General features: G+C 41.8%; 8 protein-coding genes and 4 long non-coding RNA genes across 44 annotated transcripts; 6 read left to right on the plus strand and 6 right to left on the minus strand.

Annotated features, from left to right (window-relative positions):
* Window positions 1–5,251: 5,251 nt before the first annotated feature.
* On the minus strand, window positions 5,252–75,480 carry ITPKB (inositol-trisphosphate 3-kinase B). Of its 3 annotated transcripts, XM_086870402.1 has the most exons (9): window positions 75,343–75,433; window positions 73,506–73,731; window positions 72,346–73,417; window positions 20,715–20,814; window positions 19,904–20,117; window positions 16,799–17,003; window positions 11,731–11,832; window positions 10,262–10,333; window positions 5,252–7,639 (listed from the first exon to the last, which is right to left on the minus strand). In XM_086870402.1, exons 3-9 carry the CDS (start codon window positions 73,252–73,254, stop codon window positions 7,424–7,426), a joined length of 1,818 nt encoding a protein of 605 aa, XP_086726528.1. In that variant the 5' UTR covers window positions 73,255–73,417; window positions 73,506–73,731; window positions 75,343–75,433; the 3' UTR covers window positions 5,252–7,423. The 3 variants fall into 3 exon arrangements, with proteins under 3 accessions (XP_086726528.1, XP_086726518.1, XP_086726515.1); XM_086870392.1 differs by lacking the exon at window positions 73,506–73,731 and having other exon boundaries at window positions 75,343–75,480; XM_086870389.1 differs by lacking the exons at window positions 73,506–73,731; window positions 75,343–75,433 and adding an exon at window positions 74,808–74,982.
* LOC111926279 (uncharacterized) lies at window positions 28,676–35,523 on the plus strand. Its single transcript, XR_015281314.1, has 2 exons — window positions 28,676–28,839; window positions 29,786–35,523. It is a non-coding gene; the product is annotated as an uncharacterized LOC111926279 (long non-coding RNA).
* A 24,649-nt stretch (window positions 75,481–100,129) lies between the features above and the next one.
* Window positions 100,130–118,224, plus strand: PSEN2 (presenilin 2). The gene is made up of 11 exons (XM_086870585.1): window positions 100,130–100,215; window positions 105,355–105,550; window positions 106,273–106,502; window positions 107,481–107,622; window positions 108,452–108,519; window positions 109,307–109,527; window positions 110,343–110,441; window positions 112,201–112,278; window positions 113,839–113,958; window positions 114,471–114,589; window positions 115,767–118,224. Exons 2-11 carry the CDS (start codon window positions 105,407–105,409, stop codon window positions 115,920–115,922), a joined length of 1,377 nt encoding a protein of 458 aa, XP_086726711.1. The 5' UTR covers window positions 100,130–100,215; window positions 105,355–105,406; the 3' UTR covers window positions 115,923–118,224.
* Window positions 101,764–130,081, minus strand: LOC111926284 (uncharacterized). 3 transcript variants are annotated; one of them, XR_015281329.1, is made up of 7 exons: window positions 129,980–130,081; window positions 129,374–129,446; window positions 127,865–128,037; window positions 127,137–127,388; window positions 119,632–119,687; window positions 106,186–106,359; window positions 101,764–105,447 (listed from the first exon to the last, which is right to left on the minus strand). It is a non-coding gene; the product is annotated as an uncharacterized LOC111926284 (long non-coding RNA). The 3 variants fall into 3 exon arrangements; XR_015281331.1 differs by lacking the exon at window positions 127,137–127,388; XR_015281330.1 differs by lacking the exons at window positions 101,764–105,447; window positions 106,186–106,359; window positions 119,632–119,687 and adding an exon at window positions 123,638–126,063.
* Window positions 130,082–130,116: 35 nt separating this feature from the next.
* COQ8A (coenzyme Q8A) lies at window positions 130,117–173,556 on the plus strand. Of its 3 annotated transcripts, none has more exons than XM_086870804.1 (15): window positions 130,117–130,246; window positions 141,807–142,001; window positions 144,188–144,598; window positions 145,569–145,635; window positions 153,401–153,475; window positions 159,881–160,003; window positions 163,663–163,748; window positions 164,764–164,904; window positions 166,003–166,084; window positions 167,442–167,535; window positions 168,352–168,493; window positions 169,956–170,063; window positions 170,815–170,880; window positions 171,612–171,698; window positions 172,181–173,556. In XM_086870804.1, exons 2-15 carry the CDS (start codon window positions 141,825–141,827, stop codon window positions 172,472–172,474), a joined length of 1,953 nt encoding a protein of 650 aa, XP_086726930.1. In that variant the 5' UTR covers window positions 130,117–130,246; window positions 141,807–141,824; the 3' UTR covers window positions 172,475–173,556. The 3 variants fall into 3 exon arrangements, with proteins under 3 accessions (XP_086726930.1, XP_086726940.1, XP_086726948.1); XM_086870814.1 differs by having other exon boundaries at window positions 141,812–142,001; XM_086870822.1 differs by lacking the exon at window positions 130,117–130,246 and adding an exon at window positions 130,901–131,798.
* A 2,939-nt stretch (window positions 173,557–176,495) lies between these two features.
* Window positions 176,496–357,618, minus strand: CDC42BPA (CDC42 binding protein kinase alpha). 18 transcript variants are annotated; one of them, XM_086870611.1, is made up of 41 exons: window positions 357,230–357,603; window positions 356,274–356,498; window positions 299,497–299,588; window positions 293,319–293,402; window positions 288,890–288,985; window positions 284,296–284,444; window positions 255,015–255,108; window positions 254,079–254,279; window positions 253,250–253,498; window positions 249,416–249,495; window positions 248,224–248,390; window positions 247,278–247,400; window positions 242,957–243,090; window positions 241,084–241,326; window positions 240,725–240,835; window positions 236,629–236,876; window positions 231,716–231,821; window positions 229,913–230,037; window positions 223,036–223,141; window positions 222,327–222,475; window positions 221,118–221,209; window positions 218,474–218,550; window positions 217,271–217,318; window positions 213,369–213,407; window positions 210,112–210,231; window positions 209,405–209,485; window positions 207,242–207,347; window positions 206,410–206,546; window positions 205,634–205,773; window positions 204,680–204,761; window positions 203,316–203,532; window positions 202,475–202,537; window positions 201,014–201,607; window positions 198,996–199,093; window positions 197,495–197,579; window positions 195,834–195,957; window positions 194,398–194,515; window positions 188,166–188,351; window positions 183,384–183,501; window positions 182,521–182,678; window positions 176,496–181,346 (listed from the first exon to the last, which is right to left on the minus strand). In XM_086870611.1, the coding sequence occupies exons 2-41, from the start codon at window positions 356,467–356,469 to the stop codon at window positions 181,215–181,217; spliced, it is 5,568 nt and encodes a 1,855-aa protein (XP_086726737.1). In that variant the 5' UTR covers window positions 356,470–356,498; window positions 357,230–357,603; the 3' UTR covers window positions 176,496–181,214. The 18 variants fall into 18 exon arrangements, with proteins under 18 accessions (XP_086726737.1, XP_086726793.1, XP_086726758.1 ...); XM_086870667.1 differs by lacking the exon at window positions 241,084–241,326 and having other exon boundaries at window positions 357,230–357,579; XM_086870632.1 differs by lacking the exon at window positions 217,271–217,318 and having other exon boundaries at window positions 357,230–357,579.
* On the plus strand, window positions 212,128–217,566 carry LOC147655068 (uncharacterized). The gene is made up of 2 exons (XR_015281367.1): window positions 212,128–212,503; window positions 215,406–217,566. It is a non-coding gene; the product is annotated as an uncharacterized LOC147655068 (long non-coding RNA).
* On the plus strand, window positions 357,198–412,924 carry LOC147655069 (uncharacterized). 3 transcript variants are annotated; one of them, XR_015281364.1, is made up of 6 exons: window positions 358,476–358,746; window positions 367,195–367,249; window positions 367,682–367,791; window positions 379,381–379,499; window positions 412,243–412,373; window positions 412,749–412,924. XR_015281364.1 is itself a non-coding variant. In XM_086870868.1 (3 exons), the coding sequence occupies exons 1-3, from the start codon at window positions 357,379–357,381 to the stop codon at window positions 412,890–412,892; spliced, it is 495 nt and encodes a 164-aa protein (XP_086726994.1). In that variant the 5' UTR covers window positions 357,198–357,378; the 3' UTR covers window positions 412,893–412,924. The 3 variants fall into 3 exon arrangements, 1 of the variants encoding a protein (XP_086726994.1); XM_086870868.1 differs by lacking the exons at window positions 358,476–358,746; window positions 367,195–367,249; window positions 367,682–367,791; window positions 412,243–412,373 and adding an exon at window positions 357,198–357,610; XR_015281365.1 differs by lacking the exons at window positions 358,476–358,746; window positions 367,195–367,249; window positions 367,682–367,791; window positions 412,243–412,373; window positions 412,749–412,924 and adding an exon at window positions 381,997–382,077 and having other exon boundaries at window positions 379,417–379,499.
* LOC111926288 (uncharacterized) lies at window positions 368,586–382,490 on the minus strand. Its single transcript, XR_015281366.1, has 6 exons — window positions 382,381–382,490; window positions 381,699–382,043; window positions 381,281–381,448; window positions 379,499–379,583; window positions 369,403–369,475; window positions 368,586–368,692 (listed from the first exon to the last, which is right to left on the minus strand). It is a non-coding gene; the product is annotated as an uncharacterized LOC111926288 (long non-coding RNA).
* Window positions 390,731–422,084, minus strand: LOC147655070 (uncharacterized). Of its 2 annotated transcripts, none has more exons than XR_015281363.1 (4): window positions 421,903–422,057; window positions 412,517–412,553; window positions 404,272–404,414; window positions 390,731–393,366 (listed from the first exon to the last, which is right to left on the minus strand). XR_015281363.1 is itself a non-coding variant. In XM_086870849.1 (4 exons), exons 1-4 carry the CDS (start codon window positions 422,043–422,045, stop codon window positions 401,886–401,888), a joined length of 396 nt encoding a protein of 131 aa, XP_086726975.1. In that variant the 5' UTR covers window positions 422,046–422,084; the 3' UTR covers window positions 400,820–401,885. The 2 variants fall into 2 exon arrangements, 1 of the variants encoding a protein (XP_086726975.1); XM_086870849.1 differs by lacking the exon at window positions 390,731–393,366 and adding an exon at window positions 400,820–401,958 and having other exon boundaries at window positions 421,903–422,084.
* On the plus strand, window positions 394,285–467,153 carry XDH (xanthine dehydrogenase). 6 transcript variants are annotated; one of them, XM_086870785.1, is made up of 38 exons: window positions 394,285–394,498; window positions 416,399–416,595; window positions 424,339–424,396; window positions 426,739–426,835; window positions 427,979–428,087; window positions 429,130–429,256; window positions 430,046–430,107; window positions 431,863–431,931; window positions 432,757–432,855; window positions 433,337–433,423; window positions 434,662–434,803; window positions 435,378–435,470; window positions 436,407–436,558; window positions 437,386–437,479; window positions 438,314–438,423; window positions 441,208–441,392; window positions 442,171–442,339; window positions 442,793–442,882; window positions 443,524–443,693; window positions 446,106–446,229; window positions 446,611–446,730; window positions 448,271–448,367; window positions 449,364–449,488; window positions 450,183–450,316; window positions 451,735–451,822; window positions 452,455–452,541; window positions 453,959–454,150; window positions 454,617–454,762; window positions 455,359–455,440; window positions 456,003–456,098; window positions 456,811–456,939; window positions 457,931–458,005; window positions 458,842–458,894; window positions 460,002–460,116; window positions 460,761–460,826; window positions 462,402–462,590; window positions 463,020–463,187; window positions 463,832–467,153. In XM_086870785.1, exons 4-38 carry the CDS (start codon window positions 426,798–426,800, stop codon window positions 463,880–463,882), a joined length of 3,933 nt encoding a protein of 1,310 aa, XP_086726911.1. In that variant the 5' UTR covers window positions 394,285–394,498; window positions 416,399–416,595; window positions 424,339–424,396; window positions 426,739–426,797; the 3' UTR covers window positions 463,883–467,153. The 6 variants fall into 6 exon arrangements, with proteins under 6 accessions (XP_086726911.1, XP_086726917.1, XP_086726904.1 ...); XM_086870791.1 differs by lacking the exon at window positions 394,285–394,498 and adding an exon at window positions 415,832–416,017; XM_086870778.1 differs by lacking the exon at window positions 394,285–394,498 and adding an exon at window positions 415,922–416,280.
* On the minus strand, window positions 467,043–471,392 carry LOC111926290 (carbohydrate sulfotransferase 8-like). 2 transcript variants are annotated; one of them, XM_023922934.2, is made up of 2 exons: window positions 470,561–471,392; window positions 467,043–469,102 (listed from the first exon to the last, which is right to left on the minus strand). In XM_023922934.2, exons 1-2 carry the CDS (start codon window positions 470,658–470,660, stop codon window positions 468,288–468,290), a joined length of 915 nt encoding a protein of 304 aa, XP_023778702.2. In that variant the 5' UTR covers window positions 470,661–471,392; the 3' UTR covers window positions 467,043–468,287. The 2 variants fall into 2 exon arrangements, with proteins under 2 accessions (XP_023778702.2, XP_086726962.1); XM_086870836.1 differs by having other exon boundaries at window positions 470,325–470,583.
* Between the last annotated feature and the right edge of the window lie 242 nt (window positions 471,393–471,634).

Below are 471,634 nucleotides of genomic sequence, written 5' to 3' on the forward strand. Positions count from 1 at the left end.
GCTCACCCCAAAAGGGAGCCAGGGTGTGCCCACCAGCAGTTCTAACTCCTGGCCATGAAGAGACATTGAAATACACCCCCTGGATATTGGATCATTTAGAAATACACACTTAGAAAACCATAATTTCAAGTATTCTGTTCAAACTAGCCTGAACAACCATTTAAAAAAATAATCCATGCCGAGGAGGGTTATTTCAAGGTGTGCATGTACTATCTCTAAATCTCAAAGTTATGCATTCCAAACCCACATTCAGATCCACATGCAACTATGAGAAGGTAGCACCTGATCCTAGGAGATAATATTACAATTCCAGGCTATTTCAGAGCTTGTTTCCATGGGAAAACTGCAGCCCTGTGGAAGAGGATGTGAGCTGCAAGACTGGCAGGAGTGTATGCTTATGTCTAGGGCACATAAAGCATTGTGCTGCCAGAGATGTGAAGGGAGGTTGCAAGTTTTTAAGGGACAGGTCTTGCTTCCAAGCCAGCCAGATGAATGCCAAATTCCAGGCTTGAATTCTGCTAGCAGACATAAGGCCCACATGCTGCTGAGCAGCCTGGGCAGCAGAGGGATTAGGAGCCACTGTCCCTGTAGAGACAATGTGTGAGTGCCCTGGCATGCTCAGAGTGTTTCAACCTGCCCTGCTGGAACCTCTGCCCACCAAAGCAGCCACTGTCACTGCCTGTCCCACCAAAACAACCACTGTCACTGCCTGTCCCACCCATGGCCAAAGGATACAATGGGTTCAAAGAACAGGATGGCACCAACCTGCCCTGGGGATGCTCCCTGGGCAGCAGCACTGTGGGCTGTACCATGCTGGCACACAAGTGCTCAGGAGACATCCTCTGTGATCCTTAATGATCCCCCTGTAAACCACAGGGCCTGTGAGCCTTCCTGCAAAGCCATTTCCCATGGGAAAAGCAGCTGGGCACGTGCAGAACGTGGCAGTCACATCAGGGCACGTTTGAAATGCCTGCTTGGGGCTGATGAATGGTGGGAGGAAGCATGTGGCACCTCGTAGAGCCCACCCACGGGTCCTGCCATCTCCCCTCACTGTTCTGGAGGCATAAAAACAGATGAAGCATGAATTAGCACCAGAAAAAGATACCACGCTGCCAGTGGGAAATGTTTTTTAGCCGCAGATCCTTTTCAAAGGGGGAAACATATCTGTAGCATCTCTATCTTGCTACTACAGACTCCTGCTGCTTTTTCTTCTCCCATTCCCTAGTCTCAGCCAAACCCCACTGCTGCAAGAAAAGCAGATCTGTGTGTGTGTGTATGTCCCTGCAGAACTCCTGGGGTTCCTGCCACGGAAAGCAGCATGAAAACCATCTTGGAGCAAAAGCCCCTTCTGACACAGAGGTCAGTCACTAGAAATTAAAGTATTTGATTTTGTTTCCTGGCTCTGGCCAGGTGTTTGAGTAAATACTTTTGCGCTTCTACTTCTCTTTGTGCTCATTTGTCCTGGTGGTTTCAAGTCTTAGATTTCTACATTAGGAAAAGTGTGTTTGAGCACCCTGGCACCAGGCAATGTGGAGAGGGGGGAGCTAGCCCCAGGTCTTCCAGGTCTGGCATTGCTAATACACACCAAATAAATGGTAGGAGGCACAAAGCCCCAGCAAACAGAAAGCACCAGCCCCAAGAAAGCAGTGCAGCAGTGCCAGAAGTGGGATGAGCTGCTGAGGCCCCAGCATTTTCCAGTTTCCTCCAGAGCTGTCCCATATGGGATTCACTCAGCAGCCTCCCCCATGGGCTTTCTCTTCGATGTGACAGCAGCAGCAGCTCTCCTGTGCTCTCTGGCTGTTCCAGGGTGGAAACACAGTTCCTTAGTTCCTTAGCAGGAACTACTAAGACAGGTCCCCTAAGGGTGGGAAGAGAACGCCTGACTGTATAAAAGCAACAGCAGCCCCCGGGGCACCCCCAGAGCAGTAAATCCCCATATAAAACTTTCTTTGCTGGAGGCATCACCCGTGGTGGGTCAGGCACTGGAGGCGCAGGAATGGCAGAGCTGTGTCCAGTCCCCCACTCTGGCGGGATGAAGTGTGCATGGCAGGTCATCCCTGGGACCCCTGGGACTGCAGGAGCAGCCTGTGACCACTTCCATGGACTTCAAACTAGTGGCAAAAGATGAACCAAACCAGCTGACACTACAGCAGGACCCTGCCCACTTCTCCCATTTCCCAAGGGTTTCTAAATTTTCATTTTTTACACTTCACAATAACAAAGAACAAATTTGTGGTTTTTTTAAGGGCAGGGAGTAAGCGAAACAAAGGCTCAAATGAAAGTGTGAGTGGGAAAGCTGTACCCCAGGAGACAGGGGATGGGGCTGCCGGGGGGGCTCCAACCCTGGAATGGCACAGGGAGGAGAGACGTGTTGCCCCCAGCCTCTCACCCCCAGAACCACCCAGAAAGGAGATGTGGGCAGCATGAATCCTTCACCCCCTGCCCTGCTCAGGCTGGCTCCGGGATGGAGCTAGAGAGGGCGTTTATTAATTTTAGGGCTTCTCCCGGGGGCACATCGCCATCTCCCGGCCCTCGGGGGAAGCGCCGGGAGCCCGCATCCACCCCACGCGGGACACGGCGTGGTCGGCCGGCAGTCGGGTCTGGTTCTTAAGGTACGAGGAAAGGGGAGCAGAAAGGAGAGCACAGAAAGAGGAGCACAGAAAGAGGAGCACAGCCCTTGTGGGGCTGAGCCCAAACGCGAGCTCGTGCCACTGAAGCCTGGAGGGTGCCCCTGCAGCATCTCCCCTAAAACATCTCCAAGCCAGCAGGACTCTGGAGGTGTCCGGCACACCCACGACCAAGTGGCTGAGGGGAAAGGCATCCCCAGGCTGATAAGCACCCTCCACACTCAAATGCTGCTTGGCCACACTGTCACCACTGCCATGGTGTCCCCGTGCTCCCCCAGCCATGCATCCCCTGCAGCAGCACACGGGCAGCAGCTTTTCCACCGTGGCAACCTCCTCACTCGTGCTTCCCCCAGCCACACTGGGCAGGAGGACATGGGGACCCTGGGGCTGTTGCCAGGTTTCAGGCTGGGGGCAGCTCTGCATCATCCGTGGCAGGGGTAAAATCCCTCCCAAGGCGCTTCCCAGAGATCCCCAAAACCCCACCAGCTTGTGTTGGGAAACAAAGCAGAGCACACTGACCCCTGTCAACCACCACACCCTGCATTTTCACAGGCTGGAATGCCCAGCTGGCCCCCAGCACCCCCTGATTTATGGGGGCCTCATTCTGTCAAATAGTGCCTAATCAGACAATGCTGAAAGAAGGGAGCTGCCCTCCCTACCTACAGCCTGGGCAGACTACCTTACACCCCCTTACACCTTACATCTCCTGGCACTGCTGGAGGTGCTGGGAGGCTCTGCCCTGTGACAGTAGAGACTTCAGCAAGGTGTAAAGTTTTCTTGGCTGCATTAATACAAGTCCTGGCCTCTCTTCTCTATATTGAGTTTATGAATAATTTAGTTTATTAGTGCATAAGATGGCAGGGAGCTCTGGGCTTTGCTCTGGGGTAAAGCCAGGTTGGGGGGGCCAAGCCAGGCTCTTGCTGTGGTGTGTGCCAATGGGGACCTGCCCCTTCCAACCCTCTGCATAAACCTTAGGGTCAGCAGATGCCAGCACTCAGTCAGAAGGGTTTTCTTCTCCTGACTTACTCCCTTTTCCTCTTGAAAAGAATAGAATGAATGTGTCTTTACAGACCATGTAAATCTGCTTGTAGATAGGGCCAGGGACTTACAGATAGGGAAGTAATGGGAGAAACTATCAGTTCTAGAAAATGTTAGGAATTGACACAGACTGCTGTTCAGCCAAGGCTGCGTTAAATTCCTGAACTAAGAGAAGAACAAAGCCTGAATAGAATTATGAATATTGTTTTGTTATATATAAAATTATATATAAAAAAGCGGGGGTGATGTGCATATTAGAGACTTACAGTAGGCCTATTGGGAAGTCTGTACCTTCCAACTACTTCAGCCAATGGGAAAGGAAGAGGGAGTTGTGGCCAGGAAATAAGTATAAAAAGGAGGCTGCATCCTCCAATAATTTGAAAGACCCCAGGGGAAATGCCCCATGACCTTTCCCTTTAGTCAAATAAAGTTAAGGACTCCTCTCTCTCCTTTCTGGACAAAAACCTCTGGCACTGTGAATTTTTCTGCACACTGTCCACCACAATGTCATGGTGTTTCCTCAGCTCTCAAGAGAGGTTTTCACAGAACATAGTTCTTCACCCTCTGTTTTTGCATTTAAGGGTGCAGCTGGATAAGTTTTGGAGGCTTTTGTTTTCCTCTGAAGGTAGGAAGAAGAGTCACATACCAGAGAGACCCCAAAAACTGAACCTTTAAGTAAAACAGGAGCTGTCAGTTATGCTGGAGTGAGCTCAGAAGTCAGTCAGGAAATGTGTTTGCTTTCCCACAGCCCAGGTGAGACTGCTGGTGCACAAGGCAGCAGCCCCACATCCAGTGTCCTGACAGCTCTGCCTCTGACCAAGAGGCTTCTGGTCTTCAAATTCCACGCTGCATTTTTTCCTGCAGTTTGTTTTAGAGGAGCCATGGTGAGCCAGGTCTGGTCCCCAGGCTGGGCTGCTCCTTGAGGGTCTGGGCACTAAATGTGGCTTTCCTATGGGGCAGCCCACCACCTCTGTGCCAAAACAGCTCCTGCTGTCCTGTGCTTGCACAACCAACCAGGAGGGAATGGAGCTGCCTCCAGGCCGCTTCACAACCTGATTTGCAGAATCCTTCATTGCAGAAACAGTCTGGGGGTTTTTGTGGCCTTTTCTCCAAAGCACTCCCTCTGGCCCTGCCCATAGTGCAGCTGAGAGGGAGAGGAGCAGGGGGAGTGTTTGGCTGTGCCAAACAGCTCTGATTCTCCTGGGTGCTTTGGTATTCTCCAGTGCAGAAATCACAGGGTGGCACTCAGAAACCGCTCAGTGGGAGCCAAAAACATTCCAAAAAAATTGGAGCTGCCTTCAGTGGCCTTCCCTGCAGAAGGGGGATGGAGGAATTCAGACCTCTCTGAAGGGTAGCTCCCACTGAGCCTGGGCCTCTCACAGCCCCAGTCCTGCTCTCCCCCTGCCCTGCTCCCTGCAGAGCCACTTCCTGTTTGTTGGGATCTGCTCCCAGCGCAGGGCCCTTCCCTACTCTTGCTTTTATGCAGCACTGCTGGAGCCTGATTCCCCCCCAGTCATGGAAGTGAGAAGCTGTTCCAAGGCTGCCACAAGCTGCACAGGGCAGACACTGACAGCACACCAGGGGAATGCTTCCCATATGCCTTTATTTGCAATGTTACAGGACTTTTTTACAGGCACTGTGCGTTGGTGTTCCAGACCGGTTTGGATGTTTTTTCTGTATTACCCAATGACCGAGAGGTGTGGTGGGAGCAGGGAAAATCCCTCACAGCAACCGTTCCAGCTTCCAGGAAAGCAAAAGACATCTGAGAGCAACAATCTGCTTCTTCTGAAGCCACAAAGCAAGGAATCTGGTTTATAAACAGGCTTAAAAAATAACGTACATATATAAGAGCAGCTCAAAGCTAAAGTACAGCGGTAAGTGGTACATAGCTACGCATATCTGTTCACACCCTTTCTCCAAAGATGGAAAAGGCATGGCTTAAAAACTAAAAACACAGTTTAAAAAAAAAAAAGAAAAAAAAAAGATTCCATGCATTAAATTTTAGTGTTTTGTGCAATTAAAATGGGATGAAAATAAATATAACTTAAAAAAAACCCCAACCTTTTCCATGACACTAATGGAACAGAGGCAAAGTCTATAAGGCACTTCTACATGGGCTATTCTAGAAAGCCTGGCAAGGAGCTAAAACAGTGCAACCGTTTACAATGGCATCTGATGAGCAAAAGACACCTGTCTGGTGAGATATGAACTGAGTGAAACCTTAGGAAACTTCAGTCCTTGGGAAAGAGACTTGGCTGCAGATGGCTTGGTGGCCACCTCCTCCTCCTCATTGCTGCAAGGGAGGTCTCCCCCATCAAGGGTGCCAGACCCATCAAACTATGGCAGAGAGGCTCTGGAGCCCTGCTCCTGGGGAGTGAGACAGGACAGTGGGTTTGGGGATGGATGGAGCAGGTGAGGGATGCATGGCTGCCAAGCTCCTGCAGCATCTCCTGCGCTGCACGTTCCTCGACGTGAGGGCTCCCGGCCTGCCGCAGCCTCCCCTCCCCGGCAGCCTCTCCACGGATGACCTTTAGCGCACCAGCCTCGCCGCCGCTCCGTTCAAATGTTCCAGGAAGTTAAAAAACAGCCTCCGCCCTAAACAGGGAACTGGGTGTTTTGGCAGGAGCGGGAGCACAGGGGCCGTCACACGGCCCCCGCAGGCTGGGCAGCAGCACAGCCACAGGCAGCTCTGTGGAAAAAGGGGAAGGCACGGGGATGCCTGACCCCAGCTCTGTTTGCCAAAGGTGTCTAAGCTGGGAGCTGCCTTGCTACTGTAACCCTTCACCTCATGCAGATGGAAGTTACGGAGATGCTCAGGCGGGAGGGTCACCCTGGGCTAGGTGTGAGCATTGGTGGCACTATACGTGTGCTCAGCCGCTGACAAAAAAGACCGATCAACCTGGATGGCTACTTCAGGCTTCACAGTAGTCCTTTATAAGCTATTTTTTCCCAGCTAGGGAGGACTGGAGACCCCAGCTAAGGTAGACTGGAAGCAGTTCATAGCAGAGGAGCTGGGGCTCTAGAGAGGAGCCCAAAGTTTTGCTCACCAGGGCACCCAAGCATGGGGGACATGGGTGGGAAGCACTTGGCCATGGCAAATACCTGTGCCTGACTACATGGCTCTGCAGCAGGAGGGAAACTCTTGCCCCCCAGTGCCACTCAAAAATTACTGAGCAACCTCTACAAGATGTCTTGAACACAAATTAAACCCCAAATCTGCCTTTCTAGCAGCTCTGAAGGACTTGGCACAGCCAGCTGTCTGGGCTGAAAGGCGCTGGCAGAGACAGTAAGGGGCTCCCACTGCAGTGTCCTTCACCATCTCCACACCTCGCTCACACTCTCTGACTGCCAGAGGGTCCAGGGCACAGTCACTGAGTGTTTTCATCACAACCCTGATGCAGGAAGAGGCTCCTTCCTCCACCAGCCCTCTTAACATCAGGCTGAGCGAGAGACAAAAGCACGACAGGCGAAGCATGCACATGCCTAAGCAACCCCTCCGGGCTGCCAGCTCCCACTGACTCTGCAAAGCCAAGGTTTCAAGTTCAGCTTTGTTCTGGCAGGTTAGCTCTCTATTTACAAGGGGAGGTGGGGGGGAACAACCAAGACAACCTAAAAAACCCTCACAACAAAAACACATTAAATAGGGAGAGTATAGCTTTCAAATGGGGAGGGCGAGGGCTGGAAAGTGTCTTGTAGTGCAGTTCAGAAGAGTCAGTCGGGGACAGGTTGGGGGTAGTGGCAGAATCGGATGCACGGCTTTAATGCAAGTCTTCGCTCTGAGACAACTCTGTCAGGATCTGAATGAGGTTGTCCAGCCCCCAGAGGTAGCCATCCTCTCTGTTCCCTTCCACCCAGGGCACGTTGTGCTGGAGAACTTGTCCCTCTGGCAGTGGGGTGGTTTTCCCAAAGTCAATCATCCAGACTTTGGCTTGCTCCTGCTTGTCGTGAATGAAGAGGAGAGAGCTCCCAATTACCTGTGGAGAGGTGAGACCTATTAGTGGTGCTCCTGTTGCTCATTTTCAGCCCTCTTTGGGGCTTTTAGACACCTTATCTCAGGCTGCATTTCCAGGAGATGCTGCAGCAATTTTGCATGAGGAAAAGCAAGCTCTGGGTACCGCTGGTTGTGTTTGCACATGCAAATGGGGCATTTGGACAAGCTGATTTACTCATACAAATCCCAGGTCTTGACACAAGGAGAGAATCAGAAAAACACAGGCATGAAAGATAAAGATGTCATATTGGAAAATGAGCCAAGGTCCCTTAGCAACGAATGAGATGAACCGTTTCAGCCTTCAGATGGGGATTTTTTTCAAGGCTGGTTCTTTGTGATCTTCCTGTGCTCTTCACACTCCCCAATCCTGCAGACACCACCACAGGGATGGGGACACTCCAAGTACAAGTAACCTGCTGTCTCCTACTTCAAACACTATCCCATTACACACAGATTGCCTCTAGAATATCCTCCTGGCATGCAAGCACTCTGGGGGTGCAAGGTACAGAGCTGCATGCTCATGAAATTCCTTTTCCCTGAGTTCACTTGACTGCATCTGCTTTGAAGGGCTCTTTCACATCCTTTGGGGTATGATCGGCATTTGGGAAAATCCTGCAGAAAGTAGTAGCCTGGGCAAGCCTGGGGAAGCCAACAGGTGCATTTGGGCTCTGACAGAAGTCTCAAGGCCTGCTGCAGTGGGATGAGACCCCCACAAGCCCAATGGTCACCACACACAAAGCAGAGAGATGCTCAGCAGCTCAGCATCCTGACCCATCCTGGCTCACAGTCTCAGTCAGCCTGACAACCAACAGCAGCTCTGCTGTGGCTTCTCAGTGCTTAGGAAATGTGTAGCAGTATCAAGCCAGTCATCATTGTGCTCTTTTGCTTAATCTCCTCCTCCAGTCAGATTTTAGCAGGAGCTTCTACAGAAAAGCACCAATGGGTGTGTTTCAGAGCTGTCCCAAAAGAAAACTGCTTTCCAAATTCTCACTGATGTGCATGAATTGGTGAATTATGAACTCTCTTGCCCCTGTGTCACAAATAGGCACCTTGGTGACCAGAGTGCAAGGGCTGTAGCAGAGGTAATGCAGAGCACTGAGAGCCAGGAGTGCCCTTTAGCATGTGTAGGTACATGGAAGAGAATCCAGCTGGTGTCAGCCCTCCAAAACAGCAGCACTAAATGTTAGTGGAGACGCCCACATCTGTGCTATCAGCAGGGCTTAGCCTGAGATTTGCCTTTAGACAGGGGTTTTGAACAGGATGCATGTTTGCAAAAGCTGTGAAGAATTTACATTTTTCAGGAGATTTTTTCCTTCAGTGTGTTGGGAAAACGTCCAAGGTCCAGAGATGTGTATTATTTCTGAGAAATACTTATCTTCAGCTCTCCTCCTGCTAACCTTTTATGGTCCTCTCTTGACCAGGACAGAGCATTCTAATTTTAAGGAAAAACCTTTTGCTGACATTCTTCATTTGTGTGTCCTGGACTGCCCAATTCCCCTGCAGCTCCTTGGAGGAGCCCTGCTCAGCAAGGGCCCCATGGAGGGACACAGAGCTTGGCAGACCTTCTGCTGCGCTTCATTTCAATGCAGGATAGAAAGTTAAAGCTGCTGCTTTTTAATTTTTAAGAAGTGGAAACTCCTTTCAAACCGTCTTTGAAAGGCTGCTTTGTTTCTGTGTTTTCAAATGAAACCCTGGCACTTGGTTTCAGGGAGAATTTTGTTTCCTGTGTTGAACTGCCCTGAAACCCTGAGTTTTGACATTTCCCTTCCAACTGCCTTCCAGGCGCTGCCACCAGGAGGCATGGCCCCATCTGCCTTTGGCTCCTGGCAGGACCTTCCGTGTGTGGCTGGGGCTGAGGTGGCTCATGTGGCTCTGGATGAGGGACAGTGGACTCTTGGAGCTGTGGCTCCTGAACCCTGGGAGTCAAAGGTTCCTATCAGGCTCTTTTTTTTCCTACACCACACATGACAAGGATATGCACTCTCATGTTTTGTTAAGTAGATGCAATAGAAAAATTATTGCATTAAATTGTGGAGCATTTCAGTTCTTGAAATGGCCAAAAAAGATAGCGTTCCCTCCTTGTTTTCCTATCAGTGCTAAATCTTCACTATAGAAAATGTTGGTATTGTGGACACATGTTTCTGTATGAAATTCCTTCAAAAGGAAGAGTTTGTACTGGGGTACCCCAACCAGCTCAGGAAAGGCATGTTTGGGGTATCTGCAGTTTATGGCTATGTTGAAGCCTTGGTTTGATCATGTGGAGCAACTGTCAGCCAAATGATACCTGACATACATTCAAACAGACATTTCTCCTGAGAAAACCCCTGTGCTTTTACACTAGGGAATTTTCCATGTCATGAACAGCCTGAGTTCCTTCTAGGTCACTTTTAATCTGTTTGAACATTGGCTTCCAGTAGATTTGAGCACATGTCAGATGCATAAACATTGTATGTTATCATCTATATTTGCACATTAAGTATTGGATACACATATGAAAACACAGATATAAGAATAAAACAGCCCCTGGCTTTGACTTCTCTCCCTGGACAAGCTGAGATTAAACAGTTTGTCTCTCCAGGCAGATCTATCTAAACAGCAGTATTACCTCATGGCACTTGAAGAACGGGGATGTCTCCAGGGTAGCGCGGATACCCTTCAACCGGTTAAGGTAACTGTTCTGGAATTACAAAATAAAACACATATCCAAGCTGCAGGAAACCTACATAAAAACCATTGCATTGGGGCAGACAGGAAAATCACCCCTGTACCCAGTGTCCTCCCACAGACCTTTCCCTTTGGAGAGTGTCCCCTGGATCCTTTTTATGATCCACTTAACCTTTTGGCTTCTATAGCACGCTGTGAGCTCCTGTGGCTTTCAAAACTCAGTGGAAACATTTGCTTTTGCTGAACTGGTGCTTTCTGCAGAGTCTCCCTGCTGCATCCATTCTGGGAACACCTAATTCAGCAGCTGCTACTTTTTCCTCTCCCCTGCAGTCTCTTAATAGATCAACTCTTCACTTCATCTGTCTTCTTAGCACTCAGTCACAAATCACAAGACACTTCTGCAACTCTGTTACCAGCACTTTTGCAAAGCTGGTCCTGTAGAGGGAAGAGCTTTCACAATGGCCAGCACACAGGTCAAGACCCACAAGCCTGTTCAAGGAGCCCTGCTAATTGCTGGAAGGCACTGAAGATTCCCAGGGGGCTCCACTGATTTTGGGGTTTATATAGAAGAATTAAGCACAGGAACACACACAGAGCAAGTATCTGGGCACTGTACACACTTGCAAGGGGAGAGGTGGGGATTGCTGTATAAAAATGCACTGACCAAGGAGCCCCATCCAGAGCTGTGGCATCATGTGTGCTCCAAGTTCTTAGGGGGTAAAATGCACCCAGGCAAGTTCATCTTCAGATCCAGGAATAATCCCTGGGTAACTCTCGTGAAAGCAAGCATGCCAGTTTGAAGGAGACAGTGCCAAGGGCAACTCCAGCTGGAATCTTGCATTTGGAGACTTTATACAGTGCAGCTTATAATGGGAGTGCTTTGTCAAATAGGTTATTTGACACAGTTGGTGTAAATTGTTTACAGCCAGATCTCTTATTCTCCTGGCAACTTAGGGAAGCTTGGGAAATGCTGGGTGTGGCTTGCCCATGTGAAGTGTGCCTGGCACACTTCACCCTTCTGTGAGACTGGGCACAGGCAGTCTGCCCTGCCAGGATGGGAGCCCCCATCACTCATACTGGGGTACAGAGAGGGCTCAGGGTGACCACCAGCCCAGGGAGGAGAGACAGAGAGCATGGCTGCGACTCCTCAGTGGGTTTTGGGACCTAATCCTGGAGATCCTCAGCAGACTCAGAGTCATGTCAAGCAGTGCTGCTGCAGCCAAGTCCCCTCCCAGCTCTCCACTGCTTTCCCCTCACCCTGCACCAGGACGGTGTTTCTCTTCATCATTTCTCATGCTTTTTAAGAGATTGCTCAGGCTTCAGCCCTGCAGGCCAGGGACCTGATGAGGTGAGGCCAGGCTCCCCAGGAAATGCCCTCTCCAGGCAGTGTCCCAAACATCCCCCACTCACCAAAACGTTCCTGTTTCCTCTGGTGAACTCGCTGAAGGCCTCCATGACCTGTTCCTTTGTCCGTGTCTTCTTGAAGTCCCGGTTCACAGTGCCGTCCTCTTTCTTAAAAAGAAGGGACAGGAGTGAGTTGGATGGGGAGGAAGGGAGTTGGGGCAGGAGTAGTGTTTCTGCAGCCATGTGTGTTGCCAAGTAGGATGTGACTAGCATTTTTGGCAGCTGAAGGATCTGTTTGTGGAGCAGGGGTGAGCAGAGGCAGCAGGTCTCTGCTTGCACATCCCAAGTTATCCTACAGCCCCGATCCATTGTTCTCTACTGCAAATGGAACTCCCCATCATCAAATACTTGCCAAGGTCACTGGCAATGTGGACAAACTCTCCTCACAGACCTGGTGCTTGCTGCTACCAGGGGCTGGAGACTACCAGTTTCTGGTGTTTCTGTGCCCAAATGGCTTCCTATGGCTGCTGTGGCTGAGAATGGTACTGATACCAGCCCTGGACTGTCTCCTTGGCTTGGGGACAGCAGAGCATGATCATGATGGGAAAAAACTGAGTATGGATGGAAACAACATCTCAGGAGCAGGAACAAAACCGCTCCATGAGAAATCCTCTATGGACCATTGCAGCAAGGAGCAAGCCCCATGGCTGTCTGGCCTCACTGGTCCTTTGATAGACCATGGATCACAAGCCCTTCAAGGTAGCAGCCTGGCACTGAGATGCAGCCTTGTGCTCTCCTCCTCATTTCCCCCATCCTTGGCCTGCCATGGGAATGGCATGTCTTGTCCACTGCAGCGATGACACTCAGCCCTGGCCCAGAGGCTCCTGTCTGAATTTCTGGAAAGCTTTGTAGATCTCTCCCCATTTCCCTGGACCTTCTGGGGCTCTGATTTTTACATCAACTCGTTTCACTGTCCAGAGGGACTGTAAGACAGGCAGGTAGATCTCACTTCCTGGATACAGGGACTATTTTAAACCACGCTTGCTTTGTGCCCACAGCTCCATTGCAGGGCTCCATCCCACTGCTCCAGACAACTCGTTTGCACACAATAGAGCAAAAGGACAGGGGCCAAAAGACATCCTGTGGGCTGGGGAAGATGAAGGATGAAGGGGCAGAGCAGATGCTGCAGGGGAAAGAAGGAACAATGACATCACCTGCCCTGGAGGTTAGAGACCCATCAGGGAAGTGCCCCAGCACAGGGCAATGTGCATCCTCCTGGAGAGGGAGCCTGCTGTGGGCATGGTGGCCAGTGCAGTTTGGGGGAAGACTGAGTGCCCAAGGTGAGCCTGTCACCAAACCAACATCTGAAGTGCAGTTTGGGATGAATCACACAGCACATTTCAGCTTCCAGCTTGTGTTTTGTGTAAGCATTAACAAAGGTGGTAACAAAAGCAATGTACAAAAGAAAGACTCCAGGAAAAACTGTGTGTCAATTGCAATGACTGCACCCAGCTTCAAATCACCCTGGACTCAGCCTGACCATTGTGCCACAGGGTGCAAAAGCAATGCTCAGGGCTGGCAGAGTGTGTATTGGCAGAGGACAGGGACAACCTTTTCACTGGAGACTCTACGCTGCTGATAGACCGTGCAGAGCTGGGATCTCTGCTTTCAGCTGTGACCTTGCTGAGGATGCTCTGGGGGCACATGTGTGATGTATAGAGGAAGAGCACTTTGCTGCCATATGCCCCTCATCTGAGCCCTGACGTGGCAGCTCAGAAATGAACCCACCCTCTCCCAGGGGGACGATCGATATCAATCTGGAGAAGGGCCACAGCACTAATTTCACATGTAAAGAGCACAACCTTCCACAAAGCATCCAAGAAAGGACATGGACTTCTAAGCACTCCTAAAAATAAACGAAATTCACAGATGGCCTTTCAGATATGGCAGTCTCAGCTTCAGGAAAGCCAAGCAGCCTATCCATAGTGCTGCTCCCAGCATTACCCGCCTCCTGCAGTTTCCTTGCCCAGACAGAGGTTGCTGCCATGAGGCTGACAACTGCCATGACATTCACAGGTGTCCGAGCCCCGAGGGGGCTGCCTTCCACAAAGCAGAAATGTGAGGGGGGCTGATAAGGTCTATCACAGCCTCCGCCCCGCCAGCGATTCCAGCTTGCGCTGGGGCAGGGCTCGGGTCAGCCAGATCTCCCTCCAGCACTGCCTCTGGCCTTGGATGGGGCTTGTGAGCTGCCTGGCTTGGCAAAGTTAGGTGGAGGCTTTCCGGCCTGATTTTGGGACCCTGCAAACATTCCAACCCTGGGGAATGCCATCCCACGGCCTTGCTGCAGGCAATGGTGAGTAACACTTGGACCAGAGCAGCAGCTCAGGGGTGTCACTTCTTACAATGAGCCCCAGAAAGTTTCAACTGGGCCACCAGGGATCACTTGTGTTACTTTCAGCATGGAAATTTTATTAATAGCTACTGTTTCCAACAGGTTCAAGCTATTCCAGAAAGTCAGATGAATGTCATTATCTCCTTTTGTGCAGGAAAATTTCCATTTTAAAAAGGAAGAACTGGATCCTCAAGGCCACCTGGGAAATGGAGAGCTCAGTCAGGAAAGGGCTGTTATCCTCATGGCCAACCCTGAGCTCCCAGGCTGTGCTATCCAAAAGTCTTCCACTGCTCCTCTCCTTCCTATGACTCCTTTCCATACACCCAGGGTCAAATCCTGTCCTTCCCTCGCACTTCTCAGTACTCTCCTCTAGCAGCCCCCATCCATGGGCGAGGGGCAGGGCAGATTCACTGCTGCTCTTCACAGGGAGCATCCACAGCAAGAAATAAAACATGGGAAGACAGCCAGGGCACCGAAGGCACTTTCCCTAACACAGGAACTCAATCCCAGAAACAGGGAGAACAACAGGGATACAGCACAGCATGACCAGCCCTGTTGGAAAAAATGCCAGCTGTGAAACAGCATGAGCTGCTAATGCTTTAGCTTAGGGGAAAATAACACAGAAGCTGAGGGATTTAAGGAGAATAACAGTAATTAGAGCCTTGATCAAATTAGTCAGCCCCCTAGCAGCAGCAACAGCAGGAATACTGCTGGAGGCCAGCACTTCTCAACATTTTTCAATTAAAGGGCTGCTTCACCTCTTTGAAAAAAAATCCACTGCTCAGATCAGGCAGCTACTTGTTTATGGTTGGCTACACAGAGGTGCAAATCTCATAACTCCTTTATGGCTTTTATTTCCCTCCATGGTGTTTTTTGCCTCCCTAGGGATATGATTTCTTTAGGTTTTTTTTTTTTTTTTTTTTAACATTTTTAATTTCAAGCGCTTCACATATGACCTGCCCCTTAAACATGCCCAGACTGAGAAGCACCACTGGAGGCCAAGGATATATCATGATGGACTATAAATAGACAGATATTTCTGATCACATCAAGAAAGCAGGAAGAAGAAGCAGTGCATGGGAGCTTTAGTCCCAACTGTTCCCTCTTTTTACACAGATTCGTTTTATACAAAGCAGAACATCAGCAGTGGGATCTAGGCATGGGCTTGTCCAGAGCTGGAGCAGCTCACAGTGTGCTTATGGGCATCTACAGCAGGAAAGGAAGATCTTTGGGAGACCTGGAGATCTCAGGGAAGTGCCCTGACCCAATGTAGGCACTGCAGATAGCTGTTGTTGGGAGCACGACCATCAGCATCCTAGGCAAAGACACGGGATGGGCAGGGGCACCTTGCATTGCTTGCTAGGAAACTTTTGAAAGGGCTCAGCCCAAGAGCTGCTCCTGAGGCTTCTGAGAGCATTTAAGTTAGAGGTAAATGCACTGTGTCCTGCTGAATGAAGAAGGTGCAACATGCACAGAGCAAGAGACAACTCCCTTCTGTGGGTGGTTAGAAGGGTGTTAGAAGTAGCAGCTCTGAGTGACCCACTCCTGGTGACCTTTTAAACCCATCATCCAACTCCTGCATTTGTTTGCTGGTGAGGTGAAGGGAAACACTGCCAGGGAAATCTACAAAATCTGTGTGAGGCCTTTATCAGGGAACAGCTTAATTTTTTTTTAATTCAATCATTTTGACACCTCTATCTTTAGGCAGGACATTAGGCTACAGAGACCCAGATAGCCACTCTGGGAGAATTCTGCCCAACTCAGAGAAGAGAAAAATAATCTGTAATCAAGAAAAGAAACTCCTCCAATCAAGACACATGCAGATACTGAGCCATTGTTTCCACTAAGAGCAGGTGACTGCTCTGAGCTACTGTCTGAGCCCTCAGCAGGAACCCAAGCCTGAATTACTAAAAACACAACAGAGCTCCCCATGGCTGCCAAGCCAACACCATGCCCAGGCATGCAATGAAACCCTTGGCTCAAGTGTGATATTACCTTTAATTCACACTGGCTGCTATCAAAAGGCATAGGCCATTGCTAATGTTCATGCAAGCCAGACCTAGCTCTGTTCAAGGGCCATCCCAGACACCTTTCTTGCTGCAAAGCCTCCTTGGAGAAAACCTTCTGGGCTGGCTCATCTACTGGGGACACAGAAGCATCCCAGCTGGTGTCTCCAGAAATATGAGCACTGCTCTGAGCAAGAGCAGTCAGCAGGTTACATGTGCATGCTGGTGCTGACAGAAAGTGCACCTGTGTGTCCCATTGTCCCATTTCATAGGGCTCAGTTGCTGAATCTTCCTGGACAGGCTTGTAAACACAACCTCCTTACTGGCTAAGCTCACAGCTCCGACCGCAGATCGGCACACGTTCAAGCTGGGATTTGGATTAGTGGCTCAGCCCAGTGGCAGAGCAGAACTGAAAGCAAACAACTAATTTGAGTATTCAGGTTGGAGGATGGCACTTTGTATTTTGCAGGGAGGGAGAAATCAACCAAGCAGCTGATGTAATGAGATTATGTCTAGAACTGTCCTTTTGCATGGATGCCCTGAGCTCAGCTGCATTCTCAGAAGAGCAGCAGTGCCCTGGGTGAAGTGCCTGTGTGGTGGTTTGGCCGCAGGGGCTGGGGATGTGCAGATGTGACCCACTCTCACCACCAGCCTGCTGCTTGTGTACCTCTGTGAGTTTGGCTAGTGAGCACTCCCAGCAGCTGATCCCCTGCTCAGCACAGCTGGCCAGACTCACCTTTATCCCCTCGATCCTGAAGCCCAGCGTGGCGGTGGAGCTGATGGTCTCCCTCCACTGCATGTAGCGGGGCTTGGTCACTGCCCGCAGCACGTTCTCCTCCTCAGTGGGGGCATCGGGGTCCACCTCAATCATCTTCTGGTACATGTCCTTCCTCAGGCTCGGCTTCTTCCGGGCCTTTATCAGCTCCTCCTCCAAGTACGTTCTGCAGAGAGTGAGGGTGTATGAGCAGGGCTACCACATGAGGTGCCTTATACACACTGACAGCCCTTACCCCAGAAATCAGGCTGATCCAGGATGGCTGATCCCTAAGGAGTAGTGCAGCATAGGAAATAATGGAGCAAGCCTCTTTGTAGCTGAATTGATCCTGATTTAATTATCACTCCATCATCAACACCCAGTATTTTTTCAGTTCATCAAGGAACCACAACCAGTCTGGCAATAACATGGGAAGTAATTTCTCACAGGTGCTCACAGGCCTTGCTGCTGCCACCCTGGCAGCCTCCTCGTGCCATCCCTTGTCCTGAGGGGCCCATACCCCACTGTTCAGGAAACCTAAGCTCCCACCTGAGCTAAGCATGGCTTTCAAGATATGCCCATGAAACTGCGCACATGTTCTGGGAGCCAGAATTCAAGGCAAGAGGGACATTACTGTGTCCCATCCTTCAGCATTAGCTGCTGCTCCCTTTGTGGGTCAGCCAAAGCTGCTCCCATGCATCTCCTGTGCTTTTCCATCCCCTCTAGGCACCATGAGGGCTCCGCCTCACCAGATGCTAAACGGGGTGTTTTCACACAGGGCTGTGAATTTTGCCCAGCAGAAGTCTGCTTCAAGTAGACTTCCTAGCAAAAGCCTCCCCTACAAGATGAGCACAGGAAGGGATACAACCTTGGCCAGGTGCTGACCACCACCCCAGGTCCACAGGGTGCAGCCAGGATAGGGAAATGGGAGAAGATGCAAGGTGCAGAGAGTGCGCAAAGACCTTCGTATTATCCATACTTCAGAGAAGCATCCCTCTGTGCCAGAGCACAGTGGTGGAAAAGTTCTGCACTCTGGCATGCATAAAACCATCATCCACAAAGTAATACTTCCTGCAGCAATAATAAACCACCACGGAATTCCTCTTGCAGCTCCCAAATCAACCCTGGCTCAGCCTGAAAAGTGTCCAGGCCCTCCTCAAACAACCCACCAAGTTGGGTGAGATGTCCCAGCAAAACAACACAGGAATGACCTTATCTGTCCCTGTTCTACACTTCCCACTAGCCATGCCCACGTCTGAAGAGGGACAGTGCCCTCTGCCCTTGTCCTTTGTGCCAAAATCCCAGCAGCAAACGTGTGGTTCACCTCCAGAACCAAGCAAAACTAACTGGGAGAATGCTGAGTGGTCTATGTGGAACAGTGTTCCTGTGTCCCACAAGGCAAACCTTTGCTTAGGGCAGACATCCCCAGGCCATCAGCCCCTTTGAAAAATACTGTGGGTAAAATGAAAGTCTTTGGCTGAGATCACCAAGCCCATGATTTTGGTGCAGATGGAATAAAACAGCAGAATAAAGCAGCAGCATTCTCAAAATGCTGCTCACAGTGCTCTGAAAGCTAGAATTTCTTCTTATGAATGACAGCTCACCAATGTCTGTGGCTTGGTCCTCCTCATTGCCTCAGGCTTGTGCCAAGGCTTAAGAAAGACAAACTTTTGTTTAGGAGTGATTGGAGTAGGCTGCCACATCCCAAAGCCAGGTTGGCATGAAAAAAACCAAACCTGTATCTGCCTGACATCAAGCTGTTGGCTCAGGTTTAACAGCCCTGAGGTTTAGATTATTTGCTCAGCCATGGGGATGCCCCATTCCACAGCATTAATTCCATTCATCCTCTCACCAGCTCCTCCCACAGCACCATCTTATTTCAGGATGACAATGCTCAGCACATTTTCCCCCTTGCCTGAGCTCCAAAACCCCAGGTACATAAATCACTTGACATGTGATCTGTGCATGGGAGGCTTTCTTCCTCCCAGAGGCAGCCACAGGAGCACCTGGGCAGCGTGTCCAGCAGCTTTTCTTCTGGTGGCTGCTGTCTGGGTCCAGAGGGAGTCCTGTATCCTTCCCACAGCAACATGTGTGTGCCAGCCAGGGCCACACGGCTGTGCCGGGCCCTCTGCCCTTCTCTCCACCCCTCCGGTGGAAAGTATTCCCCGCCTTTTCCCTGCCGACAGCCCGGCACGCCAGTTCGAGTTTCACATCGGGATTCAGGAGGGGAAAAAAAGATTCCTCCCTCCCACAGAAACCATCAGCTTTTCCAGCAGCGCAAGCGTCTCCACCATGTCTGGGCTGCGCCTTTGCCAGCGAGGGGGATCTCAACCCTTCGTGCCACCAGCCTGCTGCACCCCCAGGGCCGAGGGGTGGCCTGAGGCTGCTCCAAAAGTGGCAGCCGCCTGAGGTCACCAGCCCTGCTCACATCTGCTCTGGGACACCTTTGTCAGCTGTGGCACAGCTCACTCAAAAACTGCTGCTGGCCAAGTGGCTGTAGCCTGGGATCCTGATGGATCTGGAGAGATGGTTCTCAAGGAGGACACGGGTAATATTGCTCATCTGTTAGGAAATATTTCAAGAGCTTTGCATGAAAGGCACTGAACTACTTAGCATACGCATTTTATCCCTCCAGTGCACATCGGAGGAAAGGCTGAGCAGAGGGAAAATTTCTTGCTCACTGAAATTGTGCCTTTCAAGTGTCTTTATTTCACCCCTCTGGCACCCTGGGCAGGATCTCCTACCCCCCATCCTTTGGCTGTGTCGTCACATGGCAGAGAGACCCTTTGAGTAGCTACTGTGCCGTTCCCATGTACCCAAACCCAAGCAGAGTGCTCTCACCTCTGCCACAATAAACCTTTCCCAGCATGCAGGACAGACAACAAGCAGAGAAGGAAGGAGCCTGGTGTATCCTTTCCACATTCAGGTTTCCCCATGGCTCTCTCATGGTATTTGCTGAGCTTTACCTGAAGACAGGTGAGCCTGGTATTCTTAATTGTGTGTTTCAGGCAGTTTTACCTAGGAGATGTATTTACTTTTGAGTATCCCTTCTTAAACTCAGAAAACACTCACCCCAGTGCCACTCACCTGACCCCCATTTTGCAGTCCATAACACAGGGGGAGTCAAACTCAGCCAGCAGATCTTCCATCTGGTTGTATCGCTCCCCATCCTTGACTACATCTCCGTGGTAGGCAGGGACATAGGGCTTCAGGACATCGTTCATGAGGCGGTCGAGGCACCGCTGCTCCGATTCACAGTGCTTCTTCAGTATCCTGCCATTGGCTGCTGCCTTGAAACTACCTGAGGGTGACAAGGGACAATGTGGCTTTGCACGGAGGGGGGATGATGCTGTGCCTTCTAAAACAGGAAAGGTAGCCCAACACCTTGGAAGCACCTCCATTTACACCTGCACCCAAAGGAGTCCCTACAGTCAGGGACTGAAAAGCTCAGGTTGCCAGAGGTTTGTGACCAGCACCCCAAAGAAGGCAGAGACCTGTCCTGCAGCACACATTTGCTTCACACCCTCTGTGCACTTCTCAGTAAGTTCACATCTTTGTGTCTGTGTCATGTGTGGGGCAACTTTGTGCTGGGCAGCATCACCCACTTTGCAGTGGCTCAGGAGGTGGGCCTGGCTCTCACCCAGAGCACCCAGCTCTCTTCTGCCTGAGGAAAAAGCAGCAAGAATACCTGCTGGCCCAGGGAGATTGAAAGCCCAGAGCCCAGACCTTCACATTACCCTCACTAACATTTAGGTAAGACACTCTGCTGGGCTAGAGACTGAGAGCTGCAAGCTGTGACACTCATGCAGCAGCCTAAAGAAATTCAGGCCAACCAAGCTCATTAACCTGGGATAACCAAGGGCCCTGCCACCACTCTGTCCCTCCCCATGCTCCGTACCTGCGTGTCCCGCTAGCTGGATCCAAGGGTACTTCTTCTTGAAAGACATCACAAACGGGGACCAGTGCACCATATTCTTGATCTTCCTCCATGACTTGCTCTAAGGGAAAAAAAAATCATGAAGGTAAATGCGATGTTTTAAGCCTTTACTGTCTGTAAAGTCACTTCAGGCAGCATGCAGCTGTTTTGGACAGGGAAAGAGGCACCACAGCCAGCGCAGGATGGAAGCAAACAGAAAATCTGCTCTTTTCCCATTGTGCTGTGCCAAGCTGGAGCCGCTGGGCTTCAACTCTACATTCAAAAATCACGAGTAACTTCACTAAAGTGGATGGCGTTACAGCATTGTTCCAGTTGGCTGCTCCTGCTGCAGAGCGCCCAGCCATCCGCACTGCCTCATCCCCGCTCCCTGCATCCCTCTGCGGGAGCAGCAGGGACATTAACCCATCCCTGAGCACCGCATTAGATCACAGCAGATGGAGTGGGAAGGCAACCTGGGACTGACATCCAGCCACAAAACCGAGCTGCAGGTCCTGAGGGGAACAAGAGCACAGGCACACAGAGGATCCCTGCCTGGCTTTTGTTCCCCCTGAAAGGCAGCTGCTGTGTCCATTAAGCTGGCAACCCTCATGCACTGATCCGCCTGCTCTGGCCCATCTGTAACTACAGTTCAGAGAACAATTCCCTTCTGACACGTTGTGTTTCTCACCAGATAGATTGCTCAAAATTATTTACATGACTCTAACGAAGGCTGCACTGGATGTACGAAAGCCTCCCTCAATGGCTCCTTCCTGCAAGTTTTTCCCTGGATTGTTCTAGGGAACACACCACCAGTAAAAGGCAGGGGATGACCTCTTATCTTGGCCCCAGAAGGTGACGGCACAAACAAATTATGTGAATGATATACAACGGCAACAATGGAAAAATGCCTTCTTGTGGGAGCTGGGACAAACAGTGTAGTCCTTGGCTGCTCCAAGCTTCTGGGTTCAGCTGGAAGCCAGCAGATAAATTATCCTCATTTGCTCCACTCTGAAGGCATGGGAGGGAGCCTTCCAGAAAGCCCAAGTAATCTCTTCCTCATGTTTGGAGAACTGGCCCCTGTTCCAGTAATGCTTCACAGACAGGCAGGGAAGAGCCAGCAGCCCCAACTTGCAGTTTGGATGCTTGCTGGGGGTGAACTCAGAGCACAAGAATCCATGCTGGGAACTGCTGACATGTTTAAATGGCGAACAAGAAGGCAGACAAAGATGTTAGTGTGTAAAGCGTGGAAATCACACTGGGTTATCCCTGTGCCATGCACCAGCCCACTGGGGAGCAGGGAGATGCAGGGGCCGCTCAAGCGGTGGGCAGGACACGGGTGGAAGAGGGGAAGAATAAAGGTCCTTCCCCACCTTTCAGCCTGGGAGGAGCAGGGCAGCCCTTCTCTGGAAGGCTGCCCGTGGCCGTGGCCAGGAGCATCCTGGTGCAGCCTGGCACTGGTACAGTCTTGCAGGAGTTTGGCAGGAGTTGCCCAAGCGTGGGGTGACACCGGGCATCCCCTTCTCCCAGGCTCCTCCGCTCTGTGGGCTCGCTCTGCTGCCTGCCTTGCTTGCTTTGGCAGGGGGTTGGGCAGTTCCCTACCTGACATGAGGATGAATGTTTTTATTTCCACACATGGTGCCAGAACTTGTGTGTTTTAGCTGTTCTTTGTTCTCCTTTTGGCAGAGAGTGAAGGGGAAGCGGGGGGGTGTCCCCTCCTTTTGTTTTTAAAATAGTAACATCAAATCCTGGCTGATGTCATGAAAAAAGGGGGAAAAAATGTCTCTGGGGGAGTTTGGACTCTAAATGAGTGTGACCCACCTCCTCTAAAAGAAGGAGTCCTCCCCTCACTTGCAGCACAGCATTGTAAGTCACTCGGTCCCAGGAAACATGCCAAGGCAATGTGCCTTCCCAAGCCAAGATTTTGTTTTTGTGAGAGCTTTATAGTTAAAACCCTGAGGTACTTCAAGGTACAGGCAGAATGAAGGCAAACACTCCCTAAAGCAGGGCAGGCCACTCTGGCTTCCCCCTGCCAGGGCTTTCCCAGGAGTGATGCTCCCCATTCCAGCACTGCTCCCAGTGTAGGGTAATGACCCTGAGTCCCCTGGAGACACAAAACACAACAACAACAACAACCCTTCTGCTGATCTGAACGGAACACAGAGCCAGTCACTCAGCACAGCCACCCACTCAGCACAGCCACCCGAGGAACAGGTAGCACATCCTCACCCTCCTTACGCCAGAGGGAAACATTTTCATCCAGGCCTCACCTGGTTTCAGGCACACCTTTGGCCAGGTATTTCCAACCCAAGTTTTAAGGACATGTGTAATGACTTTTTTTTTTATGGTGAAGCTTGAGGCAGCTTCATCCATTTCGAGCCACTCCCAACCTGCTGGAAATTGACTGCAAGGTCAGCTGTCACTGCTGCAGGGGTGACCCACAATTCTGATTCACAGAGCCCCCTTCCCCCAGCTTCACAGAGCCAACCACTGGACACTAACAGGGGAGAAGAGGGACTGTTTTCTCTCTGATTCCTTCAGGAGTCTGGATTTTTGTTTTACACCTGAACCCCCTCCCAGTGTAATAAGGAAAAGTTTGCTTCATCAAAATGATGTTGCTCTGTCGTGGGAGTGCTCAAAAGGTTGAGTTTTGCAAGGCACAGCTCCCCTGCTAAACCAGCAGCTGCATGACTCCACCTGATCTCTGGGACAGGCTGCAGAAGGGGACCATAGAGGAACACCACTGGTCAATGCCCCCAGGGATCCTACCTCTCCCTTTGACTGAAGATAGAAAAATTCTCCCTAGGTAGAGTGTTGCTACAAAAAGTCAGTCTTTGTACTTTCCATTGAAAGGCTTCTAACCATCAGCAGGGTCCTTCACCCTGACAAGAGGTCTCTGTTTATTCAGACACTGATGGGCATTCAGAGATCTCAAAGGCCATGGCTTGGGATCCTGGTCATGCCAACCCTCATGCCAGGCTCTTCAGCCAGCCACAGAAACCATGAGGTTCACACCACTCCAGTCACACTCCACAACCACATTCAGGAAACAGCCCCTCTGCTGCCTCCTGCCCTGCCTGGTGCTATTAATAGACAAATGGAGTATTAAGGCTATTTACAGTAAAGAAATCTTCTTAAACACTGCCTGTTGGGAACCATAAGGTCATCGCCTCCAGGCTTGTCTGTAACTTTTGGTTTACATGTCAAGGAGTTATTTGCTCACACATCCAGGAGCACAGCCACAGCTGTAGGTGCATGGAGGTGTTACCTGTGGTAACTCCTCCGACTCAGACCGAAGGATTTTTCACTATACTGGAAAAAATCGTTCTGCAGTTGGCATTACCAAGTGATGCAGGTGAAGGGCAGATATCTGCTCTTCTCATTTGCCTGCAAGGAGGTGAGCTCACAGGTGGTAATTTCAAAAGGTGAGCACATTTCCAAGCGTTTTGCATGATCAAAGCCTGCACCTGATGTGGCACCCTGACACCCAACTCTCCCCCAGATCCAGCCCTGTGGTTGCTCTGCCTCCTAGAAAACTCAGGAAGCTGTGTGGACTGACTGCACTCTTGCACAGGCAGCAAGAGCACGGAGCCTGCATAAGTAGGGAATATGCACGAGGTGTCTGATGCAATTCGACACTTTTTATTTAAAACCTGGTTCAGCATCAGCAAATGCCAACTGATTAGCTGTTAAGTAAATTATTTAGTGACTCTGGAAATATATTTAGCAAGGAATGGCACTGTTTTCCCTAATAGTCTGCCACATGGAAAAGAGGCTCAGAAACTGCAGAACCAACTCTAAAAAAGAACTTTTCAGGGTTTCTGCAGCACTCTGCTTCTGCCCTCTTACAGCTTTTGCTTACCGCACAGAGCAGTACCCCAAGACAGGGGTGGGATACAGGCCAGAGGAATTAATCCCTCCCAGTGAGCACCCACAATTAGTCAGGGGGAGAGAGTGCTGGGAAAACAATTTTATCTGCTGTATGTTTAACTTTACTTATCTGAAGCTTAAAGCAAACTCTAGGCTTTCCCCATCTGTCAATAGATCTTCGTATGGAAAGAACAACACAGGAGGATTTAGTGCCAGTGCAGAAGGTCAGAGGATATATTTTGTTTAATTAGATTAAACAAAAAGTGACTGATGAGCTCAGTGCTCACTGTACATTTTCTCTATTGCATATTTATTCCTTTAATGTCTGCTCAAAGGAGACGTGCCTTTCTCAGTCTGCCTGTTGCCTCCCTTTCCCAGCACAGACACTGGTGGAATTTGCCTGGTGTTATTCCCCATGCATGGAGCCAGCAGGGTGCTCTTCCCTTTCCATGCATTCTGCCAGAGATAGGCAGTAACTGATTTAATTTGCTGAAATTATGCTTTCCTATGATTTTATGGAACCAAACATTCCTGAGGCTTTGGGTCAACAGGAGAACCCCAGGTGTGTTGGACCCAGGTCGTGTGTGATCACAGACCTAATATGGTTTGTACCATCACGATGCCTCGGGCGAGCCTCTCGCAGATAAAGGTCAGTGGAGACTGACACAGGGGAAGATGTCACCATCATCTTTGACAACATTTGGCCTCCATCAGGGCCCACTACGGCTGTGGAATATGCCATTGCTGGCCCCAGGGGGAACACACAGAACTGTTTGAGTAGCAGACCTGTGTTAGTCAAAAATCCTGAGGGTCAGACAGCCACGATTCGGCCATACATCACTGCTGTGTGGGAGGGGTGTTCTGTCTGCACAGGGACTCTGTGGGGATGGATTTTTAATGGGAACCACTGTGTTAAAGGGTGTAAAATATCCCACACTCGCCCTAAAATTCTTACTACTTGACCTGTGTGGGTACCACAGCGGTCCCTAGAGAAAGAGAAACTTCACGCCCTTAAATCCCTAGTAAAAGAACAACTAGCTCAAGGGCACAGAGAACCATCCATGAGCCCTTGGGATACCCCTCTATTTGTTATAAAAGAGAAGTCTGGTAAATGGAGGTTGTTCCATGACCTGAGAAAAATCAATTCACTCATGGAAAGCATGGGTGCTTTGCAACCTTGTATGACATCTCCTACAATGATTCCTGCCACCTGGGATATTCTGGTTGTGGACCTAAAAGATTGGGGTTTTACTATTCCTTTACACCCAGATGATACCCCGAAGCTAGCTTTCACAGTGCCATCCATTAATAATTCTGCACCAGTTCAGCATTATCAATGGAAAGCTTTACCACAAGGAACGAAAACCAGCCTCACAATTTGCCAATGATACGTTGCTCAGGCCTTATCATCAGTAAGAGAACAATTTCCAGGGGCGCACTGTTACCACTACATGTATGATTTCTTAATTGCAACCCCAACTAAAAAAGACCTTTCACAGATCTGGCCAAGACTGATGCAAGCATTAAAAACATTTGGGCTGCAAGTAGCACTGGAAAAAGTGCAGCAGTAAGCACCCTGAAAGTACCTTGGGCTCAAAATGATAGATCAGACCATACAACCACAAACAATTTGACTTTCAAAAATTCAAACTTTAAGCGACGCACAAAAACTTTTGGTTACCATAAACTGGCTCAGACCCTATCTAGGACTGGCCACCTCACAATTGGTACCCTTATTTAACATCCTAAGAGGTGATCTAAATTCTCACAGAAAATTAACCCCAAAGACAAAAGCTGCTCTTGAAATAGTAGAGCAGGCTATCACAAACAGACAAGTCCACCAGATATGCCAAGAGGTGTGCATTACTGTATTTATTTTCATCATTGCTTTTCATCCTACCAGAATTAGTGGACAGGGGGATACTCAGTGGCCTGACCCATTGCATATTTTAGAATGGGTATTCCTACCTCACCAACCTAAAAAGACAGCCCCTACCATCTTTGAATAACTGCAGAATTAATCATCAAACGCCATCAGAGATGCTTACAATTAAGTGCAAGAGATCCTTATAAAGTTGTTATACCTGTGCCACAGGAACAATTAGTTACCATCTATCAAGCCACGGATTACTGCAATTGGGTGGGACCACTGCACTATTCCTAAAACCACTGAATAGTTGCACACCCCTAAAAGGTGTTACAGTGTTTAGTGATGGTTCTGGGAAAACAGGAAAAGCCACTGTAACGTGGAGAGAGGAAAATGAATGGCAAACATTGGAAAGTTTTTAGAGTGGATCACCACAGCTGGTGGAGCTACATGCCGTAGCTATGGCTTTTCAACGTTTTCCCCATATTCCTTTAAATATTGTAACTTACTCTGCCTGCATTGCTGACATGACACAGAGATTAGACCTAGCCCTGTTAAAAGAAATTGACAATGCACCATTATTTGACCTACTAAGAATGTTGTGGCATACCATCCAGGCCAGAACTTGTCCTTATTTCATCTTACATCTTAGAAGTCACACAAATTTACCAGGTTTCATTGCAGAGGGTAATGCTCGTGCAGATCGCCTAGCTAGCCCTGCTTGGACCGCACCACAGCCAGATATGCTCGCATGAGCAAAAGCATCACATGTTTTCTTCCATCAAGGTGCTCAAGCCCTACAGAGTCAATTTCTGCTGTCAAACACAGAGGCTTGTCATATAGTTAACAGCTGTGCTGACTGCCAAGGCCACACTGCAAATGGGAGTTAATCCCCGTGGTCTGGAAGCTTTACAAATTTGGCAAACTGATGTCACACACATCCCTGAATTTGGATATCTAAAATATGTGTATGTCTCAATTGACACCTTCCCCTCAGCCATGTGGGCTACAGTACACACAGGGGAAAGCAGCGGGGATACCGTCACACTGGCAATCAACCTTTGCTGCTTTAGGTATCCCCCACACCATCAGAACAGACAATGGCCCTGCATACATTTCACACAGACCAAGAAAATTCCTACAGCTCTGGGGCTTGTCACACCACACTGGTGTTCCCCACTCAGCAACACGACAGGCCATTGTGGAACATGCACATGGCACTTTAAAATGGATACGATAAACAGAGAGTGGGAATGTCTGGTGAGACCCCACAGAGCAGAGTGGCTAAAGCTATATATATCCTGAACAATTTAACAATACTAGAAAATTCCCAGAATCCAGTAGTTTTAAAGCATTTTTTATCACTGCAATCATCCAGTGATGTCCAATCTCCTAAATCCAAGGTAATGGTACAAGATATTATCACCAATAAATGGGAATGTCTGTGGGATCTCATTACTCGGGGATGTGGGTACACTTGCATGTACATGGACACCGGAATGTGATGGGTACCTGTCAGGTGTGTTCACCCTGCTCCACGTCCTGCTCAGGACCAGAAGCAACACGTTCCTGATGGCCCCCAGCAGATGTCATGGAGCAGTGGTTTAAATGACTTGTACACCTGCTACATGGGGATCTGGGACAATTTATTTAAGGATTTTTTTCTATTTAAGGACATGAATCACAAACCTGAACTAAGACAAATTGTTTATCCTGTTAGTTGGTTTTCTCACTGCTCTAAAGTTGAAGTGTTTCTGGTTCACAGAGTTAAGTTGTAAAATGGTAACTTTTAAGTAATGACCTCGTGTCATGCCATTTTGAGGATTTGTATTGCTGGTAATCCTGTTTGACAGCTCCTGGGTATGACTGTTATATCTCCAATGATACAACAGATACATCATTGACTGGGAGGGGCTGTGCTTGCCAAGTTGGGTGGAAAGCCTCATTTGAGCTTTTTAAAGCCTAGGTCGAGATTTTTTATTTGTGTCATCATGACTGTTCCATACATTGTGCCATATTTGTCATCCTCTCTGCAACAGCCCTGAATGACAGACACTGCATTTGTATTTAAAAACAAAAAGGGGGAACCGTGGTGGCTAACAGCTGGCCTGGAGACCTCACAGTTCTAAATAATCCTAATTATAATTTTATAACTGAAATGTAACTAACTTTGTAACTGCCTCAGTTACATAACTCGGCCAGTCGGGCTGTTGGGGAGCAGGTAAAGCCGTTGGGGACACGGGCAGCCATGGCCAGGGGGACAACTAATTCAGCCAGCCAGGACTGACCACACAGAATTCCAAATGTGTGCAAGGAGAGCAGCACTCAACAAAAGCTGGCTGTTGTCACATGAACCTCGGTGTGTTCAGTCATGTGAGTGTCTCCAATGTGAGTGTCCAGCAATAGAGCTGGACCTGTATTTCAGTGCTTTTTATTAACTAGAGCATGCATGGTTAGAGGGAAGATTACACACCTGGGCCAGGGGATGGAAAAGAGATGGAGCAGCATTAAAGTAATGATATTCCCAATTGTGAAAAGAACTTCAGCTCCTTTCTCCCAGGAAAATTATGAAATATCCTAGGATCAGAAGAGGTGTAGGAAAACTATGAGGAGACAGCAGTGTCACCAATGCCTGCTGCTTCCCCAGGCTTCATTGGAGTTGCTGCAGCCCAGGGACTCGCATAAGTGACACCCTAGCTTTCCCCTCCCTCTGGAGAAAGCCCTGCTCCTTGGGGCTTCACTTCCAGCTCTTCCAAGAAGTGACACGAAGGTGTGATATTGCAGGCCACAAGATGTTTCACTCACAAGTAGAAGGGTCACGTGGCCAGAGCCTTTCTGGTTTAAAAAACCTAGGCAGCTAGAGCTGAGAAAGGCAGACTTTGCACCACAGAGCCCTCCTCTTCAATAACTAAATGAGTGGGGGGAGCTTTTGCCTGCAGAGTTGACTCCATGCCAGCCTGCTCCACAGCCATGCACTTACAGCCAAGGAAAAAGAGGCCATTTAGTTTTCCATGTTTAAAAGAATGAATGTGTTTTCTTTTGCTCTTTAAAAAGTTGTTAAGGTTTCCCTAGTGATGATTGTTTCCCTTGACTGGGAAAAACCTTGTCACTCCAGCCACGGCAGGGAGGCCAGCTTTGTTCATTGTGCTGGATGCTGGGTGCGGAGGGCGGTGGGGCAGAGCTGACAGGTACCACAGAATGCCTCCTGCTGGTGTGTCCTGGCATGGGGGGGACCAAAATGCAGGATACTGGGTGAAAAACCTGTGATGTGATGATGCAGAGCTGGGCTTATGATCTGCTTGGCTTTGCCATCTCTCAGCTCCTGGCTGCCTCTGTCCTGGCATCAAAAGAAAGAGCCCAGTGACTGCTTCTGCATGCACCCGGCTGTGACCACTGACCCTGATGCTGGCAGCAAGGGACAGTCCATATTTTGAATCATCTTCCTCCTACACAAACTCCTCTCATCCTTGCCGATGCTGTACTGCACAGCAGCTGAATAGTCTTGTTTTGGCCAGAGGAGCGGCTGGAAATGGGATAGGGGAGCTTTGGATCAGTGGGCATTTTTTGATTTAGTCACAAAAGGTATAATACAAACCCAAAACCTGGCAGAAGCAATGCCAGTTCCACGTCCCGCAGATGTCACTGAGCAAAGATAAAGTGAGGCCCAACATCAGACTTCACTGAAGTTAATACAAGGAAATACAGTGTGATGACTGACAGGCATTTCTGGGTGCCTAGAAATTCTAGTGCAAAACCCCAAGCCTCATTAGATAAATTATTTTGATGGCTGCAGTATAGATGCTCCGGTTGGGGTGTAGTTTCTTCTGTTGGGATGTAGCAGCTTCTGCTACTTTCCAAGGATTCCATCTCATTTAGAGTGAGAAAAAAAAATCCTAATATGTGCACTCTTTTACTTCAAACACTTTGTTTTTCAGAATAGCCTCATTTTAGCCAGGAAGGATTTTGTCTTTGACAAGAGAGAAACCACTCCCCTCTGGTTTTGTAAGGAATACCCTTTTCACCAGAGGGATCAGGGAGTTGTCCCACCAAGACCAAGGATCTGGGGTAGAGGATCATAGAGATAAAGCTACTTCTTCTCTGCTGTCTGCAGAGACCAGCATGCATGATAGATGAGCCTCAGTAAAAATGCATGAAAGCCAGGAACATCTGCTTGGATCATGGAAAAAATATTCCAGTGTATTGGAAAAAGCCAGGAGCTTGTTGCAGGCTCCCTCTTCCTGCTTGTGATGAAGGCAAGGAGAATTAGAAATAGCAAAGGCAGATGAGTGAGCAGCAGTCCTTCAGCTTGACCTCCCCTATGACAATGGAAGGAAACAGAGCGGCTGTGGGAGCCAGGAGCACAGGAGTCACCCATCGCCTGGAAGGACACTTGGAACCTCCTCACCCACAAAGCGTGAGCAGAGTAGGAGTCACGTCAACACCACGCTCAGGGGAAATGGCTACAGAGAGGACAGGGGGTGTTAGACCTCTCTGTCCAGTTTGGCAAAGAAGGAAAGAAGACAAAAAAGCCTAAGTGAGAGCAAAGGTGAAGCCTGCATTGGAGCTCAGAGTAGCTGAGCCTCAGAGCTACTGTTGTCTCCACAAGGCATTTCTTCTGGTGGAGAGCCTTTACTGAAGCAAAGCTGAACACCTCCTAATGCAGATCAGCCAGAACTGACCCTCCCATAAAGCCAGTGGAATTATTAATTGCCAGCATCAGATATGTTCAGCCTACTTTCCTGAGTGGGAACTGATCCAGATCTCTGCAAATGTATTTGTTACTCATTACGTACACATCAGTAAGATTTGTTAAGCAACTTTCAGCTTGGAAAAGGTAAGTGAGTAATTCAGAAACAGCTAATCACTTTTGGTGGAGTGCTACTTAACCTGTACCATGCTTCTTCCTCAGAAAGCAGCTAGCCTTTAAAAGTTATCAGACTATAAAAATCCTTGCTGGTAGCCAAAGTGAACCTTGGTAAACTGATTTGTGAGAAGACACCCAGAGCACTGCAGCTCATTGGTGCAACATGCTGGAGCACAGAGCTGCAGGCAGCCAGATCAGGCGTCCAGCTGAGAAATGGGATGTGCTGCCCAAAGATCTGACCCTGTATCCCTCTATCAGGGAACTTGTCATCGGCTTTGATGGAAACTGCTCCCTTTCCATCTGGAGATTGTGTTTGATCCCCTTCCCAGTTCCAGGGTATTCACCATCATCTTTCTGGTTCCAAACATTATTTCAGCTCATCAGCTGCTGCAGCAGCGCAGCACACGCTGGGGACATGGGCTCCTGTGCCTGTGCTGGCTCTAGCACTTCTCACTTTCATGCTGCCTGCAGGGAAGGATCCCTGCAGCCTTCCCAACCCTGCCACTGTGAATCCCGAACTGCTTCTAGTTCCCACATGCTGAGACCAGGAGGTGTGCCCTTCTTGACAGCCAACAACTGCATCAGTCTCTGGTTCCTTGATTTGAAGACCAGCTCAGCTCCCTATAGGCTACAGCTTAGGATACGGAGGAGACTCAGCTCCTGAAAGTCACAACAGAGTGTCCCAGAGGGCAGTGGTTTGGTTAGGCACAGCCTTCCTGCAAGAAACAACCTGAATACAAAACCTGTGCTTGTACATGTCAGTAATCTGGGATGGGAGCTATAGGCTTTGCTATATCCTCCCAAGGGATGAGCCAAACCCCAGAGTCCTTTGAGAAAGAGGGGTGTCAGCACAGGGCATGTTGTGAATACAGACCAGCAGGAGATAGTAAAAGTCACAGTCATTTCCAATCTGGCTGATTTAAACTGGTAGATAGAGTTAATCATAGGACAGGGGCTGTCAAACACTCTCTTCTACAATTCAAAGGTAAGTTTTTAGAGATTTAAACCAGGATGACATATTTACAGTCTGCCTGGAAGCACTTGGGTCAGAGACACCAAATGCAGGTGTAACTTCAATGACTGGAACAAAGCATTACTTTGTTCTTAATATTTGATTTTTTGAGTTTGATTTCTTTCTGTCACATTCAGGAGGTGACCCAGAAATCTTGGTACTGGACTAGTCTGCTTTCTGACAAGGGCCATGACATGAGCTGAAATGCCCAGAGCTCATGTACCCAAAGAAGAGGGGTGGACAGGGATCTCCTCCCGCCACAAGGCTCAGGGCAGGCACACGCTGTGGTGTGATGATACCGCATCACTCATCCTTTCAGTCTGGCATTACCAGGCAGGGTGGACACGGGTCAGACAGGGCTGCCACTGACTCCCAGTGCTGCTGTAACTATGTGAAGCATTTCCTCTGGCATAGCACAGAGGGCATTGATATGGATTCTGTACATGTAACACTCCAGGAGCATAATGCCCATATGCACTCACGATACACAAGCAAGGTTAACAATGCCAAGTCACGCGATGTCAGTGAAGCCATCTGCACAAGAAGCTGAATGAGAAAGGCCTGGCCTTCTCAACCCAACCCTACGTCCTTTGATGCTGCTGAAACCTCCAGAACTTCACACCGGTTTTGGACACAAAAACTTTCCATTGCTGTTCCCTTGCTGTGCCCACTCATGGAGTTAGATCCCTGTTCTTCTGCTGTTTGACCATAACTACACTTCACTTCACAATTGTGGGGTGTGTGCATGAGAAATGCATCTCTTTCCCATAAGCATTTCCAAGTGATATGTTCAGATGCTTTTAAAGAGCCTTCCATGAAGTGGGAAGGCAGAGCTGGAAGGGGGGAAAAGAAAGGGCCAAGCTCTGGCTGCAGAAATTTGTTTAGAACAGAAATTTTTTAAAATTAGTCATTAGCTCTGAACATCCTCACATTTACTGGATATAGGAAGTGTAAAAAGATGATTTAGAAGAGCAGTTATAAGTTTCATAAACATGACTAAACTCTAAAGCTAAATGTTCAACAGGCGTGACCTTTTAATTCCCCTTTAAATCAGTTTAGCACTTTCATTTGTGTTTGGAGTCTTTCATGTTTGGATAGCACTTTGGTGATTTAAAGTACTATTTAGGAGTTTTATTGTCTCTCCTGCTTTGGAGCTGGGACTGCAAATCCTCTGCTAAGTGGCTGGAGGAGTTTCTGCTTGCACAGGAGCTGCTGGGAGTACCAGCCTGCCTCAGCTGTGGCTCCCCAGCACTCCCAACACATCACCATGGGATGGTCACCTTGTCCTAGACAGCTCCTAAATATAATCAGAAACCAGCAGAAGCTCCTCCAGAAATAGAAGTGCAGTTTGAGCCTCCTTGGTCTCGGATCCTTACAGAGGAAGCACAGTAGAAAGACACTGGCTTTGGGAAACCTCTTTACCCAGAGAGAGGTGTTGCAAGCAGCCAGAAAGCCACAGGCATACACAACACAGCACCTTCCTTGCAGCTGCAGACCTGATGTATATGCACCACACAGTGCCCAAAGCACCTTCCCAGGAGACTTAGCACAGCATCTCTGAGGGTTTGGCCTTTAAATAGCACTAAGAGCTATTAAAAAAGTGGCCTAAACCTGGAGGCAAAGAGAGATTTGTTACAGGCACTGTGCACCCACGCGCAGTCTCTCTGTGTGCTGCAGGTAAGGGCAGGGCAGCTCAGCTTTTGAGCTCTGCACTAGTCCTGGCACCAGAGCTGGTGGGCGTACACAAGACTTCTCCCCATCAGGATGAGAGAGACACAAGCTCATTCATCATTGCCTGCTTCCAAGCCCACCTTGTGGGTGCCCTGAGACTTCCTCCTCCACCAGCTTTTCAGTCACACTGATCTGAATGGATATGGGAAGCACAAACCATGCACTTTAGAAGCAGCTGCTTGTGGGGACTCCTTCCTCACTGGACACATCAGCCACAGGCTGTGGTGGAGCCAGGGGCTTCCAGGAGCATGGCAAGACCAGCTAATTCCAGGGCTTCAAACATGAACCATCTCACATGCTCAGCTTCTCATTCCCAGTTCTCTGTACAGCAGCCATAGGCTGAGAACAGGGGCTATATCTGTTTTTAAGTCAACTAGATTACCCCACTCCCTATCCATACACATCCAGACCCAGCTGCACTCATGCTCTGCCAGGCAGGGTGCTCCTCACTGCCTTACCCAGGAGTGGGCCCACCCAGCCTGGCGAGGACTGAGGGTGGCACCAGCTCAGCAGAGACAGAGCACCGGCTGTGAGCAGCCAGCACACAGTGTAGGACCTTGGAGACCAGGATGGAGGGAGGAATTCATATTAACAGCAGATCTCAGCTGCCCACTGGCCCACTGCAAGAAGGGCTGGCAGCAAGCAGACCTCACACAGAACCAGCAGTAATTTTGTCCTCGGCTTCATTTTTGGAGTTAGAGCCCTACGAGCACCCCTTCACCATTTTAGTTATGAGTCATTGAAAAGTGTCAGCTGCAGCTACACAGCTCGACTCCTGCAGGGCCAGGTACATACCTCTGCTCCCAAAGCCAACGTCCTGCCACGCCTGCCTGCTGGGAGAGCATCTGAGGAGCCGGCTGGGCAGCCCTGTGCTGGGGGAAGGCCAGCGCGGCGCTGGGGGAAGAAGCTGTCACGGCAGCAGGCAAGGAGGTTTCTTCCTACACCGCTTCTTCCACGCTGCCTCTGAAGCTTCTGTGCAGAGCTGGCAAACCCTGCTGCACCCCGGCACTCCCCTGAGCCCTTAGGGAAAGGAACGGGATCCTCAGAGACACGGAGAGAGTTACCCAACCCTACATCCTGGTGCGGCACGCGGGGTTGGATTTTCCAACCCAACCATGCGCTGACACGCAGAGGTGGGGCGGGGGAAGAAAAAGAGGATTTCAGCTGTTAACTCCTAAGAAATTGAGGAAAAAGCTTATCACTCCTGTATCACTGGCCACAATCTCCTGGGAGCTGGTACGTGCCATGCAGCCGAGGGAACCACCAGGATTTTGGTGGAAAGAGGAATGCAGGGACCAGCAAAGAAATTTGCTGCTTTGGTGCATGTTCACAGCCTTACACAGGGTGCTGGGGAGGAAAAGGTTTCTCTAATTCAAAAGGGAAATGCTCATGTGAAACAGGAAAATGGAACTTTCTTTTGAGCATTAATAGCAAAAAATCACCTCTGCAATGGCTGTGTGTTGAATCCCTGGGTGTGCAGCAGGGAGAAGATGCTTGGGGAAAAACACCCTGCCCCTGCCAGGCAGGCTCACTCAGGACACCAGGAAAGCCCTGGGGGCTGATGCTGGCACAGGCACAAATGGGGACATGCTGAGGTTTTGGGGGGAAACCTTGCTCAGTCAGGGCAATAGTAGAGTTGTTGAGAGCCCTATGTGGGAGTCCCGGATGTGGGAAGAAAGGGTCTAGGTTCTACAGCAATGCTGACAACATGCTGACCATAAACAGCATCACCCAAGGATCACCCAGGCAATTCAGGTTCATAAAGACAGATCCAAAGATCTGATGGCTTTTTTGCAGAAAAAAAAAGTGAAATTGTTTCTAAACTAAATATTTCTCTTGAAAGATGCTGTTTTAAGGTGAGTGGAATGACACAGTGTGACATCCTTTAAAGAAGCAGAGATCATAGTTTCATATTAAAACTCAGATAGTCTTTCTTGGAACAGCACTGTTATGGTTGAAGAGAATTCTCATGAATTTTCTGGTCCAAAAAAGGAGACAAAGATGAAAGGTAGTTATCTCTAGCCCTATAATAGCGAGGGCACTTGCAGAGGCAATACAATGAATGCATTATAAACATGGGTGTAGCACAGGCAGAGTTTAGCTCATTGTGTCCTAGCGCTTCTAAATATATTTTGTCTTAAGGGAAGAGCAAGGGAGAAGAGAAATGAATATAGGGAAGACGCCCAGTCTTCTGAACTACTGGGTTTTCCATCAAGGCACAAGCCCACGATCTCTGAGGCTGCATCTGTGGGTAGCAGCGGGTTGCTGAAGTCCTCCTGCTGCAGGCAACTATGTTTAGCTTCTCTTAGAAGGTGAAGGAAGCAGAAGAGAAGGAAAAAAAAACTTAGTCATCTTCTCCCCTCAGACATTTTGCTGTTCATTTACTTCAACAGCATATGAAGCACTTAGTCACTCTGTCTCTGACAGGCTTTTTCTATTTTTATTCCTCCAAATCAAAATAAAAAGGGAAAAAGGAGGTTCCTTCCCAAATAAGCAGCTAGTGGAGGAGGCTGGGGGTGTGAGCAGAGAGTGACCAGGACTTCACCCCACAGCTCAGTGGCTTCTGCAGACACCTAGATGAGTGTTTGCAGAGTGCAGGAGGAGAGAGGGCAGGCACTGCTGCTTCCTCTCACTCGGTGACAGCTCGATGAGCTGCTTCAGCGAGCCAAGGTGCCAAGCATCCTCTGGAGCTATCTGCTTTATGCCCCTACAAGCAGTTCACACCAGCCCTCACAGTAAAATCAGTCTTCTAACCCACCACTCATGCTCCAGGTGTCTTCCTGCAGCAAGGATACCTTGCAACCTAAACCACACATCCAGCTTGGATGTCCTCCATTGTCCAATTCAGAAATACAGTGTCAGAGCAGCACATCCTTTGGGGTTGATTTTAGTAAGCCAGCCGCCACAGCTCCTGCACTGAAGTCCTTAAGGACAGAAACTTTTGTCAAAACTGGCTTTGTCCAACAGTGTTGTAGAACACAGGAAAACTGGTGCCCTTCCTGACTCCTCTCATCCTCAGGAGCACAGAGGGTCCTTGACACTGTCCCTTCCTCCAGTGAGCCTTTTGACTGTGAAATGAAGGCACCAACACCAAGGTGCACACTGGTGCTGAGACACAGCCTCAAAAGGGAAAGCTTGAACAGAAGCAAGAAGCAAAATATCTCTGAATGCAAGTGCAGTCTAGAGCTGGGCATTTGGTTTCTCTCCTGTGCACGGTATCCTGAAGGGTCAGAGGACAGGCAGCCAATCCCCAAAACTCCCATCATTTCTTCCCCCATCAGAAGCAAACCCGCTGGCATGGCAGTGACCCAGTGCACTTTACAACTGACTCAGGATGGGGTTTTTGGAGGGCTCAGAAGGCACACAGATGGCTCACAGCTTCCTGTTGCTTCAGCTTTACAATAAAGCAACATAAATAGATCTTCATTCTTTGTTGACATTTGATGCTGTACAGCAAAACAGGCATTGTTAGCCTAAAAATAGGAAACGCTGTGGCAGCTTTGAAGAAATTCAGCGTTTTTCCTGTACTGATGCAAACACAGTGGCCGAGTGCCAGATGCCTCTGTCCTGCTTTGAAGAACGATGAAATTCTTCACAGCGCTCATAAATCACCGCTTTGTTAGTACCCGGCAAGCTCCAGTGACACCAGCAAACCCTGGTATTTCCTTCTCCCTCGCAAGGGAGGGGGGGATGCTTAATGCTACATTTCATCCCCGCTGGAGATGGACAGCCTCGTGCGCCTATTGCTGAGTGGAGCGCAGGCGGAGGTTGCCAAGGCAGCTGCTGACGCACAGCCGGGCCCCACTTCTACATTTTTCCATTACATGGTGTTGAAGCTTGCAGAGCAGGAGGTAGCTTTCCTGAGTGAGCAACTGAGAGATCAGTGAGATGGCAGGGCTCTGCACACAACCGTGTGCTACTTACACCACAGTTAAAAGAAGGAGTGCGCGATGCAGCCAGAAACTGCCTCGTTCGGAACAAATGAGTGCACGTTTTCAGATCTGGCTTGAAAAAAGGGCACACCCACTACTACACCTCTCAGTGTGAGTATAGAAAAGTCAAGGCTCCAAGCAGAGTGAGGTGTGGCTGGAGAACCAAAAATTGCTGGTGGCTTTCCCTGTGGAGCACAGGGGTGACTCCTAGGGGAGGGTGGGCTGACACAGTCCTCACTCCAGCATGTTACACAGGTACCTGGGCATGCTGGGACCAGGACAATGTGGCTGTACCAGCACAGGCACTGCTGCCAGTCTCTTCACTGGGTCCCATTCACAGGGATGCCCATTTCACTGTGCCATGATCCCCAGGGTGATTTAAGGGGGCTGAGCCAGCCCTACTAATGCTTGGGATGGGCCTCTGCCTTCCAGCATGGACGGGGAGCAGCAGCACAGCCTAACCAGCCACAAGAGCAGCTGCTTGCCACACACACGGTCTCTCTCAGCTTCAGAGTTTGGTGGCTCTCAGGGTCAGGTCTCTCCAGATGCTCATCTTAGTTCACAGGCTGATTTTAACCCTCTTCTCCCACTGCTGGGTGTCAACAACCACAGGGATGGTCCTTCAATCAACAGCTCGGGGCAGCAGCCTGTCCAGCTTCTGCACAAAGCCAGAGCTATGTAACACCTCTGGTCACAGTGTATCTACCTCCCACACAGCTGGAAGCTGAAGGCCAGGCTTGTGAAATACTAAATGCCACAAAACACAACAACTTTTACATTTTTTAACCACCTCAGAGCCTCAGAGGTGGGGAAAATCAAGGCATTTTTGGGCATACCTATTTCAAGTAGAACTCAAAGATTTTGGGGGATGGAGTATGCTTGCTAGAAGTTCAGCTGTTAGTTTTACACATGGTGTAATTTCATCATGACAGTTCAGGATCAATATTTTAGGGTCATTGTTGCCTCATTGGTTCAGTTATTCTCCTGTGTTCACAAATCTGTTTGTCCTTCCCTGGTGTGGGTAGAAGTAGCAATCTCTGCATTCCTTGCAGGGATCTCCTGCCCTGTGCAAGTACTGGGAGGCTGCAGCTGCCTCACAAAGCCACCCTTCTTAGCAGTGTGCTGGCTCACAGTGTGACAATCCCATCCGTGAAGTCAGGGACCAGCAGCAAGGTGTAAAACTAAAGTATCCATTCAGTGGTACTGAATCATGGCTTGGGAAACATCCCTTGTCTGAAATAAAAAAAAAAGGAAAAAAGCCCTATGTGTTTCCAAGCTCTTAAATTGTTCCTGCTGTTGATTAGGGATAGAAGGAAGCTACAGAAAGGCAGTCTCAACCACAAGGGTGATCACTAGAAGTTCCCCATATCTCCCCTGTAGATTTTCCATATGAAAAACAAGTCCAGCTCTCTACAGAGAAGCACTGAGACCTTCACAGTCTGAGAACAAATGGCACCATGATCAAATTGAAATCAAAAGTTACTTTTTGGAGCTTGTTGTTTTTTGGTGACCTTGCTGAGCTCCACTGCTTGGCTCCACTGTTTGGAGACACTGTTTGGCCTGTGGAGAACAAAACCTTATTTTTTACTGCTAAGTCACATCTGTGCAACAGTGTATAGCTGCCAGGGACTCTTGGGGAGGTAACTGGCCTTACAGGATCCCTGGCCTTACATGGAATGACAAGGAGAGATTTGCAGAAAATGAGCTGTACTGCTTTGCAAATGTACTATCCCTGGCACACGGTAATCTACTAATAAAAGCAGCATTTGCATTTTTTGCGTAAAACCAATTTGGATTCCCTACTCCTTCACCTGTGCAAACACCAAGACTCTCTGTGTGAAAAACATGTTGGGAAGCTACTGATGAAAAAGTGGCATTCGTGATGCTACTGCTTCAGGAACTACTGAAAATGTTCCATGTGCTCCGTCTTAGAGCAGACAAAGTGTTTCAAACCATGGTCACCACAAGCCATTTGAGTCCCAGTCACAGCCTTGCCACTGGGGGAGGCTCACACCTCCAGTGCACACTGGTACTACATGCCTAGGATGGCACAGCTACCTAGGGACACATCCCAGGACACCACCAGGGAGAAGGATCCATTTCTCCTGAGCTGGCATCTCCGAAATATCCAAGAAAACTGCTGTCAGCACTCTTCCTGCACATGGGCCCTGGACAAGGGGCGTGATTGCCACCCCGGGGCTCAGTATCGACTCTATGTCAGCACTTGTGCAGCTCTGCACAGGAGCTATGCAAATGTTGTGGCTAAATCTTCTCCATTCCTAATCACAAATGTAATTGTCTATGCAAAGCTGGTGTGCCCAGGTAGTGACTGCCTGGGCCCTTTGCCTCAGCCTGCTCACCCCTGCACGAGGGGAAGGCAGGGACCCCCAATACTCATGATCCAGCTCATGAGGGTAGATGTAAAAATCTCACAAGACCTAAATCTGTTAGTGGTGTTGTCCAGACAGTGGTACTGTGGATGCAGAGGAAGAATAAAAAATCCATAAATAAAAGTATTTAATCTTGGCTAACACATGCCTATTGGAACAGCAGCACAGGTCTATCCCTCTTACATAGTCACCAGCGCAAGTAGGCATGGCACAAGTAGAGGGAAGGTGTCCTATTTTACTTAGATTATAAACAACTGTAAGCTGTTAGGGCATTACAGTTAGTGGTTCTGTAATGGAAAAGTTGATATGCTGGAAACAGTGTCTTGTTAATGAGCTAAGGTATTTTCAGTATTTTTAATAGCCACAGGGTATTTGAGATATTAACAAAAAACGTGTTGATGAGGTGACTATTTGTGTCACCTGCTGATGTGCCAGACAAGAACAAAGTGTTCTTAAGTCAATGACTGGCACATCCCAGAGAGTGGCTAGATGAGGGGAAGGTAGAAGAAGAGATTTTTGTCTTCTGTATAGAGAGGTAGTTTAAAAAAGGATCATTGAAAGCATTTGGAAAGTTTTAGCTGTGGCAAGCAACTAACAGAGACTCTTTTGGAAGATGCAGGTCCCATTAAGAGGTTATTAGTTTGAGTTTTGAGCAGCTCCAAAGGAAAGGAGCAAAAACACTCACAGAAGTGAGGATCTGGACAAAATCAGTCATGTTTCAGCTGCACAGCAATCAGTGCTGGGACTGGCAGCAGAGCTCACTGTAAGGGCTCTTGGTTTCAAGAGGAAAGTTTCAGATGCAGGGGGATGGGTAATGCTCATGTGGGGCACCATCCTTTGCTCCACAGCACTGTTGCTTCCTTGGATGAGGAAGAGGACAATATAAAATAATTATCCACTCCAAGAGTCTGGTCTCAAGAGCTGGATTTTGTGAGTCAGTCCCGGTCTTGTTGAGTCTCCCAGTCCCATTGGAAACTATGAAAAAAACCCACCCTCTCTTCAGACAAGCCTGCCCTTTGTGCACTGGAGATCCTGTTCCGGTGGCGTGGGGCCCTTCACCACTCCTGTGCTGCTTTGGGCCATGACGGGAAGGCTGTGATTTGGGAGAGCCACCCTGACCCAGCTGGGCACAGGAGAGCAGCTCATGAATTGAAGGCATATGGTAAATTCACCCTGGATGAGTTTCCCATTACAAAGCCCTGTTTGAGCAACTTTCTGGAGCCAGCTTTTAAAGCCTGCAACTTTTAAAACACCCAGGAGCATTGCCTGACTGTAATTTAACCTTGTGATAAGTTCAACTCATGTAAATGAAAGCCATAGGGGCAGCTTGTGCCTTTCAGCCTTGTGAGAGAGCAGCCACACCAGCCAAGCGTCCCATGTCAGCTGAGCATCCCATGTCAGCCAAGCATCCCATGCTCAGGAGCCATCATTAACATCTGAGTCAGCGGAAGGAGGACAGAAAGAAATGGAATATAAAGCCCAAACTCAGGGTTGGAGCTTTGCCCCTTGGGTAGCTGTGTGCTTTGAGAAAGCCGAGAGCTGCACAAATTGATTGAGAGTTGATACCAGAGCTGTGATTAATCAAATTAAGATGGCACTTCAAACCCCAGGATTGGTCCCACCATGCACTATGCTATATCATCTAGACATATGTGACCAAAGGCATTTTCCTTCCTGACCCATTCCCATTCCACATACACAGTGCTTGCTGTCCCCCCCATTTTCTGCTGGACAGACAAAAGAAACTTGGCCAGTACCTCACTGTGGCCATCTCTTGCAATGGAGAGAGCCAAGGAAGAGCCAGATGCTCACTATATCCTGGAGCCCCATGCCCCAGGGCAGCCCTTCACAGCCAGGGTGTGATGCTGATGGTGTGCCTGGAAGCCAGCTCTGTCCCTGCTCCAGTGTTGTACTATCACTTTGCCACACTCCTTCCTTCCTTGGCAAGACAGTCCAGAACTAAACTTTTCCATTGAGACGGGTAAACAAAGACTTTGCTTTTTCCCCTATAACAAAGTTTAGCCCAGGAAGTCACATGAGCACAGCTGCATCCAGCATGTATATCCAAAATGGCTCAAGCTGCTGGCAGAGTATGGATGTACAAAACCTGACACAGGACAAAGCCCTGCCCTGGAAATGCACTTCCACCAATGTGTGGAATTGCACCAGAAACATCCTGTCCTTCCACACAAAGGTCAAATCTGACCCTTGGCCAGAGTGGATTCCCCTGCCACATGCCATGTATCAGGGAGGACACATTGTCGCTAAGACTCTGGGAACCAGCTCTATGTCCTGGCTTTCCTACTGCTTCCCCACAGCCCTCAAAGCCTCCCCCTGAATTGCTGTCATGTGTTGTCCCAGTGCACAAAAGGCACCCTTGACAGGACACTGAAATTCGGGTACAGGAATTTTGCTGCTGGAGGAGCCCGGCTGCCCCAGCCAGCCTGGGGTCAGAGGCTGGAAAACTACCCCACAAAATATCTGTGCTCTGGAGTATGGAGAAACTATGAGCAATTTGCCTTAGGGGCAGCAAAAACAGGGATTTGCTGATGGTCATTTACTGCTATTAGAGCAATAAATCCATTCAACTGTCAGCCAAAATGCCAGAGAAAAAGAATGTGAGTTTAGGGAAAGCAGGGGGAAAAAAAGTGTGATCAGTTGAAAATATTTTCCAGCAACTTTAAGAGGCAGTTCTGAGCCCAGCAACAAACAGTCAGAAAACCTACTACCTCTGAACCCATGCCAGGCTACCCCTGTGGCTATTGTGCTTCCCCTGGATTTCCTCACCCTGCACAGAGGTTTATAAACTCCAAAACATTGGGAATTTCATCTGAAGCCCTTGAAAAAGATAGCAAATGCAGACTGTGCCCTTTCCCCTTCCCAGGGAGGAAGGCAGGCTAGGAGGTTCAAGGGCAGCACGAGGTGTTTACAGCCTGCCAAACTGGAGTTGTCCCAAGCCTGCATTTTGCTCACTGAAAAATCATTTCCATTGATGCCATTTTACTGCACCCCCACTTGTGCCCCTTCTCTTACCTCTCTTCCTTCTTTGGTGAGCTTTTCTGGATGTTTTCCGATGGAGGACATTGTCCTAGTAACCTCAAACTGAGTTGTGGGGAAAATGCAAGGGAAATCAGCCAGGTGAGTAGATATGTGGTGGCTCAGCTCCTCTTAAAGCTGAATCCCTGCTGCTGCCTCCAAAGGTGCCTTCAGCATGGGCTGCTGACAGCAGACAGGATCCAACACCTTATGATCCTTTTGCTGCTCAGCAGGACACTTCCAGTCCCTATACTGGGGCTGCCCATCTGCAGGCAAGGAACTCTACTTGTTCACAGTAAAAGCACAGAGGTGTTTGGCTGGAAAACTCCTAGTAATCCCATTTCCTAGGAATCTGGGGGCCGTTGCCTCAGCTAGAGTCCCCCACCTCATATTTCAATATGCCATGGCAGCCTGGTGGGAGCCACTGACAGCCAATTCCAGCATTCCCACTCAACGGCTCTCTCCCTACGGAAATGAGCTGTCGGGCCTGCACAACTGGGAGGACAGCTTCTAGTTGTACTGTGCTCTCAGCTTGCAGCCCATTCCCAGTGGATGGGCAGGATCCTCAGCCCAGCTATCTTCCCCAGGTCCAGCAGGAAAGCTGTTCTGATCCCTCCAGCTGATTTTGGCAGCTGTGAATGAAGCAGGTCGCTCAGTGGGTCAGTGCTTGCTGTCTTGACTGGGAAAGATGGATCACCACAGTGCAGCGCTATCAAACTGCTCCTTCATGCCAAGTACTCCCAGCTCATGCTCAGAGACACAGAGATCCCATGTTGACATCTGCCAGACCAGCAGAGTAATCATATCACTAGAAGGGCAGTGGCCCCTCTCCCTGTGGAAGAGAGCGGCTTTCCAGGACCAGCAGGATGTCCTTGATTGGGGCTGAGCAGAAACTCAGTTGCAGCAGTGAGGCTGCGAGACTGGAGGAGGGCAGGAGCCCGAGGCCCTGGCACTGGCGCCCAGGGTTGCTGTGGGACAGACAGTCTCGCTGGAGCACAGGGCTCACCCTGGGACTCATCTTCAAGATGATGTAGAGCCAAATGTTTTGTGGGACAGACTCATGACGAGTTTCTTGGTATGGGACTGAATTGGACTACCATGATCTATCACCGCTTTCAAGGCCAGGCTGTGCTATCTGACCACAGTCATACTGGGGCAGGGTGGAAACTGAAAGCCATGATGATGACCCAGCTGAGGGGAAAGGAGGAATCAGCTCGATGTGTTGTGATTTCCGCTCAGCCCTGTTGATTCCTGCAGTTACTGAAGTGGCACTGTTTGTTGATGTAACAGGGACTGACTCAGTGGGAACAAACCCCGAGGGAAAGGTCCTTCTGAAATATTTGTCCCTATTATTTACTCTATGGCTTAATCAGACATCTCTACAGAAAAATCAGCAATAACCTCACCTTGTAATTTACTGAAAATGAGGTCACTGGCACTGATTCACTTACAAGGGGCTTTGTAAGAAACAAAATGCTACAACAGAAGAAAATGAGCCCACATCTTCCACATCCCGGGACTGCCACCACCTAAAGCACACATTTTGAACGCCTGAGTCTGAAAACATGTTTGTTTTCTTGTCCTGGGACACACCTTCCCCAGTTGTGTATGGCAAACAGGGAGATATGAGAACACGCATTTTTGATACAGCCGCATGAAAAGCCAGGTGGTGATGAATTGCATATCCATGCCACACATCATCAAGATGTTCTATCAAACACAAAGCCCTTACAAGGAAATGACAAAATTTGGCTTAATTCTTCCACTCTGGTGCAAAGCTTCATTTGAACTTTAAGCTTATCTTTGCAATGTTGAGCATGAACATCTGCAATTTCTATGGGATCTAGAGGAAACCTCACAAGAGCAATTTAGCAGACAGCCATTTAGCATAACCACATTTCTAAACTACAAAGCGACCATATTAAATCAGGTTCCTTTCAACACACACACAGAGAAGAAGAACAGGAAAGGCAGAGGCCCAACAGCTCTAGTTTGAGACTCGTGTTTCATGCAAGTGACGTTTTTCCAAAACATAAGCAGTAGGTAAAAAGCCTACCCCTAGATTGATTCAACTCTACCATTACTTTAAAATAGCAGTGCAAAACAACCCACCCTTAAATCAGTCATGAGCAAGTAGAAGGTCACTGGCTTGCTTGGAAAGTCCTTGTCTCCCCAGTCCCAGTCCCTCAATGCCACTCAGCCAGTTACCAAATGCAGGCTTGTAGAGCCCTGGGTCTGGCAATAAAGAATGTTCTCAAGGAAAGTGGTTGGGCTGGCAGCTGAGATATCAGCAGATAAATGCACAGAAAAGAAAGCTACAGCTTCCCAGAGGAGCAGCTCTTTAATGCCTTTTCCACCTGCCAAGTTTCCCCTATTGTGCAGTTTCCTTGTGGTTTGTCTTAGATTTTTTGAAAAGATACTGGGAATTTACATTCTGAGGAATTGTCATCCCCGAGAAGACTAACACACGAGCATGAAAGCCTTTGAATCAGGTTTTTCAGATTCACTCAAGTACTTCTCTCCACAGTTCATTACACACAGTGAGTAGCTTCACAAGTTTAGGCACCTACACAGTGCCCTCATGCTGCTACAATGGCACTGTGTAGATTCCTAAACTCATCGAGTATCCACTGATCCTCTCTGGGCTGTAGGACACAAACCATGCTGCGAGGACCTATAGGAACCCAAACCTCCACCCCTGCCCCTAAGTGAAGAGGAGGGCACATGGACAGGACAGTGAGCCAGCCACAGCTGCTGCAGCCCATGTGGAATGAGGCAATCCTGATTTGCCAGGTGCTTGCTGATCCCTGCCATCTCCCTCTGCCCCATTTTGCTCTGGCAGAGCAGCCCACGTGCAGGATTCCTTCGCAGCTGAGACAGCTGCTACAGCTGGCACAGAGACCCTGGACCTAAGGGGTGGGGATGTGCAGGGCCACTCATTCAACAAAACCCAGAGGCGGATTTTTGATCTGTGTTTCTGGGTGGTGCCCCACAAGAAACAGGGAAGGTGTTGCAAAGTTATTTTAATCTGGTAAACCTTGTCCCTAACCTGATCTCATTAATCAATTCCTCTCAGAGAGAGGCAGTAATTTCAATGGTATGCTGCCCAACTCCCTCCTCCTCCACTCCTCGAGTGATCCAAAGGTGCTTTACATACCACAGCACCTGTGCCCAGATCAACAAGCAGAGCATCTGCCTTCTGGTCTCCACTCTCCTCCTCCACCACTAAATCTGGTATTTCACACCCTATACCCTCACACTTGTAGGTCCAAGAAGCAAACTCTTCAGTTTTAGCCTGATTCATCTTTCTGCATCATTTCTCCCCAGACTTGCCCATTAAAGCTGAGGCCCCTTGTGCAACAGGACAGAGCTACATCACCAGCAACAGCCCCTCCATTTCAGAGGCTATGGCAGCCGTTCCTCCCAGCAAGTTACTCGTGTTTTCCTAGGAAATGTGGCAAGCACTAATCCCTTTGTTTTCCTATTACTTCTGAAGAAAAGATTGCACTCAGCATGTCACCCCCAGATCTCCCTGATGACGTGGGACTTTCATTTCTTCACCCCCATGGGACGCAGATCCATGGACTCTGTCATGCCGGAGCGGAGCGGAGCGGAGGGGTGGGCAGGGAGAACACAGCCCTTCCCAGCGAGCAGTGGCATCAGCTTGTGAAACATGCCAGGGTGTTTCTGATGGGCTGCCCTGCACAGCACACACCGAGTGCTCGGGAATTGAGTGGTGACTGAGATGAGGCAAATTCTCCTTGTCACTGCCAGCACTTGTGGGGGTGGCCATGGCATGCCAAACAAGCAGTGCCAGGTACCAGGACAGCACAAGCAACAAAGGGCCTGTGTGCTCCAGCACATGTGGTGAGGATGAGGGAAAAGGGTGGGATGTGAGGAAGAGGAAGAGGGAAGGCAGAATAGCCCTTGCCTGCTGGGCTGCAGAGCTGAGCACTGCTCTGCTTCTTCCCTACCACTTAACCCCAAAAATCCCTGTACTGCCAAAACAGCTTCTTACATCAGTTCATTAGCTCTCAGCTGTCCTTGAGAGCAAAAAATCTCTCTGCAGCTCAAGCCAGTAAAATCTAAGTTGTGGGGTGATGGGGCTGTGGGACACTGTTCTGAGGATGCAAGTGGGTTAGGCAAAAAGAACCTCAAATCTAAAGTCTAATAGTATTTCATAAAGACACCACAGCTTGCATTCAGAGACTGCTCAAATATTCCGTTGTGATGGAAGGCCTTTCAGCATATGTCAAATCAAGTAAATTACTTTCCTATTTAATCATTAAAACATTCTCTGCACTTGCCTATAGCCAGTGGCCCATGATTTGCCTGATACAAAACACTGCCCTGCCACAGGAATAAGCACCCTCAAGTTCCTCATTTCCAGCGACTGAAGGCACTTGACACCCCTGAAACCAGACCTCTGTCCTCCCCCATCACTCTGCTATGCACCCACTTCATCCATGACTGTTCCCGTCTCTCTGCCACAGAAAATCAGCCGTGCCTCAAACTTTCCAAGCACCTGTCACTCCTCCCTGTCTGTCCCCACAATCCTACCTGTGACAGGAATTCCCACAACAGTCCATCATCGTTGGCTTGCCGCGGGCACCCCTGCATCGCAATCCTGCGGGAAAGGCTCTTCTGTGCACACGCTGGCAGCCCGAGACTCAGAGAGCTCCGGAGAGGCAGTGCCCAAAACACTAAGTGCTCTCCTGCCTCATGTTTCACTCCTCAGGCTCTGACGACAGGTCTCTGCTGTGCCCAGGAGCCTTTATAATTCGCACGTGGTGATTCCTTAAGCTAGAGGCAGTTTTCCCAGAGGTTTCCCGGATCTCCTGTGCAAGGCTATTGCCATAAATCAATTAGATTGCTTAGTCACCTCTGTTTGTCCAGTCAGTGCCAAGGCAGACCTGCTATTTCACAGCATGTACTGTACTGTAAGGAGCCAGTTCCTGTAAATTAGATGCACCACTGCAAACTGAATCGCATATTGTTTTCTACATTGACTTGTTTTCTGTTGGCCTGGAAGAAACATACTTTACAGCCATAAATAAGACAGAGAACAAAAAAGAGTTAGAGAGCCATGTTAAAGGCTGCCTGACAGAGGGCCATGTGTGCCTGGGAGACTGTGGTGTTACTGCAAGGGCTGAGGAGTGAGGAAACAGGAGGTCTGAAAAGTGCTCAGTGCTCCAGCAGGCACTGGATATGCTCACTGAAGCCAGAGTTTTTCCCTGAGGGCCACTGAAGTGTGGAGGGCCAAGACCCTTCATGCTGTGTTTATAAGCATGAAGCACTGTCTGAACCAAAAGCTGCACTTCAGCCTTGCCAGCCTCAAAATGGGATACAAACTAGAGGTATCCAAGTAAGTGGGTGCTTAAGGTAAGGCTGACCTCTCTGCCAAGCCTTTCTCATTTCTAAAATGGAGCACTCAAGGATGCCTGTGACATGATTACTCCCACATAGATGTGAACCCTGGAAGCAAGACAGCATTTGCTGTCCCCAGCCAGGGGGCTGCACCCCATAGCTCCCAACAAAGAGGTCCCATGCCTGCCCCTGGCACAGCCACAAATGTGCTCACAAAACCCTGTGAGGAGACCCTGGTGGATGTCATTTCAACAAAAGTACACAGAGGACCAAATCAACTGGCAGAAGTTGCTGGAAAGCTCTATTTTCATTGTCACTCGCTCTGCTCCTCCACAGGGGCTCCCAGAAAGGAGGGGAGCTTCTCCATTGCTTGCAGTCACCCTGGGGCCATACCCACCTCTTCACTTATCTGGACAAAAAAATTGTGTCCAGCTCCCCCAGCAGGGCCCAAAGGTCACAGCCAGGCTGTCACAACAACTACTGAAGCTGCCACAGGAACAGGGACCACAGCACAGGGAGAAGGCTACAGAAGCTCAGTCATATCCTCCAAAGGATGAAGCTGTTCCCACCCCAGGCTGCCTTCAATGCACAGCACATTTATAGGCACCTGGCTTCTCCTACCCAGATGTTTGATGAAAACTTGATGAAAACGTCATCAGGCTGTAATGCCAGCTTTGGGAACAAAGTGTCCAGAAAACCTTGGCAGAGACTTCTTGCTGATAACAGAGAAACCAGAGGGCAGATGCTCACAGTGCAGGATGTCCCTTGCTAAGGGAGGTAGTGCAGGTCCAGCCTAGCAGCCTGAACTTCCCCAGACAGATGCCTGCAACAGAGCATCCCTGTGGCCCCAGCATGCCATCCTTCCCCAGGCTGTGGTGAGACATGAAGCAGAAGTGGGCGCTGGTCTGAAATGAAGTGACGGTGCAGGACACACTGCCTCGCTCCGGGGTCTGTAACAAATGCCACTCACGCCTCTGCTCATCACCACCCCTCTTAATGAGCAGGCTCTTTGTGACAGGTTTTATTGTGAGAGTCACAGAGCTGCCTTGGGTTTAAAGATTCACCAGTTCTTTCTCATTCCCCATGCCACATAAACAGCATGTTTCTATTCTGACTTGAACTATTACAGCAACTAGAGATGTTTGTGATTTCTCTGAAACTAAAATAAAAGCAACCTTTATATTGGACAAAATTATGAAGGACTTCTTTTTAACAGTCCTTTTTATTGAAAAAACTCCACTTAAATTTCAATGAGAGCATTGCTTGCCAGTAAGAATGGAGGCAGAATTGAAAAAAGTTTTGGAGTTGAGTCCAACTCCTGTATTTACAGGGTATAAGTACAACCGAGGCACTTGTCATAGCATGGGTGGAAGCACTCATATCCCAGAGCAAGAGCCGAGAGGGGAGGATGTCACTTCTGGTTGCTCAGATCCAAGACCTCCTGTCCCCATCCACACCCTGCACCACAGCACTAAGGACATGTAAACCCCTCCTCAAATCCTGTTCTTCATCCCACACAAAAAACTCACATCTTTAGCTCTGAAGGTCCAAGCCCTGGCAGTGGCAGTGGCCACTGCATGTGCAGATGTGCTGCCTGTGTGTGCATGTGTGCTGTGGCATATGTGTCAGCAAGTTATTCCTGCCATCCCTGTGGCTGAAGCACACTAAGCAGGCATGTGGCAAAAGCAACACCATGCTAAGAAACCCCGTAACAGAACGTGAGGTCTCTGGGTTCTGGGTGTGTATCCCTGGGTGTGCACACGTGTTCCTGCTCCTGCTCAAGCCACTTGCAGTTAACCTCCCAAGGTCTCTTCCACCTGCATGTTACTGCACCTCAGGACAGCTGAAAGGGGTTGCAAGAGAAGTTCCTGAAGAGGAAACGCGTAGGCCCTTGTTTGAGGGTAGAAAAAAGAGATGTTTTTATAAGTGCTAACCTGCTCACCTTGGCAACCCGCCACTAGAAGAAGGAAACATACTGCTTCTCTCTTCTTTTATGATAGGTTAAGGACTCCCCTCAGCATGAGGCCGTGTACATCTCTGCGGTCATGCACCCCTGTAGCATCTGCTTTTATGTCTGACCTCACCTGTCTGCCCCTTCAGCAGGTACTCTGGGAGGTGGGCCTCAAAAGAAGACCAAGCACTAACCAAATTATGGATTATTAACATTCACAGAGCTAATCATTGAAAGGAGTTGTACAGACCCCTGACTGTAAGGGATGAAACTCCCACAGGATTAGCTATGCTGCTTCTTTGCAGAGCAGAGCCTGGGGGTGCCTAACCCAGCAGCAAACAGTCAGGCATCGGAGACAATCTCTATTGTCCTGTGCTGGCTGTGTGCAGGCAGTGGAGCCTAGCTGGGAGCTGGCAGAGCTCCCAGCCTGATGGGATGGTAAAAAGAGCCATTCCTACCACTTGGAGGAAAAAAACCCAGCACAGGAGGAGCGGGGAATTTCTCTGGAAATTCTGCCACAGACCAAAACTCCAGGACTCTCAGTTGGCAGAGTCAGGGGTCCCACCTGTAAGAACATGTTTTGCTGGACCAAGGAGGAAAAAAAACAACCACTTGCCTGAACAGAGGAGAGGCAGAGGAGAGCCCAAGAACAGGAAGAGCATCCCTTCCCATGGGGCCATGTAGCCTAATGGCACACAACACACAGCAGCATCCAACAGGGAGTGCCTGGACTACCCAAATCCACAAAACACGCTAAGGAACAACAGTGAACACACAGGTGGTGCAGTCCCAGTAAAGCCTTCCCCTGGTAAATAATGATGCATGTTGGTCCCCAAGATTCCTTGGGACTGCAAGCTGGCTGTTCTCTCCAGCCCATCAGCTCCCTGTTGTGGTGCTGGTGCATCAGTTTCTCCCTTCAAAGTGTCTCATGCACCAACACGTGCCAACCACCCAGCTGTACCTGTAAATCCTGCTTTTTCCAAGCCCACCACATGAACCACACAGGCTGTGGATGGGACGCCGGGGAACAGGTACAACACTTCAGCTGCACAGCTCCTGTGTGAAGGAATATGATGGACCAGCTACTGCCTGAAAGCCCTGATGATGTTCCTCAGACCTATCCCAAACAACATCCTTCTCTCAGTCCTGAGACCTTCCTGGCAGCCAGGTCCAGCTGAATTTCATAAAGACTCCACAGCAGTCCCTGGGTCTGCTGGTGATGCTCCAGCACAGTTTCCCCCCTGACACAGAGCAGGATTGAAGTCCCTGTGCTGAAAGGGCAACATGCAGCCATACACAAACCACCTGTGCACCAGAGCTGCTCACTCTCTAAGCAATGCTCATGTAGTCTGCAGAAACCTGGGCAAGCCCTATGATCCTGAACACTTCACTCCTTGCTTAAACAAATAGAATCTAAAACCACGTACTGAAGAAAGGGTACCTTCTTCCCCTCCCTAGACAAAAAATTCAGCTGCGTACCTTAAACCAAGTATCCTATTGCCTTGTTTTTCCACATTTCTCTTCATTTTCTGTTACAATAAAGCATCTCAAGCAGCACTACCCCTCAGACTAAAACTGCAGGAAAAGGGTGGGGCTTAGTAACAGAGCTCAAACTGAGTAACCTTTCTACTTGTGTAACCTTTTGAGGTGGCGGCCAGATCCTCAGCTGGTGTAAATGTGAGAGCTGGGCTGAAGCTAAAACAGCTTGGAGACTTTGCAGCAGGAGATGCTGCCTACCAAGTCCATCAGCGCAAGATGCTCAGGGACACCTTCCAAGGAACAGCCACTTGGGATCACTGCAAGCTTTGCATGGTGTATGCTGGCAGTTTGCACCAACTCTGGGGGGAAAAACGCACCCTTTTGGGTCCTGCTCCTGCGGTGCCCAAGACTGACACTGGGCTAGTGCAATTCCGTGTGATGGACCTGGGGCTCATAATTTGTGATGTGAGGTCTAAGGAGCTACAAAACCTAAGGCTTTCACTCAGGTGCTGCATTTAATAGGAAACTGGGAAAATGCTGTTACTTGGAGTTCCAGCTATGAGGGCAGCAGAGCCTGCACAGCCCAGATCACAGCAAGTATATTCCGGGTGTTTGCTCTCAGCTGTGCCGCTGTTTCACAGGAAGAGGAACCCACATGAGGAGCTGCCCTCTCATTTGGAGCACACCTCAGAAAGCTGTGGGCCTTTGCCATGGGCCAGGGAGTACCTCTGCAGCCCCCTCTCCATTGCAGACAGCCCCAGCCCATTGGCCATGGAGGCTGCACTGCAAAAATCCATCCTGTTCCTTCCAATGCCCAGCTTATGGTCACTGCTGGAATCCCACATGTGGCTGCCTATCCCAGCCTACAAAGCTGCAAACAGGGGCAGGCGTGGCAGGGCTGCAGGTGGCCCTGTCTCCCCTTGGCACAGGCGGGCTCAGAGTTCCACAGCAGGGAGTTGACTAGAGTGGCTCTGCATGGAGCCGACTAATTTCTTCTCCAAGTCTGTGTGAATATCCTCACAATTTCATCTCACAAAGTGCATGGCAATTTACCAGACAGGGTAGAGTAGAAAGGAATGAATGAAAGAGGTTTCGCAATGATCTTAAAAATTTCACTTGAAACCCATTTGTTTTCAGGCTACATAATTCCATATATAAACTTTGTCAATCTCCTTACTCAGTTTTCTTCAACAAGGCTTTTTTACTTTCAGCCTGAGGGGCGACAGAAGAAGGCAAGAAGTAATGTTTCACACTGGCTTCTAAACAAAATAATCTGGAAACTATTGCAGTAATGTGAAACTGGCTTATTTGGTTTCTAATGATCCCCTCTGAACAGGTTTAAAGAATTATTGGAGTGATTATTGGGGTGAGAGAACATGTTTCAATAGCTAACATGAATGTGGAAATAGAAATGTGCTGCTCCTCTGGGCATTGCAAGCAAGTTATCTCAAGGCACACACCTACCCTTAGAAACCTTTTTGTTCTGAGACCCCAGGCCACAGAAGAAAATGAAAGCAGAGAAAAGGGGGAGGGAGATTTTACAAAATTAATAGCACAAAAATAAGACTTTGTAACCCACCTGCTGCCTAAGAATGAACTCTGCACCTTGCTAGTATTGTTTCTAACAAATACGTGTCTTTTCTTGACTTGTAAGATTAAGAGCCTCCCTGGAAAACCACTCAGGGGGCATAAATGTTGAGAATATGTGACTTGGGGATCCAAGCTGCTCTAAGTGCTTTTGCAGGCAGAGGAAATGCGCAGCACAAGAATGAGCAGCCTCCAGTAAAGGACTAAGTGAAAGAAGAGTTCAATTACAACTAATCAGACCCAAGAGCTAAAAGCATTTGCCCAACATCACCGTCATTAGATTAAAACTCTGTTCTCTCCTACAGTGAAGACTGTTAAATTAGCTCAGGTCATACCAGAGACTCACGGCTTCCATGACCATGCTGCTACTTCTTGGTGCAGAGAGAGACATTCCCAGCTTTTCCTACAAATAACCTTGAGCTACTCAGTCAAATTGTGCCATCCTCTTGTTGCCCATCCTTTGGGGACATTTTCTGCCAAGGATGTGCCTGTGCATGTTAATTGCACAGAGAGTTTTAAAGATGAGGCAGGGGACCTGCAGACCTAATTTTGGAGATAAGGACATTGCAGGGACTGGAACAAGGAAGAAGAACAGGGCTGCAGGGAACTGGCTGGGGCAGCCAGAGGACGTCTCCAATACAGACAGGCTCCAGATCAATCCCTGAGGGATCCCATTAAATAACTGCATCTGCCTGGGCTTCTCTTGGCACATCTCATGAGTGTCCCCACAGAGATGTGGATATTCTTTTCCAACCGGTCCTCTCACCAGGGGAAAGAAATTGTCTGTTCTTCAGAACAGTTGGCAAGGTGTCATGGGGCAAATTGGCACCACTGGGGACTGGGGCATCTCTTCCCTGTCACACTGGTGCCTCCCGGTGTGAGTTAAAGCAAAGTAACCCCCATACCTATGGCAGAGGCAGCCAGGAAAGCTGAGATAAAACCAGGCAGCCCCTTCCAAAGCAAAGTGGAGAGTGATGGGGTCAGCAGCAGCACTCCCTGAAAATGCAACACATCCCCCTGCTCTCCCTTGAGGCTCTTAGGAATGATTTATAACAAAAACTGCAGACACCTGAGGAACTACAGCCTGCTCCAGCATCACAGCTCAATTTTTCAGTGTTTGAGGTGCAAAAGACTTTTGCAAAGAAGATGTGAGACATGAACATCGCAGCCAGGTTTGTACTGGTGTCCACAAGTGCAGTTCATGTGCACAAGCCCTGAAACTGGGCACACACCTCCTGCGTGCACATATGCATGGAGGAGACATGAACAAACCCAGCTAGATACCACGAGATTATTTGTATTCATTTACTGTAACATTTTGTCCTCTGGACTGAAATTCATCTCACCTATTTTTAGACATGTTCAATGTAGAGGACTACATCTATCCTAGTTAACTCCTTTTACAGTCACAGGGCTGCTCAGCCTCAGTTCCTCTCATGCTGTGCAGGCAAGTCACATACAGTGTGTTCTGCAGGGGCCTGTTTCTCCCCACAAACGGAGACTGGCTCAGATCTAGCTATTTGCCACAAATTCCACCCCAGCCATCCATCATTAAGTACTTTTAAAGTCTTGTTATCCAAGATCTCCTCTCTCTCCCACTGCCTTTCCATGTCAGCCTTGCATGAATCTTTCTTCCACTACTTTTTCACAATGCAACTTTTCACATTATTTTTCCCCCGACTTTGCTCCTTTTCCATCTCCTGATCAGATTTTGCACTCAGTTTCTCCCAAACTTCCCATTCTGCCTCCACCCCATAGCACCCACCTCTCCTACGACTCTTCAGCCACCACCCAGAACCCAACACAGTTGGACACAACTCCAAGTAAAAGCGGCTCCATCAACCTCTGCCCTCATCCTCATGGGACACCGCTCCACCACAGCTCTGCCACCCCTGCACCCCTCCTTGGAGCACCCATGCACTTCCCCTCGCCCCCACGCCCACCACCAGTGTGCCCCTGGAGCTGTCCCCACCTGCGCCTACTCACCCCACGGGCTCACCCCACACAGCTCCACGCTGCCATCCCCGCTCTGCCCGGCCTCCCCCAGGCGCCGCTTCGCTCTGTGCACAGTGGGACGCCGCAAGGACTCGTATGATTCACACGTGGCTAGAGCAGATTCCCAGATGGCTTCATCGCTTCCCTTGTATTCTCTTTAGTCTTCCTGGCCTCCGTGGTCATTTCCCTTTTCCACCTGCCTTTCCCCTTCCTGTGTGCCTTATCTCTCTCTCCTGGCCCTGCTCTCCCACGCCGCGCCGCTCCCGCCCCACAGCCGCCCCATCCCACTGGCCGTGGGCACCCCCATGCGCCCCTTGCTCCCTGCACTCACGGCATGGTCTCCACTCTGCAGCTCGCACCAGCCTTTGCCTGGCTGCAACCTGAGTGTCGCAAGAGGAAGACAATCAGCTGAAAAGACAATCAGCGAAAAACTAGGGAGAGTCCGCAGCTCAACTTGACAGAATCCTGGAGGAAAATAGTGTCAGAAAGGAATCGTGCTCTAGTTCCAACTGGAGCACGTGACAGGACCGAAAACCCTTTGTATGCCTCTGTGAGATCAACTAAAGGCAAAAAAAAAAAGGTGATGCGATGGGAGAGGAGAGAGGTGAAATGAAGGACCAATAGGAGGAAAGATAAAAAGGAGAAAAGTAAACAGGAAAAAACAGGTAGATTCTTAGAGCCATTTCACATGTTTTTTTGAAAGTTGCACTTCCTTTGAAATATCTGCGCTGGAGATATTTTCAACCCAGCTCCACTTCCCTTGAAAGATTCATTTGGCATGCATTCAGTTTCAGATGAACTTGCAAAACATGAAAGAAGCTGCAAGTGTCACTAAAATGTAGGATCAGCCTCAATTTTGAGATTGACAGCTGTACATCTTCCTGCTTGATAGCAAAATGTTGTCTCTTACCCTTCTCCCTTGCTCCTCACCTACTCTGACCTCTCCATGCCCAGTTCCCAAAAAAAGCAAGTTTACTTTTCCTCCAAATAGCATGGTAGGCATCTCAAAATTACGTAGGATCCTGATCAAATTATCTCTTAACTCATCTGGAATCTGATCCAAGGACACCAAGGGAAAGCTTTCCGCTTCACCCTGGGTGCACATCATGTACATCATCAAAAAGAAATGTTCTGTTTGCTTACAGAAAGAGCAGTAGTAGACTTAAGTCCCCTTGGCATGAGCAACAGCCCTGACCTAGGAAGAGAAACTGCAGTAATTTCAAAATTGTTGACTGCAGTTTCACAGAGTGTACTCAAACCGCTTTTTCCATTGATCTGATGACCCTGGTTACTCAAACAGCTCCTCAGCCTACTTCCTGTTCTGCTGGAGAGCTCAGCAGCCTTGCTAAGAATCAGAGGGAAAAAAAATACCAAAATCTAACTTTATTCTAAGGTCATCAGAAATAGCTGTGGTGGATGGTTCCTATTTTTGCTCCAAAAATGTATTTATAACTTTACTGCCATCAGAGGGCATAGCAATGTGACCTGTCCTGCTCCCTGAGATGCCAGTTCAGCATAGTTGGTGAGCTGAGCCCAACAGGTCCACATCTCTGAGCACAGGGGAAACTCGGTCTTTGTGCCACATTTTGTGGCTGGTCTCCCCTTGCTGTGATTTCAGATCCCTTGAAGGAGGCAGATGGGAGGGGGATTTTGTAATGCGGGCAGCTCTCCACGATCAAGACATTAATACAAACGATACACTTAACCCAGCCATCTGTAGTTCGTGTTATTCTTACTCTGGATCAAATTTATCCATTGTGCAAGCCCATCAGACTCAACAGAAATACAACAGAGTAGATTTGGCCCAATCTGATTCCAGTCTTGCAGCTAAAATGAAGTGACATTTTAGAGTCCTGAATCTTCTCCATAAAGGTGACAGGGAAATGTAGTTCAAGTTTGATGACCCTGGTTCCTGCAGTAGCAAAAGAAGACAGCAAGGGACCAGCAGACAGCAGCAAATAAACTCTTTCCAGTGAGATTAGCTCTGTAAAATCAGTTGCCACTGTAAAATCTGCCACTGAACCTGCACCTGGAGTTTCCCATGCTTTTCCACAAGCCACAGGGTATTTTTTAGATTAGTGGTGAAATCTGTGGCTTATCACCACCCAATATGAAAATTAAAGTGTTTTAGGGGTTTAAAGGGATTAGCAGGTATTTTCCGAAGTATTCTGTCTTTGGAGAATTTATTCCCCAAAGTTCTTACACTCGCTGAGACATTAAGTGCCATCATATTGTTAGTGTTTCCTGTGCCAGAGCTTGTTTCTCAAATTCCCACTAGCTTCAATAAACACTGACACCAAGAAATAACATTCAGTATGTGTGTTGCAATGTGTGCTGTGTTACAGCTAGCTGTCTAAAACTGACTTGCAATTTAATTGCCAAGCAAGTCACTTCATTGTACAGTGTATGGAAAATGTTGCTGCTACGCAAGCCTCTGTTTTCTGACAATAGCCAGTAAAGACGCTTTCCTCCCTCAATTTTATATCCTGGAAATATTCTGTTTGCCATGCCATCAGCAGTTCTAGCTAGCTCTCCAAAAGCAACTGCTCTCCAGAAGACCATCTGCATGTTGTATGCAACCTTCAGCACTGCCCTCCCGGTGTGATTTCACTGAAGTCAGCCTTGCAGATGGAGCAGCTGGGAGCAGCCCACCAGTTGGAATGTGATACACACAACGTCCAGGGCTTTGCTCTGAGAATTAATTCCCTTTAAACATGGGAAGCTCTAAGAGCACGCTAAAAAGAAGAATATACTTGCTTTCTTCCCTGTGGGGGAGTAAAGACATATACCCATCAGCTGGAAAGGGGAAAAATGAACACTGCAACATCTTAATCCAAGAGGCAAACTGGGGAACATGTCAGCGTATCTGATGAAAGTAAATTGAAATCCAAATACCATTAGAGCTGCTCGAGAATGCTTGGCATCACTTCACACAGCGCCTCTGCACCATTCAATGACAAGGTGGTTTGGGATGGTTCAACAAACCTGCCTGGTATTTTCTGAGACCTGTCACAGCCTAAGATTCCTTGTTTAAAGGTGTGTACAACCTTCCACAGATCGTCCAAATGCAGCTGCTCAGTTTGAAAGTTGCTTCCTCACTTTACCATAATCAAAGCTGTACTCCCATCTCCTGGCAGCTGCTTATGTCAAAGACTTGTGAATCACTTCTACGAGTAGAAAAAGTTTTCAAATTGTATTTTATATAAACTATTGACAGGGAAGGAGCGTGGGCCCTCTTGTGCAGTGTGTACGGTCCTTGCTTTTCAGTGACCGTCTGTATCTCTTCCTGAACCCGTGCCTCTGGATTCAGCTGGGAGAGAGAGGACTTTGAGTTTTGGTGGGGATGCAAGAGTCAAACACCACCTGCTCTCCCAGGCCCCATGACATGCATACAAACAGGAAGGCAGATTTTGCTTTAGTTGTGTATAGGCTTTTTGTTTCAGCTGGGGCGGGGAGGGAGTACTGGCGTTCCCCGATTGTTCCAGGAAAGCCGAATCGGCTTACACACTCTGCCCTCCTGGCCTTTCTTTCCATTCAGCCCCATTCTCGACCCAGAGAAACAGCTCTTTCAACAGTCCCTTTGCCCACTCCTGTCGTTTTAATGTGAGCTCTGCCTTGTTCTCACAGCCCCAAGCTCTTGCAGTCATCAGGTGGCTGAGACTTTTAGTTTTCATTTTTTTTAGAAAATGTACATTTCTAGGCTTCTGCCTTGCAGAGAACAGATTGAAAAATTGTCCTGAGTGTGACTTATAGGCATAGAAACCAGCAAAACAATCAAATAAGGCAAGGACTTCCAAAACACCTGAAACTTCTGGTAGTTTTTAAGGCAATCCTCATGGTTTTCTGTAAGAGCTTGAGCTGGCAATGTTTGAACAGTAAATGCATGATTGAGAGAACTGCATCACTGATGCATGTATTGGCCTTGATTCCTCATCCTGCTACAGGCATTGATACCTGCCCTCCCCACTGCTGGGGCACTCTGAGCCACCACAGAAAGTATCAAAGCCATCCCAGCAAGGAGCACAACCTGCTCTGATGCTCAGCCATTGCCAACCCCTCTCCCCTATCATAAAGACATTTGTATCCTGTTCACACTGAGATCCATTTTCCAGTAACATTCAAATTTATAGTAGGCCAGAAAAATGCTTACAAACCTGCCTGCTCCAAGTGAAACCCAGGATTTCCCCATGAATGGAAAAGGTCTTTCCTATGGTCCCTGCCCTAAAGGAGCTGATGTTAAGAAGTTCGCCATCCCACACTGTAGCATCTATTCTCTCCCTCTTTTGTGCCTGAACCCTCCCAATGCACGGAGAGGCTCAGGAGACAATGAAGGGACATCTCAGCAAAGGAGGCTCCACTCAGTCACCAAGGGATGAGGAAATGGTACAGTGTGTCTCAACCAGGCAGAAAACACAGCAGGGAACAGTAAACTCAACTATGGCTCATCATACAGCAAACACATGTGCTCCTTCCCCTCTGCTCAGGGAAACTCTGCGGCACGTTTTGGCGACAGCAAAGTGATTACCAGCTATTTGCTCATTTTCCTTTAATGAATCAGTTGAATGAGACCAGTGTGAGTGTCGGGGGAGTGAAAGTCTGTCATTCAGCTGTCTGTGAACTCCAGCTTCTCTGAAGATTTTTAGATCAGATTTCAGGGCCTCAGGAGTTCAGGTTATTTTTCTAAATGACACTGCATCTTCCGGGGAAGATGCCAGTTATCTACAAAACCTACAGCTCTTATTAATTTGATACCACAGGTTTCGGTCTGAATCACAGCAATGTGTGGTTGACCTCAGAATAAACTAAAGTACTTGCTCCATGGCATTAGTATTAAGGGTTGGCCAGCATGGGAGCTGGATTTATTTTTTAACACCAGAGTTCAATCAAAAAACTAGGTGAGAGGAGATGTTCACATCGTGCTGGACACAGCTAAGATCATGGGGCTGTGAAAGGAAAACTCCATAACGTCTCATCTGGAGCCAAAGCAAAAGGAGGTGTTTCATTTTGGGTTACAAAAGTCCTAAAAAACCTTTTCTCTTCTCTTCTTTCAATGTGTTTTAGTGATGAGGTCTTTTAAGTGAAAAACACCATTTTGCATCAAATCTACATTTCAAATACTTGCAAAACATAAACAAACCATCCCCAAAATGAAACAGTTCATTCTGAAAGTGTCAGAATGACATGCACTGCTATTTTTAACATCCTTCTTTCTTCCCCCACCTCTGTATTTTTTTCTAGGCCAGAACTATTCAGAAAATGTGTTTGAATTTGTGAATCATTTTGACTCCCCCTCTCCCCTGACATTTGCTGGAAAATCTATTCTCTGCCAAAAAACTGTTCTTCCAGACCCAGCCAGTTCCTACAATCTCCTGTCCTGCCAGAGCTTGTCTGGATGGGTCTGAGGCTCTGACTGCCCTGGGAACACAGCACAGATGGTCCAGAGGAAGAGTGGGCCGGGGGGGAAACCTCAGCCTCTGTCCAGGCAGTGATGGGCTCTGAAAAAGCTCTGAGCCACCCTCTCTTGAGACTGAACAGGGAGTTGGGCTCCAACAGAGGCCACCACACAGAAGGAATTCCTCATCATGCTGTGGCTTCCAGATATGAGGGGAGTGCTTAGTTTTGGTTCTCTTGGAAAAATCTTGCATTCAAAGCCAGGCCACTGAAGGTTAAGTGTATGTACCATAGTGGCTTGGAGCTGTCTCCTATCAAGGTTACAGAAGATTTCGCTTTAGATTCAGTCAAGACATGAAAGCTCTGAGGCTTGCAAGACAATGTAGAGGTTTGATTCTTTGTAGCCTGGCGATTCATAGAACAATTTATGCCTTTGAAGTGCAAGTGTAAATTTTACCTTTCCCATTTCTGAGTGTTTTGCTCCTACCCTGGAACTTTTAGCAAGTGGAAAACTTGGATCTCTGACAGTCCTCACATCCAACTTATCTGTAAGTCTTGCAGAGTTTTTCAGGATAGCATCTCTAACAAAGTCTCTCCAGCCTACCCACCCAACTGAAGTTCACCTTCTGGGCTCCCCATTTCTCATCTCAATAGCCTTTGCTCTGCAAAGATCCATCAAACTCATTGTGGAAAGATTGCTTTTTGAATCTGTCATTTGGCCCTTCTGTGGCTCTCAGCCTCCCTACCTTGATTCCTTCTCCTGAGGTGCATCTCTAAGCTCCTTGGCTTTTCTTTCAAGACTATGATTTATTCTATTCCCATCACTTCTTATTTCAGCGCTGAAAGGTCAACTCCTGCGTATGCTCAAGCATGAGATCAGCCTATATTAAACAGGCTCCTCTGAGCTTTCTGCCTTCTGGGAAGGTTTCCCATCCACAAGAACAAACCTGGAATCTGGAACTGCTTCCTGAGCCACCCAAATGCTCCAAAACCAAATACCAGTATTGGTTGGGATTGTACAATACAAGGAACACAATAACAGACTAGGTGGCATCGTGCTACCTCTGCATTTCCCTCTCATTACCAGCCCAGCATCTGGTCAATGTTTTGGTCACTTGTGACCACCTGGACTCCTCTGCTGCTTTCCTTGGCTCAGAAAAGCCATTCCAGCAACACAGGGTAACATGAGAAAACAGAGACCTGAGGAGAGAGGCCAAGTCTTTTCTCCTCAAGATGAGACATAGATGAGGGGCTGCTAATGGCGGAGTTGAGCTACAGTCCTGGCTTCACACCATTTGTTTTAACCTGCTGAGCAAGGTGGCTTCCATGAGAGCCAGACAACATCAGTTGTTCCCTCCCCCGAGACAGTATGGTTCAGTTTGGAGCTGCTTTTCTAGAAGCTCATCTTGAATGTATGAACTTTACACAATTTTTTTGTCAGCAATTGTACATCTTGCTCAAAAGCTGTGACACGCACTGTTTGTGTGTGAAGGTGGGAATGTGACATCCAGCACTGTAATTCTGTTTGCTTTGCAAAAAGATCAAGGTTAGTTCCCACTCCACTAAAAGCACGGAAGGGAAACACGGGATTTGTCAAGCAGAGATAAACTGAATTGAGAACATTTTATACACAAATTCCTAGGAGAAGGTTAAAACAATGGAGCTGGGAGAGTACACTTGTCAAGGTTTTTTCAAACAATCCTTTTTCACATATTCTTTTAAAATACAACAGTAATTCAGGTGGAGAGAGATAAGCCACCGTTCTAAAATCCTTTTCCTTTGTTTCCTTTCTGGCAGCCCTGGTCTCCACCCCAGCAAGACATTCCTCCCACAAACCCCAGGGTGGAGGGCTGTCAGCTCTAGGTAAATATGGCTCCAAGGAGAGAGATAATAATTAACGCCCTCTTTCTGAAGCTGCTTTGGCAATTACAATTCCAAGGGCCTCCTACTCCTGTGACCACATGCCTCGCTTCCAAGGTGTATCTATTAATGGCAGCCCAACAGTACTTAGAGCTGCTGCCCATGAGTGCAGCTGTGTGCCAGCCCCTGGCAAGGGCACCATGACATGCTGGGACTCAAAGGCCAAAGCAGCAACGCCCATCTCTTCTCCTCCCATTTGGAGGCACTGCCCATCCCTTCTTCTGCCATAGCAGGCACCTACCTGGGCTGTGCACACTTGCTGTTATCCCACACTCCATCTACAACAGCCCCCAGAGGTGGGAATACCACCCCAGGGCCATTCATGGTCATTTTGTGCGGGTACCCAGAGCAGTACAAGGTACGAGGTGATGCTGGACTGGCCTCAGTGCAGCTAAGATGATTCTGTACAGACATGGATAAAAGAAGAAGAATTTGGCTCCTTTTCAGAATTCAAAGAAATATTTGAGCCTATGGGCACTGATTCAGGCTCATCTCTAATTATATCCCAAGTTCAGCCTTTTAAACCAGTTCTTTAGTCCTCAGTAAGGGTCACTTTGCAGTTGTTATTACAGTTTCTTGCCAATCTGTTGTTGGATTTTCCACTTGACATTATTAAGGGATTAAGTTGTTTGTCTCATCATCTTTTATCTGTCCTGTTCATTTTCCTAAAAACAGACTTTAGCCAGACCAGAAAAGATAGGAGGAAAAAAAAGAAGCCCAGCATTTTCAAGATATAATCATGGTTTTGGATTTGCCATTGTTACTGTTTAAATTTATTACTTTGGATATGTAAACTTTGCTGACTCCTTTAATCTGGAATGTATTAAAGAAAGCATTAGGCATTACAACAAATCATTGGATTACACTGCCCCGATTCAGCTACAGCTGTGGAAGAAATATATAACAGGAGATCCCGTGGAGTTATACATTTCAAACTGAGTTCATCAATTGCCATAGAGAAGACAAAAACAAATGTAGCTGAGCCTGGAAAGAATGTTGCTAAAATTGGAGAAACATTTAATGTGAGTAGCCTAGGGGTGCAATAACTTTGCCTGTAATTTAACAAAACCCACCCACATAAAACATACCAAGAGAGATTACAGATTGGATTCTCTGATCTGTAGTCTGCCAAGAAAGCAAACCTGACTTTTTTCCCTTTCCTGCAGATGCAGGTTTAAACAGTCCCTGCAGAGTGTTAAATATATATTACCAACAATAGCAACAATATTACATTTGGACACATTGCTAATTCTCCGACTGGCTGCTCTGTACCTTGCTCGCGGTGGGAGGAGACCCCTGGATAACTAATGGAGCTTGCAGCTGCCAGCAGAGCAATTCCTATGGTCCACATGGTGAGAAGGAGCCTGCTCACCTCCCCCTCACTCCCACCCCTTTTTGGAGCCCTGGTCGTCTCTCTTTTGAAGGGTACGCCTGGGCTTGTACTTAAGTACCCCTTTAATGAAAATGCTTTGAATGCCTTTAGCTCAATGGGATAAAAGCTATTCCTACACCATCCTAAAATGCAGGACTGCACCTAACAAGGCTCAGTGGTGAGCCGAAGGCCAGCCTCGGCTCCTGCCCTTCTCCTGAGTGAGAGGGATCAGAGATTGTTTAGCAAGAAACGAGAGAAAAACACCCAACCCTAAAACGCAGTTTGCAAAAAGCCTCCCTGCAGAACTTTCCATTTAAAAACCTCCTATCTCCAAAGGCTCTGAGGCACTGTACCTGTGAACGGGCAAACCCCCCAGAGGGACTGCATCCCTGGTTCATTAATTCAATTTAAGGTTGGATTTACCACAGGATGTAACTGGATACATGCAGGAGTGAGCACGGCGAAAAACGATCAAGGACCAAACCTGCAGCATGCTCCTGCTGGCTTCAGCGGAGCTACAACTGCTTTTATCAGCATTTTATCTGACCCTATCAAAAGGAGAGAATTGTTTAGCAAAGGAAGAGGGCTCTTTGATTCTATCTTGCTGCAGATAAATTGCCCAAGCAAGGGCAAAGGGACAGGAAGCGAAGGGGGAGGAGAAGGAGCTGATGCTGAAGGTAGGTGCTTAGCCTTTGCTAAACAGCCCCTTCTGCAAAAGCTGATGGGGTGGGAGGAAAGAGTTGTGTCATCTCCTTGCCATAGCCATTCGACCAAAACGTTATGCGGCTTACCCTGGTGTTGATATACTAGTCCTCATTCCGGCTGAAGGGAGTTTTGTGACAGTGAAGACTGCAAGACCCATGAAACCTCCTTCTGCTTTGCATAGTACAGGAACTCTATTGTCCAAAATCCCAAGTACAAGACTTAGAGTCAAGGATGAAACCCTGGGAAAAACATCAATTCAGAGAGGTCCACGCGCAGCAACCCCAGGTGCCTACATCTCTGCAAATCAAGTGTGTGAAGCAAACAGTGAAGAGACAACCTGATTCTGTCCTTTGAATCTAACTTTTTTAAATGTCTGTTGGCATGTCCCTACAGAGCACATCTATGTCTTTCACAGAGACAAGGGATGCTTTACTATTACTTAAAACCACAGCACTGCAGAATGCTAATGAAGTTCCCGTTGTGTAGGGCTGATCAGATAATACACTGTATTGCTTACAAGAAGTAGTTGTGAGTGCTAAGCACTTGTTGTTTTACCCCCTAGTTCTCCTTCCAAAAGCAATCCTTGTGTTTTGGAGCAGCAATAAATCTTATATCTGAAACAGAAAGAATTAAATTCCTTTTACTGGCTGTCCCTTTTCCCATGTCATTAATGAAAAGAACTTTCTTTACTATAAAAAAAAAAGAAAAATCACTTCATTCTTTTCATGGCTGAAATGCATGAAAAGACTGAAATAAATACTGAGAGGGAAGAGTCTAACGTGGGTCCTAGCAGCTTGCAGCAGCTCCTGACTCCAATATTACCTGTCTCTGAGAGATTAAGGTCAGAAACCACTCTGTAAATGCAGCCCGTGGCTGACAGCAGCGATGGGGATCTCTACAGGCACACAGCTGTGACAGCAGCTCTGGGCTGAACTCCCACTGTGCCTGGGAAAGAAGGAGCTGCAGCCTACATTTTCCAAAGGCTTTTCTGAGTGCATTCACAGTGCACATACCCAGACTGAAACTTGCAGCTGGAGACCCCAAACTTCTGAATGTACCTGCACCAATTCATGCTGAAAGACACTGCTGGATGATAATCCCGTTACAGAGAATGCTGAATTTTGCTGCCTAAACACTGATTTTAAAGACAATCACAGGCACTTGCTTTTGAGGCTGGTAGACCTCAGACTGAATCAGTTTTCTGAACTACTTGGAGCAGGTTATGGATGATCTGGGTTTTTATGTGTAGGAATAAAAATGAAATTCCAATAAATTTTATAGAAGACATTCAGAAACAGATTCCTCTGTCTTAAAGCAAACTCTTGGGCTAGTTGTGAAGATCCCACTAGAGTAAGAGAGAAGAAAGCTATGTTAGGAAAACCTTAGGATGACTGAGGAGACACTCACTAAGGCTAAGCAAGTTGAATGCCATAAAAGGGCCACATCAAGTGACACAGCAAGTGTGGAAGCCAGCATTCCTCAAAAAGTCACATTTAAGAAAAGGGATTAGGCTGCAAAGTTACTCAGTGATTTGAAAATGTTAACATTTAGTTTTCACTGTCTGTTAAATATTAACATATCTTTCTTAGAAAGCTTGGCTGGGCCTCACTGGAAGAAAGCAGGTCAAATTTACTGCAGAAATTTACCTACTGGTATAAACAAAATAATCTCTAACCATTACAGAAGACTAATCTTAGCTGAAGCGATATTTAATGTCACACATAGATGTCATTATTTCTGTAGTGAGCTGGAACAGAATTACATGTAAAGAAAACATTAGCTCAGCAGTGGCTTTTAGCCATCGTATGGCATGTGAGAGCTCAGTGCTGCACTAATATTTTCTTCACATGCAAATCTGTCCTAACACATTATAGAAATAATATGGAAAACATGAGACAGGTGCTGACTACACTTTGGGTTTGGTCATTGAAACTCTCTAAAAAGGGGAAGACAAAACTCTGAAGTTTCCACTTCCATGAAATTCACCCAGTTTTCCATCCGAAGGATCCAAACAGGCAAGCCCCTGATATCCTGCAATTCCCATCAGAAGAGGTGGAAATCTGGCTCTTTCCAGTGCTGGGGATCCTAAAGATAATGTTTGTTCTTCCTGCACCTCAGAAATATAGGGGCGGGGTTATTTTGCTACTTTCATGGATGCTTTCAGCATGAATTTTTTTTGAGAAACAAAATATGCAAGAGACAGCAGCTGTGCTAGCAAATAAGTCCCTTTATGAAAAGGATCTGCTATGTGCCATGTAATTCCTGCCCTGTCAATCATGGAGAATGTGTGGAGAGAAGAAACCCTTCCCAATGAGCTTAAAAGTGCTGATGAAAACAGACTTGAAGAAGCACCATATGTCTCTCATTGGGTTATGGCAGCATCTTCACTTAGCCTCTGTGGGTGGAAGCCCATAGAAAAGCTGCTTATTCCCTGAGAGGGTCACATGAGTAGGTAGAGGATAAGCTATGGAATAGGGAGTGATGCTTTGTGAAGTCCCTGAAGTGCAAAGCCTCCATCCACAAAGAGCCTGAAGCTCTGCCCAGTCCACCGAGCACTGGGGTGTCCTTATCTCATCCCAGCAGGTAGAACACACCATGCTGTCAGGTCTGCTTAGCATGGTGTTCTGAAAGGGGAAACACAGAGCTGTCGACCTCATTCCCCTCTCCCCACTAATCTTCCCACAGCAGGGAGACTCCATCCTTTGGCAATTTACCAGGTGTGCTAAGCATCTTCCCTTTCAGAAAATGAAAGAACAGTCTCTCTTCTGAGTAAGCAGGCAGGGCCCTAATACACCAGACTATATTGATACTAAATCAGAGATACCACTCACAAGCTCATAAGATTAGGAGCTTTTAAGACAAACACAGTGGGAGTAAGTAGTAAAACACATAAACACAGTTGGCATAAAGATATATATTCACAGGGCTTGCATGTATCACCATAGCCATGTGGTCATGGTTTCTGTTACACAAAGACTTCCTGATAACAGTGACAGCTTGGAAAGGGAACGAAAGCATATTTAATTTGATTGATTTTTATAGGAACAAATCAGGACTCCTGTTGTCAGCTTATGCCTTGGAACATCTCAAAGAGAAATAAGCAAAGGTCCCAGAGGCCCTTGGCTGACACTAGCTGTATCTAAACTTGGCTCCTTTCAGGACTGTATTAACAGCCATTGTGAGTCAAACAAATAAATCAATTAAAAGAATGCCTGTCATCAGCACTGCCATTAGCTTTTTCCAAAAGTTCTTGCCATTTTGCACAGGTTAATGGAACTCTCTTATTCTGAGAAATCTACTCGGCCTGCTGAAAGGAGCAGAAGTTTCACAGTGTACCAAGTCCCTTGATTTACTGTTCTACTGTACATCCTTGCATTTCCACAGCGGCTGTGGGAAAGCCAGGAAGAGGAACACTGCAATGTCTTGCACTGTTTTTCCAGGAAGGGGTTCTTTTCCCCCCTGACATGTCATTTTTCTATAGTACGTGCTTGCTTGCACAATTTCTGCCTTTCCCCACACTTGTCTGTTGCTTTGTCTCCAGTTGTGGAGAAGTTGACACACCAGGGAATTTAAGTCAATGACAAGGACTCACTAATGACCAGCTTTGGAATATCTTTTGCTTAAGGGGTACAGCCAGTTTCCAAGAGTTGGACAAGTCTGCTGGTTAATCCTGGTTATCAGCAATCCCTTGGGAAGACCCAATAGAGCCCCCAAAATAGCAAAACTAATACACTGCTATTTTTCCAGTCAATAAGTCAGTGGGAGTCACAGCTAGAACGTATCTTATTTTAGGTGTCTCCTCAGGAGACTGGGTGGCCATTTCAGGCTGCCTGTGCCACTCAGAACCTGGGGCAAAGATTCTGGGGCAAACCTTCTCACTTCCCTACACACCCAACCTGTGTGATCAGCCATGAGGGGAGAAATGCCCCCCCTCAGCATGAGACAATGATGGAGGCAGGTGCCTTCCAACATCCTCCTGACTCAGGTGGTTGGTGAGCAGAGGCATCAGTTCCTTCCCCAAACTGCCTGTGTTGGTCACAGGGGGTGTGCAGAGAGGGCTCCCCTGTGGCATTTCCAAACCACAGTGTCCCCATCCCAACACGCTTTCTGGACAGCCCGTCCCTCCCACACAGCCCGAGAAGTGCAGTCGCTCAAGTGTCTCTGAAACCTTGCAAGCATCAATAAACAAGCATGGGGTTTCTCCAGCAGCAGCCCACAGCCCGGGGAAAGCCACAGCTGCAGAAGCCCTTACGTAGAAGTTTACTCAGACCTTAAGTGGATTTGCAATTAAACAGCAAAACGTCACATTGCTTACTGTCACTGCACTTCACAAGTCTGCAACCACCATGTCAGGGCCACTGTTCCCCGGTGCTGTGAGTCCACTGAGCACCAGGGCACTCCAGGGATAGGGAAAACTCTGAGCAAACTGTTTCATAAACAGAGGCAAAGCCTGTTTCAGTCACAGATGTCCAAAAAATGTGGCCACAATACCTTCCTCCCTTTCACTTGGCAACATCATTTTCTTACTGGCCAATTTTCAGGTCTGAACACAAAGTTTCCTACCTGGAGTACAAATGGAGGATGAGTCCATGCCAGCCGGAGGGATCTGCCTGTTTCCCTGGGATGTCAGGAGGAACGACAACAGACAGCCGGACATCCCTAACAGATTTGCTAAGCCACACAGCCTCCAAAAAGGAAGGGCAGGAGCAGGCCTGCTGTTTATCAAATCTGTAAACATGGTATGTGAGATGTGCAGCACAGACTGTATCTGCGGTAAGAACTGCTTTCCTGCCGCTCGTCATTACCTCTCCTCCAGGTACAACAGCCTCTCCTGTGCCAGCAGCACCCACTGCAGACAGGCAGGGCTCTCTGCCTGCCCTGCGTTTACCTAAACCCAGAGGCACCCAGAGGCACCTTGTTGGTTTCTCTTGGCCAAGGTCTCCCAGGATTTGACTAAAAGCAGGAGTTGTGGAGAGAGCTTCTCACACATTCTCCCTCATTACACAACTCATTTTCAGACCATGTGCACTGTTGAAAGGAAATAGTAAGTTCATGAAAACAAATGAGTGTGCAACCTGACACTGCTTCAGTAGCTGCCTTCTGCTGTCGTTACGAATTTACAAGATATTGCCAACCAGTACACAAAGCTGGGTATTCTTTATACAAAATCAATTTTGAATTACTAGGCATCTGCACATAATCCTGCTGAGAAATTGACCATAACCTGCCAAAGTCAGTGATCAGCCCTGCATGGGACCTGTGGAGCCCTGTGGAAATTAATATCATTGTAAATGAACCTCACTGCTCCTGCTGAGACTCCAGTGCTGAAACACAAAATCAAGTGCACCTCCTTAGGCTGCCTGACATGTTTTGGATCAGATCTTCATCTCTTTTAGCCTGAGTAGTCCCATGAAGCCCAGCAGTCATTCAGATCTTAGACCTGATCTGAGTTTGCTCTCATCCAGACCTTTTAGCAATACAAATGAGCCTTGCCTGTTCACTGCTGAGCCACCAGCCTGGCTGAGCTCACTGGAGACCACGGGAGGTTGTGCAGAGTCAGCTTGAGGCTCCAGGAAGCTTTCTAAAGTAGCATCAGGCATGCTTTTGCCCATCAATGAACTGTTTTCTGCAGCAAATCAGTGGGATCTGGCACTAGGAATGGTCATTAGCGCAGAGAATGGAGCAGAGATTACTACAGCTCATGCACATAAAACCAGCAGAATTTAATCAGCAGAGGGATTGTAGCAGCTCCCAAAGGGAACAAGCTGATTCATCAGTTGAGAGCCCCAAAATACAAAACTGTCTGCAAACACGATGAACTACAGATTCATAACTGCATGAACTGATTTTACTCAGCTGCTGCTCCATCCTGGGCACAACGGAGCCTGGATTCTTGGAATAAGACAAAAGGAGTACAAAAGAAAAGATACTTATTTCAGCCTGCTGAGTGTTTTACAAACCACAGTCTCAGTTCTTCCAAGTTTGATGCCTTCACTTAGATGTTTCCCTGCAGTAGTTTTCCTCATGTCATTGAGTTTAGCAGAAGTTTCACTACCATGTGTCTATTGGAAGTAGAACGTAGTGAAACACATCATTGAAAGTTGATGGGCCTTTATTAAACTCTTTAAATTAATGAGCCACTGGGTTGTCCTGCATGTTTCAAGGTTTGTCAGTGTGAGGCTGCGGAGTTGGGCTCAAATCAGTCTAATGTCTCAGAGATGGATGATAGCAAAGACCATGTGCTGGTTGGAGAACCTCGTGACGGGTGCCCTGCACTGGGTTAAAGTGGTTCAAAGCCCTCTGGATAACTGGTGTGACAGCTCAGAGAAAAGCACATTCTGTGTGATGCAGACATGCAATGAACTCCCCTAGTGACACAACAAATCCCATGACTGTCTCATGCCTTTGGAGAATGCCTCAGAGCTCTCCTCTCTGAGATCTTTCTTCTCTAAGGGTAACAAAACACTTGTTCTTGCCTAAAGCCTCACAACCAGCTCCACAGCACAGATCCTGAAACAAATGAACTTAATATAAATACCTAATAAAAATACGCTTACCTAAAATATAAGATACCCCACAAGCATGTTTTATTCAAAAGGGGAAATACCAGAAATTCTGGAGCATTTTGCTTCTGTATGAAAGACACAGAGACATTGTGGTGATGGGCATCACTGTAAACCTGAACAGACAGTTAGCCCACACAGTTTCAACTCCAGGGAGGAAATAAATTCTCCCTTAGGCTCATGTAAACCATGGGAAACCTCCAGCACCCAGGGAAGCTGTGCTGAGGAAAAACTGAAGCTCGTAATCACATGTCAGCAGAAGACTGCAGTCCATGGATGTATTTTAAGCATGCTGGCAGGCAGCTTTGCAGCACCAAGGAAGCTCTGCAAGGACTGTGCACTTGAATCAGGTGTGTGAATCAGGTACCACTACTCTCTCATGTGAGGATTTTCCAACTTAGAATCCCTCTTCTAAGTCTGAAAGCTTTTCATGTGAGGGAAAGCAAACACCACTGAGCAAGTGTAAAGTTTCTCTGCAGAACTCTGCTGCACCAGACCTCTGCTCTCCTGCTGCAGCTGTGCCTTGGAGCAGGGATGCTGCTGCCCTTCACCCCACCTCCCCAGGGCTGGCACACAAGACTCACCACTCGGGGCTTCTGCTGGTCCAGGGTCTGCAGGAAGGCCGGGGTCTGGTCCAGGGTGCGCTCGGGGTCACTGGAGATGTCCTCCTCAGACTCCTCCCAGGACGAGGAGAAGCCAGTGGAAGACGCTGAGGATGATGAGAGCTTCCGGACAGGCAGGCTGCCAGGGGGCAGGGTGCCCACCTCCTCCTCCGGGCCCCCCAGGTCTGTGACAATGACGGCAGGGATGCTCCCACTGATGGCTGGGTGCTGGCCCTTAAGTCCTGTGGGGGCCACCACCACCTCCTCTTGCCGTGGTGCAAGCCCTGACTGCTCCAGAGGACTGCTGCTCTCTGCCAGCTCCACCATCATCACTGGCCTCCTGGAGGGCTCTGCAGTGCTCACACAAACCTGCACCCCACCAGCATCGGGGGCCTCGCTCTCCCCGTAGGCTCGTGGCCGGGGTCCAGTTCCAAGCCCCGCCACAGGCGCCGTGGGGCTGGCCGGACGGGGCCGGGCTAGCCGGGGGCTCCGGGGTGGCTGGGCAGCAGAGCTGTGTGCCTGGATGTGTGCCTCGAAGAGCCCCACTTTCTGGTTCACCTGCACGTTGTGCAGCTCCCTTTGAAGCTGCCGTGCCATGGGGGGTCCTGGCTGTCCCTCTTCGCCTCGGCTGCCCCGCCGCCCCCCGGGGCTGGCTGGCTGCCGCAGGGGCTCCTCAGGTGGTGGGAAGAGGAAAGCGGGGCCACAGCGCGGGGAGCGGGGCGGCACCGGGGCCGCGCTGAAAACAGGGAGCGAGCGGCAGCTGCCGGGCGTCTCCGGACCCCTGGGCAGCACTTGTCCGGGAGGAGGCGGCGTCTTGCTCCTGCCGCTTGTCACCTCGCTGTTGCTATTCATCATCACCAAGCTATTGAGCGCATAGCAGTACACGGCCATAGTAGTCAGCCGGGGAGCACAGGGAGGCCGTCGCCACTGCCGCCTCGGCACTCAGGTTCTGCGGGGCTGCCCAGGGTCTCTCCACGAAGGGACCAGCAGCATCGCCAGCAGGAAAAAGGGGAGCTGGGCTGGCCCTGGCCCGCACCTCCATAAAATGGGACAGCTGGGGAGAGAGAAGCAGTGAGAGTAGTTCTGTGCCCTTCCTTAGGTCGCCATCCAGCTGGGCACACAGCGTGCCAGACTCTTCCCACCTGCATGCATCCCCAGTGCGCCGCCCCTGGGGACACCGTCCAGCCTGGTCATCAGAAGGATCTGAGTGAAGGGGAAGTCAGGTTTGGGGCTGTTTCCCCTCTCCCCTGCCTTCCCTGCCCCCTCTCCAGGTTGCCTGTCGACACAGCTGCAGCAGCAGTGTTTGAGAAGACACACAGCCAGCAGCCATTCCAACAGAATAAGAGAATTGCAGTCAACTGGTGTGAACTGAAAGTTGGCAATTTTCAAATGTTTGCCCCAAAACCTGACATTTTCTAACGGAAAATAAAAACTCCAAACAACTTACAGTTGTTACACTCAAGTCTGTCACCTAGAGCAAGACCAAGTCTCAGGAATGGATTTCTGTTGTATGATACACAGGGAGACTCTGCTTGCACAGCTGTGTATGGCATAGGGCCACATCTCAAGTTAGCCCCCTAACTTACCACGTGCAACAACCCGGATTTGCACATCTTCATGAATGCCCTGGCTAAATGTGCCACTCCTGTGCACATCTGCTGTCTGGGATGTCGAACACTGCAACTGCCTCCAAGTCACAGCCCGGACCCCACACGCAGAGAAGTGCAGTGATGTTTGTTTTGGCGAGTGTGTAGCTGTGTACGTGTGTGAGAGAGGCTCTGCAGCTTGTAGGTGGCTCTCTGTGACACTGTGCACTTCAGCTTGCCTTCCATCATCTTCTGTTTGCTCCATGTGCACTGGAGTTGCAGTCCCCATCCCATGCCAGGGCACGGGAGCTCCTGAGAACTGTGTCTGCACAAACACACTGCCCACATGAGAGTACAAACTTGTTTACACACAGCGCGCTAACTCTGGCTATGGGTGTACATGCCTCTGGAAGCACTCGCGTGTGATGCTATCAGCGGTATCCCTGTGCGTCCCCCTGTGAGGCTCCTGGCAGGTAAATGCCCACAAGTCTAAGCGCAGTCCCAACTCACGGTGCGACCAAAGGGCTTCCCATCCCTCCCGGCATTGCTTGGAGGCAGTGCGAGGCTCAACGGAGCCCAGGCAGCGCGGGCAGCCACTCTTTGCAGGGATCCTAGCCACAGCAATGCTCCCAGCACCGCGGCTCGAGTGCGAAAGCGAGCATCGGCACAAGGTGCTCGGCCAGTCTTCGGGCGTGGGACAGCCCGCTCGGCCCCGGGGCAGCACCCTGCCCCTCTGCCCGCCCTCGGCTCGCCCCTTCCTCCGCGCGGGGCCCGGCTGGCCCCGCACCGCCCCCCGGAGCGGCTGCCGGGGATCCCCCGGCGGAGGGGCGGCCGCGACCCCCCCGCGCCGCCGCTTACCTGGGGCTGGGATCCGCGCCCGTCCTCAGTGCGCGCCGCCCGGCAGCGCCCGCCGGCGGCCGCGGGGCGCTGCCGAAACCATCGCCGCGGGGCTGCCGGGACACCCGCTCCCTCCGCGGCTCCGAACGCCTCTCCTGCCCCGGGGCGGACCGGCCGAGCCGGGCTCTGCCCCTCCTCTGCCCGGGCGGCCAAGGCTGCGCGGGCGGCTCCGGGCTCCGGGCGGCTCCGCGCTCCGGGCAGCTCCGAGCCGCGGCCCCAGCGCCCGCTCCCGGTGCGGCTGGAAAGGCGGAGAGAGCAGGAGGAGGAGGAGAGGGAGAGGAGCGGCGAGGAGGAGGAGGAGAGCGGAGGGAGGGGGTAGGAGAGCAGGAAGGAAGTTGTGAGCCTGTCTGGGGTTGAACTCAGCGGAACAAGTTTTTTTTTTTTTTTCTCTTCTCGCTCGGCTCGGGCTGGAGGGAAACACTGAAAAAAAAAAAAAAAGTTTCCATTGTTAACTAAGAAAAAAAAAACCAACTAACAAAACAACAAAAAAACCCACCGTCGCCGTGCTTTGGTTGCTGAGCTGTGGGTTCAAGACACACGAGGCATTTTCCACCCGCGGTAGCGGCGTGCGGTGCGGGGCCCGGCAGAGCCCCCGGTCAGCCCCGGCACCGCCCGCCCGGGGGGGGCATCCCCCGCCTCGCCTCCGCATCCCGGCCTCCCAGCGCCGCCGGCCGCTCGAGCCCTCCCCGCGGCACAGCGCTCAAGGCAAAGGGTGGTGCCGGCAGCGCCAGCAACGCGGAGTAAAAGGCCACCCAGCTCCCCACGCACCCGGCTCGAAGGCACCGACTAACCCAGCGATTTCCCCCGGCATCCCCCTTCCCCAGGCACCACGGCTCAGTCCTGCTGCTTCTCAGCGTGTTGGTCGTTCACACGAGCCCAAGGCTGGCGCAAAGCCCTCCCTGCCAGGTTGGGTGGCTTTGGGTCAGCACATCCCAAGGGAGGTAGGATGACCCCCACACTTCTCTAGAGAGTCGATGGCATTTTGACTTGCTGTGATGATGCCCCAGGTTTAGGCAGGGCTGCAGGTAACTCGTTCAGGACACTATCTACCCTTTTTGATTCATGGAGGGACACAGCACTTTCTCAGCACCTGCAGCCCCCAGGCTTGGATCCTGCTTGGCAGGAGAAGCAGGCTCTTGGCTGTGATACAGCCTGGCTTGTGTATCAAGGTAACTCATTGGAAATAGTTGTCTGTACGTCAGCACTTTAGGAGAGCAGGCTCTCCAATGCACTCTCAAAGCAGTAGTCAAGGTCAAACCCAGATGACAGTTTTGGGGTTGGTCTGGACTGGCCAAAGACAAATAAAAAAACAAAAAAAAAAACCAAAAAAAAAAAGGAGAAAAAGTAAAAGAAAAAAGAACAGCAATTTGCCTCTACTAGGATTTCACAGCTAGGAATTTCCCCTAGAGAGGGAAATTGATGTCACAGCAGATCAGCTTTTCTGTAATTAAGACATAACCTCTAGAGCATAAACGGGGGCAGAGAGGTCTCCGAACTGGCAGAAGGTGTGGACTACCAATCCCGCAGGCAGGCAGACAGAAACACCCAAACTGAGCTTATGTTTGTTTTTCCAGTAAGAGAAACGCTATTTTGAATTCAGTGCAGGAAAAGAAATTTATAGACTCTTTCCACTCCAATTTGTTTCCTCACAGTCTGTGCTTAGTTGGGAACTAGTCTTCATGAAATAAAGTATGAGATCAATCTCCCTGAGAAAAGTGACCCTGCTTAGTATAATGGCACTATTCATGGCATGAGCTTACCTCTGTGTGCAAATATCTGCAGATTCTGTTGCTCACATTCTCTCATGTCTGCATACATGTTGAAAAGTAGGAACATTTGAAAGAAAGAATAAATCCAGGAATACCGGCAGATAAACAGGTATGTTCTTTTTTAGAACAGCTGTACTATGCTATGCTGGTAGCATCTGCAAATACTTGGAAGCATTACTGCACATCTGTGTGTGGATGTTTTGACCATTCTTTGGGCTTGTTGAAGAATATTTACACTACTGTAACCACAATGTGTGCTTAAAGTCCCACCCTTTCTTAAAGTCCCACAAATTCAAACACCATCAAAATTCATCCTATCAGAACAGGATAAAAGAGGGGTGAATTCACTATGGCATATTTACAGATACAAAACTCCCTCAAGGGAGACCTGGCTTTAAAATGTGGCAGTAATTTTGTCAAATAACAGAACTGGAGCTATTCTGTGGGCATTATATACAATGACAAGTTCTATTTATAAAGGAAGGGGCTAATAAGAGTGCAAAGAGGAAAAGAAAGTCTAGGGATAAGTCTTTGACTGTTCGGAACCGGTAGGTACATGAGGGACATAATTGTTTCCAGACCAGAGCCAGGCAGCAGTCCACATTGTGTAGTGAGGAAAGAGCAGACAGCTTTCAGCACACTTGTTTCCAATCAAGTGGAAACCAAGTGTTTGAGGTTAGCCTAAATGGAAAACACAAACCATACAGGTTGCTAGTCCAATCCAGGAACAAGGATGGAAGCAAGAAAAGAGAAAAGTTGCTTTCATAGATACAGACCCTGGGCACGACTACTGCTGTAGTTACTTGATGTTGCTGAGGAGTCTTCTCCATGGCTTTGGCAGTGTTGCCTTAGGTGCTGCACAAAGAGAACAAAAAGATCGTTCCACTCTGACTCTCTCAGTGTATTTTCTTCAATTAAAACTGCAGTGTTGGGTGTTAAAAGATCTTGCTTCTCCTTAAGCTACCTTCTTCATTTAAATTTATGTTTCCTGCTTCCAAAGAAAATCATTACAGTGCTTAAGGATAGTGAAACAGGCTGGGTTAGGGCAAACAGTTGATCCAGCCAACTTTTGTCTTGTCCTTATCCAAGGGAGTGGAGCCATTAAAATGAACAGGATCTTCCACTTAGGAAGGGCACATATCTACTGTAAAATAAACTGAAATAAAGTGAGGACAGACACTTAGAGAAGGGCATGGAGCTGTCCTGTGTGACATCTCCCATTGACACACTGGCTAGAGGTGTTTAGGGAATGAAATATCACAGCTGTCAAAGTTAATGGCCTCCCAGCACCTCTGTGAACTTGAAGGGAGACACGTTAATTATCATGTTTTATGGAGAATTAGCTGTCCCAAATGTGCTCACTGTGCCCCATGAGCAGCATGGGTAGCTCATCTGGGCTATGGCTGCTGATCACTGCAGGGAGGTGGCTTTTTATGAGGGTGATGGGACAGCCCTGCCATGTGGGATCCTGTGGAAGGAAGAGGAGGTTTGGCTACCAGTGGGAGAAGGAGCCCCTCTGCCCCACTGGAGCCAGATGAGAGGGCTTTTGGGCAGGAGCAGGGATGAGCTGCACAGGAAGCAATTGCTGGATAGCAAACACGGACAATACAGCCAAGGCTGTTTTACTCCTTTCAGCCTTTAGCTAATGTTTTACTTTGAGTGTTGTCCAAAGCTCCTTCCAGGCACAGCCCTCCAAGGCTGGAGGAGCCCTGGCAGATCAGTACTGTGCTGGTGACCCTCTCAAGCAAAGGTGGAACTGTCCTTTGCTGTTTTATACACCCTCTCCCCATGGAGTTGAGGTCCTGGTCCACATGTACTGAAATGAAGAACTTCTTTTCCAATCCAAACCACAGAAACAGGCAAAAAAGCCAAATCCAAAACACCTACTGAAACAGAATCATGTACTGCAGAAATACCTTCTTCCGTGGAGAGGGGAGAATACTTGTATGGTAGAAAATGGTCACTGTAATCATTTGAATCCTTGAAGACACAAAATGAATATGGTGTAGGCTGCATTATAAAGCTAGAACAGGACAGAATGGACCACAACTACTCAGCATCAATCCAGTTGTAAAAACAAAACAGAAAAAAATCATAACAATTTAATCAAAAACCAACTACAATCCTCAAGTACCCTCCTCCTTCCATTCTTCCTTTATTATAAGATAAATTTTTTCAAATATTACTTCCTTTCATGTTTTGGACCGGTTGGGCAAGGCAGCCTTCCCTGTGTTTCAAAGATGAGTTGTCTAAACTGTCACTGTTCATCCCATCCAACATCAGAAGAACCATCAGCACCCTTGCAGTGGAAGTCAGTATCTGACAGCATTTCCTCACCAGTGAGTTGAATCTTAGACTTATGTAAAATACAGAAATAAATAGATAAATGCAGACTAATTCTACAGTCAACAGACTGGCTTTGTGTTCATGCCAGCACGACAGAGAATAAATCTGGCTAATATTTTATAAGAAAAAGAGCCACAGAAGACACAAGTGAAAACACACCACTGAATTATGTTATGTCCTGAGAATTTTCTCTGTTCAGGCAGGTGTCTGACACAGGCACAGCACACATCTGCCCTGTCTGGGCTGGCAGAGGAAATAGAGGCCTGAGAAAAGGCCTCTGGATGCTTATCTTGCACCAGCCCTTTTGCCTTCCTTCAGTGGTAAAACAGGTCAGAAAGAAGCTGGTTTTCCCAGCTCAGTGACCTCTGAGCCGGGTTATCCAGTCATTATCTCCCTTCCCGCTATCCCACAAGAATACACATAATGGCAGAATTAAGCAGTCACTGGTTAATAGTCTTTGTGCTAGCTCCTGTTCAGGGAACAAGAACACAGGGCTCTGCAAAGACACCTGTAGCAAGTCACTGTGATTTAGGGCAGTCTGTGTACTGCACCAACATCTGCCTGAGCATGTAAGTCCTCCCAGAGCACAAAGGAACCAGTTTTGTTCCCTGGGAGCCTCCTCCACGCATTCCTGGCTGCACCTCGCCCTGTGCTGCACCAAGACCTACAGCTTGGCACAGCCAGGAAATGCAGCCAAAGATCTCTGTGATCCGTTCTGGGCTCTGCCCCTGCTGTGCTGTGGGGCCTGAGCAACGAGCTGCAGAACAGGCAGGATAGACTGAGACATCCTGTGTCTTCTGGGGACCTTGTGTCTGTGACCTGCCTGAAGACTAATACACACCTGGCAGCCTCGAAGGAAGGGATACGTAAGTTGCAGGCAGCCATGCCCAGCACACATATGCAGAGCTTCAGTGCTGAACATCAGTTTGCCTCACAGGCTTCAGGATTTGCAGCTGGATTTTGGAGAACTGTTACAGAGCTCAAGAGATTGAGAGGTATGCATGGAAAATACTATGCATAGTGCATTACTCTAAGAAGGAGTTATGTACGCAAAGTATAGGCACGAATGTTTAGGAACTCTTGAACAAGCACAGGATATGACATTTCCTCTTGATGCAGTGCATATATGGCTGTGGTACCTTTCCTTCAGCTGGTTAACTCCCCAGGGTGAAGATGTGAAGGTCTGATGTGAAAACCTGGTTTTATGTCTGGGTATGGCCAGCAGTTTCCGTGCCACCCTTCCTGTTTTTCTGGATTCCAGAGAAGAGCCCAGCTTTGCAGTTGGTGTGTGCCATAGCTGTGGTCCTCTGTGCTGCAGCAGGGCTTTACATAGACACTTTGGCTCACAGTTGCTATTTGCAGGTAATAGGAATATAAACATGTGCATGTTTGGGAACTAAACCATGATTCAGCATAAATGTTTCCTTTTTTTTGCACAGACCAACTACAGGCAGTAGAAGCATGTCCAGTAAGTATTGTCAAGTTCTACTGATATTCAGTAAAACTAAAATCATAAAGCGAAATTATTCCTCACTGGGGCTTGAGGCTACTGAAAGCTGTACCCAGGTGTGTTGCTGAGGGAATAAAACAATTGGAGCTCAAATGGTACTTCGTTATCTGAAGAAGTTTTTCCTATTCATGGGCCACAGTTATTCCACTAGACTGTGACCACACAGCCATAATTGAGCAGCTTTGCATTTATCTGAGATAGCTATGATCACGGCAGGAAAAAGACAAGCTGTTTTCCAAGTGAGCCGTGTGTGTCACATAGACTTTTTTGGAATCAGCAGTATATGAAGGGATTGTGAGATTCCACTTTTAGGGATGAGATGAGCATGGAATCACAAGAAATGCTGTCCAAGTTTCCACTCTGCAATGAGTGATATCTGTATTTTGAAGAACTGCAAGAGAGAGGGCATGAAGACATGATCAATAATTTTAAAGTTCGTGCTGAGCTGTAGCCATTTAATTTAAAATAAAGCATTTTGGTTTTCTCCAGGAATCTATTTTTGCTTGCAGTACAATTATTTTAAGGATTTACCATAATATTGTTATGATGGACAGATGTTTATCTTTGTTCCTATGCCTTTGAAAGGAAAAAAAGCTGAACTTTGAATGAGTGCAGCACCGTTAAATAAACCAGCAGGTCTAGGTTGATTCTTTAATATCTTAATATCTATTTGATTCTTTAAATATCTAAAACAATAGAGTTAGGAAAATATTCCTAAATGATGTTGCCAGACAGAAGAGTATTATCTGCGCTGTTTTCTGTATGCAGCACTGTTCATTGCTATGCAACAAATCACAAAGGTCAGCAGACTCTGACCCTGAAAAGCAGCTGTGTTATAGCAGTCACTGGAAAACACCAGTCCTTGCACATAAAATTGCTTCAAGCAAGAACATCTTTCCCAGAAAGACTGAGATCTGCATGCTGGATCATGTTTTTCTTCGGAACAGCAGGAGGTAAGTAAAGCCCTTTATACGGAAAGAATAGCATACATGTCCATCTAGGATATTATCAGAACTGTCACAAGTTTCTATACATACATCCATACACACAAATATGCCCAGGCATAATATGGGGGCATTTTAATAGCACCAAGAGCATCTCCAGGTGCAACAAACGTTAGTCAGAGCCTTATCTCTCTGCTGCCCCTTGCCCCAGCTCTGGAGATAACCGCTCTTGGAGCACTCTGGAGACAACCACTCCTGGAGCTGTGAACTGCTCCCTGAGCTGCCTCCCCAGCTCTGGATTTGAGCAGCAAATTGAGCAATGCAGCATAGTCTCCCATGCTGTGCTCCTACCTCCTCTGGCTGGTGTGCCCAGGACAAGCCTCTCTCTTGTGCTGTCCTTCCTCCTTCCTCAGGTATTTCCAGGCTGCTACTGGATCAGAATTATTTATCGCTGAGAGGGCCCTTGTCTAAGGTTAAGTCACTACTGCAGAGTTCCAGGTCATTGGCATTTCCCACTCCACTGCCATGGGCTCTCTAATACCAGGCAACACTACAGCTTGATTTTTCACCTCTGTGTAACTAAATTGAGACATTTAAACCCATGTTTAGATGCCTGAGTAAGAAGACAGGTGTCTAGAGCTGGAATGCTCCCTCACACCACCATGAAGTTTGCCACTCTTCACAACTCTCTGTGCTCCAAGGGAGGGGTTCCCAATCCTTCTTTTCCTTTGCAAAAGCTGAAAGATAGTTCATGGTCTGGCTGCTTGAAATTAGGACACTAAAGACACACTACAGCTGGGGAAGATGAAGAACTGGCCCAGAGTTGGGATATTGACCATCCACTTCCTATCTTGCTGAATGGGGGCCAATGAGTTAGACCACAGCGTTAATGGTTCCTAAATGTTACCAAAATGTATTTTCTCCTCACTTCCTGCTGGATGGGGACTGATACCACAGAGTTCCAGCTGGCTGCTCTTTTCTTCCCAGGAGAATTCACATATTTGCTTAAGTAACTTAATGAGATGCAAAAGCAAGTAGAGAAGGGGAGAGATGTGGGGCCTGCAGGTCCTCAGCAGAAATGCTGTGTTTACTTCCCACTTGTCCTTCACTCCTTTTCCATCCTTTGCTTTCCTCCTTTCTGGGCACACCTACAGGGCCTGTAGCCCTTGATGTCTGAACCAGATTCTCCCATAATCCTTGACAGCAGCATTCCAGACATTAGGTAGGACTTCAGGCTGTCCTGAGCCAGGCAGAGCCAGCAGAAGATGGAGCTTCCAAGGGGCATGGCAGAGATGTTCAACTCCTCTCTGGTGGGGAGCTCCCATGGCTCCCTACAGTTGGGCCTGCACCCACACTTTGGCCACTCTGCCCACGGGCTTCTGCTGTTGAAGAAGAGCAGCAACTTGTCTGGCAAGTGGGACAGAAAGACACCCACGTGGACAGAAAGAGCATGGAAACAGGAGAACCAGGAAAGCTGGTGAGGCTCTGCTGGCTCCAGTGGCAACTTTGCCCTCAGAGACAGTGGCTTCTTTGATGTCTCTTCACCCTTTATGGACACAGCCTGCACCCCCAGCTGGAGGCATTGAAAAAGCTGGAAGCTGTCATGGTCTTCTCTCCACTGGGAACAGACTGAAACTGTTTTTCTTCACGGCTGTTTTATGAGGAGCGGGAAGAGAGCACCCAGACAGAGCACTAGGATTAACTTTACAAACGTGTCTCCCTTTGACAAAATGTTTGAGCTTTGCCAGTTCCTTTACATTCTCTCCCACTGGCTGAGGACAGCCTTGTCCTGAATAGGAAAACAGGAACAGTGCAAGAGCACAGATGTCTGACATCTTCCTGTCTTCTGGCTCAGAGAGAGGGAGATTAATAAAAGCTGCCAGAGAAATGCCTTGGAATAACCCTTTCTGCTAGGAGACACAGTATCCTGGAAACACCCATCATTTGGCAGAGATACTCAATTCCTTGGCTACACAAGCAAATTTCTCTAACTCTTCTCAAGATAATTTTTGGACTGGATTGTAAGTGTTTTATGTTAAAACAAAAACAAACAAACAAACAAAACTGTGACAAAAAAACCCCAACCACTTTGTTTCTTTCTGTTTTACATATGTGGCATTTCTTAAAAGGAACAAAATGTTGAAACAATGAAATATTTTCCTTTTTTACAGCCCTATCTTTCATTAAGAGACAGTTTGCTTAACATCTCTTCTTCCCTGCTAAGATGATGGATGGGGCTGAACAAGACTCACAGGATCCAGTGAGGTGCCATTTACGTCACCAGCAGTAGTGGTCATCAGGGAATGATCTACCATTTCAATTGTTTCAAAGAGAGACGAAGAGGAAAATGGAGCAGGCTGAGATTTATTACAGTGGATGGAACAGACTTTGAAGTTAGACAAATGGAAATCTGGATTATTTGCAGGAACAGATCCTGTGTGAAGCTGTTAGGCAGGGCCCCGGTTTTGGAGGAAACATCACTTGAGTGTACTCAGGCTTAAACCTCCAAGAATGAAAGCTGGAGGCTGAAGGCTGCCTTAGCAATCTAGAAAGTGGTGCATCAGTGATGAAGCAGAGAATGGAGTTCATCACCACTGCCCTGTTCAACAAGCTGGGCCCAGTTCTCCCCTGTATGTCATTCCATTATAGTTGCTGGAGGGACACTGGAAGGGACTTCAGAATAACAGATGAAACTCCAGTCTTCTACAAATCAGCTTCCATTTTGCTGCAGAAGGCTTTCCTTTGCACACTTGAGACCACCAGAGAGGAGGACATGAACTCTAACAACTAACAAAAGGCCAGCCATCAGATTTACTGCTTAAACAGTGATCTCACCCGCAGAGATTTTTACATGGACTCTTACACTTCCCAATTCCTAACCTGAAAGCCCTGAAGTACCTGCACTGTCACATTCCCATCTTCTCCCAGGGTAATCAACCTGGATATAAAGTGACAAGTACACACAAGTTCTGTGAACTCTTAGGAACACTTCTGAAAGCTGAGCTAAGGAGAATGAGAGACAAGATGTCCATGTTATTGGAAGTGGTAAGTGCCCTAGGAAGCCTCCCTGAAATTCTTGAGACACACACCAGCAACTCCTTCTCTGCTCATCCTCACTGAAACTTCTAAATGGTCAGTGTTTTAATGTTCCCCTCCATACAATTTTCTCAACTTCAGTCCATCAAGCTCATGGACAGTTCTGCTCATGGAGAAGCCTGTAGTAATTCCCTGGAAGCAAAAAGACTGAATCTGATAGGAGTGCAATCAGACCATGAGGATTTAGTAGCAAATTTTACAGGGAAAGAGAGAATTGTGGGTTGAAGCTGTTCTAAAAGAAGTTGTTTGGCCAAACACGTGGTAAATTCTCTCCTTCTGTTCATTTGTGAACACTGTTTTTTGTCTCAGTAGTTAGATTCACGCTCTTTCATCAGTCCATCTTTCACTCCAAGCTAATTTCTTCACAAGATTAACCAGCAGCTGGAGGCAGGTGATATCATGGACATTGACATTAGATTGTCAACAAATATTACATTTCTCTCTCTCTCTCTTTTTTTTTTTTTTTTTTTTTTTTAACTAAACAGCTGCAGTGATGGCTTTGCTGGTTGGTGGCCAGCTGAGTCTCTCCACAGAAATGTAACACTCCTTGCTTCAGTTTTCCCATATTCCCATATTTTCCCATATTCCCAACTTGTTTGCTCTCTGATGGAAAACTTGACTTCCATGGCAAGACACTTAGTAGCACCTACAGTGGCAATGCAAGAAAAATATATTGCAAGGACCAGGAGACTCCTTATAACCCCGACAAAACAAGGGTTCACCCCTTTTCCTTTAGAGGGAAAGTAGTGCTGGGGCAGCTTCCCTGTCCTAAGGCAATTGTAAAAATAGATTTTAATTTCAAATGGAAGATGGATGGAAGGAGGTTGGAGTCCTTCAGATGTAAACTGTCAATATGAACACACATTTCAATTGCATTTACAAGGAAATAAAATGTATCTTAGCTTTTGGACATCCAGAAAAAGGATGATGATCCTTGCAGGAAGAGTGCAGGGCAATTTTCTGTTGATGAAATTTGCCTGGCAGTTGTTAAGAAATGTCATCCACCAGGTTTACCAGAGATAGATAATGCCTGAAGTCAGTACTGCACTTCATTCCCTGTTAAAAATCTGATTAATGACACTCATCTTTTTCTCCCTCAAAACTATACTCTCCCACTCTTAATGCTGAAATTATTCTCAGAGGGGTCTTTTTTTTCCTCAAGCTTGGGGTGAATGGTACCATTTTCCTGGTACAGTAAGTTGTAAAAAGGGAAGGTTGGGCCTTAAATTACCTAAAAACTTCAGGGGTTTTGTTAAGTTCTGTCTCAAAGTACTGGTTTAAAAAGCCCACACCTGGTCTAGCCTCTCAATGATACATTCTGTCTTTGGGAAGGTAGTCTTGATGTGTCAGTTTTGGAGTAGTTTTCATTTTTATTTTCAAGGTGTGCATAACACAGTTGTGAGCATAAATCTTGATGAGTTTTGGTTAATTTAGTTTAATTGAGACACTAACTATATTGCAGGCAAATTGATCTGGAATAGCTGCTAGAGCACTCAGTTTTGCAAATCATTACAGAAGGGTGAGATTACAGTCAAATATTTTATGTTAATATGCTTAAGCACTTAAAATTATGGAAGCTTTTTCATCAATAAGTGCAAAATTATTGCAGCAATTCTGAATATCAGCAGGGTTTGAAAGCTTTTAATTAATTTCATATACATTTGAAATAATCAGAATAATTTCAGAATAATAAACCAGATCAATCCCTGGGAAGACTCACATAAAGTGGATTACATCCCACCTGAAATAAGTTTTGGTTCTTTCTCTGTCACTTAGATAATCTATTAAAAATCCCCAAAAGGCTAACAATTATAGCTGGAAACAAATTATACTCTGCATATGTTACCCTGTTATGTTCAAAGAAAAATACCTACTGATTTGAATAGGCTACAGATCAGGTCTTATACTGTACACCTAAATTAGAAATTCGTCTGTCTCTGAGACAGAAACTTATTGAGTTCTCTCTTACAGAATTCAGTTCAAAATCCCTTCTGTTTCTGAGGAAGTATTTTTTTTCCACATTTCCTATTTTCACTTGTACTATTCAAAGATCAAAAGCAAGGATTTACATACAAGGTGCCAAATAATCGGCTGAATTCAAATCAGTTTCCACTGGGTAGATATAATTTTTTCCATTCACATTTAAGGGAAGCACATTGGACCAGAATTTCTTTCAACAAGCTCATGCATTGTAAACAGGATGAAAAAATATGTAACTCTGCAGATGGAAGAGATCTGAGCATTTGGCAGTGAGGAGGCCAGTCCTGCCCATGGCACAAGTCAGAAAATGGAGGGCAAGAGCAGAGGCAGTGATGTCCAACACAGTGCAGGGAAGCAGCAGCAGAGAAAGCAATACGGGTTTTCTTGCCCACAAGCCCAAGCCAGAACCACCCTGGGGTCTTGGGACTGTATTGATGGCCTTGGCTCTTGTATTTAGAGAGAAGGAATAAATATAAATATATATAATACATAAATATATAATACATAAATATATAATACATATATATATATGATACATAAATAGCTAAAAATAGGTAAAGCCTTCTTCCTCATTCCTGTTTTCTCATGGTTTCATTTGCATGATGAACTTCAGTGAAGTCAACACACTGGATAGCTTACTTGTACTTGTTCTATGAGTGGCTGTTCTTTGGCACAGTTACTGTATGAGCTCTCGTTGTAGTAATTTATCTGCAGCTGTCTTGGCTCAGCTTGGCCCTGCCACAGTGGCTCAGCCTGCATGGAGAGCCCTTGTTTTTCATATCCTCTCTCTGCAGGTGAACAGCAAAGTTCAGAGAATTTGCTCTGTGTGTCTATCTAGGCCAGGCCTTCCATAGTGCTCAGGCAGCTCAAGGAGACCCTTCTTGCTCTGCCCATAATATTCCAGTACTTCCTGGGCTCACATTCATTGTCCTCACACTGCTGTTAGTGTTTCATAAAACTCATGGAGTCAGACCCAAATGCTGAAGGGAAGAAAATTACTGACTCCTACAGGCATTGAATCAAATTTTTCCTTTACTGAAAGACATGCAGTCTTGCAGAGAAGGATGAATCGAAAAACTCAGTGGAGCATAACTGGTTTTGCTGTTTGGGTTCTTGAAGAGTAAATATCAAATAAAAGCATATTAAACCAACCCAAGGAAGGGCTGGAATGAGTAGCTCCTGTCTATTTAATTTTGAAAATGTACTTAGGCAACCCTTTCTTTACAGTTAATCCCGTGGGGCAGCCACTGAGACACTGCTGAAAGTTAAGAGCATCACCTCAGTACCTGAAGCAGTGCTAACAAAACCACAGAGCTGGGTTACTCTATAGAAGAAATGGAGAGATGTAGAAAACAGATTTCAGTTTTCCTTTAGCATTATTTCTTTTAGCTGGAGAACCCACAGGTAAATAGAGAAGGCCAGGAGGTGCTAGTCAGGGTGCCATATGGAGAAGGGGAAGCCATGCCTAGAGGAGAAGCAGCCCCACAAACACAGCAACACTGCTCAAAGCTCTGTGCCCAGGCAGTGAAGCAGGAGCTTCCCCTCAAGGACAACAAGTCTACAAACATTTCTGCATGGGTGAAAGGTGCCCAGCTGAAAAAGTTCAAGTTTGGGGCACTGCTGCTCTTAACACTTTCCCTCTTCCCCCTGGGGGACCAACTCCCAGAGGCAATTGGATGCAGCACTGACCTTTAAGGACTTATGAAATGCAAACACAGCTTTATTTACTTCCTGACCCTTGGCTCAAAACATCTGCAGCTTTATAAATTAAAAGCAACCACTGTGATTTAGCAACTTCTTCTGCCTCTGCTTCATCTTTCCAAAAGACAGAAGCCATGCTGTGATATGACCATGGGTGTTGTGGTGACATTTAAGAACTATCAGTTTGGCTCCCCAGGCAGTTGGCACCACTGCTTTTTATCTTGCATCTTGTCTAGCAGGACAAAGCCTGGCTGGTCAGGTAAAGCGCCACAGCTGGAGATTCTAGTCAAACTGAGAAAATAGATTGAAAATGGAGCCTTCTTCCTCAGAAACATCTTGAGTTTCTGCTTCAGACAAAAGAGTTGAGTTGGCAGTCTCAGCTTCTCTTGTCCCTCCAGTACGTGATAGAAAAGCTGCTGCTACTGCTCCCTTTGAACCTCTACTAGAAGAAAAAGCTGATCAACTTTTGCCAGATCAACTGCGGGCCGTGAGCATAGGTGCTAATTTTTTTGAGGAGAGCTCTTGGAAAAGTTTTTTTTCAAATCCCTCTTCTTCTTGAAGAAACTCTGGAAATTGTTGGAAGCAATTGGTTCCAGTCAATTTGGTGGGGTGATGCTGGAAAGTGCATAGTGGTTGCTGAAGGATTCTTCAAAAATAAAGTGCTGGGAAGGGGAGGACTTCTGAAAATATTTGAAACTGAGTCCATGCAAATGTTCATTTGTCAACCTAATCATGAATTTAGCAAATGGAAAGAGATTCTCCAGTATCTGCCTCATCTGACAAACTTCAAGCACTAGCAGCAGCAGCAGGTTGTGCTTTTGGCAAGGTAAATCAGTTCCTTTGCACATCAGAGAACTCTCAGGATATCTGGTAGGACAGATGTAGGTACATATACAGTAAGCCTTTACAAGGTAGGAGATGAGGATGGTAGGGAATGTCCTGATTTTGTTTCTCAGGTTATTTTCAGCAAATCTTGGCGCAGTATTTCTTAGCAGCAGAAATACTGAAAAAATAGGTTTTGGTTATTTCTGATTACTTTAAGCCCAGGAAGTGGAAAGATTGTGTCATCATATTGTACATATCATATTGTGCTTTTTTTGTATTTGATCCATATCTTGCTGTACCAAAAATTTACATTTTCTTGTGGCATCTGCTGAATGCTGATAGATAGATACTACCATCATGTTAGTACCTACAAATTCATTCCTCATTGAAGTGGCTGAAAACAACTAATATTTGTGTTTCTAACATAATTTTTCATGCTTTGGAAAATTCAACACTTCTGTGCTCCCAGATTACAAAAGCACAAGGAGGGTTATGACTTAACAGAACTGTGTTGTAACATTCTATTCAGCCTCAACTTTAGATTTAAAATGCCCCTATGAGGCCTTTTTAATCTCTGCCTTTGTCTTCTTTTGAATCAAATTTTTAGTTATCATAGCTTTGTCTTTCTTGGTTTGGAAATGATGACAACTAACTTGTCTCCTCTTCAATTTTTTGGTACTTTTCTATTATGACCCCTATTTCAAGAGAGATGACACCACCTGCCATGAACCTGTAAGTTGTGTAAAAAACAGCACCTGATGCGCTCTCACCAGACCCAGGTTTGAAGGAAGGCTGCCTGAAGAGAAGTCCAGACATGCAGCCTGTGGTAGGAGTAGGTTCTGTGGAGGAGAATTATCCCTTATCACCATGACTCCACAGACAGACTCTGGTTGGTGTCCAACTCCATCTGATACTTCACCACACAATAACTCCTTAGTAGTTTGCTTGTCCTGTCTCTCCAGTCTCTACTCCCTGAGGGGCTACTTTCAGGGACATGAGCTGGTTTGTCCCAGCCCAGGGAATCCAAAGGCCCCAGGCACTAGCAGTGTGCTCAGCAAAACCCAGAAAAAGGGCAGCAAGTGGATGGAGCTGCACCAGCAGCAAAGGCCATTCCCATAGAATACATCACTCATATTTCCTGGTGAGTCAACCCTCCTTCCTCCCATCAGGTCAGACTAAGGGAGACTGCAAGGAACAGGTTTGGGGTTTTCCTGCCTATCCTACGTTACATGGGGATGTAATGACATCATTGCAGCTGGCAAAGCTGCACAGCCGTCCAACAGGAGTCACACACCGTCCTTCCTGTCTCATGGTGAGTTTATATGCTTTTATGGCACACTGGATATGATGCAGTCCAGAGCTCAGTGACTGCTGAATGCTCAACAATGGCACCAATCAGGGACTCTGGGATTTGCCAGAAAAAGTGCTGTTCAGGAAGGAATTCCCTTTCCACTCCTTCCCTCCCTTTGTGCCCCATAACCCTTCTTCTTGCTTTTCTCCCCATCTTTCCTTTTTCCCTTCTCTCCCTCCTCTTTCTCTCCCTCCTTCTGGAGAACAGCTCATACCATTGTTAAGTACCATGTAATATTGCTGGCCATCAGGAAACTTTGGAAACCAAGAGAAACAGAGACCTTGTGACAAAACTCAAGTGAAAAATTGATTCAAGGGTACTCAGCTCTTGGCAGCATGACCACCGTGGTGAGTTCAGCATCCAGCAGGACAGACCATGAATTAAGATAACAAGAGGACAAGGAAGCACAGAAGGACATTAGGAAAAGATGAAGAAAGATGCATTGCTTTCTGGAATGAGATGGGCAAGGCAACCCTGCAGGTATTTGTTTAGAATTCTATGTTGCACCATGATCCATATTCAAAAGTTTGATGTGTTTTCTCAGAACACCTGACATGAATTGCACTGCAGACTTCTGAAAACATCTCAGTTTTTCAGGCAGCAGAGTTAAAAGTTTCTGTATTATCAATTCTTTGTCCCATCTGTCATACTTTCTTTCTCTTTTTAGCTCTTCCTTCTCCAGTGGTGAGGATTGGTCAGCTCACACAGTGATTAGAGTCAATTTGACAATTTGCAGACACTAATGAAGGTGTTTGGGTTCATTGCTGTTTATGTTTGAGTATCTATTCTTTATGATTCAGTTTCCCTTCCATGAGTCAACTCTGCTTGTTTCAGCCTTCACAAGAACTGTTTTACAGCAAAAGGCCTCCCATCACTGTAAGTCCTTCAATAAAAGTACACAGGAGGCTGGTATAATTTATGTGCTGTTTCTACACTTTATAGATTTCAATGGGAGACAATATCCTGTTTATAGAAATCAATTGAATAGTTCAAATAAACCACAAACAGTAATAAGAGATGCTGACAATGACCTCTTTTTGGCACATGTTTAAAATTATTTGCTGTCTATCAACTTTGCAGTATAGCTTGGCTGAACCAAAAATTATGTTAACATAGAAAGGAACTGTTTCAGCAAAGTTCCTTCAGAAAGGAACTAAGTCAGAAATGTATTGACTTTACAACAAGATAAAAACAGATCACAACATTAGACAGAGTTCCTCCCTTTGACTAAATCTGGTGGATGTAAAACATCTTTGAGAAAATGGTTCTGTGAGAAATGAGAGATGTGGGTCACATCCTTTCAGATGTGGGTTTTACACTGCCTACATGACTGCTTTGTTTGCAGAAGAGGTGGCCACTACCATCAGCTATTTTATAATGTTAATCTACTATGTAATTTTTTTTTTTATTCACTATAAGAAGGAAGGATTTAATTTTGGGTTGAGTAAAGTATGTTCCACAAACCAGAGCAACATTTTACAGTTTTCCTTGTGAATGCAAATACAACCCATATATCTCTACTATGGATCAGTTCAAACCAATTTCAGTCCAACTCTGATTTATTTGGCTCAGCTACCCAACTCAAAATTTATTCAAATTAGCCTATGAGTCAGAACCTCATAAACATAAGTGAAAAGCATGTGTATATAAAATGCAGGAGTCTCTCTCCCCAAGAGTTTATTCTCCAAGTCAGGTGTCAGAAAAGTTCTTATCTCTATGAATATTTAGTAAATCTGTGCAGCAATTGGGAAGCCAGCCTGGACTATGAGTGTTCTAAATCAGTGCCCAAGCCAGAAGCTCTTCTTTCCTTGCTGCTCAAATTTCCAAATTCCACTACCTTTCTGCAGTGCAGCTACTCTGGTTCTGGTGGTTCAAGGCTCTCAGAAAGCCCTGGAGTGCACAAGGTAGCTCTTCAGAAGCCATTAGATATATTAACTCTGCACTGGGATTAGAGTCAAACAGAGGTCCTGTGTTCAGACGGAACCTCTACAGTAGGAACAAGTTCATCTTTTCAAGGTCTAGGAGCACCCCTCTGCCATCACCTACTGAGTACATCTGCTGTGGCACTGGTTGTTTTAACTCCAGCTTGGGATCTGAGGGCTAGACTTGATTCAGCACTCAGAAGGAATCTTCCCTGAATAAGCAGAGTAGGCGTTGAATTTATAGGAATTGTCACAGTGGCTGTCTGAGACAAGAAATTACTTTAAGAGGTGAAATGTTTTAACGGGTTTCTAATATAGCTGTGCTGGGAGGAAGAAGTAAATGAATCTCAAGTTGTTATGGAACCTCCTGTATACGTGTTGCAATAAACAGGGGTGTGAAAAGCTCTGAGAAAGACACAGGAGACACAGATTAGGGAGAAAAGCAGAGGTGGGTGAGAAATGATCTAAGTGTTGGCATTGTGTGCAGTACAGTGGGCATTGCTCATCTCCATGAACAGCATAGCACTTTGCTACTCCCCTCCCTCCCTGGAGGGGCTGCCTCGAGACACTTCTCACTCGGGTGGATTATTATCTTTCCCATGCAGATGAGAAAACCAAGGCAGAGAAAGGTCAAGACCAACATTTTATAAACTGATTTTTGATGGCTTGACCTCTTCATGTCTAAAAGGAAAACTGTCTTGTTTCCTTAGTCAAAGCCATGACTTTCATGAACCTCATGACCTTCATGAACCTCATGACTTGCACAAGTGTAGAATATTGCCTGCTCAGCACATATAAAAACAAGGTCCAAGATGTCTCAGAATTTGAGATGACTACATGGGACATGTTGGTCTCTTAAATGCTAATTATAGCTCATACAGAAAGATACCACATTAATGTTTCCTTTTCTAATACAGCAAAGGAATCCTTTTTTTTTTTTTTTTAAAAAAATAATATATCTGATTTGGATGTTATTCATCACAGCTTTTGTAACCACATTGGAATACAAGCTGTCCACAAATAACATGTAGGTATCTATGGAGTTGCACTTGCTTTTTTTCTGACATTTGTCTGAGTAAACTCATCTGACTTCATGGGGTAGATGAGGAAACTGCATATTCCCTACATGCCATGAAGAACTGTAATTTTTTCTTCTGGACAGGGGTATTGCGGCTCCCCTGACAGCACAACACCCACCCTCTGTCTTGCTGAATTTTACGTTGCCTTCAGTGACAGCACAGATGCTGGAGTTGAGCTGCTTGGTGACTGTCAGGCAACGTGTCCAGAGAGTGGTAGCATTTTTTTAGCAAGGATTTCAAGCACAGAAAAGCTCCTGACTGAACCAAGAGGAAACCAAGCTGATTGTCTGACACAGGTCTAGATTTTCTCAGGGCCACTTTGCAGTTGGAAATGTCAGGGAATTCAGACTGCATCAGTGAGCACCAATCCAAATTCTGGTGCCACACCTCCCTTTGCTCAGGTGATCACTTTGGCTCTATCACAGTGCATTCTCTTTTCTGCTGTGTTCCCAGCTTCCATATATTAGGCCCACACTGTTTCTATTTGTGCAAATATCCAGTTCCTCATATGGCTTTAGCAAAAAAACAATACACCTCCACACATACCACAGACATTTTGGAAAACCTGTAGCTTGCATTCAAATGAATGAATTTGTTATTTTTCAATAATAACAATTATTATAATAACAATTATATTGTTATTTGTTCTTTTTGTTCTTTTTATTTATTTTAAATGTCCTCTCCTCTGTAACTATTTATTGAATAATGCCTTTTGGACAGGCTAACTTCACCTTGACAACATCAGATCTCTGACGTTCTTTCATTTCTCTATCCTTGACTATTCTATGTCATTTTGTGAGCTGTTAAATAGCAGCTATACATATATACATAAATATAATGATCTCCAGGATCTTCACAGGCTTTAGGAGACAAACACAGACAGAAGTAGATAATAGAGTTTATCCTGCCCCAATAACCAACTCTGGATGTTTGTGAAAGCTGCAGCATGACTGTGTTTCATAAAGACAGTTTTTGACCAAGGATGAGTGTTTCCCATACTGCCTGCAAAGTTTTGTTGCCCTGGAAACATGTATTATTGTTATGTGGAAACATCTGTGAGATGTATGGGAACACCAAGGTGATTTGGATGAAATATGGCAATGGAATGGCAATAAAGGTGTGCTTAACTGTGCTTACAAAAAGTTACAGATGAGAAATATTATTCATCAGCAAAGTACAATAGTGTGCAGAATTTTAAAAGAATTCACTTCTGAAGTTTTTCTTTAAGCAATTGATTTCTTTAGGCTTGTCAGTTGTGGAAAAAAGGAGGGAAGTTATAAAGAAGAAGATAAGGAGGTACTAGTTACTGTTATTTCCTTAATTTGAGTTCTATGCTTGAATGCCTTTGATATATAAAATAAATACTTTGTTTTGTCCTTCAACTTACAGTTCCATTGTACAAGAGGAAAAAAAAGCCTGAAGGTTTTGAAAAGCCACAGTTTAACTGTGGTTTAACTGTAGGTTTGCCTTTAACATGCTTTATTTGATCAGTAGAAAATCCCTGTATAAAGTCTCTTATTTAATTTATCTTAGCATGTAACAAACTCTTCAGTTACTGCATAATTGAGAATCAAACTAGCTTGATCCAGTTTAACTAGGTCCATTCAAAACCTAATTTAGGGCTTGATTAAATGGTGCTAATGTAAAGTTAAATAAACTAAATGCCAGTAAAAGCTATTTTAGGAATTGCCGCTCTTGCTGAAGGGTAAGGAGTTTAAAACAAACTCATTTAATTTACTTTAAAAGTTACTAAGATAAACTATTCTAAGTGCTTCTGTGCAGAAAAACTTGCAGAGCTATAACAATGGACTCTAGAAAACTGCTGCTTAACATGAGCACAATTGAAGCACAGAAACAAAGTTCAACTAAACCTTGCACCTTTTATAAACAAAAATCAAAATACAACACTTTTTCCCTTGCCCCTTAGGGGACTGAAAAATCATTTTTGCCTACATTTTCTCAGTTTTCTTGCCATTGCTGCTACAGTTGTAGCTCTAGCAGTGGGAACACTGGTCGTGATACAACTGTGGCAGCAGAAGCAAGCTGGCTCAGTGTCCTGATGAGAGAGGTGGAATCCAGCAAATAATGTGGCTTCAAATTAATCGTTCTTGTGAGTGTTAGGAGTTTCGCAGCACGAGTCATCTCACAGGTACATTCTCCATAGAGGACTATATGAGCAGAGAATGTATTTTGCAGGGATCTGATTACACTAAAATTTCCCATATTCCGTCTCTGGCTTATCCCAGAGAGTCCCGGGGCTGGAGCAGCAGATGTCGAAGCTCACCCCACTCCCGAGGAGAGGCATGTACGCGGCATAGCTCTGTCCCCTAGTGGGCACAGCGAGAAGCTCCTTCACAGCTTGTGCATGGGGAATCTCCTTCCCCATGAAACTGGGAAGGATTTACTTGAGTATGAATGTATAATTCACATTCCTTACTCGTGTCCCCCTCACCACGGCCACCAACAGGCCCAAATCAATTATACAGTTCTGAATATCTGAGTAGTTACGGGGAACTTAATTAGGAACTTTTATTCTCTTTTCAGTTTTTTTTCTTTTCCATGTGCATTTTTAAAAGATGTTAGACATTTGCTTTCCTTTTTCCCAGGACAGACCTCATTTCAGTTAAAGTCATTGTCTTCAAAGAGAGCAGAGCAATGTGAACTCACAGTTTGCCAAACCACATGAAGAGGTCTGCTGATTGCTCGGAGCCTGGGATTGCCTGAAGGAATTGTCCCAAGATCTGAAAAGCCAAAGAGATACCAACAACTTTAAAGGCATAATTCTGCTTGTCTCCTGCATTTGTCTCCTAAAGGGAAATTTCATCCTTTAGTAAAACTGTACACGACTTGTACAGTACTCTACTCGTAGGAGGCAGGAGAAGCTGTCTGAGAAAAACAGTGGCCCAAAGGACCGTGGCAGCAGGAGCTCTGCCCCCAAGCAGGCACTGGACACTCCCACTGGGGCTTCTGCTTGATGGACCTGTGCCTGTGCCTTGGTGGACCAAGGACCTGTGCCTGAAAGCAAGACTTGGTGGCATTCCATTGACTTGGATGGATCACTGACTGCTTTGTGACTGCACACTTTACCAGATTTAAATCCTGTTCCCTTCCCACCACTTTGGCCTTGCCTGTTTTGAGAGAATCTCGTATTTAGCTCAATTCTATATCTTTTAGAAAGAAGCCATCTACACAGCTCCTGTGCTGCTGCAGACCTGGAAAGAATGGACCACAAGGTGATCTCAGGTCTGTGCAACACCATGGGGGATTTGTATGGAGTGAACATTCAGAATACATCTTATGAGTGTCCCCTTAGCATGAAGTTGAGTTTCCAAGGGTTAGACCAATAGCCCTACAGTCTAGGGGACTTTGGATCTGTACTTAGCTCTGTTTTAGACAGAAGGACATACCATACTCTTCAGTACTGGGGCTTAAATCTGAACTGTCAGGTTACATCTGAGGCATTAGGGATACACCAATGTGGGAGCACTCTTAAAGAATCCACACAGGAGTGCGACACCAGTACACAATTCCTGCCCACAGGTGGCACTCCATCATGAGCCCTGGCTGCTTGCTAAACCCTCTCATGAATGAGATCTCCTACAGCTATGGGGAAAATATTTGCTTTGGTATTCAGTAATGACCTTTCCTTGAGGGACTACAGATCTACAGAGTGGAATAAACTGAGCAAGACTCCTGGAAAGTACTGTCTATTCCAGAACAAAACTCCAGTGTTCTGGGCCTGACCCTATTCATATCTTCTGTGCAAGCACAAGAGGTTTTAATGTTATTTTGACAGATGGTGTCATGTCTGTTTCCATTCAAAAGCCAAGGGAGCATCTCTGTTTGGATTTGTGTCAGTAGTCCTATTTCCGGGTATTATTTACATGTCCTGAAATAAAACAGTCACAATTCCTTGGATATATTTGGAGGACTGCAAGAGTTTATGACCAAAACCTTTGTGAGATTTCCTGCTGTAAACATCTCAGTACCAAAATGGGATATATTGGGGCAATCCCAGAGAATGTGCCCGTGTACTTCAGAACAACCACCACCCCTGGCGAGAGACACTGACCTCCTAAGTCATGAAGCTGTGAAGCAGCTGAGCATGCAATTTCCCTGGCAATGAGCACACTCTGCATTATCTGTGAGAGATCCTTTAAGGAAATGACCTGTTTAAAAAAAAAAAAAAAAGAAAGAAAAAAGTAGAAATACTTTTGATGTCCATATGATACAGAGCAAGGCTTTGCTCAAAGAGCCTTTTAACTTGCTCTCGGGTCAGATGCTTCTCATGTGATGCAGCTAGGAAAAAACATGTGAAAAGGCATTCTGATTGAAAGCTGCATGGAAGTAACACTCATGGATGGAATGTTAAAAAACAACTATTTGTCTTTCTATTACCCACTTTAGGTTACAGAAGAGGAGCACTGAGCTAAGATAGATTTTTGCCTCATGCTATAAAGGAGGCAGGCAGATTCCAAGAAAGACAGCTGAGTTTCACATACCCATGCTCTGTGCTTCCATGAAGGTTGAAGTACATGAATTCTTTTCCTAAAACCCTTTGCTAGGTTGCACAAGACCTACACCTCTTTGCATTTGTCCATCAGGGGGAGAGCAAAAAGGGAGGATCTAGTGAGAATGGGGAAAGAAGCAAGGAATTTGTTTATCTCTAAATTTTAGTCCTGAGTAGGTACCTGTGAGCCCTTCATGCAGCTGAGCAGCACTTTTGAGAGACACAAAAAGCTGCAAGTTTAGCTTCTAAAGCTGCTAATAAAGGGCAACTGGGCTTGTAAAACCAGTTCCCATCCCTCCAGCCCCTAGAAGAAGGAGCCTAAGAACAATTTCCCTATCTCCTGCTGCCAGTGAGGCGAAGAGCAGCACAGTTCAGACTGTCAATGCTTTGACTTTGAAATCATAAAAATGTTTTAAAACAGATAAATATATTTACTATTATCCCAAATTTTTGTCAGATACTTATGCTCCATGTAAAAATAAAGGGGAGTAAAATGATTATCAGCAAAACTGTTGCCTGAGTGCAGCCAAAATAATTCCTTCCCCTAATGCTAAAATGAACAAAGCAGCAGATCATAAAATGCATGAAGGATTCAATTAATCAGAAAAATTCCCATTAAAAAAAAATAAATCTCCAGCTGGATAAAGTATGTCGTGAAAAGGAACTCAAGAGTTCAGCACAAAGACCAAAGGTAGACACAGCCTTTGAGGGAAACCTGTTAGAAAGAACTCTGATAGTGAAGAGCTCTTGGCTAGTGAAGAACACAGCCAAGCACAGAGTTTATCAGTTTTTTCAGACTGACTTTACCTTGGCAAAGCCCAGCTGGCCATACTGGGATAGGCAGCTCTCAGGGGCTCTGAAGAATTTTCCATTTAACTTAGTTCTGTGTGCAGTGCTCAAAATAAGAATTACGGTGCAAGGAAGGTGTATCACTTGTCATTGATGTTGTGCAGGAAATTTGAGGAAAAGAATGTGATGGCAAATTTAAGATTTGGAATCTGCAAAAGACTCCATTTTGTCCAATGATTTATAGTGGTGCAGTTCACATATTTGTACCTTGGGTCTCCTTCATTACCATCTTACTCTTTATTCCTTGTGTATAGCAAATCGTCATGGGTGGCATGGAGCAAAGAGGAATGTGAATCTCTGCTGTAAATACTCCCTGTGTCTGTGCCTGAGGTGCTTCCTGAAATGACAACAGCAGCAGAGGGAAATTGCTGTGACTCCAGTTCATGTCTCTGCCCCCACAGATGATGAGCAAGTGTTACAGAGCTGCCAGAATCTTAATTTCACTTGGCTGCTGCTTGAAAAAGCAATGGGAACAGAGGCAGGAGTGGTTTGTGTGCAGATTGAAGAATGATTCAATGTCTCTACTGAATTATCTTACACTTTAAAAAAAATATTATTTGTTAGGGTTTTTTTCTGTGGGGTTTTTTTTGTATTTTTTAAATTTGTTTTTTAAACAAAAACGCTTACAGTCTGAAAATACAAACTCCCCATATCCATTGCAAATAGGGTGAAATTGTAATTTTCCTTATTCACCCCTCTGATCTATAAACTGAGCAGGGGTCAGACAATTCCAGCAGAACTATTACTTGGCCATTTCCTCCGGTTTCTCTGTTTACTCCTTTACATTTCTCTCCTTTTATTTATTATCCTTTTATTTCCATCAGGATCTGCATGCTTACATATAATTTTATTTACTGAAGGCGTAAGTTGATAAGCATTTAAGCCTTCCAATACTTGAAAGGAGTCTACAAGAAAGACAGAAATGGATTTCTACAAGAGCACTCAGTGACAAGGGGGAATGGATTCAGACTGTAATAGAGTACGTTTCGATTATCTATTAGCTATTAGGAGGAAGTTCCGAACCGTGAGGGTGGCGAGGCGCTAGCACAGGTTGCCCAGAGAAGCTGTGGATGCCCCCTCCCTGGAAGTGTTTAAGGACACGTTGGGCGGGGTTTTGAGCATCCTGGTTTAGTGAAAGGCTCCAAGCCATGCAAGGGGTAGGTACTGGATGACCTTCACAGTCCCTTCCAACTCCAGCCATTCCGGGACTCCGCGTGACTCGAAGCTCGGGCACCGCCCGCCCCCGCCCCACCATGGCGGCCCCGCCGCCCCACAGGCCGCCACCAGGCACCGGGCGACAGCCGCCTTCCTATTGGCCGAGCCTCTTCCCGTTCTTCTCTTCTATTGGAGGAGAGTGGTCCGTAGGCGGGGACACTCGCTGAACGACGGCTGCGGTGGCGAATGGGCGGGCGCGGCCGTCCCTCCCGGCCGGCGCTGGGGCGGGAGCCAATGGGAGCGGCGGGGGGCGCGTGCGGTGCCGGGAGCAGGTAAACAGCGGGGCCGGCCGGGGCGCGGCAGCGGGATGCGGGACGGGGATGCGGGACGGGGATCGGGACTGGCACCCGGGACTGGCACCCGGGACTGGCACCTTCTGCCGCCAGTCTCTGGATGGGACGGGACGGGCCTGGCCAGCCGCCGGCGTTCGCGTGGGGTCTCGGGGTCGCTGCGCTCCCAGAACTGTGTCTCTGTGTGTGTATATACGTACATATGTATATTCTTACATAGGTGCATATTATATGTAAAAAACCCCACTTATTTCCATGTGTGTTCGTGTATGTACGTGTGTTAAAATATCTGTATACCTGTTTCTCCTGGGCGGTGGCGGAGTATCCCGGCTTTCGTTTGGAAGCGCCTCCGGCACACCTTCAGAGGCAGACGGATTTTTTAAGCGTTCAGTAGGGCAAATGGAGAGCAAGAACATCTGCATGGGAGCAAGGTCTCCTCTGGCCTCCTGCAAAACCTCTGTCTGGCGGGGTGGGGCTTGTCTTGGTGGTTTTTCCCTTTTTGTTGAATGTTTGTGTCTCCGGGCGGGCTGGCCGTGCAGCTGGATGCTCAGGGGAGCAGTCCCAGCCCTGCTGTGTACCTGTGTCCCCCGGGGGGCCCAGGGAAAAGCAGCCACTCGGCCAGGACACAGGAAATCAGCCCCAGCACAGGTGTCCTTGGGTGTCCCCGAAGTGTCACCTCCAGCGCCTGCTGGCTCGGATGTCCTCAGCAGTATTGGGACCGATGCGTGCTGCTGCTCCCGCATGTGAAGTGTGAGCCGAGCTTTGAGGTTTTAGTTGGGAGTAGTTCTTCAGGGCTGTGGTGCCTTTGTGCTGTGACAAGGAGTTGGCTGATAGAGTATTTGGGCTCGGTACTGGCAAAATAATCCTTCTGACCCTTTCAGAGAGGGTCTGATTTCAGCTCTGCCAGCAGAACCACCCTTTGGGACTACATCTTATGCCTTTCTTGTGGGACAAGAGAAAGCACTGGTAGTTCAGCCAGAATGCAGAAAGAAAGCTACAAATCTGTACAACTTCCCATAGCATCTTGTGTTTTGTTATTTTTGTGTTCTGGGGCTGAAAGTGAGTGGTATTTGCACACTGAGATGGTGTGTTCCAAGTCCCCTGTCATTTTAGCAACATGCCCATTCTGACTTTATTTATTGACAAGAACCTGGGAATCTTTCCTCCTAATTTTGGCCTCACCGCTTCTGATTCCTTAAAAGTTTATTTCCTTCTCTTCATATTTACCAACAGCAGTGGTTGCTGCAGCCAAAACTTAGGAGAACATCAGGATCTCAGTATCATCCCAAAGCTTTCTCTTCATCTAAATATAGCAAAGAAAATTCATTTCTCTTCATCTGATTGCCATCAAAGAAAACAATATGGATAAGAATGAATTTTAACTCTCAAGTAGGTAATTAAGTATTCTGCCAGGCTACAGCAGCTATTCTGTGCTGTATATTGTAGTGGTATGATTTGTGATGGATGAAATACAAAGCAAAGGATTTAGATTGTTCGCAGCATGAAAATAAAAGGCAAACTAAGGCTGGATTTTAATGTTAGTGAACTGGCCCGGTTTAATCAAAATCCATAAAGTTGGTTTTTCACAGTTGAGGAAAGAGGTCTCTTGCATGAAGGACGTCTAGAAAGAGAATTGGTGACCCCTGCTTCCCTTCAGCATTCACAAGACTGCTGTAAAGCAGGAGTAATTGTATTCCCACCTCAGCTCCTCTAAGAAGCACTTGCTACTGGCCTAGTTTTTGTCCCCTTTCATTTTTTTGCTGTACAGTTTTGAGAGTGGGGTCATTTTGCTCTTAAGCATTATATGATTTTTTTGAACGGGATCTGATGGTTTGAGAGATAGAGAGGAGAACCTTGTCTGAGGTAACTTAGTGCTTCAGTTTGATAATGGACTAGCATGTTGTTTCATGTACTTGATCACACTCTAAAGCTTTATGTGAATATGGATACAACTTACATTTATCTCAGTGCTCCATGTTTCCCATTCCTGAGCTGTTCTTGCCCCTTTTTCAGCTTAGCCTAGTCAATATGCATAGATGTATTTGCTGTCATGAGCATGAGTAGGAAAGAAAGCTCCCTTGCTTTCCATTATGGTGTATGCAGCATCCTTTTGGCAGGCCCTTCTCCTTAGTTCAGGTAGTGAAATGAGACCAGAAAACAGAGTGGCTTTGTACCTGTTGTAGGTGCCTGGTGCTCTGTGGCTCCCTTTTTGTTTGTCAAGCAAGTCCCTGGCTTTCTGTTCTTTCCCTCTGCTCAGCCCAAAGGGTGCTGAGCAGAGCTGTCATGGTGGGCACGTGTGTGAGAGTGACCAGGCTGGTCCTTCCTCCCCTGGAGGACAGATTGCTCAAACCACAGCTCTCTCTGGCAGCCAGCAGAGCCTTGGTGCCAGTTCAAAGTGCACCTCTGATGAATAAATAGGGGCATTAGACAAAATTCCTGCTGGATGGGGGTAGAGTTGGTAGGGCAGAGGGAGAGAGCCAGTGTTCCTGCCCCTGTAAACCATATGTTCAAGGCTCCTGCTTAGGTAAGAGCCATAAAGCCACACAGCCAAGGGTTTTGCAGACCTGAGGTGGGGGTGGGCTGCTTGTCTGGCAGCGAGCAGAGGGCTTGTCACCTTAGGGCTCAATCCTACTGGAAGGGAGATGCACAGTGCTCTGTATTCCTGGTGTGGGCACTGCCACTGGGGCTGCTCCCATACCCACTCTCTGGGCCAGCCCTGCTTGGACATGGGTCTGTGACAGCAAAGGGAAATGCCTCATTGTCTTGTCAAAAGCAGGACACAGCTGATGAGCACCTGGTGTTGGCACCAGAGAGTTGGAGGGTGTTGAGACAACCCCTTGGGCAGGACAGTTTAGATGAATCTAAGGCAGCTGTGACTGTCTGCCATAGGAGCTCCTGTAAAGTCTTGGATTCATTGGGACATGTTTGTGTCAGCCCTCACTGAAACACGGCTGTGTAAACAAGGGACAGTGAAGCTGTGTTCAGGTCTGAATCTGCTTACTGGCCAGAAGTATCATGGCACCTTTACATGTCCATATACTTGCTGGGGGAGCATAGGAGAAAATGTCCTTAAAATTGGCTGTATTTCAACATGAGTCTATTTCTTCCCATGTAACTGTGAAGGTTAGTAATTGGCACAGTGGTTTTGCTATTGGTTTAACTCCTCCCATGGGCATAACTAGGGTATTGAAAGTAGGCTAACTGGCTGTCCCTTCAAAGTCCTCTGTAGAATTGCTCTCTTTATGTAGCAAAAATGATTTCTTGAATAATGTGAGAAAAAGTTCTTCAGTATTTTCACTGGGTTGTTGAAATCTAAATATTGGTCCCAAATTATCAGTGAGTAAAGCTTTATTTATTTCCTCCCTGGTCTCTCACATGAGCAGAAATTTTTGAGAGTTATTTAGTCACAGATCCTGTGGAATGCATAACTTACCCTGTTCCTTATCCAGAAGTATGTCATGATAGAATGACTTTATGTATCTGACTTCCTTAAAGACCTAAATCCTATAACTGGAGCAGAGTCTAGTGTCCCAGCTGTAAATTGGGAGCCCTCATGTGCTCAATCAAAAGCGTGTGTTAAGCACCCAGAGAGGAGACCTTGGTCTCTGTAAGAAATAAGCACACAACTGTTAAGCAGCTCACCCAGTAAGAACACGGGATTACTATGAAGCTGACAGGCCTGAAGTGAGGGTTAGCCCTGCTTCTGTTTCCTGTAACTCTACCATTTTTATCACCAAAGGAGGAACAAAATTATATGAAAAAGCAAGAGAAGCCAGGGGAGGAGCAAATGTCTGAAAGATGTTTCACTTGGGTGGATTGAGTTGATGTTCTAAAATTTCTTGAAGGTGCAGATGTGTTGAGGAGGCTGTGAAAGAAAGGAGGGGGTCTCCTACTCCTCCTTTTTTCCTTCCTTCAAAGTGAATTTCACTTTCTTTAGTGAGAAGCAAGAATATCTCACAGATCTTCAAAGTATCCACTCTGACGTCAGGGTGTGCTGGTTGGGCTGTGAATGTATGATTCAGATTTAAGTGACTGTGTCCAAATCACGTGGCTTCTTCAGCTTCCTCTTCTATTTCCTGAGACATAGGAGCTTGGGTAAGGTTGTAGAGGAGAGTTATTCTGGTAGATATAACTGCTTACAATGCATTAGAGGTATTGTTTTGCTTGTGGACAAGTGGCTGAGTATCAGAAAGTGGTTATTTACTTGCCTTGTTAAGCTGACTTAATAATGCTAGAAAGAATTTTCCTATTAGTTGCATTTATAACTTCCTGAAATACTGATTTTAAAGCTGTTCTGCAGTACTCAGGGCAGTGCACCTTCTCCCTCTGGTGTCCAGAAAGAAGAGCTGTTCCTTTCCTTTCTGTACTCTGCCACTGTTTTGCCTGCTTTTCTGCATAGCAGTAGGTGAAAAGAGGCCAAGCATTTCTAACCCCCACATTTTTTCTCCAGGTATTTTCCCATCCAAGTAGCTTTGCTTTTAATCACAAGACAACATAAGGAAGAACCCACGAGAGGCTCTCCTAAGGAGACAGGTCTTTCTCTTGCTATGCAAACCTCTTCATCGGCAAAGAGAAGCACTGCTAATAAAATTCATCTGGTTAATAAACAGTTATAAGACAGCATGTAGCTCCTGATTAGTGGCTTATGTAAAGCTGAGGCTCCAGGTTACTAAGAAACTTCTGCTCCTTGCTGATGCTCACGGGCGTGTTGTGTAAGAGCTGAGCTCTCTGAGCTTTCTGACAGGCAGCCAGTGTGTGAGGTGAAGCTGTGTCTGTCCCTTGCCAAACAAACACTGAGCGCTGAGAAACCTCCTTTGTGGAAGGTAAGGTGTACTGATGGGAGAGGGGAAATAGAGGCAGCAAGTGAATGCTGTGGTAAAGAAAAGTTTCTTTAGTGCTGCATTTTGTTGATATCTGTGCCTGCAGCAGTCCCAGTGACTTCAACTGAACAGATTGTCATGCCTGGGTGAGGGCAGGATAAATCTGCCGTTGAGAGAAGATGGAGCTACATGGTGTGCTTGAGCCTCCCTGCTAAAATCTGCTGAATCCTCTACAGACTTTCAGTTATTTGCAGTGTGGTGTTCACTCTTTTCTTCCCCTGTGCTCTGCTTGTCCCCACAGCCTTGAGTAGTGCTTGGCTGTGTCCTCCTGAGTGCCCTCTTGGAAAGCAGCGATGATCACGTTCATGAACAATTCGGACAGCGAGGAGGAGCCCTGCAATGAGAGAACATCCCTGATGTCTGCAGAGAGCCCTCCAGTACCCTCCTACCAGGATGGCCTGCAAGCCTCAGAAGCAGGGGAAGCACAGGCACATAGGGTAGGTGTGTGTCCCTCATGGGGAGCAAGGATATGGGGTGTGGTGGCAGAAGTAGTCCTGCTACCCCTCAGTCCCACCTACCAGACTGGATTCTAGGATTGGCTTTGGTTACTGTTGTTTTCCTGGTGTCACTCTCAGTCAGCAGCAGCACTGCCTGTTGCCACTTCCTCCACTCTGACTTTTTCCCCATTTTTATCTCCATGTATACTCCTCCCTTTTCCTTCCTTTTGTTAAAGATACAGGCTTTTAGTCAGGGCCTTATGCTTTTAGTCAGGACTGTTACAGGATATCCTTTTTAGCCTTCTTGTTTTGCCAGATACCCTTTGTCTGCTGTGGTCAGATGCAGCTAATGTTAGAACAGAATCTAGTCCAGCTGCCAGCAAAGCAGCAGGATAAAGCAAGCAGTGTTTTTGGGAGAGGAGGAACATGTCAAGCGTATGTCAACTCAGATGAAATTTTTTCTATCTAGTTCTGGGCATCTTGCCCTTCATGTGTCTATCTATATATTTGCATTTGAAGAGGTCCTTAGATACGCATGGAATTGGCTTAAAAACTCTATTGCAGCATGTTTGCAATGGAATTTAATGGAATTTCTAATTGTATTGTTCAGTTGGTACCTTTCTATTAGAACTCACCTGCTATGCTGTGGTGACTTACAGCAGCCTCGTGAGGTATGATGAAGAAAAGAAGCATCTTACACATTTGCTAATATTTATTTTCAGAAGAGGCGAGCAGGCAACAGCCGCGGCCCAAACAATATCGCTGGTGGAGAAGTGTCCGGCTCGAGTATTCCAGTGAGGGAAAGCGCCCTGGAAAATGAAGAGGAGGAACTGACTCTGAAATATGGAGCAAAGCATGTAATCATGCTCTTTGTGCCTGTCACCCTTTGTATGATTGTTGTCGTCGCCACCATAAAGTCAGTGCGCTTCTATACGGAGAAAAACGGGCAGCTGTAAGTGGGGTCTGCAAACAGCCTGAGTATGTGGGACCCCCTGCTCCACACACACGCTCTGTGCATGCAGAGTGCTTCCTTAGCAGGCTGGGAGAACCTTTACACTGGTAAAGGTGGCTGTAGAGACATACAGAGAGCTTACTAAAGCAGGCTATGTTCACCTGTGAAAGTTTTTCCCATACCTGCATTGCACTGGTCTGTTAGCACTGTCATTTAGGGTTCCCCGAGTGAGGCCTGTGAGCAGCATAATAATGAAGCTGCTTCATTCTGCAGCATAAAAGGCCCAGGCTGAACTCCTAGGCTGTTCACTCACTAGCTGGCAGCAATCAGGGAATAGCATGTTCATTTGGATGAGTGTCTCATTTCCTGGTGATAATTCTGGTTCCTAAAGACTCATGGTGTGGATTCCTAATTCCATCCAGCTCCTGCTGACAGTGCCTGGCTCCTGGGGCCTGGCTCCTGGGGCTCTAACTGTGCTTCACATACAGGGTGGAGAAAGGGGGACTGTGGTCCCTTGAACTGAATCAAAGGAAACAAAATTGGGGGAAGGGCTGTAGGGTGGCAAGAAGGGATAAGAGTCCAAGACTCTCCTACCAAGTGTGGAAAGAAAGGGTGTCCCCCATTTCAGAACAGCACCTGGGAAGTATCCTTGTAATTATCATGGAAAGGTTCCAGAACATGCAATAAAAATTCATGGCCTGCAGAGCACTTACTAAAATAAAGTGATTTATACTCTAGGTCTTTTTGCTTAGAGCTCTGCCAGCCACAGCTGCTCTGTAAGAATGTGCTTGATAGAGACCACTAATCTTTAGCTGATAATTAACTTGAGCCTAGCCCCTTCAGAGGCTACATCTCATGTTTGCTGTCCTTGGCAGTCCTACCTCCTTTTCTTTCCCACACACAGAGAGGTCTGGTTTTATCTGGGACACATGGTTAGATAATATCTATGCTTTATATGGCTTTTGCTTTATCCTGTAGGATCTACACCCCTTTCAGTGAGGACACCCCTTCTGTGGGCCAGCGTCTCTTGAACTCGGTGTTGAACACCATCGTTATGATCAGTGTCATCATTGTAATGACCGTGTTCCTAGTGCTGCTCTATAAATATCGCTGCTACAAGGTAAAGCATTCATGCCATTTTCTACCTCTGTGCTGTGAGCCTGGGATCAAATGGGCCTTGCATGGCAGTGAGAAACATAGGCACTGCATTGGCTTATCCTCATCTTGGAAACAGCAGGAATCATACTGTGCAGAAGTCTTTGTAGTGATGGAGCTGTGGCTCTGAATAGGCTTTGCCATTATTTTGTCACTAATGGCAGGCCCTTAAAAACAAGGACTGCTACTTTGTGTTAGTCAGGTCTGAGTTTTCGGCTTCTGATCCAAATGTTTTGCCATTTGTACTTATGGACTAAGTTGTACCATTAATTGTGAATGCCTTCTATTAAGACATTTCAGATGAGCTTTGTGGCAACTGGTATTATTCCTGCCTGTGGAAACTCTGGTAGAAGAGCACAAGGCTTGAAGAGAAAGGCACATTCAGGTTCTAAGATGCTCAGGGAGTTCTTATATGTGCATTTGAGCTCTGTCCATTCCTGCTTTTTACTCTTGTCCCAAATACAGAGTTTATTTTACAGCCTTGGGCAAACCCCTTCTCCTTCCTAGCAAACAAAGAATGTGCTCACCCGTACGAGCTAGCAGCCAGTATGGATACCCATGAAAATGCTCAGGCCAAAAAAACCCAAACTAACTAAAACCCTAAGAGACGGAATACAAAATGAAAGTGGGAGAACTGAGGGGAAGTGGCTGTCCTTCCTCCTTCACTGACCTGATAGGGAAGGCAGGGTCTTTGGACCCTGGAAGAAGAGTGCAGGAGACTGTTGGGCTGCAGTTCTGTAACCTGTGCAGGGGTTACAGCCCCTACCATCACTTTTTCTTCTTATCCTTTATAGTTCATCCATGGCTGGCTGATCCTATCCTCCTTGATGCTGCTCTTCCTCTTTACCTACATATACCTCGGGTAAGTGGGAATGGTGCAAGTAACCTGACAGCTCAGGGCTCCTTCACCTCTTTGCTGAGAATTCCCACTTTGAACAAGAAAAGGAACGTCTTCCCTTCTCCAAATGGACATTTAAGTGTTGTTAGAAGAAGATAGTTTTCTTTTTTAAAAAGTGAAAAAGAAGATCTTTAATAGTCAAAGCTCAATTTTATAAAAATTGTAGGGAAGTGATAATGGTGAGCATGAAATGAACAGGCTGAATCTTAAGGTACAGAGGCCCTGGATTGAGAAGCACGTGGAAAGGCACTTTATGTGCTGAGTTACTTCTCTGATTTTTTTTTCCCTTAGACAACATTGTTTCAAGCTCATTCCTTTAGCTCCCAGCTCAGGTGAAAGGAAACTTCTAACTTGTGGATGACATTTGTTAAGACATTTTCAACTGTGAGCATATTGCACCTGATGGGATGACACTGACAGGATTTCTTTGCTGTAGACAGTCATGTAGCCACAGGCCTCTGCTCGTTTAAGACCTGAAATCCTGCCTGCTCAAATCCTTGGAACTGCTGTTGAACTGAGGACTAAGGCAGTGTGGTGTGGATCTGTAAAAGAGCACATCCATCTCATGCAGGAGGAACAGAGCACAGAGCAGCAAGTAGCCAAAGGGCAGGTTCCCCTTTCATGATGAGAATTGCTCTTTTCTGTTTCCTTCTGGTGTAGTTGGGGGCTTTCTTGTTTAACTAGAGCCAGTGGGATGCTTTGCATGTCACTTGCTTTCACTGCTTTGATAAATTTTCTTGTGGTATTCCAGTGAAGTATTGAAGACATACAACGTGGCCATGGATTATCCCACTCTGTTCATAGTCATCTGGAATTTTGGAGCTGTTGGAATGATTTGCATCCACTGGAAAGGTCCCTTACAACTCCAGCAAGCTTATCTCATTATGATCAGTGCTCTAATGGCTTTGGTGTTCATTAAATATCTACCTGAGTGGTCAGCATGGGTGATTCTAGGTGCAATCTCCATCTATGGTAAGTCTGGGTTGTGGCTCTACAAGGTGTGGTTCTTGGAGAGGTTACTCAGAGGCAATCTCAGGACTCTGTATGTCCTTCAAAAAAACAACCTTATGGTGCTAAAAGCTTTAGAAAGTGCCAGATGAGCAATTAATTTGACTCCCTGCCTTGTCTCTTGCTAATTGTGTAGGTAGTGTACCTCAACCAGGTCTTTCAAAGTGGATCACCAAGTCAGGGAAGGACTGAATCTCACCTAACTACATGGTAGGGGTGGTTGGATTTTTATCAGTAGCAAACCTGACAGTCTTGCAGGTTTTGTTTATTGTTATCAAGAGATCATGGATTTTGGTATAAATTTCAAGTGAACCTGCAGAACAAGAGGGAAGAGATCTGATGGAGGAGGGAGGGTAGGCAAAGAGGTACTGGACTAAAGGCCTTCATTCATGTGAAACACAGAGCCAGCCTATGTAGTGATGGATTGTGGAATGTGAACAAAGCACCCCCACTCCTCCTCTAATTAAATTTAACATCTCAGTGAAATGCTGCTGTCTACTTTCTAAGAACTCATGTGGTATTCTCAAGGGGCTTTTTATAGGATTAGCACAGTGAAAACTCTTATTATTACATTAAGGCTTGGAGATGATATTTTTAGTGAGCAACACTTTAAGGGACTAGAACAGCTAGAGTTATGCAAAGTGGTGAAAAGTGTCATTCAGGAAATCATCTGGTTTATATGGATAATGTAAATTTGAGGGGAGAATATTTTCTTAAAGAAAAAGAATGTAAAATATGTATGGCAATTCAAGATGAGATTGGTCCTTTTCTTTCTGCAGATCTGATGGCTGTTCTCTGTCCCAAGGGGCCACTGAGAATGCTGGTAGAAACTGCACAGGAGAGAAATGAGCCCATTTTTCCTGCATTAATATATTCCTGTGAGTAAGATTACAATGTTAACGTTTTTAGCCAGATGAAACTCTGTTAACGTATTTCTGTGTCAAAGCAAAGAACACTGTCTTAGCTACTTTCTTGCCTTAAGAATGGTGCACAGTTATGTCCTGGATCAGACCATTTGTAGAAGGCCTTGGGTATCAGTTACAATGTTGCTAACTCTGATTAGCCAAAGGGAGCCCACATTTGTCTTGTGAAGCTGAATTGCTGAGAAACAGATTTATCCTTTCAGGAATATAGTGCATAATATGCCTCTTTTTTCTGCACACAAAATGCTCTGTGAGTTGAGCAGCAGAGTTTGCCAAGTTTTGTGATGAGGTGGTGCTCACTCAATACATTTATTTATTATGTGTATGCTTTACAGACACACTTTAAACATATGGTGAGGTTCCATGCCTCCTGCAGCCCCCTCTTACCCTCTGTACTGTACAGATGGCAGTGCTTAGAATATATTTGCTTTATTGTTCATTGTTTGGCTCCTCACTTTGTAAAGGGCTCCATTCAAGTACTGCTCTGCAAACAGAAACAGTCACCTCCTCCCTGGCTTTCTTGGGCTGTTTAACTACCACAGTGTCTGGTGCCCTTGTCCAGAGGTATTGACATGCTTAAGATAAGATTATTGGAAGGCAGGAGACTCAACACTCATGGGACCTGAACTCAAGTGCTTCACGGACCTCACTGACTCTTTCATTACATCACTTGGAAGATGAAGGGTTATTCCCAAATGTTTGGTGCTAAGCTGAGGATGCCTACAACCTGACTGATTTTTTTTTTTCTTCAAGCATTTAATGTTACATAAATGCTTTTATGTGTTAAGCAGAGTCTCAGTTCTCCTCAGGTGCCTTCCCTTTTACAGGAGATTCTGTTACACTGTCCTGACACAATCTAGATGAAGTCTCTCATGTGCTTTAGTTAACAAACAAGAGTTTCCCTAAAGGAGAATGCAATTCAGCAAATAATACTGGACAAAAAGTTCTTGTGCAGAATGTCAGTGTCTCCATTGCAAGACCACATTCTGTGGCTCCCTCTAGATGCAAAAGCATCACCTTGGCTGAGCTCATAGTGGAAAAGCAGGCACTGTGTTTGCCTTGGCTTATTTTGTTTAGCTTAGCTTCTGTAAAATCAGGAGACTGATGCAGACTTAAATAAAAAGCCGATTTGAGTTCCTGTCTGCTGATTTTGGAATGGTTTGTATTACTTTTTAATTTGGGGATCCCAAGAATAAACCCCCAAACATCAGTTGCTGTTGGAATCAAAACAGAAATATGCAATATTTTGACAGGATGAAACCACAACAGGCAGAGAGAAAAGCTTGCATTCTGCCAGCTCCTGTGATCCCTTGCTTGTGTGCTGTACCTTTAGCAGAACATGAGTAAGCAGTGTTAGTTAGCTTGTGTTACCATCATTCCCTGGGAAATTGTTTTCTTTGAGGAGAAGAGCCAGAAATCAGGAAGAAAACAAAGGAGTTGAGGACCCTATTCCTGAAATTTTGCTTTCTTTAATCCACAGAGAAGATTATATTGACTCTTAGCTGCTTGTGCTCTGGGACTTTCTTAAAAATGGAATGGATGCATTGGTTGGCTTTCTCCCACCTTGCTGTCTCAGTGCTTAGGGAAGCCAGCTGAGTGTTTCAGAAGCATTCACAGGGGCAAGGGTTTGTATTTCTAGGGACAGCTGAATACTTATTTCCTCTAAGCTATAGTGGCCAATGTTTTATGCAGCCAATTACTTTTTTTCTTCCAGCTGCTATGATGTGGACAGTTGGAATGGCAAAGCCAGACACAGCAGCAAGAGGACCAAGCCAGCAGACATGGGATGCAGGTTTGTTTGCATGTCCCTCTCCCATACAGAGCACTGTCCCACAGAAATAATGAATGTGTTTGAGACTGAACATAAACATAAACCCCCAAATCCTGATGGATGACTTTTATTTTTTCAGTGTTGTTACTTGCAGAACTCGGTGATGTTCATAAACCTCCTGTTAGGAATGGCAGCAAAAATGAACAGACACTGTAGGAGGCTCCAGTATTCAGCCACTTTTATTTTAAAAAAACCCTAACAAACAACACATCAAACAGAAGTGTTGTTCAACTCACATCTTCGATGTACTGAAGTCAAAGCTGAAAGGGGGCTAGTGGGGGATTATATTTTTCCATACTGGGGATGGTAAATTACAACATAGGCTCCTAAATATATTTGTGTTCAGACCAGTGCCATGGAGTACCCCTCTGTAAGTGCAATATGGCTCACCCTGCTAAAGAAAATAAATTTACCCTTGGGTAAATCCTTGTGTTAAGATAGTTACCTACCAGTAGCTTTTGTGATTCAAGTTTACACTGTAGCTGGTTCTGCAGTAATTTGTGTGTCTTTGCTTTTATCTTCTTGAGATGCAAATTAAACTGCAGTTTTAAGGTGATTGAATAAAATCTTACTTATTTTGGGAGGATTTCCTGTCTAGTCCTGCTGCACTTCAAGACGACAGTACCTTTGAATGTTAAAGCAGTAAATGTGTGCAAAGGTTTGATAACTGAACATGCTGCCTATTCCAGGATGAAGCAGCTGACATACCAAGAAATGGCAGGGACACAATCCTGCTGGGTAATGGGGCACAGAGCAGGCACGGACTACAGGCTGAGGGGTACAGAATGCTCTGTGGAAGCTCTGTGTCCCAGAACACAGTCTGCTTGCACCTGCAGCAGCAGCAACCTGTCAAACTGACATGCACTGGAGAGTTTGTAGGAGCTTCTGAAAAATAGGAACTGTCAGATGGAAGCATATATCACAGACTGGCTGCTTCTGAAAGTACTGCCAAAGGTTCTGTCAGACGTGCTTTAACAGAGGGTGGAAAAGAGTTAAATTTGTGGACAATGAAATGTGTCTGCTTTCTACATGTGAACAGTCAGCTCCAATGTCAGTTTGACTCAGGACTTCTCTCATAAATGGCAGTCCTCTTAGTCATCCATTTTTGTTATATGGCTGGTTAGGGAATACCTGAGCAGCTCCACCCCTAATGTATAAGACTGTGGGAATGCATATTAACTTCAGTGGCTTTTCCTTGTCATTCTGGCCCGTGTAGAGCAACATTAGGTCTGTGTACGTGCTCACTTGTTAAAGCCATTGAGCTCCTGGGTGGCTGCCAGAGAAGCTGTGAGCATTTACCCTTCTGACTCTTCCAAACAATAACACACGTTTCCTTCAAACTAAATGTCTGCTTCAACTGGTCCTGATGGTTGCACCTCCATGAGACAAAGGGCTTACCCACAGCAGGGCAGCTTTACAGGACTGTGGATTTCATGGGCTAAAACATGTTATAAACATAGCTGTCTCTTGTGTTTCTTGTGTTTTTGTAATCCATTCTTGGCCTGTTTTTGTGGAACCAAGCTGAGGATGGGAGAGAACACCTCAGGAGCCCTTTATATGCAGAGTCTCAGATGTCAGAGACAAGAAGTCCTGTTCCAACACGCCCTGTCACTTCTTCAGAGGAGCTTGAGGAGGAGGAAAGTAAGGGAAGCTTTATACCTTTTTTTCAATGTAGTCAGAGCCTGACATTTTTACTCTTTTTGGTTAACACTCCGTTACCCAGTTTGATGTAATCACAGTTAATTTGAATAGTTGTGCTCACTGAGCAATGAAGATTGTGAGTCTGACTGTGTATTACCTCTTTCTGCTGCAGAATCTGTTCTGGGATTGTTGTTCCAGTGATACCTGTTGGCTACATGTACAATTTAAACAGTCCCTTCTTCCCCTTGGCTCCTGTCCCTTTCTGTCCTTGTGCTTCCTCAGCTGGTTCATTTGTAAAGCAGCCCAGGGAAGCACTTCAGAGAATGAGGGAGAACAAAAGCAATTAGTGGGAAGAGGGGCTGGAAATCTCAGCCTCCTCAGAAATGTGTGGGTCCAGTTTAGTAGCCAGAACTAGGAACCTTTACCTGCTCCCCAGGGGACAAGAATTTGTTTAAGAGGAAGCAAAACAGGAGGCTGAGAATTAACATGTCTTCTTTTTCCACTTCTTTCAGGGGGTGTGAAGCTGGGCCTTGGAGACTTCATATTTTACAGCGTGCTTGTTGGGAAAGCAGCTGCCACAGCTAGTGGAGACTGGAATACCACACTGGCCTGCTTTGTAGCCATTCTCATAGTAAGTGAGCAGCTTTTAGAAGTCCTGTCACACCCTGTTCAGCCCAGAAGTGTTGCCAGAAGTACCAGCAGCTGAGCACTACTAAATTAGTCCAAGTAACCTGCTAGGTATTTAGGAATATTCTGTCTCTAGGCTTTAAACAGCCACTGCAGCAGAATGATCCAGACTAATCAGAGCAGAGCCAAGCATGGATCTGGTGGGGGTGAAACAGCCCCAGGGAACTGCTGGTATGTTTGCTTCAGACACAAGAGTCAATATTAGGAACTCCACACTGATTAGCAAGCGTAGTTGAAACGGCTAACTCTGTTATTCTAGAGAGCTGATAGATAAGAAGGTGAAGACCTATCTTATTCTACTATTTGAGCTGGAAAAAATGAGAAGGAAGGAGACTTAAATCCATGGAAATTATCAATAAATTTGCAGTCTAGAAACACTGATTAAAAAAAGAGAATTTAAAAAATCCTATCTGCTGATCTTTAGATACTGCATATTTTTGGAGCCCAGTGTCTTTGAAGTAAGAATGGCTCTGATGAGAGAAGGAATTAATATTTAAAGGCACTTAACCATACTATCTACCCAGAATATACAACAGCTTCTTCCCATGCTACAAAAAGCAGATCTTGGCCTGCTATCCAGATAAAACCAGAACTCATCCATTGTTATAAAGGAATCCAGCCAAAAGAACAGCAGTGGATATTTGGTTTCAGTGTGGGGTTTTTTTTCCCTCCTTTTTATTTTCTCCTTTCTTTTTTTACCCTAACGGACCTTGTAAACTAGGAATATAAGTATTAGAGACCTTCTGTGGAACTCCTATCTGTGCAGTTCACCAGGATTTAAGTGCTTTTGCCTGTTGGATCAGTACTTCATTCATAATGGCACAGAACAAGGAGTAAAATATTGTGCAAAGAAGTTTACCTCTCAGCGTCAGCTGTACCTCTGGATTTGCTGTTTATACCAGTTTCTCAGCAGACAGCTGTGCTCAAGACTGCTGAGGAAAAACCTAGCCAACTTGAGTGGAAGACGAAGCTGGGGGCAAATACATATTCTGCTGCTGGTAACTCAGGCAGTCTGCAGCGCTCTACAGTGCATTTAGACAATTATCTGTATGTATGACAGATGTATTTCTGGTTCTCTTATTATTATGTCCTTGTGTTTTTTATTCTCTTCTCTCTGACAGGGTTTATGCCTAACACTTTTACTACTGGCTGTTTTTAAGAAAGCACTGCCTGCTCTTCCCATTTCCATCACCTTTGGCTTGATCTTCTACTTCTCGACAGACAACCTTGTGCGACCATTCATGGACACCCTGGCCTCCCACCAGCTGTATATTTAGAAGAAGTGGGAGTTAGAGGATTCTTTTTCAAGCTTTTCTGTGAATTATGGTACAATGTTTGGAATAGGTCATAAAGTTTTTACACTTAGTGCCATATATTTGTAAGGAAAACACTAATTCTGTGACGTGCTGTGTACTAAAAACCTAATAGTTACATGTTGAACTGAGATTTTTCACAGGACTCTTGGTGAAAAGCCTGGCTCCTTGCTGATGTCAGAGTGTTACTTTTATTTTATTTGATGTGCACAGTGGCTGTTGTGAGCACAGAAACCTGTATGTGGCATGGAACACTGGAGAGGTGAGGGGTCTGATCTTCTGGGAGCTACATAAGGTTGTTTAGTCCTGGAACTGCAGTCAACTTTAACCATACTCTAGAATTTTTAAGTCTTCACACGTTTGAAGTGTTGTACAAACATGAGGTGCAAGTGATTGGAAAAGCACAGCTGGCAGCAGGCACAGAGCAGTGTGTGAGCATTAGAGAAGTGAGGCTGAACTTCCTGTGTTGGCTGCTGTGCACACAGCACCTGTTGAAATTGCCCCATAGGCCTTTTTATTCTGACCTGAGCTGGAGATAGTGAGCCATGAGGGATCGAGACAGGATGTCAGTGGTGGGATGTCTGAACATCAGGCTCCTGGCTCTGAGCACATCCCCCACTGCAGCCAGCAGCTGATGAAGGCAGGCCTGCCCCTTCAGTGCATCAGATCCTCAGCGTGTGGAAACAGATACTGCTCTCTCCTCCCAGCGTTTTACTTTTTAGGAAATATTTTTCTGGGTCCATACTGCAATCCTGAAATGACCCTAAGGTGGAAATGTCTGAACAACTCCAGTAAATCAGACCTGTAACTTACTGTGTGTGTTTCTGGTCTCATTTCTGTGCATTATTGTAACTACTCCAAAGGAGGATTTACCTTCCCTTTATTAAGAGGTCCTCTCTTACACTGACTGAGACTTGGTTTACTTAGGTTTTTGTACTGTTTAAAGATTATTTTTTTAATTACAAAGTTTGAAATAGCTATTTAGTGTCAAAAGGACTCTTTTGGAAATATCCAGTCATAGTTTGTATCAAAATATTGGGGTGCAAACTTTAATCTGTTGTTACATTACTTTTAGGAATAGCTATACACCCTCAAGTGAGTTCATTAAGAAATCACAGTGCTTGACATCAGTAAAAAATACATAGGACAGACTGAACCTTTATGTTTTGTCCACCATTGAAAATAATTTTATTTCTACTCTTTGAGTCAGTTTTTCAATAGTTGCCAAAGTTATGTGATTTTTTTTTCTTTCCTTTTTACTTGTGTCTGTTACTCAAACAAGTTCAATTTTCTTTGACAGCTGATCAGTGTCAGTAAATGTAACATTATGTGAGATTTCATGACTAATGCAATGTCATTGAGAGACACAGAATTTAATTTCTGGAAATAGTTTCTAGCTAAGGCTTTGAATTACACATTTTTTATGTAGTGCTTTTTCCAGTAGACCTGTTCAAGTTTATCTGCTTTGATATTTAACAAGGACATCACACAGGTGATTCAGACTAATTTTTAAAAAGTGCATGAGGGTTTTTACAAGGGGTGTGTGTGTGGGTGTGTTTGTGTGTCTCAGTCTGGACAAGTCAATAACTCTTGCTCTTTGTTAGTTTTCTGTCCTCATTTCTCACATTTGCAATGTTTGGACTTAACAACTGCAGACAGAGTTAACTATTACTAAAAGTATTTCCTTTGGAAATGTAAATCAGTAGAGCTTTGTTTGCTGATTTTTAAGGTTTATGTGAGAGTTGCTTTTTCTATTTGTTTGTTTGTGTTTGTTCTTTTTAATGAAAACAGTTAGAGGGCCAAATTGGACGAGAATCCCTGGGAAACATGCTTTTACTTTTTGCATTGCATGGTGTAGAGAGGATGTGAATTATTTGTATATACTGAAAGAAAAATCCTGCTTGGCTTATCAGGGTTGTAGCATATTGTTAGAAACTATTTCTATGAAAGCAGAGTTGATACTTGAAGGAAACTGGGAGGGGTACCTTCACATATTGAAGGATCACCACTGGTTTTCTGCAGATACCTGCTTGCCAAAGACTGGCCTTCCACTGACCAATTCTGCAGAACTTACAAGAATTGTAATTTAAAAGGTAACTGAACAACAGATTCTGGCAGTGCAACAGAATGTATGATCCTGGTGAGTGATAGGAGTATATCATGGATATACTGGAGTGGTTATAATTGTGTAAAAGTTCGTATGTATTTACTACAAATATATATTTGTGTTTGTGTGTGCATATACACAGACACGGAAATTTTAAAATTATGTTGAGTGATTTCTCATCTCTTTGAATGTTTTCACTTGTGCATAAAGTGAACTTTTGTTTGTGATGTTAACATTGTGCAGCATGGCTTAAGATGTGAAATGCAGAGGGCAGGATTTATCCTACTCATAGCTGGCTGCTACATGAGATACTGTCTCAGTGACCTGGCAACTTAAATCAGCAAAGCATTTGTCTGCCTAATGTGCTCATTCACCGGTGTCAACTTGCTGCATGCTCCGAAGAAATCCTGCTGTTCCCCCAGATGTGCATCTCTGAAACAGCACAGCTGCCAGGTACACTGAGGTGACACCTTTCTTGATGCTGGTGTCACTCGATATCTGAAGTCCTAGGAGGTGCAATGTGTTGGTATTTTCCTGTGTGATCCCAGTCACACTCACCCTCCTCTCCAGTCTGAAATGACAGTTTCACTGCATCTAGTCTCAGATGTAGCTCGGGCATACATCAGCCTTTAAGATCTAAGACTGAAGCCAAGTCCATGAACAAAAATGTAGTGGTGAGCCTGCCTAATGCAACCCCCCAGTGAAACTTTTGGTGGGAGATCTGGGGTTGTTTCAAGTGTCTGCTTAAAGGTTGTTTTAAGTGTTGTTTGTGTGTTAAAGACTGGAGATGAGCCTTGTCCTTAGAGGATGCACAAGAAGCATCACAGTCATAATGAAAAAAACAGAAACAGGATAGTCCTTGCAGAAGCACATAGCTTTCATTTGATACTCATGGTCTCATTCATAAAACCTGACATCAGGCTCTTTGTTCTTGCCTTCATAGGTACTTCAGTTAATCCCACTGTGTTTTCTTTCCTCTTCCTCGTAACTCAAACTGGGTTTTGGTTTAAATTTAATATATAGTTATTTTTCTTTATTGTTTCCCTCAGTCCCTGAGCTCTGTTTCTGCTTTAGAGACGCTCCTTGGCAGCCACGGGAGGGCAGTAGGTCTATGTGGAGAAGTACCAGCCATTTTCAAGTACTCTGCCGTGTGCCCCTTGTTTTTCAGAGGCTGAAGGCCCTGGAATCTCCTTCGTGGCAGGAAAAAAAATAAAGGCAGGCACCCCACACTGCAGCACAGCTGTGGTTTTGGCCCAGCATGGGAAAGACTTCCAGTGAGAACAAGCTCATGCTGAACAAAAATCCATTTAAAACTAGCTGTTTTCAGTGTGATGCCATGTTCAGCACTGCAGTCCTGGGTGAGATGCTGCTGTTACATTGCACACTCAATTTTGTTTGGGTTCTCTCTCCCTTTTCTTTTTTTAATGAATCATCCAGACCTAGTATGATTCTTCAAAGCCCCAAGCATAAGTAAGGAGCTCCTCCAGCATTGCTAAATTAAATTTATTACAGAAATAAAGATTTCTTCTGAACATCTTCAAGAAGGAAAGGAATAATTATACTTACTGATTTGTCATTCCTCCTCTCACTTCCAGTCTCCTATCCCAGTAGGTCTTGCTAATCTGGGGGGAAAAAAGAGCACACAGCTCTCATTCCAGCTCTTGGCACTGAAAGATAAACTAGATAATATTGGATGGGGCTTTGAGCAACATGGTCTAATGGAAGGTGTCCCTGCCCATCGCAGCAGGGTTGGTACTAGATGGTTTTTAAGGTCCCCTCCAACCCAAACCATTCCATGATTCTCTGTTGTTTGTGTCCTCAGGAGGACCAGAAGGTATCTTACTTTCTTGAACTCAGTTGTTTTGTAAGAAAGCAGTCTGGAGAGATGTGGTATCTTTGCCAGAAATTCTTCTACAACACTGTATGCCCCAACACACATTGTATTTCTCAATCAATTTATCCTTTCTTCCTTTGTCCTCAGGTAAAGTGATGTGAGCTGTTCCCATTCTACAAGTGGGAAACAAAGCAAGAGAGAAAATCATGGAATCATAGAACAGTTTGGGTGAGAAGGGACCTTAAAATCATCTAGTTCCAACCCCCTCATACAGGTAGGGACACCTTCTACTAGACCACGTTGCTTTATCCAGCCTGGCTTTGAACACTTCCAGTTATGGGGCCTCTGCAACTTCTCTGGGCAACCTGTGCCAGTGCCTCACCAACCTCACAATAAAGAATTTCTTCCTAGTACCTAATCTAAACTTCTTACCCTCTTTCAGTTGGAAGCCATTCCCCCTTGTCCTATCACTACATGCCCTGTTAAAAAAAGTGCCTCTCCCTGTTTCTTTTGTGCTCCTCTTGGGTACTGGAAGGCCACGTGACCATGCTGAGTTTGAGCTTGGATACATAAGGAAGATCTGTCCCCATCAGCTCATGGCATCAAACACCATCACACGAGTTACTGTTACTTCTTGCTTACATATTGCTTTGCTGCAGGTTAGCTGTTACCCACCTTTTGCCACTCTAAATGCAAGATGCCTGCCCGAGCACTGAAGGAGTTAGGCAAGTATGAACTGTTATCTTCATTGTGCAACACATTTGACAGGTGTCCGAGAGCACAATTTGGGAGGTGTCAGTGCTCAGCACTATTTGTGGCTCAGTATTGAAAAGATATAAATAAACAAAGACTATGAAGTGGAACTAGCTAAATTTCTTGATATAGAAACCTGAGACAGGTACAGGGCCAAGTAGAAGTTTTCCAAAACTGGGAACTGTTTGAGCCCTATCAATGCAGCCTGAGGTAAGCTCCCACAGCCAACTCGGGATTAGATCTGTGCAGAAATAAAATGCCAGGAAGCCTGGCACTCCTGAACTTGCCTTGCAGAAGGGGGTGGAGTAGGAAAAGCATTAGGCTATTTTCTCCTGGATCATTGGTTTCTATGGTTTCAAGGAGATCTTGCTCATACAGGTATAAAATATGAGTTAACTCCACAGCTAACTTGCATTTAAGCAGATCAGGAACAATGTATAAAGTGAAAATGTGGAAAACTAATCCAGCCTATTTAACTTACGCCATGCCACCTTCAACCTTAATAGAAGCTTAATACAAGCATTTAAAATTCTCCCTAACTTCACGGAGCTTCATGTGTGTATGAAAGAATATGAGCCTCCCTTGACAACCAGTGTAAGACAAGCAAGATCCCTGGAACTAAAGGTAGGATTCAGGATTATTTTAAAAGCTACCTATCCTGTGTACCAACAGTTAGTAGCAATACTATGCCAGTAGCATTAACAAAACTGTTCGAAACAGGAAGGTCATCCCTTCATCAAGCCAGAAAAAACATGCTCTCTCTTTAAGCCCCTACCAAATGCAGTCTTCGTGATATTCTGGAAAGTTCAGATTTGAGCTATTTTTGTTCTCCAGCTATTATACTAATACTCTTCCTGAGTAGTGTTCTGTTAAAATTTCAAGATGCATGAAAACTTTAACTTTCTTCTTTAATATGGAAAAGAATCCCCCTGATTTCTGCCCCTGTGATTTGGGTGGGCAAGCAAGAATGAAATGGCAAATGCACTAAACGAGGACTTAAATAGGATGGGAAAATGAGGGCATTCAGCATGAAAAGGGTTAAGGTGCCTTCTGTGCTTCTCTTGTGTGCACATGCTACCTAACACTGTCATGAAATAGGAGCACTGCTGCAGAACAGTAGGAACATCTGTATTTCAGGGAAGGAGTAACATTTCCTATGCTGGGAAAGCAGACCACCAGCTAAACTGAAGCCACAGTTGCTACAGAGCTTTGAGTGGATGGTGCAGAGTGTAGTCACTGTCCAGGCTGCATCCTTAGATACTGTATGTGGTGGGACTGCTGAAGGAAAGGGTCATCTTTGTGCTCACACCTTGGGCTCCTCCAGGCTAGAAATCTCACAACTGTCTGGGAGTTGATGGGGGAATGAACCTGCAGTGCTGGTTCTCAGCACTGCTGTGCCTGAAGGCAAACTCTTCTCACTGTACAAACTCACACTAGCACAGAGCAGGTTGAAATGATTCTGCTGTGCTTCCACTGAGGCTTTCCAAACACTTCTTTAGGCATCAGGAGCACAACAGAGCAGAATAATGCCATTAACCTTTCAGTACAGATAGGAGTTGAATAATTTGCTCAGGGTCAAATGAAGGGCTTAACCTGGATGTCTGGAGCGTCTCTCAATCAGTCACTCCTACCAGAGGCTTGTTAATTGCTGGTGTCTCCCTCTTAGTTGCACTCTGGTACGTGTCAGTCAGGATGTTCTGCCACCAGTCAGTCGGTCGCTCTCTGTCCAGGTATGCAGACACAGATGTAGATAGCAGAGGTTAGATTATGCAGTCCTGCTCAAATGGCCTCTGGAATTGGACTGATAGCCACAGCAAAGCAGGAAAAGGGTCAGTCAGCACCCAAAGGTAGCAATGATCCTGCCTTCTCATACTGGTTTTGGTTTTTGAAGCCACATCCCTGCAGACTGACTGCTAGAAGTAAATTGTCATGACAATCTGTGAATCATCATCTGGCAAGTGGATGGAGTTTATGAGTTTGTCCATTTGCCACACAGGCACTCAGAAACACCCTGCAGCTTTCCACGTCTCTGTCCCACACCTTGCTGTGTTTGGAACAGTGAGGCAGGAAGCCAGGAAGCCAGAACAAGTACTGGCTTTCAGGGCAGTGAAAAAAACCAGTGTCTTGGGGATGATTCCAGGCTAGGGCAAGGTGGCTCACTGCTCTCCAGCTCTGTCAGACATGGCAATACCGTGCCAAAAGCCAGGGCAATGGCTGAGTTTGGCAGCACACTTTGCCATTAACCAGCAGAACTGTGATGACTAGTGTTGATTCTTAGTTCCAGTAAAGTGTTCAGAAATAACCCTGTTTCTCCCATGTTCTCTGGCTCCAGCCCGCCTTCCCATTTAGAACAACTCTAACCAGACTGTTCAGATAACTCTTCTGTCCTTGGCAAAAGGCTTTTCAGAGCGGCTAAATGCAGGCAAAGGGCTTGTTTCTGTTTGCCTAGCTTCAAAATTAATTTGCCATGTTTGCCCAGGGGGTGAATGGCTTTGCCAGTTATCATCTGTAAAGTGAATCCTGGCTGGAAGCTACAAAGAACTGAGCCTTTCCACTTTGTCCACGAAGGATCAACTGAGGTACATGTAAATAATCAGGTGCCAAGGGAAGAAAGCAGAACACCAAACTATGCAAGCAAATGCAATTTACAATAAGCAGAAACAACTGATCTGTCTAGTCCAGACAAAGAAGAATTACAGACTAAATTATGTTTAACTGAGTCCAACAGAGAAACAGAAATGCCATGTTCTTGAGGCACACAGACGCTAATCAGGCTACTGCAGTCTTCATCTCATTCAAAATGGCTTTGCTCAACACCCATAAAAAGCACTGTTGTGCAACACAATTTGAACTGGCAAGTATAATATTGTGAATGTTTTACTATATAAATTGCTAATGTGGCAGGGGCAATGGTGCCTGTCCCTGCCCTGCACTGTTCCACACACTACCCAAAGACAAGGACTGGTATCCCTCTTTTCCATTTAGTGCTTGTATCTGTACCTCTTCACCTGGAACTGTCCTTGTCTTAATGTACTCCACCCCCACAGGCTCGTCTCCAATTTCCAAAGCACCCAGGATCCACTTCACACCCACATGGTGAAGTCTGGAGGGGTAGGTGGTGTGAGGCACAGCCATGCCTGGTGTGGTGGTGTTTCAATGGTGTGCTGCACAGCCCTTTCTGACAGCCTCCTGTCACTGAGGAAAATGGAGTAGCTTAGGCTTGCTGTGGCTTGTTACCACCTCACCCTGACAGTAACACCTAGTTTTGTTTTCTTTCATCATCCTTCCCCAAAGCAGTCCCTTTCTGGGTGATATGGAAAGGAGGGAGGTGTGAGCAGGGACACACAGAGGCAAGGCAAAACATAGGGGGCAAAGGGAAGTTTTTTGTGTAGTCTTCTTTTTTTTTCAATTAGGGGCCAAGACAGCCCTTCAGCAGTCCCCTCTCCTCCACAGAACCTGACAGCCATCTCCACCCAGCCATGGGTCTCCACCCATCTCTGCTCATCTCCACCCAGCCATGGGTCTCAGAGCCTTCCAGCAGCCCTGCTGGCATTCCCTGCCCTCTCCAGCTGTGCAGAGCAAGGGTGGTCACTGAAAGCTCCAGAAGGAAAACAGGTGTGGGAATCATGAAATTTCTCTGTGGTGACCAGTAACATGACCTGAGGGAAAGGCATAAAGTTGTGTCAGGGGGGGTTTAGGTCAGATACTAGGAAAAGGTTCTTCAGCCAGAGGGTGGTTGGGCACTGAAACAGGCTCCCCAGCAAAGTGATCACAGCACCAAGCCTGACAGAATCCAAGAGGTGTTTGCCAATGCTCTCAGGCACATGGTGTAATTCCTGTGGTGTCCTGTGCAGGCCCAGAAGTTGGACTCAGTAATTCTTGTGGGTCCCTTCCAACTCAGCATATTCTGTGATTCTAGGAAATATCTGTCCTGCTCCCTGCAATGTATCTTCCTCTTGGACATAAAATACTCACTTGAGATCTGCCATACCCCCTTCTGACAGCACTAAATCATCTTAAAATTAAAGTGATAACTGAAATGGCATCTTGTCTCTGTCCCTTTTCAGTAAGTGGAGAGAGAAAAAGGAAGGACAAGTGCAATGAATGGCAGAATGCTTTGGGATGAAAAGACACAGTTCAGAAACCACAGTTCAGAGCAGTACTAAGCTTAACAAAAATAGCTCATCATTTGTATTCTATGATACTGGATGTGCATCTACCATTGACTGAGTCAGCGAGATCACATTTCTCTGAAAGCTCTTGCTCTCATTCTTGGCCATAAAGCCACATAAATAACATATGGTACATACAGCATCATTGACACCTGCCAAAGCTTTGAAATACTTACAAGCTAACTACTAAAGCCAAGCCACCTGTCCAGTGACTTCCACTTAAGTTGTTCCATTTCATAATCCCTATATTATTATGTTGATGGAACGCCATAAATCTACATAGTCAGAGAAGACATTCCATCTGCCCTGAAGAAATTACCCTCTGGAGAAGATGAGTGAACTCACAGCAAAACCCCTCAAGAGGTAGCTCATCTGAGCCTCAGAAGTTGCTTGGAGAAGGAGGACTGAGGGAAACACTACCAGTGCAGCTTTTCCTTTGCGGTTAGCTGTATGAACATGAGAGAAGGATGGTGACATATATTCGGGATTCCTAGAATCATTAAGGTTGGAAAAGACCTCCAAGTTCATTGAGTTTAACCATAGGTGTTGCAGTTAGAGAAACAGCTTGGGCCTGTCATATGCAAGAGAATTTCTGAGTGTTCTCTGAGCAGCCTAGATACTTGTAAACCTAATTACATGACCAATCGCGGCTTAATTGATGCTCCATTAACTTTTTTTTCTGCAGGTCAGTAGTCTGCCTACTAATTTTCTGTTGCAATGGAGCCCTTCTTACTGCAGGGCCCAAAGATCCTTCCAGGCACTGGTTCTTTAAGGTTTTCTGTTTGTAAAAGTTTAGCCCTTCTGGCTCATTCCTCTCTGGGGACATTGTGTTGGGTCCTACTTTATACAAGGCTTTGAGGAAGTCAGCTTTCACCAGGTGCTTCAGTCAGCATCAGCACTGGCAGAGGTTTATTTGGGTGTTCCCTGGCTCACAGTAAGTGGTGAGCTGATTTCTGGTGAGAAAACAGACTCCTCTCAGAACTAACAATTAACAGGGAAAGGAAGAAAATCCCACCCAAGGGATTTTCCTGCTGGAAGTCACAGCCAGGGAGCCTTGGGCTCGCCCTTCCCAGCACCCTTCTTGCTGCTCCTACCCCAGGCCTGCAGCAGAGCTGCACCATTAAAACCTTTATTACATAAGTATCAACAAGCAGTATCAGGTGGGGATAGGATGGCACAGCTAAAGCATTTGCTGTGGAGTCAGGACTTCCAGCTGCTACATGAGGCTCTCCCACTGACCTGCAAAATTAGGATATTTTGAGAGTTAAATAATCTTGAACAAACCATTTTAACATTACTAGGAAGAAGCTTCTGGGGGACTCCCACACTAGTTAAATTGTAACTATTTGCTATAATTTAAATTTATTATAATTTTTGTTATATATGAGGATAGATAGATAACTGTAGTATTTATAGCTTTATAATAATATTACTATAATCAAGCTTATAATGATTTTATTCTAATAAAAGATTGATTTATATAGTCCTCATAGTTTTAAGTTTCTTGCTCTAAATGCTCACAGAAATGTTTCTAGGTAAGGCAGTGTGTATGTTGAGATTTGACTGATTAGAACACTACCAAACAAGCTACAAGAAGTAAATGACAGCTGTATTGCCAAAAATGGGTTTTAGCTGATTTATTAATAATGTTCACTTCTTGTTCTTATAGCTTATCAAGAGACTCCTCAAAGTCTATGAACTTGGTTTTTCACAGGACTGATTTGGCTTGCTCTGAAAATTCAGCCCTGTGCTGCACATACCTCCAAAAGAGTGCAGGTATATAGCTCAAAAATTATGTGAGATTTAGACAGTTGATGCAAAACCTTTTAACATCTAACAACCTCATTCTGCTGTCACATCCCACTGGAGGCACAAAAGCATGAATGGATATCAGTGTTTAGGTATTTACAAAGAAGTTTCATAGAATCATAGAATGGTTTGGGTTGGAAGGGACATTAAAATTTGACTAGTTCCAACCCCTTGCCATGGGCAGGGACACCTTCCACTAGACCAGGTTGCTCAGAGGCCCATCCAACCTGGCCTTAAACACTGCCAGGGATGGGGCAGCCACAGCTTCTCTGGGCAACCTGTGCCAGTGTCTCCCCACCCTCACAGTTAAGAATTTCTTTTGTATATCTATCCTAAGTCTGCTCTCTTTTAGTTTGAATCCATCCCCCATTCTCCTGTCCCTACTGGCCCTTGTAAAAAGGGCCTCTCTATAGGGACTGGATTTCTTCCCTCTACCCTGCTTGGAAGGGCTTTATATGATAATGTTTGCACAGCACACTCAGCAGATCAGTTTCTACACAAACCTTGCACAGATTCAGTGCCTGGATGAAGTTGCTGTTTCACCTTCACTGCTTTGATGAAGGGCACAAAACCAGAATGGGGCAGCCCGGGCTGCCAATCCCCAAAAGATTCCTGTCCACGTCTCCTGCCACTGGACAAGGCAGAGTTAGCACAAAGCCTGATTGCATATTTGCCTGGGATTTGGATGGGATTGGAGGAGGGCTCCATTCTCATTTCCTCTTGCTGAACATCCCCATTAAATAATATGAGTAAGGCTGAAGAGAGAAGACAAGAGTATGCATAATGATTAGGGTTTCAGTGTGCAGGTTGGGTGCTGTTAAGTCTTCACAAGCAGAGAAGGGAACCTGAATTTGAACACCCCAAAGCCCAGAGGAACAGTCAACAAGGCTGTTAACTAAACACTGATACCCTTCCTGAAGAAAAGGGTGATGCCTTTTCTATTTTCCAAATGCAACACCCTGCCCCCTCCTTTTTTCACTATTACCATTTTTCTTCAGTTTACAGGGAGATCTGCTGTGGAACAGCTCTCCCAGCACTTCACATACATCATGTTTAACTTTTTATTCAGGATTGTGGACAAAGTAGGCAACCATCCCCACAAAAAATTAGCCTCTGGATTCTGAATTGAGTCCTGGGTGTCCTGTCCCTATTCCCCCTAAGAACTAAAAAGTAACAAAGAGGGACATACAGTATTTTTTCCCAGCAGCTTCAGTCCACCTTTTAGTCCTACCTCTTTGCACTCCAAATTAGGTGGGAATACAGACACTTCTCTCTTCTTTAAGTACAGAAAGAGCTAGCCATGAGCTCAAGTTCAATGGGTCTTTTAAGGCTGCAGAAAGTCTGGCAGGAGAAGGTGTGATGCAAATTGAACAGCAGTGGCAGAAATATCCAATGGTTTACCACCTGTGAATAAAGGGAACGAGTCAGGCCTGTCTTTGAGAGATGGGGAGAGCTTCCCCCTGTGCTTGTTCTGCCTCCATCTCAAACTATGGCAGCCTGCTCATGCAGAAACCTCCAGTTCTCCGTGCTCAGCACAGTGAGTAAGATGTTTCACAATTAATGCCAAGCTGATGCAAGCAAAGTGATGTTACACAGAAACTGAGCACTGACATCCAAATTCAATACAGAAACAGATAAAAGGGTGTCATTAGAAAAGACATCCAAAACTTACCTTTTTCTAGATGAGGGCATATATGATCTTTCCTTTATTAGAAATAGTATGAACCTAACCACAAATAGAACAATTAATTTGTGTGCATTTCCACAGGTATGGGTATTGAAATGAAGAAAACTAGGCATTTTTTTTGACTTAACTTTTCAAGCCTAGTGTCTTACTGCAGTCATGTTTTTGCTTCATCTACATGTTGAGTCTCTGTCCCCTTATCAAACATCAAAGGATCGTGTTTGCCCTTTCCATTTCAGATATATTTTGGCTACACACAGACTGTGTGTTAAGCATTTTATTCAATAATGTGCCTTTCCCAGGGAACTGTTTCTTTTTTCACCTTTCAAATTCAGCCTTTCTAGTCCTGATTGGGGCTGGCTTCTTATTCAATAATGTCTGGGTGAGTTTTCCTAAATTGATTTGTAGCTGTCTGTTCAGTGCCTTATAGAGACCTCCTCATGGCTTACATGGGAAGCTGAGAGGAGTTTGGGGGAGATGCAAATATTTTAATTTTTTTGAAAAAATATGTGTAATACTTGAACAATATTTGGTATGATCATAAACACCGGCCAAACAATCTTTGGTCTGAGCAGCTGGAGATAATAATTGTCTCTCTCTGCAAGGGAGGGCAACTTTGGCAATAGCAGATTGGCAGTAATATTCACAGGTTTTGTACAGTTAAACCCCTCTACACACTTACAGCAGACCATTTATCCATTTTCCTTCTTCACAAATCAACAGCATCTGCATCTCCTACTTACTTAGATATAGGTCCTCTGGTGTGGATTTAAGTGCTCAATTCAAATTACTAGTTAGCTGAAAAAGTTGGCCAAAGCAAGCAATTGACAATAGTGAAATTAAAGCTCAGGGCTGTTTGTTGGTCACTCCTGCAAGTTATATTACAACTAGAGAACGATTAAGAATCCTGTTTGGTTTAGGAAGGAATGAATGATTTAATCTCCAAACCTCATCTGAATGTACTCCTGCACTGATGCAGCCATGTGGCAAATGCACCATAACGACTGTATTGTTATTTTTCAGACGGGAAAGTTGCTGACAGAGGCGGGCTCTTACCAGAGCATCCAGACAAGCACGGAGCTGGCTGTTGCTGTGAGCCCCTTGCAGACGCCGCATCCCTGAGATCGTCCTGTAGGGAGCAAGGCACTGCATTTATTTCCAACGTGCATACGAGCATTTCCCAACAAAGTGAATAATTCCCAATGCCTGCGTGAGACGATGCTTTGAAAAACCACACAGGCAGCCACAAACAAAGGATTCCCGGAGAGGGAGCTCCTCGAATTGGGAGTCGGTCCCTTCGCCTGGCTTTTCCCTGGAGTCTGCCGGGCGCGGGGCTCCTGCCCACCTCCTCACGCACATTAATGGGGACTGTGGGACCGCCTGAGCAGCGACACCCCAGCCTCCCCGAGCCCACCTCAGCTGTGGGATGCGAGCGTTTCCCACCGCAGGACCACTCTCCCCCGCCCCACCAGCCGGGACGGCGGTGAGACGCCGCCACCTCCGACTGACACCGCGACCGGGCCAGTCCCGGTTGGCTGCAGAAGCCCAGCCCGGGGGGAGCCAGCCCAGCGCCGACAGACGGTCGCCGCCCCGCTCGCAGCACACGCTCCTCACGCCTCGCCCCGCTCCCCGCGGCCCCCCCCCGCCCGCCGCCGCACGGACCTCACGGGCCTCACGTCCCCCTGCAGCCGCCGCGCGCGCTGCGCCGGGCCCGCCCCGCATTGGCCTGAGCCCCGCCCGAGCCCGCCGCCCATTGGCGGAGGCGCGGGGCGCACGGGCTCCGCCAATGGGAGCGCGGCGGGGGCGGGGCGCGCGGCCGAGCCGCGGCCGGGGGCGGCGGCGGTAAACAGGCGTGCGGGCCGGGGCCGCGGCCGCTAAGCGGAGCGAAACGGAGCCGAGCCGGTGCCCGCTGGGCTGTGCCGGGCCAGGGTATGGGGAGCGACCGCGGCGGCGGGGAGGGCGGGCCGGCGGCGGGGTGTAGGCAGCGGAGCACCCGGCAGTGGTGGTGCCCCGGTAGTGGTGGTGCCCCGGTAGTGGTGGTAGCCCCTGGCTGTGGTAGTACCCCTGGCTGTGGTAGTACCCCTGGCTGTGGGAGTGCCCCGGCAGTGGGAGTTCGTCCGTTGCGATGCGGGGGAGCGGTGCGGGAAGGGATGCGGGTAGTGGCGGCGGAGGCGCTGCCGCAGGGAGGACGCCCATGCCCGGCTCGGCGCCTCGGGCCGGGGGTCGCTCCCCCGGGGCGCATTCTCCTTGGGGGGGGGACGTGTGCGGGGTCCGGCGGTCGATGGCGGCTGCGGGGCAGCGGGGCTGCACTCGGGCAGGAGGCGCCCGGGACTGCGGCCTTCCCGTGCCCTTGGCCGCGTCCCGTCGGGGTGAGAGCGGGGCCAGCCGGGTCCCGCCTCCTGCCCGAGCTCAGCCCCGCGCTCGGCAGCGCCGGGCTGGGAGCGGGACTGGCGCCTCAGCGCTCCCGGGCAGGTGCGCGGGCTGAGCGAGGAGTGCAGCCGAAGGGTGACCAGGGAAAAGGGTGGAATCCGCCGTTCCGCCTTGCCCAAGGACACCACGGCAACCTGGTGCTGTGCTGCTTTTCAGGCTGCTCCGGCTTGGAACCTCGCTCCTCTCTGTGGCTGGCTCCGTGCGTCTGGCTTGGAGATGGATGTAAAATAAAGCTGTTGGGTGGTTTTTAAGCTTTTCTTGTGGCTTAAATGGGGGTAAAAAAACCCCACCCTTTGAGTCCCCTGCCTCTGGTAAAATGCCTGAGGAAATGATCTTTCTTTTTATAGGCAAAGAGCCTTGTACAGTCTTTGTAACAATGTGAACAGGAACTGATGGGGAGATACTTAGTTTTAAACAGACAAGGAACAAGCTACCTATAAACAACTATAAATATGAAAGTTTGGTTTGTAAAATGTTGTTTTCATGGTTACTGACGATTTTGATTTCTGCAGGACTGTGTCATAAGAAATAACACTATTTCCAGTAGCCCAATAAGGTTGTGTTCCGTGCAGCAGGAATGTAGGTGGGGAGTTTCTGTGTATTCCCCTCCATGCAATGAAAATCCAAACTTTGTGGTCAGTGTTACAAAAGGAAATTAAAGCTTTTCTTACAGTAACTGAAAGTATCATTTTCCTAAAAATAATTAATTTAACAATTTGTGATTTTTTTTTCAGAGTTGCTTGTCTTTAAATTAGATTATTTTACTAGACTTGGGTGTATTAATTGAGAACATACAAAATAAGTCTTAGCTCTGGGCGCTGAAGGATAGTGGCCAAAGTCAATAGTAGCTCAACAAAATATTTCAGAAGGGATCAAGAAATTGTTCTTTATACAGAGTGAATGCTAATTGGTGTCTAAGGGTGTATCAGTAGTTTAGCATTTCTCTGTCATGGGATGAGAACATTCATATGTTATCAGAAGGAGTTTAGCTGCAGCTCACAGGAACTGCAGCTAGCAAGAGCAAGCAAGAACCTTCTTGCTCTTAGACCAGGTGAGTTCTTTTTGTATTTTGTAGATTTTTTGTTTCATTGCTGTTAATTAGCAGTGACCTTGGTATCCTTGAATAAGATGCACTTAGAAGAAGCAGTTTTATGTTGTGCAGGCTTATTGGAGATGGGGAAGAAAATGGGTGGCCTGCTGTGCTTTGACAGTGTCTCCCTTTTAGTGATGAATTAGTGAGATCAGTAGAAGAAAAGGCCAGATGTGGAGAATTGCCTCACACCTTTACTGTCCGAATGCTGATCACCTTGTTTTGTTCCTGCCAAGGGGAATTCTGTGCTGTGCAGTGCAGGTCTGGTTAATTTATTTGTGATAGTTAACATAAGTTAATAATAGCTCAGTGCATCCATGCAGCAAGAACAGAGCTTCTTTTGGCTTCTAGTCTTCCAGTAGGCCTTTTAAAGGCAAGTGGTGGTCTGTTCTTTTACACCGTTTGTCAGGCTGTATTATTGTTCTGGAAACCGAGAGGGAGCAAGGGACAGGAGCAGAATCAGAATTCCTGCTTCTTGATTTTTAATGTTAAGGCTAGTTGATTGCTTATGGAGTTGAGATTTTTTTTTTTAGGTAGAGCTTGGTGGTTTTTTCCTGCCTGCATGTGTTTTTTCTTCACTGTTTTAACCAGGGTGCAAGGCATGGAGTGTGTCTTACGATCTGTCATCTTGTGTGTCAGTGTGCGTGGTATAAATTGTTTGATCCAGGTGGCTTGCCAAATGCATCTCAGGACTTAGCTTGGTGCATGAATAAGCATTTTTCTTTTTCCTTAAATCTGTCCTGCTGGGTGAACAGTCCAGCCTCTAGGATGGAGGTAGTGAGTCTGAAGCAGTATTTAGGAATCACATCTCCAGTGTGATGTAGGTCTTCTTGCCTTCTTCCTCTACAAATGCTAAAGAAAGAAATCTGGAAGAGGAGGTTTTTTGCCTTAAGGAGCTGTATGTCCTGAAACAGAGCAGCTTTAGGAGAGGAGTAGCTTCTCTTTCAGCTTGTTTTATGAAAGTACTAGAAGTGCTGCCTTGTGCTATGAGTACCTGCTTTCCTTCAGGACCTGAAGAAGAAAATTAGTTATTTGCAGGTGGAGCTAAAATGCAAGCTGGCAGTGAAGCACAGTAGTTGCAGGGGGTGGGTTCAATCACTGTCTGCTTTCTCATCCAGCAGTGAAAGCTCATTTTATAGGCATGTTCCTATCTTCACATTCAATTTTTTGTCTTTAGCTACTCAGTTTTTTAGATGCCACTTGTTTTGTTCCTCTCACCTCTCCTTCCCCCTTAAAATAGATGGCAAAATTAAATCAATCTGAGCTGGTGACAGAGACCCAAGAAATAACAAGATAAATGAGTTTTGCTTTTTCTTTGCACAGTTGTGTTTCTGCACTGCATTTTAATGGCATTTTAATGGCTTTTGTATTTTGTAAGGTAATAGAGGTGTAGAGCTAAATAAAGCATGTTAAATCCCCAGCTATCCAGTCTCTGAAATATTCTGTGTGCTTCTCACAGCATAGAAAATGACATTACTTGCTCTGAAAAACCTAGCTGTCAGTCTGTGGAGCTGGCTTTTAGAAATTTTAAGTTTTAATGTCTGCTTAAGCAGGTCTGCATGCTTGTCCACAGTTTAAAAACAGGTGTTTTTTTCTGGAAGCTGCATGAGATTTTGTCTTTTTTCTTAAATAAAGACTCTGTAGATTCTGTATGTGGAGACACTGGGAAGGATGATCTGCTCATGGTCTGTATGGTCCTAGAGCTGTTTTGTGATGTCCAGGTGATAAGTTCCACTTACAAAGTTCTCCTACTGTGTTTGTTTTGCCTCAGTAGATTGTCCCGGTTTTTGGTGTAGATTAGATCTTTATGTGGCCCCTTTCATTGCTATTCATGCCTCCTTTTTAACTAGTTGTGTGCCTTGTTTTTTTTCTGGGTCTGCTGAACAAGTGAACTACAAAAGGGCTTGGAGTACTGTTCTGAAATGTCACAGCTCTCCTGCTGTCTGGATTGTGCCATTTGGAAGGATAAAATCCTCATCATAATTTGATATGGTCGAAGTACTCATCAACAGAGTAGTTTGGATTAGGGAAGAGATGGGAGAAAGACTGGGCAGGAAACTGCAGGTGGATTGAGTGTTTTCTTTAGAGAACTGTTCTGAAATCAGTAAGCCTGATAAAATTTTACATTGCACAGCAAAGCTTTGTGGAGCATGGCCTTTCAGAATTTACTCTGGGAGTTTTTTTTAAAAAAAAACTTTTTTTTTTTAAAGGCAGCTGTATAAGCTGCAAAAAACTTTGTTTTTTCTGGTTTGGAAAGGCAATGTATTTATATTATGCAGAATGTGATTTCATAAAGTCTATACATAGAGAGCATAAAGAGTTGAAGATTACAGACTCTGTATCAGGTGTGAGAGTTTGCAGGTTAGGCTTAGCTGTATATAGAAATATAGAGTTCCTTACTCTCTTACCCTAGTGTCAAAAGTACCTTTGTGTGGGGAGCAAGAGCTGACAGAAATAACTTGTCTGTGGCAGGGCTGCCATGCAGGAGCTGTAGGTTCTGATAGACCATGTTCCTCTGCAGCACAGAAATCAGTTTGTCTTTTTGTCTTCTAGAAGTAGTCTTTTTTTTTTTTTTTTTTTTTTTTTTTTTTGCCCCTGGTCCTCTTTTTTCAGGGAGGATTTGGCACAGCCAGAAAAATGAAAGCTCCCACAGCCAGGGCACTGGTATGTCAGGGGCTGTGAATAGACTAGGATGTGTTGTAAGTTGCTAAATTGGGACCTAACCCCAGCTTCCAGGGCAAGGTTGGAAGCCATGAGGTCTATACAGACATGAACGCCTGCAGGATCAATAGTGGGATCAGTGGCTGTGCTGTTTGCCTGCTGCTCACAGTGGTGACAGAGGGATTGTTCTCGGCACAGGGGGGTGTGTTTGCCATCCAGGCAGACCCGTGGGGGTACCACTTACGGACTTGGTAACAGCGACTTGGGGTGTGGTGTGCAAGGGTCTGTCCTGGTGTACACAAAGGGTGATAAGCAAAATACCCTCTTACACCTGAGGAAGAACAGGTGTACAGCACGATTAGAGGTTGTGTCTAGTTCTTAGAAAGGTTCTGGCTAGAAGCCACTGCCGGTGTGGCATTTAATGGTGACTGTTGGCAAGATAATGTTTAGGTGGTCAGAAAACCAGCTCTAAATCCTTGTTTGTCTTTGATTTATAGAGGTAAGTGTATAGAGGACTCTTAGTGTGTGCTGTAAGGATCAGTGTACTAGGGAGAACATTGGGATTCTGGTCCCAACTCCATGCCAGACAAGCAGTGTAAATTTGGGTAGATCACCTATTCTCTTCCCTCTAAAGTAGACAACTGTGCTATCAGTCCCCTTTCCTGAGTTTTTTGAGAGTTATGAGTGAAGAGGGGTGTGTGTTTAAATGCAAGAGGAAGAGCTACTACTTTTCTCAAGACTTTTGCTTTAAGTAGTGGTGTATCTGAGTACACAGGAATCTGCACTTGTTTATGAGGCATAGTACTTTATTGGTTTCCATTTCCTAAACTGGACTTGGCGTGCTTTTGGAAAGTCAAAACTTCTAATAAAAACAATTGTAGCATAACAGTGTATGCAAAAAGAAAATTGAGCTGCAAGTTGATAACCTCCTTCATTTATACTTTATATTCTAATTCAGAGTACAAGACCAGTGGGGAATTCTGTTGATTCCTGAGCAGAACTGTGCATCAGAGGGAGCTGAGCTTTGGTGGTCTCTTCTGCTCTAACTGCTGAAGTGACTGAGAGAATAGAGCTGCTCTGCAGACTTGGGGAAGGTGTTTGTAGTGTTCAGAGTTTATTTGAAGCTCAGTGTTTGGGCTTGATCAGTGAAGGGCTTTAGTGTAACCTTTTTATAAATACTGCTAGGTAGAGTTATGCCATATGGATGTGGGGGATTTGTCTTCTCAAGTAATGCCATTGATAGGGTGACTTGGCACTAGTGAACTGTGCTTTTGTGTAAACTTTTCATAAACCTAAATAAAGGTTTCATTTTGTAGTAGCTATTTTTCTTAAGTACATGCTTCAAATATTGTGTCTGCCAGAATCTCATATTAATCTGTGTGCTTGGAGGTCATGCTTCATTTTGGTTTTAGTATACTGTTGTCCTTGTTGCTGAGTGAATGATCTACATGCATGGGAAGTAACATTAATCCAGAGTTTATCAGAATTATTCATATGATTAAAGTTACACTTAAGGCTTTTGAGCAATGCAGAGGATGCAGTGCAATGCACTTATAAGCACAGCCCACTGTGTAAACAGAAGAGAAAACCTTTTTCTTTTTTTTTCTTGTCCTCTTATTCCTTCTCCCATTCCTCTTGGTAACAGAGGTAATACAAAGATTGTGTATTGAGTATAAATACAACTCTAGATTGAAATCTATCCCCATAGCCCAAAACATTTTGCCTTGCAAATGAGAGAAATGTTTTTTGGTTTTGTTTCTTTTTTTTTAAATTTTTTTTATTATGGGCCCTCAGCTGCAGACTTAATTCTCAGGAGCAGACAGAGATCACATTCCTGGGGAAAAGTGAGCGAGCAGTGACCAGTGACCATTAAGTCACAGCAAGTGAGTTGGATCTACCTCAGTGTAACAGCAAACAGCATGTGCCCAGGACAGGATTTATTAGTGTATTGTGTCAAGGCATATCAGAAGTGACCTGTAATGAGGCCTGCGCTCTCTTAATTGTGGGAAATCTTAATCGTGGCTAAATTATTTCTAGATATGTGGAGATCATTTCCATCTGTGGGTTTAAGGATACTGTGTTAACTCCAGGCATGTGGGCTGTGGCTATGCTATTGCATGTCCCCAGACATTGTCCAGAAAGAAGTAAACAGGACTGTTGGTCCAGAGCATTCACTTTGCACAGATGTATCTGTGCCTAAAATAAAGCAGGCTGTGCTTACTTTTAAAGTGTCCAGGCATTCTTTTCACTCTTATGTGTGTCAAGCCATTTATGGGGAAAATTGGGTTTTGAACTAGCTGTCATTTGCCAAAAATGAGTGCTAAGCCTTCTGAATTTCTGTGGAAAGGGGCATTTGTCTGCCAAGCGGCCCATTTTTATCAGTGTGTGTACTGCTATTGTAGTGATTAGAGAGCAAACCAGTTCCGCTTGCCCTTCAAAGGTGTTTGTTTTAAATGGCACTGGCAAACTGCTTTGTGGAAGGGTGGATGTAAAGCAGCTTTCAGAGAGTTGATGAATTCAGCTTAAGGGGGGCTTGAGTGCAAGCCACGGGGCAGGGTCAAATGTAGGGGTCCTTACTTCTGTTACAGGTCATGTCTTTAAAGACATTTCTTTTGGAGCTGCAATGTATAGGAGTTATAGGGAAGGGAAGAATGAAGGATAGGCAAAGTGGTTTTTCAGTTTGATATAAAAGATGATGGCAACTTCTTCCTTTTAAAATGCTGGTTTTGTGCCCTGCATGGTTAAAATTTGGGTCAGCTGCAACCCAAGGAATACAGCTAATGAAAATACATCTAGGCAGGGACCTGGCAATCTGGTATCAAAGGAACTGGTGGGGAGGTGTGTGATGGAACTGAAAAAGGCCATGAATGAAAGGATCACATGAAAGGGTTGGTATGGCAACAAACATAAAAAGAAATGGAAAAAGTCTGTAAAAGAACAGTTACAGAGCAGCTTAATGAATAATAGTTATATTGAACTTAGTCTACTGTTGGCTCATGGCCATGGAACAATGTCCTGAGTATCTGGCCTTCTGCATCTTGCTTATGGTGTTTATTATTTTTATTTCAGTATACTCTTGCCACACTTGCTCTGATGGTGTGGGTGGTTATAACACTGAAACCAGGGCTTTAGTCCTTGTTTAGATACCACTAAGATAACAGTGATTGTAATAAAGGATAATGGAGAGAGGGAAGATGTAGAGGCTACTTTCTCTTCCTGATATGTGGTATCTAATTATCTGCCTTACTACCTGTCCAAGTGAATATTATTTTATTATTTATTTTCTTTTATTTAGAATAGAAGTTGAAGATAAAGAAGGCAGCTAAAACTGCAGACCTCAGAGGGGGAATATGGGCTGCTGTAAAACTGCTCTGGTTTTGTGTGGAGGATTTTCTGATTTTTTTTCCTTTGGTTAGTTATTTTCTGTTATGTTGTTTTATTTTTTAAATTATTCAGCAGTTTTTGGGTGTATAACAAAGTGTTGATAATAGAAGTAGTTCCCGTAAACTGAAGGAGGCTGTGTTGTCATGCACAGAAAACTTTCAGATATGTTTCTGCTATTTGTATGATTAGAAATCTTGTATTTATCTTGGTCCATGCTATATATGTGTTTGTATAGATGCATGTGCATATGTATATCTGAGTAAGGCTTTTCACTGTATAAGTATCTGGAACAAAGCTCATGGAGCATGAAGTTTGTGTGTCTGTAGGAACACATGGAAAAGAAGGGGAATGAATGGAAGAATGTGTTTTTAAAGCAGGACAAATATGTGATTTCTTCATTTGCTTGTAGTGAGGCTCTTGGTTTCTCTTATTGGCCTTTGATGCACTCATTATCTCGCTACTCTTGCTTAAACCTTCAGTCCAATAATCTGGAATGTTGAGAAGGGGAGGAAACTTGGCAGTCAGTGACTCTAGAGAAAGGTGGGTTGTGAGAGGCTGAGGATTGTTGCACACAGGAGGATCCCAGGCATTGGTTTAGTTTTTGCTGTTGCAATAGGACTCTGAATCAGGTGGCATCTAACCTGTAGAAGCTCCTCTGCCCACCGTGTGGACCTTGCCTGGTGTCTGAGGATGGCTTGGCTCGAGCTTCCTCATTCTGGGAGGTGTGGGGGTTTTCCAAGGGTTCATTCAACTGTGAGAAGCTTACTAAGCCGAATCTCTGACCCTACCTATTTTTGGAAAAGGGCTCATGATCAACACTTGTCAGCCCTCTTTAGTCCAGGTTAGAGGCACTCTGACAGCTTCTGTAGAACACCACTGACTTTTCCATGCTCTGTGCTAGCAGCGCCCCACTTTGCTAGTGCTAGATAAAGAATCCTCAGGGAGAAAGTCAAGTGTGATACAGACTTTGTACACTTGGGATAATTCCATTTGGAACCACTCCCTAAATCTCCTTCTGATAGAACTTTCTTATTCTGTATTTATTGATTTAGTAGGGTATGAATAGAACTTATCTTGGGGGGAAAAAGTATTTTACCTCCTGTCTGTGCTGGTTATTAACACAAGTGTAGTTGTTGGGTACAGTACCAGCCTTCTCAGAAGAGTTTGCTTCGCATCTCAGTTTTTCTCTTGTCCTTGCTTGTGCTTATTGCTTTTTCATTGAAGAAGAGGCAATTTTCCTAATGCTTGGCTAATTTATTTTTTTTTGGTGTAGTCTTTTACCTTCTTGATTTTCTAGCATATATTTATTTAGAATAGCCTGTCCTTTGGCAGCACTGCATAGGAGCATGTTGCTGATGCTTCTGGGCTAACAAATCACTTACCTGGTACCAAGGTGGTTATAGCTGCTGTGCAGAGCAAGTGGGGCTGATAACAGAAGTCAGAGAGATATTGGTAAGAATTCACCCTGTGCAGTGTCTTGTAGCCAAATCTGTGCAGGGCAGTAGATCCTCTTTGCTTGTGGATATATTTAGCAGTGGAGGGTTGAATGAGTGTTGTGTGATGTGTGTTTTCTACTTGTGGTTGCATTAGCTTCCCTGAAATTTTGTTTGGAGATTTATTACTTTTTTAAAAAAGCATATTTAGCATGTCATAACTGCCACTTTGAGACAAGGTCTTTGACTGTTTTTGGGTGAAAGGAGTGTATAGATTTACTACTGTTGATTAGTAAGAATACGTGTTAAAAGTGGATTTTGGTTTTTTTGTGTGTGTGTGTTGTCCAAATCTGTATTGGCTTACCTTTTGTTGCCCTTCTTGGGATGGAGGAAATGAACTTTTTGAACTCAAACTTTCCTTGCTGCTAATACTTGTGATCACAAAAACACTTACTTCTTAATAGTGGCAACCTTTGAATGGTTTCATTTCAGCTGGGACAGTACTGGGTTGTTGGCTGCTTTCTTTGCCTGGCTCTGAACTGCAGGGACAGCCTGCAAATAAGTGCTTTGAGTGAGGTCCATGTGGAAATTTCCAGTGTGAAGATGTAGGGTAGAAAAACACTTCCTGTTGACAGTGTAGATTTCCTACCTGACAGGCAACTTTTGAGTTTAGAAGTGCATTATGCAATGTTAAAACAGATCATAGTGGTTAAATTCAGAGAGGTACAGGAGTAACATTTCTTAGAGGTCTGGAACATATGGATAGGTCTTCTAATGAGAACCACAGAATAAATGACCCAGGTGTGCTCGGTTTTTATTTTTACAGCTAACCTGTTAAGGCCAGATTCATTGTAAGCACTTAACTGTCCTCTTAACAGTGTATGTAGAACTTGTAAGTGTAACACTTTCTGGATGCAGTGCTTGTTCCTGATTTTGTTCACTGATAAAACAGTGGTTGAACAAATATCTCAGTAAACGGGCTTTATCCTCCATTTGCATAATAATGTCTCTCCGAAGTTCAGCTGTAGTAATCTGTGCATTTCCTGTGTGATTGCAGCAAAATTGTGTGCTTAGACAGAAATATAGCTTTAGCAGTCCATTCTTCTCTTTCACAGTCTGTTCTCCTTCATGACTAGTACAGCAGACAGGGCTTGTGCTTCCTGAGAAGGTAACTGGATCCAGTTGCTTGTGGGCTGCAGCTGGGTGTAATGCCATGTGTGCTGTTGACTCAGGACCACTTGTACCACACCAGTGTATTAACATTTAGTTCAGTATATGTGCATGTTGACAGGTTATCTTCTAAGAATGGATTAATACCTGTGTAGCTACCTAGGAAATAACTTAAATTTGTGGCCTTTGATTAGTGCTCTGTGCCTATTGAAGCCAGAACATTTTTTTCTCCCCAAATCATTACAGAGACTGCTGTATGGACAAGGTTGGACCTTAGTCAACATCTTGTTCCAGCTGCATGCCTCTTTGTCTGTAAAGACGGGAACATGTGCAACTGAGCCGGTCCTGGAACTGTGATTCTGTGCTTTAAAGGTGTAGCAGATGAGTGAAATAAGTAGGTGAAAATCTCCCCTGCAAAATGGTTTTGCACCCCAGCCACTGGATTTCTTTTACATGGACCACAGTGATGTAGGAGAGCCAGTATCCTGAGCCTGAGCCTGGTTCTAGGCTGAGCCAAAGGAGTTAAGGGGGATTACTCATCAGAGACGCTTTGTTCTGCATCCTGCAGTGCCCAGTTTGTATTTGAAGACATTGAAATGGCACAGGCTGTTGCAAATCTGAGATGGACCCCCTTGAAAAGGAAGGGCGGCTGAGTCAAAAATTCACTGTAGTGCAGCATGTTGCAAATGCTGTGGTAGGTAGATGTTGTGAGAATGCTTAAATTTCCAATTAAAAGTAGCAGAATGAGTTACAAGCTGGGGATGGAACAGACTATGGAGCAGACTAAGGAGAGGGGTCAAAGCTTAATCATTGGTGTGGGAGTGAAGAAATTTGGCTGTCAAATGAGCAGGCACAGCTCCAGGGCAGGAATGGAATATGACAGTGAACTTGATCAGTGCTATCAGGACCTGAGAACATATTCCAAGGCCCCATAATAATTAAAGGTCAAATGCTAATGTTTTTAATCTATTTCTAACATCTGGGATGAATCAAGACAGTCTTTGCTGTGTTTACTGACATTTACCTGTCTTTGCTTGCCCTGGTCAATTTGGTAACTTGGGTATTTGTATGGAGTCCTGGAAAGTTATCCTAACTTGTGAGAATAGGGAGAGTTCTCTTTTCCTGCTAAGATCAGCTAACTAGGCCCTCAGGCTGGCCTGGGTGCTATCTGTGCTGCAGACAAGTTCCCATGGTGGCTGCTTGCCAAAGCAGGAAGAAATGTGCTGGGAATATGCTGTCAGCTCTTAGGGGATGTGAAACCTGTTGCAAACTTGTTCTTGACATCTTGTCTCCCTGCTCCCTCTCCCTTACTGTCTTTCAGCGCAGAAAGACATCAGGCATGGCGGGTGATGCCATCATGGTCATGAGGGGCTTGACCAAGCTCAGTAAAGCCATCCTGGAAACCCAAGCAGGACAGCTTCGGCAGGTGCTCCTCGGGGGAGATGCAGTCACCATTGCAAAGACTCTCCAGGCCACTGCTGAGGAGCAGTTCAGTTCTGCCTTGGGGAAGGTGCAGGTAAGCAAAGCTCTTTGTGCACAGTCTAGTCTGATGTTTTGCTTTTTCTACAGATACTCTTTTGGTTTTGTTGTGTGAGTGTCTGGGAACTCGCATCTTGAATGAGAACCCAGTTCTGAAGTGCAGGATTGATAATAGTAATGTCGAAATGCTCTGGAATTCTTTGGAATCTGTGGTGTGTGGAAGGTGCTTGGACAGGAATGGGAGGGGAATGTTAATGTTTCCATTACTGTGTGTTTAAGACATGCTGAATAAGAAAAGTGCTCTGTTCATTTCCTCTTGTCAAAGATCAAGCTCTTTTTAAGATTGGTCAGCAGCTTTGTTATTTAGAGTCTCCTTTAAACTCCAGGCATTGATTTACCTCTCTTTCAGAGTGCGTTGGATTTATCTCAGTGCTGCTTCCTTCCTTGGCAGAATTGGTGCACAAGATATTTTTTCAGAGTGTCTCGGGATCAGGTGTTTGCATGTTCACTACTTAGAGCCCAGGCTGGATTTTCAGAACTGGCTTTCAAATGAGGAACATAAGGAAAGCCAGACAGCAGCTTTTCTCATCAGAGATGGGGATAGATTTATTAGAGCTTCATATTTGCTGTGCTGCCATCTTTTGAAAGCAAGGGGCTTATCTGTGGCAGTTCTCTCTGATGATCCTTTAGAAAGAGTGTGTAGCTAAGATGATCATTTTTGAAGCAGAAACTAATGAATGAGATTTTGAAGATTTTTATGCAGTGAGCTTCGACTGTCGTGGCAGTCTGTGACTTCAGTCCTAGAATCTGGGCCTGTGTTTTCTGGTTCTATTTAAGCTTGCAGTAGAACTAACCTGTGTGTTTATGGGAATTGTGCTTTGTCTTGTCATTGCACCCAAGAGGAGATAGACGATATTCTTCTGTTTCTGTGCATGTTTCTTTGCACAAGAGAAGCCCAGTGAGCACAACGGCAGAACACTTGTCCTGCAGCCTGTAAGTGGGTTGCAAGAGAAGTTGCTGCCAAAGCAGGACTCAGTAAGAAATCTAAATACAACATTTTCTGTTTTGAAGAGAGGAAGGTCTTTTACATTAAGTGACAGGATTTTAGCTGTCTGGCATGTTTCTAAAAATTTAAGTATGGAAGTAAGGAGGCTTTCTTGCTTGGTCAGTATTGTGGGCCACAGTCCCCATCTGTAAACATTTCTCTCCTCCCCCACTGTGATGTTGAGGTTCAGAATAGCATGAGACCTGCTGAATAACAGGAAAGACCATGTTCTGTTTTTTTCTCTAAGGAAGGGAAATTTAATTAGCATTTAGCAAAGAGCCTGAAATATGCTGCCTTCTTGCCTGACCACAGCAGGATTTAAAATCCTGTTGATAGCCTGTAATAGTCATCAGTTATTTTATGGTATTGCCGCTGCTGAGATAGGTAACTAGAATATGTCAAGGAATAAATGAACAGGAGATAATGCTCTGCTGTTGATTTTTATTTATGTATTTATTTTTGGCTGAAAAGTGGAAATCTGGACTTTGTGGAGCAGCTTTTGCAAGGTTAGGACCAAAAAGAAAAAAGTGTCAGGAGAAGCTTGCCTGGAGTGTTGCTGTGCCTGATGCTGTTATCCTTGCTCCAGGCACAGAATTTTATTTATTTTGGGATGACAACACATAGTTTAGCGGTTGAATAATGGAATGTGTTTTGCAGTTGGTAGTGTCATGGCTGTGAAAGGCTGAGCTTACTCTGCCTGTAAGTAGGTATGTGGTATTGCTTCAGGTGACTATGGGCTTGGAAGTACTCACGTGTGACTGAAAACAGGAGGGGAGGAGGGAAAACAATCTTATTCTTATGTGATATTGCAGCTCACATCACCTGTTGTTTCTGAGCAGTGCATTGCTTCTAGTGAACTCCACATTTAGTGACCCTTTCTGGCAGTGTATGTAAAAACAAGGTGTCTCCAGTTATGGATATTTGAGAAACTTAAAGAATTTGTCCTATCAGTGGAGTTAAAAGGTGATTAAAAGGTGCCAGGGATTCCAGGCATCCTCAGTGTCTCTTTCTTTCCTGTCTCTTACTATGAATGTCTGCCGTGCCAGAATCTCTAAGTCTCTATAATTCCTTACTGTGGAGACATGACACCTAGCTGCATGCTCATCTCTGAGGACCACAGGTGGGTAGGGAGCAAGATTTAAGATCTTTCATTAAAGTATTTCAATTATTGTTTGCAGGAACTAGGCAAACAGCAGGAGAACTTTACTGACTTTGCTGAAGATTTTGGGAAAGACTATGACTTCTCAGCCCGAGAACCATCGGATGCTCCAATGGACTTCTCCACTGCCCCTGGCAAGCCTCAGGAACACAGCGCTGAAGGCCCTGCTTACTCCTACACAACAAATGGACCTTTTAGAAATGTTGATGAGACTGGAGATTCTGGCATGGGTCAGAAGCCTTTCCCTCCCAAAATGGATGCAAGGTTGTTTGGAGGCATTAGGGACCCTGGAAATCCTTTTGCTACTGCCTTTGGACAAAACAGAGCTTTTCACCAAGACCATTCCTCTGTTGGTGGATTAACAGCTGAAGATATTGATAAGGCCAGACAGGCCAAAACAGGTTCAGGGCAGAAACCCTACAAACAGATGGTATGTTGTTTTAATTAAGGATTCTCAGTGCTGTGGTTTCTATTCTGGATTGTCCTTACTCACCTTGTTCTGTTTCTCTCATTTCTTCCTCTTCTGCTATTCCCATTTTTGGAGGCAAAACAGGGAAGTGTCAGTGCTCATTAACCCTGTGATATTTGTTCTGTCAACAGCTTTTCAGTCTCTCTTTTCACACTTGCTCCTTCTTTGTCAGGTAATCTGATGTGAAAGGATATTAAAAAGGTATACATAGGCTTAGAATTTGACTTAAGCTCCTCACAGTGGAGACTGTGGCTTCCTGTGTGGCATCTTGCAGTTGTAGAGGTGGAGGCAGTGTTGCTCTGAGCATAAGTAGATTGGAGAGTAACATGGCTCACAATCGCTGCTTTACTGCTTCATGCACTTGAGTGAGAGTGCAGAACTCACAGCGGAACTCACAAGTGCAGATACTTGTCATCTGCTCTGACCTTGTGCATCTTTCACCCCATCCAGTGTCAGATGCCACTGTGGGCTCACTCAGGATATTTGATGAAACTGTATACTTGGCTACTCCCACTGTTGTGCGTGGAGGAACTGTCTGCAGTCCTGTGACTCTGATGACCCTCCATGAGTTCTAATTCCATGCATAGAAGGGAGTTTGGGTTAGCATTGTACAGCTTCTCCAAGTTCAAAATACAAGGGCTTCTGCGTTGAAAGTGCAAATGGGGTTTCCAGATGTGGTTGTCAGCTCTTCTGTCTTTCCTACCCTCTTGTCCTCTCCTCTGCTCAGTGTGTTTCAGTTTATGATGTGCCCATTCTGCACAGTATTCCCTTGAAAAATCTCCCAATAGATACAAGGCTTGGGTTCAAGGGAAGCTTTCTGCAGTATGGACTTGTTCAGGTGCTCTGGCTTGTGCTCTGACTTTGCAGGTGTCTGACCATGTGCCCAGTTAATTTGTGGATTTCTTGTTTTTCCCCTCTCTCTCCACTGCAGCTCAGTGAGCGGGCCCGGGAAAGGAAGGTTCCTGTCACCAGGATTGGCCGACTCGCCAACTTTGGAGGTCAGTTTGCACTCCCATGTTTGCCATGGTGCTTGGTTAATGGGTTAATGATGCTGTGACAGGGCTCCTGCTCTGCAGCATTGGGTGGTTCTCTCTGCCAGTTCAGCTGGCTAATAGGAAAGTGCTTTCCCACAGACAGCTTGCTTAGCTCAGTGCTTGATTTGGGCTTTTTCATCTCTCTTAAGAGTTTGAGGCAGATGATTTGGGGGTGCATAGTAGAGCTGCACATCTTCATGGTGACACACACCATGTGGGCTGTGCTGTTTTAATGGGAGACTGAGGTGCAGGTTGTTCCCCAGCTTATACTCCTGTCCTGCACGTGTGATTGCACTTTGAGGAAACTCTCTCAGTCCTTACAGTTTGCTGTTAATGTCAAGCAGAGACAGCTGGAGCAGCTGTTATTTTAAGTAATCTTTTCCCAACCTTACCCTTGCTACTTCTCTGAACAGTATTTAAATATAAAACATATCCTACTGGTATCCCTTTTTGAGCATGGAGAGATAATAGTCAAGGTTTGATTTACTTGGTCTACAAGCAATGGCTGTTTTCTTCCAGGAAGGATGGAAATTCTGAGCTTGTAAAATCAAGCTAGCTGAAATCTAAATGAATTTTACATGCAGAATGGGACTTATTATATCAAAAAGCAGCTAACTAGCTTAAGTGATATTGACAGATGATGCATATTAAATGTCTTGTATCTAAAGTCATCAAATAATTTAACATGTTCCTGAGGAAAAAGGGATCACAGTATTGCAGGTGGGGAGGCGAACACAGCTAGTGCTATGTAGCTAATCATTGGATAAGGGCTCTCTCTTGCTGTGGTTGGGATTTTTTGTGACTATTTTGAGATGATAGTGGCCTGTCTAAGTTGAGAACAGTCTCTTGTGTGGCTCTTGTGATTCTCTTCCACAAAATTTGATAGAGAAGCACATGTACAAAGTCGACATTCTTGTGTTACAGATCCCAGAAGAAAGAAAAATAACCTGTCAAATGTAATTCAAATCAACTATTATATAAAAAAATATATTCTTTCCCTGTGTGTCCTTTTGTCAGACTAATATGCACACTAGGAGGAGGTGGGGCAGGGGCTCATCCTATATAGTGCAGGAATAAACAGCAAGTGAATTTAGTGGTTTTTGATGCTTGTCAGATCTCTTTAACACTGTAGTCTATTGCAGGCGCTCTGACTTCACAGCATGCTTAGTATTCCTTTAGGGAAAGCAGGGTTCGTGATCTGCTTTTTGGAGTAACAAGACATTACTTTAAAACTCACTTGACTATGTTCTTAAGTTCTAGTAGCACACAGGTCTCCATTCTAATCTAGCCTTGAACGTTATAAGAAGTATCACAGCACTTTTGGCTGTCCCCTTTTGAGTTCATCTGCTGCTGCTTGCTGACAGCTGGTGGATCTGGAGTGGCAGATGACCAAATTTTCTGTGAACTTTGGGTTCTGGTGCTGTTGGTTTATGTTCCAGCTTTTGGCACCCAAGGCTGTTGTGTGAGGGAAGGCTAACTCCAGGGGAAGTATAACCTGTCTTCTCCTAACCTCAAGGTAAAAACCAAAACAAACAGCGCCATTAGACCAAAACCACTAAGGGAGAGTAGGAAAGAAAGATTGTTTATAAGCAGCATCTCCAGACATCTGTGTGTCATTTATTTTTTTTTGTGTTGCTACTCTCCTCCAGTTGTCTACTTTATATGATTAAAATGGCTTTTTTAAAGAGTGCTTGCTTTTAGAGGGCTTCTGGGGGAAAATTCTTCAGCAGAAATTGCTCAGATTTTCTGGTCTCTGCAATCTCTTGTTAGCATTCTTTGCTTATCTTTCCCTCTGAATTTTAATTTGCAGCAGCAAAGATAAACAGTACTGTCTGTACTGTCAGTGGCTTAGCAAACAACAGATGTGGTCTATAGGTAGTTTATTTCAGTTAAAGATATCCACTGGTAATATTTTGGGACTTCTTACAAGGGCCTGTGGTAACAGGACGAGACATAATGGCTTTAAACTGACAGAGGATAGGCTCAGATTAGTTGTTAGGAAAAAATCCTTTATTCAGAGGGTGGCAAGGCACTGGCACAGCCTGCCCAGAGAAGCTGGGGATGCCTCATTACTGGAAGTGTTCAAGGCAAGGTTGAATAGGGGAGGATGAAGAATATTGCAGAGTAAATTATTTCCTGCTCTACTGCCTGGCTTTTTACATTGCCTTAAAAATAATTAAGGGCAGGAGGCTGCTCTGTATCTGTGAGGGAATATAGCTTAAAGCAAGTAAACTTTTTGTGCAGGAATTTTCTTGTGTATTTTGGATGCCATCTCCATTTGAAGACCCCAAGAAATCATTCTGGGAAATAAAATGGTTGAGGTGAATTCTTCTCCTACAATCTCCACACCAATCAAACTAGCATTTGATTATTTCTTATTTTAACTCTTTTTTGTTAGTTTGTTTGTTTTGGTTTTTTGTTTGTTTGTTTTGTTTTTTTAATAAAACACACTTCCCCCCTTTATTTCTGTATTAGAACAGGTTGGATAAGATGGAGTGATGTTGAGTAGGTCAAAAACAGAGTTCATATAACTGTTCCTGGGGTCCAGACAGCTGAATCCCCATGCTATTGGCATGATCCCATTCCTCCTTCTGTCTTTGCATGTTTTCTTTTGTCCCCTCCAGTGTTATAGGGAGTGTTCAGCTGTGTCTCAGCTGTGATGTCAGGACACGCTGGTGGGTGATGGACAAATTAGCAACAGGAGGCAAAAATACTTGGACTGCTGAGTTTGCCTGGCTTCTGTGGGCAAAGAACATTTTACTGGAAACACTGATGTTTTCCAACACTTGGATGTAATGCTGAGCTAATATTGCTCCGTGATCAGCACAAGTTCCTCTATTGAACTTCTTAGTCATTTTTATGTATTTTTGTATGCTTCTTGAAGCAGCCGGAGTCACTGCTAGTAGAGGTGTTTATAATACTAAATAGCATCCTTGCTTTTATTTATTTGTTCTTCCCAGGATTGTAATTGACAAAACAGACTTTTTTCTGCAGTTTTTTTGTTCCATGCTTGTTTTGTAGCCTGATAGTTCATCAGTTCCATCTACTCAGTTCTTGGTTTTGTTTTTTTTTATTTCCATTCTCCCTTCCTTGCCTTATTTGACTTTTCTAAGCTGTTCCTGTCTCCCTTAATCATATTCCTGGTTTCTAAGTTTATTATTTTAATGATTTAATAAGGTTCTTTTGCAATAAAGAAAATTCAGGAAGCTTGTGGTGAAGTCTAGATTTAATGTGATTTTAACAATTTTGAAGCAAAAAAAGCAAAAACCTAGTGTGTTGAGGTATGTTAGTAAAATATATACAGGCCTGACGGCTGCAGGACTCAGATTGTTATGTGAGTGGCAAGTGAGTGTATTGGGTTTGCTTTTCAAGGGTTTGGTGGTAGCTTCTGTGACAAGCTGCCAAAAACTTCCCCCATATCCATCTCCAAGATGGCTCCAAGCCAAGGCCGTCAGTGATGGTGGCTGCACCTCTGGGATAAAAGTTAAGGGGAAAAAGCCTGCACAATTGCAGCTGGAGAGGGGAGTGAGAGAAACAGCCCTGCAGACACCAAGGTCAGGGAAGAAGGTGGAGAAGGTGCTCCAGATGCTGGAGCTGAGGTTCTCTGGCAGCCTGTGGTGAAGGCCATGGTGAGGCAGCTGTGCCCCTGCAGCTCATAGAGGGCCACAATGGAGCAGAGTTCCACCTGCAGCCCTTGGAGGAGCCCACAGTAGAAGAGATGAATGCTTGAAGAAAGCTGTGTGAAGCCCATACTGGAACAGGTTTGCTGGCAGGACTTGTGACCCTGCCGTGGGCCTGTGCTGGAGCAGCTTGTTCCTGAAGGGTTGCACCTTGTGGAAGGGGCTGTGCTGGGGAAGCGTGTGAAGAACTGCAGTCCATGGAAAGGACTCATATTGGAGAAGTTTGTGGAGAACTGCTGTGGGAGCAACCCCACACTGGAGCAGGGGAAAAGTGTGAGGAGTCCTCTCCCTGAGGAGGAAGGAGCAGCAGAAACAACGTGTGGTGGACTGAATGTTACAACAATCCCCATCCCCCTGTCTTGCTGGGGAAGGGAAGGAGGGAGAGAATTCAGGAGTAAAGTTCAACTCAGGAAAAAGGGAGGAGTAGGAGGAATGTCTTACATGGTTTAGTATTAATTTCTCATTATCCTACTCTCATTTGATTGGTAATAAATTGAACTAATTTCCCAAGGTCCAATCTGTTTTGCCTGTGATGGTGATTGCTGAGTGATCTCCCTGTTCTTATGTTGACCCATGAGCTTTTCATTATATTTTTCACTGCCCTGTTCAGCTGAGGAGCCTTCAGGGTGTGCTGTGTGGCAATTGTGGTGTTTTACGTGACCAAAACCAGGGCACAGGCTGCTCCAGGGGAGGGTCCTGCTTGTGCTTGTCCTTTCCCTGTGCTTGGCAGGCTGATCAAAGTGATAACAGCCCATTCAGCTCCTGTTTGTTCTGTTATGTCAGTTGCTGAGCAAGAGGTTTCTTCCTGAACAAAACTGGTTCCAGATCATCTCTTGATAGGCTTGGCTTGAAGTGTACCAGATGCTGCAGGTGCCTGGAAAATATTCTAAGAGCCACTCTGCTGGTATAGAACCAGATGGCATTTTCCAGGGCTGAAATAATCTGCATGAAGTGCAAAATGCAGAATGACTTTATATAGGTATGTGAGGATATTAGTTTTTCAAGGTGCTGAACAATGGCTGTTGAACAGTTCTGAGAACTGTCCCAAAATGATTAATCTTGGAGGAAATACACGTCTTGCAGACAAGGAAAGTAAAGAACATCAGGAGTGATCTGTGCAAGTAGATTAGGGGCCCAGAGGAGGACAGTGCTTTTGTAGCACTGCAGGTTCTTTGGAAGGGTGACTTGTTCCTGGTAACAGATGAGCAGCAGCAGCTAAGACCCATATAGCTGCTTACTCATTTCCTCCCACTGCAGGAAGGAATAGGAAAAAGCAAAAAGGAGAAAACTTGGAAGCTGAGATAAAGAGTTTAAGAGAGGAAGTAAAGAAGGCTCCATGTTCAAGCAAAGCCACTATAAGAGTTCATTCACGACTCCCTACTGGCAGACAGATGTCCAGGTATTTCCTGGGAAGCAGGACCTCAGCATCTGTAGTGGTTACTTGGGAGGGCAAACACTTTAACCCCAAACATCCACCCTTACGTTCTCCTTTTTTGCAAGCTTGACTGCTAAGCAGCAGCAAACACTGTGATTATAGGTTGAAGATGCTTGAAGCCTTTGCATAAACTTCAGATCTTTAAAGCTTAGCACTGTTTAAGCATGGACTTGTTTTTGCCTGACTTTAGTTTATTTGAAACTGTTGTTGACTGGCAATTGGAATTTATTTTTTTGGAAACTGGATAGTGGAGCAGTGAGGAAACTGTAAGAGCACCTATTGAAAAAGCAGCTCTTTTTCTGGTGCAGTCTACGGTATTAGTGCAGATGCTCAGCTGTGCACATTCATGAGAGGGAAGGTGCACAACACGTTTATTTGTAGTCTGATCTTGCCCACACTGATGTAAACCCAAGCTGCTTTTAAACAAGCTGTAACCTCTCCAGCTTTATTCTGGAAGATAGAGTAGAATCTGGTTCCTAGTCTTTCATTTACCTTAGAAGTGGTTTGTGTCTTAATGATGAACAGATTAGAAACTTCAGATATACTTTATTTTATGTCCAGGCTGTAGGTCTGGTAGTTTTTAATTTTAGACATTGAACATAGAGCCTTTAGAAGACAATGTGATGTTTTTAATTTGAAACCAGTTACTGCCAGTCAGTTAAGTCTAGCTCTGGTAATAACCAAGCTGATTTGTGGTGGGGAGCATTGTTTGGTGAAAGTGGGATCAAGGCCAACAGAAATGTTCTGTATGTGGTGTTTAGTCTAGAAAATCACATCTTCTTGTTGAGATATGTCTTTATTGGCTTCCTGTGTGACTCTTGGTACTGCCTTGCTCCAGGTTATCATCTTGCATGTGGGATCTGATTGGAAATGATCGCATATCAGCATTTTAGTAGGTGTTTATGCTGTGTTTGAAAAGCCTTTTAGCTTTTTTCCTGCTAAGCCTAGGGGTATTTTTCTCACTTTGTTTAGCCAATAATATCTGGATTTCTAGTGCAAAACTCTTGCTCCTTGGTGATGCATGATTTGGCACAATTGAAGGGTCTGCACAAGTTAGTTACTAACATCAAACTTCAGTGCTACAACTCCATAGTTGTAGCTCTGTAGTTGCTCGCAGAAAATATAGAAAAACTAAAAAAATCCAAAACCAAACTAAACCCCAAACAAAAGCCATCCCACAAACCCCCCCCGTAAAACCAACTAAAAACCCAAACCCCAGCCACCTTGTAATGTCACAGATGCCTCCTGTGCTTCACCTTCTGCAGGATTTTCTGGTCCCAGTGCATGTAGTCTGTAAGACTGAAAGTGGTGCTATTTATGAAGCAGGAAAACTATACAAGCCTGAAATTGTACTGGGTGAGGGGAGCTTGTAATTGACTGATTTTTAGGAGAGAGGAAAAACTTCAGTGCAGGTTGAGGATCACTTAGTTTGTGGCCAGGCTTTCTCACTTGAGTCTACAAAACTTGTGCATGTGGTTCTTCCTGCACACGTGCAAAATGCCATGTGCTGGACAGCTCTGCTTCCTTCATTGTGCTGACTTTGTTCCCTAATTGTTTTACCTGGGAAGTTTTCCAGTAGTGCCTTGGGGAGGGCTTGGGGTGCTTGGAAGGCAGGTGCACCCAGTACTGTCAGCAGTGTGGGAGTATGGCACAGTGGGATGCACCGCTGTTGAGGAGATGTGGGGCAGCACCATCTGTTCTGCCTGCCATATCATTTATTATCCAGAAAAATAAATATTTTGATATTGGGAAGGCAGTGAGACCTTTGGTAGTATGGATTGCTGCATGATTAGATCTGTGCCTCATTTAATCTTCGGTGCCTTTGCTCTGGTTAGCGGAGGCAGATAACGGCTGCTTTTGTAGTTGTAGCTTAACCTGTGGCTGTGAAACAGCACCCTGGAATTCACTGCTTGCCAGAGTGATAGTGAATGTGGAGTGCTGATGTTTTGTCTCCTGGTCTTGCTGTTGCTGTGTGGGATTACTCCCCAGCTCCTTGGGACTGCAGGTTGCAACACTGCTGGTGTAAGGTGAGCCTCAGGGAAAAATGTTTCTGTTCATCACAGTAAATGAGCACATGGAAGGAAGAGGCAGCTAATGAGCACAATTAAACCTAATGCTTAGGCAGCACGGTTGCAAAACTTTACACTCTGTTGGCAGTGGCTTCATCCTAAATACGGTTTTTCCTCCTGCTGTTGTGGCATGGTGGGGAGTGAGAAGGATTCTGTTCCTTCCTGAGAGTTGTACTTTGAGAACCATATTTGTGAGCGTTTTGGCTTCTTTTTTTTCTTTTTTTAAACTCCATGATTTCAGTATACAGCAGGAGATTAGCCAGAGCACAAAACTCTGAGTAACACTTGTGACATGTTTTATAAAAGCCAGATGTCCCAGACTGGCCTAGCCTGTGATTCCTGGCTGGCATGCTGGGCTGAAGAAGTACAGGAGAAAACTCTTCAGCGTTGAGTGAAGATGACTCCATTGCAAAAGCCAGGGTGTTCTGATAGAGCTGTTGTGCATTTGGATCTATGGCTTAATGTTAAATAACAAAAATGCTTCTGTATGTGGCTTGGAAGGTTTTTTTCATTCTGACTTGAGTCTTTTTCTTCTTATTTTAAAGGGCTAGCTGTTGGTCTTGGCATTGGCGCGCTGGCTGAAGTGGCGAAGAAGAGCCTTAGACCTGAGGAACGCAGTGGTAAGCCCTTTCAATGTCTTTCCATTTTCTTTTTTTCTCCTCCTTATTTCATCCCCAGACACAGTTCAGCTGCATTTGCAAGATTTGTATTCTTTTGGAGGCTGGGTAGTGAGACCGAATAATAGGGGGTATAGGTAGTTCCTTTATTTTCAATATTATTCTTCATCTCTTGGCTCTTCTCCCATCTCAGTACACCACAGCCTCACTACATAGACAGAGGCCAGAGGAATATACCAGAGGATGGGTTTGTGCCAGCACAATTTGTACAGCTTTATTTTCCCATAGCCAACCCTGAGGTTGAATACTACCCCTATACCCATTCTTGGACTGTCTTGACTTAACAATTGTTTTTGAACTGTTCAGTGAAACCATGCAGTTCTGTTGGTACAGAAACTTAAGATGAGCCTGTGTGTCTGAAAGTTTTGTTAGTGGTTGCAATTAAAGGATGTTGTGTTTGAAATTAAAGGATGTTCTGCCTAGGAGGAACTTGGAGGATGGCTGCTTCCTTATAAGAGAGACAAAGTGCTTTATGCTCCTATTAAATGGAAATTATTTATTTCCAATATCTGTCTTTTGCTGACTTCTAAAGGACTCTGATAACATGCAAAAGGCTGTGCTGTGCAAATTGGCCTGATCCTCTTTCCAGCTTATTTGAAGTTGGTGGTAAAATGTTTCTAAGTTGTACTTGACAGTGTCATGGTGGCTTTCTTCTAAGCATATGTGTTGGTAAAATGTTGTGGAGGGTGTGTGGGTGAGTGGTTTAGGGCATAGAAAATTCAGGTGTTATCCACAAAACATGAGATTACTCCAAAGTTTATGGTTCCATTCACTTGTTTGTTATCCAGGAAAAGCTTTGGTGGAATACTGCAAAATGTCAAGGTCTGTTACAGTTGGTGTGGGCTGTTTTGTCTTCAGCTGGTCTCTCTGGTTTGACTGGTATGATTGTGTGTTTAGGTTACTTCCAGTGACTGGAGGGAGCTGATGAAAGGTTGAAGTACTTGTACCTGGAAGTAAAAATGGAAGTCAAATTGTTCCTGGTTCAGAAGCATTACTTTCAGATAATGACATTTGTTGGGTCCTTTTAATTCTACTTTGTGGCTGGTAGTATTCTGCTACAAAGCCAGTTTCTGTCTTCGCCTTGGTCATCTTTGGTTGTGGAAGAAGGATGGAAATTGAATCTCTGTTTTAGGAGGTACTGGAGTGGATGAAAAATGAAGAAATTTGGAGTGGGGAAAACCAAAAGAACAAAGCAACTGAACAAAAAAAATCCCAACTGAAAGAAATTCCCAAACCATAAAACAACACTTCAGAATATGAAACACATTCCCTTTAGTACGAGGAAGGGGTTGTGGAGGACCCAGGACTCTGCTTGTATTTAGAATACCAAGATGCAAATATTAACAGCAAGGTAATACAGAGCAGCCCAGCAGAGAAAAAGGATCCTTGGCAAAGAGTTCTTGTTTCTCTCTAAGACCTGAGATGTTTGAGGATGGATGGGTTTCCTTTGCTTTGATTTAAAAACATGCACTCAGGCAAACACAGCTCTTCCTGCAGAGTCCTTGAAGGCTTTTTGCTTTCAGCACTTGGGATGTTTGACAGGCTGTTGATACCTGTTGGAAGCTGATGATTTGTGTTGCTTTTAACAGAGACAGAATTGCACAACTGTTGGTATTTTTCTGCTTGCCAGAGTATTTTCTAATTGGGCACACCCCAAGTGAAAACATGAGCTTGCAGAGCTATGAAGTTTGAGGGAATAACATGAGCTTTGTTCCTCTCTCTTAGAGCATGAAAAGGATTGCTTTTATTTTTTTAAAAATTTATTTAGAGGGCAGAAGACACTTTCTCTTTGCAATAAAGCATTTGCACCTCTAGACTTTAATCTTCTGGATGGGGAAACTACTATTTTTCTCTGTCAGAAGCCTGCTTTAGAGTCTTGAATCCTGCTTTGGGAAGAGTGATTTTCTTGAACAAACCTTGGTTAAAAAATAAGGCAATGAGAACAGTCAACTTCAGTTCTAGGCAGGGAATTAGAAAATGACCTGGCTTTTATTTTTAGGTGTTTGTTTGTCTTTCCTTGTTGCTTCCCCTCTTGCTGTCAAGTGTGCTTAGATAAGATCTTGGAGCAGTGGTTGTTCTGTAAAGGAGAGTAATATTTATAGTGGAACAGAGAATGGCAAGAGCAAGTGTGGAGGTGAAGGAAAAGTGACAAACCTGCAGCTTTTGTACTCTTCTGGAGCTTCTCAGGCCAAAGACACAGGAAGACTTCCAGGTGACTCAGCTACAGCCTCTAGCTAGTGTCCTTGCATGTGTTTTCCACAGTATTTTAGAGTGGTGGGTAAGGCTCCAGGAATGAGAGCTCTGTCCATGGGCTCTGCTCCTGCAGAGGACAGGTACACAGTGGGAGTCCAAGATTCCATTTTCTTACTGTTTTTCTGACATTATCAGCCTGAGCTATTCCTGGGGGAAATCTCATTACATAAGTACCTCTACATTTCTTCAAAAATACCTCTGCATCCCTTTCCTGATTTCAACTTGAGGCATTTATCCCCAAGTTTTATGGCTGCCAGCACCATGAGTTTGAGCTGAGACCTGTCTCTTGAGAATTACATATTGTCCTGTTCCTGGGAAGCTGCTGGAGAATGTAGTTTCTCTCCCTATTGCTGCAATATTAATAGTAACTTTTTGGCACTTGAGACTTAAACAAGTGGGATGTGTGTGTATGCCCAAAGGCATGCCGAGGCATTTCACTCTCTCACTGGCATCCAGGAGTAATGAGGAAGGGCTTTCTCTTGGTTTCCCTCCTCTTGCCTAGTTAGTACAAACTAAACTGTCTTCACACCTCTAAAATGGAATTAGAAACACTGGTCCTTGAGTCCCAACCCCTTAGCCACACTCCTGAGCTACACATGATCCTGATAGCACAGCTTGTGCTTCTTCTTTCCATTGCTGTTATCAGAGGGACTGAAAATTCCTATTCTTCTGCACGTTCTGATCTGTTTTTTTCTGCTTGGCTTCCTCATCCTTGTTTAGTAGCCACAGGACCCGTCTCTCCCTACTTTGGATTGTCTCTGTTTCCATAAACAATTCACTTCTTCAGGGACTTAGCCTAGAACAAATATATCTGGTGCAAGAATTGGTGAATTTCTTCCTTTTCCATCCAAGCCTGATGTCCTGGATGTAAATTAACTCCGCTGCCAAATTCTTGTAAGTGGGTGCAAGGTGTTGGTTTTTTTTGGTTTTTGTTTTTGGTTGTTATTGTTGTGGTTTTTTGTGGGTTTTTTGTGTTTGTTTGGGGTTTTTTGTGTTTTTTAAGTGCTTAAGACCCTAATGCTTCCACCTTTAAGTGGTTTGGCTCTTCTTGTTTTGTTAAAAAGAGGATGACTGTCTTGATTTCCAGTTTGAATTTTCCTGGTAGACTGATAACCTCCTCTGTCACTGGTGACCTTGATGGCAGCCTCAGTATTTAAAGTGTGTATGTAAATACAGAATAAGGCCCACACAGGGTGGGAATGGGAAAATAGAATAAGTTCCCAGGAATTAAAATGAGAGTGCCCAAATAAACAGCTGCTGATACAAGTATAGATACTCTGGGTTCAAGGACAACTTTGTCACTTATTAATGGTCTGTCCTGGGCAGTTCTTCAGGCACTGCACAAATACCAGGCTGGACAGAGCCCTGACAGGCTGGCACTTGGCCTGGATTTGAACAGAGGGATTTTCTTATGAAAGGCAGTAATGCAATATCCTTGGGTTGTCAGTCTCAAGTGCTTAGGCCATGTTCTTGAGTATTCCCAAGCCCCAAAGTTTTTGTGGCAGATTGTTCTACAACAAATACAAAGTCCAGTCACTAGTTCTCCATTTGCGACTGGCAAAGAAGTTGGAAAAGGAGTGATGCAGCAGTGAGTTGCACACAGGTTTGGAAAGGAAAAAAAATACAAGTGGGTCAAGTACTAGTGAGAGTGTCTGCTTGCTGCCTGTTCTGTGGAAGAACTCGCAGGCCCAGGCACTGTAGCTTCAGGAGCCTTAATTTCTGAGGTGACCATGTTGCCACAGCTCATATGTGACTTCTATTTGCCTTTTTTTCTTTCTCTGGTGAAATAGGTGAAACCTATTAGTGAACTGAAGATGGGGAGGAAATAATGTGAGACACCAAAAGGTGCCAGCCATCTTTGGGTAAAATGTTAACTCACTGAAAATTGGTTTATTTTTTTCATGAACTTGTGGTAGGTTTTGTCCCCACTCCCTTTTCACCCAGCCTTGGAAGCCTGTGTCTGTTTTCTCTCTGTTTGCCATTGACACAGTACTGCTTTTCACTCTTGCTTCCAGGTCACCTTCTTGTTCATGCACACTTGTAGCAAAGTACATAAGCAAGAGCTGCTCCCGTGCTGTTGGGCTGCCTGGTGATCAGGTATTGCCCCTGGAGGCTTAACTTCAGTGAGAAGCTGGCCAGAAGAGGATTTGGGACTGCCTGTGTTTGACTCTTTTTCTAATAAGAGTTAAAATTGTCAGAGTTCACTGGCTTCTGGATGTGGCTTTAATCATTAACTAACCCCTTTATTCTGCTGCTGACTCAAAGGAGGATGTTTTTGTGTGCAGAGGTGTGAAGGAATATACAACTTTGGTTCAGTATTTTCACTACGTCTTGTGTGTCATCTCATACAGGGATTTGCCTCATCATTGCTAAGGACACAACTTTCCTGATAGGACACTTGAGAGACAGCTTTTCAATTGTGCAAAGCCAGATCTTTCTTCCCTGGGTAACTCTATCTGTTCAGTCTCTAAGTCTCCTTACTACATCCATTATCCAGAGCAAAATGTGCTCCAAGGATTGCAATGTGCTGGAAATAGTGAATTCTCAACCTGTCCTACTTTTCCATATCTTGCTCTGAAGAGCAGGATGGCTGTCCTGTGTACTCCTGGTGTTTTTATCCCCATTTTCGTGTACATCCTTCACTTAGGACAGGGGTTTGTAGAGAGAGATGTCCCAGATGCAGTGCCATCTTGCTGCTATCCCACAGAACAAATGAAAGAGTGGGGATGAAGGGCAGCAGAGCAGCCTGTGCCTGACACATCTGTGCTCTGCCTGTGGAGAGTTCTGTGGAATCATTTCTGCAGGGAAGGTCTGTAAGCAATCCAGCTGCTTGCAGGAACTGAAGGGTGTCTGTCAGATCAATAACATGCTTGGCACCTCAAGAAAATGGTACCTAATTGTGACCAGAGTTTAGACAGCAGCTACTTCAGTCTGTCTCTGTTATTTCTTCTGTCCCTTAGCCAGTCTGAGTCCCCCTGTGTACCTTCCTGAGAGCTACTAGGAGATGGAGAGGATCTCTGGCTATTCTAGTCAGCACACGACACACCAATAATTTCCATCTGCTGGCTGAGATCTCCCAGGCTGTTTTCATCTGCTGTGGCCTTTTTGGGCACTGCCTATTGTTTATAGGGCTTTAGCTGCTCTGTCCTCTGTTCCTCTAAAGTAGTCAAAAAAAGATGTAGCTGCAAGATGAACATATTAGCTGTGAGGTCTGCAGCCTGGCTGCAAGGCCTGACCTTCCTCCTCCTTGGCTCTCTGTCAGCAGGAGCTGATCTACAGCCTCAGCAGAGAGGTGGGTGGGTGTCTGCCTGCCCCCTCTGTCCCTGCTCTACTGGGCATTGCCCTGGAAGGTAGTTCTGGCTTGCTTCTCCCGAAGGGACCACAAACTAGAATCAGGGCCTGCTTCCCCTCTCCCTTAATAAAAAAAAAAAAAAAAATAAAGCAGAGGGGAAGTGCTTCTTATGCCATACAATCCCTGTTGCAAACTTGGAACTGGCACTGGTGTGTACATGGCTGCATGACCTCTCTGAGCCTGTCAGACATGAGGCTTTACACATGCTTTGGGACAGGAATGTGTGTTTGAATGTGTATAGTTTGGTCTTGTTCTGTGCAAGTTTCCACGTTGAGAGGTTGGAAGAGTTGTTGGTCTGTGCCAGTGTGCTTCCAAGGCTTTTGAGGATTCCCCTTTGCTGTGGCTCACTCCCCCTGCCCTTCTGAGGCTATGGCTATGCTGCAGCCCATGGTGTGGGACTCAAGACACCTTTGCACAGGGTATTAGGCTGTGCTGGCTGGCACAGTGAGTTCAGGCACCAGCATCTACCCAGGAACCCAGACAGTTTGCAGAGCAGCACAGACATTCTTGGAGGCTGTGACTTGCTGCTCCTGGCCCTCAAGCCAACAATGTCAAAGTTGTCTCAAGGCACATGTACAACTTCAGTCCATGCCCCTGGGTTGCAGTGAAGGCACTCGGTGTAGTCCTAGTTTGATTTCCCATAGGGAAGGGCAAATCTCCTGTTGAATGTGGGCTAATACAGTGGAGTGGGCTTGCCAAGATCAAGGTGTTCTTCATTCATTACTCTCTCTCCTTGCCCTCAGGGAAGAAAGCAGTGATGGATTCTAGCCCGTTCCTGTCAGAGGCCAATGCAGAAAGGATTGTGAGGACCTTGTGCAAGGTCCGGGGAGCAGCACTGAAGCTGGGACAGATGCTAAGCATCCAAGGTAAGTGAGTGGTAGCACAGGTCCTCAGCTGTCCTTTGTGCTGCCAGGTGTGACAGAGGGTCAACTGTCTGCAATCAGGCAATGTCAAGTGAATGTGGAGACTCAGAACAAATGGCTTTCTCCTGTGAGAGCAGTGATGGAAATGTTTGAGTTCCATCTATTCCCAGTATGAAAGAAATAGATACATGCACTTATACACCACCACACTCTCAATGTCCTTATCATGTGTAACTGAAATTGTTTGACAGTAGGGTGACACTGTGAATTTTAGTGTCTGTGTTACAAGCAATTGTTAAGAAGCAGAGCTGTATTACACTCTGATTGCAGGTGTCCTGCTAGAAAGGAGGAGGGTGACAACAAGAACGTGATCCTGTTCTTTGTTTGCCAAAAGTGGTCAAGGTTATATTCACAGTACTCTCCCATTATAGAAACCTGTTTGTGGTTTATGTGCTCTGTGGGCACTGAAGCTTTACTGGAAAGGCCAGTAGAGTTGATAATCTTAACAGGTATAAAACACTTGTTTCCATCCTGAGAAGACTTCAAACTGCTATTTTAACCCATTGAGCTCCGAGGCCAGTGACCACAGATAAAGGCAATGAGTGACATCAGTGTCTGCACTGAACTGTTAGGTTACCCCAGGGAGATGGCAGGTGTGCTCAGTTCAAACCTTATCGGGATCTTTCCACTTCGCCTTCCTGCCCAGCCGGATAGAGATGGAAAGAACCTGCCAAAAACAGCTGTAAGACTTGTCTGGAAATAGCTTTCAATATGTTTCAGAAACCGAGTAAGTGTCTGAGTGTTTGAAGTACTCACTTTACTTGGCTTGTGCTTCTACTTGAATTTTTGTAGGTATTAGCTGATGAGACTGGATCTAGTAGAGCATTAAATGCTTTGGGTTCACCAACAAAACAAGATCAGTTCACTGTCCCAGACAGCCCTGATTGGCATTTCATTTGCTAATCAATTGGTTTAGCTGGGTGCCAGGCTGATGGCCACCTGGCAGAGCCTAGTGGGAGGCACTGGCTGCTGTGTCAAAGGCTTCCACCCACATGCTGTTTTCTCACCCTCTAGAAACTGCCAGGTGCCACTGATGGCTCACAGTGCAGATCCAGGAGGAGCTCCTGTGCTCCTTGCCTTCCAGTACCTCTGGTATGTGGGCTGAGTGAGCCATGCCTGGAAATCATCTCTGCAGTTAACCTCATCTACCATAGGTGGGATTCATTTCAGATTCTTGGGACACCACTGAGTTGTGCCTGCTCTATGCCCAAGCCTGGTCACAGCTGCCTTAGGCCTGGATATGTGTGCAGTGGGGGGGACTGTGAAAGGCTGGCTCTGAGGAGCAGAAATGCTCTGGATTTTTATAACTTGCCTGCTGTCTTCTAATGTTACGGGTGCTCTGGCAGGAGTGTCAAATACTTGCAGATTGACTTCACTCTGCTGTCTGGAGCAGGCCTTCAGCAACTTTGGTGGTTGTACCCAGCCCTCATTTTGACTCTTGCTGTAAGTGTGTGGACTCTGCTGTGCCTGGCAAGAACGCAGGCCCATGGTGACCTTGCTGGGGGACACCTGTGGTGAAATAAATCACACCATCAACAATGCAGAGTCTATTTCTTGGGGTGGCCGTTTGGACAGGAGGGTTTCATGCAGGTCCTGCCACTTCGTGGGCTTCTCTATGGCCTGGAGAGTTTGAATTCACTGTTTCTGTCAGCAGGTCTGGGTGCTAACCAGGGGCAGGGGCTCCCTGTACCTGAGCACAAGTCACAAAGCAGTGTCCTTAAAATCCCTGATGTCTGTTGTGTCCCCCTGATGTGGAAGTCTGTGGATTTGTTAGGGATGCACATTCCTAAAGGTCACACACAGAAAAGATGCCAAAGGCCCCCAGTCATCCTGTGTTCTGGGAGATGTTGGAGACGCAGCTGCATTTGCCAGCTCAGAGTGCCCTACCTTGGCTCCTGCTTAATTTTGTTCCAGCAAGGCCTCACCAGTTGACCACAAAGACGTAAAACCTTATTCATCAGCATGTGGTAAGCATGGCTTTGGCAGAGTTGCTTCCATGGCAAGACTGATTTTTGACATTGCCGCTGAGTTTCTGTACAGTCAGCCTGGACTTGCAGGTTTCTTGGCTATTTGACATCGTGCTCATGAACAAAGAGTGGGGGTAGTCAAGCACCTCAGCTTAGAATGGATGCCCTCTCAGACTAGGGGCTGAAACCCTTTGAGAGGTTTGTGGATGTCAGCAGTAAGCAGAATAAAGGAAGTAAAATAAGGATAAAGTAAGCAGAATAAATAATCCCGAATGCCTGTTGCAGATGCTGATGCTTTGACAGAAACAGCTTCCGGGAGCAGGAGGATCTCTTAGTGAGATCCATTCTCCTGCTGCCCAGTCACCTTTGGCAGTGCAGGTGACACATTGCAGCATGATGGTTAATACCTTCACATAACCCTGAGAATATTTTTTAGAGTGTTCAGAGGCTGGGCAGTGATACACCATCAGTGACAGAGCAGGTGTTTCTTTCAGTGTTTGCAGTGCATACGCAAATGCAATGTCTCACCTTCTTGCGGGTTTGTAACGTCACAGCAGGAGTTCTACTCACTGGTCCTGCAAAGCCTGCTCCTCTCCAGCTTCCAGTGATGGAATGGGAGCTCCTCTTAAAAACTCCTGTTGGTTCCACAGTGGGGTTTTGTTAGTACTTCTAAATGATGCTATGGCTTCAGTGGGAATTTGTAAACAATGCTGAGTGTTAATGTCACATCTCTGCATTATTTATCTTTTTCTATCCGTTTCATTCCGCCCTTCTTCCCAGAACAATCCTCTTAAGGTCACTGTTTTTCTTTTTTCCTGGGATAGACATTAGGTGGTTCATGCATATGTATTTGGAGAGGAACAATAAATATTTGTTTGAATATCACAATTGCATGTGCAGGTTCGGTTCTCAGGATCAAGGCTTGTAGCGTCAGCTTTTCCAGCTTTGGGAGAGCAGGAGATAAAAATGATTCCTTTATAATAATTTATTAAATGAAAAGTTGGCCAGCAGTAGTAGTTTTTCTCTGAGTTGTTGTACAAGCCTTTGCTCAAGCAGAGGACTAATCTTTCAAGATGCCCCAGCCCCTCCTCTTATGAGTATAAATATTTGCTTGCTAAATCCTTATGACATAAAAGTTTTGGCTCAGCTGTGTTCTCTTCTGCCCACTTGTAGTTGCTCTGCCTTTGGGCAGTTGTTTACGGTAGCAGATGCTGAATCCTGATTTCTCCAAGAGTTCAGTAGTTGTGTAAGTGGTGTTTTACCATTGCACAGTGTCCTAGAGGAGCTGCTGCCCCTTACAATGAACTGGATAAAACCACGTTGGGAACCTTGGAGCACTGGGATGGCTCTCCAGGGGACCCTTCTGTGACCTGTGTTTCCACAAGGCAGTGGCCTCTTCTAGACTGGATGTTGTACTGCTGCCAGCCAGAAGATGGGCTGGTGTGTGACAGAGGCAGAGCACTCTGCTCCTAGGTCTGTGCAGCCTGTCACCACACCTAAAGAACTAAAGAATTACTTCTAAAACCTTCACTGGGGTGTGCCTGGAGCAGGACAGTCTGACTTGTTGGGATGCAGGAACATGTTTCTTTGTGTGTTGAAGAATGACACTGACTGCTGTGTGCTTTCCCTTGTCAGATGATGCCTTCATCAACCCCCATCTCCAGAGGATTTTTGAGCGTGTACGTCAAAGTGCTGACTTCATGCCAATAAAGCAGATGATGGTGAGGAATGTTCCTGAGTGGTTATCAGAGAAAGGGACAATGGACAGAAAAAATGTCACCTGTGACATGCCCTAGTAAGGGAGGTGGATGGGGATTTTAAAGAATATTTCAGTGATGTTACATCTTTTCAGCTGTGGGTAACGTGTGATTCCTTCTCTCAATTATGTGCTGTCTTTTCTCTAAAAAAAAAATAGAAGAGGGGGAAAAAAATGAGGGAGTTTTTAGTGTCCTGAGATTAATGTTGATGGAGCAGGATGCTGCACACAAATTGGGTTATAGGGTGTTGGTGAGCACAGCCACCTCTTGTGTTTTCTCTTTCTCGTGGATCTTAAGCTGGTGTCTAGATAAGTCTACACCCCATTTTAGAAGTAGACTTACAAGCCTTAGTCTGCTGGAAAATTAACAGCAGCATTTTGGTTAACTTGCCTTCAAGAAGACTCGGAATGAAGTGAACTAAATTTGCTTTCCCCAGTGCTCTCTGTAAATTAATGTGTAAAGGGTGATGCAAAAGGAACAGCCAGCATTACTTATCTTCTGAAAGACACTAAGCAGAGCTAGAACTTAAATGCAGCAGTCTGGCAGGGTAGCAAAAAAGATGTTAAAGCAGGCTGTGATGTTTAATTATCAATATTGCCTTAAAGAGAGTTATGCCTGGATTGCTTCTGTTCAGCTTGGCAGTATGATGAAAGAGGAGAAATAGCTAGTTCATTTTCTTGCTCATTTTCTGGAAAATAGCAAGTGGCACCCAAAAGAGGATATTTGTATTGCCAAGGCAGTGGTGGTTGTGTTCAAGATTTCTGTCTTTTAGGGCAGAGCCCCACAGAGATCTAACCAGTACCTGTTCAGTACTGGGGCAGCATTGCTGGCTGGACAACTCCTTGCCTTGGTGTGTAATCACAAGGCACAGAGGATGATCTGGAAAGCAGATTTTAGTCCCTTAGAGGATCATGATTTCCAAGACTGAAAGTTTTAAATCTTTGCTTCCCATACCCCAATCCTTTCTATTTATTTGTAGAAAACTCTGAGCAATGATCTTGGCCCCAACTGGAGGGATAAACTGGAGTCGTTTGAAGAACGTCCCTTTGCTGCTGCTTCAATTGGTCAGGTTCATCTGGCACGCTTGAAAAATGGGAAAGAAGTTGCCATGAAAATCCAGGTAGGCTTTACAGACCAACCATGTCTTGTTTGTGCTCACAGATGGGTGGGGGAGCTACATGTGTACTGCTAAACAAATAAGAAATATTTTAATGCAAGTGAAGATATGATGTCTTACCTAGTGCAAGCTGAGTGGAAAAGACAGGAAAGGTTTTGCAGCTGGGGCCAATCTGAGTTCAGATGAACAGGATACATCCCACAGATATTTCACTGCAGTATGGGATAATGGTGCTGAGGGACTGCTTGTACATTTAGGGCTGTATGGGAGGGTCCCATCTGCTCCATAGGTCAGTCTGCTTTCTGGCATGTGCACAAGCCCCAGGCCCCTTTCTGGGTGTCAGCAACCTCAGGTGGCTGTTTCCAACAAAACTAACTTCTGGAGCTAAAGCTCCTTGTACAGCATGGTTTATAATCCCAAGGACTGGGATTGCTGACTGAGCAGTATCCCAGGCAAAGCTGCTCAACTCATTGGTGGGTTTTTGTAGGATGGGGAGCCTTTAGAAATAGTATCAATGGTGTTGATGTCTTCTCAAGCCATTAGTGTCTCAAGTGCTCTCTGAAGTCAGGCCAAGGTAACAGCAGCAGAAACTCAACCCTCTGGCATCAGCACACATTCTCCTCAGTAGTGCAGGCATCTTCCCTTCCTGACAGATGAGGTGGGAACAGGAGGAGGTGCCTTTGCCAGGACTGGGCTGGGGCCTCACCCCTTGCCCTACTGCTGAGAATGACACACTGGGGCTTCCAGGGGTGTGTGCTCTCAGCTGTGGGAGAGAAATGACTGACTTCTGTGGCTGTTGTGAGATTTGTGTGTCTAAGAACCCGTCATGTGTTGGAAGAATTCCCATCAGAGGATCTGAACAAGACATTCTGATTTCAAGGAGCTGCATCTTAGCCTTTCTGTCTGTCCCCTGGTTTAGATGCTGGGCTTTGAATAAGCTTTTAGAGGAGGGATGTGTGGCTCAGGAATGCCCTGGCTCATTGCCAGGCCATAGGTAGCTGTGATGTGGGGGCAGTGGATGCTGAGCAGGGTGTTTTTATCATGCCCTATACAACCAGGTCAGGTAATCTCAACACTGCCCTCTCCCATTCTGTCCCACAGTACCCCGGAGTCGCCCAGAGCATCAACAGTGATGTCAACAACCTGATGGCTGTCCTCAGCATGAGCAATATTCTCCCTGAAGGTAAAAAGACAGAGACCCTGACAGGGCCTGGTGCAGGTTGAGTTCTGCCAACCCCTTTCAAGCAGTGCATTTCCTGAGTCCCTCCAAAGACCAGGGAAAGGGACTTAAGGATACTGAGTCTGCCCAGGAGCAGATTTCCTGCAGAAAGCAGGAGAGGGAGCAGATGTAGGCAGAGGGTGCAGGGCCAGCTTGGGGAGCCATGCTCTGTTCCCCTGTTCTGCTGCAGAGCTGCTGCAGCCTCTGCTGGGCATGTGCCTGCTCCGGTGCCCACTTGGTGGGGTAGGAAGTGCATCTGTGTGCTTTCTGCCCAGGTGTATTCTACCACCTGCCAGAGTAACCTGTGCTTCTCTCTGTGTGCTCTCTATATAGAGACAGACCCACAGGGATTCTTAGCAAAGTATAAACTGCCTGGGAATACTCACTTTTGATAGCTTTCTAGGCTTGGAGTGTGAGCAGTATTCAGGTGAGGTAGTCTTGCTTCGTCCTGTTACTTTCTGGTACATTTGGCAGAACTCATTCTTCTCCATGTTTCCTTGTAGCCCTCCATGCCTGCCATTCTGTGCTCTTCCCAGACATTCTCTTTTCTTTCCAATCAGAGTTGTGGAGAACTGTCAGACTTAGAACTTGCTCAGTGTCCCAGCACATGGACAAGTCCCTTTTCCCACAGGGAATGCAGGACTTACAAGTCCTTTTTTATAATACCTGCCTGCAGCAGCTGTAAATATTAGTGGGACTGTACAAATGCTGCTCTAAAATCATGCTGGGTGCTGACAAAATCTGGGACTGTTCTCTCTGGTGGCTGGGCAGGGCCCTGCAGAGGTTGCTACAGCCCCAGCTGTGTCTGGCCCAAGAAGCAGATTGGTTTTCCAGCTTCAAGACTAAGACAACTGGGCTTGGCATCTCAGGCCCTGGCTACGTGCTGCTGCTGCAGTGCACTGTATTAGTCATGCTGACTGTTTCTGCTTGGCAGTGCCTGCTGCCACTTGGAGGCAGATAAGGTTTGCAGCCTGGTTTTGCTGCTTTTTTGCAGTCTTTGGGTGCTTGTCTTTGGTATGTGTCCCTGCACAGCCATGCCAATAGCAGGAATGGACAGCTTGGGCTGTGGGGTGGGAGCTGGGAGAGGACAGAGCTCTGCTGCATAGAGCAGTGGTGTGGATATACCTTGACTTAGGAGCAGCTGTGTAGCTAGGGCTTGGGATTACTGCATAACCTGCATGGCTCTCTGAGGTTTCCTGTACTCCTCAGCTCAGAGTTGGCTGGAGAGCAGAGGCTGCTCCTCAGCTGCAGCTCTGGGAAGCTTAGCCTGAGGAGATCCTTTTTTCTAAGCCTGCTCTCTCCTGTGGTATTTGACTTTCAGGTTTGTTCCCGGAGCACTTGATTGAAGTCGTGAGCAGAGAGCTGGCCCTGGAGTGTGACTATCTGAGAGAAGCTGCCTGTGCAAGGAAATTCCAGTATGTTTCCACCATTGCCTTCAGCCCCTTTTCTCTGTGTGTGTGAGAGGCAGGAGAAGTTGCTTAACTTCAGGAGTGGTGTGGAGCTGACTGCTGTGCCCTGCCATGTGGCACAGGGGAAGGCTGCATGGTTGTGGCCTGTGCTGTCCCCCAGAATCACTGCCTTGTCTCAGCTGGGCATGGCTTCAGCCAGCTGAAATGTGATCACCTAAACTCCCTCCTCCTGTGCAAGTCCTCTGTCTGTTCTGCTACACATGAAAGTGCTGCAGTAACTCCTGAGGCTGGGTTGCAGTGCTCTTCTGTGTGGTCTTATCTCAGCCTGTTGTTAATTACTCCCATCCTTCAGCTCAGGAGGTTTTCAGTTCAGCTCTCTTAAAGGAGTTGCTTGCTCCCTTGGCTTGCCATAGCATCCAGATTATTTTTAAATGATGGCTGGATGCTTTTCCTGTCCTGCTACAGAACTGCCCCTGTGGCACTGCTCCCGTTGGCAAAGTAATTCTTCCATGTGTATGTAGTCTGACTCTAAAGCCAGGTGGAGCGAGCAGAAGACCCAGTGCCCCTTGATGCACTGGCCTGGAGCCTTCTTAGTATCACTGCTCTGGCAGGAGATGTGACTTCAGGAGCTGGCAGCAGCTGCAAGTCACTGGCAGGGTTTCTGCTGACTTAATCCCTACTGTAATTCCTGAGGAAAACATATCCTGGCAACCTCAGCCAGGGTGTGGGTAGAGGCTGGTGAAGGGCTGCATGAAGTGTTGCTGATGGGTCCGTCTGCTCTCAGGGCTCCTAAACCTTTTCCTCTCCTTCCTCCATCCTTAGGGAGCTGCTGAAAGACCACCCCTTCTTTTATGTCCCAAGAGTAATAGATGAGCTGTGCAGCAAGCACGTGCTGACCACAGAGCTGGTGTCTGGCTTTCCCTTGGATCAAGCTGAAGGGCTGAGCCAGGAGATTCGAAATGAGGTAAACTTGGGAGTTTGTGCTTCTGCCCTTGCACAGAGCCCTGTGCTCAGCCTGCCCATGACTGCCAGACTGGGGCATGCTTTGTGGCACAGCAAACCTTGAGCAGGGCTGGAGTCAGGGGCTGTCTGGAGCCTCTAGGAAGACTCGTTTAGGGAAGGTAGCAGTGACACTGGAGTCTCTCCTGGCTTGTTTGGGCCTTGCAGGTACCAGCATATCTGCAGAGAGGGGTTGGAGGGGGTGAATGGCAAGGGCAGCTGAAGGGGAGGTAGTCTTGCTGGTTGATGCCATTTCTGATGACCTTAAGTTTGGGAGGGACTGTCAGCAAGGGAAAAGGGCTCTTACGCAGCTGCTCTTCTGGACAGGACTGCAGAATCACCCCAGTGCAAGCAGTTGGAACCACACATTCTTGTGGGAATGACCTGTGCTGCACAGGGCTGCTGGAAAAGTACCTGTCAGTAAACAAGAGCAGGGATGTGGGGATAGGTGGGTGTTGGTCCTGAATATAGCCAGGGATTGGAGTGCTGTGGTGGGACAAGCAGCTGTTCTAGTAGCAGAAATAACTGTCCTGGTACGTGGATGTGTGTGTGTTTCTTGGTGTGAGCTGTCAGCTGTTAGCAGGTCACTGGGGAAGAGAGCAGAGTCTGTTCCTCTAGATAAACACAGTGAGGTGTCACATTAGATTTGAAGCTATGCCAGAGCTGTCTGCCTATTCTTAGGGACTGTCCCCAGCAGCGAGATGCTCTATCACCAGGACTCATTTTAAAAAGCTGTGAGCTGGGGTGTTGCTGCAGGAGCAGCCCTTCTTTCCTGTAAGCCACTGGCCTGCCTAACCCTCTGCCTTCTGACCCAAATGGCAATGTCCTGTAGCAGGGTCAAGCTTGTATTTGGTGCCCTCTTCCTTCTACCCTGGATATGATGTTTCACTCAGCTTTGCAGAAGCTGGAGAGGGGCAGAATGAGGCTGGCAGTTCTGCTGACCAGGCTCCAGCTTAGCAATTCTCACAGAAAAGCTCTGCTGGAGTATGTAATTCAGCAGGGGGGTCTTGAAGGACTGCTACTCTTGCTTCTCTGTGCCTGTTGGTCCCAAGGTGTGGCTCTGCTGCTTCTCCCTCAAGCTGGGTCTGTGCTGAGTCCACAGAGGGAGTACATGGTGGGTCTGCGTATCATGCAAGAATCTCATTCTTGCAGCCACCCAGTATGTAGTCAATTGTGGAAAGTTAAAAGGCAGGACCAGAATGCAGTTGAATGAGCACTGGAGCATCTGTGCCATCTGCTAAGGATGCCCCATGGCAGGTGTGGGCTGGGAGTTGCTTTAGCTCTGCAGGAGTTTGGCAGCTTAGAGCAGATGATTCCTGCTGATGTGGTGATCTGTTCCCTGTTTGCTGATGCCTGCTCTAAGTTACAGGTGTGAGTAGGGCTTGCTGCCCTCCTGACTTGTTTCATGTCTCTCCATGTTTTTCAAGATCTGTCACAACATCCTGGTGCTGTGTCTGCGGGAGCTGTTTGAGTTCCGGTACATGCAGACTGACCCCAACTGGTCAAACTTCTTCTATGACCCACAGCTGCACAAGGTAAGCCCGAGCAGCCAGTGTTCTACCTATAAAAACATTGGTTTTCAGCAGCTTTTGATTATTCCCCACTCAGAGAGTTTAATGAGCCCTTACTGAGATTCTCTCAGATCCCTGTCCTTGAGGCATGGACAGATAGCACAGGGAAACACCTCTCTTTGCCACTTGCCCTCACTAGGGCTTGGTAGGAAAGCAGGGCTGCTGTAACCCTGGCCCTTGATCAGTCACAGCTACCTCCTTACCTAGGTCAGGATCTATTTTGAAGGTGGTCAGTGGGAAGCTGCAGCTGGGAGTGCTCTACCAGGACACACCTGAGCCCAGGACTCCGCAGTTAGACACTCTTGTGCTGTGCTTAACATAAGGGTAGCAATTCCTGATTATTGGTTTGGCTGCTTGTTTGTACTCTGTAGGGGAGATGAAACTCCCCTACACTGGATTTTTATTCCAGTGGTTTGTACTGCAAAGTGCTGGGAAAAGGTTCAGTGCTGCTCTGTCCCTGCACGTGAAGCCTAAGTGGAGCTGTCTGCAGAGCATGTGTGGCAGTGTGGGCACTGGGCATGGGCCATTCCTCCTCAGCCCTGTACTGGTGCAGCTGTTGGGGCTGTGGACTGGGAATAAAGGATTCAGGGGTAGTTGAGATGCAGAGGAGAACTGTGAAAGCCAGCTGAGCTTCCTGAAGAAATCAGGAGCATTCATAAGATCAGGTTCTACCAGAATGGTTGACTCTGTAATGGATGACTTTGTCCATTTCCAGGTGGCCCTGCTGGACTTTGGAGCAACGCGAGGGTTTGATGAGAAGTTCACAGATGTCTACATAGAGGTGAGGACTTGCACTGTGTCCTAGAGAGCTGCAGTTGATTTTGCAAATACTCTTATCTCTTAGCTGTTAACACTTTGTACTCGAATACACTTTGGGTGTGGAGGGAAGCAGGGTTGGAGGCAAGAGAGTGATCTCGGTTCCTGTTTCATCCCTTGCTATGGCTGTCTGCACATGTGCTGCAAGCTGCTGGCTCTCTGAGTTGGGATGTTCACAAAGGTGAACTGCAGTGATGCTTGCTAGGGGGCCTGGACAACAGGGTGTATCAGAGCACTCACAATTCTATTATTTTTATAGGAGGATATGCAGGAATTGCTTGTTCCCCACCTCTTCCTGAGATTTTTAGCTTTTCCACAGATAGATAAATTGATGTGAAGTCAGACGTGCTTCCTTTGTGATCACCATGTTCTGCACATGGTAACTGAGCTGCCAGGGCCAGCAGCTGCCACCTAAAGCTGCTCACAGTCAGCTCTATTTCTTTGGGGGAGGGGCTGACTATTTGTGAAGGTTTTTTTTGCTGTCCCTTGCATTCTCTGGGCCATGTGTAGCCCTGTTGGAAGAGCTAGATCTTTTAGCCAGTAGCTTTTAACCTGCCCAGCATGCAGAGAGGGCAGAGGCCAAGGGAGTGAGCAGGTGGGTGGTGTTATGTCCTCCTGTGGCCTGTGCAGCAGTCCTGTGCTCAAAATGTTGTTCAATTATCTCTTGGATTTCCTGAAAGTATTCCTCCTACTCAGGTAATCAAGGCAGCTGCTGACATGGACAGAGAGAGAGTACTGAAGAAGTCCATTGAAATGAAATTCCTCACTGGCTATGAAATCAAGGTATGGAGCAGAAGGGTCTGATTTTGGTGTTGGCTGCAGATAAGGTGGTTGCAGGTCTGTGAACCTCCCCAGATTTCTTGATGTGGTGAAAGTGTCAGTCCAAAAGCCCTTTTGATAAGCATGAGGGAGGAGAGTGAAAAAGGTTTTAGCTTCTGTTCTCACTTCCTTTTGGGAGCAGGAAAAGTAATGAGGATACAGCTAGCACCAAAACCACTGTCCTTCTTTTACTCCCTCTGCAAGACCCTGCAGGTGATAAAAATTCATGAAGTTTCATGAAGTTTCATCATGAAGATAGTTTTCTGGAAGGTTTAGTTGCTCAAAACTGCATGAACTAAATGTTCCTCAGTCTTGCTGAGGTTCCCTTTGTCATGGACAGGGCTGTTTCTCCTAAGCTGCTGCTGCTGTTAGCACTAGCATTTCTTTTTCTCCTTGGTGATTGCCATAGCTAGTTGTGTTACTTATCCCTCTTTCCTTTTGGGCAGGAAATGGAAGATGCCCACTTAAATGCTGTGCTCATCCTGGGAGAGGCTTTTGCATCTGAGGAGCCTTTTGATTTTGGCAGCCAAAGCACCACTGAAAAGATCCATGGTTTAATCCCAATCATGCTGAAACATCGGCTCGTCCCCCCACCAGAGGAGACTTACTCTCTTCATCGGAAGATGGGTGGCTCTTTCCTGATCTGCACCAAGCTGAAGGCCAAAATTCCCTGCAAAAACATGTTCCAAGAGGCATATAGCAAATACTGGAGCAGTAGGGGCAAGAAGCCAGAGGAGTAGTAAGAATGAACTTATCTTCTGAGGGCCCAGTTCAGCTGAGCCTTGCAGCGAGCGTTCTAAGCCACCCCTGCGTTGCTCCCCAGCTCTCCATCCTCTTGAGATGCAGCAGCCCCGTGCCCTGGAAGCCAGGTGGGCATTCCACGAGGACAAAGCTGCTCTTTCCTGCTGTTGTCTGTCCTGCCTCGACTGCCAGCACAGCCTGCAGCTTGCAGGAAACTGAGTGTTTCTGTGCTGCTTCAAGGCACCAGCTGACTACCTTGAATACATTTGTAACATTCTGATGGTGGTTGCATTCTGAGAGAGTTTTATAACAAGTAGGGGAAGCAGAACCAGAGCAGAATTTAATATTGAAGCCTATTTGTAATTGTCCACAAATTGTTTTTTAAAAACCTTCCCTCTTTCAAGCTGAGGTGGAATTCAAGTAGTTTTCATACTGTGAATTTATAGATTGAAATACCAAGGTGTTCCCTACCACAGACACATCCAGCACCTCCCCCACGTTTTAGTAAGTCAAGTGGTAGCAGTCTGAGAACCCTCCTGGATTCTGCTGACGTTGATTTAATGCAAGGGGCGTGTGTGCAAGTAGAAGTTTTATGCTTTCTGCCTCTTTTTGGCTTGCAAGCTAAACATAGGAAATATTTTTAACGTCTGAGAATTGAGTACCAGTTTCTTTTAAACACACACACATACACACTCTCACAACTCAGTTCTGGGAGTCAAACGTGTAATCAGCAGAGCTATATCTGAGCACAAATAGTGGGATTCTGCACTGTCTTGTAGGTATCAGCTTTCCTGAGGGCGAGTTAGATAAGCTACAGCTCTGACACCGACTGCTTGATGCACTCCTGACTAAGACCCTCTTCTGTGTGTTTCCCTGTAAGGCAGAACTTGCAGCAAGGCAATCAAATGTCCTGTCTCTGGTGAGCAGCTCCAGCCCCAGCTGAAATGTCACACAGTTCAAACCAGACGCACAGTTTTTATCTCTTGGAGTCGAGCTAGGAAATTGACTTTTGTAGGTTTTTGTACAAAGCCTGTACCTGTACGACTTCCTGATGTTAATAAACAAGTGCTTGCGCGCTGGGCCTGCTGCCTGTGGCTGTGTCATCTTCTGGTGTGGGAATGGATGCTAAAAGGAGCAGCGTCCTGTTCTGGGGGATAAATGGCAGCTGAGCAGAAGCAGCAGCTCTCAGGTCTCTTGTTGCAGTCGTTTGCTCAAGGAATTGTTACTAGCCTTGCCTGGCCATCCACCTGTGGCCTGTTCATGCCATGAAAATCCCCGGTAATCTTCTTGCTTTTTAATCTTCCTTTGTTATAATCACTCTATTAGCAGTCTCCTGAACACAAGTCTCTTTGCCTTCCCTCCACCTGTGGAGGAGAGGCTGTTGGTGTTCAGGCTGACCTGGTGCTCCTAAGGCAGGTGTCCTGGTCTGGCAAGTGCTAGATATTTATTTACCAGCAGGCTCAGCTGGTCCTACTCAGTTAAGAGGAATGCCCAGGTTGTCTGATCTTACACCTGCAGCATGTGTGAAATCCTGGCAGCTGACACTTTGGAGGGAAAGAACAGGTAAGTGAATAAATCTCTCCCCCTCCCTCAGGAGGAACCTCTGAGAAACAGGAAAACAGGTTATGGTATTATCTTTATTCCAAAGCCATAAACATATAAGCCACTTAATTTAAGACTTTGTTGAGTAAGATGCAGTGCAATTTAATTCAAAATACCAGTCAGATTATCCTTAATCTTTGGAGAAGAGTTAACTCTGCTGTTCAGTGAAGTAATAGTTTTGCACCAAGCCCTTTATCAGTGTACAAAGTTACAGTAACTTTCCTTGTTTTGAGTTCTGATAGAAATTGTTTAGTTTTTGTCCTTTGGATTTAGAACGCGGAGCTGTTTGAGCTGTTAAATGCTTATGTTAAAGTTTAAAAAGCAAAGTTTAAAAATATGACAAGGAAATTAGATTATGTGAGCTTTAGAGCAGATTTTCTGAAACTGAAGATTCAAGGCCAACATGTTCAGAGAACTTGCAAAGGCAGCAGAGTAAGCTGGAGCATTACAGTTCACTTTTCCAGTAAGCACTTGTTCATGTGAGCCCAGATCTTGTGTATACCATGCTGGGGTAAGAGTGTTCGACTCCTGGCAAACATTCCTAAACACTCTCAGGAAGGGGAATGATGTCCAGCTGAACAGTGGAGTTGTTTTGCATTTGCAAGAGGGTAGCAACTTGCAGAAGCTGAGATGTTGCTTTATTAGGAGAGCTAATTAGAGCTCTCATTCCATAATTCTCCTGGCCTTTTGTGTAGTCTGTGACAGCATTAATAATGGCTGTAGCTTTGTCCAGGGAGTTTTGTGACAGGAGGAATTGCATATCAGAGGAACAGCAGTGTAGAAAACGTGAGCTAGAAACTCTGGCTTCAAGTCAGAGAAGTTCTGACATTGTACAGTGAGCAGAAACACTTGGTCTGTGCCAGCCACTGCATTTGCTTGAATTAAACTTGCAGGGTTGAGGATGTGACTGTCTCTATGCTGCAGGAAGCTTCTATGGTCTAGAAAAACCTCTTGTGAAAACATTTCTTCTTTGCACAGGGCAAGCTGGACATTAAAGCTGCCTCTCTAATGACAGTGATTTTCCATTCTAAAGGATCAAGATTCAGGCTTGGTAGCAGTGGTTTTCCTACCTTCTTTCTTTAGTCAGCCTGGCTGCTGCATCAAAATGGCAAATGAATGCTGAGGAGCTGAACAGGAGGTGAACATGCAGTTCAGTTTCTGTTTTTCTAATGCCCAAATCTCAGACACTACAAGGCCCATTTCCCAAGACCTTCACAGCTGTGAGGTACAACTGGACCCCTGGGAAATGAGAAATAAAGCACTGATTGAAAAGGCAGAGCACAGGAACCAGGGTATATCCCAAAGCTACAGCCGCTGCCTCAATGGGATGGGCTTAAATCCAAATGAACTGGAGTGAAGGGCTGAGAAAGTAAACATTTTGACTGAAGGGGAGGGACAGGAGTAAGGCAGCCTAAAGCCGTGGAAGAAGTGGGAATCACGGTGCCTGTTCCGGGAGGAGATTGCTGGTAGCCTTTGGTGATGGAAGAATGCCCTGGCTGACACTGTGGGATGAGTTAACAGTCCAGTCCTGTATTCCTGCTGCAGGGCATTGACTGAAGGCAGGTACCAAAGCCAGAACTTACCCCAGAATCACTAAGGTTGGAAAAGACCTCTAAGATCATCAAAACCGCCCCTGAGCCCAGCATCACCTTGTTCACCATTAAACCATGTCCATGGTAAAGTGCCATATCCACACATGCTTTGAACACTTCCAGGGATGGTGATTCCACCACTTCCCTGGGCAGCCTGGTCCTGCATTTCCCATGCCTTCCTGTGAAGAAATTTTTCTTAATGTCTAATCTAAACTTCCCCAGGTCCAATGAGGCCATTTACAACATGACACCAACAGGGGAATGAATGAAGAACATGTACCAACAGTCTCTGGTAGGGGAAAAATTCCAGGCTGACTTGTGAGGAATGGGTGGATGACAGGAAAGGGTCAGGGCACATGCAAAACTTCACAGGTATTCTGTGAGGTGCATGAAGATCAATGTGATGTTGGTAGCTCAGAACTAATTAATTAACAATCCAGCCTCCAACACTAGGACAGCTGAAAAATTTGATGTGTAACTACAAATGACGGAGGAACACGAAAAACACTGACTAGAACCACATAACTACCTCTTTCTTAGGTCATCATAGTATAGGTGACCTAAGAAAAAGGTCAGGGAAACTGTAGTTCAATACAGCAAAGTATCCAGTGACTTTGACTGTACTTTCAAAAGGATCTGGTTATTTTTTTTTAAAGCTCTTAAAGGGAAATTGATTTTCTCACATACTCCTTTTCTTCCACCTGTGCACTTGTGCAGGTGTGTTAGAACCAGCATGTTGTATCTTCAAGAGTACCATCATTCCCCTTTCCATTTCCTCCTCAATGCTTAATGTGGGGAGGTGGGAAAAAAAGACAGAACAGCTGCATTTCTAACAGTTCCCTGTTTTATTGCAGTACATCAAAGTAGGTTAATATTAAGTGTGTTACCAACATAAAATATTGGTGGTAAGTCATTTTTACATTGTTGACTGTTCCACCTTAAATATTTCTGTGCAAAAGAATCTACATCATTGTTCTGTAGCAGAGAATCTCTTACAATGTCCCCTACAACATTGAGGGCATTAAACAAAAGAGTGAGAAGAGGCAAAAAGCAGAATCTTTCCCCCACACGCACACTTGTCAGCTTTTATACTCTAAAACAAAAAAGTGATTACATCTATGCCATGCAAAACTGTACAATAATATTACAATGAAAAACCTAAAAAACATATTTTAAAAATAAATGATATGAAACTGTCATACATAAAAAGGCAGGTATAGCAACACTGGTTTGTTTGTGGATTTCTTCCCTGTAGATGTGACTTAAATGGAGAATGAAAACAGGTTGTACTGAGCTGTGGCTGGAATGAGAGGAGTTGGAATTCAGACTGGAAAGCCTGCAGCAGAGCGGCCTCTGGGGGTGTTTATCAAATAAACTGTGAACACTAAGTGCACAGAATGGTGCACTTTGTGTTAGTGCAGAAAAGTTGTCCCATTTCCTCCATGGAACAGACTTGTATTAACAAAAGATCCCACAGCAGGAACTGCTATGTGCCACTTTGATTCTCAGACTAAGGCTCAGGAGCTGTGGGTACCTGCACTGCAGTAAGTTTTACCCTTAATGCATTCATTTAGAATTGAACAGCATTCATAAAATAGAAAAGAAACCCTTTTTCCACCCAAGAGCATGTTTGTCCCTCATTCAGGGTCTGGCCATGCAATACAACACAAGGCCAGAATCTGTGTTAATAATCCAACTGTTCTGTTTGGAGAGGCTGACACACTGTGAACCAGTTAGGTGCACTTAAACTACATTTCTATAAATAAACTATGCTTTTTGGACTTTTTTGTTATGGCAAGACCCTTAAATTCCCTCTGCCGTATACCTGAGAATAACACACCTGGGTTGTAACTTATCAGAATCAAATCAAAGAGAGAACATTCCTGACTCAGTTTTGAAACTCATTTAAGTGGGCAAAATGCACATTCATAACAAGCCACAGCAATTAATGGCGGGGAAAAGAATCAACTGCTTCACCACAGTCTCAGGAATGTTTTTTTGAAACCACCAGCTGTCTTCTACAGGCCAAAGGCAAGAGAGAAGAGAGTACTGTAACCCTGCTTTTGGGTTTATGAAATGTGGGAGGAAGCCACATACCTGTGTGTGCACACGTGCAGGGGAAAGCTATTTACCCAACCTATTCCATCCTATAACCTGGAATCCTTAGTAGCTGCCTGAATCTGTTCAGATCCTTGTTGCCATCAAAAGAGAGAGAGAGAGGAAAAAAAAAAAGGCAAACCCCCAACAAACCCATCTGTTCAAGCACTGTCAAAAATGCAAACAAACACCTTCAGTCTCAGCCAAAAGGAAAAAACCCAGCTAGATACACATCCTGTGTACAGAGAACATGTGCCACAGTCAGGAATTCAGGGGGAGATTTTAAGCTCCCAGAACAAAATGCAGCCCTCGACTTGTGAAGTTGAAGCAGTGCTACAGTGCAAAGGAGCAAACACCAAACCTCAGGAGACAACTGCCTTGGAGATACCAGTCAAGAGTCTTACAGTTCAAATGACCAAGTTACTTTTCCTATCCCAATGAGTCTTTAGAAAAGCTCAGCTGCAGTATGCATACCAACTAAAAGAGATGAGTGTGGTTTCAAATTGAGTCTGTAACCAAATGGTCCCCAAATATATAAAACTATTTAAGTCCTAGGACAATTTTTCTCTTTTCAAATAAATGATGTGGTCATTTGCTTTTCAACTGAGAGAACAGTTGCTGTTTCTCTTCTGAACAGACACATATAAAAATGCACAGGACCAAACTAATGATTAAATAAATCCTAGAGAAGGCTGCTGAGCCTTGGACATTGTACAAACAGCGTGGGCCTGTGGAGCTCTTCATCCTCTGAGCTTAGTGTTGTAACACAGCTGACCTATGCTCTGCCTGAAAATGCCAGGGGTTGGTTTCAATAGATTGCAGGCACTGGAACGGAGTAAACACAGGGGTTTACTCAATTTAATTGTTTGCTGTGAGGTGGCTCTTTGGGTTCCATTTTCAGATAGAGCTTTAGCACAACTGCGGAAAAAAAAAGTCCATGGAAAATGATCCTGTGACCCTCTCTCAGGGGACTGCCATGCAGGCTGCTCTGTCTTTAATGACTACTGTTTAAATGCCTTCTCTCAACATCAAAATAAGATTATTATTTAAATACAACATACAGTAAATACAAAACTAGTCTGCAAAGGCTTTGAAAAGTGTGTGGACATGCTTCACCGAAACAAGGGAATTGTGGGGAAAAAGCAGTGGCTATACTTGAAGCAATATGCAGCCTTTGAAAAGAAGCTGATGTGGAATTTCCATAATGCCAATAACACCCTGCCTATCTGTCCCTCAGAAATACAGAAACTTTTCTGGGAGGAATTACTTTCCAATGCTTTGCTATTTCCTAAAGCTTTTAATTTCAAATGCCAGGCTTGCAAAAGTAGTAGGTTTGAAGTGAAAACAAACAACACAACCAGCTTGCTACTCTGAAAAACAGGAGAGAGACAGGCTTTTGATATGATGGTTTCTACAACAATTTCTTGAATTCCTGTCCCAAAATAACACTGACTGAGCTTAAACTTGGATAAGCCTCTTGATTCAGAGTGAAAGAGAAATCTTACCTAGGAGACCCAGCATGATTAAATGGATTAGATGATCTATGTGTTGTTCCCTATGTCACATTTAGATCATACCTGGAAATTACTGTACATGGTTTGAACTTACCTACAACTTCTATTAGGGAAGACAGAAACTGCAAAACTCCAAACACCTCTGTGTGGGTGAAACTCTACATAACTGCTGACTGCAAGAATACAGAATGGTTTAATGAGAGCCATAACAAGTTTCTGCAACCCACAGACCCCGATATTCTAAATACAAAAAGCCCTTATGTGTTTGAGTATGGTCACAGAATGAAGTAAGCAACTATAGTACTGGGAAGAGAGGCTCATCCCAGATGAAAAGCACAATCTGCCTTGCTAACTAAAGAGAAAAGACATCTTCCTCTTACCATACATCTGTGTATCAGTTTTTCATTTATTCTGTTAACTGGGTGACCACTTCAGCTTTTTATTTATTTTTCCAACTTCAGCAGGCTCTGCTTTCCACTGCAATACATCCTGCCCTCCAACCTGCCCTGCTTTTGGAACCAAACAGCAGGTAGCACACAGAAATAACTGCAAATTGCACAACCCACAGCACAGGTAGGGGGCAGAGGAAAACCAACCTTGCCAGTGCAGCAGTTGTGGGTCACCAGGCATCTTTGATTACCACAGTGTGAACAGTGTGAGGTCAGTCTTCAAGGTTCTTTGTTGCTACAGTGGCAGCAAAGCCAGCCAGGGCCAGCTTTGGGCTAAGGGCACTCGTTTGGCTGATGAGTATTAGCAACCAGTATTTGGTAATGACAGTAAGAGATTGCTGCTTAGGGATGGTCAAGGAGATGTGGAAGACTGCTCCCTTCTGAGTTAAACCTGCTCAAAGGCTGACCCAGGGAAACAGTTTTCCTGCTGAATCCAGCTGCACTGAACTCCCTTGCTGCCTGAAGGACCTCTCCTGTAGCTGCCTCAAGGCTCCAGCTCACAAGATGGCATGCACGGAACCAGGGCAGCCGCCGCACTGACCGGCGCCCGTGGCTGTTGGGACAGGGCCTTGCTGCCAATTGTTGTTGTTATTCGAAAGGATGGGGACTATGAGGAAAGTAGGAATTACAGCTTCAGTTCTGCTACGGCCAGAAGGAGAGAAGTGTTGTGAGAGCACTGCAGGGGCTGTCCCGGCAGTGCAGCGAGTGCTGCGCACACGGAATCTCTGTCCTGTGGGAGGTTTTAGCCAGCCCTCCGAGTCTGTAAATCACCGAGCATGAAAACAGGGACAACACAAATCTTAAATTAAAGGCTCTCTTAAATAAGCATCCATCTTCTGCTGCATACACAATGCTTTTTTTCTTTGAATATATACATACGTATTTTACTCTAACATCTGCGTATTTATTTAAACTCTGTACTGTAGTAAAATATGCATCATTTTAATCAATAAGGATTTGCTGGCGACAATCAGATTGACATTCAAACGTGGTGGCTGAAAGCTTTTATGTGCCTCTGACATACTGATCATTCCCCATGGAGGGGAAGGGGTCTCTGTGCTACTTTTGTACAGTACAATGAGCTATTGTATGAAAACAAAATCCCTCTGAATTTTCTCTTGTTGATACTGGTCTGGTCTACTTACGCTACCTTTTGGGAAGTGGGAGTGGGATAAATATGTCTTTAAAAATGAAGCAGCTGTAACCACAAAAATGAAACCAATACTAGTACAAATCTACAGCATCTGATATTTACCAACACCCTAGCTTTGCTCATTTGCTGCTGTCAGATCTGGGGAGGTGAGGCAATGCCGAACGGTGCTGAAGGTGACCAGCTTTTACCTTCCTCTGTACCCCACTCCCAGATCCTTTTCAGACAAGGAATGGGGAGGGTTAGGAGGATGAAGGTGAGAACTGGAGCAAGTGAAGGGGACAGCCATGGGGACAGCAAGCTGATGTGATGCCAAATCTGAATGCTGAAGCAGTTCATGAGTCCCAACTCACGTGGTCAGAGCTCTCCAGGGAAAGGCTCTTGGTCTTGTGAGGAGAAACCGGGCTGGGAGGGCTGCTGAGGTTGGAGCTGTTCGATGCCGTTGAGTGTCTTGGAGAGTCAGAGTCCTGCAGCCCAGAGACACACAAAATACCAGTAAGTAACAGGATAGCAAGTTTGGGGGTGACTGGGAGTATCTCAGCAACCGTGGCTGGATTCAAAGGCCTCTGAGGATTTTGCCTGTGTCCAAAATACTTAGGGATCTTTCTTGCTCACAATTTGCAAGGAGACCTGAGATTAAGTGGTCAGATCACTCTACTTTCAGCAAGCATAAGTGATACTGACATAAGGACATTAAGACACAGCACCAGTGGGATTCTGGCAGTCTGTGTGTTGCCAAGGGCTGCTTGGCCAGCAGAGTGTGCAGCTTCACTACGAAGCCTGTAAAACTACAACAGCTCCTGCCTTTACACATACTGTGATTGAGATGCTCTTGCACTAAAATGAGAAACCTTTGTGGCTTTGTCACAGCTCCCTCTTCTATGTCAGCCCCAGGGTATCAATTCAAATATCCTATTGAGTTACTTGGATCTTCCAGAGTACAGGAGAATGCAACTCTGAGCCTGAATTTGGGCAGACAGCTGCCCTTTCAGCTTCCACTGGCAGGATATATTCAGTACCATGAAAAGCCTGTGTGAACTCTCATTTTCACACTCCTTGGTAAGAAAATGGGTTGGGGAAGTTTTGCAGGCCAGCTTCAGGCTGAACCCTTCCACGTAAAACATTCTTAGCTGGAGGGACTAAGTTTAGCACTGGGCAGGATTTCAGTCCTATCATAACAACAGTCTAGACTGTACAGAATAGAAATTATTAAATCCAGTTCCTGCTTTAAATGAAATTATAGAGGTAAACTAAATTACCTTGTTAACTTCTGACTACAAAGTGCCTCCTGTGAAATGGCTACTAACATAGCTTATGAATTTTTGCACATAAAGGTCAAAAGGAATATCAGCACTTCAAGCTGTGATATGTTACTATCAAGCTGCTACTTTACTGGGCTGGTATTTGGGAGAGCCTTGCTACCCACACATCTCCAGGTAAGGAATGCAGAGAGCTTTTTCTGCATCTTAAATACCAGGACCAGAGCTGACACTTTGACCAAAGTCTTTTGTAGCTTGAAATACAGGAAGTCTATCTCGACTGTCAACGACTCCCAAACTTGTATCCAACCCCATGACAGGACTGAACTGCCTGATCTTTATCATCACCCTTAGTGTTTCTCCTCCTCCTGCAGTCACTCACCTCTCGCTCGTAGTCCCTTGTGGGTGCATCACTGCCTTGGTCCAGGCCCCCGGAGGACAGGGACCCGTCTGAGGGCGATGCCATGGGCTGGCGCTTTGCTCCGTAGCTCCCTCCCGAGAATTCCCTCCGCAAAGCGCTGCCGTTCTGTGCAGAAGATCCTACAACAGAGGAAGTAAACTGTGTTAGGGACCCCACTCAACACACTAGGAACTTGTTTAGCTGTTTCTCTGGCCAGTTCTGCTTTCCTGCAGAGTGTCCCAAGCTCATGGCTTGCAGCTATGAGAGGGCTTTCATATTGTCTGCTGCAGTTCTTGTGGATTGTCCAGTCCCTCCCTTGGCATGTCAGTGTAAGAACACTTTACTGTCACCGTGTTCCTGACAGAGGTGGCTGCTGTACAAACAGCTGTGGTAGCTGCCTAATTCCAGTGGCCTCTTTCAATGCAATGCCACTCTTCCATTCCAGCAGCCAGTTCTCTACTGCTTTACCTTTACACTAGTGGCAGGGAGGCATCAAAAGCTACACGCAGCTCAGCAACCAAATTAATAACCATGGAGCTTGTGAACAACTGATTTAAAACACTTGAGCAGGAGCAAAGCAGCCCCAGGGCTAATAATGTAATTTGGATGCTAACATAAATTTTAAAGAACTGACAAATTACAAATGTGGGACTCTCAAAAGCACCACCTGCTTATTCACGTGCTCCTTTGAAAGCAAGACTAAAATACTCTGCTGGCCTTCAGCAGCAACACAGTCAGCCATCACTTCAGAAAATCCTTATCCAGCATGGACAGAAGCCACTGCAGGCAGCCCTTTCCCTAAAACACTTGTGCCCAGCCCCAAAGCAACACAGCTATTTCCTTACGTGCTGCTAGCCCACTGCTTGCGCTCATGGATCGTCCTGGCTCCGTGCGGGATTTCGTGATCGACGGGATGCTGACGGAGCCGCTGAACACTGTCCGGCTCTCCTGGGGCCGAAGGTTCTGAAATGCACACACACACGACATGTTCACTTATCCACCGCTGGCTCAACCTTGCAATTCTGTGTTGTAAGGCCCCAAAAGACATCAAACTCCCGACCTTACCAGAGCTGAGTATCTGGGAAGCAAATCAGCAAAAATTGCAAAATAATATTCTGCAGTTTAGTGCAGAGACTGGCAGCACACGCAACGCGGCAGTGAAGTGCTGAATTACATGGACATATGCAGGCAACTGAAAGAATACATGGAATAATTCCAGAATTTCCCTGAAAGGATGGTTTGCAAGCCTAATTAAGCTGCTGTATATATATCCAAGTTAGACTGCATAATGCCTTCTTTCTGAACACAAGTTTCCAAGAATCTCATTACAATTTCTCTTTAATGCCATCTTTTGTGCCATGACTGTATAAATTAATAAAATATCCAGGTTAATCGCTAATGCTTGCAGAGTTATGAATAGAGAGTAGATCAATCTCTATGAAATTCCAAAGGTTCTAACAGCATCCCTCCAAACCTACACTAGCTGAGCCAAAGTGAGAAGCAGCCTCCTGTTTCCAGCCTGCACAAAGAGGAGGATCAGAGCACATGTCACTGTATTTTCTGCATATTTTGATTATTGCTCCTGTTTTTAATCCTGAGAGTTCCAGTGTGATTTTCTAAATTAATCAGTTACTGGACTGAAGTGGTCCTTGACTGAGAGGATAAACCACAATTTCTCTACTTGGATATGGCAGCTCCTCAAACACTGTCTTTAAAAGAAAGTAAAAGAGTATTTTGAAGTGAGCTCTGGGAGATTTTATTTCTGCTTCTGTTAACCTACAGCTGACCTTAGGGGAGAAGACATCTCAGATTATTTAGCCCCTCTCTCTGTGTATGACCTGGCTTCCTAGCCCAGAGGGACTCACCCACGTCTGTCATTTCAGCTCTGGCTAATTATGAGACCTTGTCCTGCTCATCAACAGTGTGACTTGCACTATTAAGTCAGTACCATTAACTGGAATTAGGTTCAGGGAATCTTCATAGATGTGCAATGTGAAAGAACTGCAGGTAGCTCTAAGAATTTCTTCCTTTACCCTTTACAGCCCCCCCCTGCAATAACTCTTTGTTTCTTCTTATTTATGTTTAATTATTTCCCCATCCTCACACTGAGATGAAGTAGCCCATATATAAAACAATAGTTGCAATCATGGTGTGTCTTTAAACTAGGGTGTTATAAAAATTTCAGACCAGAACAAAGATTCCACCACCACAAGGATATTCTCAGAGAACCTTGGTACAACCCATGTCTCTATCTGTATTTTAAAATGGGTAATTTCATTGAGGCTTTGTAAGGAACAGAGTTTATACGGGTCAGACTTCATTAGATAAATTTTACCATCCTGCTGCCAAATCCAGTCTTACAATGATCCTTGGAATCATTGCTCTAACTGACCCCTTTGATCTTACAGTCAACCCTTGGCTTTTCATTCTCCCAGGGTGCCAGAAATGGCTGATTTTTAATGTGCAGCAAATAAGAACTGAAATCTCTCATCTGTTCCTAGATCTCTCACAAACACCAGCAAAACAGAATCAGAGACCTTACCAATGAAAAAGCTCTTTTTACTTCTCCCTTCTTCCACTGCTGCACCGAGGATTTACACCTAAAGGCTTAAAACAGTCTCTTAAATTATCTGTGGGATTATATTGCTGTCTTGCTTAGCTTCCCCCATTCTTTTTTTTGTTTTTAAACGTGAATAACCAACCTACTTTGTATTGCAAAATACTGAGCTCCTGCTTTTTCCCCATGCAGTAAACTGAGATGCAGAGTTTGAGCATCCTGGCTGTACCTAAACCCTGGAGGGCTGCTCCCCTGACGATACACAAAGGAACTGAGGGGCTGAGGGATGAGTTACTGCTGTGTTTGAAGGAAGAAAGGAACCCCAAGTGCAGCACCACGTGTGCACTGGGGTTAGTACACTGGGGTTCCAAGGCTGGCATAAACCTACAGTGGTTCCTTTTGCAAAGAGAACAATTATGTTTAATGATAAGGTGATTAACCTCCTTCACAGTGACTGAGCAGACAACATACAGGCATCATGGGAAGGAGGGAATGGTTGGGTGCACAAAAAAAGACTCATTTGTTTTAAGTGTGTTCTAAAGATGATTATTTTTCATGACCTCAGTTTGCAACGTCCATGTAATTCCTCGTAGAAAGTCTCTCCACAAAGCAAATCTTTCATTGTTCTTTGTTCTAAAAATAAAATAAGCACATGCCAGGGATGCTGGCATTTTGGACCAAACCTCCTGGAAGTGTGTGCACATGATGCAGGAAGGGGATTCAAAGGAAAATAAACGGCAGTTATTAGCAGTGGTTACAAAGCAGCACAATGCAGCAGGTTAAAAACACAGAAAACAAAAGGAAACCTGAGCTTGCTTTACTTAGAGAGACAAAACCCCCTCATTTCGAGCAACAATTCAAATCTTAGCAGGAAAATTCATCCCCACTGCTGGACCAAATGGAGAAAAATGAAAGAAGTGGGGGCAAAAGCAGCAGCAGAGAAGCTGCTGCTGAGCAAAGTGAATGACTGTGAAATAGAATGAGAGTCCCAGATTAGTTTGGTGCATCCCATTCCAGCTGGAGAGTGGAGCTGTGGGTTATGTAGGTGCAATCACTGCCAGTGTTACAGAGCCTCAGCTCCTGCTCCAGCTGCTCCCTGGGCACCTTCTCCAGCACTGAAATGAGGGACAGGGTCTGACTGGACAGGTACAGCACCCACAGGAACTGCTCAGCCTCTGTTCCTCTGTCCATTGTGCTGCTTGTTCTTGTTTTGGGGTTTGTTTTTGTTTTAAAGTAATGCTCTGTTCATCACACTATAAAACTCAGCTTTCAACTCTTCCATGAAATAATATGACACAGTCTAAAAGCCTACTTTAACAGGTCATTTTTCAACTCCCCTATGGATTCCACACTGTCCTGGTTCCAAAAGCCAATCCTACCTGGGATCATAGCACCCTTCTTACACTGATATCTCCAAACACATAGGGAGGATGCACAGACATGAAACCAAACTCACAGCCTGGCTTTCCATACAGCTTCCAGCACCACTACCCTCAAACCACAAAGCAGACACACACTGTTCCTCACACAAGACTAAACCTGTAGTGCTCTAAGGAGATAATGGGACAGGATCTCGACACTCCAGGTTGTCCACTTCACTTTTTTGCCCTCCAATTTATGCTAGGATGAAGGATGCTCCTAAAGAAGAAGTTGAGTTATTGTCTGAAGCACCAGGGGTCATTCCTTACTGATCCCAGGGAGACTACTCACATGAGAAAGGGAAAGTAGAGGGAGGGTCACAGTCCAGTGATACATCGCTGCATATTAAACACAGATAATTTTATAGTACAGTTGGAATAAAATAACCCTGTTAAAACCAGAACTGAAATACAGCTTCAGTGACCCTATAATGACCCTCTAGGAGAAAAACAGCCTTCAATTCAACTTAACAGTGTTTTCTTTTTCTTTTTTTTTGCATTTCAGCAGAGCATTCCTCTTGTGTATTAAATGGCTGTGACAACTGGGACCTCACAGCAGTGATACATGACCATGCATGTAACAAGTCAAAGCTAAGCAAATTGGTTTTGGAGCTATATGGAGGAGATTTCTTTTTCTCCTGCATTTTTAAATTCTGTCTAGTGTTGGATGCAGGTATGTCTCCAAAACCTTCCCAGTGACAGGGCTCCAACACAGCAGCCCAGAGGCACTTGAAGCAGCCTGGCAGTGAAGGTTTGCCAGAAACCAAGAGCAATGTTCCCATGATGGCAATGGGCATGGCCTGGACCCACACAAATCTTGAGCAAACAACAGCATCACACACATCTACCTACAGGTTATTCCTGACTTATCTGTGCCAGGCAGAGCTGCAGGCCCCACCTGTGCACCTGCTTCACTTTGGTTTGTATTTCCGTAGCACACAACAACCCCCAGGGAGGCAGACCTGGATGCACAAGGCAAGAAAAAAGGGGAAGACCACTTCCATCCCTCCAATTTACATTGCTACTGGAAGGATGCCTACAGAACAGTATCCTACCTCAGCCTCTCCTAAAGCTACCAGGGTCAAGAGGATCTACATCAGCAAGTTGCCATCATCTTTAACTTTTATCCTGTTTCTACATGTTCTAACTCCAGTTATGTACTTTAACCAAGAAACTGTCTGAGGCACTACCTGTGTCTGTGTCTCTCCTTCTGTGTACAGTACTGTGCACAAAGTCTCACATTCCACAGGAATTCATTATAAACAAACAGCTTGAAAGTTTGGGCCAACACAGACAGATCCAGAACCTCTTCCTAATTCAACCTGGTATGCAGCACTCTGCTGGAGGATGAACACTGTGGAACAGAGAACTTATTCAAAATTACCACATCTTTCCTGGTGATTAAAAATATTATTCTCACAGCAAAAGGTTCAGCCCAAACTTTTCTTTTTTCCTAAGGCCATGAAGTGTCTTTTGGCATGTCAGAGCTGTGGGAAGACCCCAGCTGACAGCGGAAAGTAAATTGTGTGGGACAAAGGAAAGTGGAGGGGTGAAGGAACAGCTTACAAGGGGTTTTCTCCCACGTTAATAGCCAGGCAAAAAGAAAACCACACAGTGTTAGTAGAGTGAACACCTGACTCAGCCGTTCATACCCTGAGTGTGACAAAGTCTGGAGTACCGAGGACAGAGCGTGGAGGCGGGGAAAATGCAGGGTTTATGGAATCGTAAGAGAGGAATTTTTCAGCTGAATTAACAGTCATGTGGTAGATGTGCTCAAAGTTGCTCGGAGAGGAGATCAGACGGGAGTGATGATGAGGGAATTGATAAGGGGAACGCTGCTATCAAAGACAACAGAGAGAGAAAGCAATGAAGGATGGTTGTACAGGTTACACCGGCACCAGCAGTTCCACAAGAGCAGCGAAACACGGAGCAGGGACAGCAGACAGCAAACCCTGCTGGCTGTCAGCACACAGCGTCTGACACTGCCACCCCCAGTCCTTTGAGCACCTTCCTCACACAGAGTCTGATGGGCCTGCTGCCCTTGCTGTTGCTAAAACATTAGAAACAAATAAAACTTTTAACTCATTGGGAATCGATTCTAATATTTATTATTTTTTTGATATTTCAAAGAGCACCACAGTTGTAAAAGGTGCTTTACAGACAGTTGAGAAGCATCAGTTCCCTGCCTTGAGGAGCTTACAATCTAAAATAGACATAACACAAACAAAGGAAGGTGAACACAGGTGAAGTGGTGTGGGGAGAAGATGAGCATACACAGCAGTTAGAGATCGTTAAGATATTTCCTTCTGTTATTCATGCATTTTAGCAGTTCCATTAAAATCATCACCCGTACAACAAACACAGAGCATTTCCAACAGGAGGGAACAGTGTTTCGACAGGGTGGGGTCACAGGCTGTGTGGGAAGGTGAAGGGGTTAGTGTCAGACCACTGGGACAAGTCTCTCTCTGCAGACAGGTGACCAAGGCCCACGTCCTGCTCCACACTGGCTTAATCCCGACAGTGCTGAGGGGACCTGGCACTGCCATCCCTGCACTGCAGAGGATTAGGCCCTTCCTCAGCACATAAAATGTGAAAGCATTGGGAAATTCAAATGTTTATAACAGGTCAGCTGAGCAGCGTGCTCCCAATAGTGTGACATAAAGAAGGAGAGGGGAGAAATAACCCTACAAATTAAACAGGAATGGTTTCTAATTCATCTCTACGGAAAGTGCTGACACAAGCGCTCGTATAATTTAAAGTAATCTAAATCCAGATTTAATGGAAGAGATTTTCAAGGCTCGGTTTCCCTCCCTGTGCCATCTGTACGTGCTCAGTCAGCCTGCAGCAGGCTGGTCTCCTATGGACACCAGCAAATCAGAAGACCTTTCCTCCTTTCTAAGTTCCTCTTCCCCTCATCCAATTGATTTCATCTCCTTAAAACAGATATTTCTGAGTAGCATTAGAAATGTTAGGACTTAAAATATAAAATATGGTAAAAATATAGCTTACCCCTCCACTAAACCTAAGGCACTACTTTTTGTATGTGGAACGTATTAAAGTCTGGAAGAACATTAAGTCACATCCCAATACATATTATATCAAACATTATTGTTACTGTTCTCTTCATTTCAGCTGGTAAAATCCAACTTTTTTTTTTTTTTTTAAAACACACGGTTATTATGAGGCTTTGCCTGTTAACCAAAACATCAATTACCACATTATGGCATATAAGACATAATATACATTAAATCGTTCTTAGTAACTTTAGCAGCAGCTAAATATCAGTACAAGAAGCCACCATTCTAAAATGGTCCAGGACAGCAGACTTTGCCGAGTTCTCTGCTCACAACAGAGAACTGCCAGCAAAGCCAGCTACATTCCTAAAAGCCAATAAGGGAGATATGTCAGTGTCTAAAACCACAAGCTAAAAAGCAGAGAGTAGGCCAGCTGCAGATCATGAAAATATTTAGCCAGCATTCATGAATGTGAGAAAGCCACGATATGGCAACATTTTAAAAATGATACTCCATGGAACTTTCTCCATAGACTCCATCATTAGATGCATGCATGGGGTTCCCATTTTCTTTAAAGAATACCAAATATAGATAAGTATTCATTTACTCTAGAAGTTTCTCAATTGAAACAAGCAAAGCTTCACACATCATCATCTAGAATGGAAGTAGAATGGCTCATGTAAATGAGGTCAAACTGAAGCATAATGTTCAAATATAATGGCAGTCAAGACCAGCTTTTGTATATAAAAATACTTAAGCATGCAAAATATGAAAGCAAAATCAATCCTGTACATCTGATGTACACAGAGAGGTGGTCTGTGCTGCAGTAAGTGCAGTTCCAGATTTCAGATCTTCACTACAAAGGAGCATCCACGATAAAGTGGCTTCAAGGGACAAGAGGGCAGAAGGGAGGCCAGACTGTACGGCCAGGTTAATTGGTGACAGGCTGCTAGGGAAGAAAAACATGTAAACAAATAAGTTTGGGGATACACTAACAGGAACGATTCTAAATTGTACAAAACAAGACAATGACCCAGATCCACAGCAATAAAACACAAATATGTACTGATTATTGCTCTGCTAATAGGAAACAACAGCTTCTGACTTCTGTTGTGTTGCAGCCCACAGAGGTGTGTGCCAAAGCCAGACTGCGAGTGCCCACCACGAAGAAAAGAAGGATGCAAATTTACAGTTGCCTGAAACCCCCTAAATCTGATCTCTCTCGAAGCCTTGGGCATGGTCCTGCCCAAACACCAGGGCTCTACTGAAGTCAAGGGTGTCTGTTCATGGAGAGAACAACGTGAGACTAGGCCATGAGACTGCAGCTTCCCACAAACACATCACTGTCTGGTGCACACCAAGAAAACACTGGATAACACTGGAAAACAACACACAGAGAAATCATCTTTCCCCTTCATGTGGCTGCACCAGTAAGGGCAAAAAACCAGCCAGATATGTTCTACACGAACAGGCGCCTGATTTGACACATCCAATAATGCAAAAAAGTTTAAAACGCTCCCTTTGTTCTGGGTACAACAAAAACTAAACTCTCTACAGCTGGTCTTTTAAGAGACATCATCTGGTGGGCAGAGAGCAAGCAGGCTCTGCACCCACCAGGCCAGGCTTAGGGCAACACAAGTGCAGGTCCCCTCCTGCCCACAGACACAGCCCAGCCCACCCATCAAGGGCCATCACTACCAATTCTGACAGTGCTTCTCTCAGTTCTTGGCATTTCCCCTAAAAAAGGCAGTGGGGCTGAAGAGGTTAGTTTTATTCTGATTCACATTGCATCTATGACATGAATATGTGTATATTAATGAATAAATATAAATACATACATATACATAAAATTTTTAGTTGCTTTATAAAGCTCATCCATGTGTGCTAGATAAAAGCTGGGCTGAGCTGGCTTTTTAGCTTGTGACAATCTAATTTAACACAGAGATTAAAGTATCTATTCTCTAAAAAAACCTGTTTATACCTAAAGACCCCCTTTTGCCCATACAGCACTATACTGATTCAGTGAAAGCTCATGCTGGGTGTAAAAATTTCTGTTCATAGATCCAGCCAAATTTGAAGGTGCTCAATTAAACCAGAAGAAACTGCAAATTAAAAGCCCCACTCCACTCTTTCATGCACTTTCTGCATTCCATTACCCCATAAAAAAAGAAGCTGTATTACCTAAAATAGCTGGAGGAAGAGAATTTGAGAAGACTATTAGCCTTGCACTGCTTTCTACCCCCAGTCTGAGTCCCAGAAATGTATTTTACCATTCACTTCCACAAACAAGAACAGGCATTCCCAAAGTAAAATACTGCAATCTTCCCCAAAGTTTGTTAAAAATTAATACTTTCTCTTCTGAACCATGCTAATCCATTAAAAAATACAAATAAGACGCTCCAGCTGCAAAATCAGGACACACACTTAGCAGCACAGAAATACCCCAGCTTTTCACCTGTTGGGAATAAGGTATGTAACTGGTGAAATAATTCCATGTCCTTACCATACAGATAAACTGTACACAGGCTTGGATGATTATTCTTTACCTTGTGTACCAATTCCCCAGGAAACAACCTCTGTTTCCATGCCCTCTTCTGATTCTAAATTTCTTTCAATAAAACATTAGAGTCTATACATAACCTCAAATAAAAGCCCACACAACTCCTTTTCTTCTATTTTTGTGCCTGAGAAACAAAGTTTTTACTCTGGAACGGATTAAATGAAAACTCAGTCCAGGCAAATACCTTACAGGAAGCTGTTGGAAAAGAAAAAGCTGCCTGGACTGAAGTAGCTCTTGACAGAACATTTATTTCCTAATTTCAAGTTACATTTTCAAATTCACACACTTTCAAGTCCCGTGCTTGATGCAATTCTGTACCAATTAAGTTGGGAATACAAATACAACATGACATTGTGAGGAAGCGATGGAAAAAAGCACAACAAATTTGCTTTGTCTTTCAGTGACATCTCCCAGCATTAAGATTGATACTTACTTGCAAAAAGGAGGTTTTAATAATAACTTTTAAAAAAGCTGCAGTAGTGGAACAAGTGCAGGAATCAACTGTGTATTTTACACATTTTCTAATTCCTCTCACCACTTTTAAGTGTGGAAAGTGACTCATGAATTTTTTCAAAGCATCACACAGATTGGTAATAGCACAGTACCAGTCCTAAGCTGAAACAGGACCTGTGAGCTAATACAAGGCACGTGCAATTAGAATGGATTCAAAGCTGAAAGCCAGTGAGAGATGACATAAAAAAAATCCCCTGCTATAGGTAGAATCATTCTCATTTGTTTTACACTTGTCAGATGTGGGGCTTGATTAAGAGTCCTTGCAGCTTCTAATAGCCATGAACTTTCAACTATTGATGGTGTGACACAGGATGACTTTTGCTCTATCCATAGAGGTGGCAGATTATGTTTTCTGCTTGAGAAGAGCCACAAATACTTTAAAGAACTTACCAGAAATGGAGAAATTAAGAAAGGCTCTGATCTACACCCTGCCCTGAAGCAAAAGATCATTCTCTGTCTAACATTAGACACATGCAATCTTGTATCCAGGTAAGAGACACATACCTGCCAGCATCTCTTGGATTTGTCATGTGTTTTCTAGAAACAGTACCTTCATTATGTGTTCATTTATAAAAATGATTCACACATACGGTAATGTTTTTTTCTCATTACACAAAATATATTTGTTATTGAGAGGCTTCTCAGTGTGTGTCTAATATGAGCTTTAAAATAAATCAAAGTAAGACTTTACAGTCAAGTGTAACATAAAAGTACCATTTGCTTCAAAAGTGAGGTAAAACAAGTATCCCAAGACCAGAGATTAGGCTCCTAAACCAGTGCAACTGCATATTGCACTTTATTTTCTGGTCTTATTTTTGTTTCCTTTGCACTTTTCAGCATCAGAAAATCCCAATTTCAGCATCTACTTCCCGCTTTCTGCACAAACTCCAAGTAGTAACAATGATCATTTTAGACAGCAGTTCTGTGCTAATGCCTGAGTCCCATGCTGGAACAAACTTCATCTATTTTTATCATAACAGCTCATCTTTCTTACAGTGCTAATTAGCATCATGTGAATCACATCTGTGTCACTGTGGATGTGCTTAGAAAACAATACAGAACACAAACACACAAAAGATGCTCAAGGTAGCTTGAAGCAAGCAGTATGGTACTTCCTTATGAGCAAAGAATTAATTAGTCTTTAGCTCATCACAGATTTCAGTAACTTCCAAGTGATTATTTCCTACATGAGGTTTTATGGAAATGAACATGTGCTATTACACATTTTCTTTTTCCATTTTTCAACTTAAAAGGTTTGTTTTTATGCAAGAAGTTCTCTTTCATTCAGAGTACTTAATTTGGAGAGAACAGGAAAGATAACATGTTTGGCTTGGAAATAAATTTGAGCAGTACACATTATTGAATTGCTACAGGAAAACAGGCTGTAAAGAAATAGGCTAAGTTGGTGTTAAAGATGGGAGGAGAAAAGAGGAATTGAACTACAGTTCACAGAGAAGGGAATTTCTCTTTCCATACCCACAAAGAGCACAGGCTCAAATCATGTAAATTTTTCCCCTTCATAGGGATCACAAAAATTATGAACACTGCAAGGTCAACCTGTCTTAAAACTCCAGAGGCATTAGGCACTCCTCCTCCTCCACTCAATGCCTGCCATACTCCCTTGCTTAAATTTCATTACATACAGTAGAGCAGTTTTAGCTCTAGTCTTTAGCTTGTCACACTGTTCCTGATAGGAAATATGTCACTGATTATACATTAAAACTGCACTTGTTTTTCTCCCACTTATCTGCAGCCTCTGCAGCAGTCAGTCACTCTCACAAGTCCTTTTGTACTTACCATTGGGAGGTCTTTGAGAATCTGTATGCCATCTCCTGGACCCATATGTGCTATGTGGTTAAAATTAGTTGGGTTAGAAATTAACTTATTTCTCATTTCTGGGTCGCGTAGCATCTCCCTGGAAGAGAAGATACTTTATTTAGGTATTTCCTTCTAGGTGAGGATGGGCATTTATAAAACATGTACAGCTTTGATTATCAGCTATTTTAAAATGGAAATTAACCAGTCTTTTCCAACCTAAACAATTCCATGAGTCCATGACTCTATTTAACCATGTTAACAGTGATAAGCCCCTGCTGTCAGTACTGGTGTGGAGAAGGTTCCAGCTTGGAGAGGGCAAGGGGCCAGGATAAAAGAATGCTGTTCACAGCCTAACAGCCCATGGCCAGTATTTACTAATATTCACAGAATGAGCTGATAAAATGCTCTGTAAGATGAGTAAAAGCCAAACTTATTGTGATATATTACTAAGTGGAGATGAAAATGAAGTATAAAATATGAAAATAGAATTAAAATAATACTGCAGTACCTTTCTCAGTCTGTAGTCAGAATTAAAAGCTCTTCAAAATGGCAAGGATGCATTTCAGAACTCAGAATAAATAAAATTTTAGAGACCAAATGTCAATCAACTTAGAAAAGGCAAGAACAAGAAATGGAATTTTATCTCCACTGCATACAGCTGTTACTTTCCTTAGAGCCAAAAAGAAAGACAAACTGGGAGCCAAACAGTGGTGCAAGATCTTTGAAATGTGAAATACTCAGCTCTTGGAGTGTGGCTTAGTACAGTAGCAGGTCACTTCTAGTGAGTGTCAGCAAATGTTCAATAACATCCTCTGCAAACACTGCGAGTACTGCAGACCTGGTTTTGCTGCCATTTAGGAAAATATTTGTAACCTGTTAAACACTCCCATTACAAATATATCCTGAAGTCCTATGTCCCCTGAAGAGGTGAGTTTTGTGAGCTTTATAGAAACTTCATGTAGTTAAATCTATAAATCAAAGAAACAGATGTCCTGGAATACTGCTGAGAGGAGAATCTCCTTCAGAAAGAAAAGCAGAACCAGAGTCTGAGAATAATTAATTCATATGCATAGTTAGCAAAGTAATCTCCTTTTGTAAAGTGTTTATTGGAGAACTTTATATATACACAGTGTATGTGCACACCTATGCACCTGCATACAGTATGTGGAGGCATGCATTCCAAATTACAGCTGTTTGACATCATTAATCTGAACTAATTGTGCATCTGGTGCATATCCATATCCAAACCGGTATTAACACAAGTTGAGCATTGAGGATTAACAGGATAGAGAAGAGACAGGAACACCAGAATGGGCATTCCAGAAAGCCACACATGAAGCACCACCCTGGCATCAGTCAGTGTCCATCAGGGCCTACAGGCATGGACAGAAGACAAGTACAGGTGGAATACCGACCTCCTCTGCTGCATCCTCTCCTCCTCGGGCACGCGGAAGGAGTAGCGCCGCTTGTTGTTGATGTTCCGAACCATTTGCTTCCGGCTGTTGTCTGATGTCTCGGGCACCACCAGTTCATCCCCTTCTGAAATCAGCAAAAAGATGGGGATGCAGTGGGGCACTTCCTTAGGTGTTCATGGAATTTGAGTTTCAATGCTCTTTCTACCTCTGCTCTGCCACTGTTGGAAACCACCCCTTTCCCATCAAACCTGAACAGACATTTGTTGGTTTATGAGTTTCCTTGGCCAGTATCTACTACTCTGTTATGTAGCAACAGACTTAACCTTACTTTGCACACAAGCTGCCACACCTGTGTGCTCAAAACACCACTGATGCATTCTTTGAAATAAACATTTCGGTGGGCAGGAAGGGAATCTGAGTCTTGTCTCAAAATTCCCTTGGCAGTTCTCACTGAAAATCACTGGAACACTTTTGTTCTGCCAACTGTCTGGAAACTGAATGCAAGATTCTCATTCATTCATTCCCTTCTCCAAAGGGAATACTGCTTTTAAAATGTTTGAACATTGCTGCATTTTGATGCAACTGTGGAAAAAGGGAAGATTTTTTTCCACATGTGTACATCTGGCAAGGGATCTTAAATAAAGACATGAAAAGGAAAACAGTGATAATCACACTACAGCTGTGTGACTTTGAATGAATGTTGCAACTGCTCTGTCTTGTTTTCTATATATGGAGACTAAAGTGACACTCAATAAGCTACTGCTCACTGACAAAACAGCTTTTGTATGGCACTCAAATCTCTTCTTAAGATCAACTCTAATGTTCAGTATTAGACTTGAAAATTCTCTAAACATACTTCTGGTGTATTTCTCCTCTCTACCACTGTCATTCCTTTCGTACTAATTTGCTGGCAATTTAAATAAGCACTGAAAAAGTGCCAGCAGCAATACATTTTGCTAGTGTTTATTTCCACTGCTTTCAGAAAGTTGTTAACAGAAATCTATAGCTTTTTTTTAGAGCATCTCCCCTCCCCACCTAGAAGGTTAAACAGAAGTTTAAGGAAATTCCTCAGGAATCTGCTTATGAAATGGGCTTGAAAAAGTCAAAAAAGTCAGAAAGACTCATAACAAAAATAGATTTTTGGAGCTAAAATTGTGGCACACAGTCATAGCTGGCCCTAATAGTAAGTTATGAATACACCATATTACTTTAAAATGCTTGGGAATAATTTGTTTGGGTTAAAGTGTTAATAGTATAAATTTTTATAAATTTATACTAAAATATTTATAAATAAATAATTTAGAGTATTGATTTTAATCTAGTGCTGCCAAAATTACTATTTAAGTCTTCAATTGTGCAGGCTTTTTTTAGGTTAGCATTCTGGCAGGCAGTCCCACATTTGGTGGGAGCATCCAGTTGTTCTAGCTTCTAGTTTCAGTCTTCATTCATGTCTTCATTGAATATTCAAAAGGAAAAAAAAAGGTTCAGAGAGGAGACACCATTGCAATCACTGTGGAATCCATAAGCTTTGGCTTTTTCCCAAGTTAACATGCACACAGACATTTAAGAGATCCCTTTCTGCAATGCACAGATGCAGACAAAGAAAAATGCTCCTTCTAAACAAAAATGTGCACGATGGAAATTGGCTTCTCTTTGCTTACCTGCCATTTTGTTTTTGAAATATATTAATCTGACTGTCTCCAGGCCTAAAAGGTTTAGTGATCCTTCTGTATTCAAGGGTCGTACCTGAAACAAGGAAAAACACTCCTTGTAATACTCTGAAGAATAACAATTCCAAGTCATTAAAGCCACAGAGAAGAGTTCAAAATAATTTTAAACTATTTTTTTTTTTGAGGATGAGTACAGAGGAGGCTACCTAAAATTCCACTTCAATTCATGTTTGTGTGTTGAGGCTGGCATTCCTCCCAGCATTTGAATGAATACTTGTGTTAGAAGTCTACTTCATATATCAACTCAGTTTTTTCTATTAGATGTACAAAGCAATAAGCTGAGCCTTTACTCTGTATTAGTACCATGTCACAGAAATGCTCTGCAGCTTGATAAGAGCACACACAGACTGCTAAAACCTACTGGTATTTGTGATCTCCAACATAAAAATGAAAGAAGCATTCCACACTCTGTAAATTGTGTTAGAAACAGACTCTTCACAATAAATGACAATTTTTGAGACTCCCAAGTGTAGTAATTTTGTTTGCTGAAAGTAGCTTCATCCATTAAAAAGGAAGTCTTGAGCCAACTATTAATCTAAGTACTAAATCACATTCTACTGTGTAGGAAAAAAAATATGCTCCAACTGCTTAATAACTCAAAGTTTGGACACCCAAAAGAACTTTCCCATAAAAGTCCAGATTGGTGTCTCCTTAAGATGGATAATAGCTGAGCACCTTGATCTTTGCATTAAGTACCCTCTCAGCACTGCCAGAGAATATCCCGGTCTGCATCTGATGTGTGGGAAATTGCAGAGACTGAATGATCAACACAAGACCACAGGGGCAATGTCCTGCAGCTCTGTGTCCCTGGAATGCCAGCAAAGGAATTGTGCTGACCCTGATACAAAGCTGAAGTCAGCCTAAACCACAGGGGGCAAAAAACTGACTTTTCTCTTTTCTTTCCAAATACATGTGAGCTAACACCTTTTAAATACCAAGGAAGTGTCAGTTTTCAGAAACATCTTCCTTTTGATATGAGATCCAAACCTGACATCATCCTGATTTCGGTCTTTCTACTGGTTGAAACAAAATGTTCTAACCCTATCTACAATATGCTCGAGCAGCAAGATATAGATTTTTGAAGGCCTGTTTAATTATCTTAACATCCACCATCCTCTGGTAATAACATTGACACAATCAGTCCCAATGAAGCCACACGTAATTAATACCAATTAATTCCTCTCATTACTACAATAATATCAGTAAATCTAACACAGTCATATGCTCCAGACTGAACATTCATCTAAAACAGTGCAACGACATGAAAAGCACATTTTGTATCTTCTATTTCCAACAAAAATGCAGGAGTTTCTTTGCAGCAGTAGCTCTTCTTTTAATTCAATTATGTTTCTACAAGCAGTTTTAATGACAGCTCCTAAAGCAGTATTGAGTCTGGACATATTCCTTGGCCCATACTGAAATGGGAAGTTACCTTTTTGAGAGGAATAGTTTGAATCCACTCCATGGAGTTCACATCGAAGATATCAATTGCATTTTCACTGTACACAGAGAGGTATGGTGCATTGTAACCTGGGAGGGAATGATGAGGTATTGCATCATATGGTTTTAGATTCGGCCCTGAAGAGACAATTTCTTACACTTTAACCATATTTATTTAAGAAAACAAAACCAGTGCTCCACAATCCAACAACAAGCTTTGAAAAATGTGCTTTAAATCAAAAATTGTCAAGAAATTTATGCTGAAGGCAAACCAGCACCACCCAAAAACTTACAGCCTCAATGACTTTTAACTTTGTTGAAAACCTACTTTCTGAATTGTAGGACATTAAGGTCTACTCTGCCAAATACTGATGCATTTCAAAGGTCTCCTCCTAAAAGCCCTATTTTTAATAAGAGCTCACATATTGTAAATGATGTGGCAGGAAAATACACTGCTCTATTTAATAACTGTAGCTTTGAATGAACTGAGCTCTGAGGTTTTGGACTACGCAAGATCACTTGGAACTAAGCACCATGACACAGTCATAAAAGTCATGCTTCCTTAACTTGAATTCTCTCTTCTCATTTTCTGGATTGTAAAGCAAAATCTTCTGCTACTTATCTGGCACATTTCCCCAGGATGAAATTTGTTTCACTGGGACCACTTCTAAAGAGAATTCAGTATTTCCATGTCGGCAACAAGACTACCATAGACTGCCAAGACTAACAGCAGCATCCAAGTTGTGTTTAAATGTAAAAGCTTTTGCTATAAAATACACCTCCATTATGAACTGGAGTCACATCAAATAACTTCATTTCAGGCAACCAAAAAAGTGTCACAAATAACAAGTATAGAGGAACTATGGGTGAAAAATACACATTTTTTTCAATCTATCACATAACCTTCTGTTTTGATTAATCCATTGACTGCGTCCACTGTAATAATCAATTGTATAGAAGTGCTTGAAATCCAGAAGTGGCAAACACCCTGTAAATGTTGCTCCCTCCATATTCAGCAGGCCCTTCACAGAAACAAGGTGAAATACTCCATCCCCTCTACAGTGTAACTGGACTGCTGCCAGAGTGAGGTAAGAAGGCAGACTATTCTAAAAATCAACACAGAACTGGGCTCATTCACTACTCTGAGTGAAGATTTGGCTACACTTTATCTGCATTAAGAAAGACTTTAAAAAGAAGACAGACATTCAGGTTTGTTTTTTTTCCCTTGAACCTGTCACAGAGATAAAGCCCCAGCTTTGAAATAAGGCACAATAAATGCTTAACAGACCATGGTGGAAATGAAAATTACAGTATTCTTCCTTAAGGTTTTGAAATATATTTTTTATATTGCCTGCTATGCACTGTATTTTGGAAGGGAAGAGAGAGAGAAGGGAAACTCAGAAAGTGACTTTTTTAAAAAGCAGAGAGGAGATGTATAAGAAGGCTGTTGACAAAAACTGCAGAGGAAGTAAGAATGAACAAATAAATAAAGAAAAGACAAAGAGTGGGGTTTTTTTGACAGTTCCTAGCAAGTAGGAACAAATACCATTAGAGAAAAGCAAGCCAAACTACCAGATCCTGATGACTCTCAGCATGAAGAAAGCTGGAACCACAATGCTGAGCCAAAGTACAGTAACATTCCAACATTTAAATAACAACAGTACAGCACTGGTGGTAGCAAATACATAAAGTTCCCGTTAGCCTCTGTTGAACCTGAAGCTTTTGGCTGTTTTAGAGCTAGAAATCCTGACTCATGATTCCTCTTTGTGTTCCAGCAAGTATAGGTCAGTGCCAGAGCTATTGAAACTAGCATAAGTGAGGATTAAACCCTCTGACTAGATTAAAATTGGAGACAGGGGCTGAGAGCATTCACTAACCCATCAGGTAATTAGCCCTGAACTTCACCTCCTGAGGATATCAATACAAGCAGAGATCACTTTATGGACAGCACCGCAGACACAGACACAGAGACAGACAGACACATGCACACACACAGAGAACACAACTCACAGCAAGAAGATGGAGTTGCGGGCCACATCAACTCTTGTTGCCTGGATCTTCGGCCCTGGCAGTCGACGTAAACCCCGACGCTGCTAAAACACAGCAGGTATTCTTTATTTGAGATCTCGACTGCACAGATGGCATCAGTTGGCTGCTGTGAGATAAATGAGAGCGTGTGGTCGTCTGGATGGAGCAGGCTGTACGGGCTGCCCTCTCCATGAAGGGGGTATTTTAAGAAACCTGACTGGTAGCCTACGCAGAGACGGTCACTGAAGATCGACATCCACTGGACGTTCCCCTGCACCTGGATCTCCTTGATCTTTTTGTGGCGAGTCTTACTCTGATTTAGTTCATAACAGAGCACCTGCCTTTTCATGGCTACACACAGGCAGGTGAGAGCTCCGTGGCGCACGTGTCCAGAAACTATTGACTGGCAGCCTTTGGTCTCTGCCAGCTTATAGAACTCAGTCTCCCTTCCATCCAGGGCAGCCATGGGGAAGAGCCGCACGTGACGGTTCCGTCCTGAGATTACTGCAATGAGCTGCTCGCCCGGGATGAGCTCGATCTGATGAACCTTCTTATTGTCACCAACACGGATAATCTCTGCAGCAAAAATCAAAACAACCCCCCCCACGAATTCAAGTAAGTTACAGCGACGTGTGAATCGATTATAACGTGTAGTTGTAAAGATGAACTAGGAAAAAACCCAAGAAATCCCCTTTATTGCTTCCCTGCAATATTAAAAAGTACAAAATTAAAACTAGTATTTTCATAACACCAGATGTGGCAATTCTGTATAAACCATTGGCTTTTCCTCATCAGAAATGGGAGGAGCAGATCTGATGCAGTAACAACAATGTACTATTCCAGTGTTTCATTTCAAAACCAGTTTATAGCAAAAAACTAATGAATAAAGGAAAAGCCTCAGAGCTGAAACATACAATTAAACATGTCATTTGTTGAATTAACTTGGACAATCTGTTATTACATCTTGCAGTAATGCACAGGAGTTTTCATTTCCAGTACCAAGGAGGAGATTACACAAAGGATTTAGTCACGATTCTTGCTGAGGTGCACAGCAGGAAATGCAAATGAGGAAGGTTCCTACTGAATACACAAAGGAAGTGTTTCACTGTGAGAGTAATTTGCAACAGGCAGTCCAGAGAGATCATGGAACCTGTGACTTGGGGATTTTCAACACTCAACTGGATAAAGCCCTGAACAACCTGGTCTGAAATCGCTATCGAGCCAGTTTCCAATGGAGCAAAAACCTTCAGCTGCATTTCAAAGGTTGTATTTTTGTTATTGGAAAGGATACCCAAACCAGAAAGCACACAGAACACCTTCCAGTCTCTCACAAAATTGTCCAGCTCATAATGTAGTAATCATGAAAAATGAAACCAGAAGATATTGAATACGAAAAAGATGGTTTAGTATTAGAGAAATTATTACCAGTTCCTAGTTTCTTACCATCTTTGGTGACATGCACAACAAACAACCCTTCTTCATTCCCCAGAGCTATTCTTTCATGGTCTATGACATTAAGGAAAAAAAATAAGAAGGTTACTTTTCTTTGGAAGTACTTTATGAATTACTTAAACAATAGTGATAATTCTCATTAACAGAGACAGTTTTTATAATATATTGACATAACTGTACATAAAGCCAAACCTAACATATTAATGTATTAAAAAAAATGGCAACCTCCCAATCTTCAAAATTTCTGAAAAAAGAAGTCTTTTCCCATTTCTCATGTTAGTTAAAGTAACAGCTAGAAATGTAATTTTTAACAAATTGTTCAGAGAACTTAAGTCTAACACCAGCTTTGAAGTTAGCATATTATTATATTGAAATAATTTAAATAATCAGTTTAACATGTTTTATGCAGTAGTATTTAAAATGACTAAATTCAATCTCTCATCTTACATTTTCTCTGCAGTCAATATCAGCAGATTTTAAAGTGAGTGATTTTCACCTACTCTATAGTGCTAATTTTGCCCAGTTAGGGAATTATGTTTACAAAGAAACAAAAGAGAAATGTCCAACTCTCAGTCAAAATTATTCATAATTATAAATATTGGTGAATAATTATGAATATGGGTGAATAGAGGGTATACTCTTAAATGATCTGACAGAAGTGCTGGGTACTAACTTGCACTTTTCTCTTAGGCTCATACCCATTTCCATATGGGATAAAACCACTGCTATTACTCTCTGTTCAGTAGATAATCATCTAACACATTTTTTCCTAATAAATCATGCTTTTACCATACCCATTTTTCTTAGAGCTTTCTTCTTAATAATTTCATACCTATGATTGCTGCTGACTGTGTTGTTTTGATGAGGGGCAAGGTGCTGTCATAAGCTTCTTTGGGAACATAGACTGAGCGGTCTTTGAGTTTATTCTTCTTCAAGATCCTATGCAACTCATTCAGCACACCCACCCACTTGCTTTTTTCATTCTCACCGTCTGCTAGAATCAGGATTGAACACTTGTTACTGGATGCAGAGAGCTGGGAGGCTGTAACCTGCAGAAAAATTAAGTAATAAGTAATTTTAAGTAATAAGTGATAAATAATTTCCTCATGATCGTTTTTGCAAGGGAATCAGATGCCTGTAAGTGCCCTTTTAATTAGCTGTCTGAATTAAGGAACTAAAAAATTCTCTACAGTTAATAGAAAACACTCTTATCTTAATCAAGAACCCACAGCAGAAAAACTGATGTATCTTAAGGAACAGGGAAAATGTTGGCTTTATTTTAAATGCATTTGTGTTTATTTTATACTTCACAAATGTCTGCTCTAGTAGTCAATTGTTTCTCACAGCAATTTTATGATAAAAAAGCGTTTTTTATAAAGCTTCCTGTATTTTTAAGAGCTATAGATTTCATTAATAATTTAATGCAACAGGAATGTTTTTTTATTGAAAGAATGCTCTGTGATCCTTTTCATGCATTTGATACAGCTCCTATAGATAAAATGGAAAGCCCCTTTTGTGGGTTTTATCTCCTCTCAGCACACTGAGTGATGAACAGTCTAAAAACTGGAAAAACAAGGAATGAATTACAAAGGCACAGTAAAGAAATGATAGCAGGATTGGTAAGGCATCAAGGAGATTTCACTGAGGTCAAAGCTTTAATAGAATATCTAAGAAAAATAAGAATATTAGAATAAGCCAACAATGACAAAATCCTGATTCTAGATACTAGACAAACTTTGATGAGCAGTTTGCACTAAATTTCTGTACTGACTAGCTGATGAATGAGTTTTCAGATATCCAATGCATTTGTAAAAACAAAAAGTAAATAAAAAAAAGACTTCAGCAATAACCCAGTATGTTAAATTGAGAAGCAGAGAGCAACTTGAGGAAATGAAAACGTACAAAGTCATGATGAACAGAAGAATTTCAAATGACTAAGAGGAAGTAAATACAACTTATTGTGAAGATTAAAAAATACAATCCACACGGAGATGAATGCTTGTCTGGTTGTACCAGTGCTATTTTTACCACAGAAATGATATATGTATGGATCCCTATGCACTGCTGCCATGGATACCACATGGGCAGAACTTGCCAAGGAAATAAAATACTGGCAAGCTCTCACTGAATGCACACCACACATCATCTGTGAAACCCTGCACGTCTGGGTTAGCAGGGTCAGGATGTAATACTTACCCTAAAGATACAGGGGATATCTTTCCGATTTGCATGGATGACATCTGAGGCCAAGACAGAACTCACTGAGAATTCTTCATCCCTTATGGAGACCATAAACATAATTGGAAGAGTTAATGAACAAAATCTGTATGTTTGGATTTTGCTTTTCCAATAGCCTTGCTTAGTGAAGGACATAACAAGGCAGCACTGAGATCTGATTTTTAATATTATCCTTTTATCTGTATCTGCAGATAAAATTCACAAATGAAATGTTGCATAATTAATTCCTGGTTAATGTTGATGGAGATAAATCTGTTCAGATATTCTGTAACTGTTTTTAATCTGTATAAATTAAACCCTTTAAAGAAAAATGTCCAATTTAAAACTAAGTGGAACAAAGAACACCTCTCCAACTTTCATAAAAATCCAAACTCACCTAGAAACTATAACCTACAGCAGTTTGGGACTTCCTGGATGAACTAACTTAGATCAGAGATGAGCTTTACTTAGTTGCTATGTTAAATATTCTCAGCCTTCAGTGAGGCTGGTAATATTTCAGTAATACTGAAGACAGTGGGAACAAACTATTCAGCCCTTCTCAAGCAAAAATTGTAATACATTTACCCTATAATGAGGTTTTATGTCTTTCAAAACTCTATTCAACCCAAAAATGATGTTATTTTTAATTCTTTATTCATCCCAGATCTTCCACACAGCTGAACAGATGCCCTTTGCACATGATGTCATAATGGAAGTTTAAATATCCACATAGGAACAAACAAGTGTAGCTCAGGCTAACTCCAAATAACTGCTAACTGCTGTTTTATTTTATCCCAGAAAATTAGTGGCTTTCAACATGGATTACAGGGTTTCATAAAAGCTCTGGAGATTGCTTACTGATTTGACAAAAAAGGAAAAGAACAAAACCTCCCAGTGCCTCTGCAAAGCTCCCACCAGCAGCAAACAGCTTACCTCATGTCTATGACCTGACTCACTACCACGCTGGGCTGAGATGCTTTTCCTTCTGCTACATCATACAGGAAGAGTTTAAAATCACAGATCACTGCCAGCGCTCTCTGCCAACCTTTCTTTACTCCAGCTGGCTTTGGGACCTTTAGAAAGATAAATTCTGATCAACTCTTTGTAAATTTAGATGCAATCAAAAAGTCAAACAGCACAAAAATCAGTTTGCTCATCTGGGCTGAGATGTTTTAATAAAGTGATGATGTTAAGCAACATAAGCAAAACCCCAGGAGCAGTAAGACCAACAAACACAGATACGCAGACATTATTTAATAAATTAGTAGCATCACAAATTATTTTTTCTCATTTCACAAATTCATTCAGAGCTTTATTAACAAATACAGAGAAAGAAACCCATCTCTAGTTAGTCACAGAATTATGGCCAAAACTGTGTTGAGTAAATATTTTAATATTTCTGTGCAAATATCCACACCAGTGACCATACTTTCTGCATAGTACTAGCAGAAAGACTCTAAAACTCACAGGGTCTGGAAGATGATCTGATCTCTAAACTATTCAAGACCAACCCAAAGCACATTGACCAACAGAGATGGATAGAAGATTGCTGCTGACAATACTAAGAGCAGCTCTGTGAAAATTTAAGTCTTAGTTTCCAAACTGCTACCCTAAGATGTAATCTATCCCCCTGATATTCAAAGTGACACCAGCTCTGGAAAACAACAAATTTAATGGAAGGGCCCCAAATGCAGCTACTTCATACTTACACGGACATGTCCTTCATAAGCTGTTCCTATGCCTTTCTGTGGATCTATTCCCAAAGGTCCCTTTGTCTGCTCAGGAGGGATTGGACATACTGCAGGAGCCTTGTCTGCACAGGTGACGTGGCAAGAGAATCCACACACTTGTGAGGAGGAGAAGAAACAAAAAGATTTGATGGTTATTTCTTGTGCAATGCAAAGTTTTGATAATTATGATGAGATTTACAAAGAAATCCCTTTTCTTTTTTTGACCAGCATCTCAGTAATCTCACTGAACTTTGCTACAGACAGAAATAAAAGTCTGCACACAGCAGTAGTTAATATTTTTATCTGCTCTAAATCCTGAATTTGTCTTTTTCAGATAGTTTATGGATACACCTGGTTTCATCTACATAGGAAAGATAACCTCTGTGATGTCCTCTAGGCCCAACTCTACTAGTAAGCAAAAAGCTGAAATATCCTTTTAATAGTAAGCATCATTCTGTGTACATACAAACAAGAATAATTACCATGCAGTACCAGTTTTGCTTTTTTAAGTTTTGCCCTGCAACAAAAAGCAAAGCTGCTGTCAGTATACTTGACCACTCATGTGGCCCCCTATTGCCATTTTGAGTGAACTGAACTAAGCTCTTCTACCACCAACTGGAATAAAAGTGTCCCCAGATAACTGGGCAATCTGTTATGTATGTTCAAAGTGTTTGGCTTCTACACTTACAAGACTGAAGCACAAGAATATTCAAAACATAAGCAGAAGACTCCTGCACCACCACGCTAAATTTCCTGTGCCATTTGCATCTGTAAGAACTTCACATTTGTTTGTGCTCTCCCAAATGCTTACCTTCACAAGTACAGCCTTGTCGTATCAGACCAATCATCAGGGATGTGCACTGATTGCATTTTGTTGGTGTGTTGAAAGATTTCACTACAAACTGGTGAGCTTTAGGCTGTGAAACAAGCAGACAAGGATGTTACCACCTCTAACACTTCTCATGTACAGTTATTTCTTCCACAGACAGCAGTGTATAAGTGTATTTAATAAGGCAGCTTGTTTGTGTTTGCTGAAATGAGACCTGAGTCAAAAACAATTCCCTATCACAGTGCTCACTGTTGATAATTTAAAGCATCCTCTGTAAACAAAGCCATGGAAACTGGACCCTGTCTCAGAACGTGAGTTTGCTTCCACTGCAGATAGGAAAGCTGAAAAAATTATTCTGTTACATTTTAGAAGTTAAACGTGTGAGCCACGTGTGCTCAGTGGGCACCTGACTGTCAGCCCAGGTCAACCCACAACAATATTTTCTAAGCTGCAAATTCAGTGTTCCTCTGTCAGGAGTACTGCCTTAGTTAAAAGAAAAATAACAGACTTTTTCAAAATTTTAAATTTTGTGTCAGAAAGCCATGACCAGAGTCCCCTTTTATGGTGCTCAGCAGAGGCAATTCAGAACACCCAATCTAAAGGCGAGAGCTGAAGTTGACAGATGAAGTTGATTTTTAAAGGTTTCTCTTCCTGTTATTCCTTGGGAACACAGAGTAGATGAGTAAGTGGTTTCATTCTCTCCCTCTCCTCAAGGATGGCTGATGCTGCTATATAAAGGCTAAATGCCTACAGAACGTGGCAGGATGATTCACTGATGGCCTTATATAAAATCCAGGAAGCTGCTTTGCTTTTGTATAAAAACTCACAGTGAATTAACTACTGGGTAGAAAGGCCAGGGCATAGGGTGAGTGCAAAGACTGCCCAAAAAAAACTGATCATGTAGGTGATTTCAAACAAGACAATTTTACAGACTACTTTGGAGAGTAGGTATGTTAACATTTTACTCACTTTCCTGTTTTTCAGAGTGTAAGACATCACAGCTAAGGGCTCAGACTTATCCATATTTAATGACAGCTTTACTGTTACAATGGCAGCTTTCTGTCTACAGAATGTTCTGTTTTGAGACTTGCAAGGAAACAACACCCAGCTTTAAACACTGATGCAATCAAAAAGTAAGAAGGTTCTTTAGGGGACATAATAAATTATAAAGCAAGCCATTACTTACTGAGAAAAATGTTTGCAAAAATTAAATTATGTGCACAGAAAAATCTGTTTCACGTGATTCCAAGTGCACTTACAGTGTTTTAAAAATTAATCTACTACGATGCTGCCAAGAGAACACTGTCTGATCAAACTTTTTAGCCTTCCTTCAAACAAATGAGTGTTCTGCTACTTTGCAATTTATCAAAGCAGAGAAACACATTTATTAGAATGGTTTACTTATTTCATTATTAGTTGCAGGAAAACTGTCCTTTTAAATTATACAGCAGATTCCTAAACTATCTAGTCACTTTCAAAACTTTCACAAGAAAATTTTTCTTTATTAGCTTTTATTTATTCTTTATTTGCTTGAACAGACATAATCCACTGGGAATTAGAACACACTGACTTATTCAGCAACGCCAAAATTATTTCAAGAACTGATGGAAAATCAGTGTTTCTGCAGGTAAAAGCCGAAAGACAGAAAAACTGGAAATCTCTTTCTGTAGTGCTCACTCTACATGGCTTAAAACCAGGCAAATCTGTGGTTTCATTTTTAGAGTTACTCATTGTCTTTTCTCAAGAATATGCATCTAATTAGCATACAGACATGCTAATCTGAGACTTTCTTGTATGCAAAGTATAGAGACACAGACACATGTTGGTCAGACACAGGTCAGAAAACACTCTCTTCCTAGGATGGCACTTTCCTTTCCTCACATTCTGTCTCATTTACCTCTTTTTAATGTCCAAAATACTGTTTTTCCTACAGTCAAATGCCTGTGGAATTCCTAGTGCAGCTTGTCACACCCCATAATGTAAGAACAAAGGGTTTTAAATTTAGAGAGCAATCAGCTTGCACATAAACATCCCTTCTAGGCAGTTCTGGTAAGATCAGTGTGATAACCAGCTCCCCTGAAGCTGTAGATGAGGAGTGACATGTTCCTCTCACTACACAAAAAGTGTGAATCCTTGACAAGGTACCTTTGGTGCAGAGAGTCCCGAGCCAATATATGTTGTCCTCATGGTTGGTGTGTGAATTGAACGGGGAGGATGATCTGCAACCTGAACAGAGTCCCCAAAGGACCAATCAGACATCAAGAACACACTTTCCAAGAAAGACTGGATAAAGGAAGAAGAGTATGTTGTCCCACCCACCCCATTCCCCAGCATCCAAGCCATGAAGCCAAACTGATTGATGCAGGATTCAGAAAAACGAATCTTATCTCTCAGCAAGATTCACCTCCTAAACGTCAAAACCAACTTCCCATTAAACATTTGATTGGATATTTTCTAATATAAAATAACCACAAAATTATTTCTTTTAACAGGGAAAGAGGATAAATTATTATAGTTGCAGTCTGGCTAGCATTTTGTAATAACAAGACTTCCAGCAGGGCTTCAAAGTGTGTTTTTACAAACTACACTATAACATAATCTTTGTGATGACTTTGCTTAAATATTTATGGCTGAGGATATGTTATGAAGAGACTATAACTAATAATTGATTCACAGTTCCCATCCCTACTCAATTAGCCATATGTGAAAATAACTGCAATGCTCCCCAAAACACAGTTCACCACTAGTGTAGAAGGGTATTACAAAGTCCTAAACAGTCTTGTTGCAGAAGAATGAGCTTCAGCCTAAAAAAAAAAAAAAAAAAGGACAAATATCTTTCAACACTGAAGTACCTCAATTGGTTCAATCTCACTGGCTGTAGAAGGAGACCTTGATCTTGAATGGAGGTGAGACTTGCTATCTTCATCCCGTGATGGAGTATTAGACAATGTAAAATTCTCAACTGAATCAATCTAGAAGAACAATTCCAGAGAAAAAAAAAAAAAGAAAAAGGAAAAACAACAACCAAAGAAATAAATCAAACACATCATTAAAAAAGAATTCTCAACTCTTACCAAAATAAGATATGGGAGCAGTAAAATTCCTAAGAGAGAACTGAGAGGACAAAAATTCAGTTTTAAGCAACTTCCTAATTAAAAGCGGCAAAATGGAATGAAATCGTTGCATGTAAACACGCCAAGGCTTCTGCTGAGAGGTGAGCACATGCATAAGAGCTGCTAGTTCAGGGCACTAATAACCACTCAAAGGCACTTGTAATTCAGCATTTTTCAAGGGTGAATATTTTCTAAATGCTGCTGGGTTTTGTTCACTGGCAGCAGGGACTTGTTAGAAGTGAATTTCCACATAGGCCATGTAATTCCTGCAAACATATTCAGGAGAAAACCAAGAGAAAAGGCAGAGTAGTGTATATCCTGATAACTGTATTCACAGAGACCTCAGGGGGTATTGCACCCCATCTGAACTACAGAAACATCCTTACCAGGAACACAGTTTTCTTCTGGGGAATATTTTCCTAGTCCTTGATATACAGAATGAAACTAAGCCCACCACAGAGCTACGCTGAACAAGACACATAGGTACAAACAGGTATCTTGAGTAACAAATCATCTTTTGTTAATACAGCTGAAATAATCAGAGAAGGCAGGATTCTTCCTTGAAAACAAGACCCCTCCACAAAGTTTTCTATGTAAAATAATATCAGAAAGGAAAAAAAAAAAAAAAAAAAAAGTGAAAATGCTTTTTCCACTAATAATAAAAGTAAAAGCTGCAGGCCTGCAGAAGGCTCCATGGCATGCTTTGATTTTCTGGAGCAAAGCTATCATCAGTTCTCCATTGCCAAGGATTTGCCTAGCTTGCAGACAAACTAAAATATGCAGCCATGTTTACAGAAAGCATTTGAACATTCCAGTGTTTCTCATTTGCCACTGACAATACTAAGAACTCCACAAACTTTACTGCTTTTTGGGAATCAATTACATTGCCAAGCCAATTTTATACATGCACATACAGTCCTATTCTTCCAGGAGCCCAGTCACAGTAGCGAACAGGTGCAGTTGCTAGTTTTATATATATATTTTTTTTTAATAGTGAGTTAAGTTTGATGGCTTCTAGCTTTACCATACCCTTCCAAAAAAATTATCTGGTGGGGAATGGTCATCAGTTAAATCATCTTAGGCATATTAACATGCCTGCAAGCATTTCTGAAATGAAAATGGGAAATTCTCACACTGGGATACACCTGTTTACCACACAAAGATCAAGCACTGAGGCAAAAAGTAGCAGTAAAGCAAACATTTTGTGCTCAGATTCATCAGAAGCAAATAATAATTGAGAGCTTTACCCAGTAGTAGAAACACTGATGCCTTAAGTAGTGAATCCTCAAAAGCAACATGTTTCAATCATTTTAAACTTCTTTTTAATCCAGTCTAAACATGTGATAACTTGGAGTCCACCCAAAGTCTGTTTAACCTTCAACAATTCTACCTCCTCCTTAAAAATGTTACTAAAAAATAAGCCCAATGAGTAACTAGAGGCAATTTTTTTCATAGCAAGAAACAGACACTCCTTTTCTCCTACAAGTTAAACTCAGAGATCTAATCTATCATTTCATAAATGTTTCCAGACACTCCAAGGGCCTTCCCTTTCAAAGCAGCATCTGCATATCAAAGAATATTCATGGTGTCTATGAAAAAATGTAGTACAAGCCTGATATCAGTGATGGAACCTTTCTGGAATGTGCTACAAAGCCCTTGTGGTTGAAGACAGCTGCTGAAACAGTAACAAATGCACTTTCACTTTACTTACAAACATAAAAAGCCCACAAAACACACACAACCTGATCCACCATTGCAGAAGGGAATGTAATCACCAGCTTCAGTGCAGAAACAAGGGACTTAACCTGTACTGCTGCAGTGATCTTGGCTTCCTGGCTTTAATGAGAAGAACTAAGTACAAAAACAACCTGACTCTACTATGGTCAACAGTTTATGAAGACCAAGTTAGCACCTTTCAAACTGGTTTTAAACTAATCCACTGGACTACCCAAAGCAGATTTTATTATTTCCTACTGAACTGTAACAGCTTTGCTGTCTTCCACAGGGCTGTGCAGGTCTGAGCCAAAGCTGGCCAGTGCACAAACACATCTGGAGCAGAGAGAACTTCTGAACTGGAGGCACCACCAACAAAAGCAACCAGAGACTCAGCAGTGTGCTTTGAACTGCATGGGTAAGGACATCATTAGAGCTGTTGGGCATTACTGCTTATTTATTGAACATTCAACAGAAATGCTTTGTATGCTTACTTATCCCTTCCATCATATCTGTATAAAAGAAACAAAAGTGGCAGCATGGGATTAAAATGGTCATAAGCATAACTGACAGGAATTCATCTTCACCAAGTCTGCTTTGATAACACGTGCAAACATGATTTTAAAAACCCACCTTGATTTTTGAAACACCATAGACTTTTTCAGCTTAACCAGCTACAACACAACCATCTCTGTTTCCTTTGTATGAATTTTTTCTATCTTCCTTGATGCTCCATTTACTCAATTCTCCACTTCATGTCTATTTATCTTTGCACTGTGGTATTTTCTATAATTTGCTGTGATGTGCCTCCCAAATGCCAAACTTTGACCTTCTAATGGGTAATTCCTATGACTTAATACATGCCCTCTGCTTAGGGCAAGGAAACAAACAGGCCCTCATTTGATGTTTGCTCATCTTCCCAACCTGCATCTGCCTGATCAGCTTCCACATAGAACTTTCACATTAAAATGAGAAAGTACCCAAAGCATCTTCTCCAGTTTCAGAGATACTCTGCTCATAGTGTTAACTGAAATGAGAAAGCACCCAAAGCATCTCCTCCAGTTGCTGTGATATTCTGCTCATAGGATTGCCAAATGAAATAGTCCCAAAGCTTTGAGCCCATGGCTGTAAAACAACAAAAAGCACAGCAGCAGCAGCAGCAAACAGCAGCAGCGGCAGCACAAGACATGCAGTGAGGTAAATACACAATCCATACATTAAACATAGGCATGGACACAACAGGCAAAAAATAAAGGGCTACATAGAGTAAGACAGCCTCTTACACGTCTGCCTTTGTTAGCTGGAATACAGGAAGGAGAGAGCTTTAACAAAGAAAGGAGGAGAATATGTTACAAAACCAAACAGTGATACATACATCACCTCAGAATTCCTCACTGTATCTCCAGAGGTAGTGTTTAGACACACAAAAACATGTTCATTGTTACAAGTATTTTAAAAACAAGATCCTCTGGGCCAACAAGGAAGAAACATTAAAAAAAAGGAACAGCTATTCCAGGTCCATAGTCTTACACTGGACAACAGCAGTGAAACTGCAGACTACACTGCACCATTAATTTGCAGTTGGTATCTCTGTGCTTTGAACAAGATGAATGAAGTCATCTATTGGAGGCACAGTATGTCCAATTTAAAGGATCATTATGAACCAGATTTACTCAACTTAATTATGAACGTGCAGGTAAAGTCAAGGCTCTCACCATACACTACTATGACTTATTCTGTTCAATAATAAGAATTCAGAACACTATTTATTCTGTGGCTACTTACAGAGCTCAGATTTGTTTAGTCTAGCCAAAGCCCATGGGGACTGCTTGTGAGGACAGACTGCAGAAGGACTTAAGAAATCTATTTCTAATTTCTAATGTGTTAGCAACAGGGCAAAAAATAGTATTTCTGAGCATGTGGGAAACATAATTTTGTCAAGGGAAAATGGGATTCCATTTTATTATCAAATAATCACAAATCCATCCTTAAATAAAATGAATTGATTGCTTCTCGCAGCTAGGGAGATACACTAAGATCCACCCGGCAAAGAAACAAAACCCAACACTTCCACTGTCAGACACTTGTAGTGAACACAGGAGACTTAACACCTAAACAGTGTTACTGAGACAGCCTGAGACACACAGGAGAAACAGCAGCAAGGGTTTAAGCTCTTAGAGTCACTGGGGGTGACTTCCCTCCCCACCAAGACTGGAGTTCAGGGACTGCAAACACATTCCCACTCCCCTGTGAGAGAGGACATACAAGGATTGTTTCTGAACTGTGGGCTGCCACAGCTATGAGGATTCAGGCACCAGTTCTGCCAACCTGACCCAGCATGTTTTCCAGGCAGGAACCAACAGCGAGTGCCACTCATCTGAGGAGTGAGTTACCACTTTCTCCTCAGCATCTGCAGGCTACAGAGGCAGCAGGACATCTATTTTTATTTCTCTCCAGCAGAAATTGCAAAACTACTGTTTTCCTCATCGGAAAAATTAGAATAAACTCCAGTCATTCAGACAGTGCTAAAAATAGTTACGTTATTTGGATGGCAGACACACAAGACATACCCACCCTAGTGCTGTGTGCACATCTGTGTGCTAAACAGACTTCAGAGATCCTGCAAGGAATGCTTTACAACTGCATCTGCACATTATTTTACATGCTCTCTGTCTTCCCTTAATGAAGCACAGAGTCTGAAGAAACAATCCAGACCGTAAGAAATATTTTCTCGGGGTTCTTGATTACGAGAGAGGCTTTCCTGCACCCCATGCACACCTTTTCTTGGAGAGGCTTTCCTGAACCCCATGCAATATTGCAGCACTGCATGAGCTCGAGGACTTCTAGTTCTTCTTTGGTCTTAATACAAAGAACACAATGAACCCTCACACTTCTCATGTTTGACTGAGAAGTTAATTCTTCTGGAGATGCTGCAAGAAACACTGCCCTCCAAGGTAACTGCTGCCAATGAGTCATTGGGAAGGGAATGGAGGTCACATCCAGTGGGCAGGGAGTTTTAATACCTGTATTTTAATTTAAGTTCATTTAATATATTGATACTAAACCAACTGAAGGAGCTAAATCATAAATAACCATTCATTTAGATGATTCAGACGATAAATTATGCTATGAATGAATCAAGTGACTGTCCAATAAATCAAAGATGCAGAACTGACTTTCACAGCACAACTAAATGATATTACTTTTCATCTACTAACACAGGTAACAGCTTTATTTCTCCTTCTAACAGAGACAGAATGTCTTGTATTTCTCTGCAAGGTGCTCTTTCATTTGAGCAGTCAACTCTTCCTTTTCTGCAGTTTTGTCAGCTGAGAGAGAATTCTGCTTTGGTGTTAGAGACATGAGCCCCTGGCCAGCCCAGCCCAGAGATGTACTTTTGCCCAGTGCAACTCAGAAAAAAACATTCCTGTTGGACTCAAACTGAAGATGGAACATGGGAACTATAAATCCATGTACAGGAAGTGAACTACATGCGACAATATAAATATTAATATCTGAAATGTTACCCAAGACTAAAAGGTCTCGGTATCTCCAAAGATATGATCTGGGTGGACCAATCAAAAAGAATTGCTATTAAAGGATGAATGCCAGCAGTTGAAAATTACTCACTTGCATAAAGAAAAAAAAAAATTTGAAAAAGTGCTTGTGGGAAAAAATGCTGCCTTCTTAAAAAAGCAAGCAAACAAACAAAAAACCAAGAAAAAACAAGCAACAATAAATAAAGAATTAAGTACTGAAGTCCTTCAAAATTAACTAGACAGCAACTAGACAGGAAAATATCCATGGTCCTAAGCTTCCCCTTGTAAAATAGAACATTATCAGTAACTGCCACATATGTCCTTTATTTCTCTTTGAATAGGTTTTAGGGGAGTGTTTTAGATAGTTTAAAAGACAAATTTCTGTTCAAGAACTGGCTGATACAAACTGAGTGTTCTTAATACTCAGGTAACATAGAACATATTGTCTTTACTCCAGACAAAGAATATAAATATTATTCGATTTTTTTGTGGATTTACATGACAGGAAACTACCTTTCTTTTTTCCTTCTTTTTTTTTTTGGTGTGTGCGTGTAAGAAAATTCCAACAGCACCATCAAACCAGAAACTTTCTATATGCTGTACAAAAAGCAGGTAAATGTCTTCTACTATAACACCACAGATGAACCTTCACATTTTGTCTGGGGTATAAACCTGATTTACAGAGAAAAAGCATCCACAAGAAATGCATTTTTTCAGAGTGTGCAAAAGGAGATGAAAGCAGCTGAAAAAGCCCATATACCTCATCCTCCTTGCTATACTCTTCACAGCAGATGTTTCTCCAGCAATATTAATTTTATCTAATTTCAATGCCAATAGGATTACACGATGTTAAACACTTATGTACAAATATGTGTGAATGTATGTATGTATAATATGTATAAACACATCTACGAGCACAGACAGACACACACACACACAATTATTCCTACACAGCTGTAATGGATGGGGCTCTATACACTTGGATTTCAAAAATTTTATTAATAATTACTTTCATGGGCCTACAACTTCAGTTTGGAAAAAATATAATGCAGTCAATTTTCAGCTTTTAACTCAATTCCCTTAGTATGCAATTAGCTAGTGGGAATATTTAAACAAGTCCTGACAGAAAACCTGCATCTCAAATGGCAATAAAAAGTAGTAAGTTCACTTCAGTCATAATGAAAATGACTTATCACAATGCAGGCTAGAAAAGAGAAAATATTTTATTTGAGCAACCAGAAATTAACTGTATGCAAGGGAAAAATTTTAAGAGAAGTGATTAGAAAACTGACGTAAACAACTCAAAGTAAAGGAATAAGATGAAGCAAAAGAATTAAATGCATAAATCTGCTGATGATTTTGGAACTGTTTTTCACAGGCCATATCAATAGAAAAGGCCTAAAAACAGTTTTCCCCTTTAGAAAAACTGTTTGCAATTAAGAATTCTTCACCTGCATCCAAAGAAAAGAATTTATTTCAAAACAAAACCTATCTACAAAAATAGGTGTAAGGGTGCTATTACAGAAATACTTTGTTTTCCACTGCACTTGCAAATTTTTTAAGTTGACTGCATTAATGTTTGAATATTCCAAATCAATCAACTGATCTGTTATTGAGGGATTTACTGGGTTGAAAGTCAGACTTACGTCATCCATAAAATCAATCAATGAGGATGAAGAGGAGGAAAAGGAATCCTATTTTAATGAAAACAGCAGTAAAAAAGAGAGAGAGAGAGAGAGAGAGAAAGAAAAGGATGAAGAAAACTGTTCAATATAAATAAAAGTGCAAAAATAAAGAACCGTAAATAACAAATGGCAGTAATAGTTACCTCAATAAGTTTTCATTAATTGCCTTTCATGGACAATTAATTAATGTACTATCTGTAAAGAAACCAGTGTTTTTCCAGTATTTACTCAATAAAGTATTATTGTTATACTCTCAACAGGACTCTTATACTGAAAGTAATTTATAAGGTAAATTATTACACAGGAAATTTAAAAATTATGTTAATTGTGAGGACTTCAAGAGAGAACAATGAATTAGTGAATACATAACGAGAAGAAAGAGAATTTTGGGACATCAGTAACAGCAGGGATTATGCTCCTTCAATGTGATGGTCCTGCATTTGCATCAGGAAAAAAATGGGCAAACTTTAGATTAATGCCTAACTGTAAAGGTGGTGCCTTGTATCCTATGAATTCAGTTTGACCAATATTTCAACTCAACTGTTTTTTTAAAAGAAAGATGATGATTTGCTTACTGTTGATTAGAAAAGAAGATAATAAATGTATAGCATTTTTTAAATACTTTCCTGCCAGGCTTTATACCTATTCTGTTTTTTTGTCTAGAAGTGACAAAGGTATTAAACAGATTCATTTTTAAAATAAAAGGATCTGTGGAATGGAGATGAATAGCAATTATCTGGATTTTACAGATCTTTGTAAAATGAACAGATGATGAAAACAACCTAAGAAACAGTACCAATGACTTCATGGGATGCAATCAAGGATGGTTTAGTATTTTTTAGTTTTTACCAAACCACTACCTGCATTACTTAGCATTTTTCTGAATACAAAGAAAAGCCATTTGAACAACTATGCTTTCCATGTTCACTGCAAAATCAGGCAAATTTCTTCATTCAAAGTATGAGAGAGAATTCACTCTGATTACAAGCATTGAAGAGAAGACAGCCAGCACAGTAAATGATAAACAATTCTCAGGTATTATTATACACAAATATTATTGGTGCAATAAAATTAAAATACAGGAGCAAACTCTCAACAAATATGCACAGAACCTGCACACAATAGCAGTTCCATTGAACAGAGTTAGAATAGCTGTGCACTTACTTCAAATTGATCCAGAGCAGAGGTAGGCGCATTCAAAAATGCCAAGAAAGAATTCTGTGAGTCTTGGTGCTTTACACCTAGAAAACAGCAGCAGGTTTTTAAGCTACAGAAAAAAATGACCTTCTCATGGAGGACCTTTGCCTTGCTGAATCACAGTTTTGAGTGTCCACCTGAAACACCTACATGTTTTGAAATAAGCTGCACATTTGTTTTCCAGAGTAAAAGACTTTTTAATGGACAAGCACATGTTTAATCAACCTTTCCCAAGCTAGGATGTGTGTGGTGTGAGCTCCATGTGGAAACACACTCTGTGTCTGTGTCTGTTATGCAGACAGCACTGGTTTCTCAGGTGCTCCTGTCCTTTTGCACCACATAGTAATGCAGCAAGTGCCACTCCTACTCTGGTGACACGTGGGACGCCCCACTGTGGCAGTACAGCTGGAGCCAGCAAAAACGCGGCATTTCCAAACAAGATGGGTTCCTTGAGCCATGCTTTGTGCCTGCCTGCCCATCTCTCCCTGCTGAGTGTCTGGCAGTAACACAATCCTGGGTGAAGCTTCAGATGTTTCTGTCACACCACACCATTTAGGTGATTCTCAGCAGCGAGCAGAGAGGGAACGCTGCATGGTCCAGAGCTGCAGAGGCTGGCACACATTGGCTCTAACTTGCTCCACCTGGTACGGTTTTATTTCTTCTTCTTTTCTAATTCAAGTTGCTGTGTGGGTGTCTATACTTCACAGATGTGTACGAACTCTGTTCTTCTCCATGCTATAAACACATGATATGGACATACACATATGTATCTATTATGACCAGAGCCTGCAGAACTGTGTGCATCTCAAAACAATGATGCTATCAGAAGTTACCCATTTCTTTTCAAAAATGTCAGTCTTGCTCTAATTAGCCATATCACTCTATATATTCTAAATACAACCCAGAGTGAATGAAGTTACAAAGAACCCTTTCCTCTTTAAAATATAAATACACTGAAATCACAGTAAAATGCTAAAACCAGTTTTCAAACTACTGACAACTTTATAAAATACTCTCAGCAGTCTTTTCCCCAGCTGTCTAAATTTCTGGAATATATTTATAAACAGGAAAGGATTAGGTGCTAAGCCAAACAATCCCTTCCTAGAAATCAATTTCCACACACTGCAAGTTACTCTACCACTGTACCTTGACTACGTTCGAATATTCTATACAGTTCATAATTCAAACTGCAAAATATTTTTTCTTTTAAGAGAAAACCAAATCAAACAGGTAACGATTTATATTAAGGTGTATTTCTATCAGACTATTTGAATAATTGCAGTAGAATATTAGTAATACAATTCTGTTAAGATACATGACTAATGTTTCCTTGATTAGTAATTTTTTTTGCTTGCTTGTTTTCAGCAAAGAGTAAATGTTTATTTCACCAAAACAATAAGGTTTTAAACACTGAAAAAAATATTGTAAAGTATGAATTATAAGTTCATAACATTATTTAGCACAAAGGAAAATTTCAGAAGTCAAGTAACCATGCATAGTATTTAAGGAAGTTCAAGAACATATAAATGAAAGCTAAACACGACAAAAAGTATTTTTGCCTCCTGGGAGATGCTACCAAGAGCTTCTCTCCAAGCACTTGGAGGAAGCATAATCCTGGTATCAGTGCTAAGCATTAAAATGAGGGAGTATCAAGTCCCTAAGTCTTATTTGCTAACTGGCAGCATTTTTTGCTATGTATAAGTTTGTTATGTGTAAGTTTGAATTATTGTTACCAGTCGATCAGCACTGGGAGGCCTATACATAGGAGATTAATGTAAACTATAATATTTATTGACTGACCGGCCATTAAATTGGAAGAGCTGAACAATATTTGACATTTCAATGCAGAAACTGTTGCCAGGGTATTTGAATTCTGGAGTTCACATAGTTCCCTACAGAAAATTAGGTAATTCCATTTGGCCTGAAAAATATTTCTTCCCACGTGACCCATAAGGTACAAATATTAGAGCTACTACAGAAACTGCAAAGAATCAGCCAAAACTTTAATCAACGCTTAATTAATTTTTTTTCATTGCAGAATTACCAAAAAAGCCTCTTCTCCCAGCAACAATGCAAAACAGTGTTGGACAGATGCAAAAGTAATCCCAGAATATACTCCTAATACCACAGCAAAGCGCTCATGACCACTCTGCTCGCTATGTGGCTGCAAAGTCTATCAGTGAAGTTATCCCAGAAACAAACATATGCTATGAATTCCTCTGCAGTTGTTTACTCTCTGTGTACAGAGGCCCAAAACACTCAGAGATGAACAACACTGTGATCAGTACTGATGTCTAAATACCTTCACCCATCATAAAGGAGAAAAGGTTAGAAATGCATCTATACTGTCTGGCAGTAAATCAACATACACAGGCCAAATAAAAACAATGCAGTCTCAGCTCAAACAATACCTCATTGGTTCAAAGGGACCAACAAAACTGAGGCATATTACAAGTATCAGAAGTGCAAATGCAACTACTGTGGGTACATCTTGACACCCAAGTGTTGTGCTCACATGTTGGTATCATATTTTAATTTCAAGGTGACACTTGATTGATAAGATGCACCCACCAATGTGACACACTATTTACTTGGATATCAGTTGCCATACCCTTTTCTGATCTAAGCTCTTCTGTCTCCTTTTTCAGCCTTTCGATGTCTGCCAAAAGCTCCATGTTCTTCTTCTCAGATTCCTGCAATTTACTTCAAAAGAGCACAAAAAAATATATGTAAGTATTGAGAACCCAAGATACAAGTCACTCTTGTTCCTGATGTCTTCAAATACCAGAATAAATCTACTGGGACCTGTTTAGTTTACGTAAGAAAAAACATTTATCTATTGAATAAGTTCATGTTTTTCATGTTTCTAAGTAATTGCATGAGCTTGTATCCTGTGAATGAAATAAAAGACTATGCATTTTTATGTTTTAAAAAGTACTGTTTTTCATTAAAATTTATTTGTTGATTAAGTGCCTGTGATACTAATAGATTCAGTTGAACTATTTTTTTCTCAGTTCCTTTACAGTTGGTTGTTTCAGTGCTTTCTGACTCACAGCTCAGAAGTAACACTCCTGTGCAATTTGTGCACATTTCTCATTCCTGCCTGTCAAAGTAAACACTGGTTCTCCTGTTCTTATAGGATTTCCAATGCTGCCTGTCATCACATTACCTGGCCTGAAAGACATTCAGGGTAGGTGAAACATAGAAAAGATGTTCCCATTTTACAGGTAACATACTTTTATCTCATCTCTGTCCTACTGCTTTCGTAAAGCTACAAAACACACCAGTGCTCTGAGCAGGACACCTGGAAATGGAATGGCTTCCTACCAAACCCTGTTTCAGGCATTCACACAACTCAGAATAAATTCTGTTGTGGGGGTGGTGAGGTAGAAGTGAGAGAGATCTGAGGAAGGAATAAAAAAAATCATAGTAGTCCATTAACCATGATTACTTCTTACTGAGCAAATCAGTACACAATAATTGATTTTAGTCAGCTAACCCAGTCTCTATCAGCAGAATGGAAAATAATATATTCTAAGACACAAATCCAAACTATGGATTTGGATTTGTTATCACAACTAGAAGAGATCATATTATTAAAAGAGAATCTGTTCCCTCTGAAAGACTTCAAGATTTCAACTTTCCCCAGTAAGTGTTCAAACAATGAAGAGAGATGTGGCGTTTCTTTCTCATCTCGGTGCATGAAACTGGCATATCATTCATGATCAGATTTCTACAGACAAGGTAGATAAAACAATGATTTGATGACATTTCCTGGGAGGTATCAAAGTAAATTTGCATCAGAACAATTGAGTCTTACCACTCTGTAGAGATACAGGAAGCTTTGACTTTGTTCAGCTCATCTTGAATAGCCTGTTTGGCTCGGATTTCAGCATCAAGAGCAGACTGGAGCTCCAGCCTTGCAGACATATCCAGCTTTGCAAAGCGTCGCATCTTCCAGGGCATGTCCTAGGAAAGGATCAAAAAAGGGAAGAGAAAGAGGAAAGGAAGCTCAACATGAGGAATGCAACTGACTTTAACAACTACATCTCTCAGTCTATTATGTCCTTATTGTAAGACTTCCTTAATTCCAAAATAATCTAAAATTAAGAGTAGTGTTAGTAGTAGTATACAAATTTTATGTTTTATGCTGATCTCAACAGCAAAGCGACTTTGTGAAATCTGGTTTTGATATGCCTCCATTCAGATGACAGCTATGAAGAACATCCACACTTCACAAGTGAAAGATTGAAGGTTTCAATAAAAACATGATTTCCTTCAACAAATTCATATATGACTACAAAGTAGCTACTTCAACTATAACATAGATAAAATCACATTATAAAGATATTGGTATTTAATTATTTGATAAACAATAAATTTGGTATTCAGTTATTCAGAAGATCTAGGAAAGTTTAACTTTCAATTAACACAGACTCTGCAGATAAGTTATTGGTGCAGCTGAAACTGTCAAATCAGTGTTTTTTTCTTAAAAAAACCCCTTCCGACGTATGGAAGTAAAGTCTTACTGTAGCTCTTGCACCCAAACTGGAGTTCCTCAGGGCTTCCAGCTCTTCTGTCATTTTAGAGGCCAAGGCTTGAAGATAACCTCGAGCATCTTTTTCATCGCTTACCCTACACGATTACATAGGAAAAAATAAAGTGTTTTAATCAAAGAACCTAAAGAAAAAACAGAAGTCTCTTCAACAAGCCAACAACCAGAAACAGATAAATCAGAATACAAAAAGAGTCATAAAACATAAGGATAAAAACAACACAACAAAAACCCAAACAGAAAACCACACAGAAGTGTGTTTTCACACTATCAGCTACCTGAAATTGAGACTGTGAGAAAGAAATCTTTCAACCTATTTTTAGGGAGCAAATTAAGACAAAATTGACAACCAATAATTAACAATTCAATTGTCCAGACAATACTGGAACTCGTGGTTAACTTTACTGTACCAATTGACTATGAGAACTAGGAGTTAAACAGTGATGTTATTTCAAGAAGCGCTAATTAAAAAGGGAGAGTCTACTTTTAATGTTATTAAACAGCATAGGCCAGAAGAGGCTCTCTCATCCACCAAGCTTGTTTTCTATCCAGACATGTTTTCTGGGTGAAAAGACAACAAGGAGGAGACATGCCTGTTTTTCAGATTCTTTGATCATCAGTTACAAAGAAAGAACAACAACTTTCTGTGATTAATCACAACAGAAGGTTCTTTCTTTACTTTGCCTCAGGTGTTAACATAGAAAAGAAAGTTGCTAAAAAAATTAACTCACTGAAACTAAGTAACTTTTGAAAACCCTCAAACAAACAAACAGAAAAATACCCCAACACCATCCCTCCCACCTCATTTCCTGACATGTCTGGCTCTAAACATGTTCATTTTGCCCACAGAAGAGCAATCTAAGCTCTGCAACACCAGGCCTTATGCAAGTTCCTGAGCTGCCTCAGAGAGCAGCAGGGTAATGCCACAGTGATCACAGTTAAGTCTATCAACTCCAAACACTGAAATGTTTAGGATGTGCTCTAAGTACTGAACCTCAAATAGCTGTAAATAAAATATAGGAAAGTGGGAAAATATCTTTTCTAACTCATGAGAATTAACTTATCCTTGCCTCCCCATCTTTAAAAGCAACTCTAAACCTGAGTCTGTTGCTCTGGAGATGAGAGCTCTCCAGATGGTTGATTTTGTTTCGCAGTGACCTTCCAGCAAGAAGTGATTCCCCCTTCGTACCTGTAAGGCAATGTAAGTTTTTCTGGTTGATACTACGGGGTTCATAGGCAAACAGAACATTGCTGCAAATTTACCATTAATTATACAAGTTTCAAGACAGATTTATAGATAGTTGCCAGGAGGCAAGAAAGACAGGGAGCACATACTCTGAACTGTCATGGGCAAGGGAGGAACTGAAGAGCTTTCCAACAGTGGCCTCAGGGCAAGATCACACCCTAAAAGCCATGGGCTAAATATCTGCAGATTGTGGTGACTTTTGGCTGTGCAGTTTAAGGTTTATTTAAGGAAGACAGACTACTGTAATACAGAGGACCCAAAAGCAAAATTAGCAACCATTTTCCACAAATCTCACACCCAACATGTAAACGCAAATGATTATTGGGCTTTCTTGTCTTTGTCTGCTGTTTAAAATTTAGTTCAAGAGGTGGGGAGGAATCCAGGAAAACCCTGCACGTCCTGACTATTAAAGTCACTGAGAGTTTTTACACTAATGAGTCACTGTTTTTCCCAAGGTACATCAGAACTCAATGGAAGCAGCATACCAACTTTTTTTTTCGTAACATGCTGGATGACACATTTTGACAACAGGGTAATCAGAGCCTACACAAACCACTTAGGCTGTAACAGTGAGCAAAAGATATAAAAAGTAGCTAAAGATGCTTTTTGGAGGTGGAGGATGCATAATTAAATACACTGCGGAGGGAAAAAAAGCTTAAGCAGGAATAAAAAGAATGTGAGGCTCTCAAGGTGAGAGCAAGTTCTCCTGATGTATGAGGAGGAAAAGAGATTTAGGAATCAGCTTTTAATTTTCTCTATTTTTAATGACACGTAAAATCTTTGCAGAAAAAAATGGGCCCAATTTCTATGTCCAACTTTATGATGCCACACAGATCCTTCACAATGGAAGGTGAGGAAACACTTCAGTTATTTGGTTTATGGTGAACAGAACCCTCAGGTTCCAAATGCTGAAAAGCTGCACATGCAAAAACCTCAGAGAGATGTTCCACAGACAAGCAGAAATCTAGAAAATGAAAATATAAATATTTACAAATAACTGTACTGAGTTCAAGGGTACTGCTCAAGCTCTGGAAGATGGCAAATTAAAGCAGTATAATTTGGAACTGAGGTGGTTTTGCTGTCCACTAGATGGCAAAATTCTCTAAATAATGACACACGTTATTAAACATTATGTGGACCCAAGAGCTCTTGGCACTTTTTTGTTCCTGTTTTCCTGGGGTTGTTCCATTTGGTTGGCTTTAAAAATCTAAAACTGAACAAAAAAAGAGCAGGAACAGCAAATTAACTCTTGCTAATGTTGCTCTCCTTGACCTCATTTTGACAGAGAGCCCTGACAAGCATACCAGGGGACCTAAGAAGACCTTCAGGTTCCACCTAGTCACTTCTTTCTTTATTGAAAATTTGAGTTAACTGTTCTGTTTTCAATATAATTGCCCTTCAAAGCTTAGTTCCTTAATGCAAAGAATCCAGAAGATAAATATTGTACAAATTCCTGTAAAATTACATATAACTTTTTGGTTGGAGACATCCAACATCATGACAACCTCCACATAACCACAGGCTGCTATCTGTATCGTGTTGTCAGGATGCTCAGGAAGTCTGTGCCTTCCAGCTGGAACCAAAGGACTAAATATAAAATGGATCCAAAGCACTAAAGCATTTTGCTCAACGGAAGTGGTCAACAGTGGGGTCTTACACCAAGCTTTGTTTAGCCTGATTTAAAAACCCCAAGGAAGTCTGAGAGTCATGACTCCTCTAGTCTCTCAATGCTTTTAAATTTCTTTTGTTAAACCAGTATGCTCAAAGTTTTCAACTTCATTTTTAATTTCTCCCCTGGTGTCTCCAATGAAATCTGGTTTTTAAAAATACTTCTCTAAAAATTTTTAACACTTCCCTCTGCTCCCAAGCCCTGAAATTTCACCCAGTCCTCCAGAATTTCTATTTTAAAGATAATTAACTTTTGACTATTCTTACCTCAAACACAGCACATCTCAGAATTTTACATGTTTTGAGCATGCATGGAATTTCTGCTGTATTTTGTTCACAATTTGTATGTGCTTTTTTTTCCGAGAGCAAACAGATTTTAAAAGAACCAAAAAACCCCCTACCCAAATTTCAGTGCTTTTCCAGGTTGGTTTAGTTTGGAAGTGTTGGGAGGGGGTAGCTGGTACTTGTTTTTTGTTTTTTCTTTTGGTGGTGGTTTTGTGTTGGTGGTTTGTGTTTTCAGTGAACTTAATTAAAATAAAACCAACAATAGTACAAAAAAAATCTAACTGATAAGGAAAAAATGAACTAAATATTGTGGTAAACAACCACGACAGCTTCTGGGCAGCTGAACCTATGCTTAACATCCATTCTATAGGTAAAACAGGTAGGATTCAGCTCATCCACATAAACATACTCAACACCACAGAATTATCCATCTGACATGAGGTGTGCAGGCTTCCATTTCAACCTGTGGTGAGAAAAACAGACTTCTAGAGTACTAATCATGGGATTTATTGAGTTGTAGGACTTCTACAACTAGGTTAGATTAATCCCTCCCAAGTCAAGATTCTTGCCAAGTACGCTGGGAATCACCACCAAGATTTCCAGTGACCTCCTTTCTGCACAGCACAGAAATACGGTACCACAGCTATTTAAAATATTCCTTTTTAAAGTGACTGCATTAACCTCCAATGCAATTAATCTCTTTCCCATCTCCCAGAGGAAAATTTATAGCTGACTATAAAAGCTTCAATATTTCTTACTCTTGTCAAGGAATGATGAGTGATTTGGCTAATATAAACTCGTCAATATAATAACTCCATTAAGGCTGAATGATACGTGAGGGTCTGCTGAGTCCACAATAGAATTTGCAGTGAAAGTTTGATTTGATTCTTTATATTAATGTATTGCCTTGTTTATGGTGTCTTGAGATAACAACAGCAAGATTAAAAGGTTTTCATACATTATCCCTGAAGATGCAATAAAGCAGAGTAAGAAAGCAGGTAAAGGCTAAAGAGAATGTGGTAAGATGTCAAAATTACTCACAGATTATAAAACCTGGGAGAAACAGAAATTTAAAAGTGCCCCTGGAATCATGAAGAAAGGGACAAATCTTAACTATCCAAAATGTGAATTCAAAGTAATTTCTTGAGAGGCATCCTTTAGATGGCAAAGCACTTAAAAGAATTTAGGGACCTCTTGGGCTTGTGTTACTCCAAACAGGGCCAAAAGAAGTCCCTTGAACTACTACAGGCCGCTGAGCAAACTGTTTACAAAACCAGTAACTAATTCCATCTACTGTCTCCTATCCTTCCTGGGTCATGATAAAAAAATGCCACTTTTTAGGAGGTGGAAGTAATGCACCCAAAATACATATATCACTGTAATATTGTGTGAGAAATCAGTTAAATTTTCAAGAAGGAGCCCACAAATTCTCCCCTACTTTCCTAGCTCCAAGGCATTCCATTGTCACACTGAAGATGTGGACAGGTATGGACTTCAATTGCATGCTCTTCTGAGTAAAACACAGGCTCGTGACTGATTAAATAAGACCAGTTTTCCTCAAAATTATTGGGTTTTTTATTTTGAAATATTTATCATTATAATAGATACTTAAACACTTCATATAGCACCCATGTTCCCCACAGAAGAGCCTAGTTTCAGTATGCAGTGCTGAATTCTAAGAAAAGCAAATGGACATGACCAGATTATCTGGGTAACACATGGAAAAATCTAAACATAAGGAAAAAATGTGACCTAAGATAAGGCCTCACATAGCTGAAAGAAATTTAACATAAGCAGAGAAAAGGATGGAGGGAAAATTGAGATGTGTTTCGTGATGAAAAACTGGAACCAAGCCAGACTTTTTAAATTCCCTTAATGTTTGCCCTCAGTACTTCTATTTTTCCAGTTACACATAATTCTTTAATTTTTAGTTCTGTACTATTTAGAAGACACTATACTATCATAAGGGACCAGTAAAATGGTGACTGTTACTCAGAAAGTTCAGTCTTGCCTGTTCTTGATCTTTTTTCACTAAGTATCTTCAGAGATAAAAAGAAACTCAAGCCCAAACTCTTTTATCCTTTACAGTGACATCCGTAACAGGAAAAATGCTTTATCATTTGCCTGAACCACATCAGTAATACATCTTAAAATATTAAACACTCTCATAAAAGGAGAAGGTACATTCTTAATGGCTGTTGGTACATTTTTACATTGTGTTGAGTGCAACAATCCACAATTAATTCTGATTTGTCTTTTCCTATAACTGCCAAGTCATATAGGAGTTTTCATACATAAATCTGAAAAATTGTGTTTGATTACCTTGGTGCAATATGACAGATAAGTACTACCTTAAAGCTATAAGGAATGTGAAATTATAGACTTGTCTCACTTGTTACCTTGTTGGTTTTTTTTCCGAATAAACATTTCTAGTTGGCCAAAAATTAAAAGTTGTTGAAATTACCAGTTAAATATATTTTTTTTAAACTTTTGTGACTCAGGTTGTCCACTACTATCACCATTGTGAGACAAAATTTAAAAGGAACACATAGAAAGTGGACCCTTTAAATTTTTTAGCTTCTGCTTCACATACAATGCCTTGAGACAAATTGGACTTCGTAAAAAGATCAGCATTACATACATTTATGCAAAAAACATTGTTTAAAATACATTGGAAACCCAGAGGATGGCCCTTATGCCTTGTTATGTATTCACATGGCACTCTTCAAAAGCCAAAATTCTCTGTATCTGGACAACAAAATTGAACTAACATTACAACAATACCAAAATAGGTTTCTCTAAAACAATGTTTCCCATTTTTGCCTGGACACAACAAATTAGATTTTTTTCACTAACACAAGATAGGAAAAACAGGGGGTAGGAATAATCAATCAATCAGTAACAGAAAAATACTAGTAGATCATGATGAAGTCTTCCTGGAAGTGGATAATCTGTAAAATAAAATGTCTGAATGCCAATTCATTTTGTAGATGTGAAACACTTCAATGGAGCATTAAAGGTAAGGGGAGATAAACAGGAATGAAGAGGAAAAATAAGTATAGAAAAACTTAGAATGCACAATTTTTTCTCTTAATAGTTTCAACCTTTTTTCTTCTCTTTAATTTACTAGAATTGGACAGAAGACTAGAAAGATAACATCACTATTTAGCAAAAGTACCATTACAAACATCACTTGACTGGCTTTGTGGTAGTCTCAAATACTCTCCTTGTAAAAAAATCACATAAAAGTTGTACTGTATTTGCTTCCTTCTGACACATGCCAAGCAGATGAAGGAAATGAATGCCGAGACACACTCAGCCACTACTTTTCCCAGGCTTGCTCCCTCTTGGAGGTGTGAGCTCAGCACGATTCCTTTCAGCATTCTTCCATAGCCACAAGCCACACCCAATGGCCATGATTCTTCTTCACTTTGAAAAGCTCTATTTGGTGAGACACTTTCACTCTTAAAGAGGAACACAATTTTCTGGATTTGTATATTATAAAAATCTCAGCCAAAACCCCAGCAGAATCCCAGACGGGTGTGAGGTTTCAGCTCAGCACTTCAAGTGCCATGTGCAAAGACAAAAACTCAGCACCAGCCCCATCACACACTGAGGGGTTTCTGTCATGCCATGAGAGCAGAGCACTCACCACTGGATGATCTCAGTGATCTGGGCCTCCCAGTGAGCCACAGACTCCTTCTTATCAGCCAGGTCTCTCATCTCTTCCTCCAGCTGCCGATTATTCATACTCAGCCTCTCAAACATGGTGGTGAGCTGAAGGAGAATTTAAACAACTCATTAAAAATATAAACTGCTGTGATTCCATCACTGTGCAGACTCAAAACCATATGTTCCCCTCTCCCACACCTTGCATCTGCTTTGGAAATCGGTACTGGCCATCACAATGAACACCATGTAATGATAAAAGCCAGAATCTCTTCTTACATATAACCTTAGCTGTACTGAAAATCCACTTTTAAGGACTTGAACAACATTTTTACTCTATCAATTTAATGTGCTTTCTGAGAATTAGTCTCCAAATACCTCTAAAACTCCTAGAGGGTTTCTGCTTTGCCCCATATAGGCGTGGAATGTTCTGTATAGAAAAATCTACACTAGAAGAGCAAAGCAAAGGCATAAAAATTGTTATGGCTCAGATAAGACTGCTGAACCTCTCTCTTGTTTAGTAACCATGGAGAGAGAGAGACTGAACAGATACAAGCATGAGACAGTCCTGAGATTCTCCAGGTGTCTCACATTCCTTTATTTTTCATTTGACTGACTTGTAGACAGGGAAATTGAAATTAAATGCACATCTCTAAGTACATTATGTTATACCTAGCAATTAACCTCTCTCATTCAAATTGCTGCCATTCATAGAGGCACATTCTGCAAGACAAAAGCCACAGCTAACCCAAGCTGGTAATGGGAACTAAACCTTCATTATGTTAAGTAATTATTCAGAAAGTCAAATTGGAATCAGAGACCTGACAGACTTTATAGGAAGGACTGCTTAGAAGAATGAAATCTCAGGTGAAAGCTTCTTTTAGTAATGAAATATATTAACAATTCAAAATGATAAAAAAATGGCCAATTTAAAATCTGTTTTTCTTTTTACTCCAAATATGAATAACTCCACACCCTATTTATCATTTAAATGGGCTTATACTTTAAATATGCCTACTTATTATATGTCATTTGACAAGAAAAATACAAAGGTAATGGGTGAAGAGAAAGAAAGCAGAAAAACTATCAAAGTGACTAGGCTCTTTCTTATTTTTCTTGGACTAAGCCTACCTATAGGCATATATATTGTCTGTCTTATACCAGTATGAAAATACACTGTAATTTGAGCAAAGACATGCAAACATGCTTACTTTGAAGAACACTGTACTTTCATCATATTTTTAGAAAATCTAATGCATTACAAAAGGAATAGACAAGTTTAGCAAGACTTGGATAATGCACAACGAACTTGAGTAACCTGTCAAAATGAACAATAAAGAGACAATCCAAATGCACGAATCAGAATCATTTCTTGCTCAACACACTTCAGTTAATATGCCTTATCATTTGTATTTTTTTAGTATCTCAAAGTAACACTTAATCTCAAAGGGTAGGAGGGGCCCTGGTATTTCAAACAATTGACATGTAAATGTACCCTAAATAATCACATCATTAACTATGTATTTTCATATTTGGGTCACACAATGAAATAATCCTTTTTTGTTGGCTTACAGTGCTGTCTAGAATTAATCTCACCAAAATATAAAACCATCTAATTCCATTCCCTCACATAATATGCATATATATATATATATATATATATATATATATATACATGCATTCTCAATTTCTGCTTTCAGTTAAGAGTTAGTAATAACCAATGCAGTTCCATATTGTCCAATCTGTACATAGAATACAATAGTTGTAAACACTAATCACTACTTACCTTATCAAGTTCATTTGTAAGTTTTTTGTTTTCCTCTGTCAGCAGAATCTTTTCTCGCTCATACTTTTGTTTGAACTCTGTTTCAAATTCCTCTCTTTCACTTTGGCTGAGAAATAAAGTGAAGCAGAATTAGCAAGTTTTCTATTCTAACCCACCCCATTATTCATTTAAACACAAAGAGATCAATGCACACACATGTTGAAGGGAAGTACTGCACTGATAACAGCACAGCCTATTAAAATTAAGCAGTTTAATATACCACCATCTTAGGACTGCAAGCCAGCCTGTTGAATTTTACAGTTATTACAGAATCCATCAATACAAAATTAACAGAGCTCCACCAAGCCAATGTTTATCAACCCACTTATTCTTCAGATGTATCCTTTAAACAATGAGCAGCTGTAATCCTGCAGACCAAAGTATGTTTCGACATTGTAAAATGCTCAGGGCACATTCTTCTTTCACATGAACATTATTTTAAAACACACATTTCTGTAATTCCAAGTTTCACACAGAATGACAGGCAAAAAATGACCACATATGAAACCAGAGCATACAGAAGCTAAATTAGACCACCTGGGGCTGGGTCTCTGATGAGAGAAGCTTATATGGGCTAGTCTTTGGGCAATTTAGAACAGCCCAGAAGTCATATCTGAACTGTTAATTCAGGTATCATATACTCACTATGAGCAAAAAGTGGATGGATGACTTACACATTCCACCAGATTCTACAGCAAGTTTGGACCTTTCTTTCTGAGAAAGTCTCACAGTAGCTGTTTCCCCCAAACCTTCCCTTCTCCCTTGGATGTCACTCAGTAAATGAGAACCCCTGTCTGATTCTGCTTAATATCAACTTTGATGTTGCACAATAAATGTGAGGACCTGAAAACAAATAAAGCTGCAGGCCCTCTGCCAAAAAACACATGGAATTTCCTTCAAGTGGTGCACAGCAATGTTTTAGATGTGTAACTCCCACCTTGTATCTACTGTTCTCAGATTCACTAGCCTTGCATCTTGTATCATCCTTACCAATTATTCAGGTCACTGGCACAAAGTTCATCAGTAGGTTGACAGAACTATACTATAAATGCCACAGATACAGAAAATAATCACTCAGCAAACACCACTGTCTAGTCTAAAAAGACTTGAAAAAGTGCCCAGCATTAAAGGTTAACTCTGTAAAAATAATATCCAGGGGAAACCTTGTCTTGAGCACTGAAATTTTTTTTCTAGATACTGACTGGAATTTCATACAATGCAAATATAAATTACATTCTTGCCTCTTTTTCTGAGATGCAGAACTATTGCAGCTCTGCCTAACTGAGAGAACATCCTCCAAAGATGAGAAATGTCAGTGGTTACAGTGAACCCAGTTAAGAGCAATGCTGGTTTGAATTTCCTACTCTTAATTTGAAATTCATTTAGTGCTTCAACCACTCTTTGAAATCTAGTACAACATGTTAGACTCATGGTGAAAGTCTATGTTGCCAGGCATCCTTTGAAACATAACACCTCATCCTAGTAAAGTTACATACTATCGCACTGTTTAAATGCCAAGTTTGAAATTCACCACCACTCCTTTTCTATACCAACAGATTCCATGCATATGATGAAGAGCGCAGGGAAAAGGCAGGAAGAGATTAAAGCATTGGCTGTCATAGGAATTAATAACAGGTCCTGCTTCTGTTTTCAAGGTATAGATACAAAGCTAATTTTGGAGACAGAAGACCAAACTAACTTTTAATGAGTTTCTTTTATGCAGCTTCCAGGGGTTTGTTTAGGGGTTTTTGTCTTAAATTTACTCCTTTAATGCTTTAGGGCTCAAAGCAGCCATAAATAGTGGATAGGCGGTGGATTAAGGACACTGGATTAGTGAAAGAGCCCGACATATTTGTAATTTTCTATATTTTACATTCTTAACTTGGCTGGTGATTGTCATTATCCCAGTAAGTCAGATTGCTACGGTATAATAGAGAAATGAAGATAAATTTGAAACAGAGGAGAATGTGGGTATAATCCATCACACCCAAACAGCGACTCAGCAAACAACAGAAATGTGACAGACTCCATAGGTGTACCTTGGACAGGCAGCAAGATCAAAATAATGCTTTTGCTTTGAAGCCTGGCATACTCCTCTCCCATCAAACTTCTCTCATCTAACATTTAGCTATGTGTCTCCTCCTTAACTTAAGAAAATATACATGACCCAGCTTTTTATCAGTAAAACTGCAGCAAACCACATGCAAGCAATGTGAAATACTGCTTTATGGTATCACTTTGTCACTCCAGCTCTTCATTGCATCTGTACAAAGTGGCCAAATATTTTATCTTACTGCTTTGAAACCAGGAAAAATAGATTTGAAACAAACACCAGTCCCCAAGCTTCTTTATATCACACAATTTAAAACCAGCAAACGCTGTTCTATAACACTCTCTGCTTTATAAATCCATCATGAAATGATGGGCCTAAAAAAGGTTTCTACAAGTGTGATTTATTTTACACAGTTTCTTGTATCTTCTTTTGAAATATTTCCTAATGACAATTCAAAGAAATGGAATCTCATGCTACATGGATCACTGGCCTGATATTGTGTTCCTCTGCTTCCAACTTTAATAGCATGCAGTTTATGAGACTTCAGCAAAGCATAATCATTTTACACAGGTAAGTAATCTCTCCCTTGAAGACTTATGCTTTTCAAATAGCAAAAGTTAGAAAGCTTAAAATTGAAGGAAACAAAAATATCTATTTAAAAAATGAAAAGCAGAAACTACCAATGCACAAGCTACACAAAACTCTACATACAGATCTTGTCAAAGCTCTTACTTGATCCTTGCTTAGAATAACCTATGTAATTCACTCATCTTACACAGTAATACAACCACATCCTCTTACCAAGATATTTTTTAATATGCACTGAAGATTATTTTTAGACTACTAAAATATTTTTGCCAAACTGTATAAGCACACTTCAACTCCACGCCCACCCCAAGCCTATTGTTGAAATAATTCCACTTATTTCAGCACAAAGCCTCCAGGTGCTTCCTTTTCAGGGCTTACATTCAACACCTCTCTACTGGAAGACTCACAAAAAGCTTTTCATGCCAGACTATAAAAGCTACAAAACCAATATGGATAGGCAGAAACAGAAAAATCTATGTTCTTTTAAGGAAAACTACCAAATACTGAATGGCAACAGCAACTTCTCCATCCATTCCTTATGCTTAAGCTTCCCTTCTAAATTGGAGACGTCAGACCATAACTGGGACAGTGAACTTGTGCCTTTCTGTAGAGTCCTAATGCTTGCATGAGATTTTGCAGATTTATTTAACAGAAGACAGATAAGATTAGGCCTTCATCACTAATCATGTGTTTGGACAACTGACTTAGCATGATTCTGCAGCCCTTGCCATGAGGAGCCAAGCAGTGGACACTGGTTATGTGACACACTTCTGCTCACACTTTAAAATGCTCTCTTACACAACTCTCACACACTTGAAACACATGGTTACGATAGCACCCACTGTAGATTTGTACCCAGTTATTTTTTTATTTATAGAGAGAGACCAGACTGAAAGAGAGTTTATGAACGAGCTAGAACGGATCTAGTTAGAACGCCTGCAGCTGGTACAACATTAGAATTGGGAAAGGAGTTGTTAATCTGGTCACTGCTTGGAGGTATGATCCTTACAAACAGTTTAACTCTGCAGAAAGAGGCGTTCATGATTCTTCACTGAATATTCCTCCTGAGACACTGCTGGTCTCAAAGGAGTGTCACACCATCACCTTTATATTTTACAGGGCAGAATGGCCTTTTGTGCATTTTTAAGTCAGTAAAGTCAGTAAGTCAGTAAGCAAAGACCATTTAGTTGTGTCACAATGAAAACATGCTGTTGAGGCAAGTTTTACCTCTCCACCTAGAACAAAGCAGCAAACTCCTGTGCTGGTCCAGCCTATTAATAGCTGCAGGCTAGGAAGAAACACCTCATGCACTGCATTCTAGGCTGTATGATCTATGTCCCCTGCTGAATACAATTTAGCAGATAAACAGCATTTCCACCTCTATTTGCATAAACTTTTTTGAAAAAATTGTATTTAATTTTCTACTTATATTTAAAGGTCTTGCTGTAATTTGCTTAAGCTCTCATCAGGGACTTCTCCATGGTTTCTCTCATCTCCCATCTTGCTATAGTGAAAAGACTCATCTTTATTAGTGTCTGTGAAGAATTCTCAACTTTTTATGAATGAACACGAGCATGTTCAGTTTATAACTTATTCCCACTACTACACCATCCAACAGAAAAACTTGATTTTATTGATGAATGCCTCAAGGAACAAGCTCAAGGCCAGTTATAAACTCCACCATGCGGTAGAGAAAAAAGCAGGTCTGACAAATTACCATGTCAGAAGAGATAAAGCAGCTTACGCCCACAGTAGTCTGCTGACTGATGTTAACACTGGATGGAACCCAGCATGGATTAGCCTTCAGATCACATTAAGTGACTGTTCCTGTGCTGGCAGAAATGTAAACAATACTTGATCTCTAACACATTAGTTTTGCATCAAAAGATGAAAATACCAAATAAAAGAAAAAATGTTGGAAAACTGTTTTAAAGTGCAGCGTAAGTTTCAGAGGTCAACTTACCCCAAGCTGCAAGTCTGGAACTCAAGTTACATACCTTGGAATGGTCACCCAGTAAAACAGTTCTGGTGCAAAATTAACTATTTCAGTACAAGCACGTGGAGTTTTTTGTTCTGATCTGTTTCTAATGGTGACTGTTTTCAACCCTGGTATCAGCTCAGCCAAAATGCAGCAGAGTCTGCATTACACTTAAGGAAGTGACAGTGTGCTTGGAACAATACTAGGAGACTTCAAAGAGTTAAAAAAAAAAGGTAAATTTCATACAATACTCACTTTTCTCTTCTGGTTTTCTCTAACTTGTCTTTCAAAACCATGATCTCCTTCTTGAGGGCAAGCTGCTGGCTCTCTGCATCCCGCAGCTCTTTCTTCAGACTTTTTATTTCATTTGCATGCATCATTTCACGTTTAGATAGCTCCTCTTCATAGAAAACACTCTTCTTTTCCAGGTCTGCCTTTAATTTAGTGATCTCTTGCTGGTGTTCTATACTGCTTACCCCAGGTGAGCGACCAACCTGTTTTTGCTAAAATAAACAGCCCCAAATTAACATTCAAGAATGCTGAAAATAATGCTTAATAACAACTCAATATTCCAAAGTCTTTGTTTAGAAATACCCATTAGAGCCTTGAGTTAAACAAATCTCTTTTTTTTTTTCAAAATTTGTTAAGAGCATAAATCTGAATGACACTATTATTTTGTTATTTAAGCACAGTAGTAGTTTTGAAGCCATTGAAAATTTGGTCATCACTTTAAATGCCTCTGGGTCACATTCTGATTCTCCTTAAATGCAGTCAGAAAGCAACCACAAAATTAAAGACTTTGATGCTTCCACTCACACAGCTGAAAGCAAGAAGTTCAAGTGACTTTCAGAAATGCAGAATAAGGACTAGAATATACAGTTAATATATTCTGAAGGACAAATAATTTCTGGAAAAGCTATACTAAGATAAGCAGAGGCTTAACTGAAGGCTAAAGTCTAGCTACAGAAACACTGTATGGATTGTGTGAGTCAGGAGGGAAATCTGACCTATTTTACTTAAACTGACCATTTATAGCATAGTGGATTAACAGGAAAAACAAGCTTTAAACAATAAGAGTAATTACTTCACTTTTCGCAGTTTCATAGCTCTCTTAGTGAGGTCTTCTGGCATTTCAATAGTCTTTACACACTGCTTCAGGATACATACACATTTGCACCAAATGCTGCACTCACTAAACTCAATGTCCTGCCATAACATAGAGGAGGAGCAAGATCAGGTTCAAAATGAGATAGTGGCATGACATGCACTGAAATCCAAGTATGGAAATAACTTTTTAATGTCAACATATGGACAACTAGATCTGGAATTTCTTCTGGTTTTTAAAGTATGTAATTAAAGGTATTCTAAGGAAAGGAAATCCATACAAACACTGTATTGAGAAAGTGCAGGTAACTGGAAAACCTATTTCGTTACGGTGACTGTGTCACACCTTCCAAAGGATTGAAGGTATTTTGTTAATTACAACTCCAATCTTACCATGAGATGTTAAAAACCTCTCAGTCACTCTTAATTTGGCATGGCTTTGGGTAATTTTCTTTTGCTGATGTATGAAGAGGCTTTAAGAGCTAAATGTCATTGTAGAACATTCCAATGAGCTGAATTTGTACCATGACAAATTCTCTGAGAAAGTTGGGCCTTGCTGTTTGTGTCAGCAAAAAACTGCAAAACCCCCTACATGTACGAGCCAGAGATGTGCTGCTACTGCACTGTTTTCTCTAACTCATCAAAACAACCATCTGTTTTGATCTAAGAGTAAAATCCTGCCCTTAGGATGCAGAATGATAAACTGGAGAAGGAAGATGCCATCCTAACAGGAGATATTTTGGAGAAAGATTTTTTTAAAAAAAGCAAGCATAGGAATTTTCTTTCATGCACAGGCACTTAACTATGGAACTTGTTTGTTACTGCCCAACATCCTGAATTGTTCACACATACAGGGTCATGGAGCACAGATAGAGTTTAGGCTTTGCAACATCCTCTATCAGGTACATAAAATGTTTTAGTGGAATTGCATGTTTTTCACCACAATGAAAAGATACTATTGCAACCACAAGAGAGATGGTGCAGTAGAAGAGAAAGCAAAATAGTATTGAACAATGGCTTAGAGAACGAGAGAGATATAGTAAACAGAGAATACATTTTTAATTGATGTAAGCACATATTCCATATAGATGTTTTCATACATGCCTATTTCAAATGGACAAATGGTGCAACTGAGACATAATGCATCTCCTGGCACACTGACAGCTGCTATTTAATGCAACCCTCTTGGCTAACAGGGCACGCTGCTGACTAACACTGAGTCTGATTTTATTGAAAATCTGAGTACACGACATCCACAGCATCCCTCTGTCCAAACACTTCTGCACTGACAAGTGTGCAGAGCTCCAGCAGGTCAGTGCTGCAGCACTTGGCTGGACAGAAGGCACACTGCTTTCTTCCCAACAGGCCCTGCTTCATCCATGACTCTCTGACCTTATCCTTTACCACAGCCTCTACTCCTTTCCTGAGGAAGCTGCACCCAGTCCTCTGCACCTCCCCAGATGATCTGTGGGAGGTGCCTGTGTCACCTGCCCAGTGACACAGTGGGCTGCCCGTAATAAGGGTGTTCACATCTTGGCCAGCAGCTCTCTTCTCATTTAAGTTCCTTCAGAACTCCCTCAGGTGACTTCATGTCTGACTCACCTGCCAGCTGTCCTGCTTCCTGCAATCATCCCAGACACATCCAGCTCATCTGCTCAGCCTGCTGCAAAGAACACACTGTGTGGCAATCTCCCCTCCTTCAGCAGTGAAGCCTGACACACCGAGGACTTGTGGAGCATTTTTTGCCACAGCTCTATTAGCTCAGAGATTGCCTTTTTCATCTCCAAGCAGCCCCATGAGTTTCCTGTGGCTTTCTACTTTGGATTTAAAGAATTCTCCACAATCACTCCGGGCATCCTCTGCAAAATGCTTCCTAAATTCTCTTTATTTAGCTCTCAACATGCTGTTTACACTTAACCTTCCATCTTTTATGGTCCTTCCTATTCTTCTCATTAGGAGAAACCTTCCTTTCTTCTTTAAATGTTTACTTTTGTGTAGGAGAGCTCCTTGAATTTAACTAAGGAGCCATGGGGAGCTTTTACTGAATGGACAGCACAGTATCACAACAACCACACGTGATCCAAAGTGTGCTTACTGAATTGTAAAATATTACCAAGAAAGCTAAAATTCCCTTTTCCTCTTCTGACAAACTTGCCCTGCTGTTATAAATCAGTGTACCATTTATTTTCAACAGATCTCCCATAAATTCTTCTCGCCTTTTAAACTGTCATACAAACTCTTTGCTGATGGGGAAGATTCATGGAATCAGAAGAAGCACATGTTAATTTTCAGATAACAATCTGAATTCACAGCAGTAGAAACTTTATTAATCCAAACTTCATATTGAATGGATTTCCTTATTTTCTTCTAGCAAAGGAAGGCCAAACAGAAGAATGTTTGTGAAAAACCACCCGTTTTTCTGTGCCATAACTTAATGTTGATGAATGTCTCAGAGAGCTCTAATGAAAAAAGACTTGGTTGTTCATTTAAATCAAGACCAGATTAGGACTAATCTCACATTTTGTCCAAAAAGTTTAGAATTACCCTACTGCATGGAACATTTGGAACAGGATTTTGCTGTAAAGGAACAGCAATCTGCATAAGTAAATTTAAAAGTTTCTATTCAATTTTTGAGAAAGCCTAACTTCTCTAGAGCACTGCATAAAAAGCTAAATCACAGAATAAAATAGCAGTTAACATTCCTGGCTGCCTTAAATTTCTTCTTTTAAAATCACATGCACATGTGAGCAATCTCATCAAGATAAACAAAGCCTTCATGCTCAATGCTGTTCTTGGGCAAAAATGCCTCATCTTCTGGCTGAGAGGCACAATGTGCTAAAGCTGTTCCTCTATGGGTACATCAGTTGACATCTATTGTGCAGGAAACATGAGGAACAACACAGCAGATAGAACACCTATACAGAAAACTGCCTAGACTGCAGGTTTATCTTCAAATATTCAACCATCCTATGCTAAGGAAGAAAAAAAAAAAGCTTTTAACAGGTGAAGTTAAACAAGGTATTAATGGAAACAATGCGTAAGACATGGTTGATTATTAAGAAATAGCACATCAGGCAAATGTTCATTTTTCTGGGCAATAATGCAATGCATGCCTGCGTTAACATTCAGCACGAGCTGAAGTGACAGACTGACAAAACCCTTTTGTCCTACATCTGAAAGCAATCAAACAGATCCAAGTCCTAGTTGACTAGTAAGTTTGCAGGTGTTAATATCAAAACAGACTAACCTTTAGCCCTTCTACTTCACTTTCCAACTGTTTAGAGTACTGTTCACTCCTCTCTCGCAATTTCCTGTCTTTGGATGCCTCAGCAGCTGCAGCTTCAGCTTGGACTTCCAGCTACAAAAGTACATACGTTTTTAATAGATAGGATTTGGTATTTTTTTTTTTTCCAAAATCTATTGATGGTTTTCAATAAGAGAGAAATCTCCAGCACCAAACAGAACACTTCAAAGTCTTAGAAAACAAAATTGGTACTGTTTGAAACAACAGACAAAAGGTTAAAGATTTACACATTTAAAAATATACTCAGAAAACCTTACATATAACTTATTTCATAGAGTCTAAACAGTCTTCTCACCACTTACTTCTTTTTTAAGTCTCTCTGTTCTGCGTAACTCTTGCCTTAAACTTTCTACTTTTTGCATCACCACTTCCATTTCTTCCTCCTTATCTCGGAGCTGGCGGGCAAGCTTTTGTTTTTGAGAGTGCAAGTCTGTCAGCCGCTCGTTCATCTCTGAGAATTCCTGCATTGCCAATTTCCGCTGGCTGTGTGCATCTTTCAGCTCTTTGGCTTGGGATTTTAATCTGTCACTAGACTCTGCCAGTTCCTACAGTTTGAAAAAAGAATTAAGTAATAAACCTAGAAAGCTACAAGGCCAATTTTATCTTGGGATGTGCATCTAACACCTTCTCCAGAGTGAACAGAAACTACATATTCTTTTTTATTTCATGAATGCATCTACAATACAGACTGTATGCCTCTAAAAATAAGGAAAGAGGCCTGTTTTACACTACTAGTTAGTAAAACTCCATAAATGCAAACCAAGCAGGAATCTACTCCATTATTACAGGTAAACACAATGGTTTTCAAGCACTTGCATTACAATATAAAAATACCTTGCTTTCTTAATGCAAAAATGTAATTAGGGTTGTTTTTTAAAAGTTACTTAAATAAATTACAAGAATCTCGAGTGCTAAATGATTAAAATTTAATGGAAAACTCTGCTTTACAAAAATTTTTACTCAAGAAGCTTTTGAAAACTGGTCTGCAATGGCAAATATGATTTCCATACACTGTATCTTCATATCAAATACCAGAGAAAGTTTCAGGCAATGAAACACTGCAGTGAATAAAAGCAATATATGATAACTATTTTTTTCAAAAAAGTGTTATGAAATAACACTGCTAGTGCAGAGATAACTCCACACCACAATACCTTCACAAAGCTTGCTGTGCCTTAGATTTGTGCCACCACACTACCAATTAGGGACCACAACAGTTTAAATAGTTCAATAATGTTCAATCAAAACAGAGCAGAAATAACAAGCAAGGAAAAGCAAATTTCAGGATAAAAAAAAGACCAACAGGAAGATTTAATATTTGGCAGTGCTGACATCCATGTAAATCTAAAAACGTTTCTAAGGTTCTTAAAAAAGAGGTCCTAATTGCTATGAGTTGGTTTAGAAAAGAGATGGTCTTTCTGGGACAAACTGGCAGCTTTCAAAATTTTAAGAGCCTTAAGGGTCAGAACAAAGAGTCTTAAACATGGCTGGCACATCAACTTTAGCATGGATTCTAAAATACCGGGCCAATATCATCACCATGAAAAACAGGTTATATGTATTTCACACCTGATTGCAGGTTGATTTAATAATGAATACAAAAAAAAGCCATGAAAGACAGTATGCTATAAATAAGAAAACAAAGGATCAGGGAGATAGAGAAGAAGAAATAAAACCCAGTATTCTTTAACTGTAGTTGTTTCAAATTACTTTTCAATCTTCATACTTGGGCAATTTTTCACATCTCCTTTCTGGAAACACTTGTGACACAGCCTTAATACCATATTCTTCACATTTTTTCACTGTTAAATGTCTCACCCATACTTCAGATCAAATTGTCTGGAATAGTTCTTCTCTACTCTGTCTTCTAACCCCTATCATTATCACCTAAATGTGAAACTATAAAACCTTTTTTGCAGCCACCATGCAATTTGGATTATGGAGTTGTTCACTATCTGGAAGCAATCACTTAGGGACCACCCAGCAGTCATACAGACAACATGTTAAATAATGTCCTTTTCTTCAACAAAAAAAAGGCAGAAAGCTAAGTAGGTCATGCTACACACTTGTTATCTGCTCATTAGTTTTACTCTTGAAAGTTATTACAAGCAAAATGAACAAAAATAAAACAGTCTTGAGGGTTTAGAAGAACAGTTGCTGACAAAACAATTTTACCTTATTAAGATCTTCTCTCTCTTGCTTCAGTGTTCTGACTTGCTTCTCAAAAGCCTTTATTTGTCTGGAGGCATCATCCAATTCCCGCCTTGCAGTGCTGGCCTCCTCGAGCTGCTGTTCTAGCTGACCAGATTCTAGAAAAAGCAGAAGAACTCTAAATAGTCTAAGGGAAATATCGTAATTCCAAAATACCATAGCCTAGCTGCTTGAAACCCCTTCAATATTTTTTCTGGTTTCCATTTAATCACAGAATAAGGCAATTCTTATCTGGTTTAGAATAGGGAACAGGTTCTTTCAGCTGCCATTATCTGCTTTTAAGGGAACAGGATGAAAGGTCACAGCTTGCTGGAATACAATACAAAAATGCTAACAACTTGTCTTCTCACATTATAACAACCATGCTCTATACATAATTCTGTAATGTATGCTTTAACATGACTTACACATTTGACTTTTATGTGCTGTGATGTAATATATAATACACCTTTTATTACACTGTAATTATAAACACTCTCCCTCCTCCTCCCAATTTCCCCCCAAAAGAAACAGTAAAAATAATGGGTCACTCAAGAGCTGGCAAGTGTTCTCCTGTCAATACTCTTAAAATTATCTTCAGCTGATTTTACTTATTTCTAGTGTGAAAACCACTTGTTTTTATGTGATCTACTTTATTACTACTATAAATAAAGGAGAACTATTGCAGCCAGTTTCTTACCAAGTCAGTTATACAAAGACAGCATATTTCTATGGCACAATTAAATAAATATCCTGAAATTCTAAAAGAAAAGCTGAAATTCATAAAATATGGCAACTGAAATTTTCTAGCTAGTGAGTGGAGATTTTTTTTGCCTCATAGTTTTTACTTAAAAACAAGACTTTAAAGCAAGATATATAGGGAGTTAAGTTAATTCCAGGTTCTATGAAATCACTGGACACATTGTCTTTTATTTCAGTTGTGGGCAGGTCTTCAGACCACTTTTATTTACCCAAAGAACAGGAACCCATCTATACTCTTAATAACAGCCTTTAACTACATTTTCATAAATGTAAGCCTAAGAGACTGGCTCTTGGAGAAATCAAATATAAAAACACATACATTTTTAAGAGGGTTAATTTCTGAAATGCAAGAATTTTATAAGGAAATTAATACCATTAGCTTATACCCAGAAAAATATTCACTACTGTTTCAATTCACTGACTCTTGTTTAAAATTTAAAAGAATGCACTTAAATAAGAGATGTAGCTCAAAGCCAGAAATTATTAACTGCCTTCCTTATGTAGTCTACTCTGAAGTCACCAGTGAAAAGAAAGCTTATATATGGCTCTGCTGAGCCAAGATAAATCTCTCTTCTGTGCATGAACTACTTTGTTCCATGGCTCTGTTTTCTTCTTGCATTGCTGCCCTTTACATATTTGGCAATATTAAAGATTCCTCAAAGTTTTCTCCTATGTAACTTAGCGAAAAAAAATTATAACTTTGACCTCAAAAATTGAAAGCATATGCTAGCTTGTCATTTCCTGGAAAACCAGATAGACAAGAAAAATGCATTTCTCTAAGCCTTGCTAGTGACACTCCTGAATTTGACACAATTTTGAGTTCATTCTTTATTACCTTTTAAAGCAGGTGTTTACTCTTACAGCCTCAGAAAAGGCAGTAAAACAGGTTGAAGAATGTAACAAAAAGCTAGGTGTAACATATGTGTTGTAAATGGTAATTTTCCATTTAATTACCCTAGTTTTAACTAACATTTTGGATAATATACGCAAACATTCACTGTAATATATTATTACATTACCTTTAGTTGCCCAAGAGATGAGCCCAAAGCATAAAAAGTTCAGCTCTGCACCTGAACTGAACCTTCTTAAAGTTCATCAGATCTAGTAGGAAAATTCTTCTTTTAAAGTCTATCCAGAAAACCTGGAACTAGCTCCCCTAACTTTGGAAGCATTCAGATGTGGCCATCACTTGGTTTGTTTCTGTACTCTGTCATTAATATAGTTCTAAAATCTGTTTCAAAACCCCCATAAAACCAAGAAAATAGAACATTCTCATTTTATTTTATCAAATTTGCTTGTATTAGTTACAGCTTAAGGCACAAATGAGTCTTTTCTAATAAATGGCTGGATCAGACAAAGCATTCAAGTATATACTGGCAAGGTTGTGTGGTGACTGGGTTAGACAACTCTACATCTTCCTCATTTGATCCCATTACTCACTTCCAAAACAAACTGCAGAAGTACACATTCTGTCTAGGAATAAATACACAAATATATATATGGTGTGAAGCAGAAAATTACTTTATGAAAAACTTCTCAGTATTGACCACTTTCACTAGACTTCTGACTTATTTTCAATTTGAAAAGGCATAGCAGATGTGTTGGGGAATGTTTTCACACATTTCCTATTTTTTTTTCATTACCAAAGGAAGCAATACTTTCAACTCAATAGTAATGAATAAAATACCAGTCTCATCCAAAAGCTGTTCTTGCAAATTCTGCTTTTCAGTGGTCCCAAAGACTCAAAACCTGATCAAAGGATTGTTGCAGAGAAGGGGTTTCTGATCATGTTGTCTTTATCCTAATTACAGCAGCAAGAGGAACATTTGGCTGGAGCAAAATTTCACAAAACCCTTTGTCCTGATACAGTGCCAACATGGCATCACTCAAACCAGAGTGATCCTCCCTGAGCTAGCTAAGCCATGTTCCTATCCAAAAATAATGTCTCTGGTACAATACAAAACTGCTGCATCACGCCAGAGCAGCTGTCCAACTGTGTATCTGTAAGAGGCTTTTTTCAGACTACACAATTTTAACAGGCTGTAATCTATGTGCTGCACTCTGCAGTTCACACATAGCTGTTCCTGCCCCGTAAGGCAGCTGCAGAGTCTAAACACATCAACTCAAGTGTCTGCAAGTTAAGTTCAAGTTACTCTGTGCATGTTGCTGCTGGCATTCCTGACACTTTCAGGAACTGAATGAAGTCTTGTCACAAATACAAACCAGAACAAATGTTTTTTGTAGTTTCCTCCAACTTTTCTTTTCTTTTGCTGTTTCTTTTTCCCTTTCCTCCGGCAAGATATGGACATATAATAGAGATGTATCTACCACTACTTGTGACTGATTTTTCACACAAAACACAGGTATTTTCCTATTTCTCTAAGATTAATTAGGTTTTTCTCCCTGCTTCTCTGGTTCCAGAACTGATACCTAACAGTCTCTTTTTAATTTTCCTGAATAAAAAAAAAAATCTTGCTGTGCTTCCTTTCTTCCTTTTTTTGAGATGTCTCTGCACTCAAGATCCTATTTTAAAGACAGCATTAGGGAGATGGATAGCAGCAGTCCTGTGATATGAATCACCATGACAGAAAATTCCCTTTAACTTAATTCAAAGTATCAAATCAAGAATATTGAATACTAGGCTTTAAAGCAGGCTAAAAAGGTATTAGCTAAACAGACAGCAAATCAGTTCACTCGTAGCTATAGTGATGCAATATAAGTCCTCCCTCTCAAAGTTCTTCAAACATGAATTGCCCAGAATCTGAGAAAGTAAGACTGGAAAAAGAAGGATCTTTCCCTAAATGTCTCCACTTGCCTCTGTAAAACACACGTAAGTAGATCTTTGTTTTTGACAAGTTTCAGAGTCCTGATGAAGGGCAGCATAACATTACTTAAAAAAATTAACCTTTTTAGCGGCACAGATTTCAAAAGAACTTTTCAAACTTGAAGTACTGAGGCACTTGACAGCCGTAACTTTAGTTTTCATAAAATCTTCAAGATCTCTCAGACACAAAGAAAATAAATGTTCAGGTTTGAAAGGAATGACAGCTCATTGACAGCAGAGCTGGAAGGTGATTCTTCCTCTCATCTCCCTTTCCTCATATGCTTCTACTGCCGACCTTGTGCTGATTTATCTGATCACAGGTTGATTAAATTCTCTCTATCTAACTGCATTTTCCTTGTTTAATTGAATTAATTAAAGTCATGAGAGAGTGGAGGGAATGCACAGATTGAGAATGGGTCGTGCAGCTGCAGGCAGGACTTTTTTTGGTGGCAGTTTTCTCTGGTGACTTCTGCTGCTGGAAGTGCAGCCTCATGGCCCATTGTATCCTCTCTCATGCACTACTACTTGCCACTTGGAAAACTCGAATTTGGAGAAAATGTTGGGGTACTGTGGAAGCATGAGGGGTAAAATGAAATGTAAAAATCGACTGGAAAACTCTTTCACAAAACCAAGGAAAACTAGAAATTGTAGAGAGAAAAAACCAAACTTGACAAAACACAGTTTCCTGTTACAGCTTTTACATTAGTATTCCTAACATACCTGTTACCTGTTTCTTCAACTTTTCAATTTCTTCTTTCAAACTTTTAATTTCTAAATCTTTGCTTGCTGTTATTGGGCCATCCACTGTTGAATACTGCAGAGCCTGCACTGTCTGGGTGGACTCTAGAAAAAGATGGAAAAGAGAGGAAAGAAAAACATGTCTGACATCTGAGGAAATCAAAGAGATATGACTGATAAATTAAGACATTCCAAAAGATCCTGCATAGGGCATTCTATAATTTATAACTTCCAACTATTAAGTGCCAGTTTTTCTGTAATTGTCTGTTGCACTGTATTAGGAATGGCAAAGTGATGACACAGACAAGAGAGCAAGTTTTATTCCTCCAGATTTTCTTTTATAGACAGTTCTGAGAAGGTCCAGAAAGGTAAAACTCTCGTTGGTCATGAAACCAACACATCACCATAATTGGACAGTTAGGAACACCCCTTGACTGTTTCTTGCAAGTAAACAACAAGTCAACAAACAACACCTGCAAAGATTGTTTTCCCTCTGCAAGGACTGTTTGGATTTCTCCTTATGATTTCTCAGGCCAGAGTGAGAAAGTTGTGTGACCTAGATTCACACAGGCTCAAGCTAATGCCTGAAGCCTAAAAATCTCTTATTTGACCATTGTCAGTTCCCATAATTGCCAGCTGGACAAACTAAGTTCTTGTACATTTTAAGAATGAAATGTTTATGCCATAGTGACTAAGGTACAGTGAGAACAAAGTCAGCATAAGAAGTTGCATACATGATGTATTTCAGGCATAAAGAGTAACAGAAATTTAATTTGTCAACAGAAATAATGAAGAGAATTCTTTTTGGCTAGAAGGCATTCCAGGAGGTATATGTAATTTTTTTTCCACAGTATGAACAGTGCCTTACAAAACTGCAGGCTAACCTAAGTTTTAGAAGTGATGGAATGGTTTTTTTTAATGACTATACCTTGCAGTTTTCTGCTAAGTTCAAGCTTTTCTTGTTCTAGACGTCTTATTCTCCTCTCATAAGCTTCTGTTGCTAAACTATCCTCCAAAGTTCTTTGAATGCTGGCATCAAGATCCATGGAGGGTGGTCCAGCTGTCAGTCTTAGACAGCTGCGGTCTGAAAGCACACTGGGGGGAAAAAATAAATAGTATTGGATTTCACAACAGCCTGGTTTAAAATACTGCTATAAAAACATCAGCCAATAAACAGTTTGTTTAAGTTGTTAATTACTATGCCATTTATTATAACATTAAAGAATACCTTGTTAGTATGTGCTCACTGGAAATAGAAATAATTTTTGCCTAGCATGCCTGATCTCCTGAATGCATTTTTTGTTACACAGGAGTGCAGGAACTCCTGACTAAAAATCATTATGGACAGTCTATGTTAGCCAGATAGCAAAAAGCAACAGCCTAGACAGTAAGATTACAGTAATAGTTCATTTGAGAATAGTTAATCAAGTATTACAAATGCTTTCAAGACAACAATCACTAAAAATGGTGTGAAATTATCCCATAACAATTAGGGTATGGACATGCCAGAAATGCTGTGGCTACTCATGTACACATGCTACTACTTATGCAAATAATCCCTTTGAAGTCTAGGACATTCTAGGACATAGTCACATTCCCAGCAGAAACATAGGTCTGGTTTTTCAATGGTTACCAACATCCTTTCTTTCCTTATTTCCATGAATAAGGAGCATATAAGGGACTTCCCTGTTTAGTTTAGCAATGGAAATGAGTGAAATAACTTCTACATTAATACCAGATATCAATTAAAGTAATTTTAAAAAAAATTCTATTCAGAGTTACGAAGTGTCAAAGGGCTAGAAATAAAACTGCTATTAATGTCTAATAAACTAAGTTCTGCCAGGGTCCACACATCTAGTCTTAACTTTGTCATGTGCAGTTAATTTCATGCATTCTCTAATAACAACCTTTCTCATCAAAACTCCCCTGAGTAGACGTTCTGACCTTTACATGTATGTAAATTTTACCTGCAGATAGCTCATTCTTTTGAACAGACAGCATTTTAGATGATGGTAATTTCCTCAATAAACCATATTCTTTGATATCTGTTCAATATATTTCAAAGACAGAAAGTTAGGATACTGTGTAACTAGCCTACAATTTTGGAATTCTTAACTTACCAGCTACTTGTATATGTGAAACCCACAAATGGTAAATGATGGCCAGAAAATGCAGTGTGGGATGGTGGAGGCATTGTTTCCTAGAAAAACAATAGGACAGTTGAGTAAGTGGTATCCTACTGGATTTTAAAAGCCCGGATTTTCCGGTTTAACCATATGAGAAGTGTTAGTGATAGTATCATATGAACTATATTCACTGTCACCCTTATTTACAGCCCAAATATGAAACAGCATCAACTGAATCTACTTATAATAGCATTTAACATACAAAAAAATAGAGCATGCTGTCATAAAAATGCTTTTCTAATTAAATAGGCTATTGTTGGAAGAAAGCAGAATATTACACATAGGAGATGCCAATTTACTCCTTTTTTCCAATAAGCTCTTAGCACAAAGAGGAACACCTTTTATTCCCTGCTATACTCCCCTCTGCTATTCAGTCAGTAGGGCTTCCTGCCTGTAGAATAACCAACCCACTTCTGAGTGGGCCATCTCTATTTGAAGAGAACAATCAGCAGGCATTTATTAGAAAGAAGTAATAAAACAGAGTGTTCTAATCCCATTAGTGCTTTGACCATTCCTTCATTCTTTGCTCCTCTTTCTTGCCAGACAAAGAACTACAAACCAAGACAAATCTGAGTTTCTCTAGAGGCTGAAGTAACCCTGTTGTTATTTCACTTGGTCTACTTGAAGATCTAATATTCTTAAATGTTCTGTTAAATGCTCCCTGTTTAATCCTAAAATGAAAGGTTTATGTTGCTCTACTAGAAATGGCCATAACAGTCACCAAAAGAAAATCCTCAAGAAGATGATTATTGCACTGCAAGTGATAAAAGATTCCAAATTGTCAGAAAAGGTATGTAAGGATTTCTTTCTAAACCCAAACAAAAATGAGGAAAGGAACCAGTTGTACATTTCTTTCATGTGAAACTCAGCATGAAAGGAAGAGGAGCAAGACTACATTCAAAAGAAATCCAAAATTAGCTTTCCAGTGGTGGTGTCAGCTATATAACATCATAACCTTGTCCTCTTAGCTGACAAAAACCTTCATGTTATAAAAGAGTTCCCAAATAACACTAATGATATTGTTAGAGTGTGTAAATTCATGAAGTTGAGCATTTTGGAAACTAAGGACAAGACCAAATTACTAAATCTGCATAAATCACAATAAAAATATCAATTATTACAAATTACTAAGTAAAATTTTACTTCTCCTTTACATTTTATTTTCACTTTTCATAGATTCAAATTTCAAAACTGTCTTTACCGATAACTTAAAAAATATCAAATGCTTAATTGCATGATTTTAACAGCCCACATGACAATTCTCAGGTATCACGGGTTACTTTTCTAAAATATCATATCTATTGCTAATAAGGTAAGATTCTGTAAAACAATTTGTTTTGAAGAGATCAAGATATGTATCTCCCACTGCTTGTGCGAATTTAACTGTACAACCATGCTGAGAAAATGATAACTGAATCTATCAATAAGGCTACTAAACCAAACAGTTAAAAGCTAAAACCCAGCACAACTTAGGCTGCCTGAACACTATAGTTTCACCCTTTATGCTTGTGTGTACGGTCAACATACTTTTTAAATTGCATTGTTATGCATATAATTTTTCCATGGGACTATGGTCTCATTCAAAGTTCAGGAAGAATAACAATCATGGCCTTTCAACACTGTCTTTTATCTTCAGCACTGGGTTTTCCTCATTTGCTCTATGCAATTCAAATCTTGCCAAGAATTTTAAAAAAAAAAAGTCTCATGGGCTTATCTGTGGTGCTGACTTCTATACAAGCAGTGTGAGTATGTGTATCTTTGTCAAAAGATATGTATGAAATATGGAGCACAAAAATACCTCCATGTTATATAGAAGAAATTTGAGGCAAAGCAATATGAAATACAATGTCCACTGGTCAGAGCAAAAATGTAAAATATTCTCAGTCATGCAATGCCTTAGGCTAGTTTTTTTCAGCAGTTCTGAGATACTAGGTGTGAAAAGAAATGGTAAGAAAATAACATCCTTACATTCAAACAGAACAAAACCTTCAGATGTTTCAAATTAGGAAACTGAAAAAGAAGCTCTAGAAACCAGCATTCATCTCTAACAGTTCAGGGGCATTGCTTTTCACTCCCAAATGTCTAAAGCAAATTAAGAATTGGACTCGGTTTTCTCAGCTGAGAGTCCAGTAACTCAGCAGAGAAGCATTCTTTCTTCACCTGCAGGTCCCTGTTTCTTCACAGTGGTGAAGCATTCACACTGCACAGGCATAGTTTGAGAGCCTCAGGTGGGAGACTGGGCTCTAAAAAGTGGGAGTTGGTGGAATGGACAACACTAAAATGTGTGAACGACCTCCAAAAGGTATTTCAGCTTCACAAACAAAGACCTGCCATATACAGCATCCACTCCAGCTATTCCATCCTCATAGCTGTTGCTGGACAAAATAATACGCAAACAGGTATCTGAAGACTGTATAAACAAGATTTAAGGTAAAAATACTTCAGTTGTGAAAGAAGGTGGACATATCAGATGCAAGTGAGGAAACAAAACTTAAAAAATGCAAGTCATTCTATGCAGCTACACTGATTTGCTTAATTTGCCCATAAAGAAAAGGGCTCTGAGATTTAATCAGAGATCACAGAATCATTTAGATTGGAAAAAAACCTTCAAAACCATTGAGTCATCAATCAGGTCCATCACTAAATGACTTTCCTAAGGACCATGTCTACATGTGCTTTAAAAACCTCCAGTGACAGCTGACTCCACCACTTTCCTGGACAACCCTTTTGGTAAAGAAATTCTTCTCAATACCCAAACTAAAGCTCCCCTGGCTCAACTTGAGGCCATTTCCTCTTGTCCTGTGGCCTATTACTTGGGAGAAGAGACTGACACCCATGAAGTGTTTTAGCCCAAGTGTTTTCCATGTTTTAATGTGCAGCTGGAGAAAAGGGAATGCAGATAATGATCATCTTGTCATTCATGCATCATATATATGTCATATATCAATTCATGTTGCCTCTTATCTGCAGGTCCAGAAAAGTGAGTGAAACTGAGATGCACATGCAGTTCAGAAAACAAAAGTCCTCAAAATGCTTTACCTCACATGTAAACAGCAGATTTCTGCATCTTTCAACAGACACACACAACAAACACACCCAAGGATATTATTTCCAAGGACAGAACACAAGGCAGTCCTCCAATGCTAAGACACCTATTATCTGTTAAAGCTCCTTTTCAAAAGCATAGAAACAGAAAGTCTGGTAAAATCAATAGCTGCAGAGCATTTTAAGCAAAGATTAAAAAAAATTCTGGCTCCTTAAGAAATGAGTAATATTTCTCATACATTCCCCAAAACTCAAGTGGGAGAAAAGGCTAGAAAAACTTTAGTGGAAATGAACTGAATGGAATCCAACACCAGTATAAGCAATTAGAGTAGAGAAATAAAATACAATAAAATGCAATATGCAAACTTAGTATAAGTCTTAACAATGATGTTAGAATGCTCTGCTAGAAACAGTCTTGCAGACTATCTGTATGTAAATGTATTATTCTTTATAAGAAATGGACACTAAACTTTTTATTGCAACATATGTATATTAGCTAAAAACATGTAAAGCTACAATGAATTTACAAAAGTTATCTTTACTCAAGTATGATTTTTAGGACCAGCCTACAAATTATGGAAGTATTCCCCCTTTCAGTTCTTCAAAGCAGCACCTAAATGATATTTATGCAGAACACAGTGAAATAAACCTGCTTTTTCCAGACATTTAGTTACAAAGTATACTACAAAGGCTGATTCATCAAAATGTTAATTGTATACTTACAGAGTTTTTTAAGCAGTCATCATCCACATCAAAGTTTGATGTATCAGTAGGGCTGCTGACTTCTGGGATGTAAGGTGCCTCACAGTTCCTAATATTGTCCCAATCAATCCCAGCAAAAAATGGATGGTTCTTAAAGTCTTCTATTCCATTTTGTCCAAGTCGATGCTCTCTGCTACAAATGAGCCTTCGGATGAGGTCCTTTGCACTTTCAGAGACATCTGTCACTTGAGCAGGAAACTGAAACCTCTCCTTAAAGATTAAAAAAACAGGAAATAGTTTATTACCAAGAAAAAGTTGGAAGAATTACCTTCTTAGTGAAAATCATTATGTAAAATAAGAAATGTGCAAATACTCCAGCTCTGAAATACATGCAGTAAGGTTTCAAGGACAAGACTTCTGCTAAGGACAGAAACTATTAAGAGTTTCTGTCTTCTAGTTTTTCTTCTTTATTTCAGTTTCTCTTACACTACAGCTGTTGAATTCTACAGCTAGCTCCATGTGGAGGAACATTTTAGAATCTTCTGCATAAGCCAAGGAATGGGTTCACCAGAAGAAAGAAACACAATAGGATCAATGCCGTATAGCCAAGACAGACTCCACAGAGTGAATTAGCATTCATGTTTCCAAACCAAGATTTTAAGCTTTAGCCTTATGCCAAAGCAAAGCCATCTGCAATCCATAACCATTAACTTGTTACATGGAAACATGTTTTTTGTTCCACATTTATGAACACTTAATATAATTAGTACATAAAAACTTATTCTTAAATACAGTTCAAGTTACCCCATTATTAAAAATTAGCTTAGAGACAGACAGAAAGTGCACTAACTTTGTGGTTCATTATTTTCCCATAGGTCTCCACCAAGGACTCAGCATAAAAGGGCGTTTCTCCATAAAGCATTTCATACATGCAAACGCCCAGGGACCACCAGTCACACTCGGGCCCATACTTCCCTTTTCCATCTTCCATGGCCTGCAAGATTTCTGGAGAGATGTAGTCTGGCGTTCCAACTGCCACTGAAGATTGGACCTGGAGAAATCACGTTTTCAAGGTTAAAATCAACTTCCATTATGACAGATGCTGTGGCACTGTCATGCCACAAAAAAACAACTAAACACAAGCAAAAGCTTCTAAATTACTAAAGAAATGCTTAAGCATCCAAGGCATTGCATTAATAGGCATCCCAGTAATATACTTTTGCTAAACTATTATCAATATTTCAAAACAGTTAAAAGACAAAACTGTCAATTGTCAGGATTAGAGCCAGTAAGCAATTATAGATTTGGTAATCACATATATTAGGTCAAGTAATTTGTAAGCCCCTGGGACATGACTAAACATACTGGAATTACATTCTAGCCACACTTACTATATACTGTGCAAATTTACAGGTACTAGAAGATCATCATCACATTTCAGTATCTCATACTCCTAAGTATGCTCATACTAAAGCTTACATTTTCAATAAAGATTAGAGCTCAGACCTTAAAACTGAGAGATTCATAGTTCATAAACACCTAGTTGGCATTGACAGCACAGCTTCTCTTTATTTATTCATGAGTTGACTGTATTCTAAAAAGTTTTTAAAATACTGCAAATCCAAGCAGTCTGCAGTTGTATTTTCAAGAAAGTTATATACCAATACCATTTACAGTTCCATTTCATTTGCCATAAGGAACCTTTTCCCTTTATTAGCACACATTTTGTGGCTATCAATGGACTGAAGAAAAAATATTTAGGAATGCATCATTTGTTCTAATTTACCGTTCCATCTTCCATCAGTTTCAGACAAGAACCAAAATCTGCTAATCGAATATGTCCATTCATATCCATCAAGATGTTATCTGGTTTTATATCTCTGCAATTAAACAAATTCCAGGGTTAGTACAAAATGTATTGCATAAGATGCATAACAAGCATTAACTGTGAAACAGTCTTTTCATTCAAAACCAGCAACCCATCAGTACACAGAGGACAATCACTCATGGTACGGTGAAACTATTGTGAAATGGCACTAGAGACATTTCATGACAGGGGCTGTAGATCACTCAAATCCTACAGTGCTTCTTAATTTTAGTAAAACTTGTGTAGTTAAATTCCTCTCATGTCTTTAGGGTAGACAGATAGACATCTTACTTGCTATGACCTTTTGTATATAAAACTTTTAAATCATCTGAAGAATCTTAGTGAAATGCTCTCAATTGGAAGATACAAGCTTATACTGGAACTGGAAAACAATCCCTAGATTTTACAACAGAACAAAGGCCAACGAAATATTGAAATAGTTAACACATTTTCAGATTTACTGTCTTTGATTGATATTCTTCTCTCACATGCATGTCAGTTCACTAAGCACATCTGTCATCCTTCTGCTGACATGACCATTGTGCGCACTACTGCAGCTCTGCCTGGCCAAACTCTGGCTGCCTCATCCACATCATGATGCAGATGGAACTACCCTTCTAAGCAGGTAACATAATAAATACTCTTTATATTGTAAACTTGACCTTTCTTTGTCTCAGGCTTTTCCTAAATGTACTGAAATACTGGTAAAGTGTATGCACCCAGTGTGCAGCTGAGTAGGACTCAGTAGCTTTCAGTTACCAGATGGACATTTGTTTTCAACTTGTAAATTAGGTTCAAATGTTGAAATTTCTTTTCAATTAAGTATAGACATTAAAAATACACATCAAGCTACATTTTAAAAATATGTGGCATTATTAGATACTTACACTATCCTTATCTATTATATTTAAAGCATAAGTTATGACTGTATGAATACAAGTCTACAAATATTTTCTGAGTGAACATTTTTAAGATATAAGAACAAATCCCCTAAAACAAACAAAAAACAAGTGAAGTCCTCACTTGCTTTGATTCCCCAAACAACTTATAAAGTGAATGTCACTGATTGCTTTGCAGACAAATCTCAAAATATTCATAAGCTAAAATGTTCATATTGCACCTGAGAGAACATTTTGTTGTTTGAGTTTTGGTTGTTTGTTTCTGTTGTTTTGGTTTTTTTTTCCCAACTAGAAATCAAGTTATAGACAAGGCTTACAGATAACTTACAATGGAAAAAAAAATTAGAACCACACCTTGAAGAACATTATAGAAGCTATGGCATAAAGGTGTCACAGTGTCACACACTTGGTGACAATTGGTAACAATTTGTTGTTTGGAAGAAAAGTACTTCCTGAATTTGTGCTACTCAAAGAGGAGTAAGGCAGCGGCCCATGCAAAAAACAAACTTTAGGCACCTTTCAAATACACAGAAATATTTACAAAGTAGAAAGCAAACACTGCAAGAAATCATACTTTCACAACTTGCAACTGAGCATAAAGACAATTCTTAACAAAGCAAATCAGAAAAAAATAACCGAGTCTATTCTCATAAGACCATTCTTCCACCTGATTTTTGCTGACATTGAATATGCCAAAGAATTGCAGCCTCCAGATTGAGATAGTTTTGTTTGTTTTGCATTCACCCACCAAAAACGTTCCTTAAACATGCTCCTAAATAAAAACAAACACATGCCATTGAGACTGCTGGAATTATAACTTCAGTTTAAAACACTGCAAAAACATGCACCTAAAATCCAGTTCCTCCTAGAAGCTGGACCTAGTTCAAGCTAAACAAAAACATGAGTCACCCTTGAGGCTCCATTTATCCATGTTCTATCTTTTAATATATTCCCAAGAGAAAGAATAATAACATTAATAATCATAATCATCCCAACTTCTCCCATTCAATCTCACAAAACAGCAAGAAAATATGAAAAATCTCATTGTGTTGTCAACACTGTGCAAAACCAAACCTGCAAACAACACTGAATGCAGTAGAAGGAACAACGATTTCTTGCAGAGTGGCATTTGTAATGCTCAGTAATAACTTCATATGAACAATTTTTACAATTAAGGAAAAAAAGACCAACTTAATAAATACAAATTCTTTTCAGCTCTTGGAACAGCAGCTACGGGCTATGAACAACTGTTCCAAATTCTGAACTACATTAATAAAAGACAGATTGAAAGACAAGAATTGCTGGTACCTGCAGAGCAGAGCAGGCTATAAGCAAAAAGAAAGAAAATTATGAGCCCAGGAGGGGAGCAAGAAACGGGAGTAATTATTGCCACTGTAACTGAAGAGTGTGAAGGTGGTGATTTCGGGAAAAAATAATGTCTTAAAACCTGCATCTCTACTGAGCCTGCAGCAGTTAGATGGCACTAGAATGATGAGCTTTGTTCCAGGTTTTGTTTTGAATGACATTTGTTTATTCTCTTTAGTGATCAGAACTGGTCTGTGCCCTGTACTAAAGAGAACATGGTATTCTCTCTTCACATTCACTCCACCTTCCTCAGCTTGTCCCAGTTTCTTTGCTGTATAGATTGGTTCCTTCTACTTCCATCTCAACTGTGTTTTTATTCCTATCTCTCCTAGACTCACCTCAAAAGCTGAGAGGTCCAATCTTCCACAGCCTATCAACCCCACGTTTCCTCCCCTTGTATTTCCTTCTTTCTCTCTCAGCTTCTTCACTCCCAAGTCCTCATCTCCCTGCTTATTCAAATTTAACTAATCTTTTTTTTTATTCTGTTTCAGTTCTCGGCAGTCACTATTTACTCACAGTCCTGTTCCCACTGGATTCCTATTCCTGTGATACAGGGCAACTATCCACCTTCCTCATGTCTAGTTCCTGTCCAATTTGCATAGCAATCTTTGGCACCAAAAGGAAGAGACTTATCAGTCATAGAGACACTCCCCACTGTCTCTAATGTCTATTTACCAGCATCTCCTCAAATTCCTTCAACATTACAGCTCTGAAGTAGTGCAAAGCTACAGCAGAAGAAAACTGAAAAGTATTTAGGGATCAAACTCTGCACACAGTTGTTTGGAACCCATAATAACTGAAATATTAAGGGAAAAATTATAACCTGAAAATAACTAGGTGAGAGGCAGGGGAATGAAAATATATCCATGACTCATGGAGGATTCTCTCCTGAATTTCAAGTCTCCACATCCCACAGCAGAAGATTTTTCTCACTGCTTTTGTAATAATTATTTTATTAATTGAAAATCTATATAGGAAAAGCAATCCATGTTTTTTAATCTTGTTTCTGGAAAGAGGAATACTTATTCCTTCAGGCAAATATTAAGGAAGGAAAATTCCAGACCAAGTAGCTAAAATCTGGCAAAATTAATGAGCAAATAATGAAAAGTTATACGGTTTAGTGAATAGACCACTGGGCTGAATGTCTGTAGGTGAGTTACCAGGTGACTGTGGGCAGACCATTTAAACATCACTCAACAAGAACCATGGTGCTCAGTCAAGCAGCTAATAATATCTGGCTAGAAGGCTATGGAGCCCAAATACCCTACTAACTCTGTAATTAGTTCACTGCAATAAAAGAAAAATGCCAGATCACTTGAAATATGAAATACTAATTCCCTTTCAAGAAATATAAGCAAAGGTAATTTATAAGTCAGGTTTATAGAGGGAATAAGCATTGAATGGGGGCCATTGCTCTGACACCGCTGTGCTCTCTGGAGACCCTAAGCATGACCAAGTCCCAGACAGTTCAGCCCTACTCCAATAGAAGCTTCTGGAAGAAGCTCAATGTGCAAGGGGTGCAGGTTGCCAGAGCTGGACCTGGCACAAGCCAAGCTAGTACAAATTCTTCAAATATGCTCCACATTGAATTAAAGGGAACACAGGAACTCAACATACCCAAAGTAACTTTTTTCTTTTTTTTCCAAAGAGTGATTTAACAGCACCAAAGGAACTAGAAACCTGGACGAAATAAACTTCTCTAGAAACACATAAGTCCATTTAAACTTTGACTCCAACAGTGTCCAGGAGCAACTTCTACTTTTCTGAGCTTTGTTAGCTTGACTGCAGGAGAAAATCAGCACTGCACAGCAGCTTTGCTGCTGTTTTCTGGAGAATGCAATAGGAATAAACAGTGTGTAACACTGAACACTTCACGTGCACTGAAAATGAGTGCAAAGGCTAATGAAAAAAAGAAAAATCTCTAATGAATCCTTCCTTATAATGCTTCTTAGTTTAATTTTGGAAGCTGTTCTTCAGATTGGCATGTTTACCCAGATGACTTCACTCACCTCTCTTTAAATCTGTTTACTTTCTTAAGCTGTAATTAAAACCCAAACATTTTACATACTAACTGTGCTAATATAAACAACATTCTGAAACAGGACTACAGCAGATACCTGGATTATTGCCATTTATTTTGATTTCTCTGTTAATGAGCCAGAGTAGAATTTCATTTGTTCAGTAAGACTCAAGAAAAAGTATTCCCTCTGAGACATGCTAAATCCATAGCACATTCCAGCTGTAAAATAAACTAAAAAAGAATTTTTAATACATGTGAATGTATTTTTTTCCCTGGATTCATTTCTAATCCTAAAGCAAACTTAAGGAATCGTGAGGTCTTGCATATTGAAATTCGGACTAGAAAACTCCCTAAGTTCATTACAACTTGAATTATCTGATCACTTATGGTTTCAAAGCACATGGGTTCCTAAGGTTCATCTATGTCATTCTATTAATCACTGGATCAATGCAATTCTGTTATTTACACAAAGACCACATGAAGTTCCTCAGGTCTACAGAATAAGAAGCAGCAGATTTAGAAGAATCTTAATTTCTTTTGAGGGCATCTTCATGGAGCAAGGGACCAGACAAATAGAATGGAAGATGCATCAAAAATAGAGGGACAAATATTTCAAGAACTGTATCAGAATGATTGAGCAGCAGTTGTGTCAAACACTAACAAAGACTATGCCAGTGGGTCATCCTACAGGTTTGTATCTTCTAAATGTATGTGATAAAATCCCTAGTGGAATTAAAGATTTTATGACCAATAGGGATCCCTCTTCTTGGTAGCTGTACAGTTACGATGCAGAATTTACTTGGTTTAGTTATTCTTCTGCATTATTATTTTTTCTTTCAAAACATAAATGGCCAGACAGAAATGGAGTAAAAAGCAAGTCCTTCTTCTCAAGATCAACAAAAGTGGCCAGGTGGTACAAGTGGAAACCTCTTAATATGTCCACCATATCCTCCTTGTAATAAACATTTCAAATGCTGATGGACTGTCCTTTCATACACAGCTGAGCTAAAAAATCAGCAGAACTGAAATGACAATAAAAGGACTCACGCTGTTCTAAATGCAACAACCACGATGTGAGCTGAGCCTGAATAAAGAAATGGACCTATCTGAAATCAAAGGAACAATTTGACAGCTGAGCTACTAGTTTATTTGAGCCCAGTAGATAACAAAGAGATAATCTGGAGAAAAAAAAAATATTCCTGATGCTAACATCAGAAAAGCATGGCAATAAATTAATTTTCCGAAACAGGTCACATGCCTCAAGACATGATATTCTTGAATAGCAAGGAACAAAGTGAATAGCTTACATTAAATTATTTTTCTGTGAAAAATTCACATGAACAGCATTTTTAATGCTACCAATGCAAATTAAAACACCAGCATTTCAAAAAAATAAATTAGTTTCAGGTGTATCTGCTGGCACAGAGAAAATGATCCAGAAAGCTAATTACCAATTAAAGACTTCACAGCACATTATTTGCTCATTGTACATGCAAGAGCATTCCCCAAAAGTATAAATCAAAAGGTTAAAAGCAGACATCAGTGATGATAATTATTCACTCTTACAACAAGAAATGCCATCCTTTGCCAAATTACCTACTTTACGAAAAATCACAACCAAGACTTCACTGCCAGAATGCCTAGACTTTTTATCCAAAATTCCTTCAGAACACAGGATTATCCTTAGTCAGGACAGAAGTTTGGCATACTGCTTATTTCACTCCCTTATGTTGTTTCAGGCAGACTTTCCCTCCATATACCTCTCTCACAAAGAAATGCTACATCCATGATTAGAAACGAAGACATTTGGTTTTGGCAGCACTCCAATGAAATGAGAAAATTTGGTGCCTGTGAAGTTTTTATTAAGGTATTCAGTGATGCTCTACTGACAGTTTGCTTTAGATATGCTTAGTGAAACAACTGGTGAACTTCCCTCAGGAATGCTGGTCAAATAATGCCTTTTTTCACAGTCAAATGTATGGACATTGATGTCCAGCAGGTTATTTCTATTTTCCATTACAGGGGACTGGGTTATATCAAAGTCAGCACTGCCATATTCTGCCAGCTACGGTTTATCTGAATTCTGATGAGCAAAAGTAGAAATCGGCTCCATCTGGCAGAAAGACCGATGTGCCCTGAGCCAAATTAGATTTGGACAATTGGCAGTTATTCTTTAGCCATCCCAACAAGATAGGCTGCAGAAGATAGCAGCATGAGAAAACTGGAATATGCTGTACCTCATTAACCATGCCTCCTATCAAGACTCTACTGTGCCTTCTCCTAAACAGACACTCCTTCATTTTTGGGTGAAATCCAAAAAGTGTGTATTTCGACTGAAACCAAAATAATTTAAATAACTTTGATCCTAGCCTTATTATTTATATAGCACCCAAACCATTGCAGCATGTTTGTATACTAAACAAAACCTGCTTCATGTAAAGCTGACAAACTAAAGCTTACAAGCAAATAAGATGCATTAGTCTTGCACACAGCCCTGAAGTCAACAGGAATAGTCAAAGACTGAACACTTCAGAATTTAAGCCTTAATAAGAAGACTACAAGGAAAAAAAAAATGCTATAATCAATCTTATTTTATAATTATTTTTTCTTAAACAATATCTTAACAGTGTAAAACTCCCTTGTTTTCTCTTTAACTCTTGATAAGAAATTATTATGTATGCGTTGTTCTGGGGACACCCAGTAATTCACCTCTCTACTCTAAGCAGCAGAAGATTCCTCTAAATCTCATTACAGTCAAAGGGCAGACTCTCATCAATTAGTTGGAAACATCAACCAAACCATGACAGTAAAGGTTCCAGATCTGTGTCATTATTTATTGATCAGTGTGGACAATTTTGTATTCATATTGTCACACATCCTAACCAAGTTTTACTTTTAGTAATATCACAAAACTAAATGAAAAACACTACAAAATTCAAGCTTCCATATACTGCATGCAGTACATTTAGTGCAGCACCTACAGAATTGGATACTTCCAAACTAAGTTCCAGACCACACTTTCTGCCAAAGTGTACTTATTTTAATCCCTAATCCAGACTGAGAGAAATTATTTCAGTTCTCACTAAAAATAAGGTAATTACATTACATTCCTCTTTTACTGTGAAGAATCTGCACCACAGAGTTGAAGTATATAATGCAAAACAGATTAAATTCACCCACACTGAGTGTGGTAACACAGAAAGTAATGAATTTAAGTACCAATGAAAGATACTCAGATGAAACATTAGAAAACACTTCCATAATAATTACAATAGGACACTGGAACAAATTGCTTCAGGAAATGTCACCATCTCCATCACTTTTCTTTTAAAACCAGTCAGACAAATGTCTGTCAAGACTGGTTTAGCTAGAGTTTGATCCTGCCTTGAAGCCCAAGGAAAAGTACCAGCCGACCTCTCCAAGTTCTCTCCCAGTCCTCTGCTCTACAATCTTTAATTTCTGTCACTCAGACAAGTATTCTGGACACAACACAGTGTTTACCTTATGGTATCCAATGTTCTTTATGAATTTCAAATGCTAATAAAGGAAATAATAACAAGCAACAGGGAACAAGTATATCAGCCAACACATATATATCTTGAGTTTATTCAGGCACTCATATTCATTCCTGAACACTTGAACAGAGTGTAGTTACTGGCTTATAAATATATGCTTCACCACCTCATATTATAATATCCTAGAATTAATTTACCTCAGAAAAATGTCTCCCCTGTGGCTTTGTGCATATGTATTTGTTTTCAAGTAGTAGATATCTCAGACACAGTAACAGTTGCAACCAAGAATAATTATTTTTAAAATCTGCTTATGTCCATTTTTTTCCTCCTCTTTAAAAAAATAGGTAAAAGGGTGATTTGAAAAATTATTTTGCATAAATGCTTGGCAGCTATGTACTCCCCACAGCTACTGTCTTAATCTAAAATGCTAATCAGCTGACAGAACCAGATATCTATGGAAAAATCCCTCACATGCAGGTTAGGCCCCTCATGCAGCATTTTAAAGAGATGTCAGGGCAAAGTCACTTGTGATTGCCTACGAATTATTCTATTGTCTTGTCAGCTTTACAGAATAAAACCAGGAACACACTGTGTTTTTTGATAACCACTGTAAATTTGGTACTTTATGAGGCTGATTTACAGATGTGATTTTAAACACCAAAGAAATAAGAAGAAAATAGTGGTAGACATTATCAGAAAGAGAATTCCTTGTGTCAAACAATCAAGCATGTAAGAGAAAGTCCAATGCATTCTCAAACTTGTAAAAGTTCAAATTTTTAAAAATGGAAGTTAATTGAAATAGTTTGACATTGGCATTTTTTGACATAAAAACAAATCTAAAAACTCAAACCCAAGTTAACTGGCTTCTCACAGTGGATCAAGAATTTAGAAGTTTGTAACTTTCATCAGGGTTGACTTGTAGCTGAGTTACTGATATGAGACAAAAAACTTGTAAGGACTCAAATATAAAATTGGGCACACAAAATATTGAACATTTGAATGTTTAATAATGCATTGATCTTGAACAGAATAGTATTATTGCGTAAAATTTCATGCATGAAAATATGACAACCTTGTACCTTATTTCTTTGGGGGTAATTTTAACAGTTTTAAATAGCTTTTTATGATGGTCTCTCCTGCTGCAAAAGATTGAGGTACAATCATAAAAGTTTTGAAAGAGGTGCAAACATAAGATGGGAGAAACAAAACAGGAATGCTTTGAACTATTTCTTTTTCAGAAACAAAAACTGATTTGGAAAACAAATGATTTGGAAGTCCAAAAATCAACACAGGAAATTAGCAAAAATTACTACTAACAGAATACAATTTGTAAAAATCAAGGAGACAACACTTGGGAAATTAGGTAAATATTCTTACATGAAACAAGTTGTAACATAACCACAGCACAATATTGTAAAGCTCTGGAGGTACTGTGCCATTCAGTGATCAAAGCCAATCCAGAATTATGGTTAATTTGAAAGGACGACTCAAAAAATCCAAAGGGCAATGTGTCTTGGGAAATCTGCTCTCAGTGACCTTGCTTTGAGCAGGAGGGTTTTAGATCAGCTGACCTAAAGAGGTCCCTTTCAACCCCACCCATCCTGTGACTTGGAAATTATGACTAGTTATGTTGTACCAAAGCTCTTCAAACCTAATTCTGAAATGCAGTAACACCAAAGTACTACAGGTTCAGATCTAGCAGCCTACACACTTCTGACTTCTTGTGGCTCAAGATAAAGTATCTTTATCCCCAGCATTAAGATCATGCCTATTTTTGCACTGGAAATTGCAGTTCGTAAAAATTGGAAAAGTGTGTTTCTCTCTCTCTCAACTCTGCAGGAACATGACAGGTAAAACCACAAAACTGTGTTGATTGTATCCTGACATTTAGTAACAGTCAGGCATACAGAATTTGTTAAAATTAAAAGCTTCCTTTCCCTGATCTAGAGCCTGACATACAGAAAGCTGCTATTTATCCCCAAATGCACAGCAATCAAGGTTAGTCTCTGACATTGCTTACACTGTTAAGATAATCAGTGCTGGCAAGATTGGCCTAAAGCCATCAGACACCACTCCATGAGCAGCCCTCCACACCACTGCTCTGTCACACAAGTTTTCTCTGTGTAAAAAGCCTTGGCTATCAGAGAAGGTTCATCTCATAAGAATGGTTACAGCACACGCATATCTGTGCATATATATATTTAAAATAGACCAGGAGCAAAGCAAGGCTTATAGGAAGACTTTCAGTTTGCAAGATATAGAAGAAATTTGCTGAATATGTAAACCAGGCACTATCCTGTCCTGGACTACTTATTCCAGTGCATGGATTACTTTTCTCACCATCCTTTCTAAATTGTTTTGTAAATTTGCAGTAACTATATGCATGGTTTTTTATTCTTATGGAAGACTACTCTCAGGAATACACATTCTCTAGAACAGAGCACTTAAAACACACGCAGAACAAAATCATTCATATTAGTGCTCTTTGCTTACAGAGGGTTCTTCAGAACCCAACTACTTGCAGGCAGGAAGATTTGAAAGATGTGTTTAAATTATATCCTTGTGTGCCTAACTAACTGTGCCTACACTGAAAACACTGAAGCAACCTGAAATGAAGGAGCCCCTGGGAAAAATGGGATGGCAGGGAGTAGACTGTTCTCCTAGCAAGGGACCCTAAAGTAAAAGAACACAATTAAAACTAGGTCCTAAACCAGAAGTTGTGCCACGGTAGGCTACGTACTATTTGTAAAGGAAGAGTTGAGTACCTTGAATTTATACAGCACTTAGAAAACAAGACAAAAAACCAGAGTTCATGTTTCTATCTCCATCTGGTGTTCTTCTACTTTTCTAATAAGCTACAAATACATGCAGCAGAGGACCTGGCTGAGGGCACTCACTGTTTTTGCCTTTCTAACCTGCCCAGCTGTCACAACGCTTTTTTTGGACCTGATCACTCTGCTTATAGTTTCACATTCCTCAACAGAAACTCCACACCAACAACATTCATTACGGAAAACTGCCGTTTAAGTCAACATTGGAAAGAATAATGGCCTTCAAAGCCCAAAGCTGCAAGAATATTAAGTACATGACAAACAAGTAACTACCACAGAAGTGCATTCAAGTATCTTGAGCACAATTTGCTCTTTTTCTGAGGTATCCTATTAGATGATAGTTTGAAATACTAAAAACCAAACTAATCTAAGCCGATGGTGGTAGAAACAAGCTTCATTGAGCAGCCAACTTTAAATATTAGGTTTATTCACTTCAGATTTCAATGTAGTTACAATGGAATACCAAGCAAATTGGTTGAACTCTGTGAACTTCAGTTGACAGAGCTGTTTCTGGGTTGTCAAACTGTTCTCTTTTGTATCAGTCTAAATTTTTCATCCAGAAGGTAAGAATAAAAAATACTGTCATGGAAATTTTAAAAAGCAATAAAATTACATACTTGCCATGTTTTGCCATGTCAAATTTATTGGAAGTCCATTTTGGCTTCTAAGAACTTAAGTACACAGATTAAGAACTCCACAGGCACTACTACCCTGCAGCATATTCTAAAGATTAAAAAATTAAAGTCTGCTAAGTAAGGCTAATTCATGTCAAAGCTTTTAGATTTCTAATAGTATCATGAGTTACTGGCGGGTAAGGGAGTAGAAAGAGTAAGCTCCTTAAGAATGTTATGTCCATCTGTGAGTGCCATCTGTCAAAGAAATCCTGAAAGAAGAGGCTAACGAGGAATCCAGAATATGCCCAGCTGCTGCACTGTAAATTACTAAATGCTAAAAAACCTTAACACGTATTTCTAGGCAGATAAATGTTTTCTTTCCTTTTGATTCTCATTTTAGATATGAGCAGTCTCTGCTCTTTGTTTTTCAATACAACCACACACAGTTCCTGAAACATCTCATAGCACTGAAAAATTCTGAGAGTAGACCAGACAACATAAACTGAGGACTTGCACTGGTTTTGGTAACAACAGTAAAAAAACATTTTACATATCCTTTTTTTTAAATCCACTGATGATACAAAGAAGAGTGTTCACTCAGAAGCTGTCTGGACAATCTAACAAATTTTTAATATATACTCTTATATATTTAATATATACTCTTATATATTATGTCTTTGCACATATATCTGTATAAGGCACACCTACATGTATGTTAATTATCAGGTATACTTATAAGTGCCCTGAGCTTAAGCAATCTACTAGTGGCAAATCACTAGAAAATTTCTGGGAGTGATCAAGAAACAAACTAACCAGCTGGGTCTATACTGCACCCCACAGCAACTCTTCCTTAGCCCTTTTTTATTCTCCTCCAGGGATAAATACACAGATATAAATATACTGAGAATTATGGGAGGTGAGGGAAAAGGAGGTCTGTGCAGAAACGAGTTCTGAGATGACTTAATGCTTTTTGTTTTTCCAAAAGAAGGATATACAGTCTTAATATGAGGTTGATCTTATCTCTCCCCCATCCATTTATTTGATCAGCAATAAAAAACTATTAAAAATTGATTAAAGGGAGTGGGAGAAACACAGAAGAAAACAGAATATATTTTAAGGACACATAAAATATTCAGGAATAGGGAGCACATTACAAAAATTTAAATGAATTCTTTGTTGTTCCTGCGTTATGTGGGAAACAAAGACAAGATACAAAGCCGCAAGTAAACAGTGGAGACTAAAAAAAACAGCTTACAAGGAGAAAAAAACCAACGCCATCCGAAGCGAGCAAATATATACATCACATACTTGTCACAGCTCACAGCTCTTGCAATATGCGAAGAAGCACTGCAATATTCTATATGTTTTACTGCTCTTCTCCCAGGCTAGTAGGGCTTTAGATTTCATAAATTTTTTGAAAGACTGCCCAGCAGAAGAAGAATGTTTCTGAAAACAACACTGCTATACAGCCATTTAATGTGCTGCACGGAACCTTTGCTTTCTTCGTCCTTCACATAATGAAGGTTTATTCAGCAGTTACACAGATACTTGGGATTCCTCTTTTTTTAATGGAAGTCAGTGTTAAGAATATCAACCCCTCTCCAAGAAAAAAAGGGTGGTGGGGGCAGAAGAAGAAAAACAACAGAAAAAAGTACAGCTTTTCCAAATCTGCTTTCTACTTAACTGTGCCCTAAATTAACAGAATAGAGGTTAAAAGCTAATAGGAAAGAAGATCACTTCCGAGTGAGTAAGTAAAAAGTAGAACAGTGAGAAGCAAAGAACCTACCACTCCTTAAATAAAACTAGATTTAGGATAATCTCTCTTGGTTCCCCTCAGCTTGAACATGTTCTTTTTACTGTATTGCAAATAAGGCATCACATTTATTACCTCCTGGTTCCGAAAAACAAAACACAACAAACAACAACACCAAAAAAAAAACTATTCACAAGTTGTTAAATGCAGCAGAAGATACTGCTATTGAACACAATAAATGAAAAGTGACTTTTTAGGGAGAAAGAAGAGTAAAAGCACCTATATATATATATATATATATACACACAATGGAAGGAAGAAAAATTGTATTCCACTGGAAATTTAGATTCTTTCATGTTATTATTCATTCCAAGTCAACCACTACCCTGACCAATGTTGGTATAGGCTGCATCAAAGCCTTTCTGGAGGCAGCAAGAAAAAGAGTGAGTTCCCTACAGGAATTTACACAGGCAAGGCTGTATACTGACAAGAAACAAGCAACTGGACTGCATCATTTCCTGTGTGCTATTCCCTTACCAGCTGAGAAATCATGCCCTCATGAAATCCTCAACCAAGTCCTCCAGAGGGAGGACTGCACACAGGGTGGAAAAACCCTACAGTGGAAGGAGCTGAAGAGGGACATAAATGTCTCCAAATCCACGAGGAAAGCAGAAATGAAGAAACATAAAAATCCTCTCACCACTGCCATGATGTGATTTTTTTTTGTTTGCTGTATCACTCAGGACTCCAAAATAATTTGTTTAAAGGGTGAAAAGTATACACTGTGCCTTGCTGCTCAGTTTGCAGTTGTGGTGGGAAAGCAGCCCCAAAGCACCGCAGTGGCCAAGCTGGACTCATCAAAACACAATTGGCCTTCCCAAAATCTCAATAACGAGGAGCAGGACAAAGAGTCACTTCTGTCAGAAACCCTACCCTGACTGCTAAAAGATGATACATTGTACACTATTATTTGGCATTAACTTTTCATTCGTGTTAAGCTAATTCCACGTGAAATTGTAGAGGTTTGTTTCTGACCATGTTGAGGGAACCACAAGGAGAATTAGGAGACTATCCAGAAGTCTCCTGTGCCCAATACCTCTTAAAATAGGTTTTTCTTTTATTTTGCTGTTTTGCGACAGGAAAGGGTGCTTCCCTTTTTGACACTAAAATTATATTCAAAATAACAGATTTCTGGCCTGTATAACGAGGGTCTGGATTTTAATTTTAACCCTATTCCCAGAGGTTCTTCTACCCTGTCTGTTTTTCAGACTGAGAGAATATGAGTGAAAATTCTGTAAGAGACTGAGGCTCTGATCCTTCATCTGGCCATGGGATGCTACACAGCAAGATGCTACACAGTCTGGAAATTTTTTTCTCCTCAGAAAGACCAGCTCCTTGACCCCTCTTTGCTGTAGAGTATAAATATGAACGGAAGTAGAACGGAAAGGTCAGAAAACAGTGAACAGCAGGATGTGAAGATGTGCTTCAAATTCCTAGCCTGCCTGTGGATTATTTAGTAACAACCAATTATTTTCTTTCCTATTGTGCCCTTCCACATTTCATGTTCATAAAAAAGCCATTAAGTGCAGAAAGGAGGAGTTTGTCAGAGAGAGGTTTTGAGTCTTAAAAATGCTGAAAAGCAGCACCTTGCGCAGCCAGCTGAAGGGGAGGGTGGTAAGAGTCAGCTGGTGCTCAGGCAAGAGTCACGTTTGCTGAAGCACCCAGGCAAACCACAAGCCTGCATCTCAGAGAAAGCTACGGAAAGTGATTCCAGCTTTTTCATTTTTAGTCCTATCATTGAATGCAACAAGAGAATTCATATCAAGAAGTTACAATAAGAGAACATATAGTAGGAAACTATACACTTCACAGCACTGATTTTTTTATTAGAGATTAAGGATATGACTGATGTGCCTCAATTACATGTGTTGTATTGAAGAGAGATTCAAACGGAGAACTGCAGCTACTGAATGAAAGCTGTGGCTGAAATCACAGTTTTAAAAGTAAGTCAGAGAATACTATCCTAGAACAAACAATTATTTAGGAATATTCAAAAGTACAACACACACCATCCCTCAAGCTCTCAGAAGTCACTTTATCTTCCTTGTTTCCCTCACCCCATGCTTATTTTCCGTCTGGTCTCCTCAACATTTAAATTGCTCGTCACTTGAAGGATCAAAGCTGCTATTTTGAGTCACTTAACCTACAGTTAATCTCATTGTTGCTTGCCTGTTTAAGTAGAATTAGTTGGCTCTGGTGCACCTAATGGTTAACAAGGAGTCTGACTGTAAGTCTTGGGCTGTATGTAATGTTACAGAAGGTGCACTTCAGAACTTGCATAATGAGCAGTTTTAGCTAGTTTGGACACTAACTCTTAGAGAATTGAGGGATAAGTGACTAGATGAATGATGAATTAATAATTTTTGTCTGGCTGTGAGACTCAAGCATTGCTTTTCTTTCTGGAAACCAAATGGAAAGCAAAATTTTTAAAGCAAGGAAGAGCAATTTCCAGCCTAAACTATCAAGCAGACCCGTTGCATCTATAAATGATTTATAACATGATACATAGACAGAGTTAATAAAAAACGTCCTTTGGACATGTGTTATAGTTGATCTGTATCAGGAAAAGTCTGAATAAAGAAAACAAACTAGTTTTACTTGTTTGAAATTTATTCAGAAGTGTGAAATCAAAGATCTCGTTGCCTGTGCCTCATCTCCAACCAGGAGACACTTTTCTGAACTCTCCACCAGCAAACTGGCTTTCAGCAGAATGTTTATTTTTAAAAATGGAGACATTTTTTCCACTGTTCTTGACATTATCAACATCATTATCAAAGTATGATGAGAAAACAATGCTTTCTAAGTTACCAAAGTTACCCACATGCCTAACACTATTCTTTTTCACAGATTCAAAGACAGGTTCCTATTCTGTGTTGAAATATCAGAAAGCAATGGCCACTACATAAAATATCAAATTTTTAGTTCTCAATTTGAGATTGCCTGTTCTAAACAGATCATAAAATACCAGGCTGGAAAGGACCACAAGGATCATCTGCTCCTACCCTCCTTTGCAAAAGCACAGTGAAGATAAGACAGCCCAACACCCTGAAAAACTGATAGCCAGGTCAATGCTGCTTCTTTTAATAAACATAACACTGCTTAAAATGTTATGTTTTAACATATCTTGTTATTATGTTTATCTTATTTCTTCTCATGGTTCTGGAACCAAGTAGTATATAAAATTATATAACAGTGGTTAAATATTGCCTGCCCAGAGCTGAGATCTGAATGTAATAAATGCTCACTGAAATAAAATCATGGTTCAAGAAGATCTATTAAACTAGAAATGTACCAAAAAAGTAACATATAGGAGATAAGGAATTCAGAGTTCTTCTACTTAATCTATTATGCTAATGTAATTATCAATTTCAGTAAGATTATTACTGGTGCTATTTCAATGTTGTACAAACTAGTATCTCACCATCAGGTATTTTCAGCCAAGAATTCTCATTAGCATAAAACACAAATTAAGCAAAGCCTGTACTATGAATCCCACACTAGCATGTGTATCTCAACCATTTCACACATGAGCTGCATTTTTACCTTAAATGTACATTTGCTTTTCAGTGACTGCCGCAATGTGTTCAAGCAGACCAGCTACAGAGAATTTCAATCATAACAGAACACAAGAACTACATCCATGATTGTGTCAAACAATCTAACAGGATACCAGAGACTACTTCAATCCAGTTCAAGATGTTCGGTTTTCATGTGGGAACAGGCATTTCCTGATATTCTCACAACAATTCTATTATTTCATCACTCTAGAACAGAGGGATTAGAAGATTCTTTTGATGCTGCCAATAATATTCCATACACATGTTACACTGCACTGATCTGGTACTAGGGAACTGAGAGGCAACAATAGAGACAAAACAAGTTTCTGGAATACTTATTGATCTGAATCACACAAGCACAGCCAAAACATTACGCAACATTTCCTAACCCCAGAAATCAGCACCTGCAATGGGAAGATGCACACTTGATGGTGAAGTCAAAATCTAGATTTTTATTTTTATTTTTTTCTACATAATAGCCTCCAAAAAGCTCCAGTGTGTTAGAGGTTTCGTGTTAGTTTTGTCAAGACACTTTAAGATACATTCAGGTTATAGTGCACACTGGGTGGAAAGAAGGCAAAAACACTGAGACAGGCAGAATTTGGCAGGCACAAACATAGAGAGGTTCTGGCAACATGTTCATAAGCTAAGTAGGGAAATCAGCAATCTGTTTTGCATTCATGTAGTGTAGTTATTGGCAGAGTACAGAAGTTACTAAATAATTTTAAAAACTATGGAACAGAAATTTTAAAATTTTGGTACATTCACAGAAAAAGCAGGAAAATGATGGAACAACAGAATGGGGTAAGAGAACTACCTCTCCAGGGAAATTGCACTGAGCAGCTTCTGTGTTTGTGTTTCTAATGAAGCTGGCATAATTCTCAATTACAGACTTTTTTTTTTTAATTTATCACAGACTGTTACGGTCAAACATCCTCATTTATTATGAATCAGTTTTTTTGAATTGGAATGAAATCTGTGAGAAGGCCTGCAAAGGTCTGGTTTCGAATCAGATATCACAACACAAAAATACTGCATTACTTTCCATGACACCCTCAGAACAAAGATTCTGATTTTTTTGGCAAGAGACAAGTTAATCCCTCTTAGAATATTCAACTGGCAAACATGATGTTTTACATTTCAGCATTCACAACTCTCCTAAGCATTTGACTGTCAAAAGCAACCATGACTTAAGTAATACAGACTCCCAGACAAATATTTTCCAGAAACTAGGGTTTTAAAGAAACAATGTAAGCAAAGGCTGACTCAATGTTTAAGCAGAAGCTGTGACTTAACAGTAATTTCTTTTTGAATCCATTGACAAGCGCTGTTACTGCAAATCATACTCTTCTTCCTTAAATTTTTACCATTTTTTTTTAAACTTTCTTAAAAGAAATACCAGCTTTGTGACATAGATGAGTAGGAAGAGAATGTTATTTGGAGCTGTTGCAATTAATCATGCAGAAAACATATGGACTATACTGACACTAAACAACTTTCACTTCCTTAAACATAATGTGTAATACTTAGAATGATTACTTAGAATGAATACTACTTTATGCCATGCAAACACTGGGAGCAAAATCTGAATTCCTTTTTCTGTACAACTCACCAGAATCAGGTAATTCTTGCCACAGTATTATGGATTGAGACACAATCACATATTAAAATATTTTTAATTTTTCTCACATGATACAAAGTGTAACTGAAAGAAAAAATACTAGGAAAGGTATTGATAATAAACCAGCTAAAGGAGATATGACTGCATAGTGCTGAAAGAGGTAATAAAATGAGGGAGATTATTACTTCTGATCCTCTGGGATCTGTTTTGAAACCGATTTAACATTTTAGCTTTAAAACCTGGCAGAAATACAAATGCACGCTCATAAAATGTATAGATACCACAAAGGTGAAAAGCAGCAGTAACAGCAGGGAAGACTGGAATACCACAAATGCAGAAATGACTAAAGTGAAGACTATAATAACAGAAATCAGATTACACTTAACAGTGTAAAATGTAAATGTGTTCCTGGCGATTGTAACAGCAACTTCTCTTACACACCAAGAGCTTATCAATTGTAAGTGATAGAGAAGAAACTGAATACAACAAATCATTATTTCGTATCTGTACCTTTACAGTGTGATAGAAACATGGCTCTTGGTTTCTCTGGGAGAAATATTCTAGCAGAGTGAGAAATACTGCATCTAGAACACAAGCTCTTTCCAAAATGTCATCTCAGATAATATTTACAATCCTTGACATTAAAATTTTATCAAGTTTTCCGACAACTCTAAGATTAAACAACAACTTGAAGAATGACCATATGCAAGATTGTCATGAAACACTATTTCAGAAGTTCTTATCTATAAAAGAAAACACTAAAATTTTTACTTACATATAAAGAAACTCCAGCCAGGCTACCAAATACGCCAAAACATAACTGTTTCTCCGATAGTATGAAATAAACCAAAACCAAGTAGTCATGGTGTTAGAGAAATTCAGCTCTTTTTCATCACTATTAAACCCTTTAAAGTAAATTGCACATATAAAGAACTGTTATATTCTCCAGTTCTTCTTTCTATTTTGCAACAATGTCACCTGATCAAAATGAGTCTTTGAAATACAGCACATGTGGGTTTCTTATTTTACTTTATTTACTACAGTCTCCACACATACTTGCCTTCTTGGAAGTATTCATAATCTTAGAGTTCTACTTACTCTCAGCTGTAGCTTGGCTGTTACTACACCTTCAGTGTCAGAGACAAAACTAACCTGAACTCAAACTCCACAGCTCTACTGCTCTGCCACAATATTGAAAATATGCCCACCACATGAAATTACACCCTGTGTTTATTTATCACTATGCCTGTGTTCCACTTTCTTCATATATTAAGTGAGTATATGATATCTTCTAATTCCCAGAGTGTGTAACACTCCAATATACCTAAATGGGATGCCCAGTTGACCCTATTCACCATCTCATTATCAAGAATTACTGTAAGATAACTTTCACCTCTTGGTTGTTTGGTTTTCCAAAGTTTTGTAAAGCTCTCATGACTTCTGCTCATCACTGTGTCTATGTGGCCCTCTGTAAAGTCACCTCTTTTCAGTCACTGAAAATACAGCTGTACAAAGATTTTGGTGCACCAGATTAATCAGTATGGAAGCAGTTCTGGCAACAATTTATCTTTGGCTAATTAAAAATACTTTAGCATATAGACAAGGAGGTATACTAAAAATGAAGCATGTTTGCATAAATATAACAAAATATTTATATGCAAAATTAGCTTTAAATCAGCCTATGGTATATGTGGCATTTGAGAAGGATTGTGAGCATATGCTTTTTTCAGAAGATCAAAACTGCACTTTCATCCTTTAACACAGGAATATTTTAATTTTTTTTAAAGGAAATTTTATGAAAAAACAATAGTTCAGTTAATAGATGAGTCCCTATCATGTTTAAATCACAAAAAAATATAATAATTTGAGGTAAGTATTAATAATACATTAATTCTTTACAAAACAGAAATCAAGAAAATAATATATCTTAAAATCTCTCACCCCATAAGACATTCAGAATGCATTTGGGCATGATCAATCTGTAATATAATCTTTATTCCAGGCAAAAGGCAAGGAAATGTGAGGGAATAACCAGACCAGGCTTGAAGCATATATCTACAATTTCTCTACCATGTCATACAGCAACAGACATATGACATAAAGAGTTCAGTATGTGTTTTTTTGCTCTTATTGTTGTTAGAAAACAAATAAACCATATTGACAGGCATGATCCAAATATAATAAGCTCTGTGATGTTGGCATAAAGCTCCCGACAGCAACAGACTAAGGAAGGAACTGTAGCCAGAGGCTACAAAGGAAGAAATGCATTTGGCCTAAATGTATCTGAGTATATCCAGTACTTGCAGTAGCTTGGCAGAAAAACATCTTAGAAATTTAAAAATAATTAGAAAAATACAGAGTGTATACTGTTTGCTCAAACACACTAAAATTACACTTATTAAGAACAAAGTGTTATTGGAAAAGCTTTTGTATTCAAATTGCATATATAAGAAATCATTTCCTTTTCACATAAAGCACAAGGCACAATGCTTGATTAAAAAAAAAGCAAATTCATATTTCAAAAAGTCTCTTGAAAAGGAACTTAAGGCCTGAATTTTCAGCTCTTAAACTTCAGCAGAACTCTAAAGGAGCTGCACTTACATAAAAGTAAATTCCTCTGTGCTAGTTCAATTTCCTATAAGAAGGAGAAATAATTTTGCTTCTATTGTATTAGGTCAGATTTTAGCCCCTCCTCCCTTTTCTTCCCTTCTTCTCTAAGTCACTGTTTTCTCGTTGTACCTTTCTAATGCCCTTTTCCAGGACTTCACATACTGCATCTGATTAAGAATTACTGAGTTACAGTGGCAGCAACATCACTGCTTCCTGCTGCATGAAGAAATGCTAAAGGCTGCCCCCAATAGCTAATAAAGAAAAACTGAACAGCACAAACATCACAGCACCTGAGTCAATAAAGATTTTAATACAACTTTTCAGATAAAGCTCCACAAGGTCTCGCTTCCCTGACCCCAACCACAGAACCTTCCACAACTGAACCAAGCCTGACCTCATGCAAGCATCTGCTTGGTAAGCAGTATTCTAATTTGCAGGATGTTAAGTGACCTATTTTTTTCTCATTTGAGAAGTTAAAAGCCAGCAGTATTCTGCTGTTATCAAAAAGGAACACAAGGTAGGCTCCTCTATGAATGCAACAGCTCTTCTGGAAATGCAAGAGGGAAATGCTTATTGAAGAACAGCTTCAATGCAGACAAGGTTATTTGGACTAATACTTCCTTAACTGTACTTCCAGGAATCAGATTCTTGCCCTCATATTTTATTATAATAAGACATCTTGCGAAGTTAGATTAATTTACTATGAAAAAACAGGAAGTACTATATTTAGTGGCTGAGGCAACAGCCATTCAACTCAGAAATTCAAACATCAAATTTCTACTTGTCAGATCTGGAAGTTCAGCTACTTTAAGTTTTCACTCCAAATCCACCAAATATTCACTGGGAAGAATGCTCTGGCAAGAAAACTCTTCTTATAATACATTCAAGCATTTAAATATTACAGTTTTATATGAACACTGAAGGAGTATCTGACTCTAAAGCCAAGTTATTATTGCTTATTTATGCAAAGATAAATCTACACAACATTTTAAGTCAGATAATGAATTTGTTCAGTCCAGCTTCTAATCTTATGTAATTAAATAATATAAACTCAATTGTATTTCAAATATTATAAAGGAAGCAAAGGGCACATCAAATAAAGACATTTCAGAAAGGAACTTGAGGAGCACACAAGACATTAATAAATAAAAATTGGAGGCCCTATGAAAGGAGGTGATTATGAAATAAATACTGTGTTCACAAAGAGATAATTAGATGGAAGATCTGTAGAAGACAAAACAAGGCAGATAGTTTCCTTTCCATACAACAAAAAACTTCAGATGTTTTAATAATGGAGTTGTAATAAGGAAGACTATCACACAACTGTCATTCTCATTTTCGCCTGCATTATTCTAAACTTAGCAACAAAACCACTGAAAGTTAATTACCAACTCTATCTTGGTCACTAAACAAACAGCTAAATATACCCTCAGAACCACAGTAACTGAGACAAAAAATTCAGAAATAAGGAAAATGCTTTTGTCCTACTTTCCTGATGCTGATTTTGGATATCAAAGAAAGCACTAGGAAAAAGTATTTCTAGGTTGGAAGTGATCAGATGATGATGAGTGTAAAATAATAGCCTAACTTACATAAAAACAGCTTGCAAATGGGAATGTTTTGTCCACAAAAAAAGTTATTAAATTCTGTGAATACCTTCAACATCATTAAACACTGAAACAGATCTCATGTCAGAGCTATGACTGCTCCTATGTGGACCTTTCTTCTGCGAACACCAAAAGAAGTCAAATCAATCTTTATGCCAGAGGCAGCAGGAGTTCTTGGAAAGTTCCATCACATTTAGCATCCTCTGAGTGTTGCTTTAAACATTATTACTTGGAAGGGAAGACCACAGTTTTTTTCTATAGAATACTTCAGGCATCAATAATTTTCCGCTTAAGAGTTAAAAAGGACCTTTTCCTATCAAACTCTATTTCTTGTCTCTCTCTTTCATTTTCACTTTTAGGAGGGTTTAAACACTTCTGTTTTATAACAACCACAACCAGTTCCTACCTAAGGGGGAATCACATACCATCTGTCAGACTGCTCACATCCATCTGCCTTTCAAGCAATCACACCCAGAAGGTGCACAAACCAACGTGACAAAGTACAAACTCTTCATCTACACACTCCTCCTTTTCCTGAGTCTCCTTTCTAGTAAAGAACTAGTACCAGCTAAAGGACAGGTAGGGACTCAGAAAGAAAGGAGGGGTGCGGTCCTTGTGTTGCTGGCCTTCCTCGGCTGACAATAATCAACATCCTCCTTTGGTAGGAGGTCAAACAGTAAAGGGAAAGGTTTTACTTAAGCTGAGGATATCATACATTTATGATACTACAACTGTTTCTCGCACCCCTTCTTTAAAATCACATCACCAGATATGCCAAGTACCATTCAAGGGATGTAGGGGAGAAACAGGCACAATGTAACGAACAATGTTTTTATTGGAAAGACCGGCTTAAGGCCACTTCCTGCCATTCTCTGTAAAATTGAATAACTGACCCAGGTTAGTTAAAATGTAAAATTACTTCTCACTTGGCCTGGTGTCCCTGTTCAGTTCCCTGCATAGCGCCACAAGCCTTTGTTTCAGCAGAGAAGAAAATTCCTGGAGCTTGGGGAGAGAGGAACAATGGGAGAAAAAAGGCCCAAAGATTCACTTGTAAAGGGACCTCTGCTGAAAGGACTTTTCAAGGCTACTATCGCTTTAGGGACTGGATTTAGGGTTTTTAAACTCCTTCTGCTCGAATAACACAGAATATACATATAGGCCTATACCAGCTCAGTCACCCACTGCACAGCTTTCACTCAAATTAACACTCCCATGAGACACTCCAAGAAACCATTTGCCTTCTCTGTGATGTACAGCCAGCATGATCCACTAGCTCTTGGCACTCCAAGCATTTCTGGGCCTTTTATTTCAAAATACTTCTAGGTCATGGCAGGCTCCTTTGGAAATCCTACAGATGAATTGTAGTCAAGCAGCATTAAGCTCATCCAGCCCTCAGTGCAGGTCAGGTGCCACCCCGAGGGCACACTTTGAGAGCAGCTGCCAGCGTTTGTACCATAGGAGGTCACAGGGCAGAATGAAGGCCCAGATAACCTTTGTATCCAGCTCCTCCACAGTGGAAAAATGGAGCGGAAAAAACTCACAGAGCTCTCCTACCTTTGTCACAAAATACCTTGTAAGGAAGCACTGGCTTACTAAACACTCACTAAAATAACTTTCTGTCCTGCAGTTTTTCATATAAAACTAAACCATGCCTGCATTTCAAAGCAAATCATTTTCAGTAACTATCAAAATAATCTGATGTTATTTTTTCCTTATTCTTCTAGCCCTGTTTCCTTCATTCTCAGCAGTTTGTAAGGACATCTTCATGTGTATATTCCACATGATGTCTGTTGCAAAGTTTGGTAAACACTTAAAATAAGATGTTGCTTTCTTTCAAACCCACAATGAGGGCTCACTTTACCAAAGGCCAGAGCACTTGGTTCATCCTTGTGCCAACTCAACTCAGACACACTGTGCAATGCAGCTAACTCCCAAGATGGGCCTTCCACCCCTAAATTTTCCACTTAAGCAAATTAATGATCAGTGAAGATGGGATACACCCAGAAGACAGAAAACCACTTATTCAGCAAGTCAAAAATGGATACACTGGCACTGAAACTTATAGTTGAAAGTGAAATGCATCCTACAAAGGATACCAGATTTCAGCTGCTTGCTGACAGTAAATATTTCAGGGATGTCCCTAAGATGATTTCTACTGAGGACAAATAGTACCTTCTTGTTAAAAGCAAAAGTCTGGCTTGATAGAGAATAGATAGTTATTTTATGCCTCTAATGGATTTATTCCCCTACGTTTAGTATTTCTCAGAAAGGATGTCACTTCCTCAGAGAATTCTGTTGCTCTACATTTTAAGAACTGAAATGTTCCAGTGAAGCTCAGCTTAAATTTCAGAAGCTGATAGAGAAAATCAAAAGAGAAGAATAAGAAAAGGTATCTGGTGGTTTAGAATGCTAAAATCCTTCCAACTAAAAGAGAGCAGCAACCAGAAATCCAGAACCACCCTGATGGAGCTAACTAATCTCACATACTTTCTGGAAGTGGGTGTGTTTATGCTTTGCATGCCTATCTTTTCACATGCAAAAGACAATACCTGACATGTATGTAACTTGAAGAGTTTGCCCTGTAGTCTTAACTACCCTGCCATAAACTTAACCAACAAAAATAGTAATTAACACAGGTGTCTCATAATCTTCCCAAAATATTTTATTAGTAAGAAGGTAACTAAGGATTGTTTTACCATTCAATAGAAAAAGATGACTGTTTAGTGTGGGTGTGTGCCAATACACGGAAACTATTTTAAATGAATATTTTTGCAGTGGTCTGGAGGATCATGAGTCTAAATGTTGAACACTCCCTAGTTGCAAATGGGCTCTGCTCTGAATCACTGCAACCCTGCACAGAATAAATAGGTGAAGGAATGAAAGTCAAGATGAAAATTACTTAAGCACATTAACACTTATAATTCTGTACTGTTCAAGAAGATGTAATGCTCCAGATTAAATTTAGGACAGAGACAGACTTTGATGCACTCTTATTAATGGGCTACCTCAGAAGACAGCATAAAAGGCAGCAGCAGCACAGGGCAGGGCTGTGCAAAGCCACCGGTGGTACACTGAGTGTGCCCAGGACAAGTTCCTGTCCAGAGGGCATCTTCTGCAACTCTCAGGAAAAATTCCTCCTGTGGCAGTCAGGCTTTCTCCAGTCTTTTTTTACTATAAAGGATTTAGATAAAACCAAAAATTTCAACTTTAGATAAAACTGAGAGAAAACCTGGCTCACCAATAAAATCATAAAGATGCTGTAGAAAAAACAATTTTTATGTGTTTGCGGTAACACAAGATGCATAAAAAGTATAGCTAACTACCTTAAACTGAGAAGAGTTTTACTGCAGTCCACACTTGGATATTTGACAATGCATGCAAATATGAGATTTTAACACAAGCCATGAGCAATTAAATTTAACAACACGACCTTGAAACTAAAATTAGTATTGATGCAAGTAGACACTTTTTTCAGAGGGAAAAAAAACCAAAACCAAAAGAAAGGTGCTAAAAATATATAAAAATAAAAGACAAATTGATGTTGATTCCTAATAAATGGGAAATCTTAACCTATTAATACTCCAGTTTGCAGAAGACTCGCATAAGACACTATTTAACCTTGGCCTAAAAGCAAGTATCACTTCATTGGTACAAATTATAATTGAAGATACAAGGGTTAGGTATAAGTTTCCCAATGAAGTTGTGAATTTGTGAGAAATACAAATAAACGCTTTCTCATTTTGAACAGCTGCACGTATATTTAACTTAGGTGAAGTTTCCTTTCTAAAGCTAGCCTTGGAGCTGTCAATATCACTTGGTAGTGCCACTGCTAGTGAATTCATACAAATGGCAAAAGCTAAGATCCTAAAGAAAAAGCCATTTTGTTTACGTTCTGAGCAATCATTTAGCTATCAGGTAAAATACCATAAGATTTGTTCATAGCAAGTAATTAGTCAGAAATTAAAAATTATCCAATTTTTCTTTTCTGAATGATTTTATCTCAAAAATATTGGATCACATATTTTTCAAAACTAAAAAGAGGATACAATCTGAGAAAACATTAAGAATACCTAAAAATGGTAGTACTGATGTTATTTTTAGCTAGCAACTTTTCTTTTTCTTAATTTCATTAGGTATCAGGAGACAGCTTCAAAAACACCATGCAATTTATCTGCACAATTTTATTAACACCTAGATTTTGATCTCCTTCCCATTACAAATTCATCCTGCAATCCCACAACACTAGTGCAGAAAGAGCATTCAAATTTAGAACTGAAAACCTGAAATACAGTAATTTAAGTAATGCTGAGGTTGTTTGTATTTGACATTTCAGAATCTTGGCCTATGTACTTTAGGAAAGTAAAGTGTCTTGTATTTGACTTCAGAGTGGTTGGCACACAAACAGCTCCTGCAATCAGCATCACTCCCAAGCAAAATGAATTGACAACTAAAAAGTGATTGATGCTAGAAAGGCACAAGAGGAGTGACACACTAAGAAGAAAAATAGAAATACCATTTTTAAAAAGTACAAAAACATTCACAGAAAAACAGAAAATTATCATCTAAGTACACCACTATGAATGGTTAATGTGAAAATCTATCCTGAAAGAACTGGGGCACTAAAAGGAAACAAAACAAAGCAATCTGCTATCTTACTGTGTGAATAGAACCTTGACCAAAACACGCCTAAAGCACGGTTTCTAGTTCAGTAGCAACCCAGATCAAATCCTGATGCTCACTGGCTATTCATCTGAAATACCATTACTGCAGCTGCTACATTAATCCAGCTTTTAGCATTATTTCCTCCTTCTTCTCCTACATCCTTTGCACTCCCAAAAAAGGATGTGGCCACCATGGTTAAGCCTTCAGGAAAAGAGCATTAGTGGCATTTAGATGATATGTTTTCTTTTCCTTTCTTTTGCTTTAGCAGTTGCAAACATCTTAATAAAACTAACAGTGAAACAGGTCTCATTTCAAAGGCTGATCATTTAACATATACTCAAGTGCTCTTTACATTTTTAATCTTGCCAAACATGCCTTTATAAACAGGCATTGTATTACAGCAGCACTAATGATAAAATGCCAAAGTGGCATTTAGAACTTTATGAATGTGAAGCTCACTGGCAACGCCACAAATCAAACAACAAAGGACTGAGAATGCATAGGAGCCTTTTTTTTTGTTAAAAATTCATATGAATAAATATGCAAGAATAATGATTAGAATATTGTTTTCAACTGCAATGCTACTATTTTCATCCCAAATTTTACACCAGCACCTATTTCATCCTGGGGACACTATTGTCTAAGGATGGAAACATCACATCTGTTGCACATTACATACTAACAGTACTGAATTACAAAGATTTTGATCTGCTTGGAGGAAAAGGTGGGAGGAATCTGTTCTTCTGGAAAGAGTTACTACTCCATAGGCAGATTTACTGAGTAAAAGACCTGGCAATAGTAGATAGCATCCCACCAATTTACCCACAAACATATTTTAAGAATTAGATCCAAATTAAATTGAATGCAAAAACCTTTACATCAGGTCCTAAGCAAAAAACAAAACAAAAGGCAGAAATTACACAGTTCAAATCTTCAGTACTCAAGGAAAGTACTCTGTTTTTTTCCATGAGACATTATCACACAAACCTTTCTTTAGCAGGTAGACACAGTTCTTCAGCAAAACTTCAAACTATTCCAGAAGAGTGATTTGCAGTTTAGCAACACCCCACCTACAGCTCTCTCGTGAGAAGCCAGAATCCCAAAGAAAATAAAACACAACCCAGTAATACACCAAAACCAACCACGACACACCTTTTGGACAAAAAAACCCACCCTAAAACCACCCCCACTCCCCCCCACACCATTTTCACAGTGAAGCAGCCAAGTGGGAACAGTAAAAGAAGGCCTGGTTAGTACAGACTCTAATTAGGGGCGATAGATGAATGTATCAAACGAGCTCATTCTGCCAACTTAATGATTCAGCTTCAAGAACTGGAAGTTTTCCTCCTGACTTCTGTCAGAGTCAAGTACATCTGTTGAGTGCATTTGAAGATTCTTGCTCTTGTAAGATAACCTTTTCCTCTGCACACAGGAATTACAATGGACTTCAGCAGAGAATGATACATCAAGGAAAAGATTATGCTAGTTTTGTGGAAAAATCAATCATGGTCTCCAAAAAAGCTAGTATTTTCCTGTGAACACAGTATTTACATTTATATATACATATATATATATATATACATACCCCAAGGAAAAGTACCACAATTTAAGTACTTCCATTCATCTAGCTGCCTTCACTTTATTTTAAAGACAATATCCTAAAGTCCAAATGAAAATGCTGAAGAAAAATTCAAAGCAGACAGTGGTGTGATTTCAGCTTCAGTACGAAAGTCAAACAGATTAATGAAGAAACAGAATTTGACCTTTCAATAAACCTGTTCAAAGGTGATTGAATTCCACAAAAGGGTTTCCAGCTTTGCTTTTATAAATTATGGATCATTAATTCTCAAACACACCAGTGTGAAAGGTTCATGAGATGCATCTGGAGATTCATTCATGCCTCTGACCATATATACAAGTTTAGCAACAGCTCCAATAATTACAACATACAGAGAGATCGGTTCTAAGCGAAGTACCAAAGTATCAAAGCCAGCACTTGTTACCAACTTAAAATCTTCTAACAGGAACTAGTTTCACTCCATCAAGTAACTCTCCAAAACAGGAATTTGGAGCTCTAATTACTTACCTGTGAACATAATGCAACTGATGAACGGAATCGATGGCTATCACCATTTCAGCCAAATAAAAACGAGCCATATCTTCCGGGAGTCTGTCCTCAAACTTGCTGAGCAATGTAAGCAGGTCTCCTCCAACATAGTAATCCATTACCAGGTACTGTGGAGTGGGAACAATAAGAGAACAGTGAGGAAGGAAAAAAAATCACAATTTGAGTGAAGAAAAGACTAAATACTCATTGAAGCAAAAAAAATTAATTCACTGCAAAAATAATTATGGACATAAAAAAAGCTAACCAAGATGCTTAGGTGCTCTGAAAACAGCAGTCAGTTCAATTGCAGTTTAACATTCAGCCTACTTGAATATTTTTCATATTTACACCTCCCCAAATACAGTGAGCCTCATGACAAAATAGTATCAATTTCATCAACAGTCCCATCACTAAACATGAAATACTCAGATCCTCTGGTTTCCCTTATAAAAACAATGCCCTTTGTTAGAATGCTAAAGGAGTAAAGGATTAAAGCACAGACCTATAAAAATGAAACAAGGGTGTTAATTTGTAATCTCATTTACTTTGCCCTAATTTCCAAGGCTTTCCCTTCCCTTTTTTCCTACCATCTTCTTTTCCCATTAAATCAATTACTTTGGAGAGTAAAGTTTTTAGACTATTAAGGCAAAGTCTCAGAGACTTCCAGTGACCTACAGCATAATTCCTGTTACATTACACATGATACAGGACTTGGCAACATAAAATACAACGTGTCACCTTCTCTAATTGAAAGCATGGAGAAAAACATTGATTTCTTATGTATTAATGAAACATAAAACTTGCCAGCCATAAAAGTGGATGCAAAGACTTGAAAGAAATCAGAACCTTTCTACATTTTACTGTATTTACAGAATAAAACGCCACTTCTTTTAGCAACATAGTTAAAATTACTGGAAAATGTGAAACTTAAGTGTGAAACTCAGGATTAATATATTTTAGCTTAGCTTAGTTTGTTTTTAATTATGAACAGTGCCTGAAAGGGCAAATGGGGGTAAGAAAAAATAGTCAAACTAATTATAGCTAACAAACTAATTATAAACATTCTAATTTAACATGCACTCCTAAGACATCACTTTCAAACATCATTGCGGACAGGTCAATTAGAATCACAGAATATCCAGAGCTGGAAGGGACCCACAAGGATCACCAAAGTCCAGCTCCTGGCCTTCACAGGACAGCCTCAAGAATCAAACCACCTCCCTCAGAACTACCTGAAAGTTTTTGTTTAGAGCTCCAGTCTGTTTCCAGGAAGGCAGCCTATCTGCATTTGAAGCAGTGAATCCTAAGAAGACTATAAATAATAAAAGATATTGAAAATGTAATAATGTGTACCCTGATTTGTTTCTTTAAGATTCTGAAAACACAGGCTAAAGGGACTATTTATATTAGTTCCCCTAAAATATTTGCCTTTCCCATTTTCAGAAAAATACACTAAAATATGAAGAAAAAAATCTGCAAAATTATGCCAGCTCTAGGGAAGATGAGGGGCAGGCAGAAATATTCCACCTGTTTCTTTTCCCTCATATTTTCCATAACAATAAAGGTGATGAACAAAGATTTTAACAGCTTGATACAGGATAACATGGGTATCCTCATTGATTCCAAGTGTATAAGAAAGCACAAAAGGCATTTCCACAAGATTTTGAATGTGTTGGTAGTCAGATTTTCATCTGTTGCTTTTTGACAGGAATAATAAACTTCTTAAATTATGCTCACAATCCTTACAGAAGATAAGTATTTTCTACTCAGTGCTGCTCCTACGCTTCTTCTGGAACAAGACTGATTGTATTAGTTTCTTGTGTTTTACAGTTTTAGAAAATGCATTAAGCCTTTGGAACTTCAGAAACTGATTATTAAGTGATGCTTTGTACAGACATATCCAAGAGCTGAACTTCATGCTTTGAAAGTATATTGAAAAAAAAAAAAAAGTCTTCAGATTCTCCTAAATGATCTGTACTCATTCTCCATCACTTTTAAAACCTCTGCAACTCAGCTGCTGGATATAGAAAAATAATGGAATTTTGGCTCTTAAAGCACAGGATTTTGTACCTCCTCCTATGTTTTCAAGAGCAACATAGTAGCCTAACAACACAGAAATCTTCAACCCCTTGAATAAGCCAACATGTAAACTGTAACTCAGGGTACTAAGCCGTGAAAATGAAGTTAAATACATGCGTAGGAATGACAAACAAATCTGAAAACTAAATTTTACATTAAAAAATTCTGTCAAATAGCCAATGTTAAATATCCATGTCCTTATAAAAAAGACGTTTTTTTCAAAGCTTTAAAAACACTTTTCAAACTGTACATAATCATCTAGATCTATTCAAGTCTCAAATACTTCTCAAAATACAAGTATGACAGCACCATCTTTCCAAGAGAAAGAAAAAGCATGGATTTAAGAACTCTGAATTCTAGTAACTAGTGGAAGCTTAACACAGGCACTTAATCCTAAATTGCAGATTCATTTCATGGAAGGGACCTCTTCAGATCTCATCAGCTCAAGTAGGGTCAGCTAGAAAAGGCTGACAATGACTGTCTCCAGCTGGGGTTTGAGTATCTCCCAATAAAGAAGTGTTTTCTTGTTTTCTGATGAAACTATATTTATTTCAGGTTGTATCTGCTGGCTCCTGTCCTCACCCCAGGCACAACTGAGAGGAATCCAGCTCCCTTGTCTCGATTCCCTCTATCAGGTGTTTATACACATTGATGATAACCCTCCTCTCCATCCTACATTTCTTTGGGCAGAAGAATCCCAGCTCTCCATACAGGAAGGATGCCCCAGTCTCTCAGTCATCTTTCTGGCCTCACAATGGACTTTCTCCAGCAGTTCCATCTCTCTTTTGCCCTGGGGAGCTCAGACCTGGACACAGCACCTCAGGTGCAGCTGGGGCAGGGCTGAGCAGAGAGGAAGGACCTCCCCTGACCTGCTGGGAACACTTTTCCTTACATTCCCACAATACTCTTGGCCTATTTTACTGTGAGAATGCATTGCTGGCTCATGGTTAAGCTTGTTATCCACCAGGACCTCAAGTAAAGCTGCTTTCCAATCACCTGGCCCCCAGCATGTACTGGGTTTCTTTTACTCCACCTCAGGTGCAGCCACTGCCTTTCTCCTTGTTGAACTTCATGAGTTTTCACTCTGTCCCGTTCTCCACTCTGCCAAGGTCCATCTCAAGGCAAGCAACAGTCACTACTCAAGCACATCTACTGCTCAATCTACACACACCTTTTGTAAAGGCCACTAGTGTCACACGTGATTTTAATCAAAAGCATATGGAGAACTGGTGATGATACAAACTCCCAGTATTCCTGATATTTTGCCCAGCAGGCTGCAGAACTAGCTCCTGTCAGCAGACTATCAAAGATGAAGAACAGAACCTGCTCCGTGCTTAGTGAAAACAAGGAAACTGGCAAGAATAAAACAAATTCTAGCAGGCTGCTCTGGAATATATAATATTTTCCTTGAGATGTTGTTAATGATAAGATCAGAACTACACAATACACGAGATTACTTTTACTGTCCACATTAACAAAGCAGGAAGCCGGCTGGGAGGTATTTACGCCAACAGTTAGACTTAGAAATGCAGAGACCAGTTTCTGTACAAGTCTACCAAGATCCTTGGATCCCCAGGCATCTGAATTGACTGAAGAAAGTGCAACATAATGGCAAAAAACACTGCAATTCTGCAAGAGTTCCATGTACAGCACTTTTTGTATTGGACAGACTGGGAAGAAAAAATTACTGTGGCTGTATAGTAGATTTTTTAAAAAATCTAAGAATTGCTAATGATAAAGAATCCAAAGCACAGGGCAATAAAACCCAAATAATCAAACTCTATTAATGTGTAGATGTTTACTTTTTCAGGCATAAATATTACAAAAATTGTATCACAATCAAAGTATTTTTTAAGTGGGAAAGGTTTTATTGAAAATTGGCCAATTTTCCTCATCTTAGTTTCTTTATGCAATTCATTCAAAATACTCAAAAATTAAATAACAGAAAAGAGACATTTTAATCTACAACTACAGCTTCCAACTCTAACTTATGAGCATTTAGTGGCATTCTTCCATGATGCAATAACATTTTATTGTTTTGTGACAGCTTACTGAGTTTAAGTCCTCAAAATAGTAAGTTGTTTCAAAACAGGGCTACTCCCATTTTCTCTCTGTAGAACAGTAATCAGCATGGTTAATCATAAAAAAATTAAAATAGAAAATTTACATTAGTAAGTGCACTTTTAATTTTATGAATCTAATTAAATTGGAATGACAGAGCCAATTATAAAAGATAATGTGCAGACAGACCAAGGTTTATCAACAAAGGCAAAGTGGTTTAGAAAACAAACCTGCCTTCCTGAGGTATTTTTATCAAAACTTTCCAAGTTTCTGACCAGTCTCCACCCTTCAGAATTTCATGGAAAAATCACAGATCCTCATATGATCTGTATGGTCCAGAACACAAATTAACAAACTATTTTTCTGTTTCAAACCACAATCAAGTCTCTGCATTTGCACACAGCTATACATGTTATATAAAAGCAATACTCACTAAATAGTTTTCATCCTGGAATGCATAATGTAATGTTGTGATCCACTGGTTATCTCCATTCACTAACACGTCTCTCTCTTCTCGAAAACAGGCTGTCTGAAGGGGAGAAAATAATTACAGGCTTTAGGTAAAACATATTAAAAAAACATTTAGCAAATTGACTGTGTTTTGACATTATATTTGGGGAAAAAAATCAAAACTGCCTCTCAGTTAAAAAGTCATTGAATACACTATCCAAACATGACCATATCTAGAAAAAAACAGATATGAGAAGAGCCCATCTTCTTCAAATTTAAACAGTTGTACTTCTCTGTACTGTTAAGTGAGGCAAAGGGATAAATAAGCTGCTGCTTCCCATCATCTAAAAAGTCAAAATCTTGAGGCATCAATAATGACAGGAATAGCAATGTATGATTAAGAAAAACAATCAATAATGGCATTAGATAATTGCTGCTGCTCTAGGAGTCAGAGAGCTGAAATCTGGAGTATTCTGTTGTTGTTTTATCTCATCATGCTGTTAGTCTAGTTTTACACTTGAGTTTTCACATGAAGTTGTTTTCATTTGAAAGTAGCTGCCAATAACTCCATGTAGTCATTACTTGATAATCATTAAACATTTTCTCCACATCCCTTGGTCAGGAAAAGGAGGGAGAAATTAATATTGCTCTTGCCAGATATAAGCTGTTGATCAGACATCCCAAGAGGTTTCCCTTCAATACACTGGAAAGAAAAACAGGAGGCAGGAGGTGCCCTCATATCAAGTGGAACAGAGGAGGAACAAGAACTGCCAACAAATGTTTTAATTGTGGAACACAGGTTTGTACAAAACAAAAGAAGATAAAATGTGAAGGAAATAACCAAGTGCAAAGCAGCAAGGCATTAAATCCAATGAAGGTCTTGCAACCTGCCCTGAGTAATGGAAAAAAAAAAAATCTCAGCAGAAACAACTTTGCAGAATGACAGACAAAAATGGCCAGAGAGATGATAAGCCAAAAAGAAACTATTGCAAAGAAATCCCATAAACATTTTGAAGGGATTGAGTTCTGAAGTGAGTATCACAATAAAACAAAAGGTACCAAATACCAAAGCCAACACACAATTTTGTTCAGAAAAAAAGATCTAAAAGATAGTACAAAGGAAAGAATAATATTGTATGGACTCTATTTAGAAGGCAGATGGAGAGTTTGAGGAAAACATAGACCATATTTTATTCCAGCACACTCTGCTCTTCACAAAGATGTTTCATCATTTTGAACCCTGCTTTGTCTCTTCCATCTTCAAGACAGCTAAGTTTACAGGAAATTCAAGCCTTTGCTTTTTATTTTTTCAGTTCAGTTTCCAAATCTAATAGGAAGATAGCAGAACTCTAGCACAGCTTTTGCTGGCCGTGAAATTCGGAAAGTGAAGAATGAAAAGTGAGAAAAGAAAATAGCATTTGAGATTGAGATATGCACAAGAATACATGCAGCAAAAACAGAGCAGCGAGTAACTCCCTCCTCCAAGCAAATAAACCATCACAAGTCCTTTCTTTTTTGTGAATAGTGAGATATGCAGACCAGGAAAAATTACGATGGCATACTTTAATCACTGCGTAATGCAGGAGATAAATCAGTGAAATTTGAGAAAATAGCAAGACATACTTAAAACAAACACATTCAAAGGTTATTGAATGAAAAATAGTCTTGGGGTAGGAGAATGAGAATGGATCATCTTCAGAAGGAAGAAATGCTGTTTGATGCTTCAGCTTGACTTTTTTCCCTTCCTTCTTTGTAAACTCTTGACAGATTTCGGAGAGAAATAACCATGAACTCTTGTTTTCACAGGGATAAATAACAGGTAGTTTCTCTACTTATTATGACAGAATTCATAGGATTAGTTACTAGAGAGTTTATATAATTCTACTTGTTTTTGCCATGATTTGACAAAAGACTGCATTCCTTGAGCACTCCAGGCACCCACCTCTGGGCAACATGCCTAGAGCTGAAGCAACAGCTACTAACACAGTAGATCACAGCTGAGACAGCAACAGCCAGAGCTGAAGTAGTAAAAAAAACAACAAGAAAAAGAGACAGCAGCAGTGGCTCTTTTAATTACTGTAACATCGCTCAATCAGGCTTTTTTAAAATGAAGCCTTTTTTTCTGCCTTCCATTATTCCAGCATTACATTTCATCTTCCCTAGGCAGTGTCCTTGAACTGTTGGCAGAGAACTCCAGAGGTCATCTGATCCAACTCTCTGCCACAGCAAAGCCAACTCAGTGTTGTGGTTGTATCTCCCCCGTTATCGTCGCCTTCAAGCAGCAAAGAATTTGACCTGCTCTGCTGTTTGGTGCTCATGTCCTCACAGCTCAGAGTCAGCACCTCCTGGGGATGCTGACTGCTTCCATGCTGCCTAACATTTGTCCTGGTCTCTCCTGAGCCTCATCTGGCACCACTGTGGCACATGTGTAATTCTAAGTGACTGTCAACGCTCAGGGTAACAGGTCTGGGAGTGTAACAGCAAGATGTCACACACTTCCAGGTATTCCTTCTATCAGTAACATTCCCAGTTCTACATCCCATCTCAACAGCAGCAAGTATTCGGAAAATTTATGCTCTGTATTATACAAAAAACAACACTGACTTTGCAGCCCATGTAATTTTATCGTAACAAAGTTTTTGCACTCAGAGCTTGCAGCCCTCAACCTTTATCTGGCATGCTCAAGCCTCTTTTGAGTACATACACCCTTTTTGCTTTTACAAATGACTCCTACTTCCCACACTGTTGATACAGAGGTATAGGAACATACAGATCTATCTATATGCTTGTGGTTTTGGACTGCACAATTTTCCTGTGGATCTCAGTGCTAGTGCAGTATACTGCTAACAGAGCCAAAATGGGTCACTTTCCCCATCAGAAGGAAGAAGTGCATTCATGAACGCTTAAAAATGACAGGTTACAGTTGCTAAAGGTCATGCTTTATAATGCATTTTCACTCCAGATGGCTCTCTTTCCACTATATACCCATGGGTTACAAATACATGGAAAAACATAGCTGTAATTCTTTCTAGGCTAACGGTTCAGACTTTCAGAGATTCAGCTGGACCCATGGGAAGAGTATTTTTAATACCTTGCATAGAGAAAAATTTTGGAAACCTATTTATAACCATATGTTAATGAAAAGAAACAGTTTTCAAACTCACTTTAAAAGGGTACATTTAAAAATAGAGTGGAGCTTTATTCCTGGTCTTTTTCTTTTTCACTGAAATAATAAAACTTACAGTAATGACATTTGTCTTGGAGAGAAATACCTCTTTGTATCAAGACTACTGCCAGATTGCTCAGTATCTGAATAGTTTCTGAATAAAAAGGAAACACATTGTGCACATCTAACCCCAATCTGCAAGCCATTTATACTTCTTAATGTGATAACATTTTCATTAAAAGAGACAGGATGTGCACACATCTGAAATTGGCTTTAATTTGTCTGAATACATGATTTTTTTCAAGTGTGATGGTTTCCCATTGATCTCACTTCCTACCAAGATGTAATTAAAACATAAATGCGGAAATTAGAATAAACCTGGAAGCAGTTGAACAGCAAGGCAGTCTGAGAGCAGCAAAGTTGAGGTCTCAAATAAAAAACATATATTTATGAGTGTATTTTTAGTATAAATAGATGAAGATTTTCAAAGCAAATTAGAGAGTTAGATACATGTTCCATCTAAAATTAACACACAAGTATTCAGGTGCAGGCTGCATTTTATAAGCTTCCTTTCAAAGGAGTCCAGGGGAATTATATCAAGGACTTTATGAAGAGCAGAGCTGTATAATGAAAGTAGGCAGCTAAGGTAAAAAGCTGATGAAAGAGCTGTTCCACCTTTTTCAGACACAAAATGGACTCCAGCTATAATGAGGAACTTTTTATCACATATTTTGCAGATGAACATTTTTAGGTAACATGCACTCTCATTAATTTGAAACTTTTATCTTTCTGATTTTTCAGTCTACTCATTTTACTTTACTAAGTAAAATGAGCCTTTACTAAGTTGTAACTACTGATAAACTAACAGGCTTAATGAGCTAACCCAGCAATTACCTTCTTATAGCTCAGTAACTACCTACCACCATGGAAAATATTTGCTAAAGACTACATTCCCAACTGAAACAAATGCATTAAAAGATCACTTATGTAGTTGGTAATTCTTGGGCAATTATAGAAAAGGCATGAATGTCAAAACATTCAGCCTGACAGAAATCAAGATTTCAGGGCATTTAAACCCTTCTGATCAATTGCTTTAAGCTTATTTAATATTAATCTTTATACTGCCAGTAAATAGTGAAGCACTTCCTCCATCCCTCTAATAAACATGGAGACTTGTGGACACAGAAATGACAATTCAGCAGAGTAAGAGGGAACATAATCATGGATAACATTACTAAAATCTTACTTCAGCTCTCTTCAGCATCTCCCACTTATTAAGTATCTTCATGGCAAAAACTTTATCTGCATTTTTCAGTTTTACTACTGCAACCTGGAAAAGAGAAATGAAAGACAAATAAGTTATGACAAGAAAATGCATATTGTTTTCATTTTTATGTAACCTTGAAGCTTTGGAGGTTTCTTCCTGAAACAAAGAACACATTTTTACTATGCACACAATACCACACCATGAAGACAGAAACACCTCAATAGAACAGGAAAATTTCAAGTTTATTGTAAGCTTTCACTATGTATCACACTTTCCCTATGTATAATTTTTTCTAGGTGATTGTCAATGAAAACTGGCATTTCTGACCATCACACTTCTTGCTCCATCATACTGTCATGCAGCTCTCTCTGGCTCTATGCTTTTTTATTCCTGGACTTCAGTCCTACCCTCTAATTTAAATTTTAGACCCCTCAAGAAAAATATCTGCACAGCAGATTCTAATTTAGATTTTGGTTTTAGACACATATAAAACTGTAGGTTTGCCATAAAACAACTTCCATTTTCTTTTCAAATATTGCACTAGGTTTTCTTCAGACGGAATGACTTCACATTTTTCCACCTGAAGTTCAACGAGCTCTTTATCATGTGTGTTGTAAGCAGGAGGGAAACAGCGAAATATACAATTTCTAGAAAAGTAAAACTTAACAAAACAAGCCTGCCCAGCTGCCCCTCCTCTCCTCATAGCTTCTGAAACATTAGATGCCACAGGCCTCTGCAATAATAAATTAACAAAGTTCACTGACACCATCCTTTTCTGAGAATATTAGTTTTGTTTAGCTATAATATAAGCTAACATAGAACATTTTTAGGAAAGAGGGAGGGAAGAAGTTTACACAAACCTGTTTTCACAGTTCAGGCTTCTCTGGGTATGGAAAGCTCAGTGTCTTAACCAAAATGGGTATTAAAGTGCCTTAAACTCAAAGCTGCTGATCAGAACCAGAGCAGCATTATTATCCCAACTACAGAAAAGTTCAACAATCCCTACATTTCAACAACCATTCTCCAACTATCCTGTTCTGCCTCTTCCCTTTCAAAGGAATCTTAAAACTAAATCAGATAAAAGTTTATTTCTGTGTGCATCTGGTTACAAACCAACATGCTGTCACACAGATTATCATCTTCATCCTGCAGGCCAGTGACAAAAAAAAAAAGGTTGAACCCGACATTCCTTTCACCTCTTTCATAATCAGTAAACCAGCAATGTGTGAAGACAGTGATAACAGAAAAGAAATTACAGGATCAGACACTTTGAAGAAAGTGTCATGCAAACCTCTTTCAACCGTCTTCAAATGAGTCATCAGCTACAACAGCCTCACAAACGAGGCAAAAGCGCAGGTTGAAGGATTGCAATACTCTGATGTCTAAACCAACGTGTATCTCACAGTGTAGCTCTTGCCTAGCTACAGATTCACAGACCAAGCAGCTGTCACTTCCCAGATGTGCATTACTGGCCCTGCTCCTGACACTGCTGCCTTCTGGGGTTGAAGGGGGAGGAAGCAGCACTGAGATAAAAAGAGGAGATAAGACAGAAAGGTACTACATTTATTTGTTTTGTTTATGGACTGGAATTTTTAAAGGTTACCTCACATGAGGCTCAAGTTCAGGTTTAGAATCCATCAAGGAACTTTGAAAAATAAAAAAAGGGATTATTACTTTAGCCCATAATATAATAATTTTAATTCATTAAGAATGTTTGCTCTGCTGTACATGGTAACCCAAGACTGAGAATCACAATTTTTTTTTTGAGGGAAAGATGAATCCTCTGCAGTGATACATAGCCCAGAGCGTGGATTGGATCTTGATTATCCTTTTGTTTTACTAGCTCAATCTCAGTTAGAAGCTCTGCTAAGCCATTATCTGCATCAATTTCTAATGAGAAATGGCAGGAGGAGAAAGCCTTAGCATTGCACCTAGTCAGTATTCAAACTACATCCTAGATAATTTGGATGGCAGGGACATCCCCAGTGATGCAGCCTGTGGTATGAAGCTACAATGTAGCTGTGCTCCAAAGACATATAAGGGTTTTGGGACTCTTTCAGGGAAAAATTAAAATGCTGCTGCTCCTAAAGCTGACTAGCTCCCACTGCCCAGCATGGAAAGTAAGTTTTTCCCCACCATTAACCATTGGAGTAGAGGCAGCCAGAGGCATAAGACAATACATGAATTTCAAGGCCAGTTTCAGGATTTAATTTCTTGCCTGTAGCATGCTCAGTTCAAGGCTGTGTAATTCTGCAAAGGACTTGGTTATTGGAAGACACACAGTAAGACTGCACAGCTGCCTAAATTTCCAGTCTCCTGCTCAGCATTCACTTGGACACAACTACAGGAGCTACAGCACTGCCTTTGGTGAAGATTTAGAACAAAGGCCTTCTGTGGCATGAACAAGGGCTTGGTACCTTCTTCAAATGTGTAACAGCATTGAAGAGTAACTAAAGAACAAAAACAGACTCATGTTTACCAGCTGTGTTTACAGTCAGTCTGAAGCTTCTAGTCTGTGAAAGCCATCAATGCTATTCCATATCAATAACCACCACACACAAAAGATCACAGACATCATCATCATCTTTCTGCAACAACAGCATGTTTTTGGGGGTGTCTCAGTGCTTTATGAAAGCAAATTCTAAAATGCTTATTCCAAGACTGTGAAAATAAAACCTGACACTTCAGCAATGAGCAGATTGATGTAGTTTCTAATTGTAACAAAAAATATTCTGAATCATGATTACAAACCCAGGCAGTGTTTACACATACACAGAGTATTTACTACCTACACAAAGGCACAAATACACACATAGGTTTGTTTTTATCTTTTCCCTTCCCCAGTCAGGCTGTCAAGCCTGAAGAAAGAATAATCATTCCTCTTCTAGTGCTCCTGAAGTGTCTTGCTACAGGTACTTAGACTTTTTAAAGTTTGGGGCTTTTTTTATTTTCCTGTGAACAGCCTAAAAAAATATTGGTATGTGCTGATGTAAACATCTTTGGTTTAGTCAGATATGAAGTTTTTTCCCAATCTTCCAACCATTTTCCATATTTCCCACAAACAGCAGTCTAGTTTGGCATGCTGTCAGACACCTTCTGCCCCATGCTTGGGTATTTGTCTCTATGGTATTTGTCCACACTTCCCCTTTGATAAAAAGCAATTGCCTTATTCAGAAAAAATCTAGGATAGAACCTATTAAAGTTGAAATAAAAAGAAAAAGAAGAACAATACAAGTAGAGAAGAAGATTCAGCATTAGTGTTCTTGCCCAGCAAGAACAAGCAGACAAGAAAGAATGTTACTGTTCATAATTATATGACAAAAATTAGGAGTAACTAACTCATTCTCAAACTACAAAATTCATCATCTTCAAAATATCAACAATATAACCTAGTACCTGCTAGCATAACCATACACTGAATTTTTTTTTCAAAGCTGTAATAGAATCAACCGAAAATTTTGGTATTAGACAAAACTTTCACTAAGCTGCACTTTTATACTGCTGAGGGACACCACTAAGAGCTGTTGCCCAGTTGCTTCACCTTTCCTAGCAGGATTTTTCAGCTCCCAAGTTTAAAGCCTTTTTGTTTTGAGTCAAGTTTTTCAAACCTTGCTGCTCAAAGCCAACACAATGAAACACTTGAAGCCCACATTATTAATTTTACCATGATGATTCTGCTCCTCCCCCAAGCAAAACATCTGTGTTTTCTAAAGACAGCACTCTTACATGTAATTGTAAATAAGTAAATGTATGCATGCAGAGGGAACGGGCATGTGAATAATTTGACAAAAAGGAAGCCTTCTCAGAAGGCAGAAAAAATGGGAAGGGAAAAACAAAACTAGGAACAATGAACTCTTACAGTTATAAGCAGTAACTAGTTTAAACTACTTTTTGTCTGCATTAAACTTGTAAAAACAAAAAGGGAAATATTTCTTGACTATGCAAATTGAAGAAATTGAGTAGCGTAAAATCAAAATAAGAACAAGTCTGAGACTGTGCCAAAGAAAACCTGCACTAACTTTGTAGTCTACAGAATTTCAGAATTATGTTGATTCAGGAGACAAAAATTACCACTCCCAGTAACCTAGAGCAACCTTGGTCTCATTTATAGTTCGCTGGAAAGAAAATACATTCTTTCAGATTTCTTAATCTGTCTCAGTAAATACAAGTATTGTGCAATTTAATATTAATACAGTTTTTTGTGGTTTAAGTAGCAGTAAAATTTGGTGGTCCTTTTATCAATCTTGCTCAGATATTTACTGGTTATTTTACAGGAAAATTAGCAATTTCATACAGAACTTTTTTTCTTAGACAAATGTCTGTGTAGAACTTGTCTTTGCTAAGCTAAGTACTGCTAAGTATTTCCAAATATTTATTAAGTCCTACTTTAAGAATATAAAAACCCAAACATCTTCACTGAAAGAACTTCAGATTTCCCCTTACTGATGATTTTGACAATTAATAGAGTCATGCTATCATCCTCAGATAAGGAATTAGAAAGAAACACTGTTCCTAGAAGAGAAGAACTAACCAATTACACAGACTGTCCCCAGAAGGGGATGGGGAAAGTTACATTCTCACTGTTCATGGGATGATTCACCACAAAGAACTTCCTGAGAAAGAACTACGGTTTCTTTGTGGTTTAGCTGCTGTGGAGTTTGATGCTGATTTAGCAGACAAAAATGACTTCTCTTAAAAACACAATATAAAGCAGGTTTCATGTATGACCCTTCTGACAAGAAGGCACCAACATCAGCGATTTTTCTTATATTTAATGCAATCTGTACATGAACTCAGCTGCAACTCCTATGGTAGGGCACTGACCAAGGCTAATCTTTCAAGCAGAAGTGTTTACATCAAAATGGAGATTGCAACATTCCCTGTGGCAGAGGTTTAGACTAAAGATAAATTAACCATGAGTAACTTCAGCCATCAGTCTCCTTTATAAAGAAGCTTTACTCCAAACAGAGCAAAACCAGGAGTGATAAAACATCTAAATAAATACTAGGTTTTTTTGTTATTTTTACAGCTGCCCAATGGTGATATTTGCACATAGGGATTGGAGGATGCAGTGGCACACACTACAGTAAAAATTCCTCTTCCTTACGTATTACCTACAAGAGTCTGCTCTTCTGTAATCACAGACTAACAAAGACTGATTTTCACTCAAGACGAAAACATGTAAGTGAACCTGAGAACAACTTTTCTCTGTCACATGCCAGAGCCTCCAGAAATCCTCTCCTATCAAAGAGAACTTCTATTTCCAAAGGCAATGAAGACTTTGATCAGAAAATCTTTTTCTTATTCTTTGGATTTAAGTTCATGTGAATTTTCAGGCAGTATGAAGCACCTCCTTAAGAAGCTTTACACACTATCCACATCTGCAGTATACTTGCCTATGAAAAACTCAAGACACTGTTGTACATTAGATTGTTCTTCGTATAGTGTACTGCATAAAAAAAAAGCTCATGTTTCCAGAAGAAATAAAGTAAATGGGGCAGAAAGCTAACATTTTAAAGTTTCCTCGACTTAGTGATCAACAGACTTGTCTGGCAACTTCAAATAAGAGACAGCTTATTCAAAAGCAGCAAAAAATTGCATGGTTTGACAGCAGAAGGTGACTACTGAAAAAAAATAACGTCTGCTGAAGTTCTTAAAAGAAATAAGGGAAAACATTCAAATATTCATTAAAATAGGAAACTAAATGACAGGAAAAGAGAGATTTCTCTATGTTGCTGAAATGTCAGTGCCAATATTTGGCTATTTAAGCTGCTGAAAACTACTTTCAGACTATATAGTTATTAGGAAAATTAGCAATTATTAGTAATGATCTATACCATTAATTACACACTGGCCTCCACCTCCTGATTGGAAAGTATTAGGCAAGCAAATGATTTTCCCTCAGACAGTTGAAACATGGTCTCTTAATCCATGTGAGACTGCCTGCTCTTAAAATTCACAAGATTTAAAATGAGCTGTCAAAGAAAGTATAAAACAAGATGCACTGGCATCAGACATTATGTGGGCCTATAATATCCATTATGGCCAAATAATGTAAAAATCTGTGTATCAGTGTATTGTTATTAACTGTCTCTCCTCAGTGCTGCAGGTTTGCAAGAGAATCATCCAAACCCTTCCACTTCCTTCTCACACATACCTCCCCAAAGGCTCCTCGGCCAATCACCTTCAGAATCTCAAAATCTTCTTTATGCAGTCGCATCTGTTTCACTTTAGATGTAAAAGGTTTGGCTGAAACAAAGGGGAAAAAACAATAATTAAAAAAAAAACCCACCAAAAAACAAACCCATGCAAACATCAAAAAACAAGGTAACAGTAACACAGAAGAGATGCAATCAGAGGCCTAAAAAACAAGGGATCATTTTGCTTATATATCTGTATATCCTAAAGGAATATAATTAAATTTAAAGCTAGAAATAATGAAGAACTAAGTCAAAACTGCTGTGAGAAAAAGGTTTACGAAGTATGCTTGCTTTTGCCTTCTCTTAATTTAAAAAAAAATTGAGTCAAAAAGTCTATTTTTCCACAGACTTTTGAGTTCAGACGTCTACTGCACCTGTGCTATATAACTCTGATTGCAAAAGCAAAGTACAATATAATGAGTTCACTTTGCATAATATTAATTTATTTGCCAATCAGCCAAATAATACTGTATTCAATGAAAAAATAAAATAATGATGAATGGTAAGTGGAAGGGCAATATTTGCCTACATAATGTATACTGCAATGTTTTTGAAAACTACTTCTTCAACACAGGGAGCACTTATAAGTCAATTCTTGGATTTTGGAAGGAAGAACAATTGCACTCATTATTAACCCATTCAGTGAAAAAACAATGTATTTTCAAGTTAAGCTTCATTTCCCCTTTTTCTTTCCCCTTTTTTAAAATATATTTGAGAGCAGTAAGCAAAATAATGTATTGTATTCCAAACAGGTAAAACCCCAGCACTGTTTGCAGTAAAACAGTCTCAGGAGCACCATTCCTCTCTTTCAGCCCCATTTAGCACTACCATTATCCAGTCCTGGTTCACTAATACATGCTCTCTGCATGCATGCAAAATATCCAAGCTACTTATAACTCTACATCAAAACACACATAGCACAATCCTTGGTCAAAAAAACCAAAAAAAAAACCCTCAAAGTAATTAAGCAGGAAAAGGTGTTCTTTATAAAATTATTGTTTAAAGGCATGTTCAATACTCCACACAAATTAAATCCTATTACTAAAACAGATACTTCAGTAGATATGGTTCATACAAGAAGGTTGTATAATCAGGATTCAGATGGATCTCAGAAACATATATTCAATTTCTGGCTTGAAGGCAGTCTAGCTCAATGATCTCAAACAAGCAACTTGAGAAACTTCACCAAGTTTCACATCTATGAAAAGGGGACAGTATTTTTGTAACTAGGCACTGACATCACATTCCTGAATCACAAAAACCCCAAAAAAGCACATTGTAAAGTCACCATTTTACAAGGAGGCCCATAAAAACCTTATCAACTTTCAGGGTACAGGGGCCCATCTATGTCCATTTCTCTCTCTACAGACACTGATGGAATCAGTGCAGCTTTATTTGAGGGGAAGATTTGTAATAGGCACCCTATTGCAGAATAATTTGTTCAGAATAACATTTCTAAACAGAAATGGGGAACTGTGTCCAAAAGCTCCAAAAAGCAAATGACCCTGAGTAAGAACCAAGTAAAACAGACCTAGACACATGTAAGAAACCAAATTTGGGTTCTCCTAAAATTCAGTACTTTCTCTTTCTGATGTTATTAAATAATTCTGCTAAAACCATATAATTCGATTTAGAACTTTAGTATTAATCAGGCACTACAGCATCCTTGCTCAAAAGCCTAATGCCTTCTATTCAGCAAACCAATCTTAGAAACTGAGTCAAGACATAAGCTACCTGTAGTTTTGATACCTAAAAACCCCCAGAAAATGTTTTCATCCTAGTCCTTAAAGTAGCTTTCTAAACCACATCTGAACAACGATGCAAAAATGCAGGGATTTATGTTTACAGCACAGCTCTACTAACATTTGTGGTACAATAGATTAAACCCTTGAAAGATCTCAGTGGTTCCAAAGTCCAAACCTGGCCTCTTTTTTTCTGAAATTTCTCAGATACCACGAATCAATTCTCTCACAGGAATTCCATATGTTCAACTACAGGAACATCAGCATATAATTAAAAATAACACATAGTGTTAGGTCCAAATAGTAAAGATGCAGCCATATAACACTGAGATTTTTCACTGTAGTGCTACTGTTCCTTTCCATTTATAATAACTTTATTATAAATACTGAATTACAAAATTAAAATACAGATTTTATGTTACATTTTAAGTGTTGCTAAAATGCAGTTTAAACCGAAGTATATTATTCAAGTTCACAGAGATTCCCCAAACTTTCAATAATATTTTATTCCTTGAAAGAAAGGTCTTGCAGTAGAAAAGGTAATAAGGAAATGTACTGCTTTACTTGGACAGCCTGAGCTGTACTACACTAAGAGACTGAATACAAATATTAATACTACTGACAAATACTACTGAACAAATTAAAACAAGCCATTAGAGCCTTTTAACTTGAAAAACAACTGATTGAAAACAAACATGTAGTTCTCAACTTCAGCATTTTCTGACCACTATATGCCTGGCTAGAGTACAAGGCAAAATATCTTGCTAACAAGCAACAGCATAGCTGTTTAAACCACAAAGCTCTTCTTCACTTTATATTGCAATGAAAGGCCTGTCATTCTTTAATTATTACATTCTGAAATCTTCCAGGGTTCCCATAGGGACTCTGGAAAAATAAACATCACTATAACTACTTCAGTAAAATAAAGATGACAAAAATAGGTTTGGAGTAGGTTAAATGATTTATAGTATCAGCATTAGTGGAAAAGTTTGTAAAACCTCCCTCCTCTCTAACTTTTTTATCACCTCTAGCAGAGATGTCAATGTAGAGCCAAGCGGCTTTTGGAAGACAGAGACACAGGAGGAGAAAAAAAATAAAGAAAGAAAAAAGAAAAAAAAAGGAAAAGGAAAAAAAAAAAAAGAATTGCTCTAGGAATGTGCTCCAAATAGCTTGTTCCAAAAAAGGTCTATTTGCTTTATCATCAATGTTGTTTGTCTACTGTGCAAACATCTGCTGCTCTTGTGGCAACAGCAATGTTAAGTATAGAAAACTTGGCGTGGCCTGGGGTCTTGGAAGGCCTCTCTTCAGACAGCGCTCCAGCCATGGAGCTTTCCAGACTAGGAGGTTAACAGGCAGACCTTTTGCAACCAGTTTGGCAGTGTCCTACGTGCCTTATGGAGAGAGCAAACCATCAGGCCAGGGAATGCTTTTCAAAATAGTGTGCTCCAAGGGGTCCCTGAAAAGGAGATTTACAGGAACATAGCCCTCATTTACATCCCTATCTCCCTAAACAGAATCAGCACTAAGTTAACACAAAACAACACCCTCTTTTTCTGCAGGAGCTGTGGTTTCCTTCATGGTTGATATGAGAGTGACACACTTTCTTGGCAGATTTTTGAGAGCAAGAGGCAGTATGGGCATTTCCTTTGGTGCTTCATTCAGCCTACAGAAATACACTGGGGCATAGCTGATTTTTTCCACACACATACATCCCTTTTCAAAGTTGCTAGCCATGTGTGATACGGATTAGGGAGCAGCAGTTTGCTGTGCTGAAGAGAACTCTTCCTCCTCCAAATGAGGGTAAGTGTGGGCAGCCTGACCACTGCCTCTGCCTGCTGATTTTCAACTCAGCAAGAACTGGAAGTTCATTATATAAAACTTTCCAGTATGTTCTCTATGGCTGCATACATACACAATGTCATGCACAATGTTCACGGAGACGGCTCCTCTGAAAAATATTCCATGTTATCAATCTCCATGGAGGAGATGGAGAGATAAGGCTTGACCTATAAAATCTGTTCTGTGGAAATACTTGGCCACTCCACCTGGCCAGTACTTCCGATCTCACCATGCCTGGGAAAACTGCGCCACCACCCTCTTGGCAAGATTCCTCACACTTATTCAATCAATTACGCATGGCAAGGAAAAACAATCTCCCAATTCACCCTCAGGGTGACCAATGTACTGATGAGCTTCCAAACAAGGTGAACCTGTCCTGACTATTCTTTCAATTGATTTAAGTGTCTGTGGGTCTTTTCCCTGGCCTTCATTCCATTTATGCTTATAATGCCTACAAAAAATAAAATTCAAATAAAATTCAGTAAAATTTAAATCCTGAATAAAAGGAGAATACTGCAAGTGTTACAAATTTAGATTTTTTTCTGGTTGAAATTTAACCAGAACTCCATCAAAAGTAACATGTTAAACACATAGAAAAAACACTCAGGAGGAGTCTAGTTGCCAAGCCAGGCATGCAGAAGAACATATGTTCTACCCCCTGGCCCTGGAAAGGCAGGATTTTATTATAATTACAACAACCATCCAGCATAAGAGAGGCAAAACAATGGGATCTGCAGTAGTGACATTGAGCTTCAACAGTCTGTTTATCATATTTACAGTGGGGAAGCAGTTATTAGCATTACTTACAGCCTATTTAATTCTAAGGGGTTATCTTGGAGCTGACACAGTTGACAGTGACACAGTTGCCAGCCCAATGCAGTTTAGTATTAGATTATACCAAATAACATCAAAATAGTAAAACAGCTGTATTGGATGCTTTATTAGTAAAGTTAGTCTCATGCCCTGCCTTGTTCCACTCTCCTTCCAGCTCTAAGTTTCTGTCTGCAGAGCTTGGGCAGGGCTAGCCCTGGAATTCAGATTTTCCCAGGCTAACCTGCTGGCAGGTTCCTGCTTCTCCCTCACCTCCCAATGCCCCTTTCCCTCCCCAGCACAGCACTGAAGGGAACCAGGGGTGCTGCAGGCATGGGTTGAAATTGAACCCAAGTGAGATGAAGATCATGTTGATTGTTAAATAAAATGCAGCAGATCTGGAGCAGAAATTGGGAATGTGTCCCCACAACTGATTTAGATAGAAAACAAAACATAACAGGGCAGTGTTAAGGAATTCCTCTCGGTGTCTTGCTGATGCTGTATTTCATTTTGGATAAACAAGCTGGCTAACTCTGCTAAGACTGAAGACTGTACCTTCGACTGATAGGCTGCAGTAAGATAACCATATCTTACTTCCCAAATTACAAAACATACTTCCTTAGTGATCCAGGCATCCTTCAGCAAACCCAGCCTTCTGCCCACTGCACTGTTCAATGTAAAATGACATGTCAAGCCAGAGGTACAGAAATTAAGGACTGTACCCACCAGAATTGTCAACAATGGTGAAAGTTCATTCTGAAGGAAATAGATTGGGAAAGAAAACATGGGAAACTAGTCACTTGCCATTTGAAGACAAAACCTCCTTTGCTTTGCTAGCTAAAAGTATTTATTAAAATACATACAGAGCTTCCCCATGCAAAGGAGAAAAAAAGCACATAATCTAAGAGATTGTCATTAAACTGAATTCCAGAAGGCTCTCGAATTCTTCCTACTTCAGTCTTTGGGGGAAAAAAATCCCAAAATTCAACCACCCCAACAAAAAATCCCACCACAAACCCAGAGCAGAATAATATATTGACATCTCTGTTTTTGAAAAGAGTTCTGCGGTTTTGAAATTTCAGCTAAATTCCTGAAAGGAATTTAACAAGTGTTTCTACATTACAGGCTTGATCCAAACCTAGAGTATTTATTTTCCACTGGCTTCTATCAGCTGTGAGTATGAAACATGTAAATAGCATTTTTGAGTTAAGACAGACCATAACTGAAACTTTCAAAAAACTCCAGAAAGGAGGTGTGAAAGAAAACCACTCCCAAAATAAACAATATTTCTTGAAACAAAGGGGAAGTAACTGACAATCAGCAAGGCAGAGCTGCTTAAAGCATAATTTGAGGAGATGGAAAAGAAATCTCTCCACCCACCTAAGGTTGGCAGAACAGCCAAGAGAGCTTTCTTGCAGTTTCTGCCAACTCTCCAGAGGAAATCAGGGTGAAACACTGTAGTCAACAGAGATAGCAGCTGAACCACAGAACATTAGTCAAGACAATGTAAAAAATAAAAGCCACAAATACCCTTCTCAGTTTTAACAGTTGGGATTCAGTTTTCACTCCCTCAGAACATTTTTAACATGTTTTCCCTGATGAACAGTTAAGTGCCAGCATCTCTAAGTACAAGTTAAGAATTTGGCGTTTTCCAGGAAAGAGAAGCATGCCCACAAATTCCTGTACTATGGTATAGACAGACACAATATTCTGGATCCTACCATGTTTGCATCAAGGTTAAATAGAGACCATCCAGACATCTTTGGCTGCAGCTACCACAAAATATTCTTCAACAGGAACTTTAAAATCAGGGAGAAAAATAAAATACCTTTTGCAAACATACCAGAGTAGTTCTGGTTTTTTTCTTCCCCAGACTCAGATGAAAAATAATCCCTGTGTTCAAGAAACACCCACTGCAGATCTGGACAACACTTTCATACCACATCAAGATACAGCCATTATTTTTTTATATTACCATTCTTTCTCATCCCAAGAATTTCAGTAAACCACCCCATGTTAAAATATTATTATACAAGCAGCAAAGTGAAATACTGAACTTTGCTTCATCCTGCTGTGCATTGGAATTCTACAGCAAGACTTAAACTGGTTGTGCTACAAGAGTTCTGTTCCACCTATTAAGGAGGGTGGAAATGCCCTGGGAGCAAATCAAGAACAGCCAGGAAGAAAGCGTTGTGATACTTAAAAACCCTGAAAGGCTAAAACAAAGAAGAGGAAAGAAGGTGGCCTTACACTTTATAAAGCAGAACACTGCCTTGACTCTGTCCCTCATGCTGCTGTCCCAGAGCTGGAAACAAGTCAATTAAAATCACACTTCCAACAGTCAAGCTTAAACTTCACATTCCCCAGTGCAAATAATTCAGTATACTGCGTTAGTATGTCATAATACTATACTCAGTATGGTATTTGACTGCCAAAAAATGCTGGACATTTCAGCTGTAAATTAAATCAATAATAAGAACTGTCTTTTGAATTACTAAATGATCTGAAAAACCAAAATAAATCAGGCATCAAAAATGAATACTTTAAGAAGAATTCTTAGTTCTTCAAAGCATTACTTTTTATTATGTAAAGCAGGTATAACACCTTCTAGTCTGACTAGACTCTGGAAAAAGAGTTGTTTGTGGAACACTGTGTGTTGATGAATATCAGAGAAAAAAATCAAACATTGTGCAATAAGCAGAGCATGCAGCCACACTTCAGTGAGGGAGGGGGAATAAAAGAAAATAAAAGGGGAGGAAGAATGTGAAGAGTAACAGCTCTTTACTCTGAGGACCAGCTACTGTTATAACCACAACTAAGACCTGAAATATGTACTCTCTCAAAGCAGTGTGGAGCTATCAGTAGTTTCATTGTTTCCTTTATTCTGCATTTATGTTTTTGCACCCCTCATGAAAGAACTGTTCAATATGTATGTGATTTATAATTCAAATAATTCTCTCAATTAAAATATAGAAATGAACCCTCTAGAAATTCTGGTGCATACTGTACTAACATAGAAATGTTTTACCAGAAGAAAGCCAAGAACTTTAGTCCACTGAATCCCCTGCTCAGCTTCCCAGGTATTTTACAGCACTGCAGAAGTCTCCATTTCTGATGCTACAGAAAGAAGCATTTTAAGGGATACTGCCTTACACTCCCTTCTTTTACCTCCCTTTCACCTCAGAATTTTAATTAAAAGAAAATAGTTATATAAAGCAAATATACTGAGGTCAGACATTTGATTTTTTTTTTGCTGATACTGAGAGTCTCATTACATCTCACATGAACAACTAACATTACAAATTTTTGCTTCTGAGGAGAAAAAAAAAGGCTGTAAAAGCTCTGTAAAACTTAAAGCACTTTTAATCATTTTTAATTAGTTAAATGATATGCTCTAATCCTTGTGAGAAGGTGAGTGAGAAGACTCTCCACAAACTTCCCTTCTCTAAAATGACTCATTTGTGTAGCCATATATTCTCAGCCAACACTTACACTTAGGACTTGTCAAAATGCATACCTGTCAAGTCTCACGCAGCACACAAATCATCTGAGTCCTGTCTCTCACTCCTCCACTACAGTGCTTTTCCTCTCAAATTCCCTGCAGACACTTCCCACTGAGCTGCAAGGGCCTTAGAAGAAGGACAGTAATGCAGCCAAACCCAAAACAGCTGGTAAATTCCTCTTTAGGATGTCTCTGGCAGGTGCCCATTGTATGAACATGAACATGTACCAACATACCTTGTTTCCTCTTTAAGAGCATGGCATAAACCTGCCCATAAAGCACTTCAGCTACTGCAGGTTTCATTGACACTTGTTTGTATTTGCATTGCAACACAGCTCAAAAGCCCCAAGCAGAGCCAGAGAACTTGTACAAATACATATAATTACACTCCTATTTCGGCCCTTATAGACAATATCATATGAAGTTCTGAATTAGTGACATTAAACAGCATTTCAAATATTAAAATAAAGTTAAAATTCAGAAAAGCAAAACCAACTTCAATTTAATGTATGTCAAACGGAAATACTAAAAACTGTATTGAGCAGGAACTTGGTGTTGTGAGAAGGAATTTTGCCTAGATAGAAATAAGATTCATCTCCACAACTGCTTTTTAGTGAAATTCCCAGTTCCTAGTCACAAAAGAAGAAGAAACAGCTTCCCTGTCTCCACAGAAATTGTTCCACCTGGACAGTTTAAGCTCCTCTTCCACTCAAACCTTTTAAATGCTGTCACGCTGTACTATTTGTACTGTAAGGACTGCAAACTACTCATTTGCTTGCTCCTTGTATTTCAAGATGGGTAATCCAATTGAACAGGTACATTATTGTCTAGTTCTTTTGCACTGACACAAGGATAAAACTACTGTAACTCAAAATAAAGTCATGCTTCAAGAACGGTTCTTAGTTTTGTGCCATTTCAGGGAGTTATGACATCAACAGCAGCCCTTTATTAAAGAAACCACACTCTTTAAAAGTCTCCAAAGATCCTAGAACTTCAGCACTCTCCCAGAGTTACCTTAAAATTAATGCACCTAAAATAAAAAATAAAAAAAGTAATTTGAAAGTTCAGTACCATTAAGATGTAAATTGCCTGTAATAAACTTGATTTGGCCCACTTGAGAATAAAGACCACATCATAAAGCTAAAGTACCTAGCTGTGCACCAGATCCGGCACTCTATTTCTCAACTACAATCATCTTCACTTTCTTCCTGATTGAGTGATCACTGTAAAATAATGCTGATTAAGATATTTTTATTTTGACCGCACTTCACCTCATGGCAATTTTAATAATTTTCTCTTCAGTGCAGCTGAATCACTAAAACCTGTTGCTATTGCAAACCATTCTCATTAACATAAACCAAACTTTCAAGAGAATCTTCATTTTGAAGAAGACAAATACATTTCCAAACACCTGTAAGCAACCTACAATAAACATTTTCTGTAAGCAGGAAGTTCCTACATAAACCACATTTTTCTGTGAGCACACATGCAGGTGTCAAGACATTCTTTTTTGCTTTGATCCACACCTTCTTTGTATCACCAAGGCTGCAGTAAAGAATGATTCTGGAACCCAGAGAAGGGATTTAATTATTTATGAAACCAAAGAGAAACTTACACTTATTGTTTAGTAAGTATCTTGGTTCTGGTTTTTTGCATCCTTAATGCTTATGTTACCTATACATAAAATGTTTCCAAACCACTCTTTCAGGGCATATTGCTTCAAATTGTCCCTTTAGAATTCCTGAAGAATAAAGTGAAGAGATTCACTAATGGCATACCTGAACTGACTTTTGGACTACTGAGCACCTCACTTGTTTCAGTATTCCTGTCAATGACAAATCAGAAATAGGAGACCTCAAACCTATGAACTCCTACATGCACATATTTGCAATTATCTCTGAATAATTTTGTAAGAAGATATAATTGTTTGGTTTTATTTATCAACTTTAGATCAGAAGAGGAGGCCACAAGTGAAATTAACAATGTTTCTGTAAAAGATTGATTCAGTTTCAAACTATAAACTAACCAAAAATAACAATTAGTCTCAATACAAACTGTTATTCATCTTCAAGTTCTAGACATATTTTCAAAATTTTGTAAGCTTTTTCTCCTAAATACAGACAGGAAAGATGGTCTTATATGAATCTGATATACTGGAGAAGAAATGTTTTGCAAGTTGTGATCCTGAACACATAAAATAGCCACTGAGTTCTGAAAATTCTTTGAATGGTTTTACCCAAGTTTTATCTCAAAAGTCTTGTTTACTAGAAACTTAAAAGGAAAAGTCATGGCAAGACATAGCACACACAAACAAGTCTGAGATAAGTAATGGGATAATACATTTTCAGAAGAGTGCAGAACATAAATTCTTTAATTTCTAAAAAATAGCAGCAGTTTTAAGGAGAGAGTAATTTAATTACCTCAATAAATCAACCCCACTTCAGAAGAAGGTAACATTCAAAAATTTTAGTTATTGCTTGTAATTTTTAAAAATTATCAATCTGGATACTTCATAAAAACACTCAAATGGAAATTGCACTCTAATAAAAATAGATTCCTGGGAATAAGATATTTTGCAAATATAAATCAAAATTAAGTCATAAGCAAAATGAATGCTAGAAATCCATCACTCTTTGGAAATTAGTTTATAGAAGGTTTGGTCTATGAAAAATGTACTTGCAGGTATGTTAATTCATAGCTCACATTTTTACAAATTTCTTGTTCCGTAGACCACAAAGGAGCAAGTTAAGAAGAAACTTACAGTAAAATGTAAGCAAACAAATGTATATTTCTGTTATGGATAATTTGTGTTCCACACAATTTGACAAAAACCATTTTGACAATTATTTTATCATCTTTCCTTGCTCAGCAAGAGCCCTCAGTTCAAATACCTGGTCATGACACCTCTTCTTCTAGAACTGAGCAACATATTAAAGTAGTGACAGCTTAAAAACAGTGTGAAAGATGGTCAAAACTTCCTCCAAATTCTGTGAATTTTTGAATACTCTTCTGTATGAAAACAGTACTTTTAAACCATTTTTGGTAATTGGGCCTAGTCCCAGGTCAAAGCTCGATTACTTGCATTATAACCCAGTGCACTCCCTACCTATTAAAAAACACGAGAAGTGCAACATTTCCCCTTCCACAGTCTGAACACTGGGTTTTTTTCTGATCTCAAATCCTTAGAAAACTGTGGCAACTCCTGCCCTCATTAACACCTACTTTTAGATTGCTAGTCTGCATTTATTCAGAATTTACCACAAAATATTCCTATTAGCTTGGTTTCACAACATTGCTAATCACAAAAAAAAAATTTAAAAAATTAAAAAGTTAAGTTTCTCGTTTTGAAATTTTCTAATCATGTCTTAGTAAATAAAACTGATTTCTGAAACTAATGTCAAACATTAGTGGAAAATGAGCATTCAAATGCAATACATGCAAGAATTCCAAATGCATTTCCCCCAACAGCTCTGCCTGAACTCATGCACAATTGATGCCTTTTCTTTCTTATCCATACACTGCCAACTTTCTACTCTATATTAATATTTCCTTCCACCCAAATTTTTCTCTCTTTATCATAAAAATGTAATATGCAACTGATTGTTTGAACATTCTCAGTTTATCTCAAAGTGCATTCAAAAACCATCTGTACAGTAAAAAACACACACCTGGAAAACCCGAATTCAGTCCGGATATGGTAACTACTGTAAACGACTTTAACAATATTCATTCAGAGGAAATGGGCTGCTTATCTAGCTGCTGAAATGGAAAGGACTCTTTCATACAATAAGGTATTTGGGGATTATTTTATTGTTATTTTTCAAATAACGATGGCATATAAATTAAAAATTTTATATCCAGCAACAAATGGAAGGCTGGTGTTTACAATAGCCATTGTGTACACAGCCCATAAAAGGCAAACAAACCAGAAGGGCAGAATGTAGTCCTTACCAAGGCCTGTAACAGAGGTGGTATTCAGGAATATTTGGGTTTCATCCTCTAGACTTACAGCTGCTCTCAGAGAGATGTGGGTTTATAATTAAACAAATAATTTTGACTAAGCATTATCACCACCAACAAAATCTGTTAAACATAAATATATATGACTTGCTGTCAGGAAGGTGACACAGATTGGAAAGAAGCATCAACTGCTGCATGTGTGTCTGCATCCAGGTGTCCTCATACCTTCTACCCTTCACCTGACTTGAATCAGATGTGACCCAGTGGAAGATGTTTCAAAGGCAATTCACTTTTTGCACACTCTGCAAAGGTAGGTGAGTGGCAGAAGACACTCCTAAACCCACACAGCCTACAATAGCAACCCCCTCCTTTACTCCCTAATCCCAAGGGAACACCCTGGGAACCAGCCACAGGGGTGGGAGAAGACATCTGCCCACACAGGGTGCTGGAATTGCAACAAAATCTTTAACTCAGGGACTCCAGTCAAGCACAAAATCACTTTTTTTTGCTCACTTCTGCTCACAGAATTACTTCTGAAGGATTGTTCTTTTCCTGTTTTCTGGGGTTTTTTGAAGCAAGAGTCTGTGCCCAGACTCTTTGTAGAACCAGCAGATACAACTGCATGAATACTAAGTATTCCCTTCGCATCATTTAGCTAACAAATAAATATACAAATATTTTGCATAAATTTTGGGCAACTTAGGTTGCCCAAGGGTCACAACTTTTCCGATTTACTATTTCTTCTGACATACATATATAGAAAAGATGATTCACAGGAAAGTGAGATCTCACTCTGTAAAACTGAGAAATCTTTTTCTAGAAACCTGACATCCACAGAGTATTTCTGGAAATAGGAAAATAATTTATTACACATTAATTTTAGAAATAACTGCAGTGGGTTTTCAACATGTCTTGGGCCCAAATCCTCAGAAGAATGCAAACATTTACCTTCTATTGAAATCAGCTGGACACCTGTGACTGCATAACTGTGAACTTCCATGCAAACTGCCAACTTCAGACACAACAGAATTACAGAGTTGTAAAATTTACTTGTGTACACAAAGGCTCATTACAAAAGAAAGGAAAAGAAAGGACACTTCAGAGAATGAGAATCGAGTATTCCCTTGTACACTAGAAAGATGTCCAAGTCCATAAAATGGGAGTTACAAATATGCACAACACCCTCAACCTCCTCACTTCTCTTTTGGTTGGTACTTCATTTCAATTTTTAATTTACACAGAGGAATACACAAAATTATGATGATAGGGAGCATCTTAATATATCGTAAGAAATGTTCAATACATTAATTTTATTGCTTTTAATTGTGATTGTTTCCTGATATAATAAAACAGGTATTTACATACATATAACTACTAAGGTCTCACCTTCAAAAGATAACATAATTTGAACTTTATATATGAAAAGATTACATATTAGACTGAGTTTAGTTGTGTATGTTAACAGTTACTATTTCCTCATGTCATGGTTCTGTAAAGTTACCCAGAGCTAAGTTTAAAATGAAATTACTTTCCTATACTTTCTGAGTATTTCCAAGTACATCTCTCATACCTTTCCATCAAATATCAACTTACCCACCTAGCTTACAATGAAGTTGTCGGGGAACTTCAACATCTAAACTGATCCACAATCAAGCTTTCTCAGATGACTTCCAAAAGCCTTGCACAAGTTCTTTCTACTGGAGTCAGGTACTTCATGTTCTAGTCATTATGAGTTTTCCTCAGCTGGGATTTTTTGTCCCCTCCCTGTGATTTCTGCATCAGTCATGGTACAGTGCTTCACCTCTAAGTGTTAATCCACAGAGGACCAATATTCACCACAGAGATAAATCTTACTGCTTGCTCCCTTATAAATTTCAAATAATGAATCTCCCAGTACTATTCCAAATGTCAACAGAATCTCTGGCTCAACACAACAGCTAACTTAAATCTACTTCTGTGCGAGAAAGAATGGAAAATGCTTTTGTTTTAACCCAATACTAGCACTTGATTTGATTCATGCTCAAAGATGGTAGCATCAATATAATCACAGTAAGTATAAAACCTGCAGAGATTAACTTCTCATCTATACTGTGTTAAAGTAGTTCTTTACCAACCTCAAGATAAATAAAGGGATGTCTTTTCCTTAAAATTCTTCCGCATCTCAAGAAGAATCCAGCTTGAGCTGGAGAAACTGTGACTGTCAATAACTTGGGCTGCTAGTCATTGAAACAGACAACACTTGCTTTAGCTTCTCCTCACTCATACCAATTGGCAGTACAACTTGCCCAGACTCCATCTGTTAAGAGCTACTCATGCTGCAGTGTTTTCCCCAGTTACAATTATTTAAGTACATTTGAGAACAAATGTGAATTCAATATTTGAGAAAGTTACTGGACTGACAAGTATTTGCTGACTGAAATAAGGACAGAGCAGGTTTCCCACAAGGCACTGACCAACATGTCTGATCTGAGCAACATTCCTACAGATAAAGGCAATTCAGTTTTTTGGGCTCAACCAAATCACACATACCTTTGCTGATGCTAGTAAAAATATTAAATAAACAAGAAAATGCATTAGATACACTTCAGTCAGCAAGGCTTAATAAAACTTATTCCCAAGGGCTTGAAGAAGTAAAGAAAGTAATTTCTGACTCATTACATATTCTAGTCAAGAACACAGAGAATGAACACAGCTCCAGAAGATGTAAAATGAACCAGGAAAAAAAAAAACAAACAACCTTTCTTTTTTGTAAAATCTAAACTCCACATCCAAATCCACCTCCTGAATATATCTGCCTCGCTGCCTGAAAGCACAGTGGCTCAATTAAAGCCTGACAGATGACTGCAGGATGTCAACAGGTTACTGAAATTAGCAGTCTAATCACCAGGGGACTAAAAAATGTACACTCTCCAGCTGAAAGTCAACCTATTAACTTCAAACCATATACAGTCAAAAATAGTGGGTGGGCTGAAATTTCCTTACAGTGACATGAATCCCAGTAAACAAACAGGCTCCTGCACTAAAAAGGAAGGAACAGTGACAAGGAAATGATGATATAGGTAAGTGAAGGAGTTACAATCAAGCCTGCTCCTCCATCTATCCCCTTTCCATGACTGTCCATAAGTAATAGGGAACAGTCTGTGTTAACTGAGCTATCAAAAATCTTATTTTTATACATACATAGATATATACACACACATATAGAGATGGATGGATGGATGGATGGATGGATGGATGGATGGATGGATGGATGAGTGTGTGCACCCACACATACATATATATATCTATAAATACATTCCATACAAATATGTATATTCCGCTAAATGGAAGCTTCCACAGGAAGGACATGCCTATAGTCCTTACCTCCAAACAAATCTCAACAAAAAGGATCACAAAGGGAGTTAAAAAATATTCAAATTTAGATGCTCTCGTAAGTGGCACCATCTGTTTTCTACAGGAGATGAAGGGAATAGCTTGAAACCATCATGATATTTGTTGGGAGGGACAGCACAGCAGAGCATAAGCAATCCAGGAGGATGCCAGAATGAGCTGATAATAACTTCCTTCTCCAAGTGATAAAGGAGCCAAGAAGTGCTATTAATGGTGTTGTGGCTCAACCCCAGCAAGCAGCCAAGACCTTTTTCTCATCAAGAAGGAGGGGTTGGTGGGGAATGTGAAATTCAAGGGCATCCTTGGCTGCAGGGATCATGAAATAGTGGTGTTCGAGAGCCCTTAAACAGTATATAGATATTTTTTTAATATGAAAAAACCCTAATATGCCTTCTTCTGAAATGTTCCATTCTCTCCTAGATGCACCTAAATTCCTATGAATATATACAATTACATAGCCAGATGAAGATATTTATACATTAGTTACAGAATCCACTGCTAGGAAAGTAATAAGGAAATTAAAAAACCCACAACAAAACAACAGATGTCTCAGCAAACCTAAGGATGAGGGCAGTAGTCAAGGAAGTCTTTTTTAAGGCCCCAGCTGAACCCAAGCACAAAGAAGGCAATTTTGAAGCACTCTAAATAGACTTCACCCCCTCAGCCTGTACTGTGGTCTGTAGAGTGAAGGAAGTATAAGTTTACCCCAGTCATATCCAAATTCTTGTGGCCCAGGCTCTGCAGATAGGAGAGCACCATCAGAAGAAATCAAAGAAAACCAACACTGAACCAATGTATTTCAACACCTGGCCCCAAACCCAGCAGACAATAGCAGCCCTCATGTGCTGACAAAACAAGAAAAAATTCTTCTGTGCCCATGTTACAAAGGCTTGATCTCTTCAGCTGATGCCATCCCTGTGTTTCCACACCAGGTGGGAAGTATGCCTCACCTGCTGCAGAGCTACAGCAGAGATGAACAGAAAGAAAAATATCAGATTTTAGGATCTGGCAGGGTTTCTTTAAATACAAGTTTAGCTGGAAGTTGGAAATGTTAGCAGAAAGTAACAAAGGCAACAGGATCACAACTAACAATCAAGATCCTGAGTTTTCAACCAAATTCTGAAGGAAGCAGGAAATGGAGGTACAACAAGGCATCTTCTCTTGTAATGAAACATGATGTATTTTTTCTGGACACCACAACTACAGTCCAGTGTCACCACAAATGACTTGTATCTGTTCTTAGAGGACCTGAAGTGCTGCAAGAGCCTGTGGTGGTTGTAAAACACAGCATCAGTGGAGAACCTAAGAAGATACGGTGAAGGTGGACACAAAAGACCATTATAATGCTACTGTGCTGACAGGATCAAACAAAACTACATTGTATCAGATGTATACAATGTTTACGGGGAAATCCAAAGCTGAGGCCCTTATGCTGTGTCCACCTTTTAGAAGAATGTAAGGCAAATAACTCAGACTACTTCCTTTGGGCTGTAAAACAATGGACATTGCCAAGTTTGAATGTCTGTACAACTGCAAACAGTTTACTGTATCTGAACAAAAGAATTTCAGTACCTACTTAGTATTATCTTTTTTAGATTAAAAACGAGTCTGTAAGTTATATGTTTTCTTGAAAGATTATGAACTATTTCTGAAAATATGACTGGTTTAAATACCAAAGATTATAAATTTAAAGAAAATGTAAATATAACTACCCAGACATCACATACAAGAATTTCCTAATTACTAGCAGTAAGTTTTATTTCATTCAAAAAACTGATGAGTACATTAGAGAATACTAACTAGTAAATGAACCTAAACAAACTTAGTGTACAAAAAGAAAATATCCCTCCATGTGATGGCTAGCATCTGTGAAGCTGTGTACATAAAAGCCATCAAAGGAAAAAGTACCACCTTCCTTGTGCCTGAAGTCTAATATACTGAATTCACTATCTGTACTTAAAGAAAAAGTACATCATGGAAGGAATACTATGGACATATCCTTATGCAGTTTCTTCTCAGAGACAGCAAAATGTCTTCTGGGTTTGTTTTTTGGGGGCTCTTTTGTTGGTTTTTTTTTTTTGATTGTTTTAATTTACTTTAAGGAACTAAACTCTAACTTCCCTCTTTGAAACACTGTGGCCATTGAAGCTTTGATAAAGTGCAGAAGAGATTTAAGGAAGCACTCATGACTGATGTCACCAGGTTGCCTTCGAGGGCATTTCCACATATAATCTGCATGATCTGCCATTTTTCCCACTACCTAAAGCCAGGTAGAGAGAAGGAACCATTACCATGACTTATTGGAGTTATGCAAGTTTTTACGGTGATTTGTTTCCCAATTCTTTCCTTATCTAATATAGGTAGTAGATAAAAATCTCCCCTGAATCTGCTTCTGTGCCTCCAGGAAAAGGAAGTCATGCTTTGTTCCCCATCCCACAAGTCCTGAAGTACATGTGACAGAGAAAACAAGTTTTTGCCCCATGAATAGTAATTTCTCTCACTGATCTAAGAAACAAACATTTTGTGCTTACTCAAAACTTCAATCAGCCATTTATCAACTTGCCCATGGGGAAAAGAATTACTTCCTGGCCAATTTTATTTGAGAAATACTTAAAATGCTATATATATACAGCCACACAAATTTTTTGTCAAGATAACAGGCCTGAATTTTTCAGAAGCTGAGAGCAGAGTGACAGCCAACATTCAGTTCTCACCTGATATTCTCAACAGAACCCCATGCACATAAGTTAAGCACAGCCTGTACACAAATTTTGAACTGTCATTTTAAGATCACATTTTGACTTATGAAAATAACATATTAGAATATGTGAACAGTTAAAAACTTTCAAGAAAATAGATAACGGAGCAATTTTAATTGAAAAAATCCAGATGTTTTGAATTTTTAAATGACTTCATGACACCAAACAGCAAACCTACGTTGTAAGGGAAATCTTACATATTTCTGCCTCATTTGGGGGAGATTTTAACATGCATACCTGTGTTGAGTAACAATGTAATTATATTATTTTCCTGAAATCAAGAGTATATTCACCCAACTGAATTATCCATTGGTACAAAATCACAAGATAAAAAAAAAAACCAAAAAACCAGATACAATAAACGGGAAGAAAAAAATTTTTCTGTTGCAAAAAAATGATCCATCTCTGACAAGATGCATGAGGTCCTGCTGAGTTCATTATGCAAAAAACAGGATTTCTTCTTAAATTTCTCATGTAACAGGTACAGCAGTATAAATATGTCCTTTCATACATGACATAAGAACATTTCACTTTATTTTTCAAAGTTAAATAGTTAAAGACACCATAGAAACAAGCCAGCTGCTATTTAATCAATAATAATAGGGGATTGTTATTGACATGATTGATCTTATTTCCTCCCAGAGGAAACAGGAAAGCCATCTAAAAGAAGACTGAGTTTCTTAATTTGCTTGCCATCTTCTTCCCTTTTAGGTAGTGGCTTCTGCTACTTTCTCATTTTCAAAGTCACCTTATTTTCTATTTAAAAGTGCAAAAGGACCTGACAGCAAACATAACTAGGCTGGATAGCAACCAAGGTGGCAAATCTGTGACCGCCCTGCTCTCCTGCCCTCCAGCCCCACACCAGGCTGCTACTGCTATTTATACCATTGTGTGCACATACAGTAAACACAGCTTTCAAATTCTGTTATGTTTAAAAAGGTGATAACCATTTCCTTGCTTCCAGCTCAACTTCTAAAATTGTAGTATCTTCTTTACAACACAAATAATTAAAAATAGCTACTTGTCACATCCCCACTTACTCCAATGATATGCATTTAAAAAGCCACTAGTCTAAAATCAGTCTGAAATATATACTGTTTTATGTCTCTCTAAGCATATTACCAAACATTCAGGATAGTCAATCCATCAATTAGGATTTTATTTACTTAAATCTTGATTAATTTTTTAATCCATAATTTATTGCAGAGATCGTACAAGGCAGAATCAAAGGAAATAATCAACTATCAATTTAACCATTAAAGATATATAAGAGAATTAGATATTAACTTGTTTTTATTATATGTTGTCATGAAGAGACATAATATGCAAAGTTATGTACAAATATAAATAAAGTGCTAACACTCCTGTTAGTACATTAGAGCAATATAAATGCTTTTAGTACTGGTTATAAATAAAAGTTCCCAAAAATGAAGAAGAAACACTGTCTTCTCAATTGCCTTTTTTTAATTAACCTCCTCTAACTGCAAACAAATATATAGCTAAGATACCCAAATTCACATTCTGTAGACCTTTTTACCTCAAAAAAAAATTCTCCCAGGGTGCCTTTCCCCAGCTACAACCTTGACACTATGGAGCTCCTCTGCTACAAAGGATGAAATAAAGCAAGTGTCACCTCCAATGTAAAATACTCTGAAAAAAATTGCCTTCACAGCAGTAGCTTCCCTTTTCTCTTTGAAAGTTTCAAACCAAACTTGACAACAGTGAGATTGCCCCTAAAAGAACACTTAGACATAATCTAAACCATCTTTTCCCAGTACTGCCTGCAAGCAACACTCCAGAACTTGGGTCCATTAAAAAAAGAAAGAAAGCCTCCACTAAGGAGTTAACCATTCTTCTATAGTAATGTGAAAAACTGTAGCTTTTTCTGTCTACTAAATTCTGCTATTCTGTCATAGGAAAAACTTAAATATAATACAAGTCATATACTTTCCTTGATCTGGAGGCAGCAAAAAGAACATCAGATTTGTCACTCTTAAATAAAGATGGCAGAATTTCATATCTCTTCAGAAGAAGCTCATACCTATTTTTTTTTTTTTTAACTTCCTTTTATAGAATTAGCTGCCATCAAGTGAAATTTTATTTGGAAGAAATGTTGCATACTCTACACTTCTCTAGAATAACCTTGTTTGGCCTAAGGGAAGTTAATGACAACAAATTCACACTTCATAACAGTAGCAATACCCACACAAAATAATTGTTAGTGAGCATATTAAGTATTACATGAGACAACAACTGAAAAACACTCTTTAGTTAATAAGTTATTTTGAATCTGAGACAGCTTACAACTCATACCTGCAGGAACACAACTGCTTATGGGAGAGTTGTTCAGAACTCTACACATTCAAATAACCAAAAGAGAACACATCACTGATACACATGGAGATACCGCCAGATTTGGTAAATAAATAAAGTTACTATTTAATGAAAAGCATCAAAATCAGCTGGCTATTAAGATAGTGCTATATTGATGAGCCAGAACATCTATTGTTCTAACATATACGTATGCCCCATGTAAATTTGAAGGATATCTGCCATGAAATCACTACAGCAGTGTACAAACCAGAGCTCTCTGTACTTGGATTTCTGACCTACAGCATCAGACCAGCCCTAGCCATGAAGGCACACAATCACATAAGAAAAGCCAAGAGCTGCTAGAAATTCAGTCTGATAGTCTACATTCAGCTGTCTGTATATACCAGGTACTCAAGTCAGCATATAAATAAAAGAGAATTTTGCTTTCTAAGTCTGTTGTGTCTAAACTCAGGGTCTGTGTACACTGCACACAGTGATGCAGTGATACTCACAGAAATGCAGTAGCAGAAGCCACCACACATTATTTCACATATTATAAGCACAGAGCTTATAATAACATTCCCCCCACTAACACCAGTGAAGATGGTCAGCTAGGATGGATCTGGAAGCACAGGATCCTCTGCTTGATATTGCAGCACACTATTTTCTCCTGACACTCAGGTTGGATAGGGCTCTGAGCAACCTGATCTAGTCCAGGGTAGTTTCCATGCTCTGGGCTTTGGAATGAGGTGATCTTTAAGGTCCCTTATAATCCAAACTATTCTAAGATTCTATGGTCTATTCCATCTTTGTAGCCTTTTTTCAAAAATAGGCAGGTCCTTCATAAATCTCTGTACACTTCTCACTTTTACTTAATGCACGGTTGACTGCTGTGCAAATATAGCTTCATTTTATCCCACTCCTACCCTCACAATATTTTCATTTGACAAGCATATTAGATTGATTTGAATAAACTAATTTAAACACCCATTTGTTAAAATAGCCTGATTCAGTCAGGAGAAATAGCTATTTACTGTTGTCAACAACAGGTCAACCTGAGGTAAATAAAAAGTTTAACTAAACAGTTAATGTTTGCAATGTAAACTGCAAAAAAATTGATTTAGTGTTCTCCCTAAAAACAGCAACTTGACCTTCCTATAGTGATCAGAAGTACATGTTCAGAACTGAGCAAGATTTAAAAGAAATATTTAAAAGCTCCTGTTATACCTGAAGACTGCAGAAAACTTATTTTAAATACAGATATATCAAGGATTTAAACTGCTCAAAAAGTTGCTTTAACTACTTGTTTCCTGGGGTTTCTTAATTATAATCTGAATGACCCCATGAAAGAACACTTCCAATAGGATGTTATTCCATGGTTATTGTGAGGACTTCTCAGCTTCCTTCCTGCACTCTACAAGATCTCATGATTAAAGTTGGGTGGTTGACCTGGAAAATTCTGCCTCATGTGATAAGACATTAAATTTCAAAAAAGACACAATAGCTAAGCACACAAGCCTTCTTTCAAAAAAACACAAAGAACACAGAACTCTTTTTGAATAGGCTTTATTGCTGTATTAATAGTTGAAATGCAGAGCAGTCGAGGGAGCAAAGCTCTCTTTTCCTCATTTGAACTCACTCAACTGGCACAGGATTTCTTTCCCACTCTCCCAATCCCTTGGGTCCCTACAAATCAAGACCAAAACAGGACCCAGCTGTCTCAGCTTGTTGTTCAAGCCCATTCAATTACAGCTGCAAGGCGGAATATTTCCTGGCACAGCTTTCCTCTGGGATACTTACCCATGTGAACAAAACCTACAGCATGATCAGGTACATTCACCCACTGCTGCGTACTGGGCTTGTTAAATCTACTTCCTACCCTCTGAAGAAAGTGCTTAAGTAGTTACCGCTTTAATTAAGCGCTAGCAAATGAATTAACATAAAAAACGAGAACAGCAAAGGAACCACAATGATGTAGTTGTCCTGACCACCAATGAGCATGAGGATCTTTCTGCCACTCAAAGTCCTGCAATCAGATTCTGTAATCAAAATACAGATATTCCATTTAACTGTGCCAAAGTGGTGCTAAGCATGCACAAGATGAGCGGCTATCAGAGAATATACACACAAAACAGTTGTGTTAAACTTGGGGATTCAGCAGGGAATATTTCTTTGAACTTCAAAAATGCTGTAACTTCTGTGTTTGCTAGTGTTCTGTCAAAGGATTTAAAAATATACAAATGAAAAATATCCAGTCACACATGCTCCAAAGTAGTCATAAGAATGTCATCCCTGTCTGTGAAAATACAACAGAATACTAGCCAAGACCTCAAGCTAAGCAAGAGCAATATGTGAAAAATATTTCCAAATACAGCGTAATTCCAGTTATTTGAGTCAAAATAGAGGACAAAAATTCAATCCTTAGCGCTTCACTCCTATTTAGACTGCTCTGAGTAGTCGCAAACAGAGCTGGGGATTGCCCTTACAAACACTCTTTGATTTATTTTTATTTCAGTCGTGAACAAAAATTTTTGAAGAAGAAAAAAGATACACAAATTCTGTTTCCTTCTTGCTTCCCTCAGCTGGCCAGACAAGTCTTCTAAGGCACTACTCTTTGACCTCTGGATTGTGAGCACTGCAAAAGTTCACAAGTAACTGAAAGAAACTCATGAATATCACAGATTTAAATGTTCTGTACTAAAGTCCACAGCTCCAGCAGAAATTCTTTTTAAGTCCAAAAGGTAGAAAGTTACTACTAAGGGATATCAAATACTGTTTACATTATCCCCATAAATGTGTCTTTTTGAAAACTCTAATGAGACATTCAATTTACTGTCATTACTTTAATAGTCATTAAATGCAATGCCCCTGTTCAAATGTCTGGCTTTGCAAAACACCAAAGCTTTCCCCCACACTCATTCAATATTTTAACCTCAAAATGTTTTGTTAATGAATATTGATAACAATGGTAGCACAGCATAAAAACAATGCCACTCCTGACAACAGTGTTAAGTATTTGGTGCAATGTCTCCAGAGCTGATTCTCCTATGGAAGTTAATAACAGACATTCCCCAGCTATCTTTCTAAAGTGCTCAGAATCAGGTCAGAAAACTAAAATAATGAAGCCACAACATTGTTTAAACTGTCTACAGCCTATCCACATTAACTGATACCAGACAAATACTATAACTGTATTGTAATAAACTACTACATACAAAATTTTTGTCCTAAAAATTAAACCAAGAACATTTGAAATAAGTATGTTCAGAAATACATCCTTTCCAGATACATTGACATTAATGCTCAATTACATTTTAAACATCATCTGTATTAACCAAAATATCCTGTGATTTCTTTGTGTCTAGTATCCACTTTCCATTACAATTTCTTCTTTGAATACTGATTAGCTTCGTTAGCTTCTATGCTAATGAGGATATGTGAACAAATAAAAGCTGCACAACACCAGGAATCCAGCTCAGGAGATTCAGCTTTGCACTGATCTGTCAGTATCACTTTTATAGGACTAGTAAAGCTCTACCTACGAGTTTTACTAATTTTGTTGAGAGCTAACAATCCAGGCTCCAGCTACCTCAGAGGATCACTGATACAGAATCCCATAACTCAGGATAAAATTGATTCCCAAGCTAAAACCTCTCCTACTGCAATTTGCTCTGTAACACAACTCTCAATGTTGCTGTTAGGATGCCTAAATGACCTTCAAGCAATACGAGCTGTGCAGGGTGGCCATACCATTTGCTTGGTTTACAAATATAATTTTAACAAACTGAGACTAAATATGATTATTACTAAAGGAAATCAGCATTAAGCAAATTACATTTGGTATCTCATTTCAATTATACTTAGTACCTCAGCAACATACCCCTTTAAAAAGGCTCAAGTAATGTAACATTTGAAATTATAATTTATGTACGTATAGCACCCAGTAAGAAGCAAAAATGATTCATTAGCTCTGCAGCAGACAAAAAGAAAATCAAATTAGCTACACAGCTCTGAGTAAATAACAGCTGCAGTCTTTTAAAAATGGTCAGCTGGTGTTAAAATTAGAGATGAATGCTGCTCCTGCAGACCATAATGGGCATTACTCTTCCAAGGCTCCAAACACCAGCCACTGGATCAACAGTGAAATAGACCCAGTTCTTCAACAAGGACACCTAATAGTCACAAAAACATCTCACTTTAGAAACCTGACTAATATCAACACTGTATGGACAAGAAAGAAATGAAATTCAGCAACTGTAACATTTTGTCAGTATTGTATGCTCAGTGCACTCATTCTTCAGCCAGTGTAAAGTACATACCCATGTTCCAAACATGTATCTGATTACGAAATCAAGTTATCATTGAATGGGCTACATAAGTTCACATAGTGCTGAAGATTTTATAGCTGTAGCAGAAGTCTAGAGATTTTACATTTTAAAAAATTCTGTATGTTCTTAGTCACATATCAAAGAAGACCACACAACTTTAAACAAAATTTGAGATAAACCTAAGAAAGTCATGCTTTACCTCAACACTGCTTTCTTGTAATTACTATATATACATAACTAAATAGCCCCAGTATCTGCAAACAACTGAAATTCTTGTAGATAAAGCATAAATTAAGTAACACTAATATAGTACAAAACCATATTAGTGCCAAATAAAAGGCCAAAGTACAAGAGTGACAAGTTAATAGTTTCCCAAATGCAGTACCTTTCCCCACAAAGCAGAGAATCAAGGTGGGGGAGGAAAAAAACTGATGCCAAACGGCACAAGGCTATTAAATACAAAGGAACCATTCCCTGGCTCAGTCACTGCCAGAGTGGCAGTGCTATGCAAGATCCAAAAGAGAAACTTTTGCCTGCCTCTTGCCACTCTTCCCAAGGCTGCTCTCCTGACCTCTAAATTTCATACCTCAGCAATACCAGTGGGACAAATGACCTCCCAGCTGAGTCAGCAGGATAACTCACCTGGTATCACAGTACTTTAATAGGAGCCCACACATAAATGTAGTTGGACTGGCAGAATCAAGGATTAAAACAGCGCATTATATTTTCAGAAGCACTGGGTAGCCATCACATAACTACTAAGTGCTACAGCCTACAGCTTCTCCCAGGAAACAAAACATTTACAACCTCCAACCACTTTCACCTTGTATTTTAAACTCTGATTGAACTTACGACTGCAAACAACAGAAGACAATCCTTCCCTTCCTTTACAAACATCAAACTCATCTCATCTTGGACTGGAACATCTATAAGGAGAGCTGACAAGCTGCCTCAGAGCAAAACCAAGTATAAAGTCTGTGTGATAGCACACTTATTTGCATAATAGACTGACATGTGCAAACAAAACCAAGTATTTCTGGAGGAAAGAGGTTTGGTTTCCTGAGTATCTCCCTATACAATGACTTGGAAGTGAATTATTTTTATGGACCTAAACATGGTCAAACATTTAACACCTGCAGAGCCTCAAAACAGTGTTATTTCAAACAGACTTGAATACTTGAGACAAAAGAAGGGACCATTAGGTGGATATGCCAACAGTTCATGAATACTGCTCTTTTAACCTTCAAAGTAGTTATTATCTATGATAACTTGGTAGAGAAAAATGCCATGCAGAATTCTATATCTTGAAAATTTTAAATGGCCAAAAATTCAGTTTAAAATATCATAAAATAACACAATCTGAACAGTGTAGATATTTATATCAATATATTATTTCAGGCAGTGACACTTCTTTTAAATGAAAACTTTCTCAGCAGTTTTCAGTAAGAAAATATTATATGTACACTACACATGTTTCTCCCTCATGCCTCCCCCTTCCCTCTGACAGCTTTTTTATCTTACTTGATGCACAGTGTTGAACATCAGAATACAAATACCATTTTATACTGCTATTAAAATAAGTTGATACAATTTCTGTCAAGCATGTGCACGTGAAGCATGTCAAGCATGTGTAAGACCTTCCTTAATATTCACCTGTTTCTACCATATATCAATTTTATGTTTTCATTTCTAGACTTTAGGCATTAAAATATGTATATATTACAATATTGATGTTGTATACCAAAAAAGAACTGTCTACACAGTTAAAATGCTTGATCAAATATTTTTATATGTATGCAAAAAAGAAGAAAACAAAATACCATAAGCACCTGGAACATTACAGTTTGATCTGATAACTTTTTTTTCCAAAAAATTCCTTTAAGTTTAGTAACAGCCTAATCTTAAAAGTTTTCTGAAGCTTTTCCAGTGGCCTTTATATCAAAACATCAAAAACATAAAAAAAACTTTAAAGTGTAACATGCACAGCATATCTAGTATAAATCACGGACAGAATTATTGGATTTTTCCATGTAGTGAGCAAGGAAAAATCTTAATTCTTGGTGAGAACTAAGAGTTTAAAACATTTTTGGATGGCACCAGAAATTCGTGGAACTGTGTCTTAAAATTTTAACCAAGATCAAGTACTAAAGCATGTAGGTGGCTTTTTTAATATATAAATACATATATTCATATATTTATCCATGTGTATATATGTATCTATATACACACCTACACACATACATATATGTATGAATAGAGTATACCTGTATTTACATAGAATTAGATGAATAATTGAATTCAATGAATTAAAATAAATACAACCTACAGATTCTGCAGGAGCTTAGTCATGTGATTTCATTAAGAGCTGTGTGTTGCATAATTAGGTACTACTTTCCTGCACAAGTCCTGGCACTACCTACAGATTTACACCAGTTACGAGGAATGTTTCCAACATGAACATGTCCTTCACCTAGTTGATTTTCAGTATTTACTTTTCAGAACACTTAATTTGGAAAAATTTTAAATAAAAAAAAAAGGTTTAAAAAAATATCAAAACATTAGCATCACTAAATATTGCTTAGTATTGGAAACATGCTTGATTCCACATAATCTCTCATATTCTACTCCTTAAGGTAATATAAACAGAAAATGTTTCCTTCTGGAAATTAAAATCCTGAAACCTTAGTTGATGCTGGTAAAACAGCTGAAGCCATGCTTTCAACAGAACAGATTCCATTTTCCTGAAGAAAGTAAGTTGCTTTCTCATTAAAAACAAATATACTAAGTTCCTCACTAATAACATAGAGTTTATTATGTATTCTATATACTAGTGATTTACTAATTATTTGCATTGCTGCATCCCATACCACCAACAAGCTTACACTCAATGCTAGGCCTAGAAGAAAAATTAGCTGCTTGCTTAAAAAACAACTGTTCTTGCTGAATGTTTTAAAGCAAACTATCTCCACAAAATTACTGAACATTTTTGATCACCTTCTTAGACTAATCACACACACACAAAAAAAAATAAAAATCAGCATCTTTGAAGAGAATGCCAAGGGACACATAGTATTTACAGCTTGGAACAAATTTTTATTAAATCTTACACCTCTAGAAATTGCCACTGTGAAAATTTGTTGTGAGGAAAACTGTTCACACTGCCATAGCTTCATATTTTCTATAGCTTCACTTTTTCCATGTGTAAGCACTATGTAGAGATACTTTTAAACCAGCATTATTTTCACACTGAGGTGCTTCTACTACTTTAACTTGATCAGGTGACTTAAGGTTCTGTAGTACGTGTATGAACAATCAAGGCCAAAGGCAACTTCTCAAACTGTGTTTGAAAAAGAAATTTTCTTTCATCTTTCACTACTGCACAAATGCAACACTCAATTCATTACACACACTCACTAAATTTAGCTTAAAAACAAAGATGAAAAGCTCTCTTTAAATCTGCAGTGGTACTGCAGATCTTCAGCACACTTATGAAGATCACACTATGAACTGAAAAGCAAAAAGGTACATTTTACAACTTTATTAATATACGAAGGCAACCTGACCTCAATCTCTGGGTCCAAAATATTCTGCTGTACTAAATACTCTCAAAATACTTTATCCTAAAGAGTGCTGAATAAAGTTTCTCACGATTTTAGGTACCTCCTGTTTATGCTCTTTTCCTCACAACTCCTCCAAATTTGTAGCATACATGTGAATAACCTTATTTTCAGATTGTTTGGATACAGTCTTCAAAACACTCACTCATGTAGTATATTGGAAGAGATAGTAAATCTGGTTTAGAAGTTTAGCTCAAGTCTTATCCCATGTATAGTCAAGAACTGCTAACTGTTTGCTCTGCCTGCTCTCCACGCCCACATCTATGGTTTACGAACATCTTCTGCAGAATTGCTACAGACAGACACTCTGTCCTGCCAAGGGATGATTTCTCTTCCTTCCACCAGAGCTTTACTTCTACTCCTTTCATCCACTTCCACACAACCTGCAACTGCTATGAGAAAAAAGGCGTTTCCTCTTTGAATACAAATTAAGTGTTTAGACCTAATCCAGTTTTAGTAATATCTTTGTTTCTGATATACATGGGAGGAAAAGAATTGCACAACTTTGTATTTTCTCATGCTGCTATGGGTTTTTAATGCTGTAAAATTTTGGGTTGGGTCACAGCAATTAAAAGGCGTGAGAAATACAGTGTAGATATTAATTCTTGCTGTTCTAGGTGACAAAACAGCTAATGAGGCCATTTCAAAAGGATGGTATAGATTGGATGAAAGTGTTCTTATTCAACATTTTTTCTCATTAACTAGTAAATCCCTAAAAAACCTTGAAGTACAGGGGAAAGGAGACTGGGAGAAGAGGTACTGTTCTGGAGTTTGGGTGCTTCCACCCTCCTACACATGTACAGTGTTATTGCTTCTATGTGCATTAGAAGAAACAGAACAAAAAATTGCTTCAGTTTAAATACTGAGCCAGATCTCCAGCTGACATAAACCAGCTCAGTTTCATCCATTTCCAAGTCTCACAAGGTTCATCCTCAGTCATCTCCTTTAAAGGTCACTATGGTAGAGGTTGTTTTTGTATGTTTTTTTTTTTTGCTAGGTTACATTTAACTCCTTGTATGACCACACAATATATTTTATAATTAAATCAGAATAGTCTTAAAACTTCTCTGAAGTACTTCACACAAGGAGTGGATAATTCTCCAAAGCTTTAGCTTTTGTGTTACCTAGAACTGCATAGAATCAAACATCAATTTTTGCACTTTCTCCCTTCAAACCTTTTGATTTTCCACAAAAGACTGTATAAAAACACAGATGAAGTGCAATGTCAAAAGATATCCCTACTCATTGCTGTGAAGTGAGTTAAAAGAAGAAATTTACCCCAAAAACCAAATCTAGACTACTTCTTCTAGGTAAACTTCATGGACACTCTCTGATGACCCAAGCAGGTTAGCAAAGCCACCCATATTCCCACCTCATGCTCAGACTTTTGAACCAGATAATTGTTCATCAGAAACCCCTTTGCAAACAGCAGGCTTCTTCCCCAAATTTATTACTAATGACAACAAAAATTATTACATCACAGAATACTCTTGATGCTTCAAACAGGGAAGGAAATGAAGTGAATTCAGTCCAGATTCTGCAAAGTCATTTTCAATCATCTTTCAACTACTACTTCTTTTTCAATTCTACTGCTACGCATTCCAAGAGACACTGTAGGTACTGGCCTCTAGGAGGGATAGAAAGAATTACAGGAGCGGAATTTAAATAAAAAGGAAATGGAAACTCTTATTAAATCAACTTCCCACAAACTTCCATGCCTAGTATTGCTATCCCAATTTGTTTCTGCTGGTGCTGCTCCATTCCTTTCTTTGTTCAAATCCCCACACAGCTTCCCAGGAGACACAGGTCCTGATGAGGCTTTGGAGGTACATTCTAACAACCAGTACTGAGGAACACTGCTGCACCTATTCACATATCAAGCAACAGTGAGGGAGCAACACCTGTACCTGGTCCAGACCCTGGACAGTGACATAAAAGCAGAGGTTCCCAGGCAGGCTGGGTAAGCCCAGCTCCACGGCCATACACATCCAGTGAGCATGCAAACACAAGCTGTACTGGATGGATAGTTGTTGCCCAGAACACAGGAGTTAAGGACTTCAAGGATATCAATACTTTGGGGGTGCTCACCTCACCATTTCCTGTCCCTTCTTCCTCATCCTGACTGGTCTTCCAGCCATCCTTCCCTTCTGCCAGTCAGGCACACCTCAGTCTGGAAATACCAAAAGCTTGCCTCCTGCTTGCCACAGTAATCCCCTTTCATAGAGCCTGTAAGGTCAGGATAACACCCTGCACGCTCTTCACTAGGAAGGAGAGATGTTTTTAAAACATTTTATCCTTCCTTCAACCTTTTATCTCAGGGATACATTCATTTCAAATATTTATAAATTAACCAAGGCCTAACAGTAACTGCATGTGCAAGCAAGAAAGCAAATGCATTCTGATGAAATCTGTCTTTCCCTAGTTTTACTTAACATGCTAATAAAGTTCTCTGAAGAGCTTTCAACTGAAAAGGGGGATAGAGGGGGAAATAATCTGCATCATATCTGAAGACCCACCTTCCCATTACTACCAATTTTTTTTTTCCAAGAGACTGACATCCACCAATGTTATTATTGTGCCTAAATGTCACAGAAAATTAATGAGGAACTTACATATTGCTACATCTTGGAAGTAAGGGCTTGAAAACAAGGTATAAACTACTCTTGGCCAATCATTAAAGAGCAGACTTGTTTAAATCAATTTAAATGTGCTGTATTCTCAGGATGACTACACCTTCCTGACACAGCCTTACTTCATGCAAGCAGGAGGGGCTTGTGCAGCTGAACCATCTCACTGCTCCAGCTTGTGGAACACCAAGCAAGAAGTCCTACATGCCTTCATGCACCTCTTACCTTTTAAAGCCTCCAAATGTTGCATACAGATCCTGTATTTCTTTTTCCTTCCTGTGTGTTTGTGTTTGACATTTAACTTTCATTTTGTCTGAAGTGACCTACGCTGCCAAATTTTCACCCACAAATTCTCATCAACAATATTATTTACACTTAATATTTTTTTCAAAAGATGCCTCAGCTCAAAAAAAAGTTAGCCAGTTTTTTTCATACATTGCAAAGAACATCACCTTTTTAAAGTCAAAGTCCAATGCAGTCCTTAATCAAAGACAGTATTCTGCAAATACAAAGTTATTACCAAAACCAAGAAGAGAACCAAACTGGTTTCAGCCACAGGATTTCCTGCGGTTGTATTGTTACTCTTCAGTCACATAATCAATTTAATGTGACTTCCTATGACAAAGAAAGAGGAAACTAAGAGGAACTTACTCATCTGTCAACCAGTACTAAAAAAATTCAGCAAGTCTCAGTGATATCATAGGCCACAAATAATTCACAAGTTTCTACAAAGAACACTTAGGTTTAGTGAAAGCGGAAAACCACAGAGATTAGAAGAACAATTGCAGATTAGCAATGACTATGTGTTAACACAGCAGCTGTGCTTTATTTCTGCCAGAAGTGACTTTTGCAGGCCATGAGGTGTAACATCAGGTGCCTTTCAGTTTACGTGATTTGATGAATTCACTTAGAATAAACAGAAATTACATAATCTGTACGCTTGCAACCTGAAGATCTGATTTGATCTACCCAAATAGTAAAGTACTACTAGCTGGTATCAAATTAGCAGTATACATAAATAAGCCATAAAAATATGCCCTTTATGGGGTCACTCAATAATTATGAAAACTGAGATTTCAAACTAAAGACAAATTAAGACTGATACACGGCAGATATCTTTGCCCTGTTCTTAATTACCACATAAGGTATACCGGAAAAACACAAGAGGCTGGAGGAAGAAAACGAAAATATGGAAATATTTTCTAGTAATCTCATGTATTAGTATACAACCTACACAATAGGTATCTGAAAAGACCAAGTCAAAGACATTTTGAGTAGCTACAAATATCTAAAACATAGCATAAGAGCAGCATTTACACATTGGGATACAAAAATTGTTGTGTTACCAAAACCTAATTTTAACAAAAATCAGAGGCTTTTTAAAAAAGCCTCTAGTAGAAATGTCCTTGAATTGACTCCTTCCACCTCTCCATAAAACACAGACTATTAGTCATTCAAATAAACATCAGCACTGTAGTTTTTGCAACAATATTCTTACTATTGAACTCATGCTATTTAGTGCCTTTCAGAAACAAGACCCCTGAAATAAGCAGCAAATATGCAATTTTGCTTACAGTAATTGAAGAGTTAAAAATAGTTTTGCCTCTGCAACTCACCCAGTAAATCAGCCTAAACAGTCCCATTCAATTTCACAGCTCATTACCTGGAATAGACAGTTAAAGCCCATACCAGATGCATTCCCTACAAGACAACACTTCCAAGTGTACTTAAAAATCCCCACTCAATTTCAACATGACATATGTGGTGTCTATGTACTTTCTTTTTTTTCTTAGTATAGAAACCACCTTTAGATTTGTTTACATTTTGCTGTATTAGTTATTACCCAAAGAAAACCCATTAGTACACATAGGTGGGATTTTCAAATGACAGGTAAAGGGTTAAGCAAAGATAACACATGAACATAATTTCTGCTCAGAAATTTATTTATGTTAACTATGTAAAGACAATACTTGCACCTGATCTCTAGCACTGCCTTCAACAACATTCTTTTGAGAGAACATGAGATGTCACAATATATTTGTGTAAAATGCACAATGTATTTTATCTAAACCCAGACTAGATGACATTGATCGAGTATGATGCTACAGTGCTCTGATTCACGAAAATCCTTTACCAAGCTCCAGAAGAAGCCCTTATCCAGCTTCCCTTTGGCAATAACTTTCATTAGGTTAGGATACAATAAGGAACTTCAGAAAACAAAAGGCAGGAAAAAAACCCTCCAAAAATCCCTGATTTGTAAGGAAATGTGATGGATAACCTAATCCTAATAGACTTTGGCCATTTCTAATTTCTACAGTTCAAGAAAAGTGAAAAGGATGAGTGAAATCCTCATAGCAACCAGAATAAAATGTAATTTACCTACTGGTAAAAATTCTTTTGCATCATTTAAGTAAGGAACACATGCAAGACTTCACATCCTCTACTGGAGTATTCTGTAACTATCCTGCTAAACTCAAGTTAGCCCCTGAGAGCAGCCCATATACATGTCTAAACTGGTGTTCTCTTACCAACTCAGGTCTCAGCCGGATGTCATCTAGCTACCATGAAAAATCAGTTTTGCACATTAAGTTCTGCTAAATGGAATATAGATTTCAGTTTGGATAAGACTGCGTGCATGTAGAGAGACATGCCAGTGGCCTGAAACAACTTCCCTTCCTGCTGCCCTTGAAACTCTCCCTGAATTCTCTACCACAGCTGTTTTCCTATTTCTATCAAACCTCAAATTTACTGCTGTTTCCCTTGTCCTTTTGGATCATTAAAAAGAGAAAGCACCTAAATTTCTTTATTTTTAATATACTTTCTGGGTAACAGCTACAAACTTCGCCAACTGAAGAGATTATCTTAGCCCAAATTCAAAGTGCAGTAGGAAGACCCGGATTCAGGAAAGCATGTGGTTAAATACATCCTTACACTCAGGAAAGGATGTTAATAAAGACAGCCACAGACTGATGCTCATTTACACCTTTCTTGAACCAATTTCTTTTAATATATGACTTGAGACCTTTTCTTCCTTTTCCCTCTGACCACAAATCCAACCAATGCAGAAGAAAACAGTCTCTTCATTTTCTATGTTAACAGGATACAAGAATATCTGAAGATGGCTCTGTGCCAGAAACTACACTTGACAGCTGTTTCAGAGCACAGCATAGCTCTCACATTTTTGATGTCTAATGTTGACAGGGATTACTTAAAAACAACTGTACCAGAAGAAATTGTTCTGCAAGCTATTCCTCAGCAGGGTTTTCATGAACACAGTAGTTGTCAGAGCAAGTGCTAATTTGTATTTCAAAACAATGAATCCAGTAAATACAGAAAACTCTTTTTTATAATTAACAATTCCAGAATATTACTCTATCTCTTAAGACCAGTGGTGGAAAGGTAAGTTTAACTTTCTGAGCATAAAAATTTTGCATCCATCATAAAGTGAGGATCACTAACTAGTGTACAAGTCTAGAAGCTTTTCACATTCATTTTCAGCATTTCCTCATTTAAAATAGATAAAGTTTAAAAGTCAATTACTGAGCAGAAGGAGGGAAGAAGGATTTAGTGGTTGTTGTTGTTTTATAGTTTATGTACTTTGCTCCCAATGAAAAAATACTAACTTCTACCACAGCCACTGCAAGCTAATTTTGACTAATTTGTGGGCAAACCAGTAACAGAGTTCACATGCCAAAAACCGTCCCTGAAGGGATTTAAATACAGCTGACATACTTCACAGAAAAACAGGAAATGCTCTGGTAGTTACTTAACACCTATCAGAACTATTCTTTGGTCTCAAACTGGTCACATGAAAAACTCCCTCACAGGCCTGAAAAATAGAAAGCTAATGAAATCCACACATATCATCCTAAATTTTAAGTTATTTCTGTGCCATAAATACCAGGTGAGAAAAACTATTTATGTCTGGGTAACAGTCAGGAAAAAAGTCTGACAAACATGCAAATGGTCCTAGAGGTAGTATGGCTGGCTTAATATTTCCTCTGCTGTTGCAGGTTAGGACAGCAGGACGCCCATAAAGTGACACAGAGGATGAAAATGGCTCTCTACTTAATGACTGCTCAGATTCACAATAATCAGGTGCTGCTTGGGCCAGACAGAAGACAGCCTCTGAAGACTACCAGTTGTATTGCTTGACACAAGTCCAGTGCATAGCAAAGCAGCCCTCCAGACGCCGGCTCTGCCAGCAGCAGGGACCAGACAGGTGCATTTGAGAGCGTAACTGGATATAACAAACCGATCCAAGCATCAGGAGCCGGGGAAGCCTCGTCTCCAGGACTGCCCTGTGCCAGCAGGAATGGAGGTGACGGTGGCAGACTGATTGAACATGCAGGTGGAGAAGGGACAGTGTTTGGTGCCTACCAGCACTGGGTGAATGCCTCCTGCAGAAAGGCTGTTTACCTCCTCCGAGGAAAGGACAGCAAAGTGAGCAGAAGGGCACCAGGGCCTGACCCAACACCAAACCTTTGCACTGGACAGATTTCAGCTCAGTGTGTCAAAGTGAAGCCCATTCATTGTCCTAAAAATTAACTTCCAAACTCTCACTCTGCCAGGCTGGAAAGGAACGATGATAAACTTTAATCTTAATATGTAATGACCTAAAACCTAAAGGTTCAAAGTTGGTTCCAAAACAGACAAACAATTTTCAACTAGAACTGCAAGGCATCATAAGGAGAGAGAGGAGGAAAATCTTTCAGTTGCTTGAATTAGTAAGATAAATTTTTGTTACAATTCTACAATCAATTACAATTCTAGTTTTGCTGTACTGTGGGCCAAGATACAGGGCTGTGGGGAATGCAGATAATTTAACACCAGGTAATTTCAGTGCTAGTCGTCTTGACCTTTACTCTTCTACTTGCCTAATTATAAATTTACGAAGGGATCGTTAATCCAATGTAACAAAACCAACTTTAACCTGGATTCTTGACCACTCCTTCCCATTTTCACCTATTAAGGAACAGTGGGTGCCTACGTGGAGGGGTCAGCAGTGGGGGCACTGCCCAGCCCCTCAGCAACAATGGTTGTGGCACCTGAGGGGAAGTGTACAACAGAAGGGCAAAACACAAATTCAGAGAGACGTGAGGAAAATAAAAGAGAGAAACAGCCTTCCAGCACCTGGGTCAGGGAAGAAAGAAGGGAGAAGGTGCTGGGATCGCCCTGCACCATGGGAAACAGACCACCATGAGCCTTTTCTAATAATACAATAAATAGAAGAGAATTTAAATAAAGGCTTTGCCATACTGCAGTGTAAAAACATGCATCCATCAGAATATGCAAACAGGATTTGTGAAAGAAAGCCCAACCATTTGGTGTATTTATTGACCTTACATTAGCATTAGCTTTGATTTAGAAAATAAGGTCAGTGGGCAGGCACTTCAGTTTCCTTTACATTAGGCTCATCAAACATCACACCACCACAAAAAAAACCCACTCTTTTCTCTCTTTGGAAATAGCCATTCATTCAATATTATCTATAGATGCTGTGGGCCAGGCTTCCAAAACATGCATTAAAATGAACCCAAGTGAGTGAAACCTAAAGCATTTAATTACTTCCTATCTGGACCCCCACCATCAAATTCCACTTGGCTGCAATCTGTTTATAGAAAGTCGTGCCTCCAGCATCCCATTCACAATGCAAGAGTAACTCCAGAAACCAAATTAAGCGTGGCCATGCCTTCCTGAAAAGGAAACTGCTCAGGAACATGGGGCACTTGGAGTTAAATTTCACCACTATGAAACAGCTTTTCTGAACTAAAAATAACGTATATTTTTTATCATTTCAATTTATTCCTCCAGTTTTTTATCCACAATTCAATTTCCAACACAAAAATATATTCATACATGATCCAGATTTTAATTCACAAAAAGTTTTTGCAGTATTTTTGATTGTAATCCTTCAGAAATAATGAAACAAGAAAACATATAAGAAAATCCAGCTGACAGTCTGTATTAAATGTTTATCTGTATTTTAAAAGAGTAAAAATCCCATTTTACCTGAATGAACAGCAGATCAGCAGCAGTCATTACTATATAAAGTCTTATTTAATAAAATCTATTTTTCACATTTAAGCACTTTATTTTTATATTGGACCATGCTTTGTTCTCACAGAACTATCCATCTATCTGTTCAAGCCCAAAAGATTTCTAAATAAAAACTATTAAAAAATCAATCTCTTCAACTGTTTCATTAGGAAGTGGCTACACGTAACAGAAAAGCCATCTGTCTTTTGTTACAGCAGCCAGGAAGCAGCAATTTATCTTAGAAACAATTTTAAAATGTTCCATTTAGTTAACAAACTATGCATGATACTGCAGTCATATCTGAGCATGCAGAGTGACTTGTAAATATTATGAATTAGGCAATAACTCAGTATTTGTTAAACCTGGAAGTTCTATGTAAGTCTAGTGAAGTAATTGCCTTTTGCACGTAGACAGGAGTTAGAATAAATTCCATCCAAAAAACCACACATCACCTCTTCTCTACCACATGGTAATTGGCATTTACCTTTTTTTTCAAAAGCTTGGTATCTTTAGAATTTGAAATAATCAAATTTCATAAGTAATCCTTAAAACAATATTTTGTTTATAAAATATCAACATGGACACAATTACTGCATCTCATTGTTATAACTTCATGAGAGCAACAGCGACAATAGCACAGAAGAAAAGCTGCAATTTGCCCTTACTTCAGGAGAAGTCAAAAATAAGGTGTGTACCTCAGACAGCTCTTTGATAAAAGCAAAGTATGATCAGGACTATTTTCCTTTTGTTCTTAAGAACAGAAATTTTCAACTTGAAGAATTCTCTTCAGTACAAGCTTTACTGTTTCCCCACAAATAGAAATCAGTTAGGAAGTTCACAATAGTTACAAACATTGACTCCATCTGCATACAGCAGAACATGACACAGACCATCCTCTAAAAGACGTGCCAAGACATTTGAACCATTTCAGACTCCTTTTGGATTCTGTCCCACTTCTCATATTTTCACCAGAAATTAGCTCATAGCCAGAAAAAAAACCCCAAACCCCATAACCAAAATATAGATGGTCTAAATACCTTCATTCAGGGTGGTAAGCATGGGTGTACCTGTAGATTAGAACCTTCTCACAGAACTAAGGAGGCAGCAACCATGCACAACATTTCTTATAAACCTCTAACTGAAAGGTAACTTTTGTGCAGGCTAAAATTAATTAAACAGCTCTGATGCACAATACAGACCTAGTCCTTCCATATGCATTTTGTTGAAATCCCCCATGGACATGGGGTACACAGGCCATGACCTGGCCTCTCAGTGTTTTCTCTGAGCATCACTCACTGATAACTCCACAAATTCACTGGTTCTGAAGATCCTTTCCCCCCAAGGCTATCAACAGAGAAGGGTAAGACAGAGATCCAGATTAAATTGTTCAGTTTACAGCTTTCAACATTGCACATTATATTTTATGTAAATTCTCTAAAGTCCATCACACACTAACTACAGTTCCTAGATTAAGGAAGTCTCAGAACTCCTGAGATGCACATTTCAACTGCTACCCACATTCTGCAGCTAAAGAACAGAGATAGTAACTAGTAGGAATACAGTTAGAATCAAACATGGGGACTGATACTGCCACAAAACACTGCAGTAATAAAATGTAAGGCCGTGTCAATTCCTTTCCATATTAGATAACCTTGATACGGAAAAAACTAACCCCTCAAAATTCAAAGATCACCATTAAGAAGGTCCTGTAGACAATTTCCCTATTACCAAGCAAATCTAATGTCTGACTGAATGGAAGTACTGCTTTTCCAGGTTCTAGACTACTTCTAAGAAAGTAGTCAGAAAATATGATCAGAAAAATCATATTAATTTGCCCATAAAACCTGTCTTGAGTTTTCTTACCTGCATCTCCTACATGATTTGCATCATTCCACACAAATTAGCCAAGTTCAGTCACCTTTTTTCCCCCTCTGTAATTACATCATAACCACCTGTATCTCCCCAGGGACAGCGCTACCTCCACACTCAATACAAAGACACTGCCAGGAACTCTATGGATAGAGTATCCAACACTGGCATTAAGGTTCTATCCTTTTTTAATGTGCTCAAAAGTAAGGTTTTACTCAAAGAGATCTCAAAACTAATGCAAGGTGCAGGATGTACAAGCTTCCAAGCTTAGGGTCTGAAAAAGACAACACTAATTACTCATGAGGGGCAAAAAACCCCTTCAAATAAGACACAGTGCTGATGAAGAGTGACATGGGAACACAGTGTAAGCATAACCTGTATCCTGTTTCTTTTCTCCAAAGAGCATGGAGGTAAGGATTAAGGATTTGGACATTATTGAAGGTATTCTCTCTGTTACCTCTGTTGAAGGCTTTCTTTCTCTATTCTGCACTCTGTGAATCTGAGCAAGTGTACCAGGGCTAGAAGTGTATCCACCAAGACACAGAACAAAAGGCTCCAAATGCCCACATCTCTGTCTAAAGGAAAGATTTTCCTATACTACATACAACACAATGACAGTGGTGCACCTTTAAATATATGATAAACTGAAAAGCAGCTTGCTTTGTTTTTGTTCAGTAGCAGCTAGGTTTTAAAAGAGGAAAGAATAAAAAGTGAAACTTTGGATTTTGGAAGGACAATTGGTGTTATGCTGCTTCTTAATTTAACGTTTAGAAAAGTATGTTCCTACTACAAAGCTGACCACAGGAGAAAGAAAACATAGTTTCCCAAAAATGGTGAAGCAGAAGCAATACAGAATGTCCTTTATCTCAGAGCCTGGATGCTGTGGTCTAGCCACAAGTGACTGGAGCTGGAATTGAAACACTGCCTTCCTCCCCTACTGGCTGAGGTACATCTAAACACTGAAACATGGTGCAGCTGTAGCTTCCCTGTAATAACCCCTCCCTCAAGTTAACAAGAAAAAAATATACTTTGAACTATGGCATTAGAGTCACCTTTGGGTGTTCAACAGCATCAGCCCCAAACCTTAGATGAGGCATACTGACAGGTGCACCACGCAAAAGCTGAACTGTGCTCCCCTAAAGGCTGAGAAAGCACATGCCAAAAAGCCTGTAATTCGGGCAGACAGGATCCCTCTCTGGATGCCTTTAAATACATTTACATACTCTCATTGAATCTACAGGAATCTTGAACATGTGCTCTAAAGTGCTCTTACTTCTTTAACACACAGACGATCTTATTTTAAGCACAGCACGCCCCCTCCTTAGCTTTCTACAAACCATAGTGACACTCAGACGAAGCCAAATGCAACTTGTCACCACTTCTTTTATATAGATTTTTCCCTTTCCACATCTACCAGTAGCTCCATGACACCTCATTTTAATTCAGAAAAATTCTACTCATCTCTTCCAAAACAGAAGTTGTCTCCCAAAACAGTATCAGCTATGTTCAGATAAACTACAGCTGCAACAATAAATGACGTAAATACACATGCCTTGTAATGTGCAATTAACAGAATATTCTGTTTAACAACAGAACTAAAAGATAATTCATTAGAATGAAACTGGCACTGGACAAATATATATCAAAGTAAAAAACAAAACAACAAGAATGGGCTAAGACATCAATGCTGAAGAAGATTAAAATCTGGACTGGTGACAAACTGGAGGGCACAGACAGACAAATGATGACAGTCTGCAGCTCTTCCAATATTCAGATAAGATATATTCAGGTGGTTCCTGAAAACAATCCATCTTATTTATTGTGCAACAAGACTTGTGTCTTCTCACAAAAACTGTTAAATGTATTCTATGGCAAGTTCCTAAATATACTGCCTTTTAAAACAATCCTTGAAAAGCAGTGATCTTACGGCCTTACGAGAACAGGAATTGGCACATGATAAATTAAGGGAAAGTAAGTCATCATTACCATCATTAGCTGGTAATTTTAAAAATCCATATATGAACTTTATAGAGCACATAGCATTATATAGAGCTTTAGAGTTTAAAACAGAGCTCCAACTGATTTCAGTGACAGCTGAGAGTTCTCAGTATCTCCTCATATCAAACCACAGGAAGTCAACTAACTGATCCATATGGAGATGAATGCACAATACTGGCTACATACAAAATATGTGGTTAATATCCAGCACTACATGAAAAAATAAAAATCCTGTAGAAGCCAGCAAGAGAATAAAATTCTCCATAGCATCATTCAATTCCCTTGTAAAGAAAGCCCAAACATTTTCCCTTCCAGCAAACCACAAATCCATCCACTAAGTAACTGCTTACTTTGACAGCTTAGTCCCCAGCAAAATAAGAATTAATCTCCAGAGCCCTACTGTCCTATGGGATATGCAAAACAGGTCATGGCAGGGAACAGGCAGGGAGAACATCATCATACAGCTAAATCTGTTTTGGCTAAAACTATAAATGAAACTCACATATCCTTTGTTTCAGACTAGGAGGAACTCTCTCAGCTTTCAAGCAAACCCAGAATTAGCTCAAGCATTACGCAGCCACATTACTTCATAGATACACAAAGAACATACTGTAAATTTCTTCGTAACACCAACACTGCCATTCCTTGCTCGTTCTTTACACCAGTAAAATCTGGTGTCACATTTCTAGGAAAGAGATAAATAAAAATCTCCTGTCCACTCAACAAGGCACGGTTACACAATACGTCTTCTTCACCTCTTAAGTCAGTTTTGCTGCAACTGCAGACATACTTCACCCAACAATCAGTTCACACCCTGCAGGCGTGCAGATGTCAAACTGTGGAGCTGCACGGTAAATCTTTATCACTGAAATAGCACAAAAAATGCTCAACATCCAGTGAGTGTGGAAGGATTCAAAAACTCAGCAGATACAAAATAAAAAAGCAGAGCATAGTCATTACTTAGGCCTTGCATTTCCAAATGACCAGCACAACTGGCTGCTGATCTTAACAGAGACATCTGAGATCAAGACACCCACTGGGCAGGGGGGACACTCTCATGCACAATACAAACTCCTTAAATTCAGGAGAAACAGTATCCCAGGCTAAACAGCATGAAGATAATCCTTGTACATTGCTCAACTCATATTGGATGTACAACACACTTGGAATACATCTGAGAATTAGATAAGCAAGATTTGGTAGCACCTATCCTATCGTCAAGTTGAAACCACTCAAAAGCAAGATATGTATCTCAGGAGAGCAGAGGCTTTAGGGTTCATGGTTAGTTCAGGACAAAAAGCTAAGTTTTAAGGATGAGTCAGAACACTCAGCAAATGTGGGAAGGCAGCTCTGAACCACCATTTATTTGTTCTGTGCTTGTGCAGGAGTAAGCAGAGGCCAGTGCCCTCAACATGACCAGAAGGTCAGTGCTCCACAGAACCACTGCAATGGCAACACATCAACATCTCTTTTCATGGTAAAACTTCCTTGCTGAAGCTACCAGGCTTGAAAGAAAAAGGAAAGAAAAATAATCACATGGACTTTTCTTGTGTTTGCCTTTCTCCCAACACGGTAAGCAACATTAAAAAATCCTAACTACTCTTTGCAGCTAATAAGCTCCAAAATTATGCACCGTATAGTTAACAAAACCTCAAGAAACATGCCTCTTCTTTTCCAGTACAACCATCCACAGTAACATTTTTGAAGAATTAAACCAACCCACAGGAAAATTATTATCATGCTTGGTGCAGAAAAGCACCTTAAAACAAAGATGTTGACTGTGCTAACAAAGTCTTAGAGATTTCTGTATGTGGCCATTCAGTCACAGTCACCAGTTAAAGGCACAAGCAAGAGGGGAAAAGCATTCAAAGGGATGAGTAAAGGAATTACTCTCCATTTAATCTGCAGCTCGCCTGAGCTATGGTCCTGAGCTCACAAAATGGGAGTTACTTACTATACTAACCTATAAAAAAGAAAGCTTCCTCTGTTACATGGAATTGAGAAGGGGAAAAAGACTTAAGAACCTGCAGGAGAACAATAAATTCTTCTTTGCAGTTTGGGAATTAACTCAAGAAATCACCAAATAACTTGCTGTATATTCTTCCTTAATATAGTTCAGAGAAGCAGAGGCATTCATCAGCAGAATCATATAAAGAATAAAAACATTCAGCAGGAGGTGGGATAACTACATTATTTACAAGCAGGAAAACCACAAATGAGCTATTGCAGCTTTCCAGAACAAATACTGATGTAGGATCTGGTTTTGCACTAGCCTGCACTTCATTCAGATGTCACTGTTCCATACAAATAAACAAAACCAACCGAATTTTAAAACCCACTACTGTTCTATCTTTGATTTTACTCAGGTGTGAATGACCTCACATTATTTCAGATGTCATGTGGTCAGGCTGAAGTCTAATATTTTGTTTATGATTTTTTTAAAGACAACTCCCTTTAAACAATCAAAGAACTCATTAGAAGTTACTCTTCTCTATCCATGTGCTAATCAAGCCAAGACTGGACTAAAACCCCAAATTCCAGTTCCCACAGACTAGTAGGAAAATAAATTCTTTTTAGTAAGCCTACCACGTCAGAGCACCAATTCACTGGTGACCTTCCACACCTGTAAAAGAAAGGAGGCAAGTTTCTGAAGTCCTGCTGTACCACATCAAGAATAAGAACCCTAAATCACTGTCATTTTAGGAATATTAAATGTGCAACAGCAGAGCAGAGTAATAGTTATTCCTTCCCCAGAGCAGAGGAATAGTTATTCCTTCCCTTCGTCCAGAAAGTACGCACAAGAGCTGGCTATGGCAGAAAGCCACGGAAGTCAGACTCCAACCCTTGCCATAGTTTCTCTGAAGAACTCTGAGAGACTCAATGCCAGCTCCAATTCCTCTGTTCCTGGTATATCATTAATAACTACCTTGGGACACTTGAAGAACTTTAACCATTTGAACCTGGCAGAGCAAAAAGACAAATTACACCGATTTGCACAAAATGTTTCTGCTCAAACAAAACACAAAGTAAATGCAAATTATAATGAGGCAGCAAAGTAATTCAGAAAAATTCTTATTAAACAAACTGCCCCATAAATAAGTTCTGATGCAAAGCACTACATAAATTACACTGTGCCTCAGAAATAGTTGTTATCTGCAAAGTAGTAGCTTATGAATAGTTCTTGAATTTTTCTTTTGCAGTATTATATAAAAATGAAAAATTCCACATTTCTCCTCTGGTATGTCATGACTGAGTTGCTGTAAAAACAGACTGACCACTAACCAACCTCCAGGCACCTTACAGAATGTGCTCAGAAGTTCTTAAGCAGCAAACACCAAAACGAAGTTAACAAAAAATGCAGAGTATCTGTTCTTGATGGAAAGCTGACCTTTACTTAGCACAGTTGCTTTAAAATCAATTCCTCACAGGCCAGTTCCGAGTGCCAGTGGAAACAGGCAGGAAACAGATACTCAGAAGCACCAGGCAGAAAAAAAGGAGGGGTAGGAAGGGGGAATTTCCTGATCCACAGAAGTGACAGTATTATGAAACTGCCTACCTATACTGTCTTTTTCACCTTAACTGATGACTAAGTACAAGGTTTTAAGAGAATCTGTGTCAACCTTCAATTAAAACCTTTTTGAGCAATACCTATGCAGATACAGCTTTCCAGGAGGTAATTCCCAACATTAGTTGGAGATAATAATCAAAGAGTTCCTGGTTATCTCTGCTGATGTCATATTTGACTTCCTGAAAGCATACAAAGTTTCATGGATTAAGTTTCTAGTGTAGCAATGATCTGAATTTTGCAGCCTGACAGTTACTTGCTCCAACACCACAACCATCCTCAAAGTCCACTAAAGCTAAACCCTAACACACAGCAGGAGACAATGCAAACCTATTCCATAAATAGGAAATATGAGGCAAGATTTAAATGTATGCATTTCAATTTATCTAAGACATTAAGACACTCCAGAAAAACTGTTCTGAAATGCCAGTGGCATGCATATCACGGGGCTGCAGGAAAGATTTTGAAAAGGTGAGGTACAAACAAACCACCGTACAAGTTACAAGAAGATTAATTTTTATGGAGGTCCAAGTTCAACACACAAACAGTTGCTCAAAACACAATTCTGGCAAGCATCCACCTGACCACTGCAGAAAAGAGCACTTCCTGTCTGCGAAATAAAACAATTGCTATTGCTACAAGCTGTACAATGCTGAAGGTACAGGAGAGGGAGGAAAGAGGACATCACAGCAACAAGATCACAGAAATAAGATTAGAAAGGGAACCTAAACAGTATGCTGGAAATTTAAGCAAATAAATAAAGCCCTTAAACACACAGAAGTTACAAGCCACCCACACTTTCACCATAACAAACATTTCAAAAAACTTTGAAGAAAAAAAAAATTAAATTGGAAGGAACACAAACATAAACCTGGATCATAGAAACTGCTTTTCCACTGAGTTTTTAAATCACCTTCACAAATCACAGCTGTGCCTCCATTTCTTTGCAGAGATATTTTGTATGCTAATGACCACATACTTTTCTCAAACAGGTTTTCAAGGCAATATACACAAGCACCCAATATTCCCGTAAATTATTTTCTTACCAGGAAAGCAATTGTAAGAAAAAGAAAAGCTACAGTAATTGAAGTCTAGTTTTAAATACTTAACCAGTTAATGCCCTCAAATAGTTTGGCTTTCTTTAGAAATTCAGCAGCAAATATGAACTGCTTTAATATCATCAGGGTATCAGTGGATTAACAAATGCTTATCTCCATTAACTGAGAGCAGAATTAGACTTAGAAATGCCTTTTTCTTCCTACCAGACAGACGTAACAATTATGGCTCATAGCTATTTAAAGTCAATGCCTCCCACATGATGAATCTATCCCCATTCAGATGTCTAAACTTTCTCAAATTTTGACACACCACCTGGAAACAGCCTTTCAGTGAAGAGCTGTTTTTCTCTCAAAGAGAAAAAAGTAGCAGGGAAAACAGCACCTAGGTCTTTAGGTGCCTGGCCTAGAAAAATATGGTGTGAGACAGACATTAAAGCAAAGAGAGGGAAGAGAATCTGGACTTATTTGTCAAGGCTTATGTTTAAATTGTGACTCTGAAAATGTCACCAAGCAGCACATTTATAGACTTCAAATATTCCTGTCTGATGGGAATACTCTGAGAAGGGACATCACGTAGGAGCAATGCAGCTCTTCTGCACTGTGTTTTACAAACACACACACACAGAGAAGACCCCAAGCCCCTGTGATAAGTTATTATTGCTGAATTCAAACATGCAGTTTGACCCTGCTACTCTTGAAGGTAATGAAAATTCTGCCACAGGTTTTAGGAAGGTTTGGGGGGGGGGGGGGGGGGGGGGGGGGGGAGTGTTATTAACAACAATGATCAGCATACTAAGAAGAAATCCTTGTAGCTTTGCCAAAATTACTTAATTTACCATCTTCCATCTCCTGCAAATTTCCTCTGACGCTTCCCACAGGAAATGGATTTGTACCCCTGATGCTGGAACCATGCCAAGAATGACCTTTGCACCCTTTGTAAGAGCAAGTGATTTCATATGCCAGGGACAGGGAACACAGAGAGAGCTGGAGAAGGTGTGTCTGAGAGAAACTGAAAATCTAAAGTAAAAGCAGTAACAAATGCCAGCATTAGCAAAAGTGCCATGCAAATCTAGCAGTCAAAGTTTTCTTTACTGCTTTAAGAATCAGTGGGATAACATCAAAACTACTAAAGAAAATACTTGCCCCAAACATGTGAATTAATTATTAATTTGATCCAACCTCATCTGACAGATCTATTAGAAAAAGTTGTTTCTTTAAACTGGAAAAGAGAAAAAAAAATCCCCAAAAGGTGGAAACCCTCTCTGAAGTGAAAGAAACAAGACAAGAAACTTGCTTTTAGAGACAGTATTATATACACTTAATGCCTCAGTTTTAAAGTGCAAAATTTCATTTTGCAGATCATGACCTGTCATTAGTAAGAATTATCAATAAAGATTCTACTTCCTAATTAAGGTAGATGGAGGAAAAACAAGATCACAAGATCACATGGAATAAAATTATTCAAGTTTTAAATAATCATATGACACTTTGATGTGAACAAAATATTTTAGTGCCACAAATTCAGCCTGGATAAGATCTGAATGCTTTGAGGCCTTAGAACATATCAAGGGCCAGCAACAATATCAGGTAGAAACTTTTCTAATTATAACTATGATCATACACATGGTTAAATACCTTTACTGAAAACATGATAAAGCAAAAACTCTTTAGACTGGTTTGTTTCCTTATCAAGAAAACTTAATGGTGAAATTAAAACAAATTTTTAAGTACTAATATAAAGACTTTATTGGATGAGATTCCCTCCTATCGGTAGTGCCAAGGACCACAAAGTGAATGTAATATTGTCGGTAAGTAATACAAATTCCATTGAATGATCTTGGCTTCAGAGAAGAAGAATGTAAAAAATTCAAGAAAAATATAGCTAGAGAGCAAATCATCAGCTCCTTGCCCCTGCTGTACACTTTTTTCTCCCCCAGAAAGTCTAAGCACTAGACTACTACTGATAAGATCAGATAACATCTCTGCTAAATCAGCCAGGAAGAGACTTTTCAGACATTTCCATGAGCTTTTGCAGCATATACTCATCAGTGTAGCAGCATAGATACTCACTGAAGTAGCTACACCACCAAAAGCAACTGGTTCCCAGATCATCTTCTCTAAAGCCAGTGTTACTCAAGGATGAAGTTAACCAAAAAATAACAAGTTAATTAAATACACACCAGCTGTGGTAATAAACACTATATACCATTTTCTCTTGGCTATCTTGACTCTAAATGGTGTTTACATTTTCAGAGTGTGAATTGTCATCAATGGAGATATTAAGTCATTCCTTATTTTCAGAAAAAACAGTAACATAAAAGGACATAGATAGTAGATTTTTTTACTCAGCCTACTTAGATCCAGAAAAACCCACTCAACTAATATAATTTCAAGAATTATCTTATGACTTTTACAAAGATGCAGAAATTTAAAAGTACATATTTTTGTTACCCAGAAGTGGCTGCTAGCTGTGAAGGTGAAAATAGTCAATACTGGAGGTGGAATGACACAACAGCAAAATAATAGTGGTTCTCTCTGCAAATTTTTGTTTGCATAGGAAGCAGATTCTATAATTTCCTCTAACATATCAGTTCAGAGAGAAAACAAGTGTCTTTTGTGTCAGCCCCTATCAAAATTATAAAAGGATCTTTTTAAATAATCACAAAATAGTACATCATGTGTTTTTGAAAAGTTGGGAGAAATAGAACGAAACTATTCCAAGTGTGTTAACATAAGAATCCTTGTCTTTCAGTTACAAAGTATACAATGAAAACAGTGTAAAGACACTGAGTGATACCATGCCAAATACCACAGAACACACAAGACCAACACTTTCTTTTTGCAAGGAATTACCATCATCAAAATCAGACAGTTATTTTGAAAATCCCTCTTCATGATTAGAAACTTTCTCAATGCAAAAAGAAATGTTCTGGAAACTGTTACAGAAAAAAAAGAGGCTCACTGAATTTCTATACCAAATACCTATCAGAAGAAGCTGGCAGCCTCAAAATTTGTTTCAAAATTGTAGCTCTCTTGTATGCTAGAGGGAATCTGAGAGGCAACCAGCCTGGAGCACAGGAGCTGCAGTAGGTGAAGCCACAAAAGTCTGGGCTGTCACAATCCTAGCCTCTTTCTTTTATCCAAACACCACTACAATATCTTCACAGAACCATACTGACAGATCACAATGTGCTTTTGCAGGTTGGTTGTTAACTGGATTGTGTCCCTCTGCCCACGCAAGCACCAGCAGAACAAAGATCAGTGGATTTAGCCAGCCTTAAGACACCCTCAAGTCAGCCCGCACCCAAGATAAAACCAGTGAGTTGCAATCAAAATGTGACTTCTATTTCCTCCTCCTCCTCTTGTTACTATGTGTCCTGCAAAACATTCAGACAACACAGTGCTTTATTTACCAAAGGTAGCGTGGTAAAGGTGAAAGAACTGTAATGAGCAAGAGCAGGAAATACCTTGGGGCTATGGTGTCCCCACAGCACAAATGACATTTTCTTAAACCACTGGCCAGACAAAAGTAATTGCCACCCTTCCTATCACTTTTTTAGTTTAGTTTCAGGTATTAAAATGATAAAAGCTATACTCTCACTTCAGTCTCATCCTTTTGAGACTACAGGAGTAAAACAGGTCACAACTTCTTATAGCCAGAATTAACTGCCCAAGGCTCCAGTTCTACAAAAGCTAACAAGGCACAAAGATAAATGATAATAAATTAATTAATCTAATAAGAAATGTACAGGGTCCTTACAGGACACACTGTATAGATGCACCTGTGGGTAAGGCCTGTGTGTATTTTCATACAGGTGACAACTTTTTGCTACCATTCTCCCCACACAGCCTCTATATTATGAATCAGGCCAAGAAAATCATGAACGGTTGGGGATGACTAGGAAAAAACAAAAAAAAACAAAACAAAAAACCAATCCAAATCTAGAAACCAAGATTCTGGCCATGGGAAGATCAGACACACAGATATCCACACCATATTAGAAACACAAACTGAGATTTATATGGGATGAAAAGCAACAGAATGAACACACAGAAGAAATGCATGAGGCCTCAGTTGAGAAGGTAATTTGCTTTGGAGTAACACTATGGAAAACCACAGAGAAAGGGAAAGAGGAAGGACTCAGAAATGGAGACCTGCAGGCCTTCCACCACATCCTCCTCCAAGCCTCAAACTGAGACCAAAAGGAAACTGAACAAAAGACCAGTGAAGCATTGCTGTTCTAATCCCACAACATTTGAAAGAAATGCAATTATTGTTATTAACATCTACATCTGCTTTTTCCTTTCCCACTTGGAATGGCACACTAAACTCACTTTTTATTTCTACAAAAAAATTACTGCACATTTTCACTAAATTGCTCAACAAAATATATTTTTCCCCTCAAAGTGGCCTACAAAAATACCAGTTCACAACATCTACAAGATCCCCACAAAAAGCTTTTCAAAAAGTTGCCAAGAGAAGGTGCACTAAGGAGCTGATCTCTAAGAATAAAAGAATTCTGCAGTATTGTGTAACAAAGCTAATTTAAATCAAACTGCAAGTCTGGATACGGATAAGGAAGAATTATGAAACACAAAGTCATAGGAGTCTGGATATACTTCATGTGGATTTTATCCATGGTGACCACTAGTAAACCTAATTATGCTGTATTACTAGAAATAAAGCAAACTGACCTGCCTCAATAGAAGATTTTTGCAGTTATTATTAAGCCTAATGTCATGTTTAAACTATTTGAAATAAAAATCTTGCAGTTAACAAAAGATTGCACATGACTGACCTAAATCACTTGCATTTTTTAAAGATTTTGGTCCACATTAGTGGCATTCCCAAGCTTAATGAGGATTTTAGAAAAATAATGTGTTGAGGTAAGTTTGACCAGAGTAGAACAAAATATTCCAGTTGTTCAGCCAGAAAAAGAAAATCAAATTAAACAAGTACAAATGCTCATGGAAGGAATGCCTGCTTTGCCAAAAGATAAAACCTAAAGAGTCTAGAAACTGGACTTTTCTTTCAATCCTGCCTCAGTTATCCACTGTAGCTTTATTAGTCAGGTTTTAGAGCTTGGCAGCAGGACCCAATTGCTTCTGGAAGTTTTCTGCACAAATTGAGATTGTAAATTTTTTACAGGATAAAAGCAATTAGCGATGCTAAGAATATTTTTCAAAGACATATCCAGGATAATTTATTACAGTTCACTTTCAGAAAATAATATGGGGAAAATTATTTCCAGGATAGTAGCCTACACCCACTTTGTATCTCAAAATCCTGTATTTGCAATTTATTCATAAGAAAATTTCAAAACAACACTGGTCTCTCCAGCCACAGGTATGACTCAGTAGTGAAATTACTGTTATTTTCTGCTGCTGTTCAGGATACAAACACCGATCTATGTGTGTAAGGCAGAGCTTCAAAAAGAAAATAGCTTCTACCTGTCTTAGTAAAAAAAGAATGTATATATTCTAAGAATTGAACAATATTGGACCAATTAAGCTAATTGCTTTTGGAGCACAATATGCATAGTCAACTGTGATATAATAATATGCTGGAGGTTGTAAGAAAAATACATCAGTAAAGTCTAGAAGAGAAGGACCAGAAGACAAGGAAGGAGTTTAATCAGGTACATACACACAGAGCCTCATCCTACACAGGGGTTAAAAATTCAAACACACCTTCAGCAGTACATTTTACAGTTATGATCATACCATAAAAAAAAAAACCCTACTGGATTAACCCTTAAATATTAAATGTCCTCGTAACAGGGAATTTATTCTGTTGTCATGAGGTTTATAATGCCCACTGAGCAGACTAACTCATATAATTGTATTTCTCCATTTGTCCCCATTAGACCAAAGCATGCAAGGAATTTCTGTACAGAATAAAGGCATTTCTAAAATTCCTGGAAACTAAGTATTAGTTAGCTTTCTATCTAAGCAAGCTGTGCTTCTTTGCAACAAACAGGACATTACTGACAGAAGTCAGTCAGCCTTAGGACACATACCCCAAATATACCCCAAAATAGGCAGCCTTGGAGTACTTCCAAACTTCCTCTGCCCAACAGAACAAGAAATAACTAAAAAGAACACCCTTTAAACTTATTTCTACTTAAACACAGAGCTACCCAACACTAAAGCCTGTATGGGCAGCCATTCTTCTGCATATTTTCCTGCAAATACTGCTCCCTTCTTTTTCAAGTAATTTGGTGTAGAACTGCATTTGGAAAAAATATGTTTACACAATATTCTGAAACATAGAGATATGAAGATTGTTTCTAATTCAGAGCACTGAAGAACCTTTTTCTTTCACCCTAATCAATAAAAAGCATTTAATTTTGGCTGCAGCTGTGTAACAGAAACAACAGATTATATAAAATAAGCAGTAGAGTGTTATTGTACACAATGTCAGAAATTTATGTGTCAAGAATGCCACAATGTCTTCTACATTGATGGAACCCCATCAGTTCATATGGCTCAGCTGCAAGGAATGAAACAGCTCACATTTAAAATTAGGAATATGCCTATGCACATTAAGTGGCCTTGACAAGCAAGATGCTCGCTCTTTCCCAGAAAGAATTGAGTAAATGGTTTTGCTTATGTCAGACCAAGAGGTATTCCCATTTGTACGACTAGAATAAAAAGTTGGCATCTTTTAGAATGTAATTAGGAAAAAAAAAGAAAAAGTATTTCTAATGGGTTAGACAGCACTAAGGTTGGAAAGTACTGAGCACCAAAGTCTACTTTAAAAACTTTTTAAAAAAACTGAAACAACAAAACTTGAAAAAGTCAATTGTTAAGTCTTTTACTGTCTGCTAAGAATAGAACCTAAATGAATGATTGTTTTTTAACAGTCTGTTTTAAAAGCAAAATATAAGCATCTCACAGCCGAAAATGACTGTGACTTTGCTCAGGACCTATACAGAGATAAGTGACAAAGAGGAGATGCAGAAACCTCGAGACAGGATTTAATTTTCTTTTGTAACTAATATGCAGAAACAAACCTAGCTCAAAAAGGGGCTTGCCATTTTTTCTGAAGAAAAACCATGAGAGAAATCACCAGAAGGGTAATACAGACAACCTCTCCCCAACTCAGTCTTGAAAAATTGGTTGTATGGTGACAGAACCATTTTCAATATCCATAACAGATGCTGCACAACTGAGTAACGGAAGTATGAGACCAATGATGACAGTCTAGTGTATGACCATATCAGCACTGAATAAACACCATGCCTTTCTGTTCTACTAGAGATGAAATGAGAACAATTTAATCCATCTCCCAAAGCTTTCTTTGGAAGGAAAAAATAAGAAACCAAACAAAAACCAAACAACAACAACAATAAACTGAACAAAACCAACCAAACAAAAATTTTAGTTAAGGCCAGTTTACATTTTTCCAATGAGAGCACAGATTTAATCAAGTCACTGACCTCACCACAGTATTGGTGGTACCCTCCATCTTCCCTCACTTTCATCACCACACATTTTGAGGTTTATTCTACTATACTTTCAATACATCCTAAATAATATTGTTCCAGTTTCTTGTTAAAAGCAATTCAAACTGGAGCCATTAGAAATAAAGTTTTCCCAGAACCAAAACATTTCCAAAAGATCTCCAAAAGCTTCTTTTTATTACTGTAGCTCTCTTTCAAGTTCACCTTAGCAGCCTTCATTACCTCCCTTACACTCTTGTGTCAGTGTGCCAACTCACACACAAGTAGAAAAGAAAAAGTAAAGTGCTTGGAATTCTCAACAGCTTTTTCTGGTAAGCTCCAGTTGCTATAATTAGACAAGCCCTTTTCTAAATCATAAATACAACTATCAATGGAGATAAAAATGAGAACTAGCATTGAATACATAGAACAAGCCAAATCTAAATGTTCCAGTTTCTTCCTGTTATCTCAAAACGTGCCCTGATTTAACCCTCAGAACACAAACACAACGGCTGTTTCCATGGCTGTGTTAGCATATAAGATACCTATGTAATATGAACAACAAAATCAAACCATCTTATTAACAAGTCACATAACTAATACTGTATAAGAATAGGGAATGCAATTATGTTTTCACTTAAAGTCAAAGATAGGATTTTAGAAGCAAAGCAGCTCCTAAACCACAAAATAATTACCCTGACAGTTCTAACCAGTCTAACGTCATTTCAAGCACCAAAAGACTGAAATCCTACAAAAATTTAAAATTCAACTTCACATTCTAGAGACCTAACTTCCTCCATTTGCTGAGTTAAACTTGCAGTATCAAACCAAAATAAGAACAATTACTTCAGATCTCAATTCTTTTACCCTGATTGATTTTTTAAAGAAGTTCTAGATTACAAGTTCATAAAGTAGTCCAAAAGATCTAAGTACTAGAACATGAAGCTTCTTAGCTCCCCTAAATATAGCAGCAGTCACATGGCTGTCATTAAGACATTAGCTTTTCCATGGCAGAATACCTCCTAAACCTTTCACCCAAAAAATCATATTGTGGTTTGATCTTACACGAAATACAGCAGATAACATCTCAGACCCAGAACAGTCTGTATAAAAATACACATCCACAAATGCAAGCTCAGCTCAAACCGTCCACACAACCAAACAGTAACACCTCAAATCTACACTGCTGAAAAGCAAGACAAAATTATTTGCTGCCCAACAGGAGTCTGTGATCACTGAACAGCTGTTTATTAGCCTTTTCTTAAAATTAACAGACTATATAAATAAATCTTATTTACTTCTAGAAAGAATAACTTGTTTTTTAAAAAGTCAGTTTAAGATGATAATCAGTTCTCAGGAGTAAATTTGTACTCTGCATTTTGTAAACACACAAACATACCAGTTCCCTGACCAGTTCACTACATTCAGAATGCACTCTTTGTAACAATCGAGAAAATCTGTGGATGTTTGACAGAAACCCACAAAATGCCAGCAACCAACTGACATCCACCAGTAGATATACCAGGCCCGAAGTTTTATTCCACTGATGGGAAAAATAAATTAATACACACTATTTTATATGGTACATTCAAAACCAAGAGCGCTTCACATGCAGCAGCTTTCAGAACTCCCTGGTGGAAAATTTGTGCTATTTTTCCTGCTGTTCAAATAGAGAAGCTGAAAAAAACTGAGCTGAAAGCACTTCAACACCGAGTCCTTTAGAGAGGTGTGGGCAGAGTCCATAATTTCTGGCTGCCAGCCTTCCACTTCTGCCACTACTCAGCACATCTCTGACTTTAAAACCACATATAATCTCTTTCTAATCAACCACTTGCTTTGTTTCTCCTTCTGGGGAAAGAGATACGAGAGGTCATGACCATATCAAAGCACAGGGTACCCTCAGCAACTCCACTGCACCACAGCACTGCAGGGTACCCGACCTCTCTAAGAGCCTGATTTTGCCAACTCCCTGATCCCAAGAGCAATGCCAGTTTCACTAGGAGGGCTGGCCCTCAGAGGAGACACTCCTGGGAGTGTTTGCAGGATAAAGACATCATTAACACAGACACTTCCACCAGCAGGCACTAGCAACCGCTGGCTCTTCCATGTCACCTCGCAAACCCTCCTGAAAAAGCTCCCAGGGCAGAAGCCTGGAGAGCAGAGCAGGGAGCAGACAGAGGGCCATAGCAACTCAGCCCTGGAAACGGGAGCAACTGGTCTTTGAAGCCTAAGAGTCTTGCTAAGGCACAGTTGGAGCATGAGAGTGGAAAAATAGCAAGAAAAATAGGCCAGCAAGAAACCTTATTCCAGTCCAGCCTTTCCAAAACAGTGTATTATTTCCATCAGCAGATGGGAAAGCTTATTACAAAAACCTTCAGGTACTGTCAGAGCCTTGAAATGATGCATTTACCCATCAAACAACCACCACTGAACGCACCAGCACCCAATACAATGAGTCCTAAACACACTGTTGATCTGATCATCTAGATACGGTTAACTTAGTCATTATTATTATTTAGAGGGTATCAGCTGGCTAAATCCCCTGCAGACTACACTAAGTTCCTGCATAGAAAATACCCTTGGAGCCATCATATTTTCCCAGTCTTTCACAGCTTCTGCATGCCAGTGACAGTTTTAGAGGGAAGATTCTTCAGAAGTACTTTTAATTACTATTTCCTCCTTAGCTAGAATGCATTAATTATAGCCTGTTCCTCCAGATAATAAGAAAACAAAAAGCAGTGCAATATGAACACTACAAGAAATTTAATTACTGAGTCAGATGTCCTTTAGATGTCAGTATGACTACAGAGAGGAGTAGGAAAATAAAACACACACATATCAGCCTCAAGTTGTTAGATCAGTTATCAAAACAATGTCTTTCCTCAGCAACTTCATTTTGAAGAGCTCAACCACCTAATTAATCAAATGCCAGTTACGAGTTTTTAAAAATATGCTTTTTTTAATAAAGGAGGCCTGCTGATGTATTTATTACAAAGCAAATGTGGTAAATGGTTCTGTATGCAAAAGCAGAAGTGCAGCATGACTTTGAAGTCTGAAGGTCAGATACAGTAAACATTCTCATCAAGGTTCTTATGTCAGACTGCATCTTCTGGTTTACATCTGAGTTTAGGAGGAGGCAGAAAGAATTAAAAAGAAAAAAAAATAGTCAACCAGTTCTGTGACAACTTAAGAAGAACTGGCACAATATCATTCACCTGCTTTCCTTTAAAAAATCTACTAATACCCTATCTCCCACAAAACAAAAAGTCTACCAGGGACACACAGAGTTTCATTCTGCTTTTCAGCTTTGATTTTCCTGATGAAAAAAACTATCTACCTAAATCAGCAATAATTTCATATTAAAGAAGATAATGTCATCTTCTCCATCATCACAGATGTTTCAAACCTTTATCATTTCAGAAAGCTGAAGGATTTTCTTGTTGATCAACATGTTTTATTTCAAAGCAGTATAGATTTAACTGCAGAAGCAAATGAGAGGATTCTGCACTGATATTTTTCTAGGCATAAAAGAATTCAACCCTCACCATTCCATATTCCCAGCAACTTTAGGATACAAAACTCAACAGTTGGGCCTGAAGGCAAACAAATATGCTTAAAATACAAGAGCCTGATTCATGTCAAAAAAGAATAATAAAAAATATGATACATGTTTTACATGCATACCTCAAAGACAAAAAAAACAACAGATTTCTTCTTAGCACCATCACGTTTAAATACAGTGAAACTGATAACACCTCCCAGTAAAACACTGGGTTATAAACAATCCCCTCTCACACATAAATAACAGAGACATTATACAAAGCAGACAGGAACATGGACACATGTACACAAAATAAACACATTAAAACTCACCCCACTCCAGATACTCGAGGATGTTCTTCTCTCTTCTCAGCGGGGAATTATTACATTCATCATAAAGGCAGATGAGTATATCCAGCAAGGTTTCCACACTGAAGCATTGCCCATTAGTCTGTGTTGGCCCATCCAAAATAAACTGCTCCAACTGCTTCAAACGCACTTCTCCAGACATGGTTGTTTCAGTTTGCATTGGGGTTTCTTTTTTAATGATTATTATTACTTTGTCAGAAAAACAACAACAACAAAAAAACAACTTTTGAGGGTTTTGTTGCTTAAAAAGAAGTTAACAGTATTTTTAACAAGTGTCAAACTGTGGCGGTCCTTAATTGCCAGCCCACCTCGGTGTTCCCAGCCTGAAACTAAACCCTTGGAGTTTCAGACACACACATACAGTGCGGGTATCTGTGTATGCATGACATTTAAGAGAAGAAAATAGTTATCCTAAAAAAAAATTAACAGGCTTAGTAAGAAGTGGTGCAAAAACATATATGGGCATTCCTGATGCTTTAACAATAGTAATTGCACTCAAATTCAACCGAGACTGCCTGACACCGATTTCACCGTGCGTGCACAGGCACACGCACTTATATATTTAAGGTCTTCTCCTTCATTCCCAATGCAGATCATGCAGCGCGATCCTGCGAGGAGACCCGCCGCAGCACCACGGGCTAACAGCCCCTCCGGTTCCGCTTCCCAGGACGGATGGGAAGGGAAAAACAGATGTATTTACGTATTTATATAAGCGAAAGGCAGCAGAAACGAGGGCGCACACCGGCGGGGAGGGAGGGAGGGATGAGGGGCCGCGCAGCCCCGCCGCCCCCCGCCGCCTCCCCCGGCCCCGGCAGCGCCTCCGCGGCCACCGCGGGGTGGGGCGCAGCCCCCCCTCCTCAGGGCGCAGCCACGTCCTGCCCCGGGCAGCCTTGCCTTTCCCTTCCTCCTCTCCTCCTTACCGAGTCTCCTTTTAAGGCTTTTCAGTGATTCAAAAAAACTAAAGTCTTCATTGTCGCCCCCTTCTCCTCCGCTGCGCCAAGGGGCGGCGGGCGGGACGCGCGCCCCGACACACCGGCAAAAGCGTTCCGAGCCCTGTCAAATCCTTCCCATGGCTGCGGCGGCTGCTGCTGCTGCGGAGACGGCGCCCTCCTCCTCCTCCTCCACCCGGTGCGCGTCCTGGGGCGGAGGGAAAGCGCCGGCGTCTCCGCTCCGGCCGCACGCTGCGGGCCGGGAGGCCCCGACGACGACGGCGGCGGCGGTGGCTTCACTCCCGGCGGCGCGATGGTGTCCCGGCTTCGCCCCCCCGGGCAAAGGGCATCCTCGGGCGGTGCGTGTGCGGGGTGTGTGTGTGTGCGTGCGCGGGGCGACGGGGAGGGGTAGCGGCGGCGCCCTCCCTCCCCGGCTCGCTCCCTCCCTCCCTCCGCTTCCGCGCCCTCCTCTCCCCCGCCGCTCCCTCCCTCTTTCCTTCCCTCCCTCTTTCCTTCCCTCCCTCCTTCCCTCCCGCGGTCACACGCGGCAGCCGCCGCCGCCGAACGCGCAGCAGCCCAACATGGCGGCCGCGGCGGGGGGGAGCCGCCGCCGAGCGCCGCCGCAGCGCGGGGAGCCGAGCCCGGGGCCGCCGCTACTGATGGGATTGAGGGGAGGAGGGGATGCTGCAGCAGGGAATGCAGGGATACGGGCGGACCCAGGGATACGGGAGGGAGAGAGGGCGGGAGTGGGGAGGCCGCAGCGCAGCTCCCCGCAGCCTGTGGCCGCCCGGGCTGGGCTATCCCGGGCGGACCCGCCCGTCCGGCCGAGGATCCCTTCGGGCTTCGCCCCGAGCCGAGGGGAGCAGCTGCCGCCGTTGCCCGGCCCGATTCCGCTCAGTCGCCTCCCCGGCAATAAGGCCTTTGATTAAAAATCCCGGCCTGGTTATGGAGGGCAGGAGGAGCAGCGCCTGCCTGCTCTTCCAAGGGGATCTGCCGAGCTCCAGGTGCGAGCAGGGACCCCGGCTCCCTCACATTTCGGGGCCTGAAAAACGTGACCGAAAATGCGTCGGCTCTTGGAGGTTCTGTCCCCGCTGGCGAAGTGCCTCCCCTCATTGAGGAGCCCGCCGTGCCACCAGAGTACACGCCGGGGAAACAAACTCCTTTCGCGGGCGTTTCAAACCCACATCCTTTAAGAGAGCTGGAGGATATTCTTGTTGATCAACGCGTTTTATTTTAGGGCGGTATAGACTCAACGGCAGAAGCACATCAGAGGATTTTGCGCTGATCTCTTTGCAGGGCCGCCTGTGGGGTGGAACATGGCAGCTGCCCACCAGCACGCCGTGGCAGTTCTCCTGGCCAAAGGTGTCAGGGATGCGCTGTGGTGCTCGGGAGATGGAATGTCATCTCTGAGACAACGTGTAACTTCAGTTCGTCCTTCCTCAGAAAGACTTCCTCAGAAGTCAGATGAAAGGGGAGGAAGGCCATACAGCCCCCAGAGGTCACTGGCTGTAGGTGAACTTTATCATTCTGGAGCCCACCAAGTCCTGCATCTTGTGGAGTTCAAGGGAAGGAAAAAGCTCAGGCATCTGCTTCCTCAGTTCAATAACCAACAGATTAATTTCTAAGTTCAATTAACCAACAGACCCTCAACTGGGTTTTGCCATACCAAGCATCTATATAACACTTTCTTTTTTTTTAACTGGCCTTTTTACCAGCTGACATGAAACATCAACAGTCTTATGATCAGTAAGATGTAATGCACAATATGATTAAAATCCCATACGTTTGTTCAGAATCACTCAGCTATATGTAAAGTCGCTAGTGTGAAGCTAGAGGGGACAGTGACTCTCACCCTGTGCATGCAGAATGGCAGAGCAGACTCTTGGTGAATGAAGAAATGTGCAGAGGATTTAATTCTAAAAGCTTTTTGTGCAAAACCCCTCCAAGGAGTGTTAGAAACCACTACAACTGTAAGTGAGCTTGTGATGGGTAGAAGACAGGATTAAATTGAGGATTAAGCTAATAAGGAACAGGTTTCCTTCCTGTGCTGGGGTACACCCTTGGTGTGACAAGAGCCCTGTGCCAGTGTCTGGGGTGCTGCTGGTCCTTGACTGCTACAGTCACAGCTGTGCCTCTGTGGTAGGAGCCTGCTCCAAAGCTGTGGCACACAGGCAGTTTTACAGTGAGACTAAGGCATTTCCTGCTGGCTCTCTGCTGAACTTGTGGAAATTGGGATTGAAGCTGGGGGTGGGGGATGCCTGATGACAGCAATAAAAATAAATGGCTATTGCAGGGGTAGGTGGCCTAGATCAGATAGCACTTCCTATAGGGGTTGGAGACACGTCATCCAAGTTCATCCCGAGCATAATTAACCATTAATAGGGTTGCAGAGGGAAAATGGAGGAGACCAAGAGTTAAAAGGATGTTAGCTCCTTGGACTTTGGCACTGCTTGGTAGGGAAGTGAACTGAAGAACCAATGCCAGAGATATGATGGGTGTGGATATTTCACTTATTTACTTAGGTTACTGTGTTTTCCTTAGCCAATTATAAAGTCTTTCCTTGTTTTAATTGCAGACCAAGTGTTTGCAAACAAGGATGGATACCCAGCAAAGGCAGTCACTTTCCCTGTATTTCTAGTTTTAAAATGGAACGCTCGTTCCTGCCAGCATCGCTTGACAGAAGTTGCACATCAAGCCAGTTCTTTTCAGCGTTCTTTTCAGCCTGAGTGAGGCTACAAGTAAAACCATGTAAGCTGCAACTGAACACAAAACCCAGGAATTTTTTGTTCTTTTTTGTTTAATAGCCAGTCCAAAAATATAAAAAAGGCATCCACATAGCAACTGGTGATACACCCACTGGGCTGTAGTCAGCTGTCGTGCCACAGAAGCTATGAGGAACAGGTAACATCAACAGTGACTGGTGGCACTTTTATTTGTTGGGAATTATCTAAGTACCAGATGAGCAATTCTCACATTACACCCATGGGATGGAAAAATATTTTCTCTGCCTTATAAGAAAGACTTTAGTCCAGAAGATTTAGAAAGCCAACAAAATAATTTGGTGCAACATGCAGAAATTCCTCCTCTCTCGTACATTCTGTCACTAAGACACTCAGACACCCTGTCCTAAAAATATACCCAAGTTGTGCAAATATACCCCAGTATCTTTCATAATTATCATGTGTTTCTTTCACCCTGGTCTTGTTTTAATAACATCACAATAATATTTTCGTCTTATTGCTTAGCTTTACAAATATTTACAGTACCTAAAACATAAGTAATGATAATAACAAATTTATATCATACAATAAATTAAGCAAGCTGATAGTAGCAGAGGGAATAATGTGGAATGAGTAGGATACAGTTGAAATAATGTAGTTTATATATAAGCAATATATATGCTGAGTGTTTCAATAGTTATTGTTGGTATAATAGAGTAAACCTTTTCCCTTCAGGGACAAAGGTTTGTTGGTTTTGGTGAAGTATTGTGGATATCTGTTTTTGGTGTGCAAACCATTTCTAAAATTGAGAGAGACCCCACATGCTTCCCAGCAGGTGAATAATGCTTGTGACAGATAGATGCCTAGGGATAAGTACTGAAGAATGGCATTTGTGTGTTGATGAAATTTTGCATCCAGGCTTTTCTGTTCTCTGAAACACTTCACTTTGTAGATACATGGTGTTTGTACTGATACAGCATTTCATCTCCCAAGCAAAATTTTGTAGTAATCTGCAAAAATAGTGCTGGCACCCAATTTAGAGGGTGTGTTTATAGACATGGGATGGTACTGTTTGAAAAGGGGTCCTACAGCTGTTTCCTGAACTGTAGTAATGACTTAGTTATGACTTAGTAATGACTTAGGTTATTGGAAGAGATTGCAGGTAGCTGCAGATGGAGCACACAGTGGTTGCACTCTAGGAGGACACTGCAAACCAGCATGTGTGAATTGAGCAACACTTGTTCTATAATCTGTTACACTGTAGTTTCACATAAATCTTGCTGCTGGAGCAAACTTAATCCTAGTGAACAGAGAGATCTCTTCATTGAAACTGATGGCTGTTGCAGGATAATTAGTCTCAGTACCTGTAAAAATGCATTTAGTAACACTCTTTAATGTTTTTAAAGAATTGTAAATCTACTACTCTTTCCCTCCCTAACTGTCTTGCCAAGACCTATTTCTCCTGTGAGGTCTACAGGAAAGTCCAACTGCAAGCACTAAAAGGTACCTGGCAAAATTGATGCTTAATATTTACTTAATCCAAAAACAATGATCATAAATGTGTATGTTTATATAGGCATTGTAAATATAGAATTATCTTTCTCTTTCCTCATGCTTCTTTTATTGGTCTTTGGAGTCTTATTTATAGTCTTAATGTGAATAGCTGAATGGAATAATTTTACCTCAGAGGGAAATTGCATCATGCTGATCTCACTACACTGGATCTGTACTGGCCTCATCCCCCTGGTTTTAGTCTTCATTTAAAGCTAATGAGAATGTGGTCACCACCAGCATACAATTTTCTGTGAAGAATGAAACAGGCTCGACACTGCTAAAGTGTCTGGGGGTGCTGTAATCTGATCAGAAACAAGGTAGCCTCTGATTAAAGAACAGTAGGAAAAGTAATGGAATTACATTTATAACTGTGTGAAATTGCTATAATTTGAATCCTGCTTTTATGATGCAGACTAGGAACTGACCAAAGTCACGTCTCATTCTGACCTCCAAATAGGACCCTGTGTTTTCACTCCAACAATGCTGTTTCATCTCTCAATATGTTGTTTTCTTCCTGTGAAAGTAGGGCCAAGGCTGCCAAAGCTCTTAGGGCTGCTGCAGTCTGAGATTATTTTTTTATTTTCCTTTCTTCAGTAACATTAATCTAAGACTGTTATTTTATTTTCTCTCTTGTTTTTGTAGTCTGTAATTGTCTGCAACTTTTCAAGCCTCCAGTCCTTCCATAATCAGGTTATTTCCTGTGGATTTCTCTATCTTTGCTGATGTTTTATTCCACTGTATCCAGATCTGTTACCTGTGTTATGCCATTTTCAAAAGTTGAATTCTCAAGATAATTGATTTCCTTAAATGAGGATATTTAATGACATACAACTCTTTGTCAGGTCAAGTGGCTTCTTAAACTGAAGAGTTCTGAGGAAGACCACAGATTTACTTGTGAAACTGGGTGGATGCAAATTTCTGGCACTACCACACAAAGTACAGATAACCCATTGATTCAAAAGGAAAGTGGATGCATTTACATTATCTGTCTGATGCTTATACAATGCTAGTGTTGCTCAACTTACATCATAAATAACTCAGCACTAGAGCTCCTTCTAAACCTACTGTATTTGCAGTGGCTCACAGTTTCTATTGATCATAATAAAGGCTTTCAATGTCCATTGAGTGGACACTGAAAGGTACAGAACGAGTACCTCTTCTGCTGGTGAACACTCAGTGATGTATTATGGACTTTTTTTTTATTAAAAGGGTGTACTTAGAGATTAATTCAGTGAGGATCTCACTGTGAAAGTGATTTTTAAAAAAGAGCTGCTACTGTCATGTAAGTAACATTGATGGAAGGGATGAGGAATGAGGAAACTCGTGACTAAGAGATCTTTGATTGGGTGAGGAAACAGGATGAAGTGAGGAAGAATGGGATAGATGAAAGAGGGAGGGAACACAATGACTAATTTGGAAATCATATGGGAAGGAAGAGTGATTTAGAAAGGAGAAGTTAAGGGCAGAGAGTTTGGCAAGAAAGAGAGAAGCTTGTGAAGAGGGATGGGGGAAAATACTGTAAAACCCAGCAAATTCTTAGATGAAAATACTTAGATGAAGACAGGACCAGAAAGAGCCTAATTTGGTATGTGAACCCAGATGGAGCTGGATTAACTTTATGTCAGAGAAAGGCTCAGACTGCCTAGCTCATTACAAAGAGAGTGCAAGAGATCACACACTGATCTTAATTTCCCCAAGGTTGTGAAATTTTCAGATTAGAGGTCTGACAAATTCAGTTGTTGTTTAAAGTGCTGTTTTGTTTTATTTGAATCTTAATGAAAGAATATTGCTATATTTAAACATGTTTTATATTGCTTATTTTTAACTTAAGAATTGCAAAAATAGTGTCATAGGTTTAAAATACATATTTCATTGGGAGAATAGACACAGACAATGACAACAGATGCAATTCAGACAATTATTTTTTAATCAGAGGCGGGACATTTGATGTAAAGAGACACTTTCATCATGGTCTGCAGATTGAAATCACAATATTGTGGCTTATCAACAGTTAGCATTTTGAGTTTGTTTGCTGAATTTTATTTTGTAGGAGAGGTAGCAAGCCCCACCTCTCCCTTCATGGATTAAATTTGCAATCAGTCATCACATTTTAAGTAAGTGATGGCAGTAGCACAGGTAGCAATGACTAGAAACCAGCACTTCTGTTTGCCAGTACTATATTTTGCAGATTGATTCCTTCTGCAGTGAAGACTAACAGAAAAAATGAAGTGCTCTGTAAAATTTGAGACACTTGTGGAAAACATTTGTTGTTGCCTCTTGCCACTCAGCAGGAAACTTCAGGTTACCTCCCAAAGAGAAGAAAATCTTGAAATCATGGAACCATGGAACAGTTGGGGTGGAAGGGGCCTGAAAGATCATTCAGTTCCAACCCTTCTGCCATGGGCAGGGACACCTTCCACCACATTGTTCAAAGCCCCGTCCATCTGATCTTGAACACTTCCAGGGATGAGGCATCCGCAGCTCTGTGAAACCTGTGCCAGTGTCTCACCACTTTCATAGTGAAGAATTTCTTCTTAACATCTAATCTAAGCAGTTTAAAATGTTACGTAGTGTTCAGTAATGATCCCACTCAAGCCAATGCCAAAAAAAGCCTCCTTGATCTCAGCAAGAGCATAAGTGAACTCATAATTCCTTCTGAAACAAACAAAACTGCTTTGACTTAGTTTTATGAAAAATAAGAGTGGTTTATATCTTTGCACGATGTCAACCGTTTTTCTTTGTAAACTGTCACTGCACAAATTAAGATATTTAATTATATGGAAAGGTTAGAAGTGTGATTACAAGTGGTTTTTGAGGTAAAGGCAAATATTTGTACTAGTTTAATCAAGAAGTGTGAACATAACACTGGCTCAGATCCTCATGTGTGGATAGCACTGGGAATAATTGTCCTCGTGGGAGGAGGTGCTGGCCAGTGGTACAGCTTTTTTTTTTTGATAGTGCTCCCTCAGTGAATGGAACCTCCCTGAGAGAGGTGAGAGCAGATCTGCTGGCAGGAGTGCTCCCTACCTGCATCAATGTAGGAGGGCGAGGTTAGCCATGCATCACTTTGTCACTGTTTCAAGTAACCCAGCTCACCTTGGCTGAAGTAGGCTGGGCCTTGCTTAGGCTTCCCTAGACACCAGAAGGAGAGGGAGCCTCCAGCATATGGGCAAAGACAAGCACCAGAGGTTATGTCATGGACAATAACCTCTCCTGGTAGGGCATACGCAGATCAGGAAAAGGACCTTGCTCTACAGCAACAGTCATTCAGGGGACAAGTTTATGTGACTGAATTTTTCTTAAGGCAGAAATATTGCTATGGATTAATTCAACTCAGTCAATCAAAGTGAAGACAAGGACTAAAAGTATTAATTAAAAGTAAATATTTCCAATCAGAGTAAGTTTTAGCAACTCATAACTTGAAAGTAATTTGGCTGGTTTTCCTCAGTTTTTGCAAAAGTGACTAAAATAGACCTGGCAAGTCTCAGACTCAAGCAGCTTTCCAAGCCAAAGTTATGATGAAGGGATGGAAACAGGGTGCTATAACAGAAGCTAGCTTCAGCCTTAACCACAGAGATGTTGCTGCTTCCCCTTAACATCCCAAACTATGCCAAAACACACTGTAGGTGAATTAAAGTCATTACATGAAATGGAATGTTTCTAAAGCTTCAGTCAAGTAATGTCATAGACACATGAATCATAATACAGGTATATCTCAAAGCCATTTCTTCCCCAGTTTGCTCAGAATACCAACAATTTCCATGTGTGGTGCATCAGGAGGAAGCAAGGTCCAGCTACATTTATCACCTGGAGTCCAGCATTTGTTGCCATCACTTTCTTGGCTTCCTCCTGAAACACAGGATTTAATTTTGGAGGCCATGAAAATTTGGTTTCCAATTTTCCAATGGAAATTTGCAATGAAAAAAGATTTTTGAAGATGATATAAAGATTTGTAATTTTGCAATGAAGAGCGATAGCCATAATTGTGTGTTCTTAAAAAAAGATATCAGCAGTTAGCAGCCGTTCTTTTGGCTTTTTCAGCAGAGTGAAGATTTTCTTCCTTGACTGAAGAATGAGGGAAGTGGTGAGTGGATGTGTAATGAGTTTCCAGCTATGGCTAGCACAGCTCTACACAGCAGCAATCCTACAGTCACTAATCTCACTGCTGTCTCCTGCAGGAGGAGAAAATGAGCTGGGCCCAGGTCTGAACCTCATCCTCCCTCTGGTCATGGACACTGACAGACCCGGGGTGCTGAGCTGCAGGATATTCAATTTATTGCTCCAGTTTGCTTCAAGGCCTTTCCTAAGACTTAATTCCCTCACCCTGCAGTAAAAGTGATAATAATAAAAAGGTCTATGATTCACAGTTGAAGCACTGTATCTTGCTTAAGTTAAACAAGTACCTAAGTGCTCTGCTGAACTGGGGCCAAGGGTGGATTACTGAGAGAACTGGGCAGTCTTCCCATCTCCAGCCAGTTCACCAAGTAGTCTTAGGATAATCATGGAGTTTTCTGGGGCTTAGTTTCCTACCCATATTTATCATAGGATATCTATTCTGACTGGTAACGATAAGGAGATAATAAGGGAACATCAAAAAACTTCAGAACATGGAAGGGGGAAAGTGCTGTAAAGAAAACAGGCTTCTGCATATTGGATATACATTGGATGTTAAATTCTCCTTATGACTTTTCTTTAGTTTCTGGACTCTGTTCAATATTTGTGAAAAAAAAATCAGGCAGCTTATTAACAGAGAACCCACTTCCACTTTAAATGGCAAGAGAGTAGTCTGAATCCCACCAGAACCAGTGGAAGAAGATCCAGCACTGCATGCAACCAGCATTTCAGAGCAGCTCAAGCTGTGTTGCCTTCAAACAGCCTCATCATCCTGGCAGCACTGGCATTCATGCCATACAGCAGCCTGAAAAATTAACTCAGCCCTCTTTGGAATGGCTTATTAAAAGGGAAGTGGAACAACATCTTTGTCAGTCAGTGCCTGACCTGCACTGGGAGAGTTTCTTCTGATCAGATATGGAGCTTTTAAGGCTGTTTTGCATTTCTCTGATTCCTACCTGGCAGAAAATGACTAGAGAAAGGGCAAGAGTGTCACTGTGGAGAGCTTTTTATTGATATGGGAGAGGCCTGGTTACCACATAATAGTTTGCAAGAACAGACTTCCCTTTTAACACTTTTTTCTACTTGGAAATTTATATTTAGTTTTGCAAAGTTAGAGCAAAATAGCTTAGTGTATTGAATTGCAAGAGAACTATCCTGAGTTAACTGTACCTTTTGATACAAAGGAAACCAGCATTAAAAAAATCTTTACTAAGAATGGATTGTGCCAGAATATTAGTTTTGTAGCATAACAAACAGGCAGGAAAACACAAACATGCTAATCCATTCTGTGTAAGTCAAGAACTGAGGTAGGGTACTCTCCATTGACAACTGCTACCTGATGCTACCTGATATTATAAATACAATTGTGGAGATTTTAGTACTGCATTACAGCATTGAGTATGAAACCAGAAAACACCGGTTCTACTTTTTGTGGATTTTGATCTACAGTTCTGAAAGAGATTAAGCTCTTTTTTCATTATAGTAAGTGGCCATATTTTGTTTATCTGTAGATAAAGCAGCACTGCAGCATACTTTTGCTTCTGTGACCTCCTCAAAACCTTTTTGCAGGCATTTCCTGATTCCTGAGTTCTGCAGATTTAGAACCAAAAAAGACAGAAGAGCAGTGAGTATCAGCAATATTTCCTTTTTCTGTTATACACTCACAGGTCAGTCCAGAAGGAATTAGCACAGACAAAAATAACTGTTTTTGCTCAGGTCCCCTTTCTGCAATGACACAATTCCCAAATTCTAATCTCACCCCCGATTTTGACTCACTTTCTGTGCATATAAGGTGTGAGGTGACTGGGGCCAATATGCAGACAAAGAGTACCCATGGGGAATGAGCTGTTTCCAACTCCCCCTGCATGACTGTGGATTTGAAGGCTAAATTTTTTACCTCTTTTGTGGAAAGTGAGGGGGGAAATCCAGTCAACCAATATAAGAAATGGAAATACAGTCAATGGGGAGGGACTTTGGAAAGGGGGTTGTAACTAGGATGTATCCCATGTGAGTGGCTTTTGAAGCCCACCTTCTCATATTTACTGGGAATCCACAGGAGAACAAGCAATACAAGCCCATTCTGGTGATTTCCAACCATGGAAAAGGTCTCCTGAGCTGTTTGCCAACTGATACAGCAGCCCATCTTTACCTGACCCAAGGCTGCAGGTGAGGAATTGGTTAAGTAAAAACTGTTCCTTGTTATCTCCTCCAGGGTAGGATGTGTGGGAAAATCTTAATCCTGACAGACAGCAAATCCAGGGTTTGCCAGTCCTTAGCTGAAAACAAACTGTTTAGAGAAGACTTAATTCAAGGGCAAACACTATGGCAGAAAGAGCAAATCCAAAAGATAAGTATGATATTTAAGACATAGCTCAGTTGCAGGAAAAATTCACAACACTACAAATGCAGGCAGTGCCCACTAAAGGCATTGTTCAGCTAGGATGGAGGTTGGTCCTGTAGCTAATGAAAATTGATATAATTAATCCCTTACAGAAACATCACTAAAATTTTTCATCAAATGATAAAAAACTTTAATGCATGAATTGCATCAAAGTGGACACTCCATCAAGAGCATAAAGTCTGTTGCTTAGAGAGAGAGAATATGTAGTGTGTAATTACAATATCACTGAAGATTACAGCTTATGTGTTTAGGTATGTCAGCTGTCCAGCTGCACTTAAGTATCTTTCAGTATATCCATTACATTTGCATATGATATATGTAAATTAATATGTCCTTAACTCATACCTATTTCTGTATGCATAGATGCAGTATGCATGTATATACATGTATACAGATGTAGGTATGATATAAGCACATACTCATTCAGAGCATTTTAATATACTTAAAAAACACTGTGCCAAAAATGTACACCATCTGTTTTCAATCAAAATAGCCTATTTCAGAGGAAGGGAGTGTTGTCTGGTGATCAGAGCAGGGGAAATAAAGAGTCAGGACTCACGGATTCCATTCCTGAATCTGCCAGGGCTTGGCTGCATGGTTTTGACAAGATCTGTGACTCCTGTGTACTCTGGTTTCCCCATTTGCAAAATGGAGCAATATCTACTCCTAGAATGTTACAGTGGAAAATACAATTAATATATGCTTGGAAAAATACAGAAGTTCTTGTTATGTCATCATGGTATGCTTGAAGAGTGAAATTAAATTGAGAAATACAGTACAGGATTTGTTTTAGAGACACTCATGGCAGCTGGGTGTATAATTACAGCTATTTGTACACACTTAGATTGCCTAATTTTTGAATGATAGTACCTGTAATAAAATTAATGGGGGGAAGATGGTGCTCAACACTTTATGAACCCAGCAAGTCCTGTAAAAGTTTTCACACTCTATTGAACAGGGTTTCCATGGTGATAGCTGTACACCAGTGAGTGAAATATGTGCTGTACCTAATTTTCATCCTGAAATAGGGAAACACAAGTGGGTATTGGGATTTTCTGTCAGGTTCCACGCAGAGAAAGCCTAGCTCCACTGAAGACAATTACAATACTCCTATTAACATAATTAGGACAAGATTTCACCCCATCCATTTCCTTAGCCTCAGTGCATCCCATTCAGGAATACAGCAGGGATTGAAATGCCCATCCCACAGTGCTTCCTCTTGGGCATGCTGGCACTGTAGCACAAAACATTGTCCTTCCTGTGCTCAGTGGGAGGCACAGGGTTCGCCCCAGGTGGGTTTGCTGGGAGTGTGCTAAGAGTCACAGTGGGCAGAACACTGAGAGTGCTCCATGCTCTTGTTCTCCCAGAATCCTCACCTGTCAACTCTCGCACTCCTTTGCTTTCCCCGTAGTGTGCACTTCTGTGGGATGTTAAGGCCATGCCTTGCATCTGGAAAGAGAGATCAGAGGCATTGCCATTGGGATGAGAAACACCATAGAGCAAATTCAACAAATGCAGCAGCTGCATAGTGTTGGAAAGGGCAAGGAGTGGTGTTTGTATGTCAGGGTTTGCCTGGCTGCCAGTACCAAAGTGGCAGTGAGAGAAATCATGTGTGCTGCAAGCTGAGGCATTCAAGTATGTGAAAAGTATTTGATGTAAATATGAATGTATTTCAACATCTGTGTCTTTGTCATGAAGAAAAATTGGCTGACCTTATTTGGTTTGGATGTTTTTGACAGCTGCTGTTCCCCAGGTTGCCCCTCATATCTCAATAGTGCTGCTGCTTAAGCACAGCTTCAAAGGTACATTTAGGATCTTACCATGCACACACCTAAAATGAGCTGGTTGCTCATCCAAGTGAGCTAGTACAGTGACATACATGATAAAGCAAGAAAAAGATAAGGCAATATGAATCTCACAGTTATTAAGTGGATTTACAGGTTTGTCACTCAAAGAAATACTTCTACCCAAATGAATGAGGACAATGTGGAATGTAAGGTTACACTGGAACATGAAACATTTGATTCAAACACCAATTGTGGAGAATTCTATCTCCATGTCTGAGATCTTAAAAGCTCTCATCATTCTGTCTGTATCTGTAAACATGTCTGATCTTTGGATCCCACCTGTTACATTTTAAAGAAAAGGTGTATTTATGTAGTGCCCAGGAAATGCTTTGTAAATCCAACTTTCAAGCCTCTTTCAAGCCTATGGAGAGTTTACATCATATATATGAGAGTTTCCCTCATAGGTATATACAACCTTCATTTTCAGCTGTCTTTAGTCAGAGCACTGAAGATAACAAACTTGCTAACCAGGATAAACTCTTCAGTTCTTGAACTTTTGTAAAATGAGATTCCTCTCTAAAGGAGGTACAATTACCAGCCAAATGAGACAGCAGCTTCTAATTTCAGACTACCAGTGACACAAAGAAACAACCAGGGAGAATGGTGCAGGGAAGGAGGGTAGGGCATGGTGGGAAAGGACTAAGGATCCAAATTCTGCCTTTTCTTTATGATAGACTGTATCTGGAGGGGAGAGGGAGAGATAAATCCTTAATGTACAATTAATAAGAACAGTTCATTCTATCAATTCATCAAAATGCAGTAGGCTCATACAAATGCTCCAGAGGCTCTTATGCACAAACATAACATTTTGGGAAGAGAGAGGTTTTGCTCTTATGGCCCATTTGTTTTTCTGTCTGTCTGCCGTGACTTCTAGCAGGGAGGCATGAAATAAGGGGGTATTGCCAAATGAGTATCAGCCAGTTCTGGGGCCAGGGCCAAGAGGCAGTGATAGGAAGCTCATGAAGAGTGCTGCCTCTTGGCATGCCCCACCAAGAGGGCACTGGGTTCCTGGGTCTGACCTTGAGCAGTCAGGAAGAGAATGAGGAGGCTGAGCCAGGCAGCCCAGCTCCCTGCAGAGGCCACAGCTCTGGTGCAGATCAGGGCTTGCTGGAGGTTAGCAGTCACTCCACCAAACCAGGGCAAACAGAGTCTGGCACAGCCTGGCTTGGAAGGCCTGCTGGGTTGCCTTGTTTTTGAGGACACTTGTCTGACCCAAATAACAAGGATTTTGCACATTGACAAATGCACTGGACATATCAACAAATGCATAAAAGTGGTTTACCACCAGACTGAAAAAATACTTAGAATCTGAAAGACAATAAACTGCAGGTTTTTTTCCCCTGTCATGCCAAAGAGTATGACTTTTAAATAATGTATCACTTCTTAAACAAAAAAATTGTTCCGCAGTCTGTTGGCAATGGTGTTCTGAGGAATTTATAACTGAAAAAAAAGTTATTTTTTTTATAATACCTTTTCACTATATTCAGGGATTATTATTCAGAATTCCTGACAGTGCCAAAAAGAGCCTCATGACTTCAGTTCATGCAGACTTCTCCTCAGAGGAGGAAAAGTGACAAGAATAATTTAGTTAAATTCTTTATCCATGTAAGATAGATACAGTTTGTCAATGACTTTTTGACTGTGGAATTCTGCAGGCATTCCAAGCTGTAAGGCAACATTACCAGCATGTGAGTTCAGATGGATCATAGAACAGGAGATACTCTTTAATGTTTTACATATAAGTCCTACACACTGCCATTGCCAGTCTTAGGTGGATGCTACACAGTGCAATGGTCTGACATAGCTAACAGCTGATGTGTCATTGTTTGGAATGTGAGGTCATCATAATACACCACAATATTTTCTTCTCAGGGATTGAATTGAGCTAGTCTACATTGATCTTTTTTTCCAGTATCTGCTGCTTTCTGTGTCAGGCTCTTTCTCACACATGAAGTGCTAAAGCAGGCCTTGAGGTGAGCAATGCCTGGTGCTACAGCAAAAAATAGCATATGTGATTTGAGTCTCGTGAGAGTCAATATCCAGCTCCTGCTTTTGTTTTATATCCATTCCCCAGTGTCTGGACTATGGCAAAATACATCTCAGGTGAGACAGAGGAAGACAGGGGCTTATCTATGTCAGACATGAAACTTCTGCTGTTATTACAAAGAAAATGGAACAATGTGCAATGAGTGCCGGCGCACTCCAAACCACAGCCCTTGTAGACTTCTTCTTCCAAGTCTGATGGGGATCCAGATGCAAAGGAACTTTTCCAAAAAAACAGACCTTGGCTCTCAATGTCTCATGCTGCAGAGAATTATGAACTTTCTGAAATTTTTTCTTTGAGAACATTTGTTTTCCCGATGGTGTTACTTCATGGACTGTATTTACTTTTTCCATTTTGTTCATAGTTACCAGTGTGTCTATTTTCATAGTCACGCTCTAGAAACAGAAGTTCCTTTCCCTCTCTACACTAATCCTTGTAACCCTCACCAAAGGTAGGGGCAGAAGCCAAAGCTTAACACCTAATTTGGATAATGATTCCTGCCCACCATGTCCCTCCTCCCACATCACTCTCCCGTTATTACATTACTTATACAGAGTGAAGTGCTAACGGGTACTTTCTAAATGCTTTGAAAAACACCATCATGAAAGAAGCCAAGTAAGAAAACAGAACGTTTGGCGCCAGCAATGGAACACAAAACCTTTTACCTTCGCTAGTGGGTTTGAATCTAACCCAGCTCAGTAACAGCCCAAGTTGTTAACATGTCAGGGTCATGTGGTAGCCTGAAATAGTTCAAGTTCTTAGTCCATGTTATCAGGTTTGGGACAGAGAACCCTGGACTCCATGCATGGTCTTGAATGTAATCCAGCCCTGCTCTTACTGACAGGGTAATGTGGTTGGCTGGCTAGAAACAGTCCATGCTTTTAGCCTGTTTTCCAGCAGAAAAGCTTCCCCATCAAAGAAACAATCAGGACAAGTAGCTACCCTATCACATTTGCCATCTAGGTGGCAGGGAATGGTGAAGGGTTGGCATACTTTAAGAAGACAGTTCTATCTTTTAGAGGCACAGGAATTATGCTGCATGCAGCACCAGGAAGCACAGCAGCACCCCTGGAGGTAGTAAGGAGATTGGGACAAATGGACAACACTTCCAGGAGATCCTGGCATTTGAAAACTGTGCCCCTTAGAGCTTTCTCTGTTGAAAAAGGAGGAAATTTTTTTAAGACTCCAATCTTCTCTAAAGCTGACTTCTAGAGTCTATATTATTACCCAACAAGCTGCTGCCTTCATCTATGACTAATGCTGCTGTGCAGCACAAGTGTACCCTTTGGACAAGGCTGCTCTGGAGTATCTTTGCATCTGGATTGCTGGGAACTCCCACAGAGGAGTCCCAGGGGAGAGAGGCAAACCCTGTCCTCCACAGTGCTTTGGGCTCATCAAAGTAGTCTGGGAACCTCCTGGCCCAAACAACACCAGTGCTGAGGGTGCTCAAGGTCTCACAAGAAGGGCTTCAAACCAATGTGAAACACATCTCAAGCTTGGCTCTTAGAGTGTTAGATTCACTTTATTTTGTGCTTCCAGCAAGAACTAGCTGTTAATAATAGATCTTTCTAGTCTAAGAATGTTCTGGTTGTATGTCAGCTTTACACAGCTTTTTTTTTTCATACCCATCTTCTTTGCTAACATAACACAGGCCTTCCCTGAAGAGTTTTATTGGAGCAAGAGCTCATTCCAGCATTTTTTCCCCATTTGCAGCTACTTTACCATTGTCTAGAGCCAGAGCCAAAGCAGTGCAAGGGAAATAAAGGTTAATATGACCTGCATTTTAGCAGCCTTGGATGATGTCTTTCTCTTTTAAGGAGCAGCTACGTAAAGGTGTTCCTGAATGTCCTGCCTTCTGCATTAAGAGGCCTTGTCCCTTACAGACCAATTCTCAGTCTCCTGTAGATTCTGTGGTATTCCCATGAGGTGTCTCTTTTCATGATGGGAGAGCCCTAGTGAAGTCTTTATTTTGACCAGCTTTGCCACAGCTTACTCTCTGTGAATGCTATGTCCACTTTGGTTGAAATTGTCTGCTGGATTAAAAATGGACATCCAAGCAAGGCACCTAGTCTGATTTCCCTTGTTCCATTTACAGTAGACACTAAACCCAGGATGGGACTGTAGTATTTTTCTTCAAAAGAACAGAACTTGATTTCAGCTTCATGCCCCATATAGTGTATATAAAGCAATTGGGGGAGCAACTCCAATTAAACTAAATGTTTCCTCTACATAATGATCCATTTGCAACAGTAATTCATCAGTATTAACATTTCGAATTTATTTCCAGAACCCATGTTTTAAAGTATGATTAATCTTCAACATGATTAAAATAATTGCTTGTAACACTTTAACTGACTTTGTGAGGTGACAAGAAATTTGTGAATGTCCAATTCCCATCAGAGTTTCAAAATGCACTCACTGTTTCTACAAGTTGAAAACAATCTTAAATAATAAATGGAAAATGTCAGCACTAACATCTATCAGCACAGAAATCATCTTTAACTAATAACTAATGTCATTAGTTGTGCCTGTAAACATTTTCAGGAGATCTGGAAGCAGGGCTATTTATCACATGTGGAATCCACATTTGCAAGATCTCTCAATATTAGAACCCTAGGAAGTAGTTTCTCTGCTACATTTGAGGCTATGGTTCTGAGAGTTCAATCTTCCTTTATTTTGCGAACTCTTTAGACTTTATATGTTCCTTTCCACCTCTCCTTGTGCACTGCATCCCTGAGCAATTTGTTATTCAAGTCTCCCAAAGCAGGATGTTCACATGGGACTGATTTGGAAACCATATTTAGAGCATATTATCCTAATTCTTTATCAGCTTTCATGGGCAAGAACTTGAAACATTTTTCTGTACTAGTTCCTTGAAAGCACAAATCTAGCTAGTCCTGAATTCTTATTATCTTTAGTGCAATTTTAGCCTTCAACTGCTATGCTATCAGTGAAGTGAGATTTTCCTTCTACCCTCTAGAGCTTCACAGAAGATTAAATCCCAGTCCTTTTTTATGTTAAGCCCTTGTACTGTTGTATTCTGCAAGACTGGGGGCAGAGGATCTAGGCTTGTGGTTCCTCCGTGGTCACCTCTGACTTCACTGAATTGACATAATCCATAGTGCCTGCTGCTTTATCTTGGGCAGAACTTTGATCAGCAGAGATAGCTGAATTTTGCTTTGACATCTTGCTGATCTCTGCTGGACTTTCAAAACAGTGTATGAGTCATAAACGATTCCCTGTAAGGTGAGCCTCACTGGTTTGGGAGCTATAAAAGAATACTGTCATTTTTAAAGGACAGAATTTTCCTTTCATTCTCTCTTCCTCTCCAGACACTCTCTCTGTTTATTTTTCATTCTGTCCCAAACATTCTTTGTTTATATCCCACATTTTGGAAATTTCTTCCTTCTCCTTCATCTAACTGCTCTTTTATTCCACACCATTTCTCTGGACAAGGCAAGCAAGATCTGGAAAAAATCAGACGTTTACACTGATAATGTTCCAGCCGGATTAGCAAATGTTTGGAAAAGACCTCATGCTTTGGGCACCAACTTCTGTCTGATTGGGGTAAAACACTCTAATCACTGGGGTTGTTGCTGGATAGAGGCTTTTTTTCTTTATGGTATCTGGTCTAGTTATTATCAAAGACAGATTGTTGGACTATGTGGACTGACACTGGGCTAGTCCAGCCTGGCAATTCTCATCTCTATGTGAATGTGAATCCAGACACATTTCAGTCTAGGATGGGTGTTCTTTTTGATGCATGTAGGATAATGAGGTATACTCAGTAAAATTAATAGGCTGCAAGCAGAAACTGGTGATCTCTGTATCCATTGCCCTGTATGCTTGCTGAACTGAATCCCCAGTTCCACTGGAAAAGAACGAGCCACAGAGCTTTCCACGTATTTTAAAATATATGTAATCACAAGCAATAAAGACTTAGCAGAATGCTTCAGTCATCTGGGTTGTGACACAAGGCAGGGTTAAATTTAAAGCCCAGACAATACACTTGCAGCTAACTTTTTGACCTCATTCTATATGTGGGTTTTCTCCATTGCAGAATCTGTGCCATGAGGCTGAGAATGCCAATGCACTTTTTAGACGGGGAGTTGATTCCTTAGGCACTTATCTAGCTGAACTGGAATAATTGCTTCCTTTCCTCTTGTATTGCTTCAAGGCATTCTTATATGTTGTATCTTAGTGTTTCTGTTGACCAGAGCAGGAAGCCATACAGCAAGTTGCAGCCAGATTTCAGGGACTAAGCTGATTAACTCTGGTGAAGCTCTAATGCAAATCCCATCCCATTTAATTCCTCGGCTCGCCTCCACACTGCGTGGTATTCCCTCCACAGACACAGTCCTACATTACCAAGTGACACAACACCACCAACAGCCTCACATAAATCTTGCAGAGCTTGGGGCTGCCAGTCACACCGCGCAGTTTTGAGGTGAAATTTCTATCTTAGCACAAGGGCCAAATGACACGTGATGTTCAAGTCACTGAGAGCTTTGCAGAGCAAAGAGGGCTCATGTTTTGCTAAAGGGAACTTACTGTGGATGGTTTCTTGGTCTGCTGAAGTGTGCTAACACATTGTATTGTCTGGATAATGAATTAATAAGTGTTGCAATATCAAATGCGTGCCTGTTTATTTATGTTTATAGGTACACACCTATAGCTACAGAAGTGTGCTCCAATGTAAAAGCCGGTCTGATGATACTGGTCAGAATAATATTGAAAATTTGTTAGAGAAATAGAAATCATGGGATTTCTACTGTTTCCAGGGATATAATCTTTTTCCTGAAAAGACCTTCTAAGATGGCAGTTAGCTGCTAACACACTAAAGAGGAAAACATGACAGGAAAAAAAACCCCTTCTGCTGACATATCTATGTCCACATCAATATAAATTAAATGAAAGTTTAGCTTAAAACTGTTAAAAGGTTGTTAGGCCCATGTTTAATAGAAAGACTGATGTTATAGTCTGATTTTGACAAGGTTCAGGTTAATACCAGCCAGCTGAATCCCACAGCCATTGGCACACCTCTGGCAGCTGCATATTCACAGACAGAGACAGTTTGACCTCATCCAATTTATACATTTGATCTAATGCACTCGAGGCCATCTAAAAATAGAGTTCTGGAGAGGAGGATGGATAATTCTCCTGAGACACAGACCAACAAAAGCAGCTCTCCTTCTTCCAGTCTCTTTTCTCTCTCTGTATGAAGCTGCAGCTCAAACTTTCTTACAGTAAAAAAATTGCCTTTATCACAGATCCCCTCAGAATAGATAATTTTTCTCTTAAGAAGTCCAAAATAAAATTTGTCAGGTCTTTATGAATTACCAGATGTTGGGAAAATGATGGTGTATCATTTCCCTGAACAAACATTCTTGGCATTTATGCATTTCCTCCCATATCTCTTTAAAAAATGATTCTGTGTAAATTTAGTGCTGACAAAACTGAGGGCCTGGGAGAAAATGGATTACTCACTCATTTGGTAATTTTACTTGGTCAAGGCATGGAATTTTTATATTCTGGGAAATTTGACACAGAGATATTAGTTTTCATTCCGATTCAGAATATTAAAGCATAAGTACTACTACTAAGCAGAAAATTCAAAATGGCAGTTAGACACCCCTTTATTTGAAAATTTCAAGGTGTAGTGTTTCTTTCACAATATTTTCAGCTCTTATTACATGATGTGACCAGTGATGGAAACTTGCTTTTAGATCAAGTGCCACTCCTAGGTGCTGGTCTAGGAATGTTCAGACGCTTCATTCAATACTGAAGAAGATCAGGCACTTTAGTATTGAAAATGTGTTTTTTTAAAAAATGGTGTTAAAGTAGCATACTTCATTTATTCACAATCATATGCAATCCTTAGGTTGTGTGCTAAGGTGCTAGTGAAAATCAGTCATTTATACTAACACAGCTATTGAAATGAAATAATTTTATAAACCCTTATTTTTAATATAAAATTTTTAAAATGTCAAAACAAACACACTTCCTTTGCTGCATTTCCTGAAAAATCCTAAGTGTAATCAATTGAACTTCACATGTAATGATATGGTGGCTCAGAAAATACTTTTATAATTAGAAAAAGTTACTTGAAATGTCTGTTTCAATAAAAAGGTCAGCTAGCTGTTATCCCTGTATTTCTAGAATTCTGTCCATGTCCAAACAGATGGTTGGTGGCTATGAAGGTTTATGTGTATTTGGTGTTTCCATTCATATCATTCCCACACAGTTATCTGTAAGATTACTTCACTCAGTATTGGTATTTTATTGATAATTTCCACGGCAAGATGAAACAATTAATTTACATGGATGATGGATTTCAGTAAATGAAACCTCGGTTGTCTCATTCCATTCCTTGTGTGTAGAACAGAGATATTGAAACATTGTCTATGAAGTGAGAACTATACCCGTGATTCACCTCTACTGCAAAATGATCGAAGAGAATAACTCCCTGGGAACCAATGTACCGTTACCCTCTTTTGGAATGTCAGTCATTTTCCTCACTGGGTTGTGAGCCTGATTTGAAGAGGGGACAGAGCAGCAAAACCTGTGTGGTTCTGCCAGTTCAGTAATGTACTGGCAGAACCATCACTTGTAAAGAGAATTACTCTCTCTTCACTGAAGGAGGCATAACATAGTGGCAGAAAGGAAGTAGAGCCAAGAGGGCAACTGATAGGCATGGCTGTTTTTCATGTGTGGGGGAATTCCTCTGCCATGTGATTTTGCATGCTGTGTAACTTCAAAAACTCATATGTCATAGAGAAACCCAGCACATGAATCCACAACTGCCTCTAGAAAGTACTGTTATGGAAGAAGAGTGAAAGTTAATGGACCACATTTTATCCTCCTTTAAAAGTCACTACACTGGAGTTTCCACAGGTAAAACCAAGGCTACTGTGCCTTTGCCAGGGCTTAAAATATCCTCATATATTTATGGTATCAATTTGGATTTATTTTCATTTATGAAATTGATTTGAAAGAATACATTAGAGTAAAGCATTTATCCTTCATCTGAAGCTGAATCAGCAGTTCTGGTGTGCTGATTACTTCTCAGAAGTATTTGTGCCATCCTAACAGTGCCCTGCACTCATGCAATGGATGTGCTTGATGTGGGTCAATGGTTGGCAGGGGAGCGTGGCCATCCAGGTGCTGTCCTGATGCCATGTGGCACATTTGGCAAGGGACTTACCACCTTTGGTGTACCATTTGTGCATCTTTGAAATAGGTTTTCTTGTCTTGTATAAGGGTATAATGATGTGTGGATGAGAGAGAATGTAACTAAACCAACTGCCAGAGGTCTCTGTGCTCTAATGCTGTACTTCACATCCTGAACTCTGCAGTTGGACTGAGTCCAGCTGAAAGCTCTGCTGAAATACCACTTGAAATATTCGCATCATTTTCTACTCTGCACTTAAAACATCTTTCTCTTCCATCCTCTCCCCGTGCAGGCGTTTCTTCCAGGGAGGTACCTGCGGGCGAACTCCCTTCATCAATCTGTTGCCTGGTGACCTACGATTCGTTTGTCCACTGCAGTTTCCCAGACACTTCTTCCATAGTGGCCCTTACCGTAAGTCTAAAGCGATGCTGCCCTCTCCTGTTCACTCTTGACCCGAACGATCCAGGCAAAGGCTGCAGATGTCTTTGTCACCACCTCGAGCCAAGGGAAAAGGTCCACAGTTTACTTTTATCAGTCTTTTAAGATCTGCATGGATAACACACATGTTGAAATGTTCTTGGAAATTCTATTCCTTGAAAATTCTATTCCTTGAAAATTCTATTCCTTGAAAATTTTCTCTTTTTAACATTGTTCCTCTCTCCCATCCCCATTTATATTCTTTGTCTACAACTTGTTTTATTTTTTTTTTTAAAATCCACCTGCTCCTTAACAATCTCTTCTTCCCCCTGAGCACTCTCAAAACACACTCTTCCTCTAGTCCCAGTTAAAATAATGCAGGTTGTAATTGCAACAAATAGTTCATTAAAAATCAGAGACTGTCAAAGCCTGGTTCCATTATTTGTTCCTGAGATAAGAGTTTGACACAATAATTGTGCTAGCTCCCCAGAAGATCCCGTCAGGGAGCTAAATCCCTCTTCAGGAGAAAGGGCAAACACATGACAGCACTGAGGTCTAAAGAGACAAAATAACAATAATTCCATTTTTCTATTGTTCTTGTTACCACCCCTCCTGCTCAATAACTTAAAATATTCACACAGCTTCTTTTAGGAACAATGTTTTTAACATTCATTCAAACCGTTATTGAATGCATGTATAGTTCACTCATTCTGAAACCAGATTTTCCAAACCATGGGCTGTGGGGGAAATTCAAAAGGACCATGGAGGGCTAGGGAAAAAAAAATCTTATTGTTAATGCAATTGTTTGAATTACGATTGATTTAATATCAAAAGAAAACATAATTTTATTTCTATTGTTCTTTTTTGTAAGTTTTATGCTGACAGCATCTCATTTTTCCCAGGGTAAGGGCAATTGAAAAGTGCCTGTAAATACTGACTGCAAGCAGTTATACTAATCATCTTTTAAATGCTGGCTGCAACTCAGTTCCTCCACTACCAGGGAGAGTTCTGTGTGCTCCTCCTGTAATTACGGCCAATTCTCTCTCCTCTGCCCTGGAGGAGCTGAACTGCTCCTGCCATGGAAAGGTAATTAGCTGTTTCCTGCCTAGGGACAGTCAAATGGAGACAGATGAGCTCAAAAGCCAAAGCTCAGCACCAAACACTGCTGTTTGACTCCTTGAACATCCACAAGTCTTAATGCCACTGGATTAATGGTTCTTGGGGTCTGCTTGTCGCCGCCTCTCTGGCACCGAGTGTGTCTAGGGACAGGTTCTCCACCAGGCAGGCTCCTGTGTCCTCAGCTGGTGTACTTGGTGCTGCCAAGTGCTGAACATCTCTGCACAAGAGCTGAGGCGTGTCAGTTCACTGGGCTGAGAGTGCCAGTGCTTTTGCAAACACTGGATTCATGTGTCCTGACGTCTGTACTCATGTCTCACACTGGGACCACAAACCTATTTGAATGAGGGGGTTAGCTGTTGTCTCTCATCAAGCTCTGTTGAGGAACAGTCCTCCATGTGTTGTTCCACCCCAGTAGCTACTGGGTTTTGTTCCTTTAAAACTAGTGTGTGTTTTTATAAAATTTCTTCAGAATATCCCTTTTTCCTTTTCCTCTGTATTCACAAGTACTCCCAAAATCCCACACACTTCTGTCTGTTTAACAAAGAACTCAGATTTGCTTCCTGAGCTATGCACAGACACATCTTAAAATATCTTGCCAACTCATCTTTCATTCACCTGGAAGCCATATAACAAGGCAGACTGCCTTGAGTACTCACTGTCATCTGTCAGCTCTCAAGGTGTTCATCAGGCTCACAGCACCCACGTCATTTGCAATCTTCATTTCGAGGCACGCCTGCAGGTCCTGTGATGTGCTGTGATGGAAAACTTTTTGCTTACATCTGGAATCATTGTTCTTGATGTCTCAGATGGGGCTGAGGGGAAACCTTTAAAAGGGGAAAAGGACAATGAAGCAAGATGTTAAGGCAGCTAGTTGGTCAATGAGTCACAGCTACTAAAAATTTGGCAGCAGCCACAAAGCAGCAAAATGTTACCAGCTCTAAAAGGCCCACAGGATGTTTCTTGCTCATTCACTCACACATGCAAACACACAGACAAGCAATTCCCTGCTCCTCATGCTCTTGAGATGAACTTGTAAGCAGCTTGGGCATAGGGTTTAATTTCTACAGGAAGTACTTTGCTTTCCTTAGCTGATTTTCTAATCACCATCACTCTGATGGAGGTTTCTGATGGTGTCTCAGGGTCTGACTTGCAGCCTACTGAACACAGTGTAAGTCTCTCCTTGATGTTCAGTGGAGAAACCACAGATCAAGCCCTTAGCAAATCAGTTTGGGCCACAAGTCCTGATGACTAAGAAGGTAGATGCTGACAGTGTAGAACAATAGCAGAGGAGGCATAAAAGGGGACTGACTGTCTGTCTGATGCTGTATGATGGCTGCAAATGTTGATTGTGGCCTCTTGGTTTATCATATAGTTACTGCTGATGTGGCAACCACTTTGAAGAGAAAGAACTTAAACTCCCTAGAGAAAGAAGAGAGAGACAACGGGGTGTTGAAAAAGAAGGGTCAGGAAGACCAAAGATGAGCAGTCGTGAAGTGAAAAGGGATGTGAGGAAACTGCAAAGGAAAAAAATTACTTGAAACAGAAAGCAGGTTTTCACACCCACTCCCATGGGTAAAATGCCAATAACAGGAACTAACAATAACAACAATATACTACAAAAAAGAGCAACACAACCCATAAATAAAAAAAAAGGATTCTAAAAATTCCTGTGGTGGTACTGTAATAATGATATAGTATTGGTAGACAATTGTAACCAGAGAAAAAAAAATGTTTTTATGAGTCTCAGATCACCTACTCAAACTGGGAGGTGCCCACTCGTGCCAGCTGTGAATTTGGTCTCTGATTTTTGTAATATTTCAGATCCTTTGAAGGCTGTTTTAAAGAGGAAGTTCTTCAGTCCCCTTTCTGCAAAATAAGAAGGTATAATCAAGGAATTATTTATTTAAAAACTGGATGAATAATACACTATCAAATTCAAGTGTTCTTTATTGTGAGCCTGAAAACATTTTGTTCAAAATGTGTTACAGGTTGGAGAACAGGTTTTAAAAGCATAAATCCATTCCAAAACCATCGTGAATGGTTTTCTGGGAAGGAGAGATTATATATTACACTTGGTTCCTCTCCAAGATTTGTATGTCTTACATGAATACCCCTCTGTCTCCTTCTGTGGTGACATATCTGAGATCAATTATGCCAACAGTAAAGTCTGGAATTTTTATAGTCCAGCTCTTTACGAGCATTTTCATAGAAAAAACTTATGAAGACCGAGGCATAGGAAAAGTCCAATAATCCTGGCCTGCTATCTTCATCATCTCCAGCCCTCTGTCTTTTCTCTTTACGCTCTCCAAGTGAAAACACTGGCTCACATAATACACATACTGCATTGAGGTGATTTAAATGGCCATCTGTATGTTTATCTGAGGCCTCTGTGAATGGGCAGCCTCATTAGTGCTTGTGTCATGGACGGATGGGCCAACACAAATTCTGTTTGTATAAGATAAATTCTCCTCTCCTGGCTTTATCTCTTGTTCGTTCCTTTTGCACTCTCTCATTTTTCTTTTCTTTCCTCTCTGGGAGTTTATTCCTGCTAGAACTCCCTTTTCTTATTTCTGAGGTTGGATCCTAATGCCTTTCCTTTTTTCTCTGCACATGCTCTGGAGAAATCTACCTGAAAAGCAATGCATTTTTAACCTGATTGTGGCTCTTCCTATAGGAGTGATATTACTGACATTAGTGGGACTAATTGGAGAAAACAGTGTTATTCAGGTCAAGGGGGTACCAGGAGTAGTTCCTTAGTAATAACTTTTTAAGCTATGACTAGAGACCTGGAAGTTTTGAAGGCTACCTTTAGGTTTATTTACTTTTTACAATGATAAGAAGCAATGAATCTGTATTATTTGTCAATTGTGTCATCTCCCAGAAAAATGAAGGAAGGCTTATGAATTACAAGCAAAATGTTTTCATTGTATTGATGTGCTTACCTTTGGCTTTAGAGTTTGAAAATCATGTTTACAGGGAGAATGCTAAATCTGTCATGCTTAGTTGCACTGAGTAGCACTTGACTGCTCAAATGCTCCTGCTGGGTGAACTAAGTATTTAATAAATTCCGAGGAGCAGCGTTGTGCTTCACTGGCAGGGAAATTAAGAAGCGGAGACGCAATTGTATTAGTCAGTATGAAGGGAGGTCATTGTCAGGGTTTTAAATCAAGGCTTAAAGAAAGCAAATGTTAAGTCAGACAAGCAGTGGCTCAAACACAGGTAGGGTTTTGTCCCTGTAAGGAAATCACAAGAATGATATGTTTGGTATCCAATATAATGTTGAATTTTCCATATAGTTTCTGCTGCATTTAGTTCACTGTCTATCCCCAACACTGTCTGCAACCTGAGTGCCCTACTGGACCCTTTCTGGTTTATTCCTCAACATTAGTATCAGCTTCAGTGGGAATTTTGAATGTGGGTGAGGACATTAAGGAGATGCATGAGTGATGGTTGAAAATCACCAAGAGTCAAACTATTACTCATTCCTAAGTACTTTTGGAAGCCATCTGTAGAAACTGAGATAACAGAATCCAGTTTTCTCTTTTATCAAAGAGCATGTTCAGGAAGGGTAAGGGCTAAGGAAGGATACATTTGCTTTCAACAATAAGTTTTTATCTCTGACTAAAATACACATGCAGCACACATGTGGAAGGAGAAGCAAGTGTAACAGTCTTTTACTTGGTAAAAAAAATGCATCTGTAGAACTTAAAAAAGATTCCCCAGACTCACAGAAGGCATTGTACCCTAGTGATAGCTTTTTACAACTGAACTTCAGCTCCAGTCTTCAGATCACTTCAGCACAGCTATGGGAAAATATAGCCCTGGTCCTAGGAATAGGAAGGAATGTCTATTTTTCATCCTCACATAATTGAAAACTGACTGCAAACAATTGGCAGGAATCTAAATATTCACATTTGGGCAGACACCAAACATGGGAAATTTCAGGCCAAGGGAATTTTTTAGGGAAGATTATGAGGAAGTGCATAAGAATAGGTTTTTTTTTCTCCCTTTTTTCTTATTCTTTTTTGTTGTTGTTGTTGTTGTTTTCTTCTTTTTAATGGTAATGGTTAAGTGTGCCATTAGAGGTGACTCAACGTATAAACTGTCCAACCATTTTTTCCTAGTGCTTGTTCTTCAAATCCTGCATTTATTACTTAGTATAAAAGTAACAGACAGTGGATCTTTAAATAGAAATTACATTCCTGTCAGCTTACCCAAAGCCCAAATATGGGACAGAGTGTCAGAGAAAAACAGTAACATGAGGGAATTCAGGGACTTGACAAAGTTACAGACTCTGGTTCTGCCTGATAAACAACTTAGACTGAGTTGAGCTTCCTAAACTTGTATCTCAGGACATAAAAGTAAGGGGGAAGTAACCCCTTTCTTGAGCAACATCAGAGAGAAAGATCTAATGTTGGGTGAAGTGTGGGGTATCTGGAAAGCATAGGGTAATAAGGTATTAATATCCCATTTATTTTGGTTTACTGCCACCTTGGGCTGAGGTTGATAGAGGCACATGGCTTCACTGGCAGAAAGATTTGGCCGTGTGCTGTAAACTATTATAAATATTACATGGTGTAGCTGAGGAGCCTACACTCCAAATGTAATCTAGTATGGCTCAAACACTGAAGAACCACTCCATAAAAATGGCACTTCTCTGTTCTACACATCTGTTTCTTGCATGTATTTTAAGAGTCAGAGCTGCTTAAATAACATTTTAATGAGAGTTTTACTGTGGGGGTTTTTTTAAGAAAAAAACATCTGCAGAGCTCTGTAGAGCCAAGTCTACTTGGAAAGAGAGCTTGCTCTTCTTCAGCATGACATTCAACTGCATGATCATTGCTGCTCTCCTTTATTTCTGCGTGTGTGTGCAGTGAAGAAGTGAGGTCAGAAGGAAATGCCTTGCATTGGTGCAGGACTGGAGAGGACAAAAGTTGCATCTGGCATCCTGCAAGCTGATGTGAGCTGATTTGGGCACAGATTATTTCCAAGTATTTCCAAAGGAACTTCCTTCCCTACTAAAATCCTTCCATCTTCTTCTGCTCAGCAGCACTTGAGACCAGAGGCCAGCTATACCCTACATACACTGTCCCTCTGAGCTTGTGCTGCTGGCTGGGAGAGCTGGTGTTACTCCAGTGCCACCTTTATGTTATTAACAGTACCCTCAGGAAAGAAGCAGCAGCCCAGCTTGTGCAATGCTGGGGTCCTCCTGCAGGGATGAAGGTTGAATGAAAAGCCTCCAAGGAGGTATATCCATGCACCAATGGAGTACCATCAGGACTCTGTGCTGACTTTCTCCTTGTTAGCAGTCCCAGCTGGGCCTACCTACATCTTTTCTCCCCCACTCTGGCGAATTCCTTCCTCGTCTTCTTCATTCTTTGTTTCTCAGCCTCTGGGACTGGGATGCTTCCTGGCTAGCTCTGTACTTGTTGAGGGCAACCTTGGCTACTCCCACTGGTGGGAGATAGTCGCACCCTTCAGAGTCTGGTAGCCAGAGAGCAGCTGTTTGTTTGACTCCCAGTGACCTTCCTTTCCCTTCCCTCCCTGTGGCCTGGCTGTTTTCACCATGAGGTTCACACCACGAGCAGCTTCCAATGTGCTGCTGCGATTTGAACTCAGGCAGCAGGAAGAAAGCTGACCATCCTGCGCCTGGTGGCTCACTGTGCTGAGCCACCACATCAGCTGGAGTCTAGCTCCTTATTACATCCAGATGCACAAACAGTTTGCCTGCCAAGAGCATGCTCGGTGCTTAGTGAAACCCTATCACTGCGACGGATTAGTGGCGGGACTGCCAGGAGCGGCTTTCGGGAAAGGCATCAGGAGGGAGGGAAGCCTTGGTACGTGTGGTACATCCACCTCCTGAGATGGGCTTGCTTCTGGAAACTGTCTTTCTACTCAGAGGTAATTAAAAGCACAGAAGGAGGAAAACAAAGGAATAGGGAAAGGTTTGCTAATTCGTTCCAGGTTATAAATCAAAGCTTCACAAATCTGTTCCCCCTCCATAATTTCACATCCATTACCCTTCATTTCTGTTCCTGGTGTTCTGCTGTGCAACTCATTTCACTTAGTCCTCACAGCTCTGGGCAGTTCCTTTTCTTCTAGAGCAGCACGAGTCTTCTCATAGGTCCTGTTTTGTAGTCCACTGTGCCTCCCACCCGTGCATCTTTCTGTGCTTCTCACTTTGCTGAGGAGGGACTCCATCTGTTACTACAGTGGCAGCTCAACTTAAAATTTAGGAAATGTTAATTGATTTTATGTTGTTAACTACCTGAAGAAAGGACTTAATTACATTTGTCTGAAAAACTGATCAGCATTTTGGCACGAGGCTTAAAAGGCTTTGGGAAGGAATCAAACGTTGTTTTCTGTTCTCTGCATAAAAGGATAGTGGCTGTCATTTGTGCAATGCTTTGCACACATGTAGCCCATGTTGTGTGAGTTTCACCATGGATGAGAATCTGTGAAACAGCATTATTATTTCTGAATTTACTCATGCATCTCTAGTGATTCAATCACCAAAGCTGTTGGAAGCTCAGGCCTGGATCCCCATTTTGCTTACAAATGGACAATAGTAGAAGCCAGAGTTCAGATACGAATGTGACCGGTTTTCAGAATATTCAAAATGGGAATCTGAGTTCTGCAGACTAAAATTACTTCCATGATAGTTAAATCTTAGGCTATCTAAGGACCATTATCTGTGCAAGAGCTTCCTTCTTCAGCAAAGTAAGTTCCTTCTTACTCAAGGTAACTGATCTGTTAAGTCTGTAGGCTGGGTTTTCTCTCTGGTTTCTGGCCACAAGGGGACAGACAGTAACTGTCACATAAAGACAACACTGTGTGCTTGGTGCATTAAGTACATCAAAGATGGCCAGTGTCTCGGTGTTAAGTGTTTCTGAAAAGTCAGGGAAAAAATATTCTAGGCAGTACAAATCAGATACAAAAATATATCTGCTGAATTAGCACAGCAGAGATCAGAGAAATAAAATATATATCTATTTCAGATGCAGCATAGGAAAAATGCTTTAAAGGTATAAGTGTTTATAGTTTAAAAATATACTTGATATTAGTAGGAGATTAGGAGATTGAAGCAACATATGAATCGGCATACAGTGGCTGCCAGAGGCTTTAGGCCTGTAAAACTACTTGGAGGAGAAGTCATGAATTCTTGATAGATCAGGGATAAAAAATGTAATTTTAGGACCTCTTGCCCCATGTTCATAGATTCAAGTCCACAGAACACTTAATGGCAGTGAGGTACTGCCCTCTGAGCACAACCTTTTTCTTTTTAACCTCTTGTAGCACCATTGCTTGCAGCTCTGAGTCATGAGAGATGATGGACCTCTGCCTCAGCACTGCAGGACCTGTCCCCATCCTGCCTGTCTGGGTACCCTGCAGTCAAAGAGTTTCATCCACCCTCAATCACATCAGCCGAGGGCTCTGTCTCCTTCATCACTCAAACTGGGCTGTTTTTATCTCTGAAGGGTTACTCCCTGCAGTCACAAGAAAACTTATGGAGATAGCTGGTTTCAGAGTGATTGAATTAATTTGATTATTTCCTCGTTCTTCCTTCTGAAGCTTATCAAACAAAGATTATCCCCAGTGCTTCCTGCATCAGAAATACCACTATAGACACTTTATTCCATTTTCAGTGACCTTTTGTTTGTATTTATTTCATAAAGTACCAGACTCATTCACAGGGCTATTAATTAGCACTGAATTTAGTAATTTTGGATATTTTTTGATGATTATCATCCCAAGAGGGGAAAATGATCTGGTGCAGGAACTTGCTTTTATTTAGTCCTTGGGCAGGGAAAAAAGTGCTTAACCAGAAGTCAGCAGTAAACTGAAGGGAATAAAAATTGACCTTTCTTGACAAAATGTCTGAGTTTTCATGGCTTTCTCATGTCTTCATGCTGTGAGTAATGTAAGGAATGCTGGAGGCAGAGTGTCTGCAATCTCTGATATTAAAAATAAAAACTTTATGTAAGCCAGTTGCATTTTCCTCTGTCCACTTTTAGTTTGCTCATTTTCTCTCTCTCTCTTTTTCTCTCTCTTTTTTTCTTTTTTACTCATTATAAGAAAGCAAATTCTGGAGATTATTTCCACATGAAACACTTCCCCACATGGGTCCGTCAGTACTGCCAAGTCACTGATATAACATCCCACTGCTCCTAAGAGATCCATGAACACTCACCGATACAAGTTTGTCAAGCTTCTCCAGCCTTATTAAAAATAAGTTTTCATTTAACTTCTCACAGAAGTTGTTAGACAGCTAAAAAAGTGAGAAAAGCCTTTCCAGCTGACCGACGGGGGATTTTTGAGCATCTCCTGCCATCTTGTGGGGTTGAGGAGAACATTCACTTTGCTTAATAATGATCTGAGATGTCAAAGTTTTCCTTCTGGCCCCCACTGACTAGCAGGCAAATGAGACACAGCCCATGGCAGTGCACCCTCTTCTGCAGAAACAGATTTGGAGGAACCTGCTGACCTTAATGGAAGTGCCCTAAGCCTCTCCCAATATGTCTGTGGCCAGGATGCCCAGTCATAGATTTGTTATCTAGTCATTGTGAGAGGAAAGGATCAAAGTATGTGGGGGCTTCTCCTGCTGTCATTTCATCTTGGGGAATGGCCACAGTGGGATCTGGGGAAAATCTGCACCAGTTTCACCTCTATATCCAGCAGAGTTGCCAGAGAGCTCGAGAAACTGAGTGTGGGATTGGAAACCAAAGTCTCCTGCCTGCAACCCTAGCTCACCCCAGCTATGGCTGTGTGGGTGGCCTCAGGCACGGCTCTGAGCACAGAGAAAGAAGCCAGTAATTTCTGAGTGATGATCCCTTGTTTGTCCTTTCTTAAAAGTTCCCACTGCAACTGGCAGAGAGTTGCTCTGTGTAAATAAAGCGATTGGCAGTACGTGAACCACACAGTCCTACAGAGCTGGTTGGTTGTGCAACAGCTAAAGCACAGCAAGGTTTGGACTCCAGAGGCTGACCCAGGTAAATACACCTACGTTTTAACAGTGGGAGGCTGCAAAAACACCACTGTGACTTGCTGTGACTCCTGAGTGAGTGACAACAATATCTTCAGTGTGAGCAATTTGTTTTCAAACCCGTGTGCACCAGCAGCCTTTTGGTCTCACTAGCTGAAGACAGCTGAAATAGAGTGTGCCTTTGTTTATTTCGGACTGCTTTGGTTGTGCTCTTCTGCAGGTTTTGCAATTGCTTTGGGGTGATTGATTCTGCCATATGAAAAATGTTCCTTTCGTATTTTTGTCTTGTTTTTAAATTTGCTGTTTGAAGCAAATGTCAGGCTGAATAGAGAGAGTGGGTCCTCACCAGGAAGAGGCTATAATGGCTTGGGCAGATCAGGGGTCAGGACTCATTTCAAGTAGGTTTCATTGGTAGTTTCTGTCACTGGGTAAGCCATGAAGTGTTTCTTGACATCCCAGGCTTTGGAGGAGAATAGTCTTGTGGATGTAGATTTACCTATTAATTTTCCTGTCTATTACCTGCCATCTCTGTGGTTCCCAGACATAATAACCATAATATCAGGTAGTTCCTCTATCTCTTTCTCTCTTTAACCTACCTTCCTTCATACCCTTTGTCCTTTGCTACCTCTCCAATTCCCATTATTCTCCGTGGACCTCAAAGAATCTTTGCCATCTCCATCCCAGACTATGTTACCCAGGCTCTTTTTCCCAGTTTACATCCCAGATTTTATTTCCCATGTTCTCAATTCAGGCCCTGCTGCAGAATAAGATACAATCCTTCTCCACACTGACTATCAGCTGGAGGGACAGACAAACTGCCACCTTTGCTTTTCCTTGCCCTTGCACCACTCAGGCCGAGATGCTGCAAACAGGGACATAGCACATGGAAAACAGAAAACCTACTTCTGCCACACAGAGGCCTGGACTATGAGTTTGTGAGGATGGTATACAAATATAGAGGACAGTAACACAAAGGATCTGTGAGATTTAGGCATGAGCAGTTGCTTTGTGGGGTGGCACAACCTCAGCAGGCAGAGGAATTGTGTGAACACATGATCAGGAGGAAATTCTAGCCATTAGATGAAGCCATTAAACAACTCTACTGAGGATGAACAGATTGCTGTTTTTCGAAGGCTTTGTATTTTGCGCAAACATTGGCAGATTTTCTGGGGAACTCCAGGTCCAGGTCATATTTAGACTCTCCTCTTCATAGAAAATGCTTCTTTAGCTTTCCTCTAGTAAAAAGTCAAAACCAGCTATCCCCCACCCCCCTGAAGAAAACAACTATCAACACTGACATTTTTTAACATCCAAGCCACCAATGTCTCGGTGTAATGTCTCTTAGACTTATTTTAGAAATGGATATATAGTTTTGATTGAACATTTCAAAATATTGCGGTACTGAAGCTTTTACCTAGTATGGATATTTGCAGCCCAGCCCGTTTGGTTGACAAATGCACAAGCAACTGAGATAGGTGCTCTGCAAAAGTTTAAAAATCAGGAGTTCTGTTAACATTGGTTATTAAAAACAAAAAAGGTCTATCTCTCTCAGAGCATGCATTATTACCTTAGTGAAATAACTGTGTAAATCCTTGCCACTTAACCTAAGGAAATCTCTTGTCACACAGAATTGCCAAATAAGAAGGCATGCCTGTTGATTACCTTATTTACAAGTAGTCTGCATTAGATGGTGATATTATTATGAAGTTTAAGAAAAACACACTGAGGAACTAGTGTCACAGTTCCTGCCAGAGTAGCCAGAGATGCTTGTCCCTTACTGGAGTATCTCTCTGTGGCATATATTGCCATGTTTACACTCATGGAACCTGACAGGAACTGGAAATAGTTATGAGGCTGAGTGGTGCATATGCAGTTTCTTTCTCTGAGCATGATGATCCTCCCTTTTGTCACATTGCATGTTGTTGCTTGATTATGCCATCACTTTGTATCTTGGGACAACACAAGTCTCTGGAATCAGCTTGGTGGCATCTGTCATTCTAACTGCTTACCTGTCCTCTGCACACACATGTTGGAGAAGACAAAAGGGACACAAGTAATACTGAAAAAAGTCCTAGAAGTTACCATATTTTTGAATGCAGCATAGAAGATAATTGAAGTAAAAGAGAATCTAATCCCAAGGCTGCATGAATTCTCTGAATTCAATTAGACTTTCATGACATAGCTTGTTATATGTTGAGAAATTAAAAGGCGTCCCAGGGAAAAAAAAAATCATATTTTAACAGATCAGGATAATTAATAGATCTAGATGTATGCAGAATTCTTTCCTGTCACCTCATGATAAGCAGAGTCTCATATTTTTTCTTCTTTTAGGGGAAGCAGCCAATATGATATATTAAGCTATTGTAGATTTGCAGAAGCATGAGCAGAGGAAATTTGAGCCTGAAATATTTGCTTAAAATAATGAAGATTTATGACTCTTCTGATAGTATTGAATCTTTCACATATAAATGCTAAGAGGGTCAGTTATTCTTCTGTCAAGTCTTGAGAAAGAATGTGTTATAAACTTAATTACTTAATTTTGCTTTATATGCCAGTAATGTAGGTGCTTTATGGACAATTTGATATCAAATGCATTGTTTAGAGACAAAGAGGCTTTGAACCAAAATGCACACTCTTTGGGAGAGTCCTACTTTTAACTGTTATTTATTAAAAATATATGTTGTCTCCCTTCTTTGGTTAGTTAGAAATTACCAAGGCTATCTCTGGTATGAGTAAGAAATATGTCAGTCTTGGTGAGAAAGAGAGATAAGAGACAGAAGGGAACTTAATCTGTCAAGGTCCCTCACATATTAACTAATATTCTGTATGTGTATAAGGAAAAGATTCAAAATAGTTCAGATGTGTCAAGGAAAATGTGTTTTGAGAATTTAACCTTGGTGCAAATACATTACCTTTTTTTTTTTTCTTTAATTTCCTCACCTTTTGTAAGTATTTGTCTCTGGATGTTTTTATTGGGTTTTTTGTTTTGTTTTGTTTGTATATTACAAACAAATTTGTTTGCAGTTTAACCTGATTTGAACCTCAAGGTGGCTGCATACTGGCAAAACATTTCCTTGTCCCAGAGTATGGTGAAGCTATAAAATAGGTTACTGAAGCCTCAGTGTTAATGAACACCTTCTGTCCTCAAAGAGGCTCTGTGGGTGCCTTGTGGGCTGCTGTCCTCAGCTCACTCAGGGATCAGAGAGAATCCCTGAATCTGACAGTTCCCCTGGAATTTTCATGAGCTGGATGTGAAGAAACTGCCCTCTTACTCAGAAGGGCCCATCCAATGATGTTTGATAGCTAGGAAAAAAAAATATTATGGTTTTGTAAATAGGAATGTTTTTAATTCAGGAGCTTTGTAATAGCTGCACTGAAGAAAATGAAAGATATTTCATTGAACACAATCAAATATGTTAATTACTTAACTTCTTAGTAGCATTTTAGCAGTGGGGTACAGCAACTAATAAAAACTGCACTGTCATAAAGAGTGTTTCAAGGTTACCCCAAGGCTGGACAGGACACAGTAATTTTTCCTCCCCATTATACAGCTCATTCTGTTATTACTGCCTAGTAAAGTACCCCTACAGTTTCACAAGCAGTAGGTTTGGGAAACTCTGACATCAGTTACTTTACAGGCTATTTGAGGAGACTTTTTTGTGTGGTGGCAGATGAAGTCACATCTGTGATGCAGCACTGTTGTTCTTATTTCATCCAAATCCCAGTAAATCATGTCCTGGGTTTGAACAGGGTTGCAGCCTGTAAAAACAATTCAAAAACACCAGGTGGAGAACATGACAAGGCAAAACAGAGAATACAGAGACACAAACCCTTATTGAAATGGACAACTATAATAACATAATACCTCCTAGGGCTGTGATGTGTGCAGAGTCTGCCAAATGTGGTGTGGGACAGGAATTAAAACTCAGAAAAGGAACACTAAAGGAGGAAGAGGGCAGGAGGCAAACAGCATCTCAGACTGGAGATGAGGGAATGAGATCACTGTGTTTAACGACTAGGTGCAGGCTCAGGTTTTGTTCTTCAGCTTGCCACAGGCCTCTTGAGGGATCTTGGGAAAATAATTTAATTTCTTATACCTCATTTTCACACATTTCTTCTGTCCTGCCCTGTCATTTAGGGCTGAGTTTATTTACTTAGAGAATGGAGGGGCTTATGATGAATTTATTGGAACATGTTGATGTGACATGAATAATGCATTGGAATGATGCACCATCCTAATGACAGTTTACACAGATTCCCTTCTTTCTGCAAGGAAGGTTAAATAACCTCTGTGGCAGTGATGGCTCTGAATTGCTGTGCTTTGCCTAAAGCTGCTCACCCAGTTTATGACAACAGTGCAGTGTCTACTCAGTTTGTAGGGTCAGACCAGTGCTCCCCAAATTAAATGAGCTGTCAGGTTTGAAAGAGTAAATAATTCCCTGGAAACGTGTGTTTAAATGCAAGGCATAGCAGTGTGATCCTTTGTATGGGAAAACAGAGGAATGATAAATTTCTGCTATAGGAAAGGCTTTTTCTTTGGCTAAGACTTCCATCAGGGGGCTAAAAAAAAAGAATAGTAGCTTTCTATCTTCAGTGATACTCTGAGGGCCTTGCCACAGATGGGCTGCGTTAGTAATAAACTGAGTAGTTAATAAATGCAGAGGAAAGAGAGGAAGAGGAGGAGGGCTGGCTGGTGGCTTCACCTGTAGCTATTCTGGTATCTCCAGTATATGGTGGGAAGAGCTGTGGAATCTCTGGACGGGGGAGAGCTGTATATTATCTCAGTTGGGATGGCTCTGCTGGTGATCTGAGCAGCCTGGCAGCCCCTGAAGCTCCTTGGCTACTGGAGTGCTGTGGCCACTGCAAGAGCTGCTGACAGCCCCTGCTGGTGGTAAGCAGAGCAGCTACGTGCTGCCAGCAGGATGGGGTCCTCTGCCTCCTTCTGGGGAGGCTTCTGATGTCTGTGCATGTCCTTGTCTTCCCCCACACAAAAGCAAGCAAAAATCTCTGATCCGTTCTGAGCGGTGTGTCAGTAGCTCAGTGCTCGCTCCAGCCCTGGGCTGGGCTCTGCTGTTTCAGTGGGGGCCTGGCTGTAGCACTATGGGCACTGTGGCCTACCTGCAATGGGTCCAGGGTCTCTGGCTATCACTGTTGGGAGCGGGGTGAGGGTGACAGCCCTGCAGTCAGGGTGTATTGTCACCTGGAGCTCTGCAGCCCTCTGTCACCTCTGCTCTGGAATGTCCCAGGAGCAGGGATCCAGAGGAGCTGCTGGAGGCAGTGCTTGCTTGAAGAGTCAGCCCAGTGGTTCCCACCGGCTTCCTCCCAGTGTGGGCTGCTTTCCTACTGCAGGGATGAGGTGTGTCCATGGGCTCCTTCTTGGGAATCCTGCCAGGTTGGGCTTCTGCTAATGTTGAGGAGCTGGCCCCGTCAGAGGGATCTGTTTTTTCCCCACATGGAGCAGCCCCGTGTGTAAAGAGGCAGGTGCCTTATGTCCTGGCCTTTCAGAGGGATGGGGCAGAGCAGTAGGAGGTGGTACATCCCCTCCCTGTGCTCAGGGTGCAGGTCCTGGGGACTCTGTCTTGCTGGCAGCCTGCTTGATGTGACCTTACCATAAATGAGGTTCAAGTGCTTGAGTGTATACAAAGGGGTCTTAAGACAAATGAGGGGAGACTGATGTGCCCTGTAACTCCCTGGCTTGGCCTCAGCAGCAGTCCTGGGCTGCTGCACCTGTGCCTTAACCCCCTGTAAGCAGGAGCACAGCCTCCTCCTCTGTGGCTGGTCATCCCCGGCCCTGGATGCTTGGAGTCCCTGCCTGAGCACTGCCAGGAGCCCTGGCTTTGGTCAGAGCTGCTGGTCCCCTCCTGCCTGTTGGGCAACTCTGGCAGCTACCAGTGAACACAGGAAATTTGAAACTACATACCATATAGATACTGAAGTAGGATAGATTTGCTAATAGTTAGTATTTGCTGTCTTCAAAGCCCACTCCTGGTTTCATTGTATTAATCTACCTATGATGTAACTTTTTCTCTCTTATTCAGAACGTGCTTTTCCCAGCTATCAAAGGGCATTTAGCAACCAGGAATCTCCTTTAGGAACTAGAGTAAGAAAGTCTATTAGCTTCCCTTGAGAATGAGAGCAACTGCAGTTGTATTGTCTGAATCACAAAGCTTCCAGGGAAAGTAAAAGCCCCAGCCTGCAACCTCCGAAGATCATTAGTGAAGTTTTTCTTTATTTCTGTGGAAATAGAAGAGTGTCTGAGGCAATTAGCAGTATTGTAATGCAACAGATTGCTCGGTGAGTACAGAGGAGCCTTGATAGCTGTGCTCCTTTGTAATAGCAGATGAACTTTTTTTGCCTTTGCTTGCCAAGCTCAGCTGAGGAAAAGCTGCCTGATATATTGCACAGATATAACTTCTGTGGATACCCTGCAAAGCTCATTAAAATATGAGTTAGTGACTTTACTATTAATGTCATACTCCATCTGCTTACAGAAATGCAGCTGTAAGATATGCCCTTATGATAAGCTGGTGTAAGTGACACAGTGCAAACTCATCCCCAAGGTTCCTTATGTGTGTGCATTTAGGAAATGCAACTGTGAAGTTATAAGAATCTCCTATGCATAATTGCTTCAAACTATATCCCACTGATAGACTAGTCCTGGAGAAAGTTAATTAGAAAGTCTTTTGGCAATCTGCTCGGTTCTGGTTCTACATCCTGCTAGGTCAAAGTGTCTGGCTGCTATTACTAATTGTCTTCTGAAAATGCTGGCATGTCTGAGGAGCTGCATGTAGGTATTTTACATATTATCTGATCAGATTTCACAGTTAGAGATGCAGCTGCATTTACCTGCCTGGAGAAGTAGTGAGTGGGCTGAACTAATGTTGGGAAATAGGAGGAATTATCTTTCTTGATTGGTTTAATTAAAAAACAAAACAAACAAAACCACCCTACCCCCCTCCCCCTCCCCAAAAAAAAAGGTCTTAAGCTCACAGTTTTGTTAGCAATTATATTGTCTGGCTTGCTGGAGCTTCTTAAGCTGAAGGGGGAAGAGGTGCCTGAAACAGCAGAGTATCCAAGAACTATGGGACATTCCTAAGATCTTTGATCTTAGATATAAGGGGCAAAAGTACTGCCTCAACAAGTTGGAAAGCAAACCTTTCAGGGTGAGTGGGTAGTGTAGTCTGTACATTCTACATATGCATTCTTTAGGATATCTAGCAAGAGAATCTGAAAGAGATGTGATCAGTGTAGAATAAATCCAAGATATGATCTTGTTTTTCTGGTGTAGTCTGAAGCTGGGCACTCTATCCCTTGGCTCTACTGATGCAGCAACATGTGTGGTGGAAACCAGGCCTCTTGTACTAGCTGCACAGAACAGTTATTGTCTGGAAAGTTTTTCATGGATGTGAGCTGCTGATTTCCACCAGCTAAAAAGCATTAGCACGGCCTCTGCAGTGAATATGGGCCAGATGTTCACTGAATCCCATAGATGACCGTCAGAGAGATGTCCTTGCCTTGGGCTTAGCTGAATTTCCTGGGGCAAGTAACTTGGAATTTAGGGGAACTTGGGTTTAGGAAGGAAATTCCAGGGTACTGCAAATGGGTGCCTTTGCAGAGAGCACGACTTGCATCATCAGCATGGATGGGTGACAGACTGCAGGGATGTGCTTCTCTGACATTTCCAGCAAGGCTGCAGGAGCTAAGTACCTTAGTGAAGAAAATCTCTAATGTGGCAATGATAAAGATATGCTTGCACACGTTTTGGTGTTGCAAAGTTAATGAAATGGGAAGCAAATAATAGAACAAACAAGTTGTATAAACAGCTTTTGGAAGGTAGTCAAATTGCCTGAATTCTCTGTCTAAAAAAGACAGTGTTTAGCCAGGGTAAATACTTACACTTGCTACTTCCCACAGCTTCCATCATATTATAGATATTCACTTTAGAAATATATAAGAACCAATTTTTCAGGGAGTGCTTGTCTCAAAAATAGATTACTGTGTCCAGGAAATTGTAGGTGTGACACTTGAATTTGCAAGGAGGTGTGACTAGAAGGTTTGACAAACTCTGCATGGTGGAATACACTTCCATTATGAAACAATCCAAGACTATGTTAAGTAGGAAATATTCAGTATCAGTTTCATTTTCTTTTGAAGGGCATTGCATGCTTTTCCCCTTTCCTTTATCACTGATGTAAGAAAGACATATAATGATTTCCAAAAAAGGAGAGCATATGTATATGTCCCCAGAGATGACTAAATTAAGTGTTGTAAGGAATACTAAACTAGGTGATATTGCTTTTCCTAGCAAGCTCTGCCCTGAAGGCATAACATAAGGCAACTGTGATGCTGCTCTTTCATCAGAATGTGCTTTGTAGGCTCTCACTGCCTTTGAACAAAAACTTGGCTTTTGAGAGCACTCTTTAAAAACTCTAATTTCAACATTTTCTTTTTCTGTCACTTTCGAAGAGGATTAGTGACATGGGGGTGCCTGTCATGAATAATCCTTAAACCAGTTATGTGCTGTGGGAATAGTGAAATCCTTGGTGAATGTTCCAAAGTGCATGGGCTCTGCTCAGGTTGTGCCATTCATCCGAAGTGGGAAAGAGGCTGGAAAGGTGTTGCAAGCTGCAGCTGATACATCATCAAGGTGTTTGCTACAAAGGGCTGGATCAAAGTCATGATAATTCTTCACATACTCATCTCAAGACAACAGGTTGCTTAAATCAGACTGTGTCTGCTGCTCTGTGATTGTGAAGAGAAAGCATATACACATCTGTAAAAATGCCTTCCTCATAGCTGGGCTTTGAGGTGTCAGCTGGAGGCCACGGGAGTCATTTTCTGCTATTGTGGTGAAGAACAAGAGGAAGCTGGTCAGGTAGTGATGAGTGCTTCCATGTCACTTATTGAAGTGTAGCATTGATTATTTAATGCAAATGATGGATTTGTAATCTAAAAAGAACTCATGATAATGGACATCTTGTGACATTATTATTGGAAGAGGTGAAAAAAGCAGAACTCTTAAAATTTTTTATTTTAAAACGGTTTAAACTAATTGCTTTTGTCTACTGTGGTCTCACCAAGTGAGTAAACACACCTTTGTAGGGTATTTCATTATCTGAGCTGGATATTGAATTGACACCATTACCTGTAAAATCATTGTTACTGGCTTGATGCCACTAATAATTGTCTTCATTATAACTAGGGAATCAAGTGTCATCTGTAGGCTGCACTTCAGTACAGTTAATACCGAATTCTTATGGTACTCAGTCCATGGTACTCAGAATAAACACAAGTCTGTTATTGATTACATCATTACCAGGATAGGCAAACTTAAGGGTGTCAAACTTGTTATCACTAGAGAGAGAATAAATTTTCAGCCTAACCACAAAAACCAAGGTTGTATTAATTGTCCAACCTAGAACCACAAAGCTATATGTAGAACTTCTGGGTGTTAAAATGCAATCAAAATCTCAGCAAGTATCTTTTACTAGTAGCTATTATGCTAATTGCATAATCCTGATGATTTTTATCAGCATTAAATTGAATAAACAGAAAAAGTCCATCACTGGTATAAATCTGGAAGGAGTAGCAAGAATAGGCACACATCTCTTTCCAGCAGCAGCAAGTATTACCAGATTCTTAATTGGTGTAAATCAATGAAGATCACTTTGGGTTGGACATGTTCCCTGCTTAAAAGAAACCTCAAGGGGCAGAATTGCCAAAGACTGGAGAAATGAAAGGTGAATTTTTACTGCACTACAGCAGGTTTAACTTTGAGTAAGGGCTCTAGTCATCTTAGATAATAGGTAAAATACCAAAATTTAAAGTGAAACATTAGCAGCCTAATTAGTACAAGATAGTGGTTTTTACAAATTATTTAGTTTTCACTTTATTCTATGTTTTGTCTTTGAACCAGAGGCAAGCTAGCACTGGCCCATCAAACTGTAGGAGAAATTTAATCAGCACCACTATTATGTAAATAATTTGTCAAGATAAAATTACAAATAATACCCTGCAAAGCTTGTGCAATTGGTAGTTCCTGGAGCAATCTGCATAACTGCTCACTTCTTGGAAAAGGACACCAACCTTTTGCAGTTTTTGATTGAATGGACTTTTAATAGTCCAAAATTAAACCTTCAAAAGGAGTGCAAGCACATGTGATGGGAGTGTTTGAATTGATACATGGGCTGGATTTGTTTCTGCAGGACAATTCTTCCTGGATGGAAGTGTTTATTTTGGGAGGGTGTTCATTGTGTCTCGAGCACGTGTGTGGGTAGGATGAGACTGGGGAATCACTTTTCCCTGATTTTGTGCAAGCCAGGTGCTCCTCTGAGGAGGGCTCTAAAGGTAATAGTTAAGTTCTGTTCAAAAAATTCCAGAGCAAGTGGACATACTGATATGTGGGAAGGTAGAGCTATAACCAAAACCACTAGATGATCTTGGGTAACACCTGAATAAGGTAATTATTGAGAAAGAGGAGGAATTTGCATGCAAAAGGAGAGTAAAAAGCTCTAGATAAAATCATCAATTTCTCTCTCCAGCTGAGAGAGTGTGGTGTAAAATTCTTCTTCCCTGCCTACCATGCCCTGGAAGCAGGTGGGAACATTCTTAATTTTGCTCTGAAGTATTGCATTTGCTGTTTTCTAATAATTTAAGAAGGAACCTGGATTTTTCTTGTAAGAATCAATATTGAAAATCGAGGTCAAACCCCTCATTACTGGGTAAAAAGCTGTAACATCAATTTCAGCAAATTATTTTGAAGAAATATTTTGAAGCAGTGGAATTAGTTGGATGGTTTAGTCACTTAAAAGGGGCTTGGCCAAGATATTGTTGGAATGAGTTTGTGGATTTATTGTCTTTTTTTCCTGTGCACTTCTGATTTGCTGTATGATCTAATTATTTCTTTTAGTGTCTCTGCTTCTTCTGTGCGTAAAACTCCATGTAGCCATATTGCAGGGTGTTGTGCCAATGCTTCTTAATGTTCATAGATTATTTTAGTGCTTTGTTACATAGAAACATGAAGCTACTATGCAGAAAAATGTGGCCCAGCACTAGTAATGTGCAAAAATTAATTAATGTATTTGTTAATGTTTGTAAAGTATAGATCCTATCAAATCAACCTTTAACTTTGGGTAAAGTAGACTTAAAGGAATTCTGCATTTTCCTACAGGCTCTTCTCAAATAGTTAATATTGCACATTGAAAATTCAAAATTTCTGATTTGAATTATAACTTTAATAATTGACTTTGGAAGCCTAATTGGAAAGATATGGGATACATAAGGCAAACTTCATAATACTCCTGGGCATGTATACCCTACAAAGACCCAACTGAAAGCAGTAATTGGTGGTTTGAACAAAAGGGTTTCTGTATGTGGAGTTTTAGGATTTGTTTTCAGGAAGCAGTCCAGCTGACCAAAACTACCAAAACTACCCTTGGTAGTGCTCTGATGGTTCCTCTGTGATGATCCTGTTCTAACAGCTGTGTACAGGTATAGCTTTGAAGTCTCTGCTGTAGTTGGCTTGTATGTGTCAGCTACTTCTGGGGTGTACCACTGTGAATAAATGCACAGAAGCCTTTTTGCTCCAGTAATTCTACAATTCTTTTTGGCAGAGGATAATTTATTGCAAAGTTTTCTTTGGCAAAATGTCACTGTTCTTGTATGCACTCTTTCATCTGTAAGGTACATCTTTTGGCCTGTACCTGATAGGTAAATTCCACTGAGGTGGCTTTAAGTTTACTGTTCATTTCCTATTTATTTCAAATGCACACTACGAGGATGCAAAAGGATTATGCTGTGAATGGGATGTCTCCTTTGGTTTGCCAATTTATAATCAGTTCCTGGGTAGTTATGAGTATTTGTACAAACTTTCCAGAATGACACATTTGACAGTATACCATTGAGTCATTTGAGGCATCCTATTATATGAGTGAGTCAGAGCAGAAATCTTATTTGCTTTGTTTCTTGTATACACTTTGAAGGACTGGTCAGTGACGTGTAGGATCCCACACCTGACTTTACAGTCCTCTGCCATGTCTGTTTCCCAGATAGGTTTTGTCACTGTGGGATTGCATAATTTACTTCGAAAGAGGGATGTGCTGTTTCCAAATTCCCCTTCCATCTCCAGTTGAGCTTCATGGCATCTTTCACTCTGTTCCAGTGGATGTTGAGGTGACACTCCAGACTGGCTTTCCAGCAGCCAGGTAGCCAGCGTGGTTCATTGAGACTCAATCTGCCCATCAGTACTGGACTTGGGCCATGCTGGCAATCCACAAACCTCACACACATTCCTTGCAGTGGTAGTTGTGGAGAGTTGGAGGTGCTACCTCACTCCTCAACAGCATGGGGCCCCTGTTTGGAGGAGAGGGAAACAGGTGTGGCAGAAAAACTTATGGCCAGCTAGAGACACACAAAAGGAAGGTGTCCAAGCATTCTTTCAAAAAGAGATCCCTGTGCCCTTTGGATTCCCACTGCACTGATTTAACTGAAGCATTTCATGGTGTGGGCTGGAACAGAAGGGGAAGCTGTAACTGACAGAGGTGTGCTTTATTAGAAGAAATGGTGTGGGGCAAGAGAAATCACAGCTAGCTCTAAATTTCTCCTCTCTAATGGTACATACATAGTGGAAAAGTTACAGAGGCTGGGCAAAACAGGTATGGATGCTTCATTTCAGGATTACCTGTCTAGCAGATCAGTGACCTCAGGCATAGAGTTCACAAAAAGAAATATGTTTAAAAATCAAAAAGCTAATTTAGGGTCTGTTTTAGGCCTGAAAACCTTGTTGCCATCAAGCTGCTTGCTCTGACAAATAAAAAAATAGTCAACTATTTTGGACTGTAGACTTTTTTTCTTTGGACTACTAAGAGGATCTAGGGTGGCAAGGAAACCAAAGTTAGCCATAATTTGTTTGGCAGAGACCATCTCTGTTCTTCAGGTGAGAGCGGACAGCAGGAGCCTCTCTGTTTTCTACCTCCTTAGGGGGAAACAAGGAACTCTTTCTCCACTGCTGTTTCTGCTTCTGTCTATGTCTCTGGAGTTCTTCCCCTTGTTTTTGGTCCTGACTTGTTGGGAATGTAGTTCTGATACCTTTGTTAAAGGGTGCCAGATAAGAGGTACCACACAAGGTGAAACATGCCAGTTGCTACACCTACTGTAGGTGGCAACTGAATTGCAAAAGTGGCCACACATGGTTTCCACCTACAGGACACTCAGGAAGGAGTGAAGAGCACTGGAGGAAGCCAGCTGGCTTGATCCTGGAATGCAGGAACATAGCTGCAAGGAGAACCCATACATCCACCCCAAAGAGCCACTGACTATCCCACAAGGCAGATGATGCTCTTTTCTGCAACCAAGTCTCCTCTACACTGAGGTCAGAAATAGGAGGAGCAGAGGAGCACTACACAGCCTAGGATGGAGGTCTGCTGCCTTCACTCTCAAGGAAGTCAAGAAGGGGCCTGGGCTGATACTCTGCCTGATGGACATACCTGTGGATTCTTCGTCCTGATGATCATGTTCTTGGCCAGTTTCCTTGGTTCCTAAGCTGCTTAGGAAATACTACAGGGCTCAGATATTAAGGTTGGAGTTGGTCGGGTAAATCCTTTAAGCTGAGCATAGAAGCCTAGGTGAAGAATGCTTAGTTGAGTCAGAAAAGCTAACTGGGGGCTGTAACTTGTTTTATTATGGGAAAAAGTACTGACAACAGAAAGACTTTAACTGGGGTCAAAAGCACAGATATAAGGGAGGGCTTAAAATATTTTTCTGGATGCTGAAGATTAAGAACCACAAGAGGAAAACAATAGACTAATCAGAGTACAGGCAATGGAAAAGTGCTGAATAGATGGCATGGTACAGGTTCACTTTGCACCAAATGAAAGAAGCTGGTTGTACTTGGAATGAGGAAACTAAAGTTACCAGCTGAGGGGAAAAAGTGCAGAGGCTCTGTCAAAATCCTGTGTGTATTAGGAACACTTCTTATTTCAAGAGTTGTTTGATTTTCTTCATGGAAGAGGAACTAGCTGACAATAAAATACTTAATTCCAGTGAATGCAGTCATGAAACATTTCCTGAGGTGAACTCATTGTCACAGGAGCAGGAGGAAAACCAGCAGAATCAGATGTCTGAATAAGATATATGTATCTATATATCTATATATCTATATATATGTATGTAAGTATTTGGTTACTCAGGTACTTAGGTTTCTCAATTCTTGCTGCTTAAACATGCTGATCGAAGAGCTGCTTCTGCAGTCAGTCTTTTTTTAAACAGTGTATGCTTACAACAGGCTTGAATACATGTATTTGTGCTGTGTTTTTAGCCTACCTGGTCAGGTTTTGGCTGCAGTTACACTGCCTTAAGAATGCCCAGCAGTAATCAAAAGGGAAAGGAAATTTTTGTTGATAAAATGTGAACGGTCAGATGCACCAGCCAAAAAAACAAGCCACAGCACCTTATTGAACAAGAGTTTGAAAAAGTCAAATAGAAGACACTGCTCTGTTTAGCATGGTCCTTGGGAAGCACAGCCCAGGAGAAGGAAATTAAATGAGGGAAAGACATTCAAGCAATGTCAGGAAGACTTTATGAAGGGACCAGTAAGCCAGCGTTCTTCAGAGCAGAAGTAGGCAACTGAATAGGGGACAAATATAAGGAAGGGAAATATGTCATCACCTTTCCAGACAAACAACCTCTATCAGAGGGGTCATCACCCTTCTGGTGGCAGCATGGTCAGTAGTTGAGACAGCAGTGATCCACTCTGGAGTGTGATTCTGCAGTCTAGTATTGCTTCTGCACTCAGACATGGGCTGAAGAGTCTGAAACACATGACATGAGTCCTGAGTCAATTTGGGTTTTCAGTGGAGATACACAAGATTTTGGGATAAATATTGCCGTCAGATCAATTAAAGAAATTCCTTCAGGGGAGTCACTGTCAAAACCTATTTATTATTCTTCTGTTTACATATATCAAAGGAGCTTTTGAAGTCACAGTTCTGTATGAATCAAAGACAAAATGGATTCTGAGTAAAAGCTCAACTGAAGGTGGTAAGAGTCATGGTCTTAAGGTAATTATTATGGAGGAAATAGATTAAAAACTGAAGGAATGGGAAAAAAAAAAAGAAATATTAAGATTTATTTATCTCAGCCTTTCCTTTCTTGTACCTGGAAGTTCTGTGGTGCTAAATGGCAATCTCAAAATGCCTGGTCATAATCACTGATGAGATGTCTGACTGTGTGAACACTGTAACCCCTGCTTGGTTTAGTCTGTGAACATATTTATACAGAAAGTCTCCTGTTGACCTTGGGTGCATTCAACTCAATGTAGCGCTGCCTCCAAGAGTGCTGTAAAATCAGTTTGCCTCTTGTGGAATTACTGGCCCAGGCTGCATGCCATACTACCTAAGAGAAGGCTTAAAATGCAGAATATGGCATCAAATAAATGTCCCCTGAAATCTTAGTGGAAAAAAAGCTCTAGGCCTCTTTTAACTTCATAAGTTATTTGATACCTCTTCATCAGAGCATTGTCATCTTTTCAGAGAATGTTGCCTGCCTGTGCTTTTCCAAGTATGGGGCTTGTCCCATAAAGTAGGTGTCATCTGGAGTGAGTTCTCATTTTCCTTGACGAAAGGGAGTTCCAATGCATTGCCATAACATGTCAACCAGATTGTCGTTCTAACTCTCACTTCTGTACCTCAAAGGTGCTTATTTAAAATGCTGTGTGAGATATGGGATAAACAGATCAACAGTTAAATATGTTGTGTGCAGTGATCTTTATACATACTTAACATGGAAAGGCTAAAGTAAAGAGAAATGTTAAATTTGGTCTTGTGTTTTTCATTGGGAATTGGTGAAGAGGGTTATAAAATCTCACCAAGCAAGAATGGCAAGAGCTTGCTTTCTCCAGGCAAGAAAATGAATACTTTCAGTTGTATGATGATATTCAAGTGATTCAATAGCATATATAGTCTGAGTCTTCTGAGTCTTCTTAGTGGATGAAAGAAAGGCTGTGGATGGGTAAAAAAATTGTCAGGATGGCTGGGCCCAGAGTGTGGTGGTGGAAGGAGTTAAATCCGACTGATACCCCTTCACAAGTGGTGTTCCCCAAGGCTCAGCACTGGGGCCAGTCATGTTTCATGTCTTTATCAATAATCTGGAAGAGGGCACCCTCTGCCAGTTTGCAGGTGACATCAAGCTGGGTGGAAGTGTTGATCTTCTGGAGGGTAGGAAGTCTCCACAAAGGGATACAGACAGGTTGGATTCCTGGACTGAGACTAACTCTATAGATTCAATAAGTTGAAGTGCCAGTCCTGCATTTGGGTCACAACAACCCCAGGCATCACCACAGACTGGGGCAAAATAGCTGGAAAGCTGCCAGGTGAAAAAGGACCTGTGGGTGCTGGTCAATAGTGGGTGAATGTGAGCTGGCAGCGTGCCCAGGTGGCCAAGAAGGCCAGTGGCATCCTGGCCTGCATCAGAAAGTGTGGCTAACAGGAGCAAGGCAGTGATTGTCCCTCTATACTCAGCACTGGTGAGGCCACACCTCAAATCCTGAGTTCAGTTCGGGGCCTCTCACTACAGGAAACACATTGAGGGGCTGGAGAGACTCCAGAGAAGGGCAGTGGAGCAGGAGAAGGGTCTGGAGCACAAGCCCGATGAGAAGCAGCTCGGGGGGGTGCTCAGCTAGGAGAAAAGGAGGCTCAGGGGAAACCTTACTGTTCTCTACAATTACATCAAAAAGAGGCTGTAGCCAGGCAGGGGTCAGTCTCGTTTCCTGGGGGAAACAGGAGGAAACAGCCTCAAGTTGCACCAGGAAGGTTTAGATTGGATAAATTTCTTTCATGGAAAGGGTTGTCAAGCCCTGTAACAGATTGCCCAGGGAGGTGGTTGAGTCACTATCCCCAGAGGTATTTAAAACATCTGTTGGATGGCACTCAGAGCCATGGTTTAGATTGACAGTGCTGGGTTAACAGTTGGATCTCAGAAATCTTTTCCAACCTAAACAATTCTATGATTTTGTAGTTGTAATTAGTCAGTCATAATTGTTTGGAAACTTCTTGTGTTGTGGGGAGCTCTTGTAGAGGCTTGCATTACCAATACATCAGGAACAACTTGCTAAAATAATTTGTGAGGATTTTTTTTAATAGGAAGCTTACAGTAAACCTGTCATCTTCTTACCAGAACATAAATCAGAGGAAAAAAGGTTATATTGTTGATTTATCCTAGTTTATATCATTCTCAGATTTTGGATCCTTTTTAGTTTTTACAATGGAGTAAATAGAATAAACAGCTATTGTTGTGTTGTCTTTCTGTTGAAGTTCAATATTAGTAATGTTGTGTGGCAGAATGTCAATGAATAATTTGCAAAATGTTTTTCTTTTTTTCCAGTGTAGGAGTTCCACATTTTAAATCAAATCTATCTTATGTGTGTCTGTTTTTCCCATGTTTTCCATTTCATGTATAAAAAGTAGAAGAGGTCCATCAGCTTATTGAGGTATATTCTGGGTGTCCCAATGTAGCATGTCTCAATTGCATAAATGGATTTTGTAATCTTTTGCTCTGTTGTTTGCACAATGTGGATTAAGTTAATAATTTATAGCTTGTCAAGGCAGCTTTTGAAGTGTCCTGTGCAGTGCAGGAGAAGTTGTATTGCGTAGGAAACCATGCTACTCTGCCTTGTCAGTCAGGGCAGGGCCAGAAGATTTTTTAATTGATAGCTGAAATAATTTAGCGATCTTTTTCTCTTCCCCAAAGAATCTATTGTGTTTGTCCTGTCAAATAATTTCTCTTTGCTCACTTTTTTTCCCTGAAATTTAATTTTTTTGTTCATTTTCCCTTTTAAAGTGTCTCTGGTCTTCCCTAGCCCCTGGTTGTTTCAGCTTTTGGTGGTTATGTTACCTACATGTCTCTCCCATGACTCTTCTTGGAAGAGCAGGTGCTCCTAGGCTGGACAGTTGAGCCCATGTCAAACTGGAAAGAGCAGCCACTAGGCTGAGGTAGGGACAGGGCTCACTGAGGCTCCATTGAGTGTTGGTCCTTGCTCACCATTATCCTTTATACCAGCAGTTGCATGTCTTGGCTTTTTGCAGGTCCTCTCTTCTTTCAATGTCTGCCTGTGAGAACATTCACTGCATTTAAGCTGGTCTGCACCAAGTCTTAGCCTGGAGCAGTGATGGTAATCCCTGTCCCAGTGCTGGTGTCCCGCTGGAGGCTGTGGAATGACCAGAGCAGGGCAGGCAAGAGAAATACCCTGCTGCTGCTGCCCCGTTAGCCATCCCTGTCTGCCCTCACTGGGAGCAGTGCCCAGGCACTGCTGGCCAGGCCCTTGACCTGCCCTCCAGTCCTGCCGCTGGCCTCTCCAGCTGACCAGCCCTGGGATCCTCTCCCTCTCCTCGCCCAATAGGGGCCTGCTTTTTGTTAAACACTGCTGAGTCAGGCTTTTCACAAATAAGCAGACCCTGACCATGAAAGCTCTAAAACTGTTTTTCCCTTTCATTTATCCTGAACATTGTGTCACCTTTTTGCATCCAAATCTCCCCTGACGTCAATGTAGGGAAAGGATCAGGGACGATTATGTTTTTTTCTTACAAGGAATGCTGACATGAAACTGGTCAGGTTAGGAGACCTGAGAAACTCAAAGCATGGGAAAATATAAAAACAAAGAGGTCATCAACAGTGCCCCAAAACTGGTGGGTACTTAATTTTATCTATGTGTCTTTTTTTTGAGTTATTTTGAGTTGTTGGTTTTATTGAACCATTCCATTTATATCTCAGAAGACTGAAGCATTAATTGAGAGTCTGTACTCACTAGAACTTTTTAACCAAATAAGATATAACAGACATTGGAGTTGTGATAAGAGAATATGCTTTGAACTCTCTAAACTCTCCTGCCCTTGGAAATCCACTCAATTATGCATTGTGGAATAAAATTCTTTATAGTTTCTTTTTCCAGAAAACAAAACACTTCCAGGAAAATTAGTAATACCTTTGTTATTCTTCTTGTGTTGTTATTGTGCCTCTCAGGTCAGTGTGGAAAAACAGTCTAATATGTTTGCTTCTGCTTAATTGATCTTACTTTGGCTTTGCATCATTTTTTCTGGGGCATCAGCCCTGAGAACTGTAAACAAAGTGAAGATATGTACATGTTATGCTTCAGTCAACAGGGTATGGGTTCTGAGTCCAGATTCTAGTCTCAGTGAAAACAGTGGGTGATTTCTCACTAGGTGGAATTATTCAGAAAGCATTTGATGTTTATTTAGCTTTTCTCCCACTGAGTGTAGTGAGAAAAGAGCTCAGCGCTGAGTACTCTTGAACATTTCACCCTTGGTGTCATTACTGTCTGTCCTGCTGTTTGGGTAGGTTGTCCAGCTTTTGTACTGTGGTAGTTTCTTTCATAAAGTGAAATTAGCTTTTTTATCCACATAGAATTGAGAAGTGTAATGAATATAACAGGATGGTTTTCTAAGAGTCTTCCTTTTATAAGGATGTCTTTGTACACTTTAAAGAATGTAGAAGTGTAAAAGAATAAAATAAAAATGTCTTTTTTTTTTTTTTTGTCTAAGTATTTGTTTTATTTATAGAAAAGTTGAGACTACTCAATACATGACTCCAGTAGATGGATCAAAGTGGGGGCTTTAAGGCCATCTTGGTTAAGGTCTTCATTTTGTAAAGGAAGAGGCAAGTATAAGAAATGGCAGGAGCCTTTGAAGAATTAAATACAGGTTCTGAAGCAGTGTCTAGTGAAAACCTGTCTACCATCACATTTAGCTGTTTCTAAAGTAATAATCACCACATCTCTAACTGGCTGCAAGCCCTTGATGTTATGGGTCTTCTGCTAGTTTGTGGTTCTTCCCCTGTTCTGCAGCTGCTCTGTCTAAAGGAGAAGTGGCAGAATAGGGAGTAACAGGCTGGGGCCTTGTTCCTCATCTTTGTTCACCATCACTGTAAATGTGGCTGACAGCAATAACCTTCTGAATTAAGATTAAATCAGAACAAGTAAATACTAAGGACAAATATTTGCTGACCAGTACAACAGATCAATTCACTAAAATAAAGATCTGACTTTCTTCCTTGCACAGCTGTGATATGGGATGATGTGATGATGAAAAAAGAGAGTATTTCAGATGACCATTGAAGTTCCTCAGGATGTGGGTACTTGGTATTAATAGCTTGGTGTTGATGATACTGGAATCCTGTCAGTTTACTTGTGATATTTCAGCTCTCAGTGCTGGCTACTGTTTGCATCTTTGTGCTTAACATTCTGTAAGACACAGAGTATGCAGGAGGTTGACTGTTAACAGGCTCCACACTGAAAACAGGCTCCCTTCTAAAAGCTATTATCTGCTGCAGTAATTACCACCATAAAAATAGTAACAAGAGATCTAGGTCTTTCCTCTGGGCTATCTTAGCTCTTTTTTTATTTGTTTTCCCCTGAAGCTTTTGTTGTAGATCACAAGCTTTATGACATAGAAATTAAATTATCTCCTCTGTATCTCAAATATTCTATTGTGGTGATAAACCAAATGATATTTTAGGACCACTGTGCAACTTTTCTGGGACAGAAATGCTTTTATGTACGTAATCCAATTAGGATTGGAACCATTATGGTCTTCAAGGGGAGATGGATTTGAAGTTCTGAATTCCACTCCACTGTGTTTTTGTTTATATGGAATAGATTATACTTTATTCAAGGGAATAAAACCTTTTTTGTGTGTTGTCTTTATCAAAGTGAGTAGCGTTGGCTCCTTTAAGCACTTAACTTGAGTTGTTCTTCTAGAGCTGATTTATCTCCTAGAAGGATCACTGAAAAACCATTGCAAAGAAATCACAGGTTTACTCAGCAGAAGCCAGATAGGTGTGATTGGACACCTGTATTGCTATCAGTAGAGATAACAGAGCAGGAAACAACTAGCAGTCAGTTATCAATTTCTGCAGTGCCAACCTTGTTAACCCTTAGGATGCAACTTCCCTTGTCCTGGGAAAATTGAGAATGTCCATATACACACATGTTTATCTTATTCTTTCACCATTTTTCTCAAGTATTTTTCCAAGCTATTGGGCTAAAGCTGATCTTGTCATCTTAATTTAAGAAGGTTGTTAATCATGTTTACATCAAGATACATCATCAGCATTCTCCTGAAACTACAGGTATATCTGTACTCTAGTGAGGTGTCTTCATTAGTCATGCTGGGTGTTCTATTGCAACAGCCTGTAATTATTTTGTCAGTAAATGTCCAAACCTCACAGTGCCTACTTGAATGATGCAAAGTAGCCTCTTGCCAACCCAAGAAAACTATCAGCTCTACCTTTTGTTCTCATATATAATAGTATTGCATATATAATGACAGTGGGGGAAGCCTATTTTATTAGGAAAGGAAGCCACTCCAATTCAGAAGGTAGATGAAAACTTTGTGATATCTGTCATCAGGTGGTATAAAGGGCAATCATGCTGAGGGGTCAGAAATACTTGTGATCTGCAAGTTCATCATGCAAATATTTGAAGAAGCACAATCAAAGTAATATGTATTAATCTCTCTTTTAACTGGTTTCCAGTCGAATTCTTGAGAAGTGGAAGTAACTTATTCTTTATGGATTAGAAAGCTTCAGGAATGATGATATGGGACTTCTGTTCAGTACCCTTAAATGCTCATACTTGGGCATATCACTGAAAATGAGTCTCACTATGAGGTACTTCTGTTTGAAAATAACCCAGGCAATTAAAAATATATCTTCTGAGTAGTCAAGGATTCAATGACACATTTTAGATGTACATCATTACAGGCTTTCTACGTACAGTCAGCTTGCTTCCCTGTCAATTCTTAAGAAACTAAATTTCACACTGTGAAACTAAATATGACACTTTCTTGCTTCAAGTTGAGACTGTAGGGTATCAGGAGCATGGCTTGAGAAAATCTGTCTTGTGGACAGTAGGTAGGATTGGAGGGGAAACACAGGACTTGAAGTCATTTAAGTTTCAAGTTCTGCAATATGTGCTTAAGATATCATCCAGTTTGTAGGCTGTTCAATTTTCAGTTTTTAAGCAGTTCATCTTTTTTTCATGCACTGCTGCTCTTGGAAGGACATTCCTCAATGTTACTGCTATAATGTGTATGGCTTTTCTAATTTTCACCTTAAATGATGCATGCTGGATTTATAGCAACTGCTCTTGAGCCAGAACTGTCCTTTTCTTTCCTGCCTGATGTTTATAGTCTGTTACTATTGCTTAGTGGAAAATTCTTTAGAATGAATTTGTTTTGAAGAGAAATCAAGAGAGTCTGGGGGATATGAGCTGACCATGATGGCTGCAGTTTGAGACAACTGGCCTGTTTCAGTGATGATGATGGCATCTGCTCTCCTGCACTATGGTAATAACAAAACTCTTCTGAAAGTCTCTGTGGGACTGACTTGCCATGCTTGTCTGGTCTAGACAGGCCATCTTAATGGCAGGAACTAAAAGGAACTCACAGTACAAGATACTAAGATGTGCAGGTCTCTGTTCAGGCAGGGTCTGTGGAGAGAGGCAGCCTTTTTCTCAGGCAGACTTATATTGCTGGGGGATTCTCACAAGCTTTTGACATAAAAATCTCTCCTACATAGAACGGTCAAATATTTGGTTGATTAAGGAAATCCTTTTTGGTTCTTTGTTAGCAGAAGCAGCTGTGGAGGATTTCTTATCTTTTGAATGAACTGCCCATCAAAACACTGCATTCTGAAATGAGAGAAGAATTACCAGTGAGATACACAGAGCAGCCAGAGGATTTGTGCAGATGCCCAGACAGGTTCATGACAGTATATGAAATAGAAATTTACTTCATATAGCTGGTATTAGAGTTTAGACAAGGAAATACATGCTAGACTGCATCCAGTGTATAGACAAGAGAAAACTAGCTATTACCATCTCCCAAACAAAATGAATTCATACCTTCACAGGGGCAGAACAAAACAAGCAAGGCCGACTCCTGTGTGAAGAAAAGCAGTGGAAAGTTAGCCATGCATGGGTATGGTGTAGGAACTAGTTTTCACTTGGTTAATCTGGCCCAGAAGCTCCTACTTGCAGGGATCTTGTAATATCATGGGATTATTAGATGCCAGAGAGGCAGTGCTTCAGCAGCTGTTCAGAAGAATGAAAAACCTCGTGTGTTTTTTTTTTGCAGCTGCTTCCCTCCCCTTTCCTCCTTGGATCACCCACTGGAGACCGTGCTTCCACCTGTGACAGGGACAACAGCCAGCCTCTGCAAGTGAACTCTGCCTCCTTCTGGGACAGAGATAGAATGTTTAAATACAAAAGATGCTCCTAAAATGTCAACAGATGAAAAGAAAGAAAGAAAAAGGTATTATTTTAGTGAGTTAGATTATCAGGACAGGTATAGGAAGTTTCTCTCATGTGGTACCTGGAAGCAGGTAAAAGACAACCAATAGATGTCAAGTTTGGTGCTGCTGAAGACAAGGAAAACACATTAACAAGCCTGCTTGAAAAGGCGGCTTTTCAGGTGAGATATCTGAAATATTCTTTGTTATTTATATCCTTTATCTATATCCAGGTATCTATATCCTTCGTTTGGCCCGCTGGAAGTAGGCAATGGAAGAAACACTGAATGAACTGAAACAAATCATGCTTTGTTAATTGTTGTGAAGAATAGTGACTACCAGGACTCCTGAACAGAAGGGTGAATTGACTAACCTTGTTCATTTCTTGCTCTCATAGGAAGACAGGTGGTAGAACAAAGAAAAGAGCTATCATTAAACTCCACCCATCTTCAAAAGCAGGTGAAGAGATCGTAATTCATGCAATAAATCTGGACAATTAGACAATATTTGTACAATTAGAAGCTGAACACTGAGTGATTAGTGACTCATGAATAATGAGGTAGTATCCACTCACAAACCTCACAATACAGGTTTGCTTTGTGACGATGATCCTTCTCAAATCTGTCTGTAACCAGAAAGGAATTTAGACACAAATTGATAGATGCATAGGAAAGTGCATGAACATAATTTCTTCTTTTGATTTCTGAGAAATGCCTTTGAAAATATGTACAGTACCTTACTTTCATAATCATATGGCAATTTTTTGTGGAGTTTTTTTGGGTTTTGGTATTTGGTTGGGCTTTTTTGTAGTGTTTTATTATTGCAGAGTATTAAGTTTACTGTCTGTATTAGGATCCCAAATGGTTTTGTTTCTTTGAGCACTTTTTGGAGAATTTGGCAATAAAGTATGAATTTCCCTATTCAATAAGATAAAAGGCTCACTTCTTTTAGGAACCTGTCTTCACCCGTGGCTGATAGGTGATGCCAAAGAGAAGAACAAACATCCTCAGGCAACACACTCTGTCTTTACACTCAATCTATAATCACTACTCTATGATATTTTGTTTTTTTAAAAACCCATACAGAGAGCACTCATAACAAAAACTACAGCCACCAGTAGCTGAGACTCTAAAAATGAATATTTAAGAAGTAAGAGATGGTGTGTACAGCTCTAATTAACCTTGTATCCCCCTCATGGCTGACCCTGATAATAGCAGGTGGAGACCTCTTGAGATCCCTGAAGAGTGTCCAATGTGTGCTCCCACAAAGGATACATGAGCCAACAGAAGAGGGATCACCAGAACTAAAGCAAACAGGTTGTTTCCACTTCAGGGGAAAGATGCTGTCCACAATGGTTTAGCAACAGTGGGCACACAGAGTGGGTGTGCAAGACACTGGAAGCTTGATACAGGGGGTACTGTATTAAAGCACTGAGTTGGGACTCTGTTTCCTTTTGTATTTGCTTTAAAAATTGCTCTTCATAGATCCCTTCATAGAATTCTCTTCAGAGCCACCTGTACTTTCCTGTTTGCTGGAAGAGGAACAAATCTTCTCACATCTGTTTGTTTTAAATCTTCTCCTTTATTACCCCTGGCATTGTTTCCTTGTTGTACTTTCATCCATTTAACTAATTCTGGCAGTAAATTCCTGGCAGAAATGGTGTTTCCATAAATTTCACTGTATTTATGGAGCTACACATATGATCATCTGCAGAACAGATTATTTTTATTATTATTATGATTGCAACATCCAGGTCTGCAGGATTAACCAGTCAGAATGAGGAAGGTCAGCTGTTTTTTAAAAAAATATATATTCTTGACTAAATACCAGCTGCTTTCGGAGCTCTTTAGTGAGTAAATGAGACTGAAAGTAATTTTGAGCTTCTAAAACATTCCCATCTCAGAGTTATGAATGGGCTAAGGGATGATTTCTAAAATGGGAAACCTGCTAGACTTTATCTGACTGTAAGTGGGAATACTTTGTCTTATAACAAATTTTTGTTTGATTGAGGTAAGTTTTCCATTTTAATTCACTTAAAGGAGTTCTGTGTTGAGGGCTTTATGAGTTGGCTTTTTTAGCTTTCACTTTCTTTTCTCTTATTTCTGGTAATCTTCTGTTCTGTTTCAAATTAGGCAGGATTTCAAAAAATGGACAAGAGATGTCAATAGGGCATGCTCTCATGCTCCAGAATTACTTATAGCACTAGGAAAATTCCTGTTCTATATGTCTTTGTCCTCTGCTTTTGAAATGGGTATAGTAATAGACTATCCCATCAGGGTGGTGAGAGAATGAGTGAATTTGGTGTGTGACCAGTTGAGATGAGGTCTGAAGTTTTAAAATACCATCTAATCTACATATAGGATCATGATCATGGTTGTATTTGTCTAGATATAGTGGGTTGATGGATCATAAATCAATAGGTTGATGGACCAAATTCCTGTGATGGAATGTCATAAGGTACTGTTTACTGATTTAGCAGAAAGGGATAGTTTACCTATAATATTATCACTAAGGCTAGGCAAAAATTTGAGTATTGGGCTTCATTAAAAAAGTGATGACAAGATTGCACATATTCTTTAAACCTAAGAACTGCATCATGCATTAGGGAAAACGCAGATTAGGAAACTAAACAAGTTTGATTTTGGTGTTAATGCTGTAATGGCTAGTTGCTTTTTAAGATTGCTGTAATAACACGTTACTTGTGGTTATAAGTAATAATTTGTTTTTGAAATATTACAAAACTATTAATGAGTAGTAACCTTGTGTACACTAATTTTGAGATTGAAGCTTGCTGTGTGAGGGTAGTCCTTGTGTAAATTTTGCACATAAATATAAAGCAACAGATTTAAGATTACTTGGTGTTTTTTCTAGTACTCTGATTGCAAAGTGGGAGGTGCCAGACAATAGGTGTCAGCACTAGTTCAGCTATGCACAACTTCACTGAAAATGTAGATTAAGGCAGCTGGTGTTAAGCACAAGCTTGCTGTGAACTCTACTTTCAGCAGACTGAAATGCTTTTGAAGAAGGCTGAAACAGTGTTTGACACTTGTTATAAAATAGCTTTTCTAGGGTACATACTGGGAAGCAGAATAAATGAGGCAGAAGATAAAAGCTGGTAAAAATAATACATGTATTGTATTCACTGTGAAATGTTTCTGTAATACTGAAGAAAAGACTGTTTCTGAAAATTGTAATTTAATTAGGTTTTGTTATCTCATGAATTATTCAGAGAGGTTCCTGAGAAGACGACTTTGCTATAGTGCTTTAAAATCCCAGGGATTTTAAACAAATAATAATAATAAAAAACTATTCAAAACTAATTGAAACTGAAGAAGGAAAGCAAAATCAGGAGAATCAGAATGAAGCAGACAGGATAAGGTAGAGTGCTAGGAAACTTCCATGAAGCTTTGGAACTCTGCTATTTTTTGGTGGAATTTTAAACTGGAACTAGCAGTTTAGATATCTTGTTCATTAAACCAATGCTTATCATATGCAGGGGCCTGTGGATGATTCTGCCAACACCTTTGGAAGAAAAAACCAGGAAGTCTTCAAGCAAAATGTGTGGTTGTGTAATGGAGAAGCCAGAAGCAACCACAACCAGGGAAATGGAAGACAAGAAATCCTTGGTTTTCCTCTGTGTTTCACTGGCAACGTGCAACTAGGAGCCAGGATGTGAGGATTAAGCCAAAACAGGTAAGACTAAATGCTTTAAGAGCCCAGTGTAAACATTATGGTCTTAGCCCAGCACCTCAAAATAAGTGCTGGATCAGAGTTCTCTAGAATTACTTTTAAGTGGACAAACACATATTTGTTTAATTTATGTCCTCCCAGGTAGAGGGTACTGTAGCTTTAAAACTGCGAGGAAAAATAGTGAAATAGTCTTGCAGTCAGTCTACCAGCAGATGTGCACATAGCAAGGAGTTTTTTAAATAAGCAGGTGCTGTCATTAGAGACCTCTGTGTGGTGAATGCCAGGTGGATGGCTGTGCACAGAACAGGGAAAACTGCTTTTTCCTGTCAATATTTGGTGAGGGATAGCTGGGAGAAACCCCCTCCCCTCCGAAGTTTGCATTGCATTGCATAATCCTGTGAATTCCTTACAAGCAGCCGTGTCATTGGCACACGGTGAGTGCCCCAAGCCTGGCAGGATAATCTAAAGGGAATGCAGCTGAATTGTGATCCTCTGCTATATAAAAGGGGGCGGGTCACTCTGCTTGTTCCAGCTCCTTTTCTGTCATTAGGGCTGCAGAAGCACCAACCAAACGCAGCTGGCACGCCTCTTCATTGCCTCTTATATAATATGGGGTTTCACAGGGCACTGATGTAGAAATAAAGTCAAACACTCTTGAGGCAGACTCGTATTATTTGTGGTGTGGCTGGTGCTCACTTTGCTCTGGGGAGTAGAGCTGCTCTCACAAGGGTGGTCGGTGGCCCTGTTAGGGTGAAATTTGGAAGGTGTGCAGGATGGCTCCAAACAAGGCAGGGGATGAACTTGTTTTCTTTGTGAATGGTAAAAAGGTAAGGATGATTACAGCTTTCTGTCCAGCTTTCTCCTGGACTGTGACTTGATTACTTACTTTTCTAGTAATCTTTTTCCTCCTCTGAAGTTTTCTGATAGGAACACATATTCCATGGCTTTTAAATATTAAGTTGTGAAGACTACATATTGCTTTGCTAAATGTTTTTTTCTCTTCCTGACTTTACCTTGTAAATTATTCAAAGAGTAACACAATTACATAATTTTCTTCTTACATTTTAGATTTGTTGGCAATAATTTTTATTACAATTCTTTTAAATAAGTGTGCACTGCTTAATACAGGCATTTCTACTAGAAATAATTTCAGTACTTTCAACAAATTTGGAAAATTTAACTCAAATGAAAGCATCAGTATATAATTCATACGCTCAATAAGTAATTCTCACACCTGGATTTTGAAAGGGATTTAGAAAAAAGTTTATTCCATTTCCATTTAAGAAGCTAGAAAACTCTTCAGAATGAAACCCCACTAACTGTACTGATAACCTTAGGAGTGACTGTGTCTCACAGGGGGCTGCGGTGCTCATTGCAAAGGATGGACACATTTGAACAGTTTGTCCCAGAGCCCCCTTTCCTCAGTTTGGACTTTGCCTGGCCTCTTCAAAAGCTTGTAACAGGTCAAAGCTGACTCTTTGACCAACTACCAAGTTAATTCTGTTTCTAATTCTGTTACAGCTCATTGGTGCCTTCCCGATCTTCCCCTTGCCTAGGTACTTGGGCAGAGGAACTTGTGCCAAAGCTGAGAAACCTGGGGAGGGGACAGGGTTGTATATCCACTTGTGTCAAGCCAAGAGTTTGCAAACCTGCCCTGTGCACTGCTTAGGGGTATATTGTGTGGTATACTAAGTTTGAGCTAGACAATTAGTTTTTTAATCCCTTAAGGGATCACACAATTCTCTCAGTTGGTTAAAAAGCTCTGTACCCTGCCTTACAGACTGGAACAGGATTACTAACCATTTTGCTTTTGTTGGTCTTTCATGGTAGTTTGATCAAGTGTAAATGTGGATGAGAGTGTAGCTACAATTAGGGGTTTTAGTTATGAATTTGTATTCCAAACTGGATTTGGATTAGAATTTTCCAAGGTACCAGTGGATTTGATATGAATGTTTTATTTTATTGATATATTAACAGTTTACTGAAGAATGAAGTTTATGTAGTATGCAGTAAAAGTTAGTCATAGAGCTGTTGAATGTAATACTGATGTGGTGCCTGGGCTTGGTTCTGAGGTTTTATAGAGAAGGATGACAACTAAAGCTTTGCTCATGCAGATTAGTAGTGGTTCACAGGTGTTAATTGACGTATCAGCCCTTCATTGTTTCTAGAAAGAGATGAAAATTTGAAGCTCCAAGTTAATTGTAACTAGCTTATTGAGTCTGCTAATTGAAATTGTGGCACAAGATAATCTGTGAATTTTATCTGCTGAATTTTCTGCTATGGCTGGCACAGGTGGCACAGCATTAACTTGTTGTCTTCTTGCTCTGTGAAGTTTTAGTGAGATGCCTCCTTTGTGAACCTCAGTTTGTGGAGGGTGAACTTGGGGCTCTTTAGATCTTGCGTTAGGAGGTTGCCACAAATGTGTTGGGCAATCCAGACACTGATACAGGCCAAGTGTCCTGTCTTGTTTGATTTTTTTTTTCTGGTATGCCCTAATGAAAGAGAATTGTAGTTCTGGTGCCAGATCAGCTGAGGTTCAAAGCCAACAGGCCTGTCATGGTAGGTATGAAGAGTTTATAAACACATTCCTACATGCAGTTGCAAGTGGTGCTTCAGCACTGGCTGGTGCTCAATTATTACAAGAACACTGCTCTGTTAGAAAAGTCCTTCTTCCTGGAGAACACTTTTGGCTAACACATGAAAATATCTATTAGTCAAAGCCCAGGGCTGGCCCTGTGGTAGTCTCTTTTATCGCTGGGGTAAGACAGAGAAGGGGAGAAATGGCAGCCTAGGCCCTGAAGGCCATCAGCAGAAAACAATCTGCTCATTTTGGATCATCTGTCTGTCTTTTCTGTGTCCTGCACATAATAAAACTGCTGTGAGTGACACTGTCCTTGCTGCATTTCAGCAATTTTTATGGAACTGCTGTTCCTATTTACAAAAGCCATCTCTCAGATCTTGTGTGCATGTGTAAAGGGGTTTATCATAGCATGATCCTGGCAACTTGGGTAAAAAAAATTAAAAATAGAGGATGATTAATATTACCAATGATACCAACTAATTTTAATGTCAAAAGTATCTCAGTGTCCTTTCCCACTGCCTCATGGAACAAGCAGTTCTAGTAAAGGAGCAGGTTTCACTTGCTCTACCCAGAGCCTCCAGCCTTTGTGTGTATTGCTAAAGTGGCTCAAGTTACAACCCCACCAAATGCAGGTTTAAGAGACAGAATTGGACTCATGGGGCACTCTGATGTGTGGCAGTGCATGTGGAGTTTGTTGGGACGTTGCTGCACAGGAAAGGTTATGTGATGGAAGGAGTGGTTGGAAGTGCAGTTTGCTGGAACAGCAGGTAGCAAGAGGGGAAGTGCAGAGACAGGAATTAATATCTTCTCTCTGGTGAGCAGTGGCAGGACCTGAGGAAACAGCATCCATCAGGGGAGATTAGGAAAAGGTCTTGCACTGGAACAGGCTCCCCAGGGCAGTGGTCACAGCACCAAGTCTTGACAGACTTCAGAAGTCTTTGGACCATGGTCTAAGGCAACTGGTATGATTTTTGGGGTGTCCTGTGCAGGCCCAGAAGTTGAGCTTTGGTGGTTTTAGTGGGTCCCTTCCAAGTCAGTATATTCCATGATTCTAAGTTAGGATAAGGCTCTATCCATCTGGGGCCCTGACTAAGTATTTCAGTTGATACACTGCAAAGAATGTGGAAACATGGCCAGTGGGAAAGGTTACTGCTGTGTCAATTCATGACAGCTTGACATTGCAAATAGGCTGCTGACGTTCTGTCACTGTACAAAACCATGTGATAAGAGGTGGTTTGTAAGATAGGGACGTGGATTGCAGCAAATTCTTCTCTTTTGCATTCGCCCAGTCTGCACCGTTGTCAAGGAAAAGTCTCCTTGGAACAGCTGAGCATACTTTACTTTACATTCAGGACTTTTTTTTTATTTTAAGCACCTGTTTACTTCACCGGGCATAAAGCTTGGCACACTACTAACTCAGTTATCTTAATAGTCTGCCTAGACTAGAATGCAAATCAGCATGCTCAATTTAAAGCTAATGGGGCAGGTTTTTTTCCCTTGGCTGACAAGTCTGTTTCATGCATATGTAGCATGTAATTTTAGTTTAAACAGGTAGAGTCAATATTTCTATTTCTATTCTGAATGCTAAGGGAGGATCTGTGCTGGAAGCCGCATTAGACCTCTTACCACTTCCAAAGTCTGGGTATTTGGTTGCTGATGGGACCAGCTAAAATACAGGATTTTTCTGAGCTTTGTGAACCTCTGGGTTCTACATAAATGGTGACTTACAAGGTTGCAGTGTGCTGGTTTAAAGCAGAACAAAATGTTCTCATGACCAGCAGAAAATTTACATTGCGTGGTTATATTCAGTTTGTTCATCTATGTTCTATTTCTCTTTCCTAATAAATTAATTTCAAATCTCTCATTGACCTCAGGAATAACACATTCACAGATTTTTAGGTCCTAGGAGACCTTTACATGTCACTGGTCTGGCTTGCTTTGTGGCAGTCTGGTTAAAACCTTTCACTTTTTCTTCTTGCAATTTATTGAGTGACCAGGGATTAGTGATTGAATGGGAACTTGTCCTTCACGAAAGCATCTGCTTCTCATTTATAGACCCCAACTGATGGAAAGCTTAGCATGTTGTTTGGTAAACTAGGAATGTTTGTTTTCTCTTTCTTTCTGTTCCTCTATTTACCTTGTTCAACTACTGTTCTCTTAAACTGAAAAATCTCTAACCTTCTGAGTATAACAATTTAAATATGATGCTTTATGTTGTAAAGGAAAAGTTATCTGAATTAATGATAGTCAGGTAGAGAAGCCAGAAAACAAAATAGTTATTGAAATTGAAGCTTTGTACATAAAATCATGGGGAAGTGAGCTCAACATCTCTCTGGACTAGTCCATGTGCTTTAAAGGTGCAAAGAACTGCTTCAGAACCTTCTCTTTCTGGTATTTAAAAGCACAAAGAACTGCAGGGCCAAGCTAGGTTCCCTGCTGAGGTGGATCTGAGTATTTAAAATTCCTGAAATCAGTACGCAAACAGACACGTAGTACAAACACAGCAGTACAGAGTAAATTTGTTGAGAGTCATTTGACTGTCTGTGCCATCCTCACATTTTCTACAATGTTTCTTTCTGCATTTGATTAATAATTAAGCTGCCAAATGCAGTAAAATGCAGTATTAAATTGTCAAAATGTGGCTGACAGTCTGATATACCTGCAATATGGCATTTGATTAAAAAAACTGAAATAAAACAAATCGCAAACACTAAAAACCAGTAACTTACCACAAGGGAAATACTTCTTTAACTGCAGTACCAAAGTTGTCTGATCCTACGACCACAGAAGGCAATGGATGGAATTCAGTTCCTTGCTGTACAAGGACACTGGGGGAGGTGAGCAGGAGCTGTGATATTGAGCTGTGAATCATATTGTACTGGGCATCCGACAAGATGTTATCCCCACCCACAGGGTTTTAAAATATTTTAAGAACAAATCACAGCAGGTGATTGCAACAAACCACTGGAGGAATGGTATGTTGGAGGACAAACTAGCATCAACAACAACGAACAAAAGGCAAGAACAGCAAAAAATTCTTACCCTGTGCCTAGCAAGAGAGACTCACCAGCAAGCATCCTCCCACCAGGAATCTGAAGTGAAGAGAAATGACTCCTTGATCTCTGATGTGTGAGATTTGTTTTAATCCAGAATGTTCTCCAAACTCTTACTCGTTATCTCCCTCAGATCCCTAGTCTCTGCCAAAATTGCAGAGGTACAGCTCCAGTGGAGTAGTTTAAAGTGATTGAAATAGCAATCCTGGGCTGTTGGCTAGAACAGGGTAAGGGTGTAGATTATCTGAGACATGGTGGGAGAAACTTTCTGATAAAGTTGAGCAAAGCTTTGACTTTAGGACTTCACACATTCTTACATCACTAAAAGTACATGGTGATAAGTGGTAAAATGAAGGACTAGGCTTGTTTTTTATTTCCTGCTTCCTGAAAAGAAGCCAGTGGGCCGTACTTTTAATTGCTTGGTTTGAGTACATAACTGAGTGCTTGGACTCTTTCAAGAAAACCTCTTGAGATTTTTTTTTTTATAAAAGCACAGAACAGTCTTTAACCATTCTGAAGTTTCTTTTCTGTATCTGGCTATCTTGGAAGCTGCTTTGGAAGGGTTTGCAATGGCCATTGGCACAGACATGAGGAAGAAACTGTGTGACAGTGACAGTGGGAGTTGTTGGGGCAGGCTCTTTGCCTGTGGAATGGCTCTGAAAGGCCATTTGTCCACTCACAGTCACAGGGGTGTTTGGAATTTCCTACTCAGGTCTGTCTGTTTGCCAAGCTGCTGCAGAGGCATTTATGGGCTTAGTCTGAACTGGATGGTCATGGAAGAGCTGCTGCAAGCTTTTATTCAATTCTATGCATCCAGAAGGTGAGGGAACAGGGGCACTCTGCTCTGAATAGCAGCAATGTGTGCTGCATGATCTACAATATGGCATTCCCAAACTAGAATGGACTCTTTTTTCCTGTAGATCATTCCCAGTGCAGGAATGAGATGTTCAAAAAGTGACCAGTTGTGTTTTGTAGCAGCAGTTTTATTGGTTAATTCTAAAATGGTGAACTCAAACACAAAGTATGAACCTTGTCTCTTTAGGATAACCCTGTCACATGCCAAAGGCATAAAACGGAAACAGGACAGAGGCTGTGAAGGTTTCTTATCAGTGGAAAAAAATAAGTAAAAAAAATACTTGCACAAATGACCTCTGTTTCAATTTGCCCTTCAAACTGGGAGTGATTAATTTAAATAAACTGTAACTATTGTACTTAGGACTTGCATAAAATAAGAGCCAAGAACATGATTATATGCTGGCACACAGTGAATTTGGAAACATTTCTTGACACTTTATTAATAACAGGAAAAGGGGAAGACAAGCCCTGTGGCCATTTGCAGGCAAGGGCAGAACTTTGGTTTCTGACCACTGGGCAGAGGTTAAGTAAAATGTTTAATGGTTATTTTGTGTTTAATGGATAACTTGCAAGAGTATGGTTTATTAATAGGATGGAGGTGGCTCAAAATATGCAGAAAAAATTTCTCCCTTCTTGGAATTTTGTATTTCCACATTTAGGATGGCTACTATTGTAATACTGTTTGATTTAATGTTACAAGGGAAGGAGAAGAAACTTCAGAGGATTGGTACTTGCTGTTCATCTTGCTGTACCAGTGTTGTCACATTACAGTTTCCACTGTTGGGGTTTTTCTCTTCAAAACCTATTACTGATGCTCCTTCTGTCATTCTGTTTATCTGCTCATTTTCTGTCTCTTCTAATAGTAAAAGAAAGGACAGAGTTCAGCTATTCAGGGTCAGTAAAGATGAGACACCATTTAGGACATGTCAGGAACCCAAGATTTGAGTACTAAAATACAGTTCTGTCTCTTTTCATTACTAAGTTTATTTGCCATTTTTGGTGAAGAGTTTTTTTAGATTTGCCTCACTGTGCCATGACTGAAAAACTCGGATATATGTAATGCATGTACTTCTCTCTGATACAATAAATTCAAGGAAACATTGTGTCTTGATACATGACCAACCTTGCTGAAATAATCAGTGATATTGCTCCCTGCTTTGGAAAAGAAGTTGCAGAAAGACCAAACTTTCCTCTTGCAAATAACTTATCTGTGTTGTAGAACATTTTGTGTTTATCAATATCTTTCTCTTCTTGCAGGTGGTGGAAAAAGATGTGGACCCAGAAACAACCCTGCTAACTTATCTACGAAGAAAATGTATCCAGTGTCAGAAAAAATTGCAGGCTTCAAATGCCTACAGCATTTCATAATTGTTTACTGTTCTGTCACTTCAGTACTGGGCAGAGCTTTTTTTTGCACAGAGTGTAAGAGGGAGTGCTTTGCATTGTGTGGTATTTCTTGCTAGCAAAGATTTCAGCTGCTATTCCAGGCTTAAATATTAACAATTTTAAAATTATATACTTTAAATGATTTATTAATACTTTAAAGGAAAAACTTGTAATTTAACAGAATTATAGTATGATGGAAAGGAAGCAATAATGAGATGGCAATCAAATTGAAGGAAATTTAAATTGGTTCCATACAAATCATAAAGAATTTTCTGGCCAAAACATCATATTGGTTAGCTAATATCCCATAACTTGATAATTTTGTGCTGTTTATCAGATGGTCCAGGGAGGCAGGCTCAGGGGCAGGGGTTCTCCCATGTACCGTGGGCATGTTTACACGAGCAGATGCAAGTGGTCACGTTTCACCCTGTTTGAAACTGCTCAACATGTGAGTCAGAACAGCTTCAGGAGCACAGTAGCTATTACTGTGATGACCAGGCTGGCTGTACCAGGTCTGGTTCCATAAGTAGTGTCATTCCATGTTTTCTGAGTTTTTGTCTGGCCAGCTGGATGTATACATCTGCCAAACTGTTCACGGCTATGTCGATGTATCTGTGCCATGCTGCTGTGTTCAGTTGTCTGGAAGCTAAAGGAAGTACAGGGACATGAATCACTCATTCCTCTTCGAGGTTTCCAGCAGAACTATCAGCAGCTCTATTTATCTGAATGTACCATAGATGGATAAAGGTCAAGAGGAAATGTAAGTGGCATGACTCTTGTGCCTAGGTGTGCCTGTCTTACCTCTAGAACTTTTATGTCTAAGCTTGTTGATTGTTACTAATGCAAATAGCTTTGTAAAGAGAGAATCTTAGCTCTTCAAAGCCTGTGGATCTTCTACATGAGTATTCCAGTTAACTTACTTGGTAGATGTCTGGTTAAGGTCAGACAAATACTTTGAGAAACATTTTTTATTGAGGCAGGTTAGCACTATTGTCGAGAGAAACATCAGGTGGCATAGGAAAGCTGTATTACTGCTCAGGCAGGCACGTGATTGTATGAAAAGCAGTGGTGGCTTTAAGGACATGATTTAATTGTGGACTTGGCAGTGTTAGGTTTGCATTAAAGACATGGTTTAGTGGTGGACTTGGCAGCATTATGTTTAGGGTTGGACTTGGTGATTTTAAAGATATTTTCCAACCTAAATGATTCTATGATTCTGTAGAAATGATCAGTACCATACTGTTTGTAGTGAGGTTGAGTTCCCTCTATCAGTTTTGTTGCTTTCCCAAAGGCTCTGTGATATAGGGAAAGGCACTGATGATCTCAACTCAGTGTGTCTATTGCCAGTGAAATCAGCAGATCTTTACCCCACCAAAAGTCTCTCAACAATGGCCAATCCTCTTTGCAATAAATAATAGTATCTAATTACCTTCTAGTGAGTGAAAGAACTTAAGCAGAAGTGACTCAAGGAGTTCTCTCATGAACTCCCTTTGTATAATATTTGATGTAATTCTTGATTTTAAATCATGGCCATGAGCTCAACAGTCTGTGGAGGAATCTGCTTAGGCTGGGCCATACACGCTATGAGCTCCCAGGTGTCTGTTCAGGGGTTCTGTGCATCTCTATGAGTTCTGGCTCTCAGTGTCTCCCTCTCATGATTTTATGGGACCCAGGCTCCTGGGGAGTGTGCTTGGCTGGTTTTGTTACTATCAATTGACAAGCCATCAGAAATGGGGTGGCCAGAGCTTGACTTTTGAGATGCAGGTAGTTTGTGAGCAGTTCAAATGCAGCTCCCAGCCAGTGCTAAATTGTGTAATTTGTAGTCCTGAGTGACTGCCTTGCCTGAGAGCCTTCTGGTTGGTAGGAGTTACCAGGTGTAGGAAGAAGTCAAGCCTCTCCAGTGAGAGATGCTGAAGGAGGATGTCACTGTGTGGCTCAGGGATGTGGCTGCATGCCTGAACTGCTCAGCAATTACTGCTTTACCTCCCTTATGTAATTTCTGAGTAATGGAAAGTGGGAACTGTTGCAGTTGAAGATATTTTTTGATTATTTCTAAGAGTCTGTTGGAATGTGGGCTGTGTCCTTATGAGGGGTTTGGGTGTTGATGTCAATACACACATGCCAGTTTTTGAACTTTGCTTATGTTAAATTCTTAATCAGAAAAAATAAGTGCTTTGTTTTCAGCAAGAACTCGTTGCTCAGTCTAGATTGATGACTTGAGAAGGTTTCTGCCAACACTTCTCGTGTTTTCCTTAATTTCTGTTCTTTCAGTGGGCCTGTGTGGAACCAAACTAGGCTGTGGAGAAGGTGGATGTGGTGCTTGCACTGTTATGATATCCAAGTATGATCCCTTTCGGAAGAAAATCCTGTATCCTTTGCAATCTGAACTCTGCAATAGAGAAATAAAATGGGGACAGATCCAGGTTCCTGACATACCAGACATGATACAATTTTTTTTAAAAAAGTTATATAATGGATGTTTCTGCCAAACATAATTTTTCACTTTCAGAACCTAAACTAAGAAGGCTAAGATAAGAAAGTATTTTTCTTAAAGTATTGCACAGTGCTGATAGGGAACTATTTTTTTGAGCCCTGCAATATCTGCACTGATTCTAATGTAACTTTTTCCTATGAGAATCCATATAATGATTATTGTGATAAAATCTTTATTGTTATTGTGTTATGACAGTAATCTCATTTCTGTATGCCAGCAAATATTAACTTTTTTGTCTACTTGTATTGTAACCTTCTGAATTATTTCCTGAGACAAAATTTCCTCCTGTTCTCACTTTAATTAATTGAAAGGGGAAACAATGGAATCAAACAAAAAGGAGGAATGCAGACAGAGGATTGAGACAGAGAGACAAGCCTCAGTTTAGTCTTACTGTAGGGAACAGAAAGTACTGAAATCTTTAATATATTTGGAATAATGCTTGGGGATACTATAACTTGGATCCTCTGTGTGGTTCTGCTTAGTGGCATGGCCATGAGTAAGATATCTTTAGGGTCATTATTCTGTCTTGATAGAAATGAGATAAAATGGCCACTTCTTATATGAGTTTTGGCAACATTATTCTCTTTTACCTTCAGTCTAGATTTTCTCCCATGTTTAACATCTAGAGACAGCTTTCTAGCTAAAAGACAGAAAACTCCAGGCTCTTATGTAACTTTGCAAGTGTCCATCTAAACTACATCTTGGTATTTGTAGTTTGCCCCTATAAATTACTTATGAGTTCTGTATCTTAATGTGCAACAAAGATGTTTAATGTTGCTATATCTAAGTGAAATCCTATGGTGTATGCCCAGATCAAACTGCAAGGGAAATTACTTAGAACTTTGGATGACTGGGTGCTGTAGGATTTGGCTTGTAATTAATTCTTGTATCATATCTATTTAAGTGCTCCTATTGTGTCCACTGCTGTAGCTTCCAAGTACTCTTCACTGCTCCTGTTCCCTTTTTCCTTTGCTGAGCAGCACTGTCAAATGAAATTGCCTTAATGTACTGTTTTAGCCACCATACTGCCAATGCTTGTCTCTTCCCCATCTGTGCCCTGCATCACGTGGCTGTAACTACTGTTGAAGGCATAGGAAACACAAAATCCAGGCTGCACCCAGCCCAGGTAAGCTATTAATAATGGCAAATTTAAAACCCTCTATGCATGTTTTCTTATGCATAATTACACCTGTTCCAGGACACTGGGACCTCCACCATAATGCTAAAGCCACGAGGCTGACTCTCTACATGAGCAATTCATACTTGCAGGAATGGCTAAGTGACAGAATCAAACTCCTGAGACAATGCTACAGCTCTGTTCTGCCCCTAGCAGGTTAACTGCTGCTGTCCTGGCTGAATTGCTTTTGTCCTTGGGCTGTTTTTGGTCCACACCCTGGTCTGGGAAGGCTGATGTTGTGGGGAAAGCCAATATAATGACCTGGAGCTAGGAAATTGAGATTGGTTTGGGCTCTCCTATGGCCTTCCACGAATTACTTTGGTTTCTGATCTTGCATAGTTAGGAACCTTCCCTGCAGTAGTGAAGCAAGGTTTGGTTCAGCGATGTTTCTGGAGTCTCAAAATATTCTTGGTGAAAAGGAGTGACAGGAATGTGTATCCTTGCTCTTCTAGCAAGGTATTACATAGCCTTGCCTCTCTTTGTCAGAGACCTGCTCCCTTAAGGTAAACTGTGATTCATCTCAGTTTGCACAGTGGACAGGACTTGTGCCAGTATCTGAGGGAGTAAACAACAAAGTGAAAAATAAGTTTGATGTGCATGAATGGATGGCAGCCAGTCTGCTCTTTGTTTGTCTTCTTTTCTCTCCTCCCACCTGAAGATTCTGACAGCTAAATTTTGAAATTCAAACTCAGGTCTGGGCAGGTAGTCCAAACCTTCCTAGCATGGTAAATCTGAAGAACTCCTGATCTCCTTAGAATCTTCTAGTGGCCTTCAGTCACATTTTGAGTTCAAAGCCTAGCTGCAAATGTTTCAGGCTGCCCTTTTCTTTGAAGGCTGTCTCACAGATTAACTGACAAGAAAACAACTGATGATAAGCTTAGCCCATCTGTGATACTGGGTTTTGCTTTTAACAGAAGAGTAATAGAAACAGGCACAAACAATGAACTCACCTTGCTATTATGGGCTAATCGTGGTTTTTACTTTCTCTCAGGAGAGAATAGCAAAAAGTCATGGGTCCCAATGTGGCTTTTGCACTCCAGGCATTGTCATGTCCATGTACACGTTGCTCCGAAACAACCCCGAGCCTCATATGGAGGACATTGAAGATGCTTTCCAAGGTAATATTCACAGCCCTGCAGGGGTGCAACCTGTTCTGCTTTTATTACATCTGCTTCACCAGTGGGATGGAGGTGCACCTTTATTTAATGTATTCTGTTAAAAATAGCTGATGGTTGTGAGGTTAGGAAGTAGCTTTTCCACTCAGAGACTGGCCAGGTGCTATGAAGTGAACATCATAGTTCATAAGCAGGGGCAAGTGGCCTCAGGCTGGGATTAGGTACCCACTTACCCACAACAGACCAAAAGGTGGCCTGTCCTTGAGGGGCCCAAAAGTGTCCTTGTTTATTCATTGCTGTCACAAGAGCCTGCAGAGATGACAGAAAACATGTCCTCAAGTCAAGGACCAAGACAGCAACATGCAATGATGGAGTGGGACAGAATCCAACTGTGTAAATCCTGTGACAGACTGTTGTTGTTGCTGAGGTTAGAGTCATTACTGAGCTTCCAGCAGTGATCCAGGAGGAATAATGATGCAGGAGAAAGCAATCTCTGTGTAATTCAGGAGACACACTAGTTGGTATACTGATAAGACTCACACAATTGAGATAAATGAATAGTGAATAAAACAGATTGCATTTGTTCTAAATGAATTTCAGTTTAAATTTCAACAAAAAAAAAGATGGTAGAGTTGTTGCAAGGTTCCTAATGAAATTTTCCTCCTCCCAGTTTTTTCATTAGCTGTATCAAGATTTGACAAGCTTTTGTGAGAAACAATAGAATGTTCTAAAAGAAGATAAGTTTTTAGCCAAATGACACTAAATCCTTATCCTTTTGCTCTGGCAATGCAGGAAACTTGTGCCGGTGTACAGGCTACAGACCCATTCTGGAAGGATACAGGACATTTGCTAAAGTAAGTGGCTTCAGATGATGTTTTAAAAAAAAACTGGAAAGTTTTTCTTTCTCTGGCTTTCTCTCTGTTACTGAAACATGCCATGAACTCAGATGGGAAGGAAGAAATATATATGCTCCAACAACCCAGCTCTAACTCTTGACCTCTTTGTATGTGATTCATGCATTAATAATTCAACTAGAGCAAACCCTTTAGTCTTTCCACTTGCTGGGACACTTGACTAAGATCCATGATGGTCTCTTTTTGGATCACAGGTAACTAGACTCTGTAACTCTTTTTTGTAAGTCTCAGAAAAATTCACCCTCTCTGCATAATACAACTTGCAGCTGATCCTGGTGTGGACAAAGTGTTAAGGTATGGTACACTGGAGGAATCTGGTGAGGAATTTGCTTTTTTGAAAGATCAGCTGCAGAGCAGCAGGAATAGTTCTGGAAAGAAATTTGAAGTTGCTTTTTATAGCTCTTGCCCAGAATTCTTCTGCTGGTTTGGGTGAGGTATGAAGCTTTGCCATAAATTTTCTCTAGTCCCTTTGTACCTGAATGAGTGCTGGAGGCTGTGAAGAAGAGTAGATCATTATGTACTTCAGTGATTACCAGCCACTCATGGGTCTACACTGGTATTAAATATCAAAAGAAAAGAATTTACAATGGTGCCCATTAATTTAATTTTATTATCCAGAATTGCAATCAACAAAGGAGAATACAAGCAGGAGTGAGATCCATTACAAATGGTTGATAAACCCAGTTGATAAAAGCCTTACTTGGATTTCCAACAGGCTTTCCACAGTATGTCACCAAAGGCTTTTAAAGACAATAGGGTCTCTGTATGGATGAAAGCAGGAAATGTCAAGAAGAGTAAAAATGGTATGTTTTTACAGTGGAGGGAGGTCACTGTTGTGGAGTTGTGCTGGGACCTGTGGTGGAAAGCAGGGCTGTTGCACCTATCCCTAAATGTGGTTTAAATGAGTGTGAGTAAGGAGATGAGAAAATAAGCTAACAGATATCAAGTTAGTTCTGGGTAGTGAAGGCAGGAATTGGCTTTGAGGAATTTCTGAAGGATTTTATGAACTTGAGAGACACAGAAACAGAAAACACTTCCATGGCTGTCCCTACACTTGAGTACTCTGTGTAGTTCTGCTCCTCTCATCTCTAACAGGGTACAGCAGAATAGAAGAAGGTTCAGAGAACTGGAACAAGGATCACATCTGTGGCAATCTGACTTCCATACAGGAAAGCACTGAGTGCACGTCAGCCTGAAAAAGAGATGCAAGGGAGAGGAAGGGACTCTACATAGTACATACAGTGGTTTCTATTGACCTCTAATAGAGGTCAAAAGAATTGTGATTAGCAGATGGAATGTGAACAGGCATCTGCTATTTCCTGCATCTCCCAGTAAAAGAGCATTTCAAGAAATGAAACTAATAGGAGTCAGATTGAAAATAAAGGCAGATGGTCTGCCTGGTGCTAGAGTACTGCTATTGTATTGTATGTGTTGTCCCTTTCAGTGTTTTCTGGGCATAATGTCACAGCTCCAGAGATAATAGTTGAATGGTCAGAATAGTTCCAAACCAGAACAAGAAGTTTACCACTACAGTGGGCATGACACTGCAGTATATTGCCTTCCATCGGTAGGAGAAACACCTACTTGGTTGGCACCTTCCTTCTGCTTCAGATATTTCTCTCAAAAGGGGATCAAACCTACTACATTTCCTTGGAATGTGCAATTTTTTTCTCAGAATAGTTTTTGTTCCCACAGGACATGAATTGCTGTGGCAGAGTTGCCAATGGCACTGGATGCTGTCGTAGTGGGAGGGAAAATACCATGGTAAGCTGAATGTTAAAACCCATAACCTCAGTTTTTAATACAGCATTGGAGCTTTGATATGTTAGTCACCTCTCTGGCTCTGCTGTGGTGCAGATACTGAGAGCTCTCTGAGTTGTTTTTGTTGTCAGTCTCTTGGAAAACGCTGGGACTGTGTATGTCCTGATTAGCATGTATGGGTTTTAAAACAGTGATGCTTCTTCTGAGTCTGCAAGGTGCAACCCTTCTGTGAAATAGCACAGTGACAACTGCAAGCAATGTGTTACCAGCTTCTGGTGCATTGAAGTGATCCAGCTTTCTGTGAAAACAGGTCTAAATTCCCCACTGTGATCTTTCCCAAACTTTGCCGTCCATTGATGAAGTAATTTCCCCTTTGTTCCAAAACTGTACAATTGGAATCTTCTGGAATATCTGGAGGGAAAAATGTTAATCACATTGTCACATAATTAAGTTATCTGGAGGGAAAAAAGTTAATCACATACCAGTCTAGGTATAAAAACAAATGAAGGAAGGAAAAGAAGAAATTGGTGCATAAAGTAGTGTGAGTATAAAATAGATTTAGGAAGCAGAGAATATAATGAAATTCATCACCAGAAATTTCCAGAGAATTTCTGTGGATTGTTTTTTAGGAAGCATGCAGTGTTGCGTGGAATACTCCAACAATTAAGACTGCTTGGAATCCTTTCTTTCAAGCAGTTTATTAATGAAAAATGTTACTGCAAATTTCTGAAATCTGGGTATTGATGAAAGGGGAGGACTGTATTCTGTAAAAGTTGCAATGTTCTGATGTTGTTTAGAATGGCTGAAGTGTGCTTGTTTCCTCTTCAGAATGGAGGCTGCTGTGGAGGAAAAGCCAATGGTCCAGGCTGCTGTGGAGGAAAAGCCAATGGTCCTGGCTGCTGCATGAATGGAAAAGAAAACAGTGTGGTAAGGTGCCTCTCAACTAGTAGTTTTCACTTTATTTCTGGTGTTTTAATATCTTAGATCTGTCTCATTGTATGCCCAAGCCCAGTTTTTAAAAAAAGCCCAAGCTTTTATTTTATCAATATTTATGCAAAACAATTTAGACTAATTTATATTTTATGGTCTGAAGAGAATACCTCAGAAAATCTATATTTGACATGATTTAACACACCAGTGTGAAAGAAATATCACTTTTGATAGACAAAAACATAGTGTGTTCTTGTTGAGGGTTCTGACAAGACATGCAGGGGAATCAGAAAAATATAAGTGAAGAACCTTAAATGCTGAATTAAATGCTGAATCATGTGGCATCATTTTTCTGTGTTTGCTATATTTTGCTCTATGAAACAGTAACAGGGATTTGAGTAGAAAGAGGAATGAGTTATGGTTGTATGTGGAGAGCTTTCTCCTCAGTCACTAGCCATTTGCATTTTCTCTGTAACAGACAATGACATCCTCCAGCCTGTTCAATTCTTCTGAGTTCCAGCCATTGGATCCCACACAGGAGCCAATCTTCCCACCAGAGTTAATGGTAAGTTTGTACAGAAAGAAATGGCAGTGATTTGTTGGTTTAGCTGTTCTGTACAAGGTTTGAGTGACTCTGTCCTGAGGAAATGGCATGGCAAAAATGGCTGCTAATGAAAGAAAATGCATGGGCATGAAACCTTCCCTGTTTTATAAAACAGAAGGTATTTCAGCCAGGGTGGTTTAAAAGAAATATGCAGGCCAGGTGCCTGCTCCACCTGTCTGGCTTTCTTTCTGGTTCTCACCATATGTGTCTCTGCTCTTGGGTTGCCTTCTTTTCCAGTCACTGCCTGTCTGGGGGTGGAACAGTAGCTAAAATCCAAATGTCAATTTACTAGGTCAGATGTGAACTTCTACATCAAATATTGGATATATCTGAGCTTGTCTCCCTGTGTTCCCATTATAGTGTAGGAAGAGAAGTAGGAACTACAGGATGTAGCTGAATACGTATCTCAAATAGTTGTCTTTTCAAAAAAGTTCCCTTACCATAGCAGGAGTAAAAGTTGAATGTCTCACAATGACATTAAAAGTTAGGAGAGCTTCTCTTCATGTTTCATTCCTGTCTTTTTTGGGGATCCTCCTCCCTAAACAATGTGTCCCAGCCAGGAGTCTAATCCAGCACATGACACATTTACAGCTTCCTTCACATTTAACAACTGAAATTCAATCATTAATTACATCTGCTGCTGTACCCAGCTTAAATGTGCAATGAGCTACAGCATGAATAAGTTCTCTTAGACCATAGTATAAGATATATTCAGCTTGGGATAGGGCTCCTCTGTTTCTTCTCCAAGATGTTCTCCTACCCAAAGGTTGATCTCATGTTTTCTTCAGTTACTGGATGAAGTAGTTAAAAAGAGAAATTAGAACCTGGCCTAGCAGGTAAGTACAATTCATCAGTACTAAAGACTGACATTTTTGGATTGAGATGAGAATGGAAAACCCATTGAAACAACTGAAGCTACAGTCATTTGCCAGAACCTTGGTCAGATGGAGCTTGCTGACACAGATCTTGCACCTGGAAATATCAGGAAGGGAGAACTTTTGTCAGCATGAGAAAGACTTTAATCACTGCTAGCAGAAGGAAGGGGGGTGGCAAACTACCAACAGCAGTGTGGATATCCCAGCCCCCCGTCAGTAACTTGGCTGAGATGGAACCCAGTGTAGCACAGGCATGGGCAGCATGTGAGCAGGGATTCTTGGCTCGATGTAGGGGCTGAGCTCTATCTGAATTCCCTTCTGCAGACCCAGAGTAACAAACAGCAGAAGCAGATGTGTTTCAAAGGCGAGCGTGTGATGTGGATCCAGCCCACAACTCTCAGTGAACTGGTGGCTCTCAAATCCCAGTACCCTAATGCCAAACTCGTTGTGGGGAACACAGAAGTGGGTAAGAGAAAGAGCTGATGCTTATTATGAACAGTTGGAAACCTTCTATGAAGTATTTTGTGACAACATTGCAAATGGAAACTTCTTTCATGTCATTGCTTTTAGAAAGATATTTTCAGGTTGTATGTAGGAACAGATTTTCTTTTCAGGTAGATCAATCTCACAGTGAATGTTTTTCTCCATTCTTTGCTGTGTCAGCTGAAAAAAATGCTAATCCAGATCTCTGGGCCTTTGTGCTGTTTTCTGGAGTTTTGAGAAGAGGGAAGTGATGCAGCATAAAATATCCTCATAATCAAATTAATTCAGTTGTGAAAGCTGAGTTCTAAAGGACTTTTCAGTGAGAAAACTCTCAAGAGGTGAAATATTACTGCCTTCTCACACCAAATAGATACCTTTGCAAACATATGTGCTGAGGAGGAGAGTTCAGACATATTCAGTAATTCTGTTGTCTTGAGCAATTGGTTCATTAAATAATTAGTAGATATTGTAGGGTTTATTATATTTTTCTTTCCTGAAGGATTATGTGCAACAGTAGCTGTGTCACACGAGTACCAAAACAGTGTCTTTTCCTTAAGGTATCGAGATGAGGTTAAAGAACCTGCTATATCCAGTGATAATAGCACCAGCATGGATCCCTGAAATGAATGCTGTTCAGCACACTGAAACAGGTGAGCAAGAAAAGAGGCAGAACACCTGTGAGGTGAGTGGGGACTCCATGGAATAATAAAGAGGGTGTGAAGGAAAATCCCCAGATTAAACATTGTTTTCTGTATGTGTTATACATTACCTGTGCAGAAAGTCAAGTGAGTAATATGTAAAAGAGCTGGAGATGTTTAGCCTGGAGAAAAGGAGGTTCAGGGGTGACCTTATCACTTTCTACAACTCCCAGAAAGGAGTGTGTAGCAAGGTGGGGGTCAGTGACTTCTCCCAGGTAATGAGTGACAGGAGAAGAGGAAACTGCCTCAAGCTTTGCCAGGAGATGTTCAGATTGACATCAGGAAGAATTTCTTCACTTGAAAGCATGGTCTACCACTGGGCTGCCCATGGAGGTAGTGGAGTCACCACCCCTGGAAATGTTCAAGACATGACTGGATGTGACTTTTAGTGCTGTGGTTTAGCTGACGTGGTGGTGTTCAGTCAGAGGCTGGACTCAGTGATCTTTGGAGGTCTTTTCCAACCTTAACAATTTTATAATTCCATTGCCTTTAGCTTTATTTTGTAAATGGGCCAACCTTACAAATAGAAATTCCTAGGACAATTTAGTGCATGTGGCCCAATATCTGATATTTAAAGTGTGGAAATGTGGAAAGAGTTGGAGTTCACTTCTCAAAGGACAAACTAAGGCCTATAGGAGGCCAATATTGTTAATAATACAGTGATGCAAAAGGGTGGTGTGTTACTGTCATGTGGGAGACAACACCAGCATGAGCTGTGATTTAAAGGTGAATTTTGTTCTGAGGATGTGATGTTTACATGCAGTGTATTATAAATAGTCTGGTGGAACTCAAGGTCTATTTGAACCATCCTAGCTTTGCAGAGCCAATAACTTTCCTTCTGTACCTCAAAATTTTGGAGAACAATTCTTTTCCTTTGTTTGTTTACAGGGGTCACCATTGGTGCTGCCTGTACCCTGAAGTCAGTAGAGGAGGTGATGAGAAAAGCGGTGTCAGACCTTCCTCCATACAAAACAGAGATCTTCCAGGCTGTACTGGAACAGCTACGGTGGTTTGCAGGGCCACAGATCAGGAATGTTGCTGTAAGTGACTTTGGAGTGGCAGAGGCTGTAGTTGAAAGCTCAGTCTGAGGAGCTGCCCTGCCTCATGCAGTGTTGGTGTGCCCTGTGCATCTCACAAGAGAAAGTTTGCAAACCTTGGGAAAGAAACCAGCACACAAAAATCAACCCCAGAAAGTGGTGAGGTCTCAGCTGGTGTCTATGCTGCACTGATTCACACATCTAGCAAGCAAGGGAAACTTGGCAGTTGTCCAGGTCTTCCATTGCTGTTATCACCAAATGGGGGGGGACTCTGGTGAGATTTGATTAATTTAATGAAAAAGGTATTTAGAGTGCTGGACAAACTTCAAAGAAGTAGGTGTGTGTATTATTGCTATGACAATTAGGGCAGTCATAGTGTTAATGTATTAGATCTGGCAAATTTTCCTCTAGTTTTAAAGGGGAAGGTGTATTCAAACTCCATGTGCTCTAAGAAAAAAAATATCAAGCAAGAAGTTAAACCAACCTACCAAACAAGAACTTTTGTTCCACGAGACACTGTGCCATACATTTGTTTTGGAGCCAAAAACTTTGGTTCCTGATTCATACTGAAAATACCTTTTTCAGTTTCATGGCTCCTCCCTTAATAGCAGCTACAGTGATTGAATTTTGGCATGGTTGTGCATATGAGGTTTGAGCATAAGGTAGTCTTGATGCATTAACAAAACACTGTTATAAATCTCTTTTAGGCAAATGTTAATATTGTCTGAGACAGCATCTGATTTCATGGGGTTTCAGGTTTCCCAATTTAATTAAAGGCCAAAAATTGCTTAGACTTGTAATATTTATCTGATGCATTATTTTCACTCTAGGCCATTGGTGGGAACATAATGACAGCAAGCCCAATTTCTGACTTAAATCCTGTGTTAATGGCAAGTGGAAGCAAATTGACTTTGGTATCAAAAGGTAAGTTACTTACATTTCCCTGTGACACTGAGGGGAGTGGGATAGTCAGCACTCAGTTCTCTGCCATGGATTGTTAGGTCAGGCCAAACTTGAAGGTGGAAATTAACATTATTAGTTTAAGTCTTTGGTGTTTTCACACTTTCTGAGGCTAAAGTCCTAAAGCTGGACCTAAGTTTGTCTTCCTAAAGAATTTTGAACTTCTGTGCCAGATGGAATATCTGGTTCTGTGTGTATACTTGCAGACATGTCCTTGGGAAGAACTGGTTGAAGACGTGTACTAATGCAAAATAATAGGCATGAAATAGTTTCTGTCACTATTGTATTTTAACCCTTCTGATTTACTCAGATGAAGACTGAAACTAGTTTCTTTTTTTCTAAAAAGAAACCCAAGCGTCTCAGTTTTTATTTGTTCTTATGATTTTTTTTAAAAATAGGATCCTTGAAATAAATGGACTGTCTGATCAGTGGACTGAGTGCTGGCTTGTGTGCAGGCTATGGGAAGGAGAAAGGGGGAGATTTCATTAGTGTTGGAAACTAATGAACTAACTGGAAGCTAAGCTTTAATTAGATAAAGAAGGAAGGAGGTATTTTTGATCAATTCCTGTGCAAAGAAAATTTAGTATGTAGGCAGAAGCTGACTTAGTATGTAGGCAGAATCATAGATTCCATAAATATCAAAGTAAATCTGAGAAAAATTTTCCTGATTTGGTGAAATAGAGTGAAAAAATAAAATCAGATGTCATATCAAGGGTGATTTGTGTGGCATGAAGGCTTTTCCCCACACACTACTGCCATTCTTCATTTATTTACTATTGATGTCCCTTTGCTCTACAGAGGGCAGAAGGACTGTCACGATGGATGAGAAGTTTTTCACTGGCTACAGAAAGACAATAGTTAAACCTGAAGAAATACTTCTCTCTGTTGAAATACCCTACAGCAAAAAGGTAAGCTTGTAAGAAGAAACTTTGCTCTCTGTGGAGCTAAAATGCTGTTACTTGAGTGTTGTTTTCAAAGTTAGTCACCTTTTTCCTGACTGACCCCCAAATGTTTATGTAGTCCTAAGAGGACCAGGAAGCAAGTGAATTATTTGGAGAAAATGCATCAGCACACTATTTTCACAAGCAAGGGGAGCAGGGCTCTATGTTAAAGTATGGTATACCCAAGAATTTTTCTAGTGCAAGGAAGAGAAATTTCACTTTATTATCTTAAGCTTTTTGAGTGCATTTGGTAATGATTAGAAGTGTCAAAGTGATGCTCCTAGAGGTAGAAATTCTGCTTGAAAAGTAGAACAGAAAAGATTTTAGCAATCTCTGATGTAGAGGGAAGTTAATGTGCCAAAGATTCCTGCTTAATTTCTGTGAGCTGAAACAGGAAAAGGAATGGGGAGAAGTCTGTATGGATAAAAGGAAAGATCAGTTTCTGCATTCTTGCCCTGCAAGATCTAAACCATAAGGACTGTTAGAGCATTTTGGCCATGTAGACTTGCAACTTCAAATGGGGCTGTACAACTTGCTTCGAACAGAACAATGAGCACTTCTTCGCTGTAGCAGCATAAACCACAAGTGATTCAGTGTCTAAGAAGTAAAACTTTGCTTTTTCCTTGAGGGCTGAGAACATCAGACTGTAATTTTTGCTTGTGAAGCAAATGTCTTCTTAGGGCTTGTGGCTCCAAGTCAGAAGATGCAAGGATTTGCAGTATGGTGATGCATTTTCTTTATAATTGGAAGAACACTGATTTACTTGAAATGCCATTGTATTATGGGAGAGAACTAATAAATCCCTTGTCTATCCTCTCAAATTTTTCTATTTAACTACTAAAGGAACAAAATTATTTTATTTATGGTGCTTTTTCCATCTGAGCAATCCTTCTTTGGTCTTGTGATAAAAGCATCACATTTTGTCAAAATTAAAAACCTGTTTGAGGTTGCCAATGGAAAACACCATACTCCATCTATATGACAGTCTCATGACAATTTCACAAAACAAACAAATGTTTACAAGCAGCTTCGGTGGCTTCAGCCCTAAGTTATATTCAGCTCACTGATCTGAAAAAACTAAAACAACTTTTGAACTATTAGCTTCATGGTTTCTTGGCTGATCTTTGCTCACAAATAATGAGGCTGAAGTTCTTCAGGGAATGTCTAAAGGTGCTGGCATGTAGCAGGCAAAGTTTTCTGCAACTGTGATTTCCTAATGAATGAAAGCAGGGCTGTTTCAGCACACAGCTACATAGATTTTTTGTTTGTTTTGTTTATATTTCTTTGAAACTGATGTTATGCCTTGCATTCATGTAACTTGTCACACCAAGGGTAAGACTGGCCAAACAGCAGAAAGAATTAACATGCTCTGTTGTTTGCCAAGAGACTTAGGCAGGCATGTGATGTGATGGTTCACTTACCTCCATTCCGAGTGAGGAAAGGTCTTGAGTACCTTTCTTCCCACAGGACTCTGAATGAAGAAAATTAAGGTGTCTTTTGAGGAGTGAAGGCAATATTGACCTCTTGTTGCAATTATGTTATTGGGAATCTCTTGATTTCTCCAGTAAGAGAGGAGGCTGCTTTTTCTCCTCTCTGAAAGTGAATTGTTTTAACAAGCAGAGTGGCAGAATGTCCTCACTGGAAGGGTGCTATTGATGCTCCTCTGCTATTATCTGCTGGTTGCTGAGTAATTATTTGAATTCAGGAAATGAAGCACACCCTTCAGTTATATATCCAGTAACAAGTCCTTGATGCACAAAAGGGGCCTCTTGTGAAACTGTTGTCATTGTCAACAGGAGAGAAACTGTTCTATCCGATAATGAAAGAATTGCTGTCCACTTCAGATTAGAAGTAATTAATGAAGCAGACTGCTGTGCTTTGTGGAGTCACTTGGTTGAGCTATTAGAGAAGAAACTTGTCAGAAAACTCTCCAGAAGGACAGTGCTAAGACATCAGATCTGATTCCTCTCTTAGTTTGCAAGATACCTGAATGGCAATTTGTCCTCACCTGCAGTGTAGGTGAGAGGACTGACCATGCTGTGACTCCAAGGTGTCACCATTACATGGTGCATCCTGGCACAGTGTTAATCTCATATTTACAGCCACTCTTCATAAGAGAGCTGCTGAATTTTGTGTGCTGTAGTTGTTGGTGCATTTACAGGAATTTCTTTGCTCTATGGAGACCAGGATAATATCTGAGAATTCTATTTCCAGTAACAGATTAAATATTCTTTTATTAATTAGTCTGGTCTGCTTTAGAACTGAGAGGCATTTGTGATTACTGATCAGCTCTTGCAAGTTTCAAACACTTCTGAAAGGAAGAGGTTTAGGATATGGGTTTTAGAGATTAGACTTCCAGCTTAGCAGCCTGGGAGAAAGAAAAAGTTGCTGAGAAACTGTAATTTTGTTTATGCACAAACAATCTGTCATGGTTCTTCCTCTTGAGATATGGAAAAATGTGACAGGTATGAGCAGATCTCTGTCAAAGCTTGTTTCCCCCACAGGGAAACAAGCCTTTCCTAGGCTTGGTAACAACCACTGAACTGATACATTAGAATTAATCATTGAATTATGTGAAAATAAACAGTGCTGCCTGAACAAGCATGTCCTGCTTGGCCCTACACTATGAATCAACCAGATACTGTTCCCTGGAATAGTTCATGCACATAGAGATGGGCTAACAGCTTGTACACATTTACACTCCAAAGCATGCCAAGGTAGAGAATAAAGAAATAATTTCCTGTCTTCCAGGGTGAATACTTCTCAGCTTTCAAGCAGGCTTCCCGTCGTGAGGATGACATTGCTATTGTGACCTGTGGGATGAGAGTCCTGTTCAAAGATGGCACAAGCCAAGTGGAGGAGATAAAACTAAGCTATGGAGGAATGGCTCCTACCACTATCCTGGCACTAAAAACTTGCAAGGAACTCACTGGCAGGTAGGAATTTTTCTGTGATAAAAGAACAGTCTAATGGAACTGCGCTGACTTTTACAGGAACAGTTTAAACATCTGAAACATCCTAAATCCTCTCTAAAAGTACATCAAAGGAGAACGGGGAAGAAATATAGTTATGCTTCTACAGCAGTGTGTTTTGTGTATTGCCTTGCTTCTTCCAGTATGCCTTACCCTTAAAGATCCATGTCATTCTCTCATTCAGAGAGCCATTTCCCCACCAAATTCACTCATCAGTTGAAGTGGACAGAAGCTGGATGTCTTCATGACTTACAAAACTGGGTTCATTTCAAATTGGACGGAAAAATCAGTGCTTTTGTCCTGTAATAGCTTTGCCATATCTTCAGGGAAGGTAACATGAGCCCAGGATGACAGCAGAGCACACACATGTGCTATGAACAGACAGAACTGATGGCTATTGCTTGACAGCTTATAGGAGTGGCCTGAAGCTGTGTCAGGGGAGGTTTAGGTTGGATATCAGGAAAAGGTTTATCACCCAGAGGGTGGCTGGGCACTGGAACAGGCTCCCCAGGGCAGTGTCACAGCACCAAGGCTGACAGAGCTCAAGAAATACTTGGACAATGATCTCAGGCACGTGGTGTGACCCTTGGGGTGTTCTGTGCAAGGCCAGGAGCTGGACTCGATGATCCTCCTGGACCCCTTTCAACTCAGCATATTCTGTGATTCTGTGTCAGAAGAGTCAGTCTGCCCTGGTGAATTTAGGTCTGAACAAGGTGTCTGTGTCACTTTTGTTCCCTTGCAGAGGCTGGAATGATAAACTGCTGCAGGATGCCTGCCGCTTACTGTCGGGTGAGATGGATCTGTCTCCTTCTGCTCCTGGGGGGATGGTGGATTTCCGACGCACACTCACCCTCAGCTTCTTCTTCAAGTTCTACCTGACAGTCCTCCAGAAACTGAGCAAGAGTGGCACTGTGAGTGTTCCTTGGGAAGGCAGATTTGGGGAAGGAGAACCTCTTTGCGCTGCCTTGGTGGGGAAGGCATGGGGAGGGTTCAGATTTGAGCAAGTGCCACCTGATAACAAAATTCATGCTGCAATAGCTGCCAGAGCTACTCTACTGCTTGCATAACACTGACTTGTGTATCTTCCCACTTGCTTCCTTGTAGCACCCTCACCTTGTGGTGGAAGGGTGTAGCTCTGTGGGGTCACAGGATGATTCCTGGACTTCTCCCATTTGCTGCATTACAAGTGGTCTTGTGCCTTTGTGGTTGTTCTTGGCACAGAGCCTGAGCCTCATTTACTTTTAACTCAGTAGATTATGAATTACCTTAAGTGGGAGATGGAGAATGGAAAATATCCTGAGCTACTAGGGAAAGTGGGAAAAGAATTGGAAGAGAAAGTGACTTTTTTAATATGTCTCTGGCAGAAAACTGTGTGTGAGCCTGTGCCTTCAAACTACATCAGTGCTACAGAGCTGTTTCACAAAGATCCCATTGCAAATGCCCAGCTCTTCCAAGTAAGTAGCAGTGTCGGCATGACATAGATGCAGGCTTTTCTGAAGCTCAAACTGTGCTGCTTACCTTCTTGTCTCCCCGAGTATGGTCATCACATAAACTTTTATAATGCCATGCATGAAGCTTGTATTTGAGTCTCAATCCTTTCCTCACTCTAGAATACTATTCTTTCTTACTATTGCCCAAGACTTGCTGAGAGCTTTATAAAAATCACTTTTCCTCCTGTAGCCAGCTCTGTATCCAAACTGAAATTCCCCTTCTGCTTTCCCCAGTTATAGCCTGCCTCTCTTGGCATCTCTCAGGCTTCACAACTTGGCATATATCTTCTTTCCTATTTGTCTGTAAGTAACCCATTCTCTTCAGCTTCGAGAGTAGAGTCCAGTTTCAGAATTTGAACCTTCTTATGTGAGATGTGAAATCAAACCCTTCCCTTCCATAGCAATTTCAAAACCTGAACTCCTTTCACTTCTTTCCCTACAGGTCCTCTCTGTGTAGCCACATCTTGTGGCATCTTATTTACTTTCCTTTCACACAGGATTGAGCCCCCATCCCCTTCCCCATTCACTAGAATGTATCAGAATGCCTTTTGTTCTCCCATCAGTGTTTCCATCCCCTCAGTAGTCAGCCATGTGTTTTACTCCAGGAAGTGCCCAAGGGGCAGGCTGTGGAAGATATGGTGGGCAGGCCTCTGGTGCATGTTTCAGCATCCAAACAAGCCAGTGGAGAAGCTGTGTACTGTGATGACATCCCTCACTACGAGAACGAGCTGTACCTAACGCTGGTGACCAGCACTAAGGCCCACGCTAAGATCCTGTAAGTGATGCTTCTGAGTTCCAAATGTTGGAAGCATCTGGTGCCTGGTGGGTTAGAAAACATCAATCTGTCAGGGTGTGGGTAAGGGAAAGGGTTTTGCTTAGGTGGGAACTCCAGTTCCCTGCACATTGTTACATGGAGGCGAGCTGTGTGTGACAGCTGCCTTGTAAGTCTGCGTCAGTGGGAATGTGAGGGAACCAGCACCAAACTTTGGGCTTTGCTGAAGTACAAAAACCCTCAGCCTAGGCCAAACTTTTTGCATCTCCCATCTCTTATACTAAGGCATGCAGGATTAAAAGGAAGCAGGGTAGGAGAGCACCACAAAGGCTGAGGTGTCATTTTAATCACTAACTGGAGGGCGCAGCTTGAAGATTCTCCTTGCTGCCTGAAAAACTAGGTTGTAAGATGCAGTTCTAACAGCTTTCCTGCTGGTGATTCAGCTGTGTGCACTGGGTTTTGCCTTGCACAGTGCTTGCCTGCACTGGTTGTGATCAAGCCCCCTGCACAAAAGTCATTTGTAAATTGGCTTCTGCTATGAGGTGTAGCCCTCTGTGCTTGGCTGTAGCAAGATGGACAGATCAGTATTTGGAAATGTGGCTGTCCCAGAAAACATCTTGTCCACCCAGGGCATGACTGGTACCTGATTTATAACAAGAGTGAATAACCAACTCCTAAAGCCAATCCTGGCAGGTAATGCCATCTACATTCTCATATGAATTTTAATGCTGTCATATTGCAGGACTGGCTGCTCCCACAAACCCTAATTTTGTTTATATGGTGATGGCTCTGCAGGCGGTCATCTGCCCTCAGCTGCTTTGATGTGCTCTGTGTCATCTCAACAGCCTTGCAGTGTGCTGTTCATTCCTTAGGCAATACTTCCTGCCTAGTTAGGCTTCCTGTCCAGAGCTTTTACATTGTGGCACGGGCAGCATGGTGGTCATGGATGCACAGATATAGTAGTTGACTCCCAGGTTATGAAAGAAACTGCTCTGTCATCACAGCTAATTTTCAGGTGTTGAAATGTGCAATGCAGACACTTAAGTGTTGTTACTACCACCAGGGCAGATGGGGAGATAGAGAAGGCATCACATCATGCTTGTGACCACAATGTGCAGTGTTTTCTAGAAGTTGCTGTACACTCTTTCTGTATTCTCTTGCATTTATATTGTGTACATATATTTCAGGCTGAGAACCTGTAACATTCTGTGGAGAAAGTAGTAGGATATTTAATCAGGGACAAAAGTATCTCAACCTATGATTTTGGCAGTCAAAATATTGACTCTGAAAACTTCTACTTCAACCAAGTCAGATTTTGAGCACCAAGTGTAAATCAGACACCATCTGCCTCTGCATTTGTAACTAAGGGAAAGTGTTAGGGGGTTGTTTCTGAGCTGCTGCTGCAGAAACACAGCAAAGAGAACTTTCCAAAGAAAAATAGCATTTTGAGTTCCTGCTGCCTAAGGGTTCATGTGGGAAAGTTCATTCATACATTTAATGTCTTTTTTAAAAAGTCTGTGGCTCACTGGGATGTATTAACAGCTGCTTTCAGGCACAGTTTATATCAAAGTTTCAGGAATCTAAACAAGTTGCTGAAAAAATTGCAGCAATTTACAGAAGGCAATAAATCATTCAGTCAGCAAAATCAAAGCCGCAGCTCTTCTATTCACAACTGTTTCTCAGTAAAGCCAATGTAGAAAATATTGCAAAAGGAAGCTGAAAGTCTTTTTTGATATATTTTTACTAATTTCTCTCCATATAAAAATTAAATTGCACTGTCTTTTTTTAGTTATTTTGTCCCTGAGTTTTAAGTCTATATATTATTGAAGCAGCCGAGAATTTTGATTAGATCCCTTTTTTGCTGATTACCAAAGAAAACCTTTTGTGAAGGTTTTTGTCTTTTTGAGCATTGCTTCTTTTGCATCTTCTTAAAAACCCTGAAGCTTCCTTTTGATTGATCCTCAATAATTTCTCCCTGACTCACCCATGGCAGATAATACAAGTCTGCACTAAAATTTCATATTTATCCATAGACAGGGAATTCTTGCCTTCATGACAAGAATAATGGCAGCTAAGAAGACAGTGGAGGCACAGCATCACTAACACCAATTTGTCATCAAAGAATCTTTAGTACATGTGGCAATTGGATCAAGTTCAGATGTGCCTTAGGGAAAAGATGTATGACATAGTCCAAAGAAGCAGGCTGGTGATCAGTTTGACAGTCAGGATTAACATTTTCATATAGATTCCAAATTATTTTAGTCTCATATGTTATGCCTTCTGTCACAGTCTCACATGATATTCACATGGCATAGCGAAACTTGAGGAAATCAGGCCTGAATTTGTATTGGATTCTCATAATCGGTTTCACAAAGAAAAAATGAGAAACAACACTGTCTCTCCTTCTTTCCTTAGTTCTGTAGATACATCTGAAGCTCAGAGTGTTCCTGGGTTTGTGTGTTTCGTCTCTGCCAAGGATGTTCCTGGCAGCAACGTCACTGGCATCGCTAATGATGAGACTGTCTTTGCTAAGGATGTGGTACGTAGCTAAAAATAGCCTTTTTCAATCATGCTGCTCAGGAGATAACATTTTCATACTGTCCAGTCAAGTCCACTGCCTTATGCAGAGAGAATTCTAACTTCATTGGGGTCCATAGAAATCTTGGTGCCCAAGTCCTCCTGCCCTGTGCCCTCCTCCTCAGTGTTATCTCCATGATTCTTCTCTATGCTGCAGCCACTGGGGACAGGCTTACTCACTCAGTTGCTGTCCAAATTTGCTTGTGATTATTTTCCCTGGGCTGATTTTTAATAGACTGCTCTGAACAAACTGCATAAAAAGAATAGATAAAGAGAATTATCATGAGTCTCTCATCACTGCAAACACACCTCAAATGATGGTGGGTTCCAATCTTGCCTGTAGGTCACCTGTGTGGGTCATATCATCGGTGCAGTCCTTGCAGACACACAGGAACATTCCAGGAGAGCAGCTAAAGCTGTGAAGATTAAGTATGAAGAACTTAAACCTATTGTCACAATTCAGGTAAGATGGCTCAGTTCTGCATGTACATTTGGCTTGGGACACCTTGATGTCTAGTTCTGTTCTCACAAGTGTGGTTACTTAACCCCACATTGTGTTTGTGGGTGCAACAGGATATGGATAGAAGGAATAATTTGTGAATTTAAATATAAAGAAGGTACATCTTTGGTGCCCTACTGATTTAGAGTATGTTAACTTTTTCTATGCTATTTAAAGCTGAAACAAATAAACCAAACTCAGGGAGACAATATTGTGCTCAACAGAAATTTGTTTAAATAAACAAGGTTACTGTGACTTACATTCTTAGCCACAGGGGCTTACTTTTAATATTCTCTGGTGTGACCCTGCTGCCTTCATTGGTGTCTATTCCCTGTTCATTCTCTCATTTATAACAAGCAATAATAAGGTGTGAAAATGTCTTGTCTAGCTATGTCAATGCACTGCTTCTCTGAGATTTCTGCAGACCATTTGTCTAGTTTCTAAGCTGATGAAATTAATTTTTGGGAGTTCATTCCCTGCTGTGAACTGTATGGACACAGTCTTCAAGTGGCTTTTCTCAAGGCTGAAGAAATTCATGTCAACAATGCGTGATCATTTCATGCTTTTTTTATTTTTTTAACTAGAAAATCTGTTGACAAGATTTCCTTATGAGACAGTAAAAGCAAATGGTAATATCTACACAGCATTTATTTCTAGAAATGAGAAAGAAAAATGGATGAAGCCTTTTTTAGTGGAGAAATTAGAAACATAGGAGTCTAATGAAATGTTAGTAATAGTCAGTATTTCATAGCATGTCGTTTGTAATGTGAATTGTATTCAGGCAAATAGAATCTTGCAAAAAGTGCACTGTCTTGTACAGACATTGGTACTGCCATCTGAGGACAGAGATTTTGGGTTGTTTGTGTGTTTTGTGGATTAACAAACAATGTGTGAGACCTTTGCCTTTTCTGAGGCTTCTAGTTCTTTATTCAGCCAGGGAACATGAGAGTGGAGCCAAAAACATGCTGTTTTTGTTTGGTTTTGTTGTTTGATATTCAGTGGAGTTTTTTCTTTATGGAAAGCTTCAGTTTTGTCAAAAGGAAAATGCCTTTGTTAAACTTCCCATAGAAAGATGATTGTATATTAGATCAGAAGTGAACTACTTCTGTACTTCTTATCTGAGAGATTTTGTTTTCTCTTTCTCACTCTCTTTTTTATTTAATATTTTAATTTTTTTTCTTCCACCTTCTGGGCTACAGACAAGAGTTAATATAAGTTGTAAATTATAACTCTGGTGGTTACAGGCCTTGAGGTTCTGGGTCCACAATGTAAAATGAGTCACAAGGAGTATTTTAAGATTGTCCAATTATGGTGTTGGTTGTGAAATTGCATTGTTGCCAAAAATGATTTTGTACTGCTTTTAGTCAAGTATTTTGGCCACTACCATAGAAAGTGTCTGATAAGTTCTTGTGCTTTTTATCTTGGATATTTCTTCTTCAGTTAGAGGAAGGTTTGATTTCATTCCACTTACACAAAAAAGTCATTGTGTCATTCTGTTTCCTAGGAAGCTATTGAGAAACAATCTTTCTTTAAGGATATAAAGAGGATTAATAAGGGAGATGTGAAGAAAGGATTTGAAGAATCTGATCACATTTTGGAAGGTGAGGATAAGCATTAATAAGTCTTTTAAAATAGTATAGTTTGTGTCAAAAGAAGTCTAGCTGTCAGCCTCCTTTTTATGCATATGATACTGAGAGTAAGGCTTGCAGGACTAAATTAATTTAATATAAAGTTTCAGACTGGTATACAAATTTTTTTGTTTCAAACAGACCTCAATGCTCCCAGCTGTGCACCCAGAAAACACCTTTTTCAATGAAAGGACACATTTTTCTTGAGAAAATATTCCAGTGTTTTTTTCTTTCCTGAGTTTTTTCCCTATCCAGACATATTCTGGTCTAAATCTTATAGACAATCTATTTCCTTTAAACTGATTATGGCTGTATCTTAGGCAAGTGGGACACAAAGAACAGATCAGGGCCATGACTGAGAAAGGAGGTTATTTCTGACATTTGTGTGTAGCATGACTGGAAATTGTGCCCTCAGCACTCCCAGGTAAGATGTCCTGGGAAAGAGCCACATGCAGTGATAGAGTTGATTACCAGTTGATCATCTTGAGGCATTTCAGGTTTTTATTTTTGTTCTCCTACTTCAAAGTTTGTAACCTTGTGTTTTATCTACTCAGCTTGACTATACTTCATGTATTTTTATTATTTCCTCAGTGGTGTTACTGAGGCAGTCTTAAAAGGCACCAAGTACTGCATCTTAAGAGATGCTGGATCAATGGCATGGTATACAGGCTTACTTGTGAAATGCCAGCCACTTGTGTTTTATAATTAAGATTTCTAGAAAGTGGAAAGGAGACATGTCTGGATTTTTTCATTGTATTTTGTTGTTTTGTTTTATTTTTTTTTTTTTTTTTTTAAACATTGAACCAGAAGTGTCAATTTTAGAACTAGTGATATCCAGTGCTGGTCTAAGCAAAGGGTTGTCACTTAAAACACATACAAAAGGCAGTAGATTTAAGTCTACATGTGATGGGAGACACCTTATAACACCAGGGACATCCTTCTTACAGGACATTTCTTTCCATTTTCTAGGGGAGATGTACCTTGGTGGTCAGGAGCATTTCTACCTGGAAACTCACTGTACTCTGGCTGTGCCAAAGGGAGAAGATGGTGAGATGGAACTCTTTGTGTCGACCCAAAACCCGATGAAGACACAGGTACTTCTCATTAACCTGGTGCCTAAAAGGCATTTGTTTCACAGTTTCAGACTAGATGAATGGTTGTTTTGTAGTTGCTCTTATTTTATTCTTCAGTTAAAAAAACACAAAGGCTTAGAGTTGGGCATGGGATCTAAAGTCCTTATCCATCTTGCTGAAGTCCTGAATCTCCTTCCAGGTGACAGAGATATTTCTGTTGGCAATGCATCTTTGTTTAGAAGGATCACATGCTTAGCCCTTTCTGGAGAGGGTCCCAGCTGCTCAGGAGACATGATGCTTGAATGACACATCAGAAAGAGAGGTGGTGAAACCGCTGGCTGTGCACCAACTCTCCCATTCCATGAGATAGATTACTGGAACCATGGGGTGTCCTTGGCCTGTTTACTGGCTCACCAAGACTGTCCAAAGGTCTCTGAATGCAGTGAGGGTGGTATGGATGTCAAACCCTGTGCTGAATGAGACCTGTGTCTTGGTGACCTCATCTCATGTCAGTCTTTTCCTGAATCTGGCCCTTTTTGCTGCAGCACTTTTGTGTCTTTTCCCCTCAGAGATCAAATGCTGGGCTTATTGGCTCCCATTGCATCAAATCCAATATTTGCATTGTTGAAATGGTTTCAGGGAGCCAATGTGTTGGCATCTAGTTCTTAACACCAGCTAAGCTCCCTACATGTCCTGCTGTTTTGTTTTTCTTCAGGAGTTTGCTGCTAATGCTCTGGGAGTGCCTTCAAATCGGGTTGTGGTTCGAGTGAAAAGAATGGGAGGAGGATTTGGAGGAAAAGAGACTAGGAGTACTATTTTGACATCTGTAGTGGCTGTTGCAGCCTTCAAGTAAGTTTGGGTGTGGGGAAAGGAATTTTTTCCATCACACTGTCCCAGCCTGTCTCTTTCTGGAGCACCATTTGACGTGGAGCACTTTCAATACTCTACATGTCTTCTTACCGTACAAGCAAGTTCAGGATTTCCCAATGGAGGTGTCTGATGGATTCTTAGCTGATAGGAGGGATTTAACCTGCCCAGAGGGGCTAAGTTTATGCTGGAATGCCAACTTTTAATAAGAGGGGAAAACCTCTTATTCTTTACTCCTTTGGTGCTGTCTGAAAACTCTTGTATCTCAAATTATTTGCCTCTCCCCCTCACTTCACCCCATACCATTTCAAAATCCAGCACCAGCCATGTTTATTTTTTTTGTTTAACAGAGGTATGAGAATCTCTTCCTTCTTCAACACTCTACCACACCAGTCTTGCATCATTATTTGTCTGCTCTTCTGCAAACTCCCTCTTTGGATTTTTCCCTCGGAATGGTGGCAGGCCTTGGAACCCACACTTTTCAAACCCCTAAAAGCTTACAGAATGAAGCTAGGTTGCAACCATTGGTGAAGAGTAGATTGGAAACGTGCTCCTGGTTTCTGGAGTTTTGCTGTGGGCTCATGTTTAACTGCAGGTTTTGGATGAACATGGCCTCTGAACATGTTCCATGCCCCTTCCCAGTACTGCCCTTGCTGGCAGAGGGATTTTGCAACACAGCAGCAGTTTGCTACAATACCTTTGGATAAGAACAGCCAAAATGAAACTCTGTTTTTAAATTGACTTTATTTTTTTTCTCTTCTGAGCAAATAACCTGCTCTCTCTATTTAATCAGTAATAACATTTGCATTCTTTTCTTCTCTTTATCTCTGCCAGCCAAACCACTGTTTGACATCCTGGAGGTTACAAAATACATCTATGACATTCACTAGATACTTGTACAACCTGAAGACAGGCACTTGAAAGGCAAAAATTGTTAGAAAATTAAGAGCAACTCCTACTCTCCCCCTTGTTTTCCTCCTTGGTAATAAGCAAATGAAAAACAAGTTCAAATTGAAGGCTAGTTAGTACTTTACTTTGCATTATTATCTAATTCCTATGGCATTGTCTCTTTCAAAGCCAAAAGAGTGCCTTGAGAGACAGTCTGGAAAACAGTGATTGCTCAGTTATTAGCATCTATATCTATAACAAATTATCATTTTTTAATACAAGAGTGTTTGCAAGAGTTTTCACAAACAGGTCCCAAATCTGGAGATGTTTATTTATTTTTTTTTACTCAGTCTTGCCATTTTATTAAGAGTAATATATATAAACCAAGCAGTTTACTCTTAACTGTCCACTGCCACTCTGGAAAGACAAAAAGTCTTGTTCTGCAGGAACATCTTGTTTTGTATTGTATTGTGCATTTCAGGCTTTGCCTAAAAAGCTGTGTTCTTTAACAGAACTGGCCGTGCAGTGAGGTGCATGCTGGATCGAGATGAAGACATGCTGATAAGTGGTGGGAGGCATCCCTTCCTGGGGAGGTACAAGGTATGCACACACATGAGAAGAATCCATGTGGTCTCAGTGCTGTCCCCTGAGACATCAGAGAGCAAGCAGTAAGGCATTGTGAAAAAACACTGCTATGGTCATTTCACTGCTGATCTCCCCCGCTGCAAATGGGCCAGCAGATGGGCTGTAGCATTTTTCCTGTTAAAGTGCTGCAGAAGTTATTTTGGCTTGGATGGTTCCCTTCTTGTGACCTCAGCATAAATCTGTCTTCTTTGCAACCAAGACTTTGCCCCTGCTGACAATCACATTGCTTTTAGAGGTTCACCCATTCCTTTAAAGCATCCTTTACACAGCAATGTGTTTTGTTCACTTCCTTTCTGCTTCAATCCCCCTCCAACTGCTACTGCTTTTGAAAGCAAAAACCTGTTAAGGAAACTGTGGCTGTGATAAGCAGCCAGCACTTAATTTAGATGAGTTGTCAGGAACAAGACTGACACATGCACAAACCCTGTACTGGGAAACTCCCTCAGCTGCTGGCTGTGCCTGCCCTATGCTGCACTGGGGACAGTCAGCCCTCTCTGCCTCTGTGAAATCCATTCAGGTTTTGGAGGCAAGCACATACCAGAACATTCTGTAGAAAACTATTTACTGAGGAGACACTCTCTTGACAGGTTGGTTTCATGAAGAATGGAAGAGTCAAGAGTCTGGAGGTGTCATACTACAGCAACGGGGGCAACTCTGTAGACCTCTCTCATGGTGTAAGTAAAATTTTCTGATGGCTCATTAAGTGGAAGGTGTATTTCTGTGCAACCTTCTGCTCTGCCTTCAGAGAGCTGTTGCCTACAGTATTGCTTGCACATGCAGCTCTTTGACGTGACTGAGAACAGATTTTGAAGGCCTTTTGGGGCTTCTACAAATGATCTGTGAGCCAATTGACCTTGCACATAATTCTTATGGTTGCTGTAATAACTCAGATTGAGTGAAGGAGTCAAGAATGTTTGCTTTGCATTACAGAGGGCTGTGATGGAAAAGTTGTTGCACAATGCAAGATCATAGGTTCCCAGTGCTGGGGAAAGATAGTTCCTTGGAAAAAGAAGCATCCCAGTCAATAGGTTGATCAGGACAGGGTACCTTAATCGACAAGCTCGTAAAGGACTGGCTAAAGCAAACACTGTGTTCACAAGCAGTAAGGACAAAAAATGGGCCCAAGTTCTGAGTTTGTCTCCAAGAAGTTTTGCACTGATGAGTAAAAAACTCCTTTTCTGTCATGTGAATGACCAACTCAATAGCCTAGTGTCAGTCAGGTTTATTCTAGCTCAATTTCTCCAGTCCACTGAGTCTCTGATAGTTTTCTGCAAAAATGGATCCTTTTCAATAGGAAAGAACTGCAAGAGCTCTCTACCAGAACCACATTTGATGCTGGCAATGTGGCTGGTGCTGGGCAGAGCAGAATGACAGGCAAGTGTCTTTGCATAAGCTGAGGGCCTGGTTGAGAACACGTCTATATAATTGTCTTTTTGACTGTGTCTGAATTGGGGGACTGGAAAATGCTCTGTGTATAGATAAGGTTGGGTTGTGTGTAATGTCCTCTCTGTGCTGCTGCTGGAAGAGAAGTCTGGAAGCACAAGCCAGAAAGAAGCTCTGGTCCTTTCTCAATTTAGACAATAAGAGGACAAAGATCTCAAATCTTGCAGTTTAGTAGTTACTGAAAATCTTTATTTCTTATGCTTGCCCTTATTGCCATAGCCCAGTGCTGAGTCACTTGGTATCAGCAAGACTCCTTTCCCAGTAACAGATTACTCAATATAATGAGAATGCTGTTTCTTCCAGACAGGTAATGGCATTTACTAACAGTTTGACTCAGCATGAGCTCAGGGCCAAAAAAGGGCTTTGGAGCTCAATCTATCCCAGAGCCATAAGTGTCAACAGAGAAGTGTGCCTATTGTCTTGTCCTTCAGGAGGACACCGCTTGAGATTCCACTGCCCGTGGGAGGCACTTCTGGCTGCACTTCAGTGCTCATCCAGCTGTGTTGACTGCAGCACTGCAGGGTGCAAGAGAAAGTGCTGATTGTTGTAAATTAGCTTCAGAGCTTCCAGGCTAGTTTTGGCACTGGTGAGAAGTCTGATATCCAGTTCATGTAAAATCTGTCCACTTCCATTCCTTTTCTTCACCAGGTAATGGACAGAGCCCTGTTACACTTGGATAACTCCTACAACATCCCAAATGTCAGCAGCGTGGGCATCGTTTGCAAGACCAACTTGCCTTCCAACACAGCCTTCCGTGGTTTTGGAGGGCCCCAGGGGATGATGATTGCTGAGTGCTGGATGAGTGACCTTGCTCGGAAGTGTGGTCTCCCACCTGAGGAGGTACAGACCTGCTGACACCTTCCAGGGTGGTGCTGCCTTTGAACAAGCTCTAAGAACTCCAGACAAAATTTTTAAGCATAAAAACTTTTGCTTCATTTTTGCAGAGTTCCTAGCAGGATCTCAAACTTGTGTGACAGATACATTCTGCATTGGATTATCTTCTGTTTAGTTAAATTTCTTGGCAGCCTCAATTTTGTAACATCTGTTTTAAGGATAGATAATGAAAAGAAGTCACTAGGTATCTTAATCTTACTGACAACATGGTTTAAGTCCCAGTCTCTGAAAATTTCCAGCCTTAATGTCTTAGTTCATGTTTTAACATAAACAGATATATAGTTGTTAATTGTTTTGTTCCTTGGCTCTTTGTAGAAAAACAGTAAAATCAGGAGCCAATACACTTTAGATCTCATTCCTCCTTGTCCAAAGCATTTAACTTGGCCTGTCCTTTCTATGTCTCTTTGGGAAGGTACGGAAGCTCAATCTCTACCATGAAGGAGACACAACTCATTTTAACCAAAAGCTGGAGGGATTTACTCTACGAAGATGCTGGGATGAATGTTTGTCCAGCTCCAGCTATCATGCCAGGAAGAAACTGATTGAAGAATTCAACAAGTAGGTGCTCTGGAGCTGTCTAGTGCACTGGGTGCACCTGTTGCCTACTAACTTCTGGAGTTCTCTTAGCAACTCAAGTGATGTGAAGTCACACCTTATATTTGCAGACTGACTTCTAAATATTTATCTTTTTGAAATTCCTTTATGCTCACTGTCAGAGGAAAAGTCTGTCAGTGAGCTGGTAGCATAAGTAAGGCCAGAATCATACCTAGCATGATGTGATTTTGTAAGTGAAATATAGCAAAGTAGAGAGAGTCTGTTAAGTCCAGCTAAGATTTTCACATGACTTTCAAGGCAATCTGTTTATGCTTTCCTCTGACTTACATGCTTTTTCAGTTGGCTTGTACATACAACTGAACAGTTAATAGTATGGACAACTGACTGATTCTATAATGCTTGTGGAAAGCATCTTCAGTTGGAATTTCTTCATGTTGGAACACACAAAGAAAGCCTTTCTTTAATACAAATTAGTGATTAACTTTGTCTATATCATAGTGAGGTATTTAATTTCTATTTGATGCACAGTCAGAGGGAAGCACAGTATTGATTTAAGATAAAAGACTTACGCGTATATGAATAACGTTCTTTCCTTGCAGGCAGAACCGCTGGAAAAAGAGAGGGATGAGCATCATTCCTACTAAATTTGGCATCAGTTTCACCGTCCCTTTTCTGAACCAGGTCTGTAAATGTCACTTGCCCTTTCTCTAGAGAAGTAGTATTTATGCTGCCTCCCCCAGGCCCTTCTCCATTTGTACCAAACTGGAGCTTCTTGAAGAAGTAGTAAATCAATTAAGAAAGAGCACACATTTTTCAAGCCAAAATGAGCACCACAGCAGTTACCAGTACATACTGTCCAAAAGATACCACAATATAGCTACATTTCCATGGTATTGTGTTAGGTGGATTTCCCTGCCTTTCTCAATAGTAGAAACACTGCTGCTGTGTTTGAGCTGATTTGATGGATTGTCAGTGGTGTTGGAAAGCTGAGGTGAAGGGTGCATCTGTTTCACAGGGGCAGGATTGGATTATTTCACCGGCTTTCTGAGCAGAAAATACTGACTGGGGTTTACGGCATTGGAACTTCTAGTGAGTTGGTGAGACTAAACCAAACTCACCTCAAGCGTAAACAAGTGGCTTTAGTTGCACCAAAGAACTACCTTAGTCTAGTTCTGAATGAATTCTCTCTGTAGTCTAAGTACTCCACTGGTTAATTTATGATGATTAATGTTCCCTGTTGTAGGCTGGAGCTCTGGTCCATGTGTATACAGATGGCTCTGTGTTACTTACACATGGAGGGACTGAGATGGGTCAAGGACTTCACACCAAAATGATTCAGGTAATAATGAGTTTGGGCTTAACTGAATGAGACATCTTTTCAGGACAATTACACTCTCCCTACAGTATTGCCTCAGGCACCTTAACATTTCCTCTGTGTGCATGCAGAGAGGAACAAATCAGGACTCTCCATTTTTCTGAGCAGCAGAGCTGGATTTCCAGACTATTATCACAACTGAGTATTAAAATTAGATTCTTCATCATCTTAAATCTCACTATGTAAATAATGCAGGTTATGCTTACAGTTTAACTTTTGCAATTTCAGTTCACCCCATAAAGGTACAATTTACATCCATTTTATACAAAAATTAGTTGTATTGAAAGCATATATATCTGCATATGCAAGTGCCTTTGTAGTTAAAAAGGCTTAAGGGAGCAACATTCCTTTGGCAAGAAAATGAAAGGAAAATCTCATAGGACTTTTGATCTTCGGATTTTTTTACTGTTGAGAGAAGAATTTAGTCTCATACTAGTGAGTGTCTATCATTGTAGCAAATGTGTATGTGCTCACACACATTCAGTTGGTGAAATGCAAATATAACAATGTTCTGGCTAGTTCTCAGTCACTGGAACAACTCAGTCTGCAGGAAAAATGAACTTTTAGGATGGGAGAGGGCAGAGGTTGCAATGTGGGTCCTGGCAGTGCAAGCAATGATTGACAATGGTCATGGATAAGAATTGCTGCTTACCAATTGTTTACCTTTGTTCCACAGGTTGCTAGCAGAGCCCTGGGAGTCCCCACCTCCAAAATTTACATTAGTGAGACCAGCACAAACACCGTCCCAAATACCTCCCCGACAGCCGCTTCAGTCAGCGCAGACATCAATGGAATGGCCGTCTATGTATGGAAGCCGAGTTATTTAAATGAGTGGGTTACAAGGGAGGGCTCCAGGGCATGAAAAGTTGTCCTGTATTTATCTGTTGCTTAAGGAAAACAACCATCAAAAGGCAGTTCCAGTCTAAGGATGCCTCATAACTTTACCTGGTATAGCTACCAGTGGCATGAGATTGTGAATGTATATTTTTTCAAGTTATTCAAAACCCTCCGTCAGTCCTTTGGTAGTTCTAAAAATAGAATGTTTGAGATTGCTCAAAATGAGCAGAACAAAGCAGCCATTTAAGCAGCCAGCTTCTAAGTAATTAATGGAGCCTTATCTATAACAAACGTATTTTGCTACATGTATTAATAGCAAATGGTTTGAGAACTGTGCTCCACAAGCTCTAAGTGTTGATCAGCTCAGAGGAAATGCTCTGCTGTAGCAATGGCATTTTGGTGGCTGTCTGCCATGGTGGAGTTACCAATGCATATATTTGCTGGGTATGTGATTTTTCCATTTTAAAAGAAGAATTCTCAGCTTAAAAGAAAAGGGGAAGTGAAACCTGCGAAGTAAAATCATCAGGCTGTTTTTATTATCTGCACAGCTTAGCTGAGTAGATTGAATTTTGGGAAGAATTTTTTTGTTTTTTCACTGTTAAAAGGATCATCTTGTAAGCTATGCTGAGCTGTCCTGTACAGACAGGGTATAGATAAAATTAATGTATAAATGAGTGGGCTTCTTATATTTTGTGTCAAGGTCCAGAAAGTTCTGTGCTGAATTTGGGATTCCTTTCTTCTATCAGCACAGCCAATCTCCTTTAAAATCTTTTTCAGACAACGTTTCCTCCCATGTAGCAAGACATCCATCAGCGAACTTTGTTCCTTTTTATGATTTGCCAAAGTCCTAAAGTCAGTATTGATTTAAATAGGTTGTTTGAAACTCTTGGAGGTCTCTTAATACCATCAGCTGGCTATTCACATCTTAAAATATTTCTTCTTTTTCTCTTTGTTTCTAGAACGCGTGTCAGACTATCTTAAAAAGACTTGAGCCAATCAAACAGTCTAATCCCAAAGGATCCTGGGAAGACTGGGTAAGCTGTCTGTATCTGTCATGAGACAAGTGGAGATTGTCAGAGATTGTTTTAATTGACAATTTACGTGTGCAGGTGTGTCCTCCAGGCATTCTGCACCTTGCTAGCATAGATTTGAACGAAGACAGTGAAACATAAACCTGGCACAGATTTCCAAGTAATTAAAGCTTGCAAGAGGTCATCCCCAAGACATCAGTTATTACCTTAATCCTGAGATTTCTCCAAATTTTGGGGCCCACCTATGACAAACTTCATCAGACAAGAGTCTTGAGTGGTCACATATCTCTTTGTAATCAGGCTACAGTCTTGGACAGAAGGAAACCTGATTTTTAATGAAGGGATTCTGTGGTATAGACAGCTCTTGTTGAACTGCCATTCAGCCCCAGTAGTGCTCCCTGTCTGCAATACCTCTGTCCCCTCAATGAGAAGAGATGGATGGGCTGTAAGGCTCTCTTCAGATCCAAGCTCTGCGTTTCGTCCGAGCAGTTTTGACTTTGTGATTTGGAAGTCAGGACAGAATTTCCCTCACTGAAGTCAAGATGACCTGCCAATTTAACCTTTGCCTCTGAGACTAAAAGTCTAACTGTAGCTGAGAGACAAACAAACAAAAGCAGGTTTCATCCTCTGCCAATGGTTCAAGTTCTGCCCTTGGTAGCTGCTGACGGGGCTATTTGGGGAAGCAGCTGCAATCATGATGTTTGGCAGTGCTGGAGTTGGGTAGTGTGACAGCTGTCTGTCACTGCACATTTTCTACTTGAGGAAATGTTTTTCTGCAGTTATTTTGAAGGGCCTGATTGTACATTTTACTGTTTTCAAACTCTTGTTCATGTTGCCAGATTAAAACTGCCTATGAGAGCTGTGTCAGCCTGTCAGCCACGGGGTTTTATAGGTGAGTGAAAATTCACACTGCAGAGGCACTGACTTGGTTGCATGGATTGCATCCATGGAAATTCTGGGAGGATTTACAGCCCCCAGCCCCCTGTCACTGCTCTAAATTAAAGCTGTATTCCCTTTCCTACCTACAAGTGGTAAACTGAGGTTAAAAGTCTCCTGGCTGGGGAGAATCAATTCCTGATGGAGCACAGCTCTGAGGACAAGTAAATCTGGAGTAGATCTGAGTTCATTCCTTCATTCCAGCTGACTTCGGTCTAAAGAGGCATAAATGAAATCAGAGCTTTGCCTGGGGCTCTGCTCTACGTCAGTCTTGTGACCTAGTTTTGCACTAGAACTATGTGGCATAAGAGGGGACAAGGATTGTCCTTGAGGAAAATCCTGTCTCTTGTGACATGAGCAGATACCAGTGTTTCCAGCATTGTTCTCCCACTTCAGACTCTTGCTGGACCCTGCGTAGCTCTGAAATGGGGCACTTCTCTTAGTCAGCTTTAGTGCTGGAGGAAAGCAGAGACCTATCATCTTTAAGGCAGAGAGGTTGACATTAATGAGTAAACAAGTGTTGAGAAGAACCTATTTAGGACTAAAATATACTATGTGTTAATTTCTTTTGCATCTCTGAAATGTATTTCTTCTCTTAACCAAGTGACTTATCAGTATTTTAATAAACCAGTTTTCAGATAAAGAATAAGCAGTCAGACACCAAACTTGCCATGAGCTGTGCTTAAAATTAGTTCTAAGCTTAATAGAATTTCTGCTTCAGCTTGAATATGTTCTGAAATTTAATGGCCTTAAAGAAACATTCACCTGTACTCTAAAAGCAAAGTATTTTCTACTGGATTGGTAGATAATAGTCATCACAAGCCCTAAGATTTATGGGCAAATAATGATAGCCAAAACACTTTGATAGTTTCAATCAAGTTTTGGAATACAGAGCAGATGTAGCAGATTTTTATTTCTAGTTCTTTACACTTTTAATTTCTGCATGGGCTTTACAGAAGGCAGGAAACGAAAGTGAAATAGGATTTTAGTAAGTAGCAATAGAGTTGTATTTGTTTTTGTTTTTTTTTCATGGAATGAAATGTGGTTTTGTTTCTCTATCAAGAATTCCTGACGTTGGCTACAACTTCGAAAAGAACGAAGGGAAACCATTCTCCTACTTCAGTTATGGAGTTGCCTGCTCTGAGGTTGAGATAGATTGCCTGACAGGTGACCACAAGGTGAGGGGTCAGCAGTGAAACAGCTCTCTGTGTTTTGGTGAAGGGAACATTCATGGGGAGTTAGAACAAATACTGGGTGTCAGCCCATTCCTGGTTCTGTCATTGGTCTGGTGTGTGTGACCTTCAGCAAATTTCTTAACTCCTCTGTTCCACAGTGCAGCAATCCGTAAAGTGTAATAAAACAATAATTATCTACCCTGTGGGGATTTGAGCTTAATGAATGATTGCAAAAGTTATTGGATTTGCTTGAGTAAGAGATAGCAGCACTGTGTTGGCATGAAAGTACAGAAACATCCTGGAATTGAGTTAATCATTAAAAATAACACTGAAGACATCTGGAAAGAAAGAAAAGAAAAAAGAAAGAAAAAAATTAATCAGGATCTGACCTAGTTGGTTATGCTCAGCTATAAACCACTGATACCAGCATCTTGGAATTAATATTAATTGGGTCCATTGGACCTCTGGGGAAAACTGCAGTGGGTTCCTTTGAATTACTTTTGGGGAGAGTTCAGATTAAAAGTCAGTATGAGAAGTTCATCTGAGATAAGATTATATGGGATAGTGTTTGGATGCTGCTCACATGAGACCATGGTGGACTGGCTCCGGAGATCTGTGCTGATTTACCCTTGATTTCTGCTTTTTAGAACATTCGTACAGACATTGTTATGGATGTTGGTACCAGTCTGAACCCAGCCATAGATATAGGACAGGTAAGTGATAAAGTATTGCTATTTCCATCATGTTAAAGCAATCACATTGCTCTCAGGCTTTTCTATTTATTATCCCTCTCCATGTTCTGCCTTTGCAAACACAACCTTTTTAACTTGGCACAGAATTACACAGGGAAATATTCTGTTAGGGTGTGGGGATTTTTGGCTTGGCTAGTAAGACTACAGGATATTGTCCAGTTATCATCCCATTGATGTTTTGCAGGCTAAATCCCACACTTTATATTTATGCTCCAATCTGCCAATATTAAGTTTATTTAATTTAGTGAAAATTCTCCTGTGACTAAAGTGTTAGGGTGGCAGATTCTGTCCTCCAGCTGCTGCTGTGTAGAATTCTCAATATGAAGTTGGACCAGTCACTTATCTTGCAAAGTCCTTGGGCAGGCACAAGATTACTTCAAAATTTTGTGCTGTAATAATCACAGTATCTCTTAGCAGATAAAGGTAATAAACACAGGGTTGTTTGACAGACCAAGAGATGAATTGTTAGCTGCATGCTTATCTAGCCATCTTAGCTCACTGGCTAACTCTAGATGTTGATAGGGTGTAACTCCAATGAAACTGCTGCAGGATTTGGGATGACAGGCAAAGCTCTGCTATAGCTAAAATGAAATTTCCTTGAAAGTGACATTTTTTTCTGAAAGAGATTTTTTTTTTTTTGGAAGTATCCAAGGGGAGAAAGATATTTTCTGCCTTTGTGGCCTGTCACTTTAGCTTTGGGAGTTGAGAGATGTACTAAATGGAGCCTGTCTAAGGGGTCTTCAATTCCTGTGTCCTTCCATGAATTGCTGCAGAGGATCTGGGGGCACAGGAGAGAAAGGATGTGGCATGAGTGCAGGAACACAAGTACACACAGATGGGTCAATGAATGCTTGTGCAAAGTCTTTAGACTGCTCTGGCCATCAGATATCTCAGTGGGCAGAGAGAGCAGAGCTGCTTTGTGCAGGGTTGTTCTAGCACATCCTCCTCTCATAATCTTTTTTCTCCTAAAATTTACAGTAGAAAAAATAAGCAAAGAAGTTTTTTAGTACTTAAATGGATATAGGAGTGTTTTTGCAGGTGTCTGTGCTGCTGACCTGATAATACACAGCATTTAGGAAAGCATTTATACTGAAATAGAAAGCATAAAATAGTTTGTCTTTAGATGTTTCATCTTTAGTCCTTTTAGCCTACTTCTCCTTTGGTATATCAGCAAATTCAACTCATTCAGTGTTCACCTGCCTGGGAAGAAATCAATATTTTATCATTGATTTTATTTTTTTTCCTGTTGCTTCATCAGAAAATTCCTGTCTAGCACTTACAGAAAATCTGTTTGCATGTATTTGCAAATTGCTTCACCTGCCAGGGAAACGCAGCCACATTTATGTGGGAATACAGGAATTGTGCAAAGATTGTACCCAGCAGAAGGGACAAGGGTTTAGAGATAAAAAGCAGGATCTGAATCAGGTGGGGAGGGTTGAAAATCCTGGTGGATTTCGTCACTGTTCGTCCTTGTGCAGGGAAGAACAACAACAACAACAACAAAGAGAACATAACCTTGTTTGGATGTGCTTGTAGATAGAAGGAGCTTTCGTCCAGGGCATTGGGCTCTTCACCATGGAGGAGCTGCGCTACTCTCCTGAAGGGAACTTGTACACTCGAGGGCCTGGCATGTACAAAATCCCAGCATTTGGAGACATCCCAACAGAATTCTACGTGTCCCTTCTCCGTGACTGCCCCAATAGCAAGGCAGTTTACTCATCCAAGGTACGCCTGTGAGGCCTTACTGCCCCACAACACTGTGAAGCTGAGTGGGATAAAGTCATGAACCTGTGTATCTGAACAGTTCATCTCATTATGCTGTGGTTACTCTGAGGTCAGGATGTTTTTCTGCTTCTTATCAGAAATATGTGTACTATCCTTTTCAGTTAGGAAGAACTGAAATAACCTGCACATTGCTGTCCTGATTGTCCATTAGACCGAATTCAAGTGGCTTTTCTGTGTGAGAAAGCTTGTGTTTTCTTCCTCTTTCCTCTTTAAATGGACTGAGGGTTGATTTAGCTCAGTCTTTCCTCACTGATCACACCTGGAACACTGGAGGCTGTTTTAGCATCATGTTTCTTCACTGTGCACATCTGGTAGACTGAGGTTCCCATCTGGAAGGCAAAGCCTCACTCTTGCTTGTGCTCTTCCTAGGCTGTGGGAGAGCCACCTCTGTTCCTGTCTGCCTCAGTATTTTACGCCATTAAAGATGCCATCTACTCAGCAAGGAAGGACTCTGGCCTGACGGAGGCATTCAGGCTGGACAGCCCTGCCACCCCAGAGAGGATCCGCAATGCTTGCGTGGACATCTTCACCAAAATGGTAACAGCCCCTGCTCTCACAATCTGCTCCCTGGCCAGCCTGCCCCATGGGGAGTGTGCCTGGAAGTCACAGGGGCCTGGAGCTGGGATTAGGGCAGGATGGGGAGGCTGTGTCCCTGCTAGGAAGTATCTCTGTACAGTATCTCCAACATTCAATCCATTCCATTCTCTAAGTGTTGTGCATGGAACAAAGGCACTGACTGCTTTTCCTGATGCTCCAGACTATCATCTCTCAGAGAATCATTACTTATGGTGAAGGCCACAGTGTGATTTAGTGGTGTCCCTCAGCAAGGGAGGGGGAGAAAAGTGTTCCTTCAAATACTCCCTTCTTCTGAATGTTAAGGCCACAGGAGTCTCCTTAGAGCTGTGGACATTGAAGGAGTGCAGGAGTTATCCAGTTATCCCTGTCATTGGCTTCTCATCTGCTGCTCTTCCCTAGTGTAGTCACAGGGCTCTGTAGTATTCAACCATCAGGCCTTTAACAAAAGTGCATCAGACATCTCTGCATTTGGAAAAACTGGGACAGGAGCTCCTATTTTCACATGTACAAAGTCCCCCACCTGAAAAGCAGCAGGGTGGGACATGATGAACCCTGGACACAACCCTCATTTGTTGCTAATTCAAATACTTTTTTTCTCTTTATAGTGCCCTTCTGCTGAGCCAGGTACCTTTAAACCATGGTGTGTGCGTGTGTAGGAAGAAAGTTTGAAGAGCAAACTCTGCTGAAACTGAGCTTACATCAGAGGAACCACAAGGCAGGAGGACTATAACAGAGAAAAAAACCCCAACCTGTGTTCATGTGGCTCACCCACTGATTTGCGGAGCTTTCACATTTAATTGTCCAATCATTGTTTTCTCTATGAGAGGAAATTGCTGCCAGATTATAGCTGTGATGTAAATTCAAATGAAGAGCAAGTTGAAGGTGATGTTATCAAGGTGTAATTGAAAAAGCTTAAAGGTTTCATATAAAATTGTTGCAAGGATGCTACTTAGGAGCCAATGTGAAATAGCAGGGTGGCTGTTTCTTCTTTTTCCTGCTATGGGGAAAAGATGTATCACCTTGTGATGCTATGCAAGAAGGACTTAAATGTGTTGAGCCCAGACATAAGAGTCCTTTAGCTGAGATGGGGGAGGGTGTAAGAAGTGCTGAGGGCTGGACCCTGCTGTGTCCCCTTTGCACACAAAGCCAGCTATATCCTAGAGGGAGATGAGCAGGACTTTTGATGTTGGCTAATGAAGATGGTCTTACCTGTTTAACAAAAGTATTGCTACAATTACCTGTGTTTCAGAGGAAAAGGCTAAAATGTGACTAAAAACTCATTTACCCCAAGTCCAATGAGTGTTGCTTTGTCCGCACCGGGGCTTTAATGAGATTTCAGTTCAAGTGCTATCTCGTCTTCTCTGATTAAAGATAAAAACTAAATACACCAAGAGTACTTCCAGCAAGATGCTGCTTTGTTTGACACAGACTTTTCCCATCCCACACCTCCACATCTCTCCCTGTCCTTTAAATAGGAAAGGACATCAGAGACCTTGGAGTAACAGAGAAATTTGCTCATCGATGTTCCCAAGGCAATTTTTACCAGCCTGAGCAAGGGGCATGAGGAGGCTGGGCACAGCTGGGGATTAGCTGGCTCTGGGTCAACCCCTTGCTGTCATGGCCTTGCTTTCTTTTCAAGAGAATTCTAGTTTTGCTGAATGTAAGAGCATAGGTACATTTTGCTACAGGGACTGCTTGTCTAAAAAATGTGCTATGTGATGACCTGGTGTCATCTGGATTGAATATATTTTTCATGTTGGATTTAGTGCTGGGCATCCCCCCTGACAGGTTTTGTCACTGTCAGATTCAACACTGGAGCACTATGTTATCTCTAGGTAGTGTCAGCCACATAGCATGCCTGCTTATCATTTGCAAACTTTTATCTGTTTTTTTGGCCTACTGCTTCGTGAAAATGTCCTTTTTCTCATTTTGCACTCCCAGGGCCATGGAAAATACACGGTGCAAGAGGATGTAACTCTTATATAAAATTTTGCTCATATACCAACTTCTTTAAATTTGCCTTCATCTTAGGACTGGAAAACGTATGCTCAGTGTGAAATATTTTTTTAAGCACTCCAGGGTATATTGCTTGGGAAGGTGTAGATTTATTTCTCAACTTGAAATACTATGGATCTACCATCTAGAAAAAGGGAATTTGTATATGTGAGTTGCAGGAAGTATTTTGTGCCTGTTGGGCTTGCTATGTAATTGTTTTATTAATTGAAACATGATACTGGTGGTTCTTAAGCTCTGAGGTACTGGGCAAGAACACATTTTTGTTTTCTCAGGAAAACAAAATAATGTAATATGTAGAAAACCTCTTAGAAAAGAAGACGTGATAATTCATGTTCAAGAACAGCTATTAGAGCCTGTGTGTCCACATTCTTGGGTGTCCAGGGAGGGGTGCAAAATACAAAGTCTGTAAGGTAGATTGGTATCAGCTGTTCATATGAATTCCACCTTGTGGGATTGCTGGACATGCTCATTCAGATGAAGACAAGAAGAAATACAAAGGTAATGTGTTAAAGCAGAGCATGGACACAGACACAGGCAGAGTGGGATATCAAGGAGCTCCCAGTGTCATCCCAGGGAAACTTGCCAGTGCTCATGATAGGTCTGCTGCCTGTGATGGTCCTGGGAGACATTGGGATGTCACAAATAGGATAAATGTTCTTTCTCCCCCTGGTTTTGGAATTGTCATCATTTCAGGATGGGTTTGTGAGTGTCTCACGCAGCTGCAGTGACTGTCTGGTCAGGTGAAATTTTTTTTAATTAGATGCATCAGGTCTCTGTTTTGCTATTTGCTTTGTGAGTTAATTTGAAGCGCATTTGCCAAGTTCTGCGTACATGCAGTGCTCAGATCAGGCTGTTCAGAGCAGACCTGTAGAGCCAGTTTTGCTGCAGCATCAGTGAGCCACTTGTTCCCAGGCAGCAGCCCTGGCCCTCATGCCCATCCCAGCTTGAGGCCCTCTTGATACCCTTGCCCAGCTGATAGAGAAAGGAAACACTTCCCTTTTGGGGTTCACTGGAATGTAATGTAAATTATATCAAACACCTGGGGAGGACAATGGTATAAAAATCAGGGTTGCAAAGTAATGATAGCAACTGATTGTGAGGGTATAGGGAAAAGGGAAGCTAGGAGGCTAATAGGAATTTACAGAAAGATCACTGTACTACCTGCCTGTGCTGTGGGACTCAAAGGGACATGAAGCTGAGGTTTTCATATCACCTCTCAATGTCTGAACATTTCATACATTGCTTTCCCATGGAACTAAGTGCCAGGCACCTTAGGAGAGGACTGGGACCCACTGCAGAGGGCTGGTAGGAAGAGAAGATCCCTGACTCGAGGCATGGCCTGCGCTGCAAAGCTGTGAGGGAGCAGCTCTCCTGCCCTGAGTGCACAGCACTGTCCCCTGCCAGGTGCTGTGTCCCATCTCCTCACACCACATCTTGCTGCGTGGGGTCTCAGCTCACTGTCACTGGAGGGAAAGCTACTCATCAAGTACTTTTCTAGTATTTTCCAGTGAAATAGAGCATGGATGCAAGACTCTAACTTAATGGCATATAATTGGAAATTTGCTGCTTTTCTTCTTCCAGAAGTCTATCCTCAAAAGAGGAACTATGCCATCTTGCTAGACTGTAAAGTACTGCGCACAATAACGGCACTTAAATAGTAATTACTGCAGCTGGAGAGTTTGCAGGAGTGTGAAAGGAGCCCAGCTGATCTGATGTTTTGATGATATTAATTGCATGGCCTTCTGTGAGAGAGGGAGGCCAAGATTTTGGCAATTGTTTTAGGTCAGTTCTGATCAACAGTTTTCACTAACATTCTTTAATGAGTGCTGTCAAATTGGTACCATGAATGTACATGGAATTCTCTGTGAATGTCACAACACTACAAAATAAAGCTGTTAAATACTCTGGAAACAAGTATGCCATGGTCAGAATCTGTCAGGATTTGAAATCTAGATAACTTCAGATCATCCTTGGTGTTTGTTTGACAAAGATGGACCCTTCCCAGGGGCTGTGAGTCAGATCAGCTCAGTGACCAAAGCAGGGAGAGGATGGATGGTTGCTCCGGGCTGCTCAGCTGGATGAAGCCGTGAGCCAGCTGGAGAGACTGGGCCTCTGTCTGGCCACGCTGGCAGCCAAGTCCGAAAGAAAGCAGTCAGTCCTTTTGCTTCTCTGCCAGCAGGAGCTTGTAGTAGCCACATCCTGTTTTCCACAGCAGCACAGTGCTGCATTATGATGCTTCTAGCCACCTCCCCAGGGCCCACCAGTTGCTGACACAAGGTGGGACAGACACAGTCTGTCTGGTGCTGTGGCTGGTACCTGGTCCACACTGACACTTCCTTGTCTCAGGGCTAGTGCACTGAGCTGAACAGTGGCCTTGGCCTATTGGAATCAGCCCTGGAAGGAGGGGAGCCAAACTCAAAACCTGTGAATGGAGCAAGGATTGGGTCCCATCCCCAGGGCCCACACACATAAGAAATGAGGTTGTAAAACAGAAACAGTTCACACAGAACAGAAAAGACCAAATGATGGGCCAGGCTCGACCCTCCCTGAGCATGAAAAGATTGGGAACATTGTCAGTGGTTGCCCAGCAGGGTGTGCCACCCTGTGCTGTATCTCAGCCTCCAGGTGACATGCTCCTTTGGGAGTACGTCTTGTATCTGCATGGGAAGATCTGTCATGAAGAAGCCATTGCCAAACCTCTTGGCCCAACAAAAGCCCAGAAAAGGAAATGTCAGTGTGGGCACAGCATGTGTGATGCTGCTGTAGCTTGCAGCAGGTCCAACCCACCCCACCCCAAACTGCTTTATCCCATCGCAGTTTAGTTCATGAAGTTTTCTGACTTGTGCCACAAGTTTCCCTAGTGCCTGCACCTGCTGTGTTTAAACAGGACACAGCTGTGTTGATCCCCCATCCCTGGCAGTGGTGTGTCTTAGCTCTCTGACGAGTCCTTTGGACTGTGACATGGAAAACCTCCCTGCAAGTAAAGGCCTGACAGAACCTTGACACCTTTGGATTAACACTCCCTGAAACAGTTCCTCCATGGGGCTATTTCTCCCAGGTCTTTGCAGTGCTGGGGCGGTCTGACAGGAAACTGCTAGAAAATGGGAAAGCAGCAAGGTCCCAGCGGTAGAAATGAGACAGCTGCTTCTTCTGCTGGGCAGACAGCTCACTGAACATCTGCTCTGACAGCCACCTGTAGGTCCACTGCACCTGGCTGTCGGTGAGCTCGGGAGGGAGGCTGCCCGCAGGCAGCCCAGCCCGGCGCAGCAGGTGGCCCAGCTCCTGCCTGAGGAAGCCAAACATCACCACGTAGTCATACTGGATGAGGCAGGGCCGGCACAGGCTGACCAGTGGTTTCCAAGCCACGCTGCCATTGTGCATTCCACTGTCTAGAACTTCCTGGACAAAGCTGCTGAAGGATGAGCTGATGCCCATGCCTTGCAGGAACGTGGTGATCAGCCTGTGGAAAGGGTCCCTGACAAACAGCACTTTGGTGTAAGACCCCAGCATGGCCTTTATCTCCGTCTGGTTGAACGCGCTCAGCTGTGTCTCCTTAGCATGCAGCCGGCGGTAGGGGAGCGGCACTGGCAGCGTCACATTTTCCTCCTCTAGCTTTTCCAAAAGCTGATGCCATTCCTCTACCCCTGTTGATGGCACTTGGCAGTACAGGAAGTCCAGCTTGGTGTTCACCCTCAGACTCGGGAGCAGGGAGGCTTTCTCGTCCCGGCTGCTTGCCAGTGTGGTAACTTTGCCTGCTTGGCTACAGAAAGCTCTCAGTCTCCTCTTCCTGAGCTGCTGGACGTGAAGGAAGGTGTCCAGTGTCACAGTGAAGCCCTCCTCTGCCTTGGGGGCCAGGTCACCTGGGAAACAGCATTTGGAGACAGGGATGAGGAAAGAACACAGTGCCCTGAGTCAGTCCCTGAGCACACAGTGCTGTTGGCAGGCTCCTCTCCAGTTATTCCAGTGTGGAACGGATTCAGCGTGGACAAAGATGGGTAGGAGAGGGGACACCAGTCCTGTCTGGCAAAGAGCTTGGCTTTGCTGGGAAATGGGTTTCTGTCCCCATGAACATGTGAGATTATGGACACCCAGACCTCCCTTTCCCCAGATCACCAAGCCCAAGGACTGATCACAACCTCATATTTATTCCACAGACCCAGTTCTCTACTAACATAATTTTTGTTTTTAACTCCTTTCTTGCAACTGAACATCACACAGGTGAGTTTACCAAAGAGTAAAAAATATTTTGAGAGACCAGGCAATAGTAAATTGGTTTGTAGCTACAAATACATGATGTCCTGCAAACCCTGTTGCATCTGTTGATAGGTTAACATCAGCTAACAAATGAACATAAGGGATTATTTTTAATGGCTTAGGGTGATTTAGGAACCCAAATGACATAATTTCTTGCATCACTACCATATGTAATTTTTTTTCTATTGTAGATAAAAAGGCAAAAGCAAATAACAAGCAAAAACGAAAGAGAAGTAAGACAACGACAAAGCAAATATAAAGGGCGAAAGCAAATACAAAGACACTATAAGAGTGAGTTTAAGTTCTCAAATTTCAGCTTTGCTTTTTTCTTTTTTGTCTTATATTTGTTGTGAAAAGGCCAGAGTGGGTTTGAACGTGGAAGATTAATGCCTGCCTTGCTAGTTTATTTTCTTCAGTAGCAGCACATCTGCCTCCTCTGCTCAGTGCAGGCATCTGGCAGCTTCAAGGAGACAGTTTGATGGTTTCTTCTGGGTCCTTGGGAAATTAAATATTTGGGGAGACTTTTGTACAGAGCAGCACAGTTAAAAGCAGGGAAGCACAGATAAAATTAGGCAAAGGACCTCAGGAACACAGGAAGAAACACAGTGGTGCCTGAAGCTATCCCGAGCTGCTCACCCAGCCCCAGAATGACAATGTCTGCAAAAACTGGGACAACTTTGCTCTGGAATGATGGGAACAGGAGGGGAAGGATGCAATTTTTAGGCAAGAAATGTAATAATCTCCAATGCCCCTGCTCCCTCCTGCCTTTCCAACAGCTTTTCACAACAAAACAACAAACGTCTTCCTAACAAAAGGTTTGGGAGTTACCTCCAGCAGCCTGACACTTGTTTTCCCCACCACACATGAGATCAATGATCCCACTAAGGACATAAAGCTGCAGGGCCCCACAGCAAGGGCTTTCTCCACAACCACCGTGCCAAGGGTGTTTTCTGTCCTGCGGGCATTTGCCCACCTAGAGCCTCTGGAAGAAGCTCCAGGTCACGTCCCCCACGGCGCAGAGCGGCTGCCGGGCGTGCAGGGCCGCCGTGCTGGCCAGGCCTTACCTCCGCGCCTGTGGGCCGGGGTCTGGAGCAGCAGCCTCCAGCTGAGGAAGGCGGCGATGGCCAGGGCGGCCGAGAGGCCGAGGCGGGGAAGGAAGCGCATTTCTGGGGTGTGCTGGGTGCCGAGTGCTGGTGAGCAGCTCGGGACCCGAGGGAAGGCTGTTGGGGAACCTCCTGTGTTTATTTAAACACACCCAGCCAGAGCTGGGTTAAAGTACTGTTTGGGCAGCAGCTCGGCTCGGGGCAGGGAAACGGCCTGAGGCACAGCAGGTGCCTCCTGCCTGCGCTTACAGTGTGAGACTTTGAGGCAGAATCTGCCCTTTTTATTCAGTGTCTGTGCCGTGCCAGCTGACAGTGCTGTGAGGATCAGGCCCTGCATCCCCAATTCCGTGCGGGGTCCTGCAGAGCCACGCGGGCAAAGATGTTCCCGGTCCCCCGATACTCCCTCCCGATTGCCCGCGGCTTTTGGCGTGAGGCACGGCTCGGGAGCGGCGCTGTGGGGAGCGGCTGGGGCTGAGCAGTGCTGGGCCACGGCTGCTGCCTCTGTGCTGCCGGGGGTCCCCCGAGCTAGCAGCTGTGGCAGGGGAGCTGACAGGACACAGCCGGTGTCATGTGGCGGGGTCGACCGTGAGGCACAGAAGTGCTGAACTGCTGTCTGTGCCCTTTTGCTGCTTAAAATCTGTGACCAGGCAGTGCGGGGGCCTCGTTACACAAAGAAAGGGGGTGAGCACAAATCAGGCAGACGGACGTGCCGCTCCAATGAACCACCCCGCGGGATGGAAACCTCCCGGAGCCGTGAGGGCTGTGCCACGCTTCGGCTCTCCCAGCAGAGGGTGCTCTGGGCCCGGGGAAGCCCTGCCCGCCGCTGGCGGGGACTGCTGCTTAGGGGATCGGCTTCACAGCCTTGTGCCTTTTAAAGCCTTTCTGCGGCAAGCAGATGTTTCCTCCAGGTCTTGTGGTTAGACCCTGCTGCATGTGTCCCTGCAACCTGCCCCGCAAATCTGGGAGAATCCTTTTACAGCCAGAGCTGGGGATGTTCGGGGCTGGGTGTGAATGGCCATGATTTGCTTGTGCGTT

This window comes from Cyanistes caeruleus, chromosome 2 (assembly GCF_971803275.1).
Source record: "Cyanistes caeruleus chromosome 2, bCyaCae1.hap1.1, whole genome shotgun sequence".
Lineage (NCBI taxonomy): Eukaryota > Metazoa > Chordata > Aves > Passeriformes > Paridae > Cyanistes > Cyanistes caeruleus.

Bases quoted from the DNA above. Each gene is read 5' to 3' on its own strand.
- COQ8A (XM_086870804.1), top strand. From the start codon at position 141,825: ATGGCGGGTGATGCCATCATGGTCATGAGGGGCTTGACCAAGCTCAGT. The intron at 160,004-163,662 runs GTAAGTGAGTGG...TTCCCTTGTCAG, and splicing joins ACAGATGCTAAGCATCCAAG to ATGATGCCTTCATCAACCCC. The intron at 170,881-171,611 runs GTGAGGACTTGC...CCTCCTACTCAG, and splicing joins TCACAGATGTCTACATAGAG to GTAATCAAGGCAGCTGCTGA.
- LOC147655070 (XM_086870849.1), bottom strand. From the start codon at position 422,045: ATGATTCACAGCTCAATATCACAGCTCCTGCTCACCTCCCCCAGTGTC. The intron at 404,415-412,516 runs GTATGAATTCAT...CATGTGTTTCAG, and splicing joins TTTGTTCTGCCCCTGTGAAG to ACTCTTCAGCCCATGTCTGA. The intron at 401,959-404,271 runs GTGATGACATAT...TCCTCCAAACAG, and splicing joins GAGGTTGTTTGTCTGGAAAG to GGGCCCCATGCTGTTGAGGA.
- LOC111926290 (XM_023922934.2), bottom strand. From the start codon at position 470,660: ATGCGCTTCCTTCCCCGCCTCGGCCTCTCGGCCGCCCTGGCCATCGCC. The intron at 469,103-470,560 runs GTAAGGCCTGGC...GCTGTTTCCCAG, and splicing joins CCCGGCCCACAGGCGCGGAG to GTGACCTGGCCCCCAAGGCA.
- PSEN2 (XM_086870585.1), top strand. From the start codon at position 105,407: ATGATCACGTTCATGAACAATTCGGACAGCGAGGAGGAGCCCTGCAAT. The intron at 106,503-107,480 runs GTAAGTGGGGTC...TTTATCCTGTAG, and splicing joins ACGGAGAAAAACGGGCAGCT to GATCTACACCCCTTTCAGTG. The intron at 113,959-114,470 runs GTAAGGGAAGCT...CACTTCTTTCAG, and splicing joins GGAGCTTGAGGAGGAGGAAA to GGGGTGTGAAGCTGGGCCTT.
- ITPKB (XM_086870392.1), bottom strand. From the start codon at position 73,254: ATGGCCGTGTACTGCTATGCGCTCAATAGCTTGGTGATGATGAATAGC. The intron at 20,118-20,714 runs GTACGGAGCATG...TGTCACCCTCAG, and splicing joins CCAGCTAGCGGGACACGCAG to GTAGTTTCAAGGCAGCAGCC. The intron at 10,334-11,730 runs GTGAGTGGGGGA...TTGTAATTCCAG, and splicing joins GAGGAAACAGGAACGTTTTG to AACAGTTACCTTAACCGGTT.
- XDH (XM_086870750.1), top strand. From the start codon at position 417,366: ATGGCTCCAAACAAGGCAGGGGATGAACTTGTTTTCTTTGTGAATGGT. The intron at 429,257-430,045 runs GTAATATTCACA...CTGGCAATGCAG, and splicing joins CATTGAAGATGCTTTCCAAG to GAAACTTGTGCCGGTGTACA. The intron at 442,340-442,792 runs GTGAGTGTTCCT...TGTCTCTGGCAG, and splicing joins AACTGAGCAAGAGTGGCACT to AAAACTGTGTGTGAGCCTGT.
- CDC42BPA (XM_086870611.1), bottom strand. From the start codon at position 356,469: ATGCAAACTGAAACAACCATGTCTGGAGAAGTGCGTTTGAAGCAGTTG. The intron at 247,401-248,223 runs GTATAGTCATTA...ATCTTTTTCTAG, and splicing joins ACTTAGCAGAAAACTGCAAG to AGTCCACCCAGACAGTGCAG. The intron at 195,958-197,494 runs GTAAGCAAAGAG...TGCTGATTTCAG, and splicing joins TTTCAAAAACAAAATGGCAG to AAGGGGATGAACTGGTGGTG.
- LOC147655069 (XM_086870868.1), top strand. From the start codon at position 357,379: ATGGCTGCGGCGGCTGCTGCTGCTGCGGAGACGGCGCCCTCCTCCTCC. The intron at 357,611-379,380 runs GTGTGTGTGTGT...CTCCCCGTGCAG, and splicing joins TCGGGCGGTGCGTGTGCGGG to GCGTTTCTTCCAGGGAGGTA. The intron at 379,500-412,748 runs GTAAGTCTAAAG...TTTTTTTTGCAG, and splicing joins CTTCCATAGTGGCCCTTACC to CTGCTTCCCTCCCCTTTCCT.